This window comes from Mchenga conophoros, linkage group LG23 (assembly GCF_057382185.1).
Source record: "Mchenga conophoros isolate Kocher_MC1m ecotype Shallow Benthic linkage group LG23, M_conophoros_male_GT1.1, whole genome shotgun sequence".
Taxonomy (NCBI): domain Eukaryota; kingdom Metazoa; phylum Chordata; class Actinopteri; order Cichliformes; family Cichlidae; genus Mchenga; species Mchenga conophoros.
In genome coordinates, this window is record NC_140547.1 from 4,653,067 (window position 1) to 5,182,974 (window position 529,908).

Sequence of the window (529,908 nt, forward strand, 5' to 3'; positions counted from 1 at the left end):
ATTTTGGTTATTTTGTCATTTTGTGCTCCTTTATCAAAACAGAGCATGCAATTTAGGTTGTTTTGCTCCTGATTTTGAGCATTAGGCTTTTATATCTAATAATTAACCGTCTCTTTGCGGTCTAAACCCAACTGGAAACGTTAATAGTTGCTTAAAACTGACACAGATGGGCCCAATTAGTGATTCTTAGCAGTTTATCAAAGGATATATTAAAATTAGGGATTGTATGTTAACTTAGTGTGACCAACCGTCCTCTATTTTTGCATTTGTTGACTTGTAAAAGCCTACATGACATTTTTTATTCCACCATTCATTAACCTCACAGAGAAGGCATCGTTTAAATATGTTGAAGTTTTCTTTAAGCAAACTGTATTATTAAAGTTCTTCATGACTGGGCCAAGTGTCCTCTTGGTCACCCTAGTTAACTCTCACTGAGTAATTCTTCCAATACAACAATTACAATAGTTATAATAAATAAACTACAACTCGAGAGTTAGTCGGCTGCTCTGTGATCTGCTGTTAGGCCTGTGTCTCATTTCCGTTCATTTGACTAGTCGGGTCTAGCCTTCATGCCGGAAGTGAGTAGAGTTGTGAGAGAGCAAGATGGTGGCCACCAGGAGAGGAGTGCGTGTGAGCTCCCCAGCTAAAACAGACCCGGAGCAGCGCTCTGAGGTCCAGGTACGTGTCACAGAGGGAGATTATTGGAAGCTGCAGATGTTCAGGTGTCACCTGGAGGTCCAGGTAGTGAGTTATACGCCTGGCACGTGTGTGAGAGCTGATGTGTGGATCTGCCCCAGCTTCACGTGGACTTCACCCTGTACCAGCTTGTGTTCATGTTGTGAGGGATCCGCGCAGAAAACAGAAACATGCGGACTAAGTAACAGCATCTCTTAGTTTTAGTTTCTTCTCCTACTCGTGTTTTCTGTCTAACTCTCATAAAGTGCTGCTTGAGTAAACATCTCATGTTATTGTGTAAATATGACCTAAAAATCAACAGATTTCCACATAAAGTGCTAAAAGTAGATCACGAGAAGGCCCACATTAATATATTCGACTCCAGTTATATTTCTGTATAACAAAACTACGCGAACCTCAAGAAAAAGGTGGTAATGAGAAGCTATTAACTGTTTATTTATTAGCTGTTAGCTTAATATAGCTATTAGGATTTCTAACGCCACATAATGGTGGAGATGAGTTAATGCACAAATACATTGGGCCAAGTTTATTGTAGAGAATTTAAAAAGTAGGTGTAAAAACCTTTTTAGTTAACTGTTAGGCTAAAAACTAAAACGAATTTTAAAAAATTCAGTTTTAGCCATGGTTGTATATGTTTATTGCAAGTGTGTTTGTATTGTTTTTACTATTTTGCTGTGAAATTTTTAAAGGTTTAGTGTGCACGGTTTCACCACTAGATGTCAGTAGACCGAGGCGTTCGATCAGCCGAATTACGTTTTTATTTATCCTTCCCAGTTTAAGTGTGCAATAATCCCGTCTACGGTGGCCGCTGTAGGACAAACAGCTCTGGCGTGTAGGCTGTCAGTCTGCTGTTTACCTCGGCTGGTGTCCGTGTCTGTTTTATGTAGAGGAGGCTGTAGGACTATGAAACTTTCGTTAGAGTGGACCTAACTCCGTTGGACTTGGACACTTAGCGAATAAACTGTCACACAGTGTGAGACTGTAACAAACTGTTTGTCAGAGGGAAACGTGACACTGGAGCCCAACATTAACTTGCATAATTTAGCTGTTATTGTCTTAAAACACCAGGGTCACGTGTCTAATCTACTGACAATAAGTAATTGTAACAACATTAGGAGTAACGCAACATTTTTATACATGTTTTCGTGTGTTAGACGCCTGAAGGGTGATGTCACTGTACAGCTCAGTCAAACATGGCGGCTTTCACTAACCAGCACCTCGTTATGCATATTTTTGATTGATTAATTCTAAGTTTATGGAAACTCATCAATTTCTTTAAAAAAATTAATAACTCACTAATCAGTGTATATTTATGAGTAAAGCATCCTTTATTATTAAATAACCTAAAACACATATTTGGCCCAATAGTGTAGTGTTATAGACCTAGTGACACATGTGTTGAAGGAAGCAGACAAAAGGAGGAGGATGACAATCTGAAAATATCATTCATAAAATTAGTCTGGAAACTGAAACTCAAATTGAAAACAAAAATGTCAGACTAAAAATAAAAGTTAAAGGATGATAATTCTGATCAGGAAGGCAAGCATAAGGAGACGATTCACTGCTGCGCTGCTCGGGAGTGATTGATCAACAGAGATTGCTGTAAGAGCAGGGCTTGCAGTCCGTGAGGGCAGAAAGGAACTTGTATTGGCAACTGAGCAATTAAAAGCCTCTGTGTGGGGGGGGCAAGGCTGCAAGGTGAAAACCACGGCTCTGTAAAAAGGACAGCTCTTCCCCCACCTGCAGTCCGCTAAAGATCAGATGAACAAGCTAGAAGCCTGAATGAGGTTCGATTTCCTGTTGAAGTGCTCCCTGCTGACCAGGACTTTCTGGGTGAAAAGAGAAGCGTTATGTTTGGAAAAAGGAAATGCATGAAACACCTGAACAAGAAGTACCAAAGCTACGATTTTAATCTAGCATAAAGTGTTTGGAGTGGATTTAAAGAAGGTTATGGACTCTGCATACTTGGATTTTTTTGGGCAGCTCGTTCCAAAGCTTCAGGGCTTTGACTGTGAGGCATTTTCAGCCATGCCTCGGAAACAGATGAAAGGTTTCTGTCTGAGGATCTCAGGCTACGTACTGGCCTGTTACAGACCAAGCGATCAGATGTAGAGGGAAGCCATTAAAAGCCTCTCCAGGTGTAAATTGTACATGCCGTTCATTAGACAGGATTTTTGTGACACATTAGTATTGGAAACTAGTGCATTTGTTGCAGGATATCAAGCTCTCTGTCTGAGTTCTTGACAGTAAAATGTCACCAGACTTATCTTCTGCTTATCGTCTCAGCCATGTTGCTGTAAACTAGCCTTACCACTAACTGTGCCTTGCTTCTTTCACACAGGCCACTCCTTCCACTGCTCGGAGAACCAGGAGGACTACTAAGCAAGCAGAAAGTCCTACCCACGATGGCGTTCTGGAGTCCTGCAGTCAGCTTGAGCAAAGTGCTGCACAAAATTCAGATTCTCCCTCGACCACCACAAAAAAGAGATGCAGCAGAGCTTCAAGGCTTCACAGTCCAGAGCAGCCCTCCACCCCGGTGGGCTCCATCCATGAGGCGGATGTGTCAGAGGCGGAGTCCTGCTGCTCAGTGGTGTCCGACATTGAATTGCCAGTGACGCGTACCAGGGGGAGGAGACAGACCCGCAAAGTTAACAAGGAAGAGGAGGAGATATCTGAGGTGGAGTCGTGCTCATCTGCAGTGTCTGCATCAAAACGTGGTCTAAGGAGTGCGAGAAAGAAGGCTGAAAGCTCAGACGCTGCTTGTGTCAAGGTGGAAGATGTAAAAGCTGTCCTGGAGCTGGACACCGGGTCCTGCAGCTCCGTGGTGTCCGATTCCCAGAGAGCCACCAGAAGTCAGAGAAAAGCTCGTACCAGATCGTCTGCCAAACCCCAAACTGGGGAGTCTGAGCTCTCCGACGCTGACAGCTGCATTTCCAGTGTGTCAGGAGCTGATGTGTCCAAGTCCACTACTCGCAGAGCTACGAGATCCAGAAGAAAAACTAGTCCCATTCCTATGCATCTAGACGAACCGTCAGGAAGCTCTCAGTCTCCGGCTCCAACACGTCGACAGACCAGGGCAGTGAGAGGAAAGGCTGCAGCCCCTGCAGAGCTTAGTGAACCTCCGTCTTGTGACTCTGAAGGATTTGAGTCCGGGCCTACTTACAGTTTGACCAGTCGCAGAAGTGGGAGGACCAGGTCGACAACTCTCAGAGCCATGGATTCAGACTCAGACGCTATGGATGTGCATTCCCAAGTGGGGACCCCCAGCTCCACGCGAGCCAGAGGGACCCCCTGCAGCAGCCGCACAGGCTCGGGGAACAGCAGCCGGGGTGCTCCGGCCTCCAGGCGCTCAGCCAAGGACTGCAGCATCGTTGTAGAAAATGTATCAGAATCTGCCGAGGAGGGCAGCACATTAAACGATTCTAAATTAGAAAGCACACTGATTGCTGAGGATGCAGATGAAACGGTGGTGGAGGAAGATGAGAGCCAAACGGTAGAAGATCACGAGGGTGTGAATAGTACCGAACTGTCGTCCACGAAAGCGGGTAGAAAAAAGGAAACGGATTTCGCCTCTAAAGAAGATTCCCATGCATCTCCCTCAGAACCTGTGAGCGAGCCTGCAGTGGTCAGCAAAAACCAGCAGGAGGAGCCGTCTGCTGGAAATAAAGACGAGGACACTTTAGAGATGGAAGTGATGCAGGAAACAGTCCCATCACCAGAGCGGTTAGAGCCTTGCCAATCAGTTACAGAAACAACATGTGAGAGGGCCTTGGAAACCACAGAGGAGGCCAAGGAGACGCAGAAAGCTGTGGACCTCCTCCCACCTCTGCCAGATGAGTCTGTGGATGATGATGTCATCGTAGAAAACCGGCCTAGTGTGGGGGAGGAAATGGAAGTCAGCACATCTCAGCAGGTGGTTGAGTCCATTCAGGTAACATCATATCAGCAGCACAAGGTTACAGCAGGTTCTGACTCTGAACCCAAAGACGTCATCGTGGAGAAGAGGACAGCAGTCAGTCTGCTGGACAGCAGTGATGAGGAGGAGGAGGATGAGGAGGAGAGGGAAGTTTCTGAAGAGGAGGATTCGGGATACATGGGGAAGGAGAGGAGAGGGGGAATTTGCAGAAAGTCAGAAGCTGGAGCTGCATCAATTGAGGGACTGTTTATGATTGACAAGCGGCCGGGAGAAGACGCAGATGAGCTGTACTACAAAGAGGAGCGATGGGATGAAGAGGCAAGCACGCAGAAAGGAACTGAGGAGGAGGAGCAAGACGAGGAGTTTGTGGATGAGGCTGGCGACGAGGACGAGGATGATGACAACGATGCTAAAGTCCTGTTCTCGAGCAGAAACTCTCATGTGTAAGTACATTAGAGGAATTAGATTAAAGGAAAAACCTGAACCTTTGGAATCTGTGGTTTGGGCGCAATGGTCACTTGAATCAAGGCAAATGGTTTTGTAGTGCTCATCTTTATCCTGTAATGAAACATTTTTATCCAGATGGGAGTGGTCTATTCAAGGAAAGCAATACCTCCATCTACAGAGCAAGAGGGGTCATTTCATAGTTTGATAATAATCAAAATACCAAATACATTAGAATATTTTGGTAACCATTTAGCTCAGGGGTTTCCAACTCCAGGCCTCAGGGCCGGTGTCCTGCAGGTTTTAGATCTCACCCTGGGTCAACACACCTGAATCAAATGATTAGTTCATTACCAGGCCTCTCGAGAACTTCAAGACATGTTGAGGAGGTCATTTAGCCATTTAAATCAGCTGTGTTGGATTAAGGACGCATCTAATGCCTGCAGGATACCAGCCCTGAGGCCTGGAGTTGGACACCCCGATGTAGATGATTATCAGATTAAAAAAATTTAGATGTGTAGGTACACTTTATTTCATTAAATGGTTTGAAAGTTGTAGGGCTGTCCTGGTTGACACGCCTCTGCAATGTTGCGTGGAGATCAGGGGCAGTACCTGTGGACTGGCAGACCGGGGTGGTGGTCCCCATCTTTAAGAAAGGGGACCGGAGGGTGTGTTCCAACTACAGGGGGATCACACTCCTCAGCCTCCCTGGGAAAGTCTATGCCAGGGTGCTGGAAAGGAGAGTTCGTCCGTTAGTCGAACCTCGGATACAGGAGGAACAATGCGGTTTTCGTCCTGGTCGCGGAACACTGGACCAGCTCTTTATCCTCTCCAGGATACTTGAGGGTGCATGGGAGTTTGCCCAACCAGTCTACATGTGTTTTGTGGACTTGGAGAAGGCATTCGACCGTGTCCCTCGGGGTGTCCTGTGGGAGGTGTTGCGGGAATATGGGGTGTCTGGCCCATTGCTACGGGCCATTCGATCCCTATACAACCGTTGCAAGAGCTTGGTTCGCATTGCCGGCAATAAGTCGGACTCGTTCCCGGTGGGTGATGGGCTTCGCCAGGGCTGCCCTTTGTCTCCGGTTCTGTTCATAATTTTTATGGACAGGATTTCTAGGCGCAGCCAAGTGGCGGAGGGCTTTCGCTTTGGTGGCCTCAGAATCTCATCTCTGATTTTTGCAGATGATGTGGTTCTGTTGGCTTCATCGGGTGAGGGCCTCCAGCTCGCACTGGAACGGTTCGCAGCCGAGTGTGAAGCAGCGGGAATGAGGATCAGCACCTCCAAATCTGAGGCCATGGTTCTCAGCCGGAAAAGGGTGGAGTGCCCACTCCGGGTCGGGGATGAGTTCCTGCCACAAGTGGAGGAGTTCAAGTATCTCGGGGTCTTGTTCGCGAGTGATGGGAGAAGGGAGCCGGAGATCGACAGACGGATTGGGGCTGCAGCTGCAGTAATGCGGACGCTGCACCGGTCCGTCGTGGTGAAGAGGGAGCTGAGTGTAAAAGCGAAGCTCTCAATTTACCGGTCGATCTACGTCCCTACCCTCACCTATGGCCACGAGCTGTGGGTAGTGACCGAAAGAACGAGATCGCGGATACAAGCGGCAGAAATGAGCTTCCTCCGAAGGGTGGCTGGCCTCTCCCTTAGAGATAGGGTGAGAAGTTCGGCCATCCGGGAGGGGCTCAGAGTAGAGCAGCTGCTGCTCCACATCGAAAGGAGCCAGAGCTCAGAGCTCTGTGGTGTTTAAAAACTTTTAGGTACAATAATGTTAGGGACTATTTGCAGCTGCGCATTGAGACACATTTGGTGTTATATGCTATCTGGCAGCATGCACTGTGTATGTGGGACTGTAAATATATAACATTTATTATAAACAATCATGTATTGTACGACGGGGCGGCACTTTTAGGTGTTTTATTATTTGAGGACAGCAGTGTATCTGCAGCACAGCTGAATATGTTTGCATCAGCTCATTTTGGGTTTAATCTTTTTGTGAGGTTAGCATGCAGACGGTGGAGCCAGGTGTTCAGACACATCGTTAGATTTTATTATACCTGTGCAGAGGTGAGAAATGAGACACGACTGCTCCTCCTGAGGAATTTTTTTTCCTGTGCCTATTAATTTCAGGAAAGAGTTGTCCAGCCGTATTGACCCCGGCCTCAAAGTGAAGGAGCTCGGGGGTTTATACATCAGTTTTGATGGCAGCAAATCAAAGCCTGTCTCCAGTTCACTGCAAAAACTAAAGGAAAAGAAGATCCAAGATGAGGTAAATAAGCGATTGATTTCTTTCTTTCCCCCCTCTTCTTGAAGGTGATCTGTGGTGTAGAATGAATAATGAACTCCAAAGCTATGCAAGGGCGATGAGGTGGCGCTATTAAAGGTTTCTCTACAGTTCTCACTGACTTTGACCTTTTTATCTTGGAGCAGTGGAGTGTTCTGACAGTTCAGTTGTTTTTGAGAGTTGTGGTTTGTGTCGATGTCCACAGGTGATGAAGAAGAGTGTGATTGGACCAGACTTTGAAAAGAAGGATGCTGTGCCGCCATACAGTGAATCCAAACATGCCCTAAAGCTGAAACGCAGAGTAAGTTTGAAAAAAAATTGCTTTGATTGGTCGATTCTAGTTTTATTCTCTGCATTTGTGCAGTCACCTGTGACACATACCTAAAAGAGTAAACGGTAGTCATCACAAACGTTGTTTCTTAGCAGTCTGCATCACTTTTCTTTCCCCAGGCAGAGAGGGAGAAGTCAACAGGGGATGGTTGGTTTAACATGAAGGCCCCGGAGATCACTCAGGAGCTGAAAGGAGACCTCCAAGTGCTGAAGATGAGAGCATCCTTGGATCCTAAGAGGTTCTACAAGAAGAACGACAGAGATGGCTTTCCCAAATACTTTCAGGTCGGTGGAACTGTCCTCCTGCTTCTTAGTTCTTTACACTCGTGGTTATCAATATTGATTTTGTAAAAGTTGGTTAACTTTGTTTTTATAGTCCAGAGCACTCAGGGACTACACTATCAATATCAGTGCGTGTGCTGAGTGTGATGTTTTCCTGTGTGTGTTGCAGGTTGGTACAGTGGTGGACAACGCTGCTGACTTCTATCATTCCCGTATCCCTAAGAAGGAGAGGAAGAGAACCATTGTGGAGGAGCTGCTCGCTGACGCAGAGTTCAGACAGTAAGTGGGCACCTGCAGTGGGTGTGGTTTTATTATGAGACATCTCCCCTTCCACCCTCTACCTCCACTGGGCATGTAGACTTGGAAATACTCACTCAAAAATTAACAGAAATTATATATTTTTCAGTCACTTTAAATTATATATGGTTAAGAGCATAAAAGGAACCACAATGCCACCACTATGTCAGCCGACAAATTATTGTAGACATTTAGTTTGTGCATCCTCAGGTGTAGTTGGAAAAGTAAAATTTAAATGGGTTTGTCCGTGTGGGTCTGCATTCACATCACGGTAGTTTTAACCACTTGAGCTTAACGGCAACTAGACTTCTTTTTAAGTTTCTAGATGTTTCACGTCATCCAAAAGGCTCTTCGCTTCTGACAGGTGATGAAATATTTCACTTTTAGTGAGGTTGTCATGTTCCAGATAGTCCTGAGTCGTTAACCCACCCCGTCGTCATCGGAGTCGTTAGTCACATGATGAGACAGCATGTGAATTTTTGCATGTGAATTGTTGAGGAGCAAAGGTCATTTACATCCGCCTGGAACAGCCATCGCTGAACTAATGTGGAGGCCTAAGCTACGTGTAACGCAGTATTGAGATCCCTTCCCAGGCAATTTAACTCCCACTCACACCTTGACCTACCTGAATGACACATGATGTCAGGGTGGGGCAGTGTCCACCTTCAGGGGAACCACACTACCAGTTAAATTCGTAGCGCTTCCATTAGCTGTTAGAACCTCACAGGTGAAATGCTTTTTTTGAACGAGGTGACTTCTTATTCACGCTTACCAAGATAAGCATGAAACACAGGACTAAATATTTCTGTCCGTCACAAATAATTACAGACATTTACAACACGTGTCTGGTCCAGTTCTTCATTTCTGAGGCGTAGAATTATCTGACTCGTACATTTAGTGATCTTTACCTTTGCTATGGCAGAGAAATAAAACTAATTTACAAGCCACAGTTACTGGATACAAAAAGACAAACATTAAATACACACTTTCCTTCTCTTCCCAGGAAAAACAAAAAGAGGTACCAGCATGTTATGGCAGAGAAAGCAGCACAGGAAGCTGGCAAGAAGAACAGGAAGAAGAAGAAATTCCATAAGAAGTAAATCTGAAGACTTGATGTGATGAACAGTGACTCTGAGGGGCGTTTCTCTCATTTAGAAATGAAGCTCATCAATACAAAATGGCTTTTTGAAGAATTTTTAATGTTTTGGAAATTAAACACTCATTCATGACACTTCGGATAGACTGTTTACATGTGTGTACATCAAGAGGCTGGCTGTATAAAACACACAGTCCCAGACAAGTTGATTCAGTAAGAACAATATTTTAAAACATCCTTGTATAGTCCTCATTAAATATGGTGTACATGCTCATATTTACATCTGAACTTTTAGTTTTATCAATTCAAGTGTAAATGCTTTGCTGCACAGCAATCAGTCCCACTAAAATACACAGCATGAACAATTAAAAAAAAATTAAAAATCATGGTGCAATTCATTAATTTTCTAAGAGCTCGTGATCTGAAACAAAAACTTTGGGGTTGTCAAAATGTTCTTTGCTGAAATTTTGGTGTTAAACTTATTGCTCCTGTAATACTGAAAAATCAGGGTTAACCCTGAAGTTACCTTAGCATGGTTAAATCCCTCCACTTACAAGTCTCTGTAAAGTCGTGCAGCTGTATGTTGCATTATGTTAACAACAACCACTCACAAAAACAGCTGCCGAAGAACCAAAACTGCGTCGTTATCTGCTGTAGTTCCAATTCAAGGTGAAACGAGCCTCCACTCTGACAGCAGAATAAAATACCTCTGTGTCACACGACCTGTGTGTCAGTAGCACAGAAACATTACACACACTTCAGATGTTTCGGTGTAAGGCTGTGAAAGCGAATGCCTTAATTTTTTTCATTAAAGCTAAAGCTCTGTGTCTGCTGTGCTTTCATTCAGGATTACCTTTGTTCCTCCTCACTCTCCCTCTCAAATCTCTGCAGTCTCTTGTAGCTCTTGGATCCCAACAGTGGCTCTTGGCTACTGTCTTGTCTCTTCTTTGTGTTACAAGAGATGAGCCCTTAACAGCTGCAGCTTACATCCACTATGTCACTTCCTACGCGCGCACACGCACATAAACTGTAGCTTCTTTATACCTGAGCCAATTTCACACACAGCTTTAGCGAAATTAGGCGATGTCTCACTTTGGTTACAGCATCAGGTTTTTTCTTTAAAAAAAAAAAGAGCCCAGCTGAGAGGTGGGAGTGAAGTGGTGCCTCGCTGCTTTTGAACGTAACCTCTGCACCAACAAAAGCAAATCAGCACGTGCTGGGAAGGTTTGCAATTTAAATGAACAAGAAATAGAGCTTAATTAAGATACATGTGCATATCTGTGACAGGCTAACGTGTTAGTGTCTGAATGTACAAAACTGGTAGCCTGCAGAACCTCTGTTTTTAAATATGACTGTGATATGTGCATTATCAGTTACTGCTCTAATAATTAAAACTCTGAGTACGGCAACTTCCATAATTTGGTCTCTTCTAAGTCAGATCAGAGGGTTAAAGGTCAAAGCTTGCTCTTTGGTCCAGGTTTGTTTTGTGAGTCTGAAGAATCCTCTGGACTCGGCTATGGATTTGCTCCCAGTGTGGAGGACTGGTCTGACTGGCTCTGAGTCTGGAACACAAAGAGGCAGATGGAAAACTTTCACTAACAGGTATCTTGGTCGTTGTGTCAGGTTATCATCAGGCCTTACTGAACAAAAAACAGACAGAAAAATTGCTGCAACAGCTTCGTCTTAATTTGATCTTTGTCTTCAACCCTCAAAGTTTATTCCTCAGAGCTAAGCATAGATATAGACTTTGTTTTAAGGGTCCCCAAGATAAAAATTTTATTCTAATAAATCCTTAATTAACATTGTGTGTGTGTGATCAACACAGACTCTTCATTAATAAATACATGAACAAAAACACTGTTCTCCTTACAAGACCTTCTTTTGTCCACTAGTCTGTGCTGTAACCCAAGGTAAGACGAGTGGCTGACAGGGCCAACACCCTGGTAGTGCATAACCTTCATAAACAACATTTAAAACTCCACCTAAACCCTCATTTTGACTTTCATTCCTCCGCATTTACATTTTTGTGGGGCCTCGACCAGCTACGCGTTAAACTGGCGGCATAAACGGACTCCATCGGCCCAGTGTAAATGTGTCTGCGTGTTGACCGCGGACAGTTACGAAACTGGAGATCCCACTAACAAAAATAAATTCCGGCATCGCCTCTCATCCACGTTCATTTGTCGGTGGCGGAGGGGTGATGACTGACAGACTGACTGGTGTCTCGGCCCGGCTCGTGTCGGAAAGGAAGCTTTTCATCTGTAATCAGATAAACACACTACCTGCTTCAAAAAGTCATCAAGGACAAATCATCCAGAGACATGAATAGACTGAGACTCCGGGGCTTAGGGGACAAACGCTGCCACTGGCATCTGTCATTTTCTTTATAGATCAAAGATTCGTGGTAAGACGTGCCCCTCTCCCTGTCGCGGGGAATCTACAAAGGCCCACTCTAATCTCCCACCCAGCAAATCCTGTCGCGTTTCCAATTGAGGGAAAAGTATCATTCATTTCCTGCAATTTACTTTGCAGTTTAAGATTGTCCATTGATTCCACTGTTTACTTATGGACTGAGCGGACGGAAAAGGGAAGCACAAACAAACAAACAAACAAAACGGAGCATCGGTCCCATCGGCGTTGTCAACTCGCAGCTGCTGTGATCGATGACAAGGTCTCTCTGAATGTATTAAAGTGTGCATCGGGTCAAATGCATCAGTCTCGAGCTGAAACACAAATCAATACCATTTTCCTCTTTGTTTTCCCTTCTCTCTGCCTCCTCTCTCAGTAATGAACAAACATGACAAGACATCAGCTTCTGTAATTTAAAAGGTGGAGGGGAATTCATCCTGCCTGTCGAGTGTGATCAAAATTAAAGATTGGATGTGCGTGTACAAACACACAGACACTCACACCCCACAGACCAGCACCAGCAGCAGCAGCGTATGACTAACATCTCACGGGATTTCCATATATTTGCTGTACACTGTAATGAGACTCCTACAGGTGCATGTTTTGCTTTTAAGATCTTTTGAGCAAACAAATGATTTACACAGATGGATCAGGATAAATTCATGGCAAACATCACAAAAAAAGGAGGATTATGTTCACTCCTGTGTGTACCTCGAGTATGAACACAATCAGATTTGTTTTTTGTGGCCAGAAAAACTTAACTCTGGGGCTCAGAGGTGATCCTCACAGTGTTTTCCTGATAAACACCTTAAGATTTCATGCTTCGCCGGGTTACAAACATGCACCGCATTAACTGCGTATTTGCTTTTTTCTGTCATCAGCATGTGAATCAACAAAAAACTGCAGAGGTTGGTGATGCTGGAAGCTTTCTAACCTGTCTGTGTGCTTCAAAGTAGACTACACTTATATACAGTCAGCTTTAGCGTGAATGAACCCCTACTCATTTCTCAGATATGCCATTCAAATAGTTTCTGACAGCTTTTATTTGACTTTTTGGTAATGAATGAAGACATGACACCTGCCTTCAGTTTGTCCAGAGAATAATGACGAGAAATTAAATCAGATTTTGTTGTTCTCTGGCCATTAGATTCTTTTAAAATGAGGAATAAATGGTTTTAATTTTGACACATCCAGTCATTTTAAATATTTTTAAGAAAAGAGGATTACCTTTCTCTGAGGGAATGGCTGCTGCGACTCAAAGGATTTCTGGAGTTTTGTACAGTCAGGTTGGAGGGAGCTGAGGCAGAACTTCTAAGCAGGCCTTTAATTTGGGGTTCATGTCGGGATGGAGTCTTTGGAGGAGAGTCCTCCCTCACAAATCCCGATTCCACCTAGAAGATTTCAGAGGGCAAAAGGGTTTAGAGGGCGATCGTGGCTCAAGAGTTGGCAGTTCGTCTTGTAATCGGAAGGTTGCCCGGTTCGAGCCCCGGCTCCAGTGTCCGGCAGCCTCGCCTCTGTCAGTGCGCCCCAGGCAGCTGTGGCTACAATGTAGCTGCCATCACCAATGTGTGTGGATGACTGAATGTAGTGTAAAGCACTTTGGAGTCCTTAAGGACTAGTAAGGCGCTATACAAATACAGGCCATTTTTAGAAGCTATTGGTGACCAAACCTTAATCGCGTGTTCTGAAACATTTCCCAACCAAGGAATTCAAACCGCACATCTCAGGAATTAAATCTACATTATTTATTGATCATTTTTTATTCAAATCTAAAAATCAGACCACTTTACAGGCTGACAACTTCATCGATATAATTTCTATGATGATTGTTTAGATTTGAAATTGACCACAGTGTCAAAAGTATGAACAACAGGGCTAATTTATATGTATAAACAATGAATATTAAATATAAATAAAATATAAATAAAATGTGTTTATCTGTCGCTGATACTCATAAAATGACTAAAATCAGAGCTGCATGGACCGCCAAACCTAACCTGCAGAATGAGAAGACTACAGAACAGTGTTGTGCTGATGTCCTGTAGCACCAGAAGTATTCCTGACTCATTGTATTTTACAGTTACTGATATTATAATTGGACTTACTCTCGCTGTTCTTGGCCTGTAACTCCCAAGCAGAGAAGAATCTGAAAGGAAAAGGCAAGTTTTTAGGAAAATATACAATTCGGAGTAAGCCTACAGTATTTCCTTTAAATAAGAAGCACCGCTTATTTCTTCAACACAAACAAGTATAAATGAAACTTTTCCAGCACAGAACAGCTGTACAAACAGGCATATGCACACACGAGCCAATCAAATCAAACCACTGAAGCTGAAGAGAATAGCTTTGCTCATATGCAATGTTGGGAAACGTTGAGTCCGAGCATTCATATGGGTGCTACTGTAACACGGACAAAATAACTGGAGTCCAGGTGGCAACGGCCATCCTCGGCAGGATTTTGGATCCCACTTATTTATGAAAAAGATGGGAAAAGATGGGTGGAACCATGATGATGGCTTCATTTTTCAGGATCAGAAGCTACATCCATTACTTACACTGTTTATGGCCCCACCATTACACAAAAGCTGGCCAGGAAGAGCAAGAGGAATGTGACTCAGAGTGATGGCATCGAAACTCCAGAAATACCAATCACTCCCACGGGATGCAGTGGCACAGGCCCGGTCATAATATGCAGACCTGAATAACAACCCTAACCCCACTGGGACACTTCAAGAGGTGCTGTGTTCATAACCCGACAGGTAAAAGCTGTTTGGGCAGCAGGATTTAATGTTGGGCCTGATGAGCATTTACATCTGTGTCTACTTGTAGTAGCTTTCATTTGAAAGGACTGAAGGAAATAAGAATTCTGGGAGCATTTGATCAGTGATCGTCATACTTACTGATATCCCCTAACGAGCTCAACAAACCAAAGCAGAAATCAATCTGCAAGACTGTTACACGATGTTATCGTTCGGATGTTATTAAAGGCATCAGACCAAAAAAGAAAGTAAACACATTTTTTTATGAGACCAAATCCAGATGGCTGCATTTGGACAAAGCACTCAGCACACTCAGGGCTTTGTCCAAAAACGCTTGAAAACAAACAAACCCTGCAGCAAATACACTATGTGATAGCTATGAATGTGTTACAATACATGGACTGAGTTTATGTGTTTAGAAGGTTTACCTGTGGGGTCAGCCGAGAAGCTCACGGAGCGCCGATGAACGCTAGTATTTAGTGCACAGGAGGAAAACGTTCCCATCTCAGAGACGTCGCTGCAGCGAGAAACCTGGCACCAAACAACAATAAAAGCTAATTTCCTTTTATACAACGTAATTAACTTACTTTGCATGTGCAGTAAAACAACGCCAGTGAACAATGAGGACTTTGGGGAGTTTTTACCCCTTTTTAAAACCTTAACCGCAACACTTTGCACAACAAATCCAGACGCGTCTCTCCTGTCACAGCGGATAAATGAAATAAACATCAGTGTACATTAACCACAATCACTTGTTTCTTCCCACTGTTATCTCCTAGTCATTCTCCGACTAAAAATCCAAAAGAAAAACCTACGCAGAAAAACACATCTGATTCTTTGTAGGGCTGAGCTTCCCTTTGCACACAACCCAGGAGCTGAGGCTCTGAAATGTGCACTGATAATGCATTCACCATGGGGCTAATGGGGCTACTTCATTAGGTATCTATTTGTTAATTGCAGCTTGACTCTCAATTAACAGAGTTAATTGTCGAAAGGAGATTCCCCCAGGAAATTCAGAGGCGCAAAAGCACGCTCCTGTCCTTAATAAAACGCCCATTGTATTCTAGTTAATTCCATTCATGTGTGTGACAAAAACAAACGCAGCACCTAATAATTTCTTTAATGACAGCGTGCGAGTGGAGTCTGATATTCATATCTCGGGATTAGATTTGATGTAAATGAAGAAGCAGAAATAACAGAGGGGAGGGGCGGAGGACTAAAGGCTGTGTTGTTCTTGTCCATCGATCGCACGCACTCCCCTAAGGCTGCGCGATCACAAAAATCACTCCCTTTCAAGCGAAAACCTCCAACAGCAGCGATACGGCAATAATTAAAGTCTTAACAAATAAAAGCGTCCCGACCTAAATGCAGGACGCGCGCTATTAAAAGTGTGCTCGAGCCCCTCGGTGAGGATAATAGGCCATATTACACGCATACACAGTGAAACATGTACGTGACGTCAAAATCCATTAACGGCTCAGGTAAAAAGATTAAGATGCTCTCTTAATATGCCCTCCACTTAATCCGCTCACTAGATTAAGCAAAATTTTGGGGCGCTCCCACTGAGGTTTGAACTACATCAGCAGAGGAATCCATTAATCTTATAACCCCTCTGCACTGAACATGTGTATTTTTGGCATTAAATGAACCATTATGCTAAGTTGTTGTTTTTTATTCTTCCCTTAATGCTACAAACCAAGAAGGGCGTCGGGCTCTCGGTTTCTTTCCTAAAGTAGTGAGGCCCCAGCTGGAGGTGGCTGAGCCTCTGCCTGGCATCCTCGGACAGCTGGCACATCCTCCGGTGGGTGTAAGGAGACAGGGCTCGCGTCCTTGAGGAAACGGTGGGCTGCTGGTAGCCGCGCTCGGCAGAAACTCCGGATAGGGCGCATTTTTTTCCCTTCTTGTTTTTTGGAGGACTGCGGCCTGGCGGGGATTGCCTGGATGTTGATGACGGTGCAGAGTTTGTAATTTTAGCATCAACACTCAGCTTGTCCTTCCCACTTTTCAAAGAGACACACTTCCCACCATCTGCTTTGGAAAAATGCCCGCTGGTAGGCTTTTTTGCTGAACTCCGTCTGGAAAGGGTTAAGGATGGCCTCGCTGGAGAAACACAGCCAAACTGGGGTGAAGTGACAGAACATGAGAGAGGAAAAAAAATGTTATGCTGCTGTAACATTTTGAACTAGCTTCACATTTGAATTTTAAGGAGACACACAGGATTTGAGCGGTTTCTCTGCAAACCGCACAGTTTGTTCCTTCGCAGACGCATCGGCCATTTTAGCCATTAAGGCAGCTGCTCTCACTCTTGACACAGACTTGCTCTCCCTGGACAAAACCATTAAACCATTAGCTAAATCATTCAGCTTAAGTGTTACAACAACAGCTCTCGCAGTCAGCACTGCCATGGAGACAACCTCTGCAGAATTACTTCAATAACTCTAATGGCCACTAACATCATTCTCCCATGCAATATCCCACTTCCTGCAGGTAATGCCAGCCGGGGATAAATAAGTTAAGATAAAATGTTAATTGCATTTGATGGCCATCTCCAGTCTAATATGATAAAGAGGCACTACCTGGCTGTAAAACAAAGATAATCTAAATGCTAATTAGGGAAATCACACAACATTAAAACTATTTTTAAGAGAAACCGAATGATGAATAAATTCTCATTGTGGCTGGTGCCATTTGAGAATGATCGGATTTAACAGAATTAAGACAAGTATGCCCTCGTCCTCTAATCCCCCACCATCTCTGACTTCCTTTGGCTCCTCTTTTCTTCTTCGTCTTCACTGGTGGATGGTCACCGAGAGCGAATCATTTTTTTTCCTGTGGCCGGCTGAGTGGAGAAGTCTTATCTGGGTTTGTGTGATAAAGACACAGTTCAACAAAGCTCGGGATACAGTCCACAGAAAACATGCAAGAGGCTTTGTAAAGCTGCACAGTGGCACATCGAGCTAATTATCAATGCACTCATCAAGCTGAGATGACTACATACTGCAAATCCAACAATGGCAATAAGCAAGATTTAATACTGACAATCGTCATTTCAGCATGCTGCGCTAAATAAAAGCACAATTCATGTCAACATTAAGTGAACTAAACAAAAAGTTGGGTTTTTGGGGGAGTTTCACCAACTATAGTGTGACGGTGTGATGGTGCTAGTTGGAACGTTATAGGACATATCTGCAAAAGCTATTCATCCTCACTTTCATGTGTGTACCAAATTTAACAACATTTCACTCACACAAACTGCAGAAGTGGCTAAATTATTTTCTGGTGTGACCCAAAGTCACAAACTGACATTAGCATAACATCTGTAAGTCAGATAAAAGGGTTTAAAGAGGATTCAGGACACAGCATGAGAAAACACACAAAAAGCGTATTCATCAGAACACTTTTAGAGATTTTTTTGAAAGTCACAATTTTTCCAGATCTCTGTTAGAACAAGACATGATTTGTCAGCTGGGTGGGCAGGTAGTCAGGGAGCTGCCTAGATGCTGAAGAGCCATTAGGAGAGAGAAAATGGAGAAATTCTACTGTCTGACAGCCACAGTGGTGCTCTGATCCAGACATCCACCCCGAGGGGCCAGGAGGAACACGCTGACAATCTGCTTCACTGTCACCGACATCCCATTTAAACAAATAGCTTAGGTTACCGCACCGGGGAAATTCACCGTAGCATTTCTTTCTTCTTTTTTGGGGGGAAGGGGGGAAGAGGAGGAATGTGAGCCTCTGTGTGATGGATAACATGTTCGTAACTAGAAAGCTGGTGAAATATTTTGCTAATACCTTTTTCATCATTATTCCACCCTCTCGGCGTTCATCTCCTGAAATAACCTGCGCAAACACTCTGCACATGTACGCAGAATCATACAGGACCACGAATCAGCTGTTATACCTGTGGCTGCAGCTTAAGGCTAGTACTAGTTTTTAGAATGATTCGATATATAACTTATTGTCCTACATAACAAAATAAGAACTGAACACATCAACAACGACGCCAGGTCCTAGTGATATTAAATTCTCTTCAGATGTCAGTAACAACCCATCGAATCCCCACATGCAAAGAAATCAAACCGCTGTAAAGTTAAGATGAGAAAACCGTGGCAAACTTCATTCCTAGTTTCCTTTTTTGATGATTAACAGGGGAAAAAAGATTTTAAAATGTCATTGCACCGACCTAAGCACAGTAAACCTTAAAACTCCACAAAGAAGATTTATAGGTGACCCATCATCTGCATGATTACAGTAAAAAAACCCAAAAACAAACCTAACCGGCTGATTCTGTTCTAACTCCCTGCACTCGGACATGTGAGACAAGCCTCATTATCAGCATCACCAATCTGCCTCCCTGTAATTACATTCAGAGAACAGATACCCTTGAAACACTGCCAGTATGGATGGATAAATGCAGTAGCCATGGCAACAATAGAAGTTGGATATGTATAGTGGAAACGGTCGTATGTGGCGGCAAGCGATACCTCCTATTAGAGCCCTCCACAGATCAATGTTCGCTGTTCGAGTTGTGGTCAACGCTGGCACGGCGATGCCGAGCACGCAGCAAAAGTACAATTAATTTAAAACTGGACACACAGTGTGCGACTGCGGGTTTGCAAACACCTCAAAGATGTAATAAATAAAAAGACGCTTACAGGTGAGGCTGTCCGGTTGTCTCTCCCATCACTGTCTTCTATGACTGATGTCGTGGAAAACACTACTTTAGGGGAGATTCCCTAGAGGGAGAGGGACAATAGACGAAACACAGGGGTTTTTACAGGGAGATGAAGACAAAAAGACAAATAACAGAGCTGCCTGGAACACCAATTTACAACTGCAAATCTTCAATCTGCGCCTGGGTTGAGAAAAACAAATCTCACAGAAGAGAAAGGCTCCAGTGATGTTTAAATAATACGGCATTTGGAGAAAGACGTCTAAATTGCTATGTAGGACCTCAAACACAAACACATAAAAGCAATGGTGAGGGGGGGGAGGTGTTTAAAGACATTTAAATATTGCCAGTTAGTGCCTTGGAGGACAAGGGGAGGATAGAAAAGCAACCTGCAGACATGGAGAGATGAAGTATGGCAGGAAAGAGGTATAGAGAAGACTTGGATGATATAAAAAGGAAAGAGGGGGGAGCAAAAAAAAAAAAAAGAAGAAGAAAAAAGATGAAAAATGACTGAAAAGACAGGAAGTTCTCAGCTCCTTTTTCATGTCTGTATAGCAAAGACAGTCAACAGCTGCACGAGGAAAATGCCATATTTTCTGAAGACAATACTTCAGTTTAAGACAAGACAGTTCTTTTGAACTGGTTATCTTGGTGGTGTAGCTGCCTGTCAAGTGCACCGACGCGAGAGCCACTGAGATTAGGAGGAGACTCACTTAGAGTGAGCAACAATGAATGACACGAGCAATATTGGTGCCACTCAAACTGGATCCCGTGGTGAACGCGGCGTGCGGTCTTTGTGACACGTGGATTATGTTGACAGGAATATCCTCCTTCCTTTAACTAATTCAGTATTGTGCTATTTGAAATTACTATCAGGACCCTTCACAGGCATGAAATATACACTCGTGCATTTAACTGCCAAATGGAACATTTCGAACTTCAGTGAGAGACTAAAGTTTAAATCCTTGACTTTGACTACTACTTGAAAATTTAAGAATGGATGTTATGTAACAAACTTCACACATGTCCACAAAAAAAAAAAAAGACGTCCTCTCTTTTCAAGCTCAGAGGTCACAGCGTCCACGTTTGCAAAAGGAATTTTACATTTTTATTCATCAGACCGTGAGATGCTTTTTAAATTTAACCTCAGTCCATCTTAAACGAGCTCGAACCCAGATGCAGCAGCAGCGTTCCTGGATCTCGTTTGCATCTGTTTTTTTCTTTGCATGGTGGATTTTTTGCATTTGCATTTGTTGATATGGTGACAAACTGTGCTCTTTTAAAGTTTTCTCAGGCCCACACAGCGATTTCCACCACAGAATTGTGTCTAAATCACGTCCAAAATATTGCAGCCTGGTTTTTATTTACATTTTGCACAGCATACAAGCTCTTTTGGAGACTTTTGGGTTGTGAAACTCTGTTTGAAGAAAAACTCTGCTTCCTGCTTCTTCACCAAAGATGAAAAACAAGGTTAGATAAAGCTGTATGCCTAAAGAGAACATTTATCCCGTTTATTGGCATTTGAGTATTTAATAGTAAAGGCTCACTACCAGCCTGCTGTAAAATAACTTGAAACTTACCAGTGTCCGTGGCTTATGTTTATCTGACATGTACATTTATGCACTGACAGGATATTAAACAACCTTTATTTCTTATCTTTGATTTATTTGGGATGCCTCCAATTGGATTCTCTTGTGTTTGCATTTACTTTCCTTGCACCTTTATTGTCCATACTTGGCGTGCTGTTGACTTTTATTAAGCAGTTTTCACAAATACACTGCAGCCCTGAACTTTTCTAAACATTACCTGACAAAGGTGCATGTCAGAATGCAAATGACTGATGTAGTCAGACCGGACACTGAACCTGCCAGTTTCCAGGTCCAAACTCTGAGGAATCTCTGATTTGCTGGCATATAACTGTCCGTTAAATTTACAGTGAGCGGGAGGGCATCATTTCCTGCACCTTCCCCTACAGCAGGCACAGTATTCCTAACTGTGTTTGCTGTGGAATGCAGCCTGTTGTGTGCTAGCGTGTGCGAAAATGGCTTCATATTAGCGCTAATTCAATGTCCTGAAGACTTAATGAAAAGTTAAGATGATTTTAATCATTAAACAGAAAACAAAAAAGGGCAAAGTGTATGATAAGGGATTAAAATATGCATGCATGTAAAGAATTCAAACATCTTTTTTGTTAGTGTACAACACAGAAAAAACCTTTGACTATTTTCTTTCACTGACTATATATGAGATCGATCATAAAATTGCTGTAAAGACACTTTTAAAGTTATGTTTTGATTTTTGCATAAGTAGCAGTAAGTCACTTATAAACGGGCCTTAATGCTCACACTCAACGTATAACTTTAAAAAACAAAAAACCACCTATATGGCCTCTTTAGAGCTTTCTAACACATAATTGTGATAAATGTTAGGATGTTGGCATAAACAGAAAACGCTTACAGGAAATGAGGATGATCTTTTCATCAGTATTTCTCGCTCTGCGACTCTTGAGCTCCACCTGGGACCTGGATACAGGAAATCTCTGCTGCTTTCCTCCATTGTGGCAAGTACCTCACCTTCTATAACCCATATACACACACACACACACACACACACACACACACAAAAAAAACCCAGGATCATGCACACACACAGTCCAAGTTAAATATCCTGTTTTGCAGTGTAATGACTGGATACAGTGGGGACTTAAGAGGCCCATTTGGTATCATCAGAAAGCATACCTGGAGGCACCAACTGAATCAGCTCAAAAGATGTTGTGTCAGCTAAGAGGAAGGAAGGAAAGTATAAACAGACTGTGAGCTAATGATCGGTATCTCAGCTAATAGCCAATAAGCTTTCATAGGATAGGATTCGGGACTAAGAGATGAGGAAGCAAATCCCAGTAGGCCGTTTACCTTCGAGGAGGTCAGCTACATCAGCAGGGTCAACAACGCCGGGGAATATCTGGGAAAACACAAAGAGTACAGACAAAGCAAATCAATACTTATAACAAGATCTGGCGGACAGGCCAGTATCTAAGCGTACCAGTCTCCCCAGGGAAAACAAGGTCCCTCTCACTAAGAGTTAGGACACTAATGTTCATACTGGAGGGTTGCTGGTTATTAGGCACAGTGGGCTCATAATCCTTCACCACCTGAATACTAACTATGGATGAATGCTGGCCCACATAAGAAAGAACAAAAGGCTTAAACATATAGGTAACACTTTTATTAAGAAAAAAGTTTTTTTTTTTTAAAAAGCACCTAAAACACTTATGGACACCTCTTAAGATGAATCAAATGTAGATAAAAGTAAAGCTTATATAGACATAAAGCCACTAGAATTCCTGCATCTTGTCTAAACAAAACAGCCACAGACAGATGGAAATCCTGTGTCTCACACAGGGAGGCATCCTTTATTTCTGTAGCAAATAGCTTTACCCTGACCTTGACAAAAAAAATAAAAAATAAAACACATTGTGTGGTGGCAGAGCAAAGATAAGAGCAGGTAAACAGGTGTATGCTACATGTGAGCAAGGACAAATTTTGTATGCCGTCCTGCCTTCCATCCTTGGAGTTAATGTGTGAAAACCACTTAGCAATAAGAACTTATGTACTCCGCCCATGTCATGTGTTAATTATCACAGGTTAAGCTGTGCATTAAAAACGCAAATTTAGCTCAGCACAAACTTTATTAAGATTTAATGCAAAGTTATAATGATAAGATGATTCTGACAGTCTTAAGAGCAAAAACTGTATGATAAGGCTTTAATACTGTATGTTTTCATATTTTTGTTAATGTACACTATAACTAATGTAGGGTAAATCTATGTCTGTCTGAATTTCCTTTTACTTTAATGATCATATGTACACTTTTATTGCCAAGTCTAAAACTCCCACAGGCAGATGGAAATCTTGTGCCCAAATCAAGGAGCCGTCCTTTATTTCTATAATAAATTGCTTTATTCTCACCTTGACAAAATCCATTTTGTGCTGGAAAAGCAAAGGGAAGTCCGGAGGCACACAGGCAGTCTTCCTGTACTGGCCCATGATGCAGACACGGAGGTAGATATCATACTTCTTAGACAGTAGCACTCCCGGGCATGTGACCTGGTTATGAACAGTATAACAGGGCACAAATTCTACTGTGTTCGTTTATTATGGTTTTCAAACGTGTTTGGAAGAGTGCATTCATCAAGAGAAGCACACTTGCAAATATCCCAAAGACAACAGCAGTTAATAAACAATTACTAAAATACGCAATCCATGTGCAATCAAGACTTCCTACTGTTACTGCTGTTAGGGTAACACAATCTTGGTAATTTAAGGTCAAAGAAAATGTTTTTGTGGAACAATGTGGAAAACATTAGTGTCAAATTTTGCTATATCTAACTTAATAGATACACAGAAACTATGCAGGTTCAAGGTTCGGCCTATATCCTATCATATCTTCTTCTACAGCTTATTTCGTTTCGGGGTCGCCACAACAGATCATCTGCCTCCATCTCACCCTATCTGCAGCATCCTTCTCTGTCACCTCCTTTAATTCTCCTCCTCTTTGTGGTCTTTCCCCCCTTTTCCTGCTGGCTGGCAGCTTCATATTCAACATACTTTGTCCATTATAGCCACTATTGCTCCACTCCATACAGTGGGGCAAAAAAGTATTTAGTCAGCCACCAATTGTGCAAGTTCCCCCACCTAAAATGATGACAGAGGTCAGTAATTTGCACCAGAGGTACACTTCAACTGTGAGAGACAGAATGTGAAAAAAAAAAAATCCATGAATCCACATGGTAGGATTTGTAAAGAATTTATTCGTAAATCAGGGTGGAAAATAAGTATTTGGTCAATAACAAAAATACAACTCAATACTTTGTAACATAACCTTTGTTGGCAATAACAGAGGTCAAACGTTTACTATAGGTCTTTACCAGGTTTGCACACACAGTAGCTGGTATTTTGGCCCATTCCTCCATGCAGATCTTCTCGAGAGCAGTGATGTTTTGGGGCTGTCGCCGAGCAACACGGACTTTCAACTCCCGCCACAGATTTTCTATGGGGTTGAGGTCTGGAGACTGGCTAGGCCACTCCAGGACTTTCAAATGCTTCTTACGGAGCCACTCCTTTGTTGCCCGGGCGGTGTGTTTTGGATCATTGTCATGTTGGAAGACCCAGCCTCGTTTCATCTTCAAAGTTCTCACTGATGGAAGGAGGTTTTGGCTCAAAATCTCACGATACATGGCCCCATTCATTCTGTCCTTAACACGGATCAGTCGTCCTGTCCCCTTGGCAGAAAAACAGCCCCATAGCATGATGTTTCCACCCCCATGCTTCACAGTAGGTATGGTGTTCTTGGGATACAACTCAGTATTCTTCTTCCTCCAAACACGACGAGTTGAGTTTATACCAAAAAGTTCTACTTTGGTTTCATCTGACCACATGACATTCTCCCAATCCTCTGCTGTATCATCCATGTGCTCTCTGGCAAACTTCAGACGGGCCTGGACATGCACTGGCTTCAGCAGCGGAACACGTCTGGCACTGCGGGATTTGATTCCCTGCCGTTGTAGTGTGTTACTGATGGTGACCTTTGTTACTTTGGTCCCAGCTCTCTGCAGGTCATTCACCAGGTCCCCCCGTGTGGTTCTGGGATCTTTGCTCACCGTTCTCATGATCATTTTGACCCCACAGGATGAGATCTTGCGTGGAGCCCCAGATCGAGGGAGATTATCAGTGGTCTTGTATGTCTTCCATTTTCTGATGATTGCTCCCACAGTTGATTTTTTCACACCAAGCTGCTTGCCTATTGTAGATTCACTCTTCCCAGTCTGGTGCAGGTCTACAAAACTTTTCCTGGTGTCCTTCGAAAGCTCTTTGGTCTTGGCCATGGCGGAGTTTGGAGTCTGACTGTTTGAGGCTGTGGACAGGTGTCTTTTATACAGATGATGAGTTCAAACAGGTGCCATTCATACAGGTAACGAGTGGGGGACAGAAAAGCTTCTTACAGAAGACGTTACAGGTCTGTGAGAGCCAGAGATTTTCCTTGTTTGAGGTGACCAAATACTTATTTTCCACCCTAATTTACGAATAAATTCTTTACAAATCCTACCATGTGAATTCATGGATTTTTTTTTCCACATTCTGTCTCTCACAGTTGAAGTGTACCTCTGGTGCAAATTACTGACCTCTGTCATCATTTTAAGTGGGGGAACTTGCACAATCGGTGGCTGACTAAATACTTTTTTGCCCCACTGTATGTCCAGACCATCTCAGCCTTGACTCTCTAACTCTGTCTCTACATCGTCCAACACTAGCTGTCCCTCTGATGTACTCATTTCTAATGCTGTCCCTCGTCGTGAAGATCTTTTAGCATCTTCAACTCTGCAACCTCCATCTCGGCCTCTTGTCTTGTAAACCTTCCGTTTCATTTTCCCAATTTCGTATTCTATGGTAAGTATTTCATATTGACACCTACTTTTGTGACAGTCAGTTGTGTTGACTTTTATGAACTTGAAGCAATAAACGGGACGGAAATCATCCTCACGCATAAAGTGGGCTTTAAGGTCAACCCAAAGTTTACTGAAACAGGAAATGACGCTTATCGTACACAGATAAATTATGAAAAAACGAATTACTTTCAGTTACTTAAAAACACCTAATGGACATCAAACCACTACAATCAACTTTTACAGCAGAACCTCGGGGTCATTAGTGGACATCAATATTTCTATTAATGGTTTATGTATAAACAGATTAATACTGAAGTGACTCAGACATAAATATTAATACGTAAAAGAACCAATGCTACGTTCATGCCTTTCGTATCACCTCTAACTGTTTGCACTAATTGCAGTGACTCAATTAGAATAATTACGGCAGCATCAGTATTAACGTTACTGGTAACGACAAGGAGGAATTAGTAAGTTAATGAGACATGTCAGGATAACCCTGGTGTATCAGTTAGGGTTAGCTGGTAAGCTAGCTGTGTATTTACGGAACCGTAACGGAAGGTTTGCTGAAAGAGGACGTAAGCTCGCTAGCTAGCAAACGTTAATAAGCTACGGCATCAGGTCACATTTTGAATTTCGTACCAAAGCAGCAGCATAAAGACGCACTTACTGCCTGAATGTCCAAGTACACCGTGCATTTCAGACAATGTTGATACCCTATAGAGGAGGAAAACTTCTTCTTCACCGAGGCCATTCATCTAACTTTCAAAGTTCGTTGTCATAGCTGCCAAACAGCAACAGTCACGGAGCGGATGTGGGGTCACGTGACAGAGAAGTGGCGAATCAAAAGCGTGTTGTCTCGCACACACAATCACAGCACGTGTGCTCACATCGCCGCACTTTAGCCTGGATTTGTGTTCGTGTTTCCTAAAACCTCAAGTCACCATGTAAAAATGCTCTTTTTTAGCACTATGAACACAGATAAAAAATTTTAAAAAGCTTTGAAGTTATTCTTCATATACTGTAAAGCTCTCCTCAATATTATTGTTATAATAGAGCAACAAGTACAAATAATAATTAACTGCTTTAATGTTTAATGACTAATTATAATACAATCAGAGATAAAAATTTAAATTGGGGGGAAAAAAGGGGGGGGGGGGGACAACAGGAGCGCATGCACTTTTTTCTTCTCAACAAAAAAATGAGCTGCCAAATGAAGGCCTTGGATGGAAACATAGATGAATAACCAGTCTGTCTCCTCTTGGTATTCAACAGTCCATGCTTTATAACCCAGGAGGAAGCCTCTTCTGGGTTTAGTCCTACAAGTACCAGTCATCCCACTGTTACAAATCTGTGAAAATAAGTCTTTATAGCCAGGGAGATGTGGAGCTTATAAACACAATGAAGTGTGAAGGATTCTCCTGCCACAGTGCTCTGCATTTTATACATGCTCAGCCTGTGTCCGTCTGGCTGGCTGTCTAGTGCCCGAAACTTTCGCTCTTCTCCTTCTCTCTGTCTGCTGTGTCTCTGCCAACACCATTGCCTGTCTGGGACATCACCCCAGAACTGGAGACAAAAACAGACGAACATCAGTGACAGCGTGAAATTCAGAGAAGAGGAAAAACAAAAGTAGATTTGACAATAGTCACAGATAGATTTGCTTTCATGAATATCTAATTCTAGTGCCATACAGTTTTACCTTTGAATAGGAGTTGGTCTGTTGTCCTTAACGAAGTTATTGAGTTTGTAGTAATCCAGGAAGGTTCGAGCCACATTCCTGCCCAACTTCATGTCTGAGGACATGGCGTTAAAGCAAAGTGCCTTTGAATGAGCCTTAGAAACAATGAATCATTATAGGAAGGGTGCAAATGACCAAGAGGAAAGTGTGGAGTGAGGCATAAAGCTGGAAATATCCTCATTTTTATGAATAAAATGGGTCAAATGGGTATATGTAATATGAAACTGACAAGAATCATTAGCTAATTGTGCCATTGCCCTCAGCTCAGTGAATGATTACAGCAACTGTGTTCTGATTGTTTTTATTTTATGGTCTCTGAAGCTTTATATTTTGATTTTCTCTCACTTCATTTTAACATTATGATACTGCAACATGCATGCAAAGCATCAAACAGAAGCTTCCACACGCCACATACAACTGTATGTTTTATGAACAAGTGAAGCATAAATCATATTTCTGTCCAGACTTCACTGTTAACCTTGGCATATGAATGCCATGGTCATGCTTTATGAGGTCACAGTTACCTAAACCTTTCCAATCACCCCGAGAAGGTTTATGCCTGGGTGATTGAGACTCAGATCCATTAGAGTGGTTTTCGTCCTGGTCATCAAACACTGAAGCTGCTATTTATTTATTTATTTATTTATTAACCTTTATTTAACCAGGAAGATCCCATTGAGATTAAAAACCTCTTTTTCAAGGGAGACCTGGCCAAGATAGGCAGCAGCAGATGTCTCACAGTTACAGAAATTACTCAAACCCAGGCAGCAACAACACACATGCAACAATAAGTGAAAGAATACAAATAAAATAAAAAATAAAATTCAATAAAATTCTAACAAAAATAAAAAAGTCAGTTAAAATGACAATCAATCTAATTGAAACAGTTACATGTTATGGACTTGGCCTCAAGGATTTGTAGTTTAGATTTAAAAGCACTTAATGAAATGAATTCAGTCATTTTCCATTCCTTCTGCAGTTTGTTCCAGGCCGAGGGTGCTAAATGGACAAAAGCTCTTTTACCAAGTTCAGTTCGGGCAAATGGAACAGAAAGCAACAAGTAGCCATGCGGACGAAGAGAATACCGACCAGCATGTTTCATTACAAGCAGGGAACATAGATAAGAAGGCAGCAACCCAAGTATCGCCTTATATATAAAACTGTATAAATGAGAGTTCCTCCAACTTACCAAAGCAGGCCATCCTACCTGAGAGTATAACTCACAGTGGTGAGTCTGAAATTTACAGTTAGTGATGAACCTCAGAGAAGCATGATACACAGAATCAACCATTCGAAGACATTGAGCAGAAGCATTCATATATAGAATATCACCATAATCCAGCGCAGGCAAGAATGTTGCAGCAACAAGCCGCTTCTTTGTATTAAAAGAGAAACACAACTTATTTTGAAAATAAAATCTCAATTTTAACTTCAGGTTTTTCACAAGATTCTCTACATGTGGTTTGAAGGTAAGCGAGTCATCAATTAAGATTCCCAGATATTTATAGGTGTGAACCAACTCAATTTTATTACCTTCAAGAGTGGTTACTGATGGGATTGTTTGGGCTCGTCTCCTTGATTTAGAAAACAACATGAGTTTTGTTTTGTCTGCGTTGAGAACAAGTTTAAGCTGAAGTAATGACCTTTCAAGGACATTCGAGGACAATTGCAAGACTGCACAACCAGTCAACAACTTCCTATCTTTGCTATCCTATCTTTCGGGTAGGGACAGAAAGAATGAATAAATAAGTAATTAACTTCCCCTTAGAGATGGTGTGAGGAGCTGATTTGGGCATGGACACCTAATAGGTGAGGTGTTTCAGGTATGTCCACTTAGGGGGAGGACCCAGGGCAGACCCAGGAGCAGCTCGAGAGGTGATGTGGATTGACTTGGTTGGGCTCGCCTTGGTGGTCCACCAGAAGAGCTGAACGAGGTGGTCAGGAAGACCAAGGTCTGGGCATCCGTGCGCTTCCCAGAACTTGGACCCAGATATGCATCAAAAAACAAGATGGATGGATAAATTTTAAGACCTAGATATATTTGTGATTTAATTAATTCTTGCACGGCGCATTCAAATTTTAGATTAGAATCCCATTTGTCATCACTAACACACCCACTGAGGTACAGTACATAACTGGTGAGAAGCATCTAGTCCTCAGGTTACAACACACTGCAGAACTGTCCCAGCCAAACGCATGATGGTGGTATGACTCACACAAAAGCAATTACATATACACTGAAGCCTCATTTAAATTCAGAGGTGACTGCACACATCATTCCCTCGCTTAATTGTCTCTCACTACATTAGGAACAATATCAATAACTCGACTGCTTTTACAAGATAGCTAGGCGTCCATGTGTGCTGTTGCTAAGCCTGTGATCATTAGGCTAGGAAGACAAGTAATGATGTCAATCAGGTTCAGATAATGGAGAAATAGTGAACGACCGAATGCCAACAACGTCCCCAATCACCAAGAGTGCGGACAGAGTAAATTCAGATAAATAAGAACAATGTTACTAACAGACGTACATTTCATGTAGTCACTGAAGGGAGTGAACTGTAAAAACACCAAAATCAGTGCCAGCTGCCTATCAATCTAGCCACCCTGTCACACTATATATAAACATATTCATCCTTACGAGACATCCATCCATGCAGAACTTGGAACAAAACATATTTATGAGGGTTTTTCCTATCATGTGGCACTCACTTCTACCTAGCTCCATTCTTCAAAAGGCTCGTGCATGATGGAACAACACAGAGACGTAATCTGTCACTTTTCCTTGTCATTACCTTGTAGATACTCAGATATGACCTGTCATCTGCGAGACTATCTATTTATGTGATTGAAACCACTGGCATACAAAAAAAAGAAAAGAAAAGAAGAAAGAGCTTTAGCATGATGAGGGGAAAAATGGGATGGATGATTTGGTCATTTTTATTTTTCCCATCGAACTTTTTAAGCCACATAAATTATGATCGTTATAAAAGTGACAAATAGTTGGCCAAAGCTGTTAACTTGTAAACTATCCATCCACGGTTTGAACAGGCTGTCTTGGTGTACCCTTCTGGCTTTGTAGTTTGTCATACTTGTGTGTGACTGTGTGTGTGAATGGGTGGATGACTGGATATGTAAAGCGCTTTGGGGTCCTTAGGGACTAGTAAAGCGCTATATAAATACAGGCCATTTACCATTTACCATACTTCAAGCAACACAAAGACACAAAATCCCAGCAGTATACCTGGTAAGTTAGGCCTGTAAATACGGAAAGAGCCCGTCACCTTGGCCTTTGATGATGCATTGATGTGAGTGTTGAGGAGTTTGCACACGACTTCATTCTTCACCCGGCAGGCTCATGGCAACACTCTCCACACGACTCCACACTCTATGTTAATACCCCATCTGGCTGTTTGTCTGTGAGTCCTGCATCAGGCCAGACTTGCTGTGAATGTGTGTGTGCATGTGTGTGGGCAGGGGCCTGGCAGTCTGTCTCGGCGCTGCTACCTGATGATACTGATTAGGTTGAAATGAAACTACAGATGGACGAAAGAGGTTATGTTGTTTTGTCAGTTTGTAGTAATATCAAGAGAGTATCATTTTGACATGACGATGGCACAAATTAAGAGTTAATCTGTGATTCATTCTGGGGTGAAACACATATCTGAGAAAAAGGGCAAATTTTCCTTTTGAAAGTTTAGTCTCTTCTCGGTCTTAACATCTCAAATCACCATGGGGCTTCTTCTCGACCATCTCCGATTTCCTTAAAAAATCTATGATCCAAAGTTTGGACATACATAACAATTACTGCAAATATATGTGTAATATATCAAATAGTTTTCAAGATAAGGCAGCATGGTGCACGGTGGTTAGCACTGTTGCCTCACAGAAAGACCCCGTCCTGAGTTCAATTCCACCTTCAGGCCGGGGTCTTTCTGTGTGGAGTTTGCATGTTCTCTCTGTGTTTACGTGGGTTCTCCCTGGGTACTCTGGCTTCCTCCCACAGTCCAAAGACATGCAGTTAGTGGGGACAGGTTAACTGGAAACTCTAAATTGCCTATAATTGTGAATGTGAGTGCGAATGGTTGAGTGTATCCCTGCAACAGACTGGCAACCTCTCCAGGGTGTAACCCCCACCGCGACCCTGAAGAGGATAAGCAGACTTATCAAGATATATCTTTTTGAAAATATTATTGTATATTTTAAACTTGACCTGAATTATATGCCTGCTCCAAGGCAGTAGGTCTCAACTAAGTCTAGGTAGAGCTAGTCTTGAAAATGAATAATATAAATATATTTAACTAAATGAAATATTTAATTAAGAGTACCATCTGAAAAGTGTTGTATTGAGATTAGACTATCTATTGACATTTAGGTTTTTGTTGTACAGCTTGTCATGTTTGCTCAATCCAGCATGAAATTGGGATGAAAATAGCATTTTCCTCTGAATTTAACATTCAAAAGAATTCTGCATTTTTTATTTTCATTATTATGAAATCAACTATATGCCATTAAGAAATTGTCACTAATTGTCTTTTTCAATATGAAGTGTTTTTATTTGTGTGTGCTCAAATATGGAACTATGGAACTATTTTCATATTTTACCTAGCCAGTACCTGTACCTGTCCAAATAAGAAATCCTGATTCGTTTTGATGGTGAGAAAGGTCAAAATTTCAGGCTTTTATCTTTAATAGTTTTCTAGATATTCAAGATCAAACATGGCTTCAAATTTCACCATGCTGGGCGTGGGCTAACCAACCATTAAAAAAAGACAGACTCTAAAAAGTACTTCATATATGAAGTTAAAATTTCTCAGCAAATTATTTAACCCAGACCTTCTGTGATAAAAATCTTAAGCAAATTGGGCATGATCGAGCAGAAAATGTTTAAAACATTTTAGCATTTGAGATGTAATAACCCTTCATGATTACCTTTGTAGGATTAATACAGGGTGGGCCATTTATATGGATAAACCGTAATAACATGGGAATGGTTGGCACCTGAAACTACGGATACTGGATGCCTGTGCTGGCATTTCTCCTGCGGTGTTGCTATCAGTGTGTGAAGAGTGGGAGAAGAGGGTTGCATTGACAATCCAACACAATGGGCAGCACATTGAACACATTTTAGTGGTCAGAAACTTGTAAATAACTGATGAAAGAATAAAGTTACGTTGAGACCAAGCACACCATTGTTTTTCTTGTGACATTACCAATAAGTTTGATGTGTCACATGGCCCTCTTCCTATTGAAAAACCAAAAGTTGTATCCAAGATGGCCGACTTCTAAATGGCCACCATGGTTACCACGCATCTTGAGGAGTTTGCCCCCTCACATATACTCATGTGCCACAAACAGGACTTTAATATCACCAACCATTCCCATGTTATTACGGTTTATCCATATCAATGGCCCACCCTGTAGTTTAAATAATGCTTATTCATCTTAAACTGGGCCTCGGTAAAGCCAAGAAACCATCTGGAATAAATTCATCATGTAGATGTAAAAACTTCTAACGGCAAGGAGCTGCAAAAAAGAAGAGCAATTGTGTAGTCTGTTGAAAAACAGCCCTACCAACTGCTTGATTACAGCTTCTGTAAGCACTTTTGTGATGAGTTTATGTACTTTGTCTCTACTTTTAAGTTAATCGAAATATAGCGCTGTTTTAATTTTGTAAATGATGATATAATTTAGACCAATGACAGAGCAGTGTGTGTCTACTTATTTGTGCAGTGTAATGGGTTTCTCAGCCTAATCAACCCCTTGATCTTCCAAATTCAAAAAACCAAGATGCTGATGCCTGTAAGACCACAGAGCAAAGGTGGACATCCCACTGACTATGTCAGCTACTATATACACTCTCTTGGTTGGACCAAAGTTATGAGCTTACCAGCAAACCCGCAGACTAATATTTCAAGCTTATATTGTGACTAAGAATAGCAGATATGTAAATATGTAGTTATTAATCTGCACACAAACACGCCCTTAGTCAAAGATGTAAACAGATACTGATAAACAAGTGCAAAACCCACTCTGCGTATTCCCTCTGACCTCTGGAAAGTTTTCGGTGTTTTCCTCAGTTCTCTTTCCTCAGCAGAGCTTGGTGCCAGTCCTGAGCTCTCTGGCCAAGCACGCTTGGCGACAAAAATATCACTCGGACCCCACCGTGCACAGATGGCCTCTCAGCTTGGCTTGTCACGACTCACGGTCTATTACAGGAGGTTTTGTGATGGACGGTCAGCCTCTGAAGGAGAACTTCTTCCACAGGGTAAATGGTCGGAGACCGAGAGGATGCCCTGACTGTTGCCTGGCACTTTGCCGGGGGAAACCGTAGGGTCTGGAATGAGACTGCTGCTCCAGCAGGAAGTGATGCATGTGCGAGCCAGGAAACAGTCGGCGGGCTGTAGCAAGGATTAAAGTGGTGGATGGTGGTGGAAATATTTAGAAAAGCTGCTTTAGCTGCTTCGGTGCACTCTGAGGGAGTCTCTGTTGAATAACACAAGGACTAATACTCAAAATATTATTAATATTGTCTCATTAACTGGAGCGCAGAACATTATCATTATCATTGGATAATCATTATCCATTATTGGGAAGGACATAGAGAGGGTGTCCGAGTGTGTGTGCAGCCTGTCAGGATCTGTTGCTGAGGTGTGTGTATTCTTTAACATCTTGGTACACATAACGGTCTTGTCTAATCAATAGGCGGTCACTGTCATGGCTGAAGGGCATGCCGGCAAAGACGCTGATGAGATATGGGACGCATGAGACAAAGGGGATGGGGAGCGTCATGACTTGTTTACTGCAGCTGTTTGCTGTCAGCACCGCATTTAGCGGCTTTCACTGCTATGTCTCTCGTGCCTGGTCCTGCCAGACAGACAGACAAGGTGATGAGCAGACAGCAAAGCCCCTAGTGGTAAAATGAACAAGACACGTGGAGAATGCTGTCGAGATTGGACAGGAGTTAACGAGGAGACAAGCAAGGGGACATTCAAGTCATCAATACGGGCCACTGACAGGTCCTGTCACTGCACTGACACGTAGAGAGCTAATTATCAATGCTAATCAGGAGGGTAGTCAACAACAGCAATACAGAAAGGGACATTTTTGTCCCCAGTAGCAAATCAGTAGGCTGAAAGACCTCACGTCCTGTTACCCAAAGGGACAAACAGGAGCTGATTTAAATCCCTGACAGGAGGACCTGACACTGCCAAGGAGACAAGCGCCGAAGCCCGAGTAACGAAATGAGTGTGAAAAAAGGCTCCTGTTTTCCCAAAGTATTCACTAATATCAAAATCTTTTGAATCATCGCTGAAACGAGATAATGGATGCTATTTCTATGAGCCAGTTATTATTATTTTTTCAGTTTTTTTGTTAGTTAAGAAAGACTGCTTCTGTTTTCAAAGTTCATAAAAGAAAAGTACTATAAAAACAAAATGTGACTAAAAATATCCACACATATCTCATCTGGTACCTGTGGTTTATAGCTCAAAGTGTGTCTTTATGTTCTTTCTTATTGCTGTCATTAATCCTTTATGTATTTGTTTTTATAGTGGTACAATCTTATGACAGAACTGATAATAAATAAAAATAAAAACAATAAAAACAACTAGATATAGTGATGCTCACACAAGTGCTCACAAAAGCTACATAAAAAAGGGGCCCGACTGAACAGAAGAGATAAAATATATTGGACTTGGCAATTTATTTATTGAGGAAAATATGATTTATCTGTTGGGTGGAAATGTATGTGGATTAGTGGTTAGTTTCAATTTGAAATTAAAATCAATTGTTTTCATTTAAAGGTTTGACAATCAGCTGTGACATTTACAGCACAGGTTTATGGAAGTGAAACACTGCGTAAAAAAATGAGACTTTGCTCGACTCAGCACTGAACCATATCTCCATATCTATATAGCTTGGACACCACAAATCCACAGCTGGATAGATTTTGTACAAATGGAGCAAATTCAAGACATTCTGATCAGTGCATAAAAAACACCCGAAGAACACGGTCTGTAGCGGTCTGTGAGGTCACTATGGGTGATCTGTAAGTGTTTAAAGGGGCCTTTCATACTGGTCGATGTTCATGTGTATAGGTCCACCGTTAGGAGAGCGCTACACAACAATCGTGTGTATGAGAGGGCTGAAAGGTGAATGCCACAATTCTGTGAAAAAGGACATTTGCAGCTTGCTACAGGTCACATGAATAGTTCAAAAACTGCTTAAACAATATGTGGATGGGTGGAAACCAAAATACAACTTTGTGGCTTAAATGAGAAGCATTTTGTTACGAGGAAGGAAAACACAGCATTCCAGCGTAGGAATCGCATGAAAGATGGTGGTGGTAGTAGCTATGTTTGGGCCTGTGAATTCTAACAGTGAATTGTCAAGCAGATGGCCCCGCCCCTCCCTGAGCCTGGTTCTGCCGGAGGTTTCTTCCTGTTAAAAGGGAGTTTTTTCTTCCCACTGTTGCCAAAGTGCTCATAGGGGGTCATATGATTGTTGGGTTTTTCTCTGTATCTCCTGTACAATATAAAGTGCCTTGAGGCGACTTTTGTTGTGATTTGGCGCTATATAAATAAAATTGAATTGAATTGAAGACAGAAAAGGTCAGAATGGTTCAAGAGTAATTAAAGCTTAAGAGGCTTTGGACTGGTCATGTTAACCTTCTGACCCAAACTCAGCACTTCATGTTTTCAATAGTGGAAAAGACTAAGATTTCTTCTAGTCAGTGTGGAGGAAAGTTCAGCTGCAACTTTCAGAGCACAAGCTAAACGCTCTCATTCCCAATGCGTAACATACCGACAATTTGTCACGTCCTGAGGCATCTCATAGTAACCCAAAAGGTCCCTATGATACGCGCCGGAGTGTGGATGGAATTCAATAGAATGACGCTCCTGGTATTAGATATTGTTTTCCAATGTTTCCGACGGGTTGGGTGGCCAACGTTTTGGGATGACAGCGTGTTGGGCTACTAAATAAAGTAAAAGGTCATGTTTTTTGACACTCCTTGTTAAACACTTAATTATTTTCCAAAACAAATATATGGCCAAGTCCATTATTCTCTGTCTCCTTTCTTTAGCATTCTCCTTATTTACTTTCAGGACTTAAATCAAAGGCTTAAGAAATTTTCAAACACATGTTAACAGTGGATTCTGTGGCTTCTCAGTTCATTTCGACTGATTTCTGTTGCTCTTACATTTGAAATTTAATGTCAGTGCCTTTATCTCCAGCACTTTAGCTGCACGTCAGCTGACTTTTCCAGCTCCACTGTATTTTGAAGCTCTTGATTCCTCTCAGTATTTGAACCTGAACTGAAATTGAACTTCTTTTAGTACTTCAAAAGTTTTCAACTGCACATTTGCAGCACCACTTTTTTTAAAGCAGAAATGTTGCATTTTCTAGAGCGAATAATATCTGCAAACTTTCTTAGGCTTACCAGCCTTATCAACATATGTAAAAGAAAAAAGAAAAACACCACCGGTGATGTACATATGTGTTTGTGCATCTTTGTGAGTACTCATATGAGGACACCTGTTCATCTGAGCATGGCAACCAGATTTGTGCAATCAACTGTGTGTGTAGATGCGGGTGTCTTGCATATGTGAGCACCTATCCATTTGCGCGTATCTGTGTGATGTGATGTGGATGATGTGTGGTAGTGAAGCATATTTGCCTCCAAGCTATATCATTTGCATACTTGTCACAGCCTGTCCATTGGGTGTCAGGTTCACTGATGCATACTGTGTTCCATTGGCAGCTCTGGTATTCATGGAGTCCCACTGTTATGGTGAGGTGCCTGTCGAGTGCTGTTGCTTTGGCAGACAGACATCACATACGCATGAAGATAAAGAGGAGCACCTATTTGTCTATGTGCGTATGCACATGTGTTTGAGAGTGTGCAGATATGTAGCTTTATTTATGTCAAAGCCAACTGTCTTGGCTGTCAATCCATGCTGTATCAGTGCATCTAACCTACTGCTGTGAATAAAGACCCAAACATTGTTGCTTGATTAAATCAGGAGTGACCACCTTTGATGAGAAGAATGCCATTTTCTTTGTATATATCTCGCCACTGAAGGAAAAAAAACTTGCAGAAAGAGAACACAAAAGAAAAGTGCATTGCTCCTTTAAAAAACAACAACAATTTAAAAAAAACCCTGACTCTATTATGACAGAAGAAGCAACGACGCTCCCTTCAAAACAGGAAAAACAAGTGCAAAATCTTCCAGGGAAGCAAATTCTTAATGGCTTTAGAAATTTTGAACTAGTTCTTCAAAGTCAAAGAGATCACTGTTGCTCAGATAAAACAGGAAAAAGAACACACGCACACACAAGGTAAGTAGGCTCCCAAAGCTTACACAAAAAGAAAAACACACTGGCTATGTTACACACGCACACAAACCCACAACAGAAAGCATCACGCAGAGTTTTGAACAAGATCCCAGTTTATCTCAACCTTCATCCCCTTTCCCTTCCAGCTGAACTTCCACGGTGTGAACCGGAAGGTCCCTCAGAAAAACTGCAAAAAATGCAGTTTTACTTTTTTTTAAAAAGAAAGAAGAAAGTGCAGACAATAAACAAGGCTAAAATATTTTTACTGTGAGTTTGCTGTGTGGTATTTACTTTGATGGAAGTGGCTGCAAGAAGAGCATGCAAGCATAAAGAAAATATAGGTGCTAGAGGAGGTATGAGCATGCACACATGGAAACCGGCTCACAGGTGTTAAATGATTAGAGGACAAAGAGAAGACAGACACACAATAGAGGTTGTCCCTGCTGTTTCAGAGAAGAGGATTCTCAGCTTGACTAGATGATATAATGAGCTGTTATGTTCTGGGTGATGAGATGAGAGGAAAGGACAGAATAGAGGAGACGCACGAAAGGAGAGGAGGAATCAAAAAACAAACTCAGACAGACACACACATTGAATTACGCTGTTTTCTGAGCACCTTCAAACTGTGACAAAAGCCTCGGCTGTGTGAAAGGTTAAGATTTCAATTTTGGTGGCTACAAGTCACAGCAGTGGAGGAGAGTCAGGAAAAATGAAAGGGCGAGGGCAGCATTTTTGGAAGGTGGTAGGAGTTAGGGGCCTAGGTTATTATTTATTTGTCATGTATTAGTTTAGTGGATTGTGCATGTGTGTGTGTGTGTGTGTTTGTGTCAGGTGAGAAACAAGAAAGGGGAGGAGTGGTGGGTGGGTGGGGGGGCAGATGCTAAAGGTCTCTGTTGATGATTTGCACGCTCCATCGAGCTGACTGCTGGGGCATAAAAACTTACATGGTCGGTTTCTTCAACCTGCCTGACCTCAATCTCCACTCTACACCAGGTCCCTGTGCTGCGTACCCACCCTGTGGAGCTCCTCCTCTTCGGAACCCTCACTTTTCACAACCTACATCACACACACACACACACACATTTGGAAAACAAAGAAAAAAGTCCTCCCAACAGACGTGGGTTCTCTCATAAATTGACCTTCAGAATAAATGCACACAGACACACACAAACAGAACAGGCTCTGAACCCAGCGCCGCCGCCACCTCAAACGAAAACACAGAGTGGAATTTGTTATGTGCATTTTGTTTAGCATAACAGCCAGACACTTGTCTCTTCCGTGTATTACCATATTTTTTTCTGTGGCTGCTCTATGTGCGTACACATGCTGGTTCTTCCATGTGTGCAATGCAACGAGCTGAGATGTTTCTATCAAAAGCATTAAAGTCATAAACCTTTGTGGAAAACACACATGCAACATCACAATATGCATTTTTTTAGCCTCTATAAGCAGGAAGAGAAGACTTGTTTTTATTCAGCCTCTCGTCTGTCACTTAAAAACCAAAAAACAACATTACCATAAAGACTAGTAGTGATGCATATGTAAAACTGATCTTCCTATATCTAACTTTCCATGTGTTAATGAATCGTGACTTGCCTCTTCTTTTGGCGAGGCAGATTTTGCTAGTTATTGGCACTAGAGGGCACTAGGGCTGCATCTATATCCACCCACCCCTTCGCCTGTGGAGTATGTGTAGGGGAGCACATACTTTTCATATGTAGGGTCCTTATCTCACTCTCTAAATCTCTCTTTCTCCCTCTTCTCACTCACTCTATCGGTAAGATCAAACCCCCATCGGCCAGCTTTCAGGAGCTCTTCAGCCCTGAGAAGGTCAGCCGAAGGAAAACTTCCTCCCGTCCGCCTCCATTAAGACACCTGTGACCTTCAGTCTCCGTGATAAATGTAAGGCTGCGCTCATGATTGTAGCCGACAGAGATCCCGTTTGTTTCGCTGTTTTACAGAAACCGTCGCTCCGTCTGCGCACACACAAGCGCAGCGCTAAATATGCCAACACAAGCCCCTTTTTCTCCTCTCTCTTTTGTAAATGAAATCAATAGACACAGCTATCACATCCCTATTCTGTCACTGCACATCTGTCGCAAGAAGAGGCAACAAAAGATCAACATGCTTTTCTAGTGAGTACACATGACCTGACACACACACACACACACACACACACATGCGCTAACGCTCAAAACACAAACATTAAAATAATGACTCCAGTGATTACAAGATCAGTTGGCTTGATTTCAGTGGGAGATTGTTGCTGCGGAAACAGTGCTTGTTTGGTGTGTTTTGGAAGAGGAGAAATGAAGAGAGAACATTACTGCTGGTCTCTTCACTTTAAAGATGGAGAGATCACACACAGTGAAGGATACAGGTCTCCTCAGTGTAGGGAACAGGAGCAGTGCTGCCAGCTGTCATGTAGCTGTAGAAGGACACCTCGAGAGTGTAGCAGTAGGACGTGTCGTCGAGAAGACCGCCAAGGAAACGCCTACCGGTACCGGCCTTCACCACGTCACGGTTAAAGGAAGTGTTGGACTAGAGAAACAGATGGAAAAAAACTGAGATACATTAAAGGTTTAGATTCAAGTCTTTATGTCGGCAGAGATGCTGGAGTCTGGAGAATGTTATAGCATTTGTTGCATTAAGTCTGTAATGCAACAAATAGTATAAAAACTACAGAATTCTACTACAATATGTTTCCCAAAGTCCCAGAAAACCTAATCTGGAAAGAAGAGGTGTATGACATGAGACCAAGTAGTCACACTATTTTCAAAAGCCTGAATGGACAGACACCTTCTTCCAGTCCAATGTGCTGGTTTTTGGTTTGCTGTCACCAGTTTCTGAAAAGTGGAGTACATCTCTGTTGTTTCTGATGGATCCTTAGAAGTTCTGTTTTAACCAAACACGGCTACAGCTTAGAAATTATCAAAAGAAAATCACAACACACAGCACAATGACTGGCTAGAGAAACCATGCAGAGGATTCAAGTTCCCTGCATTGCCTGGTGTGACTGTTTCAGGAAGTGTTTGAAGCACGCAACTAGTGTTAGGCTAAAAACAATCCTAGTTATGCAACTCTCTGGGCAGCACAATTTCTTCCTCTCTTGGAGCGAGGACAAACTGGATGTTAGTGGTTTACTATCTCAACATTATCTCAAAGTGGTATGAGATGAGAAGATGAGATGAGGCTAGCTGGTTAGCGTAATTCAGTAGATAGCTCTGCAGCACAAAACATATCGGACATCTCTGGCATAACTTCATCACAGTTAATTCCTTACATTCTGTTGAAGAATCGCACACCCCAAACCTTTAATGAATCAGAAAATAAACACTAATGTTTTACCAAGTCTGCTTTATGTAGAAATAAGCTTGTGCTTGCAAGTTAACTATTTCTACATCTTAAATTTCACCTCAGTTCCTAAATGTCCACAAAACATGAATGCAAACTTCTCTTGCAGACACGAAGAGGCAGAGTGTGTTTAACTAAAATCAAGCCGTTTATTAAAGTGGTGGTGAAAATACTAAATGGGGTACAAGAGCAAACCTCAAGTGAGAAGTAAATCTAGTGTCCAGGAGCTGGAATACATGAGAAGAAAGTGAAGTGACACTCTGACAAAGACAAAGGGGAAGACGGGAACTATATTTACACAGAAGAGGGATTATGGGAGTGGAAGAGCTGGGGAGAACGAGACACAGGTGAACTAAATCACGGGAAACAAGACGCAGGAAGCAAAACTAAAAGCAAAGCACAAAGAACAAGACTAAATTCAATAACAGGAACAAATACAAGAAGTAACACAAACACTAAGCACACCTGGAATCTCGTAATACTGATATAAACTAAACTGGAAAGTCCAAAAACCCGAAAATAGACCCAGGACCATGACACCTTCATGTCGAAGATCATCTCTGGTGGTGAAAGCTGGTTTCCAGTTAAAACTGATTTCAGCAGCTCAATGCTGAAGAGTGCAAAAACGAGGCAGGGCATCAGGTCAGGAGCAGAGGAGTGTGCTTTGTTTCCCAACAGTGCGCATTAAATCTCCTACAGAGTGTTAATAATACTAACAGAAGTCTGAGGGAGGACATTCAGCGCAAACAGCCTGAACTGTGGCACATTGCAACTTTTCCGGCTACATAAAAAGTATTACTAACACCTTAGGTTAGCCTTCCATAAATGAAAATCAAATAAAAATCATGTGAAGTGGTTGAATGGCTGTAACAAACCCATGACAGACCCAACCACATATTCGCACTTTCAAACACTTTATTTCCCGGTTGATGTCTCTACAACTCACGGCTGCTGCTTTTCAGCTGTCAGCCCCATACAAACACCACCAACAACAACAGGAGCTAGTTCATTCTTCTTCAATGCAGGTGAGGTGTAATTGCTGATGCCGCTTTAGTCGGTGTCAGCCTCACCGCAGCGGCGCCACAGACCACGCCCCGCCACATACCCCCATCACCCGACTGAGGCCGGGGAGCCATCCGGCCGAACCTACTGCGAGTAGGAGAGGGAATCAGCCACGACTGTCGGCATCTTCGGCCCATGGTCTAGCGGCAGGGATGTGTTAGACCCGGGTGCCGACCGCGTTTCCAGCGGAGGCAACGGAGCTGGTCTGCAGGCTGACCGCGTGGCAAGCGGTGGTGGTGCAGCAGATGCGGACGTGAGCCAAGGCTTACAGGCGACTTGGCAGGCAGCCGGCGTTGGCCTCTGGTGGAAGCGAGGCAGGTCCAGCTGGTGCGCAGACCCTCGACTCGGCCAGGGCAGGTCCCTTCCGCACTTTCCCCTGTCTCCAGCTGTGCAGAATCCCTGGCTCGCTGTCCGCCGGCTCAGACAGAGCATGCCCCTCCGGCGCCACGACCCCCAGCTCCGGCAGAGCAGGTGGCTGAGCACGACAGGGGCGTAATTTCCGGGAGGGGTTGGGGGTGGGATTCTGGCACCAGCTGCTCCCACCTGCAGAGTGGGTATGGGTGTGGAGGTAGGCTGTGTCCTGGCTGGCCTCACCCCAGGAGTCAGCACGGAGCAAACCGGACATCAGCTACTCTCATGAAGTCGAGGAACGTCAGTGGGGGCGGCTGTGACGGTATCGACCAGGACCCGAGCCGAGCTGCCAGATTTTGTATTAGCTGCATCCGGCACTCGGGCCGAAACACTGCCGCCTGCTCCCTCTGCGTGCCACCATTTGGGCCAGCGCCTCCATTGGCTGGCCAGGTCGCAGTTCCGCAAATGTGAGATGATAGGTGGATCACTTTCAGGCTGGCATTCTGTTATTCATTCAGCTATCCAAACATCCAAAGGAACGTGTCTACTGGACAATGATATTCCTACGTTCAGCTGCTCCCTTGCTACAAGGGGTCGCCACAGTGGGTAGATGTCTGATTTGTCAGATTTTTATACTGGATACCATTCCAGCTAGTGGAGGTCTCACTGATATCACTACTTTTATTATTAGTGATTTCTTTACTTAGTGAATGCGGTATGTCCTTGTAGAACAGAAGTTGGGTTAGTCCACTTCTTACATAGATATAGATCTTGATTGAGTCATATCTACTCTAAAGTAACCAATGAAAGAAATTTTTTTTAAAAAGCTGCTGTGATTAGTATCTTCAGTGAAAACGTGTTTGTGCCTCGGAAGTTCTTTGAAGTAGTTTTGTACAATGTCATTTCAAAGATTGGCTGTAAATGGCTAAAGCAGGGGAAAAATTACATTTATTTTTAGTTCTGAGCTTGTCAGCTATACTACACGGCTATGATGCCGTCTTGGGAGGAGTGCATAGAAAAAAAAAGTTTCCATTCACTGTCACTCCACTCTGGTGCACTGAGAGTTGCCTTGCTGAAATGCAGACTTGGCTGCCACCAGTGGGAGTTTGCCATGATTGTGTTGTGCTGCTGCTGAATGGGCACAGGGACAAAAGCACAGTGAGGGAGATGACCCCTGGGCCAGCTGTCACACAAGCAATACAGAGAAACGAGAGAAGTTCTCCAGAAATAGCGTCGTACTTGTCCTTCGTAATGCGGCATAGAGTATAGACGCTGACAATAAGTGACATTTCCATACGTGTGTGGCTGAACATCTGCCTGTCTGGCTTCCCTATGTGTCAATGGGCAATAAAGGTTATTCTTTATGATGTGTGTAAGTGGATCTGCTATGAAATGTCACTGTCACCGAGAGAACGAAGGTCAGTGGAAGGGACCCGGGGCTGAGACGAACCAGCTTGGCGGATAATGTATCTGTATGAAAAGGTGTTATAAGGTTCTGCACGTGTAGCAGGGTGGAGGAGCGTCACAGTCACTGAGTGAATATTTCCACCCACGTGCCCTTCTGTTCTTTTTTGCTGTTGTCCTTTGTTTCTCCTCCTCACCCCCTTCGGTTTGCACAATCCTTCCCGTCCAAAATAAACTCAGTTTTAGCCACCTAGGAGGGCGCTTTAGCAGAACACCTGCGTCACTCACACAGAGTCTCCTGGCCTACTTACAGTCCTGTGCTTCGTCATGACCTTCTGCTTGTTTTCTGTGCTTGGATACAACATAAATGCACATTCACCATTATGAGTATATGCATTTTTACACAATTGAGAATCCTTTTTAGATTTTACTTCTTTAGGACTCCAGGAAACCCGAACGCTATGCAAAAAAGCATTCCAGCTGTTGTTCTCGTAATCCTTATGCTTCAGCGTTCCCTCTTTTTGCTCCCCTTCCCTTCACCCTTCCTCTAATCCTTGGACAAGGTGAAAATCGTTTCTGGAATGCATGCATTTGTACGATCTATGCTCAGAGTGGGTCTGCGTACGACTCTGTTCAGTAAAGGCAGCAAATTTGCATTATCCCATTTGACTGAAATCTAAATAGATTTCTGACCGTTTCTGATTAAAACGAAAGTCTGTTTTGCTTGAGGCACTGAAACCTCGTATAACACAACATTTAAAAAAAATTACTGCAATTCTTGTGGATTTCCCCTGCCAGTAAATCCTCTACGCAGGCGAAAATACAGAGGATATTTTCATATTTTTGCTCGTGACTGCTGGGCACAAAGCACACTCTTAATTAATATGTGTGTAGTCTGTATTTTCCTCTCACCTAAAACCAAGCAGGTGTTTTTATTTAAAATCAACATCTTACCTCAAAGGCATGCAGTAAAAACGGAAAGGTACCCATTGCAAGCTACGTAAGTTCTCAACTGACTGCCACTAAGGTTGCAGCAGTTGGCAATTAAGTGCCTCGGTGAACACAGCATTGCCAGAATTTGCTGAGATATGACTATTTCATGTTCTCATTTCAAGCTAACCCGAAGGCCGAAGCTGGTGTAATTTTGGTCCCAAGCCCACTTGTCTGTCTGTATCACTTACAAAGGAGAAGTCTGGCGCGTTTTGGCACAGCAGTCGGGGGAAGACAGCCTGTCTCTGGACGCGCTCCTCGTCCTCAAACACGTTGCCATACATAAAGCCGTTCAGCATAGTGGAGTGGGCATGAACATCAATGTAGAACTCCAAACTGACTCTCTGATGGAGGAAAAGAGAAAGAGAACAGAGGGACAGGGAAACAGACAGATGATAAAAAACATCAGGTTAGCCGGGATACTTTTCTGTCAGTGAGCAACACTCCACATCAGAGATTCTCCACTGGGAGTAAGGAAAGTCCTCTCTCGGCTCTGGGGATACTTCGTCGGAGAGAGGCTTTCACCCATGGGATGACAACAAAACCCTCCAGACACCGAAAATACGCTGATACCTAAAAGGAGCCAACCACCCACACATAACTTCCATCAGGCTGTCCTTCTGAAGGGCACGGTTTCAGTACGTACATGGTCGGGTGAGCCAAGAGCAATATCGTGAAAATACACACGCTCAGGTGGACGTCGCAGATTCATCACGCACACCAAATGTATTTATCAGGTTAATACCGACTTCATATTGAGAGTGTAATGTCTTTTCTCTCTAGTACACTCTGTGTAAAATGGATTTGATAAGATCTGTTTCTCCAGCTTGACTCTGCTATCACTCAGTCTACACACACACACACACACACACACACACACACACACACAGAGTTTGAGAGAGAGAGACTTTTATCTTATGATACAAATAAATGACATATTTTTCTGACCTCCAGCTACAACCTTTGCTATAATATGACAAGATGCAGGACCATCATCATACATGAGTATTACTCCAGATGCCTCCCACAAACACCGACTCTACCTACCAGCTGTGAGAATCACAACATTCCAGTTTGAAAGATTTAACATGATTTGTGCAACGTCACAAGATTTGATTTTTTTTTGAGTCAACAATCAGAGTGCAGATCAGAACAGCCAATTTAAAGAAGTGCAGTCACACTAATTCAAATGGCGTTTAATTAAAACACGTGACAACATGAAGTTCACACAGAAAAATAATTGAGTGTGACACAAAGAGTAAATTCACTCTATTTCTGAAAGCACTGCTAATGGGTGTGATTGTCTACAAACTGAGAACAATAGTTAGATGGCTCCTGGAAACATTAAAGTATATAATTATTGTAAAAGTATTCGATTTTTTCTTCTTTCCACATTCAAACCTTTGTTTTCTACAGCTGTGACTGACTTGCAGATTTTCTTTCTTGTGCCATTTCAAGTTATTAAGACACACTAGTACACACTAATTGTCAAAGCATCACTCAAAATGTGGATGGTAGTATTTATAGTATTATCTGGCAGTAGCGGTTTATCTGGTTTTTGCATTTCTCTCAATAAATGACAACATGCTGCGTAATTTAACTATATACAATTCAAAATAAACACAGACCTGCTTTTATCTCACACTGAGATTATAATTCCTGAACTGGAATCCTAAAGCGAAACAAGGTGTGGTGAGAGGACTGGCAAATATGACCTCACTTGGCTAAAACCTTCTCACTTCAGCAGTCTTACACTGGTTCTGACAAGGGCAAGCACACAAGCCCTCACACAACCCCCCCCCACCCCCACACACACACACCTCCAGACCCTTAACTCCAGAGCAACACCCGCCAGCGCCATCCCTCCTCTCTCCCTCCTCTATCTTATCACATTGTTCCCCTTTTCCTACTTTTATCCTTTCATTCTGCTTCTTTTCCTTCTTTATCTCTTCCCCTCCCTCCTTCCCACTCGGCTCATTAACGATTCCCTACCACACCTTGTTCCCCTGTGGGTCGTAAAGAGGAGGAGGGATGGAAGAATGAAAGGATGGAAAAGGAGAGAAGAGGGTATGGAGTGAATGAGGGGTCGAAGAAGGGAAGGATGGAGGTAGGAAAACCCAAAAGGAGAAGGGAACAGCAAAGATGGACAAAAGGCATATAAGGAAAACAATGCGCATGGCTGTGCGTATGTGTGAGTGTGTGGAGAGACAGTCGGGCAGCGGTGGGAAAACAGAAAAGCACAGAGATGGGGGTGGAAAGAGAGAGAAAAGGAGAGAATAAGTATATAAAGATGAACAGAGAGAGGGCGAAAATGAGAGAAAGACAGAAAGAGATAGAGCGAGACATAGAGATGTGTGTAGGGAGATTGGCAGGAGAGAGACTAGAGAGAGAGAGAGGGAAGCAGTGCTTGGGCGGCCCAAGCGACGCAGTGTGCCTGTGTTTGAAATTCCGCTCACAGCCAAAGCAATTTCCTGGCGGTGGCTGTGCTGTCAGCTGCTTGGCTGGCTGGCGGTGAAATATGGTGGCTGGGAGTCGGCCGCTAGCAGCCCCCGACAACCTGATGGATGGAGCCCCAGAGGAGAGGAACAGCAGCAGGAGAGGGTAGGGTTGGGTGGGGTAGGGGGAGCGTGGGGAGAGGAAGGGAGAAACAAGAGAAAAACAAAACAAACAAAAAAAAGAGCAAGATGGAACGAAGGTAAATGCAGCCAACTGAGCAGCGGTGGTGGTGGTGGGAGGGAGGCGGAGGGAGACGTGTATTAAGTATATGTACATGCATATGTATGTTTAAAGTAAAATAAAAGGTAAAAATAAAAGAGCGAGGGCAAAGAATTCAAAAGCAAATCAGGAGGAAGATGGAGAAAGTACAGAAAGGGAGAGAGCAGGAAAGGAAGCTCAAGGTGTGCCAGGCAAAGCCGGGGAAACCAGCAGAGGTGGGACCAAGTCATTGTTTTGCAAGTCTCAAGTAAGTCTCAAGTCTTTATCCTCAAGTCTCAAGTCAAGTCTCAAGTAATGTCAGGCAAGTCAGAGTCGAGTCTCAAGTCACTGGTGTAAAAGTCCGAGTCAAGTCACAAGTCTGAAATTTTGAATTTCAAGTCCTTTCGAGTCTTTAAAAAAAAAAAATGAAAAAATAATGTTGCAGTTATATGCTAAATGTAAATATTAGACCATGTAATTTTAAAATCTGTGTTTTTCTCAACACATGACAAAATAGTGAACTTAGAAAATATACACAAATTGTGAAATTGCACCTCTTTAAAATGCAGCTCAATTAAACCTAGCTCCAAGAATAATTTTCACCGACAGTTCTGAGATAAGCTGCATGTTATTCTTGGATGCGGTTGTAGGACCGGCTTTAAAATCGCATGACAAAAATATCATACATATTAAAAAAACTGTATCACCAACGTAGCCTGGACAACATTTGCTAGTTAGATGAAGTCAGCTATCTCATCGTAGCATATTTATATGCATATTTATAATTATACGCTTCTTGGAGTGAGTGCACACACTCATGAAGTTTAGTAACTTCAGGTCACTGCAACAAGCCCAGGTACAGTTTACCGCCGGATGGGTGCAGGACCTTGAAATGCACCGTGTAGAAAGTAAAGACCATCGTAAGTATCATAAGTTTACCAGTCTCACAAATCGTCGTCATAAATACACATTCGTTAACCGTTTATTAATAGGACCTTTGAGCTCAATGGTAATTAATTAGCAGTGGAAATAATTTCTGGTTCCCGTCACAGAAATGTAGCAGTGACAATAATACTGTATGCTGTAATCGCACTGGGCAATTAGTGATACAAAAACCTGTTTTATCCTGTGAATAAAAGTATATGTTTTTGTCAATGTACCATAATAACAGAGGCGAAACGCAATATTGTGTCAGGACAATTCACTATTTATGCACAATAAATAAAGGAGCATAGCGCGACAATTTCTGTTCAGCGCCAGACTTGCTTGTAACCTATATCACCAATTATGTTATGAAAATGACGTATTAACTACTAAAAAACACTGACCTTCGTGTAAATGCTTGGAGCAGACTAACCTGTGAGCTGGAGTGTTCTGGGACGTTATATTTGATCTTTGAATGGCTGAAATCCAGGCCATCCGTCGCCTCTTTGTTACTTCGGAAACATGGCTCGAACAATTTCTCTTCAACGACGTAATCTGATAACAACCGATCTCTTTACCCGTCGGCTTCCCGTGGCTGTCATGCGACCGGCTATTGCAGTTAATAATACAACAGCTTCTTGACATTTTTGTGTTTCTTTTTATCGCTGTGTGACTGATTTTAATTGAAAGCCTGCGTGCGCTAGTACCTCTTGCCACGAGTTCCCAGAATCCTTTGCGGTTTTACCCCTGAATGACATCACATTTTCAATCTCTATATAATATGCATGTTAAGTTTTATATTTGGGGTAAAATATCAAGTCTTTTCAAGTAAACCGGTTCAAGTCCAATTCAAGTCCCAGGTCATTGGTGTAAAAGTCCAAGTCAAGTCACAAGTCTTAGAACATTTTTTCAAGTCAAGTCTAAAGTCATAAAATTAATGACTCGAGTCTGACTCGAGTCCAAGTCATGTGACTCGAGTCCACACCTCTGGAAACCAGCCTAATAATCTCCTGGCTCTCCCCATATGTGGAGGGGGAGGAGTGAGAGGAATAAGAGGAGGAGAAGGTAGAAACGGCTAGATTGGAGGAGGGCGGGCAAGCAGGTAAATGGTAGATTGGGTGCAGATTAGAGGTTAAACGGGTGTTACATGGCTGTGTGGAATAACAGTGAGCCTTAGGTGTGTGTACACTTTAATCAAATGTATGTAGAAATGCAAAAACTATTATAAATAACACTGTGAACAGCCTGCCAGCTGACTCTAGGCAATGTCTCTTGAGGCCAGAAGACAAAATAATATCTTATCAACTAAGAATTCATCTTAAATGTTGTTGGGTTATTGTTATCCTGCCTCTTCCCAAACCCCAAACACATACACGTTAGTTTATCTGACAGCTGGCTGTATAAACATCGACATGGGTGTGGATTGATGTCCGTTTCTGTGTGTTAACCTTGCGATGAATTGGCTCACTCTAGCTGCGATGGCTCCTTTCCCCCCATGACCTCAACAACATAACGTAATGCATGTAGAGATTATTAATCTGCAGCAACTTAATTTTAGAGTAAAAAACAAACCATGCCCCAAAGTACACAAAGTATACTGACTGCCTTTTCTAGATTCCTTTTGCCAATTTATTCTGGAGACTGAAAGCGAGCCCACAGACTCCTGGAAGAAAAAGCTGAGCTTCAGGAACACTGTAAAGAGAGAAGTTGAGTTACCTGACTCACATATTCATGTTCACAAAGTGAGACAACCAGATAATCCTGATAAATCTATAAGCGCTATAAAGCTGTGTAATAACTCTTCATTCTGTGACAGGTGAACACACCTGTCAGGCATATGATCCCACACATATTTTTGTATTATACCTTCATGCCGTTGTTTTCCTTAGATTTATAGTGTACATATTATTCTCCCCAAAAGGAAGGAAGCTGTAATCGGTTCTGTTTGTCTGTCTTTCTGTTTGTTAGTTAGCAGGGGGAGTTAGTTATCTTGTCTATTGATCTATCACCTTCAGTTCTATCATTTCAATGCTCTAATCTAAACCCACATGGTTGCCACATGCTACAAAGGTCTCCTTCGCACTATATTGTGAAGGACACTAAAAAAGAGGCAGTAACAGCCATGGCACCCCCACAATGTCATGTCCATGCTTAATACAATGTTCAGCTAATGCCCTGCCAATCAAACTGAGACGGTTCTGAAGGCCCCACCAGTGTGATTGATGCTTCAATTAACAACCCGCTCTGACCTCCAAAATTGTTCATTTGAAATTGTAATTAAGCAATTAGGGGCAATTAAGAAACAGAGACTACTGAAAGAAAGTCAGAAGACAATTTGAGAGTGCGAGAGAGAGAAACAGAGAGTGAGCGAGTGTCCAAATGAAACCTCTCAGAGAGAAACAAAAGCCGCAGAAACTCCAGGGAACTCTCAACTTGCGGTGAACTTGCAGTGGCGGAAAACAGTTTAGTGTAAAACCTAGAAGGTCAAATGAATGAATTTTGTCAGACAAGTACTTATCTGCTGCATATTAATTAGAGCAGGGTGCGGGGGTGCGATGAGGGCCGTAAATGCTGGGCTTATCTTTACACGGAAAGGAAAAAGGAGCTGATTGAAGCAGGATTACAAGCTCCTGAATAAAGCTCTTGGCATCAGCAGCATACCTTTTGGGGAGAAGGGGAACTGCTGCTTGTTCAGGAGAAAAAAAGTTAAGTCTACTAGCATAATGCATTTTATCCCACATTAATTATCCAGTATAACACCTGTGGGAGGACTGTTGTGCATTTTTCTGTCTGCAATATGGCAGTATATGAAGCACTGGCAGTTACAAAGAAAGGGACGTTGCTAGCCCCTTTGACAAGTTCACAGCTGATTCATTCAAAAACAATGAAGGGACTTTAAACGTGAGCTCAGGGGCGGAAAAATAAAGCTAAAGAAGAGACCTGAGTCTGGCTCCAACAGAAGCCACTCCTCCTGTTAAACTATACAGCACAAGTAAGCGTGATGCAAGCAACTGGAGATAAAGTATCTGAATTTCAGGAGCAGGACCACGCCTCCAAACACGCTCCTCCCGGTTCTCATCTATATATGTTCCCCCAGTTCTACAAGCTGTTTGTTCTCGTTTCCTCCCTCCCATTTTCAATTCTTTAACGTCTTCACTTCTACTTAGTACATGGGGATCTGCCAGGCCCGGGAGCCGCTGCCAGTCCCCTTCGAGGCCTTCCCCAAACCACAGTTCATGTCCAAGCCATTCACCTTTACCTACTAAAACCCTGTCAAGCCTCAAATGAGGACGTGGGCCCAGCGAGTGAAATAAATACCTTAAATAAAATGGTGCAAAAAAAGATTTTGTTCTAGCCAAACCGTTAGCAAGTTGCTAGTAGTTGTCGCTGTGAGAAATTGGTCACAAATGAGTATGTAGCACAGCACTGAAAACCTCTTTGAGATTGGTCTTGTTGATAACAGATTGCCGAGTTGCCTGTAGTTTGGATGGAAGATGCTAATCGCTCTCTGAGCAGAAACAGATGATTTGCTTTCAAAGTAAAAGTTGAGTCTTAGCGCTGCAACCAGCTTTTTTCAAAAGCCACAGCTCAGTTTGAAGGCATCCCGTCTCTGGTTCTGACTTGTGCGGCATTTTCACCACCACTTGTAAGGAAGTTTGCAAGTGTTGACAAGTCGGCATCCTCCATGCAGGCTACAGACAGCCGCTGTAATCTGCTAGCAATCACGAGGAGATCTGTGATGCAGCATCTTCTTTGCCACCAATTTCACTCAATGACAGCCAGCAGCCTCCAGCAACCTCCAGCAACTGGTCTAGGAATACACATTTTTCCTGGAGGTTGCTAGGGGGTCAACAACCAACCTCTAGGCCTCTGTGACTGAAGCCTAATTTCCATCTTCAGAGATTTAAACAAACCGCGGATTTATCAGGAGCTTGGATACTTTGATTGTTAGTTGGATTCTGACCAGACTGCTAACTTTCTGCTAGGTGTCATCTAGAAACACCTATTGGCTGCGTCTGTTTTATGTAAAATGGGGTCCACAAACCAATGAGAGATGTTTCAAAAAACCACTATAGGAAACAATCACCAGCAGTCTCTGTTTGCGGTGTATTGCATACTTCTTCAAAATGTAGAGGCCTCCTGTGCTTACATATATCTGGATACGTCCACCCATCCATTCTTTTCCGCTTATCCAAGCGAGGGAAGTCTGGAAAGATGGTCAGTCTGCCACAGGGTTAACACAGACAACCATTCAGACCTATGGGCGATGTCGAATCATCAGCTAACCTAACCCCACAAACTACATGTCTTTCAACTGTGAACGAGAGAGAAACCACGCAGACACGGGGTCAGCTAGATCCTGGATTCCAACACAGGACCTTATCGAATAAACCAGTTTACTTGATAGGTCTTTCCAGAAAATGGTCACTTCCAAACCCAAGTCAGGTGGCAAAATCAATTCCTAACAGCATATTTTCTATGAAGAAGGCACTGTTCTATTATGGAACCAAGTTAGCGTTAAATATTCTTGCCGGGGAAAGTTTCCCGCATGAAAGGATTCAACATAATGACACTTAAACAGTGTAAAAGTCTAACCCTTATTTCATTAGTTAGAGGAGCTGATTCAGGTCACAGGGGCACATGGTTAGTGACCCACTAATGATGTAGAAGTGACAGAACATGGCAGATGGCATGACCTGCTTCATGGATGAGAGTAAATGACACAAAACTCTGCCACCGTCTGTCTCCATCTATCTGATTTTCTCCTCTCTCCTTCGCCCTCTCAGTCTGCATCATGCTCTCAAATTGATGGTGGTATTTGTCTGTTTATGAACACAGAGGTGACTTGTAATCAGGCTGAACGGGCACAGGCAGCTCTCTGCTTCAGCCCTTTTAGTGTCACATAAGCTGTCACATCTGTTGGGAGGGCTTGCCAGGAAAGCACAGGAAGGGGAAGCGAAGGAGCGTAATAGGTACAGAGAGGAAAATGTGATAAGAAAAGAGAGCAAGAGGGGAGCCGCAGAAAAAATATTCTGAAATATTATGTTAAAAATTAAGATAAGGTAAAATCCTTTGAACTAAGTTGCGAAAAATCGCATAAAAATCGCCAGAGTATGAGAGCTTCATCTGTATCTTCCTGTGAAAAGCAGACAACTCAGCTTCCAACGGAGGGAGAATAAAGAGTGGGATGTTGGAGGAATAGAAACGACGCAGGGATGATGGGGAAAAATTGGCCGTAAATCTCAGAAATGGATCAGAAATGGTTGGCTGACACCAGAGGACGTTTTAACACACACAGAGAGAGGGGAGGGAGAAGACAGAGAGGCGAAGAAAAAGACAAATAGATGTGCAAACCGCACACACAGGTCGCTAACTTCACACATAAGGCGATTCTGACCGTTGAACAAAAGAGTGTGGAGCAGTCAGTGTAGAAGAAGTAGGGCATTAGGGAGGATTTCAAGGTGCAAAATCAATCTGGATGCTGTGACAGGACCTAATACGTTTGTTTCGGGGAGAAAATTAATTTTCTAATATTAAAAAGGTCAAAAATAAGCCAAAGCAACAATGACCTCTTTGTCATCCTTAACAAATTATCCAAAATGGCAACGTCAGATTGGTGGGGATACATCGGCCAGTGATGAATGCTTCTGGTAATCAGCCAATCAAAAAGAATTCTTCTCCTGCTTTTGATAAATGAGCTGGAAAAGCAACGCTTTAGGAAGGAGATGGGTCCATTTGTTTCTTTGGTCTCTTCTCTTTCCCCCCCTCCCTCTCCATTTCTCTATTTTCAAAACAAACAACAGGGTAGCTTGGGAACAGATTATAGCTCCTTGCATCACTGACTCTTTCAGCCATTTTCCCTGCTGACCAATGTTCAGCTGCAGATGGTAAATGATGGAATTTTCTGAAACAGTCTGAGCAAATATGCCTTGAGATGGATGGAGGGAAAGTTTACAAGCAGCTTATAAGCAAATGCTTAGGTCTCATTCGCACATGGGCTTTACTCGATTACATTTACTACGTCAAAAAACACAAAACACACACGCACAGATGCATATGAACAATTACGACTGGAAGCAGTGATGTATCACCAGCTCATCATCTGCTCCTGTGGCTTTAATAGGAACAAACCCTTACACTATTATAAGAATACAAAATGAGCATCTTAATGTGGTCCTACACATTCTGCACCCACGAGTATGCGAGGGTTTGCTTGTGTTTGAGCGATGCAAATTTTATCACCAGAGGGTGAACCCGAGGCTCCTGGCACCCCACCACACTACAGTCCTCCACCTATGTACGCACGTTTCAAGCTGATGCCAAGTGAACTTTGAAAAAATAAAAATAAAACAGGTCTCACTCCACCCTTTGCCCAGAGTAGGTAAAGGGTGGAGTGCCCACTCCGGGTCAGGGACGAGACCCTGCCCCAAGTGGAGGAGTTTAAGTATCTCGGGGTCTTGTTCACGAGTGATGGGAGAAGGGAGCGAGAGATCAACAGACGGATTGGTGCAGCGGCTGCAGTGATGTGGACGCTGTACCGGTCTACTGGTCGATCTACACCCCTACCCTCACCTATGGTTACAAGCTGTGGGTAGTGACCGAAATAACGAGATCACAAATACAGGAGGTGGAAATGGGTTTCCTCTGAAGGGTGGCTGGCCTCTCCCTTAGAGATAGGGTGAGAAGTTCGGCCATTCGGGAGGAGCTCAGAGTAGAGCCGCTGCTCCTCCACATCGAAAGGAGCCAGTTGAGGTGGTTCGAGCATCTGACAAGGATGCCTCCTGGGCGACGTTTTCTGGGCATGTCCAACCGGGAGGAGGCCCCGGGGCAGACCCAGGAAACGCTGGAGAGATTACATCTCTCGGCTGGCCTGGGAACGCCTTGGTGTTCCCCCGGATAAGCTGGATAGGTGGCTGGGGGGAGGGAGGTCTGGGCTTCTCTGCTTGGGCTGCTGCCCCCACGACCCGGCCCCGGATAAGCGGAAGAAAATGGATGGATGGATGGAAAATAAAACAGGCAATTGAGTACACTCTCCGCGTCTAAGTAGGGACCTCTTTCCTGCTACCTTATAAATATTAACCACACAAACTCCTAAAACAAATGGGAGTCTTTGACTGATTAATTGGCAACAATATTCCCTGTGCTACAATAAAGGGCACTTCCCAAAGACACGGCGAGCACACAAAAGATCCACACTGTCTCCACTGCACTGTGTGAAACTCCATCATTATGCCCAGCGAGACAGTTTGAAATTAGCAAAGCAGCATAAACAAGAGCACAGCGGTGATGACAGTGAAGGACGACGTGCACTTTTTGGAGTGATTATGATCGACGTTTATTGTTGGCTTAAATTTACTGTTGTAAGGTTTGAGTTTTACCCCAGTAACAACCAGTCAGGTACATCCAGCTTGTGAGACCTCATCCCTTTGATTTTACTTCAGGAATCTGGTGAGACTTATTTTGATTCAATCATGTAAAGTGCGCCAAAGAAGTGCAGGTGTCTGATTCTCAGTGTGATCAGTAGTGACATTTAAAATCTCAGGCAGTAATTTAAATCAATACTGAACTAAAAAAAAAAACAACAACAACCAAACCAAAAAAAACAAAAAAAACTGAGCAAAGCCTTTGAGAACCTTTGGGCAGAAAGCTAAACTATCTTATTACAATCCTCTACAATGGAGAGAGAGATTGGTTTCTAATTAATCACCTGTCAACAAATTAACTGAAAATAATGTGTCACATTTTTATTGCCAATGTGTGAATAGAGCCTCAGTGTGCAACGCTAGCTTCTAATATCAACAAGCAACTGGCTCCTTACAGAAAGGTTACATTTTATCTACTTAAGCCAATTGAGCACGCAAATAGCGCTGGAAAAATACCTCAAATCTTGAATATAGTTCACACTCTTACACTGTTTGATATAATATACAGAGTAACATTAGTCACGTGCAGGGTCGAGATGTTGCCTACATTTCTTGGTCACAAATGGCTCAGTCACACTAGAGCGAAAATTAAACAGCAACCTCCTTGAAACAACGAAAAATCAGTGGTTGCTAATACCTGTTGCTAACAGCTGCAGTAAACAACCGGTCGCCCAGAGGTTGACCGTGCAACACCCTTAACATGGAGGCAACCACATTACTCGTTATGCGATTGCACAAGTCGCCTGGTGCAAGGCAACCTGTCTCCAAATAACTGTGGTCTGACTGGGACTGTCTGCAGTCACTCTCAGACAGATTAGTGAACGTTTTCAAATAATAACCATCTCGTTTATAACAGTTAATTTGAGTCAGTCGTGTGTAATGTGTGTTTTTGCAATAGGGAAGTCAGCTCTCCTTATATTCCTATATGAAGCCGAGGTTGGTGAGTATGCATGTCATTTTGCAGCTAAATTGCCATCCTTCAGCAACTCTGCCTGTATTTTGGGAAGATATTTCTGTTCTTGACAAAAGTTCATCACTGGGGTATTGCAAAAAAAATGCATAAAAATTGTCAACTTGATCCCATTTAATTGCAAAGTGATAGCAGACTCCATCCCCAAATGTTTGCAGCAGATGGCCCCGCCCCTTCCTGAGCCTGGTTCTGCTGGAGGTTTCTTCCTGTTAAAAGGGAGTTTTTCCTTCCCACTGTCGCCAAAGTGCTTGCTCATAAGGGGTCATATGATTGTTGGGTTTTTCTCTGTATCTATTTTTGTACGATCTACTGTACAATATAAAGCACCCTGAGGCAACTGTTGTTGTGATTTGGCGCTATATAAATAAAATTGAATGAATTGAATCTTTTACTGCATGCTACTGTAATTGTCTTTAAGTGATAAGTGACTGCGAGCAATCGCAGACCTGGTCCCCGTCTTCGAAGCAGCTTCAAATTGTGTTGGTGCTGCTGTCTCCAAGCACTGTTTTCTGTGACTGGAGCATAGTAAAAATGATGTCAGTAAACACACATCTCCTGGAGATCATACAGAAAAAATCGGCTGACAACCATTAGTTGTTTTTTAAATGCTGAGGAATTACAAACTGGGGTAAACAGTGTATTTGTTTATGTTTGATGAATAGATTATTTTAAAATGAAACATTCACTGCTTCGCTATATCTGCAAACACCTGTACACTTTGATTTAGTTTCCTCCACAGGAGGAATATTTAATCATCATTTTTATGCGGGCACTATTTCTTTGGGTGCAATTAATTTATTTCCCTCCCGCCAAACTGTTGCTGTTCAGTTTTTCTGCATTTATAGATCAACAAAAACAGTTACCAGAAACTGTGAGCTGGTTGATGGGACCTAAGTCTCTGATTTTCAAAACATCAGTTCTTGTTTAGGTCAGATTCTGCATAAACACGGGTGCGCTCCGAAAAGTGTTGAATTTCTCCATAAATATTAGTCAAATAAAAGTTTTCAGCCATCAGTGGTAATGCAGTGTAGATTGCTTCTGCTACAAGCTTTGATTTTAAATGGCACTTGTCTGGAAAGCTCCTTACAGTTATTGAAGTCATTGCCTGAACAGAACAAGGAAGTTATTTTACCAACAGAAAGCGAGTGTTGCTGCATTCACAATGACTGGGAATCACTTTGGAGTGACTAAGGTATGCGTCTCAAGAACGGTAGATGGAGTTTGAAGCTGAATGCTGGTAGGCTCCTTTGTGACTTTGAATTATGATGCCTTATGCATAGAAATGTGGGTGTTTAAAGAAGTAAAGAAGTCGTGGTGACACGGCCTTGGGGTCAGATTTATGTTCATAATGGCTCACAGCAACTTCAACCTGAGATGAGATAGAACTGTTAACTTGTTACACGACATTTCGATCTTCCATCGCAACATTTATTGGCTAATCGTTACTTTTTATGTCATGATGCTCATTTAAATGCATAAACTGTTTATGATAAACTACGCCCTGAAGTGGTGACTTATTGCCGCTGGCATATCTGGATTTGATCTTGAAATCCAGGTTTGAGACACATATTGGACTTTTGAATATAAGAAGAGGTCAACAAATTATCTACATGATGTTAGAGCTGTATTAGCAAACCACCCAAATTAGGCAAAATGCAAACAGAGATGTACACACAGAAAAAACAAAACAAAAGTCGACTTACATGTATCTGCTGCCATTTCAAAAGAAAAAAAAGAGAAAAAAGTCTGTCTAAAAAAAAATCTTAGGGAATTTTTTTCTGTAAGTTCTGTAAGTAAGTCATCGTGTCACAGTATTTCGTTTGGGCCTGGGTTTGACTGCACCGTTGCAACACCTTCATTAGTTGCTTTTTTAGCCATTCTGTTGTAGATCTGCTGCTGTGTTTGGGAACTTTTTCATATTGCATGGCAGCATACATCTGACACTGAATGCCAGATGCACATTTGACTTGAATATTTTGGTATAGAGAGGTGTTCACGGCTGACTCTATGTCTTTAAGATGCCTGGGTCCACCATTCCTCCACCACCGTGCTTGACAGCTGGTATTAGGTGTTCGTGCTGACATGCTGTGTTTGCTTTTTGCTCTTAATCGCTGTGCATTATCTCCAAATATCTACAGTTTGGTCAGGTCCATACGAAGGAGTTCTTGTGATTTGTTCAGATGCAACTTTCTAAAGCTAAGCTGCACATGGTTTTTTTTTGTTGTTGTTTTTTAAGAGCTTTTTCCTGGCAATCTTTCTAAACATTAAAACTTAACATTTAACATGCTAACTGAAGCCTGAAGCCTGTAGAGTCTGATATAGCTTTACTGTGATGTCTAGTCCTGGGTTTATGTTAACACACACTTGAATACTCCAGACCTGCAAACTGCTAAAACTCCTGGTTTTATCGCGGTGCTTACACTCTCTGCTGATCACTTAATCAAGAGCATTAGCAGCGCTTGGTTGCGCCTTACCTCAAGTCCTATGGTAATGGAATACTTCTTTTTCATAGGGCTCACTATATGTTCTCATGTCATGTCAAAAGTTGAAGCTGCAATTCCAGCAAACCTAAGTTCTTTGAATTTTGATGTTGGAGTTTGTTGTTATGAGTTGGAAAACTCGTTACCATTTAAAAGGTCATCTGTAGCCAGCAGACACTGTTAACATTACTGCAATTGCCCTGTGAAGGCATCATTATGAAAACCTGCACTCTTAACACCTTTTTAGACAGCTAACATGAAGCAGCGACATTAAAATGGCAAACCGGGGCTGCTGTTCAAACTGTTTTTAATTTACTTGCTGTGACTCTGCAGTCCCTGAAAGCTGCCACCCACCTGTTTGACTGACGTGCTGAATTTGGGGGAACTGTACTGCAGTGCCTAATGTGCCAGTTGGATATTTTAAAGCTATACGATGATGAATATTCTACAGAACGGGCGAGCGTGGGTCAGGATATTTATGTTTAATTTATACTTTACAGCAAGCAAAGATTGTGTAATGTTAAGAGGGGCAATCAGTTATATTTTAGCGATTGCTCCTTTAGCGGCGGCTCAAACAGTCACTGATTAATTCAACAGTCTCTCAACTGCTTCCTTAATATGGTTTAAGTGTTATCAATGCTTAATTGTTTGGTAGTGTTATGAATAATCCAGATTCCCAGGTCTTCAAGCTTATTCTAGCTTTTGTATTTTAAACAAATAACCACGCAGAGTTACCAGCTAGTAAATGGACCACATACAGTATGCTAGCTTAGCCCAACTGTTCTGCTGTGGCTGCTGCTGCTCTCCTGTTAATGGAGTCCTCCAGCAGAGCCCTCCAACCATGGTAGCCTCATTAGACTCTATGCCCGCTGAGTGAGACGAGCATGAATGGAGGGCAGCAGCACAGGGCCTCCTGGCTGCAGAGTTGGCATCGAAACTGGCATCTGGGAGCCCCAGACATGAGTAGTGTGTCTGATGGGATTAACTGGCTGTGGCGAAAGAGAGACAGAACAGGAGAGGTTGCCCAAGCTTCCAAATTAACTCTGCAAGACTGAAGGCAATCATCGGGGAGAAGGGGGCTACAGCACGACAAGTGCTGGTGGATGGTTATCAATAGAAAAGGAGAAGGAATTCAAGTCTTCTGACCCGCAGGAGTGGACTCGGGAAACATATGGTCTAATTCTGTGATATCGACTGGGCTCTTCATTTACCCAGCAGTACTGCTACAATTAGCATATTTTATTGTAAAACAATCTTCCATTAATTGTATCTGCTTGAGAATGAATGTGTGCAAATGTGCTGAAAAAGACTCGGTATAGTATCTTTTTAAAAACGAAATGCATCTGACAGAGAATAAGAACGCGCGTTTCAGGATGAAAACATATTACATTCACTCATCCATGTTTCTAAGCAGTGCTGCAGTTTTGTGGCTGTTTGTTTGTGTACATTCTGTGTCTGTTTGCTCAGGCGAGTATGTGTGAGTATGTGTGTGAGTGTGTGTGAATGACAGGCATGAGTGGATCACCCTGCCATGACAGAGTCTATCGATCAGCGTGTCAGCATCGAGGGAAAAGGTTAATCTGCCCGATGCCAGCCCCGCGCCTCACCCCATCTCTGGCCTGCCCTGCATCCCGCCCCAGCCTGCTCCCTCTCTTATCAGGATTAGAGGAGTGTACAAAAGGGCAGAGTATTCCCAGGACACACGCTGACCTTCAGTAATCCCACCAACCTGCCGCTCTGCTTATAATTAACATCAGGAACAAAGATGAAAAATCCCTAGCCTCCCTGTGTAGCGTTCCTCCAACTGAAAGTCTCAAAGTAGAGAAGGAAAAAGTTACAGTAGATTTAAAGACTGAAAGCACACAGTCTTGCTTCAGTAATATGTTTTGAATGGCCAGGAGAGCCTAGCTGACATTCTAGAGGTGCTGACTGGCCTCCTCATGCTCCCCAGCGCACACACCCTAAACACAGACTGGAGAAACATGCTGAACCAAGCAGGGAGAAAGAAAACTGTTCTTGGGCTCAGTAGACGCTACTGTGGAGAAGGAATGTTGAGCACATAACAGAGGACTGTGTCTGTTCGCGTGCATGTGTGTGTGTGTGAAAACACACTCACTGGGTCTTGGTTCATCTGCACTATGAGTTGTTTCACAGCGTGCAGTGTGGGGTGGGCCCACGGAGAGGGATCCTGCCAGTGTCGATTCAGGTCGAAGCCCATCAGAGAACACCTGTACACACAAGCATGCGCGTGCACGCGCACACACACACACACACACACACACACACACACACACACACACACACACACACACAGATAATGGAAAATCAAATGCGGTTTGCCTTACAAATGACTAAAGGCACCTTGTGGCCACAAACGGTGCAAAGTTGCACTTGCTCAAAGCTTAAGTTTAAAAGTGACCTCTTGTCTTTTTTATACAGTTCTTCACTAATTAAAAGATGGTTTTAGTATCACATGCTGAGACTGCCACGTTATAAAAATGATATAAAAAAAAAATGCATCCCTGTGCCTGAAATCACTTCCTTACTTAAATGACTGAGTAATTTCTTTAAAACATTCAGGATATCAGGTTTGTAAATTGTCATCTTTTTTCTTTTTTTCAGCACTTTGGTTTCTTTGTAAAAAGCTCCAAATATACAAACACGGAATAAAAGATGGAAGCAGCATCAGTGTAAATTGTAAAATGTGTAAACATGCATTCTTTTTAATGGACAGCAGGGGGCGACTTCACTGTTTGCAAATAGGTTTTGACTGTACACAAAACAGCCCTCGACTCCTTGCCTCTGTGACCTCAGTAAATACATTTCTGATGACTTTAAGGGCTTTTTCACTTTTTACTGAATAAAACTATTAAAGTTATAAAGGAGGATCGTAAAGTGCATTCTCTAACTAACTATTTATCAGTCACAATTCATTAGCCAATCAGCTTGTGGTGTCCTCGGTTTCACTGTATGGTTGCAAAACACCAACGCTCAGCTTGAGGGCTCTGTAACCAGTGGGTGGCGTCACGATGGCTATCTTTCTACTACGAGTATACTAGCATTTATTGCACACTCGAAATTCAAATCCTCTAATAAAAGGGCAGCTGCTAAATATGATGCCCTACATAGTAAACTGAGATTGATTCAGGACAGAAAAATGTAGGCCACAAATTCTTACTCGATTCAGCTCGGCAAGTGTTTGAAGAGAGGAAAAAAATCCTTGCAACAAATACACATGATGCATTATTGGTAAGAAACAGTAGACGCATTAGAAGCAGACTGGGAATGAGGGAAGTGCCTGAACTTGTAATCAAAGTCCGGCTGACCGGCAGCTGAACCACGGATGATGTGGCACGCGCCCCAAACATTAGGCTGCTGTGGCGCCCAACCTTATAGTGTTACCAGGAGTGTCAAATTGCCATAATGGGATGCTTACATCTAAATATGCGCCCTAATCTGCTGTGCTTTGTGACATGTCGATCTTTGACATTTGCTAAAGCCAGTGATAATGACACAGGAGTTACTGATACTGCAGGGCAACTGAGCAACGCAGCCAGCCATGAACAAAATACTCATCCCAGGTTAACTGCAATTGATTATTTGCTCTGCATGTATCCATTTCAGTCTGCTCTCCACTGTGTCCTGCTGAGGTAGCTGTGTGGTTTCTGTGTATGCGTTCTGTGTGTCTGTGTCCACGGATGAGGACTATAACTATTCACCTACTGTCAATATGCTGGTTATCACCACTCAGTGCAAAAACAAGCCAATGACAATAGCCTGAACCATCACCAGTCGCACTGAATGGTATTACTGAGATTGTCACTGTGGGAAGCAACTAAAGAATCCCTGCACATGTATTTTGGGGACAGGGGCAAGGCACCACCACTAGATGGCGTTCACAAACACAGTGGGAGTGTGTTGCATATCTTGGTGAGCATTAGTATTCTGAGGGCTGAGCCTATTAAGTAAAAGGCAATTATGAAGAAGGGAATGAGAGGAGAGGAAAACAGAGGAGAGGAGGATGCCCACAGAGCTGCAGCAGCAGTGTTAAAGACAGAGTGGAGGAGAGGATGGACAGAGAGACTGGCAAAGAGAACAGCCCTACAGCCAAATACTATCTTCTAACAAATGCACTACTGTGAGCTATATGAATTCATTAAGCTCTCTAAAGGTGGAGTTAAGAGGATATAACCCCACAGAGTGTGATACAAAACCATGTAATGTGTGAGTTCTACTTGGTGTAGGGACGGTTTAAAATTAAGAATTAAAACATGCACATTTGTGTACCTGTAATTGCCCAGGTAGACTCCGTCGGGATTTAGCATGGGGACTATCTTGAAGATCACATGATCTCTCAGGATCTGAGCAACAGGGTGGTGGCTCACCAGGAAGTCAATCACACCTATGAAACACAGGCACACACACGGAGGAAAATAGACTTGAAAAGAAAACCAAAGGCAGGCTGGCAGTTAATTGAGTTTTGAGAAACAAAAGGAGAAGGAAGGACAGCGAGGGGCATCATCAGAATCGAGGGAGGAATAGGAGACGTCAAGCCTAAATCGATACAAATGGAATGGAGCTGACGGCGCTGGAAAAACAGACACACGGCGGACTAAAAGCCAGCTCATCTGATCCATGATAATGCATATGCACACTGAGATAGATAGATAGATAGATAGACAGACAGATAGATAGATAGATAGATAGATAGATAGATAGATAGATAGATAGATAGATAGATAGATAGATAGATAGATAGATAGATAGATAGATAGATAGATAGATAGATAGATAGATAGATAGATAGAGCACACTTTACCTTTCCTTTTCAGTCCCATTACCTATAAACAAAGGAACCCAGCAGGAGCTAACCTGACCACTCTGAGCCGATGGAAAGGAGCAACAGAGCCATTAAATCTTGCTAAAAGACAATTTCCCAAAGGTTCCTAGTTTTTCAAGATGCTTTATTAGTTTTGAGTTACCAGAGCTCAGGAGCAAAGACACCACAACACCACTGTATTTCAGGACTATAGTTCAAGTTGTTATAGAGAAATATAGGCTCAGGTATCTCTTCTGTTAAGTTTCAAGCATATTATACTCAGGTGCAAGGTCAGAATTATAATTCCTTTGTAAGTGTGAAAGGACTGACTGCTCATCCCTTTTCATTACATATAGTTTCCAGACAATATCAGAGATGTGTTATTACTGATCACATGTTGAGCTTTTTTTTTAGTACGATGAGCTAGTCTGTTAATTAGTCTGGTTTAATGGTTTGTTTTGCCTCTATCCACAGCACAGGCAGCCTGTGTGCAGTCCAGATCTGTCTGGAAGCATTTAGTGTTTTATGAAATGAAAAATACAACAAGAGGAGCAGACAAGACCATTGAGATGACAACAACAGCATTTCTCATTTCCAACATTTGACATGTTTACGTTGCACCTTTATTTAAATGTTTACATTTTACACTGTGTCTCAACTTTTTTTTGCAAATGTGATTGTGCTACATTTAACATGTTTGGAAAGAATTTTCCAGTTTGAAAAAGGCTAATGAGGTATAATGTAATAATAATGTAATCTCAGCTGGAGATCAGACATTTTGGTACTCTTGATATTTGTTTTTCTGAGGCTTGTGATAATTTGGTAAACGGGCTCTTTAATAGAAATAAAAAGTTTAAAAAAAATTAAACAAACGAAAGATCTTTAAACAAGGATTTTGAGCCGTTACATCATCTGGAGAAACCACGGATTATAAAATAAATCTTCATTTTTTTCATTTCATTTTCAGGGCGTGCAACGATGATTTTGAATTTTTGAAAAAGTGATGTAAAACATGAGTCAACAGTATCAATAAACATCCTGGTTACTAACAGCAAAATGTATACGTACCGCATTGTGCAGTGCATGCTGACATACGCTGCTGTGCACACAGGTGAGTGGTTCTGCATTTGAATCAATGACCTCCCATTAAAACTTTACCTTGACAAATAAACGAGGCGGGAGACTCTCCGGGGTGAACGCGGGCGGTGAGAAAGACCAGCTTCTTCTCCCGTTCTGCACTCATGTGGTCTAAACAGGGGTAGTGAGAGGAGTTGGCGAGGAGGAGAAGAAAGGTAAAGACAGGGTACCAGAGGGAGAAAGAGGTGGTGCTGTTAATGCATAAAATTCTAGCAGACCTTTAGAGCAACTCCAAAAACGTATTCTCGGACACAAAATAACAATTGAGAGTTGGTATTAAACTTAGATATACATGTAACCCATAAAAGTCCGGTGTGAGAGGTTGGGTCAAAACACAGGCTGACCTCACAGTCTATTTTCAGCCAGATACACATGAATCAATCATCAAACCAACACGCCACAGAATATTCAATAGATAAGGTGAATTATACATCTATAGGGTCAGGCTCTGCTTGCAACAGGTGTGATCTGATAGAGGTCTTCTTTGAGTTAAGACTTCAGGCTTGCTAAGGAATTCTCTGTGGCTCGACGCTCCACACATACTCCTTGGAGATGTTGTTGCACAGATGTGTTTGACTTTTCTTGAGCTTTTCCGCTTTACTGGTGTATTTTTGCACACACAAGGACCACTAAACCTTTTGAGGTTAAACATCAACATCATATTTCTTCATACCAGTGTGAATGACTATATTCTAATCATCTCAAGCATGATTGCATTACTAATATTGAAAACTAAGCAACATAAAGCTAAATAACATAAAAAAGCCAAACAGGATTTATTCATTCAAACCACAAAGGTTAAAGTTTCGCTGTTTTCTTGGCTCGTGTTTCTCTTCTAATCTGCTGTTGCTAATGGATGAAAGTGATTGCGAGCTTCATTGCGATACACAAACTTAATATCTTATCGATTCTTCCACCTCTTCTGCTGAGCACAGAAAATGCTAATTAGCAACAGGGTATGCACCTTTCCTTCTCTTTAATTCCAATTTAACCTCAGAGCAATGAGTGTGTGCTTCTCTGCGTGTGGGAGCACACGCGTGTCCGTCTGAGGAGTTTGGAGTCGTAAACAAAAAAAGCATTGTTCCATTTAAGCACTCTGCCTCTGATTTTATTTCGCTTTTTCCTCCCTCTGCCCTTCACAGAGACAAATGGCTTTGCCATTCAGGAGTCTCCGCGGAGCGGGGCAGGGCGTTTGTTGTAAATGTGAGTGCTTGCGGTTTCGCTGGCCGCTGGGTGCTCGGTGTCTGTGAAATTCCATCACTTACAAATTCTACTTTGGCCTCGACCCCGGGCCACCGTGTAGGCTCCAGAACCAAGAGCACAGCCATCGCACACACTCAGATACACACACTCACTGTACAGTGCAAAGCTGCAATCAGAAAAGGGAAAAAGGCACACAGCCATTTTCCCTACAGTAAAACCAAGAACCCAGAAAGTTGTGAGCCAAACTGGAGGCAGCTGCCAAGGTCCCGACTGTCTGGGAATTCAACCATCATAGCCATGCTACATTTAGTCTCAGTGCTAGTGTGCCCTTGCTGCTTCATCAAAACAATCTCTTCCAGCAGGCTCCTGGAGCTTACAATGGATGTACTGTTTATCCCACATCGTTCTGTGAGTATCTGTGTGTATGCGTGTGTTTGCTCGTGTGTGTGTGTGAGACTATGTCTCCTCAGGGCTCTCACAAATGCTCCCCAAGTAGTTGTTGTGTTTATGTGTCTGTATCTCTGCATTCCTCTGTATCTGACTGTGCGCAGCCAAGCACTGTAGCACAAAATTAAGTCCCACTATTCCATAGGCACACTGACACCCGCAGGGAACCTGGAGGATACAAGCACCACAGCTAGGTTATACATAAAAGGAAATCGGGCCGAGGTGTGTGTCGCACAAAGGTAACACAAAGGTTAGGGTCAAGTTTCGTTTGAGTGTCGAGCATAGTTGTGCAGAAGCGTCTCCTGACCTCAAGGTGTCAGTAGAGATCAGCAGCCGGGTGGCTGTGGAGCGAGACTGGAAGAGCAGCTTGGAAGACACGAGGAAAAGAGAAAGAGAAAGAAAGGTAGCTTTCTCAAGGCGTCACAAATGATCTCATTCGCCTTTCTGGAAAAATCTTTTTGTTTGTCTTTGCTGACAGTTCTCAGGAATCAAAGTACAAACAGAGAACATTCCTCCACCAATGAATGCTTTTCCTCAAGAGTAGGAAACGTCAAACTAGCATCACTCTCACTTCAGTTGTTTGACAAGCCAAAATGGTTTTTTTGAAACTATAGTTTTATTACAAAGCTGATATAAAAGAAATATAAATCATCAAATAATATAGACATGACAAGTTGGAACCAGCAGGTGACATTATATTTTGCCATAACTCATTAACTTAAGGATTAATGAGTGCAAATATCTGTAAAAACTGACAGCTGATTGACCGATTTAGTAAACATTTCATAACTATTCTGGGTTGAATTCAAAATCATGGCCAAAAATGGTGATACTATATAAACACACGGATAGTTTTGTCCTCTGTGTCTCATGTTGGCACTCACAGATCAGCCACATGCAGGGGGGAAAAAAGAGGGGGTTTGCGAATTTGCCAAACCAAAATATACATAGCCATAGCAAATGACCACACAGTGCTGGAAATAAGAAACATAAGCATGTGTTAGGATGAGACGGCTGGTGCGTCTTCAGCATGAGAGATGTTTCCATTATGCATTGGTTAGAAATGAATATGTCGGAGGGTTTGGACAAACCATTAGAGAGGCAAAGTTGAGATGATTTGGACATATGATGAAGGAAGGCATGCAGGGGGTCGGTGTGACGTAAGGAGGATGATTCTGTCCCCTAACAGGAGCAGCCCAAAGAAGAAGAAAAAGTAAACAATTATTTTACATATTATGTCACGAGTGGTTTTATTATTGTTGTTACTATTGTTATTCACCCCAGCTGGTCGTGGCAGACGGCCGCCCCTCCCTGAGCCTGCTTCTGCTGCAGGCATCTTCCTGTTAAAAGGGAGTTTTTCCTTCCCACTGTCGCCAAGTGCTTCTTCATAGTGGTTGGGGTTTCATATCTGCTATATAGCGCCTTGAAGTGACCGTTGCTTTGATTTGGCGCAATATAAATACAACTGAATTGGATTACATCAATTACCTGCAACTAGTTTAACCATAGTTATTTATTTGGCCTTTTTAATGCGTATATTTCTTTATATATAGTATCTATTTAAGTGTATTAAATTTAGTATCATATTGACTCTACTTATTATATAATTGTATTTGTACATCACTGTTGTGATTTATGTGAAGTGCTGTAATTGTGATCTATCAAAATACAGCACCTACATATGTTAGCGATCCATCAGGCGCCGTTTTTGTGACGTAAATTCTTCATCCCGCCATGGAGACGTGGTCGAGTGCCTACACGTGAAAGGTTATGTTTCTCAATTACGAATCTCTTTAATTTTAACTTCACGGCTCCACTGGCCTGTCACAACAGCTCAGAACATGACTAAAAAAAATCTAAGAGTTAGGTGAGAACGAGAATGCAGGCGTACGCTACAGTCAGAGGGAGGCGGCTGAGCAGGGGGCAGAGGGGGAGTTGACAATGAGTGAGTGAAGGCAGCAGAGGCAAAATTTATGCCCACGCTACCAAATCAAAGAGCTCCCTCAGCATATTTCTCACCTGCCAAAGTCACGAGCCGCACTAACTGCACATTACCGCTCATTCTCTCGCAGCTCGCCAGGAGGAAATAAAAAATTAAAGGATGTCAAACTATGATCAGCTCTGATAAATATGGAAATTACCAGCGAGAAGGAAAGTGCCAGTGAAAAACAACATAAATCTAATGGATTCTGAAGGTCAGCCCTGATTGTGCTGGTCAGCTCTTTCTGTGACAGCAGGCTCGGGAACTTGGGGTTCAGTCTCATAAGTTGTGACGTGATGTAATTAACTGAGATCTTCTTCATCGTTCTTCTTCGGCGGGTACAAAGGAAGCCCCGTCAAGACCTTCTGGAAGACATGGCATATATTTAAATACATTTACCCTTTTTTAAGACTAAATTTGATTCAGGGAGATAGAGGTAGACTTAGCTTGTGCTTTAATATTATTGATGTCCAAACTTTCTGACGTAAAAGGCACTAAACTGTGACTATCCTCACTTTACTGGACCCTAAATAGCATCTTTGGTTTTATATTAAAGCAGATGAAATATGGAATATCTAAACACTTTGGCACACTGCGGGGAGGGATAATGTGCTCCTGCATATACTGCAGCCCTTTTCCATATACACAGTTTTTAAAAAAGCATATTATACACCAAGTCTCCAGACCAAGGCCTCCCTATTTCTCTGCCTCCCCCCCTAACTCTGCTCTGTGGATTTTACACTGTAATAAATTAGCCTCTCTTTGGTGAGATGGCAACAAGACACGCTTGAAGCTCTGCTTGGTGTGTCATGTTGAGGATGGGCGCGAGCTGTAAATTGTCACTGGCGTTGAATTTATACAGAGCCTTGGGATGAGCTGCGGTGCTGTATACTGCCCAGCTGAGTGAGACCCAACAAGCATCAAAGCTTTGTGCTTCTTCACCCCCAGCCCACTCCACCTGCTGACACCACCCCTCTGCCACCTCAAGGACAACCGGAGAGACAGAGAGAGGAAGAAAAAGAAAAAGCGGAGACAGAGAGAGATGGCGGTGTGTGCTGAAGAGCAGAGGGCTCTAAAGTGATAAGAGTTTTATGATGCTGTTTTCTTCCCCAGGAATTGACCAGGTCCGCGACTTAAGTTCTGTGTATGTGCATGTGGGTGTGTTTGCGCCTGTAGGTGCTCGAGAGCCTGTGGCGTGTCTCAGATTTATTCATCTCATATTATTGTGGGGAGGCAGGGGTACCGCCAAGGCCTCCCCACACATTAATAAAGCATCCCCTGTCGCTTCACACACCACACATTACACAGCTAAACTCTCAGAGAGGTGAGAAGGGGTGGGAGAGGGAGCGGAGGAGAGACGCCTAAAGGAGGAAAACAGTATGAACGTTACTAATTGTCATGAAAATAGGAATCCTGGTGTTTTCTCTGAACAGACAAAGAAATGAAATCTACAGAGTGGAGGATATTTACACAGACAGGTGTGAGGACGGAAACACAGAGGACGACTGGAAAGATAAAAGGAGAAAGGACGGTGAGGGGGAGACAGAGAAGCAAACAGACAAGAGGCGAAGAGGAAAACAAAGAGAAGCCAAAAACCAGCAAAACAAACACAAGAAACTTTACTCAGCTACTTTATAATTTGCTTAGCGAGTGAATAAGATCGTTGCATAAGGGCATCGCCTATAAACTGCTGCATAAAAACACACTCGCATTAATTCCTGATTGCCCAAGTTAGTTTACCAGTGTAGCTAGGCTGCAGCGATACGAAGCTATTTGTAATCTGTGAAAGCGCAAACTCCCAAATCCACTCTTACGCTTAATGATGCCACTAAAGAAGAAATCAAAAGCAGGAAAGTTAAAGACAGAAAATATGTCAAAGTCATGCTGCACTCTGACATCTTATGGGAGGGATCCTAAAAACTGTTACAGTGGGATGACTTAATGATCTGTAAACAAAGCCAAAATACATCGTTCTTCACCCTCAGCTCAAGATAACTGCGGTCATAACGATAACAACAACTTGGATATATTCCAAATCACTAAATGTGTCAAAAGTCGCCCGGCAGGTTCTTTGTCGGGGTTCGTCTCTACGGCTTCGTTGGCATTCAGTCAAAGTCTTGTACAGAAGAGCGGATCTGAAATTCTTTCGCACCTGATTCATGTCACAACCGATATGATGGCTCTGAGTCAGAAGCTTGTGAAGAAGTCATAGCAAGAACTGAGTGGCGCAGCATTGCAAAAGTACATAATATCAATGTAACTCTGTTACTGCTTACTAGGTAGGGAGCCCTTCTCAGGGTTCATAATGGTTTGCTTTTCTCCCTCAAGCCTGAGCTGAAAGGGAGAAGCAAAAGCTTAGCTGCCTCCATAAAAGCTCAACTGTCCCACTGTCGTACATGTTATTTTGCTGTGTTATCTGAAAATTTACAATGGTGGGTCAAAAATTTTAATTGCTGCCTTTGGCTTTATTTATTGAGCTCACTGTTCAATTATGGGCTACGTCTTGTAAATTGTATTACTCAACATGACAGCGTAATTGCTGTTTGAAAGCCCTCTGTAAATTGGAGAAAAGTAATTTTGAATTGGACGAGGGGGACAGAAAGACAAAGGCAAGTGAGCCAAAGGTAAAAGGGGACACGAAGACATATGGTATGATAGAGTATGTGCTAGATTAAACCGCCTCTACCTCTGAATTCTCCCTTTACAAACTCATCCTGTCGTCTGCTCGTCTCTGCACTCGTTTCCCTCTCTGTTTCCTTCATCCTCTTGACCACCTTGGGTGTGTGTGAAGCTGACGATCGCAATCAAAAGCAGAGATGCATTGGTCAGAGGTGTGTCTGAATGTGTGTGTGTGCCTTTTACAGAGAGACAGCACGGGCCTCGGGAACGGTCAGTCCGACTGGCATCGCATCCAGACGGGAAAGGGGGAGGGAAAAAGTGAAGGAGAGACAAGAAAATTGGGAGAGTCATAAAAGGGATGAAGGGTGGAGGGAGACAGAGTGGTGGCAGCAGAGGAAACCCTCGAGAAGACAGCATGTAAATATGCCAACGGCGGGCCTCTTAAGTGGAGATGAAGAGGCGGCAGGATAAAAAGCACTGAGCACTGTGTAATTATGGATCAATTTGCCGCAATCAAGCCCCCTTATGGCTGGTCCCTGTGAAATGGAGAGATTTCTGCTCTTCAAGGGCAGTCGTGATGACAGTGGAGGTCACAGACGATGGGAGTGACAGAGTGAGACACGCTGACGGGAGGAGACGAGCGTCGGAGGGGAAACGTGCGGTCCTAAACAAGGTGCTAGCCAGCCATCAGTATTCAAGCCTGAGCTGAAGGGCTTTCTAATTATGTTAACTGAGAGGTGGTGGTGAAATGCAGGCCTTTGGTCATCATTGACCACAGAGCAGAGAGCCACCAGTGCGAGCTCTGGTCACATTCTGCCAACAAATGAGCACTCAAGTGGAAGCTCTATGACTCTTCTATTTTATGCACTGTAAAAATTTCTGGCAGCATTTGGAGGTTTTAACGTGTGTGCCGTGTTGCACTGGAGATTTGATGGCATCTGTTGGCTTGAAATCTATTTGTTTTTTCCAAATTCATGTCCTTTAAAACACAGGACATCCTTATTTTTAAATCCTAGGATAAAACAAACTCAGTTATAGGCCAGAAAGGGTTGAGAAAGCCTTCCTCGCGACCACTGTTTGCTTTCGCTTTGATCTATTTTACTCTTTGTCTGGTCTTCAGGGCCAACAACAGCGTGGTTCTCTCATGCCGTTTAGAAACAGCCCGTATCTCTTTGCAGTCACATGCGGCTTTATGAAAGCCCCTAAGTGTTGAGCATGGGTGCGATAGGCACTTGTCACAGAGGACAAGACAAAGATCCACTAAGAGAGAGACAAAGAGGGAGCTCTTTCATGTATCAAAAGCAATAGGCCCTTTTGGTGATAGGATATGGCCGTCTGGCGCAAAGTCAGAGGCGGGACTGCTTAGGGTTTAAAGGCACTGGTTGCGGGCCTTTCTGAAACTCTGACTTCTCCTCTCTTGGCTTCAGAAAATGATGACAGGAGGAGAGGAACATAAAAAGGAGGGATGGCTGGTCTGTGCACGGCATGATACAGAATCAGAGGCAGCCAGTAATAGCCTTTTTTGAAGAATGCGCCACTGAACTTTAAGGGCCGTCTTGCTTGAAAGGACAAGTTACAAATAGGAAGAAAGGAGAGGGAGAAATGATTTCCCAGGGATATACCCCCTACTGCGCTGCCCTATCGCTGCACCGCAGTGTAAGAGTGTGTGTGTACTGTACACAACCGTGTATTCGAAGAATGCAACATACGACGTGCAAGCCAACGTGCAATACGTGCAACACATCTCCGCCTGTTTTCGAGCTCTAAAGAGACGACGAGGACAGAGTTTGTTCTTAAATGTCATTCGGGCCACTGTTGCTTTTAAGAGAAACGGTTACTAAAACCGATCCGACAAGCAGAACAGACAGGCAGTCAGATGTACAGACAGGACTGATGTGTAGTTCTTTATTACTCCGTCTCTTCGTACCTATCAATAATTTCTGAGCCACAACAATACAGTCAGGCTGAGGTAAACAACCGTAGTGCATCCCAGCTTTAATAACTACCATAACACCTTCCAGCTATGTCTTTCATTCTTTTTGTCTTTTTCCTTCGCTTTCTTTTAGATTCTGTCTTCTTGTCTCTCATCTTTTTCTCCTCACGTCTCGACAGCAACACAAAGTTACTGTAAATCACTTTCACTCCTCTCCAACTTTGCTTACACACATACGCAGCATGCAAATCACTCGCATTTCTTTTTTGTTTATGGAAGAAATATATGCAGGCTTTGTGTGTGTGTGATCATGTGTGCATTGCGGCCATCAGCTCGGCTTGGCGGCAGCGACAATGTCATTCAGCAGTTTAGTAACAGGCCATTACCTTGTTAATACCAGTCTAATGGGCGGTCTGCTATTTTAAAAGCACAGCCATGTTTGTGCCATTAACAGCCACTTAGTGCTTGTCTCAAATCAACAGGCCATTGGGACACGCAAAAAACAATAACAAAATAACAGAGACAAAGAGATAATATGCCCTTTTTCTTTATTAAAACCATATTCTATCATAATTCGCGTCAACAATTTAAAGGACACAGTTGCAAAGATGAAAGGAAAGAGCACAAAGAGACTCCACTTCATGCAGCAAACGTCTAAGATTAAACCAATTTGTGCATATGATCATAATATTTAGATGCACTTTTATTTTGCTGCTACTGCTGCTCGGTTCTTTTAGGAGGCTAATATTTTAGCATGTTAACGCTGAAATGGTTGTGTTGGAACATGAAAATACACAAACACATAGATTTAAAAGTAGTACCAGCTTGCAGTTAGTCTTTTTAGTACTACCGCTGGGACTCCAAAAGCCAGATATTTGCAAACTGCATTCCATTTGTTCTTTTGCTTGGTTTGCATTTGAAAGTTTAACAAGAGTTTATCTTTCCCCAAATACTTATGTGCCACATTTCTGCTGGTAGCCTGCCAACTTCACTCTGATGATCAGACTGTGAGTGACTGATGCTTGTAAAACAAAGTGTGTCACATGAGAGGTGCTGACAAGTGTGTTTTTGAGCTTTGGACAAGGCCTGCACAAATGTCTCCCTCCCCCCCCCCACCCTATTCCCAGCCTCTGTGCTAAGCTAATCTCTTTGTAAGGAGATCCTTAGCTATCTGTCTGTAATATTGCAGTAAATGTGCCATCTAACTCACCGAAAAAGTAAATAGGGGTAAGTCTCCCACCCCACCAAATCTATCCCAGAGGTTCACCCTGGACAGGCCGCCAGTCTGTCGCAGGGCTAACACACAGAGGCTGACAACCATCAATCCATTCTCTTTCACTTATCCTTCTCAGGATCGTGGGGGAGCCTATCCCAGCTAGCATAGAGGCGAGAGGTGGGGTACACCCATAGAGAAAAACAAACATTCACATTCAGTTTCGTATCACCAGGTAACCTAACCTTCATGCATGTTTGTGGGCTGTGGAAGGATGTGGGAGCATGCAAACTCTACACAGAAAGGCCCCAGACTGAATTTGAGGTGAGGTGACAGTGCTAAATACTCTACCACCATGCTGTAACCTAAACCTTACCCAAACATGACAGACATGGCCTATAAAAAAATATCATGCCTTTAGCCTGCACCTTTATCCATGTAGATCTGAAGGGGGGACCACAGATGCTGTCTTCAAAATGACTTTGGTGGATCAAAACCACAATAAAATGATGATAAGATAAAGTCAGTCTGCTATCCTTTTGTGACTGAATCAAATTGGCAATTAAATGCAATCTATGATAACTAATTACATTCAAAGTGCAGCGAGAATTGATCTGAAAGTCAAGTTCAGAAATTCCTCCACAAAAAGTGACGCAGTTGCTGCAGGACAGGTTTTAAATGACACAGGTGTTTGGCAGCTTTGCTGTTATATAAGCATGTAACCAGAATACAACCAGTTAGCAACCAGCTGTATTGAGTCCCCTAGTGCAAAGAGACATGTAGCATGAAAGCTACGGTTATTGGTGGAGAAATATGTTCAATGAAAAAAATGTTCTTTTGAACCAACTTTTTAAAAATCAGTCTAATTTGTTACAGCTAAATTTATTATTTTTACTAAGACTACAAGTTTGATTTGACTGAAAATGTAAATTTGTATTTAAAAAAATCTTTATTTTTCCAGAATCATGAATGTAAATTGAAACAAACTAACTGCTTTGGTAAAACCTGACTCTAATTTTGTTACATGCAATCTTTTAAGTTCATTCAACTTATACTTTTTAGTCAGTGTAATGAAATACCATTTCTACTTATACGTAATTGAAAATTGGTTTATTATGTCCTCATTCAACTTACTTAATAAAGCTTCACAAAAATCTATGTTATTCCTTAAAATATAATAAAACAAAAGCTGTGGTTTTACAAAAAAAGCTGATTTCTTGAAGTTAAAATCAACTTGTTAGAAATGAAGATAAATTCTCCTTTGAAGGACTAAATTTTTATGTTATCTTTTTTTTTTAGCAACACAACAGTTGCGTAGGGCGAAAAGACAAGCAAACAAAAATAAACCAGACAAAATTGAAAAAAAATGATTCCCCATCCCAACCCCCACCAAACCCCTCTTTTTTAACAAAAATATGCCAAATTGAGCAGCTCACCTTTAAATTGGTAATGTAACAGCCTTTAACATGAACAGCATTTCTAACACCGTGTGTTCTCATTGCTTCCTAAATAAAATGAAGATAACACACAGAACCCTTTGAACAATCAAGGGGAAAAAAATCAGATGCTGTGGTTCTAATTTCTCTCAAATCAAATTAAATCTGTTCCATCACAATAACATCTAACAGAAATTCTTTATACTTCTTTCGAGTGTTTCTGATTACAAACAAAAAAATGCAGTGTCCACATGTCTCTCTGGCTAATCCAATGCTTGACACTGAGACTACAGATTCTACGTGTCGTTGTTTTTGTTTCTATCTCCACAAACAGTTTCTGCAGTGCATCAAAGGTGTGTTTAAGAGTGTAGATCTGTCTGGAACTGTTCAGCGTATGTTCACTGCTGAAGTGAGGTAATGGGGGGACACAGGTGTGTGAGTCACATGACACAATCACCTTTGACTTAAAGATATTTACTTAAGGGCAAACTGTTTCTGTTGGTTTTTCTAGGGTAAGTGAGTTTTAAATTTAGGTAAAGTGAAAAAAAACAAAACAGTTTCAAACCAGAAAACTGAACTTTCGATTGCGACAATATAAAATTTAAATTCAACTAAATGACGTTTAGACGTTTCACTTTTTTCAGTGTTGTTAATCTGTCTGCATTTATGAATTAGACCACACTTATTCACAAACCTTTGGGTGATTCTCTTTTTGCGGCAACATTTTAGCTTCATAACTTTTGGAAAATAAAAAAAGATTTATTTTTTATAGATTTTGTTATCATTTGTTTCAATACTGACATGTTTAACTATATGAAATCCATTACGGTCAAGCTCAGGGATGGATAAAATAGTAATTACAGGTAGTTTTATGAAACATTGCCTCTGAATGTGTTCCACCCTGTTAGGGATGTTTACATATTGACCAGAGATAGTTAAACATATACATATTTGTGCATTTAATGTTCCTGACTTCCACATAAAAATTCCCCTCGTGCCCCTGCGGGTGGTCTATCCTTCATCTGGGGTCTTGCCTGGTTTGAGAGACCCCAGCCTCTATGGATCTTGTGCTCAGAGCTTGTTCCTGTGCTGCCATGATTAGTGCCTCTGTGCTGCTCTTCAGTCCGGCTTTGTCCAGCCACTGGTAGGATTTCTGGATGTCAGCCACCTCCGCTATCTGGTACATCTCCACCTCCGCTGGTGGTACATACTGTGCAGAGGCCTATCCTCCATGATGGTTCCTCCTCTTCCTCGTCATTCTTGGGTTTCTGCTGCCTGAGGTATTCACTGAGCAACATTTCTGTTGTCAGTTGGGGCCATCTTCCTGATGTATTTGTGGATGTTCGTTGTCTCATCCTGGACTGTGGTGCTGACACTCACCAGTCCCCGGCCCCCTTCCTTCCGCTTAGCGTACAGCCTCAGGGTGCTGGACTTGGGGTGAAACCCTCCATGCATGGTAAGGAGCTTTCTTGTCTTTATGTCAGTGGCTTCTATCTCCTCCTTTGGCCAGCCTATTACCCCAGCAGGGTACCTGATCAAGAGCAGGGCATAGGTGTTGATAGCCCACATCTTGTTCTTACCGTTCAGCTGACTCCTCAGGACTTGCCTGACCCTCTGCAGGTACTTGGTGGTTGCTGCTTTCCTAGCAGCCTCTTAATGGTTCCCATTTGGCCAGGGATCCCCAGGTACTGGTACTGGTATGTATATATATATATATATATATATATATATATATATATATATATATATATATATATATATATATATATATATATATATATATATATATATATATATACAGGGTCCAGTAACCATCACAGTGGCAGATATCCAAGAAAGGGTCTCCAGTATGAAGAGTTGGACAGCACCAGGGCCCGACATGGTTCACGCCTACTGGCTGAAGAAGCTAACTGCACTCCACGAGCGTCTGGCAGCACAAATGAACCAGCTGCTAGTTAACGAGAGACACCCGGAATGGCTAACTGAAGGCCGGACGGTCCTGATCCCCAAGGACCCCAAGAAGGGACCGGTCCCCTCCAACTACCGACCAATAACCTGCCTCAGTACTACATGGAAGCTCCTGTCAGGCATCATATCGGCTAAGATGAACAGGCACATGGGTCAATACATGAGCGGGACACAGAAAGGAATTGGCAAGAATACCAGAGGCGCAAAACACCAGCTACTGGTAGACAGAACAATCAGCCGAGACTGCAAGACCAGACTGACCAACCTGTGCACTGCCTGGATTGATTACAAGAAGGCCTATGACTCAATGCCCCACAGCTGGATACTGGAATGCTTAGAATTGTACAAGATCAACAGGACCCTAAGAGCCTTCATCAGGAACTCAATGGGGATGTGGCGTACAACACTAGAGGCCAACTCCAAGCCCATAGCACAAGTCACCATCAAGTGCGGGATCTACCAAGGAGATGCTCTGTCCCCACTGCTGTTCTGCATAGGCCTGAACCCATTCAGTGAGATCATTAACAAGACTGGCTACGGATACCGACTACGGAACGGAGCAGTTGTCAGCCACCTCCTGTACATGGATGACATCAAGCTGTATGCCAAGAGTGAACGAGACATCGATTCACTGATCCACACTACCAGGCTATACAGCAATGACATTGGAATGTCGTTCGGACTGGAGAAGTGTAGTCGGATGGTAACAAAGAGAGGGAAGGTAGTCAGAACTGAGGGGATTGAACTACCAGAAGGCAACATTGCAGACATAGAGGACAGTTACAAGTACTTGGGGATCCCGCAGGCGAATGGGAACCATGAAGAGGCTGCTAGAAAAGCTGCAACCACCAAGTACCTGCAGAGGGTCAGGCAAGTCCTGAGGAGTCAGCTGAATGGTAAGAACAAGATCCGGGCCATCAACACCTACACCCTGCTCTTGATCAGGTACCCTGCTGGGGTAATAGGCTGGCCAAAGGAGGAGATAGAAGCCACTGACATAAAGACAAGAAAGCTCCTTACCATGCATGGAGGGTTTCACCCCAAGTCCAGCACCCTGAGGCTGTACGCTAAGCGGAAGGAAGGGGGCCGGGGACTGGTGAGTGTCAGCACCACAGTCCAGGATGAGACAACGAACATCCAAGAATACATTGGGAAGATGGCCCCAACTGACTGAGTGCTCAGTGAATACCTCAGGCAGCAGAAACCCAAGAAAGAGGAGGGAGACGAGGAACCATCATGGAAGGACAGAGCCCTGCACGGTATGTACCACCGGCAGATAGAGGAGGTGGCTGATATCCAGAAATCCTACCAGTGGCTGGACAAAGCTGGACTGAAAGACAGCACAGAGGCACTAATCATGGCAGCACAAGAACAAGCTCTGAGCACAAGATCCATAGAGGCTGGGGTCTATCACACCAGGCAAGACCCCAGGTGCAGGCTGTGTAAAGATGCCCCAGAGACAATCCAGCACATAACAGCAGGGTGCAAGATGCTAGCAGGCAAGGCATACATGGAACGCCATAACCAAGTGGCCGGCATAGTGTACAGGAACATCTGTGCGGAGTATAACCTGGAAGTCCCGAGGTCAAAATGGGAGATGCCCCCAAGGGTGGTGGAGAATGACCGAGCTAAGATCCTGTGGGACTTCCAGATACAGACGGACAAAATGGTGGTGGCTAACCAACCGGACATAGTGGTGGTAGACAAACAGAAGAAGACGGCCGTAGTGATCGATGTAGCGGTTCCGAATGACAGCAATATCAGGAAGAAGGAACACGAGAAGCTGGAGAAATACCAAGGGCTCAGAGAAGAGCTCGAGAGGATGTGGAGGGTGAAGGTAACGGTGGTCCCCGTGGTAATCGGAGCACTAGGTGCGGTGACTCCCAAGATAGGCGAGTGGCTCCAGCAGATCCCGGGAACAACATCGGAGATCTCTGTCCAGAAGAGCGCAGTCCTGGGAACAGCTAAGATACTGCGCAGGACCCTCAAGCTCCCAGGCCTCTGGTAGAGGACCCGAGCTTGAAGGATAAACCGCCCGCAGGGGCGTGCTGGGTGGTGTGTATATATATATATATATATATATATATATATATATATATATATATATATATATATATATATATATATATATCCATAGGTCCATCATCCTATTCATGTAGCCCCTTCCGCCGGGGTATATATATATATATATATATATATATATATATATATATATATATATATATATGTATATGTGTGTGTGTGTGTGTGTGTGTGTGTGTGTGTGTGTGTGTGTGATTCTTGGGCTCGCTGTCCCTTTAAACCAAGCGTTCATTTTAAAATTTAATGATTTGCATTGTGGGAGTTGTTTTTTGTCCACATGACAGAGGCAGCTCCCCGGAGTTTGACTTAGTAAAAAGATTGATGTCCCCACAACATGAGTAACACACACACACACACACACACACACACACACACACACACACACACACACACACACACACACACAAATAAAAAAGAGAGCAAAAATAAATATGTTCCGTTTGTTCCCAACAGCAGTATTTTGTTTCCGCTTGTACACTTTCTGGCATTTTTTATCCTTGACAGTTAGTTGTGTGTTCCATTTTAACAGCTGCAGTCTGCTCTTCTTAGTTGGCTGAACTCCTCTCATATAAAAAACAAACTGTGTGCCATGCACTCTGCTGCACTGGTTTAAGCAGCGAGCTGTCCACACAGACAAACGGGCTATTGTTACATCTGCAGCTTGTAAAGACAGCTTGGATGGCAAAGGCACCAAAACACTGGAGAAAAAGCAGTTTACTCAGAGTTTGCTCAGTTTAAACTGTAATCTATGTTTTTAAAAAGGTTCAGTTTATGCCGCTGCCCCGAACAATCTGAAGGTAAAGTGTAAAACAAGATATACTTCATTGTAAGAAGAAAAAAGCATAACATATAAATCAAAATGAGTAAATATTGCTTGATATATAATAATAATAATCGCATTTTTCCAACCGAGTTATTTAAATAAAAACAGCAAACTTGCCAAACTATAGCCTGCAGGCTTTTCTAATTCCATTTTAACATCTCAAAGAGAATCATCTTTCTATCAGAATCAGTAGCTTCTCTCTGAAGTCTTAGAGGAAGTTCTGGGCAAGAAGTCTCGCAACGGAGGCACAGTCCATTTCGGCGCATCAATCGGTTACACAGACTTTGAACTCGGTTGTGGGTATGTTCAGCTCTTTAGTGATTTCCAAAGCTTTCAGCTGAATATCAGCTCCAGTTAGAGGCATTTCTTCATTCCGCTTTTCAGACAGATACTCGCACGCGCTCCTGTCAGCCTCTTGAAAGCGGCCCGTTTTTGGATGTTGGAAAGATTTTGCATGAATCTTTAACATTTTTAAAGCTGTCGTTTGGGATTTGCCATCTTGCCAGTTGTTTGATGAGTCTGGCTCATTGATCGCTGTGATCCTGATTTGGCATCAACATTCCCACTGGTTGCCCTTAGCGCAAATTACTTTAAAAGCCACTGTTGTTTAATGAAAAGGAGGGGAGAAAAATCAATGTGGTGCGATGGCATGTCTGTCAATCCAGTAGCTGCCAAATGAATTCAACATGGCTGCGGTTAACGTGCAATAACGTTAAAGTTTTTCCAAAAAATGTGACACTTGTTCAAACATAATCTGATGGAGTCTGATGCTGATGCAGGAAAATGTGGTAAAAGGCTCATATGAGAAGATTCGTGATCGTGAATCCCTGCTGACAGGATAAAGACGCGCAATGGATCATTTTTAGGCTTAGCAAAATCTTTAAAAGAAAATATGATCCAAGCTGGACTGAGTGTGTTCCAATCCAGGTCGGGAGGGGCCTGGAAAAAATCCTTTATTCATTTGCTTTCCTTTAATGGCAAATGGATAACGAATGCATTCAGCCTCCTCCATTAATGCGGGAATCCAGTCCATAGATAAACAATTTGAAACAGAATAATCAAAACAACATGATTGTACAGTAGTAGCCAATTTCTTTCCCAGGCTGAATATATTAGCATACTTGAATTACACTGATGGTAAACTCTGCATTCTAGTCCAAATATCAGCGTAGTAAAAATAAAAGAACAGATTTAATTTTATCCACAGGACAAATTGACAAGTTTTGGTTTTGTTTGTAGGATTTAGAAAAAAAATCTAACAGTTATCCGTTTCACTAATCTCTCTGTAAGTTAACTTGAAAGGATTTAAACGCAGCGTATCACCTGCTGTTAATACAACTCCCCGATAAAGCTGACATCAAATGTCTCAGATAACATCGCTGCTTATCTCTGGAAATTAAATGTCTTACAGAATGTCTTGAAAAATTGGACTGTTGTGTAACTGCCGAAAGGGTAAAAAAGCTGCTGCGGTGAAACCGAATAGTGGAAGTGAATTTTTTCAATGAAACCCGCGACACACGTGTGCAGCTCAGAGCAGCTGCGTGGCCGCCTTCACACCCACGGCGAAAAACCAAACTTGCACATGTGAAATGAAACCAGCTGAAACTGTAACTGCGCTCCTGACGCCCTTTTGCGTCTTTCTCCTCCCACTCCCGATTGGCTCGCCTGATGCAACAACTGCGTGACGGTCGGTGTAGAGTTAACGAGGTTGCCATGACAACGTGCAGGGCTGCGTTGGGATGGATGCGTGTGTTTGCGTGCGTGCGTGCGTGTGTGTGTACTTTGTTTGAAGTGGCAGGCCTTTTCAGCAGCTTTGATCAGGGAAATGTTTGTAGTGGGGGCAAACCTGGAGAACAAACAGGACTTCAGAGAGATCAGCGATCTGTGCAACGCTCACACGTGCGTACGCACAAATACACAGACACGAGCTGAGAAGAAGAAGAAGAAGAAGTCAGCTTTGTGAATAAAATCAGAAACACACAGACAGCTCCTCTGCTGAAAATCTTTCCCGCTGACTCCTGTGACGGGATACGAGAAGTATCCTGACTTTCCTTTCCTGTTCTTTCCCTCTCCTTCACACACTCGTGGCTGAAGTTTTTCAAGAAACACGCCCAGAAGAAGTGATCTAGAGCACAATCTGTGCACGTGTGCTTTTGCCACCCCTGCAGGGCCAGTATAAATCAGTATCGAGGAGAAGCCAGGTGAGTGCTTTAGCAGCCAAGGTGTCATACATGGGCCCCGCGCTCTTCTATCACGCTATACTGATCAGTAGCATGTGTGCCCGTATGTCAGCTAACTGCATGTGTGTCTACGCATGAGAGGATAAGTCAAACAGGCGAGCCAGGAGCTGTGATTCAGACAAATACGCCGCGCCGCTCCCGACCCCTGCCCAGATGGACAGCACTGTAGCTATTCTCAGAGCCACAAGCACATTACTCAGTCCCCAAGGTAGGAGGATAAGTCATCCGCTAAGGTCGCAGGAGGCGTTATGTCTCTCACCACAAGTAGTTCAGAGTTTGAAGAATGGAGCTACAAGGCCGAAACAGCAGCTCCACAATCAGAATGATAAAACGTGGCAACGCGGTGAAGAAATGCATAAAATAATCTCCCTCTGATGGGTCTGTCCGAGGCATCACACGCCAGACAAAGATGGATACAGTGCTATATTTTACTAACAGTACAGACTGTGTACTGTTTGAGAGAACATTTATTGAAAAAAACAACCTTATTGTCCCCCTGGAGATGAAAGGGTATTTCTTCTGATATGACTTTTACAAACATTTTTCAGTCCTGAGGTTGTAACTTTTTTTTTTTTATAAGATGAAACAATTAACTAGTTTTTACACATTTTTTGATTAGAATGCTTCAACCCTTACTGTATATTAACAGTAGATACAGATTTCTGCAATTTCTCTTATGTAGCATTTAAAAGTAAAAATTCACTACAAGTAACGTACATAGTAAAAAAAGGATATAGTTAAACAGGTACTGGGACAGTAAGAGTCTACAGTAAGCTACAGCTTGTGGCTCTTTGAAGATGTGCTAAACTTTCCTTCTTGGTAAACCTTACAGGTAAGGCTGGATCAGGTGACCTTGAACCACACCTTAGTTGTGCTGTTATAGACTCATGTGATGCCCTCATCACTTCTTCTCCACTCATCTCCTTTCACAATTTTATATACCACTACAGCATGTCATCAGATCTCTGTCTCCCTGTGCCCTCTTTTCTCTTTCTCTTGATCCCCCCAATCCATCGCCCCTCACCTGGATTCACCTAGATCAAAGCTTTTAATGGGAAATCATTCAAAACTTTTCGAGATATTTTTTGTGAACCTTTTGCTGGTGCTTGAGGAAAAAAATCAGGGGATCACCAAAACTGGTAAAGTTCATTGGCTGGCCACAGTGTTGTCAGAATAAAATGTCTTGGCACTCTAATGAAGAGCTGTTGAGCTATTTTGCTCTGATCTAAAGTGGTGGACTGACCGCTGTGTGACATTACCATCCCTCGAGCAATGCTGCTAGAAAGTTGAAAGAAAAATGTAAAGGGCATCGGTACAGTAAACCCTTCATCTCTGAAATAGGTGAGGATAAAATAAATCTACTTTGTGTGAAAATAAGTCAATTTTAATTTAAAACATACATAAATATTCATTAGCTCTAACATCGTCAACAACGACAAAGATGAGTAAAACATGTGGACCAATCTGCTTTTTCCCCATTATTCATGGAGGCTGAGTGAGGTCAAGAAACAAGCGAGTCAGGTGGCCCAATCGCACCCAGAGAAGCGGATCTTAAAGGGAGCGGGCTGGAAAATGGTGATGCAATATTAATTGGTGATGGTGCGTGCCAGGCTGTGCAGGGTTGTCTGGGGTTTGTCTCCCCGAGGAAAGGCTGTCAGGAGCCAAGAAAGACAGGCGGGATGAGTCCCTGACCTTGTCTGTCAGCTGGTGGAAGAGAAGAGTGCTGGGAAAGGAGACCCCCAGTCCCACTGACACTCAGATCAACACTCTGCCAGTCTACGGCAAGCCTGCTGGGACACACCCCAACGACCAGACAGACAGAATGACACAGTGAGCAAGACAGAGAGAATGAATGTAATCTCTCTGGTTGAATAAAACTTTATGACGCTGTCCAATTGTACGGCATGATACTTTGTACTTGGAAAGAGGTTACTGATTACTTTTTAACAGTTCACCCACCCCCGATGCAGACACATGGGAAACACAATGCACTAAACGAGAAGAAGAAAACAAACCGTTAAAGACAAGAAACAAGTCTGCATTTATTATTTTACACTAAAGCAACAAGCGGTTTTTGATGGCAGTGATGATGGAGGGAGCAAACAAGGCAACACAAGCATATGGGTACACACAAACACTGGACACATGTCAGCTCAAATTAACCCTCTTTGTATTTCTGTCACACTTCCTGTCACCAGCAGGATCTCGACTACAGTAGGAACAGAACAGGACGCCGGATTAAATCACTCTGTACCTGAAAAATGTAAATTTTTTTCCACTTTGCACTTTTAATTTTTGATTTTGATTTTGTAATCCCCTGTGAGAAAAAAAAAGATCTAGTGGGTTGATTTATCAGTGACACAGACTTCCTGTTTAGGTTATCCAACAGTGCGTCACGCTGACAGCGTCACTGAGCCGCCCTGTCTTCCTCCCGAGCATCTTCCAGAGAGCTTGTCTAAGTTTATCTGCTCTGTGGGCAGCGGCAAACTCACCGCCGCTGCTGAAAGGTTAACAAGTCAGTGAATGTAAAACAGAGAAACCTATCACAGAAGCCGAAGATCTTCCAAGTGCGCCACTTGAGTACCACGCAGCAGTGAGTGAGATGACATATAGACGCTTACATCCCATCGCTGCCACTTTAACCCACAATTAAATTTTGCGGCGGGTTTCGGTAACATCAGTTCTTCAATCCTGAAACAGAGGTTTGTTGATGTGTGTGCCAAAGACAGAGTGAAACATCACGCCGTAATGCTATTTCCTTGAGTCTGACAAATGAGGCCCTGACTGCACTCGGTACTTGGCAGTTTCCTATGAAAGAATGCATCAATCCAATTGGCTTTCCTGCCCCGCCTGTCACAGCCACACATTTTCCCTCCACTTGTGGCATGTGCACGCTCGTGTACAGAGAAGAGACATAAAAACAGGAATTACATGTCACAGCTACGCCACCTCTCACAGTTCCTATCCTGTGTTCTTCACTAGTCTTTTCTAATCCATCCCCAACACCTCGCGCTGGATCCCCGCCTCTCCTTTTCCCTTCGCCTGTCTTCCCCTCCTACTTTCCCGCTTCACCCCCCCATCTGAGATCAACACCTAGCTGTGTGCAGGTGCAAGGCTGCTGGCAAACTGTCAGCTTGAGTCTCCTTTACTTAAACACACACACATATATGCACACACAGACACACACACGCAGCTTGGCTTCCACACAGGCGCTTCCCACTCTGTGAATTGGTCTCCACACAGAGAGCTAGATTACACTTTCACTGTCAACACATAAAGGAAGAATAACAGCAAGTGTGCTAAAGGTTGGAAAACACAGGCTGGAGATGCAGAAGGAAAATATCACAGAGAAAGAAAAAAAGGAGAAAACTGATTATATCAGGGTGAAACTTCAAAAAGCACTGCAACTGCAAAAAAGAGCGTTTTAAAATCTTCATGCATTCATGTGCTTCAGCCACACTGATATTATCTTTAGTGCAGATACATACATATACATAAAGTCACAAAAACAGAGGGTAGTATTTACCTTCATCCCGTCACATTTTACTTCTTCATGATTGTTTTCCATTGATTTTTTAAAAATATATTAATGAAGTTGAATTAATGCTTAAAAAGACAGCAGAGACAGTACAAAAAATAGTTTTACAAACCAATTTTACAATGAATTGAATATATATTTAATTTTTATCATAGATCTTTATTTAGGAATTTCTGAGCAGATGCCACTTTTTGTGCATTTTGACTTCACGTGCGCCACTAGATTAATTAAACAGATGTAGTTACTTGTAACTTAAAGATGAAGTGAGACAAAAGACTGCAATGAGCTCATAAAATGCAACATGTTGCTATAAGTTCATTTATTGTATAACATAAATAAGTTACATAAGGAGCTTTGTGTACCGTCAACCAGCCTTAACATAAAAAACCTACTTAAGCATTCATGCCTCAATAATAATAGTAATAGTAGAAAAGCAGCCATTTGCTGTATAACGAGAGCCTTTACTTTTGATAGTTATTACCTTTGTACTCATAATTAGTCAGTTTTACTGGTGATGCTCTTTTATCATATCTGGGACTCTCCACCATTTGACCTTAGAACTGAAGAAGCTTCTCGGATGAGAGGTGAAACGTCTTCAAGTAACTTAAAGAAGTCCAGACGCTTTTCTTTGCAAGCTCCTTTGACTACGATGACCTGGATGACTGAGAACCTTCACAGACAGATTATTTCTATGACACCGCTTAAGCAAAGGATCTGAATACTTACCAATGAGAATTATTTCTTGTATTTTTCAGAAAAACATTGTTTGAGGATTCATAAAGGCACCATTACAACTTTGTTTTGTGGCTGTTATAAATATACTGGATGAAATTACTGTTAAAGTCTGAGAAAATGAACTGATTATATAAAGTGTATAATTTTATTTGATCAAATCATTTTATAAACTTACGCTGCCAAATATTATTCTTACTCTTATCATTTATTCTTTATTTTTTGAGCCTGTGTCTTGATTGTTCTTGTTAGCTTCAATCAAACAATGAGAACAGACTCCATAGATAAGATTTAAATGATTACATCAACAGTAATGACTCAATATTAAACTTAAAGAACGAAGGTATTTTAATATAACTTTATTATACTGATTCGAAAAGCAATTAGGTTTGATAAATGATTTCCTGTGTAGCACTAACACACGCGCGCTGATCCGTGCACACTCTTGCGTAAACTGTGCGGTGACCTCCAGAGCTGTGAACATGGAGTCAGTGTCAGCCTGCGTGGCCTAGGGTCATCTGACAGCTCTAAACAAGACTCTCATTAACACTAGGCCATTAAAAGCACCTGCTGGCAGGGCGTTTGCGCGTGTCTGCGTGGTGTGTGTTTGTAATTCATAGCCACGAATTTGGGGTCCGGGTTGACGGTGAGCAGAGAAGACAAGTGTCAGTTTGTTCTTCAGCCACATATCCCATCAGACAGCAGCGCTGTGCAAAGCACCGATGTGAGATGTTAGAGACTGATGGACGAGTGGAGACATTTTACAGCAGCAGCGACGGTTGTTCAATCCATCTGCAGGAGTTATGTGGTGATGCTGCTAAAGCAGAGCCTGAACTACTTCTACTTTTACCATAACAGACATAAATAAAAGCTTGTTTGCCATCGAAGGGCTTTTAGGGTGTGCAGGTGGTAAAGAGGGCACACTTAGATTCATTGTCTGGAAACAAGAGACCAACAATACTGTTGCTTCTAATGAAAATAACACATTTAATAATAATTAGACATAACAATCCACATTTAGTATGAAAGTTGAGGGATTATCTTTTTATTACATCAAGTTATTGTTTCAGAAATTGGTCGATAATATTGCTTAAATGGGGCTTTTGTACACTGAGCACTCGCAGCATGTGTATTTCATCTTTATTAAAGTGATAGAACGTGCTTTCTTTTGACAGATTAGATAAGGTGAGGCACAGCCTGAAATACACCAAAACAGAATACCCACCTCAACCACAGCCTGTTTAACCTGCTACCATCTGGCAAGCACTACCACCAGACTTCCAAACAGTTTCTTTCCTCAGGCTGTGAGACTGCTGAACTCATCCTCCACACTTTGCTATGAGTAATAGCTTCATTCTATGACTAAATTACATATTCATCCATATATAATTATTTTTTAAAGTAGCATAAAGGGAGTATGCTACACAACCGTAGGCGTGATGAGAATAGAAATTAATCATAACTGTCACATGTGTTTATTTTCACTTTCATTTTTTTCACTTCCAATGTTCATCGATACTAACGCGTTTGGTTAAGCATGTATGCGTGTTTGCACGACGGAGTGCACAGAGTGCATTTGCTGCGAGTGTGCTTCCGTGTGCATGTGTACCAGGGTTCGCTAGAGATGCTATAATTTATCCCACCTAATTAATTATAGTCCAGCACTGAGAAGAGTTATACTTGTCGCTCAATCGGCTCCTCATTCAGTCAGACGACAGGAGGAAAGACCCAGATAAACTCCTGGAGCCTGAAAAGAGCACAGCTTTCTTTTCTTTTTCTTTTTTTGAAGTCTCCTTCTCTTCTCGGGCTGATTCGTCGTGCCTGTTTAGTCGGCTTCACATTACCATTTAAATAAAGAGGCTAGCTAAATGACCACTGGTAGAACATTAAAAGAGAAAATAAATTGTTTTTCTTTCTCACTTTATTCTTTTCTCTTTCTAGCTCAAGCTCCTCATCATTTTTAATTTGTTTGGTCTGGGGGGTATGCTTGATAAAATAATATGCAGAAGAATCCAAATGCAAAACGAAGCATTCATCTTTGATTACAAGGCAAATCTAATCTCTTTTAATGGAAAACAATGACTCACAAAGCTAAGCAGACTTGAAATGACTCAGGTATGTTAATTTCTTGAGGAGAATTGATTATTATAATCTGAATCAACAACAAATAAGAAAATGGCACGAATAACCACCGGGCATTAAGTTTGCTTCAAAAAAAGACCTTATGATGAAAAGGGATAATGTCAAATGATACACAAAGTGCAACAGAGGGGGGGAAAGACCTCTGGGGTCCATACTGTATGTGGAAGTTATCTCGTAGCAGTTATCAGATCGTTTTTAGAGCCACTAGTTTAAAGGATATGTGTAATATCTGTACTGATTTAAGCACAACTTTTAAAACATTAACACAACCCTAAGCCTTTGAAGTATGAAATAATACGAACACGCTGTTATACTAACTTTACCGATCATTTTAACACACGGCTCCCTTTTTGTGCTTTTCCGCTGAATTTTGCGCATCTGTAGCTGCCGAGACAAGTGTAGTTTGATCTGTAGCTTGCATGAGAGAGCAGATTGTATTGGACACAGATTGATTGCCCTTGAAATCCAGCAAAATTGCTTAGCTTGTAACAAGTTTTATTTACTACATTAAATTATCATTAAAATGCTATTAGCGCACTTAGTTGATTTCCATTATGAACAACACATCTATGGTGAGAGAGGCACAAAGTGGTGGGTGGGTCGGTGGGTGGGTGCAGAGGGGTTATGGTTGGGACTCGTGTAAGGAGGGCAGTGGAGGAAAGCGGGAGGAGAGATGAGAGGAGGGAGGAGAAATGAAGAGAGGATACACGAGACGAGAGGTGAGACAGGAAGGATGGAGGCGACGAGAGAGCAGTGGGAGATGAATATTAAGCACCCGTAGTGATTAGGGTGGTGCTGCAGAGTGGCACTGTGACAGTGACATTGTCTGCCATTGGCAGCCTCTGCCATGGCGATTCACTGGAACCTGCTTCATTTGGGCCATAATTAGCTTAACTGTTCAGAGAGTGAAAAATTCATCATCGCTTTGAATCTTGTTAATTGGGAGAGCCATCTGCATTAATAGAGGCCATTTGGATGCTCCGTATTTAAGTATGCATGCGCCAGTGTGTGCGTGCATTCACAGGTATGTATGCATGTGCACGAATGTGTGTAGGGTAGACGAGCAGAGTTTTGCATCCACTTACTGGAGGGGCTGATGGACTCGAAACTTTTCCAGTTTTTATCATTGAAGCAGCAAAATAAGCTCCTTAAAAACGATAAGGACCTCCGAACATCGCTGGCAGCAAGGAATTTAACAGTCAAGACCTACCAGCGTATCTTATCGTACAGCTAACTGACAATGTATGAACACCCAGATGGGTGAAGGTATGGGTGGTGCTTCATCAATGTGTGCAAAGACCAAAGGCAGAATTGCTAAAGTACCAAGTTGATGTCACACCTGCAATAACTTTTGAAATGAACAAAGCAGCAGAGATGGCAATGAAGGCTCTTGCATATTTTACTTGACTATATATATATATATATAAATACTCTGCATGGTGTAAATAGGTGGTACACAGATAAAACTACCAAACTGCTCTAAATGAAAAACACAAATAACTCCTTCACCTACAGTCACAACAACAGCACGAACGAGAATCGATTAGAAAAGCATAAGCTCAACTCTTTTGTTACTTAGTTAATTGTTTCCCATAATGAGAAAAACCTTCCCTGCCTTTGGGGAGAAAATATTGCAGGATAAGCGAAATAACTCGGTTTAGTGCAAAGGGAATTAAAGTCAATATATCGCATCAGTCAGTGATGGACAAAATTAATATAGGGCCTGATCAACAATACTGAAAATGTTAACTGCTGCATGTGTGCTCAAATTTCCATCGTGCTTGTGACGAGCTGCAACAAGGATCGGGATGTATTTCTTCTGTCTGCCGGCGCGGGAAAGATTTACAGCAGCAGCGGTGATGGTCAGATACTGCTGCAAGCGATAAGAAATTAAGACTAATGTCCATTTATTTTCTCGTGCTGCGGCTGAAGCCAAACCGCCATGACAGCGAACAACAAGAAGCTGGCGTGGAGAGACTCAAAATCCTATAATCAAGTCCTGAGCGTTGGGTTTAGACTTTTAGTTGGTGGCCAGTGTGCCGTTAAATCTAGTTCAGTCTGGGTGGATGTGCTTTGTGGACTGTGTTTCATATTCAGCAATAAAACATGCCACTATTCGTCCTTCCTCTAAACCCAGTGTGTACGTGTTTATGATCGTGGAAACAAACCTTGTTACTCTGAGGTAACATATGCACACGGCGCACCCACTCTGAACTTCCCCTTCCACGAGGCAAATGCGGTTATATTTCCCCATTCAAAACACTAACAATGTCATAAAGAGAATGCATTACTGCCACCTATTATGCAGAGCTGCTGCGTGCGCCATGTCTGCATTAAATTCAAAAGGTGAACACGATGAATCAGACAATGTTCCAAGAAGCTCCATAAAAGCACCGAAATGACCATATTCATTAGACTGTGTGTGTGACATAAATACAATATGTCTCCCTCTATACTGCAGTGTGTGAGGAGTACATGGTGTTTATGCGACAGAGAGCCAGGCTGCAGAGCCCAGCCCAGTCTGGACGGACTCAGCCCAGCCCAGCTCGACCCAGCCAGCACTAATCCATCATCACCACTACTGAATCATCACGCTGCCAATAAAGAAAGGCAGCAATACATTATAGACATGTGGCAGGCTTTAGCGATAATGACATTGAGAAGTCCTCTTGGGCTGTAGGAAAAGCCTGGGCGCGTGACACACTTGCTTACAGAGGCAATAATGTATGGAAATGCTTCAGTGTGCAAGACAAGAGAGAGGGACAGGGAGAAATGAAGGAGGTGCAGTCTGTATATAAAGAAAGGAGGCACTCTTCCCATCAGTTTCTATTGTGGACTATACAAAAAGGAGGACATTCAGAGACAATGTTCGTTTTAGATTCATTTGCAAAAAAAAAAAAAAAAAAAAAAGAGCTATCTTACAATCAGTCTGATGTGTCAACACCCCATTTCTGTGTTATCTCGGTCTATACATCTCAGCTGTTAATGCAATAGGGTTTGTACAAGTGACACGTTAGAGACAGAGCTGCCAATCATCGGCATGTCATGTGGCACAGTGCAGCTTGAATCACCCTGTTATGTCGTTTATGATATTGAAAACATTGTGCGTTAACCCCACACGCACTAAACTTAGAATAAAAGTGCAAAACGTACAGGCGAGTGGATTGATCTGTGTGGTGACGGAAGTCCATTACACAGCCTGTGACGATGGAAAACTAATGTAAGGTAAGATGTGAAAAGGCACAAAGAACTTAAACGGTTACACACCTCTGTGAAGCTACACATCACACTTTCATCCTCCGCCTCGGTCTGGAAATCTCTCAGTCTTAGTTGTGTTAAACTCGTGGGTGACATGTTGCAAACGTAAATCTCTGGTATTGTATGACCAACTTAAATTTAAAAATGTCTCTTTTTCCATTTAAATTAAAAGTTGGTTAGGTTTCTGTGTGCTGAAGAATTTGCATTAGCCTAAGGGTCATTCAGGTTTTATGAGAATCACTCCGCACACACAGCCCCCAATTTGAAAATGGAGAAACTCTTTTGACATCAATTATGTGCTGCTGCAGCGTAAAAATAACACCTTTAAGACTCAAACTAAGTTTACACCTCAAGATATGGGAAATTTTTAACCTTGATTCAGTTTAGTTTACCTCCAACCTCTGAAAATGTGCCAGTGAACAACACGGTAGTCAAGAGGCAACTTCCAGAGGTGAAAAATGAATCCAATGTGGAAGTGACATCAACTGCAGGTGTCGCTAGAGGATGGCTGCAAATGAAAGTTAATTCCTACAGACTTCCATGTTAAAATTTCCAACTTCCCACCATTGAAACCCAAAAGGTTTGGGCTCAGTCAATAATTTTGACTGGGGTGACTTTACGACTGACATGTTTCTCTATTGGAGTTTCTTTTATCTGGAAACATAATACCAACACTGAAACTCCAACTGTGAAGCTCAAAATTGATGGGTGACATCAAAGTGGCTACATCAAGATTTCAGAGGTTTATGGATGTAGTTAAATTGGACATGCAGATGGTTGATGTGACAGAGGAGTATGCTAGGAAGAGATGGAGGCAGATGATCCATTGTAGCGACCCCTAAAAGGGTCAGTTGAAAGAAGAAAAAGAAGAAGGAGGGGGGTTTCACTGCAGTTTCTTTGCTGTAGGTTCTGAAAGATGCATGCAAAAAATCCCCCCAAAAACCTAAGACGAAGAACCCATCTGCTTCCAGCAGGATAAAGCACCATGTCACAAACTCAGCTCATCTCAAACTGGTTTCGAGAATATGACACTTGTACTCATATGGCCTCCTCAGTCACCAGATCTCAATCGAATAGAGCACCTTTGGCATGTAGTGGAGCGGGAGACTCGTATTAGGGATGTGCCGCCAACCAATCTGTAGACAGGCTGCGATCATGTCAATATGGACCAAAGCTTCTGAGGAATCCCTCCAGCATCTAACTGAATCCATGCCACGAAAAGTAAGGCAGTTCTGAGGTTCAACGGTGGACCAACCCTGTAGTACATCTATCTATCTCCCCATTTCTCTTCTACGAAGTGGGATCACAGGGTATTCACCACATCCTTCTTCCCAACCAAACTTTCCAGATCCTGCCGAGGGATTCTGAGGCATTTCCAGGCCAGACTGGAAATATCTCTCCAGCAGTTTCTTGGCTCACCCAAAACACAAGGGTAGTCGCCCCAGGAAGGATCTTAACCAGATGCCTGAACCACCTCAACTAGCTCCTTTTGATGAGCAGGAGCAGCAGCTCTACTCCAAGATTCCTCCGGAGGTTTGAGCCCAACCACCCTTCAGAGGAAACTCATTTCGGCCGACTCCTTCAGTCACCACCCAGATTTCATGACCATAGGTGAGGGATGCAACATAAATAAGCGCTATACAAATACAGGCCATTTACCAAATCAGTGGGTAAATTGAAAACTTTGGTTTTTTGGCTCATCACCATCTCAACAGTTCAGTATAATGCCCACATTGCTGCCGATGATTCACCAGCTCACGCTCCACCTTTCCATCGCTTGTGTATAACACCCCAAGATACTTGAACTTGTTTGGTCTAGGTGGCCTGCCTCTCAAGGAGCTTTCCAGTTTTCCAGATTTTATGTGGGTGCATGGACCAAACTGGTTTAGCGATGCTGCTAGCATGCATAAAAACAAACTCTTCACATCAAAAAATACAAAAATTAATAAATATAAAATGAAGAAAGGGCTGTAACAAGGATGGGGATGCATTTCTTCAGTCTTATCTAACAGTTTCCCCCAAAGGAAGATGAGCAAAAAAAACCAAAACAAACAAAAACCCAGCCAACCAAACAAACAAACAAACAAAAAAAAAAAAACCCCAAAAAACCACAGACACAAGGTTTGTGCTGATAGAATAAAAGTCTCAATTTTATTTCTGTTTATCTATACATTAAACAGGTGTTCCTGAATGCAGCAAGAGAAAACACAGAACAGGATGCTAAGCGTCAAAGACTTGCTCGCATAGCAGAGGTGTGGCCGGTTTAGCAAAGACATGTACACTCTCTATCGCATATACTTATAACATTTTCTGAAAATGTAGGGTTGCCTCTGGGAGGCTATAATAATGAGGGAGTGTCAACTCCAAAAGTCTTGAAATTCTTTTCACATTATCATACCAACTGGAAATACTCCATACAGTAATAACCCTGTCTTTCCCTAATGATCACTGCAATGCGTTTATACCTAATACAGACAGGTAGATATCCAAGCAGCCCTGTATAGCTCACTTAATACAAGTATGAAAATGTCATTAATAGGTCTGTATGGATTTGTCATGTCGCCGTTGTCCCCTTTAACTCAATCTCGAGGCCCAGTTTTCCATCTCCGCAGTTGGCCCTCTACCCGACAGTGATGTGGTACCAGGTAAGTAACTCAACACCTGCATAGGAATTCAATTACACACAAACTCCCTGGGTCAATACCCTGGACCAGAGCAAAGCTTACAATTGAACTATTATTAAAACAGTCCAACGAATGGCTTAAGTGCTTCCGTGAAAACGACTGCTGTGTATCTGAACACATGCTCTTCCCACAGTAGAGAGGTACCAGCACATTTCATGTTCACCAGCACGGTTGGAAATGAAAACAATAACCATCAGTAAGAACATAGAAACATACTGAAAAGGGACACAACCCTTTTCTCTCAATAAAAGAAACAAAAACAAAACAACAGAAAAACACTTTGGTGCAGAAAAGATTCCATTGGTACAGGGTAAAAGAAAATATAATGCACTTTGTATAATTACTCACAGTAAGTCAATCGTTAGTACTTTCTTACACTAAATGCATAATTTTAACATTTAAATTACATTTAAGTGACGGTGAGGGAAAAAGCGATGCAACAGGGGAATCACAGATAATTATTCAAGAGGACAGGAACGTCGACAAAAAACAGTCTTCGTGAATATAGCCTGATCGCATTTTTGGCATGGTCCAAATTTTAGAAGTTGACACATTCCTCTACGTGGGTATTTTGTCATTTCATCCCTCTTCTAGAACACAATCTGAGGTTAACATGGACTCAAACTTAACGTGTGGTTTTGTTTTTTGCTGAGGACCTCTTCTACTCCATCGTCCCAGTCTGACTGAGATTTCCTGCGTGGCATGCGACCAGTGAACAGTGGCTTCCTCTAACTTTCACATCGTCGACATCTGAGTGTGAGCTAATAATCATCTATTATCTATAGTGTAACCTGATCTAATCAGTAAAAATGCATATTTCCGAAAATACACTGCAACAATGTAAATTGATAGACAACAGGTGCTAAAAGCAGATGCATCCATTTGAAATCGGCAACTTCTGAGGTACTTCTGAAACTCACAGCTGAGGATATAATCACTATCTACAATATTTGGATGGATAGCATATAGTTGATACAGTAAAAGCAGGGTTATCGATTTTTGTGAAATATTTTGGCTTTAGAATTCGAGTAAGCTGAGGGGATAGTGGCGGTTGACACACCTGAATAAAACATAGCCGTATGACGATAAAAACATAGAAAAACAGCACCATTTGAGGTCCGATAGATCAGTTTTCGAACTGTTTGCTGGTAGCACCGTCAACCAGTAAAAATCTCAGAATGCAATACAGAGACAGAACACAACCACTGATCAACTGCACAACATAGCAAAGAGCGAAGATATATATTCGGAGACGACCCCTCACACAGACACCCCTTTACAGCAGCATCTTTAAGCAGGTAATAAAACTGATTTCCTCCTAAGAATGATATTTGTGTACTGAGGTGTTTTACAAGTTTTTAATATGCTGTACATGTTGAGAGTAACCAGGTATACCTTTTCCTATAGATTTTTTTTTTTAATATACACACATAGTTTACAGTCACTGACAAACAAACACCAGAGTAACAATGAGGTAGGACGGTGAAGTTAGATGAAGTAGAACCGGTTTGTGGATTGTATACAAATTTTCTGATAACTGTAATAAAAATATAGGCCTAACTATGTGTTCCTCTCCGTTTTCTCATTTTAAACCAAGTCTGACACTGTATCTGTGGCTCAAACGTGTGTCTCGTGTACACCTAGCTCCGAAAACAGTGGCACAGAGCCATTTATCTTGTTTCGCACAGTGAAGCTAAAACCAGATCGCTTTTTCCTTAATCAAACTGTCAAAAAGCAACCCAAAGCTCCTTCCCTTCTGCAGCTTAAACAGGTGTTTACAACATAAGCCAAAACAACAGCGAGGAGGACAGGATCGTCCACATGAAAGTCAGGAGAGAAAAGAACTAAAGGTGGCATAAAAAGACGATCGCAAAGCCGCCACGGTTACGTTTCCTGCCTATCACTACTTAAGTGTAACGGTGAAAGCACCGACTGGTCTGGTGTCGTGACGCAAAGCCAAAATTAGTGGCTCTGCTTGTGAATAAAACGGTACAGTATGTTACTGATATGCTGCTAAAAACCCAAACCGCTCTTCTGCAAGTGACTCGGTACATTTGATAAAGAACGGCCTTTGCCTTTACAGATTAAGCCAAATCTGGGTTAAAAACATACAGTCCTTCCATACAGCTTTCATCCTTTGAAGGTGGTTTTAGTTAAAGGATTAGGCTTAATGGCCATCCAGGAAACAGGCCTTAACATTTTTGATGATGTATTAATGGTCTTTCTTTAAGCATCATTTTAACCACACCCCTCCCATTTTGGCATAAACAACAAAGAAACAAACACAAATACAATACACAACAATGTCTTAGAATTTTAGCAAAGGTACTTTGCACAGCAGAAATCTTTTCTTTTAAAATGCACAGCCTAGCGCACATAAACCTTTGTACAGGGAAAAACAAAACGAGAAATCAGAGGGCACCGAAAAAGGGACGTTTCTAGGGAACCCCCTCAAACAGTATATCAATAACACATCGCCGTTATAAGGTGGCGCTTTACGCTCGGTTACTGTGGCCGGGGCCATTTTTTAAAAATTTGTTTTGTTTGTGCAAACCCTGCTGATTCTAAACCCCGTCTTTAGCTCGATCTCAGCATTCAATACTTTGGCTCACAATTACCACTCATTTGTAAAAAATACACTATTATCTCTATAGGAGTCATATTTATACATTACCAGCATCAGTTTAAAGCGCATATTCCAGTCAGCTTGCACATTTCATTGGTCAGTTTTTATACTGGCGAATCACATTTTGCAGATAGTAGTAGTTATCAATTTTCTAACTAAGTTTTTTTCTTTTAAACCGTTCCTTTTCGAGACCATGACGGAGTTGCAGATTAAACTATTGAGATAATTTAACTTACTGAAATGCAGTTTTTTTTAAAGAAACCTGTTAAATCTATTAGGGCTGCCCCTGACCAAAGATCTTCCTAGCTGAACAGTTTTTGTGACCGTGATCTAATTAATCCAAAATATATTTTAACATATTTTCTAATGTGTTTTGTCAAGCACGACAAAGTGGTTTGAAAGCTGAGACAGAACATTGTAAGTAACACCATTACCACCGTGCTACATACCAGAGAAAAAAAATTATACAAACTCATGGACGAAGCGTTCTGCCTGTTACAGACAGCAGCAAAAGAGGTAATTATTCTGATTGTGCTGCAATCACCAGTAAGCAGGCTGTCTAAAGACGGCGGCCATGCCAAGCGGCCAACATTCGCCTACTTGCATATTTGAAACAAAAACCAATGTTTGAGGTTGATGACTGACAGACAAATATTTATCTGTCACCTTCCTACGCTTTGGATTTTGTGTGTGAAAAAAAGCGAGAAAAAAAAAAGTTTCCATGAGTGACTGACACTTCCTGTAAAGTGAGTGTTTCCTTTTCAGGTCGACCAAGAATGTTCCGACTCCTGGAGGGGTGGGGGGTGGGGCAGCCCTAAAGTCTATCAAGCATGTTAGCGGCAAATCTGACAAATGAATCAAAATGTACCAAAACTCATTCTTGCCATAATAAACCATAAAAAAATGTCTTAAGGTGCTTCATGATAATACAATGATTGTTAGGCCTTAATCTATGAGGACATGTTTGTTTTTTTTTAATTAAAAAAAAATAAAAATAAAGGACAAATACCACAAAAACATTTCTTTAAGATCGAAGAATTTGCCCATTTAAAGTGCATTCAATGTAAATGATTTGTGTTGATCTAACTACTGCATCTCAACCGTTGGAGCGCAATCGTTTAACAATACAGAATTTTATACTATGGCGTGATCATCAGGTAGATCCTAAGTGAGGTTTGCCAAATAACAGATATAGTAAATATAACGTACAGGCTCGGCTGAAATCGGGTGTTAAGAAAAGCCTCGTCTCATTTTCCAGAGATCGCTTTGGCTAAGAGAGAGGGATACTTTTTGTTTTCTTTTTAAAACATATGTTTGTAGACTCAGCTGATCTAAGTTCGATTACAACGTCAAGCTTAAAGCCAACAATTCATATAAAAAAATTAAAAAAAGTGTACAAAGAAACACAAGAAATTGATAGGTAACGTGGAATTACAACATCAATTTGCTAAACCAAACTTGTCCAGAAGCTTGAAACTGTAACGAGACTACAAACTGAAATATCAATGTTTGGTGGAAAATAATAATAATAATAAAGAGTTGCTTATGTACACTGAAATAAAGTAGCTTAAGAAAAGGCTGATCTGAACTTTTGAAATAACAAAAAACCGAGACGGACGATATGATACAGAAAAATAAATCAACAGACAAACGAGAATCTAGACTGTGAGGAGGAGAAAGGCTTGATGAGCAGCTCTGCAGTAGATTCACAGTTAGCCACAGCTAGGTCACAGTTGAGATTTCAATCTGCAGCGTTTAGTTCCAGCCTGCAGATTGCCACCCAAGCCATTTTGGATCAAAAAGAAAAAAGAAAGTGTGTGTGTGTATACATAGATATACACACACACACAGAACAGAAGAGGAGAATAAAAACATGAAAGAACAAGAAAGAGACTAAATTTTAAAAGTTCTGATGGCATAGCTCAGGGAAAGTTGTCACTGGAGCAACCTTACTCTAATTCCCCAGTGGCGTGCCTTAAACAAGAGGGGGTTATTATGGGGTTCAGCAGGGCCAGACAGCTTCAGCAGCAAAATAGTATCCCAGACAGCTTTACCCGTAGCTAACACCGCTTCCACAAGACGATGACCAGAGCTGTGCCTCGATTTTCATCCGGGTAGCGGTCCGGCTCAGCCAAACTTAATGGTGTGAACTACACAGAAAATAGTACCTGGCCACCTCGTACATTCTCACAGCAAAGTGCAGATGAAGCGTCGTGACTTCAGCTTACAATACATTTACAATCACAGCATACTAGAAAACCCAGGAGCTTATCAGTGCCTGGTGATTGCCAGATCCATTTAAGGCCTTTCTAGGTCTCAACATGCCTGTACCACTGCAACTCAACAGTCAAGTTTCCTTAAAGTAACACACAGATATCCGATCAAAACGTCTCCTGTGCTCCCTCGTGGATGGCAAATATTCATAAAGATTAACATTAAAAAAACATAAAAAACAAATACAGCATTCTAGAGACTCGACAGAGTCCCATTAAATCTCAGTAAGCTGTCTTTATAATAAAGTTATACGGTTAAGTGGGAGCACACGCCCATAATTAATCTCTTTAGGAGCAACAGAATCTCTGCTGCAAAATGAAATATGGCTGTTACTAATTAAGACTTGTGCATTTGAGACCCTCATGTCCCATTCTATGCAGTAAGTACCAACCGCACCAACTCCCAGCAGTTATTGAGTAGTCACCATAACAGTCAACCTCTCACGCATCTAAGCTCTAATGCAAACTAGCATCATTCGTTCGCCCAGGGAAATAATCTCTTACTTTTTAAAAGTTCAAGGACTCAACAATTATGTTCTGACACAGAACAATAAAGTAATAATCACACCTAATTTCTCTTTTGACACACATGCACAAACCTCAAGAATCTGCATCTCTGTACCAATGCCACTGTAAAGCTTATAAAAACACTCACACCAGCCTATGTCAAGCTAGCTCACATGTTCAGTTTCTAACCACTGGGTAAAGCTGTCTGTTGGCCAATTAGAAAAGCGGGCTCACAGAAATGTGATGATGGTTCTTTACGAAGGGGCGGGCGAAGGGGCCTCTTTGTTTTAACATTTCAAATAACAACCAATCCGATGTGCCAAAGAAATACGACCGCTCCTGAAATGGTTACAGCATCCCCCGACAACCCATATCAAGTCCCCTCAATATCCTGCAGACCACGCGGGGCAGAAGGCGCTGGCGTGACAGTTGATCACTATATGCCATCGTAGGTGAAGTTCTCCATCTTGACTGTCTGTCTGATGAGCAGCTTGGACTCCCGCCGCTCCTCATTCTTGATGGACTTGTTGATGTCCATTATCTTTTCACAAATGTATTTGTTCACTTTGGACAATCTCTGCGTTATCTCTGCACTGTCGGCTGTCTCTTGAGACACTCTGTCGTAGAGACACTCTGGGGAAGGAGCGAGTGTGAGTAATCAGACCACATCAAATTAAAAGCCGCTCATTTTGGCCTCGCCTTAAGGCTAAAGAATTTACCTTTACTAAAACATTTTTGCAACTCGTCCAAAGAAGGGTTTGTCAAACGTTTGAAATATACATTTTAAAGAAAAAGGAAAAGTTTGTCTTACCTCTGACAATCTTCAGCTTGCTGGGTGACAGTGGAGGTTTAGGCAAGGCATCTTTTTTCTTTTTAGTGGCCACTCCAGTGACACTGCGGTTTTTGAGGGTTTCTGTGCCCCAGATCATTACAGCCAGGTTCTTTGTGAACTTAGAATCTCCCTGGGTCCGCTGCAGCTGGTGCCATTTCTCTTCTTCCACCCAGATCCCACCACCAAGGTGTACCTAGAGACGTAAAACAAAGGTTTGTGAAAAGCACAACTGGAAACTTCTTCTTCTCCATCTACGGCTCATTATACAACAAACAGTATGTTGTCACCGGCACGGTGTCAGGATTTATTGTTGTGACACTCAACTAGTTTTATTAATTTTTAGTCAACAGAAGACAAAGTAGATATCCGTGTTTTAGATAAAGAACATTACAGCTTCACATCTATTCAACTGTTTGTTTGTGGGGGAAAAAAGTGGGAATAACCCAGATCTTCGAGGATCAAACATCAGTTACACTGTGACTCTTTACAGGTCGAATTTGGAAGACACAGCAATTGGATTTTGAGTCAGATATGGTTGAACAGAAATGTTCATAGCTCTTGACCAAAAGAGGAAAAACAAGACAAACGGGAAAGCATGAAGACAACTTAAAAAAAGAAACATCTGTCTTTCATGATTTGGGGCAGAAAAATAATTTTTCTGTAAAAATAACAAACTTGCATGTATAATTGAACTCACCCAAATTTCCCATAGCTGTGAAATTTGTAAAACTATTATAAAAATATAAAAGTTACATATTATTGTTGTGAAATGAAAGGTGTCCCTAATGTATTTTAGGTGCATAAATGCTATAAATGGGTCCTTTTAGCCCACTGGTAGGTTCATCGCTAAGCAACATGATGTAATAATATATCATGCATAATATTAGTGGACAGTGGATATAATATGATGATAAGCTATTGTCATGAAGTCAAAAATCACACAATGCTTTTATAATGTGATATAGGTGAATAAATGCTACAAATTGGTTATTTTAGACCGTTGGTAGGTGGTTGCTAGGCAACATCATGACATCAGGCTCTTGTATTCAGCCCTGAAAACTTCTCTAAGGAGGTCAGTCATTACATCGGGCCGCTCGCCGGCAATATCAAACCCTCTGCTAAAGACCTGCTATTATTTTTACCAGCGTTTGAAACCTCACATCTCAGAGCTCATCTACTCGTGTTTCTTCCATCCAAGAAACATTAGAAAAATCAAACCTTTACTGCCATCCAATGATTTGGAACTTTTAGTACAAACATACATCCTCCTCAGCCTGTTTTCAACTGATCCCAAATGCAGTAGCTAGGCTGCTTACAAAAATTAGCAGGCCCTTACACATCACCCCTTTTTTAAATTTAATATGATATAAAGTCCGACGTGGCAAAGCTTCTGCATATATATCTGAGCTACTGACAGCAGTAGGCCTCTGCGATCATCTGATCAGGGTCTCCTAACTGTTCTGTGCTCTTATTTTAAATCCAGAGGGGACTGCTGTTTTGAGTTTGTAGTCCAAAAACTTTGGAACAGCTTTCTTCAACCTTTCACTGATTTTAAATGACTGCTTACTTTTAAAACGTAAGATTTTCCTTAATCATTTCCCCAAAATATTTTCAAAATATAATGAAGAAGATGTGTGTGTGTGTGTTTGCAGCTTGATGGGGCTTTACTTTTTCTTGTGTCTTGTGGTGTAATCTCAGCGATTTTGTACAGACTAGTAAAATTCTGGTAGTGTGAAGACAAACAGAGTACATGCTAATTATAGCAGGACACATTCAGCTTTCACCTCCCGCTTAGACTAAATCAAACTTTCCAAGAAGGGTCACTTTCACCCTCTAGGATACGTAAACAAGCTCTGGCCACTATCTTCTTGTAGCACGGATTACCTTCATTACAAACTTAGGCTGTGGCTCTTTACACAGTCACTGTACATTGCGTAAGCCTGGACCAAACACTTCAAGCTGATTGCCAGCCATGGCAGACTGCCCTGGTCTTCTAGGTGAGCTACTGTACCGGAGGGGCTGCATATGTGACTCTCGTTCCCTTCCCTATTCTCTTATCACCGTAAAGTCTTTAGGCTAGCATCCAAAAGGCTTTTCCCTGTGCAGCTAATGTGCTTTAGGCCCCCGGCCAGCAGACAAGCTTTTTACTGCCCTCGAGGTAGAAAAAGCCTCTTCTTTTTCTTCTTTTTCCACGACCCCTCCCCACCCTTTCCAGCGCACTCTCAGTAGGGTTAACCTGTCAGTCACTTTAAATTCCTCTCGTGCAAATAATTAATATGGGGTCCCTCATGTAGGACAGTTCTAATTTGCAAGTGTTCTTCACGCTTGAAGTGGCTGCAGGCCCCAGAGCTTGTACTACCAATTCCCCCCCTGTCATCAGCGACAGGACGCTGGTTGAGTTACAGCAGTGGGGGCAGTAAAGAACCCTAACAGGCTAATAAACACCGACGATGCTGGCTGCGCTTGCAGGAACAATAATAATCTTCTCAACCTTGTTTACCTGCAAGGGTAAGGCAGCTAGGGGAAAGGACTGATCAACAATGACAGCATGTTCCCAGATTCACGGGTGTTAAGAGGAAACGCAGCACTTCCTGTAAAATCAGGATACTGTTCACAGCCACCCACAAGGAAAAATGAAAGGGGACCAAATGATTCGAAGCTCTCAAAATTGGTTATTAAGACACCATCATAGTCAGAGTTTTAGTGCCCTTTCTACTCTACACTATAAATTAGAAGTTCACTTAAATATATGCAAACATAATTGAAAAAACAGGCCTGTTGACTACTGAGTGAACTTCAAGAACAATTCTTTTTCCTACATTAGAAAATATGAAATTAACTGGACTATGCTAACAGCCTTGCAATCACTTTTATGACATCAGTTTGAATTTTCGTGCACAAGATCCTCTTGTTTTCACTTTGCTTTAAAGAATTAATGTCAGCACGAAAAGACAGATTTATGCAGCCATGAAACAGCACAGACAAGAAATTACACAAATTAATAATAAAAGTTTTCTTCGTGTACTAGTTGGAGCGAAAATGGAAAACTGGAAATGCAATTAAATACGCAGCAATTCTTAGTTCGGAGAAACGTACCTTGCCGTCGTTGCAGGTGTATACTGTTCTAGGTGAGGGTGAGTAGCTGGAACTGGTGTTGGCTTCTTCTCTGCACGTCTCCTGGGCCTCAACAATAGGTTCAACCACTTCAGCCTTGATTGTCTGGGTGCCATTGTCATGCATAGGCTCTAGGAGATAAAGGAGACGTTAACAATTATGGAGATAAAAGCAACGACAAACCTCTGTTTTCACTTAACGCAACTTGGCGAAACTAAAACATGCTAAAATACAGCAGAAACGAGGGAAAAAATGCTAGGTGTAAACAGCTACTAGCACCTGAATTCTTACAGTAGTGAGGGGTTTTTTTGCCTTCACCGCTGGAGCAGTGCCCACCTGCTTGTTTGCTTGCTATGCGCCTTGGGCACAGGCTTGCCTGTGCCTTGTGACAGGCAGTTATTTTAGCCCAGTAACTAAGCTGGCTTGGTGGCTGGCCACGCTAAGCTCCAATGTAGCTGATGAGTTTTAATATCGGTCAGCGCACTCCATCCACTGCCTGACAGCACCCCAGGGTGCTTTAATCTTTAGCCTGTCCATTAGATGGTCTAGCCAGTAGCTGGGCGCCTCTGTTCAGATCTGCAGGGGGTCTGAGGTTAAGACCAGCATCTGGCAGAGCTCGAGTATGTACAGCACTGTGCACTGCAATGACACCACTTTTAATCACACAACCAAAGTGCATTTTATTCAACTTCCAGTACTGGATTTACCACTTCAGCAATAGACCTGTTAAAATCCCTTTGGATTATAATCTCTCTCCACATGTATACATCATTCCCCAAAGGTTTCTTCAGTTTTTATCTTATCCTGATTCTGGCAGAAACCAGTCCTGTTATGGTAATTATGATCAATCTGTATGGGACACTGGGTTATACAAACTGTATCTGATTTAAATGTAAGCTTAGTGCTTTTCTTTAGGCTTATCTGATATAATTGCGTGTCTAATATTCCTAAATCAAAATAACATTAGTCCAGGACCATCACTTTGTTTGGACTTTAGAACTTTTGTACTGTGAGAGAAAGACATAATAAATACTTAGTGGGTGGTGGGAGAAGCAAAAGAGGGACAAGGTACTGTTGGATGAATGGGTCACATGGGCCTCACCCAACAGACTGGGGTTCAAGCCTTGTGTGAAATCAAAACATAGTTTTCCCACCGGTGCTTTGTCCTCGTCTCTCTTTTCCTCTTTCCTCACATCCAACTGTTCGCAATAGACAGCTGCCCCTCCCTGAACCAGAGCTCTCTTCCAGTTAAAAGAGTGTTCTTCCTTCCCGCCCTCACCAATTTCTTGCTCAAAGAGGATCGTCTGGTTCTTTCTCTAATATTGTAAGGGCTTATCTAGCAGCAACAGCGACAATAATAGAATGTGCACATTTATGGCACCCATATACAGTAACAAAAATCAAACTTAAAGACACCTATAAAGTAGGTAGGACTCTCGTTTTATAAAAGAATCAGTTCTTAAGCAGATTAACTGACTGACACTCAGCCATCATCATCATCACCATCCAAGAAGCTTCTTTAGTTCTGAACTGAAGAAGCTTCCCGGATGAGAGAACCTGAGAACCTTCACAGACATTCATCTTTACACTTTTTTTGTTTTTTTGCACATAATTGCAAAAAAAAAAATTGTCTGCATTTGTCATCCAGACCTTGTCAGGAGAGAGATGGTAAAATTACTGTGCTGTGTGGACATAAAGTGAACACTAAACTTAATATCTATCCTCACGCTTGCTGCTAAACTCCTTCCACTGAAATTGTGACTTTATTGCTGTTCAGATGTTTCTGTATAAGAAACACTTCACTTGTCAGTTTCCTTACTATATATGTATTCATTTTAAATATAAACGTTTTCTTTAACAACTGACGAGGTTAAAGTTCACTAATCAACTTTGTGGTACTGGTAACTGGTTTGTTGGCTTGTGTGTGGGTGCTACTGGTCTCTCACCGCTGCCCAGTCTCATGAGAAGTACGTCTTGCAGTCTCCTGTTGAAGTCCCTCAGTTCTTTGACTTCTGTCAGCAAGCTGCCATATTCCTTGAGCTTCTTGGCTTGCTGCACCAACTGTCTGCGGGTTCTCTCCAACTCCTGCTGTAGCCTCCTCATCTCCTCCTCCTGCTGCCTATAGCTGTGAACCAGCTCCTCGTACAGAACTCTGGGAACAACAGCGGCAGCCACCTCAGGCACACAATCCGTGTCCACCGCCAAATGCTGCTGTTGCTGCTGGTGATGATGTCGCTGATGCTCTGCCTCCATATCATCATCTTCGTCATCTGCATCCTCTCCCACCTCAGCCAGCCGGTCCTCATCCAGGTCCTCCTCGCCCTCCATACAAGAGCTGGCTGCATTTCTCTCTAGGCGAGCCACTACCGCCGCTAGGCTTTTGGATGAGTTAGAAAGGGGGCGTCCATGGTCCTGTGACAGGGCCTGAGGAGAGTAAGAACTCAATTTGGAGACGACATAGGTGGGCAAAATGAAATCTGACCTATATTTAAAAAAATATGTCATGGACATTGAGAACTCTGGTGTTAGGCCTGTTAAAATATTTATTCATATGTACAAGTATTCCCACAAAGTCGATTCTGTTCATCCGGACATAGTGTTGCCATTAGGAGACACACTTCATCAATCATCCAATCAACTTCTTCAGTCTCAACTTTGAAAACGCTGCATCCAGAAGAACATAATTTATTTTCTGGGATTTTCTTACCCAGACAATTGAGCATGCATCAAGATAGTATTGTGTAAAATCCTTTGCTGTGACTCTGACTAAATATATGACTGACGCCACTCAAAACAGAAGAAAAATATTACGTAAAACCACAAATCTGTCTGAAATGACACGACAGGCAGACTTCAAACTGTTTGTTTTGACATGCGAATCTCAATAGGAAATGGGAGGACAGGAGTCACAGAGTTCTTTGATGAGCCGCTCAGAGGATTTGTCTGTGAAAGGGCAGCTGTCCAGAGTGCTGAATTTGTGTTAATCCAGCATATGGTAAAAATAGTGTGGGGGATTTGGGGTGTCAGCCAAGTTTATGAAAATGTGATGTATCATTGATAGATATATTTAGATATCAGAGCATCGCTGCAAAAAATTTACATGTGAAGTTATACATGCTCCCATACTTGGAGTGTTGATGTGGCCTTTTTTCACTACTTAACTTTTTTGGGTTTTCTCTGACACAGTAAAAGGCAAAGCTTGAGTAATTTTTCTATTTGAAAGATGACATTTAATGCAATTAGTTTTAATGTAAAGTATACTCAAATGCATGTCACGGACCCAGTGTGATAGACTATCATGATACTACTAACATAAACAAGTCTAAACACCTTTTGATTTAGATCATTTATACATGATTGACGGTATAAATGATGCAATATGTGTGCATTGCAGCAGACACATATGTTTGCTGCAATGCCCAACAACCACAGTGTACCTCTGATCTTCCTACCTTTTTATGCCTGAGTGGCATTCTTTCCTCTCCAAAATTGTTCTCGATGGAGTTTCCTGAATTCTTCGTGGACATCTTGGGAATTTTCATCTTCTTTTGTGTTATACTGTCTTCAAATTCTTCTACTGTATCTGTGAGCCCCGGAAATAGAAGCAAGAATAAACTCGTAAAAGTCCCTAAAAAGTTGCATGAATTTTCAAAGTATGCTTTTCAAAGTATCTACGGAAGTGCTCTCATCTGTATTGGTTAGCCTCTCCATTCTGCCTCATCAAGGCGACTTTAGCATTAAATGAGGTAGGAATGTAAGCATGTCAGAGGACTGCGGTACAAATGGTCCTGGGCTGGCGACATTGTACCGATCTCCCAGCTCAGACAGATCAGACTCGGGGATTAGTGATGTAGCTAAAGATCGTGCATAGAAAACGACCGTGAGCAAACATTTCTACAACTCCAAATAAACACGAGCAAAAGCATTTCACCTGCACACTTCATCACATTTGCACGATAAACCTACATGAAACGGCTGCGATGCTGACATGTTACTGACAGGTTGCTGTATGTAGTCTGCAACGACTGCAGCACCGCAACCCCTCTGTGGCACGAATCTGCCGATAAGAAAGCTAACATGCAGACTGCAGCCCACCAAAGCCGCCGGATTGGCATCTCAACTACATTTGAGAGCCTCAAAAATAATGACAGATCAGTCACCGGCTGTCAAATATGTTTATAATACGGTGACAGCCTTGCGTCTGTACGTCGGCAGTAGCATGCTAACACGGAACGAATACAAACCAAGCAAGCTAGCAAGCGTTAGCTTCGTGTTGTAAACAACCGTTGTGAGTCGCTAACGTTACATGCCACGTATTTAGCGACACAACCAATACTACCCAACCCAAACAAGAGGGGTAACTTAAGAGACACGGCGCAGTAAGTGTAAAGAACATATAAAACACCGACAACAAGGTATGACTACATACCAAACTTATCTTAGCATATCTAACTAGCATATCTAGCTAGCCACAGCCGAGGACGTTGTTGTTGCTATCGGTGTCAGATTCCAGCTGATCACGTCCTGACAGATCGGGTCAAAAAAAGGAAAAAGAAAACACTTGGTTTGACACATTCCTGAGTTTCGCGCACATCAGCGTTACTTGGTCAGACGGCGAAAAGAAGCGTTAAAAAAGACAAAATCTCCTCCGTTAGGAGGACAACTTACCTGCAAGGGCAAGGATCTGTGCTTCGCACGGCTGGCCTGCGCTGCCATTCTCTTCAGTTCTGTGAACCAGATACACCTTCTGATTATCAAAATCTGTTTTGTGCAGAGGTCTGAAATCTTCCACATTTGAAACGGGTAACGCGTAGCACATATCGTCTTCAAAGAATCTAATAAAAGCATACATTATTTACTTCTCTTTGGTCCTGCACTTTGGATATGGTTGACAGTTTTTCCTCACAAAGTATTAAAAAAATATACACATAGGGGGGTTGGGGATGTTGTCTGCGCTCGGCTACTCTTGCCTGGTCCACATCACCAGGGTAGATCATCAAGGCATAAGTAATAGACATGATTTTAACTGTGCTGTTAGAAAGTGCTCGGGTGCGAAGGTATTCAAAAGCAACAAATTTTTTTTAATTAATTTTAAAATTGCTCAAATAAATATTTATATTTAAAATATTTGTAACTTTTTATGATTTGTCATCTCATTCATTTAGGCACCTCTGGTATTTCACTCTGTCTTCTAACTGTTTCAGAAAAGCCATCAAGATGATTACCTGCTTGGTTAGACTTTATTGGTCTCTGTGTGCTTTCCTGCGTTTCCTGGTGTATACTTCTCATCTGTTCCTTGTATAACACCCAAAACACTTAAGGCCAGCTGACAGAAATGAACTCTTTGTTATTGTAAGACAGCCAGGTGGTTATACAACAGGATGGATTTCTCTCAGTTGGTACTCTAATGGAGGGCACCACAGTCGATAAATGACACTAACAATTTCGTTCTGCTTGGGCTGCTGTAATTGAAAAGTAACTGATGCAGAACTATATAGAGGCTCCCCCCCCCCCTCACACACACACACGTCTGATATTTCATTTCATAGTTTCAGGCATTTAGTTTAGTTGTGATTAGGCCTCTTTCAAATGCCAGCTTCCCCGTGATGTTTGTTCACTCTCCTGTGTGACCCGTCCCTGAGTCTGTTGATGTATACAAGAACATTTCCAAACAAACAAAGAAACGACAATAACTCTGAAAAACATATTACGTCGCCTCTCATTTTGTTGCAGTTATTGGAGCAGCACTTGAAACTCTTTTCAGTGCAGAGTTACATCTGCCAGTTATTGATTTGAGAGACCAGCTCGTTTCACTTTTCTGTGAAGAATCCATAAGCTGAACTGTCAAAGCTGAACACATTCCTTATACATTTACAAAAGCTGAATTCTTCCACATTTTAAAGCGAATGGACCGACAGTTATTTAGAAGGCTGAGGCTGAGGCAGAGGTATCTTGCGTGTCTACACTAAGTGGAGCAGTCTGGCACACCCGGCAAAATAAAACAGGAATGGGAGTGATAGACGAGAGATTTGAGCAAGTTCTCAACAAGTTGAACAAGGGATTATTGTTAATCTGAGCTTCTGTTCAGTGGCTCTCCCGTCCTTAAAGCTGGGCCCTTCAGCATAAGGCGGGTCAGTTTCTGGAGCATCACCAGTGTTTAAAACCTCACGATATCATTCCTGCTGCCTGGAGAAGCTAAATGAAAATGTAAACAATTTTTTCAACAAAGGTGCCCCAGAGATTGCAGTACGTTCAGAGAAACGATGAGCATACCTTAAATACTGTTAACACAAGAAATAGATGTGCAGCAGTAATAAAACAGGACACAAATGCAGCAATCCACTAAAGACTGTGGTTTAAAACATGAGATCAATAATTGAGAATTTGCGGTATGTGTGTCATGTTTCTGACTGGTGTAATAAGATTTATTGTAACTGTTGCCAGTCTCAATTACCAATATATTGCAGACCCAATAAATGTACAACACCGTATTGATTTAGTTCTAAATATATAAAAGCACAAACTACCACGGTCAACCTACACAGGTGTTTTTACTTTTTTCACCTTCTGATAACCAGCTGGATGTAAAAGGACAAGCAATCATCATCAGCAACAACAGCTACATCATCCAAATATTTTTTCCTTTCTAGAAGAAAGAAAAATTGCTGCCTACAGTACTCCCCCCGGCCCCCCACCCCACCCGATAATCCTTTTCACATCTGAAGCTTATTAGATTCTGAATTCTGTCTTTCATAAACTAATTTAAGACAAATGTTCTTGTCTGGTTTAGGAATAACAAAAGAAACACAACTGTAAAGCCTGGTAAACAGATACAGTGTCTTGCAAAAGTATTCGGCCCCCTTGAACTTTCCCACATTTTGTCACATTACAGCCACAAACATGAATCAATTTGATTGGAATTCCATGTGAAAGACCAACACAAAGTGTTGTACACGTGAGAAGTGGAATGAAAATCATACATGATTCCAAACATTTTTTACAAATAAATAACTGAAAAGTGGGGTGTGCGTAATTATTTAGCTTATTGATTATATATATATATTGCAACTAGGGTTCAAAGGGTCAACAAATGTGAATGTTGACCGCTGTGTACTGCAGTGACTGCCTGTGCAGGCAACAGAAAGGATCCATTCAGCTGGTCAGCAGGCAGGATGGTAAAATGCAGGAAAGGTTTATATCTTGTGCCTAAAGTAAATAAATTATATCGTAGTGATTACATATTTGCCTAACAAGCAAAACATCCTTGGAGGAGACAAAAATTCCTTTTGGGGATGTGTCAGTGTAAAAATTCACCAAATCAAACGTGGAGCTGCCCGCTGTGGTGACCCCGCGTGATGAAGGGAACAGATTCAAATGCATCAGAGATTTAGGGGAGAAACACCCACGGTATCAATTTCAAACTCCAGTTATCAAATTCACAAACAAAAACTCAATCATCCAGATAAGGAAATCCCAAAAAACTGAAGAAGTCACTTAAATGAGACGTTTCTCCCACTGAAAACGCTTCATCCACATGAACAGAATTATATTTAGGAAACTGAAGTGAGCGTACCCACACTTGAAACTAAAATTAAACTAAACTGAAAATGAAATTTAAAAGCAAATAAAAACAAAACCTAAAAAAACTATAATAACTCTGTTTTTGACAGTTACATAGCTTATTGTAAATTGGCGCCCTGTTTAAGTGCACCTTAGATTTCTTGTGTGCTAATAGCTTTATGAATCTTTTAAAACTCTTGAGGTAAAGAGCAATGCATAGAAAACACAGATACCCACTGAAAGTTTTGGAAACTGCAGCTATGCTTCACCTCCACCTTCTGCTCTGGGGTAATCTGGGACTGAACTGTGTGCTGGACCCAGCAGCAAGCGTTAAAGTGCTACAGTGGGGCAAAAAAGTATTTAGTCAGCCACCGATTGTGCAAGTTCCCTCACTTAAAATGATGACAGAGGTCAGTAATTTGCACCAGAGGTACACTTCAACTGTGAGAGACAGAATGTGAAAAAAAAATCCATGAATTCACATGGTAGGATTTGTAAAGAATTTATTCGTAAATTAGGGTGGAAAATAAGTATTTGGTCACCTCAAACAAGGAAAATCTCTGGCTCTCACAGACCTGTAACATCTTCTGTAAGAAGCTTTTCTGTCCCCCTCTCGTTACCTGTATGAATGGCACCTGTTTGAACTCATCATCTGTATAAAAGACACCTGTCCACAGCCTCAAACAGTCAGACTCCAAACGCCGCCATGGCCAAGACCAAAGAGCTTTCGAAGGACACCAGGAAAAGTATTGTAGACCTGCACCAGACTGGGAAGAGTGAATCTACAATAGGCAAGCAGCTTGGTGTGAAAAAAATCAACTGTGGGAGCAATCATCAGAAAATGGAAGACATACAAGACCACTGATAATCTCCCTCGATCTGGGGCTCCACGCAAGATCTCATCCTGTGGGGTCAAAATGATCATGAGAACGGTGAGCAAAGATCCCAGAACCACACGGGGGGACCTGGTGAATGACCTGCAGAGAGCTGGGACCAAAGTAACAAAGGTCACCATCAGTAACACACTACAACGGCAGGGAATCAAATCCCGCAGTGCCAGACGTGTTCCGCTGCTGAAGCCAGTGCATGTCCAGGCCCGTCTGAAGTTTGCCAGAGAGCACATGGATGATACAGCAGAGGATTGGGAGAATGTCATGTGGTCAGATGAAACCAAAGTAGAACTTTTTGGTATAAACTCAACTCGTCGTGTTTGGAGGAAGAAGAATACTGAGTTGCATCCCAAGAACACCATACCTACTGTGAAGCATGGGGGTGGAAACATCATGCTATGGGGCTGTTTTTCTGCCAAGGGGACAGGACGACTGATCCGTGTTAAGGACAGAATGAATGGGGCCATGTATCGTGAGATTTTGAGCCAAAACCTCCTTCCATCAGTGAGAACTTTGAAGATGAAACGAGGCTGGGTCTTCCAACATGACAATGATCCAAAACACACCGCCCGGGCAACAAAGGAGTGGCTCCGTAAGAAGCATTTGAAAGTCCTGGAGTGGCCTAGCCAGTCTCCAGACCTCAACCCCATAGAAAATCTGTGGCGGGAGTTGAAAGTCCGTGTTGCTCGGCGACAGCCCCAAAACATCACTGCTCTCGAGAAGATCTGCATGGAGGAATGGGCCAAAATACCAGCTACTGTGTGTGCAAACCTGGTAAAGACCTATAGTAAACGTTTGACCTCTGTTATTGCCAACAAAGGTTATGTTACAAAGTATTGAGTTGTATTTTTGTTATTGACCAAATACTTATTTTCCACCCTAATTTACGAATAAATTCTTTACAAATCCTACCATGTGGATTCATGGATTTTTTTTTCACATTCTGTCTCTCACAGTTGAAGTGTACCTCTGGTGCAAATTACTGACCTCTGTCATCATTTTAGGTGGGGGAACTTGCACAATCGGTGGCTGACTAAATACTTTTTTGCCCCACTGTACATCCTGTGTTAAAGCCCCATAACCCATTGTTGATTGAAGTCAGAGTGACAGCCATCGTATGTGCTGTTCCGAAACCGAAATTTTACAAATAAAAACATTGTCATCTTGGGGTTTTTTTTGTAGCCAGAAATGTTGATATTTGTAAAATAAGGTGGCAGCTAAATTAGTAACTTATTCTGGGAAGTTGCACATTAACGAGGTGCATCCATGTTCTCTGAGTGTGCTGCACAGGGACAGATACCTGCTAATTAGTGTTAAGGAACACAAATAAAATTCTAGCATTTCCCTTACTAAGTCTCTAGCACAGATTTCTTGGACGGACTGTTAGCATAATTAACAGAGTTCCACGACAAGAAGCTCTGCCACTGAGGAGTTGTTTAGCTACCTCGGTAACCTCAAGTCATCCCCTCATCACCAGACTCTGCTTCCTCTATGTAAGGCACGTCAGTGGGATTGAGGTGATCCTCAAAGTATTGCTTCCACTGCCTAGCCTGTCCTCATTTCAAGTCAACAGCACTACATTCTCTTAATTGCCCCTTGGGGATAAATAAAGTCTCTCTGATTCTGATTCTCACTGCTTTCTTCTCCTGATGTCTTGTTGCATGACCTCTCTGAATACCTTCCATACCTAAGTTTTTGATTCAGGTATTGTCAATGTGGCATTCTGTTGATTCCCTTCAGCTGCATCTACTATCCCACAGGTTAACCAAGTCTGATAGGATTCCTTCTTAATCTTGACTCCCTTCACTTCAAGAGTCCACCACCTGCACCAACCACCTGCACCAACCACCTTATGGTCAGGTGGCTCAGCAGTGGAGGTGCACGGTTCATTTGTATTCAGTCCCCCCAGCCTCTTGCAGAATGCTGTTGATGTTCTGCTGTAGGTGGGAGTTGAAGAACTCAAGGACCGGGACCTCATGTACCCTCACTTTATGTATTGGAGCACCAGGCCTGTCCAGGATCTTCCCCTACTCCCTGACCCAACTCACCACCAGGTGGTGGTCAGTTGACAGTTTCGCTACTCTGTACATCGCAGTGTCTAAGATGTGCTGCTACAGCTCCAGTTATATCAACACAAAACTGATCATTGACCTGCCACAGAGCTTAGTGCCAAGTGAATGTGTTTGTTTTGGACAAACTATGATTATCACAGAAATCCAGCAATGTAACACCACTCAGATTCAGATCTGACAGGCCATTCCTAAGATCACACCCCACAAGGTTTCACTGTCATTGCCCATGTGATCATACCTGCAAATAATAGGACTAGTTCCCCACCTTAAGGAACAGGGAAACAACCCTCTTGCCCAGCAGGCAAATGTACGTGCATCAAACAAAGGGGAAACAAGTATTCGCACCCCTGCTTGCTGGCTCCAGGGAGAGGCCCCAGTAACTCTGTTACAGGCAGGGAAACATTGTCCCTTGTTCTTTTCTTTTCAGCAAAGGCTTCCATAATGTATGTATGGTTGATGAACTGTTTGGTGTCAATACTGCTGAAAAAAATGTGAGAATGATAAATGAAAACTGAAGTTTTACATCTTTGATTTAAATTGAAAATAAATATTATTAAAATCATACCAGCAGATGTGTATTTTAAATGACACACAAGCATAATTAGATTTCTGATACAGTGGGGCAAAAAAGTATTTAGTCAGCCACCGATTGTGCAAGTTCCCCCACTTAAAATGATGACAGAGGTCAGTAATTTGCACCAGAGGTACACTTCAACTGTGAGAGACAGAATGTGAAAAAAAAATCCATGAATTCACATGGTAGGATTTGTAAAGAATTTATTCGTAAATCAGGGTGGAAAATAAGTATTTGGTCACCTCAAACAAGGAAAATCTCTGGCTCTCACAGACCTGTAACGTCTTCTGTAAGAAGCTTTTCTGTCCCCCACTCGTTACCTGTATGAATGGCACCTGTTTGAACTCATCATCTGTATAAAAGACACCTGTCCACAGCCGCAAACAGTCAGACTCCAAACTCCGCCATGGCCAAGACCAAAGAGCTTTCGAAGGACACCAGGAAAAGTATTGTAGACCTGCACCAGACTGGGAAGAGTGAATCTACAATAGGCAAGCAGCTTGGTGTGAAAAAATCAACTGTGGGAGCAATCATCAGAAAATGGAAGACACACAAGACCACTGATAATCTCCCTCGATCTGGGGCTCCACGCAAGATCTCATCCCGTGGGGTCAAAATGATCATGAGAACGGTGAGCAAAGATCCCAGAACCACACGGGGGGACCTGGTGAATGACCTGCAGAGAGCTGGGACCAAAGTAACAAAGGTCACCATCAGTAACACACTACAACGGCAGGGAATCAAATCCCGCAGTGCCAGACGTGTTCCGCTGCTGAAGCCAGTGCATGTCCAGGCCCGTCTGAAGTTTGCCAGAGAGCACATGGATGATACAGCAGAGGATTGGGAGAATGTCATGTGGTCAGATGAAACCAAAGTAGAACTTTTTGGTATAAACTCAACTCGTCGTGTTTGGAGGAAGAAGAATACTGAGTTGCATCCCAAGAACACCATACCTACTGTGAAGCATGGGGGTGGAAACATCATGCTATGGGGCTGTTTTTCTGCCAAGGGGACAGGACGACTGATCCGTGTTAAGGACAGAATGAATGGGGCCATGTATCGTGAGATTTTGAGCCAAAACCTCCTTCCATCAGTGAGAACTTTGAAGATGAAACGAGGCTGGGTCTTCCAACATGACAATGATCCAAAACACACCGCCCGGGCAACAAAGGAGTGGCTCCGTAAGAAGCATTTGAAAGTCCTGGAGTGGCCTAGCCAGTCTCCAGACCTCAACCCCATAGAAAATCTGTGGCGGGAGTTGAAAGTCCGTGTTGCTCGGCGACAGCCCCAAAACATCACTGCTCTCGAGAAGATCTGCATGGAGGAATGGGCCAAAATACCAGCTACTGTGTGTGCAAACCTGGTAAAGACCTATAGTAAACGTTTGACCTCTGTTATTGCCAACAAAGGTTATGTTACAAAGTATTGAGTTGTATTTTTGTTATTGACCAAATACTTATTTTCCACCCTGATTTACGAATAAATTCTTTACAAATCCTACCATGTGGATTCATGGATTTTTTTTTCACATTCTGTCTCTCACAGTTGAAGTGTACCTCTGGTGCAAATTACTGACCTCTGTCATCATTTTAAGTGGGGGAACTTGCACAATCGGTGGCTGACTAAATACTTTTTTGCCCCACTGTACATCAATAACAAAATGTTTTTTATATATAGGTCTTAGAAGTGTGAACAGATAAAACATACTACGAGACTTGAATTTGATCACTGTGACAAATTTCTGTTACTATGGAAGCTCATTTATAAGTCTATCCAGTATGCTTTTGGATTGTACTGTTATCTTAAAAGTTGATTATTTCAGACAAATACAGATCAGACAGATCAGTGCAATGAGGGAGGGAAAAAAGTATTTCAGGATCTTACACTGGGATAAGCCTGAGATGAGAGGAAAGCCGTTTCTCAGGAGTTGAAATTAAGAAGCTCGAGAAAGTGGTGAAAATCTAATTCTGATATTCTATTGAGCTCACTTTTGCCTAGGAGAAATATACTCAACTAAGATGAGATCTTACTTTAAATCTTCCTTTGCTCTGGGTTGAAATAACATCTTGAAAATCATCTCTTATTGTACTCTAACTTGTAATGGGGAGAGTGGCACCTCTCTGATAGGGAGCAAAATGTAACTGTTTGCGTTTATGTAGTGCTCTGTTACCACAACCTTAATTTGAAGATATCAGTGACGATAAACAACTTGAATTTGTTTTCATTATTACCAGCTGTGAGAATCTCCTCTGCTTCCTTCGTGCACTGCGTGGTGAGAAAACACTGCACGCAAGCGGCAAACTCAAAACCGCCTTTAAATTAGTATTTAGTGAAGAATATGAAAGTTTAGTTGGAGTCCATCTGGTAAGTTCCTTATCAGTATAATAATAAGCAACTACAATCATAATAAATATGATAAAGCTGTTTATCAGTAATGATGGACACATGTATACAGGATTTCCATATTTACCGGGACATACCGGAGTGGTGAATGACAGATACATAAAAGCAGCAGCTGAGATGAGGATATCTGATATCCTGAGGCAAAGTTGGAACTCTGACACGTTTAACAATAGCCTGTGTACAAACTATAGAAAATTTAAGAGTGAAAAAACAACTTTTCAGTTGGAACTGAAACTCCAGATTTTGTAAAGTTAAATATATTAATTGTTTATACATGCTTTGTAGCTTGGAGAGGAGTATCATCATTTATTTGTTAGTTTATGCTTCAAAGACAAGACTATGTGCCTGTATACTTTAGGTTAATATCAAATGCTTATGAAATGGCGAAGTCATGCTAAAGATAGTACTTTACAGTCTAAATTGGCAACATTTTGTAAAGAAATTGTATCTGTCAAGTCTGGTTGTGTGGCCGACCGAGATAGAACCCAAACATAGGGGTAAACTGAAATATGGCTTTATTAAACTAATAGTGCAAAATAACAAGGGTAACAAAACAAGGAAAACCAAACCTCCAACTCAATAAGGAGAACGTACTCCCGAAGGAGGACAAAACCACAGCGGATAAGGTGACAAAGAACAAAAAGAGACTCTGACAACATATACACACCAGGTAATTAAGGAGACTGGAAACAGCAGGAAACACAGCTGAACGGAATCAGACTAGCAAGACATAGGGAAGCAAAACTAAGCACAACACGCACAAGACCAGGGAGTTTCAAAATAAAATAGGAAGTAACAAACACTGAGATAAGGACTAAGATATGAGAACTTGATACAGTGACAGGACATTAACAAACATGAAGGCATGACCGACTGGGGAGACAGAAAAGACACACAAAAGATCACAGGCTGGAAACAAAGGGAAACTCAGAAGCACAAGAAACAATATTATACTGAGGACTAGATACAGTGACAGGACATGAACCACATCTCAAAGAAAACTCGAAACATCCTAAAACTAGATGCTGGGTCAACCACGACAGTATCTGCATGTGGACATGGGCAATGTTGATATTAGACAAAGATAACCTGAGTAAATGTAAAATGCAGTTTTTAAATGACTATTTCATTCATTAAGGAAAACAAGTTATCCAAACCTACCTGGCCATAATAAACCACCCATTCCACCCCCACCATTTATTAAATCGAGGATTAACTGGGCGATCGTGGCTCAAGAGTTGGCTGTCCGCCTTGTAATCGGAAGGTTGCCGGTTCGAGCCCCGGCTCCGACAGTCTCGGTCGTTGTGTCCTTGGGCAAGACACTTCACCCGTTGCCTACTGGTGGTGGTCAGAGGACAGTGTCTGGCAGCCTTGCCTCTGTCAGTGCGCCCCAGGGCAGCTGTGGCTACAATGTAGCTGCCATCACCTGTGTGTGAATGACTGAATGTAGTGTAAAGCGCTTTGGGGTCCTTAGGGACTATACAACTACAGGCCATTTACCAACTGTCATTAACCACACGTTTTTGAAAGCTGATTTCACCTTCGATAGTCTGATTACTGCCAGACATGTTGAATCAAGAAATCCCTTAAATATAACCTGTCTGACAAAATGAACTTGACTAAAAGATCAGAAAGAAATCGTGCCAGGAGCTAAAGAAACTGAAGAAGAGATGAGAAACAAAGTCACTGAAATCCATCAGTCTGGAAGGGGTTACGAAGACATTTCTAGGGTTTTGGGAATTCAGAGAACCACGGTGAAAGCAGTTACCGACAAATCGAGGACATTCGAAACAGTGGTGAATGAAAATTACTCGACGACTCATCCATGAGGTCACAAAAGAACCCAGAACTACATCTAAAGAACTGCAGGTCCTTGCTTGCCTCAGTTAATGTCAGTGTTCATGATTCAACAATATTAAAGAAAATAAGCATAAGTGTGACAAATATGCACAAAGATAAATATTTTTCACTTTACTGCACTGCACCTATGAAGACAGTGAAATTGAAGGAATATATTCTCTTTTATGTTCACTGGTCTTCCACTTCACTATCATTGCTCTGCATTGTTGAATTATCTGTGGTATCTCTAATCAGCTTTACAGATTTTTTAGCTCCTTGAAAACATTAAACTGCTTGCTATAATGCATTTTTATGTACAAATATTTTATTCAAAACTAAATATGATAACATAGTATTTATACCATAAGTTTAGTCTGTAAGGATGGCGTGTGCAATTTATATAAAACCTACAAACTAAATCCACTTTTTTACCCCAATGAACCGCTGACTGATTATGAAGTTTCTTCAGTATTGATTACTACTTAACATATGATCTGTTTTTCTACGATTTCTATTGGATTTTGCAACAATATGGAACAAAAGAAAAAAAAATCTAAGCCACCCAAGCAGTTAATATTGTATAATTTTAAATATTCTAATTTATTAGAGTAAGAGGACTGGAGAGGGACAAAATAATATGTTTAAATTATCACTACAAAGGACAAAGAGCGGGACTGGGATATTTATCAAAATAAACAAACTCTAGCATATATAATTATGTGATTATGCAACTTCTCTTTCTATGTATAAACAGAAATACATGGGCCGAGGATATCTGCAAGTTATTGCCACCGAGGATCAAATCTAGGTCTGAAATGACCTCTGCACACCGAAAATGCTGTTAAACAAAAACAGTTTAAAGTGAAATGCTCTGTGCTCATTGTTGTGTGTTGAGTTTTAACCGTTAGAAAATAAATTCACAGCTGCTATTTATTTAATAAATCGATAATGCTCCTTTTTTTTAACAATTAGTCAAGCCCACAAAGTCTGTTCTGATTTATCCTAAACTATTGGCACGCTAATTAGCTGGAGCTACAGCGATTCATTAAAGCGGAGGAATAACTCAAGATAATATTTTAGCAATATTTTATCTGTGGGGGAATTTGATCGGCTAAAGACTCGAGTCAGGACAGAAGCCAGACATCATGTCCTGCCTATTAGCTCCACACTGCCAGGCTCATCTATCTTTATTGGTCATCCATTAGCCTGCATTAAAGGGAGACACGGGATAATAGCAGTAATGATGCTGATGATGGAATTAGACTGTGGGCACACACGTCATGAATGAAGTGTTGCGCCTGGAATCATAAAGAGCTCCCAAAGACGAACGGACAGATGGACGGACAGTTAAAGTTTACAGCCCCGCGTGTGTGCGTTTGTATGTGCGACACACAAATGCACAGAGAAAAAGAGCAGAAGATGGAAAGAAAGTGTGCGCAGTAACTTTAGTGCACGTCGACAGCCAATCTAAAGGCAACACCTGTGCCTGTCTGCAGGTTGGACAGATGCTGGTACAGGTGTGTGCGTGATGATTGTTGGCAGGGCAGCCACAGCATGCAGACACCACAATCAGCAAAGTGACAATGCCAGGCATTAGGCAGCCAGGGATCATTAAGGCAACTTTCTGGAAATAAACTCCAAGATGGGGGTAGCCCCGAGCAAAATGAAGATATGGATGTGCGGTTCCACGATTACGGGTTCAGAGAGGCATAAACGTCTTTTATGGTCAACGCTCTGCTACAATCAATCACAACTGTTTACTGTCCGGGGTAAAACCATTTTCCTATTTTGGTTTGAATCATCTCACCAGGCTTTCTCTTATTATGCCTCTTAATTAGCTCTGCATGAATTACTAATCAACCATGAAGAAGGCATTCACCAATTTAAAAAGTGATAGCCCATGAAATGAACAGCGCAGTCTCATACAAGGACATCAGTTACTAATGCTGCGGGGCCTGAAAAACAGACCTTTGACTGAAAGCGAGACAGAAATAAGAAAGACGTGTGTGGAGCACAAACACATGCGGTGGCAAAGCTTATTGTGAATAAATACTTCATTAAGTATTTAGTATGGTATCAGTGCAGGCCTTGACTTCATGCTGTGCATACTCAGTGATTCACCCAGGAGACATTGATCTTCTTCACGAGGAACATAATGACCATCAGAGAAATACTGATCATATTTCAGCACCAGTCAATTCAGTTCATTAGGGCCACTCTGCCTCCTGCTGTGGACCTGCATTGATCCTGCCAGTGTCACCAGACTGTTATTCTCTGCTAACTAGATAGGAAACTCGCTAAACTGTAATTTATACAGTTGCAGCAACAAGTCGAACAATAGACTACAGGGAACAAACAAGCAGAAATATATGAAAGAGTGCAGATTGGCCTATCTGTGTAATAGCAGCATGGGCTGTCTGCCTCTGTGCCCTTTCTGCGTCGGCATCAAATGTCAGGCACGACACAAGAAATCCTAAAAGTATCAAGGCTGTCCTCGGGTTTCAGAGAGAATTTTTCTTATGCCTCTAATACCTTTTCCACCTTCTCCTCTCCTCTAATCTCCACTTATCTGGCAGCCAGGTGAGCTGCAGCACATGGCTGGTGGGCAGGCTTTGGTCTGTGGGAATACAGCTCATCTTAATGGTATTTTCCCCCCTTTTCCTCCTCTTCCCTGTGCTTCTCTTACCCTTTCCTCCAGGGCAGCTGTCAGACAGAGACGGAGGCAGCCAGAGAACTTTTCATTGCAGCTGTAACAGACAGCGGGGAGCCGCTGGGATTGGACGAGCGACCAAAGCCGCCCGTCATGCAGAGGGGCAGCCAGGCTCATGGGTGCATAACATCTGACAGATAATAGCAGATAAAACCTGGGCCAACCAGCAGCCCACTCCTCACTGGGGGATGGAAGGCCCGTGGTGATGGGTGGGGGATCAGATCGAGGTTGCAGGGGCATGATGAGGGCCAAAGAGCTTTGACAACTAACGGCCTTTATTTAACCACCAACTGGCCATCCACAGACCCACGCCCACACACAGTAGTCAAGGACAGGCAAGGTCACTGACCTCAAATCTCTCCACTACAGCTTACTGTACACCTGGGCAGGTTAATACTGAATCTGAGCTAAATGTTGTGCAGCTGCTGTGTTTGAAAAAGGATATAAAAAGCCAACAATCTGCTTATTTTTTCCCCACATTACTTTATTTTCTTGCACTAATTTCCGCTGAAAGAGTTGTGAGTCTCTAAAGGACAGCAGAGTTTATCTTCTATGCTTCCATTAACATCTTAATTTATATCTAAATCTGCAATGCAAATGGACCTGTTTCAGTTAAAAAAATAATGGTGACAAAACACATTTAAATCTGTGTACATATATGCAGTGGTGTCCATTTACGTTGGCCCTACTTTATGCCTACCTGTCACTACCTGTCAGATATTTCCCAAAAAATTCTTTCCTCTACATCAAAAAGACAACACAAACAGCATAACATTGCATTTTCTCTGTTCTTCAGCCAGGACACACACACACACACACACACACACACACACACACACACACTTCCTGAGATTCTTGCTTTCAGTGTAAAAAAGAAAGCCAGATGTCATGCTGTCCAGATGCAGGATGCCAGCTGATGTGACAATGGGAAACACTGTTTGTCTCCCGGTGCTGAGAGACACATTTAGTTTTATGGATGAGAAAACAGTCAACACAAATCTGGCAATCACCCGCTGAAAGGCCTGAAACACACAGGCACACTGCAGTCAGCCCACCGAGCAGGAACCAGGTCAGGTACAAATGGTAAAATGTTTCCTGTAACAAAAACCATTCAGTCTCCAAATAACATGTTTTTAAAAAAGAAACACAGAGTTAAGCAGAATTATCGAGAAACCTAAACATAACTATTCCCTTCCTGAATGTCTGCTATAAGCGGTTTGTTGACTATGGTTGGCCAGTAAAGCTCTATCTGTATAGTTCCTTGGTCTCCAACAGAGGTCAGTACAAAGTCACACACACACACACACACACACACACACACACACACACACACACACACACACACACACACACACACACACACACACACACACACACACAAACAGAACAGCAGAAAGACATAATGAGCTGAGGAACTTTCTAGATTGAAAAGACTTCAGCGTCTGGAGCGGCAATTAAAAAAAAGAATCTCCCCTACAGAAATAAATTATGTATATTTTTTTATTTATACATTCAGGACTCAACATACACACCCGTTGTGCCACATGCTCCAAACATAGATCTGACATAAGGACTCAGGCTGAAAATGACCTTCAACCAGACATTGAGTCTCTTGGCAGTTTACTGTATGTATACCAGCAGTATGTCCTGCTTTAACAGTGCGGTACTTTTAATGCCTCGTCATAGTCAAAACTATAGATTAAAAGAGAAAGTAAAGTAACTTAAATAAATGAATACTTATCATCCTGAAAGCTCTAAAGCAAGGAGAACTGCAATAAGTTGGAAAAAGTAATATAGTAGTTGTTTAGAGACACACACACACACACACACACACACACACACACACACACACACACACACACAGTGCAAAAACTCACTCCACCAGCCATAACACAGAGACAGAATGGCATCAACCTCTATTATCTAGTCCCTATGCTGCTAACACAAAAGGCTCCCTGGAACAAAAATCCAATCAGTCCTCTCTAGGAGGATTTGCTCCACAGCAGTGCTCAGCAACACTGGTGGCTCTGCTGGTGACAAAGAAATAATCTCAGAGCCCACAGCCTGCTCACAGACTGTTTACTGCCTTCGTCACATCGTCCTTTTAGAAAGAGGACAGAGTCTGTGCTTCTATGTTGTCATTTTAGTGTCCTCTGAGTTTAGCCCCTACACCCCCACCCCCACCCCCCATCTCTCTCCCCTTTTCTGTATGCAAAAACATGAAACACATGGTTGGCTGTGGGAACAGTGCATGAAATTACTGTATTTGTAACACAGCGAATATTTATTCTAAGCATTATCAGGATAAGCTTGAGAAAAAGAACCTCCCGGCATATGGGCTATATAGAAACAGGTGTTAAATAATTGTTTGATGACAAACAATTTCAAAATATTTTCAATATCGTGCTGCCCCTAACTCTCTCCCTGCCTCTGTCTCTGCCTCTGGCTCCTCTCTCTCACAGTCCTCCATTCTTTGTCTGGTAAATTATCACACTCGTTCTCCATTCATTAGCATGCTGCTGCTTATTTAGGTACGCTGCTGAGAAGCCTTCAACAAAATCAACTGGAAAATACTCAATATGATGCGGCCAGCGCAGCCCTCTTCTTTCCTCCCACCCGCCCTTCATCTCTTTCACTGTTTGTTTCTTAAACCACATCAAAATGGAAGCATAGGTCCCCCATAATAAAGAGGAGGGAGATAAAATATGCAAATTCACAGAGAAAGAATAAAATCAGGGCAGGAGGTGTTGTTTTCACAGCTGCTCATTTACACAAAAGCCAGATAGTATTTTTAATATAAATAATCTGGTTCCTTTTTTCCTACTTTTTCTTTCCTCCTTTTTTCCCTCTAGGTGTAAAATCATACTTCCAATCCACTGAAAACAAAATCTCTGCAGCTTGACATTCTGAAAGTCAGCCAAGCTTGCACTCATCGAGACACTTGATCAGCTCAGGTTTGTACACCAGGAACCAGGAGGTCACACGCAGGTTGTTCCACAGTTCTTTTTTCACCTTTTCTCAATAAACCCAGGCTGGCTGGAAATGCTTCTTCCTCCTCTGAAGTCAGCAAAAAAGACTATTCTCAGTGCCGAAGCTGCTACAGACTACAGTAGGTGGACCAGGTGATAGGGCAGCAATGTGTAAGTAGCTCAGAAGTACTTAGACCAACACATCATACAGCATAATAGCTTTGCAGTGTAACAGTGTTACCAACTGGAGAAAAAAAAAGGAGACCTAATTAACATTTCAGAAAAACAGAGTGAGCTTGGCTAAAAAGTGCTAAAGACAAAAGTGTAATTGCTTTGTTGCTTCTAAGCTCCAGGATGTGTGGCTATGAAAAGATGGAAGTATAAAAGAAAAACGTCATAAATAAATGCAGATTTCTTATGTTTGAGCCCAACTCAAAGGGGAATTTGGTCTGACAGATAAAGATCAGCTGATGAAAGTCTACAGCCGAGCGAAAAGAAACTGGTACACACCAGCGGGTTAACTTTAATTATTTTTTTTCCTGCAAGAGACGGAAAGATTACTGTTCTGGCACAAACATCTTTTCATTAAAGTAAATCAGAAATTGTACCAACATAAACTTAAAATAATAATCTCTTTGTATTTCACAAAGCAAGGATGTCACGTTTTAGAGACAGTCTTTGGACACTAATACTGTGGCTCAACTCAACAGATGCAATTTTCATGAAGGCCATGAAAAGTACATCAGATTCAAACTAAATGAACCACCTCAACAAGGGCATGACTTCACAATACATCACTGCATTGTTTTGGTCAGAGACTTTTATCTGTTCAATAAAGAAGAAAGTCAGGCTGCTGTATGGTACAAATGAGAGAAAAAATACTTTGCTGACCCCAAACTCATGCAGGAGACCGTTCAGTTCAAAGAAACCGACAACGTGTTCTGGTGTTTTCTGAAATACTGAGACACTGTAGAGACTGTACGTGTCTGTGGAAAACAATACAGGGAATTTATAGGTTACGTTTTTAACCTGTTCATGTTTTTGTAAGCATAAGAAGCAGTGAGTTACATGGCTGAGCATTTCCACCTTAGAACTGTAGAGTACAGAGGAGAATTTTTAAAATAATATTTAAAAAGACAGACATCCATGAAACACTAGAGGACCAACGTCAACCAAGTCAACGATGGCAACAATTAACAGTTTGTCAACATTCAGCATTTTTTTCCTACGTCTCTGTAATATTAAATACTTTATACATATAATTCAAAGACCTGAAGTTCTCATTCATTCATTCATTTCCTCCTGTTTAAAGGATATAATTCTTATTCTGCAGTTCACAGCAGGATAACCTACATTAACAGTAAGTAACAGAATCAACTTGTTTTTGTTATGTGCAATCTTCAGGGCTGTATAACTTGACATGTAGGAAAAAGCAGCAGCTTTGTGTCTGAAATTGGTATAAGATGAATTAGTTTGAATCCTCTAAGTTAGGGGTGTCAAACATAAGGGCCGGGGGCCTGAATCAGCCGAGCACGGACTACAATCCAGCCCACTGGACAGCTTTGGGAAATGTGAAGGAGGACATAAACTGTATTTTTAATACATTTTACAGCATTTTCCTACTGACAAAAATCTCCCACATGGATATTTATACTACATCAACATAATTAAGTAATAGTAAAATAATTAAATGAGCTGTTTTTTCACTAATGTTGGATTTTTTAAAAGTAAGTCAACAGTTAAAAAACAAAAACAAACAAACAAGCAATTTTTTTTTTTAAATGACATTTTGTGTAATTTCTTTCTCATAATATGAGTTATTACAGCAGCATTTAATTATTTATTATGTATAAAAACAGAGACATAATGTTCACTCAGCTCTTATGTTATGTTGTTAAGACATTATTGACAGAAAGATGAGTTTCACTGGTCTACTTAAGAGCAAGATAATCAAATGAGTTTGACCTCCGTGCTCTAGATCCTTTACATATTATCTAAACAACAAAGTTAATACTAGCAACCGCCAGCGCTACTCGTCAGCCTCCTAATAAACACACCCATCGTGTCAATTTCAAAATCAAGTCATTACATTCACAGCATTTTCAGAAAACTTACTCTGACCTTCAGGTCGAGGTCACCGAGATTCAAACTTGTCTGAGATTTTTAATAGACACAACTACGGTATCAATTTGAGAATCCTGGGTCACTTCCTTCTCGAGTTATCGCATTGACAAGATTTTCATAAAACTTGACCTTTGACCCTGACCTTTAGGTCGAGGTCACTGATATTCAAACTTTTCCGAGATTTTTAGCAGACACATCTGTGGTACCAATTTGAAGCTCCTACGCCGCCTTGTTTGGATGGCGTCCGCCCGGCGGGGTGGCGACGGTACCCCATCAGCCTTTTACGACCGAAGGGTAAAAAATGATGTGCCTCTTTAACCAAGATGCAATAATATTTAGAATTTTAATACTACGCACCATATGCATACCACTGCTTTAAAATGCTTCCCACGCTACAATAGTCGACCTGTAGCTATACATATCTGTAATGAAAGATTCACACACTCAGTGTTCAAAATGTGACCTTTGACCTAAGAGATATATACTGTGGTTTCGTCTGGTGAAAGCAAAGCACAGAACACAAAGAATATCTGTAAAAAGACGGACTCTAATGAAGAACATTTCTATTCTGTTCTGACAGAAACAGCACGAAAATGGAGATACAAAGGGAGAAGTGATAGACTGAAAGAAAAGAAAGTCAGAAGAGAGATCTGAGAACTGCCTATTATCTCCACGCTGCCTCATTGCGTTAGACACACACGCTGCACGCTTCTGTGCACAAACCCAAAAGTGTGCGCATGAGAACACGCACGCACTCAGACACCCTCCTCTCAAATCGGCCCAGATCTCATGAATATGATTGACCTTTTTTCCACTGTAATGCTGAGAGTGCATAAAGGGGAAAGGAGAAACTAAACAGAGGCAAGCAGAGTTAATTTAGAACAACACATTATTGGGTGCTGACTGCAGATATGGAAAAGGACAATCTAATCGATAAGCCAAAAGAATGACAATGGCCTCTCAAATCAATGCCTGCACCCCATTTTCTCACTGTTAAAAGACAAAGCCTTTAATGCAGGTGTTGCTGCTGTTGTTCGCTCTTGTGCCTGTTCGTGTGTGCGTGCATTATGCGTTAATGTGTGTGTACGTACCTGGCTGCTGCTGTGGTGGAACAGTTGCCAGGACTAATCATTATTTAGTTGTGGCGGGGCTGGAAAGGTCAGCAGTCTGAAAGGTCAGGCTGTGTTCAACAGGAGCCAGATGCAGTCGTGCGCCGCTCAAGTGTCCAATTAAAGAAGGCCGAGTGAGGTTTGAGTGGGTCTGTGTGTGGGAGTGTGTGTGAAATGAGAAAGATGGAGGGATCAGATATTGAGTGTTTTGTTTTGGCTTTCCTAAATATCTGTATATAGGACCTGAATATACCATATAAAGTATATATAAAGTGTATATATATATATATATATATACACACTCGAGCAGGCTTTTGTCAGGGTAGCCTCAGAAACGACTAACGAGCTATTCACTAATCAATACAATCTCTCAGTCAGCATTTCTTGCAGTGGTCTTTCTGAAGTCCCGGGGTTTACAGTCTAAGACGCCATGTCATCCACAAGTTAAGGAGGATTTCTTTGTGAGCACAGAAAGACATAAAGCTCCACTAAAAGAGTGGTAGAGAAGATACTTTGATTACTAAAACTTTTGGATGTTAATCTCCAGGGTCTACAAAGAAAGGCTGCAACTCCTCCGCTCTGTCGGGCTGTGACGTGTAGTATGCTAACATCAGTTTGGGGGCTTCCAGAATAGGAAGGAGTGTTTATTGAAGCCCAGTGCAGACATAAATATTGAATATACTATATTAGATCATTTAAAAAAAATCTATTATTCATGTAAATATATGAACATGCCGTCAGAGGCGCTTTGAATGAGATTTTCTTACTTTCGGGACAAAACCTGGAAGCTGCGGTGTCACTTTAGCTCTCAGTTAGATTTATTTATTATGTGTGAATATGTGTTTTAGTGTGAGTCACTCTTCAGAGTGGCTAATGAACATCATTAGAGACAGAAGCTAACAGAGCGGCAGGGGCAGAATCCTCATCAAATCTTTTCTTTTCTTTTTTCTTTTCCTTTACACACAGTACGTTATGAAGCCACTTGAGACTATTAGTTTATTTATACCCTGTGATTCCTCCTCTTCACGCTATGAAGCAAGATGAGGCAAAGTAAATAAAACCACAAGGAAAGGAGGAAAAGGATGCAGAAAGAACGGGCAAATGTTTCACAACAATGCCACTGTGATAAAATAAGATTACTAATAAATCGCTGCAGATAACGAGTGCCGTTAAGTCAAACGAGCAGAGGACGAAGCGTCAACGGCAAACAGGGAGGCAGGTGGTTGGTGGACGAGGAGAAAAGGAGCAAAGGAGCGGAAACTCCTTTAATCTGCAGGGGGAAGGAGAGAGTGTCCTGCCTGTGTTTCCCCTATCAGAATCACTCATCTGAAAGCTTCACTTGCTCTTCATACAGCCATCATAATAACCTTCACACATCCACGGTGTGTGTGTCTGTGTGTGTAAATGTGCACATCTGCTCACCTACTGTGAATAGTAATAAGCAGCAGGGCATGATAAAATATGTCTGCCAAGTTAAGGATATAATAGACTTCCCTTCAAGGCCACTCATAACAACAACCTGAATAATGACCTGCATTAATTTGCACAGCACACTGAGCTCTACACTGGTCAGAGAAGGAATCCTTTCAGTAAGAAATAATTGAAAGCTATTTCAGTCTGTAGAGGGTCCCTCTGTGGGTGTAGACTAAACCCTGAAGGAAGGCACTCCTGCTGTGCACATTACTGTAAGCTAGAGCTAAGAAGGAGGTGGCGAGTTTCAAGCAGCTTTAATGTAAATTAAATAAGCAAGTGTCATTTTAACAGGACACCTCGTTATCGCCTTAGATTAACTATGTAGCAACAGAAAACATTTTATAGCTGTAAAAAAAAAAACACGTTGCCCAGCAGTTATTAGGCAGTGCTATCTGGTGCAAACCTTTAGGTCGTCATGTAGAACTAAAACTTTAAGCTGCATAGTGGTAAACAAATCAAAAAAAATGAAATTGTGTTAAAGCATTCAAATATGTGGAGCCACATGTTTGACATGCCAGACTTTTACTCTGGATGCGCTTCCTAATCCAACCCCAAAGGGATTTGTGTCACATACCGGCTCCAAAGTATAGTAGTTCACAACTCTGCCTGTTAACTGATAGCGCCTTGATGCAGTAACTGAATTAGATTGCAACAGATCAGAAGAAGAAAAAAATTGTCACAGTCCTGGACTTTTGGTTCATGACTTTGCCTTCTTGATTTCATTATTACTCTAGTCTCCCCAGTGTTTCCATGTTTGCATTTCTTCTTTGTGCTCCTGTTTCCTACTGTCCCTGTATCATGTTTAGTTAGTGTGGATCTTCTTGTTTTGGTATTTACTTGATGTTCTTACTTCCTGTCTTGCTGAGCATCTTGATTACTTAGCGTCTTCCTCTTTTCCTTCGTCCGTTGTGCTCCTCTGTTCATCTGAATTTATTCTTGTGCTTTGTATTAATTTTGGGATTTCTCTTTTTTTATGCTTTGTTAATGTTTGCACTTCCAAGACAGTAGAAAGCTGTTCTGCTCTCCATTTAGGTCAACCTCTGAAGGAACCAAAGAATATAAAGACCAAAATTTGTCCCCGATTTCAGACATGAGTAATCAGCAATATCCAAGCCCTAAAAAAATCACTAATGGACATTTCCATTACGCTTCTATGGAATAAAAATCAATGTTACCTAAGTTTCCATTTTGACTATCAGAAGCTAAGAGCTATGATAGCACAATTACCCAAACAGGTAGGAAATGTTTGGTCATGAGAGTGCTGTGACTCACTCATATCTATTTATGATACAAAGGTCTGCTGAGTCATACCCAAGCACAAATAGGGTTACTGACGGTGATCATTGCAAGAACGATGATACAAATCTCTGAACAGATCTCAGAATGTGAAACAGAAAAAGGCCATAAATCTACTTGGCATAATGTAAGACAATTACAGAGTCATTAGAGTATTAATCAGGTGTAAAAGTGGGACTTAACACGTGGGAGAACTCTAAGAACGGGCGTGGCAGTGCAGCACGGTGAAAAGAAACACTTCAAAATAAATCATGTAGTAAAGTTATTTTCTTTGTGTTTCTTAGGTTTACTACTCTTTGTTGATTTAGACCATTTAATGTAACGAGATGTAAACAGATGTTACTGCATGTGTGCTATCATAACTGTGTTCCTGGCCTTAGCCAGTGTGAATGCAGGAAACTAAACAGCATCATCAGCCTAAATTTAAACTGACAGCTGCTACCGTTGATCTCACTCAGTGGTTTTCACACTTTTTCTGACATGTCCAACTCCAGAAGAAGAAAAAACGTTGACAGTTTTTATCAAACATTAACAATAAAAAAAGGATCTGTGTTGAATTTAACTATTAACAAAAAAAAAAGGTGCACATCATCAATTCAATTTCACTAATTAACTCTTGTTTTTTTCACATTTTTCACATGGTTATTCCCCCCCCCCTCATCACCACGGCCTGCACTACAGTTTGATAATCCAAAGGCCCCATTATGCTCAACGTTCTCCCCATGGTGAATAGCACAACACGACAAAGTGACATCGCTCTGGTGGCAGTTCATCAGGTTGCGCACCTCTCGAGAAGCACACATGCTGTAGCCACATCCAAGTTTAAGACACAAGTGTACAACTGACTCGGTTTTTTTCACCATTTCAATGACATATCAGTACAGGAAGTCAGAGATTCAAAGATTATACAGTGGAAGGCGTTCCAACACTTTGGAAAGATGAGACTTTCTGGAAAACGAAAAACCCTCCTGTTGTGACTTCTTCTTGTGCCGTAGGCGCTAATACAAGATCTGTGGTGAGGGCGAAGCAATCAAAGCAGCGGTTATACTGGGGCCCTGAGAGTGGCCATGAAGACCACTGCCTGCTCTGCACCAGTCCAACATGGACTCAAACTGGACAACAATAGTGCTAAATAACAAGTATAGCTTACACTAAACAGCCTATCATTGTCATACTATTAGAATGATTACAATGATTGTACTACAATTTTGTTTTTTGACACCAGATACCCGGTTAACCAGATAAGATCCACCGCAGTTAACATAAGGACATCACACCTGAGGATTAAAGATTTAGCTATCAAACGTCTTGCTGAGCAGTGCTTCCCTTTAAAAACGCTGTTGTTTTTGCTCACTTGCACCCACGGTAGTAACACAAACACTGTTATCATTAGGACAAAAAGACAGAGAGAAAGCCACTGTGCAAACATCTTCCCATTCTTAGAGGTGATATTTGAAGGTAGCAACATGCTTCAAGGAGCTGTTCTATGTTTCATAACAACACAAGCTGAAGATCCTTTTCACCTCTGACCAAAAGCGTACACAAACAAAACAGTTAACCAGAATTCTTTCAGGGGCCTGACAATAGCTGTGCTCAAAAGGCAGAAGAGACAAGAACAAGACCTGCAATGACCAGCGTTTACTGAAGACGAAAGAGGACGACAATGTTGAAGAATCAGTGCTTCTCTCTTTTTTGCACAAACTGAGGTAAATCATAAACCATCCATAAAAAATATATTCCAAGACAGATTGTTTTCCTTACCTACCTTGCTCTGATATTCTTCAAAGCGGGCTACATTCATTCACTACAAACTAATGTACATGGAAATGTATACATCCTTTTGAGACACAATAGTGGGATGAAGAAATGCATTTGTAAATACGCTGACAACGTCTAGCACTGCATTTAATCAAATGTGTTTTTGATGTGCTATATCACATCTCAGCTCTAAACATTCGATGTCCGGACGGCGCGTGATGCCTTTCTCTCTCACTCGACCACGCAAAGTGACGCTCGAAAATCTTTCTTACACTCTTCCTCAACTTCCCCACCTTTTCTTTCTGTGCGGCTGCTCTCTGTCAAACTGTGGAAGCCATGGGTGGGTTGCGCCTAAACTCAAGGCCTGAGCAACAGCTGCAAAGCAAACCTGCTAAATTAACCGGGTCTCCATGAGCTTCACATATGCATTATTCTAATCAAAGCATATTAGATCATCCAGATACCTTAGACATATGGGTCTCTGTATTCTCATGCCGTCACCATCTGTTTCTCCTCCCCTGTTTTTTGAATTTTTTTCCCCCGTTGCTCTCCATCTGAGTAAATCCCTTGTTCACACAGCTGCTTTTCTGAGAGACTGGCATAGATTTCTAACATCGCAACTACTTCGTGATACGTTTCCACATCGAGTCAAACTTGGAGCACCATATGTGTGCATAACCACATGTTATGAGTTTTAGCTACATGGTGGATGTAATTCCAACTAGTTTGCAGAAAACGTACGCACATTATGTGCCTCGTGTCAGCTCAAAAGGAGACGAAATCCACCAACAAACTGTTCACAAACAAATTATCCTCTCAAAGAGAAACTGACAGAAAATGTTAAATTCTTATAAGATGCTGAAATTTTCCGATGAACAACAAAAATCCTGTTTTTCACCTACTCAGTTTTAAAAGCTACTATTGAATGAAAATCAGCATTTACATAATGAATATATTAAAATCATTTGTATTTTAAAGTTGCTTGCTCCTGGTTGTCTGTTTATTATCAGCGCCAATACAATCTACGATGTTGTAGCAGGATTTGTGCATATTTGGTTCAGTGATGTGGACTGAGGAGGAGGAGGAGGAGTGCATGAGAATGAGCACAAATCATTGTAGTTGTGCTTCTGCAAGGATTTTAGACGTTAACCAGAGTTACAGGGATATACAAGACAACCTAAACATGCAACATACACAGAGTATTTCCCACTGCCTCTCAGTCTGCCACTTTTATTTACTCAGAGCTGTTTCTACTAACTCTATGTTTAAAATGTCTCAGGTATGAGCAAAGCAGAAGTGTGAACACAAGACAGAAAGTTGTAAAGAAGCAAGGTGAAAAGTGAGCAGGCAAGATGTCTGCAAACTGTCTATTTCTGCAGCATTTTGATGGACACTGTTTTCACTCATCAGAATTAGGATTTTAGTTTATTACATATACATTTGTTATACAGTGATTCTCAGCTGGAGAAGGGTGGAGTGGGTCTTGTATGCAAGTCAGGAGATAGGATTGACAGACTCCACTAATTAATGGAGTTAAGATAACTCTAAATTACCCATAGGTGTGATTGTGAGTGCGAATGGTTGTCTGTCTCTCTGTTTTAGCCCTGCCTCTGACTGGTGACCTGTCCAGCGTGTACCCCACGTCTCACCCCATCGTAACTGGGATAAGTTCCAGGCCCCCTGCTACCCTGATAAAGATAATTGGAAGAGAATGGAAGGATGGATTTGTATGACTCATATCCTGCTTAGATTTGTTTCCTGTTACATTATTATTACTAATAAATGTCATAATACTGGGTGGCATACAGAAACTGTATAAACTTGGAGAAGAGACCAGTAAAGAAGGAATGGGTGTGGGTCACATTTTATGCTTCAGTGCAACATAACTTACCTGAGTTTTTAATTTTTTGACATTACACATCCAAATATAAGTTGTAACTATGTAGAAACTTCTGCAGAAGTCTGTGGCTCTGGATCTGATTGTGCTTCAAATGTTAGTAACTGGCATCTTTTCTAAGGCTGTCATTATATTCAGGACCTTGGGTTGTGGTGCATAACCAGTGTTTTTTTGGTCTTGTTTTCTCTGTGCAAGCTGAAAAATCAAAGCAGACGGTGCTTTTCATGATGGGGGCTTTAAAGAGATAGGGCATGAAATGCAGCATTTTAGATAGAGAGAGAGAGAGAATATAATTTTTGAACAATAAAACATGTTAAACGATTCTGCTAGACATTCAAAATGACAAAACACACACACACACACAAACATGCTTCTATATACTCTGAAAATCTGTTTAGGGAACATGCTTGCACTTGTGACTGCTCTCACTACAGCTGAAATCATGACTTCCATTTAATCCCAAGGTGGAAAGCTTTAGTTACTGGACATTTAAATCATCACACCATGAGACAGGATCCCTTAACACACGCTCAAATAACTGACGAGCAGCCATCAAATCAGCAGTGGTTCTGCAACACAGTTTTTGACAACACAAACAGTTTTATCGCTGCGTTTCAACTGCCCAGCTGTTCAAGCAGTAACCATTTAAGCAGTTATAGTGGGGTATGAGCGAAATATTTTTGCTTTATTATGTTTTTTGGAAAAGTCAATATCAAACCAGATTATGAAACAGATAAAATACTGAGTGTGCATCAGAGAATGCTTTTAGTGTTGTGTTTTTTGTCCTGCGGTGGTTGGATTGTGGGTGACAATGAAATCCAAGCACAGAAATTCAGGCACCTACCAGAGTTGGTGATGGTTAACAGGTCTAGACGTCTTTGTTGCTGGAAGAAAAGGAGAGAATAAAAGAAGTCAAATGTCATGAAATAATCAATCACAGTTCTCATTTATAAACCCTGCAGAGATGCTCAAATTTGCCAAATTAGTTTGCTGAGTTTAACAGCTTTCACAGTTGATGGTAAAATAAGATTATTTACTAAAGTTATTATTTGTCATTTTTTGACGCTCTGTGGGTAATTCTGTATCGACGTTTGTTAACATGTGTGGCGCGGCTGTGTTTGTAGTTGTATTTTAAGAGTACTGTGATGTCTCAAAAATGGTTTGAGACACTACTCAAACCATTGTTGAGTTTGCAGTCTATTTGCAATCTACAAGTTTGCAAAACCAAACTTGTCTTTTTTTCAAACTTGTTTCCCAAAGCAGCGTGTGCATGTGTGTGAGTGGGTGCACGTGGAAGTGTGATCTCCTCGGTTTCAATGGAGTGCGTTTGAAAGAGTGCGCAATTTTACACTTGACGACTTCGGCAGCTGAGAAGGAGTATTAGGGGGGTGCTAGCTGGCTACCCCTCTCTTTAACCTGCTGGCCTCCCACACACACACACACACACACACACACACACACACACACACACACACACACACACAAAATCACAGACATGTACACTTGACTGTCAAGCACTGCAGTAATCAACACCTCAGCCCTCCTCATCCACTAGTCCCCACGGGAAAGATCTTCACATTTTAGGAAAGTATGCACACACACACACACACACACACACACACACACAACGCATTCGTGTGTATGCATAAACGTGCATGAGAGAGTGAGAGAGACGGTATGGCTAGGTCACAGTCAACGCAAGCTTTTGGGTTTAGACATCATTAATATTCAAGCACCACACTAACCAGTTGCTGAGAGGGATAAGCAAAGAGACTCTCACCATACTTGGAGTCCTTCTCTCTTCAAATACAGCACTGCCTGGAGTGGAACTCTCTGATAGGCCTACTAAACACTTATTTTAGTATTTAGCAGATGTTCTTACTCAGAGTGACTTATAATATACAATACAAGTGGAAAGAGGTCCACTGAGTGCATTTCATCTGCCACTGTATTGACAATCAAGAATGCAGTGAGTCACACTACTCAGTTTTTTAATTCTATAAAATTTACCCAAAATGTTCGATACAAGTGGTGGGATGAAGATAACGATGAGAATGTGCTTTGAGAAATTTTATGTAGACAAAATGTGGGTATCAGTGGTTTGTAATAAGGTTGTGCTAAAAAAAAATATTAAAGGAAAAAAAAAAACAGGGAAGACGGAGGATGGAGATGGTGACATGACTAAAATTCCTGCAACTGTGTAGAGTGAAGTTGCAATCTCATTTCCTCATGATTGCGTTGAAGACGGGGACCAGATCTGTGACCACTCGCAGCCAGTTTCATTTTCAAAGCAACTTTGATGCATTGAGATGACAATAAAACAGCAATAAGACCGAGTCAGTCTGCAACTGAATGGGGTCAAACAGCAATTTCATACAATCGGTTTGTGATAACGCTGCAATTAACTGATAAATAAGTGAAAATCGCAAATCTAGTGCCATCTGCATAGGCAGAAATTGACATTCATATTAACCAATTACATTCAGAACCTCCATAAGTATTGATGTAGTTACTGCAGGACGGTTATTTAACTGCAACATAAAACAGGTGCTTAACAATCTTGCTTTTAAATCGGAGTATAACCACAGTACAGACAGTTGGCAACCAGTTGCGTCGAGTCCCTCATTACAGAAAGACACGCTGCAGATGAGTTATGCTCACTGGCACAGACCTACTCAGAGCCAACATGTCGACACTCTGCATTTATAAATCAGACAGTAATTAATTGCAAACTTTCACAAATCAGCCTGAGCGTAACTGCAGTCCAGATCAGACTGTGATTGTTTGGAGACAGTTTGCCCGTGCAACTGCCTTGTAATCAAAAGATGACAAAAGCAGTAGATGGAAATCAGCTGGTCTCTGCAACTTGCAGATACACAGATATTTCCTAGTTGCAAGGAGGTTACAGTCCTCTATTTACTTTAGTGAGACTGAACCATCGCGAGAAAGCTGAGAAGTATTTTCTTAGTGGTCTGACAAAAAAAGATGCTGAAATGTGATAATATGAGAGGGTGGAGGCATGCAGGTTGTTTTACAGGTAGATTTATTTACTTATGAAGCCTTGAGTAAAATGTCACTCATGCCACACTCACATTCCCATACAGAACATGGAGCAGTGTAAATATTCATGTTACATGTGAATGCACATGTGGCTGTAGTGCTGTGTGAAAGAGGTACAGTTGTTGTGATGGGAGACCACGTATGCGGTAGAGGTCACTGTGACATCATGAGTCATAGACAAGCTGAGATCACAAACACACACACACACACACACACGCACACACACACACACACACACACACACACACACACACACACACAGAGCCCCTACCGTCTACAGACATCCACATGCACAGGGCTGTTGCTACCACCTTAAGAGATCACAGAGAAACACTGACACCTCTTATTCTTAAAATTGCTGCTGGACAGCAACAGACCACATTATTTTTATTTCTTTTTTTCTCTTTTTAAAAAATTATATATTTTTCTTTCTTATTTTGTCTGCTTGGACGTATATTGTTAGATTTACACGGTCCAGCTCAAGCTCTGCATTATGACGTCCATGGACACGTGTGAAATAGACACGCAAATGTGAAACAGACACGCATGTAGAAGTTGAATTACCAGGAAGTAAAAAAACAAATGCAGAAATGTCTCGTCTTAAGTTTCTTAAAACGGAAGTTTATGCATTAGCAGAGAGGTTGATTCAATTATCACTGGGATTGTGTAGCACCCTCTACTGGCCCTAGAAATCCCTGCAAGTGAAACTGTGGTGGAGTGACTGCTGAAGTGGCATTTAAAAAATGTTTCAGATTTTATTAAGATTATGGTACAGCTGTAGAAAATCAGACATATGTGCGCACAACATGCAGAGTGCCGAGGCACTTTAAACCCTGATAACATTTTAAAATCTATTCTCATACTCAGCCCATCCATTCTTATACTCTCCTACGAACACACACACACACACACACACACACACACACACACACACACACACACTCTTACTCAATCTGTAACCACCAAATTCAAAGTGTAAGCGCCGTTCAGCCTGCCAGTACGTATATACAGATACTGAATCTGTGGTAGAGAATTACAACACACTACCACTGCTTTATCTTCCTGCTGCTTTTGTTAGTCCTCAACATGAATAACGTGCTTAGGAGACACACACACACACACACAAACATACGCACAGTGAAAAGGGAGCAAGACAGACAGAATCACATTAGCAAAAGCATTTCAAGGCAGAAAATAGGATTGAATTAATCTTCATCAAACATAGCCAAGAGCTGGGGGATCACACCCTGGCTGAAGCCATCCCAGCCTCACTGCCCCCTCACTGCCATAATGTCTGATGAATCAAATACATTAAATATTTGTTTCTGACTAAGTGATTGATTTCATCCTTAAAAAAAAATCTTTTGATATTTGACTGCAATGAAATTATACCTTTTATGGCTGACAGCTTAACAGATACTAATTACACCGACCTGATGACTGATGGAGTGCACGTTTGAATAAAAATCCAAGAAGGAGAAATTATTATTTGGAAAGAAACCCGTCAGCCTCAAATCCACACATTGTTTACCGCAGGTGAATCCAGACTGAATGCCAGTTTAAGTGTTATTAGGTCAGAAAACAAGAAAACAGTTGGGAGCCAGAGGTGACGGCCACTCCAGCTGTCATCATGTCCAGCCAGCCATTGTGGACTCTGGGGCTCTGTGGCCAGCAGCACAGTAAACAACACAGAGACAGACCAAGAGACCAGAGTCACACATTGACTTAAAACTGTGTTATAGGAGACCATAATTAACTTTTTATTTTTATAGGCAACTTTAGCAGTAAGCCTGGGTCAGTGCTTCTGTTCTTCAATATTCGATCTTTACGCCCATAAGTGGAAAGAAGCAATTTTGCAAAGACTTCAAACAAAATGTAAAATTGATATTCTGACTAAAAGATGAACCGCTGCGTTTCTATATAAATGCCTTTATTAGATTCTCTTTTTATTAGTTTCGATTAGTCTCTCTTGAATATTACACATATATATATATATATATATATATATATATATATATATATATATATATGTATATATACACACACACATATGTGTGTGTGTAATAAACAGGCTTATAATATTACTCCAACAATGTACCCCCTCCTCCCAATAAAAAAAACGAATCTACAATATTCTGATCAGTATAAATAAGTTCATTAAGAGAACCAATCAGCAGGCCAGATAGCAGACGGTGTCACCATCCTAATCTGGGTGGGAAAAGGAGGAGGAGGAAGGAGTCAAATCGAGTGACAGCAGTGGAAAAGCCATTAATGTACTAAACCCCTGCTTTATGAGTAAATTAAATATTCATTCACAATCTACCCAAAACCCATTTGCCAACATTTCCTCCAGAATTTACTTTTCATATTTGCTGATTGTTATCACACAGAAAAGAAAGGCTGAGAGAGTCAACGGACAGAGGAGGCAGAGGCCCCGCCTGGCAGGGGTGGGAGGGATGAGTAGCTAAAATCCCAGCCATCAATTTGTAGCTCATTTCAAATTAATTTAAAGTCAATATGGCTAAATTACACTGCTAAAGCCACCACCCAACTACTTTCACAGTTTTCAATTTTTAAAAATGAATTTGATGCCGTTGAAGGACACTAAAGTGTACCTCTGTGAACTGGGAAATATTACAGCATGTTGTATAGGGATGTTTTTTGGTAATTTATAATAGCATTATTAGCAATTATATAATAGCAATTATAATAGCATTATTATTATAATTATAATTATTATAATTATTTTTTTTTTTTTATTAACAGTAGTAGCAAAAGTTCATAGGACTGGAGTGGACTGGTTCTTATATAGCGTTTTTCTACTCGAGCACTCAAAGCATTTTATACCTCATTTTATACCTTGCCTCATTCATCCATTAACAATTAGTCATTCAAGCACTTTTTTCTACATCTGCTTTCTATCTAACATTCACACTCTGATGAACACATTGGAGAACAACTTGAGATTCAGTATCTTGCTCAAGGCATGGGCACTTTGTCAGGGAGACTAGAGCAGCCGAGGATCAAACCACCAGTCTTTCGATTAGTAGATAGCCTGCGCTACGGCCACCAAGTGTATATCCCATTCACTAGCTGGGCCCACGTCCTCATTTTAGGTTTGGCTGCGTTTTTCAGTAGATAAAGGTGAATGGCTTAAACGTGAATTGAACTGCAGATTGGGGAAGGTCTCAGAGGCAGATCCCCCTGTACTAATGAGAAGTGCAGGAATTTTAAAAAAGGAGGGAGGGTGGGGCACGAAAATGAGAACGACCAGCTTGTAGAACTGGGAGATCACATTTGGATAAGAACCGGACAGGGCGTGTTTGGAAGCGTGATCTCGCTCCTGAAATTCAGATAACTTATCTCCAGTTGTGTGTATAGTGGCATATACAGGTAGGTTTGTATATATGTGGACAATCAAACAATATCTGGAGAATTTCCCTTTCCTGAGAAACTCTTGGGTTGTTTTTGCAGCATGCTTTGGGTCACTTTCCATTTAAAATGTGAAACTGTCTTATCTCCAATATTTGTCTGTACATGAGCAGAGAGTATAGCTGTTCACAATTTATCCTGCTACTTCTATCAGAAGTCCCGGCATCAGTAAACACTCGCGTCATGGTCTTACTGGCGGCCATACAAATCCATGCAATGACATTACCTCCACTGTGTTCGACAGATGATGTAGCATGCTGCAGATCATGAACTCTCTATGCTTTACTCTTCTCATCATTCCAGTACAAGTTCATCTCAGTTTTCATCATGTTTTCACAGTGGTGCTGGCTCTTTTTGATGTTTTCTAACAAAGTGACCTTCCTGTTCTTGAATGTAATCATCACAAAGTAGTCTCTTGACTGTAGACCTTGACAATGATATACACTACCTCCTTGAGTGTTTTTGACTGGGTTATGTGTTGTGAAATTATTTTTCTCAACCATGGAAACCAGTCTGGGGTGGTGTGGTGGTGCAGTGGTTAGCATTGTTCCCTAACATCAAGAAGGTTCTGGGTTTGAATCTCTGGAATTTGCATGTTCTCCCTAGGTATGTGTGGGTTCTCTCCGGGCACTCTGACTTCCTCCCACAGAACAAAGACATGCACGTTAGATTAATTGGGAATTCTAAATTCCCTGTTGGTGTGAATGCGGGTCCCTTTGATGGACTAATGACCTGTCCAGGGTTTACCCCAATTCGCGCCCTGTGAAAGGGAACTGCACTTCAACAACTGGATAAGTGGATAAAAATAAAAAAGGGGACAGACACCTTCTGCAGTTCAGGTAAATAAAAGGAGTAGTTACTTTTTGAGGAAAGTACACACAAAGTAACCACTGCATTTATGTCATGTCATTCATGGAGAGAAGCAAACAGTCATGATTGCTCTGATATTCATCATGTCATCATCAAATGTGAATGATATTTGTTTGCTTGCAATTTCTTTTGTAATGTCTATTAATGATCTCAGCTTTTGCACAGTGCAAATAGTCATAACTTCCAAGAAGTGATCTAAACATAGCCTCACTTGGAGGTATAAGAAAAGATCATCTTGATGGAGCGATCAGACAAATTTAAATCAGGATGGTTTTTGATTCCTGGAACTTTCTGATCGCATACATTGCATATAATTTGATATGAGTATGCTAAGTTACAGGCATTTTGTCTAAGTGTTGGCAGCTTGTTATGCATCAGTTGTTACTGTGCATAAAATTGTGCATATTTGTACCAATCCTGGTTTTACCCCCAGCTCTGTCGCTCTGTCGATGGTGTCAGATTGCAGGAAACAGACATCTGCATCCAGTCTCACTGCTGTCCCCCGAGTCCCAGAAATGCACACACACTCGCACGTACACAAACACGCTCACAAACAGCTTCCTATCATATATCCAGGGTCACTGTGAAGGTCGATGGTTGATGGGATTTTGAGTAAGAGCATCTTTGTTTCAGCAGCCTGACTAATCTTCCATTGTTTTCTGGTCCTCTCATCCTGTCTTCGCTCTGTCTACCTCATCTGGTAAAACTGTCCAATCACCTTGTGTGAGTCACTATTTTGACTTCTGTGGACGCTTATAGAGTTAAGCCCCACCACCGCCACACAAACACGAGGACTGAAATGATCTGTAGCACTCTAGAGGCAAAAAAGGAACCTGCTGCATTTGCCTGTCTCTGTGTGTCGAGCTGCATCTTACTCATAGTCCCTTGGTAACAAAGAGGGGAGATGAGGTAAGAATGAGCTAATGGGATGAGCTTTTTAGGTTATGTTTGGGTGTGGCTGTCTGCCCCACTAAATTCAAGTACATCATAACGTCAGAGGAATACAGGTTTTCAGGACATGAGGTTTCGTAAGCTGCAAACTTAGTGGGTAAAATTTACAAATGAACACGAGACTTTAAAAAATAAAACATAAAGATTATAATCTCAGGCATCAGATAAATATATCAAAGGATCCCCCCCCCCCCCCCCCCCCCCCAAGATGTTGTTTCTCTACTGGTTTCTTATCATTCAAAATGGGATCATGCCTCCATGTCTATGGCAGTTTCAATTAATACATGTCGTGGTCCTTCGAAAAGGTAAAAAAAAAAAAAGCATGGGAGCGTAGGGGATGGAAAGCAGGCCTTTGTTGCGTGACCAGGAGCCCTCAGTTAAAAATACAACAAACCAAATAAAAGATTTATTCCTTCTGAGAGCAGCTTCCTCCTGAGCGGAAGAAAGGACAGCCGTTGCCACCTGCATATGGCACACAGCTCTCTGCTGCCATTACAGCGGTGCCTCTAACACTATGGACTGTAGTATGCTATCTGATAACATGCACAACAGCTGGCGTGTACAAATAATACATGCAGATGCATACAAGCATTCAGTCAAACACATGCACGATGTAAAGAATGTTCATATGTTGTACAGGTTATAGAGGCATGCACACCACTGCCTTTTCTCATAGCAGTTAAAAAACATGATTCAATTCCATCTTGATCATTAAATATTCATGAAGACCAATTAAAAGAGCAGCTAGGCTGGCTGTAAGGACCCTTTCCTCCATATTTCTGTCCGAGGCAGTCTGTCAGATTTCCTGTTTTTTGATCAAGGACCCCATGGGTGCAGACTATATGACCATGGTGGCCCACTTATCTTTTTTCAAATCCTCAAACTGTCAGTTTAAAGGCAATAACTTGATTCAGTTGGCCGATACTGGCTCCGCCAGCCAGATGGTAACAAAATGTTCCCTCAACACCATACTTTGAGTGGCCTTGGATGTGACATCACTTATGTGGGTGTGTTATCCAAGTTTGACTGGCAGTGTGCAAGTTTGACAAGGGCACTGCTGGCTGTGACAGCCAACGGCAAAACTAATCTGCTCCCTTTTATTTAAAGAAGCTTTGGACAAGATGTACAAGTGTGTTAAAAAAAAAAAAGTTGGGACGCTATTTAAAATATCAAGAAAAAAACATGCAGTGCTACATGTTGATGCGTCTTTTGAAAACACAGGCTAACCATTTTAGAACTGAAGCTATGAATGTAAGACATTCAGTAGCAATAGTAAGATGTCTGAGGTGGATGTCGGCCAATGAGCTACATTTGTTCTTCAACAGACTGACTGAGCTTGCTTGCACAGATTCCAAACATCACCTGCTTAGATCTCTGCTCTCTGCACTGCAAACATTCAGGCAAGAAGACAAGTGTGTGCTGTTTGTGGTAGTCCCAAACAAAGGAAATACAAAAAAAGAAGAGCTGGAACACCAGGAATGGCTATCTCAAAAAATGACTCCAATAAGAGAGTACAGGAATGATATCTGTAGCTCAAGAGCTCCTCAGGGAACTGTCTTTGTCTTCTTTTATCTGCTGCATATCACAGCACTGTGAAACTTTCACAGTGCCTCTCAGAGGACTCCAGATTTCCCAGTTCAAAACTGCCCTGTATTCAGCATTATGCTGATCAAGTGAGAGCTCCTACTTTAATCCTAGTCTTTGCAACTAAAAATACAGTTACATGGGGGATTGGTTTGAACTATGGCGTCAAGTGGTCCAAAGTTTAGAGGCACTGCCACCTGATGAAGACCAGATAAGCTGCCTTGGAGACTCCTTACTAGGGAAACGGTAGTAACCAGACTGAAAAGCAGCGCACATTTCGGTGCTTTTTTTTCTTGATACCAGGTACGTACGTTCTTTTAGAGCAGAGCTACAGATTAAAAATGCCCAAGGCAAAGCGGTCAAAAGTCTTGCTGTACTTCACAGCAAAAGATGCAAACTCAGCAGCCTGCAACAAGTGCTTTAAGGTGATAATGCGCAAAGGAGGTAACACCTCGAATCTCAAAACACCTGCCGATGCATAGCGTTTTTTTAAAAGCTGAGAAATGCACCGTATTTGATAGCTTGCTGCAAGACCCCACACCAAGCACATCTACTGCGGGAGTGGTGCCTGTTATCGGACCCGGAGTTAGCAACATACCCCAAGAACCCGAAGAGGAGAGTCCTGGCCCCTAGCCCTGCCAGTGTGACGGATGATGATGGCAGCAGCAGCCGTTCTTCTCTGGGTGAGTATCTTAATGTTGTTCGTGTGTAATTTACGTTGAGTAGGCTAACCACGTTATTAAATTAATGCATGTAAGGTGCACTAGCAAACATCGTCGTAGTTACATGTGGCTGTCTTCTTGTTTGATAGAGTGATACCATATATGCCCTATAGCTGCAGAAAAGGCTAACATTGTTATCTTTTTACAAAAAAAAACAACTGCTAAACATGAGCGGTTTTAGGACAAAGTTTGTGTTTTCCATTGTTTAAGCACCGGTTCCAACCAAAGGAGGTATGTTGTATCAACAGAAAAGGCTAACTTGGTTATCATTTTGCAGAAAAAAAGAGACTGCTAAAAATAAAAACATAAGAGGTTTTTGGACAAAGTTTGTGTTCTCCATTGTTTAAGCACCGGTTCGAGCACCGTTTAAGCACCGGCACCGTTTCAAAAGTACCGGTTTGGCACCGGTATCGGATAAAACCTAAATGATACCCATCCCTACTCCTTACGCAGTCAAACTGTGAGTCCTTTACAGTGTCTCCACAAAACTTGCTCCCAGTCCCTCTCACCTGTTCAACTCCAGAAAAGGAGTCTGGTCATACCTGCCACGGTGTTTGGTTGCCCAGGTGAGAGGGATCTGTGAAAAATCAGATCAACTTTTCTGTTCAAGACTTAGTTTCTGTCATGTTGTGATCCAAAACTGAGTTTATCTTTTCTCCATGGATCATGCATTCACAGGGCAGCCGTATACAGTGTGTCTGTGTGTCTGTGTTACGCATGTCCTTGATATGAGTGCACATGCCTGCACAAATGGGTAACTTAAGAGCCCCTGCTGAGCCAAGAGTTTCCACTTTGACCCGGCATAGAATCGATGACAGACTCTTGACACTGGGGACGAATCAATGACTTGAGGACACTGATAGCATACACACAACTACCCTCATAAAGACACACCCACTCAGATGGACTCTGTCCTATCATCATTTCCCCATTGGGCTGTGATTGACCCCTGCCTGATGGAGTGCAGGTGTAGTGACCTGGTATTTACTAGAGAACGCTGAATCAATGCCCCGTCGGTCGCAGGCACTCGCTCAGGACAACGCTACATCACTACTGAGCACAGATAAATGCCTTGCTGTCCTACCATTAGTAAGGAAGAACATTAATCATTTAAATCATAAATCATTGTTGACATATCTAGTTTAGAACTAAATTAGTTTTATTAACGGTATGTATAAATACATAAAAATAATCTTGGACCAGCTTCTCCAAGACTTAATCTACTATACACTAAATGTATGAAGACTATTTCCCATTAAATGATGCCTCTTTGGTCATGTCAGTGGAACAAATGGCTGAAATGAATACTGGTCTATCTAGCTCACTAGCTCAACACACAGTAAAAAAATGCCACTGTATCCCTCATTAACAAGTCCTAGAGAGCAGGTTTTCATTTATATGACAGCATGCTATGTCTTCTACTGTGTGGTAAAAAGTTTTATCTTTGGGAAGCACTCCAATGCCAGTGGTATATTGGAAAATCCACCTTGGTTTTATAGTCATTTTATGTGAGCAGTCATCAATCAACTGTGAGAGATTGAAAAACGGGACTGAGATTATTAAACACGGGGTCTCAATCCTTCAAAGGTGTTAAGTTTTTGCGACTGAAACTTATAGTTGTGCTTCTTCTTCTTCTTCTTCTTCTTCTCAGAACACTGAACTTGAATATCGATTGCCGTTCTCCCTGTCTTCAGGCCTGCCCTACTGGAGTATCAATAGACAAGTTGTAAGGTTGAAAAGTTCACCCATCTGTTCTCAGGGGCCTAATTGGAGCTGAAGGTCAGGGGAAGTGTACTTTTCTATTGGTTTATTGCCTTTATGGATCCAACAACAGTGGTGAACGTGCCCGTGCACGTGTGTTGTGCTACTCTCTTGTTTCTTGCTGCCATTTTCCATTTCAAAACCTGTTATTTTTATTTTTCATGATATCCTACACAACAAATTCAAATGTCTGTTATCTTCAAGTAACCAGACAGTGGGAGACATATTAGAAAAGAAATGAAACAAAATGTTGTGTGACTAAAGCGTTTTCTCCGGCACAACTTTCCCATTTAGTTGAGTTCAATCAGGTATCGGAGTGGAGTGCTGAATAGTTCTTTAAAGCTGGAGCAGGCTGGGCCGCTGTGTTACTGGTAATTAAGCGGGACAATAATTAGCTGCTAGCAGTGTAGAGAGAAGCAGGTGGGGGGAGAGTTTGGGGGAGAGGCATTGAAACACGATTTCAAGCAAACAAAAACAACACACACACATGAAATCAAACTACGAGACTTAAGAGATGTGTGTATCTTTTCCCCATGTCAAAACAGCCAACGCACTCTCCAGATGTTGATGTGTGGAGCAGATGGATGCACTGTTTGGTGTCTGGTAACTTCTAATCACAGTCTGGAATGAGAGGGGGGCTAGAAAAGATGACGGGGTGGTGTTCAAAGGACACTTGTTTGATGAGCAGCAGTGGGTGTATCAGGAAAGGGACGAGAGAAAGTTATGCTGTACAGTAGTCTCCTTCCTGCTCTCTGTCTCACTCTGTCAAGAAAGCTTCAACTTCCTGCTAGTGTCATGTGACTTGGAACCTAAAAATCAATTTAACGCAAACAAAGCTGTGTTGGCCGTCGCAGGTACCTGGCTTACAGCCAGTTCTAATAGCTGTGTGAGTTTATGTGCATGTGTGTGTGTGTGTGCGAACTGGGCCGGTCTGGGGTACTCCTGTGTAACCTGCCTGTGCAGGAATGCAGCACGGCAGGGGTAATAACAGAATGAGAGCTAATATGTGTTGTTGCCTTTCTGTTGACTGCTGGGAATTTTGTTTTGGTACGAAGGTAGGAATGAAGACACGTGAACCAGAACATATTTTTTTCATATGTAAAACGTGCTGCAAAACAAACTCAGGTAGACTGTGTTATTTAAAGTTTGCATGACAATACTCTGCAGGTTAGTGCAGGATAAACAGGTTAGTTTGCTGTACTGTGATGGATTTAAAGTAAAGAACAGTGCGTGACTGGTGCACAGTGGCTGTGGTGCTTATGGTGCGAGTTAAGTTAGATCAAGTGAAGCAGAGATGCATTTGAAGTTAAGCTGATTATGTTTGACTGAACTGCAACTTCATACAGTCTAATAAAAAGACAGCATAAATGGTATACCGTCATTGTAGGATGGAAATCAGGCAGGACATGCAGGAAACATCTGCTTACATCTTGTTGAATTCAGTTGTGTACATCCACAAAGAGGAGCAGGTCAGCTGATCACAGCCTGTGTATTAAGAAAATCTACTGGAGCTTACATTAGAAATTATTGTCAGTTGTGATTCATTTCTCCACACTGAGCCATTACAGCTGATTTTAGGGTCCCCAAACCTGCTGAGTTCCACTTTAACATATTCCCTGCTCATTTTCCTGTTTAGAGACAAAGTCATTCTCTACAATGTAGAGAAATGGAGATTTTTTTTAAATGTTCCTTCTTTTTCTCTGCTCATGTTCAACATGACTGATTCAAACTGAGCACATTTGTTAGAATTAAAATTTAGACTGAACTCCTGAGGTTCAGTTAGCTTTGCAAAAAAAATGCTTGTAGAAACGTCCTCCAAAGAGCTACTTTTTATTTTCTAACTTTGAGTAGATTTTAGAGCCTGTTCTTTTTCACTTTCACTTGAGGATTTTGTAGCAGTAGTATCTGTACTTCTACTTAAAAGTAAAGTCTTGATACTTTGGCTATTTATTGAGTGTGTATGGAAATTACATAACCAATTACATGACACATCACTGACTGAGCCTGACATCCAGAGATAATTTTTCAGCAAAACTAATCTTTCTCTAGCCTCATCCATAATTGCATTATATTAACATGTTTATAACATCATCTGCAAAAACACTACTCTTAGTTTTGGTTATTTTAAAGCCTCACATGTGTGTATTTGTCTACACCTACAGAATCTGTGTTGCTAATGAGCAGCACTGCTTCACTGTAAAGCTGCACCTGCCTCCACCAGCTCTGGCCCCAGCCCCTGCAAAGCTTCTTTTTTAACCTGGCCTATCTTTTCTCTCTTGCATTTCTAGACCTTTTACTGCCCCAGGAACCCCAGTCAAGGTCTCCCCTCCTCTCAGGAGCCTCTTTCCCGCCCCCTGAGATAAAACAAACAAGAAAACAGTCGTTTGACGCATCTGTAATCACCTTAGTTATATCCGCTGGAACTGAGGGCTTTTAATTTGCCGTGCTTTTAATTTGTTTTCACAGCAGTTTCGAGCAAATTGAATTTGTTAATTAAAGCAGCAAAATGAAATGCTGAGCATTATTGACGAGATGCTAATTGGGTTAGTGTGGAAATTGGAAGTGGGGGTGAAGTGGGGTGGGTGGAGGCTAACGAGAGGGCTGAGGGAGGAGAGCGGGGCATTTTGGGGTATCAATAGTCAGGACAAATCACATTACAGAACAGCGCAGAAAGGCTACATGCCAAGTGGCCCTGTGGCGGCTCCATTATGATCTGTGTGTAGGTGTGTGTGCACGCACAATAAAGCTCAGTTTTTGGGAGGGCAGACGGTTGTAGTTCCTCCTGATTTCTTTCAAACACGAGTAAATACAACCCTTTGTTTAGGCAGGTGTGTTCACACAACCTGTCAAACAGCAGTGTATGATATTTTTTACTCCACAGCCTACCAGGAGCACTCACTGCTTTTCTTACTGTTGGCCAAATCTACATAACAGTTCCATAGTAACAATCAAAATTATGTGAGAATAACCAATACCATTATCAGCTTTGCGCTTCTCCATCTGCAACTTTATACAACAAAAGTGGCAAAATTCAGTCACAATCCTCTAACGTGTGTCTCAACCTCAGAAATAAGCTGGAGTATGTGTGCAGCGGCTAGCTTCGATATTTGTAAATCAAATTTGCTGCTTTTCCTCTTAAAAGCAGCACAATGCCAAACCTGATGCATGCGTTGTGCTGAAAGGAAGGCCCATTCTGGCTTATCCTCATAGCAGTGTGATGGATTTGTGTAGGGGATGCAGGATTCGGAAGAGCAAATACATTACAGCACTGCACATTTTAAACAAATATATAGGAATCTGAATAAGCTTTACATTTCAGAAGATATCACAAATCCTGCTTCAGACCTTTACCAACACAACTATATGAGAGACCTGTTATTATCTGCACTTTGGGATTTAACAATTCTGAAAGCAAAAACGAAATGACATTGCAAACATCCACAACACTGAACGGCAATGATTGCACTGCAGTTGGAATAGAATGGGTATTTTTATTTTTAATTCATGATCCATGACTTGTGGTAAAAGGATTTTTTCAACATAGTTGTTGTTGTTCATCACCTCTCAAGAAAATAAAACTAAGGTATGATTTAAATTTTTTTAAAATCTTAAAAATCTTTTTTAATGGGTACACCTAAGTGCAAACTGCATTTAATTAGACACATTAAGACGTTGTGAGAGAAGTTATGGCTGTGAAAGCTGTTCATATCATTGCACAAAACCCAGTCTTTTGTTGCAGCTCTGCATATTTATTTCTATTTGTCATGACTGCTGAGGGTCTGAGTAGATCAAGGGGATTTATATGCTCATTAGTCAAACACACCCTCCACCCATTTTTTCCCCATTTACACTCAGTGAACTCAGTCTGCAGGCTGGTGAGTCTTGGCACGAGCATTAATGGCGAACAATGCCAATCTCCACTCTGAAATGTGCCCGGTTCATTTTTAAATGCCAGCATTTGTCTGTCCATGTTTACTGTAAGTACAGACTGTTCTGAGGTGGTGAGCATTTTTGGTGGTTATACTGATCCACGTCTGACTCCGCGAACCCATAATGTTTCCACACCACTGAAGTTTTTTTTTTTTACCTCTCTTTTCAACCAACGGCAGTCACTCTCCTCTCCAAATAACTTCTGCTTAGCTTTCCGAGCTTCCCTCGGGTCCTCTTAATCAGCGGTCCCCAACCCCCGGGTCTATTTTTGTTTTAATAAACATTATTATTCCTGTTAAGAAACTGTTTGTTTACAAAAGTTCTGCCAAAGTTAAGCCATTAACATTACTAGATGCGCTCACTACACTCCTTTAAGGTACATACATACTTATACAGCCCAAACTCACATGTGCAAGTTTTGGGTGGTTATTAAAAAGCCAGAAGTGGATGCATAATCCGATTAGTCAACTAATCGCAAAAATAATCGGTGACTAATCAACAATCAAAATAATCGTTTGTGGCAGCCCTACTCTTCACGTGAAGTCCAGGTAATGGGAGTTTAAGTAGTCCAGCTAAGGCTTGCCATAGGCTTTCATGGCAGCGGAGGTTTGTCTGATGGAGTGAAGATGGTGGTAGTAAAGACTGCCAAACCACATGTTCTCCTTTCATCCCTGGGAGTGCCTAACCAAAGCATGCACATACACATGCACATATACATGGAGGAGGGTGTCTCCTCAGCAGATAGAGTAGTGTCTTTCTTCTGCAGTTTCCATCATGTCTCAGCAGGGCCATACTGCTCACCGTTGGTGGGAAAGGACCAAAGACCTCCTGAAGTGTTGGAATGTAAACACCGACCGTCTTGAAGCTCTGGCACTCAGCAGATTGTCCAGGCTGAGGCTACTGAAGAAACATGTTACACTATCAAACAGGAGGAGGAAAAAAAGGCATGCCAAACAATACCAGAGGGCAGCCGGCATTATTCCAACAACTGGGAGCGCTGTGGCTGAGCGTGTGGTTTTTTAGCTACCACTGACACATTAAGTGCCACTGGTGTTAACAATGCTGAACCATCCCCAAAACAGATACTGCAGCTATAGAGAAAATCACCTTTGCAGAAATGAGACGAATTGCAAATCCTCCAACCCAACTGCCTAACTGCCTAGTATTAAACATTACTTCTTAACCAGCTCATTGACCCTTCAGAGCTCTGCTGAGCTGTTCAGTTCTAATACCGCTCATCTCCCTCTGGCTACACTGGCCCAGTGCACTACTAATGAGAAGAATTCACTCATTTGACTTGAAGGACAGAGTTGGGTTGGGAAGAGGACAGAATGAGAGGAGGAATGGGATGAAATAAGGACAGGAATGACAAAAAAAGTAAGATTAGAAAAGAAATAGTCTAAAAGATTGGAGAGAGTTATTTGGAATTAAGGGGGAAAGGAAAGGAAGGAAGAGGGAACAGGAGTGGGAGATGAGCAGCAAGTTGGGTGAGATACAGAGCAGTGGTTGAATTACAGAGGTGATTATAGCACTAATTACAATCTGAGCCGCTTCATTGATAAGGTCCCAGCCAACACCTGACAATTCTTACCGCTCTAGTCTGTTATGATGAAAATATTCAAAGCAGGGTGTGTGTGTGTGTGTTTGTTATGAATATAACCCACTAATGGCAATGCGACCTTTCTCTAAGTGCACTCTCCTTCATATCTAACATAGAAATAGTAGTCTACGCTACATCTTAAAAAAGGAGAGAATTTTAGTATGAATTATTGATATGCATTGATCATTTTTAAATTACATTAAAAGGGAATTTCTTTCTGATCTACACTATTTAAATATGCACATGCATTATTTATGCTACGGCCAGGGAATTATAAAACCACACAAGTTAGCTGAGTGGCTGATTTTAAACTTGAACTTTCCAGCTAGCTAACAGTTGGCTGGAAGGTTTAAGCTAACAGTTAGCTAGCTTAGCTAAAGCAGGTCTTAGTTGTTAAAAAGAGTTTAGTAGTGAAATATGAGATGACGCATTTCGTCAGAAAACATAACGAGGTCTCAGTATCAGCTTCTAACCTTTTCATCTCTTCACACTGGTGCCATCTGCACCGTCTCAGGAAGAGGAAAGGATTTGAGTCACTACGCATGCAATAAGTAACAGATTTTAGTGTCTGTCATTGGTGAATTATCAATATGAAGAATTGCATGAATGCGGCATATTTATTGTTGAAGAAGAGTTAATGTGGAGATGAGTGCATTGTTTGGAAAATTATAGCCCAGTCCAGTAATTTGTTGCTGAATTGTTCACACATTTGCAAAGCCACAAGTGTAAGTTAAGCCTGAATTAAGTCTAGACAGAACATGCAGGCTAATCTTGTTGCATAACTAACAGGACCTCTTTTCCTCTCCTCTCTGATTGTTTTGGACTGCTTATTAGCACAGTTAAGTGCTTTTGTTGTTGAGTGTGGACGGATATTTGCCATTTCCGACTTAACCAACTAGTTTTATCCACCAAAAGCACAGCCTGTCCTAAGGTTACGGAGCTCTCCTTGACCACTCTGCCAAACAAATTAAATACCCTGTACAGCATTCCTATTTCTACCAATTCTAACACATAATAACCCATTTGGAGAGGGTGAATCTGAATGCTTTTCACAGTCCCTATTACTAAACGTCCTCGTTTTAGAGAGTGCACTCAGCAATACGAATCAACCTGAAAGGGATTGAATTGTGGGACACCACTGTATTTTATGCTGCCAGTAAATATATCTATCTTGTTCATAACAATTTGCAGGTCTGTGTTTTGTAATCATAAAACGGATACGTTTGGAAGAGATACGAGAGCCGTTCTTTTGAGAGGGCTGATTACAGCAGGCACCATCTGCGTGGAGCCCACAGCTGCCTGCCTCATCAGAATACCTAATATTCCAATGGAGGGGGCTCTAAGTACCTGGCAAAGCCAAGTAGATAGATAACAAAGAGCCTATTAAATAACGGACAAAGTGGCCTGTGAAGGTAGGGGTGGGGGATATGGGAGTGTGTGGTGGGAATTAGTCTTTTAGTTCCACACACACTCTGAGATGAGATAGCCCCGAGTTCTAATTAAAATTCTCTTTCCAATCTAAGGTGGTAATTTTGATCTGAGAAAGAGAGGAAAGTTTGATGTCTTACAGACAGACTGCTTCTGTTCCTTCTCTTGCTGTTCCTCTCTTCCCCGTATTTCTCTTTTCCGTAGTCTTGATCAAAATCAATGTTATCTGCCCAACCTGGTAATTCTATCGTGCCCTTGGTAACCCTCAAAGTCATGTTGGAGCGATCTAATTTACAAAAAAAAAAAAAAAATCAATTCTTCAGAGTAATATTCACATTTAAAAATGTGGAGATGAGGAAGATCTGCAGACAGCTGCAAAAGTGCCAGTTTAAGCACAGTTATGGTAAGTTACAAAACAATTAGGAAAATTCAGTCACAAACTCATTTTGTTATTCTTGAGTTTGGAGATAAATTAATCAAAAGAAACTCGCGACTCGGCCGACAGTGAATTTATGGTCTGACAGGAATTTGTCAGTGCTAATGCTTCTTCAGTGTTTTAGCTGTTATATCAGTAGACAGCTGGTGTAAAGACAAATCAGTGTTCATTAATCAGTGATTATTTTCAAAAGAAATATGGCAAAATCTGACAATTAATGATTTAAATAAAAAAGCAATTATTAGCTGCAGGTAACAAAAGCAGATCACACCTGAACACAACCTACTGTAATCCTGGGTGGAGCCAACTGACATACAATTATTGCCCCACCGATCAGACACAGATCAGTGCAACAGTGAATTACCTGCACACTAGAGCTACTTGCTATTCAGTTATTTTTATAAGAATAACACTAGAATCTTGAAATAACTGTCCCAAAAATCATATTTTTTAAACTAGAGTGGCTATTTAATATTCTTACAATTAAAAAAATAAATAAATATCATTCTGCATACATGAATTTCCATTTGTATTATTATGCTACATCTTTGATAGAAGTGGGCTTCCTCTAAAGGAGTCTGGGCCCAGCCTAAGGCATGGACTAACTGCTGTTTCACACTCAAACGAGCCAATTGACCTGGTTCAGACATCTAAATGTGATGCCTCCAGGATGCCTCATACCTGACCTGTTTTGAGCTTTTCTAAGTGCAGAGAGAGCCTGGGACAGGACCAGGAGGTGATAGAGAAATTATGTTTCTTTGTTAGCCTGGGAAGGTTTCCCCCAGAAGAGCAGGTGGCAGTCATAGGGGGAAGTAAAGTCTGGGCAGCTTTGAGCCAGATGAGCAGGAAAAAGCTAATAAATGGATGAATGGGCCTGATTTGAATTTGGCCAGTTTTCCCTTAAAAACTGTGACCTCGTGGACCTCTGGACAGCTTCCCATTCTCACTGCTTGCATACATTTCATTATGGACCGTTTAGATGTCTTTGAACCTTTAGTGTGAAAGTGAACTTTGCGGTAGTGTGAAAGTGAACCAGCATTTATGTGAGGGGGTTCAAATGCAGCATATCAGTGCAGGAGCATAACCAGGAGCGGGCTTGTCTTTTTTGGCCAAAACATAACCTTTGCTCATCCTACAACTTTATCCATTCCCCTAACGTGGAACACAAGTTGGAAGATTTCTGCTTCGACTTAGTAAAGAAGTCCAAGTATTTATGATGGTACTTTCACTGGGAGATCTAAAAATAACAGGAGCACTAAGGACACTACCTATAAAAGGTGATTTAACAAATTCAAATAACATATGAGTTTTGATTTTCATGCGCTGAAACATTAGTTCATGCACTTCTTACTTCTAGGCTGGACTACTGTAATTAATTATTATCAGGAAGTCCTAAAAACTCGCTGAAAAGCCTTCAGTTAATTCAAAATGCTGCAGCAAGAGTACTGACAGGGACTAGAAAGAGAGAGCAGATTTCTCCTGTTTTGGCTTCCTGTTAAATCCAGAATTGAATTCAAAATCCTGCTCCTCACATACAAGGTCTTAAATAATCAGGCCCCATCTTATCTTAATGACCTTGTAGTACCATATCACCCTATTAGAGCACTTCGCTCTCGCACTGCAGGCCTACTTGTTGTTCCTAGAGTATTTAAAAGTAGAATGGGAGGCAGAGCCTTCAGTTTTCAGGCCCCTCTTCTGTGGAACCAGCTTCCAGTTTGGATTCAGGAGACAGACACTATCTCTACTTTTAAGATTAGGCTTAAAACTTTCCTTTTTGCTAAAGCATATAGTTAGGGCTGGACCAGGTGACCCTAGATACTCCCTTAGTTATGCTGCAATAGGTGCAGGCTGCTGGGGGATTCCCATGATGCAATAAGATTCTCTCATACCAACCGGTTGCAGCAGATGGCCCCGCCCCTCCCTGAGCCTGGTTCTGCCGGAGTTTTGTTGCTGTTAAAAGGGAGTTTTTCCTTCCCACTGTCGCCAAAGTGCTTGCTCATAGGAGGTCATGTGATTGTTGGGTTTTTCTCTGTATGTATTATTGTAGGGTCTACCTTACAATAAAAGGCGCCTTGACGTGACTGTTGTTGTGATTTGGCGCTGTATAAATAAAATTGAATTGCTCAAAGTTGTAGAAATTTTCCAGTCCACCGATTTAAAGTTAGATCACGGACAGACAGGCGCATGCTGATGCGTGATTTCAGATAGTAACTTCTTTTGTTACTTGTGTTTACTGAAGTACAATCATTTTTTTCCTCCACAATCTAATAGTCACTCTGAGCCTTTCCTCTTGCTTTTCCCCTTTCCTCTGTCCTTTTTTTCCAGCTCATTACTGAAGGAGGCAAGACAATGGATCACTGTGACAACGCCAAAGTTATCATCACCTTGCTTGATTATACTTCTTTGGCGCTTTTTTTCTCTCTCCCCTGCGCACATTACGAACACACACCTACGAAAATACAGAGAGACGTACACACACAGACACACAGAGCATTTTCTCAGATGAGCAGGCTGCCGGGGGTAGTGTTAGGGGGCTAACTGAATAGCCATCACTCTGATAGAGCGCCTTCATTGAGGCTGTAAAATTAAACAGCCAATTTCACCTGGTAATTGGATAGTGAAATATTTGTGGTCAAACTCCCCGCCATGAGACAGTAGCAGGGAAGAGAGTGAAAACAGGGCAGATCATCACATTTAACCGTCACAATGGTGAAAAATCTGCCAACCTTATATGACACCATACATAGCTAGCGTCCACTTGTGAATGAACTTGCTTTCAGAATGAGAACACGGAGAATTTGCTCACATTAAACAGCAACAGCTTAAGACACGGTTGGACGGGCGATGGTGTTGGTATTCACAGTAGCGGGAGTGATGATAAATTTCTCAGGGTCAGACATTAAGAATTCTTTCTGTTAGTCTCTTCCAAGCACCTTAAATTGCCATAAATATACTCTAATTAACAAGCTGAAGCTCCTGTGAAGTCTTTCAACCCGCTCACACTTATTGCAAAAATAGCATTTACAGTACAGTGTAGTTTTTCTTAATTACCAGCATATGAAAGCGGGAATAAGGGGGCTATACCAGCAGATGGTAATACCTCAGGGGTTGAACTTCTTCTTTCTCGACATACTGTGTTTGCCAATATAAACTGCGGAGGCGCCACCCTTGGGTGATATGAACTCTGCATCAAGGAGTGAGTGCCTTTGCTAGGATCAAACACTCAAATGAGCCGTGATGATGAGCCTGGTGATACATGTTGCTGTCTCCGAGCTTCGGCCACAGAGGGCTTTCTGCATCAGCCCATCCCTTCTTCTCCTCACATTCGTTGCCCTTAACCTCAGGCTTGAACGTTTTGAACTTACTTCAGAAGACTTTTACATTTTTTTATTAAAGATTTTCAGTGGACCACATGCTACTAGGTTAATTGGTACTTTTATATTTTTGACTGATGTGCTGTGGGTCTGTTGTAATGTCTGGTTGTGGCAAAGCGTTTTCATGTGGGGAAAAAAACAGCAGCAGTTATATAAATAAAGTTCTTCACTCTTGTGGCTGTGTGAATTATGACTGTTGTCTCTGAAAAACAATGTGAGTACTGCTATTAGCTGCAAAAGCTTTTAGGGATGAGGACTGAGTGGATAGTTAGCTGAAACTGTGTGACTTTGATATGCTTGTTTGTTTCCCCGCTTCCTACCAACATCAAAACATCAAAAATGCTTCTTATCACACTGACCTTTTGTCGAGTCGTTTCTTTAACTCAGACCCCAACCCTTTCACAGTTAAACATGGTTTTTTTTAATGTCTAAATGCAATCCAAACCCTAATATACACTCGCTGGGCACTTTATTAGGTATACCTCGGCAGTACTTATTCCCTTAGAACTGCCTTAATTTGTCAGGGCACATATTCAACAAGGTGCTGGAAACTGCTCAGAGATTTTGGTCCGTATTGATGTGACAGCATTACACAGTTGCTGCAGATTTGTCATTTCAGAAAACCAGTTTGAAATGACTTGAGCTTTGTGACACTGAGTGTTATCCTGCTGGCAGCACACTGTGGTCAAAAAAGGATGGACTGTGGCATTTAAACGATGCTCATTTGGCAGTAAGAAGCCCGAAGTGTGCAAAGAAACCAGCCTGAACTCTTCACAGAAGGCAGGATGAATTCATGCTTTCAAGTTACGTTCACTAAATTCTGACTTTACCATCTGAATGTTGAAGCAAACATTGAGACTCATCAAAACAAGCAACATTTTCTGGTTTTTTATTGTCTAATTTTGGTGAATACGTGGAAAGTATAGCCTCAATGCCTGCTGTTAGCTGCCAGGAGTGGCACCTGTCACCGGTCTTCTGCTGCGTAATTCATCTGCTTGAAGGGATTCAGAGATGCTCTTCTGCTTACCTCTATAGTAACATATGGCTATTTGTTTTACTCTTGCTTTCCTGTCACCTTGAAGCAGTCTCGCTATTCTCCTCTGATCTCTGGCATCAACACTGGCATATCCACTGCTCAGAAAACTCCCACTTAGTGGATATTTCCTGTTTGGTAGACCATTCTCTTTAACCTCCTAGGACCTGGCGTCCACATACAGTGGGGCAAAAAAGTATTTAGTCAGCCACCGATTGTGCAAGTTCCCCCACCTAAAATGATGACAGAGGTCAGTAATTTGCACCAGAGGTACACTTCAACTGTGAGAGACAGAATGTGAAAAAAAAAAATCCATGAATCCACATGGTAGGATTTGTAAAGAATTTATTCGTAAATCAGGGTGGAAAATAAGTATTTGGTCAATAACAAAAATACAACTCAATACTTTGTAACATAACCTTTGTTGGCAATAACAGAGGTCAAACGTTTACTATAGGTCTTTACCAGGTTTGCACACACAGTAGCTGGTATTTTGGCCCATTCCTCCATGCAGATCTTCTCGAGAGCAGTGATGTTTTGGGGCTGTCGCCGAGCAACACGGACTTTCAACTCCCGCCACAGATTTTCTATGGGGTTGAGGTCTGGAGACTGGCTAGGCCACTCCAGGACTTTCAAATGCTTCTTACGGAGCCACTCCTTTGTTGCCCGGGCGGTGTGTTGTGGATCATTGTCATGTTGGAAGACCCAGCCTCGTTTCATCTTCAAAGTTCTCACTGATGGAAGGAGGTTTTGGCTCAAAATCTCACGATACATGGCCCCATTCATTCTGTCCTTAACACGGATCAGTCGTCCTGTCCCCTTGGCAGAAAAACAGCCCCATAGCATGATGTTTCCACCCCCATGCTTCACAGTAGGTATGGTGTTCTTGGGATGCAACTCAGTATTCTTCTTCCTCCAAACACGACGAGTTGAGTTTATACCAAAAAGTTCTACTTTGGTTTCATCTGACCACATGACATTCTCCCAATCCTCTGCTGTATCATCCATGTGCTCTCTGGCAAACTTCAGACGGGCCTGGACATGCACTGGCTTCAGCAGCGGAACACGTCTGGCACTGCGGGATTTGATTCCCTGCCGTTGTAGTGTGTTACTGATGGTGACCTTTGTTACTTTGGTCCCAGCTCTCTGCAGGTCATTCACCAGGTCCCCCCGTGTGGTTCTGGGATCTTTGCTCACCGTTCTCATGATCATTTTGACCCCACAGGATGAGATCTTGCGTGGAGCCCCAGATCGAGGGAGATTATCAGTGGTCTTGTATGTCTTCCATTTTCTGATGATTGCTCCCACAGTTGATTTCTTCACACCAAGCTGCTTGCCTATTGTAGATTCACTCTTCCCAGTCTGGTGCAGGTCTACAATACTTTTCCTGGTGTCCTTCGAAAGCTCTTTGGTCTTGGCCATGGCGGAGTTTGGAGTCTGACTGTTTGAGGCTGTGGACAGGTGTCTTTTATACAGATGATGAGTTCAAGCAGGTGCCATTCATACAGGTAACGAGTGGGGGACAGAAAAGCTTCTTACAGAAGACGTTACAGGTCTGTGAGAGCCAGAGATTTTCCTTGTTTGAGGTGACCAAATACTTATTTTCCACCCTAATTTACGAATAAATTCTTTACAAATCCTACCATGTGAATTCATGGATTTTTTTTTCACATTCTGTCTCTCACAGTTGAAGTGTACCTCTGGTGCAAATTACTGACCTCTGTCATCATTTTAAGTGGGGGAACTTGCACAATCGGTGGCTGACTAAATACTTTTTTGCCCCACTGTATGTGGACATCACATTTTGGGTTATTATAGACCAAAATACTGAATTTTGCTCTACAAGAGCCTGATATCCACTTATGAGGACATTATACTGCTACTGTTCTATCGAAATTTTAAACGAATATCCTCATATGTGGCTCTCATTTTTCTTAAAAACAAAAATAAGGTAAAAAAAAATCTGGTAATTCTTTGTTTTTACATTCATCGGGCCCCAATGTGACCAAATATTAAAGAGAATTTAAAAATGCATGCCGTGGAAGAGTTCGGGTCTTAGGAGGTTAAACCCCAAATATCGTTGTGTGGGAAAATCCAAGTATATCAGCAGATTCTGAAAGCAGACCAGCTCGTCTGGCACCAACAACTACGCCCAATGTTCAAAGTCACTTAAATCAGCTTTCTTTCTCACTCTGATCCTCAGTTTGGACTTCAGCGGCTCGTCTTGACCACGCCTACATTTTTTTTAGTTGCTGCCACATGATTCGCTGATTTGTGTTATTATTAAGAGGTACTTAATAATCTATTCTATTTATTCTATCGCTGTGCCATTGAGAGCATCCTCACTGGATGCATCACCACCTGGTACGGCAACAGCACCGCTTACAACCGCAAAGCTCTCCAGAGAGTAGTGCGGTGCTCTGAACGGATAATTGGAGGTGAGCTTCCCTCCCTCCAAGACATCTACAGGAAGCGCTGCCTGAGGAAAGCGGGGAGGATCATCAAGGACTCCAGTCACCCCAGCCATAAACTGTTCAGACTACTTCCCTCAGGAAGGAGGTTCTGCAGCATCCGGTCCCGTACCAGCAGACTGAGAGACAGCTTTTTCCATCAGGCCATCAGACTGCTGAACACTTCATAGACACCTCACCTTCACTACTGGAACTTTAACATTATGCACTCCATACTGTACAGTAATGCCACTGTTTTGCACATGTCTCAACTCTGTATATTTTTATATATTTTATTTTATTGTTTAATCTATTTAATTTGTAAAATATGTATACACACACACACACACACACACACACACACACGCAGAAAAACATATTTAGTATACACATCCAGAAATGCATATACTGTATGCATATATATATATATATTGTACATATATTCATTAGTTTCAGATTTAGCCATTCTTATATTTTGCTTGTTTTACATTATTGTATTTTGCACAACTCTGTTGCTTGTGAAGCTCGCACACAAGAATTTCACTCACATGTACTGTAGCAATGTACCTGCACATGTGATGTGACAATAAAAGTGATTTGATTTGATTTTGATTTGATTTGATCTATGCTAGTGCTAAGATATCAGGCAACACTGAGTTATTGCTAATATTTAGACAGTCTGCACAACTTCAGCTATCCAGTGGCATAGCATTAATTCAGCCGAGGAGCAAGGCACAGGTATTGGTCGATCAGATTTATTCATAAATTTCCACTCATGCCAATCACCTCCTTATGTAAGTGAAAAGTTATGTTTCTCCGATGATGCTGGAGAACTAGCTTTAAAAGCAAAGTTAAATACATGTATGTAAATGCAAGAGAGATATAGATACTTCTTTCGGTGTTGTAGTTCTCGTTCAGTCCACTGAAACATGCACGCAGTAAACACTAAGCACTATGGGAAAACCACCAGACAATAACAATTCAGGCTGCTTAACTTGCACATCAGCAGTCTAGTCAGCCAGCCAGCCAAGCAGTCAGTGTCAGAGATGAGACAAGGCCATAATCCAATTCTGGTTTTTACACGGCGTCATGCCTTTACCTTTGACAGCGTGATTGATGTGTATGTAAATGTGTTTTGAGGAGGGCTGTGAGCAGCTAGTTAAAGCAGACATTTAGGGCTGCTCTGTCAAAGATGAATGGAGGGAGGAAGAGAGAGAAGAAGAAGAAGGAATCCAAAATAAAGACAACTATTGATCCATGAATGAAAGAAGATGGACATTGAAGGAGCCCCAGACAAGGCGTTATGTACCTCTTGAACGTCACTCTGCATTCATGGGGAGGCTGCTTGACAGCTCCACAATAGCATACTATTGGGAATCTCTATCAAACACACACCAAGCAGAAAAAAAAGGTACTCCTTTTAAGGTGTCCTCTCTATTGTCCTCTCCCAGTCTGGTCCTTCTTTTTCCGTAACCATTCTGAAAGTCAATAGAGAGAAACAACTCAACCCTGAGGTCAATACACTAAATAGATAGCAGATTTCTCTCAAGACCAGTGAGTGTGTCTGCCCGGTGTACAAGTGTAGGTCTTGAATTGAAAGCGTGAGTTCCTGTGAGCGTGGCTGTGCGTGCGCGCAACCTTTCTTTTGCGTGCTCTCACACGTCCCTGCGAGATTGTCATGTGGGTACTAAAGTTTAGCAACTTTACCGGAACAATAGGTGACAGGAGCCTCAAATCTGCCCGCTCGTTTCCACAGCAACCAAGCAAAGACGGGGAAAAGGGTGGGGATGCGAGGAAGGGGGAAACAAGTCTTCTCTCCATCACTCATGCACACATCCGCTGCTATTTGAAGCCATCAGTCACCGTAGTCAAGTCTTTCCCTTGAAACTTAGCATGCAGGGAGAAATCTGTGTAACTGGCACCGGTAATCTGTCTGGCTATATTGTCAATCTATTATCCAAAGCAGTGTGTTGAATGCATTCATTTTCTGTCCTTCGTAATGGACAACTGGGCTGGGGAAAACTTCAAACGATGAGACAGAAACGATAGATTATGTTGATGCAAAAACGTGATTCTGGCTACAGCTAACTTTTAAAGCCGAAAGGAACGAGCAACTGTGACGCTAATTTAATCAGATCAATTTAGACGAAACTGATTTGATTAGGTGAAAGTGACACTGAGTAGTGATGTGCGGATTGATATTGAAATATCGATTCCTTCGATACCAGTCATTTATGTTCTAGAATTGATTCTCACATTAAAATATCGATATTTTAGTAATTTAGGGTAAATTTGTAGTTTATCATTAACAAGAACACAGTGGAAAGAAACTATATCATTCGGATTGTCTACATTGGAAGGAACTACTTCCTCTTCCGCCTTTCATAGTCATGTGCGAAATATGGCTGTATAAATGTGTCGCAGCCCCTTGGCGTGCGCACTCGAAACAATGGCTGAGCGTAGGGACGTATTTTAAATCCACAAACAGCCGAGACGTGGTTTGCGATACATGTGGCAAGAAAGTGAGGTGTTGTGGCAACACCACAAATTTGTCAAACACCTCAGAGTAAATCATATCAGAGAATATGACGAGCGTATGTTGAGGCGAACTGAAGAAGAAGAGTGGATATGGACAGGTGCTGCTAGGGCGAGACAGACGTCTCTCACGGAGTCCTTTAGTGCTGCAGGCAGGCAAGGTGTTCAAATAGCGCACAACTTCAGGTTTTTTATTTCTATATGATGAATTCTGCATCATTAAGTGATAAGAACAAGTAATCTGATGTCCTGTAATCATTATGACGCTATAATTTGAGATACAATAAAAGATACAATAAATAAAATACGTTTTTGTACAAAGTATCGGTATCGAATTTTACTTGGTATCGGATCGGAAAGGAAATCAGTGGTATCGCACATCACTAACACTGAGCCATATTAGCAGCAGGTTGTAACAGGACAAAGCTACATAAGAAAGGGAAATAATAACCAAAATTATGGAGCGTAATTAAACTGACAAAACACTTTTATATTAATGAAAAGTTTGCAAAACTGAGCATATGCATAATGCACCGAGCTGAAGAAAACATCACTGGGAACTTTACTTGACTTATTGATTCTTTTGGGACTAATGAACAGCGCCTCAATGGTATCAGTGGGATACAGTTCATTCCTTTTGACACAATTAGCATTTAATCAATATCATTACTAATGTAGTGGAATTAGTTTCTCAAGTATTCTTTCACTGACTTGTTTTGGCTTGTCTGCCTGCCGCTCCACAGACATAACAAGCTGAAAGTATGTATAAGTGTTGCTTACTCATTAAAGCACAGTAAGATTTTTTTTTTCATTAGAGAGATGGGTCCTTTCAAGCTCTGTCTTCCACAAAAGATTTGAAAAGGCAAACTTGAAAAGAGAAGACACACGTATATGACATGTCTCTAAAGTATGAGGCAAACAAATGGAAAATGAAGACATTTTTCTCTGAGACTATTGTTGATTTTCTTCCCCCCTCCTCGCTATCAATACGAACTCCTTGTATAGAAATGGAGAAATGGATTGATGGGAAACAGAATACTCATTTCCCATAAAATGTTTCCACAGACATCAGATGGCATCACACAACGAGACAGAAAAACAGAGAGAAGGAAGGAGGGAGAATGTTTTGTGACAGTGGGTGCAAGAGAAAAAAGAGACCCTGGATAACTCCTCCATGCCCCCTTGTGCCCCGTAGACCCAGCACCCTGCTCTCCTGTGACTCTGATGAAAAGGAGGCTGCAATCCCTTTCAATTTGGCCAGTGAGCCCCAGTCCTGTTAAAGGCAATCGACTGGCTGAACAGAGGCACTATATCATAATATGCAGGTGCAGACGAGCCCGGCAGAAGAGAGAGGGGACACATGGCACCTTAGGAGAGAGAAAGGGACTCTGGCATCCATCTCTCTCGCACTTAGGCTGACACTCAACCATGGGGGAGAAATACACACACACACACACACACACACAGGCTGTGGCCATGCTGCAGTGGGGGAGCAAAAACACGAGAGGCGAGAGAGAATAGAAAAGTGGAGGAAAAATGGGACCTATCACTTCCTTCATTTTTTTCTCCTTCTCACTTCAGGTTAAAAAAAAAAAAGGACAGTCTGAAAGAGAAAATGTATTTTGTGGCGAGTGGTATGGCAAAGAAGAGGGGAAGGAAAAGGACCTGTCTGGAATGAGAGCAAGGTGTTTGTTTGTGGTGACTAAATGCCTCTGTAGATGAGGGGGAGGCCAGTGGCTTGGCTAGACCTGTTTGTTATCGGGGGTCTCCAGGCCCAAGAGGGGCTGAGCCTGGGGGAGGGTGAAGAGCCAGAGCCCTTGCCCGGGGAGAGATGAGAGGCCAATGGGCTGGAGAGGGTTTCACATTCCACATGAAAAATCTGATTTCTCCTAAAAATATTCAGCATATTGCCATTTCCTGCCTGGAGTGTAATTAAACGTCTAGTACCCAAGTGCTGTAACCAAGCCGTGTAGCCAATATACTTAACAGCATCTAAATGTTGACTCTTCCAGGCTCCATAGAGTACATCACTGAGTGCTGCACACGGAGATTGAGGACTTGTGGTACACACTTGACTTGTAAGAACATAAAGCATTCATACCCTTTCATCCACTTGAGGGCCTGTGCTGTACGAACGCTGGGGAAATGGAAGCTCAGAGCTTATAGTACAGGCTTAGGTCAACAGTTTGATAATATGTGACATCTGATCTGCTTCATACACAATTCTTAACAGCCACACAGTGTTGAATTGTGAGGTCTATAACTGGAGGCAAGGATAAAACCCCAGAAAGTCTGCAATTGTGTAGTTTAACCATGACCTGTCAGTTATGCTCAGCTTTGGCTCCAGCTTATCACTAAACACTGAATCATCCGAGTCTAAGACTTAAAAATAGCCTAATACAGCAAAAATACTAACTAGCATGGATGCAACAAACAGATTGTGGGCTACAGTATTTTGCAGAAACTCATTCTTTGAAGTTTTAATAATGGTGAAAATCAAGTAGGTGTTTTCAACAACGATCAGGCTCCAAAGCACGACAATCACCGTGCCAGCACAAAAATGCTGCATATTCATTCAGCATATACTGGCAACATCATAAACAATAAAAATGAACAGGAACACACTTTAAATCACTTTCATTTGTTGAATCCAATTTGGATTCCACTGACTCTGCCAACATTAAAAAGCAAAAAGATGAAATAAAAGTTTGCCACAGCCTCTTCACCACCTGCTGCTGTTTAATTACCAACAAACAGAGATTCAACATCATACCTTCCACCTCACATGCTGCCTACACTACACTTAAATTGTTTGAACAGTTCTGTTTGCCCTTGCTGCTATTAAACAAACAAACAGCACACGAGGAAGTCCAAATGGATCACAGTGCTGAAAGATAACAGAAGTTACGTGTCTGCGTCGAAAGGGAGTTCAATAAAATCAAATCTGGTACATATGAACTATATGGAGTCACATTAAGTGATACTAATGCCACCACTCTCATACATAGGAAACAACATAAGAAATTAATTCCCCAGGAACACACAGTACTGTGAAAGCCACCCTTAGTTGTTTATAATTTGCTGGGGATATTGGAAAAAGCTGCAAATATAAATGGAAATACAGTATATCAGGCAAAAACAGAGTTTGCACAATCCTAAGGAGGTTGAAAGTCAAAATTCATTCTTCAAGTCTCTAAGGTAGGGGTCTCGAACTCCAGTCCTCGAGGGCCGGTGTCCTGAAACTTTTCCATGTGTCCCTGCTGCTGTCACAGCAGCTCATGAGTGAATGAACATGGTGCAATAAATGTACTTTTAGAAGTATATTTTTCCAAACACTTGTATTACATACATTTACTTGAGTAGGGTTAGGGGTTGCCACTTCAGCATGCAGTCAGGTTCTATATTCTTGCTAATGACCTACTAGTTTTGTTCAGGTGTGTTGCACCAGGGACACATGGTTTCAGGACTTCGGCCCTCGAGGACTGGAGTTCAAGACCCCTGCTCTACGGTAAGTTTAGGTAGTGGACAGGAATCACACACTTTCCAGGTGCTATTACACAGTGGATCAAAATCTGACAGATCTGACACTTGATAATTAACCAATTTTGCAAGATCCCGAACACCACAACACTCACTGTTGTACTTCTCTCCTCACCACCTCTGTAAATATTGAAGATAATCCGAGTCAAAATTTTCAGATCCATCCTGAAAACCTGTTGCCACTGATTTGTGTAATTTGGCACACCTCAGGCTTTTGTCTGCCTTCCTTAAGAATGGCTTCTTGACAGCCACCCTTCAACTGAGATAATTTCTGATGACACTTAGCCAATAGTAGATTATCCACTGAAGGGTCTGATGCAGCTCTCGTGTCCTGCATCAGGTCTTTGCTGGATTTTTTATTTTTTTATTCATTTTTTAAGAAAATCACATTGACAGAGACTCCAATTTCTTCTTTTCTCCTCCACTTGTCCAGTATTGTCAAATTTTTAAGTACACACTGCACATCGTGCTTTTTTTGGTCAACAACTCTTTGGGAATCCCCTGTTGATGCAAAATCATATTTCATGCCTGTCAAACTGCGTTATATTTGACATTTTAGTAGAGTCAACAAAAAATGGGAACAAATTATGCATTTTTGTGACAGACTGCTAGTAACAAAGTGCCTAAAAATACAATTTAAAACTAGTTTGTTGCTAAAAGTTGCACAGTATTCATGTTCATCCATCACATTGTAGTGAGAATATCCTGACATGTGGCAAATATCGAGCCTGCACAGTAGTATTTCCATCGCTGTTTTGAATGACTGAAAACCTTCACTTTAACAGGCAGAAGAAGCCAAAAATCTCACATATACAAAAAGGTCTTAGATGTGAAGGTAAACCAGCCCTACTTATAATCCACAACCCAATTTCCTCACCACGGATGCTCCTTTTTTCTTGGAGGCTATTGTCTGCTATCCATTTATTTTCTGCTGCTTATCCAGTTTAGGGTCACGGGGGACCCAGCTAACATAGGGCTAACATAGGGCTATGTACACCCTGGATAGGTCGTCAGGCTGTCCCAAGGCTAGCGCAGACCATGCAAACTTTACACAGAAAGGCCCCAGCCAAATGGCGGATATTAACCCAGGACGAAGGTGCCACTATATGCATATAAATATCTGTTTCCAATCCAATATCCAGGATATTCATCGCTGTTAATCTTGACCTAGCTGGACTGCATTCCCTTACATAATACCACATCCATTTTTTATGCTTGATGTAAGTGTAATTCAATACTAAAAATTGCTCTTCATAGAATAAGCTCCCCATTTTCCATTCACATATTTACATTAATCTGATTTTTTTCGTTGCTGTAATTGTTCACAATGTCCGTTCTGGCTGCAACAAAATCCCTTCCTGAAGCGATTTCAATGTAAATGACAGGAGACATAATCCACAGCGCTCATGCAAAGATAATTTCCCATAGTTCAGCAAAAAGGTAATATGAAGCTTCAGCAGTCTGAGTAAGCCAAACCAAGTGGATATCTTCCAGTTTTAAAGCCTTTGTAGAGTGAATTTTCAAGTTCATGCCACATCTCAGCAAGTAAACTCTGCTTACACTGAAAAGAACGACGATTTCAGTACGCCGTCGCTTTAAGACGCCGTCTCTACATAATTAATTTGGCCATTGAATCAGCTGATTCAATTAGTGACTCATACCTGCCAGGCAAAGCAAACACAAAACCATGCATGCATCTGCGTACATGCTTACATGCACGCACGCACACAGAAGGACATATATGAGCGGGCCAAACTTTATTCCTCGCAAGCAACTTTTGACAAGTTCGCTTCCACATCCTGGAGTTGTATTTAGACGTGCAAGAAGCGAGTGCTGGAGAGCAGTCATGTAGAAAGAGAATGCTGTTACTGGAGTTATTAACAGGCTCCTGTGTTTCCCCCCTCTCAGCTGAGCTATTCAGAGCATAGCGTTCCTCATCTGCCACAAACACATGCCGACAGACAGACGCAGCAGACGGACACACCGTGCAGCCCCTCGCACTGTGCAGTAATATGTTTTTTGCCCATTTACAACAAATTAAGTTTCCCTCAAAGTGAATTTCAAGCTTGGCTGCCTTTGGAGGGCGAGCAACTCTCTTTTCATTAATTTTCATTCTTTCCCTCCAACAAATGATCTACTGTACAGCCCGCTCGGCGTTACTCTCCTCTCCCTGTCTTTTTTTGTTCTCTTGTTTTCTCCCCTCTTTACCTTCCTTTTCCTGCTTGCTGGTGAATTTGGGCAATGGAAAGCAATTACACTGTCAGAAAGGTGTATTCTGATTTATTAAAAGCCTTGAATGCTATCTGTTTTGTTCCTCTTTGTGTCCCCTCTGGGGAACTGAGTCCTGACACCCAAATGAGACAGAGTGAGCGCTCGCTGCTCAACGCTCCATCCTGAGAGTCATCTAGAAAGCGACGGAGTAAATATCCATTGGCAGAGGAGGACAGATAGATGGCTGTAACGCAGCTGAGAGGATGGGAATAGATTTGCCTGTGAAGACCAAGAAATGGGAGACGTGAAAAGACAAAGAGAAGGAGAAGGAGAGAGACTACTACAATGAATCACTTTAAAAATTTGTCATCTTTCATTTCACAAACCGCATTCTCCTTTTCAGTGCACCGCACACCAGTAGACATCACCTCTCATTAGCTTAATTCCTATTTATGCAAAAGCAAAGGAGGCTAGAGAAAGAGGGTGAGAGAACAGAGAAAGAGAGACGGAGGCCTAAGCCATTAAGGTGTGAATAAGTTCCAATTTCCAAAATAAATATTATCTCTGTCTGGTAACCCGAAATCTGTGTGCTTTTGTGCCAGCTTTATAATAAGGATCAACAAGGGGTCAGCATTGCGTGAACATCACACATCCAACTCGCAAAGGTTCACCTGTGACACTTTAATCTATTTATCCCTCCTGTTTTTCCGACACACAGTGCTGCTGGACTGTGTTAAACTGTAAAGTTAAACACACCGCAGACACAGACGCCCTCGCTTTCACAGCAGGCTACACATTAACAGCCGTGCATCGTGCGCTCCCCCCATCCTCCCCATGGTCCTCGGCACCTCTCCCTCATTACTGCGTTCTTGATCACCAGAGAGATGGAAGAGATGCAAGGGTGGAGATGCGTAATAAAGCATCTAGTATCCTGGGGGAACCATTGGTTGAAGATATGAGGCCATACAGCACTATAACATAAGGACATAGATCATAAACCTGCTTATCTTCTGCTCCCTCTGGATCGGCCTCCTTAGACAAGCATCCGAGGCTAAAGGACAGCCAGGGCTTAAGCTTTTTTCTCAGATTCTTGCGCCAGCCTACATGATATTCAGAAGCGTCTCATATATTAAGGGTCACTCGCTAATGAAGCAAAATAGAAAAGCAGAATAAAAACAAGAGCCGTTGCCAAGAAACCCACAACGATACGACGACGACCTTTCCATCTTTGAGGAATTTCCCTACAGTTGTGATGCCGGGCCACTGTAGGCAGTGATTAACATATTATTAGACGATAAAGAGTCTAGCTCTTTCATCCAGATATCTAATAGCTGCTGCCAGAAGAAAACGGAAAACTTCCCGAGGCCAACGGAGAACAATTTATGACAAATGCAAAAACAAGGAAAGGAAATGGCAAAGAGGTAACGCGAGGACCTGTAAAGTTAACGGCAGGGAAAGAAAAAAGAAAAACAAAAGAAAGACTTCATCAGAACTTAGTGGAGGGAGAAAAAAGTATAGGGAAAATTAAATTTCCACCCGCTGATAGAAGTGTACGCCTCGTCCTTTGCGTTTGCATTTTCCTCTTTAAAATACATTTTTCTCCTGTTTGATGTTAAGGCCACAGCTAATGCATTCATGAACAGTCTGCCACTAAAGGGAAAAAAGTCTGTTATCTTGTGCTGTTTACCTCTCAGCTCGGGGAAAAGCAGTTTACTTACTCAAGTGGCGCCAGCTTGCTTGGCTGGTGAAGTGCTCGTGTCTGTTTTGAATATATGCTAACCACAAATGTATTTTTGGGGGGAAATATAGCTAATATTTCCGATTGCCTCTCGACCCATCTGTCTGACTTGTAGGTACTGTAACGAGAAGGGAAAAATAACGACAGCGTGATGAATGCGGCAGAATGTGTCGCTCGCATACTAATATATGGTCAAATCTATTTGTGTCGTGATGGCTTTCAAAACAAAGACAGCCTGGACTTTAACCACTGAAACTGCATCACCTCACCTCACCACATCATGCTGATGAAGTCCTGATTGGCTATTCAGGGGCTGGCCTTTGAACGAGACAGTCACTTGTTTGAGGGCTCTCTTCATTACAACCCAATCACAGAGCCATTCACAGAATAGCTCCAGTGTCAAGAACTCAGATATCAGAGCCTGCTTTCACAGAAAGTTGGCATGAATTAGTTACTGTAATTAAAACTGGCACTCTGTCACAATGGTGCTGTTCTATTAGTTGATGACAATGTATGATGTGTGGAAAAAGCCTCGCTGGAAAAATATGAACGCCAATCACTATGTTCAGTAGTGAAGACACAAGTGCAGCTCCTGCTGTGTCTGATGGCTCAGTTATTACTCATAATATATCTTTATTATTGTTTTCTAATACAGATTCTGCAGGTTTAAAACAGGAAGTCGAGATCACTTGTGAAATACACAACGTAATTATGAAATGTCCATGTAATAGGAGCTCTTATCAGCACAGTGGCAGTCTATGATGCCAAGCCCGTGGTTTGCTTCCTGTGTTTCCATCAGTTTGCCTAACCCGGCTCCTCCGGTGTGGCTGCTGACCTTCTCTTCTCTCCACGGCTGGAGTGGCTATTGATTGGATCTTGGCACACGGTGTACAAACACAGAGATAAGGAGAGAGAGAGGGAGGCAGCCAGGCAGATATAGCTGCACTGCCCACTCCACTCCACTCCTCATGCTCCAGATGCAGGGGGATGAGAAAAAAAAAGAAGAAAAAAGCTCTGTGAGACTCCACTCCCACCGAGCAGACACCCAGACATGGTACCTGAACACTGATAGCAGACAGGATTAGGTCTAAAATTCAATCACAACAGTCTAAGTAATGTTAAGTCACTGCAGCTGACAGTGACCACAGCTTTTCATCAACACAGCACAGGTGATCAATCATAATCTCGCTTTGATTTGTGAGATTTAAAAAAGAAAAATGGAACTGAGTGGATGTGACATCTCTGGACTGTGATTCTCAGATCAATAGTTTCACTTGATGTGTGTATGTGAGCTGAATCACAGTGTAACAGTGAGCAAGGACAGGCCTGGTAAGTCGCACAGAGGCTTTATGTTGGTCAGCGGCCTCTTCTCCCCCTCCCACCCCGAGGTTGCTCTTTTACACTTTCTTCCCATCTGGTCTACAGGCGGAGGCTGTGCTGTGTCAGAGGTGACTAACAGTGTCATAGCTCTGCCCTCCCAATACAAGAAAAACCTGAAAACGCTGCCTCTGCAACTCCTGGGCAGACACCGCTTACTGATGAGATAAGAAGAAAAACACCCAAGGTGGGCAAATAAGGTGCCATCAATTCAGCATGGCTGGGGGACACCTGAAGACTGTAAAAAAATGAGGAGATGGTAGGCATCTTTTCAAAGAGGCTTTTTAGTAGAAGGTCAATAGCATGTTGTCTCTTCCTCTGTGTCTCCGTGGACATAGATGCCTCAGGGGGAGAAAGAGAGAGAGTTTTACTCACATGCTGTCAGGACAGTCGACAAAAGGAAAAGCTCAGACAGACAAGAACCAGAGGAGCAGATGCAGGGCCGTGAGCCCGACAGAGAAGAAATGGGAAGAATCCAAAACCCTCTCCTCTAGGGAGTAAAATAAATTCTTCTGGTATTTGTCTTTGTGTGTGTGTTTTTATGGATGTCTGTGTAGAGGCTTTAAAGGGCATGAGTGTTGAATGAATGCTGGGAAATTCACTTTGAGCAAATAATCAATGAATCAGTTCATACACACAGACCTACATGCTTGATATATACCGCTCTCAAACAATTAGAATCTCATCAAAAAGTTAATTATACATGAAGTGGAATATTGCACTTGTGGCTTTAGTTTTGATGCTTTGGGGACTCAAAATGACTTACAATACAGAAACGTTGTTAGTTTGCGTACTGAATTTGTCTGGGACGTTTGCGATAAATTACTGAGTGAATGCAGTGCACTGTAGCAGGCTTGTCATACAGGTAAGACGTTTTGATAGCATTCGTTAGCTTGCCTCTATTATTGGGTCGGTTGTCTCTCGGCTCCCTCTCGACCGGTGGTTCAGGTCAGGCGAATTGGCGGAAGGAACATTGTCAGCAAACTATTTGGTCCAAGTTTTGGCATTGTGGGCAGGCACTAAGTCCTGCTGGAAAAAGAAATGAGCATCTCCATAAAGCTTTGGATTTGGAATTGATAAAATAGAGAGGATCAGCCGCTGCCAACAGCAGCAAATGACATGGCACTCTGAATCATCACAGGCTGTGGAAACGTCACACTGGACTTCAAACACGCTGGCTTCTGTGCCTCTCCACTCTTCCTCCAGACTCTAGGACTTTCGAATGAAATGCAAATTTTACTTTTAACTAGAAGGCTGAGCATCAGCCCGGTGCTTTTTCTCCTTAGTCCAGGTAAGATACCTCTGACATTGTCTCCTGTTCGGGAATGTCTTGAAATTCAAAATTATTCCCTTTCCTGAAGACGTCTGTGCGCAGTGGACCTACACCACGCTCAGACCAATCCTTATGAGGCTTCTTAGCCTGACTTTTCTTGACAATCCTGTCTTCAAGCTTGCTTGTGGACAAATTTCCCTTCCAGATAACTTTACACCAATGTATATATACAACTGATATTAAATAACCTAAAAGAAATGTTTTAACAAAAATACAAAATATGCTTGGAAATAGCAGTTTGATATTTTGGGAACATAGTGATAGACTTTCCTGCTGAGAGATGAAAAGATTAAGACCAATGTGATATCTGTACATTAAATATTCAATTCAGTTCGATTTACGTAGCGCCAAATCACATCAAGGTGTGCGTGTTGTTAATACAGTATGCTGCATAAAGCCTTTGCTTAGCCTAGCTGCTTTACATGGATTTAAGTATAACACTATTTCTTGTCTAGCAGTAATTTTCTGGAGTCTCAATTGTTTGCTTGGTCTCAATAAACAATTATGAACCATAAGATTGTTGCTTTTACACTTTGGTGTTAAACAAATTTAGCAAAGATCCAATTGTGAGCTTTCATTTGCTTGTAAAGGATTTTATGTCCTCCCATTGTCAGCTTTTAAGCAAAGCTAAGCTAACCAAGTTCTGGCCTTTAGAGAGACATTTTTACAAGCACTGCAGCCCCAAAACTCGGGCTTTGTGGGGATCATCTGAGAACATAAATGTCCAATGTGGCTGGACATTAAATGGTCTGTAACCAGCCAGCTTCCTACTACTGTGTGACTGGAGATAACAGAGACATCCTTTGTTATTCACACACAGGGTCTCTAATCAGAGATTTGCAAAAGTTTTTTCTTTGCAGTGCTTGCAGCTGTTTCAAGAGGTGAGGACAAAAATATCCATGATGCAATGCATCGGTGGACATCAAACAGATTTCTACTGCTGTGAGCAACATGTGAGAAAGGACATCTCTTGTAAGAGATTATATGAGAAGAGAAGAGTCAGAGGACAGAAATCATGCTAAATCTATAATAAAGTAGCCAAAATAAAAGCTTGAACGTGTTGTGTATTTGTTGCTCAGGGTTTTTTTTTTTTAGTACAGTTTGAAGTCAGTGTTATTTTCTGATAGCTTCCAGCTGGTGAGGTGATACAATACTTTAATCTATGCGTGAGGAAATGAAAGCATATATGATGATTTGGTGTCTCAGAAGCTGAAAAATGAACACATTTATCAGTATTTCTTAGATGGAAAAAAACAAGATTGAACGGCTTTGCTAATATGTAAGATACGGTAGGAAGGAAGAACAAACAAGAGATTCTGACAAACATGCTTGCAAAAAAACCAAAACAAAGCTGTATTATATTTTATTACAATGTAGCTAAATACATGTAGTAAATATCTACCGTTTAAAGTCGATTAGGGAGACTTTAAGGGATTTTCCAGACTCCAATGTTAAGATAATAACTGTTCGCGTTCTCTTTTGCTTTTAATGATGATAAAAAGAAACAAGATGATAGGATTGTTTTTTTATCATGTCAGGTGATGTGCAGTAAAGAAATTTCTCGCGGGAGGTGTAGGGAGTTTCTATTCACTATTATATGCAGTAAGGAAAGTTAGGTGAATCCCAGTATTACTGTAAGGTCTTAATTAGCAGGCGAAAAACTAGGTGAAAGTGAAAATAATTCAGAACTGAGTATCTCAAAGTTATATTCACATCCTCCAAGCTTGCCCTTTTCATTCATCCCACATCTCTCTGTCAGTCTCTGTCCCTCTATTTCAATCTCTCGCTTTCTCTCTTAATTAAATAGTCTTTTCCAGTGCACCTCAACTGGAATACATTCTGTCTGGTTCAATGTAATTTACACATTAAATTCAAATCACTCTGCTTTAGTGAAACCTGATTTGGGTTAAAAAAAGAAAAGAAAAGAAGAACAACCTGTCTTATAAATCAGTAAACACTTAATAATGAAAAGAGCTGGAGGTAAAAAAAAAAAAAAAAAAAAAAAAAAAGAAGGAAAAGAAAGAAGACAACTACAATTTTTCTGCTTTTTTGGTACAGTATCTGACGCTCCCAGTGCCGGCTGGATGGCAGAGATTTTATTCAGAGGAATACATTACATAAAACAAATTAGTCGGCAAGATAGAAGAATGCCAGTGCAAATGGCCCTGGCTCTTATTTCCATCCTTATGAGATAACTGTACCCATTAGAAGGTTAAAGCTATTGTGGTGTCCCTGTCGTTTCCATAGACTCTGCCTTGGAAATTACAGCAATCCGTCTTTAAACTTTGATGCAGCCAGAAAGCTCTCCTCATCCCTTCTCATCCCTTTCTCCCTGACCTGTATGTGTGGAGTAGCATATGTGTCTGTGAGAGACAAGGGCAGGTAATGGCAGGAGAAAAAAGGGTATGAGAGGGCGGGGCTAGGCTGTCTGCCACCCAGGACCGGAGAACATAAATTATAAATATGGTCATAAAACGTCTCAATGACTATGAATACTAATACTGATCCTGTGAGCCAAATCTACCAAGCCTGCCCTCTTTCTGTTCCCTGCAGTTTTGCTCGCAGAACAACTCGCTTAAAAATGAAGCGAAAACAGTGAAGCGCACAGGCTGAATTGTAACTTCATTTTAAAAATCCTGCTGCTATTCAAATTAGCCACACCGGATGTAAGGAGCTCTCTGATTGGTTGGACAGACACAGGTTGTCTGCCTGGATTTTGCTAGCTCATAGCTTCGGCCTGCTAAGAAGCGTGTGTGCTTGTACAAAGGCCGTTCAGCCTCGGGATTTACACTCGGCTCGACACGGATATGTGAAGAATGAAGGGACCCTGCAGCGCAACCTCTGACTGAGTGCCTGTTTACGCAGTCTGACCACCTGTTGAAGATAACGTGCTAACATGGCTAACGCTAGCATCACCGCACGTAGCCCCGTTATTTTAAGGTCATCTTAGCTTATGAACAATTTACGTCGCCGCTGTACGAGCTAGCTACGTGTGTTGTAAGCTGCTGTGCTCTTCACAAATAAAGCTGGAAGCAGCTCAGACTATTAGAACCAGCACTGAGGCCTGTTACATTTATACAGTGTTAGAGCAATGGCTGCAGCCTACAGCCTTTAAACTAGCGATTAAAATGCTGACAGTAAACTCGTCAGTCCAGATGTTACCACATTACTTTGTGATACTTAGAGTTAAATCAACTGAGACAGGCTGATTAAAATAACAGCTGTCAGTTCTCTCATTCATTATATCAAGACTGGAGATCACACTACTGATTTCAGTTCATTTAATATGTGAGTGCACAGATTCATTCTCAACTGGACATAAATGATGATCAAAGGTTGTATATATGATGAATTCATCAAATCCCAGCCTCTAACACAGTTTGCTGAATCTTAGCTTTGAATGTCCAGTATATTCTAATCAATGCAATTTAAGCATTCACTGAACCTACAGTATCTACACCTACGCCCTAACCACCACAGTCTAATCCTTCGGCTATGATTCACTAGACTGCCACTGACTGCCTGTCTCTTCTCATTATAGTGACTGTGTACCTCCACCCAAGCCGCTGCCCCTTTTTCCATTCCCAGGATCCGTCTATGAAATCTTGCACCTAGTCATAGCATTCAGTCAGAGTTTCATGTTCATAGTTTGGCCTCATAGTTCTCAGTTCATAGCTTCCACAGTTCATAGCATTCATAGTTTCCTGCTCTGTAATTTAACAATAATAATAATAATAATAATGGATTTATATAGCGCTTTTCAAGGCACCCAAAGCGCTTTACAATACCACTATTCATTCACTCTCGCATTCACACGCTGGTGGAGGCAAGCTACGGTTGTAGCCACAGCTGCCCTGGGGCAGACTGACAGAGGCGAGGCTACCATATCGCGCCGTTGGCCCCTCTGGCCAACACCAGTAGGCAGTAGGGTAAATTGTCTTGCCCAAGGACACAACAACCAGGACAGAGAGCCCGGGGATCGAACCGGCGACCTTCCGGTTACAGATGCGCTTCCCAACCCCCTAACTAGGCACTGTAAATAAAGCACTGTGTTCACGCCCGTTTTGCCTCCCTCTGTGTCTGCATTTGAGTCCACACCCACAGCCTGGCCCTCTCAGCCGTAACAGTGGCCTCACATTAGAAGAAGATTTCATGGTTGAATCAGTGACTCCAAGGTCTCCAGGTTCTGTGGCAGCACAACAACCCATCCACCACCGTGTGACACTTGGTGTGAGGTGTTTTGTGTTTGGTTTTCATCCAACACAGCCAGGTATTTCCACTTTTGTTTACTTGCCTGTCCAAAATTTGTGGTGTTTCTTTTAGAGAGAAAAGGTTTTCTCCGGGCTGCTACTTACCCTCTAAATTCATACGGAAACAGTAAGTTTTTCAAAGGACTGCATAGAAAAATGTTCTTATTTACATGACTACATGTTTACCTTCCATGTCACTTGATGTTTGCATCACTTTAGGCACCTAAAGTACTTCTTAATAGTGGAAAGACTCCAGTTTGGGGGAAAAATTTTTTTTTCCAAACAATGAAAAACGTCCTTATATTTAGACATGGCAGCAATGGGCTATAAACATGGGTCTCCATTTAGAGCTGCAATCACAAGGTGTTGTGTGATGATTCGAGCGTACCGCCTTGTGATAACCTGACCCAGAGCCGCTGCAAACCGACCAAAGAGATACTGACTACGCAGAGTGAAGCATCTACGTAACAATGCAAGAAAACACAGACATACGAGGAGGGTTATGTGACATGGGAAAGAAATGCAAAGATCACAGCAGCAAACTGCAGGGACTCCGTGTTAACACAATGTTAACTGTGCGTCTATTTAATTGTGTTTTATTTAGAAAAAGTTTTGTGTTGTGTAAACAGCACTAGTATAAATATAGGATAAGTAGAACAGCTGCTTTGCTAACTTGTATTATGTAATGACAGGCTAATTAGCTAAATGTTGACGTTGATGCTAGTCAGCCATATGCAGTTATAAATGCTTGATTAAACCGTGCCAGTCTGTTAAAAGAAACCCACTAGATTTATGTCATCTATTTTAGAATCATCACGACTCAATCATTAATCATATCCTGAAACGACGGCCCAAAAGTGTCTCACTATTTCCCACTATTGCTGACAGTCGTACATCAAAGCAGCAAGTTTCTCTTTGACATCAGTGTAAGCTTTTACACCGAATAACCTCACCAAGTCAACGCTGGAATTACACAGAAGGATCTTACCACAAATGTTACCATAATCAGAATATGAAACACCCAGTTTCACACTGTTATTATCATTGTAGGTCAAGAGATCTTTAGTTTATAGAGATATGACTGCTGCTTTTTTTTTTTTTTTTTTTACCATACTATCAGCTGTTTCATGCCATGGTTTCTAATTTTCAAAGTCCTTTCTGCATTTCATGGTCAGGTGCTCCTTATAAATACCTGTACTTTCATAGTAACCCCTTGCAGCAAGCTTTCCCTGACAAATGTTGGAGGACAGAAGAAAAAGTCGTAATCTCTCAAGCATTTCTAATGAGTTTTTCTCCTACAATTATTTGATAAGAGCAGACAAGACTTGAGGCAGCATCTATGATACACTAGCTGCTACTGCTGAGGTGAGAGCTCTGCTGATTACACACACAGCCATTTACACACACACACCCAGAGGCTTACAGTCTGTCATCTCAGAGTGCAACAATCCTAATAATAACACAAGAGGCTGAAGTTATGACCGGCAGGCACACCCGAGTTACCAATCTGGACCTCTTTAATCTGAACACACATAAAAAAGATGCCTTATAACCCTTCCATCTCTAATTTTCACCACTACTCGACTTCTCTGCTCAAGCCATAACCACAAGCACCCCTCACACACTTTGTCCTCCAGCTGCTCACGGCACTTTCCAGCTCCTAACTCTTACCACACTGAGTCCCAGTTGTTCCCTCTGCAGGTAAGGCAGGTTCCTGCGCTCCAAGCTGGCCAGGTAATGCTGCAGTCTCGAGTAGGTGTAGGGGTAGCAGTAGGCAAACTGATACACGTCGTCCTCTCGGTCAAAGCAAAAAGCAAAAGACATGACATAGTTGCGTCGGTGGTCAGGGCAGCGGTAGTAGTACACATTTTTGGCAGGAAGCCTTTGCCTGCAACGACAAAAGATAAACCCAATACAGAGAAATCAGAAAGGTCATTTACAGTGCTGATTTCCTATTTTTTGAATGTTTGTCACACTTAAATGTTTCAGATCAGATAGATAACACATGTAAACAAAAACTGCCGTTTCTAAAAGAAGGTGTGTTTTATTAATAAGTGGAAAAAAAACCAAACCTACATGAGAAAGGGTATTGCCTCCCTAAACCGAATCACTGAGGGTCTACCCTTAACAGCAACAGCTGCGATCAAGCATTTGCGATAACTGGCAATCAGTCTTTTATGGCATTGTGGAGGAATTTTGTCCCACTCATCTTTGCAGAATTGTTGTAATTCAGCCACATCAGAGGGTTTTCGAGCATTTACAGCATTTTTAAGGTCATGCCACAGCATGTCAATCAGATTTAGGTCAGGACTTTGACTAGGCCACACTTTCTTAAGCCATTCAGAGGTGGACTTGCAGGTGTGTTTTAGATCATTGACCTGCTACAGAACCCAAGTGCGCCTCAGCTTGAGATCACGAAGCGATGGGCGAACATCTCCTTCGGAATGTTTTGGTAGACGGGAGAATTCATGGTTCCATTTACCACAGCAAGTCTTCCATGTCCCAAGGCAGCACAACAGTCCCAGACCATCAAACTACCACCACCATATTTTACAGTGCAGTTCTTTAATGTTGTTCTGGGCTCTTTTGTGAACTCTTGGGGGAGTCGTCGACGTGTTCCTGGAGTAATTTTGGTCGGCCCGCCACTCCTGGGAAGGTTCACCACTGCTCCAAGTTTTCTCCGCAGGTGGAAAATGGCTTTTATTTCTTGATTTAACAGGTCTGCCAGTAATCCAGTGCCAGTGTGTTCAGAGAAACTTTTTTTTAAAGGTGGTTAATCATAGTTAATTCATGACTTAACACAGGACGAAGTAGATCTGGATAACTTTTCTTTATTAATTAATGAAATCATAATTTAAAAAAATGAATTTTGTATTTAGTCAGGTTATCTTTGACTAATATTAAAACTTGTTGGACAATTTCAACCGCAAGCAAAAATATGAGGAGCACTGAGACCAAAGCACTTTTCCAAGAAAACAGAGACATGTATAGTAATGGATACAGAGCACTTAGAAATCATAATGCAGAAATTGCATCAATGTGCCATCGTGTCTTCTTCCAGAGAAATAGAGTTCAGCTGGTAAGGAGGAACACAACTGAAGGAATGAGGAGGATATCAGCTGGTAATTATCTGCTTGGAAATGCATTACTTTTCTGTTTTGTTTATGGCAAACTCTAGAATTTTATAATATACAGTAATGTGCAAAAGTCATATCTTTATATTTTTCTAGGAAAATAAGAAATAGGTGCAGCAATTTATTGAAACATACATGCGTGCATATAGGACAGAAACAGAGTCTAACGAGAACTGTAAACAACAGGAGGCCAATCCATGTATGAGACCGTTCAGTGTGTTTTTCTATCCAGGTATGCTTTAACTGCACTGCCAGTGTCTTTGGAGTAGTTGTGCTGAAAAATGAAGCCGTTGCCAATCAGACTCTTTCCAGATGTCATTGCACGGTGGATCAAAATCTGACGGTACTTTTCTTGATTTCTTTTTCTATTTGCTGGGTTTCTTTCCTATTTCTGTGACTTTCAGACCCTTTTTATCTCCTGTGGATGTTTTTTTAGGCCTGCCACGTTGTCTTTTGTTCCCCACGTGTCAATTTTCCTCAAATATTTAAGAACACACAGCAGATATGAAGACACGGGAGTGGCAAGACTTTTGCATGATACTGTATAATTGAAGCTACAAAATTAAGAGCCAACAGTGAAAAAATACAAAGAGAACTGGTTGTGGTAATTAGTTAACACAGCGATTTAATGCAAAATTACATACATAACAAAATGTAACAAAACTCATAGACTTGGTATTCAATAAAAAGCCACCAGCAATATAATGCAAATAAATACAAAGACTGATGAATTATAAACTAACTGGATACATTCGACTATGTCTCTCTTTCAGACTTGCTTTAAATCTGCATTCCTGACATAGCATTTTAAAAGAGGCAAATATAAGCAGATTCTGCATCAACCAGTGCAGGCAAACAAAAAAATGATTTGTGGTAAAATCAGCAGATAAAGATATTTCACTCAAAACAATAATCAGCCTGAGTGACACTTTTATAGCATGAGTATAAAATGAAGGGTAATCATCACCGACGCTCCTGCTAAATTAAGAAAAAATGACATATGCCAAAAACAAGACAGCTTAATTTTGATGTCGGGTCAGTTGAGAATTTCTACAGATGATGTCTGTGACTTTCAAATGTGGCCAACTCATGTTCCAACTCTGTAATTAAAATGACATTCTGTGACCACAAAGGACTAAGACCTTATTGTAATATATCTTTTTTTTTTCAATGGTTTTTGGGTTTTTATATTTTATGTCTGTAGTTATGATTTGAGCTTGTGAGAAGCTAGAAGAGTAAAATGGCATTAGAAACATGTAAGCATCTCGTTTGGGCGTCGCGTGTGATACTAAGTGCTGTTGTTTGTGTGTTGTGCTTGTGCACTGTGTATGTTGGGCTTAGAGCTAAATAAAGCTGACTGATCCTGGCACCTTAAGGATGATCGATGGGGTCCGGGACAGCACTGCTGCAGTCCACAAAACTTCTCTGCCTACTCAACATGTTTTCCTTTACTGCTCTTCATCTGTCTGTCTTTGTCTTCCTCTCTTTCTTTTGTTTAGTATTCACTATTAAGACTTGGTGAGGAGAATTTAGCATGCAAGTTTCCCTCTTCTTCTCTTCTCTTTCATTTTTTCCATCTTTGTACCAGTCTCACATGTCTTGTCCTGTCACTCACTGACTCTGCCTTGACAGTTTCTGTAAAGACGACCAAGCATGGGGAACAACGGTGCTGCCGTAGGAGCTTTGGCAGAGGCTCTGAGAGTGGAGGATAAAAAGAAGAAAAATATGAGGGCGATGAGTGATTGGTGGGTTTGGGGTAGTGGGAGCAGGGAGAAAGGTGGAATAAGGAGATAAGGAGAAGATGAGAGAGCAGGGTGATGGCAGATCTGAGACTGATACGGCGATATACAGGAAGGGGTGGCGGCTAACAGCGGAGCGGCTGTGAGATGGCAGGGCTGGCTAGTGAGCTAGCGAGTCTGGCAACAGATCAGATGGAGATGCTATCAGGGCTGCGATAGGAACAGGACCTGATAATCAACAAACAGGACAGACTGCTCTGTGCTGACTCTAACAGAAAAGACTTTTCTTTCTGACTCAGGCCTGAAAAGTGAGGGCAGGAAGGACAAACAAGAAATGCATATGTTTGTGCAAACCCCTAATATACCCGGTTCGGCAAAGTTCCTACACAGAAAGCTACAGTGAACACACATACATGCAACCACTTGAAGATGTCCCTGCAGGTACCTACTGAAACAAAACCAGCTAAATCACTCAGCCTCTTTCAGGCAGAAGGGAGTGAAAGGCAAGGCTGATTATTCCTTTAGAGGAGGCGAAAGGAAAATGTCTCTGCATGCAGCGTCCTCAGCAGAATACAAATGCAGCTAGTGGCTAGCTACACCACACCCACTCTGCCTACTGGAGCAGGCTCACAGGGTCATGTTACAGCCTTTAAAGCTGGACAAAGGAAAATGGTAAATCTTGAAAAAACATGGAGAAAAATATACTATTTTACTCCACCACCACCCCCCAAAGGAACCTGATTCATGCGTGGTAACATGGGCTCGAAGTAATGGCTGGCAAGGACAAACTAGACACACTGACAGACACATGCACACTCGTACAACCCCCTAGTGCCCACACTAGTGCATTAAAGTAGTGCCAGCCCTCCAAGGTGCAGGTTAATTAAAATAAGATGACACCTCACCTCTCCACATATTTCCCCATTTGGCTCTGCCCATTCATGCAATCCCACTTCTTTCTGTTTCTCCTTCGCTCTCTCTCTACTGGGCAGCGCGTGACCTTGCCGGAGACTGGAAAAGTCCTGGCTATTGATTTTAATTACTGCTGCTTGTCCCATCACAGCATTATAGTTATAGGCCAGAGAAAATGGCTATGTGACTTGTTATGGAAAAAGACTGCCTGGAAAGCCTGGATTACTGGCTAAGGACGGAGCTACACCTCCTTTAGATACCACAGTCACACACAAATGTGAAAATGCACAAAATCTTGGGCACATGCACACCGCTGCTCACAGCAGTCCCTTTGGTTTTTTTATCTGAAAGGTGACTGCTCCTGCTCGGCAGCTGGCAATTTGTTTTATCTAAATGGTACCTCCATGTGCCTCTCCCCTGCCCATCTCTTGACGTGGTACAGTTCCCAAACAGAATTATCACTGCACGGAATGAGGGGGGGAAAAATTGAGAAGCTCCCTGCGCACAATAAGGCTCTCACACATAGTTTTACAATTCAGTGATTACAGAGACACAGAAACTCAAACACAAACAAGAATATGCAAAGAGTCACACGGCGAGAAAAACACCACAAACTCGAACTGCGCGCGAGCTACATCAAGGTCATTCCTTTCGGAGCGAGCTGTGGGACAAGTTAACTTCCAGGGTGTCTCATCACAGCCTCACGGAATAAAGAGGGACGCGCAGCAAAGGGGAATAGAGAGACTGAAACATTAGACAAAGGCAGAAAGTGGATGACAAACAGAGAAAGAGACAAAGTCAGAGAGAAAGGGACAAAAAAGAAAGAGGCAGGAGGAGAATACAAAGGGAGAGGATTTATAGAGCTAGCAGGCAGCCTTTAGCGAGGTGTCACTTTGCTTGCCAGGGCTTTTCTACTTCTGAACCATTGGTAGCTACAAACTCCTGCTCTGATTTTGATGGCGCCGGCGTCTCTCTGAAGTTTTGAGATGAAGGCTTATAAATTGGTAGCTTTCATACGGGCGACATCTTGTCTATATTTTCAAATCAATCAAGCGTAGAGGACACGCCAATCACTGCTGCTCTGAGCACTCTCACAAAGGCAAAAAAACATACAGGACAAAACACACAAGGCCCGGGCACACAAGCACACACTCTCATCCACTCCCTTTTATTTTCTCCATCACTGTTGTCACTTTCAGCTTGTCAAACGTTTATCCTGTCAACTGTTAGGAAGGTTAAATGTCTTCCAATATGCCCGTGCAGCTGTCAAGCTCCACGGATCCCCACCAGCTTATTTAAAGCAAATAGTTAGTCCGTTTGGCAAATATCTCACACCGAATGATATATTTCTTTATTCCCTCTGTGTTACTGCGCCAATAATTGAAGAGGCAATATTTCTTGGCACTCTAAAATGATGCCAGATGTTAGATAGGCTCATTGTTTTTAAAGCAAGGCTCCGTGTTTTCGTTTTGCATACCGAGTCAAGCAGAAAACAGCCTCCGAATCGTCTCAGGAGTGTCGCCCATGTAGGTGTGCGTTTTCATGTGTGAGGAAGTGAGTGTGCACGTGTTTGCAAACATGATGGCATATATATATTCCTTGAGCATCCATCTATCTTTTTTGGATGCAAATCAAGTTGCAACAAAGCTTTCTGGAGACACTGTTACTAGGCAACCTGGGCTTGCTTTGTAATTTGGTCGGCCTGCTGGATATTGTATGTGGCGGTACTGTATATTTATTTGACTGCAGCTTCGCGAGAATGTGTTTTTAGATTGGGACTAACTTCGACAGCCAGTGAGGAGTGAAAATCAGATGTAGAGAAGGGAGTCATCAATTGTGATTTGGTGTCTTAAGTGCGGCAGCGCTGAGGAGAGACCTGGTGTAACATTTGCTTCCACTGATTTCAGAGGTTAATTTTCTGCTGCAGTGTCCTTGTGTGTGTGTGGGCATAAAATAGAGAAGATGCACATTACAGTCTGCGCTGATGAGGTGAAATAACTCGGGATTAGTGCTACTGGTAGAGTACTCTGGCTAGCAGCAATAAGGTTTTGCAGGAAGCAATAACACTCGTGAATTATAGACTTTCCAGTAACGAGAGAGCTGAGCCGTGCTCACCTGTGGAGACAACGGGCTGTTAGCAGCTATCTCAGGTCAGAAACAGTCCCCTGATGAGAATGCAATATAAAAAAATACGACACTTTCACCCGATGGCTGCATCCAAACACCTCAGAGGTGAACATCAGATGGCTTTTTTACACGCTTCTTGTTAGGGGCACTGTAAAAATCTCTCTAGTCACCAATATTAGCACCGATATTTACGTATTACCACTGTATTTAATTGGATGACCCGTCACAGGATTGGCAGCTTTTTAAACCTAGCTGAATTTTAAGGTGAGTTAGCCGAATCCCGAGTTCAGATTATGCAGCAGACATTAAATGTGAAGTTATTTCCATGAAACACTGAAAGCAGTCATAAATCTCGAAGCCTCATCTAAATAAAACACCTTTGCCGTTTATAGGAATCCTGTTTATTCTGCTGATATGCTAAATGCACAGGGAGGGGTCGTGTCTAAGTATGTTTTTATCTGTGCATGTCTGTTTGAGTGTCTCTCACTTTGAGTGTGTTAAAATTCATTTCATCCAGCAATTCATCTTTTTTTCACATCACGATCTTCCCCATGCTGTCTTCCAAACCTCAGTCGACTTTACTTTCCAGATGAAACAAAAAAAGAAGACTTCAACTGTGAGACTGTGATTTTATTCTTAAATACTTGATCTTTTTTCTTTTAAATGATCAATTCTTTACCTTGAGCCTTTACCTAAAACTTATAGTCTGTTCCACTCTAAATTTAAAAAAATGTGAGAGATGCACAGCACTCATGCATGGGATACTTATCACCTGTGAGTCGGCACAAAGAGATGAAAGTGTTGGAGGATTTGCAGTAGCTGCTGTAACTGATGTACCCTGAAATAGTGGCGATGAGGAAAATATGTGGTGTATAAATACATATTATTTTCATTTCATTTCATCCTTTTTTTTTCCTTTATTTGAAATTTCATCATTCAGTCTCGAGTACTTTTTTTTATTCATTAGTGTGAGAAAGCTACGTTAGTACAGTCAAATCAAATCAAATCAATTTTTTTCAAGGTTTGATTAAACTAATATATAGTATGACTTAATATACTGTGCAACTTAACTAATGAGCACTGTAACAGTGCCTGGATGGACCAGCAGAGGGCCACACTGTTGAGTGAGAGATGAAATCTTCAGAAATAGGAAGAGCTGTCCATTTCTCAAGGTTAATACAAAGCAAAATTGCACCGCACACTACCCACTTTGCTGTGCTAAAACAGATCTAAGAAGAAAAGACAGCTGCTTTGAAGGTTGTGCAGGTTAGTTGAGGAAAAACTGAGGAAGAAATACTTAAAAGTAATTCAAGGAATACAGGAAATATAATATGTGCAGAGGTCTGTGCAAGTGTCTTGAGGCACCCCTCGTATTTTAAATTTTATTGCAATTTTCTCAGTTTTGTCTAAGGTTCATCTAAAAATGTCTAAGCTTTTCTTAGACATTGGCTGCTTTTTCACTCATTTTAAGTCTGTGTATCTGACTATTTACATTTTCTTTGGCTGATTATATTACTGGTCCACCAAGCTGAGTTCCAACGAGATGTAAGTGGACAAATCGACATATCTGATCACGGTGTGCAGTTTATTTTTTTAAAAACTAAAAAAGAAGACCTGGCAGGCCTAAAAAGCTGTCAACTTTGGATTAACAGCATCTGAAAGACATGTCGTGAGACCGGTTTTGGTTGATCCATCTACTGATCACTGAAGCCTCATCAAAATGGTCTGAAGGGCTGTTTCACTTAAGGAAGGGAAACAGGGAGCCAAATTACTTTACTTTAGTGACAACAGGTATTTGGTGTGGTGCTGGAAATTTGTGTCTAGATCCATCTGAAAATATGATGGAGTCTCTGTCATGGTTTGGGGCAGCAAATTATTCCATCACAATAGATCGACTTAGATTTTGATCCACCATCCAGTAATCTTGGAAAACATTTCATTTTCAGCATGTCAGTGATCACAAACACATTGCCAGTGCAGTAAAAGCATACCCGGATAGAAAAACACAATTAAAAAAAAACAATCAGTTATGGGCTGGCCTCCCCGGAGCCAAAACCTCAGCATTGTTGAAGCAGTGTGGGATCATCCTAACAAAGAATGGAACAAAAACCTGCCACCACCCAAAGCAGAACTTTGAACGCCATTTAAGAAGCCAGGGGAAATATATGTGAAGTCTACTTTTAAGACGACTAAATTAGAAGAAAAAATGTCTGAAAGAGTTTCCAGCTCCTTAAAATTGTAGAAACTTGTGTTTTTGTGTACTTTTGCACGTTTCCCTAAAAACTGCTGCACCTATTTCCCATTTTTCCAGCGAAAAACAAACAAACAAGGAGTATCTTGAGACTTTTGGACAGTACTTAATATTAATAAATGACACATACTTTACGTTTGCAGTGCCCCTGCATGTAAGTCTGATTAAAAAATAAAGTAAAACATTCCCAAAATATATCCCACGGGGGTCTCAGCCAGATTAAGCGTGCTATGTCTGCTGGTGGCTAGCTCCCCTGCGCCTTTTGGGGCAGCAGGGCAATTAGCAGAAAGCAGATGATCACTGTGCCCTCACCACTGTGGCGCCACTGGTCTCCCATGGTGCAACAGGGCAGGTGCACATTTGTCTGGAATAATGGTGGGTACAGGAAAAATACTAGCAAGGAACCATAAAGAAGTCATACGCACACACACAAACACACACACACACTAATCTAACAATGTGATGATGTCAGCGTTCAGCCCCTGGTGAGTGGTGGTGTGTAAGCTAGTGGGAGTGGGAGGAGACAGGCTGGCAGTGGGCTTATGCATGTGTGTGTGTTTTAGAGAGGAGAGAGACGAGACCATCCGCCAATAACTGTGTGATGCAGCATTTCCCAGAGTGCAACATTATACTCCCATTACATTATCAGTATGTATGTGTGTGTGTGTGTGTGTGTGTGTGTGTGTGTGTGTGTGTGTGTGTGTGTGTGTGTGTGTGTGTAATGGAACAGACAGACGGGCGCCAGACAAAGTCGTAATAATAACAAGACCAGACATGTGAACAACAGACATCAGATACACACACAGACATTTTTAGGGTATATAAGGTGCATATATTCTAACTGTCAAGTGGTTCAGGTTCACTGCAGACCACCTGCAGGATGCACATATAGTTTGGTGAACGGAACAAGCTCTATCCACATATTAAACCTGACTCTTCGATTTCTAGTTGTGTGTATAAAGTAGGTACTTACTGTTCACTGTTTAAGAACAATGGCCAGAATCTTGTGGTCATTCTATCCTGTGAAATAAGTTCCTGTTCTGCCCACTAAACATTAGGCTGTCCACAGAAATCACAGCACAAAAAACCCAACTCATGTCCCTGTAGTGGATGAAGGGACGTGCAGTTTCTTTCAAAGTTGCTCCATAATCCAAACATCTACTGCAAACTGAAATGCCAGTAAAAATTCAAAGCACGAGATCAGATTAGCAAAACTCAAAAGGGCGACTTTAAAATCCCAGTTTTGAGAAAGCTTCAAGCTTTTTTTTAGGAGTTTCATAAAAAACAAAAAACACCTGTAGCTTTATACAGCAGTAGGTTTAATGAGCACCTCTAAATTGAAAGATTTGAGTATATACGTGTTTGTAGAAACACCTGTTACTTCATTTAAATGATAATTTCAGTATCTGTTGTCTCATAATTTGTTACACAATCAGTAAATGTCATTTGTGCTCAAAGCATTTTTCATTAGTAAAAGTTTGTTCACTAAACTCAAAAACATTTTTCTGTCGTGCTAAGTTTTGCATGAGGGAGATCTTTCCATCCAAAAACACTTGCAGCAGTGACATGTGTATTTTTAATTTTGATACAGTTCAATGATTCAACTGTCAAAAATTATCAGTCAAAAATGCACCAACTAGTGTTTTGTTTTGGATTTTTTAATGACATTTGCACCTTTATTTTGACAGGACACTACAGAGAATAAGGTGGAACCCAACCCACATCCAGCTGTTGCACCTTTGGGTCACCGGCTCAAACAGGTGAGCTCTACAGTGCCCACAAGGCATTAAATGTTAGTGTTGACCTGGAACAATTAATTAAAACTGTGCCACTTTCTCCAAATTGGTGGTGGTCTGCTGTCTTCTAGTATCCTACACAAGCAGCAGTTTGAATCATACACTTTCATGGATTTTCTTTAAAGCAATGCATTATCAGGGACTACAACATCTAGTCCTTTTACTGAATTTAAGCAGTTTTTGCTGTTTGTAAAACTGAAACTACCCTCTGATGTCAGAATGAGTCAGGCAATATGAGCTCGAGCTGCAACATCTCCGCTCCTGCGAGCAACGTGTACTTGCTTTATGTGTGTGTGTGTGTGTGTGTGTATTTGAAATAAGGTGTGAGAGTGATGAGATCATTCTTTCTGGAGAATTACTCAGTGAAAGGCAACGCAGCAAATACTCTGTGACACCGTCTGAAATCACTTTTTATTCCGGACAGAGATGAGCTCACATAAGAAAAAAAATATGGTGATTTTGCAATAAGACTGTCGACCTCGGGCTTGTAAATAGCAAACTTTACATTTTTAGTCAAAGGTGCTACGACTTCCTGATAGAGTATTTTTGACAGAGACATTTGCCAAGGTTATGGGCACGTTAAATATCTGAGTGACAGCAGTAAAAACACTTTTCGTAAGAGAAAAATAACTGAAGAAAAAAAAAAAGATATACAAATAATCAAAGAAGATGGAAAATTAGGACACCTTTAGAAAAATGAGTTATAAATCAACAAGCTACATGATGCTAAAGGCTACCTCTTGAAACAGATGTACTTGAGCACTGGGGGAGATAATTATTTGATCTCCTGCTGAATTTGTACATTTGCTCACTTCCAAAGAAATTAAGTATTTTTCTTGGTAGTTTAATTTTAATGGAGAGTGAAAACCCAGAAACAAATCACATTACTTAAAAGTTATGCATTAAATTGCATTCCACTGAGTGAAATAAGTATGGTGGAGAAACCCTTTTAGCTAGCACATATTTGCACATATCTCAGGGGAGATCTTGTCCCACTTTCAAAATTCTTTGGGTTTCTTGGCTCCCTCTATAGACCTTCTACCTCCAAATGGAGGTCTGGATACTGGCAAGGCTACTCTATGACGATAATGTGCTTATGGTTTAGCCAATCCTTTGTTGCCTTCGTGGTAGCTTTTGGGTCACTGTCATGCTGGAAGACCCATCCACAACCCAAGGAAAGGAGGTTCTCTCAACCACGATTTTACTGTATATGACCCCATTCATTGGCCCCTCAATGCAGTCAAGTCACCAAAGAGCTCGATTTTGGTTTCATCTGACCACAGCACTTGCTCCCAAGTTTCTCTAAAGCATTTAGATGTCCTTCTTTAGCATGGGGACCCTGCAGGTGCTGGAAAATTTAAATCCATTTCGCCGTAGTGTGTTACCAATGGTGTTCTTAGTGACTGTGGTCTCAACTGCCTTCAGATCATTAACAAGCTCCTCCTGTGTAGTTTTGTTCTGATCCACTTCCTTTCTCATGATCATCCTCACCCCATGAACAAGATCTCGAATGGAGCTCCAGACCGAGAGTGACTCATTAATATCATCTTATATTTGTTCCATTTACAAATAAGCTCTCTAAGCTTCGTGCTGATGGACTTGTAGCCCATTCCACCCTTGTGCAGGTCTGCAATCTTGTCCCTGATGTCCTGTCACAGCTCTTTGGTCTTGGCCAAGATGGTGAAAAGATGTGCACATAATGAGTTGAGATCAGCCGATCTGGCTAGGGTGTAGGGGATCAAATACTTATTTCAATAATTGAGATGCAAATCAATTTATAATTTTTATGTCAAACGTTTTTTGTTTTGTGTTTTTTTTTCTCCTCCCTCCATCAAAATAAAACTACCATAAAAATTAGAGCAAACTTACAAATTCAGCAGGGGGTCAAATAACTATTTACCCCACTGTAAGTCTTATTGTACTGCTGTTCCAGCTCTGAGTAATATCACTTTTGATGTTCACAGAAAACAATCTAAGTAAGCAATTACACCACAGTAGGTCATTTTTTTAAAGAAGAAAGCCTGACACATGAGGTACTGGCGGCACGGAGCACCGCCTTTGCCTCCGCGAACACATCGGACTACAAACACGCACATTACCAACTCCGGAAGACGATCAAAGCAGCCAAACGTGAGTACAGGGACAGGGTGGAACAACAGTTTGACAACCCTCGGAGTATGTGGCAGGGACTAAACACGATCACAGACTTTAGAGGGAAAACCAGCACACCGCAGACCACGGCCTCTCTGTGTGAGGATCTAAACGTATTCTACGCTAGATTCGACACAGCGAACACCATGAGACCGGACAGTGTGCGCACCGCGGATGACGTCAGTGCGCACACTGTGTCTGAGGAGGATGTGCGGAAGTGCTTCAGGAAGGTGAACGCACGCAAAGCTACTGGTCCGGACGGGATTCCCGGCCGCGTCCTCAGGTCATGCGCGGCTCAGCTGGCTGGAGTGTTCACGCACATCTTCAACCTTTCCCTCTCTCTGTCTGTAGTCCCAGCCTGCTTCAAAATGGCCACCATCGTCCCTGTACCCAAATCCTCCACCATCTCCTCATTGAACGACTGGCGACCTGTAGCCCTGACCCCCATCGTAAGCAAATGCTTCGAGAAGCTGGTCAGGGACTTCATCTGCTCTGCACTACCCGACTCACTGGACCCTCTACAGTTTGCATACCGCCACAACAGGTCCACTGATGATGCCATAGCCCTGACACTACACACTGCCCTGTCACACCTGGAGAAGAGAGACACGTATGTGAGGATGCTGTTTGTAGATTACAGCTCAGCATTCAATACCATCGTTCCCTCGAAGCTGGACAGGAAACTGCAGGATCTAGGACTGAGCAGCTCCCTCTGCAGCTGGATCCTTAGCTTCCTGTCTGACAGACGCCAGGTGGTCAGACTGGGCAGCATCACCTCATCCCCCATCACACTGAACACTGGTGCTCCACAGGGGTGTGTACTGAGCCCTCTCCTGTACTCACTCTACACCTACGACTGCACAGCCACTAACAGCTCCAACATCATTGTGAAGTTTGCGGACGACACTACAGTGGTGGGTCTTATCACCAACGGTGATGAGACGGCTTACAGGGAGGAGGTCAGCGCCCTGACCCACTGGTGTCAAGACAACCATCTCACCCTCAACGTCGCAAAGACAAAGGAGTTGATAGTGGACTTCCGGAGGTGCAGAGAAGTACACACCCCCATCACCATCAACGGCGCTGCTGTGGAGAGAGTGAGCAGCTTCCGGTTCCTTGGCGTACACCTGGCTGAGGATCTTACGTGGTCAGTACACACAAACAAAACAGTGAAGAAGGCGCAGCAGCGCCTCTTCTTTCTCAGGAGACTGAAAAGATTCGGCATGAGCCCCCGCATCCTCAGGACCTTCTATCACTGTGCCATTGAGAGCATCCTCACTGGATGCATCACCACCTGGTATGGCAACAGCACCGCCTACAACTGCAAAGCTCTCCAGCGAGTAGTGCGGTGCTCTGAACGGATAATTGGAGGTGAGCTTCCCTCCCTCCAAGACATCTACAGGAAGCGGTGCCTGAGGAAAGCGGGGAGGATCATCAAGGACTCCAGTCACCCCAGCCATAAACTGTTCAGACTGCTTCCATCAGGAAGGAGGTTCTGCAGCATCCGGTCCCGTACCAGCAGACTGAGAGACAACTTTTTCCATCAGGCCATCAGACTGCTGAACACGTCATAGACACCTCAGCTTCACTACTGGAACTTCAACATTATGCACTCCACACTGTATATAAATGCCACTTGTTTTGCACATATTCAACTCTGTATATTTTATATATTTTATTATTATTATTATTATTATTATTTTATTTTATTTTTTTACTATTTAATTTGTAAAAATGTGTATACACACAAACAAAGAGGAAAATATTTAGTATACACATCCAGAAATGCATACACTATTATATATTGTACATATATTTATTAGTTTCAGGTTGGCCATTCTTGTATTTTGCTCGTTTGTGTTGTTGTGTTTGCACATCTCTGTTGCTTGTGGGGCTCGCACACAAGAATTTCACTCGCATGTGCTGTGCCAGTGTGCCTGCACATGTGATGTGACAATAAAAAGTGATTTGATTTGATTTGAACTCTGAGGTCATGCTAGTAACACCTTCCACAGTTGCTCATAGCGTGATCAGTGCACAAACCCCATGTTGTGTCTGTCACAAGATCAGTAAAACTGTACTCATCCAAAAGCTCTTTCTGTCTTCTGCCCCCTCCTTACTCCCTCTGCGTCCTTCTCTCCCTCCTCATCCTCCCTCGGGGCCCTGCTGGTCTTGGCACAAAGATGCCAACCTGTCTGGCTGCATTTCCCTTGGCACGACGGTGACAGCTGGGGGCCTGGCTGCCCTGTCTGACTCCATACTCCCCGCTATATCGCACACACACACACGCACACACACACAGTTTACGTTCACAGCTTGCAGGCAGACTGGTGTCATCATGTGAGTGCCGGGGGTAGCAGAACCCACAGGAGGGGAGAGCTGGCGGAAAAAATGGAGGAGAAGGAACGGGGTGTGGTGGAAGGGAGGGGGTGCATGGATGGGCGATTGGGCTTACAGACAGCCAGATGCTGCCAATTAACTTCTCCGGCCACCGCAGGGCTGCAGGGAGAGAGTCTGGCACCCATACCATTCAGCCCCCATCCGCCCAAACACACATTTTCTGTTGGCTTATGGTAGCAGCAACACTCTGTGTGCCTTGTGTGGGAGACGAGATGAGGGCCACATATGTCCTCAGAGCTTTGGAGCCAATAAACACATACACCTGGTCTACAGTAACTGCTGAACTCTTCTCTTCTTTTCTCTTCTCTTCGCTTCTCTTCTCAACAGGTGGGCAGATGAAAAGGCGAACTGGCGATTCAGGCAACCATGTCTGCATACACATGAGTGTGCATTTGTGTGCGCGTGGATATGTGATATATCTAGTTTTCTGATATATTAAGCAGGTAGGTTGCACATGGATGTATTCTCTCTACGTTATCACAGACTAACTGCTTGACACTGAAATCAACGATCTGTCTGAGTCCTACAATTTAGCTATAGGCTATATACCAAGTTTAAAAAATATGTATTGGTATATTTTCAAAAGAGATAAAGTCCCCACGCTCATGAAGCCCCAGCCCACGCTCGCGCTCAAAGTTCAACACTATGGAGTCGGGATGAGAATTAATAACAATGTAGCAATTCCGATACCATTATCGATTATCAATTCAACTCCTTATCCATCCTCTTATCGATTCTCATTGGGTTCAAATCCCATCTATAAACAGCACCGCTGAGGCTTAAATGTACACATCAGCTTAACGTTAAGATTGCTTGTACGGCAACAGTCGACGAAGTTCACTGATTTGTGGAAACTGCACAAAGAAAGAAATCGATCTTTTCAAACCACTGGATAAAAACATCACTTCACAGAAAACAGGAGTTGTGAGTCTGCTGTGTGACTTGAGTTTAAATGTTAGTTTGGATCTAAACAAACCGGCTGAGACTGAAAAGTCACACACTAACAGTAACACTATCAAACTAATGGACTGAGGCTCTAAAAGACCAGCAACTCCTGTGTTTTGTGAGGTAAGATTCCTGTTTTTGTCAGTGGAGTCTAGTGGCTTTGACAAGAGTCTGACAACAAAGGAGAGAAATATTTTAAATAATTAGGGGGTTAAAATATATTTGCTGCTGATTGCATTTCTGTAGAAGGTGCTTCTGACTGCCTGGAGGTGTGCTTACTGCCATCTATTGTAAGTAGATAGTATACAGCCTGTAACATTGAATGTGGATCAGAACCTCACAGGAAACTGATATATTACTGAATGAGTGAAAATAGTGCATGGGCTTTATCTTAAACAACAGAATGCTGTTAATGTTTTCTTCCCAAATAATAATAATAATAATAATAATGATAATAATAATAAAAGCCATGGTTCCTGACTCAAAAAACAGCTGCTACTCTATTTTCTATTTTGATAAACATATGTGTCATATTCCACTTTTTGCATTCATACAGAATACAGAGATAGTTGTTGGTGTCAAAAAGGTTGATCTAAATAATTTAGAAACTGCTGATGTGCTGGGATTTTCACCTCAAGGGTTTGAATGGTCTGCAAAAGAGAAACTATCCCCCAGGCCTGCAACAATTCATCCACATAATCGATGACGTAGACTAGAAACACTTCGTTGACTTGGAATTTTATTGCTGATGCGCCATGCTATACCAGTATCGCCAAGACGAGCTGCCAAAACAGCACATAAGCCAAAGCCCAGCTAGCCCAGTCGGTAGCGCATGAGACTCTTAACCCTCAGGGTCATGGGTTTGAGCCCCATGTTGGGCGCAACAAAAATATATGATGATAACAAGGGGATTTTCTATTCTGATAATAATGAAGAAGAACAAATATGAGCTCCCTTCCACAACAGCATACTACAGTGCACAAGAATTTAAAACACCTGCAAACTGGAGTGAAATGCGATACTTGTTTTCTCGCATTAATATTAACGTTAGTTATCAGCAGCTGGGAACAGCTCATCTCAAAGATAAGAACAAACCTCACTCCAGTCCAAGTCCACTGCTGCAATCGTGAATTCATGAACCGCCTGTAAATTTTGGACTTGAAAAAAAAAATCTTTTGGATTTAATTGGATTATTTGAACTTATGGACAGAAGACATTTTTACTTTCCTATTTGCAAAAGATTTTTTGTTTAAACACTAGCACTTTAATTTGTATTACTTTAAATTTTATTTATTTCATTTTAATTCTGATGGTCCTGTTGAATAATGTTTAAATACATTTGAATACTTTCAAATTCATATGTAATATGAAATATCAGAATACGACAGATGGGTTGGAATCTAAACATCTAAAGTGGTCAAACTTTTGCACACTTCTATTTGTGTGCATATTTGTCCAAGTGAGTGCATGCTGTCAGGCTATGTAGGTGATTATAACAGACAGAAGGAATTACAGGCTATTACAGACGAGAGCCTGTGGCTGGAGCAGCCAGAGCTGTATTACCCTTAAAGGCTTATGGCTCTCAAAAAGCCAGCCTATTATTCCCACCACAGCACACAGCTGCCTGCTGAATGTCAAAGACATAAATATATAACACAAGCATGAATCTACACAATGATATAGTACTCGTATTTTACAGTTTCATTTGAAAACAAAGTATGCCACATTTGGCTTGAAAAAACACAAACTGAGCTTGGCATTTGCCTGCAGGCTCGGAGTCCGCCATTTACACGGGACAAATTACTACGTTCTACAATCTCATAGACCACATAAGCCACATTAAGAGGACAAACCCTGAATGCCTTAAAGGATAAGTCTAAAGTAGCCCATATTTTCTTACTGTCAACAAAACATCTGAAAAGAGTAAAACTAACAATGAACAGATCATTCTCCCTCCGCCTACTGTGAATTCTTTTGTCATCATGAGAAAACTACCTAATTATAATTATCAGAAATGAAAGTGTGCATCAGAATCTCATGATTACATCTGTTTGACCATGATCAATTCACAAAAACACACACACACACAGTCTGTCAGATGAGCCCATTCCCTCACTGTTCTGAGTGACAGATGACGTGTCATGGAGCTAAACGGGAGAATATTTTAGCACGGATCGGAAAAGGAGAGACGGGAAAAGGAGAAAAAAAGAGAAATTGCTCCATTACACCACAGAGGTAAATCATTCGATGTGCTAGAGATCACAGAATGCCATTTACACTTACACACATTTCTGTTGGTGTTGCTGTACTTGCACTCTCTCCCTGTTTCACACACACACACACACACACACACACACACACACACACACACACACACACACACACACACACACACACACACACACGCTGATCATCAGAATCCAAGCATGAGAAAAGCTGAGAGGCTGGATCAATGTTGGGCTCTGGTGATTAGCCTTAATTGAGGAAAAAGCGCTATGGGAACAAAGAAACATTATGACCTTTTCCCTGTCTGCACACACTGCGCGCTAATAAGACACATTCACATAATATCATACTGACCAGAATCGGCTAACTACATCAAAAGCACCTTCTCATAGGAACCGTATGCATATGGATGGCAGAGACAGAAAAACAAACCCAGCAGATAATTGACGATCCTTGCCATGTTTTTGTGCGTGAATGGCAATTTTCACTCTCCTGTCGAGTGCATGCTGATTATTCTATCAGACAAAAAGAGTTCCATACGCGATGAAAAGATTGGCAGAGGTTCACATGGTGCTGTGGAATGGCCTGTCTTTCCTTCTCTCTCATTTCTCCTCTTTCTACATCCTCCCTGTTTGTCTGTCTGTCTCTTTCTCTCTCTCGCTCTCTTTCTGTGCGTGTCAGTTACTGACTGAGTCAAATACCACTTGTCAGGAGAGTGCTGTTTAACGGGACAGGCCAAAAAAAAAAAAAAAAAAAAAAAAAAAAAAGGAGAGTGCTGTTTGGACTGACATGAGATAAGAACAGACCAACTAGACAGTTATATGTTATTCCTGTTGCTGCTCTCTGGAATGAGACTGTGATGTACAAGTATTGCCTGGACCAGGGGCAATAATAACACGGAGGCCTATAGTGCAGACTAACAGAACTACTCCAGACACCAAACGAGTGGATAACTTAGTATATACGTATGTAGCTCCTCACATTATATGTCAGAATCTAGTTGTTGTTAATATCATAAGCGCTAATTCAGATAAGGTGTTTCTGTATCCTTCCTCATCTACAGTTTAGCTGTTTTCCACTTTGAAGCTGGGCGGAGTTCACTGCAGCTGAGCTGTGTGCTGAGGTGAACACCAAACTGTACTTAAAGAATAACGACTCCCACACTAATAATGGTGTTTGTTCTGCAAGCCTTACCCGCATCCTCAACAATTCGACTGTAGTGAAAAACTACATCACACAGACTGCATGTCTTAGCATAATGTGGAGCAGATTCAATCAGGAACATGTAAAAATGCCACTGTTATAGAGCAACCTGCAAAATATCCAACTCCTTGAGTCTTTTTTTGAATTGAATTTGTTATAAGATAATATAAATGAATGCACAACAGTGAAGCTACTGGACCTCTGGGAAACCCACTGGTTGCTGCTGGTCAACGGAACCAAAAAACTTAAATACAATCACCTGAAAACTACAGACTTTTCCTAGTCCTAAGGTGGTTGCCTCCTATTTTGACTAGACCAGGGGTCGGCAACCTTTCTGATGATGAGTGCCATCTAAAATTTCCTCAGAAGTCAATGTGCCATATGATTGCATTAGCAATAAATTTAATAACGCTCTACATGAACAGTTACACACTATATATAACAACTTTATAGAATTATATTTGTTTGTAGATGTTGGCAGCTATCAGCGAATAGTTATCAGCTATTTTGACACAAAAAAAGACTTTTTATCCATAACAAGAACGCCATAACAGCAAATGAACTGTACAACAGAAAATGCAAATGCTATTAATGGTCTCCTCACAACAATGATACGAAAAATAAGGTCTCTGAGTGTCCAGCATTCAGACGTCTACCTGAGGACACTCATGTGAGAGAAAATCTGCTCACACAGATGTGTAGAGCCAAATACTGTCAATAAGGCCTCTGCAATGTTCTGAAGACAGTTAAACTTGTCAGGTAGTGATGTCCAGCAGGTGAAAATGCAGCTCCATGAACACGCATAGCTGTGGATTCCAGCTGTGTTCACAGTTCTGCAAACTTTGACCCCCACAAAGTCGAGCTTTTCAGTTCAATCAGCTGCATTTCAATGTCCTCTGTGTCCAACCAGTTAATGCGAGACAAATCCAGCAGCTCATTAAAGCTTTCTGGTTTGATCAGAAAAGAAACCATTGGTCCATAGACCTGAAAGTCCCGAAAACACATAGGCTAAGTTATTTTTAGCCAATTACAAGTTGAATCTGGTAGTTGGGGGTGTTAGCTAAGATACCGTCATTAAGAAGCGGCACAACTAATGTGTGTATGCGAGCTAATTTGTGATATGCACCGCTGGTCCGGCCATTTATTTTTTAATGCACCTTCTCAGATTAACTCACTGTGTGTCGTGCCCAGGGCTGGACTGGGACAAAAAATCAGCCCGTGCATTTTGACTAGAGACCGGCCCACCAGGTATTATAGGAAAAGCCATAAAGCCTTTGAATGAAAACAAACGCTGTTGTGACAGTGATGTCTGTCTTGTTGGTATATGTATGATTTCTATACATTTTACATTGGATGAAAACTTTGGTTCAGATTCAGATAATTATTTATTAAAAGCGAGACATTTTAAATGAGAATAAGAAAGAAAAGTATTTCTTTGTGCCCCCCTTTCCCTGTTAATGCCCTACCTGCCCCCCTGGCAAAACTTTGCTAGACTCGCTCCTGCACAGTTACCAGCTGTCAGCTACAGAAAAAAAAGGATCCTGGTGTTATCTGTCTCTCAGAAACAGTTCATAACTTCCCTTCAACTCATTCAAGCAGCGTAAAGATGCAGAATAACTCCAGCTTTGTGTCTTTTTCCATTCTAGCTGAAGTACGGGACAAACTGTGTTCCTTTATCTGACCCAGATAGACTGCAGGTCATAACTTCTTACCTGAAGTTCAGTTCACCTGACACTTGGACCGGCGGCCACCTCGGGTCTCTCCTCCTCCAGCCTCCCCTTTTCCTCATCCACCTGCTGGCCTCTGTGGAAACTCCGCCATAGTCACCACCAAACAACTGAGTTATTTTTACACATTGGCCAGCATTTGTCCAATCCACCACCTTTCATTGTTTATACCGTTACAAAAACAACAGCAACAAAAAACATCAGCCCATAAAAACGAAAAATCACCATCGGTCCACTGGGCAAATGCCCGGTATGCCCGATTGCCAGTCCAGCTATGGACGTGCCATCACTTAACCCTGTGGCATGCGAGCCCAGGGTTGCCGACCCCTGGACTAGACCATCAGTGTTGTCTAAAGCAATGTGACTCAAATGGTTTGTCCACCAGTTCCGACTTAAACAGCAAAAACAACTATATTGCTATGAAAATCTAAATTTTTATTCTGTCAGTGAAATGATGTTCTGATTTTATCTATGCCTTGAGTTGAGGTTCAATAGGCTTTCAGGTGTGGATAAACATTTACGTCCTCAACAAAAAAGTCACACTTCTGCAACTGTCATTAATAGGGGATTACAGGAAACTTGACATTCAAAATGATGCAGAATGGGTAGAGTGCTGTATTTCTGCTATTGCATCACTGTTTCATCTAATGTGTGTCAGATCACACTAACCTTGCACGTGAAAAATCTTTGAGACATGACTGTGGTTTGGTACAAATAGCTAACCACAGGCACTCAAACCACCTCCAACGTTTCACTTGAAAATCAGAATCAAAAAAGCTTAAATTTGCTTGTTTAAGTTATTTTGTAAGTGGGATTAATGCCTGTCCTTAGAGCGGCCCAGAAAACTTACTGGGTAAAAGACTTACACGCAAAAAGACATTCAGTTGTGTAAAAGAAAACGGTTTAAGTAAAAAGGACTAGGAGATACACTGAAATACACTAATGCAGACAGGTAGCTAAAATATTCAATAACTGTAGGAAATGAATTTCATGTGCAATGAAGGTAAAAAAAAAAGTTGGGATGATTTGTAAAATGTGAATAAAAATTCATATTTTATTCACTCTAGAAAATGCAGCAAATTTTGAAATTAAGAAAATGCAGCATTTTTAAAATGATTTGATGGGAGTGAAACATCTCCAAAAAGTTGGCCATATTTACCACTGTGTAGCATCCCCTCTTTTTTTAACAGCAGTTCATAAACCTCTGGAAACTGAGGGGACTAACTGCTGGACGTGGTCTCATACTTGCCTTTCTGACAGCTCAACAGTCCTGGGTCTCCTTTGTCGTATTTTTCATTTTATTTCTTTAGTTGGTGAAACTGTTCAGCACTCAGACTCTTGTACTACGAAGCCATGCTGTTATAATACATGCAGTATGCCGTTTAGAACTGACTTGCTGAAATATGCAAGTCCTTCACTTAAAAAGACGGCGTCCAGACAACTAATTCTCCTGACCACAGCACAGTTTTCCACTTTTTTCAGTCTGTTGTATAGGAACTTTGGTCCGGAGCTGGCATTTCTGGATCATGTTCACATATGGCTTCTTCTTTGCCAGATAGAGGTTTAACCTGCAGTCATGGACGGTGAACTGTTCCCATGGCAGAGACATGCATGTTTTTAATGAAGTGCTGATAGTATGATATTATCTACTGTATAGATATTTACAGTCTTTTGCACTGATGACCATTATTCTTAAATTGTTTAACAATTTGTAGATTCAGCTGTATTAGACTTAACCTAATTAGCCATTTCTTTTTATTACCACTTCCTTTCTCAGCTTTTTGTTGTTCCCGTCCCAAAGTTTTTGACATTTGTTCCACCCATCAAAATCAAAATGAGCTAATATTTTTTACGAAACACTAAAATGTCTCAGTTTAAGCATCGGATGTGTTTTCTGTGTTGTATTATAAACAAAATGTGAGCTCGGGAGATTTCCAAATCACTTATTTATTAATTTTTATTCACATTTTACACAGTGTTTTCCGACTTTTTAAGAATGAACCGGGAACTGAAAACATTCCTGACTTGCATTGCAATTGCACACACCTGCAGCTATATATATTTTTTTGGTATTTCTTTTGGCACTGTTTATATTATTTATATTATTATATTACTATTTATTACTTTATTGTTAGGGCTGTTTTTTTTTTTTTTGTTGTGCATCTGCACCTTATTGTTGTCAATGTCTACGCATGGGACAGTGTGAAACGTAATTTCAATTCCTTTGTATGGCAAGTACATTTGAAGAAATTGACAAATAAAAGTATTCTATTCTATTCTATTCTAATTAGGAGCGTAGCTCATGAACGCAGAGTGATGACAAAAAAGAAATAAACAAAAACTCTACTTTCAACTCTCTCAAGTCTTTCTCAGAAACAGGGAGTGCAGCCTTTATAGGCAGGTTACCCATATAAACAGCAGGGCAATGAGCCACATGAGTGCATCTTTAATTTAGGCAAGGGATCAGATCAAAATGCTGAACACGGTATCTGATATGTAATCAACACCCAGCGTGGACAGACCTGAAGGCATGTGGCAAGAACCCACTTCCTCTACTTGTACACCACATATACCGCATCCACTTTAAATTTTAATCAAGCAGTTGTCTATTCTGGCTGTGTAACAGCGAGACCCAAAGAATCATTTTAAGCCTATTAACTACATGGTTGTATACGGGCTTTAAGCATTGTTGAACTGCTTCTGAACCCACAGCAGTGAAGGGCCAGGACCGCTCCACTGTAGACACTGACAAAGGACTACAATTGCTGCTACCGTGTCACTGATGTGCTGCTTTCAGTACATGGTTGTTGTCTAGACAAGGAGTTGTGTAGCACTCTGAACTCATGTGTGAGGAAACGGAGGTAAAAAGAGAAGATAGAGAGAGAGAGTAATTGTTGACTGCCCACCTTTCATTTCCTCTCAGAGGCAAAAGAGCAACCGCCTTTCAAAACAACAACAACAAAATATTGAATCTCTTTTAAGAAAGTTTCAAAAAAATATTATGGTTTGATTAAAAAAGAAGATAAAGCAAAAAGCCATTTTGGATTTTTTTGAAATGTTTTAGCGAGTTTTAGCAAGTGTTCTTGTCTATCCTTAAATACTAAAGAAGAAGTAGACTGAGGACATTTACAAGCACAGGAAAAGCTACACATAGAAGATGGCAATTAGTGCAGCTGCTGCGATAGCTCCACCCCAACTCATTGATAAGGAAGGCGGGATCTCATGGTCTGTGTGTTTTGTTGGGTTACTTTGACTTTTGTGGTTGTTATTCAAAAGTTTTAGTTTGCTTTTCATCGTTACTTTAGAGCCTTATCTATCATTACTTATAGCAGACTGAGTTTTATTATTTTAGCATTCTGAATTTTGGTTAGAGAGATTATGCTGTTTACAGTTCATTCATGATTCGGTATTTATTAGTCAAGCCTCCCCAGCGTGTCCTGTCTTCTTGTCTAGTGTTTATCAGTTGCTGCTTTTACTTTGTCTGATTTATTTTGTCTCGCTGTCACAGAGTTCTGTCTCTTCTGTGTTATTTGTCTGTTTATCCTGCTTGTCCTCCTTATGTGCTTCAGCTCTGGACTTACCTTTCTGTATCTTGTGCTTTTGCCCTGGAGGAGAGTATTTTGTTTTTTGGACTTTTTGCCTTCGACTGCAATAAAACTTTTTTTTGTTCCTTTTGTTTTTGTTTATTTTGTTTGTTATTTTATTTATTTTTGAGACAGCTGGCATAGGCTTAAATGTTTACAATGGCTAACATCATATAAATGCTTCAGCTAACGAACCTTACACCTGAAGTAACATTAGTAAAGTACTCAGCAACTATGCAAACATTTCATTCAGTCTTAATTAGCCTGTTCCCTAATACTACATATTACATCTAGAGTTAAAAGCACTTTCTTTTGAATAAAAAAAGCACAACTATAAAAACATCCTTATCCAAAACAGTCATCAGAAATATGAAAAAAATATTTCAATTCTGAACCACATATGAAACCAAATGATGTTCAACATCAGCATCACTTTAACATTCATTTCGGCACCTCTCTTACAGGTGGCTTATTAAACAAACTACACAGGGATGGTGAACTAATGCCCTCAGAAGATGAAATTCCCAGGAAATCAGTTCCTGCTTTAATCAAATGCCCACCTCAGAGAACTAAAAAGGGTTAATGTGAACACACACACACACACACACACACACACACACACACACACACACACACGGTCAGAACCAAGTTTGTTACATTCATTCCTCAGTTTTCATTTAGCTCACACACAAGCACACACACACAGACACACACACACAAAGCGATTATCGCCAAAGGTACGTACTCCTGTTTGTAGCTGTTCCCACAGGGAAACTCACAGTACAGCTTCTCCACTCTCATTTTTCATTGTCTGCTTATGATGCCCCATGTGTGCGCACTGACTTTCATTTAACCCCTCACAACACATGCACAAGCACACACTCACATGTATGCATGATGCCAACCCCTCCTTCCTGCCTTTGTCTCGTTCCTTCTCACTGGTTAAAACACACACCCATACACAAACAGCTTCTTCCTGCACTCCGTGTTTCATTGCAGTGGCTAAAAGACAGTGAGGCGTGTCCCCCATCGCTGGAGCCACACACTACAGCTACTGTGAATTTTTCTTTTTTTGGCTCTGAGATATAATAGTGTCACACATACGGTAGAAGTCAAATCAACTGAGATGGTAAAGAATTACCAGAAGACACAGAGTCTAAGCATCCCACCTGAAGATCTCCCTACATGCTGGAAATTACTGCTGCTATAAATGCTACACATACTGGATATCCATTTAGGCGTGCTGCAAAAGACAGACACACTTAAAACCCCACCCGTCTTCCTGCCTTAACACTTTACGCTCTAACTCGGTTATCTTGTTCTCTGTATATTTGGACATCCGTTGTTTAACTTAATTTTCTTGGCTTTTTGTTTCTCGGTTGCTCCACTACTTTTCCCAGGCTGAATTCTGCTGGATGAAATTCTGTAAAGTCATTCACGACACTCAGACAATGAATCTGGGTTTGGTTATATCCTCCCATTGTCACTTTTTTTAGTAAAATATTTCTTATTAATACATCTACTAAATGGATTGGACGAAGGCTAGAGTAATTTATAGTTCAATCTCCAAAAGAGGTTGCAGTTTGCCAGTATATCCATCTGTGCTGCCAATCCAAAATCATGTACTTCCAATGTTGAATACTCAAGGGTGGCGGTCAGCCAAAACTTAAGGAAAAAACTTTTTAATCTAAATTTTGATACATTTTGTGTTCTCACAGCATCAATGACACCAACCAGAATTAATTGATACTTTTTTTTTCACCTAGTGACAGCAATATGTTTAACAATCCAGGTTTTTTAAAACACTTGGATGGATTTTAAATTTAAAACCTGCATGTCTCCCCATCAGGAAGATCTTTAACAACTTTCCTTCACTCTACACGGCTGTTTGAGCCCAAATACCAGATAAACTAATGACGTATACATCAGACTCAATTTTGCATATTAACTTCCTAAACTAACATGAGGTTGACAGAATTAGGCCTATCTAGTGACACTGTGCTACTGTTGTAGCTCTAAGGACTGAAGCATGATGACAGAAGCCCTTATCCCGTGGATCTGCAGTGTACGCCTGAGCAGCTGTGCAACAGAATACATTTTTCTACTTGCAGCTCATGTTCTAAGGAGAGCTGTGTGAGTGACAGGTGAAATGAGTCAGTGAGGTTTCCTTCTGGGATTGTGTTACGTCTTTGGCTTTTGGACCCAGCACAGCATTGTGAAACTTCAGGTTTTTCACTGAGTTTGTGTAACATGGACACATAAATATCTACATACTACAACAGACTGTGTAAAGTTACTAAGCAACCACCAGCTGGTATTGGTAAAATAAGTGCAGATGCCAGTATAATTTCCTATTTATTGGTACTTTACTGAAAAACAAACCCATGGACATTTTATGAAGCATTTCTATGTTAAAGATCCCTCCACTCCTCGCACATAAAATCTAAAACGATTAAAAGTTTATTTTTATATTTGTGGAGTGGCTCTCTACCACACATATTACCTGACGCTCTCAAGACAGAGATCGACATTTTGCAGATATCTATAGATATTAGGGGTGCAACGATACACAAAATTCACGGTTCGGTTCGATACTTTGGTGTCACGGTTCGATATTTTTTCGATACAAAAAAATGTTCGTGTCTTTTTGTCATTTATTAAAATTATAAATATACATTTTAACTCAAAAGTACAGTTTTTAAATGTAATGTTGCTGAAACAACAAGATAATAAAAAAATAAATCTGATTGAGAAATCACTCATCTTTGGAAAAGACAGTTCTTCTGTCTTGCTAGCTTGTGCTTCGCTCAGTGGATCTGCACTCGACAGTGCAGCCTAGGCGGAGTAGTCGAAAGCAGATCCACTGAGCGCTCAACACAGACAGCATCGTCAGAAGAAAAGTTGATAAAATAAATTTAAAAAAATTGTATTCTTCGATACATATGCGTACCGAACCGAAAGCACTGTATCAAACGGTTCAATATCGATTCAGTGACGATACCCAGCCCTAGTTGTAATCTTCCACACAAAGTCGCTGAAGCAATCTGTTTGCAACCAGGGTTTTTGGTTCAACAACTTCTTCCAGACGTATTTTCCCCTGGCGACAGCCTCCGCCATCCACCTGCTAAGCTGTCATGGCACAGACACTCTTCCCCCACTAACTGTGGTTGTGTCACATCCAATATGGCGGACAATCTTTGAGCAATGTGCACATAATGCAACGTGAGTAACATTTATAGCCACTTGTTACAACTGTAGCTTGCCTCCACCAGTGTATGAATGTGAGAGTGAATGAATAGTGGTATTGTAAAGCGCTTTGGGTGCCTAGAAAAGCGCTATATAAATCCAATCAATTATTATGTGATTACCTGGGTCAAATAAAGCACTGACAGATTTTTAAGCCATCGTCGAAAAGCACCTCACTAAACAAATATTGGGTTTTTCTAAAATAACTTGAAAGTTTGTTTCCGCAGCATTTACCTCTCGTGTGCCAACATTTATAGAAGGGCTTGTTTGCAATTATTTGATTGATTTAATAGTTTAAGAGATACAAACAACCCCGACAATGTTGCAGATTACGTATAATGCAGAAGACATGTGGAGATCCGCTATCAGAATAATTATTTTTCCTTATAGATTCATTGCATACTATGCCGCTAACTACTAAAACATGTACAGCGAAAAGGTTTGCAGGGACAAAGGAATGAATTAGACTGCTAATTGCAGGGTTACCGACAGAATAATGATATACTAGTTATTTAATCATTTGCACCTTGATGTTGTAACTTGATGAAGTTTAATTTTGCATTGTGCACCTTTTCTGTTGAGAAAATTATAAAGGTTGGGGAAGGTTAAAAAGGCGATGTTTAAAATCAGTTAATTTAGTTTTCCTGATGGTAAATTTCCACGTTGTTTCAAGAATACTTGAAGATTCAATATGCAATCCAATAAATGAGCAAGTAAACAGTAAAACACTATATCTAAATTAATGTTTACTTCATTTCATGCCTGTGCAAATGAGCGTACTTCAACAACTCGGCTGCCCTTTTCGCCGGTATCATGAGGTGAATGTGTGTTGGTGTGACTGTGGCATGTGCGTTTGTGTGTGTGTGTGTGTGTGTGTCTGTATTGATTGATGCCTTCGAGGGCAGCAGCGTGATTGAAACACCTCCTCACCATAAAACTGTCGTGCGCGTGATGGAGTCGCAGGGTCATTTTATGCATCACACCTGTCCCCCTTCCTCCCCACGCTGACACCCAATCAAATAGGAAAATGGGCATATTTGTTTTTCTGGCCTTGAGAGGGCTTGTGCGGTGGGCTGTATTTTTATGTTCCAGTGTGTGTGTTGGGTGCATTTTTGTGTGAGTAGGCGAGGGACAGAAAGAAAGAACAAGAGAAAAGGCTAATAGACCTGATAAATTCAAAGCAACCATGGCTGACTTTTTAGCTGTTAAGAAAGAAAATCTTGAAAAGCAACAAAATATTTGACACCGTGGAACCATCGGACACCAACACACACAACCAAACAACATGATGTAGAATTCTTAAAGCGATATCACGTATAAGAAAGGGCATTTTTCTGACTGCACATCTACACATGTCTACAGGGAGTGCAGAATTATTAGGCAAATGAGTATTTTGTCCACATCAACCTCTTCATGCATGTTGTCTTACTCCAAGCTGTATAGGCTCGAAAGCCTACTACCAATTAAGCATATTAGGTGATGTGCATCTCTGTAATGAGAAGGGGTGTGGTCTAATGACATCAACACCCTATATCAGGTGTGCATAATTATTAGGCAACGTCCTTTCCTTTGGCAAAATGGGTCAAAAGAAGGACTTGACAGGCTCAGAAAAGTCAAAAATAGTGAGATATCTTGCAGAGGGATGCAGCAGTCTCAAAATTGCAAAGCTTCTGAAGCGTGATCATCGAACAATCAAGCGTTTCATTCAAAATAGTCAACAGGGTCGCAAGAAGCGTGTGGAAAAACCAAGGCGCAAAATAACTGCCCATGAACTGAGAAAAGTCAAGCGTGCAGCTGCCAAGATGCCACTTGCCACCAGTTTGGCCATATTTCAGAGCTGCAACATCACTGGAGTGCCCAAAAGCACAAGGTGTGCAATACTCAGAGACATGGCCAAGGTAAGAAAGGCTGAAAGATGACCACCACTGAACAAGACACACAAGCTGAAACGTCAAGACTGGGCCAAGAAATATCTCAAGACTGGTTTTTCTAAGGTTTTATGGACTGATGAAATGAGAGTGAGTCTTGATGGGCCAGATGGATGGGCCCGTGGCTGGATTGGTAAAGGGCAGAGAGCTCCAGTCCGACTCAGACGCCAGCAAGGTGGAGGTGGAGTACTGGTTTGGGCTGGTATCATCAAAGGTGAGCTTGTGGGGCCTTTTCGGGTTGAGGATGGAGTCAAGCTCAACTCCCAGTCCTACTGCCAGTTTCTGGAAGACACCTTCTGAGAACCTGTGGTCCATCATCAAGTGTGAGATTTACAAGGAGGGAAAACAGTACACCTCTCTGAACAGTGTCTGGGAGGCTGTGGTTGCTGTTGCACGCAATGTTGATGGTGAACAGATCAAAACACTGACAGAATCCATGGATGGCAGGCTTTTGAGTGTCCTTGCAAAGAAAGGTGGCTATATTGGTCGCTGATTTGTTTTTGTTTTGTTTTTGAATGTCAGAAATGTACATTTGTGAATGTGGAGATGTTATATTGGTTTCGCTGGTAAAAATAAATTATTGAAATGGGTATATATTTGTTTTTTGTTAAGTTGCCTAATAATTATGCACCGTAATAGTCACCTGCACACACAGATATCCCCCTAAAATAGCTAAAACTAAAAACAAACTAAAAACTACTTCCAGAAACATTCAGCTTTGATATTAATGAGTTTTTTGGGTTCACTGAGAACATGGTTGTTGTTCAATAATAAAATTATTCCTCAGAAATACAACTTGCCTAATAATTCTGCACTCCCTGTATTGTTGGCAACTTTTACCTCACTTTCATAATTACAAACCCCTCTGCATGTATTTGTAGATAAACTGAAGGATTTGGCAACTGCAAAAAGAAGATCAACATCAACGGGAACCCGAGCAAAAGCAGGTTGAGCCAGATGTTGGAAACATGCTGTCACACGATTTTTGCTTTTAAAATTGTGCAGCCTTAAAAGAATTTTTAAGTTATTTTAAGGTAAAATAACAATAATGATGTTCATAATGTTTTTTAAGTTCAATTCAAGTTGCATGTACGACCCACAATTCAAAACTTTAGCAGAAAAAACTTGGGGTAATTGTTTTCTGACTTTAGTCTCTAACACATCTGTGGAGAAATTGTGGACAACTCTTCTTTACAATGTTGATTTGGTTCATTGAGGTTTGTTTGTATTTCCACATGCGCAGTTCTCTTAAGGTCCTGCCACAGCTTTTACTCAGTTTGAGGACTCGTGTAGATCTGCTGCTGTATTTGGGATCATATTCCTGCTACTTTACCTAATTTTGGCCAAGGTTTAGCTGTTGGACAGATGGCTCACATTCAGCTCTAAAATACCTTTGTGAACAGAGGAGTTCAATGACTGTAAGGTGCCCAGGTCCTGTGGCTGCAAAACAAGCCCAAATCATTGCCCCTCCACCACCGTGCAGACAGTTGGTACGAGGATTATCTCCAAATGTGGCACGATTGCCAAACATCTCTGCTTTGGTCTTGTCTGTCCACAGGACATCGTTCCAGAGGTTTTTTGATTTGTTCAGATTGAATTTTGTAATCCTAAGCTGTTGGCATTTTCTTTTCAGGTGTAAGAGGCTTTCTCCGCTCAACGCTAAACAAGCCAAATTTGTTCTGTCTTTTTCTAACATACTGCATTAAACTTTAAAATTTAACACCGCTCCATGAGGCTAGTAGACTCTGAGCATTGCACATGCAATCCCATGAAGCATGTTGCATTATGTTAACACACCTGGATGCTATAGACCAGCAACCTGCTAAACCCTCATTGTCACGTTTGCGGATGATCAATGAATCAGGCATATTTGATTAGTAGCCTCGTACTCATTTTATTCTACTTCTTAACTATAAATTTCGGAACATTTCGGGAAAAATGTTGACTGGCATTTATCTTTACACCTACATAAATTGCCAGTTTATAAGTCAGCGCATTAGTTTACAAAACCTGAGAGCGATAATGGACGTGTATGGGAATAGGAATTTATGGCTGCCCATTATGAAGCGTATTGGTAAACCTTTTCACATTATAACTGAGACTGGATACTTTAATCTATTTTGTCTCAATAACATGCTAAACTCAATCTGCTTAAACATGAAAGGTAGATACAAAGAAACCCCTTAAGTTTATTAACTGATATGAATCTCCTTCATATCATTACTTTAGATTTTGAAATATTAAGTAACGCAGGAGTACCAAAAACTGTTTCTCACATGGCCACTTAAGGTGAGACACTCTTCTTGTATCTCCACTATGCAAAAGGAAGGTATGGAAAATACTGATATGTCTCAATCTCAATGTATTTTAATTGTGTTGAGGCTAAAATTATGTATGACACACTGGCAGTGACTCTCTGCCTGCAAGTACTTCAGCTAATACGAGCCAGTTAAGTGGTTTTCTCATTTTTTATCAATTTTGATGCAATTATTTTATTAATATTATGGATTGTCGTCTGTTTAACTGAACAAAAGATCATCCAAGGAATCTTTGCAAGGAATTTCGTATTTAATCTGCACAAATTTGGCATTACACCATCTCATCCAAACACAATCACTGCTAACCCCCCCCAAAACCCAGGTGCTACTGTAACACCCAAAACGCCAAACTCGCAGCCTCAAAAACCTGCAAATCTATCATCTGAGATGGTATGTTAGGTTCTGGTTATTCTTTTGAATGGTCAGACATCAAAACTCTCTAAAGAAGTGAATCAGTAGGTTCAGGTAGATCTTCATTGGCGATCTACCTCCTTATATATCAAAGAAATTACTGCTGCACACATGTAACCGATGAAATAACCTGATAGGAACAGGCTTTTTTTTATCACTCTGCAGTAAAACACAATGGTGTTTTGAGACCTACAACGCTTTGTGACATTTGGACTCCGAGACCTAATCGTTTAAGAAATACCAGGGAGCTCAGAGCTTGAGTGAATTGGAGAGAAAGCCCTGGTTCGCCACAGATCTAGCTGGGCTTGCAGAGCGACATTTCCACCTGCATTCGTTGATTAGAAATTGTAAATTTTTTTACTGCAAAGCATGGAGTGCAAGCTTATATCTGAACTATCCTCTGCTACAGTAGCATCTATTTTCATCACTGTAACACACCTTTTGACTAATTATCCCGCTATTCCATTACACTACTGACTCACTCAACATTAGAGAAACCATCCCCCGACTTTAAAATTGCCCCAAAAGGTCCCTAAAATAATGACCTGGCTAGCTGCCGTAGAGTCTACGGCTGGCAAGACAAACGACATCCATTCCTGCTCGGTGCCTTTAATCAGCCTGTGATAATTAACGCCACACTCCATTGGCCAAACAAATATCTTTGTCAAGGTGCTCGTTGCTGTACAAGTTCTTTTCCTGTTCTCATAGACAAGATAACAAGCAGTCTTTAATTACCTTAATTTTGTGTAGTAGTATTATAGACTTTAGTCCGTGCTACCTCTTCCTCCCTCTTTCCCTCCTTCCCAACAAGTATATAAAATATTTCATCATGTTGGGATGCTGGGCAGCGGTAGTGGCATCAGACTTTAATAAAGTGAACGACCTTGTGGGATTGCAGAGGGGATAGATTAGGTTTGCCTTCCCTACTGGCAGAAGCAGCTACCTCTGTGGGGTTTCTTATCTGGAGCTTTACTTAATTACCTGCTTTAATTCTAACATTCTCTAAACTGACCCCTCACTACGATGAGACAAGCTGTTTTAATTAAACAAATGAATATGTCGCTTATCAGGCAGAATCAGAGCTCTCGTTTGTCACGGTAACAGTTAAGGATGATCACGTTATCCGAGACTTAGCCCGGGCTTCACCACACACAGCCCATGGAGCAGCAGATGCTATCTAGTTACTGTACTGTATGTGGTACTGTACAGACGCGGTTTTTAAGATAAAAAAGCCCATTAGATATAGCAGACATGTCCACTTAGTCACACTGTAATCTGATGAGTTTCCTAATGCAGCTGCGTGTACCTTATTATGATAAAAGGTTTTTATAACCCAAGGCAGGCGAGGCTGGAAGGAGAGTCAGAGGAAATAAAGACAAGGAGAAAAAAAGGTAAGGTCCAATAAACCAAAAATAGCCCCCCACATATTCCCAAAGTCACTGACACCGGCCAGCTTGTTTATGGTAGTTACATAACAATATTTTAGCGTGCGCAGAGGGTTCCTGTGTAGCACTGCCTGACCACATTTAATGGGAGAAGTGTCAGAGAAGCCATTATACCAGCAGGGGCACACACAGTCCTATTACATATGGCTGCTGGCTGCTAATGTGTATTAGCAGGAGACAGAGGAAGCAAGGTGAAGATAAGTGATTTTGCAGTTGCTGGCTAAGTAGGACAAAGGAGGGAGGGAGTGTGTTAGGGAGGGTGAGACAGACAAAGGAGATCAGGAGTGAAAACTACTAGGACCAACAGTCAGAGCAATCTTAAAGTTTCTTATTTGCAGTGTGGAGGCGCAGAAGTAAAGGCTTAAAGCTCAGCTTCAAGTTCTCGATACCTCGTCGTGAAAGCGTAAGGTCTCGAGCAGCAGCGGTACAGTCTCTGTGCTATGCCTGTCAACCAACCACTACAACAAGGTGACAGCCAGTATTTTTTGTTGGTTAATAATTTAGCGAGGATTGAAGGCTGCTCTCGGCAAGAAAGCGTGCGAGTTAGCTGTGTTTGTGTCTGTCAGCAGCAAAATTCCCAAACATTATATTGTTTCAACTGGAAGCGAGCACCTTCCCAAGAAGGCAAGAAATCCCAAATGTAAGTAAGCGTGCCTTACTGCCAAAGACATTAGCTGTTGTTCTTTATTTAAGCCTTTGTCAAACTATCTGCGATACTTTGCTCATAGCCGCTCTTTTCGAGAGCTCATTGGCCAAGTTTTGCAAATTAACACCGGTGGTATAAAAGTGTGCTGGTATAAAAGGAGTGAGGAGCCTCCTCCGCTTGGTCTTTGACAGGCCCCTTGAACTCCACGGGCCTAGTGATAAAGTGGCTTGATGAGTGGGCAATCTCTGCCTGCCAGCTGCTGGTCTGGCCATGGGGAGCTGGGAAGGTGCCAGAGTGAGTGAAGACCCACTCCATACAAACAAAAACACACACATATACAGATGTAGGGGCACATGAATGTATGCTGGCACGATCCCCTCTGTTATTTAGACAGCGACAACATATGTTAGGTCTGTTCCTACAATTGGTCATTGACCAGACTTATATACGTATAGATTTGAGCCCCTTCAGACATGGGACACTTAGTATTGCCAGGTTCATCAATCTGAGATAAGTGAAGGCATTCTGTCATTTGGAAACAAGTTACTTTTTATGTTACTGTTACTCCTGGGTGTATTTAAGTATTTCCACAACATAAATGAGAACATGTCTAGAATGATTCAGAGGTCAGTATGAATAAAGAAAACAGCAGTCCTCTGGAAAAGATACTAGGACTGGACTAAAAATGAGTGAAAAGCAGTCAGTGTTCAAAGAAAACCTCTGAAAGACCTTCAGAGAGCCCAGAGAACTACTGTTTAAGACCACTTTAAAAAATATTACAAGAAAGTCTGGCTTCTTGGCAGCAAAAGATGGAGAAATGGGGGGTGACTCAAGAGTTTTACTAGTATTGTATACAGACAGTAATCTCATGAAACCTATAGAACGCTCTTTAAAAAAATTAAAATTAGCATGCATAGATAATATTAATATTATATTAATATATCATTTTAATGCTATGCAAATCATTGCATTCAGTTTTTATTTACATTTTAAATAGTGTCTAAACTTTGCACAATATGTATTTCAATATTTTAGTCTCGGCCCCACATCAAAAACTTCATTTGAACCTTGACCTTCCCGCTGAATGCATCAAAAATATTTTCATTTATATATTCAGTCATTTTTACAGGCGGCTGAACAGAATGCATGACTGGTTCCCTATGCCTTTACTCTATAGACTCTCAATCTCTGTTTCTATCTCTGTCTATTCTACGATCCAACTCTGCGGACACACGTGCGCAGCATCCACAGTCTAGAGACTCCCGGTCCTCGTAAATACTCCTTCAAGCTCTTAGTGGAAAATATGTGCACTCAGGAAAATGCACATATTTAACAAAACGCCATTTAAAATTGAAAAAAAAAATGTGTTTGTGATGCACCAGTTATTTACTCAGAACTTTTAACTGCACAGGTTTGAGTTTTGAGCTATGCTACTGGTGTTTCTCTAGTAAAAATAATGTTCCTGGGCCTGCTGGTCAAGACAGAAATTATATGGGAGTTCATGTAAACAGGCACAATTCCCTCCAGAGTAAATTTGTTAAGACTAAACTTCTGCCATGAGTGCTTTTTGGTACCTTCAACGATTAAAACTACTGACAACAAACATTCTGTCAGTCATTATTCTTAGCTATAATTTTGTTTTGGAGCTAATTATTAGCTGCATATCCAAAAAATTAGCATCACTTACAGAATTCCTACATTTGCCTTCAAGAGAATGTCCTTGGGTAGTGTGGCAACGCTTTCAGCATGTTTCTTATACATAAATGCTCCCTGCAAGTCCCATTTTGACCATAGAAAGAAGAAGAAGAAAGTGTACTTTATTGGTCCCCGTGGGGAAAATCCCTCTCTGCATTTAACCCATTCACTCAGTGAAGCAGTGGGCAGCCATTGGGCGCCCGGGGAGCAGTGTGTGGGGACGGTACCTTGCTCAGGGGTACCTCAGCTGTTCAGGGGAATCGAACCCCCGACCTTCCGATCATGGGGCCGCCACTCTACCTACTGAGCTATTCCTGCCCCTTAGACTGTATATAAAAGATAGAGATGGCTTCTGGGTTTAAAACATGAACCCTACTGAACGTAGCTGGTGACGTACCACCCAGAAGTAAATGAATCAATTACTTCTCCAGCTAACCAGATTTTATTTGCAGCAATGTCTACCTATTTGCAAGCAATAGATGTGGGTTATTAAGCAATCACTGAAGTTAAAGTTAATTTAGGTAACGCCTCAAAATATGTGCTAGAAATGTGTCTGGAGGCGTTTTAAAATGGTTAAAAACAAACATTTTACTGGCATAGCTCTTTTTACCCGGTGGAGCTGGACATTTGTTTTCTATTCTAACTTATACCTATCATATCATTATCTCAAACACACAGAAGGCGCTTCAATCAAACAGCTCCTTGTGTAACTGATGACCAGTAGGTGAGAAATATCAACAAAAAAAAAGGGGGGGGGGGGGGCGTTCTTCCTGATTGTGCCATCATGTCAGCTGATAATTCAGGAAGTAGAATACATATGAGTAGATTGGACGGCATTGTTCCCTAAATGACAAGATCTGTCTTCCTTTCCGCCTCTTTAATTATCTTCCTCGATTGTAATTACACGTGTGAAGGTCCAGGGAACAGTCACTCTTCTGTTGTATTGTCTAGTGCTGCATGTGAAGTTAGATGAAGTTAAATAAACCCACGATGCTGCTGAGACACCAGCTGGCAGTGAAGGGTACTGTCTGCTTTATCAAAGAGCAATGCAGTATTTACGCAAATTATCGAGTGTCATTCATTTTGATCGTCTGCTGCGGTACTAATGAAGTCTGTAAAATGACATGACAAGAAATTACTATTAACTGTTTAGCTAACAGTAACTGTTCCACAAACGCCGCATAAACAGCTGAGAATGAATACACACTGGGGCTTTCATTAGGAATAGCGATGACAGAAAGTGACCTGGAGATCGATCTTTAAGCAGTCTTGGAATTTATTTCTTAATGAAGCCAATGAATAAATGATTTGAGGTGCTGAGATGAGGAGCCCCCATCGGGATGCCTCTTTAGGGTTAGCCACAACCTCAAGGGAATCCTTTGTCTTTCTTTTTGTCCACAAAATATCTTTTAACACTTTTTCCTCACTCTCCGCCTTTTGTCTTTCTCGACTTACTGCCCCCTCCACCTCTGCATTCTGCATGTCTGTCCTTCATCGTCTATGATCCTAATCTCTCCTAAACATCTTTTCCTGAACTGTGGGAGCTGGCAGATAACTGACTCATCCCGTCATAAACAACTGGTGGGTGTCAGCATGTTGGCGGCCCTCCAGTTTCAGACACGCTCATTTTGACAGGTAATTTTTTTTTTGATGCTTATTGTTGTTTTCCCTGTTATTGTTTTTCTTTACGGTGACTTCGTACAGGGGTGGGTGGGGGGGTAAAAGTGCAACTCTCTGAGATCAAGCAATTTTACTCTCTGGACCAGAAAACACAGATGACAGTAATAAAAAGGAGAACCAATTGCTTTTTCATTTCATTTCCACTGGGAAATCAGACTGACACAGGAATAAAGGACCAATAATAATAAAGTTTAAGAAAAGGGCCTATGGCTTTCCATTCCCTAAGCAAACCACAAGTAGCAGCCACTGTGGACAGCACAGCTGCTCAGGGTCATTCACATTAATGGAGGGAAGGCAAGGATGTGAAGCAAGCAGAGGGAAAAATATATATACTTCAGGCTACACAGGAATTTCGAGAAGTATTTCATGGAAAAGTGTTTTAGTTTTAGGAAAAGAAATGAAAGCTGAAGTGATACAAAGTAACAGATAATAAAAAGAGAATATCCTGTTGGGATTTACTTGTAAGACAGACACACAATTCAGGTAAGCTACTGGAGTCCAAAGCCACACACAAAAGCTGATGTTAGTAGTTAACATGATTCTACTTAACTAGTGTTTTTTTTAACACTGCATCATTCTATGCTGGGGCATCGTTATATTGCTCATTACGGTGGCACACAGTGCAGCTATCTCCACATGAACATGCGAGTTAATGGGCCACAATAAAGACACCACTGTCTTCATTTTATGGCTCAGTTTTCTAATGGCCTACTTGGCTTTCTTGCTTGTTGTCTCAAAGGAGCCATCTAGGTCTCTTTAAGACCTCCAATATTCTCAACACACTCTTTCCTCCTGGCTCGTGTCTCCCTCCATCCATATTCCCACTCGTCCTCATTCCTATCGTCCTCCCTCCATTCCTTTTTTTTTTTTTTTTCGCCTGTCCCATTTGGTTCTTTAGCCATCAGAATTGTTGTCTGAAGACCAACAAGGATACCCAATGGATTTACTTTGCCAAATGGATCATCGTGGCATTGCCGTATTGGTCCATTTGGTCGATCTTTGTTTTTATTATTTATTATATTTTATTTTCAGATGTTACAGACGGGACAGACATGAGTGAGGGATAGGAAAGGGAGAAAGAAAGAGGAAGGAAAGGAAAAACAGAAGGGGAGAGGGACAGTGAGAAAGGGGGGGAGAAAAAAAATAAAAATCTCCTGGATCACCTGTTGAGAGAAGAATAGAAAACAAGCAAAAAAAGACAAAAAAAAAAACAAAGCAACATACTAAACACAACACCATCGCATTAATCTAGCTAAGTGTAAACAGCAGTAAATACTAAATATTCAATGTTGTTTTGCAGCACGCAGGACAGATGTGCTTCGAAGTAGCAGCCAAGAAAGGTGTAATTTGGGTCTACGAGCAGTGAACACCCGTGTGCATACCTGTGTGGATCAGCGCGCTTGTATTCCAAAGGTTTCTCCATGTAACGATCTGCTAGGGAGTGTGGGGGGGCCACAGCCCCGTCCTCCAGGGTGTGAAGCAGGTATGGAGGAGATCAAAACTCCAGACATCCAGAGGCCCCCAGAACACAAGAGACCATGGAAGACCAACAGAGGGGCAGCCGCGCCACTGTCCCAGAAAGAGCTGAGGAGAGTCCCAGATGAGGGCTCACTCAGCAGCCGCGGAGCAGAAGCCAGGGGGAGTTGCAGTGACGCGCCCATGAGCTCCGCCGGCCGCCAGCTGTGCCTGAGTGACCCCACCCCCGAAGGGGCCCGAGCGAGCCCCAGGCTCCAGGCCCCGATAAGCGGCCGCCAAGGAGTGAGCCGGTGTGTACCTGGACGCCCACCCCAGACACAAAGAACCACCAACGCACCGACACCTGAGGGAGTCCGCCACCGGCAGGGGAAGTGGTGGTAGGTGGAGATAGGCCTCCAAACCTTGGAGGGCCTGAGGTGTCCCCAGAGAGGTGGCGTCTGATACCCAGCCTGACATATAGACACAGACATACAGGCACACACAGATACAAACATCCATTCCCCCCCTCATGCTCTCATATGCACTCACTCCACACTCAACCAACGTGGAGACAGACATAAAGAGACGCTGTACACACGATCACACTCCCCAAGCGTACTCTACAAACCGGGTCTAGGTACCCTTGCCCCCGGAGGGGGGAACTGCACCCAGACCCAGGTGGTGTTACCCTTTTCCCTGCGGTGGGGAGAGGCAGACCACCCCGACTCCGTAGCAGCAGGGAGGCCCCACACTCCGCAGTCAGACGGCCAACTCCACCTAGCCCCCCCGCTCCAGCAGGCCGCAGAGAATGGGGGTGGGAGAAGACTCCAAACCTCCCTCCACCCACTCATTGTAGTGTTGATGCATGTGTGTTCTAAGGTGCAATTAAAACCCAGGAGGGCTTGGAGCTACCTGCCAAGGAGCAGCAGGTAAGCGCATAGTCCCTCCTGCTAGCCCTCAATGTCTAAGTGTATTTAAAATTGAGAGGTGGGCAACGACGCCAGGGGTGAGGTGTACACCCTGATGGTAATTTGGACTCCGTGATTGTGCCCACCCCCAAGATCCTATATGTATGTGTAATGAGAGTGTGAATGATGTAAATGTCTAAGTTGTGGGATAAAATTGAGGCAGAGGCAGCCAGAAGGGGACAGAGGGGGGGGGGGGGGGTAGCCTCCTCTGCACCCTGGTGACATACCCCTACTCCAAGGCCCTGCATGTGTGGGTGGTTGTGGTGGAGCGGGAAGAGGGAGGCAGCTGGAGATGGGGAGGGAAGGAAGGGAGGGGCAGGTAACCCCTCCCTGGGGCCAGCTCCCCCGCTGACCCCAGTAGGCACTCCCACACTCCGCGACCCACCAGGGAAAGGGGGCCCAGGCCCATCCAGACCGGGGCCCAGTGCAGCAGCGCCTCCCGGCCCCACAGAGCCCGGGACAGTCCACCCAACCCCACCACAGAGAAAACTGCACCCACCCCACCATCCACTCATCTTCCAGACTACATAAGACAGTAAACGCCCAGGCTGAGATCTTCCTCCACCTCTCCTGTATCTCCCCCTCCTGCAGAGAGAGTTCCTGAAGAGAGGAAAGCTCCTGCAAGATGTGACCATCTCCCCCACCAGTTGAAGAGCCCCCCAGGCGGTTCGACGCACCGGCGGCACCCTGCTCCAGGGCCGGGCCCCCATGCACCCACCCGCCCACAACCCCGGCAACACACCAACCAGGATCCAAGCCCCCGAGGCCCGGCCCGGGCCCCAGCCCAGAGATGGAGCGCCCCCAGAACCTCACGCCCATCCCGGACCCACCCAGGGCCAGCCAGGCTACCAGGTCAGTAACCCACGTCCGTCAGCACAGACCCTCCCCTAGCCCCGCTGCACGCAGCCGCGAGGAAACAGTCACCTGAGAGCCAACAGAGCCCCCAACCGGACATGACCGCTACCCCGGATTGAGCCCCCCAAGGAAGATGCCTCCGGGGAACCCCCCGACGCCCTAAGCCTGTCCCTACCCCCACACCAATCACAACAGTGAAGGCGGGACCAAACTATGACCCCCCACCCCCACTAGGTGATGGAGCTGATAAAAGGAGTCCAGAGCAATTGATCTGATGTGGTGGCAGAGGCTGTATCAAGACTAATGTAATCTAATAGATAATTTCTATATTGGTTAGAATTAAGATTATTTTTATTTTTCCAGTTCATGAGGACTGTTTTCTTGGCTATGCATAGGGCAGTGAAAACCATATGGGCTATATTCTTTTCTGAAGTGACATTATCTAAGCTGCCCAACAAACACACTAAGGGGGAAGTTGGAATGTTACATTTCAGACACTTTGATAAGTCTTCACATATCTCGCGCCAAAACTTTTGCACTGGTGGACAGAACCAAAGAGCATGGATGTAATTGTCTGGTGTATTGCCTTGACAGTGTGAGCAGTTGTTGGAAGATGTAAAGCCCATCTTGAACATCCGATGACCTGTATAGTGCACTCTATGTAGTATTTTGTATTGTATTAATTGCAGACTGGGATTTTTAATTAATTTAAAGGTTTTTAAGCAAATCTGAGACCAGAAGTTTTGGTCTAAGCTGACTGATAAATCTGCTTCCCACTTTGCAATAGGAAGGGATATTGATTCATCTAATTTAGAAAGTGTTCTGTATATTTTAGATAATAATTTGGGGGATTTAAGAGTAAGAAAATGTGCCGCACTTAGTGGTGTTTGTAATTCAACTTGACTGAGGTTAAATTTCTTTTTTACTATGGATTTAATTTGTTGATATTCTAAAAATCTTGTCTTGTTGATCCCATATTGTGCAACTAGTCTGTCAAATGGAATAAATTCTGTTCCCTCTAATATATGTTCTAAGTATTTAATTCCTTTACAACTCCATTCTGGGAAATTAATCATATTATTGTTTTGTAATATGTCAGGGTTATTCCAGATAGGTGTACGTTTGCATGGGATTAATGAAGACTCCGTTATTTTTAGAAACTCCCACCATGCTGTCAGAGAAAAGCTGATGTTGATACTTTTAAAGCATTCATGTCTTTTGATGTTTGAGCTAATAAATGGTAGGTCTGAAATCTCTAGATCCTTGCATAGTGCCTGTTCAACATCTAGCCAGGGCTCAACTAAGAAGGTATGTTTTAACCATTCTGAGATGAACTGAAGCCTGTTGGCTAAGAAGTATTGGTGAAAATTAGGCAGATCTAATCCTCCTCTATCCTTGGTTCTTTGTAGCGTTTTTAAGCTGATACGCGGGGGTTTATCTTTCCAAAGGAATTTGGAAATATATGAATCCAGAGATCTGAACCAATCTTGTGATGGTTTGTTAGGGATCATCAAAAATAAGTAATTTATTTTTGGTAAGATCATCATTTTTATAGTGGCGACCCTTCCCATGAGTGATATGGGTAAAGATTTCCATCTAGTCAGATCGCCTTCTATTTTCTTTAGAAGTGGGATGTGGTTTAATTTAGTTAAGTCTGAAAGCTTAGGAGAGACATTAATACCTAAATATTTAATATTTCCGGATTGCAGTGGGGCAGAGGAAGAATTATGGAAGGAGCAGTTAATGGGGTCCTCCCTCCATTCCTGACAGCTACAGGCAGCCGGTGGTAGCCCAGGGCCTTTTGCTATGCCTTTAGTTTCATTAGCGGGCCCCAGATGCTTAGCTGCTTACAAAATTATGAAGGGCCGAAGCCAACCGCCTCCAGATGGGACCCATCTATATTCAGATGAGCTGTTTCCTCACATTCAGAGCAATCCCACCCTGATGTCCTACAGTGTTGTCAACAAACTTGCTGACAAACACAAACACAAGCAAGTACAAACAGATGCACACATTCAGAGGAAGCCATGTGCACATGTTGTGCACACACTCAGGGCCACCCAGGCAGGAGCACACATACCACACAAGCCACTTGGCTGGTCTGCACTGCTCTAGTGCTCTCTCTATAGGAAAACAATGGCTTTGCTGGTGTACTCCAGTTTGAGCCATTTATTTGACATTACAAAACAGCCAGCCACTTCACTCAAAAGATACAGCTAGATTGATGCTTGAATATTATGTTTATATTTGAGCACATATACGTCAATTACAGGCCACTTTTATTACAGTGTTTGTGAAAAACAACTCACGGATGATTTCTGATCATCAATGTATACCCAATAGGATTGAATGTAATACTCACACACACACACACACACACACACACACACACACACACACACACACACACACACACACACAGATTAACAAGGTCCGCATCAGGTGTTGGTTCCTTTTAGGTGTTAAGGAACCAGGACAACCTGATGAGAAGTGGGCTACTGGAACAAGACGGCATCGGTGAGCAAGAGATGAAAATAGGGCGCCGTTGCTACAATGCGTGTAACCCCAGATGAAGAGTTTACATGAATACAATGAGGGACCTATGGAATCTTCGAAACCCAGCATCGAGAATTACGGCGAAACAATTAGTAGCTCAGTGTTCGAACATTTGGAATAAGGAGGAGATAAAGCCACTGACATCAAGACCAGGAAGCTCCTGACCATGCATGGAGGGTTTCACCCCAAGTACAGCATCCTGAGGCTGTATGCTGAAGGAAGAAAGGAGGCTGGCGACTGGTGAGTGTCAGTACCACAATCCAGAATGAGACAACAAACGTCCACGAATACATCAGGAAGATGGTCCCAACTGACAGCGTGCTCGGTAAATACCTCAGGCAGCAGAAACCCAAGAATGACAAGGAAGGGGAGGAACCATCATGGAAGGACAGGCCCCTGAACTGTATGTACCACCGGCAGATAGAGGAAGTGGCTGACATCCAGAAATCCTACCAGTGGCTTGACAAAGCTGGACTGAAAGACAGCACGGAGGCACTAGTTATGGCAGCACAGGAACAAGCTCTGAGTACAAGATCCATAGAGGCTGGGGTCTATCACACCAGGCAAGACCCCAGCTGCAGGCTGTGTAAAGACTCCCCTGAGACAATCCAGCACATAACAGCAGGGTGCAAGAGTGCAGTCTTAGGAACAGCAAAGATACTGTGCAGGACCCTCAAGCTCCCAGGCCTGTGGTAGAGGATAGACCGCCGGCAGGGGCGAGTGGGGATTATATATATATATATATATATATATATATATACACATATATATATATATATCAAGATCCGGGCTATCAACACCTACGCCCTGCCCGTGATCAGGTACCCTGCTGGGGTAATAGGCTGGCCAAAGGAGGAGATAGAGGCCACTGACATCAAGACAAGAAAGCTCCTGACCATGCATGGAGGGCTTCACCCCAGGTCCAGCACCCTGAGGCTGTATGCTAAGCGGAAGGAAGGGGGCCGGGAACTGGTGAGTGTCAGCACCACAGTCCAGGATGAGACAACGAACATCCACGAATACATCACAAAGATGGCCCCAACTGACAGCGTGCTCAGTGAATACCTCAGGCAGCAGAAACCCAAGAAAGGAAGAAGGCGAGGAACCATCATGGAAGGACAGGCCCCTGCATGGTATGTACCACCGGCAGATAGAGGAGGTGGCTGATATCCAGAAATCCTACCAGTGGCTTGACAAAGCTGGACTGAAAGACAGCACGGAAGAAAGAACTAAGCACAAGATCCATTTAGGCTGGGGTCTATCACACAAGGCAAGACCCCAGGTGCAGGCTGTGTAAAGATGCTCCAGAGACAATCCAGCAGGGTGCAAGATGCTAGCAGGCAAGGCATACATGGAACGCCATAACCAAGTGGCCGGCATAGTGTACAGGAACATCTGTGCCGAGTATAACCTGGAAGTCCCGAGGTCAAAATGGGAGATGCCCCCAAGGGTGGTGGAGAATGACCGAGCTAAGATCCTGTGGGACTTCCAGATACAGACGGACAAAATGGTGGTGGCTAACCAACCGGACATAGTGGTGGTAGACAAACAGAAGAAGACGGCCGTAGTGATCGATGTAGCAGTTCCGAATGACAGCAATATCAGGAAGAAGGAACACGAGAAGCTGGAGAAATACCAAGGGCTCAGAGAAGAGCTCGAGAGGATGTGGAGGGTGAAGGTAACGGTGGTCCCAGTGGTAATCGGAGCACTAAGTGCGGTGACTCCCAAACTAGGCGAGTGGCTCCAGCAGATCCCAGGAACAACATCGGAGATGTCTGTGCAGAAAAGCGCAGTCCTAGGAACAGCTAAGATACTGCACAGGACCCTCAAGCTCCCAGGCCTTGAGGAACCAAAGATCTCAAAATTGGACTAATCAGACCAAAGCACAGATTCCCACTGATCTAATGTCGACTCTAGGGCTGTTCGATATAACGATATATATCGGATGACGATATAAAAACATCTATCGTTTCATTTTACGGCCGGTCCATGTGTGAGCCAGTTTCCTGGTAGCGCTTGATGGTTTTTGCAACTGCACTTGGGGCCACATTCAAAGTTATAGTAATTTTCCAGAGTGACTGACCTTCAGTTCTTAAAGTAATGATGTGTTGTTGTTTCTCTTTACTTAGCTGATTGGTTCTTGCCATAATATGAATTCTAACAGCTGTCAAATAGGGCTGTCAGCTGTGAACTAACCTGACTCCTGCACAACACAACTGATGTTCCCAACCCCAATAAGAAGGCAAGAAATTTCACTAATGAACCCTGACAGGCACACCTGAGAGAGAGAGACGGGGTAATTTCCTTTTCATGGTGCAGCTTGTCTTACCATAACTATATTGGCTTTTGGTGCTTTCCACCCCTTTTTTTTTTACACTAGACCAGTTTCAGTCTTCAGTCTGATTTCAGATTTCAAAAAGTTAAGTTGCAAATGTGGAAAGCGCTCAGCTTGAGGCTTCATAAGCAGGTCTTCACTAACCAATAAGTGATGTCATGGTGACTCCATCTGTCTGTGGATCTAACACAAGTACTGAATGTTCTCCCTCAGAAGCCTAAAGACATTAAAGCAGAACTCCATGTCGACAGTCTGACCTTGGGGAACAAATTCACTGTGTACAACCCTGTGAACACTGAGCATGCTCCTACATGTAGCTGTGTCTCTGATTTGAAACACTACCTTCAGGCTTGCATGCACATACTCTTCACCGGCAAACTGCTGTTTGAGTGGTCGATAGAAACTGTGATATATGTGATCATCATTGCAAGCATAAGAAAACCACAGGAGCAACAGGGGACAGTGACGAGATAGTGACAGCAAGAAGACGGAAAAAATCAAAGACTGTTGAAAAATAAACATAACTTGTGTCTGACTGTTGTATATTACATAATTAGGGGAGGGAGACTAAATAAATACATCTTTCACATGTTAAATTGTCCAGTTTCCACCTCGCTCCCTACATAATTTTCCTTTTGTAACTTTAACTCGGACGGAGTAATTAAATCCCAGTCATGAGTTTTGAGACAGGCGAATCCCCCGACTTCACACTTAATTTCGCCGCTCACTTCTTTGACATCCAGACACAGTGAGCAGCACAGAGAGGATACTCATTTCAATAACTTATATAAATAATACAAAGGTGACTAGCCACAAAAAAAAGTTTAAGCACAGATTTAAATGTGGACAAAGCAAAGAAATTCTCAAATGAGCTAAGAGAGAGAAGTCTTGTCATCAAGAAATGAAAGAATGCAATTAGGGGAACCAGGAGGATTTCCATCAAAATCCTTTTCCAAAGGAGCGAGAAGACTGGTTTTATCTGGCCGTGCTGAAACATCAGTGAAACTGGAACCTCTGCCACACCGCTGTTGACTTAGCTGATCCATTTGAATTCATCACAGTGCCTGCTACACACACACAAACATACACTCACTCCCACTCACACATTCCTGTCTATGGCAGAATGCAGATACCAACCAGGAGTGTCCTAATATGTCCCGTAAACACCTGACAGCATGGCTTTGTGAAACTGCTGAGATATCCATAATGCTTGTGTTGAAGTCAGGGGGTCAATGCGCTGACGTGCTGAGCACACTCAATAAGCTTCAAACAACTTATAGCCAAGCATCAACACCTCAAAACATCTCAAAGTATTCTGCACACCATGCACGACGGACTGCTACATATGCAATGTAAAGCCAGCTGCATGTATATAATATTTCTCTTAGACAAGCTGTTGAACAATTCGTCTTTTGTCACACTGGGCTTACTACGACAAAACATTTTGCAATGTTCATGAGATCAAGTTTCCTGAACAAAGAGAGGTGAAGGTGAGCTATTCTGCCTACAATACTAAAAGCAGCAGTGACTCACAATACAGTAATCAGGGGACTGTTGGCTGCAGAAAAACTGCAACGCCTCACCTAGTTCATTATAAGATGACACAACCAATTTGTACCTCTGCCTAGTGCAATCTACCAAATCTCCCCTGACAAAAGCATTTAGATTAGAGCGCTTTCAGGGAGGGCTGCACTGACATGCGTACCCAGCCTGTAAAAGGGGAAATGAAGTGCCTTTTTAATTCTCCTCCAGGCAAACATAAAACTGTCCAGGTAAGTCATTTTGTGGGTTGAATGGAGAGTCAGAAGCAAGTTGCCTCTCTGCCACTATACACACTTTCTCCCAAAACTGCATTTGCGCTATTGTGCACACACCCACAGATACACAAACTCTTGTGCACATCCTTATCCTCATGCAAAAGATTATTAATCTATTTGCTACATTTTGTCCCATTATTTCTCCCACATAATCCTCTTTCACCACCTCTGGCAGCATACTAATGAGTTTCTGTGAACAAGGAAGCTGCACGTGCTGTTGATTGTTTTGATTGGAGCTGCTCCCCCTCTGTCTCGCAGTTGGTCCTACCGAAAAAGAATAAAGGCTCCCAGATGGAAACTAAAAGAGGAAAATGAGAGCGATGCCATTTCCTCTAATAAAACAGAGCTTTGTGATCACTTTCCTCTCTCAATTCTTTGAAGACAACTGGAAAGGCACAAGTGGCCAGAACGTCACTCTATACTTCGGTAAGAGTCAAGAGTAAGTTTGCCGGTATATCAGGTATTCTCTTCTTCTCTTTCCAAATATTCACTCTGACTCAAAGATCAGTCAATTTCCTCTTTTCAGATGATCCAGTCACAGATAATTACAAGTGTGTGCGTTTCACTTTTTCAGGTTTTTATTAAAAGATTGTGTCCATCTCCCTTATCGCGGACAATGTTGACAGAGAGAAACATCATAAAAAGCATTTTTTTAATTTAAAATTCTTATATGAAAACCCACAGACGGTCAAATGATTGCTACGGTTCACCTTTCCAAAACGGACCTGAGAGTAGAGAAACAGCACCGAACGCAGTCTGTATTTTAAATTAAACACACAGGCCAGCAACATCGAGATAGTAGCTGCAGGCACAGTATACTGTAGGTGTAATAAAAATGATGGTACAGTAGAACAATGCAGTAAAGATCTGAAATTGAGAAATATGGATGTGAAAAGACAGTAAAGCTCCTCGGGTCTCTTGAGGAAGATAGTGGATGTGATCGCCATGGCTCATGTCTAAGTATGACCATAGGGACATGTGCAAACTGAGAACTGGGCAAGTACTAAATATCATAACTAGACGTGGAATTACTCGATTTAACATAGTGAGTTTTAGTATGAAACAAGCAAATCGGACATTGTATAATACCGCCGAGACACTTGTTATGGCTAATAATCTTTATATTGCATTCTGAAGACACTATTTGTCTTGTTATATCACATCTACTGGGAGTCATATGTAGGAAGCCAGGACATGTCTGTTTATATTTCCTCAGTGTATACTTATATGCGTGTGACTGTGGTTGGAGGATACGGTGGGGCGAGTGTTTTCAAACAGCAAAGCCGGGGTCGCTTGATGTTTTTATGAAGCGAGTCTGTTTGGAAATCAATCGTTAGTCTCGGTTTTATTGCTCAAATTACCCGAGCCGGTCCTTGTCCTGTTTGCCCTTAATTAACAAGCGTTCAATTCCCCCATTAATTAGCACAAGCTATTAGCTATTTTACATCACTCTTCATTCGCCGACAATTAAAAGGTCTATTATTAAAAAGGCATGCCACATGGTTAATTGTGCAAGTGGCTCAGTGGCTGGGGAGGAGCGGCAAGAGGAGAGGGAAGTGCGGACACACTGAATGTAAAGAGGAGTCAGGCCTTTCTGCTGTGGTTCTGGCACAAGCTTTACAGTCTGTCTGTCTTCAATTCATTGCCTGACACTCTGTCCTCGATAGAGGGACCATCTCCCTCGCTACTATTACACATTTTCAGACCCAAATGGCTCAGTTCAGCGCTACGGCAGTTAGAGGTCTGGGATGTGTGTCAGGTGCTGGATGAGAGGTTTCTTTATGAGCTTGACAGGTGCAATTTCCTTCGTACTGCAGGCCTTACAAGTACAAACTCTAAGAAGGGCTAGTTCTCCCAGTTTGGTGCTGATTTTTTTCTGTGATTTTATTTTTCTACATTTCTAATAAACTTAATTGTAATTTTAAAACACAATAAACAATAAAACTGTTGGTTCGAGTGAAATGGGAGCGCCTGACTTGGATATTTGTTGCTACAAATCCTCTCAAATCCAGTCAATATTATTGCATTTATAACCAGGTATTAAAGATTAACTGTGCATTACGTAGCTATTTGTATGTGAAAGGGGACATTTTTACTGGAAAAACCCCAGAAAACTGTCACCCTACAGTAAGACTTTCAACTCACTTCCAGTCCTCAGCACTATAATTTTACTTCACTCTCACAGTGTCTTCAAGCTGCAGCAGAGAGACAAGGTCTTGGATGAGCTGCTGTCAAGTTTTCAGCTGTTAAAAAAATTAAAAATTAATATACTTGGTAGGTGGTAAACCAAAATTACTGTTACTCCATATCTTCTGGATGGGTAAACAGGTGCTTTTAAGAACAATACCAGTACCAATATTTGGGGATTTAAATAGCAGTTATAGTGGCTGATACTTTTTTCCCTTTCAAGCATATGAAACATAAACAGTGAGGCTATTTATGAGTTCTTACTAAGACATTATGACAACGCAGTTTACAGAGCCATTGAAAATCCCAATACCTGAAATGCAGCTGAGGGAAGGAAGACGTGCACCGTATTTTTCGGGCTATAAGGCGCACTTAAAACTAAAATTTTGTGCCTTATAATCCGGTGTGCCTTATGTATGAATTCAGGTTGTGCTTACTGACCTCGAACCAATTTTATGTGGTACACAGCGCTCAAAAATCTGTCAAAAAATGTTTTAGTACGACTTTGGTAAGCTATGAAGCCGCACCACTTGATGGATTGTCGGAGCATTACACCTGCCGTAGTCAGGAGCCTCGCAGAGTAATCTGAGTCCAAAAGTCCGCTTCATGTCCCAAAGTCAAACGAACACTGCGGCATCACTAAGAGTTAAAAACGGTCTAAATTCTTTCATCTTTTTAAAAAAAAAAAAAGATCAGCGTTGCTGCTTTACCAGGTGTAACAATTAAGTTTAACATCCAGGCATCCATGAAAACAGAATTTATGAAATTTAACACAGTTAGAAGTTAGCAGGAAGTTAGCTTGCTAGTTTCCACCTAAACATGATATAGCATGTCTCTGTGAAGGTTCTCAGTCATCCAGGTCATCGTAGTCAAAGGAGCTTTCTTTGCAAGCTCCTTTGACCATGATATAGCATGTTCTGACTGAGAGATTTTTGAATAAATTAAAACCTATAGCTCTGCTATCACTTCCAACATAAATCAAGACAGAAAACTAAACAGCAGTGAGGTTTGTAGGTTTACTAAAGTTGGGCTAGCTGGTATATAATGATGTGCTTCATGATCGCTAGTGACACAGCTGCTATGTTAGCATAACACACACGCAGTGAAGCTGGAGGATGAACGCTAACCTTTTTTCCACTCTATAAAAGTTAAAGAGAGGGTTCCCGATGGTTAGGGACAAATGCAATTGCATGTCACGATGCTGGAAACGGACCAAACTTCAGTCAGGAGAACAACTGAGATAATCCATCCACAATACGAGGTTAGTCATTAATAGACTGCAACAACATAGGAATAGAGCAGCTGTGAGAGAATTCAACATTAATGAATCAATGGTACAGAAGTGGAGGAAGCAAGAAGAATGAGTTGAGAAAAGTTTGACTTATCTGACTGTTTTGTTTCGCTTAATGCGCCTTATGGTCCGAAAAATATGGTACATTAAAGTTATGCAAAAAGTTGAGATGACAAGACAACGGGGAAAAATGAACATAAAAGAAAAACTGAATTAAAGTAAGCAGAAGTAAGACAAACCAAGGAAAACATGGGACATAAGAGGGAGGTGAGAACGGACGCACAAGAGGACAAATATAACACTGTAAAGACATCCAAAGGTGAGCAGGGAGCGGCACATAGAGCGAGGGAGGTATCCTTTCTCCTTTATTCCCCGTGTCTCACCTCTCCTTGCCCCTCACCCTCTGCCAGGACATACCAGGTGGTGAGGAAAACAAGCGAGAAGCAGCATTGCTGATTGACAGAACAATTACTGCTAACACTCACCCGGATGGAGAGACAGACATCTCCAAATAGAATTTCACTAAGCTATTGCATCACACGCTTACAGGAAGGATTGTGGCTGAGAAGCAAAACGACGCTGACTGACTCATCGACTGACTAACTCTGTCTGTCTCTTGGAGCTGAGCACAATTGCTTGAAAAGCAGGCTTCTGTTTTATTGTTGACTCCTATAAAGAAAAGGGGAAAAAAGCATTTACCCTTGCCCAAGGTTGACTGGTTCTAACTTTAGAAGCAATATTTGGCAACCTATTTCCTCCAACTCTGACTGTTCATCTGCTGGCTCAGTTAGAGGTGTAGCTATTTTTATCCATATACCTACTGAGTGTCGAAAAACTGGAAAGTTAATTAAAAGGCACACTGCAGATCTTTTTGGGGGGAATTCAAATTCCCAATAATATCCAAAACAAATGTAAAATCTAAATTATCTGCTGTACAGTGTAAAGCTTAAAGAATTTGTAAAACCAAACTTTATTTATGATGCTGGCTGGTTATAAAGCCACTCAGTTGCTAGACTAATTGCTGTATCGTAGCCCAGATCAGAGTTATTGATCATAAAGTTAATCGATCAATTATCAACCAAACAGTCTCCACTCTGGGGTTCATAAATGTGAGAATTTACACTACAAACTGATGTTTGGGGGCTGGACTGTTGGATAAATAAAACAAGACATCTGAAGTGGTTGCGCTGGACTCCGTGACTTATTATTAACATTTAAACTTTTTTTAAAATCTGCATGTTAAATGAAACAAAAATAACTGCTAGCAGTAGCCCTCTCATGCAAGGCTGAAAATATCTTCCACTTTCTGTGCCGTCGTCCTGTGCTCTCTAGTCTTACCCCACTCCCACACGAGACTCTGCATGAGGCATCTGCCGGTTGATGCAGTCAGTCTCATGCAACCGTCTTGGCCATTACCCCACCCCACGGCATTCTGGCCTCCAGCAGCTGCATTACACCACGCTCTTTGACTTTCTAATTAGCTTATCCCAGAAAATAAGGATGCTGAGCAATTCTTTGCTCTAGCAGTCTAACAACTAGCAGACCGCAGGGAGTGCGGTTGGCACCTAGTGTCACCAAGGGGGCTGTTGTGCTCGACAGACTAGTATGAGAAAATATGGCTCACTCTATTTCCTTTGACTTGCAAACACTGAACTTGAAATCGATTTGTAATTCCACGAGCCAAATCGCAGTACCAAATAAAGCACAAATGATAAGACAAAAGGAACCTCTTTGCTAAAGCTGACGGTCAACTCAATCTTGAAAAACTTCCTTGGCAATCATATAAGGATTAATGTAAACTGTAGTCATTTTAAATTAGTTTATTCAACAACATATTTGCAACCTATAGCTCTGTTTCAATGTGATAAAATACAGTGACCCCTGTCAGCTCACAGCTGGAGGAGTCATGGACGAAAAAGGGATGGAGTAAGGGATGGAGGACAGATCCTTCCACCTGTAGCAACAAACGTCCTGCTGGACTGTAATCTGCCAGTTGTCTCTCTCTGAAATGCCCAGCTTAGCCGAAGCCAGCTGAGCCCTGCAGCCTCTAGCACCAAGCGATGCTGGGGCCCCAGGACATAAGGCACCTGCACAGGGAGATAAAGGCTTCAACTCCTGAGCTAATACTGACGATTCTTTTGATAAATACAGACATTGGGTGGTGGGCGGTGGGAGTCGGAGGGCAACCTTTCCCCGCTCCCCTCCCCCGTCTACCTGTCTCAGTAATCTCTTTCTTGTACTTTGTGTTTTTCTTCCTCTATCCTTTCTGTCTTTTTCTGCAAGTCTGCCTCTCTCTTTCCATCTCTCTCTCTTTCTCTCTCTCGTACCTTCTTCATCCTGTCTTGTGTGAGTTTGGATCAGACAGGCGAAGCTCTCCATGCTCTGCCTTTTTATTTATTCCATATCTGTAGCTGTCAAAAAGAAGATTGCTACTTTAGGAGCTGTCTGCGCTTTGTTGTGCTCATGGAAAGTCAAATAGAGGAGGTTGTGTTAAAAGCATCTTGACCACTTTGTGGGGACACAAACAATGTCAGCTGTGGTCCTGGACGCCCCTGACAGTGGAAAATATCTCTACGAGTGCAGGAGACATTATGCCCCCTTAGACGCCACAGTGCTGAGAGGAGTGGTTATTAGCCTGAGGAGGTAAATGGAGTCAGGCCTCAGTAACATCACCTCCTGCTGCGTCTGTCACTTAAACACTTTTTTATGAGCGCTGATTGGAACATAAACATGGGCAAGGTTGCATGATTAGTGTATTTAGAAAAGCTTTGGGAACTAAATGACCCAATGAGGACTCTGCGCAGATTAACTCCTCAGCAATTCAAGATTATGTCAAATGAGAAGTTAAGGCTATGCAGAACCAGGTTTTCGTCACCTGGGACATTAATTACCTGAAATTATCATATAAATTACTGCGGATTTAAACTGTCGTCACAGTAGCCTATTTGGCAGTATAAATAAACTTACCTGAAAAAAACCCCCACAGATTTTAAAGCAAACGGCTGCTAGCTTCACTTGTAAATCAGTCAGTGGCAGGAGGAGACAATGGGAGAGGCTGGTGCGCTGTGATAAAGCCATACCCCTACACGCACAACAGACAAACTTGCAACTACTACATAAAATCAAAACAGAAGGAGCCAGGAGGCCGAGCTAAGCTGCATCGTGTTGTTCTGTACTGTACTGCAGACAGCAGTTCATCTTTCCACTTCTCTGGTGTCGTGCCCATTGTCTCTTCCCATTAGCCTGCGACCGGCATGCTACGGCATGGTCGGTGCGAGCGCTAGGCTAGCAGACGCACACAGCTCAGGGTGGCAGATGCCTGGCGTTTCTGCGGATGCCCTCCATCAACTGATGACAGATGTCAGGGCTTCTCTTGGATGGCAACACTTCATCACGCTATCCTGTTCTTCGCCCCACTGGATACACCAGTCTGCTTGGCAGACGCTACGCCCAACCCCACCGCACCCTCCCTGTTCCCTCCTGCCATACCTATCCATTCACACGCACGCACACACACACACACACACATATATATATATATATGCATGCAACCATACACACACATTTCTGCATCCATCAGTCAAGCGTTATTACATCAGACAGCCATCATACTGGCAACCAATGGATCACATGCTAATGCACCCAGACGCATCCACTCTGGAAATCTAAAGTATCAGTCTTTAGGGTGTGTGTGTGTCTGTCTATGTGCTTAGGAATGTGTGGGTCAGCTGCCAGGTGGAGAAGAAAAGTATTTCAAAGTTGCAGAAAGTCTATAAATACTCTGTTCTAGTAGGACAATATTAAACAACAATCGGAGCACTAATTATTTAACATATTGCTTCTAGAAATGCTGCTTATGTCGTTGCAAACTTACCATTTTGGCCTGCTGGTAGACTTCACTACAGGGGACATGCCGTCTCTGTACAGGCTCTTTGTCTTGGAGAAGTTGACCACATTGAAAATCACCCTCTGAAAGAAAAAACATAAAAAATTCTCAAAGCTAGTAGCAGCATAAAGACAAGTGGGTTCCTGACAGAGTAATCATAAGCGTTTTAAAGGGGTGTTTTTTAGTTTTTAAATTCTGGTTTTCAAATCAGTTTAGCTTCAGTTTCAAAGAGTGTATAATTTTAACTATTTTTTTTCTGTTACTCTCAGTGTTCTAGTCTGTCTTATAACAGTAGAATAATGCGGTATATAAATCAAACAACGTCAGACACACTTCCCTAACTTAACGAACACGGAGCCTCTGTGTGCTTGTGTAGAGATTAACTTTAATTCGTTTTGTACGTTAAAAAAATATAATTGCAGTAATTCTGATGAGTTTTATGGCTTAGTCACAACTGAATAAAATGTCTAGTTTCCAGTGATGCAAGGATTTATTTTTTGTGTTTGGTGACTGATTGGAAGTAATTACAGGGACCACCTGGTTGCCCAGAGGATAAGCATTCAGCAACTTCAACCTGTCTCCAAGCAATTGGAACCAACTTGGACAAACTTCAGTCACTCTTAGATTGACTGGAGAAAGTTTGCAAATAACTGCCATCTAATTTTTAAATGCAGAAAGATCGCCAACATGTTGGAATCAATACAAATTAGTTTGCACGGATGAATGCAATTCATCTGCGATGCATGTCACTGTTTGTGGAGGAAATTCTGAATTTCAGTTTCAGATCTGTGAAATTCGGCTGGGATTTGAGTGGAAGCAGTCGATGTTCAGTTCTGCTTAACGTGAATTTCTCTGTATGAAAATGGAAACAGATTTGTAACAGATGGTATCAGATGTGTTTTTTTTTTTTATCACACTTATTATTATATAATTATAATATTAGAAAAAACTGATTGTATGTAACTGACAACTTGCCCCATTCAATCGCAAACTATATCAGTGATTGAACTATATTTTTTATACTACTTTTACAGCAGCTGTTGACTCTGTTATGTGTTACATGTATCAGTACATGGTTTGGCAACCTTTCTGTCAAGCTGAGATCCCAAATTCAAAATTTGATTAAAAGATGGTTGGGATGCTCCCTTCATCTTCCCTCCAGGAGTAAGGTAAGCCACCGCCGACTTACGACACCAACTGTCTGCCATCTATAATCCAGTTTAGAGATCCCTTCCCAGACGCCTTAACTCCCACTCACATCCTGGGCCATTTGACCTCACTAAGTCACATGATAGGGTGGGGCTAGGTTTCACAATAAGTTCACCTGAAACCTTAGCTGATTGTGCCCTACGCCCGTTTTCACACCTCAGCTCGTGTGATTAGGTAGAGGATCAATAGGGGGTCCATGTCCCTCTTGGGGAGACACTCCCATAGGGCTTAAATCTGGGACTCTCCACCATTTGACCCTTGAACTGAAGAAGCTTTTCAGATGAGAGGTGAAACGTCTTAAAGCGAATGGTAAATGGCCTGTATTTGTATAGCACTTTACTTAGTCCCTATTGACCCCAAAGCGCTTTACACTACATTCAGTCATTCACCCATTCACACACTGGTGATGGCAGCTACATTGTAGCCACAGTGCGCCTCTGTCAGTGCCCCCTGGGGCGCACTGGCAGAGGCGAGGCTGCCGGACACTGGCACCACTGGGCCCTCTGAGCACCACCAGTAGGCAACGGGTGAAGTGTCTTGCCCAAGGACACAACGACCGAGACTCTTGGAGCCGGGGCTCGAACCGGCAACCTTCCAATTACAAGACGAACTGCCAACGCTTGCACCAAGGAAGCGGTGGTTGCAGCCCTGTCCCTGTCTTGGAAGCAACCATTTCAAAGGCAATGAGAGTGTAAGATTATTGCTTGATTGCAATAATTTTGGTCTTGCCACAGTCTTTAACCACTGTTTTCCCTAACGTACCTGTAGCATAAAGGTTCGTTTTTATTTTAGTTTATCTAAAATACCCTTTCGGGTTTTTTGTTTGTAGTAGTGCAACATATCACCGAAGTGAAAAAATATAATGCAAAAACGATGGTTGGAAGAAGACAATGAGAAAATCAGCAGCTGTAAAGATATGAGACGTTCAAATACACAGAAAAAAATTTTTTTGCATTTTGATTAAGAAAAAGGAACTTAACACCCTGTCCGGCCTTCAAGAATGGCAGAATACAATTTTACAAAAAACCTTTTTTCAACACAAAACCATCACAAGCCTGGGTTTGTATGTGATTATAATTATTAGAATCCAGCTAGACGTGACGTTTAAAGCAATAAAAACAACCCCTTTCCAATCATTTCTGCCACATGTTGCATGAAAAAGACTGAAAAATATAAACCTGTAACTGAAGAAAAATCTCAGATGGAGGTTGTCAGAGCAACACAGATAACAAACAAAATCACAAAAGATTAACATTACAGTTAGGAAATAAGGCAGCTTTAATATCCTGCAGATGATCCCATGTTGTGGTAACAAAGTTCCCGATAAAAGGCAGCAGCTCCGAGGAGTGCCAGCCTCTAATCTGGGAGGACATTATGGTTCTCCCCATAGGGATGCTGCCAGGCCCAAAACATTAAGCTCTGCCTGGAGCGCAGAGGAAAGTCATGGTGTCTGGCGTTTCACCTCCTCTGGTCTGGTCTACTTTTTACAGCTAGAATATTTTGGAACACCCCTTCCCTCATTCCTCCACTGTGATTAGGATCAGGACGAGTGGGAAAATGTGGAGGGAGAAATAAATCAATATATTTTTGAAAAAGTCAAATTAAATGAATGGCAATGGTAATGCTGCGGTGAGCTAAATGAATCCTATTGATGGGGCATATCAAATTACCAACTAAGTCCAGGTGGTGGAAGTTAACTGGATGCTACTGAAATCCTATTACAGACTCCCCACCCTTCTCTCCCTTCTCTTCTTTCTCCTCTCCCTCCCCCTCATTTCTCCCCTTTTTTTCCTGTCTAGCATCAGAGGAATGGGGATTGCGGATTGTGGCAGGCTGATTCAGACTTAGGTAAAATGACATCTAACTGATGTTGAGACTGGCAGCAGGCTCCTGTAGCAGGGAGATAAGACCATTGCTGCTGGCATTTCAATTACACTTTACTGCCCCGCACATCTGTTGCGAGAGCTACTTTTCAGCCTTTTCCCCTCAGGCAAATACAGCCTTACTCTGACTCCACTGGCTTTCTTTGACTGCACAGCCTCTTTCCTCATTCTTTATCCACAACAAATTCAGATTGTCTTCCTCCTTAGATTCACTCTACCCACTGTTTGTAATCTATTTGTTCGGCCTGTTTAACTCAGAGGGAGCTAAGACTGGACAGATGACAGAGACACGGGCATAAGGAAGAAATAGACGACTTAATCACAGGCACAGTGATACACAAAACGAGAGTGAGAGACAGGCGAGGAGAAAAAAAGTAGCCAGGTAGATACACCAGAACACACAGAAAGACAAAGTGACAGGAAGATAATTGCACAACTGAGATAAACAGGGGTGAAAGAAAGCTATCGTGGATAGGAATGGAAACTACCTTTGCTGCATGGACTCATGGTTACAGGTGGACTGGTATGTAGGTAGACAGGGAGGAATACAAGTCTCCAGCTCTTTTTGATTTGTGAAATTGGATTAGAAAGTCAGTGTGTAATCTATTAAACACGAGGAATGGTTAAAAGCAGGGTATCACTGGACCACTTACGTACCAGACAAATGAAAGAAGATGTGTATTACCACGTTCAACATTCGGGGTTACATTATTCCATTGGATCTCTATCTGCTATTGTAGCGTAACAACAGATGTTTGGTAGAGGCTTGACGATATTTTAGTATTAAAATCATTTGAAGGTATGCCTTCTACTACTATAAACTACTATACAGAGTAAAGACAAGAACATAACAAAAGAAAGATCACTACAGCAGAGAAGTCATTACAGATGTTGTGGACTTATCCAAGACTGCATCAATTCTGGCAGTCAATTTACAATATGTTCTCTTAAATACTAAAAGAAGCAATGAAACCCTCCACTCCTACATCTGGTCTTGCACTACAAGGCGCACATCATTTCACAATCGTAACATGCTATCCTTCTGCACTTTCACTGGCCATGCAACTCAACTGGAAGGACTGTCTCCCTTTAACATTTTCTCACTGGATTACAAAAAAACTCAAACACGATGCAATCTTTTAAAATCCAGCACGCATTCTCCTTGACGATTTTTTGACATGTGCAAAACAGAAGCAGTTGTAACATGTAACTCCTGAACTGTTCAGTCGTGATGTGCTTTTCACATTTGACTTCTTCAAGGTCAATAAATTGTACTGACTACATAGCGGGGGATATGTGGTGATTCTAAGTATCACATTACTTTCAACTACTGACCTTTTCGACAAAATCAAACTTTCATAAAATGTCTTTTATCTTTAAAACTAACTTCTTAAAAATTTTGACTGTTGGATGTTTAATACTTAATACTATTCCCTTAAAAGTAAGTACTGCTCAGAGATTGAGCTACCATGGTGAAGGTTTGCACTCTTGGAGCGCTTATCGTTTCTGTTTTGTTTTTTTTACTTAAAAAAGTCTTAAAGTCTGGTTTGGTGGGTAAGTGGTTGTGTGATGCATCTATAAATGGGCTAAGCGGACAGTTGAGATTACAACAGATGCAGGACACTGTTTATATATTCTATACTGTGAAAATATCCAGTAAAAAAAAAAAAAACTTTGAACAGAAAAGATTGCACTTATTTAGACCTGAGAGTAATTTTCTCCTCAAGTGTAAATTTAAGAGTCTAAACAAACTTGAATGCAGTTTTATGAGGTTTTGTTTAAGCACACTCAAAGGGCCAGTTCCATTTTGGTGTTCCTTTCCTAAGAAGGAAAGGTGTTTGTGTTTCCATCTTCTTATCACATGTGCAAGCACAAAGATAATTCTTGTGGTTTTGGATGACAGATTCTGTTTCCTATTTCACTTTTTTTTTTTACCCATGGGATTACAATATCCTGCTTAATGAAGAGAGTGATTTCTTGTTTTAATGTTGCACTGCTCTCCTTTAAAACTCTGCTCATGTTCAAAACTGCACGTCTGCCCTCAAACGCATGCTCCTTGCACAGATTTCCTGAGCTTCAACTTAACCGATGTTCCTTCTTGGATTCAAGATGCTTCTGTTTGTTCAAAAAATGTGTGATCTGAGAGCTCAGCTTTCAGATGCTGTGAGTAACATGAACTGGTTTGTTTCTCAGGTGACCAAACGTTCACTGCATGTCATGTCATCTCTTTGTGCTATCCAAAAAATGTAAAAAAAAATAAAATAAAAAATCCAATGAAAAACAAAATCAACTTAAACAAATTGTGTGAAAACCCTATCAAATTACTGACAGATGTGATGGTAAAGAAATGACTCTTTTCCTGGTGCTTTAAAAGTATGTTTGCAGTACTTTTCAATGCATCTTTTCAGTACCGCCTTTAACAGGGCTCATCCGCTAACACCTTTCATGACTTTAATATTGTAACAACTCCACAGGAGAGAGAACAAAAATGCAGGACACACCAGAGGCAGAGAGAGTAAAATCCAAATCCTTTAATCCAGGCCTAGTTCATACATGGAAGTGCAGTCGGTAGGAGCAAAGAATTGCAGCAAGAGACGAGCAAAATGGTCCAGAAAGAGGCAAAAGCCAAAAGATCATACATGAGACAGAAAAACTGAGGAACAAGTGTAACTATGAGATATATGAAATCAAGCTGGAACGCTTCATTACAAATTAGAAGTGTTGGACAGAAAACAACAATATACCCTAAATTCTAAGAATCTTGTGGACGCTGTATAATGTGAATAAAAACAGAACGCAGTCATCTGCAAATCTTATAAACCCATAGTTTATTCATGGTAGAGCACTGAAAACACATCTAATGTTTAAACTGAGCTTATTTTTGATTTGATGTCAACAAAACATGTCAAAAATGTTGGGATGGGGGTAACAAAAGACGTGGTACTAGTGGGCAGAGTGACAAATCTGCAAAAAAAACCACATAATTGCGCTGCAGCAAAGACTTTGAATATGCCATCATCTACAGCACAATAATATCATCTAAAGATTCCAGGCGTCTAGAGAAATCTCTGTTTGCAAGGATCAAGGCTGAAAATCAACACAAATGTATATCGTGATAAATATTGCCCTATTGGACAGTGATTACTGGAAGTGTTTCTGAGCTCATGCAGTGACTTTACCTGCCAGAATCATACGTTTTTTTAATGTAGTGTTGCCTGAGTACCTGAAGATCAAAAGCATCCTGTTGAAAATTTGCGATAACGATATAACTGACGATATAATTGGTGTGAGACAAAATACTTTACCCACAATTTTATTAGTGCAAAAAAAACCATCCATCCATCCATCCATTCGCTTCCGCTTATCCTTTTCAGGGTCGCGGGGGGCGCTGGAGCCTATCCCAGCTGTCATAGGGCGAGAGGCGGGGTACACCCTGGACAGGTCGCCAGTCTGTCGCAGGGCCAACACACAGGGACAGACAACCATTCGCACTCACATTCACTCGCACATTCACACCTAGTGACAATTTGGATTATCCAATTAACCTATCCCCACAAGCTGCATGTCTTTGGACGGTGGGAGGAAGCCGGAGTACCCGGAGAAAACCCACGCAAACACGGGGAGAACATGCAAACTCCACACAGAAAGACCCCGGCCTGATGTTGGAATTGAACTCAGGACCTTCTTGCTGTGCGGCAACAGTGCTAACCACCGTGCCACCGTGCTGCAAAAAAAACCCATCAATTTATTTTCACTTAAACAAGCAGCTGTTTTTTTATGTGCATTAAAGCTATATAAAAATTTAACAGTGCAAATACAAATTCCTTGCTGACAGTTTAGCCAAAAGGCATTTCCAGTGGGAATGGGCTGACATATACTGAGCATAACCATGTATAATATCCACAAAAGTTAGATGTATTTTTCGGACCATAAGGTGCACTGGATTATAAGGCGCATTAAGTGAAACAAAACAGTCAGATAAGTCAAACTTTACTCAACTCATTTGTCTTGCTTCCTCCACTTCTGTACCATTGATTCAATAATGCTGAATTCGCTCGCAGCTGCTCTATGTTCTACTGTGCGACTGATAGCCTTGAGTTTAAAATCTGCTTCATACGCATGTCTCTTAACAGGTGCAATTTTGGGGTCCTTATACACACACAATACGGTAATATTATGTTGAAACACAGTACGTATTTCTCCGCGAGGCTCCTGACTACGGTAGCCGTAATGCTCCGACAATCCATCAAGCGGAGCGGCTGCATAGCTTACCAAAGTCATGCCAAATCATTTTTGACAGATTTTTGAGCGCCATATACAACATAAAATTGTTTCGAGGTCAGTAAGCACAACCGGAATTCATACATAAGTCGCACCGCATAATAAGGCACAAAATTTTAGTCCCGGGCATTTTGACTAGAGACTGGCCCACCAAGTATTATAAGAAAAGCCATAAAGCCTTTGAATGAAAACAAACGCTGTTGTGACAGTGATGTCTGTCTTGTTGGTATATGTATGATTTCTATACATTTTACATCAGATAAAAACTTTGGTTGTAAGCTTCAGATAATTATTTATTAAAAGCGAGACATTTTAAATGAGAATAAGAAAGAAAAGTATTTCTTTGTGCCCCCCTTTCCCTGTTAATGCCCTACCTGCCCCCCTGGCAAAAGCTTTGCTAGACCCGCCCCTGCACAGTTACCAGCTGTCAGCTACTTAGAAAAGGATCCTGGTGTTATTTGTCTCTCAGAAACAGTTCATAACTTCCCTTCAACTCATTAATGTTAACTAAAAGGTAAACCTGTTTCTCCATCACCTGTTCAGCTCTGATGATTCAGTAAGGACATCTCCTGGTTTCATCTTCATGTTTCCCTCTCACCACATATCCAGATCGACATCATGACCAGCAGCTTTTACAGCTGTGGCTCCAGCAAACATCAGCTGATGCTAGAAATTAATATTAATTAGAAATTAACAAAAAACCCCGATCGGCCCATAAAAACGAAAAATCACCATAGCTGGATAACCAGCTCAGCTATGGTCGTGCCATCAGTTAACCCTTCGTGTGCCAGCTGTGGAACGTGTGCCCAGAGTTGCCGACCCCTGTACCAGAGAAACACCCATTTCACCAGCAAACACAAACAACACAGCACAGTAAGTATGTGCAAGTAGCATGATATCTGAGTGTGGATGTGAACTTTTGAGCGAAGCCTGAGCACATCTGAGCATTGCTGTGTTTCCTTTTTTGCACGTTTGTCAGACTTACATGTTTCAAATTGTTAAACAAATTTTAATATTAGGCAAAGATAACCAGAGTAAATGCAAAGTGCAGTTTTTAAATGATGATTAAATTATTTTGTTGATATAGTATCATCAAGGTGCTTAATATTGTAAGGTAAAGACTACAAAAATGCAGAGCACTGTATGTGTGGCAGAGGTGTGGTCCCTGGCTCAGCTGCATGAGGGGTGGTGCAGTGAGCTCAACGGGCGGTGCCATGGAGGTTGGAGGAACAGGTGAAGGTGATTCATCTAACAAGGTCTTTCCCTTTTTATAGCGAGGTCGGAGACCAGAAGAGGAGGTGTGTGTGAGGACAGCTGGAGAGCTGACAACGCTGGGACATTGGTCACAAATAAAGCCATAAACAACTGTGTGGGGTCCGAGTTACTCACAGTATGCTCTAGGTAAGACTGATGGGTACCCTTTAAATAAGGTATATAAATTAATAACAAGGAAAACCTGGAGTCATTGCAGAGAAACGTGAGTGATATGATATGACCATATAGGAATTTCTCTGTTTACTAAGTCATGTCAGTGGACAGATATCCACCAATCCTACACTTAGATCTGATCTCCATCCAAATCTGGCTCAACAGGTTAGACTGGTCAACTGATTGTTGAACAATGCTCATCTATGGTGCCAATCAATTCAATTCAATTCCATGTTGATCAGTGTTGAACATGCCACATGTCAGCAACAGTGCATCAGGAGAGCTAACATAGTTAAAAGCAAGAGGTCAGCAGTTGTGAGGTATTTCACGCTGGCTACACAAACGACTTCTCTCTTGTATGTTTGCGATAATGTTTACATGGCTGAAGAAGCTGAAATGACGATGCTTTTGTTCTCTCCTACTCACTCATGCTTACTTTCATTAAGTTTAGTGTAACACTTGTGGTGTACACATAACACACTATCATTTTCAATATATTGTCCACTTCACCTTTCCACTGCACACACAATGAGCATACTGAAATATTTTTTATTTTATTTCTCCTTGTCCATTTGTTATCTATGATTTTAGTAATAAACACCAGTTAATTTTGTATTTTTTTGTTGTTAGATCGCATTTTACAAAGTTAGGAAAAGCAATATTTAAGTCGAGCCCGGTGCTGCGTTGCCATAAAAAAATGAAAGAGATTAATTCCTGTTCTTTTTTCCTTTGAGTAAAAAAACACGGGTTAATAAATTAACACTGCTAATCGATCAGTACTGAGTTTTGATGGATAGACAAAGCCAAGATTATTGTGATCAATGTAGATAGAGATCCTTTATTAATCCTTTGCAGGAAATTACATTTCAATGGCAGCTTCCACACAGACACACGTAACTAACACGTGCAAATATGCAAAATAAAAATTAAAAAACTGAAGGAGTCAGATTGGTGCATCTGTAACCATCCCAGTTTGGTTTATATAAGTCACAGCAAAAAGAAGAGTGCTACTGCTACCCTGCATGTGTCTCAATTAGCGCTGCATATTTAAACGTTGCAAACTACCGAAAAAAGCAGTAAAATTCTGTGTGTTTATGAGTATAGTGTAACAGTAACTATAATTCAGATTCTGTCTCTCCCTTTCACACTCTCTGTCTGACACACACACACACACACACACACACACACACACACACACACAGAATTTCATAGAATTAGAATCAAACAAAGTGCTGCGGGGCCAATTCTCCCGATCGTTAAAACTTACTCACAACCAAGACTAATTTAGAAGTCACCACGTGTGTTGAGTATTGGTGATCGCGCAACCGTCTCCACATGTGTGCTACCCTGGAAGATTTAATTAGGCTGGGAGCAGTTAGAAGAGATTAACATCCATCCTGTCTGAGCTGTCATGTCCACAGAGCGTGTCAAAACCCTGCACCGTCCTCATCACTGATGAACGGCAAGCTGGAACAGGTGTCTCTGCGGTGTCTCTCTCACACACACACACACAAACATCGCAGCGACACCCTATAGATATGACAGCAGACATCCTTAAGCGTGGGATGCGAGAATCAGACTAATAAGATTTCTGCAAACGACCGTTCTACATGAAATGTTGTCATGAGAAGAAATATTTACAAACCTGGCATGAAGGCATTTTTGTCTGGATTATACCAGTTGAACCTCATTTGGCTAACAGAATCATGCGACATGCAAAACTTAAATGAACCTTAATGGTGCAATAAGTAAGATTTTCACTCTCTCACAGCAGCAAATAACTATAATGTATCTGCAGGGACTTAATGAGGTAGTTAATCAAAACCAATGACTCAAGAAATGCTTCCCTGCTAAGCCAAAAAGAAAAAAAAATTGAATCTTGAATTCAGCACTTCTTCTGAAACTGATTCATCTGAGCACAGTGTCGCAGGTGTTTGAGTGTGAGCTGTGCATCAGTGTTAAAGAAAGAACAGACATCTCATTCAACTGGCTTTAAATACATGTCTAAAAAGCTGATTTCTAGCAACCTCGTTGTTAACCTTTAAATGGAGACCACTAGCAGTCGGTCGGCCACAGGACTTGGCACTAAAATAGCCCCGTTGGAGCCGCTTTGGGATAGGATTGCATTTAGGACCAAATGCTGTTTTTGATCTCCAATGATCCAGCGTGTGGCCGGATAGCATTCCTTCCTGGAAGGAGTTTGGATGAATTATTAAAGAAATCGTTCTAAATGTGTAGATCAAGACCTCTGCAGAGAGCGTGAGCACTTTGTCCTCTGGGCGGTGTTGGTTGAGGAGAAACATAATAATGGAGCAAAAATGTGAAAATCGCTACTGAACAGACTTTTAAAAGCACTCTAATTAAACACCTGTAGGTTTATTAACTTCAATTACTGATGCATTGCATTGATCAAAATGTATTAATACGACGAGTTGGATTTTATTTCATTTTAAAGAAAACAGAATGAGTGCTTCCAAGAAAAGAAGGGCTTTTTACTGATGTATACTAACATAATGGTTTAAATAAACCTGTGATAACTTAACAGGTGCATGACTAAGCATCCCCACTGAAATGTTTTTGCAGCTCTATAGAAACCAGGTGAGAATACCTGTTAGACTGATTTTTCTTTGTTTTGTTTTATGCACAAAGAAATAAAGATATAAGTGAAGATTTTAATGTGCAGAGTGTCTATGTTGTTACTGCAGGAGGCTTTCAGCTTAGGGAGACAGTGCTATTATAATTTTGGCAGGAATCCATTGTGCTGATGGGTCTATGTGCAAGAAACTGAAAACTGAAACTGCTCCAAGGAATCTCACACTGGAGCAAATTGAGATGTTTTACTTTGAATCGCAGAAACATTGTTACTCCCACAGTACTGCACACGAAATTCTGTCTGCTGGTCTAAACAAACCAAACAGCATCGGCTAAGACAACATCAGACATTAGGCGAAGTTTACCTGCAACCCTCGCCAAACTGTGGTTCACTGAATCACCTTGGCTGCATTGTGATTTCGTCACAGCGTAACACGAGCGAGCAGATCTGTGAGGCCTGTCCGTAGCCATCAGAGATAGGCAGGCTGATAGCTGCTGGCAGCTCTGCCTGTTCCCCTCTTGTTGTCTTTGATCAGTCTGATCAGTGACGCACAGCACGCCAGCTACTCACAGTGGTGGGACTAACTGACATCACTAGGAGGACAATACACACACACACACACCTGGAGTTCCACCCAACCAATCATAAATGCAAAAACCGTATAGTGCAGATTATTATGGTTAAAACAGATTCTATTTGATACAAAAAAGAACAATTTTTAAATAATATCAGACGAACTGAATGAGTCTAAATTAATCAGTTACAATTAAAAAGATCACCAATGGCAAGAATGTGAAAATGTCTACTGAACGGAGGTATAAAACAACTCTAATATAAACTATAGATGCATTGCACTGATCCTAATGCATTAATGTGAGGAGTTGGATTTTATTTCATTATAAAAAAAAACATTTTTATAGCATATTTCATATTTGTGTAAAGAAATTTGCTGCACATGTCGTTGGAAGTAGAAACCAAGCAGTGAAATGATGACTGATAACGGCTGACTGTAGCTCATCATAACAACAATGTTAAAGAAAATGTTTGCAGACACCTGATGTAATGATTTGTGTTGAACAAGAAAAACCACTGGAACTGACAGTGTGCAACCGGCAACTGATTAGTATGATAATCTGGAACTGTGTTATTTATTTACTTATTAACTAAATTAGCTAGAAGAACTGAAAACATGTAAACATTTCCCAAAGAGTAAGAGCATCTTTAATATAAATGAAAAGATGTAAGTGCAAATGAGGAATGTAGTCTGGGCCATTCTGAATACTGCAGAACTTTTTACTCTTGTATCAGTGACAATTAAGGCAGTACTAGTGCATGTCACAGTTGCTCTGCTTTACTGTGAGAACATTATGCAAGTTACCCGAATATTCAGTGTGTTTCAGTAACCGATGTCACTTCCTGGCAGGTGCCATTTAAAACTGATACGATATGGACAGATAACGAAATTTAGCACCTGTCACTTGGGTTAACACCTCTGGAAAGAAGCTGTGCTTAGCCGTAGCTCTATGAAAGTTTTCAGTTTTACACGCTCTGCCATCACTTCTATAATAGTACATGACAATACAATTTAACAGATTATAGTGGCTCCACTGTGTAGGTTGTGTGGAAAAACAACAATTACACATTCGTCTAACACGTGAAATGTCAGATTTTCAAGACTGGGAGGAGACACAAATCCCTGGGAGGTTACGTCAGGAAGGGCATCTGTGGTAAAGATATAGATAAAAATTCAAATCTAGCAAATCAGATATGCCGAGCCATCCACTGCGGTGAGCCTTTGTGAATGAAGATGCACCTAAAATAAGCTTTCTACAATTTAATACAACATGATAACACACTTTCCTAAGTAGTTGCTAACACTGTAAAGACTATATGGCTATAAATAGGCACAATGAGGCAACGAACAGGCTGTAAACAAACCCAAATTGTTTAGAGGAAAAGCACAGGGTACAGACAGCCTAAAAGATTATATACTTGCAGTTTCCTGTCTAATTAAAATAGGTTTCTAGTCCAAATAAAGTAGCTTAGATAATGTAAGAACACTTTCATTCTCAGTGACTGACTGTCCATATTGTTGGACCCAGTTATACATTTTTAATTAGCTACTTTCTCATCTGCCTCTACTTCAGTGAGCACATTGTTACAATAACCAAAAGAGTGTGTGGTTAAAGCTCTGAAAATAAATCCCAAAGTTTTAATAAACTGTAGTTTTCAATTCAGCCTAACATGGTCCACAAACTAGCAAGGCCACTCAGCTGAATGTATATGAGACACAGGTAACAACTGTAAAAGAAAAAGGCAGTTGAATCTATCTAAAATGTTTCTACTTTCTTATTCCAGCACTTACAGAAGAACAGGAAGACCTTTTCATTGCTTTTGGGGTGATTCCCCGGGGTGACATTGTGTCAGAGGCCTGCTCAAGCAGGGCAGCTCAGCTGTGGCTAAGCTGCTGCAAAGCCTGGTTACAGTGAGGAAGGTTGGAAGGCAGGTGGGGATAGGTGGGGATAACAGTATGACAGGGGAACACTAAGGGACAGTTTGAGCGCCTGTGGGAGAGGACGGAGGTCACAGGCGGGACTTGTTTGTGCGTGTGTGTGTGTTTGTTTGAGTGCGCGCACATTTACATGTTAGGAACGAGACAGACAGGCATGACTCCTTCGGGAGCACATGCATGACCTTCAGTAAGTCTGCTATACATAACTTGACACATTGTTCAGAAAGTCGTGTGACGACAATGTCACCCAGTGCAACTAAATGTCAGCAATGTCACTTACACAGGCAGTAGTCAGACACACACACACATACACACACTTTGCTATTCCTGATCCTTCTTACCTTCCCGCCTTTTCTTCTTTACCACAGTGTAATGTTGTTGCTGACAGTTTCAGTCCCCAATGACCAATGTCAACCCAAGGTGCTGACACAAGGATGAGGAGGAAGATGGGACCCCATAAACGCAATACAGGTACACAAACACAGAGACGCAGAGCAAGAGGCTGTGCCCTGCCACCTTCTGCTTCTCAGCCAACCTTCACATGCAAACCGGCAAAACAACACAGTAATATTCCTAAAGTAGTTTTGGTGTGTTTGTACTCAGTCTGAGATGCCCTGTGGAAAAGTGAGCTAATATGCGGGGGAAGTTGTGAGATACCTAGCTATTGATCCTGGGGGCCACGAGTCCCAGCAGCAGCCTTTTAAATGTCAGCTTTTAATTTCCTTCTCCCTCCTTCACTGAAAAAGATTTATTCAAAGCAGTGCTGTTCCAGGAGATATCAGATAGCATGGTGACAGTCTTTTAAAGAGCTTTTGTTTGGTTTAGGCATTCATGGCTTTTTGTATCAGACTCTTTTATTCAGCCAGAGGAGGAGGAAGTTTCTGCATTGGGCAAAGAGTTGAAAGGCAATCTCCCCCTTCCATTGTAAAGCGATGTACAACTGGAACTTCTTTAATTAGGGCTTCTATCGTACTGAGTGACAGCAACAGCCAATACCCTCCAGACACTGATGGAGGTCACACACACACGCACAGACACAAGCACGCAGCCACATATGGCACATACATACACGCAGATTAACAAACAGCAGAACTGAAAAACGGTAGCTCTTTGTGTTATGAATAAGATAAGATAAGATAAGATAAGATAAGATAACCTTTATTAGTCCCACACGTGGGAAATTTGTTTTGTCACAGCAGGAAGTGGACAGTGCAAAAGTTATGACGCAAAAATTAGAATACAATAAGAATAAATACAGTACACAACTGTACAGAATAGAATAAAATAATATACTATATACAGTAGAATAAAATAGAATAAAAATATACAATAAGATAAAAATAGAATACGAATGCTATATACAACTGAGTAAAAATACAACGATGCCAGAAAAGATTATTGCACTTAGTATTATTGCATATGTATGGATGTGTGTGCTTGATCAGTTAAAGTCTTTATTATGGAGTCTGACAGCAGTGGGGAGGAAAGACCTGCGAAATCTCTCCGTCCCACACCGTGGGTGCCGCAGTCTCCCACTGAAGGAGCTGCTCAGTGCTGTCACAGTCTGCTGCATGGGGTGGGAGATGTTGTCCATCAGGGATGACAGCTTAGCCGCCGTTCTCCTGTCACTCACCACCTCCACTGGGTCCAGAGGGCATCCTAGAACAGAGCTGGCCCTTTGGATCACCCTGTTCAGTCTCTTCCTGTCCCCAGCAGAGATGCTGCCGCCCCAGCAGACCACACCATAAAAGATAGCAGAAGCCACCACAGAGTCATAGAAGGTCTTCAGGAGTGGGCCCTCCACCCCAAACGACCTGAGTCTCCGCAGCAGGTACAACCTGCTCTGCCCTTTCCTGTAGAGGGCGTCTGAGTTATGAGTCCAGTCCAGTCTGTTGTTCAGATGAACACCAAGGGAATGCATATTTTGCAGCCCGCACAAACAATGAGAAACAGATAAACACCTTTTATTGCTCTTATTTAGCTACCAAACCGCACAGTGCACAAGCTTAAGAGGACTATAGGTAGTCAACTAAAGGATGGCACATCCATGTTGTGCTTTTATAATAATAGTGTGTGCGTGCGTGCACACACGAGTGCTCATTTTGAAGTCGATATGTCTAGAACGCGTCATGGTCAGATAGCCAGAGATTGTCAGATATGTGGAGACTTTATGTCTGTTTAATTGACAGGCTGTTTGGCCTCTCTCTTATAATAAGGCTCCATCCAGTTCCCCTATTATCACCATCCTGCCGATGCCTAGCATCAAAGTCATGAACACACCAAGTATGAAAGTATCCTTTATTTCCATTTGACACGACTCTGTACGTGTCTTCTAAAGACGAAATTGTTAGCCTGATATCAGAGAAAACTGTCAGCTCGTAAAAACAGTTCATCCTTCCACCCCATTCACAACCGGATGTTTAAAAGATACATGTTGCGGCATGCAGCTTCAACAACATGATATTGTGTGTTAATCCTGCCCATTGTGCTGATAGGCTAATAGTTGGCAAATCTGTGAACTTTCTTTTAAGTCAAGCAAGTTCTCTGACTCTCCAGAGCCCGATATTATCTGAAAATCTGAAAATTTAAAAAGTAAAGAAGAAAAGTGAAGGGAGAAATGTAATTATATCATCTAATGAGTGTTGACTTTGCCATAGGATAACTTCCCTGTTGGCAACACGTGTTTGGAACAACCCTTCTGATCCAAGGAGATTAGGGCAGAGCAAAAATGGGTAAATAGATGTGATGTGACCCTGAGTGGTACAAAAGACGGGTGGATGATGTACTGTGTGTTGTGTAATGATGCTAGATGACTCAGTCAACTCTGGAAAATTGTGGTTTCATTTCAACGTTTAATGAACTGTGTAAATTCAAACAGTGCAAAAGTTGTATATGAGCATGACGTGGAACATTTCTGTTATTTTCTTTGTTCCATCATATCTTCCTTGAGTCAGGAAGGGCGTCCGAAATAAAACCCTGTCAAACACGCAGAGCTAATCACTGTGGCCACTCCTCGTGACAACAGAGCAGTACTTTCTTTTTGTACTTAGTTCCAGCAGATATATCTTACTTTAAGAGCAAATTTAAGTAAGAAATAGAATAAAATCAAATGTCATCACCCTTTTTCATATTCATTGTAAAACCATTTATCATCTGCAAAATGAGGATTTTGTCTGTTTCACACCTTATATGAAAGAAGTTACTCATGAATATTGGTGTATTTTTTTCAGTACGCACGCAAACATGAAACAGATCTAAACTAACATTAATAAAGGCTCCATTGCCATGGTTAAACCCTGCCTTAGAAAGATAACAGTAGCTTCCAAGGCAACAATAGAAAGTAAATAATCTAATTTATTACTAATTCCATACCATGATATTAAAAAGGCGACTTGCAGAAAACAAGTTACCACGTTTTTTCCCAGATAGAGCCTCATGTTCTTGCTCTATTGCTGCGACGAGGACAGAGCTAGTTCCAGACTGTCGACCTCCACTCCCTCAGTAGCATCACTGCCGCTGCCATAGGCACTCAGTGAGGGATGAACGCAGGAGCTGTAAAAGCCAACTGCTGCACTTCTCCCCTTTTCTCCTTCCGTTCCCTCAAGACATTTATCTTCTCACCTTCTTTTTCCACTTCGCCTTCTGCTTTAAACATGGAAGAGTTAATTTGCTCATTCTGCAAGCAGCATCTCATTCTATTTATCTTTCTTCTTGTGTTTCCCTCCTCTCTCTCTCAGGCAGGGCTGTGCTGTCAGGCCCTTCCAGAGCAGCGGGGTTGTCAGGAGTGATGGATGACTATCAACCTTCTGCTGTCTTCCACTACGCTCCTGGGAGATTTACAGGCTCGCTGACTACCAGGCATGAAAACCAATCTCTCTTTCTCATTCTTCCCTCCCTTCCTCCATCCATGCCTGCCTCGCTCCTTCCGTCTCACACCCTCCGTTTCAACATCTCGTCCGTTACAAAAAAACAAAAAAAAAATCTTTCGTAATGGAGAGATGTGCGCTAAACAACATCGAAATTTGTGTGCGGACACAGGCAAGCGATTGCTTCTCTTGAGGGTTATTGTGGATGTGTCAGAGGGGAATAGCATGTTCAGAATGATACGCTCGGTCTTTGACAGCCTATCTTGCCCATCTTCATCTTCATCTTCCCCATTGCTTCCAGCTCCTTCACAAACTTACAGCACATACATCCATCCACATTCTTCTTGCTGTTAGTAATTATAGCATCGGAGAAAGGTGCCAGGCTAATTGCTGTCTCAAAATAGTAATTGCTTTATTATCGCAACCATTTTTGGTAATGATCGTTCAAAGGCATTATGTTAATGCAATTAAATGGTTTCATTATTATTCTTGCTAGCACTAATTGACAGTACTTCCGAGGCTGGATCCCTAAATAAAGTTGTATTGAAAAACTCCTGCAATGAGCACAGAGCGGAAGAATAAAGTCATAGATGGAGTAAACTTTTGTAAACCATTTCGCCACCTGCTCAGAAAGCTACAGGTTGGGTTGTGATGAATGTACTCAAACAACAAAACTGACCTGCTGCAAGTAACGTGTACTGCAATCGCTACAATAATATATCAGAAAAGTACCTCAAATCTCACGAGAGCAAGCCGAGGTCAGATATTTATTCGACCAAAAACTGAAATCAACTAAGACATCATTCCTCCAAAATTATGTCTGTCTGCGAAACTGAAAACCATTTCCTGTAACCACTACCTTTCAAAAGCTGTCTAGGGAGGAAACCCATATTTGCATTCATTTGCAAATTCTGCAAAGGAACCATGCTGGCTAGCGGAATAAATATGAGCTTTAATATGCACACGGTGCTGACACCACTCTTTAAAAAAAAAAGAAAAAAGTAATGAACGTAAATGACATGTAAATGTTATTTAGATTGCTATCTAATAGCATGCAAAGCTGCACCGAGTCTTACCTTATCAAATATTTGAATTAAAATAAATTGGCCCCACCTCAAGCTTGGCCTGTTTATAGCAGTCGTACCTCTGAGCGTGTCTGTTTGTATGCATGTGAGTGTGCATGCCTCAGTGGGCTCTGTACTCCATGATGATCTCTGGTCCTATCTGTCAACGCACTACATAGCTGATAGTGTAAGAAGTAAACACACATACGATGCTTTTATTGACATTTGGCGGGCTCATTAAAATTGGATCACATCTCGAGGGGACAGCCTGAGAAGAGTTCCTGTTCCCTGTGCATAGAGTATGACGCTTAGCTTTTGTTTTATATTGCATAGTGGCGTTCTTAGCTTTTTACCTATCAGGTCTTTATTTGTGCTGATTGAAAGGCTGGACTGGCATCTGATACAGAAATCCATGAACCTTATGTACTGCATTTGGATTTACTTTTATTATAAACATGAAAAAGACCGCGACACGAATAGATGGGCTACCCTAGAATAAAGCAGGGAGAGCGCAGCTGATCTATCCTCTGAAAACAAGCTATAGCCCTGAGTGTGCAAGGTTATAATAGGTCAAAAACTCGATTTCGCCACCAGCACTGTTTCACGCCTGCACTGCTGTAATATCAGGCATCAGAGTAAATATGGTTTTTTTTGTTTTCTTCCACAATCTGCATTAATTAGAAAAGCACCCCCCTTGGTCAGGCACCACACTACTGCCAGGAGCCACGGGGCGAAAAATGAGTCATTTTGAAATGAATAATGGATTTGTGTCTGCAGGGAGAGCAGAGGATTCACAGAAGTGTGAGTGTTTGACTGCGTGTGTGTGTGTGTGTGTGTGTGTGTGTGTGTGTGTGTGTGTGTGTGTGTGTGTGTGTGTCAACTAGTGTGAGTGTGTGTGAGCCCCTCGTTGGGTCTATAAATATATCCTCGCTGGCTATTTCGCTCAGCCACCCCAAATTCCTCCTTACTTTTCCTTAGTCATTTCACGACGACGTGAATATGCAGATGAGAGAACGGGACGGCGCGCAGGCAGGAGTGTAGCAATAAAATCATAAATAAACAGGAGCTTTGGGGGTTTTCCTGCCACACTAACTGCTGCCTTTTGACCTCAGGCGGTCTGCGGAGGGCAGGGATGATAGATCTGCCCTTCGCTGTCCTACAGCTGTTCACACATCAACAGCAGAAGTTCCAATTAAAACACTGAAGGGGCAGCATCTTTATCGCTACTGACACTCCAGAGGCCCATGTGTCACTTCAGGCCTGGATGAGCTGATGAAGGAGACTTGGTGAAGAGACAGGAGGTAGGGAGGTTAATGAGAGTCCAGTCCTACTGGCAGCCCGTATTCTCAGTCTCATCTTTCTGCACTGCTGCCAAAGGCCTTCACTCTGACTCGCTCTGATATAACACATTTAGACTAATTTGAAGGCTTGTTGAAAACAGCGAACAAAACAGAGGTCAAAGGCTGCAAACGAGTGTGTTGAGTGTGTCTGTGTTTGCATCTGTTTTCACAGCAGTTACATGACTGGGAGAGGATGGAGGCTGAAGGACACCGCGGCTCAACTCTGACAGTTGCGCTGCATCAGCAGGAAGTGATGTCACAGGTCACTGTTGAGAATGTGGAGGTGGGTCTGTGAGGCTACTAACCCTACAGCCCGGCTGATACGCACAGACTGCTGAGAAACTAAATTCAGTATAAATATTGTGAATGGCTGTTGCCCCCGTAGAATATCAGGCACTCCTCTTCTGTTTCCTCCAATTTCTGAAAAACAACCATCACTGCAATACACAAGGTCTAGTTGTTTAGATACAGCATTGTCATGATACTAGAATTTCACACTTTGATGCCAAGAAAAATACCCAATAATCTATAATATTTTGATATGGTGGGGGAATTAAAAGCTAACCAAAAGAATAAAGCTGAAATAAATATGAGAATAATACTGCAAATTCATTCAGCACATTGTTCAGCAGTTCATGCAGCAGTCGTTCACTTTGAACAGGTCTTCTCATTGCAACCCTTGATGATCTGATCAGCAAAAGGGTGGGCTGTAATTTGAGGCCAACGAGAATCCATTGAGAGAGGAAAGTAAAGCTATGAGACCCTACATTCATTGTGTTTTTTAGTGTATAACGGGAAAAAATGTAAATGGGTGGCACCGTTTACAAGTCTGCACCTGTAAGCCAGCAGTAGACCTAAACCAGGTCTATTGCTGAATGTCTGAAAATACTGGCACTGATGCTGATGCTGGTCTGATTGGATGACACGTCCTCTGTTGGGTTTTAAGTATTTCACAACTCGTGTCATTGTTTCTTTTATCACTGTAAAATCATTTTGATATTTTATGCCAATCAGTCCACCTTCAGCCACTGGTGGCATGGCAGTCTCAACTGTAAGTCTACGTATACAGATGTCTTCTCATGTGGGATAGAGAGGCTGTAAAAAAGCCATCATCTCTACCTCAAGATTATCAACATGGGCAAACATATATACACAAAGACACAAATCCACATACTTATATATCTCCCTCCAAGGAAAGTTGTTTAAATGTAACAAAGCACGTTATTTTAGGGGTTCCTTTGTCGGCAAATGATGAAAAAGCATCATAATGGACAACAGTGCAGCATCTGCTGCTTCACTGCACCTCGGATAAGCAAAAAGAAAAGACAACAAAGAAGAAGTTGCTGAATGACGGCACAGAGTCGGAGGATGAACAATGACTTAAGCCTCCTAATGGTTCAGTGGAACAGTGCTGCAGCTATTTCTACAAGGAAATGCATCATCACTCAAGGATATGGAGGGGTGAAAAAAAGAAAGCAAAAGACAAAAAACTGTGTCCAATATTTATTGAATGGATGATGGAATTAATGCACGGAGTAACCTTTGAAACATCACGCGTAACAAAAAGTGATAGTTTTCCTTCAGTTGACTGATTACAGTCTGATAGGCATGGAAAATACCCCACCCATCATCGATCGGCAGCAAAACAGATCAATGAAGAACCACCAGCACACATGGCAGATAGACTAACACAGCTTAAAATAATAAAGAACACAGTACTCTTAAAAAGTATGCCGTCAGTATAAAAATTAACAGGCAAATCTTCATTCTGCTAATCAACTATCCTCAGGATTACAGCACTGAGTATGCATTTTTTAAATAAGACTGTGAGACAGGCAAGTCAGAATGGGGAAGAGGGCTTGATGTTTAAACAGTGGCTGCCCCAATCAATTGTTAAAATAAAGACTTAAGGGATGAAGAACCTTTCGACAATGTTTGTCTGAGATTTCAAATAATTTTGCTGCTGAGTCGGTCCCATCAATTTAGTTAAAAGATAATTTTGGAAATGTCTTTATAAAATCAACCAAGCATACATAAAATAGTAAAAAAAAAAAGTCAGATTCGTGTACTTAAAGCAGACTGGTGGAGTTCCCCACCCCTGGACTAGCTAATAAGAAGCTCCGTGACTGTATAAGACGATAATCACTGAAAATCTGTAACGTAAATAAAACAAATATCACAGAAAGGGTTATGGCGGTCCTTCAAATTTCAGAATAACAAGTCCAGAAATATAATATGAATCATATGGACAAAAGTACTGGGCTACAACAGGAGCTGCTCGGCCAAAGAAACCCATGCCATGAAGCTCCCGGTGTACAGTTCTGTGCTGATGTTAATGACAGAGGAGGTTCAAAACTGCCCTCATCGAGTCAGCAGAATATTGGCAACTTTTATGCAGCAGTGTGCTACTTTGTGGTTAAGCTGCTGGTCATAGGATAACTATCTGCTTTTGTCTATATCATGAATAAACAGCAACAAGAAGATGAAAAAACTGAAATCTTATCACTAACCGTATTTTTCGGACCACAAGGCACATTAAGTGAAACAAAACAGTCAGATAAGTCAAACTTTACTCAACTCATTCTTCTTGCTTCCTCCACTTCCGTACTATTGATTCATTAATGTTGACTTCTCTCACAGCTGCTCTATTCCTGTGTTATTGCAGTATATTAATGACTAACCTTGTATTGTGGATGGATTATCTCAGTTGTTCTCCTGACTGAAGTTTAGTCTGTTTACAGCATCCTGCCATGCGATTGCATTTGTCAAAAACCATTGGGGACTCTCACGTTAAGTTTTATAGAGTGGAAAAAAGTTAGCGTTCATCTTCCAGCTTCACTGTGTTATGCTTTATGTTATGCTAACATAGCAGCTGTGTCGCTACGATCACATAGCACAGCATTATATACCAGCTAGTCCAACTTCAGTAACTCTACAAATGTCAGTGCTGTTTAGTTTCTTATCTTCATTTATGTTGGAAGTGATAGCAGAGCTGCACCTTTTATATTTTTCAGAACATGTAATATTAAGTTTAGGTAACTAGCGAAGCTAGTGAGCTAACTTCCTGCTAACTTCTGTAACTCTGTTAAATTTCATAAATTCTGTTTTCATGGATGCCTGGATGTTAAACATAATTGTTACAGCTGTTAAAAAAGCAACACTGATCATTTTATTGAAGATGAAAGAATTTAGACAGTTTTTAACTCTCAGTGATGCCGCAGTGTTTGTTTGACTTGGGACCGGAAGCAGACAGAGTTTTGGACTCAGATTACTCCGAGTCCGCAAGGCTCCTGACTACGGTAGCCGTAATGCTCCGACAATCCAGCGGTGCGGCTTCGTAGCTTACCAAAGTCGTACTAAAACATTTTTTGACAGACTTTTGAGCGCCGTGTACCACATAAAATCGGTTCGAGGTCAGTAAGCACAACCAGAATTCATACATAAGGCACACCGCATTATTAGGCGCACTGTCGATTTTTGAGAAAATTAAAGGATTGTAAGTGTGCCTTATAGTGCGGAAAATACGGTACTGGTACAGTTTTTGAAATTAAACATTAGTGGTATCTGTTATTTAAGACTATGTAGAAACGATAACTTAGTGTACATTTACACTCCACCGTGGACCTGCTGGTGTTTTACTGGGGAGACCTTCCTACATTTAAAGCTATGGAAAAATTATAATCACCCACATCTTGCCTGCAGACAACCCAATCAAAGCCAATCTAGTCCTGCACTGATGTGAAGGAATATCAATGTAGCAAAAGAACTGCTCTTTAAAACATTCACTGAGAATAGCACATACATATATCTCACCAGGGATTATGAAACTAGGAAAGCAAACAAACTTAACTGAATTGAATGTACACTTACGAATGCTCTTGCTCCATGGCATAATAAGAACGATGATACTATGAAAATAGGAATGATCTCCTATTTGAAAATTTCTTAGACAAATATTTTATTTCTGAATACAATTTCACAAACTAAAGCTGGGAAGCAGAACACTGATATGTTATTCACAATCAATTACACAAATTACATTTAACGCCTTTTCATTAAATATCACCATTACAATACAAAAAAATGCACTACATTTGAAAAACAACCCATTCTGAGCATTTTATAACCTACATTTTTAACAAAACATGTTTTCCCTCAGCTTTTTATCGGTTTTCTTTCTGATTTCTAATTCATAGAAATTATGTCAGCTGTTCAGGCAATGTGAGATTTCTTCTACAATACCCATCAAGATTTTGTTCAGTACAACCCAGCACAAAAAATAGGCCACTTAGTCACAAATCCAGAACTGTCAAGTCATCATCTAAATGTTGGATGGTGCGACTTCCACAGAGCCAACTCTGCCGACTGTCTAGTGCCATTTCCCAGGACTAAAATCCTGATGTGACACCACTGTGTGGAGCCAATTAATAATGTGTAACCTCAGAATAAAGTGGCTTCCTGTATAAAAATAATATTTCTACAAAACACCCATAGAATAACTAAAACACACTCTGTCTAGCTTGTTGTATTCCATGTTCAATATATTTAAGATGAGCTTCAGCATCCTGTAAAAAAGTGATTAAGTGGTATTCAACTGACACGGCATTACATTATATGATATAATTTAAATTATTTAATACTGTATATTAAAACTATGATGGCTAAAATTCTTAAAAAAAATCCTCACCTAAATTTTACAGCTCAAACCTTTTTGAACAGAACTGTAAATCAATGAACTTCTAACTTAAATACTTCAGAAACATTGAAGTCACTCTGAACAATTTTTTTTGTGTAGGACCGCATCTGCTCGGGTCAGAGGTAAGCAGAAACATTTCAGGTGAGTCTATGTAGCTATATGGGACACTCAGTCAAGCTGTAAATCCTGGAGAATTGGTGTAAGTCACCCAGTCCCCTCTAAAGCTTTGGTAGGAATGGGATTCGGACGACTGGGGCCACAGACTTCACCCCTGAGCCCCAGGAAGAAAAGGTGGTCTGAAAAGAGTGGCTTCGAAATGGACCTCGGCTTGATTAAATGGTCACTGAGTTGGAAAGCAGCTCTGATGTGATCTGTGACCTCATACTGCCCTAGAAAAAAAAGCTTTTTTAAAGAAATGATTAAATGAAAGCACCTTTAAAAGGAGTCTGGAGGGACCGCAGCGAAGCGGATGAACTGGTCGGAGGGTGCAAGGTCTCCACTTAGCACAAACACTGAAGGAGGGGGAAATAGGTTTGAGAGAGGGGTACAAGTGGGCTCAGATCTAATAACCATCTGCTCTGAACTAAGAAAAAGACAGATGAGAAAGAGTGCAACAAAGAGACACGTTAAAGAGAATGATTCAGGACCAGCTGAGCTGTGCCAATGATTTTTGGGGACAGATATTCAGAATGATTGCCCATAGTTTACTAAACAAGATTATTTTGGCAGGGTTCCCCATTATTGTAGCAGATTCTCATTCAATTATTATTAACTATAGTTGGCCCTGCTATAGCTTCACACTGACATTCCCGGCACGTAAACCAACACTTGTGCATCGCCACAGACGCACACTGGGCGTCTGAAATGAATTGTCTGGAGCAGCTACACTGATCTGTGCCTTTAATTTAGCTTCTCTCCTCTGCTTTCTGTTTCACCACATTTGTGTTGCGTTTGTTTGTACCCACCCCGCACAGAGTGGAGAAACATTAAAACAAGGTAATGTTTATGAAGTTGATGAAATACTGTGCATGTTAATCCATTTAATACTACAGATGGGTGTTGACCCCAGACGTCTGAACGTCAAAGCAAAATGTCTGGATTTTTAACTGCACCCAACCTAAATGTGATGACATTCAAGGATGATAAAAGCGCTCCTGCTAGTATCTTTATACCTGCCACACCTCTCCCAAAGCACACAACCTTAGGGAAACACCATGTTGCCTCAGGCGACTTTGATTCCTGACATCCTTTAGTCTCCCTTCTTTTAAAATAATTTGAAGGAAGGTTTCAGAGGGCTTCTCAGGGGAAGGAGCATTTCTGAAATTGAATTAAAGAGAAAGGACCATTGAGAGCTGCTGGGAAATCCTCAGAGAGAATCAGGGAGGTCTTCCAAGAGGCACTCAGTGAGCTTTCTGCCGCGTTAGATTGAGGCAGCAGCCAAATAACTATGGTGACATCTTCACAGGCAAGTCATTAGATATTAGATAGGCTATAAAACGACTAACGTGTGACCTCTGAACACCTGTGTGCTACAAAATGGTTACAGAACCAGGTGAATGTTAGTTATCCTTCAACCTTTCGGAGTCTGTGTGTTTTTGGGGGGTGTTGTTGTTTCTGTTGCCAAGTATACTCTACGTGCTAATATGGAAACAAACCAGTATCTAAATATTGCAGCTATCAGACACCATATCTGAATGTGTGAAATATTTTGTATACATGCAGTTAAATGTAAAAAGTGTTAAAAAAATACATGAACAAACACAAATATTTTTGATTTTATAAGTGCTTTCACTGTGGATTATTTATATACAAACAGGATTTATGACGTGTTAGCTTTTTGATTTATTCAGTTCATGTAGTATTTTTGGTTTTGTTTGTTATTTTACATTTTCTTGTTTTTCTTTAAAGGGTTTATTTTATTTTAATTAGCCAACTTGTTTGTTTGTAACTATCAATTACTAAAATGTGTTCAAATCTTAAAAACATTGAAATCCATTTTAAAATGTTAAACAATTTTTTGGAGTTCCTTTTAAAAAGAGTACAATGTGTTTAATAAGTTTAAAAGAGCATTTGCATTGTATATGGTTCATTTCATCTTTGCCATCTTGGAGAAGTCACATAACTGTCTCTGTACAGTAATCATGCCCTCTGGAAACATGATACTACAGACCTGATACATGTAGAAGGATTATAAAAACGACATCTGAGTTTGACATTGAAAAGACGTTCACAACGACGACATCTGGACTATAAATAGCCCGTACGCAGAGGTCCTATGGACACCAACACTAGAAGTTTAATAGACATCAAAAAAAGATGTCGTTGGGTGTTAAAAAACAACCGCTTCAGTGGACCAAAATTGTACGTCCAAAAATGACTTATAAAAGACGTCACACCGATGTCACTTTGCTCAGTGGGTCTGAGCCACTGACCTGAGGGTTGTTATGTAGGACATATTATTAACATAAAGTATTAACACCTACACCATCATAACATCTGTTTTCAGCAGTACAAAAACTTGCCTCCTATTAATGTTAGAAAGTCTTCCAAGAAGACAGAGTAAAGATTTATGGCTCAATTTAGATTGCATGTCTTATTTTATTTGACTTTCACCTTTGACTGTATTTGAGATTATTTATATATTTTGTATTTAAGAAAATGTTTCCTTTAAAAAAACCATTTTAACATTACACGTACATGCATTCAAAGGGTTTAGTTGCTTTTTTTGTTTTTTGATAGATGTTATATGCAGTTAAACTTTAAAACATTGCAATTTCTAAAATGGAAACAATGTAAAGTTCACTTTGAAAGACTTGTGTTTTCTCACTTTTGAATATTTATTATTGTGCATGAATGAGATAAAAGTATTTCTTATCCGATACTCGATTGATTGATTGATTGATTGATTGATTGATTGATTGATTGATTGATTGATTGATTGATTGATTGATTGATCGATGGAATAATCAATAGATTAATCGATTACTAAAATAATCTGCAGCACTAGTTGGTACTCTGATAAAGCTTGGTTGCAAACTTACTTACTAAAAAAACCCAAATTTAAAAAAAATACATCTTAGTATATAATTACATATACACTATTTGGGTCACCCAAAAATCTACTGAAGAAACTTCCTGAACAGTTTAGAGTGCAAGAGTGAGTTACACTCAGCATCTCTTAATTCACAAATGACCTGCTTGTCCTTTATGGGGCATGGATCTTTAGTGCTTTGATATAATTTCAGCATCCTGAGAAGAAAACTTTCACTTTACTTTCCAATGTGGTTTGGATCTGTGGCAAAGTTAACGTTTGTTCACACAGTTTTGAGGCTCTATCATGTGAGTTTTTGTCTTCTCTCTTCTGTCTTTGTGTCACTCTTATTACTAGTGTCCTATGTTTGTGCTTACCGTGCTTGTTGGAGACCTGAAAGGTGAAACTACTCTAAGACCAGAGAGAATGTTTTAATCCGTGTTTACTGCCAGTGGGAATGACTGTGACGCAGTTGACTTGATTGACAACATGGAGACTTAGGTTATTGCAATCATTCATTTTATGCAAATTACTTTTCTTTTGTTTTTGTGTTATTTTCTAGAAAATAGAAAATAACACAATATTTTAATCTAGTAACATTATTATAAACTAGGGTTAGTGTTAGAGTAATATGCTCTGAGTAAGAACAAACATCTTCCACCTGAAGTTCATTTACCTGTAATCAGAAATTTAAGGATTAGCGATTAGAGATTTATACACTCACAAAGGGCTGTTATACATTTTGCCCCTATTTGGATTAAATATTATTAACAATGGAATAAACTTAATCTGCTTTGAATATATATTAACCCACTGTTTTGTATGTATACACATTGGGTTTTTTTATTTACATTTGTCAGTCAAATTTAAATGAGCATTTGTATGCATATGACAAATTGTTTTCAGTCAGTCACATGGGAAAATTATCATTATGAGTGGAGACATAGTCAAGATGACCTGCTGGAGTTTAAAGATGATTGATTGATTGGTAATTTATTTCAACATGTGAACAATATACAAGTACATTTAGAAAAGAAATAAGAGAGAAAAAAATACTATACAAATTACATACAAAAAAACATTCTGATTAATTTACATGTTGAAAGGGAGTGGGAAGAAGTATACACTTATTTAATCCCACCCCTGTCCCATAAATTATCAGTGAATATTTAGTCAGCTTCCTTACTGATATAATTTGTAATAAAAATAGTGAACAGATTTCTGATATACTATATACTATAATATCACATCATGAATTTTTTGTTTGTTTGTTTTTAAATAGAGACATTCACTTAATTTAAATATTTTCCTTTTCTTTATAGATCGAGAAGATCATATTTTTATAACTCTTTTTGAACAGTTTTATGTTTGGACATTGCTTTAATTCCATATTCAGTTTGTTCCATAGTTTCACTCCTTGAACAGAAACACAAAAGCCTTTTCTTGTAGTACGTACCTTCATTGTTTTGAAGTTACAAAAACCCCTTAAATTATAACTTCCTTCTTTCAAAAAAAAAACATACTCTGAATATTACCTGGCAGTTCTTTATTTTTTGCTTTGAATAGAATTTGTGCTGTTTGGAATTTCACTATATCGTCAATTTTCAATATTTCAGACTGCAAAAATAGTGAGTTTGTATGTTCCCTATAACCTGCATTGTGGATGATTCGAATTGCTTTCTTTTGAAGAGTAAAAAGTGAATGTAATGTGGTTTTATAGTTATTGCCCCAGACCTCTGCACAATAGCTTAAGTATGGTGAAACCAGTGAACAGTAGAGAATATGAAGTGATGTTCTGTCGAATACCTGTTTTGCCTTGTTTAGTACTGCAATGCTTCGTGATACTTTGGAATGAATATATCTTACGTGAGCTCTCCAGTTAAGTTTTTCATCTATTATTACCCCCAGAAATTTATTTTCACTGACTCTTTCAATATCAACACCATTTATTTGAATCTTTGCATTTGTATTTAAACTACTATTTCCAAATAACATCAGTTTAGATTTATTCAAATTTAATGATAATTTGTTTTTATCAAGCCAGAACTTCACTTTACTTATTTCATTAGTCATATCCTCCAATAAATTCTGCAGATCATCACCAGAGCAAAAAATGTTTGTATCGTCAGCAAAGAGAACCATTTTTAATACTTTGGACACAAGATGTCATCAGAATGGGGTTAAAAGGTGATTTAAGTGACTTTAAACTTGGCGTGATTGTTGGTACCAGTCGGGCTGATCTGAGCATTTTAGAAACCGCTGATTTCCTGGGACTTTCCCTCATAACCATCTCTAGGGTTTACAGAGAATGGTTTGAAAAGAGAAAATATAGAGTGAGCAGCAGAGGTCACAGGAGGCAAGACTGCTTCAGGTTAATAGTCCTGTCAAGTCAAGTATTCAAGCTTCCTTCTCTCACCTCAACTGGTCACAGCAGATTGTCGCCCCTCCCTGAGCCTGGTTCTGCCAGAGGTTTCTTCCTGTTAAAAGTCAGTTTTTCCTTCCCACTGTCGCCGAAGTGCTTTCTCATAGGAGTTGTGTTTTTCTCTGTATTATTTTAAGGTCTGCCTTAGAATATAAAGCGTCTTGAGGCGACTGTTGGTGCTGTATAAATAAAACTAAATTGAAAATGAATTAATAGGAAGGCAATAGTAATTAGTTACTGGTAACCATAACCAAGGTATGCAGAAGAACAACATGTTGGACCATAAGGGAGATGGCCTAAAGCAGCAGAAGACCACACCAAATGCCATTCCTGTTAGATAAGAACAGGGAGCAGAGGCCAAACCTACTAAAATTGGAAAAATGTAGCCAAGTCTGAGTGTTGCGTTTCTGCTGAGACTTTTAGATGGAAGGGTCAGAATACGGTGCAAAGAACATGAAAGCACCATCCTGCCCAGCGTCAATAGCTCACAGTGGACCTTTGGGATGTGGCCAAATGAGAAATGCAGCCAACAAACCTACAGTAACTGTGTGATGCTGTCATGTACATATGGACCAAAATCTGAAAAGGGTCAGAGTAGGTTTTGGCCACAGTTCATTTACTACTTTGGCCAAGTTAAAGAAAACTGCCCTCTGAAGTCTATCGTAAAAACTGCTCTTTGTATGTGTGAGAAGAAAAAGTTCAACTATTTCAGTTAGACCAAAGTTTCACAAGAATAAACTCAAAGACACAAATCAACAAATTTTCCTATCTTACTTCAATTATATGCAACACATGACAGCCAAGCATAAAAATTACATTAGATTATTCCATTTCGCTGTGCTCCTGCTCCCTGCTCCCTTTTCTTACCTTGGTTTATCACCGACTGCGAGAGGCATGTAGGGGAGGCTTTCTCATTACTACAGTAACATTCATTTACTAATCTCACAGCAGTAGCAATCTCACTCTGCAAATGTTGTTATGGAGCTTAACACAGTTCATATTTATATTCCAGTAGAAAAGAATGAAGCAATCAGTGCAAAACAATGCAGAGACAGCCCATAAAATACAATTACGCAACACAAAAGTATTAGTTGTTTGATTATACCACACAAGTGTCCTATTTTTCTGCCCAGACATCTAAATCCACCGCAGAAGTTTCCAAATAAAAAAACTGTTCAAATTCAACAGTAGATATTAATGCTTTACACACTACGAATTGATCTGTTTTAGCATTTATACAGAAACAAATCACATAATTTACCATTTGGACTAAGAAATTATGTGTGAATTAAATTGCTTTTGAAATCATTTAGTAATTACGTTTTTAGTCTCACTACTACTGTTCACAGTTTGTTTTAATGCAAATTTCATGCAAACTCTTTTGTTCTCATTAATAACTTGGCTGTTTCATCTTGGGGATAGTACTAGTAGCAGGAACAGTCAGCGATAACTCTTATTAAAAGCAAAGTAAATTGTCCTGTTGCGTTGTTCTCCAAAGACATTTCGAGAGCCTCGACATCTCAATCAGCGCTCGTGTCATCTCACAGACATTTTTGTAGCAATCACGCAGAGTAAAAGTGGATTCAGAGAGAGCAGAGAAACTGGTGTCTCTGAACCCAAGATACTCAAATCATGTCTCTATAAAGCCTTGATTAAAACAAATTTAGAAAGTCAAACAGTCATGCTACAACAGATCACAGCACTTTGAGTACTGTGGTCTGCTATAACCAAGAAAAAAAGACAGAAAGAAAGAAAGAGAGCAGAGATGTCCCAGTGTTTTGTCTGTGAAGGATTATCCTAAGGAATTCTCGGCTCTCGCGATAATCCATCCTTATCACTCGTCACGTTCAAAGAGGTAGAAATTGGAAAGGACTCTGGGACAGAGTTGGCTAAATGTAGAGCTTTATGAGCAAGGAGAGGCGCACAGGACACAAAGTGAAACAAAGTGAGCTTCAAGTGTCTTCTCTCCCTGGCAGAGCGAGCTGTCTTCGCAGAGCTTGTACCTCGGAGGCTATTTGTGCTGCTTTGTTGCAAATTAGGCTTCCTCTGTTGAGCTTTTATTCAGAGTAAAATACTGAAGTAATCACAAGAGAAATGCTGATTACTCAGCACTGACAAAAATATTAAGCAAAGAAGACTTTGTTTACAGTTTAATCTATTTATCTATCTAAGGTCTGCTGTATACTGGAGGAATAAGCAACTGTTTTGCCAACACCAGAAGAGTTTTCATTATCACTATGTTAGCAAGATTATAAAAGCGCCACAATGCCCACGCCACCAGGGTTTGTGGCGCCCATGTTTAATTACGGTCCAGAACTTCTGACCTCAATTCAGACAACTCTATTATTATGAAAAATATTTTTATGTTCTTATTCGAAAACATAATAATAAAGGTATTCTGGGGTGCCCTCTGATATGTCACCCTCTTACATAGAGGCTATTGATCTAATTTAATGGTGTTCACCATCCTCAAGTGTTTGTGTCATAGCTACTGTGAGACTACAATAGCGTAGCACAAAACCGCTGGGAAACAGCACATCTGCACATCTGTTTCTGTCGAAAACTTCAAAATAAAAGTACCAGGTACTCACTGCCTCTGGTTTTTATCACTACACACAACAAAAGTAACAAATCCAATTATCAAACTTTTGGAATGAAACAAATAGATAAATCAAAAACAAAATAGTAAAACTATAAAAACTATTGCACTTAAAAAATGCTACAGGAGTGCTTACAAAGAAGGCGTTTCAGCTATGTTTTCCAGCTGTCCCTGTGCGTCTGACAGAACAGATGCTGCTATTCTAATCAGCACACTCTGCAGAGGATGCTTTGGCTACGCAGCCTGTGTAGAAATTATGTGTTGCGTAGATATGGAGTAGCAGATGTACAGTGTCAACACACATGCAGCTTGAATCCTTGAACGTGGAAGAAGCAACATACAGGTGCGAGGTAAGAGGAGAGGTGACACGGACCAGCAGAGGGCTGACACAAGCAGTCCTCGGCTTATGAAGGCCACAGAAGTCTCATGCTAACAGCATCTATGTACAACTCCTTTAGCAGCACTTTCTGCCTGCATCCCTGTCTGTTGGTCTGTCTGGAGCCTGTTTTGGGCCAGCTAGCAGCCAGATATCATTATCTCCTTGACTCAGGGCAGAGTAATCTGCCTGCCTGCTCCTGCTTTATTGAGTCGGATAAATATAATATGTGACTCAGCCATTATCTACTACAGAACAGCCCTATTTATCCAGCAGGCAGAGGCCTTGGCGCATTCGAACTGCCCCCCCCTCTCTCTCTCTCTCTCACTGATGGAACTAAACTCAAGTGATGGAAGCTTCTGAACAACCGTCTGTAGGATTTGTACCAGCACTGAAATCAGCAGCAGGAATCAAATGTTTCATGCAGACAAACTGTAAAAACTGGATTTTAAAATAAAACGCTAATGCTAATTATCAATTAATGATAGGTCAAAAAGCTTAGCGGGGCAACAGCAGTGCTGTATATATTTTATACACAAGTAGGCTACTGTGTAAATACAAGTATGACAGACCAAAGCAGTGTTGTGAAAGAACAATTACGCCTTTCGCAAAATTTAAAAGATACTGAAAATAAATCAATATATAAATAAATAATAATAACAGAGAGAAGAAGAAGAACTGAATAATATTAATACAAAAAACGTAGCAACTTCATAACTTTCTGTGCATGCACGAACAGTAACTGACAGTGCTGATCAACATTATCTCCTCAAAGTGCTTGCTAATTTTGTTTCATTATGGTTTTTCAGCTGCTTTTCTAACCAGATGAAAATATTGTACAAGGATAAAAAGAGCAAAAACATTTTCAGAAATTTTTTTGAGTGTGCCACAGCACCAGCTGCTGTTTGTGTTGTCAGCAGCCAAAAGGAACTAACAGGATGTGTGAGAAGCCACCAAAGCTTTAAAATTCTCAAGGATTTTATGTTGACGGTCAATTATAATTTGGTTAAAGTTATTTAAAAGGTGAAGTAACATGTATGCACTGGTTGTTAGTCACTAAGTGTAAACACAGCCTATTAACACAATAGTACTCATAGTAGGAACCAATAAGGCACACGCAGAATAGTTCCTAATCTTTTATAAGCCTTGTGACTTCAGTATTTGTGAGCTTTTATTCTGAAGGTCAAACAAAATGTAGATAAATGTGTTCGCCACCAAGTTGCTTCTTAAAAGAGACAATTGTTGAAACATCTGTTGAAGGGTCATTTTATTTTTACATTCAGCATCAGTTACAGCCCCAAATATACGTCTTAGAAACTTTTATTTTGGAAGTCTAGCACACTTGCTGTAATACTTGAGCTGCAGTAATATAATGAAGTGTATGCATTGGTCGCTTTACGTGCCGCTGCAAAACAAACCAACAGGCCAAAGATAAGTATAAAATATACCGCTGAGGGAACTGTGTAAACTTTAAGGTCAATTTTACACCAATACATGACAAGCAGCTGTGGGCTACTGTGTTCTCGTGTTTATTTTTGTGCTTCAGTACAAACTAATGTAAGCTAGCTTTCTGTTAGCTCCTTTACAGCAGTCTGAAATAAAGCTGAATTCCAGTTAAGGCTGTTCTCGTGCGAATCTTTTGTTGTTGTTGTTGTCACCTGTATATTTAGCTATACCTGAACGTGAGACGATTGCTCCGAGAGAAGACTAAAAGTAACATTGCTACTCGATCTGTATCTGGTGCCTTGCTGTTAACTGAATGACCCACATACTGCTTCCATTGGCTGCTTTTCTCTGTCACTCACAGACCTCTTCCTGAAAGGGGTAGGTGCACCAGCAGCTCCATTTCAAGCTACAAACACTGAAACTGAGCATTAGAGCTCAAAACAAGGAGAAGTTTAAATATCTCCTATTTGGACACGTTAGACTGACATTCATTTGCCTGAGCCTGAGCCACTTCTCAGTTGTAGGCTTTAACACCTGTGTACTGATACGATTTCAGCAGTTCCTCTGATTGGACTGAGAGTTTTGTACATCTCATTGGAATTCTCTTCTCTGTGAGAGACATCTGCATACACTTGCTCAGGAGTGCTTCTAAATATATGCGCACTCTAATGCACAAGATAATACTGATAAATCACATTCTATGTGTAAAAATGCTCATGCACGCAAATTAAATACACCACTTTGCTTACAAAAGGCTGATAAATGAGGCTCTCGGAATCATCCTGAGCACAGCTGCAATACTCCAAATGGATTTGCTTTTCAACCTGGTATCTGTGAGAAACATTATTTCTTTGGGATATTTGATTATTGATTAGGATGTGCTGTCCAATTCATTTGGAAGAACATGCATCATGCAATATTTTCATGTGAAAAACAACAGGTAAGTAACACTACAAACACATCCAAGCAGAGGTAAAAATATAGTGTAGTGATCTGTCTGAGGAGAAAAAGACCAGACACCTGTTTACCTAATTTACTCATTGCTTCTTTCACTTTAATGCCTCATTTGATTTATTAGCATTTATTTGTGCTTCCACTGTTTTAAAAGAAATCAAAAATAAACATCCAACTTCCTTTTATGCTTTAAGCTGCACCATGTTTCATCGATTATATTATTTTCTGAAAATTAGGCAAAATTTTGCATTTCTACAATATATCACAATAAAAAAAAAAGCCTGAGTAAATGAAATGTTTAAAATCAAAGGTTTTTTATTTGAACAGTTCATTGTTGAGGTTCCAGATGTCATTCAATTTAACATGTTGCATTGTGAAATTACACAGAAAATATATATGTAATCAAATTACTATCCGCTGATGAAGGCTGTGCAAAGAGTGAAAAGGTCAAGGAAAAACCTTGTAGGGGGACCTTGGATTGTGATCGTTATGTCAACCTAAGATGGGTAGATTTGGAAAAACAGAGATATCAGACTCTCTGCAGAAATGTTAAAAACTCAAGTGTTCGGAGGCTCTAAACAAATACTTTAGATAAACCTAACAAAGAACTTACTCTAACCCAAAACATTAGCTTTCTATTTATTTTTGTTTTGTTATTTTTCCATTTATGCAGAGAACTCATTAACAGCTTTAGAAGACACTGACAAATGATGCTGTTCAGCTGAAGGTCAGGACAAATAATACTTGTCATTCTTGATGACAGCTACAAACGACATATTTTGTCATTTAATTTGGGAGACCTGCTGGCAGATTTGGGATTTTGTTTTTGCCAACTATCACATACAATTTTATTTATACTATACAATACAATACACCTTAAAAATAATAACATGTCTCACTGAATTTGAGTTGGTTGTTTGTGCAACCACATCTTTGCTAAAGGCAGCAGTTTGCCTCTTGTCACAACATTCACTGTGGAGCTCGCAGATGCAGGAAAAGAGAGAGACAGAAAGAGAGGGGGAGAGGTGAGGGAAAGGCTACTCTCTCTTGTCTCATTCCCTCTGAGGGGTTGACAGGTAGAGAAATAGATCATTGGTCCATGACAGCTCACTATGACCCTACGCTATCATGCAGTATGCTGCCTGTGGAATGAGCTCCCTTATGCAATTGGCAGCCAGTCCATTTACAGCCCAGCTACTTAACTGCAAATCCTCCGTTCTCTCCTGTTTGAGTCACATACATTTTACCCCCAATGTCGATGCACTCTCCTTGACCGCTGCCAATGTTAATGAGAACATATTACATGAAGAGTTATTTAGGCAGTTTAATCACATTACAAGAACAGCTTTGGTGCGAAAGCTTGTTTGGTGGCCATGTGAAGGACTGGTCCGCCTTATGCTGGGATAGGCTCCAGTCCAGTTACCCCAGAGCCCATGAACTGGAGTAAGCAGGTCAAGACAATGATTGAGTGAAGACTGGGGGTAAGGGGAGGAGACTGGAGGCATGGTTCTGGCAGTATGCGGGTCTCAGCTGCCATATAACTGCCAGATCAGTAAAACAGGAATTAACCACACACCACAAACTCTCTCTTCGGTTTAACCTCCTCTATCCTCATCTCATACACAGTATTTTTCCCACTTTATGTCCTTGTCTTTCCACATTTCTCCTTTGGTGTTGCCTCTCATCTTTTCTCCTCTGTAATGCAGTTCACTCTGCCCTCCACAGCCTCTCCCCTTATTCTCCTCTTTCACAAAGTGACCCACAGTAGACACCACCTAAGACTGCTAGTGGGTGTTTAGATAAAAGCACTGAATTTTATCTACTTAAACAAAAAAAGTGTTGAGTAAGTCTTATTTTCTTAGGCATATATCTGTTGTGCAGCTATAGGTGGTCTCGGCATACTGAATATCATCACAGTGTGGTTCACCAACATCTAAATGAAGACAAAGCTCATCATGCACTGTTCTGAAACTGCAATTCTTAAGTTTCAGCCAGGTGCCAGAGGTAGAAGTCAAATGAAAGAGAGAAAGAGGAGAAGTGTGTGTGTGGGGGGGTCTCTTCTTTTTAAGTGTCCCTGCTGTCAATGCAATGGATTACAGGATACAAAGCAAGCCATTACTGCTTAGCATTTGTTGAATCTTTGACAGTGACAGGTCTATTTCTCCACCGTTAGTGAGAGAGACAGGCAGAGCAGAGGACACCTAATTACCCAGTATTGTGAGGCATAATAAAAGTCTTGATAAGCCTGGCAACAGGACAAGCTATGTGTGTGTGTGTTAGTATTAGGGCTGCAACTAAAGATTATTTTGGTAGTCGATTAGTCAACGATTATTTCAATAACAGCTATCTCCGCTTCCTGTGGGCAAACCTCCTGTTTTAGGCTCCACTACCTCACCTGTTCCAGTCTGCCCACCTGTGAATATCACCCTGTTGTCTCGTCCTACAGCAAATTAAAATAATTAACCGGGAAACGTATGAATTTGTAAATAATCAAATGTCCTAATAAAAATCAGAATAAAAATGAAATAAAGACAATACAAAGTAATACAAATTTAAGTGCTACTAGTATTTAAACGAAAAATAAAAAATAATAAGTTCAATAATAAATTCAAATACAATCCAAAATAACTGGATTTTAACTGGATTTTTGAATCCAAAATAACAAGTTTCCAAAGTTTACAAATAATTGAGTTCATGAATTCATGATTTCATGATTTCAGTAGACGTGCTCTGAGATGATGTTCCCAGCTGCTGATAACCCTGCTAAAGATGCTCTCTGTCACGACTTTAGCCATTTGAAGCCATTTGAAGTCTGCTTTACAAGATTTCAAACTACTAGTACTAGTTTTACTAGCAAAACAAAAAAGAAATAGAAAAGATGGTTACTAATCACAAATTTGGTTATATATAATTAATAGTTTCTCAGATGGTGTAGTGTTCAATGCCAATTAAACTGTTTAGCTGATTATATAAATAATCAATTATTGATATGGGCCGACCCACAGATTAACTGTAACATTAGGTAGAAGAGGTTTACTATAATATTTATGTGTGAGGGGAAAAACTAAGAGACAGTGTCGCTCCTCCAGTTTAATGTTTTGCATTTCAGCTAACAAAACTGAAATGGTGCTCGCTTAGCTAGCATCATGCTGCGCAGTTTCTGACATGTAAGCTAACATAAACATTACTGTACAAACATTAATGTAAACACGCAAGGAACTTAACTGTGTGATTTCTAATGTTTAGTGTTTTTTATGTGTAATGTCTTTACCTTCATACCAACGAAGAACACATTTTTGATGTCAACGAGTTTTTAAATGGAAAAAGAAAGGATATTTAAAAGTCACTTTGACAGTTATATTTTAATTGTTTTTACAACCCTCGCTATGAGAATATCCCTTTAATGTACAAATACACTGAAATTGTGAGAGAATAGTGCCCAACGTGGGGCTTGAACTCACAACTTCGAGATTAAGCATCTCATGCTCTACCGACTGAGCTAGCCAGGCTGTGATGCCCCTGCTGTTGTGGCAGATGATGTAGGCGATACTGCCCCCATATCTTCCTGTGGTGTATTGCAATTACCAAAACACCTTTACATTATATAGTGTATCACACATCGACACTATCGACTAATTTGTATAGTCAATATCATCGATTATGTCGACGAATCGTTGCAGCCCTGTCATTGTGTGTACAGATGTATATGCATTTGTGCCCATGCCTCTATGTGCAGTTTTCTCCCTGTGTGCATATCTGTGTGGGCTCACGTGTCTGATGTTTCGTTTTGACTGCGTCTGCTGCAGCATCGCCGTTCCGGTTAAGTGATTTAGAGCCCTGTCTCTGTCTCAGAGCCTGTATCCAAGAAGCTGCGGGACCAACAGACAGCGGCAAAGCGACTTGATGACTAATGTGTTCACTCAGGAAAAATTAATGATTTTTCCAGCCGGGGTTAATGGACATGCTAACACACACAAATGATTTGTTTAAAAGGAAATGACCGCAATATATATTTGGTCATCTCGGTCTCACCGTCCCAGAAACCAATTCCAAATGAAACGACACACGCAGACATTCACACGGCTCATCTGCATATAGTCATCTATTTACCTCCTATACATTGAAGATGCGCCACAGGAAATGTATGCAGTTTCATTGGCTGTAATTTCATTCATTTTTGCATTTAATGTTTCACCTAGTACTGATATAACCTTCGTTTGGGCTTAAACAGCTACTAACACATTATGGTTGCATATACCTTCGCATTATAAAAGCACTCAGAAGTAATCAGAGGGTCCAGTGAGAGAAGAGGGGCAGATAAAGGTCATCACAAAGAATGAAGCAATAGCTAGGCCAATAAATTCGGCCTGATGGGAAGGTAGCCGTAAAACACACTGCAGTTTTTATCCATTTCACAAAATAGCTGTCTGTCTTAAAATAATACTGAATTAATAAGTGGAGATGTGGGGAAAGAACCTCATAATAGTCAGCCAAAAAAACAAAGCTAGATTTGAAAGTACGGTTATCTTCTTCTGCGAAAGACAAAGCCAAGCTGTAATCATCAGCACTGAATGAATCCATGGCCCCCGAGTCACCACAACAATATGTAAGTTGAAATTTAAAGCTAAAAATCAAAAATTGGATCAATCTTAATAATGTAAATCTATTTTTATTTTAGGCCTGATATATATATATATATACATATATGTGTGTGTGTGTGTGTGTGTGTGTGTGTGTGTGTGTGTGTGTGTGTGTGTGTGTGTGTGTGTGTAGTTAAGCAGTAGTGACACTACAGTTTTAGCTGCACTGCATTTTAGCTCAAAGTCAAACAGCAGCAGCTTCAGTTGCCACAGGGGGAGCTATTGATGTTTTAGAAGGCTACTCATTGTACAGTATTATAATAGCTCTGTGTGTGTGTGTGTGAGTGAGTGAGAGAGAGGAACAGGAGGACTGTGAGTTAGTGAGTGTGGATGTGTATTTGTGTGTTCTGGTCCTCAGCCAGAGATGTTAGCCAGAGGTTATTTGGCAAAAACAGCAATATGCACTTTGTTTTTTACTGTTTAACGGGAGCATGCTACTCAGTCTACCCATTTTAAACAGAAGATCTCGAAACAGTCAAACTGCAAATGATCCAGCGTACTTCAACTTTCATCAGCATAATGGCTACAAATGCAACTAAACTGAAAACTCAATAAGAGGGTGAAATGAGGACACGTATGGGTGGTTAGAGTTAAATGCAACACACATCAGTAAGTCAGTTAATCCCTTTTTGAATTTGGCAAAGACAGCTTCCTATGCACATTTCTCAATGTATCTTAAATGTAGTTTCAACAACTTTCTTTACTATTTGTTTGTACATAAAAAATATTAAATGTACATTACCAGAAGCCAAAAGCATTCGTTATAATCACTTATAACTGACACAGTGACAGTTATAATTAAAATAGACTATTTTAGGCTTAACGATATAGATAGCACAGACAAATCAAAAATATGTAGGGACTAAATTAATCCGTGTTTGATTAGATTTGAGATATTGATTTAGAAGTAACCAGTAACAGTAACCACTAGCAATTGAAAGAATGAGCCTACAACAGTACAATTATGGCTTTTCTTTTTTTGCCCTCTTTGGATTCATTTGTGGGGCTGACCAATATGGCCATAAATGCTCTGCCAAATGTTTACGATTGTAAACTTGAAAAACTAAAACAGAGACATAGGGGGGTGGAACCGGTGAATGGAAGAACATAGCCAGTATCATGCACAGCATTTTGGTTGGTATCATCTATTTTCACGTGCTGCCACCTCCTTCAGATGACATCATGCACTTTGTAATAGATGGCAAGAATGACAGAGATTATGACTCTATAGTCACCTAATCTGACACAGAGACCATCGTAACTGAGAAAGACACTGTGCTGTCTGAAGGCCCAGACTTTAGAAAAAAATATATCTGTCATCCCCTGTTACTATACCACGGATGTGTCCTGAATGCAACTCTACAGACAAACTTAAAAGTTAACAAAACCAAGACTCACACAGTTTTTTTCTGGCTGTCTACCACACAGACTGATGTAAAAATCAAGGATAGGGCAGAGAATATTGAGGAAATACAATGGGCTGTGCTTAATGGAGACCCTGGAGATGACTAAACAAAGGCTCGCATTGCTGGCAAACGAACTAATAAGACGCAGAAGCCAAAAGAATAAATGTCCCGTTCTCCAAAGAACCATCCAAGATCTACAACCAACTGCAGTGCAGTAACATATTGTGAGCTGACTCGCCGAAAATAAGCGTAGTAGACAAGCAAAGGAGAAACAGAAGCATCACATAACACTCATTCTCAATGCTAATGGAGTTGAGGGCAGAATGCCACAACAGAACTCAGACAAAATCAGACATTTGGACTGCATCACATTCAGAGCTACAGGTTAAAGAGAAAGTGGTAACACATAAAACCACCCATGTAGGTGAACAAGCTGCCAGAAGAAAAAAACTTAAGAGGAATATAATGTTTGTGTCAATACTAAAGGACAGCTCTATGCTAGCTACTAATCAAAGAAACTATAGTGGCACCAGTATTAACTGACTTACCCTTTTAATTCCTATATAGGTGCAGGTAATGGTGTATTTATGCATGTATATATGATGCAGTTATTACCTGAGTTTCTATTTTAATCATTTTAAGACCTGCTAAGGAGCAGATTATTTTTATTGTGTCTTGATATGTAAAACAGATGAGCGTGCACTTTACTTTTACAGTAACTGTATACTTAAATGATTCAGTTCCTGTCATTTATACAGTAGTCTGAAACAAATAAGGCTGAACATCAGCTCTTTGCACCTCTGTTTTCTTGTGAGGATTGTTTTGTCCTCGTCTTAGACTCCATCAAAATCTTCCTCAGTTCACACCCCTACACTGACTTATTGCCTGCAGTAATAAAGGTGCTAGCTACTGATGTTGACTGACGTTCTGTGCGTGTGTGTGTGCGTGCGTGCGTGTGTGTGTGTGTGTGTGTGTGTGTGTGTGTGTGTGTGTGTGTGTGTGTGTGTGTGTGTGTGTGTGTAAAACCTAAGGGCACAAACAACAACCTAAGGTGCAGGATGTGCTGGCTAGACATCTGTTGTTAGTGGTGGAAGGTAAGTGAGTTTGACAGAGCTGAGATTGAACAGGAGGCATTCTGCCATCCAGGTGAAGACAAAGTCCACACACACACACACACACACACACACACACACACACACACACACACACACACACACACACACACAAGTTCTCTCACTTAACCTTAATGAGTAGTGAGGGCCAAATGCAGAGCAAAATGGATAGAAACATGTACGAGTAGACGCTTCAAAACGGTAACATAATCATAAACATCACTAACACATCAGAAAAAAGAAATAAAGGAAATAAATATGCTGAAGTAAAAAATAAAAGCTGTCAAAACCACTGAAAACTAAAACTTTTATAAGCCTTTTTCAAAAAACATATCTGAAAAACATTTAAAAGAACTACAGCTTTTCAAGGTTTCATAGAAACTGTGCATTGATATGTACACAGCTATGCCTCCTGGCCTGTACTTCAGGCAGGTCCAGCGGGAGTACTATCACAGCATTATGGCATAAATGAGCTCCTTACATATGCAGCGGCAGGCAGAAAGAGGCACTTTTATTACTGAGTTCCAAGAATATGAACTTTTCACCGCCGTTACTGTCCTGACTAGTCAGATCATTATTTGTTACTATAAGAGAAGCCTCGTGTGCTGCTGCTGCTGCTAGAAAATGTTGTACTTCTCTCTTATCTTGTGGGATGCAAAGATTTTATATGCTAAAAACCTGCAGCTTATCATCTCAACTAACAAAACTACCTAGTAGTAAATCACTTTTTTCTCAGGATTTCATACAATACTGGACAATGACATACACGGGTTGCCCAGAAAGTGTGTTGTGTTGAGCAGCCAGTGATGTGTTCCCTGTGCGGTGGCCACTGCTATCTGCCGTGTGCCCGCAGCTACAGTGTGTTCCCTATTTTATCACTTTCATCTAAAAGAACCACACTCACAGCTGGAGAAAGGTGACCCGACTGCTAATCAACCACTAGAGCCTCGGTGTGCCACCACGTGTGTGTGCATGTGCCCCTTCATGTGTATTTGTAGATGCTCATAGGTTCTGCAGCGTGCAGCTCTTTACAATCCGTCTCTGAAATGATCTCAAAAATCCTTTCTAAAAGGAGGGAAAAATTCCACTGCTCACTTTTCTGCCAGTCCTCTATTCCCTTATTCCTGCCTCTCTCCAGCTGAGTATTAAATTCAGCAACTGAGAAGGTGACCTGCGTGCTCTGCCATAAAGAGCAGGGGAGCGGAGGAGAGAGAAGTGGGGGAGGAGGAGGAAGAGAGAGGCGAGGAAGGGGAGCTGAGTGGAGGCTGCTGGATCAGCAGAATCTGAGTGTTTAGAGACACACATATGTGTATGTGTGTGCACCCACTTTCTCGGTCTCTCTTGCACACATCCTCCCACCCACATGTACACACACACACACGCAGTATTGAACCCTCCTCCTCAGTGGTGAGGCGTCTGGGGAGCCCAAGGGCGAGCGTTCGGCTGTCACCCTCCCCCACTTCCTCCTCTCATCACTCCCTCCACCCCTCGTGTGAGCCGCACCCCTGAGCCACCGCACAGCAAGACACAGACCTGCTGCCAACTATCACTGCCGCAGCTATAACACACATACGCATGTACAGAGGCACATGAACACACAGCCTCTAACACACAAACTCACCAACTCCCCATTTCACACAAAGCACTTTGATTCTAACACATAAATGTGCAAAAGCCCTCAGTCTCCCTCTCTGCCTCCACTCTGTCAAATCTCTGCCTTCACACTAAACAGCTCCGTGGGGATTGGCGGGCAGGCGGGCAGAAAGGAAATAAATATGTTTCTTGACGACAGCACAGTTTTCTGACAGCACTTTGGCACTGGGCTGGGCTGCTGTGCTTCGATGCAGGCTGAGGGAAGCGTGAGCTGTAAGTGGATGTTTGTTCTAACTAACTGGGACCAAGCTGGGACGTTTTAATGTTTGTGCATCATTAGGGCCTTCTCTTTGCCTTCAGAGAAGTATCCTCTGGCTTTGGAACCACTGATAAACAGATTCATTACCATTTACAATATCTCCAGGGCGTACACACAAATATGGAACCAGTGCATGCATTCAAAGGTAGATTTTTATTCACTACAGATACATTTTGATAATGATAATAATAAAAAAGGAGCCGAGTAGAACATTTTTTCTACTACTACTACTAATCTACTACTGCCCTGTCGATTGTGATGAAGTAACTAATCTATTAGCAAGCCAGCTAGCCCCGCGCTTCTCCAAAAAGGATGCTATCCCAAAGTTGGTAAGTGGACTGGTTCTTACAGAGCACTTCTACCCTACTCGGTTTATGCAAGATGTCTCATTTAACCATTCATACAAGCACATTTTTCTGTGTCCAAGAGCTTTCTATCTGACTCTCACACTCTGATGAACACATCGGAAGCAACTCAGGGTTCATTAGTAGACTGCATTAGTCAGCTCTGGACTAGCAGGAGAGCTAATGTCATCAGTTGCAGTTCAGGATGGCGAAGCTGGATGCAGGATCAAAGATTCACTTAGGAGATCTTCATCAGACATATCTGTATTCAAGACAGTGTGCAGGAGTTTGATTTAATGGCATGCAGAGATGTTAGTTAGTTGTCTATGGCAGCGGTCCCCAACCCCCGGGACAAGGGCCGGTAGCACTCCATGAGTCATTTGGTACGGGGCCATGAGAATTGAGGCTTGGGTGTGAAATTTATGGTTTTCTGTTTTTTTTCGTTAACTCGGTTTCCCTGGGTCTTTTCCCATGTTGTAGTTGTGTGTCTTATTTTAAAATAAATATTTACACGTTACCATAGCGACCAGAGAGCATTAAGGAGCAGAGGGGAGGACGTTACTCTCAATGTTGTTGGCGCATTTCAGGAGGACGCTGCTAATAAAGTTACACAATTCCACAGTGAATTTGCATTTGTTATTATATTTACAAAATACCACAGTTTTTGTCTTGGTCGTATCATTTTATTTTGTTGTATTTATCCGCGACACCTTAAAGGCTGGTCTGTGGAAATATTGTCTGACATTGAACCGGTCCGTGGCGCAAAAAAGGTTGGGGACCGCTGGTCTATGGGACACTTTACAGAGACTCCCCAGCACATTGAAAAATTACACTAAAGGGATCCCACAGATGCCTGCAGAGCCTGACCACCAATCAGCAAGTGACATTTGACTAACAAACTGCACTTTTAATTATTTTCCAAATCTTTGCTGAATATCTGAGCCTCCAAAGAAGAAAATTTCTCTTATTCTCTAAGCTAAACTTCATTATGATATTTATGAGTTTGACAAAAGCCTCTTTCCACATGTTACAATGCCGAACATTAATTTAGCACATGGCCATTTATGGTAGCTGAACAACGTGACTGACAACATTTGCCAGAGAAGAAGAAGATAATCTCAGTGCTTTAATGTTTACTTTTGTCTTGGCATAGCAGTCTGTTCTCGTTGCTGGAGAGTGGTGGAGATGAGCAGTTTGACTGAGTCTGCTAATTTCTCCAACCAGGGTGACTCACTGGGAGCGAGATAGGCTGAAAGATAGCGAGACACAGAGATGGAAAGAGGGGCGGAGATGGCAGATGGGTCATGGGACATTTGGGACAAGGCGGCCGTATCAAGGTTGGTGCGTGCGTCTGTGCGTGTATGTGTGTGAGAGACGGAGAGTGTGAGTGGGTGGGTGTTATACAGGAAGGAAGCCCAAACAGCCGGTGCAGTTTGCCCATCTAATCACATCAGTCAGAGAGGGACGGAGGGAGAAAGAGAAAGTGAGGGAGACAAAGAGAGAGAGAGAGCCCTCAGAGGAACAGATGTAATTTCAGAGCACCAAAAAAACAGCTTAAAATGGTCCTGATCACATTAGCTAGCCATCACAAAATAGAATTTCTGCACTGCCACAGTGAATGCCCATTACAAATTACTTAGGCACTGCAGACCCGTAACTCAATAGCAGGGAAGGGCAGGTAGGGCGAGGAGGGCAAACAGAGGGGCAGAGATGGCCGATCGATACTTATCAGTAATAATTATATCCTTCCTCCCACTTCTCCATCCCTCCCTCCCTCCGCTCCGCTCCACACCCTCAACCCTTAGTGAAGCACATATCTTACATTAATCATAGGGAGATTTTTTCTGCTCGATAAGATAATTAACATTATGGGGGGTCGAAGGAAATCCCGATGATGTGAGGCAGTGGTCCAGCGCTAAGCCTGCCAGGAGTATCCCAGGCTCCAAAAGTGCTGAAGGCAGCACACACAGGCACGAGGCCGTAACACCATGAAGCCATTTTCACACATGCACTGCGACATAAGTTTTCCAGATATTACCCAGTGGTGCTGTATGTGAGAGGAAAAAATGTCTAAATCCATCCGAGTTGGATGTTAAATGGCTTTTACCCTGACAGTTCCCTAGTACAAAGTCATGTAATGTTTGATTGAGCCCATGTGTGAATAGAGCGAGTAACTGTCTGGGGAATTAAGTGAATGGCAATCATATGTCCTGCCTCCTGCATGCTGCATGTGTCACCATATCCAAAAATGAAGGTGAGTAATTCCAGGAACACACAAAAAGTCCTGTTGTGAAAAAAGGCAACCCCAGGCAACACTTGGACCTGACTGTTCACCAAAGTTCACGTCTGAAAGCAGCTTGAGTAACTGCACAACAGGCTATTAGATTTAAGGGTCAGTGTTAGAATAAACGGACAAAAAAATGAGGAAAAGGTAAATAAAAAAGAAAAAGAAAAGAAATTTTTCCCTTCTCTGTTGTATGTTATTCATCAAAGGCAAATAAAAGCCCGGAGAAATCCATCATAGCAGACTATTTGAACCATAGAAATAAAGATTATGTAAAGTGGCTGGAAGCACAGCAGGTAGAGAGATGAAATGGAAAACAAATAAATCAACATCTAGGAAAATAACACTGTTTGTCCTTTATCTGTACCCGTTTGCACTCTACCTTGTTCTTGATATTTTTATTGTGACTATCGTTGAGCTGTAGGTCCACTCACTCAGTTCATTGTACCCATAGGACTGAGGCATGAGCTGAAAGGGTACTTGTCGAGCCTTTGCTTTAAGACTAATGCTATTAGCATCAATGTGCTAATTTGGGAACTAGTAAGAAATAGAAGTATCTATGCGCTTGTCTTCTCTTCATCTGATCAGACAGATGTATTGCTGGTGAGGTCAATGTTTGAGGTTGTTTATCTTTCTGTTGCTAGCGATCATTAAAATCACTGGAAGATCTGTGAACTTATAATGATACCACAAGCAACTATTATTGTGATCCACATCCACGAGCCACTAGGTGCACCTGTTCCAAGTAGTCATTAACGCGAAAATCAAATCAGCCAATCAATGTAACTCAATACAGACAAAAAAAAAAAGGTGATTTAGTGGCTTTAAATGTGTTTTTGTTGCCAGGAAAGCTGATCTGAGTATTTTTAAGAAGATGTTCGCCACACAACCACTTCATGTGATGACAGAATCGAGTGAAATAGAGAAAATATGAAGTGAGTAGCAGTTCTGTGGTTGATGTCAGAGGACACAGGAGAATGGCTAGACTTCTTCAAGCTGAGAGGTAGGCAGCAATAACTTAAATAACCAAAAATAAATTAGTCAAAAGGTGGAAAAATCTATTTAGACAACAAGAAAGGTTACATTTCACTCTGTGTTATACTTGTATGACTATGCATGTGACGAATAAAGAACCTTGAACCTTGAAGAAAGATCATTTTTGTTGTTGTTGTTATTGTTGTGGTTTTTTGCTGACCTTCAGTGAATAACCATCTCACCCTGCTGCAGTGATTCATAAGAGTTCTTCTGTACACCGTGACATTGCATTTAGTGTGGTTACAGTTGCGACAGAAACAGGATCAGCTACTAAGAAAACATCTATTCAGATATGCTTCACTGGATCATATTTTCTTAGGGTTTTATACTTGTTCGACAAAAAAACATAAGACAAACCAGAAAAACTTCAATAGTTAGATTACTATAATTTCAAACATATATGTACTAATTATAGTTGCTAGTCCATCAGCTAAAAAAGACCGTTTTCCAACTGAGCTGCCAAAAGATAGGACAAATATTCTCTAGAAGCCTGACGTAAGACTTGTCAGTTAGAAGAAAATGGCAGAACGGGGATTAACATGATGGAAAGCACAACTGCGGAAAGATAGGAAAAGAGAAAAGGACATATACAGAAGAGGAGAAAGAGCAGGACAAGGACAGAGAACGTACTCAAATCTACACTGCGTTTACGCCTGACAGGACGCTCTTATTTTCTCCACTGACAGAATTACCACGCACACAAACCAACTCCTCTGCCCACACAACCACAAAAAGCGAGCATCTCTGCAACATTAACACTGGACTTATTTAAGGTTAATTAGGAGAAGTGGTTTGGAACTAACTTCCTGGTGTTAAGCACTCTGAAGCAGTGAGTGCCTGCTGAATGGCCCTGAGGTTGGAATTTAAATCTTACTGAAGCCAAAACTGCCCCTTAGAGTTTTTTACAGTCTCTTTTAATGACGTGTGCAGACGCGGCTAAGGTTGCGATATGAGCAGGTCACCGGTTCAGAAATGGCAAGCGGCTTGGAAAAAGAGAAAATGAGGGACGCTGTTGTCTCCTTCAACAACTGCTGTCAAGGTGCCCTTGAGCAAGGTCAGTGCGTGACGCGATAATCTCAACAGAGGGAATGACTATTAAGAGAAAAAAGCAAGCAGCTCATAGAGAGACTTGAGGAAAGTGGATAATTTGAGACACTGAAAGCAAGGTTCAGTATCGAGCAAAGTCACAAAAAGGAATAAGACAGCAAGAAGTCAGGCCTTTCAAAAGTCCCCGGGTGGTTTAACTCCTCAGGTAACAGCTTCCTAATGACAAACTGGTCTGATAAGCAGCTTGTCATTCCATAGCATAACCCTCACTCAGGAAGGCCACCGTTAGACTGACAGCACACAGAGTCCACCACTGATCTTCCAGTTAGACGTGGGATTTAGGTTCTCAAGGCTAAATGGTGGTGACAGTGAAGCCATCCATTACATATGATCACTCCCTGTGGAGGATTACTCTTCATATACTGTAGTCCTGAAGATAAAAGGGAACATTGGCTACAAGCACTTAAAATTATAGTTTCAGATGCAGACAATGGAAAGAAGACCACTGCCAATAAAGGAACAATAATGACATTTAGAGGTCATGAACTGTGTTAGTATGAACGATAAATAAAGGTAAATGAACTCTTCAGACATAGTGGCTACTGCACAGAATCGTTTACTGTACTTGCACATTTACGCACACACGCACGTTGGGCTCACGAGGGAAGCTGTATCCAGTAGGTTCATTAGTCAGTGTGTTGTGTGGTAATAGTGTGGGACAGGTGATGGAGCAGGGTGTGATGATGCATCAACAACATCAGCCCTGGGTGGTGCCACCTGCAGAGGTAGCAGATGGCACACATGACTGGAGAGGAGCGACATACTCGCGCGCGCACGCACACACACACACACACACACACACACACACACACACACACACACACACACACACACAAAAATGCATGCATGCAAATTACACATGCAAAATTCCTTTTTGCAGTGAACGCCCCCCAACATGTGCTTTATAAAAACATGGACTGTGCATGCTCAGGTTTACGTGCATAAAAAGACAAAGAAAACTGTTTAACATACTCACAAACTACTAATGTGTTTATATGGATCAACAAATGCACTGTCCCTGTAAAAAGGCATTAGACGTTCGCCCTCAACCTCAACTCACACTCTCCCTCTGTGCCTCTGGGGGTCTTTATTACTACCACCCTGTGCTCTCATTTAGTCTTTCTTGCACTCAGTTCTGCCTTCACAAAGAATTTCATAAGGTCCCAAAGTTAAAGTTTAAATAGGTTCCCATATCATTTTATACAAAGCATTAATGTTACCCTAAATTTGCTGTTAGGCAAGTTATCAATAGTCTTATTCTAATGCACCACCATACTTGGGGAGAGACACGATAGAAAAATCCAATATGGTCTATGTTTTGCACAGAGAATGAAGTGTAATTGCTGAAAATCTCAATCAATTCTCCCAGCCTGTTTCTCATTCACTCCTGGCGGCTAACTGCTATCTTCAGCCATTCTTCCTCAGAACTAGTAATTTCATGTAATCACTGAAGTGATCAGTAGAAGGTATGCCAGTGCTCAGTCAAATATCAGCTATCTCAATGATGGCAGCCGCTTTGCCTCTGGGAGAGCACGAAAGGTGTGCCTGGAGGCTGGACGTGACATTTGGTTGGCTGAAATTAGCATAATCGCTCTGATGGGGAGCCAATCACGGCAATTGCGGCAACAATACAACTGATTAATGCTGTGGGAAAAACCTCATCATTATAATCAAGTTTCTGAGAGCTACTGTACTATCTGTTTTTAGTCCAGACACACACACACACATACCCTTCTCCCCATGAACACCCACTGTGAAGTCTGAGCTAATCATGTGTTGCACTGCCATATTACTGTAGGCCTGCCAAGCTCGGTCTACTTTATTAAAATCGTTAATTTAAAAGCTATCCCAGACACATTAATGTATTGATAACAAGCAGAGAAAATGGATTATTTAACTAAAAGCCATTTGTACATTTAGTCTTTGTTACAGCTGGGAATTTACTTATTATCTGTTTCTGAGATTAATTTAAATGAGTTACATCACAGCCCACAAACCTGACTAAAAAAACATAATGAAATAATAGGAATCATATTTGTCCAAAGAAGAAATTTCAGACTGTTTTTGTTTGTTTTAAGGCAGGTGATGAGATGGCAAAATGGCTTTCCAGCCGTCACATTCCTGAGTACCAGATCAAATTCACGCAAAGCTCATCACAAATGTATACTGCAGCAACTGGAGTTCAACCAACCACGGCGGCAGAGAGAGCAAGTGAGGCGGAGGCAGAAATCGTGCCGAGCAAGCCGCTTCATTTCTCCGGCACCTTCCCTTTGTTGTAAATAAAACATTATTTCAGATGTTCAATTAAGATAAGTACCCTTAATTTAAGACCTCAGTCAATGTGCTGCCATCATTATTCAGCCCACAGAGCGCCTGGGCCACAGCTCCAGCTCTGGACTAGCACACAATCACTCAGGGCCTCTGCAAGCAGGGGGAAATCGCAGTCAATTTCTGGAGCACTCATTTGCTTAACAAGGGGGAAATCAGAGAGAGCTGAGGCGGAGAAAAGAGGAGAGGAGAGGAGAGCAGAGCAGAGCAGAAGAAAGAAGGGCAAAGGAGAAGAGAGGCTCTATATTTAAAGGAGAGTATGTGTTTTAAGATCTGTAGGTAGATATATCCAAAATACTGGAAACTATGACCACTCTCTGCAAGTGCCAAATCGCAACTTCCAGGGCAGATACATCAAGTCCTTGACAGTCTAAAAAGCTTCTGAGCTCTCATCTGATTGTGTAAGGACTTTGTTTGTACTTCGTTACAGTGCTGATACAAGATTAGATAAACAATGCACTATCTGCACCCTGCATCTGTTTGACTCTGCAAAGTGCACTTTCCAATTCTACTGATGACCTTCACAGAGGACTGGTTGGCAGACACTCGAACTCAGGAGGAAGTAAAATGAAGGACAAACCTATAGGAGAGTGCACACATAAAGGCATTTGTGAACACAAAGCTGCATATATTCATCAAGCAGACATTATCAGGTAATGTCAGAAAGGCTTCAGAGCGCGTACAGAAAATTCTATACAAAAAAGAAAACAGCCAAGTAAGAGGAAATTCACTTTCGAGTGGAAGGGACAGAAATGAATTTTTTTAAAAAAGGTTAAATGAGCAGAATAATTCAATGGGGCTCGGGCGCAAACAGAATTAAAGGGAGGCAGCAAAGCCAGGCCACCAAAATAGAAAGGTGTACATGGTTACCGTGTTCTGTCGAATAAATTTAGGAGTAGGAGTTTCCGTTTCTCATTGAAATGCAGTATTCATCAGTTTAATACCTCCCTGAAGGGTAACAGTAAGCTCGTGTACCTCTGGAGGCTGAACAAAAGTGAAAGCTCTCAAGGTCTGTAGTGGATCCAAGAGCCATGGTCACTGGAACCAACGTGTCCTATATATAGCTTTGCTCTGCTTTACTCTGTATTGCTCTGCTCCATCATATTAGTCCACCGTTTGAGTTATAAGGACAGACGGCCTCTTTTTTATTCTCTCTTCCAACCACACTGACAAGGCATTGGCATTAAAAAGTGCAAAACAAGCAAGTTGGGTTTGCTTCTGCTTGTGTGCAACTGTATCGGTACTTGGTTGTTAAAATAATTATTTTAAGTTAAGTAACCACTTTAATTTGCAGCATGGCAAAAAAAACAAACAGAGAAACTCGCAAGACCTTGCACATCTATTCCGAGCCAGAGCTTCTCACCTTCTTTACTCCAGCTAGTGTTAATTTGCAAATTCATTAGCAAGAAGTCATATGAAGATGCGTTGTGCATTTGTCTTCCACCAGTTTCCATATTCTTGAGGGGAAAGATTAACCGAGTCATAGCTGGGAGGAAAATAAATGAAAACTATCCCCCCTAAATGTTTTAAACTAACAGAGAAAGAAAAGTAATCAACTGTGACCCTGCTCGCAGAATCCTTTCAGCTTCAGGATGCTCCACAGACGTGAGATGAAGTCTAGATGGAATTTGTGCCAGGTATATCATAGATATCAAATACTAACACTTCTTTAAAGTTCCGCAATAAAGCAAGAAGGAGTTTTAATGTGAGCGAGAGATGTGAGAGAAGAACAGACAAACACAGAGAGTGAGTGAGGGCACTGACAGTGATAGAAACTGCCCTGGCCTCTCCCCCAGTCTCCTGAGTGGCAGGGTCTGTGCCAGCCTGTCAGCCTGTCTGTCATCACCATTGCTTAGTATTCTCCTTAAGACCATCTGCCTGCTCATTATACACAGACTCTTGTTCTGGACTGACATGTTTTCTTTACATCGACATTTTCATTGCAGCTAAAACGTCCCCTTTCCCCCGAAGAAGGGGAGGGCAGTAATCCTGCCCATGAGGCATGCTCTGCGATGGAATAATATTTCATAAGAAACTTTCTTTATCCTGAATGATGCCGCGATATGATACGGACAAAGAAAACAAATGACCACAGCGTGTTTTATCACTGTGCCTAAAAAAAGGGCCGATGCAGTAACAGCTCTACCTGGAAGCCGGGCCCATTCTTCTCATATCTCAATTGCTTTCCCAACCAACTTTAATTTCCTCTAAAAGACGACATTATCAGAAGCCAAGGTTAAAGGAACGAGCCCATTTAATAACGATCTTAGCTGTGCTATCTTACCGACTGGAGGATGAAGCAGCCAGCCAAAACAAGATCAAGAAAAAGTGCTATTAGAAGCGCAGTGTCACTGTGTCTTTGGTGAGTTATGGGGAGTGAGAGAGATGCACAGGCAAAAGAAAATACCACAAATAAGAAGAGGTCATTGCTGGTGAAAATATGATATTACAATTGAAGAAAGAGTATGCTGGGAGTGGAGAAAGGAAGCGTGAAAGTTCAGTTCAGTTCATTTTTATTTCAAACATTTCAAACATGTGCCTTCACAATCATTACAAAATATCATTCCATTATTTGTTTGAAAAGGAGTAGGCTGAAGTATTTACTTATTTGTCCCTACCCCCTCAAGTTTTACCTCTCATTCATTTAATTTTTTTTTTTTGTCTTAAATTAAACAAACAACATATGAAACATATAAACATATGAAGTAAAACAAAACCGTGAAGCGTGAAAGTGAAAGCAAAATGGTAAAAGAAGCCGTAAAAGACCTTCTTGAAGTAAGAATTTCAGAACTTACAGTGTCAGCAGTAAAAATAAACACTGCTGCCTATACATAACTGGATTATTAAGACCTACCATAGAACCAAGGTCGCCAGAGCTTACTTTACATGCTGTAGTGCCATTTTTGGGAGCATTTCAAGTTGCTATACATCAATACAACTGTTATAGCCCAAATTTTAATAATATGTATGCATTAAGTCCATAGTAACTACATAAATTGCAAAAAAGTGCAATAAACTACAAAAAAATTGAAAATCATTTTTGTTTCTGTATTTATATTTCTACTTAGAGAAATTAAAGAGGTTTATCCCTCAAAACTTTAAATACTAAAAAGTTGCAAAAAATAGTTTTCAACAACAGGAAATTTATTTTGAGTGTCTTCATAGTTTTATTTTTGAGATACACCAATTTTTATATACTGCAGAAAAAACGAAAATAATTCATATAATGCAAATTTGCAAAGAAAACAACATGTGCATCAAAATAAACTATTTAAAGCAGTGCAATTTGAGTTCTAAGCATCCCAGAAACTATTTAGAAGAGCATGAAGTCAAACATGACTTTTAAAAACACCAGTATAGGCTTATAAGGCCTATAAGTAAAAAACTACATTTTCCGTGAAAATTAGGTCACTTCCGGTTTCGGGCAGGTAATGGCGGACATACGATAGTCCGCGCTGACGTCTATTCCAACCTAGGAAGTGTTACGAACAGCTGATTGGATCGGCAAACCATGTTTCTGGAATATTATGTTTTTGTTGCTGCAAGTGGTTTTTATGCAATTTTTGCAAAGCTATATGTGGAAGGAAACCGTGACCTAGGGCAAGCTGATGGCATAAGATGTAAGTACAACTCCTCCGGTTTCATATGCAAAAAAAATTATTGAGCTAGCTTACGTGGTTCCGGTTCTACAGGGATTTAAAAATAGTTACACAAAATGGAGCGTGCCCGCTCCGACTGGCTTTAAAGGGTTAACTAACACAGACACATGATAAACCCGTCTGTAATTGGGTGTAAACATTGTTTTGGGTAATAATACACAGTTGGATGGAAATATTCCCACAGTGGGTGTACTTTCATGTATCTTATTCCATGTTATCTGTCAACTTTTCAAAGAGAGCATGGCTGTCAGTGGTGCGAAAGACCCCCGTGCTCTGTGTGTCACTCTCATTATAAGCCTAAAAAACAAGACAGATATTCAATTTAGATAAGTCCCCAGACCATAGTTGTCTCGTCTACATGAGACAATGCTCTATTTCTTTCGACCATGCTCCACAGAACATGGATGCCACATTGTCCCTCACTCCGACAGGGCTAGGCAGAGGAAATTTCCAATTATGGATCGAAAGGACATTGAGGAGAAAAGCGATGGAGGGAGCGAGAGTGAGAATAAAGACCACAGAGGTACCATTAAAAGGAGTCTCTCCTTTTGTTGGCTCTCCGTGTAGTTTTATATTTATCTAAACTCTGACAGAAAAGTTGATTTCCTTAGAGTGTCAGGCTCCTCGCAGCAGCAAAAGGAGGAGTGTGAGAGAGATGGAGAGACTAGAGAGAGTCACACAGACACAGAGAACGACAGCGTGCAAAACAAAAGGTATCGGCTGCCAGAAATAGAAAGAAATGTATCATGGAGAGAGTCCTGAATTCTTCCTCCAGGCCTCCTGTGGAGAAGAAGAATAATTGGGCATGGGGAGAAACCAGATTGTGTACCAAAAAAGAAAAAAAAAGAATCATCAGTAGGCCAGTTGCTGCCATTAAAGCTAATAAGAAACACTCACCATTCATGTCTGAATGCTTATCATCTTATGAGAACATTTTGGTGAAAACAGAAATTGATGCTGAATTCATAAGAAGATAGCCATTCAATAACGATGTCACCTTTCAGTGTTATTACAAACAAGAGTTACGTCGGCGCTTTCTTTGTTTTAGTTTTCATGGTGTGCACAGCAACTCATTTAACGTATAATATGTAGCTTTTGCCTTTGCTATACAACAAATTTATAGCATGATTACACCTCTGCAGAGTTTCAAAATATAAGCTCCTATAACAAAAAGCAATTGTTCTGCTTTGTAAGATATTTTGCAAAACCGTAGATCATCTATCTGAATTTGTCTCCTTTGATAACAGCCTGTTATCCAATCATGCGAACACAGGCTCGCACAAAACATATCCTTCCCAAAACAAGCTGTTCGGCTTGCAGTAATGAAAAGGGAGTCAACTGCCTTCAGGTGCTGCTGTGCTGATGTGTGTTGGCAGGCGCTGCTTTCACCAGTGTAGAAAAACACAGAGAAATCTGCTCTGCTGTCCTGCCTCTCTCAACCATGGAGGACAGCAGAGGCTGACTGACAGGATTTGGAGCAGTGTCTGAGATCTGCAGCCAAGACCCAGACCACAGCAGTCAGTGCGTCTCTGAAAAAGAGAGCAAGGGAGAGGTGGCTCTTCACACTCCACCGGGCCCAGATGAGCCACCGAATCTGTCATCACCAGATGCACAGTTTACGTAAATGTGTGCTGGTGTATGTGGGTGTGCTTGCCCTTTAAAAGTGCATTTGGTTTTCTGGTCTATACCACTTTTATCATTGTAAATCTAATGACATATTTCCCATGCATAACTGATGCAGATTTGGCTACACACAACTTGATTATACTCTCACCACATAAACTGAGGAACCATGTGGAAAGGTGTTTGGAGTGGATCATATTACTCACTGACTCTTTGGGGTGCCTCAGAGCACTGGAACAGCCATGAATATTTCCTCAAGCTAATCGCGGTGCCAGCATTAATATTCACCGAGTGTGCTGTGATTTACAATGGGAAAGACCATCGCGGTATTCATCAGGGGGTGCTCACTGTTCCCTTGGCAGCCAAGCTAGGGCCTGCATTTCAGCACCCTGGACAGTTTAAAGGGCACACAGTGGCCAGGATCAAACTAAAGTATTAAACTACCCACTACACTGCCTACTATAAAGACATAGCCCTATATGCCTTCTCCCACTTGCTGCTATAAACACTGTGAACACATCTCTGTTATGCAATGTTTGTGCAGACCCCTGACACAGCAGGTAGTTTTGAATATAGGGCACCAAACCAGTGAGGAGATTTCAGACGATCCTGCGGGACCCTTCAATAATATTCATGAAGGAATCCTGGGCTTTCCTCCAGTACGGCAAAGTCTGTGTTAATATTCATAAGGTTAGGATCATTATCTGAGTGTGGAGAGCAACTTAGAGTAACCCTAAGCTTTGACAAAAATGTTTCAGGACCATGGACAGCTCTGTTTGGGCGTAAAGGGAAAAAATGACTGCAAATCACAGAATGTTAGGGGGGGAAATCTAATAAATCTAATAATAAAGCTGATTTAGAAAGGTGAAAGCAAAAACATTTTTACCAGATTCTAGCAGCTGGTCAAGGTGCAAGGTACAAATCCCAACCCATTAAAAATTTCCAACCTTTCAATCCATTAGTGGAACCTCAGTCCTCATTTTCTGCAGAAATGCCACAACCACTAAGTTAACGTCTAACAACTGTCTTTGAACTGAAGCTATGGTTTGCACAAAAATGAACCACTCTGTCAAATAAGAAAATTTATTTGCAGCTGTTGTAATAACTCACTATTTATGATAGCATTCACAGAGTTATGCGCTGCTTTGGAGAGACACAAATGTGAACTTGGATTATGGGGCATCTGGGAGTGTGTGTGTGGTAATTAGTGTTCGCAAAACTAGACAGCTGTTTGTACGACTATTCTGTTGTAAAATGTCACCAAAGTGCAGTGATTAGAATTAAAACACTGGTGGGAAATTACTGACGCATAAGAGGAGCACCAGATATGGCTCGGGTGGAGAAAACTCAAACCCTTTTTCTTTAAAGACTGTGCTAAAAACTAGAAATGCAACCCCCCAAAAAACCCAATATAATAACTATAAAGTTTATTTGTTATTTGCAGTTTCCAAAATGAGCGTTATAATGTGCTTCCCAGAAACAATAAATGAAAGAACACACTAAGAGGAAATTATAAATCAATTAAACTAGGCCATCGCGTGCAAAATAAAATCAGATGGAGTTAAACTATGCTGTACTAATACACTGTGTAACACAAGTAGTCAAAAAAAAACTTGACTGACACTAGAAGACTTGAAGTGCACGTGAATCATAAAATTAAGCAGAAAGTTAAACTTTGAAACAGTACAACTAAAACAAGGTTGGTACTCGTGCACTTACAATGACCACAGCACGTCCCTCACCAACACAAATGCAAACATCCAGAGACGCGCCTTTCTTCTGAGTGTATGAAGCAGTTTTACAAACTAGAAAATAAAAGAACTCAAAGTGCAGCAGCAGCAACACAGGCTCAGCAGAGGGCAGATGTCCCAGCACATTGCACAACACAGATAGCTTTATCAGGACATTAACAGAGCAGCGTAAAGCACACAAGCCAACAATATCAAGTCAGCTAACAAGTGGGCCAACTGGCCAACAAGCCAGCCAGAAAAGCACAGACAGCGGAGAGAGCCAATCAAGCCTGAACTCGGGAGCGGCTTCCTTTGGCGTGACCCTACAACTTCACCATGGCCAACCGTCAGTCAAGTATCACAAAGATAAAAAAGCGAAGTGTAGCAGTTACAAACTATTGATCCCTCTAGAAGAAAACTGGATTTGACTTAAGAGTTTATTTAAGGACCGCTGACTGCCCTGTGTTCTTGTATGAACTCAGTTGATTCAGGAACCTATTAGGGTCTGGTGTTCTGGCTCCCTCTTCTCTGCTAACACGCACTCAGACACCCATACACCCACACACACAACCACCCCAACGTCCCGCACTCCTCTCACATACACACATTCATATGTAAACAGCAAGAGACAGGCTGTTCCCCTCTGAGTGAGTGCAGCAGAGCGCAAGCTGCTTAATAACTGGCAATGATGGGCTGCTCGGCCCCAGTCAGAGACCAACCTGAAGCGCTCTGCCCAGGATGTCAACTCCACTCACATCAATTACCACTGACTGTGTGCCTGCCTGCACCACAGCACTGACTGACAGCTAGATAGCACTCTCGCTACTGTGAGCTATGGTGACTTTGGATTTAGGCTTGCGGACGTCACAATGTCAAACACCTGCTCCCACATGTGTCAAGTAGCCACTCAGGTTACGAGGTGATTCTCCAGAGCTTCTTAACTGTAGGTAAGATGTAAGGGGGGAACAAAAAATGATGAGGTTACAGAGTCAGGGAGCTGGACTTGTGATTTTACCATGAAACAAATATGAGGTGGGAGGAAAAAATTGGAGAGAGACAGTGTTGAATACCTGTATACGGGAGACTCTTATTGTGGATTTGCTGCCAAAAAAATTAGCAGCAACTGTGTGACGCTATCATGTCAATATGGACCCAGACCTCTGAGTAATGTATCCAGCAACAACTTACAACGTCACAAAAATTATACCATTGTGAAAGCAAAAGGGGGTCCAACCCGGAGCTAGTAAGGCACACCTAATGAGTGCATATATTAACCAAAACAATGAGGGTTGTGATTTTTGCCATAACTGATCAGCACTACTTAATCACAAGGGGTCACTACAGCAGGTAGCGCCGCAGATTTGATTTGTCAGAGTTTCAATTCAATTTTTATTTTCAATTTTATTTATACAGCAGCAAATCACAACAACAGTTGCCTCAAGGCGCTTTATATTGTAGGGTAGATGCTACAATAATACAGAGAAAAACTCAACAATCATATGACCCCCTATGAGGAATCACTTTGGCGACAGTGGGAAGGAAAAACTCCCTTTTAACAGAAAGAAACCTCCAGCAGAACCAGGCTCAATGCCATCGGAATCTCCAGCTGGCATTCAACCGGCAACTTTTTGCTTACCAAACAAAAACATAAACCCCTACAATACAGAGCCACCTACCCATCGCACCACAATGATGCTCGAGAATAGATAGAAGAAAACAAGCTCTTTCCAACAGTTACCGCAGTACTGAGCAAAGTTTCAATATGACTCGAGCTGAGCTGTGCTTCATATTCATTTATTAAAACATTTAACTGGTTGGTGAGGTCACTATTCTAATTCAGAGAGCAAAGGGAAAACACCATCAGAGAAAACCAACAGCGAAGTCTGCTGAAAGGCAGAACACACACTCATAGACACACTGGCAGTAAACTCATAATTTCACTAAATGAAAAAATTAGTTTACTGATCAACTCAGTGTAACTTAACAGAATACAATAGCATCGTAGCGAATTAATTAAAACAAACCCAAGTTTGCCCATTAGCTTGGTATTTCCAGTTGCACTAATTACTGAATTACCCATATGGCAGCATTTGTAGATACAGAGAAGAAACTAGCGAGCATCTGTTTCATATGTAAAACACAAAACAAAACCAACACAGCACAGTTGTTAAAAAATCAAGTGCTCAACATAGTCTTATGACTCAACTTCTAACTTCTTGTAGCGGTTTTGACAAAAGAAGTGTAGGAGTGGTGTTTGAATATGCCACACTCGTCTGTCTTGAACCTACAACTTTTGTTCAGTCAAACTGTTTTCGTACTGCGCCTGCACATTGTTGAAATTATAACTCAAAGAAAAGTATCAGATTTTTCCAAGTGCCATTCATTATGCACTGTCTATTCTCTGATGTATGCCTCTGAAGTAGCTTGTCAGTGAAACTGACATCAGTCCAACCGGCTAGAGTGGACAGATTTCAGCCTCCTAATTTAGGGACTGTCAGATGTCATTAACACAGTCAGATCCAACCCACTGGTTAGTTGTCGATATTACCACAAGTCAAGGATTAGGTGTTAAATTAACATTGCTGTTAACAGAGTAAGTATTTAATAATGTTAATGTTAAAATATGTGCCAAGTGTTATTTTATCTTTGTGTCTCCATGTGAGAACAAACCAAACAGTGAAAGCTTCTGACTATGCTGAGTATTATCTGAATAGTGAAAAACTAACATAGCTTAAGCTCCTTTAACCCCAAAAAGAAAACCTACTGACTAATAAGGAAAAACACGAATTCATTACACTGAACATGGACGGTGTAACTTTAATTACATTGATGGGTAAGGTTTAGGCAGACATCACTGACCATGCTCGCAGACAGTTTTGTGTGCTTATACCGCTTTAGCAACGCGGTATGTTTTATGTGTACGTTTTCACAGAGCAGCGTTTCTATTCTAAGCTTTCGAGAGCGATTCCTGTGGGTTTGTGGATAATGATTAGAAACGCAAGGCTTAGACTACATGTTCTGCTGCTATTGTTCTTGCAGACCCTCAATAAGATAGTTCAGTTCAGTAGGGATTTCCACAAGGTCCATGTTGATCACATCTGGCCCTGCTCTGGCGCAGGCCCTTTATGATAGAGAGCAGGAGGGTCTCCCATCTCTCCAGACTCTAATATACAATACCTGCTCCTTTTGAAATTGACTATGACCTCTGCCACACTTGCAATGGACTAGTGCTCTCAACTGTATGGGATTTCTGATCTCTCTCTGCCGTTCTCTTTGCTCTCTTATCAGCCAACTTCTATTTTTCTGCTGGGATATTAAAGTGTGCACAGTGACACTGGCACACTCACGAACACTTACTGCTTACCACAGATGAGCTTACAAACACATAGAAACTGACTCTGATGCAATGGCGCTATACTGCACACACACGTGCTAGCACTTTCTCTAGACTCGGAAGTTTAAAATATAACAGAAGCTTTCTGGCATTCTGCTGTACACTTGCACATGAAGGCACACATTGGGAGTATGATTAATTATAGTGCAAACGTAAATGCCGACACGTGACACTTTGCATTTGAGCATACTGTATGGATTCATGTGCTGCACGTGTATCGTTGTTGTTGTTCTATTCTTGTTTTTGTGAGCACTGTTAAATGCCAGACATTGTACACGTGTGTGTTTGTGCTTTTGTCGATATCTTTATAGCTAAAGGTAGGCTTATGCACAAGTGTGTGTGTGTGCGTGTGTGGTAAGAGGGTAATAAATCATGATCTGAATGTGGACATGGCTGGGTATGAAACCTCACGCTCTTGCTGCCACCTCAGGCAACTGCTGCCCTATACCAGCCAACCACCGTCACATTTCACATGTACTCTAATCAACAGGGGAAAGTGCAAATGGATTAATATAGTTAGACGGCTAATGCCACAGATTACGGTGCACAGCAGCCTAATATGAAATGTATGTGTTGCTCCAGGAAAATGATTGGAAAAGCTGTTGATAGATAGAATGTTCTATTAAAAATCAGGCAATGCTATCAGGATTTAGAATCTGACACTGGTCTAAAATATGACTCCACCAGACATGGTGAGGGTAGCAGGTCATTCTTTGAATTAGCTTATTCACTGTGCACAACTGTCAAAAACAGAGTTACCTTTTTTCCACAGTAAGACACCTTTTTCTTTTAGTTAACCAAGCAAGTGGGCCTAATGTAATCAAGGTTTTCTTTGGAGGGCTTGGTGGTGTCTGAGGTTTGGATCTTAGCGCTTGGTTGGGGGTTTCAAAAATCAAGACTACTGTATAACATGTGAATTAAAACATGAAAACAAAAAGCCATGTATTCAAATAATTTAAAAGTTGTTTGACTGAGAAAAAAACCTAATTGACCACTGTCGTAGTGGTGAGGGGGTTAGTTAGCCCAGTAGCTTCATTGTCAAGGGCAGCCTGCCCCTGGTAGGGTCAGGGTCACAGCTAGTTGTTGGATTTCTGTGTTGACCACAGTTTGTCCACAACAAACACCACGTTCAGGCAAAAGGATAATACAGTCAATTTTGTGACTGTATTATCAGACCTCCAGGTGTTTGTCTTGAACACTCCAGGAAAAAAGGGCGAAGAGCTCAAAGAGTTGGCTGATCACCACCTGGTAGTAAACTGGAACAGGTAATGGTGGAGTATGCTGGACCCAAACATGTAGTGAGATTACATTGGATGCTGTTGTCCCCCAGACAGAAGGCCCCAGACTGCAAGACCTACATTTCTCACCTCCAGTAGAGTCTTGAAAGTACCCTGAGGAAGGCTGGGGATAGTAACTGAAGCAAAAACCTGGGTGTTGGAGGAGTTTGGTTAGGCCACAATTTCAAGTGTCCTTGGGGCAACTGTGGCATCTCAGTTGGGGGAAGCGGCTTCCTGTTCACACAGCACACAGTGGGGACAGTGTGCTGCTCACCTCAAATGAGGACACAGCCAGGCAATGGAAGGAATCTCCTCAATCCCACTGACACACCTTCTGTAAATGGTAAATGGCCTGTTTTTTATATTGAGCTTTTATACTCTACCTGAGTAGAAAACCCATGTTGTATAAACTAAAAGCACTTTATACAACGTGTGTCAGTTACCCATTCTCACCAGCACTTTCCATCTAACATTGACACTCCAATGGATGCATGTTAGCATCTTGCCCAAGGATATTTGGCATGCAGAGCAGAACCACCAACCTTGTCGATTAACAACTGCTCTACCTCCTTAACTACAGCCATCCTGTAATGGAACGAGTCTGGGGACGAGGGTTGTGACTACCCCATCACCCATCTCACCTACAGACATCTGACATGTATACGTGCTGGAACCCTCCTAGGTGAGGTATTTTGGGGATGTCCTACTGGTTGGAGGCTCCATGACACGTGCAGGACATATAGGAGAAATTATGTTTGTGGTTAGACTGTTGTTTTGGAGCGCTGAACCCAATTCAGCAGGAGAAATGTTTATGAATGGATGTTTAACTAAAAATAACACAATGTTGAAACTAAAAAATTGCACTATTTGCAAATAAATTCATTTGGAATTTGATACCAGCAGCCCAGTGTTGACAGGAGCATGTTTACCACTGCGTGTCATCGCCTCGTCTTTTAAGAACACTTTGTGAGCAGTAGGGAGCCGAGGAGACAAATGGCTGAAAGCAATTATTTTACTCCATTTTCCTTGAGGATTTTAGCTACTTAACAGTTTGGGGCTTCATTTGTTATATTTTTCCGTTTTTTTCTTGCTTAAAATGGGGCTTTGGGGGTGAGTACACATGCAAGTATGATTGGTCTGCTTCCAGATAAGACATTGAGTTTGTGTCACCTCACCGACTCTAACCATACCCGCAGTCTAGTTTGCTATTATTTTTGTCCATTTGATAAACAAAAACAACAAACTAGTTCATTCCCAAGTAAATTAAACCTCACCTTGTAATAAACTTGTCCTGTATTTTTGATTTGGTGGAGCGAAAAACCACTTTTGTGGGTGCCATTAATAAGTGGTCAAACTTTTGCAAAATCACACAGCTCAACATCTTCATCCAGCCAGATCTGGTTTTTAATGCCATCATCAGGACCACAAGAGGCCCAAGTCTTGCTGCAGGGTCACGCTGTGACTCTATGTACAGAAAGTTGTTGACCCACACTATGTGCAATAATACACCCACAGACTGTCACAAATGCTTATTTTGATAACACGTTGTATGGTGCTTATCTGTTATTGTCCAGATGTACCCTGCTAAATTTTGATTTATCAGACCACAGGAAAGTTTTCTGCTTTTCCTTAGTCCATTTTAAAGAGGGCCTGGGCCCTGAGGAAATGGCAACATTTCAGGAACTTGTTTAAATATTTTTTCTTTGCATAGTAGAGTTTCAGCTCGCTGAAGGTATTCACTAGCACTGGCACTTTCTTTCTTAAGGCCAAGCAGCAATTTTTAAAATACGTTTTCCTGATTTATTTTTTCCTTTGTGGAGTTCCACCTAGTGCCTGAAGCAGTTGGCAGTTTAGCATTGGATCTCTTGTGTCTTGTCCCCTGTGTACCAAAAGGTATTTGGATGAATCGTTTGATAACAATGTGTGAAATATATTTCAAAATGACATGTAGACAAATGTTATTCTTAAGTTGTTTAAATACTTGCCTGCTCAGTCTTTCAAAGAGTGGTGAACCAAGTTAACTCTTCAATCATTCATCTTATTAAATATGTTTGAGATTTACTGAAAGTATACATGGATTAACTGAACGTTTGAAATCTTCCCCTTTGGAGAGGCCAGCTTTTGTGATGATGTAGCGGGTCCAGATCCTGTCTAGGATGTGTAATTTGGAGAATTTCAGGACTAATCACGCAAACACTGTTTACAGCAGTGACTGTTGATTTTTAGGCCATTCCCATCGAGAATTTACCTTCTTAAAATCACCTTTTGTGTTTACTTGGCTTAAGGTACTCTGCAAAAACACTTGAGTGCAGCCATTAAGCCTTTCTATAGCAGGAAAAACCCTGCAATTACAATAAACCCAGTCTGCCCTTTAAAACTCTCTGGCTGACACTCTTTAAAAAAACATATTCATCAGTTCTACAGCTCAACTGGATCTCTGAGGAATCCCAGCAAGTAATCAACAGGAAGTCAGTAATAAATATATTTTTCTATATTAGTCATGTGAGGGTGTGTATCAAGGGGGCACATCCCTGTCATTTTGGACGATGGCATCGTCCGTTGTTCCAACCCTAGTGATTACAGCTACTTTTATGCCTGCTCTGTGCATTAGAGTGCATTTTCACTTGAAATGCAACAGGCAAACAAAGAAAAGGCAACTCTGCTGTGTACCTGTTCTGCCTCTAGGAGACACGCAGATGCTTTGTGTAAAGAGCTGAGCAGATTAGCACTTCATTACCATGGTAGATTGTTTAACGAAGACACTAAGGGAACTGAGAGGCAGCTGGATTATGACCAAGCCATGTTTTCCATTTAGACAGGATTATTACCTCAGACTGCACACCTCGTAATGGGAATATGACTTAAAACTGAGGAAAACACCAATCAGCCAATCGTCTTACGTTACTTCTAGCTCCCTTGTCTTACGATGTCTGAACTGACAGAAAACTTTGGCATCTACCAACAGCATCAAAATTAAACAACTTCAACTGCATACATTTTTAAACTGCATGTATTAATGGTTTCTATATACTCCAAAATACTGTACAGTACATTCATCTGCCAAAAGGTGGTCTATAAGTACTGCCATAATATTAATGGAATAACAAACCTGTGGTGCTCATACAGACTAAATCCATGGCAGACCTACTGTTTACAGTACAAATTATGTACAGCTCCAAACAGTCTGCTGCCAGAAACGTGTCTGTCTTGTTAAAGGCTAGATGAGTGTCACAGTCTGAAAAGAACTGTGAGCAAAATGCATTAAGCAACAACATGCTTCTCTGGATGCACCATAAAGTGGCTTTATTGTATTCTGAGCAAAGGGAGGATATGAGAATAGAGATGAGGTCCAAAGGCAGTCACAGGAAATGAGTTCTGTTTGTCCTCTGTGGCACCAGGTACTTCATCAAACCTGTGTATGTGAGATATATTGTATATGTTACAGGGGCTCTGAGCACTCTGGAAACGCGTGCATAACTATGAGTAGACAACCAGACACAGCAGCAAAAGGAGTGTAATTATCCCCTTTCTGACGGGGCAGAGACAAAATAGATGAAACACATCCAGTCAGATCTCTCACTCTCTCTATATATATGTGTGATCAGATATACAGATAAAAATGCCTCAACTGAAAAATACAGACATTTCATAAGGACAAAAACAGATTATCACTTTAGCTACCATTTATTGATTAAAAGGGGACAGTGCACATCAATTAACATGCGTACTTTGACAATACAGTGAATTTTCTTCTGCACTTCTTCCTGCATTTATTGTAACTTTAAAGAGACATTCTTTATTTATGATTTACTCAAAAGACTAACAAATTGCTCTTTTGTTTAGCAGCCAACAATCGCTTGTGTTATTTTTTCAGTAAAACCACAGGGCCCACATTTATTTATTTTTTTAAATGTGTGTATGTGTGTCTATGTATGTGACAGAGTCTGTCTTTACTCTTCTTCCCATTGTCCTTTCATCCTCTGCGTCTCACGGGAGTGAAAAGGGAGACTGCAGTGTTTAAAGTGGGCCGTCAGTCTCCCCGGAGTTTCCCATCCTGTAGGAATCTCATTATCAACAACCACTGGCACATCACAGGCGAGGGATGCAAATGCATTTGTGCATATGTGCGCACACAAAAGAGTGTGTTCATGTGTAGAACGTAGAAAGTGATACAAAGAAGGCAAAAGACGAAGAGGGAAAGAGCCTGTTCACACAAGAGGCCATCATTTTGTATAATCTCAAATACTAACATGTCCGCAAGGAGCCATTTGACTCATGATGAATGCTGCTCAGTCTCAAAGATCCTACTAGCAAATAGTTAAGCTTTATATGCAGTCAACCCACCGTACTGTGCAAACGCAGGTCACACATAGCAGGGGGGAAATGCAGTGTTTCGTTGTCTCTCTGTCAACCTAAACTCTTCTCAAGTAGGAAAAACACCGGTGGCTGCCAGTGCTACCCCTCAGCCTCCTAGTAGTAGTAGATGCAGCTATGGCATCACTTTCAAAATCCTACGTTGCCTCGTTATTTTATTATTATGGTTATTTGCAAGATTTTCAGAAAATGTGACGTCTGACCTCTGACTTTGAGATCGAGGACACTGAGATTTTTTGTAGAGGTATCACTTTGGTATCACTTTGAAAATCCTACATTGCCTCATTCTTGAGTTATCAACAATATCCCATCATCGTTCCTCTACTGTGCTCTTCTTTTCTTGTTTGCTACCTTAGTAGTTAAAGTAATAACTGGTAAAAAGTGCGACAGTTATCCAAACCATAGCAGACCATCACACTAATAACAGCCTAGAAAAATAATTAAGGTTTTTAAATGATTTGCACTTTGGTCACATGAAATCTCCCACTGATAATGACTGTCTGACGCAAAATTTTTGTAACTCTAAAAATCTAATCTCAAACCAAGATGGGACTGAGAAAAATAGAAACTGTACTGGTAGAGATGTTTCCTCCTGATGTCAGCAGACAAACAACTTATTGTTCTGTGAAAAAGCACCTTTACTGAGTCCTAGTATTCATAGGTTTTACGTTGCATCACACAGAGGGCAAAACAATCTGCCTTCCAGCTATTTTCACCAGCGTGGCTTAGTCAGAAATACCAAACAGTTATTGAATCAAACCCATCGCCAGTTTGTTCACAACTAGAATCAAGGGACAAGTGAGAGGAGTATTGTCTGTGCCATCTCTCAGTTAAAGACAATGGTCATATGGATAATGCTCATTTGAAAGAATCTGAGTGGAAACACAGACTTTCAACTGATGATTTGAAGCACTGACTTTAAAGGGCAGCTCTACCACACAGCAGCTACATTTCATGAATCCCTAATTTAAATCTAATTATTATAAACTAACTTATTTTCTGTGTTAAGGTAATTAGAGCTGGCCCAGCATCTTGCACAGTGTTACTCACTGGAAGACTAGGTAACTGGTTAGTTCAACTCCTGAGGCAGCAGGATTTCATGTAATGCTTCATCTCCACCGTCAACGGATTACTAGACTTTTAGTCAATAGTAAGCAGATCAGACTGAGCTATGCGTTAGCAGACATCACACAAACAGGCCAGCAGCTTTAATCCAACTAAATATGCATACTCCCTCAAATAGAACAGAAGTAAGACTTTTCATTCACAACTCTGTACTCCAAACTGAGTAAAATACCCTCACTATATATGCTCACCAGGCACTTTGTAAGGTACACCTGGGAGTATCTTATCCGCCAATGACATGGCAGCAACTCAGTGCATTTATCCATGCAGACATGGTCAAAATGACCTGCTGAAGTTCAAATTGAACATCAAAATGGGAAAGAAAGGTGAGACTGATCAGAGAATAGAAAATACAGAGAATTGTTAAAAAGAGAAAATATTCAGCTCGCAGAAGATCTCAATAAAAAAAAAGGCCTTATTGATGCAAATCAGAGGTCAGAGGTGAATGGCCAAACCGCTTCAAGCTGATAGGAAGGAAACAGTAAATTGAATAACCACTTGTTACAACCAAGGTACGTATGCACCTCTGAACAACAACGCCTAACCTTGAAGCAGACGGTCTTCAGCAGCAGAAGGGGACACCAGCAGCCACTCCTGTTAGCTAAGAACACTGATGTTTGGTGTGGGTGATATTTTTCAGGTACACTTTGAGCACCTTAGCACCAATCCAGCCACAGCCTACCTGAGTGTTGTAGCTGACCATGTCCATCCCTTTATGACCACAGTGTACCCATCCTCTGGTGGCTTTTTCCAGTCGGACGATGCTCCAAATCTAGACTGTATGAAGCTAACATGTCAATACTGGCCAAAATCTGTGAGGAATATTTCCAGTCCTGAAGGCAAAGAGGGGCCAAACCAGTAGCAGCAAGATATACCTAATAAACTGGCTTATTATTGGCTACTAATACGAACACATACAGATTATCTGTTGAGGCTGAAACGAAAAGGAATGCAGATCTCAAATAACATAATACTTTGAATGCAGAGTTATATATTTCCCATGTTAATTTATTGGGTCTAAAATGCATTTTGCAACAATCACGTTGGAACTAACACGTAACAGTGAGGAATAAATGGATCAACGTTCAGAGAAAATAATTATGTGCCAGCTTATTATTGCCTTTTTTAAGCTTTGAAAATCAGTACAGTCAGTGGATCTAATTCTGGGAACATTTTGTCAGAGGTGCCATTGTGTTTTTACCACACTACAAGCCACACAGGTAATATCTCTGCAAATGACACAGGATGGTTTCCACACTGGGTGAAGCCAAAGCCAATAATGTGCTTAAAATATCACAACAGCAATGATTTTGGCTGGAGGCTAGATAAAAATAAATCCTGCTATAATTGGCAAATTTATTAAAATGACCCACGTGCGGATACCATTAAGTCTACAACCTTAGTGCTACCTTTAATGTCCGTGCATACACATACACATGGTCCACAGTCACGCCAAACAGCAAAGGTGCTTCTGAGTAATCTTAATTGAAAGGTTAAAAGTAGTTGCAGGTTTAAAGCATAAGCAAAAATCTTTGATAAACCCTACTGTTGAGAATAAAATGACATTATTGAGCCAGAATAAATGTGTATCACTGCTGTAAGAGGTGGTAAAAGCATCTCAGTGGCTCCTTATACAACCATACCACTCTTTACATGTCCTAGCCATTGCTGAAATTTGCAATACAACCGTAAAAAAGGTAAAGAGAGCAGGTGTTTTCTGTTACTGTATCAAAAACTCATTAGGTCACTGCCATACAGGGAGCAGGCATGTGAGGAAATGGTATATAAATACATTTTCTCCTCTGAGGTACGGGTCTGCACCTTAGAGGGGGGAAAATTTTTGATGGAAGTCAGCTTATCAAGCCAGCTTTATCTTCCCCAGACAGTTTGTAAAGAGAAAAGAAGTGAGAGAGAGAGAGTGAGAGAGAGGAAGTAGTACAGGAAAAAAAAGAAAATGGAGCAAAGGAGAGAGATGGGGAGCGAAAAACAGCCACAGGTCAAAATAAGTTACAGGACAAGAGGACTGTTGGTCGTGCCACATATACAGCTCAGTGAGGGTCATCCTGTCACAAAGCACACAGCTGGGGGACTCACCTTGATTGGTGACCTTAAATTCTTTCACCTGACCTTAAACTATACCCTCAAAGCTGCACCTCTGAGAAGTGTTGACTTTTTTTGCTTCACATTTTGTTCACATTTCACACAGAAATATCTACTGGCACATTTTAAAATCGCACACAATCCACTTCTGAATTAGTAATAAAATTCAACTGGAGATGACTATAATGGGCTATTATGCAATAATGAAAATGAAGTGTGACTTTATGATGAAAAGTCAAGATTATAAAAACAAATGACCCTGACAGTAACAGCGACTTCTAAAATCGCTGACTCTGGCTTTTATACTGCAGACATATTTGCTTCATTAAGCTGAGAAGGTGAGATCTTGAGTTCAGGACTGGCACACTGATCTCAATGAGCAAGCTGCCAAAGGTCACTCTCATAAAGTTGCTATTGTGCTAGTAAAGCAAAATGTCTTGCCACTACCATTAGATATACACAAAGAGCACCGGGGGGAAAAAAGAGCCTGTTTTAAAAATAACAGTTCCCACAGTTGACACATTTTAGAATATCTTTGCGATATTTATTTAAAAATAACAGATAACATGTCAAATACTGATACTGATGAATTTACTTTTTTGTATAGATTTGAAATGTGCTGAAAACCTTTTTTTTTTAAAGGGACTGTCCCTGTGCTCTTTTAAGCACAGAGAATTAAAAGAAAAAAACTAATCTAAACCAAACAAAAACTGATTTTCATAGATGGCAGAGTTTAAAAGAGTTTCAATGTCACAACATTTTTTTTCTGTGGCCACACTGACAAACTGACAGCAACTAGATTGAACAACTAAATATAACGATCCATTGAAATCCATGACTTTTAGTAGCCAGGATAAATTACAATAATTTTTTACATCCATATGAAACAACGGGATCATTAAACCATCAAGCAATCTCTACGCTCTTATTCTGAGAATCCAGTCACCCCTTACCACTTTGCACTGACTCTTCCTGTCTCCTGTTTCCCCTACTTTAAGGCCCATCAGGATGCTGCTGTAAGAATTATGCCTTACTTTAACATATTAAATCCACCATCTGTGACTGCAGCTGCTGATGGTACGCTCTCTTTGGTACTTTGTGAGCTGGAGGGTCACTTCATCTGGAACCTTTTTTTTTTTTTTTTTTTTTTATGTAACCTTTTTTTTTTTTGGCCTGTCCCGTTTGGCTCTTTTGCCCTCAGAATTGTTGTCTAAAGGCAAAGAAAGATGCCCAACGGATTTACTTTACCAAACTGACCATCCCAGCCTTGCCGTAATGGTCCATTTGATTCACCTTTTATTGTTTATTTTATTTTCACTTACTGAATACGGGACAGACTTGACTGGGGGAAAGAAGGGGAGAAAGAAAGAGGGAAAGAGAAACAGCTGAGAAGAGGGACGGGGAGAAGGGCAAAAGACAAAAACCAACAGAACGGGCAGAGAAAAAAAAAATGCATATATCAATCACCTGGATCACCTGCTGAGAAAGAAAAAAGAAAGCAAGCAGAAGAGAACAAGAGTAATAGAATAAACAACATCACAATGATATATGGGAATATGACAGTAAATACTAAATATTAAACATTATTGTGCAGCACATAAGATCAACAGAACACAGTGTGCTTTGAGGTAGGAGCCAAAAAGGGTGTAGTTTGTGGGTGTGATCACCCGTGTGTACACCTGTGAGCATGGACGCGCTTGTTTTTTGTTTTTTTAAAAGGTTCCTTCATGTAATAATCTGCTAGAGGGTGTGGGGGGGCCACAGCCCCGTCCTCCAGGGCGTGAAGCAGGTGTGGAGGAGATCAAAACTCCAGACATCCAGAGGCCCCCAGAACACAAGAGACCAAGGAAGACCAACAGAGGGGCAGCCGCGCCACTGTCCCAGAAAGAGCTGAGGAGAGTCCCAGATGAGGGCTCACTCAGCAGCCGCGGAGCAGAAGCCAGGGGGAGTTGCAGTGACGCGCCCGTGAGCTCCGCCGGCAGCCAGCTGCACCTGAGTGACCGAGCCCCAGGCCGAGAGGCCGGGGGCACCCCACCTCCGAAGTGGCCCGAGCGAGCCCCAGGCTCCAGGCCCCGATAAGCGGCCGCCAAGGAGTGAGCCGGTGTGTACCTGGACGCCCACCCCAGACACAAAGAACCACCAACGCACCGATGTCTGAGGGAGTCCGCCACTGGCAGGGGAAGTGGTGGTGGGGGGAGATAGGCCTCCAAACCTTGGAGGGCCTGAGATGTCCCCAGAGAGGTGGCGCCTGACACCCAACCTGACATATAGACACAGACATACAGGCACACACAGATACAAACATCCATTCCCACCCTCATGCTCTCATATGCACTTACTCCACACTCAACCAACGTGGAGACAGACATAAAGAGACGTTGTACACACGATCACACTCCCCAAGCGTACTCTACAAACCGGGTCTAGGTGCCCCCGCCCCTGGAGGGGGGAACTGCACCCAGACCCAGGTGGTGTTTCCCTTTTCCCTGCGGTGGGGGGAGGCAGACCGCCCCGACTCCGCAGCAGCAGGAAGGCTCCACACTCCAGACCGCAGTCGGACGGCCAACTCCTCCTCCTAGCCCCCCACTCCAGCAGGTTCATCTGGAACCTGAAGCTGGTGCTGCTACAGTCTTATCCCACTGAAACCCACAAACTCCAGTCAAAGACAATAGAGTCTGGGACCGTCCAAGTAATGAAACACTCAGTGGAGAGACAGCATCTTTTATTTGTGTATTTAGGAAAACATGGGTGGCGCACACACACACACACACACACACACCTTTGTGTAGCTTCAGCTTCATTAATTTTCTGTTTAAGTTTCCCTTTCAGGATGTCGGCTGCCACACTGAGATGGTGTGTGGACTGTTTCTGCCCAGGTGCCTTTTGCATGGGGTCCCAAATTTTGCAGAACGAGGGAAAAATAGATTCAATTATGATAAGAAATATTATTCTGGGCATTATTCTGGTTATGTATCCAAAACTACCTTGGATTTCTGGTGATATTTATTTAAAGTGAAGTGATGGGAAGTAATATGACCTTGGATATATATTGGTTGCAGCAACTAAATAAGGGCACAGAGTCCTGTGTGAATCCTAACTAGCATAAACTAATCATCGTCACCTGTGACACGAGGCAAGGGTAGAGACTCAGTTCAGCAGGTAACTAGTCACCTAAGGGCTGATTTATTTTGGGCTTATATCTAAAGAACCTTCCATCTGGCAGAGCAGAAAACCATCAACACTGTAATTAAAATGCAATTACCACCTCTCTCCTCCAGTTACACAATAATCCCTGAGAAGTCTTTCCATCTGTGCCATACATACACACTCAAACATATAAACACATACCCTGAATATGCTCAAACAGCCATACATATAAATACGCACAAACTCTCAGCTCGCTGCCCCTGTCAGCACTCTATGACAACACAAAAGTCTTACCGCTTCCAAATCTGCTCTTCAACCCAGCTTACAGTGCAAAGCCTATCTGTTCCTCCACAAATCATCGTCTCATCCTTTTGCAAGGTCTCCTCCTTCTCACCATGGTTCCTTCAATCCTACATATCTTATTCACAACCCCCAGCGGGCAGAGAAAATAGGGAAAAACTTTCAGTAGTAGACTGTGAATTCTGCTATCCAAGCAGCAGCACTTAACTTAATGATTTTGAGCCAAACAAATCTGGACTGCCTGGACATATTTTCAGTCTTGTGTATTTGTGTTTTCTTTTCTGATATTGCAAAGAAAATTCTACTCGTATTAATTAAAAACAGAGGGAAAAATGTTTACATTGAGCTATCAAAGACATATCTGTAATAAATGCAGATATAGTGTTTTGCAAAAGTGATATCCAGCGACTTGGAAATAAACTTGTTCTTACTAAAACCTCAAAGAAAAGGAGGAAAAAAGACAAAAGCAGGTTCAGCATCTGTGTTGGTGTCTCTGTGTTGGGGGATGGGTATTGAGCTGTCCCACTAGAAATAAAACTTTAATTACTTCTGACTGAAACTGTAATTAAAGGATGCACCCTTACCTGTGTGTGCATGTGTGTGTTTCGCATGTCTGTGCACATGTTGTTGCATGTGTCTTTGAGTATGTGTGTGTGTGTCTGTGTGTGTGTGAATGCAAGGGGACCTTAGTGAGAGATAAATCACCTCTACAGACAACTTGCCGGCAAAGTTACAGAGAGCGCGGGGGTGGAAGAGAGATTGCAAAAAGAAGCAATGTGGTTAAAAAAATAGAGGTACACATAAGAGGATGAACATTTTCATTAGCATAGTATTACTATTAGTAAGGAAATAGTACAAATTACAGAAACGAAGGTAATTCAAGTTTGTAAAGAATCAAAAGTAACCGTGATTCTCCATATTGCTTTACAGTATGCTTTACATACTGTAAAACCAGCTCCTAGTGCGTTGTTTTGACCAGTTTCCTGCTGTTTTCTCAAAAAAAGAAAAATAGAACAGCAGTATGAGTCAGACAATGTATGAGCCATGCAGTCATAAACTATATTTTCATTGCTTTTGCCTCTGTATGTAAAGCCACAGAAGGAGGTGAGGGAAGAAGAGGTGGGATGACAAATAGTGGGCAGCTGAAGCCATTGGGGTTAAACACAATTGTTGTTGCAGAAAGGGGACATTATTGGAAATGGCTTTGCCACCGTGGGCGCCCCTGTTGAATAGCTTTTTCACTTCTCCCAGGCTAGCAATGATTTCCCTTTGCTTTCCTTCTGCACACACATACACACACTTAAGCGTAGAAGAGAAGGATCTGCAGTAATTAAGTGGGTGTCAAAACAGACAGAGCTCAGTGAATCAGGGCGCAGTATAGGTAATGTAGCAAAAGGCTGAGGTGCTTTTCACAAAGCTGATGCAGTACAATGAGTATGCATAAGTATAATGGCTGATCGTCATGAGGAAGTCTGTTAAAAGACAGCCTAGTAATCTTGCTTCACCATTCCCCTAGCCCATCTTATCAGCGCATCCCCAATAACAAGACAGGAGGAGTTATTTGATTCCCGAGTCCATTCTATACCTGGCTCCAGCGACATGCTCCTCTGCTGCTCGCAAATGAGATAGCATTTCACCGGACTGTATAACCTTTACGAGCCTCTCTCACAAACAACACAATGTGCGCAATCAAATCAGACTCACTCAAATAAAAGACACTTCCCAATTGAAAGAACGGTCTGCTTGTGCGTAACAGTGCAGCCCAGTCTAGACAGAACGGACAGATTTCATAAATAAAACAAAATAATTAAGCATTTTGTACGCGTTTGATGCCGGCTTTTGTTTGCTTTGATTTTTACGCAACAGACAAAGCTTTTATCAGAGTGCAGGGAGGAGAAAAAGGCTTTGATTTTGGGAGGGGGTGGATATATTGATTTTCTTGACATTGGGCTCTCCTTGGCATTAGAGGTGTTTTTTCCTCTTGGCTCTGATTACATAGTTACAGCACAACCTAGGTTCTTTACTCTTATCTTTAAAGATAAAATAATGGCAAGAAACCATCTGCTCCTGTTATTGGAGAGCATCTCTAGCTACGTATCAAGTTCTTATCAGGGTCTATAGTGAGTGCTGCAGGTTGTATTGGAATGTCAAGCTCCACACGGCACAGCCCTTTTCCCTTAAACGAAACAACTGAATTGTGACCTTTTTACTCGTGATATATGTATCCCTTAAGTTAATATGGGCATTTAAAAATACTGAGAGAAAGACAAATAAACCTATAGTACACCACTGCCTGCAGAGTAAGAAGTAAATATGAAGAAACGTGGAAATAAAATGTGCATGATTCTGTAGTTACCTGGATTTTTTTTTTTTTAAGGCAGATTCACATACACAACTTGTGCACTTTAGGTTTTCTTGCCTCATCCATCAGAGCAAACCGCTGTGGTCGTGGCAGCAGCAGTTGCCGCATTCACCATCTCCCGTCAGGCAACTACCTCCATCAGGGTGGAGCTATTACTGTGGGCTTCACCCAGGAGAATGAGAATCTCTATACTGTAGAATCATTCGTCAAAGCAGCTGAGGATGTATGGAAGGGCTATTTGTCAAATGCAGAGATGTAGCGCTGTGCAGTTAGTCTGAGGCGTGGCACGCAGGCTTACATGTCTACATATACTGCATTTTATATAATCAGCTGGAGAACATCAAGCAGCAGCTACTTTCCTCGCAGCTCTGCTTCCCCCAGCAGGGTTCCTACCCAGCAGTCTAAATCAAGACAGAGCTGTTGTCAGCCATGTGGAGGGGACAGGGAGCGTGTTAGCTCCACCAGATTGAATTAAGCTGAATCCCCCAAAGATACACATTCAGGCAGCATTCAGGTCAACTTTGAGATGACGAGCAGTGCTGTATTGATTTCTCCCAGTTCCCAATCATATTACTCCTCTTCTGCCAGCTAATTCAATTCCCTTACAGACAGTTCACAATTCAGTTCATAATTATAACGATACCAAATTACAATGTATCTTGCCAAAGAAATTGGATTAGGGGCTTCAAACTGTGTTCTTTGATTACATCAAATACCTATTGTTGGGTGGGTCATGACAAATTCGTGAGAGACTGCTCACAGAGACATAATGTGCTGAACCAACCCAGCTGAAGTGGTAATCTAACTACAACTCTTCTCACAAATTACTGTAGATTATTGCCGTGAATAAATTAAATGTGCAGTTTGTGCATGTAAGATTCATGCATAAGTTTACCAAACTTGACGGCTTAATGAATAAACTTTCATTTTTCCCGTTGCATGCTCCTGTTTTTGCTCAAAAGGCAGTTTTTGATGTAGGTCCTTTTCTGGCCTTCACTTGAAAGTCATGGTAAAGGGCAGATAGCTCTGTACTGACAAGGAGCTCAGCCTGCAGCATTGATTTGTTTACTAATAGCTGATGGAAACCCTAGAGTGCCTCTCGTCTTTACCACCAGCCGCCGGGAGATGAATAATTAATAGCTTTTTAGCTCTTTTTTTAGTTTCAAAAAGATTACTGGAAGTCCAATCAGTAATGTAATACAAACTCTTTAAAAAGCCTTTTCAAACGGTTAAAGCTGGAAACCTGTGAAAACCTTTAGTTTTGATTATGATAAGACGGTGACTGGGGGAGCTGTTAATGGTACATCGGCATGTTAATCTATAATATGGCTGTTCTCCACGTTCACTGAAGGATGCGTACATTCTGTGTGGATATTTTTACTACTAAAACAAGCAGAATGCTTTGTACAACAAACGTTAAGCCAGTTTCACGAAACTTAATGCAAACAAATAACTCTGAAATTACATCTCTCAGCTTTATTTCCGATTTAATAATAGTACCAGCACTTAATAGAGTCTGCCGAACATCACTTTGCTTGCATACACTAAAAGACAGACAACGGATGTGAGATAATATAATCTTCAGATAAACCCAAAAAGCAGAGACAAAGATCTTGCACAGAAAACAGAACACTTTAATCTTTCTTCCCCCAAGGCTATAGAAGAGAGACAGACAGGGTGAGAGAGAGATGGAGAGACTGCAAACAGACAGACTGATAGAGACGTTGATATAATTGAATGTGACTTATTCCCAGCACCCACCCAACCCTATGTCCATCTGTAGGCAGCTTTGGACCTACCACAAGCACCCACAACATCAGCCAAACTCTCTTTCCTCCTGTCACTTTGGATACACACACGCACGCACAGCTACACACAAAGAGAACATCTGGAGTGTGCACCAGTGGACCTAGCCTAGTGCCAACCTGCCTAATAGCCTATGGAGTCAATTATAAGAGGGGAGAAATGTTCTGGCTTAATCGCTAATGGTGCCATCTGGATAATAGCAGATTTCAGAGAGGAACTTTTGCTTCTTCCTCTTACCTGGTCATCTGGGGATGTCTCATTTGATCATTGGCCTGTTTTTGGAGAAATGGGGTAGAACCAAAGAGAACAAAACCATTTTTTCACATTTAAAAGTTGATGCGGCATCTTTTCATATATGTTTAGATGTCATTTTTCTTCGTCTTTCTTGCTCTCTCTGTCATGCAGGAAACTGCATGACCCCCGCATTCTGTTACTTTAACTGTTCAACAACTGTAGCCTTTGAAAAACACATTTGATAGAAAGACCTACTGAGATGTTTTTCTTTTCTGCTGAAACTCTGAACTTTCTTACATCTGTCTGTGTTGTGGCATTTTAACTCAACACAACACTCTATCGCTCTGAGCACATTGCAGCGGTATCAATTTCCCCTCTACAGCAGGTGATATTTTAACAAATGTGCTCCTGCAAAAGCCAGTAGAGCTGAGGGCCAGAGAGGTGCAGGGTTATTTATTGAGACCTGCGAGGAGTGATGGCAGGGGCAATGGGCAGCTAGGTAGGAAGGCACGAAGGCAAGCAAAAGATGCGACAACGTGGAGATTGCCCTAAAAACACAGGGGACTGGAGGGAGTCCAGAGACCGAGGGAAAAGTACAAGAGAGGGGTGGTTGGAGAGCTGATAGATTGAAAAACACATTTACTTAGCAACTGGCATAGCACTGCTCACAAATCCAGTTTGGCATGAAGGACAATTTGGAAGAAAAACAGGACATCCAAGGGAGTGAAATAGAGAAAGAATTACCCAGCTGTTAGGGTGTAAGGTGAAAGAGTATTTACATAAGACTTGAAATATAGCATGCTGTACATTTACCAAATTACGTGTGATTTTACATCGTGATGAAACAGCCCTATTAAAAATCGTCTGAAGCCATCTGATCCACAGACAGAAGGTGTTTCTGATCCTCGTCTCCTTTGCTTATACATTTCAATATCGGTGACAAACACATCTTCATTAAAAATGTAAATGTCTAATCGTGTATCTGTACAGACTGCTGCTTGAACAACCAAATGAAAAGCTCAATTGGCAGGTCTATTGCTACCATGTTATCGCGTACATTTAAAGGGGCCATCAAAAGCTTAATGGCAAACAGTCAAGACTCCTTAACACAAGAGTGTGTGCATGTGCGTGTTTCTTGGCCATGTAGAAAAGGTTCCCACTGAAACTGGAAACCTACCGTGGCCACATGGAGGCAGCACACAGGCTTGCACAAGTCGTGATGACTGTTGTGATTCAGAATGGAAAATGACTGAACAAGCCTGCTCGCAAGAAGGAGGACTTAAATACGCACTGCCTTGTATTGTCTGCCTTTTTTAATTACTCACAAACCGCAAACAAGCGGGCACTGAGTTCAACATAATTAGGCCTCTGAAATCAACACAGCAGCACAGAATGAGAGAGCAGAAGCTCACACACGAAGACTCCGAGCTAAATGTTCTGCACCCAACTCAAATAACACCTGACACATGCCACGCCTTAATTGAAAGCCCAACAGCAGCAGGAGAGATGTTACTGTGAGGTAAAACAAATGTGCCTTTGATTTGTTATTATTTGTATGGGAAGGGGTTAAAGAAATAAGCGTGGGGGCTAATGGCACTCTGACAAATGGAGAACAGAGTATATGAACCATGAAATGAACACTCTGACAATTGGAAGGCAGGAGGCTTTCAGCACCATGGTCAGCAACAAAGTGCCTGCAACATCTCACTGCTTGAGTGATGTATTCAGAAAGCTAAGGAGAGCTGGGAAGAACAACAGAGGACGACATAAAAGGCAGAAGACGGCGGAAAGAAGGGGAGGTGCATAAAATCAAAACACACACACACATGGGCATACGATTGTGTCTTGGAGATTAAAAAGAGGAGGCATATTTAACCAAGTCAGAAAACAAAGTGGTACACACACAGAGGAGTAGCTCATTTCAAATTAGAATAGAATCAAATAGAATTTTAGTTGAAAGTAAGGTCAAGATAAGATGTGTATTTTTTATGCCAGAGTCTGTAAAAGTAGCTGTCAGTCTGTCTGTCTCCAGGTAAGGTGTGAGGGAGTTTATCAGGGTAGAGCAGAAGGCAGAGCTCAGATAAAACTAGAAGGAGAAAATAACCTCCACCACCTGGTGGTGTGGCTTTTTCACATTAATTGTTGTTGTGGTGCAGTATACAGCCATTAAACAGTAAATAAGTCATTACCTATGCTGGCTGCCAGGGTGCCCTGTGCCAGGACCTGTATTTGTTGCAGAGAAATAGAAGTGGTGGGCCCTGCAGGCAGAGAGGCTGAGGTTAATGCAGCTGGGTTGACGACAGGCAGCAGAGGTTCCTCTGTGCAGTCAACTAACCCACAAACACTTGCACACACCTATGTAGTATCACAGTATCACTATTTGTCTATATCATTTAGGAAAAATAGGACATAAGTGACTATATAATTAAATGCTGGTAATCTAAATTAGAAGGTTATCCTCAATGATTAATAATTAACACTGACCTATGAATCACTCAAGGATAAAAACTGATAACTCAAGGGACAAACCAGCGTTGTGTCTACACATAACAGACAGCTTAGCAAAAAACCAATTTTAAACTGAATCTTTAGGTACTTTGTTACTGTTTCAAAAACAAATAATTTATTAAAGATAACACAGTTTGACAGGCAGAAGTATTCTTACACCATCAAGGTGATTCCGAAAGAGTTTTAGACAAAAACTTTGCACATCTCAGGATGGTGTGCAATGTGTCCTTAAAAAAATGGAAAATGAAGAACAGAGGAACAAGTGGCAGGCCTAAAAAACTATCTAAAGATGTCCTTAAGCAGTAGGAAAAAAATACAGCAGAGACCTGACACAGGACCTGAGAGATGCAGCTGACCCTTCCAGTCATCCATCTACTGTTCACCGAAGCCTCATCAAATATGATATTAATGGAAGGGTGGCTGTCAAGAAGCTATTCTCCCGGAAGGGAAGCACAAAGAAAAGGCTGTATTTAAAATCAGTAGCAGCAGGTCTGGATGGATCCAAATTTGAAATCTTTGGTTCAAATTGTCAACCTGTATGGACGATGTCAGGAGAGTGGTACACCCATGGTGGAGGCTCCGTCATGGTTTGGGGCTGAATTTCAGCCAGTGGTTGCAACAACTTCATTTTTCAATATAACAGTGATCCCAAACACACCGCCAATGCAGTAAAAGCAAACCTGGATAGAAAAACACACAGTGGAACACCATCAGTCATGGATTGGCCCCCCAGAGTCCAAACCTCAACATTCTTGACAGATCTTCTTGGCTGTTTTTGCCTTATGCACTGTAATCCCACGTATGTTTGCATTTTGCAGTAAACTGCTGCATCTATGGATTTCCCACTTTTCAAGCAAAATATAAACAAGAAGCACTGCAAGAGTGCAAACACCAAGACAGCTCACTCTCTGGACAGCATTTACTTTAAACAGAATACTGCTGTATTTTCTTTGTTCTTTTTAAATGTATTTTAAAAAGTTTGTAGTGCAGTAAAAATCAGATAAGGCATGGCAGATAAGAGTAGGTAATGGATAGACGGTATTGATTTGGCATTAATGACTTATTAGATTATTATATAATAATATATTACAGTATATTTCAATGTAACTAAGCAGATCATTCTCTTTCTCAAAGTTTGTTTGAAGATATAACACTTTATCAAGTCAACGTTAAAGAAATGTAGATGTGAAATGTAAAAGTGACATCAGATATATTAAGATGCACACTATAATGTAATATTTAGACACCCTCTATATACCAGTATCATTTCCTAAATGTTGCCAATACAAACAAACGTAACAAAATTTTAATTAAGTTTAAAGATAAAATACATTTTATGATAGTTTACCGTATCTGAGCTTGAATAAGAGATCTGAGGTCCGAAGTAACGTGATATTTAGAATTCCTATATTGTCAACTCAAACAGTAGTAAACATAGTTTTAAAAAGATCTATGTAGCATTATCATCACTTTGATCTTCAGATCAATCTATTGGTCTTGAAGGAGAGGTCAGAGGTCAAATATGACATGATATTTTTAATCCTTAAATGCTAAATTAATGATGATATGTTGACCATGCACTCCACACTTGTAATAATCTGAGTTTCTAACTTGTAACGCTTTTTATCAATATTTAATCAATAAATCATTAAGCTGATCTCGAAGACCTCGGTGGAAGTGGGTCAAATTTTGTTAACATGACCCAGCTCTACATCCCTACAAAGTTTAATCCCAATATATTCAAACTTTACTCCAACTTTTCAAGCTGTCGTGTTTACAAACAGAATGATGACACGCACGCAAACAATACCAAAAACATAACCTTGTTGGTGGAGGTAATGAGGGGTGGCTTGAGACTTGCACAGTACTGTATGTCAAAAATATGACATCATATATGCAGAAAGAGACTCGATACTGTGATTTCTTTTCTTTTTTTTTAAAGAGGCTTTCTTCAAATCCTCCAATGTGGATTAGTATGTTCACTGTTTTTCATCATCCTGAACAAGGAATAAAAATGTAAAATATACACTGTTATACGTAACAATGAAGATGAAGCCGATCCCACTAGTTTATGCTGGATTATAATTACATTAATTTTTAATCCCACAGCGATCTTCCAGTTTAGTCACAGGAAATCAGATGCAAGAGAATATAAATGAGTTTTAATATTGGCAAATGTCAACCTGAATGAAACGATGATGCAATGAATTGTAAGTACAAAATGGCCAAATGCATTCAGAAAATAACAAGTAACTATGCTGTGAACGCAACAGGAATGACTTTTAACACAACACGTATCAGCAGCTGAACACACCCGTTTCCATCTGTGGTGAAATCTAACCATTCTTGGTTTGCAGCTCCAAGTGAATAAATGGGGATTAAGCCTAATTCTTTCTAAAATATTATGAAGTTTTTTTTAACAAAAACTTGCCCTGGGCGTTTTTATATTTAGATTCTAAATATTCTAAAACTCTTAAAGGCATCTTTATCATTTTATTTATGGAAATTCATTTTTAAACCTTAAAAAACAAACCCTTTATTATTGGATAAAATTAAAGGGCTTTAGCACTTTTCTTGTGGGAAAACTGAGTTGCTAAAATGGCTAAGAAAATAGCTTAATGGGGACCAATCATACTCAGATGGGTGGGGCTGCTGTGCTCAGGGAACGAGGTGTTAAACGCTTTAACGTATTTAAATTTGAGCCATCTCATGGTCGTGGATTTTACTGAGGATACCTAAACGTGAAAGCATGCAGACATGGACTGCTAGCTAAAGCTAAAATCAAACGCAAACCGCAAAACGAGTGGAGCTGATGTCATCACTAATACTCAGATTCCTCAGTGAAGCAACAGTTCAAAGAAGCGAAACCCTTGCATGCCAAGCTGTTGAACTCCAAACTCAAGGCAAGGCAACAAGTAAAGCACATGGACTATATATATCATGTAGATGAGTGTGCGTGTTTTTTTTATGTTACTTTTATTCTCTACCATAACTTCTAAATTTGTGACAAAGTATGCAAAAAAAGCTTGACAAGCAACAAGCACAGGATACAGATGGTAAAGTCCCCAGCAAAAGTGAAAGCCGGGGTTTTCCCCTCAAAGACGAGAGCTTTGCCAGATAAAGATGGGCTGTTTGTTTGCAGGTTATGCATCAGTTCAACAAATGACATTTTCAGACATAGTTCTGAGAGATTCATTGTAGACAGTGAAGTTAAGACAACAAGCACTGAAATTATCGGAAGGTCTGGTTGTTCTGGGCTGTTTGTGTGCGCAGCTGGAACTCTCAGTCTACAGCTTTTCACGTGCTGTGCCACATTTCTGTCTAGTAGCTTTTGTGTTGGTAAAATGTGTTGTGATGTTCTCTCTACAGTGGTTACACAAAAAAAGCATATCAATACATGTTTTGCTGGGGGGTAAAAAAAACAAACAATCTTTGTTTGTTAAATCCATCACCAATTTTCCCTCTTTTAAAAATGTTCTGACTACATGTATCAGTTATTTTGAGTAATAAGGCAACTTAAATATATAAAATCAAAGGTTTATACTTTGTATTAACTGAATACATACCAATCAAGTACATTTCATTCAAACAGATTCCATTCAATTTAATATGGTTTATGTTGTACTTATGTAACAAAATTACATGGAAAATTTACATGTAATCAAATTACATTAAGTCAGCATATTGGGCATAAATATTTTTTTGAGTGTAGCTGCAGGGCATGTCAGAGTCTCATTCATTATTGTTCCCTCATACCTGTTACCTTGGATGTGATATCATGTTGATGAATTGAATGAGAAGCCTAACATGTTAAAATATCCATATCTAAAGAGCACTTATCAAAGATATGCTTATATTTGCATTATATTGCCAAATTTACTTACTCACCCATCCAAATTAATAAGGGTGTTCCAATCGCTAAAACCAAGAAGCTAGTCATGCAGACTGCTTCTACAAAATTGGTGGAAAAAATGGGTCACTGTCAGGAGCCCAGTGATAGGATGCCACCTGTGCAACAAGTCCACTCGTGACATTTTCTTGCTACCAAATATTCAACTGTTGGTGGTATTACTGTATAACAAAGTGGAAGTGATTGGGATGACAGCAACTCAGTCAAGTGGTAGGCCACCTAAAAACACAGAGTGAGGTCAGCGCATGCTGAGGCACATAATGCGGAGAGGTCACCAACTTTCTGAAGAGTCAGTCGCTACAAACCTCCAAACTTTATGTGGTCTTCAGATTAGCTTCATTGAATGGGTTGCCATGACTAATCAGCTGTATGCAAGCCTTGCATCACCAAGCAAAATGCAAAGTGTCGGATGAAGTGGTGTAAAGCAGTGGTCCTCAACCTTTTTTTTGCGCCACGGACCGGTTTATGTCTGACAATATTTTCACGGACCGGCCTTTGAGGTGTCGCGGATAAATACAACAAAATAAAACCAGTACCGGTACCAAATAAAAGAAGATTTATTCAGAACACTCAGGAAAAGAGCCAGGGAAACCAAGTTAACGATAAAAACGATTAAAACAAATAACGATAAAAACCAATAAAAGCCCTGAAAACCCTAAATTTCACATCCGAGCCTGAACTCTTGTGGCCTGGTACCAAACGGCCCGTGGCCCGGGGTTGGGGGCCGCTGGTGTAAAGCACCTGCCACTGGACTCTAGAGCAGTGGACCCGTGATCTTTGGAGTAATGATTCCTACTTTTTCATCTGGCAATCCAATGGACATGTCTGGGGTTGGCAGTTGCCAGGAGAACTGTACTTGTCTGACTGCACTGTGCCAAGTGTAAAGTTTGGGGGAGGTTGTTTTTCAGGAGTTGGGCTCAACTCCTTAGTTCCAGCAAAAGGAACTCTTCATGCTTCAGTATACCAAGACATTATGGACAATTTGTTGCTCCCAGCTTTGTGAGAAAAGTTTGGGAATGTCCCTTCCTGTTCCAACATGGCTGTGCACCAGTGCACAAAGCAAGGTCCATAAAGACACGGATAAGTGAGTCTGGAAGTCCTAACCTTAACCCAACAGAACACCTTTAATTAGAGCAAGGCCTCACAAATGCACTTCTGACACACTCCTAAACATTGTGGAAAGCCTCTCCAGAAGAATTTAAGCTGTTATAGATACAAAGGGTGGACAGACATCATTTAAACCCTAGTGTTTAAGAATGGTATGTCACTTAGATTCATATGCTTGTGAAGCTAGTTAAGAAAATACTTTTGGCATTAAAGTGTATTTGTAAACTGGAGGGTGAAACATTTAGTGAATACATATTAATATTAATGTTAAAATCCTTGACTTAAATGCAACTATTGTACTGATTATAGTAGTATTGCACTAAATATAAGTACACACAAATATATGAATATATTTAGTTTTTTAGACTGTTTTCCATTTATTGATAAAAACCCTTTATTTCTATATCAACTTTAAGGCTTCTTATCTTCAACCTCAAAGTTTTAAACATATGTCGTTCTAACAGGACAGTCACAGTGATCCCCCCCCCCCCCGAGTTGATTTGGTCCACGCCCTGTTACAGTAGGTGAAAACTAAATCCATGCCAGCTAACAGTGCCAGAACACAGTGGATAACACAAAATCTGTAGACAGGCTTTCCATAGCCAGCGATCAAACATCTTTGCTGTCACTGACAAAATGAGAAGTCAAAATAAATATCTTGTGTGTGGGCTCAAAAAAAACTTTAAATTCCACGTTCTGGCTGACAAAATATGGTGTCAAATCTAAAAGACAAAAAAGGGCTAGGCGCCAAAATGAAAACATCCCATCCTATCGCTCACTATCAGTGAGCAATGGGGGCTGGTGTTATTCTAATAGGACTGTAATTAAAGCTTCCATCTCATCTCACTTGTGCGCACTCTGTCTGAAAACACATGCACACAAGCACACACTCGCGCACACATGCAGGGAATCACAAAAATGCTTTGTTCCTCCCGCCCACTTCAAGTCCATCAAGGGGTGTGCATGTGTGTATACGTGTGTGTGTTTGGGAGAGGGGGTTAAAATCATTCTTAATTACACATTTGTCACATGAAAAGCATTCTGCCTACTTTGTATGAGCTCTAGCAGTCTGATTAATTCAGCTATCCTCACATTCCAACTGCTCATTATACACCAAACTTCCACTCTTCACTGTCTTTTTTTAATCTATGTCTTCCCCCATTTCATTTTCTTCCTTCATTCCTTTGGTTCTTGACATTTTTCAGGCTCTTCATTTTAGTGTACTGATGTATGCTTGCCAGATCCAGTAGCCACAGAGGCAAGCTTCTCCTTGGGGACTCAGGGTTTGACAGCACACATAGCCTGTCAGTGTTCACTGCTGGCTAATGATGATAGGACAATTAGAGTGGAGAGGAACAATCGGTTTCTTGCCATTTATGTAGCTCTCCAGCTATCATCTTCTGATTCTGATTCTGATTCTGATTCTGATCTTCTATACAAACGTCCCTGATGTATTAGAAAGAATCAAATTTCTCATATAAAATCTTTACATACTGAGTTTTGGCTGGATCTACTCTGAAGCGACACACTGGCTGGCCACTTTATTAGGTTCGGCTTTCTCATACCAATTTTGTCTTAATTCTTTGTGGCGCAGATCTAAGAAGGAACTGGAAACGATCCTCAGAGAGTTTGGTTCATAACAGTATCACGCAGTTGCTGCAGATTAGTCAGCTCCACATCCAATCTACCCTTACACAACATGCCAAAGGTGCTCTGCTGGATTGAGATCTGGTGACCTTTGAGGATACTTGAGAACAGTGAACTCATTGTCATATTCAAGATACCAAACTAAGATCATGCTGGAAGTAGCAATCAGAAGATGGGTTGGGCTGTGGCATTTAAATGATGCTCATTTGGTACTAAAATAAACCCCACACACCATTACACTACCACGAATGGATCCATGCTTTTGTGTTGTTTACACCAATTCTGACCCTACCATCTGAATGTCCCAGGAGAAATCAAGACTCATCACACCAGGCAATGTTTTTTCCAATCTTGTTTACTGATTTTCATGAGCCTGTGCAAATGGTAACATCGGTTTCATGTTCTTATCTGACAATAGAGGAATCTGTTGTGGTCATCCAGCAGCTTCAAGGTCCGATGTTGTTGTGAGATGTTTGTCTGCATAGCTAGCTTGTAATGAGTGGTTAAAGTAAAGTCAAATTTTATTTAGAAACAGTAAATAGACATGTCTTATTCACACAAGCACTTTTATTATGTCTAAATGCTTTCTATCCAACACTCACACTCTGATGAAACTCAGTCTTTAGCATGTAGGGACTGAAACACCAACCGATCTGATTTCGATTGGTTGATGACTTACTCTGCCTCCTCAGCCACAGCCACGCCTTTATTATGAAAGGCCGCATACAAATTTTACAAAGTGCTTTACAACAAGTTTTTAGCTGCTTTTTAAAAAACAGATCACCAAGTCCACAGATCTCGGTCTCAAAGGGAGAGAGTCCCAGACGCTTGGAAGAACTCTGTCGCCCTTAGTTCTCAACCTTGTATGATGTATTGCCAGCAGTCCCTGATCACATGACCTCAGGGACCTGCTGCTCATTTGAGTTACTGCTGCCTTCCTATCAGCTCAAAGCAGTCTGGCCATTCTCCTCTGACCTCTGATTCAACAAGGCATTTTCACCCCGCTGGACATTTTCTGTTTTTCAGGTCATTCTCTGTAAACCCTAAACATGGTTGTGTGGAAAAATCTCAGCAGTTCAAAACACACATACACCAGCTCACCTCGCACAAACAACCATACTACATTCAAAAGTCACTTAAATCAACTCTCTTCCTTCATTTGAATTTTAGCAGGTCATACTGACCACAACTGCATTCCAACATGTTCTGACTTGCTAAAATGTGATTGGTTGATCAGATATATGCGCCAAAGAGCAGTTGAACTAATAAAGTGAGTGCAATTTTAAAAATGAATAATAAAATGTTAATGGTAACAGTGCCCCCATAAGATACACTATACCCATTCTTACAGAAGCGCATTTGTGAGGTTAGACACTGATGCTGATATCTATATACTAGGGGTGCAACGATACTCGTATCGATATTGAACCGTTCGATACAGTGCTTTCGGTTCGGTACGCATATGTATCGAACAATACAACATTTTTAATTTATTTGAACAACTTTCCTTCTGACGATGCTGTCTGTGTTGAGCGCTCAGTGGATCTGCGTTCGACAGTGCAGCCTAGGCGGAGTATGCGAACACAGATTCGCTGAGCGCAGGGCAAACTAGCAAGACAGAAGTTAAGCTCTCCTTGCAACATGGCAAAGTGAACCTCCCCCACCCTAATTCAGATGTGGCGTTTGGAACTATTTTGGTTTTCATGTGAAGTATGACCCTGAAGGTAAGCGCGTCATGGACAAAAGTAAAACAGTATGTTGGATGTGCCAGGCAATGCTCAATTACATTGGTGGGAACTAGTGCGTTAGCGCAGTTAGCTCGTTAACGTGTTGGCCGTCCACCCCCAGGCACGGGGCGATCCGCAGTAGCTCGTTAACTTGCCGTGTTGTGGCGTTAATGTCATTTCAACGAGATTAACGCTAACAGCACGAGTGGGAACACAACGAATATGACTGCACATTTACTCCGACATCATCCTAGTGCAAAGACAAGTGGAAGCAGACAAAAACAACAAGCACGCATGCTACAAACTTTACCCGAGTCATTTAGACAGCCGTTAGCACATGATTCTCCTTATGGGGACCTGATATGTTTAATATGCTGCTGAGAATATAGCCCAGAAGAAGCGTATAGTATAGCTTTTATTTTGGAAAGAGCCATTTCTCTGTAATAAACTCTCTTTTCCAAAGATGAGTGATTCCTCAATCAGATATATTTATCTTTTTTATTACTTTGTTGTTTCAGCAACATTAAATTTAAAAACTGTACTTTTGAGTTAAAATATATATTTATAATTTTAATAAATGACAAATTAAAAAGGCATGAACATTTTTTTTGTATCGAAAAAATATCGAACCGTGACACCAAAGTATCGAACCGAACCGAACCGTGAATTTTGTGTATCGTTGCACCCTTACTATATACATATAATTTGTCTTCCTCTTGGGGTTGTGTCCCATTTTGCATTGCATGGTGAGCAAAAACAGCCCGCTGATTAGCAGTGCCGCCTCACAGCAAGAAGATTCTGGGCTCAAATCTGCTGGCTGTCTGAGGAGTTTGGAGTTTGGAGAGAAACCGAGAAGAAAGATGTCCTCCACTTTTCAACCAAAAGATTTGACATAAAAGGAATTCACTTTCGAGACATCTTTTGATGAAACTTTCATCAGACAACTTTTCACCTTTCCCTGTTTAAGCAAATATCAACTTTGCTAGATGCAAAGCTGTCTTTTCAACATCTTTTCACAGAGCTTTTGCTGGGTGGGAAGACACCAATTAGTTGGTTATTTCTTACTAATCTGTGCAAATTAGTGTTCAATGTACTGACACTTTGACAAAGAATTTATACTTGCATGTGAAAATGCAGTTAAATCCCTCTCACGAGGAAAGGTCATGGTTTTAACTATATTTATTTTAGCAGTACCACCACAATCCATGTTGACCATGAGCATTGTGGTGTAAAAGAAAGTCTAGCCCTACTTTTGTTGTGAAACATTGTTCATCTGTTTGAGCTATTTTCATCCTTTGTGAGCTTACAGGAAAGCAGAGGTCCACTACATCCCAGGAGATGCTAAAACGCAGCATCACAAAGACAAACAACATCTGTTTACTCTCAAAACACTCTGTAGCAGAGCTGCTGCCATGGTGGAGATATCACACATGCAGGCTGAACAAAGCAGTGAGGTGTCTGTATCACACAGTGATCGCCAATCTAAATCGTGTTTTACAGAGAGGCCCTATAAGGTTTGCTTTGCTTAGAATCTATGAAAGTGACGGTCCTTTGTGAGAGTAGAGCCAAGCTTTGCAACTTGAGGATGCTTGCTGTTGGACAAAAGTTCTGACCATAAAATTTCTTTTGCTGAAAAGGTGGAAGAAGAAGAGAGTCCGGGTGTGTGAGAGAAACACTGATGTTTATTTAGAACCTGGCAGATTTCAAATGAATGTAGTTATTGTAGCTCCCCAGGTTATGATAATTTTACACTCATCACCTCCTGATTTCTTAGTGTTCTGCACAGTTGTCAGGCGTGCATATTTCAGAGCAACAAATGTTATTATTAGACAAAGATAAAAAAAATCAAATCATCATTTAAAATAGATTTTTTTGTGATCTGAAACGTAAGTTTCGCAAATATGCAAAAAACTAAGAAATCAGAAAGCGAGCTTGTTTCAGAAAACAAAAAACGTCACATAAACCAACATATGAATGCTGCCTCAAGCTCTCCGGAAGGTCCCTGAGGCCTGAACGAAGCAAGAAACAAAGGACAAAAGACAAAACTGATTTTTACCGGCTTCATATCAAACATCAGTTTTGCTGAACGCGTTAAGAACTTGACAGCACACATTTTGGAGGTGGTAGAGAAGGAAAAGACCAAATCCATAAGACCTTACACTCTTTTATACTTTCTTGATCCTAAAATATCCATGATATGAAAAGTAAACAACTAATCTTGAAAAAAATATTTTTACTTTTCACTCCTGCAGAAAGCTCCTGATAGTTGCTCTGATAAATTGTTTGTTTCTTTGAGAGATTCCTGAATGAAAGTACCTATAGCTAGTTTGACACTAACAACTACAACAGCCACATTTTTTTGGAAATGCACCAGTGTGAAATAAACGCATTGCATCACAGAGAATACCCTGACAGTCTCTTGCAGTTAAATACATGAAATACAACTGTGTGTGTTTTTGTTGATGTGCCCACCCATAGCAGGTTACCACCACTGACACATGAAAGATTCATAGCAGATGTGACCAAAGCATCTCAGAACAGGAAGTTGTAATCCCTGGAGGCTCTGACACACACACACACACACACACACACACACACACACACACACACACACACACACACAGCCAGTGCCTACCAGACTGAATAATCACTGTTTTGTTTTATTGACATTTGGCTTGTGAATACATACCTGCAGACTCCTAAGATGGACAGAACAAAAACACACATTTGAGACCTCAGTCTTGATTTACAGAGTTGCACAATGTTGACAACATCTACCCCAAGGTGCTGGCAAGAGACAGAATTCTTCATGAGCCACTGGCTATCACACATACACATGGAAACACAGGCACTATACCCCTGTTCTCAGGAAACACATTATATCTTTCTATATCAGTGTATTAGTGACTAAGTATGCATGCTCTTGCCACTAGAGAGACCATAAATGTCTTTCCTCAAAGCTTGCTCTTTGGGTGAGCAAGCAACATGCAGCTAGCTAGCTAACCCAGTGTCACTGACAGTGGGTTGGAGTAAATTAGTGCAACTAGTCTGACCTAACCACATGGGGTGTGAGAGCAGTCTGAGTATCTGTCTTCCAAATTCTGCAGCATTACCTGTCTCTCTCACTCACATTTTTGTCTTCTAGCTACACAAAAACAAGAAGGTGAGATAAACTAATATAACCCCCCCCCCCCCCCCCCCCCAGAAAGAAATAGAGAAAGATAAAAACCCTCTCTTTTAACCTCTATTTTACAATTTTGCAAAGACTCACAGTGCAACTGCATAATAACCAAGGCACCCCATCCACCCATGGGTAACTACTTGACACCCAACGACAAGACTGAACAAGACACTGACTGTGATGCACTTTACTCTGTAGTCACAAATCAACATTTAGGGGGTGGTCCTGAAGAAGCTCCGTTACACATGGTAATAATGCATCGGTTTAATTAAGAAGCTTGCTGATTTGCTTTCCTTACTTAAGATCGCTATACCTTCGTTGTCTGATAAGGACCATCACAGGAGGTAAAGAAGTCAAATTAGTAGGGTGTCTGTTTGCATTAATAAAAACACTGATGTTTAACACGAGTGCACTGCTAACATATTTAACTTTTTATTTGTATCATTTTATCTTATGTAGTGAAAAATATCATACTAAATTCCAAAGAAATCCAAAGGCTGAGTATCTTCTCCAGCATTCTCAGCTCTTCGGATCCCTTTCACTGTAACATTCACACAAACGTCGCTTTTGCCAAGGATGTATTTGTCCACTGTAGTGGGTCTAACATTATGCAGTTGTTTTGTATGTACTAATCTAGTCTTACTGTTGATTTAATAACATGAGCACTAATTCGAGCCAGCAGCATTAAAATCAAATCAGTTAAATGATTCGGCCTAGCTAAGGATGAGGAATGAAATTTTCATGCGATGGCAGAACAGTCAGTTGTTGTTAATGCTGACTAAAGACAGCAACCGTGTTGTGCTGTATTCTATATTAAATAAGGGAAATAAGTTTATAAACTGCTGTACATCGAAAATAAACATCTTAAACTATTATTCCAGATTAACAACAGAGACACAAATAAGCTAGCAAGCAGGGAGAGAAAGATAAAGATATAGCTTGATACAGCACGTGTTTAATGGGTTTAAGCCCATCAATCCCAGGTCAATATTTATTCTTATTAAAATTTTAGCAGAAATTGAAGTGGATGATGTAGAAATGTAACGAAAGCTGAAGCTCTGATCGTTCCAGTTATGTGGTGTGTCACTCACTGTGCAGTACACTGAAATGGGCCTTCATCTTGCTTGCTTAAACGATAGCTACTATGATGCTGTAAGCACACCAATAGTGTGTGACAACTGATGCTAACCTGACAGCAATATAGATTATATTCTCTGCTCAAAGCCTATTATTCTTATATCATTCAGGTACATCAATCACGTTTATGAAACTTATAAACAAAATATTTTGTGGAGAAGTGGTTGCTCCCTGTGAACTTGTAATCTTATTAGAGGTTGGTGTTTTGGGCAAAAGATCAAAAGAGGTTAAATCAAAATCCACAATCTCGAATCACAATCCTCCCCAAAGATTTCTGTAAGCTCAAAATCGTATGACTAGCTGTGGATGTGGCTGCCTAGATACAAAATCAATCACTTCAGCCTAAAGGTCCATTTCACTTAGGCTGGTCCTTGACAGGATCGGCTGGATTCCATTCTTCTGTGATGAAAGGCTCTGGTTATTAAAAAAAACGTAGCACAACAGCTAAACAAGTCACTTTTACTTGTAAAAATGTATTGTTTGTTCAATCTCTTTGCCTCAGTCACACAATCACACCTGGTTGCTCAGGAAAAACGGTTGGCAAATGGTTGCTGGTGGTTTCTACCTGTCACAAAGAGCGCACTGCATAAAAACAACTGTAGCACCGTCCTGGTGGCAGCCTGTTGCAGCAGCTCTCTATGTTTGTCACGTTTTTTTTCCCTTCTATTTATATCTCTATTTCCACACTTCATTTTTATACAGCTGCTTTGTTGTCTGTTGTAGGTATGCTGCTATGACAACTCAATTTGGATTTTCATTAATTTTGATTAATAAAATTTCTGTCATCTGATTCTGAGTGTTTGCAGACAAGTTGGCATCTTCCATGCAAACTATCGATCTGTTTGAGACCAGTGCAATTACAAAGTGTTTTTTTCGCGCAGTAACATATACCTCTTTGTATCCAATTTCACCTAGCAACTGCAAGCAACCTCCAGCCAGGTACCACTCACCAGACAGTTGCGGACACACAGTGTGCATACAGAGAGGAAGATCCTGGTGATGGATGGATGGATGGATGGATGGATGGATGGATGGATGGATGGATGGAGACAAAGAATACTAATGCAATGCACAACATTGCAGGCACTCTCATCAGATGGTGCATATTAGAATAGTAACTCGTCAGCAGCATCCCGAAACAATAAAACAGCAGTCGACAGACAGCTTAGCCCATCAGTACACTGTTAAATTACAGCCATCAGCACCCCCCTCCCCCTCTGGATCTAAACTCTCATCTCTAGCACCAGGAGAACAATCTGCAGAGTAATTAGCCTCCACCAACAGACAGTTACAGAGAGAAGGAGGACGTTTGGCTTGATTAAATTATTAAACCACAAACAAAAAACAAAAGCAGCATCAAAGAGGCACTGCGGCTCTCCTTCAAAGCTCCTCGCTGTTCCCTAAATACAGAATACAGAGAACGTCTTCTCCCAAGCCACTAGTTGGCATAATTAGCTAAATGTGTGCGTTTGTGCACAGGTGTGTGTTAGTGTGTATGTGTTTGCTGTGATTGGACCCATTCCTCCAACTGCTATCTAAAATAACCAAGCGGTTAACGACAACACGATGCCAGGGACCCTCCTACCGCCACCCCTCCCCCACAGCAACAGACGCACACATCACACACGTCTACACACGTACACATTAAACAATACTCTAATTACAACATTTATAACTCCCTCTTGCCTCGCAAGTCTCCCCAACCCCCAACCCGCAAATCTGTGAATCTGGAATTGAATTTAGCCCAAGTTGAGGGCTGCGCTGGCATGAAAAGACTATTTGATTAGAACGGCAGTTGTTTCATTTGTGGTGCAGCAGATTGCAGAGCCTCTCTATCCGGTGTGCAATCTGTATTCATTACTCGGTGTAAAAGGATGATCCATGTCCTGACACCAGGCTCATCATTTCATGCAGATGCACAGCAGCTCCACAAGGCCCTTACTGAGTCCCCATAAAATGCCTCCTGCTGAAACCTCGACAACGATCCTCTCGCTTACTTTCCATCTCTTCCCTCTTTTCCTCTTTTCTCAATTCAGGCTTATTATCTTTCTCTGATTACTTCTTGGACTGAGATGAGCAAAGCTGGGATGAATAGAGGATTGGTTGGCAAGTTTTATATTTACAAAAACTTTGCTAATATTTACAGTAAATAGCACTGTGTTGGAAACTGCCACCGATTTGCATAAATGAGCAGTATAAAATCAATAAACACTGCAAATTTATACAAAAGTGGAATGCAATTACTTTTCAGAACATTGCATTTAACTGTGCCAATATAGCAGGTAAAGAAAAAAAAGTTCATATATTAACAACATTATTACAAGCCCCTCCAGAAGCAGTTTACAGCATCTCACTGCTCTCATTTCTCGTTCTGTTCCTTCCATGCCTTCCCCTTTTGCTTTTAATTCCATGCTGTGCTTTGCAACATTTTCTCTCCATTCAAGGACTGCAAAGGCCTGCTGGCTCCCTGCTGCAACAAGCCTCTAAGTCGAACCTTTCGAAACACAGGCAGCATTTTAAACTGCACCATATCTGTGCTCTTTATTTAGCGGGTGTACATACATGGGTACACACAAATGGGTGTATATGTACTGTTGGTGGTTAATTTATTCAGTCCTTTAGTATATACATCTTAATGCGTTCACCTCATTTAAACAGGCTGTGTGAACCAGAGGCAGTAGGAGACATGTATATTGCAATCATGGCAAGGGAAACTACTCCAGGGAGCATAGAGATATTTTTTTTACCGTTTTTATTTATTCTGTATTGTGGTGAGTTAAATGTAGTTTCACTGTCCATATAGTGAAGAACTGCAGTTTTAGATTATGACCCATGCTAGATATCTGCTAGGCTTCATCTCAACTAATTCAGTAAAGCCTAGCAGTCACTCAGGCCCATCAACACGTAGTAATGCAAACACTAAACCCTAATACAATTTAAACACCTTACTTATGACATTTTCTCCCCTTTATACATGTAACATAGAGTGAGATATTAGTTATTAACAAACCTTTTTTTTTAACCAGGCTATAAAGCTTCAAGGCTTCACATGGCAATTCAAAGAAGCTGCGGATCCACCTGCTGCAAATAAAATACCAAAAACACATTTTTGGCAGCATCTCACACTGTTGTAATCCTGGGTTGGCCAACTGATGATTATCCTGATGAATCACCCCATCTACAAATTCCCCTATGCCACTAAAATAGCTGACAAACATGAAAACTGAGGTTTTCCAAAAAATATTACGTTTACTGCCATTAATTAATATATTTTTGAAAGGAAGCCCTAAATGAGTAGGCTCACAGTTGAAACGGAAGTATTGGGCACATAAATCCAGTAATCCAGTTTTTAAAGGTTTTTTTTAAGTCTTTGGAAACTATGAGCTAAGAGCAATGCATAAGTCTCTGCTGTTTGAATAAAGAGAATCTAAACGCCTAATAAAAAAATGTGTCTGCTTTATTTCAAAACATGCCCTTAAGCTTTGTACCTCCTTTTTAAAGTGAATCAAGCTAAAAAATAAGGCAATGAATTTTGATAAGGAACCTTGCGTCAGCAGAGATAACCCAGGGAAAACTCATTTTGCTATCAGGAAGACAATTTGAAAATTCATTTTCTGCTGTTGTCATATCCTTTTGTCCATGTCATTATGAAGTGATCTGGGGAGCATCAGCTTTGACAATAAGGAAGCATGCCTTAACAGAAAAAGGTCGCTCACAAAACCCTACACTCTCTGACACAAACGTCTGATGCCTTGCATGTCTTTCAAAACCACACAAGTCTTTCCATAACTTCCTTATTGGGTGTGAAAGTAGGATCCTAAACTTTCTAGGCCCATGTGATGTGTTTGAAGTGAAATAATCCCTTTGGCAGAGTCAAATAGAAGCCAATGTCTCTCCTTTGGAGAATGTAAAGAGGAGAAGCTTAAAAATGAACTTTCAAAGAAGAGGACCACAACCACAGGACGCATGCCTATCTACCTAGTGCCATATGCTGCAAAAAGAAAAGGCAATGCAAAGGCATACAAATGAAGGGGGGAAAAAGACAAGCAGACCTGTTGACAAGCAGCGTTTGGAAGTTTAATCCTACGGCTGTGTATCCACCAAACCCTCCCATAAACAGACCCAAAGTGGTCCTGCCACAAGAAGCTGCCACCAACCAGCTGTCTGCAGTGCATGCTCATGGACACGCTACGCCAGCAGCGATTAGCCCATGTTCGTCCGATGTGCTCACCAGAGACCTGTCTATGCCCTTGTTCCACTGTCACTGCTGAAGGACATCACAACTTAGACATGACAGTGGGGAGATGCAAGAACTGCAGAGAATGAGACAGAAGCAGAATAGACATGGGAGCTGGAGGGTCCCTGAACACCTCTGCAAACCTGAGAAGACAGGGGGAAGCACAGGTGAAGTTCAATGTGTTCATCAACACAGAAATTGCAGCGACAGGCCTAAAGCAGGACACTGTCAGCAGCTGATGGAGGAGCGAGCGTCGTTAAAAAATCTATTATCCAGACTGGCACTGATGTTATAAACAACAACCAGCAGCTGACTTTACAGAACTATTACTTCTCAGAAATACACCACTCCTAATGCTGCTTCTGTTTTTTCTGTATGGGAAATAATAATAATGATTTAAAAAAACAATTAAAGTTCATCATATCCATTAGCCTGCCGGTGTCTACTCTCTCCTTACATTCTAGTGTTTCTCTTTCATTCCTTCTACTTGAGTCTTAAAGAGGCCATATTATGCTCCTCAGGGTTTTCCTTCGTGTAGGTTTTGTTGGGAGTCTGGGCTTTTCTACTCTTAACACATTTTCATATTGTTAGTCTGCCATTTTTACTTACTTGCCTGAGCTGCTGCTAAATCTAAAATATCTCAGCCAAGAGCACAGCACATCAAATGTTTTTCAAGCTCACTAAAGCCTGCAGCTCTACTCCAGCAAGAAAGGACACAGCACCGGTCCAACAGTGAGGTGAATGTTAATTTAATGTTCATATTTTATGTTTGACAATAGTAAAAAAAAATCCCTGACTTGTGGAAAGGAAATGCTCTTTTCAGAACCACTGGAGTTCATTCACAAAAAGAAACTTTCACCTCACAGAGATTGAGAGATGCTGGTCAGTTTGTGTGGCTTTTAGTTTGGATCTGAACTAGCTTATACGAGGGCAATCCCAAAAGTAAGGTCTCCTGTTGTTTTAGAAATACAAACAACTGTTTATTTTCCATAATATTTACACCATTTTAAAGCTTGAAGACTTATCTATTTTCCTACATAATCACCATTTAGGTTGGTGCATTTTTGTAGACGCTGTGGCAGTTTTACAATGCCCATGTCATAGCCGCTTGCTGCTGTCGCAGAATCGCCTTCCGGACGAGTGCTCTTTCAACGTTGGGAACAGGTGGTAGTTACTGGGTGCGAAGTCCGGACTGTAGGGTGGGTGATGAAGTTCCACCAAAGTTTTACAGAAGAGCGACAGTGTGACGGGTGACGTGTGGACGTGCGGTGCTGTGGAGAATGCTTACGCACAGTGTGCGCAGTGTGGAACTGTGTTTTGGGCCCGAAAGGCGGTATTGTTGGTTGACTTTCTGCCTGTTGGGACCACAATAAATGCTGACAGGTCCTGTGAAATACTGGAAAAACTCAGAAGGGCATTTCAGAACTGGAGAAGAGGAATGCTGAGAAAGGGCGTAAGCATTCTCCACGACACTGCACGCCCACATGTCGCCCGTCACAGTGTCGCTCTCCTTCAAAACTTGTTGAAAGAACATTTGTCCAGAAGGCGATTCTGCGAGGGCGGCGAGCGGCTATGACATGGGCATTGTAAAACCACCACAGTGTCTACAAAAATGCATCGACCGAAATGGCGATTATGTAGGGATATAAATAAGTCTTCAAGCTAGAGCTGGGCGATAGAACGATAACGATATGTATTGCGAAATAACTTTTTCTCGATAGAAAAATGAAACTATTGCGATAGACCTCATCGCTCTCTCTCTTCCTCTCTTATAAAAAAATGAATAGCCAATACAAATTAAGCAGCACAGAGCCGAACCAATCACAGCCACAGCGTCACGTCACGTAACTTGTTACGTACAGCTCAAGTGCCAAGCCGCACATGTGTATTTGTTTGGGAAGCAGCCAGCCGAAGTGCGGCCGGGTAATGGAGGAAATGAGTGTGCCAACTAGAGAAAAATCAACCGAGAGCTTGGGTGACCAGGTTACCGAAGAGAACACAGATGACGGTTCCAATGCCGGAGAGATTGTCGAAAGGAAAGGCCAGAGAAGTTCCGTAGTGTGGAGGTATTTCGGCTATTTGAAGTCTGACAAAAAGCTCCAGCGTCTTACCATATGACAAAAAAGCTAAGAGACATAGCAACATAACGAATGCCATAGCTTACTCTCTTGCTAAAGACATGCTACTAATAAACACGGTCGACAATGAAGGATTCAAGCAGCTAATTAAAGTAATGGATCCTCATTACCAACTCCTTGGACATAAACATTTCTCTCAGACAGCGCTTCCAAAGCAATATTAAATAAGTTAAGTCAATTTTGTCTCTTCTACTGTAAAATAAACTAAGATTTATTTTTAGAATTAATATTTTGTTTCTAAGTGGAACTAACACTTTAGTAGTCTGTTTTGTTTGTTCTATTTTGAAACTTAAATGCTTTAGCGGCTACCTTTTGTGTAGTTAGTAATATTTGCCTTTATTTTGCTTAAACTGAAGCCTCATTTTAAGTACATCTACCCTGTTGAACTTATTATGGGAAATAAATATTTAAATCAAAACAAGCAGCTGATTATTTCACATTTTACTTGTGAGCAACGGCACATTTAAATCTTACAAATATAGTTATTTGGCTTATATCGTGATATATATCGTTATCGCCTGAAATGAAAAAAGCATATCGTGATATGAAAAAATCTTATATCGACCAGCTCTACTTCAAGCTTTAAAATGATGTAAATATCATGGAAAATAAGCGGTTGTTTGTATTTCTAAAACAATAGGAGGCCTTACTTTTGGGATTGCCCTCGTACGACAACATAGCTACATAACAAATCAAGTTATCACTGGAACAACAACTTCTATGATCAGTAAAATAGCTTATACACCAGTCAAAGTGAAAACACAAGCAATGTATCCAGGAGGAGGTCCTTAAAGTGAGACTTTGAACAAGGACTTCTGAACCACTGAAGAAATGTTTCAATAATGTAAGCTTATTAATAAAATACAGTACAGCAGGGACAGAAACGTAGCACTGGTAAATAAGCATTAGCGAAACAAAGTCATTAATGGCGTGGTGAGAGTTTTAACATCCTATTTAACTTTTTACTTCTCCCGTGACAAATTGCATAACATCACTAATTTGAACAGGTGAGCATTGTCTGAAAAAGTAAAGTAATGATGGCTCTTTGGGGAGTCTATATAACACATGGCCTATTCTTCTTCTGTTCATCCTCTTTCCTGATTATGGAGAGTAACTGCTCTACACTGTGCTTTCCTGGAACAAGTGAGGCTTACAAATCACCCCTGCAGCAGTTGGAGGAGTTGAAGGCGCTCGGTGCAAGGTTTTACTGCCTGTCTTCTATGAATGGCTCCCTTAAGGCTCCTATGATAATAGCTCACAGCCGTGCCCTTCACGGAACCTGACATCAAGTACACCCCTACAGCTGAATGGGAAAGCATATCAACTTAGTCAATGGAGTTTCATATCAACTCACCCACTGGTTTCTGATGGTAACATAGGCAGAAACTGGAATGAAATCGTGATAGCTAGAAGTTACATATCAGGTAGAAATTCACTCAATATGAAACTTTTTTCAAAGGTCCTATCTCACTGGCTTCTTGCAATTTTTACTTGAAGAAGACTCCATACATCAGACAACTTTGATTTTAACTCAGTTTACTTAATTCCATATGTATTGTATAATTTCTTTTCTCCTTTTCCCCCTTACTTGCTTATTATTAGTGAAAACAAAGACAGCAGTTACTAGTCTCTGATCTTGTATGTTAAAGTAAATTAAATTTCATTTTAGAATAAGGGTAAGGTTAAAGCCTCTTTTGTGGGTGCTCATTTTAATATAAGCAGGAAATTAAAACTTAATTTAAATCACGCGAAGCTTTCATACAGGTCATAGTAAGTAAGGGCTCGTGTCGTTTCATGTGTTTCAGTAATACACAAACTTTGTACTTTTTGCTTTGAGAAGAAAACAATTTTTGTGCACCTCTCCTGAAAAATTAACACCGCTTCAAACAGTCACATGGCCCACTCATTGCCACCAACATAACCAGAATTGGTCTTAACTTTCAGAGGTAAGTGAGTGGTTCGATAACCACACAAAAAGGAAGGACATACAAAAAAAGAGACATTCATCCATCCGGCCATCCATCATAACCGGTGCTACGGTGAAGCCAATTTCCACAAAGCTGCTAAGCTGATTGAGGCAGACCAAATCTGTTTCACCAGCTTACATTCCTTCAAAATGGCCATCTCACTTCCAATATCACGGGCTTTTACTGTTCCCCATTCCCTTGGCTCAGGCTGAGAGTTAGCAAGGCTTAGCTGGATGAAACACTCCAACAGCCCAGTTCTTCCCTGGAACCCACTGATATCTCTATAGCACAGCCTCTCCCCCATACTATAGCTGCACTTAGCTGGTTTATTTACTCATGCTATTATTCTTTCTCTATTAAATTTCTCAGCTTTATTTTTTTTTTTGCTTCATGTCACAACAATATTGCAATCATTAGTATATAAAGTAAAGATTTATGTGAATTCTGATGATTCCAGGCACACAGACACAATCTAATCACACTGCCTGTGTATACATACGCACACTCTGACAAAATGCACAGGCAGCACTTAACCACAACACCTTCCACTGGAGTAGATTAAATTCACACAAGACCTTTTTTGAAGAAGGAAATTGGACAGATAAGAAACCATTTTTTAATGAAAAAACGCTTTTGAGGGGGTCTATAAAGAAAGATCGAGCAGGGAGGTGCAATAGGGATAGATGTTCACCTGTTTTTGTCACCTCTGTGCCTGCTGCATGCATGCACCACAATATACAGCATATTATTATCTATGATATTTATAAATCTCCAGTCATTACAGTGTCACATTTCCCTTCCCTGTCCCTTTCTCTCTGTCACTGTCTCACACATTTTCTGTCATTTGGCCACAACAGCAAATATCCTATTGGCCCAGGCTGCAGGTGCTGGTCTATCTGGTCCTGGGATCGATCCGGCTCCAAGCCGAGGCCTCCCATTCATCTCAGTGCCATAAAATGTGATTAGTGCTGACTACAGCACTGCGGGGAGATGGGCTGATAGGCCTGATAGCCTCAGATAGACTGGGCTGGACAAGCTACAGGAAGACAGCAGCACGCTGTGGATCCCTCCTTGCCATTCTCTATGTTTTACTTTCCTTTTTTCCTTCCATTGTCACTTTACATTTGCTTTTTCCTCACTATCGTTTTGCCAGTCTCTTTGCTTCTTTCTATCTAATCAACTCTGTCTTTATATCTAGCTGTCTCCAGACTGTCTGTTTCTTTACTTTATCTCATTTTTTTCTACACCTGACAAGTACTGCTGTGCTGTGCACAAATTACACTGCAGCAGTCAAACTTGAATGCCAATATTGTCAGTTTTTCCTTCTTTTTATTCTGCAATGTTATATTCAAATGATACAACAAGCCTTCATCCCCTTAAGCCACACACGGTGCACACACACGTGGTGTATCTCTTTGCCATGTGACCACGTCTGTCAGCCAATCACCAGCTCCAAGCTTGCCAGCGGCAGGAAGTTTGGAGGCTGTGACAAGAAGTGAGGTAGTAAATTGAACATTACCTCTACCACTAGCTCTGAGGGGGGAAAAGTTTCAACTTTCAAATGAAAAATGAAGTATGTAAGATTCAGGGAAGTATTGCGACAGATTACGCTGCACATGTTTAGGTGTGGACAAATGATAGAATATGACATATAATTGTGGATGGAAACTGATAAGAATTTAGCATTTCAGACTGCATTATCAATATCACCTATCAATTCAGTTCCTTATCGATTCTCATTGGTCTCTCATTCGCTCGGCTTTGAGAGTCACCGCCATCACTAAGCAGCATATCAAAGACATTACATCTGTGTAAACTAACTGCATGCTGTATGGTCAAATGTTTCTGAATGCTGGAGGTATTTTCCCTCTTTGTTGTGATCAGTGTAATGTGTAATGTATTACACATATTACACAGAATACTTTTTTTAAAAGTAATGCAGTACTTTACTCAATTACTCCCAGGGGAAAGTAATTTGTTATACTATTACACTGTAAACCTGCAGTCTACAGCCCCACACACCACCACAAATCCCTATCCTAATAAGAGTACATATATGATCTTAATCTTAGTATTTAGGTAGGAACAAAAAGCCGCCAGCGCCAAGCAAAGGTGAAATCCGTCCCACAAAGACTTTAAAGGGATCGCCACAGCAATTCTACTTTAGAAACATGAACAAGTAGAATCGAGGCTGCAGCTTCATCACTGCCTTTGTTACCTGTTAAAGTTTAGGGTCTGGCTGCTGGGCCGGTCAGCATTCACTCAACTATTAGGAACCCTCCCTCGTGCTTTACTCTCGCGCTGCTCCGTGTGGCAAATCGAGCGCACCTCTCTGCATTTCGAACACGTGTCACAACAATTAAGAGGACCCGAGGGAAGCTCGGAAAGCTAAGCAGAAGTTATTTGGAGAGGAGAGTGACTGTCGTTGGTTGAAAAGAGAGGTAAAAAAAACTTCAGTGGTGTGGAAACATTATGGGTTCGCGGAGTCAGACATAGATCAAGTAGACATAGTGTGTAAACTTTGCTACAGTGTCGTAGCTGCACCACAGAGCAACACTGCAAAGTTCACTAAACATAGATGTTTACATTTTTCATTTATTTTTTATATTGCAAACATTTGCACTGTTATCAGTATTTGCACACTATTTTATATTATTTTTTGACAATCTTTAAAGTCATTATCCAATACATTGTTATTGTTAAATAAATATTGCCAAATAATCGAGATCTCAATTTCAGTGAAAATAATCTTGATTATCACTTTTGCCATAATCGAGCAGCCCTAGATATATGTAATATTAAAGTAAGAAGAGAAGTTGATAGTGATGCAAACATTGCTGTAAGTTTATAGTTGTTTGAGTATACACCTAAAAAAAAAATCTACATTAACCCTTTCATGCATGATTTATGACAACCTCAATCAGGATTTTTTTCCTCATATATTTATTCATCTTTAGGCATAAAAAAAGATTTTTGAACTTTTTTTTAAAAACGTGTACTATTTAAAGAGTTTTTTACAGGTGGACAACACACGTTTTGACAGTATGGAGTGGCACATCAGTGTCCAATATGTGCAAGTATACCATCAACTCTGACACAAATACAAGAAAACAGCCTTTGAATAGCTGTCCACTATAATGACCACTATGTGTGAAAGGGATGAGTTAGATAGCACTGTCTATTCTAAATTAATTAATAAGTGAAGACGTGGGTACATACAGAGACAGCCAGCAAACACACTAAAAGGCCAAAGCACGCTAACCTGTGTCTCTCGGACATTCTCCACAGTGAAGTTAAACCACACTCTGAATCGGGGGTTGCAGGTGTCAGGCCGGATGAAGAGATCAAATTCAAACTCACTGATGTAGTCAACACGACCCAGGTTCCCTGAGGGGAAGAAAAAAACAACTTAGATTGGCATGTTGTAGAACTGATCAGTGATTCGCTTCTTCAGTATTGCTAAATCCTCTCAGTCGATATACACAAAACTTTACAGAAAGACAGGCAGGCAATCCCAAGACAAGATAATGCTGTAGAACAGCTCCTTTTAAATCTAAGACGTGCTTTTAAAGACACGTGTTCACATTAAATGTCATGCAGACACACAGGCCAACCTGTTTTATTAACAGCCACCCAAATATGCATATTATGTGACCAAGTCAAGGTTTCCTATTCCTCAGTGAATTTATGGCAGCACAATAGCAACACTGACCATCATATATTGACGTTCTATTTTTTCTGCTACTGTACAATAGCAGAGTGAGTGAAATCTTTTCTCAGTGTAGAGCTGCTTGAAACATGCATAGCATCTGGATCAAAGAAGTGATCAATTGTGGAAGGAAGGAGTGTCGTAGGCTCTTCTTGTGCTGAGAAAACAGCTGGCTCTGTATCATAAACACCTTGGCAACAATTTTTACAAAACTGATGCACTGAAATTGACAATCACAAGTAGGGCTGGGCCATATCATACCATTCACGGTAATACCGGTATAATGTTGGGCAACGATAAGAAAATGAAATATCGCGATAGAATATGGGTAAAATGTGCATGTGCAGTGCCTTTGTTTTCATATATATGGCCTAAAAAGCATGGCGGCGACGGAGAATGAGAAGGGGGAATTGTTGAATGAAACAGATGAACCAGAACTGGTTTGTAAAAATGCTGCAACTTCAATGGTGTGGAACTGGTTTAGCTTTTGTCTGTCAGATACACAACAAAGCACTATTTTTGGTAGGGCATGCTAGCGGGCCGTCGTTATTACCGTGTTTTTTGGAAAATACGGCACACTTAAAATCAATCCTTTTTTCTGAAAATCGACAGTGCCCCTTATAATCCCGTGTGCCTTATGTATGAATTCTGGTTGTGTTTACTGACCTCGAAACGATTTTATGTGGTACACGGCGCTCAGCAATCTGTCAAATGTGTTAGTACGACTTTGCTAAGCTATGAACCCGCACCGCTTGATGGATTGTCGGAGCATTACGGCTATCGTTGGCAGGAGCCTCGCGGAGTGAAACGTACTGTGCTTCAACATAATATTACCGTATTGTGTGTGTATAACCTCTTTTTAAGTTTTGTGGATATTAAACATGGTTATGCTGAGGATATGTTGGCCAGTTTCCACTGGAAATGCCTTTCGGTTAAACTGTCAGCAAGGAATTTGCATTTGCACTGTTAAGTTTTTATATAACTAATGCACATAAAAAACAGCTGCTTGTTTACGTGAAAATACGTTGATGGGTTTTTTTGCACTAACAAAGTTGTAGAGTTGTAAAGTATTTTGTCTAGTGTCAATTATATTGTCCGTTATCGCAAATTTTCAAATGTATATCGTGATAAATATCTTTGGTCATATCACCCTGCTCTAATCACAAGGTAGTCTATGGTCTTAACAAAACCCTCTCAGCATCAGAGACTCAACAGCAGCTATACTATGACGTAACTATGAGTTAATGTTAGAGTACAGATGAATTATGAAATCAACTGCTTGTTCATCTGGTTAAGTTTAATTCTGAATGTTTCTTATGAAAGTTCTCTCTCTCTCCTGCTGAATAAAAGTAAATATCACTGGAATCCACTCTGCCTGACAAAGCAGCAGGTCGGACTACGCTCCGTATTTTTCTGCAACCAAACCAACTTAATGCTCAAGTAGAATTACTCTCAGACATTTACTGCCATAGGTATGAGAAACAGAAAGACCACAGGGTGTTCAAGCAATCCATATTTGACACACAATATACTATTCACAGCAAAATTAATAAGAATAAAATACATCCATATGATCAGTGAAATATAATTAATCCACTGGGAAATATGTTCCATATTCCAATTCTCACAGCTGTCTTTAAGCTGGGTGGGTAGTAGCTGATTATAAGACAGGCTTTCTAAATATAGGGCTCATGTTTCTATTCTAATTCATATCTGCACACATTAATTGGAAACCCTTATGCACAAATTATTGGCTGCCAGTGTAAAAGCTAAAAAAAGAGCTAAAAGTCTGTTAGTCTTCTCAATAATAATAATGACTATATAACAGTTTATTCTTAACTCAATAAATGTGACCAATCATCTCTGTGATTTTAAGTATTAGAATGTAGTGCAGCATACGAGCAACAGCTGATCAAGTTTGTTGGGAACGTGTCCCGACCACTAGGCTCCACCTCCCTCGCAGCTTTATTTCAGGGCGTTGGGGTACTGCTGACCACCTGGTGGCAGGTAGTACCAAAGCAGCAGCACGCACACACTGACACAGCAGATTATAGACAGATGGGCTAACTACCACACTGTCAAAGCAGATCCCTCTCCTTCTGCCATCGGACAGCTAATCCACCAGTCAGCTTGTGACACACACACACATGCATACAGAGACCACACACCCACTTTGCTCTGCTCCACTGAAACTATACACAGACGTGCCATCATTAAGTTATATAGGACTGCAGAAAATCACCAGGTGCACTGACAAATAAACATTAATGCTTCCTCTGAAACTTTGTTTCGTGATGGGGGAAAAAAAGTGACTTTTTGGGATACAATTCATTTGATTCTGTTCTCCATTTATGGTGCGTCTCATTACACTAGGTCTTTGTTTTAGGCCTTTATGTTCAGCCTCATTGGCTCTCATGACCTATAGTCAACGAGGCAAGTATTTTTAAGTTATGTCTGATGACACAAGATGTGCGGCAAAAAGAATCAGTGAAGAAAGGGAAGTGAAAGTGAATGCAGCATTCCTGTAATAGCAAAATTGAGCACAAGCAAAACATTCGCTCATGTCACAGCTATAAATGTAAAGTTTTATTTCAATTCATACAGCACATAATGGAAATGCACAAGCAGTAAGAAGCAAACTGCCTGGTGTTATTGTGAAACAATAAGCTGATGACTGATTCGTATTTACATTTAAAGCCTGGCATCCAATAACAGCTTCCACTAATGGTGAGTGGCATCTCATTCCAACACACCAGTGCAGGAACGAAAATCTGTCTTTGTAGACCACTAGTCTGATTAGGGAGTGTCTGGGAAAAGCTATGACACAGTATATAAGTCTTGTACTTCATCTGCTTATTCAACTGAAATGTGCTGAGTCGAATTCATAGAGTATAAATCCCAAGAAAGTAAGGCAAGAGAGACAATAATAAATGTAGACGTGCAGTCTGCGGAAAGGAGAGAGAGGCAAAGAGTGTCGATTCATGACCTTTATCGTGTCCAACTTACAGGTGCTAAAAGAAGGATTGCAAAGAAAGTCAGAAGGTGTGTATTTAGCTGTGCATGTATAAAGAGAACTACATGCACCAGCTCTGTTCAGCCAGTTTAGGAGGAAAGATTATAGAAATACTGTCACAACAAAAAGGTGGAACAATTAAAAGAAAGACAAACAAGTGTTTCTGAGATGACCTTTTCTTGTGATCCCCAAATTATTGTCAACATATTCTTTGAGGGAAAATATTTTCCATTAGTCTTTTGTACATTTTTTTTTCAAAAAAACCCAATTTCCAGAGTAGACTTTTTTAAAGTATTTAACCAAAGGGGGAAAAAGTTTACTGTACATCCTGGCACATTTATCACGTGTTCATGACAACAGTGACCTGTAGCAATATGGAATGAAATATTCCAGAAAAAACCCCTAAATTCATCACATGAAAAGCACAGCTGTTTGGGGGGTAGGCAAGCATGCACTAGGTTTCTCACACTAAGCTATTACAAGCTGAGGGTTAAACCAGAGCTGGCTGCAGGTAGAAATCAGTAACATAGACACATTAGATAGACAGCAACGCAGCGCCATCTCCAAACAAATGTGACATTAAATCGATCGTCTGTCATACCAACATCACAGCTATTCATAGAGGCAATGCTGCCAAATACAGCCTATTAGAACAAGTTAATAATGGCCTCCAAAGGTCATCCCTTCTATCAGACTCTTAATAATGTTATTCAATATTGAAAACCCAACCATTCTCTGAGGGCATTTTAATTATTTATTTGGGGTCATTACTCTTTTAAGATTTTAGACTTAGTAAGTGCTTTTAAACCATTATATGAGGGATCAATAGGTTGATTTTTTTCCCTCTCTGTTGTGATTAGATCATTACTTACTACCAACATTACTTAACCGAACAGTTAATTGGAAATAAACTAAAAATGATGCCGAGATTTTTCCTTTAAAGCGTTTAAAATTTAAATAGGTGGCTTAATGGCCGTGACCACAATTTCATTTGCTTTCTCAGGATTCAGAGGCTCCACTATAATTCCTTATTATGGACAAATTTTTACAAAACACTGCACTGAAAATGAAGTGGATTATAGTAGGTGGATTGTAGTCTGGCTCAAAATAAACATTGTCTTAGATAAAGAAAGAACATGACTATATATATATAAATATATATGTTCTTTCTTTATCTAAGACATTGTTTATTACAAACCAGGCTATAATATATCTATATATCTATATATAGATTTGTAGCACACCATTTGCACAGGTTTCCCAGGATTTTTCCCCGTGTATTCGTTTGCTAACAATAAGTATTAACATTTCTAGTTGATGAAAGCCATCAAAACCCAAACACACTATGCAATAGCTAAACTTCTGCACAGGAAACAGATACTAAACTAAACGTGGTCCACTGCTGTTTATGAATACAGTATCATAGTTAGCAACAGTAGCCCTGGGCGGCTGGGTTATTGAGCCTAATGCTCGAAGGCCTGACGTGAGAGATGGCTGCAGCATGAAGTTTAGAATTACATGTTCAGCTCGCAGAGCAGTAGGGATATGACACGCCATTGATCCCCGTTTTAATTTTATGGTGGCTACCTCCAGATTCAAACGCTTTGGTAGGCTGGTAGTCTGACCCTTTTAATCAATCCTATATCATTTTGTGTTTAACCAGCATTAACGGCTAGCTGATTTTTCTGAAATGCCCACGGAAAGCATTAAAGATAAACCAGATAAATCTAAAATAGGTTATGCGGATCACGTATGATGTTCTAAAGAGATTCCAAGTACACCAGATTTGTCAAAAATTATTTTAGCTTCTTTATGAAGCAGACAGATTGTTTAAGTGTAAGAGAAGCTAATGAACTCCAGACTGCGAGAAGATGAGAAGGGTGAAAAAAATGAAACAATTTCTAGTCCTTGAGATCTCTTGCATAATTCCTCTTGAGTATCATCTCTTTCTATATTCTTTTTCATTGGTGTCTTGGCAGGTTATGTTGAATATCAATCTTCGTCCTTGAGGGAAAACTAGCGCAGCGTTTAGACATTAACAAATTGGTTTTCAATGAACAGCTTAGCCCTGCTGGTGCAGCCCAACAAAACACAATTGCTGGTTCTCAACAAGATTTTACACATGACAGTTTCTCCTTGAGGAAAACCCTGAACAAAACCCTCAGTCTTTCTCTATACTTGTATGTTTTCCCCCCGATTCTCTTCGCCTTCTGTGTCTCTCAATGTCTCACACAAACAGGAAAAATAAATAAGAAAAACAGAAAAATCTGACATATTTTTCAGCAAGGGTGTAAATGACCAGACACTATATGTTGCAAACAAAAGTATCAGTGAAATGGGTATGAAACCTGCATCATTACACAGGGCCATAGGCAAGTAAACAGGGTGCAAGCATGACTTGGCCAAGTGGACAGTCAGTCATTCACACATGGGCTCACAGAGTGTGTGTGTGTGTGTGTGTGTGTGTGTGTGTGTGTGTGTGTGTGTGTGTGTGTGTGTGTGTGTGTGTGTGTGTGAGACAGAGAGAGAGACAGAAAAAGAGGGAGCTGGGGAGGGAGCAGAAGAACCTGGCTAATGTAATCCCATTACAGAGGTACAAGAGGGAGCAGTCACAGTGCTCAGCCCACACAATGGGCCGGCCTGCAGCCTGTAGCTATCCACTGGATGGATGGTTTCTGCCATGCAGATGGATCATCATACAGCAGCAGCAGGCCTGCCCGCCTCAGGCCTGAGGTGGAACTCACTCACACAGCCAGCCATTAGAATAGTAATAAGCAGTTGTTTCAAAATGAAATAGACTGTGTAGTTACAGTGTATCCTCCTTAGCAGATGTAAGGACTGCCATGTCCTATATGTTAGTTTAGCTACGTGAATTACACACACACACATACACACACACATATATATATATATATATATACATATACACACATATATATATACATATATATATATACATATACACACATATATCTATATAAACATATACATATATATATATATAAAAACATACATATATATATATATATATATATATATATATATATATATATATATATATATATATATATATATATATATATATATATATATATATATATATATGACAGCAATATCAGGAAGAAGGACCACGAGAAGCTGGAGAAATACCAAGGGCTCAGAGAAGAGCTCGAGAGGATGTGGAGGGTGAAGGTAACGGTGGTCCCCGTGGTAATCGGAGCACTAGGTGCGGTGACTCCCAAGCTAGGCGAGTGGCTCCAGCAGATCCCGGGAACAACATCGGAGATCTCTGTCCAGAAGAGCGCAGTCCTGGGAACAGCTAAGATACTGCGCAGGACCCTCAAGCTCCCAGGCCTCTGGTAGAGGACCCGAGCTTGAAGGATAAACCGCCCGCAGGGGCGTGCTGGGTGTTTATATACACACATATATATACATACACATATATATATATATATATATACATATATTAGAGCTGGGCGATAGAACGATAACGATATGTATCGCGATATAACTTTTACTCGATAGAGAAATTAAGCTATCGCGATAGACCTCGCCGCTCTTGTCCTCTTAAAAAAAAAAAAAAAAAAAAAAAAGGTCAGCCAATCCAAATTAAGTAGCGCAGAGCCGAACCAATCACAGCCGCAGCGTCACGTCGCGTGACTTGTTATGTACAGCACAAGTGCCAAGCCGCACGTGTGTTTGTTTGGGAAGCAGCCAGCGGGTAATGGAGCCAGCGCCTAATGGAGGAAATGAGTGTGCCGACTAGAAAAATCAACCGAGCGTGACCGAAGAGAAAACAGATGATGGTTCCAACGCCGGAGAGATTGTCGAACGGAAGAGCCATAGAAGTTCTGTAGTGTGAAGGTATTTCGGCTATTTCAAGTCTGACAAAAAACAGAGTAGCGTGCACTGTAAATTGTGCCGAAAGCAAGTCTGGAAATACAATAAACTGGTGCATGCGTCACACTGTGCGCCACGTTATTGTTTCGGTGAAATGAATTTCTACAATACTGTTAATTCTACTCTCTGCAGTGTTTAAATGCTTACATATACACACAGTTACTGTCCGTCCACACATACGATTCGGTTCTGCTTCTATGCCCCAGCTTTGTTTACTTTTTCCCACCGAGGCTTCTAGACTTCTGATTGGCCAACATTTCTGCACGGTTAGGAATCTAGCGCCACCTGCTGCTTTGGCATGTTCATAGCAGCGTTTTCTTTCATTTCTCCCTTTATGTGTGGACGGGATTATTTTTTTAAACGGAAACGGAAAATCTCAGTTTTCAAAAATACCCGTGTACGTGTGGACGTAGCCTCAGTCTCTGACTGGAAGCGCTAATTCGTCATTCGGCTTTTGTCAGACTAAAGTAACTGTTAAAACTGTTTGAAAAGCTCAGCTATACAACAAGGAGAGATTGAGAATTTCCTTTTAGTTCTCAGTTTATTGGATATTGACAAAAGTTAGTCAGTTTTGTCTGTTCTTCTGTAAAACAAACTAAGATTTATTTTTAGAATTAATATTTTGTTTCTAAGTGGAATTGACAATTTAGTCTGTTTCGTTTGTTCTATTTTGAAACTTAGACGCTTTAGCGGCTGCCTTTTGTGTAGTTTGCAATATTTGCCTTTATCTATCTGAAAAAGTCTCATGTTCCTTAAGTACATCTACCCTGTTGAACTTATCTCAAGATGGCGCCAGTGTGTACGGCAAGCCGTCTCTGGGTCCGTCTTCCTGAGTGTTGTTTTCTCTTTGTTTTATTACTTTCTATATGCTTTCCGGATGTTACTGCCCTGATTGCCTATGATCGACAAACTCTTTTAAATCTTCGACCCTTGAGTTACCAAAAGCCGGACCTATATTGGAACTTAGGGAATTTTTCCCAGTCTCGACCACATTCTTCCGCCTGCACGGATTACCTGCCTCTTTTTACACCGCACAAGAAACGATATAGGAAACGGGGTAAGCGGAGTGGTTTTCGCGTTCGTATTAAAGCTTACCTAAAAGCACATGGAGTGATTGGTTACCGCTCCATTATTGACAACCTGCGGCCCTCCCAGCATACCTTCAGATTGTGTCGTCATCGACGGATTCGCTATGCTGGCGAGCAAGCCCACTCGGTTCTACCAGCTGAGTGTCCACCTGTATGGAGCTGGAAGCGGGTCTCTGGAAGAGGTGTGGATTACAGTAATCTTCGTCGGCTGGGACGTGCTCCTAGTAGCGTCAACGGGGCTACGCTCCGTATGGCCCTGCTAAACACTAGGTCTCTGGTGAACAAGTCCTTCGTTGTAAACGACTTTTTTCTTGCATCACGGCTGGATGTCCTGTTTCTAACAGAGACCTGGATTCGCCCTGGTGAGTCCTCTTCCTTTTCGGAACTTCTTCCACTGGACTGTGCTTTCTTTAACTCTCCTAGGACTGCGGGCAGGGGTGGAGGGCTAGCCTCGGTTTTTAGAAGTAAATTCCGAGTGCGGCAACTGCCTCCCGCCTCGCATTCCAGCTTCGAAGTACAACTACTGGAGTTGTCCGGTTCCCCCCGGACCCTCCGTGCAGTGGTGTATCGACCTCCGAAGCGCAACAAGGATTTTATCCGTGAATTTGCTGATCTTCTAGGAATTATTTTCTTAAGTTATGATCGTGTACTTATTTGTGGTGATTTTAATATTCATATATGCTGTGAGGAGGACCTATTGGCTAAGGACTTTCTTGCCCTTATTGACTCTTTTAATATCACTCAGTGGGTGAGGAAATCAACCCACATTAAAGGGCATATGCTGGACTTGGTATTGTCGTATGGACTGGACATTTGCATCACAGACATCAATGATGCTGGGATTTCGGATCATTTCCCAGTTATGTTTGATGTTCAGTCATGCAATATGGAACTGAACTCTGAGGGTCCACTGAGCCTATCACGTTCGATTAATTCTGAGGCTGTTGCTCTTTTTTCTGCGGCCTTTGCCAATTCTTTTTGTTATGAAGACATCAGTAATGCACCTCTCTCGGTTGATGGCGTAGTCAACTCTTTCATCTCTATATGTACTTCTATTTTGGATACTGTGGCTCCAGTAAAGATTCGACGCCGTAGAACCTCACGCCAACCTTGGCTAAATGAATCCATCCTCGCTCTTAGACGTGAATGTCGTCGAGCTGAGAGAAGATGGAAAAAAGATCAACTTCAGGTGTCCCTTGACATCCTGCATATGAGCCGGTCTAAATTTCAGAAGGCTGCCAAAATGGCAAAAACCTCTTTTTTATCAAACATTATAGCGAATAACAGCCATAATCCTCGAGTCCTGTTTAAAATCTTTAATTCAGTGGTTAATCCCTGTTCGGATGTTTCAATGGGTGCCTCCCCGGCCCTCTGCGAAAAATTTCTAAATTATTTTATAGATAAAATCTCATTGCTAAGGGCCACACATTCTCTGGTAGTAAATCAAGCCCCAGCTTCTGAATGTTCAACGGTTTTCCAACAATTCGAACCTGTGTCATTTTTGACTTTAAAGGAAATAATCAATAATCTGAGAAGCTCAAATTCTTTGCAAGACATTATTCCCTCTCGTATCATTAAGGATGCACTGTATACAATCGGGTCTTGTATTTTATTTCTAATGAACTTCTCACTATCATCTGGCCATGTTCCGACTGTCTTTAAACCTGCAGTCGTGCAACCTGTTATCAAGAAAAGTACCCTTGATCGTAACATCCTAGCTAATTACAGGCCGATTTCTAAACTTCCTTTTATGTCAAAAGTCTTAGAGAAAATAGTGCTTCGGCAACTACAGACTTATTTAGAGAGAAACGGTATAAGTGATAAATTCCAGTCTGGATTTAGACCGCGTCACAGCACTGAAACTGCCCTACTAAAAGTCTTTAATGACCTTCTCTTAATTGCTGACTCTGGGCGCTCTGCGGTCTTAGTACTATTGGATTTGACCTCAGCCTTTGATACGGTTGATCATGATATCCTTTTGGCACGATTGGAACAAGTAGTAGGCCTCAAAGGAAATGTTTTATCTTGGTTTAAATCATGTTTTTCTGAGAGGTCGTTCTCCGTCACGATGGGAAAATATTCCTCTTCTTCTGCCCGTTTTCGCTGTGGTGTGCCCCAGGGCTCGGTACTGGGTCCTGTGTTGTTTTCTCTGTATATGTTGCCCTTGAGCTCCATTTTTGAAAAACACAATGTCTCTTTTCACTGTTATGCTGATGATATTCAAATCTACCTTCACCTGACTGGGGATGCTCTATCCTCACCACATCCTCTGTTTGACTGTCTGAGTGATGTCAAAGACTGGTTATCACGTAACTTTCTTACTTTAAATGGAAAGAAGACAGAAATTATTGTTTTTGACCGAAATATGCCTCTGGGACAATTGACTGGCACATTTGGGCCTGTTGCTAACTACCTTACTGATACTGCCAGGAATCTTGGAGTTTTCATGGACAGTTCCTTCAAACTTGACAAACAGGTCTCTACTGTGGTGAAAACTAGCTTTCATCAACTACACCTAATTTCTAAGGCTAAACCCTACATACCACACAAAGATATGGAGAAACTCATCCATGCTTTCATTACGTCAAGACTGGACTATTGTAACTCACTCTACTTGGGTCTACAATCTTCTCTTCTGCAGCGTTTGCAGCTGGTCCAGAATGCCGCAGCACGTCTCTTGACCGGCACTAGAAAGTTTGACTCTATCACCCCTGTTCTGAAAAATTTACACTGGCTTCCTATCAAATATCGAATTGATTTTAAAATTTTATTGTTTACTTATAAAATTTTAAACAATATGGCACCTGACTATTTAGCTGATCTCCTCTGTCTGTACAGCCCTCAGAGAGCACTAAGATCATCGGACCAACTGCTCTTAGTGCAACCTAGGTCTCGGCTGAAGACCAGAGGAGACCGTGCCTTTTCCGTTGCTGCACCCAGGCTATGGAATACTCTCCCTCTTCATATTCGCGCGTCAGATTCCATTCAGTCTTTTAAATCACGTTTAAAAACGTATTTGTTTGATCTGGCATTTAAGGCGAATTAGGGTAATTTACATCTGGCTCTGTATTTAGATTATGTAATCATCTTATATTTGATATATTTGTAATTTATATTTTATTGTGATTTTATCTGTATTGTGATTTTACTGGAAAGCACTTTGGTGTACTTCGGTCTTAAAAATGTGCTATATAAAAAATTTTTGATTTGATTTGATTTATTATGGGAAATAAATATTTAAATAAAAACAAGCTGCTGATTATTTCACATTTTACTTGTGAGCAACGGCACATTTAAATCTTACAAATATAGTTATTTGGCTTATATCGTGATAGATATCGTTATCGCCTGAAATGAAAAAAACATATCGTGATATGAAAAAATCTCATATCGCCCAGCTCTAACATATATATATATATACATATACATATATATAGATATAGATATATACATATATCAGAAACAAAGACTGTCTTATAATAGAACAACTTCAGATAATTCATTCAGTTTCTTTTGCCAGGCACAGACAAGGCAGCAACTGTGTTTAAAAATCAGACTATAGATTACAACAGGTCTGAACTGCTGAGGGAGACCAGCCAGGCACCTATTTAAACTTATTTTTTACTGAGTTCCATTTCATTATTGGAAAACACATCAGCTTTTCCCCCCAGCTGCTCTGTGGTGTGAGGAAGATTCCTGGACACAGAAGAGGGGGACCGATAAAGATAGAATTGATTCCAGCCAGCAGCGGCGACAGCCACAGTGTAAGGGGCTCAGTTAAGACCTGCAGCAAAACGTCTGGTTTTGCTCTGTCTCTCTCTCTTCTTCCAGTCTAAAGGCAAATCGTCACTGAGGCAATATCAATCTCCTGCTTCATGACTTCTCAAAGCATGCCTTCTCCCCTGCTGCCTTATCACTTCATCTTCAGGCAAGATTAAAGAGGTCACCTCCAAGTTTCCACAATCTAACTAACTAACACGTATAATAAACTGCAGCCTATCGTATAACCTTAAAAGGATGCTTTCTGTTTTGTTTTGTTGGGATTTTTTTAAGTTAAAGGACAAGTTCAAGCTTTTGCGGTATAAACATTGACATAACTAACGCATCTTTAAACATATTTGTCCATATAGTAAATATGAGGCTACAGCAAGCAGCCAGTTATCTTATCATTGTCTAAATGCAGAGAGAAAAGACACAGTCCGGACTTGTCAAAAGCCAACATTAAAACTTCAAACTTCACAATAACAAAGTATAAAAACTACACATTATAAAGCATATGTAAGCTAGTAGTGTGTAGCGAATTCATCATTTTTAAAGTATTACTTCTAAATTAATACATACATATACAAATGCTTTTCTCTTCATTAATAAGCTCACATATAACTTGTTTAATGACAGCATTTTTACACTTCATAAATTAAGGAATTACCATTTCTAAATTAGGAATCATAACAACTACAATTGCCAGTCTTAGTAGCCGGGGATCAGTCCGCCAGGGCCTCCGCTCCTGGCCGCCGCCCGGCACACAATGCACCCGACCCCTACAGCACCTCCTGCGGGTGGTGGGCCTGCGGGATGATGGGCCCATGTTCCCTTTTTGGGCTGTGCCCAGCCGGGCCCCGTGGACTAAGGCCCGTCCACCAGATGCTCGCCCTCGGGCACCCTCCCCGGGCCTAGCTCCAGGGCGGGACCCTATCCCGGGCAGGGTAAACTGTTCCCTTGATGTTTTCCTCATAAGGGTCTAGGAACAATGCGGTTTTCGTCCTGGTCGCGGAACACTGGACCAGCTCTTTATCCTCTCAAGGATACTTGGGAGTTTGCCCAACCAGTCTACATGTGTTTTGTGGACTTGGAGAAGGCATTCGACCGTGTCCCTCGGGGTGCCCTGTGGGAGGTGCTATGGGAGTATGGGGTGTCTGGGCCATTGCTACGGGTCATTCGATCCCTATACAACCGTTGCAATAGCTTGGTTCGCATTGCCGGCAATAAGTCGGACTCATTCCTGCCGGATGATGGGCTCCGCCAGGGCTGCCCTTTGTCACCGATTCTGGTCATAATTTTTATGGACAGTGCAATTTGAGTCCTAAGCATCCCAGAAACAATACAGAAATTCATAAAGTCAAACATAACTTTTCAAAACACCAGTATAGGCTCATAAGGCCCTGATGGTAAAAAACTACTTTTCCGCAAAATGACATCACTTCCGGTTTCGGACAGGTCATGGCGGACATGCGATAGTTCGCGCTGATGGACGGAGAAAGTGTTACGAACAGCCGATCAGCAAAAGCTGATTCTAGAATATTATGTTTTTGTTGCTGCAAGTGCTTTTTATGCAATTTTTGCAAAGCCATATGTGGAAGGAAACTGTGACCTAGGGCAAGCTGATGGCATAAGATGTAAGTACAAATCCTCCGGTTTCATATGCAAAAAGAATTATTGCGCTAGCTTACTTGGTTGCAGTGCTACCGGGATTTAAAAATAGTTACGCAAAACGGAGCGTGCCCGCTCCGACCGGCTTTAAAGGGTTAATATGCTGTTGTTAGTATTACCTTATCTAAAGTGTGGTCCAGGAAGTCATACTTCCTGTCCCCCTTTGTAGCCAGCTGTTTGACCTTCCCTAGTAAGAGAATACACACAAGTGACAAATTGGTGTTTGCTTTAAATAACTATAGCTCGAGAAAATACTTGTACAGTTTGAAATAGGAGACCCAGAAATCACTGCTACAGAACTGTGACTTATTTATCTTAGTGCAGCCTACTAGCCTTGCAGCTATACTGTCTGCTGGTGCCCATAGCATTACAGTCCTGTCCTGTACTTAATGCAGCTTATTTCTTTTGCAATAAACAGAAAATTTTAAATATGAATCATAGCTGTTTTTTTTCTCTTTTGATGCTGCATTCAGTTACATTTGTCCCATCTTGGTATTAAACCACATACACATGATAATACTACAACTAATGAAAATGTGAATTTAAAATTATAACCCTAGCTGCAAGAATCAAAGTGCGTGGGATGTATGATGATATAATTGCATTCAGCTCATGATTAAAAGCTAAATACACATGTCAAGTTCATGGCAACTCATGAAAGTCATTTTCAAACTCATTTTGTTGCTTTTTTATTTTCTTCTTAAAGGTAAAAAGAGCAAATTCTTTTATTTACAAATCTGTCATAGTAGCATTTTGAGAGATATTCATTATGGCAATAGAGGATTGGTATTTCTTGATTAAATGCCAGAACAGCTCAGTGTTATACAGACTGGGTTTTTGAAGTTCCATGGAAATGCCCATTGATTTCAGATTCTCCTTGACTAAGGTAGAGTAGAACCAGATCACGTCCTCCTTACCCCAAGGAGTTGCTTTGAGTTTGCATTGTGCCCAAGGAGGAGACCATCCTTCTTCATTTGCGTCATCTGAGTTCACCTGTGTGCTAAGACAATGAATAACTTCACTTCCTCTTTTAATGTGACTTATCTACATAAAGTTAGCTCTGTGAAATAGTCACTATGGTTTGTAAACTCATTCATATTGTCTTTTTTCAGACACTCAGTAATAATTGGACATGGGCGATCGTGGCTCAAGAGTTGGCAGTTTGGCAACCTTGCAATCGGAAGGTTGCCGGTTCAAGTCCCGGCTCGGACAGTCTCGGTCGTTGTGTCCTTGGGCAAGACACTTCACCCGTTGCCTACTGGTGGTGGTCAGAGGGCCCGGTGGTGCCAGTGTCCGGCAGCCTCGCCTCTGTCAGTGCGCCCCAGGGCAGCTGTGGCTACAATGTAGCTTGCCATCACCAGTGTGTGAATGTGTGTGTGAATGGGTGGATGACTGAATGTGTAAAGCACTTTGGGGTCCTTAGGGACTAGTAAAGCGCTATACAAATACAGGCCAATTGACTGACCTTTCATTGTCAAGTAAGGCCCTAGTATTCCATGACAAATTAGGCCAATATAATGTTTTTGTTTGTATCTGGAGTTGACTTCAAGTGTGGAACTTGCATTTGGTTGCTTTTCACTGGAAGTCTCAATAATGTGGCCCAAACAGATGTTGGTACAAATGAAGGAGGCCAGCATTGAAAAACTAAAAGCCATCTGAAATTCACTCACCAGCTCAGCAAAAGGCCTGAAAGACCACTAAAGACAACTGAACCAGATGATTGCAGAATTCTTTGTTTCTTTCTTTGTTTATTCATTTGTTAAGAAAAACCCTTTAGAACATCTAGACAGATCAAGAGCAATCTTTAAGAGGTCGACATACAATGACCAAAGCCAACAAACAAGAATCAATCAATCAATCACATTTTCAGCAAGGTGCAAACTACTGTACAGGATACACTGAAGAACAGGAAGGCCAAACTTTAGCAGAAAATATCTAAAACAGCCTGTAGAGGTTTGGAGAAAATAATTGAACAGACGAAAACGAGTTTAACTTGTACCAGAACAGCAAGGAGGAGAAAAGCACGGAGAAGGAAAAGAACAGCTCACCAAAGCATGCCACCTTATCTGACCAACCTGAAGGAGGTAACGTTATGGCATGTATGGCTGCCAGTGGAACAGGGTTACTAGTATTTATTGATGATGTGCAAATAGATAATGAGCAAAAGGACACTGAGAATATTCTTCAATGGCTGAGTCAGTAAACTGATCTCAATCCAACAGAGCAGCTTTTCAGTTACTGAAGACACAACTGAATGCAGAGAGAACCACAGACAAGCAGCAATTAAATGTGGCGGCAGCACAAGCCTCGCAGAGCATCTTAAGAGAGGAAAGGCAGCGTTTGATGATGTCCATGAGTTTTCCAAGTCTTAATATTATGTTAGTTGGTTAGTTTGTCCAATTAACTTTAAACTTCTGAAAATAAGGAACTATGTAAAAAATGACTATTCTAAACAACTAAATAGTTACAAAGCAATAGTTTTTAAAACTGAAAGTTTGCACTTCAATCGCATCTTCACAAATATTTATGACGCTAATTTTATTAATGCTGAAAGTATCCCGTGGTTCAGCTGTTCAGCAAGTGTCTTTCTCTCTTCAAACCCTACTACTAACTTAAAAACTGGACTTACATATCTTCCATTCTATAACCCCCCAGTGGATGCTATTTGCATCTTGCAATAAATAGTTATATTTCACTATCTGTTGTGTCCACTTTGAGTCTTCAGGTACTGCTTGCCTACAATTACAGGCTTAAGTGTGTTTTATTTAATACAATAATGAACTGAATACATGGATTATTGTCATTTAACTTTAAATTATAAAAGATTTGATGAGCTTGATGTCTTCTACAGCAACACACACAAACGCACAACCACACAGGCAGGGTTTTTGTAAACATTATTGGAAATTATTTTGAATATAATCAGAAGATACAACAACACCAGGATAAGAGCAGACAATAAGAAAGGACAATAAGCGAAAAAAAAAATTCATATTGTTATGGGTCCATCTATGCTCCAGTGAGCTCCTCGTTTCAATATAGATGAAGAAAGCTGGGCCTGAGGACAGCAGTGAGATATGCAGGCAGCCCACACATATCTGATGATGTACAGGCCTGCCTGCACATTCTAAAGAGAACACATTTTCGAGCTAGCCTTTTATAATTGTATTTTTTCCCTTCCAAAAGGGCCTAGAGCTAGACTCATATGCTCCATCTGAAGCGGTTGGTGTAGTAATGGGTCATAGTGATGCATTCATACTGAGACTGGCTTAATTGTATTATCAATCTCATCCAGACAGTGCTTCAGCCCCACAGCTCTGGACATGCTACTGTCAAACTCTCTGCATTAGTATTGGGAAGTGAACCATGAAGAAGCAAAATCTTAACTTTCATCTGTTTCTCAGGCTAAAAGAGTAAGTTAGCTAGTTGAATGATGTTTTTATCAGAATATGGCCACTGCCCTTCTTGGGTTCCCTTACTGTCACGTTCCCTCTGTCTAACCGTCACTATGTCACTTTTGCCTTCTCTGTATTTATCTTTCCCATATGGTGTGTAGTGAGTAAACGCAAGTCCGTTCCAATTTCATGCTATCTTTTAACAAGTTAATTATGTTGAGCCCTACAAAGACTGAAGGCAGACAGAGGGGGTGGCAGCAATGGCAAAGGGATAACTGCCCAGGTCATCTCTTTGTTGTTCTATCATGTTTTGTGTCTCAAAGCACTCTCCCTCTCCTCTTTTCTCTCTTCTTTCTTTTCTTATTGTAGCCTCCTCCTTCTTTTCCTCTTCGTTAGTAATAGCTCTAGTGGTGGAGGAGGGTTTTGAGATAAAAAGCACTGGGAACTGAGGAGTCCTTTGCAAGCCTAAGGCAAGGAGAAGGTCAATAGGCCTGCTAAGAAGGGCTGTTATCATCTTGGTAACATGTTATCGGAGAGCCTGCAGTAGTGTTTATTTACAGTTATTGCTCCCTCTGGGTACACACTTCAACGCCTGGGGCTGATTGCTCTGTAATGAGTTAAGGAACACAGGGAGCCGATGCAAGAAAAGAAGGGAAACAAGAGAGGCAAGAAATCACTTGCCAAAAACCAATAGGTCAGCAAAAAATCAAGTATGAACAGAGAACCATGGTCATTGAAAATGCAGGCCAAAAAAAGTGTGCCTGCCTCCAAAAACAGAGTTTTCTTCCAGTAAATGGCAGTAAATGGATCTTGACCTTAAGTTGATTGCATCGCTCTAAGAAAGGACCGCTCACTGACTTGAAATAGTCAGTTTCTATCTGTAATGTCCTTCGCCAGGGCTGGGGTTTTTCTGTTTTACTTGCCAGATCATGCCACTGTTATGTGTGCTAATCATATAGGTCCATATTTAACAGGTTGAAAGGCAAAGTGGGGAGAGTCAACCCAGAGGTTGGCCATTTCAGGAAAGAGGATGTCTCCGGTGGTGTGTGAGTGGGTTTTTCTACACTTCTACACTACACTGAAAGTCAAATGAAATCTCTCATTATGGGCCAGCATTTCAGTCTAAGAATTAGACTAAGTGCAGCTACTGTCAAAAAGGACAGAAAATGAAAGACTGAAGAAGCAGGAAAGGCAGTGGTGAATACCATTCAAAAGGCTTGGATGAAGACCAAGGAATTTTTCAGGCACTGTATTTAACTATCAAGCAATTACAAGAAATTAATGAATATATCTAAATTAGTCAGATATTGAAAAATAAATATATAAGAAAATCATCTAAATACATTTTTTCTAGACTATACCATAAAAGCAAATCCATCCAGTGACAACCTAATCCCTTTTCATAGCATCGGATATGGGAGATTACAAGACATAATTAGGTAATTTCATTTAGACATAATTCATGAGAAGAGAAGAGCGCAGGGAGCTTTTTTGGGATGAAGTTTCTCCATCACAGCAGGAGGCTCTGGATGATGCCAACTTCATGATTCAGATATGATAACTGGAGTGAGCTGATGTAGAAAGGGAGGACTCAGAAACATATTTGCTTCTCAGCACTCAAGGGTGGTTACAGTCAAAACGAGCAGAATTGGACAGAAGCCTCAAGAACTGAAGCACTTGGAAATCGTCTAGTAACATGCTGATTGGGTCGCAGTTATTAAAATCAGATTCAAGTAATGATTAAAGCTATTTCAGTTCGTTTTTTTTGTATACTTACCATCACATTGTATAAAAAAAGAGAACAATTCTAATAATTACAACAGACCCAATAACTTCAGAAGTGTCTCCAAGTACTGCTTAATTTCAAACATGTAAATGTGTTCTTCTCTTATAATCCTCTCCTATACCCTTAAGCTGATTTTGATATAGCTAATGACATCCAACACAATTTAAAGAGATTTAAAAATACACTAGTACAGACAGATGCCTCTTAAAAGTACACTCAATTATTTTTATGTGAACAATGGGTCAAATTTCTATACTTAAAGTTACAGGAGCCACTTATCACGAGGCTGCAGTTCCCTGTACCTTTATAAGTGTGTGTGTTAGTGTCTTACAGATCACTGTTTTGGTTTTACAGCCTGCAGCTTTATTACAACTTTATTATTAGTGAGTGACTGGTGAATTGGAAGGATTTAGCACGCCAAAAATATTTTCCTTCACAGTATGGTAAAGATCACAGTACTTGATTTGCATTCACTACATGAGAAGACCCCCTGTTTGGACAATGACACTGATGTTTTGGACTATGCATATTGAAGCTTCAACATTAGCCTTTTGAAGGCATCATGTTGGTGTTTGGAGCAAAAGTAAGCCTAATCTGAACAAGATTGCCTAACTTACCAGCTAATGCTGGTTAGCTTAGAATGCTCCATCCATAAACTACACTGCAAATTAATGCAAGAGTAACATCCCATAAATATATACTAGAAGTTCATCTTCTGTGTGTTTATACACCAAGCATTTGCATTAGTCATTAAGTATTATTAATCCCTTGCTCTCTTCCACATTGTGTCTTTTGCCACGTTTCCCTCTCCTCACGCCCAACTGGTCGTGTGAGTTGTGTGAGCCTCTTCTGCCAGATGTGTCTTCCTCTTAAAAGGGAGTTACACGCCACTGCAACCCCCTCTGGCCTCTGCTCCGTGGCTGCTGGGTGACCTCTCATTTGGGGCTCTACTCAGCTCTTCCCAGGAGGGTGGCACGGTTCCCCCCCTTTGGTGGTCCTCCTTGGGTCCTCATACTCTGAGGCCTCTGGATGTCTGGGGCCTGGATCTCCTCCATACCTGCTTCATGCCCTGGGGGACGGGGCTATGGCTCCCCACACTCCCTAGCAGATCGTTACATGGAGAAACCTTTGGAATACAAGCCTGCTGATCCACACAGGTGTACACACGGGTGTTCACAGACGCGGACTACACCTTTCTTGGCTGCTGCCTCAAAGCACATTGTGCGCTGTCTATCTTGGGTGCTGCACAATAGCGTTTAATACTTAGCATCTACTGTTATCTACTGCTAGCTAGTTTATTGTGATGGTGCTGTTTTTATTATGTTGCTCTTTTTTGTTTGTTTTCTCTTCTGTTTTTTTTTCTCCATACAGGTGATCCAGGTGTTTTGTTTGTTTTTCTTTCTTTCTTCCCCCCTTTCTCACCGTCTCTTCTCCCCTGTTTTTCTTTCTCTCCCTCTCTTTCTTTCATTCTTTCTTCCTGTCCTATCCCCCAGTCAAGTCTGTCCCGTCTGTAGCAACCGAAAAAAAAAAAAATACATAATTATAATAAAGGTCAATCAAATGGACCAATATGGCAAGGCCATGATGATCCACTTGGTAAAGTAAATCCACTTGGCATCTTTCTTGGCCTTGAGACAACAATTCTGATGGCTAAAGATCCAAACGGGACAAACTGTCACCTATTCATTGCTCATAAAGTGTCAGCTGATTGTTAGGGTTTTCTCTATATTATTATTATTATTATTATTATTATTATTATTATTATTATTATCATTATTATTATTATTGCTAAGCACCTTGAGGTAACTACTGTTGTAATTTGGTGCTATATACAAAAAATGTAATTGAATTAAAACCAAAACACAATTTTTGGAGGGTCTGTGCCACACAGCAAGCCATAATAGTACAATAATTCTACTCAAAAATTTGACTGTCTTAAAAAGGCACCTACAGAGAGATTGCCAGATTACTGACTCCAATTAGCAGAGGAGCTTCTTGAAGACAGCAACTGGCTACAGATGGCTGTGTCGCGATACCTATAAATCAAAGTGGCAACAGCCCTACATCCCTCGACCAAGTGAAAAAGATAAATATAGAGCAGTCAAATTCAAAGTTCAGATCCAAACAAATGTATAAATGCTTGCTAATGATACTTTCATCATAATCTTTATTCAGAACCACTACAAGTGAGGGATCGACACTAGCTGTTTTATAATGACCAAAAACATCATATTTTTTAGAGATTCCAGTGCGTTCACTAATAAGAGGTATTTGAAACGTCCATGGGGGAAACAATCCTGATAAGAGCATTTGGCCAAACAACACTGGCCACAAGGAGTGCATTTTCTATACTGTTACTTTGAGCAGCAGACCTATGAGATAGCAGCCTGGATTTAAACCAAAATGTATTCTTTCAGAATGCTGCTCATGTGAGTATTTCATCCTTCCACTGTATAACTATATTCTGAACATGAATTTGTGTTATCAAACAAACCCTGGCACATCAATGAAGCTCATCTCAGAGAGAGGTTTTCTAAATAAATCAGCAGAATAAATACAGGCAGCTTGAAAAACATGAAGTGGTAAAGCATTACAAATCCTTGCCATTTTCCCAAACTGTACCGTCTTGCCTTGGATGAAAAATGAGACGCCTGCTCTGAAACTGTGTTTATGGCGTTAGGAATTGCTTGGAAATGAATTACTGGATGAATCACCGGGGCCTTGTGCGCGAGAACCACTTGTGCAATGCAGAAATCTGGTTGCAGTAATGTTTACTTACGACACACTTGTATCACGACGCTAGAGGCAGGCCCTGAGCCAATGAATAGTGATGTTCCAAATATGTTTATAACACAAAATAGCCTAGAGCTGGATTTTAAAAACAACCACAAAGTGAAACCTGTTTGGGTCACACCACTTCCTTCAATGCAGATGAAGTAACAACGATGCAATTTTTAATGTTAAAAAGAAAAAACTTTATATAATATCAAATGTCTGAATATTCTTCCCTTCAGACTTTTCAAATCTCACAGCCACACCGTGAATACAGTTGATAATCAAATCCTTTTGTGACTCAAACTTTTACAAGTATCCTACTGCTGCTAGCATTTGGTGACATTTTGAATAGATGTGCAAGGGGTGGGCTCTCCTATGTGCTGCACAAATCAGAGCCATCAACAATTAACTCACAAAACGCTGAGGTTGTTTGTAGTACTTCCTGAGCAGCAAAACTGAGCCAATGTGTTCACTTAGTGATTAGACGTGGCCATATGCAACAGGCCCAAATGTCAGACGGGCTTATCACTCTGCAATTCATTCAGTGCTACTGATACCACTTTGCATTGCAAAAACTCAAGCCTCAATGAAGCCATGTGTTCAAGGCAGATTTTTAGATTATTAGCATTTGTTCTGCTTAGAAAAAATAAAATACAGCAGAACACTGGCATGTTATCACCTTTAAATTAATATGCAAGGAGTTGTTGTTTCCATATATAAAAGACAGCCAGTCACAGCTGCATTATAGTGGAGTTATCTGTGTGTGTGTGTCCATCTGTTTAAATCTACTGTTGCCTCTACTCAAACTAGAACCTTACTTTGTCTGCTGTTAGGTGCTTAGAGTAGGATTTTGGCACTGTTTCTGATTAAAATAGCTGCCTGCTAACTCTAAAAACAACAGAGAGCCATGAGAATAACCTGAAGGAGCCAAATACAGATGACAAAACGAAAACAACAAGATAAAGCTGGGAGGTACTACAGAGAATGATCATACAGGTTATATATGGGGTTATCTTTACAAGTGAATCATTCAGACTGAACTATAAAGACCGGCTACTTTATTAGATACGCTGGGCCAGTACCGAGTTCGACCTTTGCTTTTATAACTGTCTAAGTTCTTTGTGGCATAGACTCAACATGGTTCTGGTCTGATAGCATCACACAAGTTGCTGCAGATTTTTCACCTGCATACCCATGATGCAAATATCTTATTGCGCTCCAGTACATCCCAAAGGTGCTCTACTGGATGAAGATCCAGTGGGTGTGAAGGCCATTTAAATATTGTGAACTCATTGCCATGTATATGAAATCGGTTTGAGATGATCTGAGCTTTGTGACACAGCACATTATCCTGCAAGGGGCAGCCATCAAAAGAATGGATGGATATACTGTGGTCATTCAAACAATGCTCAGTTATAACTAAGGGGCCTAAAATATGCAAAGAGAGTGCACACTATTACACACCAGCAGCTGGTATCATATAAGGGAGGACAGATCCATGTTCATGTAGTGTACGCCAAATTCTGGACTCTACTATCCAAATTTGGCAGCAGAAATCGATACTCATCAGATTGAGCAATGTTTTTCGAACCTTCAACCGTCCATTTGTGGTGCACCTCTATGAACTGCAGCCCCACTTTCCTGTTCTTAGCTGGCAGGAGTGGCACCTCTTGTAGTCTTCTGCTGTTGTAGCCTATCTGCTTCAAACTTTGGCATGTTGCGCATACAGAGATGCTCTTCTTCATCTCTTGGTTGTAACGAGTGGTTATTTGAGTTACCTTTGCCTTCCCATCAGCCTGAAGCAGTCTGGCCATTCTCATCTGACCTCTGGCAACAACAAGGCATTTCCACAAAGAGAACTGCTTTTCAGTGGATATTTTCTCTTTTTCTGAAAATTCTCTATAAACCCTAGAAATGGTTGTGTGGGAAAATCACAGTCGTTTCTGAAATACAAAGAAATACATTCAAAGTCATTTTACATTCTTCCTCATTCTGATGAGGAAGAAATTGGTTTGAACTTCAGCAGGTCATCTTGACCATGTCTACATGTCTTGCTGCAACATGACTGTCCGATTAGTCATTTGAATTAACAAGCAGCTGAACAGGTGTACCAAATGAAGAAAGTGTATTATTTGATACATCGTGGACACTTAACACAGGGTCAAGCCAATGTAACCCAACCCCAATTCATATTCCATGAAGTTTTTCAAAAAGAGAAATAAAAGGTATTATATATACCTGAAGAAAATCTCAGAATATGACAATAAAACAAGAAGTAACAATAAAGAGTAATTTCTTAGGGATACAAATGGCCAATAAATAGCATAAATCAAAAGCAATGGTCTTGCCAACAGTCCCAAGACAACTCAAATTTATCTCCATACTCTGCGCCTGACTTAAAAGAAAGAGAGAGGAGAGAGAACTGCTAAAAGGGAAAACTGGAGAGGCCATTTAGTGATTTGAGCAGTGAAGCTTCTCCGCTGCCAAGGACATGTAAGAGAGACAGAGAGACTGGGAGTGCCTCTCAATGCATCAGATGTCAGGAGTGCTCCCTCCTACTCAGACAAATAGATCTTCTTTTGGAAAGCCCATAAGAGAGAGCATTCTAAGGTCGGCGAGATATAGAAAAGTAAAAAAAATCTAGCCATTAAAAGGCCATATGACAGCACAAAGCTCATGTGTGGGGAGTTAAGTGTCAAACAAATTCTGAATTATGTTCATGCTGATTACAAGTAAAAAGGCATTAACAAAAATTATATATCTTTGTTCCCCCCTGGGCTGCTTCTCCCTCCGGATTGTTTCATCAGAGAGGCAGAAGAGGTGAAGGAGAGAGCTGCATACTGCAGCAAACTCAGGCCTCTCCAAACCACTCGTTCTGAGCATCTGGCTTGATTGTAAAAACGTTTCCCTCTTCTTTAATCAATGGAAACTCAACTATCCTGATTCATGGGGCACTCTGGAGTATATAAATATCTTCTGACAAGCTTGACTGCATTCCCCCCTTGACTGGCTACAGACCCCCAGCCACCCCACCCCCAAGTGTTCATATTTTTCTTTCCTTCTGTAGTACCTTATTTCTCAAGCTTTTTCCGACCATCTCTTTTTGATCTCTGTCTTCTGAATTTTGCTTTAGTCGGGACTCTAATCAATCACTTTTCAGAGGGTCGCTGCAACTGCGACATGACAGTTTCTGGGAGAAGATAAGGCCAGACAAATTAAACACACTGCTGAGTGCTGGAAGAAAAGAAAAATACACTTGAAGCAAAATGAGATAAGCCAACCTACATAAGCAGTGACTAAAGGGACTGTTTTTTCCATGTTATCTTACTACCGATCTCCTTACAGACATTTATTTATTTACTATTGTTTTCTAATTTAAAACAAATAAGAGAAAGTCTTTGTTTATCAATTATTAATAATGGGTTATTTATAATCTAGAGTAAATCCATGAAGAGGTTGTAGATATTTCATCAAAGCAGTAATGTCAGGGTTGGAAACCTTAATTTATACAGTAATGATCATCTGGGCAGTAAATATTTATTGCTGATGACTAACAGCTAATGAATGTGTAAAAATATAACAAAATATAATTTCAGCTCAGACTAGACTTTTTTATGTCAGTGTATCAATCCAACCCGCTCTGCATTGGAAAATAACGGAAAATTACTTATTATCCATCACTGCACATGAGCCAAATTAACCTAATGTGTGCCCAGAAGAATAGCAACACCCTAAATATTAATTTGGCGTGAGCTCTCCTGGAAAATATAAATACCACATTTTGTATTGCTCAGACTTAAAACTGTTGAAGATTATTGCTATTACTATTACTTACTCATCACCTCTGCTCAATGTTTCATGGTAAACATTAATGCTTACCATGTTTACCTTGAAACTGATATGGTGTCAAAACTAATTCTAACGACTACTAACATTGTTTTATACCTAAGTATAATTTATAATCCTTATCTTTATAATCTCTTCTGCTATTTGCACATTCTTTACTGTAAATTCCTAAGTTAATTTGTAAATTTTTGTAGTAAATTGTAAATATTGTAAAACTTTTCTTCTGTCATTTAATGGTCGGGCATTGTACAGCTACAAGCATTTCACCCCCATGTCATACTGTGTATGGTTGTGTGTGTGTGACAAATAAAATTTGAATTTGATTTGAATTTGATTTGATTTGAAGTAGAATTAACAAGATAATTATTATTAAGAATCTGTGTCGGTAATTAACGATCCGCACACTGCACCACTCTAAATTATATTGCTAATCGGTTATTATGAAACAGTGTGTTTCAGATCATTTTGCAGAGTAACGTGAAAGTAACGCATAGTACAACATAAGTATACGAGTCGTATAACAAATGTCTTGTAATGTACTATATTACTTTTAAGAAAAGTGTTCTGTGTAATATATGTAATAACTTTTTTACTTTACTTTTTTGAGTAATGACCCAACACTGATCACACCAAAGAGGGGGAATACCTCCAATGTGCACAAACATTTGACGACGCAGCATGTAGTTAATTTGCAAGAATGGAGCTGATAAGAATCGATAATGAATCAGAATCACAAATTCTTATCAATTCCCATCCCTACCTGCTCTTTATCAGACGTTGAAACACAAGGCAGGACCATCTTAAATCCCCTGTGGACAGTCACATGACCACAACATGTCATAACATCCAATCAGGAACCAGATCTTTTATAGGACAAAAAATTTGCAACAGAAACATAAAAATATGTCTCCACAAAAAAATAAATAAATAAATAAACAAAAAACAAAACATAATCCATAACATGCTGAAGTTCAAAGCAAGTAATATCTAACATTTGAAATTAATGCAGTTAATCAGACAAATTAAAAAATTGCTATATCATCTTATATAGTGTCTGTCAAGTAAAACATTATTATTAAGAAATATATACACAAAATACAATATCAAAGCTCTTAATAAGACACTACACTGCCGTCCGGTATTCCCGTCATCAAGTCTAAAGGGGCGCTTGCATTATTAGATGCAGTAAATACAATATGACCCTCAACTGAAAACACATGAATCCATAAGAAATACACTGAAAAACTGAACATATAATATAACACTGAAATACAAGGAGTCATAAAAAAGGACAAAGTCCATTTCTTCGTTAAGACTTTTTGTAGCTAAATCTCTAGAGTGAAAATCCAATAAAGTTCACGCTGTAAAAGTTAAGTATTAATGCCCGCTTCTCTTTTTGCAAGCTGTACATGCTCAATGCCAATATAACTAAGACAAGACACATTGTGATTCATACGCTTAAAGTGGTGGGAAACCGGACTTTTCTGATCACGATTTCCAATAACACATCTATGTTCGGAAATAATATTTTTCAGAGGTCTGGATGTTTTACCGATATATGCCAACCCACAAGGACATTTAAGCATTTTTATCACATTACTGGTTTTACATTAAATTATTCCCTTAATTGGAAAAGTCTTGCTTGTGTCCGGATGATATAAAATCTTTGTTTTACAAGTAAAATGACATTGCTGACCATCATTGCATTTATAGTTCCCGAGGTAAAAACGCGCCAGTATCTGTTAATAATGGTGGCCATATCTTTAGTCAAAAGTGAATTTTGAATAGCACATTGAATTGCTTTCTTTTAATTCAAGTATTAGGGATATAATACGTATAACCGAACCACTACGAGTAGAAATCAGCATTGTAATTGGGTTTTAATGATCAGAAGCTTGTTTTAAACACTCATATTTCTAACATCTTTTAAAAATCTTTGTTCTAAATCTCCTATTTAGTCTTCAAAAGTCACTATTAGAGCTACATAAGCAACATATGCAGTAGACCTGAGGCACAGGAACACTTCTTTTTTTTAAAATGCTGGATGATATGAACGTAATGAATATCTATCTGTAGCTTTTCTGTACAAAGTGGTGCACGAGAGTTCGATAAGATATTCATTATTTATCTAACTGGAAGTTAATACACAGTCATGTGAAAAAGACTTGTTGTTTGTAAAAAACTAAGGACACGCTTACTGCTTTCACATGAATTAAGAGGGTAAGTAGCACCCAGGCGCAACTAATCAAATGCACTTTAACGGATCATCAGAAAGTGTGATCAGCTCTGTAAAAGTAGAAGTTTTGGACATTTTTGTTTTGTCTGGTGCATTCAGGTGTGTCTTAACACAGCAACACAATCTCCCTAAGAGAACACATCCCATCAAAGTCAGCCCAAGGTCAGACCATGTAATCCTTAGGGAAACTGCAATAAAAAAACACACGAGCTACATCTCAGACCCTACAGGCATCAGTTAGCATGTTAAGGTTCATGACAGCACAATAAGAAGAAGACTGAACAAGTATGTCTTGTATGGAAGGACTGCCAAAAGAAAAGTCTTCTCTCTAACAAAGAAAAACAATAAAAACAAAAACACAAGAGTTGCATCTGAACAAACCACAAGGATTCTGGAACAATTTCCTCTGGACAGATGAGACAAAAATGGAGACGTTTGGTCATAATGCACAACCACACATATAGGCACAAACACCTCATACCAGCTATTAGCACTGTCGTGCCACCAGAGAAATTTGTTCAACAGCTCGGCCACCAGCAGGTCATCCAACAAGACCTGCGTAGACCGGGTAGGCCAGGTCCTTCGAAGGATACAGCACCTGAATTTGGACACAGCCAAAGATTCCAAGCACTTCAGCAAATCTACAACCATGGCTGAAAAAGAAAATAATCCAGGTGGTGATTCAGTGGTGATGTCACAGTTCAGACCTCAGTCCAGTTTAAATGCTTTGGTGGGACATTAAGAGAGCTGTGCCTGCAAACTTAAAAAAACTGAACATTGTAGCAAAGGGTGGGCCGAAATCCCTTCGCAACGAGGTGACACACCGATAAAGTCATAGAGAAAATTATTACCATGAGTCAGTGTGTAATTTTTTACTTTCATAGTCTAACAAGCTGTTACATTATTTACGAATCAGGTTAATTACTCAGGCTCAGGAAACACTATGACTTCAAACAGTATCTGACAGCCTTGACTATTTTGGTTGTAGTACGATATGGACATAGCAGTTCGACAATATCTGTTCTCCAGGCTGCAATATAAGTTGGATTGTATTGAGTGAATTGACTGTAAAGTCTATCAGTTGTCTTTATCAATAGACCCCATTAAACACTTGTCACCGCTGGGGAATTTCTTTGATCATGCAAGCCATTGTCAGCAGAGAGCGGTCGGTCTAATCAATGAGTGCTTAATTATATCTGGTGCATGGTCCAGAGGTGCAGTAAAACAATAGGCCTGCGCTGTCAGTGTCGTTCTTTGTACAGACAGATGGCTCTTTAGTCAGCGACATTGTGAGGATGCATTCACAAAAGAATTTTTGGGCTAAAAATGTCAACAGTTGGAGCGTGTGACAAGACAAGATAAGAATGTCATTTGGATTTCACTCTAAAAACAATTAGACTTCTTTTATCACTTTCACGAATCTCTGCCATTTGACACAATACACAACAATAGGCCAGAGCTTAAATGTTTACAGATTAGCAAAATCTTCTATTTCCTACTGTACTACATAAAAAAAAGATCTCAGTAAGTAAAACTCTAAGTTTACATGGGTGTTAATAACACTGGGCAAATTATACAATCCAAAATGTTCAACAAAACCAGTGAGAATGAAAATAGCCACAGTGTTCAAGTTGTACTGTACCAAACACTGAGAGAACTGTCATGCTCATTTTTTAGGCATAGTACAGTAAAAGGCATTTAATGGTTTATAATGACTCTGTGTCAAAGGGCCTGTTGACTGAGACACACTGTATGTAAATCTGTAGGCCATCACTGACTTGATCAGCACAGCACAGACAACAAAGTGAATTAAGCCTCATCTAAATGTAAATTAGGTTTTATACCTTTGGCAAACAGCTTACATAACCAGTGTCTGTTTTAATAAACCAATTAGATTTTATTCTATGCTATATGAAGACGAGAAAATAAAAGCTGTGCTTTATGGAAATGTACACGGGATGCAGATAGCATCAGGAGTCGGGCAAAGATCCTTCCTATAGGTATGCATCATTTTCACATGAAAACATGTGCTTGAAATACTGACTATTCAATCTAGTCTGAGAGAAGTAAAACAGACACAGACTGTCATAAAAGGCCCATTCAATTGCCTTGAGAAATGAACATGTGTGGCAGGAGCTTACATATTTGTCTCCAATTTCCTCTCCCTCACTCGTATCACAAATATCAGACTGAATATATGAAACCAGAAGCTCATTTTACATTCTTGACTTATGCAACCTGTCTTATAAAGTTTGAGCAGAGGTACAACATTTACTGTAAACACAATATGGCAGGTATTCTCAGGTTAGATGAACCTACACTTGTGCTGCTGTTCAACATCTTTAATACAATTAAAGAATGAGGGAACAAATTTTGCTCTTTCACAATTTAACTGCATGTACTTTCTTTACCACAACATTTACATTTTTATCCAAGGATTGTTTTTTTAAAGTTAATCTGTGCAGTCTTATGTTCAGAAATATTATAAATAAGAACTTCTCCTAATGCAAGTTTCCACTTAATAAAAATACATTAAAAAACAAAGTAACTTAGGGTAATTCTGGGTAATTAGTGTTAGTATTATTTATCTGATTAAGAGAGGGGCAAAGAGAACTCTTCCTCTGATAAATTTATAGAAATTTCCATTTGTATTTCTTACCTCATGTTTAATTTTGTCCTCAGGAAACTCAGAACAAGTTAAACAAACAAAAATAAATTAAGAAAATGCCAAAATTTCTGCTTTTTATTTTGTTAAATTTTAATTAAGAATTTAGAATTAAGAAGTAATATTATCTTTAGTAAAGAGAGTGGTACTTTGTTTGCAGCACATTTATTTTTACTATGGTAAATGATGACAACAAACATATGAACAGCAAGAAGTGCTATTGTAGACAAATACATAGATTTCAGATGGAGTATAACTTGTAGAAAAATAAGCACATGTAAAGAATTCTGTAAAAAGCAAAATTACAAACTGTGAAGTGGAACTTTAAAGCAATGCTGTTAAAACCAGTAGTGTTTAAATGAAACAGCAACAGGGCATTAATTTGAGAATATCTGGCAAATATCAATTTATTCCATATTCTAACTTTAGTAATGCATTTACTGGAAAGAGATTAATATCAATTCCATAAATCATTCAGGAGATAAATCCAGAGCCACAGACATGTATATGTTAGCTGATCCCTGTGAGGGAGCTCAGCACCCATTAATCAATGTCTGAGCTCCTCTGGCCATGTCATCTGGGGGAAAAAAAGGCAAATTTATAAAAAGGGCAATTACCACACTGATATTGCAGAAAAATCCTCCTAATATAACCCTCTACTACTACACATTTGTACTTTCCTTCACATATGAGTCTGATAAGGTTTATCTATCCCACTATATGTCTATAAAAGATTGTCTTTCCTCTTGTGAATAAGCCTAACCCAACTTAATTGTTAGTAGTAATCCACTGACCTCCAGGTTGTTGAAAAAGTGCATCAGAGAATCAGCACTGGAGAACAACACTGACACTGACACCAAAGTCAGACAACAGAAAGTAAACAGGGAGAAGTTAAAGCTCATCTGAGTCTGCAGAAACCAAAATGGGCTTATCTGTGGAAATATGAAATCTGAGCACCATCTGAACCTAATCTCCACACAGCGATTCAGTCCCAAAGAGAGCCTGCTGGTTCCCTGATTTATTCTGCCTACTTGGTGCTTGAGTGTTAGCCTGCTTGTGGGTCTAACCAGCCGACCTTGTCGGTGCTGAAAACATGCAGTTCTTCATTTTCGTTTTAATGCCACTCCACTAGCAGAAAGCAAGGCCATTAACAAAGGAATCTGGAGCATATTTAACTTCATCTTACTTTATGCGTACAGCAGCCTCAATTCAATTATATAATTGATTTTTTTTTTCAATCAAACAATGAAAATTAATTGTGGAAAATAATCAACACTACAAGTGGCTATCTTTCTTCTGACCTACACAAAATACCTAGCTGGATTTCCTCCACAACAAATGCGACACTGCTGAGGGGAAGCAAACAGACTGCTATCACAGTACCACCACAATACCACATAGCTGTACCATGTGTGAGTCAATGTCAGAAAAAACTACATGGCGTGCTCCTAAGTCCAGCTTCAGACTTCAGATACATCGCTGTTGACACAAGAAGAAAATGAAAATGATTTGAACCAATGAACCAATATCAGTTAAGCAACTAAAGGTAAACAGAGTTAAATTTAACATTTGTCTATTATGTTTTTATGATTTGTTGGGTTTTTGTTATACCAACTTTTTTACCTTCTTTTTATATTTGCAATTCACAGTAAATGATAACAGCAGGTACATTAGCATACGTTAGCTAACTAAGCAGTTGTATCTTGTGTCTAAAAAACAAGAATCTTAAAAAACGCTAAATTTAATGGCGTTTTGGCCCAACATGAGTCAATTAAGACCCAAAATAATAAACAATATTCCTGCGGTAATCATAGCAGAGAGTTCGTTAACTACCTCAGATTCAGAGAAAATAATATACTGATAAAAGCTTCCTGCAGCTCCCTGGTGGTTTGTTACTTTCCATTTCATGCTAGGGAAAAGATCATTATTGTTCCACGCTTTTCACAGCAGAGCTCGAATAGGTTGTCAAATCCCTATTAAATACAACCTAATTAATTTGTTTAGTTTAGTTTTGTGATGTGTTGGAATGTAAATCTTTTAAGAGAGATCTTTAAGTTGATATGCCTTTATAAGTATGTCTGTCCAGGTATCGGTTTGCCCTCTTGTGGATGTAACGCAATATATAAATGGTTCGGTCCTGTGTGGGCAGAGGTTTGAACGAATAATCAAATTTGAACAAGAGCCAATGAAGTATTCCGCAAAATGTGCATTGTAAAACATTTGTATTTTATCGTGTATATAGAGAATGAGTAAATGTTTGAACAACAGCACTATATTTTTTACAAGCCTACATACTACGTGCATATATATCCACATTTAAGCATGAGCTATACACGTTATCTAGAATGTAACAGCACAACGGCCTCTATTTTAAAATTCCTGGGCTAACTACTATTTTTGCCTAGTAAATATTTTAAAATCCCAGAAACTTTTATATAAAAGTGTAAGAATGAGGACTTGTCCCTATTAATGGTGCGGATGGTGTCCAGAGATCTGTTTTTACATTCTGTGCTCTCTGGTCATGCCTCTGTCAGCAATGACCAGATTGTTCAAATATGTGGGTTCAGTTTAGAAAATGAAATAAAAATGCAGCTAAATGCAATATAATGTGCATACATAGTAGTTGTGTATAAAAAGGGAAATGCCAGCAACTTCTGAAAAAAAAAATTAAAAGTGGAGCATCTTTTGTGTCTAAAGCTCTGTGGTGTGTTTGACTGCTTAAACAAAGAGACTGCTGTGCTGAATATGCTGCTTTAATGCAGCCTCGGTAAAAACTAAAAATGTGACTGTCTCCCATAAAATTAAGGTAACACTTACTACTGTTAACAACACGAGTCTGTAGTTATTATTGCATCTTGGAACTTCTTTAAGTCTTCCAAATTAGTGCTAGGGCAAGCAGAAATCACAGCTTCATCAGGAGATTGCAGTCAAACACGCAAATCAAATTGATTCTCAACTGCTAGATAAGGAAAAACAAGGCAGGGGGAAAAAAACAGAGTGCAACAGGGTTGTTGCCCAGTTTACTGTGAAAAGATTTCAGGGATCAATAGTACCAGCATCTCATCCACTTTCACAACAACAACAACAAAAAATTTCTGAACTGTGAGGACCCTGTGTATGGATAAAAAGTTTTAGAAAACAATTTCAGACAAACGAAATGGAAGATAACAGACAGGATGATGTAGAGATCGCAGGTTTAGTTTATGCTCTCGCTGACACACACATGGAGACACTAAGGGAGCAAAGCCACATTGCAGACAATCTAGGTGATGTAACAAACACAAACTTTTTTGTTAAAACTTGCAAGCTCAATTAAAAAGGTAGCAAATACTGTATTCTGACCACAACCACGCTCCAGCCCAGGAACATAAATAACAGATGTCATAGGTTGCCACTTTGTCTATCGAGTTTTTTTAAATTATTGTTTAAAAAATTTAGATTCAGCCATGGAAATACAAAGCGAGGGCAAATATACAAGATGCTAGCTAACAATGGACAGAGGCATGTCAGATTTAAAATTGTTTTAAACTACAAATATTAAGATCACATAACAAAAGAATTGTACAAATGTTCAAACAGCATCTAGCTAAAGCTGACCTACTGATTGCTTTTGGGTAACTACAGTCAGTGTGCTAGGGCAGCAGTGACAACCAATAATATTCGGCTTCAACACAGGTCTTATGACAGTACATAAGACCTGTGTTAGATAGCCTGTGTTATCTAACAATAGATTTTTTTCAAATGTCAGCATATATACCCACCCTTCACTGGGAACCTGGGTTGCATGGAGAAGAAGGGATTGTTGTGATTTGGTCACTGTGCTTGCAGGATGTGGGTAGCTGTCAGTACAGCATCTGATCTAACAATTATCAATTATCTGACTTTTCTGCTAAACAAATCTGCTTAAAAAAAGTGTCAGCCAGCATGAGAAAGTCTTGCTTTTCCATCCAAGTGTGCACCCTGTAATTATGTCTAAAGGTTAAATATTGTGTTTTGCAGTTACTCACCACTTTCAAAGCATGCATCAAAAACCAGATGTCCTTTTCGTGGAGTTCCTGAGTATCCTGGTGGGCTCACCATCAGCTTGTTTACGTTGCCCACCAAGGCATCCTCTCCCCCAGCTTCACGGCCTAAAGAACAAGTGCAAAATGTAGAGTTTAACTTTACTCAAAGGAGTCTCCGACCACTGTGTGTAAACCCTTAGTTCCCAGGTGTATATGAAAATTTCATATAATATAATACAGTTGTTGTTATTAAAGTAAGGACAGGTATTTACTCCAATAGAAAAAAGAAATGGTTCCTTTTCTTATGTTGTTGTCATGTTGACTTTTATTAGAATGAAAAAGGAGACACACACACCAAGTCTATAAAAAATACAAGATATAAGGATAGGGATAACTAATTCACATAATGTTGTTGTTAAATGTGAAGCGCCACAACATCAACAGTATAAGAAGTGTTGATTTTATATATTTTATTGGTATTAGTAATTAGCACTAAGTGGTAATTAGGCTGTTCATTTCAACAGACAATTTCAACACATGGTTACTTTTCCTTGAACAAGTGAAGTACAACTGGACTTTTAATAAGTTAATACCGTAACTCATTTCCATTTCTTACGCCGTTGCTCGTTAATAAAATAGTAGTATATTTAGTTTAGATCTTTAAAATTAAAACAATAAATAAAGCTGCGTTTTGTACAAATATGCAAACAACAATAATCAGGAAGGTGGCAAAGAGGTTTTTTTCACAACTGTGGAGTCCAAAGATGGTAATTAATAAGATAAAATTAAAAAAAAAAAAGCATAAGTGAACTATGATAAACATGATAAAACCCCTGCCACAACAAATATTATTATTGGTTTAAATGTGCGTTTTGTTTGTTTAATCCTCCCCCCATTACAGTGGCGTGTACCATTTGTTAAGAACTGCTCATTTACGGTAGCTTTCATTTAGAAGGATAAGAGACAAACACCGGTTTTAATCACCAAGAGAAAACTTCAGATACAACGGAAAGCTAATTAGCTCCACACCAGCTCACTGCAGTCTGAGTAACAAAGCTAGCTAACACAATTTAACAAACAGTCTGCTCGGCTATGCAGCGGTTAACTTGTCATGGCAGCAATTACCTAAACGCACATGTAGCTCATAATATGGTTGAATAAAGTCAACAGCAGCACAGCTAGCTCACGCTTGCTGGTGACAGGACTGTGTTTACATTTTTGCACCTGCTAGCTAGGAGGTTAACACGCTTAACGTTAGCGTCCATAAAAAGAGACCTAGCGAGCCAGTCACGCGCGCATATTATTGTGAGATAACGGGCTATCACGCGCGTCCCTCTGTTTGTATAGCAATGAACAGGTTGCCGTGTTGAAGCTCATATTTACACACCAGCGTCGACATCGCTAACAGTGTTCTCCTCCATCTTCCTCTCCATCTGCTACAAAGCAGCCGACGCTCTCTGGGAGTTACCACGGCAACGGAGCAAAAGGAAGCAGGAGAGGCGCTGCAACCTTCATCAGGGAGCCGCTGCACAGAAGACACCCAAGAAATCGGTTCTCCCGGGCAATGAGTAAGTAATAAACCCGGTGTTTGATTATGTTTGTTTAGTGGTTACAAAAATCATTAAATATTAAATATTAAATATTGAAAGTAAGCTGTGATTTATCAAAGCATGGTTGGTTCAGGACAAACAAAAAACTGCAACTCTGAAAAGGTCACTCACAGAATTTCAAGTTAGTAAGAAAGGAAGTGAAGTTTGTGACTTTTGTTCTTGAGAAGGACTGTATACGCAAAGTGTTTTACAATATAAACTAAAATACATGGATAAAACCAAACATGCACAGGTGGGTCCAAAGCTTCTTTTTAAAGTTATCAGCAGGGTCGACCGATCTTAAATCCATTGGAACTTGGAAGCACACCATGAAAAGCACAATCTCCAGCACCTGGATCTAGGTATAGCCAACAAGTATTAATCAGCTGATCTACTATATGAAGTTTGGATGAAGTAGTTTACTAATCTAGGGAGGCATCTGACCATGAGGAGCTCTGAAAGTGGTCACTAATATCTTAAACTGAACTCTAAAGTTTAAGAGGAGCCAGAGGAGTGTAAATAAGACACAACTGGTGTCACCCAGAAGGTCGAAGTCCCTGGAAAACTTCGGGAGTAAGCCTTCCTTCTTATTACACATGCATTTCAAACGTATACTGAATTAACATCAAGGCTAAGAGTAATTAAATAAAATGGTGGAAAACCTTTATGGTTCAAGATTTGATATCTTGTAATTCTTCTTCTAACACACACACACACACACACACACACACACACACACACAAATATACATTCAAAAGAATAAATAAATAAATATTTTTTAAAAACCTAGTTTTATGTTGGATTCATGGCACTGGATAAGTTTGTCCTGCTTTTCAGGATGATGTACAGGCTATGGCTGTAGTGAGTATTCTTTCTAAAGTGTCCGTTAAGCTGTTCACTGATGCTTCCTAGCTGGATGCCAATAGATGGTTAGAATTTGGCAGTTTTTATCACCCACTGCAAAGCCCTGTGGTGTTGCCCCATGCACAAGCCATACAAGTACACCAACAATGTACACTGGCGACATTTACATTCTACAGGAATCAGTAAACTAGACAAGACTCCCATTGCAAATTAAATAGTAATCTGTATACTGCACCCTCCTCAGTTTTATTGCAGTCATACCTGAAATAAACCTCATTTTGAAGGTATTTTCAGAGAAAAAGCCAATCAATGCAAGCAGCAGCCAGAGATTCTGAATTATCCTGCAGATTGATTAAAGCTGGAGATTTTCTAGACAATTGGAGCAGAGATGTCATCAAGGCCAATCAAGCCTGGCCCTATTCCTTTCCCATTACAAAGGCTGCACCTGATTAAGTACATCAAATGAGCAGCGGCACAACTCCTGGAGCAAGAGCATACAGGCTGCTGCAAATTTTCAGGTTATAAGCTGTGTGTAACAGGACTAAATGAATAAGACAAGAGAGAGGGCAATGGGTTTTTTTTCCCCATGTGCATGTGTGATCTGTATTTGATGTCGAGCATCAACAGGCCACTGAGTAGATAGGTCGGACTGATTATTTCTCAGATGACAGGAAGAGAATACTGGGCTCCTGTGTAATATTTTGTTAAAATTGAAAATTGAATAGCTGTCCGCCATGCCATGTCATTCCTTTAACACTATGCCAATTAAAGAGCTGTACGGTGGTACAATCATTCATTTTCAAGAGAGAGATTGAAATTAAATTATGGAGCATGAGAAGAATGAATTAGACACGCTACATGTTCCCTTGTTTCTCAGCTCTTATCAAATAGAGAGGCTGCATGGGAGTGTTCGGATGTTCCATAAGATCCTGGCTATGGATACTCGGTGTAACTACATCTCATGGCTGAAACTCACATCAGTTTGTGAAAGACAAAATTTTATTCCAAAAACTTACCTGACATTATAACAGTACCTGTGAAATAATGGTATCCTGCAGTGAAAGTTAGGACAGGACATAAAACTTGTTTTATCATTTAAATGCCTATGCACATTAGCGATATTACAGGAGAACGAAAAGGTGCATGAAATCTTTTTATGGCTTTCCTCTTCTTTTAAAGCTTTACATTCAACAATAGTGTGTCCTCTTAAAAAATGCCTGAAGAAGTTGAAATCTTTCTTTCTCCCCAAGTTGCATGTGTGCTTTACTTCTACTTACTGGTGTCTGCTCAGTGGATCACCGAAACCAGAATAACACAAAAGAGAGGTTCCACACATGTTGACTCTCAAATTTTAATTATCTCTCATGACAGTGTATTTTCACACGCCTATAAAAATATATTTGACCCCTCTGAACATACGATCGTGCTTCACATGTAGACAGTCCTGTCATGGTTAGTGTGGCTTGGTAGTGACTGGATTACACACCTCATCATTTAAATCAGTGGAAAAAATATACAAAAAATATATTTTTTCATTCTTTCAGAAAGATAGTCTTTCTTCTGAATCGCAAACTGATCAAATGAGTCAGCATTTGTAGCTTTGTGCCACAAAAAAAACACTGACACAAAGAATTTCTGTGAGGTTTTTTTTTTTATCCCGGCATATGTGTATTCAAGAGGACGAAATCTGTGTTTTTCTACATTTGTATTCCAGCAACTACAGGGAAATCCTTTTTACTCCAGCCAGCTGAGGACATCCACGCATATAGTCCATCATCGATGAAGAAACAAGTCATGCAAAAATAAAAAACACAGGGCACAAGAGGCTCAGAGTTGGAGATGGGCAGTTGTGTGAGGCCGGGTGCGGAGGGCTTAGTAGGGAAGTAGAGACCATCCGGCAGTACATAGAGAATCACTATGGTGACAGCAATCAGGGGGCTCAGGGGAGTGAGGCTGGGTCAGAGAGGAAGGCTTGAGAGGCAGCTGACTGAGGAATCAGCTCTCACTCTGAATGATTCAACTGACAGCTCCCCCCAGGGCTGTGCCGGACCAGCCATCCCCAGAGACCGCGGCTTTACGGAACAGGGATGCGGCTAGCAGTCCTTTTCTAAGGAAAAAATAAATAAAATAAGTGGAATTGGAGCCAAGACGGCGCAACAGTGCCATAACATAGTAATGCTGTTAATGACACCATCACTTAACTTGCTACAGCGAGCAATTTTCTTTTAAAGAAAAGGAAAATGTGCTAATTTAAAACATGTAAACAATATTACGTGCCGCATCCTTGATGTGAGTGTGAGTCTCTCTACATATATTTCCCTCCCCTGTTGACATAAACATTGGTTAAAAGTAGCAATTTGCTAACACACTGCTTTACACCTTACCATTACCCCTTCTATCATCCATTCATCATCACCCACTCCTCTCCCTTTATCTGACACTTTCTCTGTCTGTTCCTCCCTCTCTCCACTGTGCTGGACAGCATCCACCTAAACAGATGGTTCAGTGTCAATAGGCTGCTATTAACTGGCCGCTCTCCCTGCTCTGATCCAAGACAGCAAAAAGCACATTTAAAGCACTGGGAATAAATGCTGTGCCACACTCATGAAGCTAAGATTTGATTAGCGCAGACGACGACGAGCCCATTTACTTTAAAACCGTCACCCTCATAAGCTACTTTTTTTTCTGTTAGTTTCTCAGAAATAAGCACAAATTGCATGTTTACCACATCAGATGCAGGTGTGGTATTTTTTTTATGTATTGTTGACTGAGTTCAAGGATCTAGTGACTCATATTCTTGGCTCACATCCCCTTAATATTTATTTATTTTGCTTTTCTCTTCCATAGTTCGGATCTCCTGCCATGTCTGTGACTAGCTGCTTCGTCATCTCTGTGCCACACCCTGCTGAGGAAAAGGACAACTGCCTGACCTTGAGGCTTGCATCTGCTCAACCCTCACTTTTTCCATCGCTGGTAGATATTAATAAGAGGTACCCTTAATTTCCACTCCCTTGTGGTTCCTCCTCAGAAGGTGCAGATTTGACTACATTCCATTACTTTATTTTTTAGCCACATGAAAGAAAGCACTAAATGCTTCCTTCTTTCCGGAAAGCCTTGATAGCCCTTTTTCAAATGTAATCTACATCATAATTAGACCCAAACAATATGAGTTTTCGCACTTCCTAGAATATTAGTTAATGCCGGTTGAATGTTCGATCTGACGATGAAGCGAGAGCCAGTCTAAGTATAAATGTTCCTTTACAATCTGCATCTGTGTGTTATAGACACACCCAAAAAGAGGAGAGAAGAGGATAATATGAAAGGAAAGATAGGAGTGGCACGGAGAGGAAGGGATGTGGCGGCGATGGTGTCGCTGCTGCTAGAACAGTCTTCCCACCTTGTGGTAGCACGGAGAACTGTAGCTGCCTCAGTGCATGAGCAATGGGGGATGAGAGAGAGATGGAGTGAGAGAGATAGAGCGAGAGCATAGGAGAGAGCCAGAGGGAGCGATACACAGAGAGAGCGAGAAAGAGAGAGAGAGAGAAAAAAGGGAGGGGAGTTTAAACTAAGTGCAATGTTTTGGGACAGGCTAATCTGTTAGTGAGCAGTGTGAGGATCGGAGCGTATTGTGTGAGCCAGTGTGCGGGGGACAGATAAGGGAGCCAGCCAGCCCGCCAGCCCGACCCACCGACCCACCGACTGCCTGACTGCTTGTTTTAATGTGCTGACTCTGGGGAGATTTTAAAAGACAGCATATTGACTGCTTAGACGTGTGCGGAGACCCTGGACACAAACGCCACCACTACAGCCACAACGAGCAGAAGTGCATCAGCAGACAGGGGAGAAAGAGACAAAAACTAGAGGACTGAAATATCACAACTCCAGAATCAGAAAATTAAAGAGGATTTTTTTATCCCCCTCTTTTTAAATTGATTTGATTTTTTTCTTTCTTTCTTTTTTTGTGTTCCTGGGACTGACTCCCAACTGTAGAAAAAAAAAGAGGAGGTAGGAGCAAAAACAACAACAACAACAACAACAACAAAAAAACTGAAGAAAATCTGAAAATAAAAGGACAGAACGAAAAAAAAAAAGCACCGAATCTGAACATGTTCGAAATAAGCCGAACACTCAACGCTGCTTTGTTGAGCAATGAGGTAAAGACATTTGGATTTGCTTATTCCCTCCGCACCTCACCTGTGTGTGTCTGCTGCCAACCATTCTGTCATGTGTGTTATCGTATGTCAGTGTGTGTGCGCGAGTCTTTACACTTCTATATGCTCGTAGCTAGAAGACAGAGGGGATGATTGATAACAGCAGCTGTTTATTATATTTCCCAGCACGATGCTTGGTGCAGAAAAGGGGACCGCAACGCTTCTCACCCTCACTCATCCCGCCTTGTAATAATAAATGGCGAGCCAGTGTCTAGACTTTATATCCTCCTATTGTAACAAAACTAAGGTAGCCTTTAAACCCATCAAACATAGGCTTGCTTGTGAAATTGTCCACCTGGGGCTAAAATTGCTTGTGTGCCTTCATGTGCGCCTACGGTATGTCTGTTAGCGCGAGTGCGTATGGCTGTGCGTATGCTCACACGTGCATTTGTGTGAAAGCAAAGGGTTCTGTAATGCCCCTCTGCCTCCCTCTTTCTTCATGTCCCCCACCCCCCACACTCCCTCTTCTGTCCTTTACCATCGTCCTTCCTACCTGCTGTTATCTGCTCTCCTTCCCTTTCTCTCACACCTATTCTCTCTCTCTCTTTTTTATCCCCCCCCCCCCCCCCCTGTTTCTGTCTCTGTCCTCCCTTCTCCTCCCGTGTCTCTGTATGAGTGTGTGTGTTCTGTGAGCAGCATCTCAAGATGATGGCGAGGTACGGGCAGCTCTCGGGACTAGCAGCCAGTGGCGTGGGCTCCGTCCCTGAGACGCACTCGCCGCTATTTCCCAGGGATCTCCTGTCATCGCCAGCCCAGATGGGCTACAGGTCACCCCTGGTAAGAGGATAGACAGACCAATATTTATCTCCATCCTTTTAATGAATGATGGCATAGGAACAAGAAGTGAATCAGGGAGAAGCGATGGTAGTGGTAGTAGTAAGTGTGTGTGATAATTGTGTGTGTGTGTGTGTGTTGAGGAAAAGAACAAAAGGGCAGAAAGAGAGCAAATCAATTGTGGAATTCTGCCTGTATCCCCAATGGATAGTATTAGTAAATATTTACATTGTTATGTTTGTTCAATTATGGACGCCTACTCTGTCTTTAGCCTCTGCCAGTCAGACTGTTATCAAGGGAATTTGAGGTGTTTGTGTGTGCGTGCATGTGTGTATGTGTGCATTTGTGAGTGTAATATATTTCCTGTTTGTTGAATTTTGTCAATGTTGTTAGGAATCTAAAATATTCATTTATCTGCTTACTGCCTGACGATGAATTAATTGATGTGTAGTAAATTAAAAAGAGGGCCACAAGCGCAGCTGTTAAAATTCCAGACTTTTTACGACAACCTCGACATTCAACGAATGCATTTGAACACCCTGAGGAGCCCGTGTGTGATTTTAGAAGACCGGTCAAATCAGTTAGATTTCAGTTAACGTCTGAGAAAGCCACGTTAGCAAGCGGAGGCAGAGAGACTGTAAATAGTCGGGATATTTTGCGCCGGAGTCAACATTACTCTGCAATTTACATAGAAACGATTACTTCAGGGGAACGGGAACGAGAGAGAAAAAGGGGCATGAGAAAACCCTGAGCGTTTAGGCAAAAGAGCTGTAAGAAAATCCCTGACTCGCCGCATTAAAGCGACATGAAGCTGTGGGTGTCTAATCTGCTGTGGGCTCTTCATTGGTTCGGCTCCCCTTCAAACTGGCTCAGATCCACACCCCAGAGCCTCCCGGAAGCCATCATAACCCACTGTCATGCTGCTGACTGTATCCAGGGGTTTCCGTCAAGTGTATGCAAATACACGGCGAGGATAAGCATTGAAATGCGTCCGCAAGGAGCTGAGCTTCAAAACTGTTTTTCCACTTTGCCTTTTTGCTTTGAATTCTTACGCCAGTTCAAAGACATCTGTCCAGTGCTTAGTTATTATACACAGCACAAAGCATGTGTTTCCCACTGCCCGTTCAGACTCACAACAGTGTTATCAGCTCTTTGCATAAAGCTGCCAGACCATGAATTTTTTCCTGAAACCAACGGAACTAATTACTTCAGTTTATTATGTGAATGGGATTGACATGTAAACATTTTTTGACTGTTATCAGCATCTTATTAGATGGAATTTTAAAGAAATAACCAGTCGGTCGCAGGGTGGAGCATGATGAGCAGATGACTAATTGCACATTGCATTAAAATTTACAAACAGCATAAAAATTTTTTTTAATTCAACACATTTTTATTATTAACTGAGTGACAGTCGGGTCCTCATCACAAATAGCTTCATTTCTAGTAAAATGGTTCTTTTTGGGCATTTTGCACATTCACCATCAGTGTGTTTCTAGCAATGAGCCACATCCCTGTGTGTGTGTCTGTGTGTGAGCGATCAAGCGCCTAGGTAGGCGCATACACTTGTGTATTTGTTTGACAACGTGCGCGTGTATGCCTGCGCATGATTACCCTGGTTAAAAAAGACCATCGTTAAAGTGATTAATGGTGCCTTCATTAAGCACAGCAAGATCATTTGCATACATTAGATGAATGTGCTGGAAGATTCTGGTGGCTTTGGTGTGTAGAGCCTCAAAAGCAGCAACCTCTACCTTGGTGCTTTTTTATTTGTTTTGTCTTTTTAATTGTGCAGCGGCAGCCAAACATTGCTTTACCCTTTAAAAAGAGGCAAATTCATTATTTAGCAAAATTCTTTGTCATTTAATCAATCCAACAGTTTAATATTGTTACAATTTAAAATTAAGACACTGGATTGATCTTCTATTGGTGTAAATTACTACTTTGATAAATGGATAAATATCTTGTTTAGCTTCAGTTTGTTTAGAGCATTCACGTGCGTGTTTGTGCTAAACGTTTCTGCCTGTGTGTGCGCATGTTCACAGTCTTACGTCTCGCGTTTTAAGCTCTAGGACAACGTGTTTAAGAGAGCATCCAAAAAATTAAATTCTGAATCTATTAGAACACACGCAGCAGACAGAGGAGCATAAAATTAATGAAGCTCAAATGCAAATCTTACGCCGGAGTAAGCACACCCACCACATCGGTTTACAGCACTAGAATGACCTGGTTGACCACCTTGGGCAAAGGGGGTAAAATGTAGATAACGTGTAGAAAAACTTAATTGTAAATGATTCAATTTTTCAGTCACTGGAATCTAATTTTCAAAAGCCCACATCTAAAAACCTGCAGTGCACCGTGCTTCAGAGCTGAATGCTGTTAATTTGTAGAAAGCTCCACTGATTACCCACTGCAGGCAGCTGCTGTTCTCTATGTGACACAAGGCTTTGTTTGACAACTCCAATCTTTAATGTTTCAACATTTGAAAAAAAAAAAAAAAAGAAGCTGCCTAAAGCCGTTCATCAACAACGCAGCAACGAAAAGCAAAGAGGGACAAAGAAGAGAAAGGGGGCTACCATAGCTGTTGGCAAACGTGTGTAGCCACGGTATATTAACAGCCAGCAGATAGTTAGAGGTCATCTCTATTTCATAACAATGATTAGCTTCTTCCATCTGCCGCTCACTGCATTTCCCCTCTACTTGATTGCAGTGTTCTCTGTATCCAGGAAATTAGTTCATTTGTGCTCCACAACCCTGCTGTCACTGAGGCACAAACAGGTGCAGCAGACTGAGCGACGCCACAGAGGGAAAACAACGTTCACAGGAAGGGAAACGGAGATGGAGATATGTGCAAAAGCAAGAATCGACCGAAATAATCGCGAAACAAGTACGATGGCAGTTAATTAACATTGAGATCTGACAAAAGCAAATGCTGCTGGTTTATAATATTTTGAACCATTAATTTATCTGCCAAGCAGCTGAGAATGAAAAGTGTAAGGAAAAAGGTGCTAAAGCGAGAAGGCCAGTAATATTCTCTTTATAACTGTAGCACAATAATATGGTTTGAAGCCGTGCTTGTTTTAGCCAAGCTTGTTTAGCTATAGGGGGCTATAAGAGGAGGGGGGGGGGGCTAAAGCACATTATGACGGAAATATGCTAGAGAATTTACACGCAACATCGCAGGAACAGAAACTGTAGAGCTTACACGTATATGTGTGTGCGCGCATGTGTGTGTGTGTGCATCATGTCATGTTTGCACTTGATATGAGCACATGTGGTGTGTCAGTTACGGGGAGCACAGAGAGGGGCAATGGAAGGGGGGCCTGCAGGGTTCAGATTTGTTGTGTGTGTATGCACGTATAGTGACCACCAGTGCTGCAGGGAGGGCCTAGTGATCAGCAGCTGAGCCTGTGTCCCGCTGGGAGCCATCACTGCAGAATGGAGCAGGTGTCTGCAGGCTCATGCACACACACACACACACACACACACACACACACACACACACACACACACACACACACACACACACGTGTATTTTCTCTTGTTTGCTTTTTTCCTTACTGTATTTTTTTCTCTCTTGGAGTCTTTTTTATTTTGTACAGCATAGCACATTCGAAAGCCTGTTAATGTGTGCAGCATACCGTCATTGACTGTCACCTTTTTTTCATGCTTATCCACTCTGTATACTAAACACAAACAATAGAGTACCCCACCAATAGGCCGCTGCAGTGTCATGTGTCCACGCCCAGCCAAAGGTCACCTGTGACTCCACTTATGTAACGGCAGTAGTAGGGCTCAGATCAGACATCTTCGAAGCGTGTAGTCCTCTAATCCAAATGTAAACAAAAAAGGTCACACCCACCACCAGAAAGTAAAGCAGAACCTGCTGTTATTCCCACACTGACTCACAAGCCTTTTAATACATGGATTAACTTAGTCATAGTCATCACAATTATCACAGTTTACGTTGTAGGGGATTATAATTCCGTAGTGGGCTTGTAAATTGTAGTGCGGATTTTACGTCACGTCTGTGGCCACATTTATGCAGTGCAGCACACTGAATGAAATAATCTCACTTCTTGCTGTTCAGTTTTCTTCCTTAATTCCAAAAAAATATTTAAAAAAATCCCAGGGCTGCCCTTTTGCCTGGCAATATATAACATTTAATTTCAGAAACAAATTTGTTCCCTCTCTTGGACAATGTTTTCACATCCAGCTGCTGTTATTTCATTTGGCTTAAGAGGATAAATACAGAAAGAATAATGCGACAGGCAAAACTGGAGAGAAAGAGCTATTGTGTTCCCGAATGTTGCGAGTTCTTCGTGTTTTGCTGTTTGCAAACAATAAATATGTAAAAATAGAAACTTTCTTCAGATGCTATTCAGAAGTGAAGTCCAAGGCAGAGGCTAAAATGTAATTTTAGGTCAACATATTTCTCCATTTAAAAAGCAGTTTATGCTGTGTGTGTTGAATTATTCAGGGTTAGTGAATTTATTATAAAACTGACAGTCAATGTACTACGGATATGTCAACCTTATAAACCTTGACAAAAGACGCATTAGCCAGTGTAAGACCTTTACTGCGCTGCCTCCATCTCTGATGATAATCTCATCAGATGGTTTAAGCTCAGTCTTCTCCTTTACAATAGACACAAATTTATAATGCAAACAAAATCCCCTTTACAAAAAGAACATTAGATAGTCTCTTTTTTTGCCCATTTTGTAGGTGAGAACTCATTTTAAGATCGGCGATGTGAGGAAATGGGCCTCATTGTTGACAGCCAGACGCCTGTTGATGCTGAGCTGACAAATGGTGCCGATACTTGAGCGATTGTCTGCGTTTGAGATGCTGGCATTTTGATGAACAACACTGTTTTTTACTCTCTCAAAATTGATGGTTTCAAAGCCAACACGTTTTTATCGATTCGTTAATTGCCGGGGATGAGGCAAAGTATCTGTTGTCACAAATGATGGGGGGGGGGGGGGTTTCCCCCGTTGATTAGCTTGCATAAAATGCAACCAAAATCCAGCTATACTGAAAAAACTCCTACAAATATATTTTGTCTGCGGTAAGGCTAACAACTAACAGCAGCAGCATCTTTATCTGCTAAACCCTCCATTAATTATAAATGTACCCTAATAGCATAGCATATGCAGTGTTTCTTGTATAATCTTAATATGTATGATTATTTGTGAAGTAACTGGGTAGATGTTAGAGAGTTACAAAATAAATGTAATTGCTATCTGGGAAAATTATGCAATTAAATCACAGTTACTAATAAACATACTGGCGGATATAAAGGGTTATATGGGGAATATAAAATCTGGGTTTTTTTGCATGTTATTGCAAAATTTACTTCATTTGGGATATTCGCTGATAACTTGGGTCAGCAGAGCCACCGTGATAAATTTGCATGCCAAATTTCAACAGCAGGATGGCTTACAACAAGTTATCTCTACTACTCAGGAGGCTCCGATCATTTGGCAGTATGAATTTAAATTTTGAGTGTTGCTTTTGATCGATTCTCTTGTTTGAATTTGCACCACCTCTTGGCTGCCAGTCAGTGCACATTGCTCTATCCTGAAACTCGAATACCAGGGCGGGTTGCCAAGTCGTTGGACAGGAACGGCTTTCGGGACCAGAAATTGAACAATATTTTCCTTCTAAAATTAGAAAGCGACGGTAATATTACTGGACAGACTATTTACCAGTGGCAGAAATGCTGTCAACATCATGGGGATTTATCTAGAACCTGTAGAAATCTTTTGTAATATAATATTTATATCTTTTTGGAAACATACATTTTATATGTTGCTTTCCTTTCAGGACTTTAAAATATTTACATTAGGTGTTGCTTTTTTAATAATCTGTACCTTATTACATTTGAAAACCAGCTCTCTCAAAACGTTCTTTTAACATCTTTTCTCGCAGAATTACATTTATTTATCCTGACTTAATGTTACAAAGCGAAGATTTACTACAGAATGTGCCTGGTGCCTTTTGTAATAAACGTCTTGGTATTTTCACAGGGGAAAATAATTTCTTGACTGTTTGCTTCTAATGACTTTTTTCTCTTTAATCGGCTAAATGCTCCAACAACGACGCAAAATAACCGAAACATGTCTCTAAGCATGTAGGCATTTAAACTGAAATCCAGTGGGGTTTTTCTTGTGCATTACCCACTCGCTTTTCTTCAAGCATGAGAAAGGGCGGTTAAGCATGAAGTGACATTTGGAGAGCTGGATTTGTGCGGCGTGGGCATGTTTTGGTGCACAGTGCTGATGGCCAGCTCAACGAAGGACCGTGGATGTGTCTAATTTCTGAAAGGTTATTTCTTATCAAAAGCCACAGTGGTGTAAATTATGCGGATCTGATAGCGTAGGGTTTTTGATGAGGTTTTAAACACCGCAGAGTTTCTAACAAAAAAGGGGACTCGTTTCTGCAGAAAGATGACTGCAGAAACGACAAAAAGTAAATATTGTACATAAAATGCTCGTAGAGTGAGCAGCGGCAATTAAAGAACCTCAAGTGGGAAACACTGCGCGTTCTGTGTTGCTGTAGGGTGTGTGTGTGTAAGTGGGGGGAGTTGTGATTAAAGCCTCCACCAGATGGACCACAGCGGTCGCCCTGTGAGCATGGCTGTACCCCGACCAGGATCAAACGCAAAACGGGCTGCCATCCTCACAGCCCCAGAGCCCACCAATAAATCCCCATGATCCACTGACCCACCACACTACGGCTTCATTTTACACATACAGTTTATACTAGAGAGCACAACATCAACAGAAAGAGTGCAGCTCGGCGTCCTAATGATTGCCCCTCATCTTTTACTTCAACTATATGCAAATACGGATCTTTACATTATCTATACATCTACAGCTAGCGGAAACTTTATGATTACTGAGAGAGCCTGCTGAAGTTGAATGTCACCCCAAGCTGTGGACCACTCTGTTGTCCAAATGGACACTAATCCACCAGAGTCCTGTTGAGAATACACTCTCGGTGCCAGAACACATGCCAGACTCAACAGCAAATGCATAGCTAAGCCTTTCTGGGCACCTACACAAGCCATCTCTCATTTGTGTTCCGTTACAACCTCAAAGACCATTATGACCATCATCTCTTTCATATAAAAGGGAGGGGCGATCACAGTGCTGGCTTAATAGGTTCGGTTTATATGCATTCATGTGTAGATTTGGTGTATTTATATATATTTCCTGATATTTTCACGCATTAGAAAAAAGAAGAAGTAGAAAAACAGCAGGGATTTTGAATTAAAACAACAAACGAGGACTGTAAGAGTGCAGAGTTTACATAGTGGCTGAACAAGCACACACCCTCAGATAGAGACAGCGCTTTCAAACAGCCCCCTGTCACATCTCTGCAGCTTGCAAAGCTCCAGCCATACCAAACAGCTTTGAGTTAAAGTTGAAGAAAGTGGCTGTGACAAATGCAGCACAGCCTTGTTCCGGGATCAGCGTGAAGAATTCATTTCTGATCTAAGGAGTTTCTACGAGGGAGAGTGACACAGGCAGGGGTTAAGCTGACTGCGTATCATGCCCAGTGACACGGAGAGAAGAGGATGTAGGAGGAAAGCACCAACTAGATTAGCTCAATTTCACCAAAGAGGGGAAAAAAAGCCTTTAATGTGATGTACATTTAGTTAACATCCGCCATTCGAGGGATCCTCTTTCTGTCTCAGGTTACCGTGAGTTAACAGATTTGTAAATGGCAGGCCAGTGTGGGATTTACTCATTAGTTTTTCTAAGGAAAAAGATCATTCAAAATGAAAATTTACACGAGCAACATCAGAAACAAGGCATTCAGAGCACAGGGCTGTAACTCGTTTCGATTTGGTTACATTGGAACGCAGGATAAGTGCTTGATTTTTACAGCAGGTTTGAGATTTGTAATATTTGTTCACTTTGTACTCTTGTACATTTATCCCTTTTCTTCCAAAATAATTTAACATCATGTGCCCTTGGTCACTTAAATAAGATGCCATTGTGTTGATTCTGTTTGTCCTGCTTATAGACACGGGTTTTGTGGTAGGACTATGTCCAGCTGCTGTAATCCATTACTAAACTGCCAGAGCACTGTAGCCCAGTGGGGCCTGCTTTTGAGGAGAAAGAAAAGAGGTGATTTGACTGATGATGTAGGCACACCGCGCATCTGTGACTTACCAAGCATCAGCCAAATAGTGTGTACGATTTCTTCATGAAAGTAAACCTTCTCGTCTTAAAAATGAAACCAAGCAACAAAAGTCAGCAGAGTCCAAACTGCCCATTGTTGTCCAGAAACAGACATGTTATCGTGTTAATAGCTGTCTGGCAGCTAGACCCGGCGATGCTGATTTTGTCACTGGAGATAGGCAAGCTGAAGGCTGTGATTCTCATTTGTTGATTGTTACCGGCAGAGGGTGGACACCTGCCAGGAAAGAGGCAGTCATCAGTCTGAGTAGCACAGCAAGATGCTTCTACTGCCAGAACTTCAATAGAGCAACTAAATCTATCCTTCAAGGGCAAATCAAAAAGATCCTAAGTGAACCACGGCACACCGAGGAGGGTGCGCTGAGCTATTAAATGTATTAGGCTGTTTTACTGCGTCGACTGCTGTGAATTATGGGATGTTTTTAAACCGAAATTAACAAGGCCTGATAAGTATTTTATTATTCTCCACGGGTCTGTTAAAATACCGTTTTGTCCTCAATTACTGTGTTTTGCCATACTGCGATAATTCAGGTTCGTACTGTTTTCTGTCGGAAGACGAGTTTTTCCTTCCAAACACAAGTTTTCCTTCTCTTGTTAATTATCAAGGTATTTTCTTCCAGCACTTTGAGGTAACACCTCAACTGGCATCTTCACTTCTCTCCCTTTAAATAGAAGCCTTATTATGCAGAGTGAAACATAGGACAGGTGTTGAAACACTGCGTGTGACAGTTAACAAGACTCAAACCGAGAGCACCCACAATTATCACTGTCTGTACACTGCATATTCAAACCAAACCTGCTATACGGCGTACGCTATTCTTCACCTGCTCTTTCGCACTTGTTACCAGAACGCTAGGTGTTGGCTGCTTCCAGAGTATAATGTGTAAGCACAGCTTTAGTATGTGTAATTGTGCAAACCTCTCCCATTGCGCGTACACAAACAGATCCTTCTGGGTGTGGCAGAGATGTAGCATCCTGAGTTTGTGCAGGAAAATCAGAATGAGTAAAAGAGTAAGTGGAACTACGCAGTCTGCAGTTAATCCATTAAGGTCTGTGACTAGGAGGGGTTTAGGGAGGAGAAGCTGGGCTAAAGAGAGGGCAGGAAGAGTTCATGACAATTAGCCAGCTCTCTGCTTTCAGAATTAGCAGGTTGGAAGCACAGGATGAAAATACTTCTGAGGTGCAGGCCTTACATCTCCAGCTGTACAACAGAGACTGTGTGAGAGTGTGACACGCTCCATGAATAAAATTTTTGTGTATGCCTAGAATCAGCTGTCCTTTTTGTGTGTGTTTATGGATAAGAGCCAGAGCCAATAAGCGAGATGGGGCTTCACATTGCTGACAGTGTGGCTGGCCCTGCTGGGTTATAGCCACAAAAGCTTTTTAACTTTCAAAATGTTGCAAAAGGAAAGAAATATCATTTATCTGCTTAAAAACGATTTAGCGATCAGTCATCATCTAAAAGGCCAAATAATGCATCCAATCAAAACTAGGCACTTTTTGTGCAAAGTATGACAAAATGAAAATGCAATTAAGAAGAGTAGCCCGTTTAGTTATTAGCATTAATTGCTTTTTAAAATTTATCCAGTGCTGCATTGCAGTTTATGTGCGCTAGACATAAACTGTACATAAAGACAGGCCAGATCCACGAGATAATGAGCTGTACTGTAATATACAATCTGGAGAGTATCTCAACATGAATGCCCTTGATAGAGTATCTTAACCACTCCCCCCATCTGTCCACGCACAATATTATAATGCTCAGTGTATGTCCTTAAGTATGGCAGCAACATGGCTCCGTCTTTGATATGCGTCTGTGTACAGAACCTGCACGCACTCCATAACACCGCGCACGGGAAAGAACAGATTGTGTTTATAGCTGGTAGTCACTTTCATTGCCTTTTAAAATCATTGTCCTGTAGCGCAATCTAGCAAAATGACACACAAAGCAAGACAACTGCGAGGGACTATTTTCACTTTCAAATCATATTCTCATTTAGAGAAAAGGTTATTTGGTTTATATTACAGTGGAGAGAAAAACAACCTCCAAACACTGTCTATTATGAAATAAGAAAATTATCACCCACTTTATTTTACTGCTTCTACACACTGGCAGTTAAAAGTTGACAAAACACATAGACAAAATTAAAAAAAAAAAAATAGGCGTGATTTGTATGCAAGTCACTGCCATAGATTTGACTTTCTACTCCTTACAGTAGGGAATTAAAATGCAACAATAAAAACACAGTTTGGTCAAGAATATTAAAGGCTGTTGGGTGGAGAATGTCTTTTCCTGGGTCCTACCCAAAGCCTTTATTAAACTCAAAGGTCAGCGCAGGAGGATAAAAGATGGATAGAAGACGGAGGGTTTGTTGCCTGTACTATTCAGCTGCAAATTTTGCTTCTCTCTGCTCTGTGGCAGAAAAGATAAAAAGCACATCACAAAGGAAGAGAGACAGAGATGCACTTCTATTTTAATCCATTTTCATTGTGCTTCATTCTACATTACTCTGCCTCTCTTATGTTATGTACCGTGTGATCAGTACAAATCTCCAGACTGCAAGTGCCAGCATATTTTTTTATTCTATCTGAAACAATAGCGAGCTTGTTCAGCCCATCTTTCCCCCTTGTGCACGTGCATGTCTACTGCTCCGACCTAATGGAAGGCGTAGTAAGGTTTCTCATTAGTATGTCAGCCACATGGCTTGGTTAGCTAGCTAGTTGTAGCTAAACAGACAGGTGGACGTTAGGGAAGAAGCAGAGAAACTGGGAAGCTTTAGTTCAGTCCTAACACATTTTTTCCCCCTGTTTTTTTAACAGTGTTTTTTTTTTCCCACTGTGTTCATTTGGGAGCTAATTTGTCAACCTACTTGAGTGTATGGTTGAAAATCCCAATTTAAAATTGTATAAATACACATAGTGTTATTTCAGGTGTCAAGGTAGTTATTGTGTGTATAGTGCGTCCCCTGTGTTTTTACAGTAGATTATATATGTAGAATATGGCCCTTTCATGTGTTGCAGAGGTTGTAATTTAGTTTCAGACACAAAAAACTCACACTCAAGTGATTTTCAGTAGATGGTTAGCTTTAAGCCTTGAAAATAATAACCCGTGCTGTTATTCTCAAATGCTTTGACATGTCAAAAAGTAGTGCCAGGTGGTCCAGTGGGACTGTAGGTCCCTTGTTGATTAAACAACTGCTTACCACTATTTTTCGAATAAACGTTGTATTTAATCAGTGGCTACAGACTTGTAACTAACCATTACCATTTTTTAATACTAAACACAATCAATAAAAGCAATTTGCTTTCAAACTTTTCAGATTACATATGTATATTATACTGGAGTCTTGTATCAGGATATATTTTGAGCTGCAAGATGAGGAGATACCTCTCTTAGCTTAATGGATGTCCACTAGTTCCATTAGGTTTGCTGGGCCTCGCATAGCTGAAGGCTAGTTGAAACAAAACAGCAGGAGATTAAGAGTTGACAGCCTCTTATTGCTGCATAGAACACGAGGAAAAACAATATGATAATGTGCTGCGAAACTGATGATGTTTTGATCTCTTGGCAACCCGAGGATATAGCCACTGCGATATCAATTGAGGCTTTATGTTCATCTACAGCATAAGGTGTTTGAATGTGTTATAGAGCGGGAGCCAGAATATGTGTGCATGCGAATATATTATGTGTGCTAATAGGTATAGTAGGGTGTCAAGCAACATGTGTTTCCGTATTTGCATTCTGATTGTACGCATTCGTGTGTATGTGTGTGTTTGTATGTAGCCTGGTTTGAAGCTTCAGCCAAGAATTTCTGCCTGCAAGGTAACTGTGTTAAAGGGAAGCAAGAGCTCCCTCTTCTTGTCTGCCCGAGTTAAGAGGCCAGGTGGACAAAATCAACCTGAGGCAGGTTTGGGGCTTGACAAAGACAGTTTAAGCTAGCTGCCCCCACCCATTAATATTCATTATTACTAAACTGTAATGAATATTACCATAATTGTCAGAGTAATTGGCAGTATCAGTAATTATGAATTTGATATGATAGCAGCATTTTGATTAAATATGCTCGCTCTTCAACACAGTAAACCAGGGATGTGTGCCCTGCTGCTTAATGGTTAGATTGTAGTTTGATTGTAGTTTGTAGGGGGGTTTTTTCTAAGAAGAGTAATTTGGAAGTTTTTTTGTTTTTTGGGGGTGGGGGGGTTGATGAGGCTGCAGTAAAATAACTGTAGAAGAACGGCTTCTGAGGAGGAGGGGGAGAGGTGTACACATGGCTTGACGACTGCGGCAATCATGCAAATAACCTTGCAGGCGCGCTCGTACTAACACACTCCTCCGTGCACGTGTTAGAGAGCGTGCAACTCGCGCATAATTATCAACAGTGAAGTAGTGCATATATGCGAACACGAAACCTCCTTAAAAAAGCTTCCCTGGCACCTGTCTTCCCGCGCGATGCTTCAATGCCATCCCGCGTCGTGGACCACAAGAGCCTGCCTCCCAGGCTCTCATCCGCGAGCGCACCGCCCCGTCCTCACCTCCGCAGCCAATGGGAGAAGACGCGCGAGATGACTGGACAATCCGTAAATGGCTTTTGGGGGAAAGGTAGACGGTGTTTGCTCGCCGCGAATCTTTTGCTTTCCTTCCTCTTGACGCGGTGTTTGTTTTAAGGGGAGTGCCTTTTTGTGTTTTTGCGCTGGCCGAGGGCTTCCGGGGGCTTCCACACACACAGGCGCGCGCGCGGTTTTGCTTCTGTTTTGTTTTGGGGATTCCTTTTTTTCCTGTAGACTCACTACACCACGACCCCGGTTCATTTATCCCCTTTAAAAAACAAGCCGCTGCTCCTCTGTCCGACTCTCCTCCCTGACTTCGCCGGCTTTTATAGTACCGAGAACACCGACACCGACAGCCCGTCACAAGAATGGTCATGGTGAGTAGATGTCGTAGTACTCGCTTGTGTCTTTATTGTGCCACATGAGCTTTATTTCACTGTGACCATGTAGCCTATCGCAGCGGTAAGATAAATAAATAAATAATAACAATAACAATAATAAAATGTTAGGACAACATTTCTTTGAGCTTCTTACTTTAAAAAAATTAACAAAATTACAACAGTTACCCCGTTTAAAGACGTTTTTTCTCTTGCATTTCTTTGGGATGCACCTGTGTGCAGACTTCCCACGAGTTCGTGTTCGTGGTTTCGTTCTGTTATATTTGAAGCCGTCGTAGGTTTAAAGGGTCTAAATCGGCATTAAAGTAATCGAACATTATTTAAAACGTAAACTTTACTTTTGCGTGTGCGTAAGTGTCTGCGTGTTAAGTAGGGAGGCAGGGAGTGAGGGAGACAGCGATGGCCTGTATGCACACACAGTCGTATAAATGTACGGGGGATTTTAACATGCAACCCAGTAATAGCTAATTTATATACACAGTGCTGCGCAGGCATCCTATTACCATAGCGCCCGAGGCTGTAAGCGCTCTGCTCCGCGCTGCTCACTCAAGCACAGACAGACCTCAGCAGCGATTGATTGCTTTGCTGGGATTCAAATCAAATCACTTTTTATTGTCACATCACATGTGCAGGCACACTGGCACAGCACATGCGAGTGAAATTCTTGTGTGCGAGCCCCACAAGCAACAGAGATGTGCAAACACAACAACACAAACGAGCAAAATACAAGAATGGCCAACCTGAAACTAATAAATATATGTACAATATATAATAGTGTATGCATTTCTGGATGTGTATACTAAATATTTTCCTACGTGTGTGTGTGTGTGTGTGTGTGTGTGTGTGTGTGTGTGTGTGTATACACATTTTTACAAATTAAATAGTAAAAAAATAAAATAAAATAATAATAATAATAATAATAATAAAATATATAAAATATACAGAGTTGAATATGTGCAAAACAAGTGGCATTTATATACAGTGTGGAGTGCATAATGTTGAAGTTCCAGTAGTGAAGCTGAGGTGTCTATGACGTGTTCAGCAGTCTGATGGCCTGATGGAAAAAGCTGTCTCTCAGTCTGCTGGTACGGGACCGGATGCTGCAGAACCTCCTTCCTGATGGAAGCAGTCTGAACAGTTTATGGCTGGGGTGACTGGAGTCCTTGATGATCCTCCCCGCTTTCCTCAGGCACCGCTTCCTGTAGATGTCTTGGAGGGAGGGAAGCTCACCTCCAATTATCCGTTCAGAGCACCGCACTACTCGCTGGAGAGCTTTGCAGTTGTAGGCGGTGCTGTTGCCATACCAGGTGGTGATGCATCCAGTGAGGATGCTCTCAATGGCACAGTGATAGAAGGTCCTGAGGATGCGGGGGCTCATGCCGAATCTTTTCAGTCTCCTGAGAAAGAAGAGGCGCTGCTGGGCCTTCTTCACTGTTTTGTTTGTGTGTACTGACCATGTAAGATCCTCAGCCAGGTGTACGCCAAGGAACCGGAAGCTGCTCACTCTCTCCACAGCAGCGCCGTTGATGGTGATGGGGGTGTGTACTTCTCTGCACCTCCGGAAGTCCACTATCAACTCCTTTGTCTTTGCGACGTTGAGGGTGAGATGGTTGTCTTGACACCAGTGGGTCAGGGCGCTGACCTCCTCCCTGTAAGCCGTCTCATCACCGTTGGTGATAAGACCCACCACTGTAGTGTCGTCCGCAAACTTCACAATGATGTTGGAGCTGTTAGTGGCTGTGCAGTCGTAGGTGTAGAGTGAGTACAGGAGAGGGCTCAGTACACACCCCTGTGGAGCACCAGTGTTCAGTGTGATGGGGGATGAGGTGATGCTGCCCAGTCTGACCACCTGGCGTCTGTCAGACAGGAAGCTAAGGATCCAGCTGCAGAGGGAGCTGCTCAGTCCTAGATCCTGCAGTTTCCTGTCCAGCTTCGAGGGAACGATGGTATTGAATGCTGAGCTGTAATCTACAAACAGCATCCTCACATACGTGTCTCTCTTCTCCAGGTGTGACAGGGCAGTGTGTAGTGTCAGGGCTATGGCATCATCAGTGGACCTGTTGTGGCGGTATGCAAACTGTAGAGGGTCCAGTGAGTCGGGTAGTGCAGAGCAGATGAAGTCCCTGACCAGCTTCTCGAAGCATTTGCTTACGATGGGGGTCAGGGCTACAGGTCGCCAGTCGTTCAATGAGGAGATGGTGGAGGATTTGGGTACAGGGACGATGGTGGCCATTTTGAAGCAGGCTGGGACTACAGACAGAGAGAGGGAAAGGTTGAAGATGTGCGTGAACACTCCAGCCAGCTGAGCCGCGCATGACCTGAGGACGCGGCCGGGAATCCCGTCCGGACCAGTAGCTTTGCGTGCGTTCACCTTCCTGAAGCACTTCCGCACATCCTCCTCAGACACAGTGTGCGCACTGACGTCATCCGCGGTGCGCACACTGTCCGGTCTCATGGTGTTCGCTGTGTCGAATCTAGCGTAGAATACGTTTAGATCCTCACACAGAGAGGCCGTGGTCTGCGGTGTGCTGGTTTTCCCTCTAAAGTCTGTGATCGTGTTTAGTCCCTGCCACATACTCCGAGGGTTGTCAAACTGTTGTTCCACCCTGTCCCTGTACTCACGTTTGGCTGCTTTGATCGTCTTCCGGAGTTGGTAATGTGCGTGTTTGTAGTCCGATGTGTTCGCGGAGGCAAAGGCGGTGTTCCGTGCCGCCAGTGCCGCGCGAACATCTCCGTTAATCCAGGGTTTTTGATTTGGGAAGGATTTGACTATTCTGGATGGGACGACATCTTCCACGCATTTCCTGATAAATCCACAGACTGAGTCTGTGTATTCATCAATGTCTCTGGCGGCCACGTGAAACATTTCCCAGTCCGCGTGATCAAAACAGAGAGCCTTTTCTCTGCCAAACCGGGCTGCGGCTGGCGTGTGCCGAGGAGGGCTCGGAGCCAGCCAGAGAGCGAAGGTGTTAACACTGATGGAGGGGAGGGGAGGCCGAGGGCTGACGGGCAAGCCGAGAAGCCAATCAGAGACTCTAAAAGAAAGTGAGTGGGCGTGGGCGGGCTCTGACCTTCCAGCTGAGCAGGCGAATGGGCAGGTGGTTGTGGGAAGGAGGGGAGGGTTGGTGGGGAGAGGGGGTGGGGGCAAGGAGGGAGGGTGGTAGGAGGGAGAGCCTTACTGCAGCCCAGCACTCACATCCATTCTGCTCTCAGCATCTGTGGAAGAAGGCGATGTTTGCTCCGTACACCTCCAGCACGCTGCTCTCTGCTCGCTGCTAAGACTCAGAATCAGGCAGAGAGGAAGAGTGCAGAGGAGAGGAAAAATAAGGAGACTGTGTCAGAGGAGAATAAGAGTTTTAAAAAGAGTAGGGGATTTTTCTTTTCTGAGGCGTTGCTGTAGCTGTTGTGTGAGGAGAGAGAGAACGTGAGACAACGGCCAGCATCTCCCAAATGGAGTGGAATGGGTTTAAGATGGTAAGGAAGGCTACGGGCAGCCTGCCACTATACTTGAATGTGCGATGATAACTGCTGGTTAATTTTGAGCATCCTATAGTGAGCTGAGTAGCTTGTAGTTGTAGATATACTGTCCACCCACAGTCAGTCAGAATTATTCTTCTTGCTCAGCGAGCACTGCGATACTGTTGAACTATTGTTGTGCAGAATGTTAAGTTCCTTCTTACGGGGACGAGGGCTACAGCGGGGGGTTACACTGTAGGTTCGTGGGCAGAATGAAAAAATGAGGGAGGCAGATGGAGGGACGGAGACGGATATCGGGCTAATGAGAAACGTGCGGAGGAAGGAAAAGAAGTAAGGAAATAGGGAAGGAAGGGTTAAAAGAGGGGAACAGCACCCATTTTATGTTGAAGTCAGGGCTGTGTAGGTGTCCCCTGTTTTTCCAGCCTTTGCACCACTCTGAAATATTTACCTGTGTATAGTGCTGCAGAGGTGGATCGCACATGGTTGAGGGTTAAATGTCTTTTTACATGGTAAGGAAACTGGACTTTTTTGTGGATTTGCCATTCATTTATGCAAAGTACTGCATGTAAGTTAAATGAGTAGCCATGTTATCTGTCACGCCGCTTGTATAGACAGTCCGAGGGTGTGCTGTCCATGTATTGTGCCAGAGCTGAAGAAAAGATGGGAGTAGGTGTGTGAGTTACGCGCATGACTGGATTACAATAGATTATAATGTCGTGCATTCTTTCCCTCATTCTCAAGTTTTATGCCCCTTACGGCTATGTGTAAGTGCGTGCGCGAGCTCACTTGTCAGCACAGGAGTGATGATTACAAGCTGTTAAAGTATTCTGCTTTGCCTGCTCTCGCTGAATTTCACTTTAACATTGCATCCATTTACCCATTCATCCATCACATTCAAGCGACAGAGTGAGAGGTAGACTAATAAAACTAGCAGCCATTTTATTCCCAGTTGTTTTTTTACCTGTCAGAAACAGAAAGACAAAGTTGAGCCTCGTTGCCGATTCATCAATGCTATGACTGCAGAGTCATTATTATTAGTTAGCATCTATCTTTTTTCAAAATGGTTCACTTGCCATCATCAAAGTGGACTGACTCACTTGGGCATTTCCACTAGGAACAACAGAAGCATTTGTCAGCAAGTACATTTTTTATTTGCGTTCACCGGCTAGTTTTCCTTCGGAATGTAATCAAAATGCTAATTGAAAGGAAGGCGACTCTTCCTTGGGTGCCGCAGCTACGGGCACTAGCTGGCATGCTGGCAGCCGTAGTGTAGCATGGGTGTAGAGGCCTGTATCACAGATAGAGTGGTGACGTAAGAAGACAAACGTAGGGGTGTGAGAGAAAGCGTGTGCAGCATTAAATTTGTAGATACAGACACAACTTAGTTTGGAAGAGGTGGACGCACAATGTGAATGACAAGGACCAGTGAGAGAGCGGGTGACAAAGTGGAATATTCATTAGTATTGGAGGTATTAGATGAGTGTGCATCCATGAAGCCTCCTGATGCGAACCAGTGGGGGACCTGCTCTAGAGACAGGCCATCATTTTACAAAAATACACACAGATACACACAAATGCGCAGTGGCTCTATTACCCCGAGGCAGAACACCACAAGCTCGAAGGTTACACATCAATGCTAATAGGGCGGGGTGTATGAGGAATTTATTAGCTACAGTGCACTGACCATGTGCTCGGGATTTAAATGTAACTGAAGATCAAAGACCTGAGACACGAACAGATGGGTGTACGAGTATGTAGCATGTAAGGTTTTTGAAGGAACAATAAAAGTGATTTGCAGACACAGAGGAAAAATATGTGGATGATAAGTTCACAAATACAGAACTAGAGCTACACAGACAATAAAGAAACACTGCTTCATCAGTTCAGTGACAGGTTAGCATGCGCTTCTGCACGACTGGTTCTGTGTGTTTGTGTTTGATTGCGTGTGTGCATCAGAGGGCCGACTGACACGTGTACAGATGGAGAGTGACATTGTTAAGTAGAGCCTCATTAGAGACCAAGCAAATACATAAAGCAAGAGGGGTGAAGTGGTTCGGACAGAGGAACAGCTGCCTCTTAATCTTCTTTCCAGTTGTCTTTACACAAACATCCGCTCTGACGGATTTAATGTGAATGTTTGCGTTGCATTATTTACTGTTGACCAGACCTTTAACTGTTCCTGGTGTTATCATGATCATAGCGGGGTTTAAACTTAGTCTTACACTATTACCAGATCCACAGATATTTTGCCTTTGTAACTATATTTAATTACAGATATTAATAATATTGATAGCAAAAAAAAATAAACTTCTTCTTCTTTTTATTTTCAAACTTATATGTTTTCATATTTCAACTCGGTGAAATAATTTGCTTCTATACTGAAAGTTGCCTCTTATTACAAAGCTGACAAACTGAGGCAGAACACTCGGACCTCTGATGTTTGTCACAGAATAACAAAATCCCCCAAAAACAGCCTCCTTTGACTTCCTTTAAACTCCTCTCCTGGGTCAGTGCTGATTTGCTGTTTGCTTTTAAGAGGATTTATCAAAACTAGCAGCTTGTAATTTATACTGAAGATAAAAAATAGACTTTTAGGTTTAAGTGAAACATTTGTATTGTCCCTGGTTATGCATTGCTTGTCAGCACTAATTTCTCACCAAGTTTTATAAAGTTTACTTTAGACAAGGACAAATGCAAAATAAGCAGAAGGCCTATGGCGGTCTTCTGTTTGTCGTGTTAAGAGAGCACAGTTATGGCTGTGCTGCTGTTACTGTTGTTGATTCAGTTTTTACAGGCAGAGGTTTTTCACATCCACAGTAATTAGATGAAATGTCAAATGGTCACATTGTGTGCGTTGCGTGGTGTTGTTTATATACAGTATGTAGGTGTTACTGTGTCTCATACTGTGTGTGCCGCCTCTCTAGCTGTAGGTGTAAATGACCAGACCCATTCAGGCACATTAAAAAGGATTTATCAAAGCTGAGACATGTAGAGAGAAGTCAGCAAGGATAATGGCAACTTTAGTGCAGCGAGTCCAATAAAAACATCCTATAGAGAGTTTTCTCAGGAGACTTTTAGATAGATGTGATAGTGATGTGTGAACCAGAGAAAAGGAGTTTAACTATGTATGCATCTGTGCAGATTCTGCAGGAATTAATATTCCTGATTAAAATCTGATAGTTAAATATTTTAAGAAGGTGATGACCAAACAGGTCGTACACCTGAAAAGATACAATTACCCTCCCCTACACAAACACAAAAAAATGAAATCAGAATTACCCCAGACAAAATATTTATTATCCCTTGAGACTAACACATCCCATTTATGTATAAATATGTAGCTGGCTGACATTTCAAAAGTAAAGATTTGATTTGCATGTGACATAACAGTACTAAGATGCCAGGATATTTGGGTTTGCGCTTACTTTGAGCCAAGAGCTTGTGCCACTGCTGCAGCGTATTTTGCGTGACGACATTATGCAATCTATCAGCTTTTTGGTGGTACATCGGAAAATATTTTGTTGTCTTTAAATGTCTTTTCCACTTTTCTTTAAACAAAAGCTGGATGGAAGCAGTTAATGAGCCAAAAGCCTGTTTGAATAAGAAGCTGCTGTAACAATCTCTGTCCCAATTAGCACGCTTTGGTTTTTAAATATTCCTTTTGTGCGAAGCCTAAACACACATGAAGACTCACAAAACGGTCACGTTGAAAATTTAATAGGCTTCCACAGTGATTTCCTTCATTTATTTAAAATGTTTTTTTTCCCTCTCCTTTTTAAAAAAGCTAGAAATTTGAGAGGCATGGTGAGGCATTCTGCTGTGAGGGGAACAGCATTCACAAATACTAGACCTAATTCCTTTGGCAGCAGCTCAAACTGCTACAGACAGACACATAATCAGCTGGGGAGTGTTAGCGCCTCAGCCCACTAGCAAACACAGGACCGAGCCCTTGTTGTGCATCGCTGCTTTTCAGAATAAATATCCCGATGGAAAATACAGTGGGAGGAAAGAGGTATTCATGTGTATATGGCTCTTTGTTCAGTCAAAAATACAGAAAGAGAGAGGAACACTGGCTTTCCTAGCTACTTTACTGCTCGTTCTACTCGATCCACTCTCTCCCTCATCTTCTCTATGTCCCTCGCCCCTCCTTCTCTTTCTCTCATCCTCCACTGTACCCTGTGTGTTTTGGTATTCATACAGATGTTTGGATTTGACTGGCAGTTTCTCCTGAGACTGTGCACAAGCGGCTGACTCGTCTCATCTGCATTTTGCATCCCAGGAAAAAAGGGAACAGAAAGCAGTGGAAAGCGTCAGCAGGCAGACGGGCTGTGTGAATGTGTAAGAGTGAGAGCGTGTGTGTGTACACGTTGCATGTTTTTTTTCCTATTTTTTGGCTTTGGCAGCTTAACTGGCCCCAGTGCTGTAGCCGTGTGATGTTTAAAGGACGTTTCAAGGTCATGCTTTCGACAGGCCTCACCGCCTCTGACATATTAAACATTTATATATTTCTGTAGCCAGATGAATTATAGATTGAACATGCAACTGAACATGCTACAAAATGGCACCATTGTTGCTGGTAATAGACACATTAAGGCCTACAAAAACAGAATCCCACACAGCGTCATTTAGAGTTATCTTCAGTAGCAATGCGAACACAAGGAGGAAAAAGACCAGTGTTGCCATATGGAATAAACCAAGACACCAGGAAATCTCATAAACTCATAAAGCTAGGGGCCACTGTGTATGCTAAAACTAACACACGAAACTACAGCATCTTCTCATATATATATATATATATGTATATGTATACATACAATAAACACAGGAAGAAGAGGTTGATAAAAAGGCTATTTTCCCCGAGATCAACCATACTTACCCAGCATAGGTTCAGCAGTGCGAGCTAACTACGCAGATCTGGGATGGCATCTCTGATAATAGATTTGTTTGTCCCGAAAGGAATACGGATGATTACAGTAAACGCATTTTCCCTTAACAATTGAGAGGAATGTCATCCCTCCTAAACAGTACACCTTGATGGAAATGAAGAATATGGTACATCAGATCCTTATCGTAACCAACAAACGTCAGGATTAGTCATGATCAGCACCTGTCAAGTCGATACTGGAGGTACAGAGAGAGAAAAGAAAAGGGGAGAGAAAATTGGAACGGTAGGAAGGTAGATTTGTGCTATCTTGTAGATGCACGGCTTTCCGGCACATTCTGTCAGACTAAAAAGCGCTGCTGCTGAATTTTCCGTGGCAATCAGCCACCTCCCTCTATACATTGTCTCCTAAGCATACGCCACAGTATATGAACAGAGATAGTCTCCTGTAGACATTTTCAATTACTCTGCACTACGTAGCAGTAGGGGGGATTAATCTGTTCGTTTGAATGCACGCCACACTTAATGGTTTAGCTGGTGTGCCGCGGGCCTCGTCTGTTAGCTGTGCTGGTATACATGTAGGCTTGTGTGTCTCGCTCTCCTATCTTCGTGCTGCAGTAGAAGCCATTTATGATTGCACCACTCTCACATCGAGTTAAACTGAGATTAGACTTTCACAGATGACAAGTCAAACTCCAGACTGATTGTGTAGCTACTAGTATGGGGAAACTTTATAGTTTTAGAAAAGTGACTGAAATATTAAGGTATCAGACTCGAGGCATATTCAAAAGACGGCTATTTTTTTAGGTTTATATGGTAGTTAATGTAACAAAAGCTTTAAATGATGCCAAGATTCTATCTGTACCAAAGACTCAAAAGAGCAAAGTACATATGCGTGAAATAGGCATGAAATAGTTTGCTATTTCAATATCGCTTAGCATAGGACGACGATTACCGAGCAGCCGCCACTGGATTGCTGTAAAGTTTCAGCTTGTCACTCTATCAGTGAAGCTGTAACCTCCTCTGCCTCTACACGTAGCTTTGAGTTATTCTTTGCCTTCATCAAAATGTTTACTCATTAAGACAGATGACGGACGGCTGTCCTTTTCCCTTGCAGCTATTTGATTATATGAGCTCCGGTTCAGAGTCGAATCAATAACCAGATTAGTTCAGAGCACGCATATACACACCAGCATACACTCACATAGTACCCAGGGCTGTGGAATGAATTCTCCAGTACAACGGTCATTCGGTGTCTATGTGATTTAGCTCTATGCCTTTGCTGCAAGGCAGACGCACGCGCACGTACGTGCACACATACGCACACAGGCAGGCTGTGTCTGAGATGCCGCTGATGGGGGAAACAGTGATTAGATTAGGACGAGCACTGCCTCTGCTTAGCAGCCAGGCAAGTGTTCCTGTCTCTCCCTTGTTCTCTCTGTAAGAGCTGTGCTGTAGGTTTTGTTCTTATCGTATACCCCCAGGCTGTTTATAGCTTTTTAAATACCTGTTAAACAAAGCCAATATTACCACTTCCAGCCTCAAACCAGTTTTAATTAGACCCACTACTGTGAATTATGCTGAAAATTGAGTTCAGTCAGAGGAGTGTACAAGTTTCTTATTCTGTTGGTCTCCCCTTATGGGGAGGTTACTTTTAGCATGGCTATAAGGTAGTGCAAGCAAGTAATACGCGTTAGGTTGCGATACCGTAGCATTGCTGAATTGCTTATTTTTGACCCAACATGTGCAGGTGGGCACAGAAACAGGGAGAATGTTTGAGAGGTTGAGTGAATCTTGTGTATTTGTGCATGATGCCATATGTTTGTTTATGTATGCACTAGTTTTCCTTAGTGTGTTTTGCTAAAGATAGGAGGCAATCTCACTAAAATGGCTGGTTGCCTGCACAGGTGCGTGGCCGCGTTCACCTGCCAGCTACTTGTGGAGGTGGTGTCCTCGCTCATGACACATGGTGCTGATTCAGTCAGATGAGCCCGCCTGCTCTGCCTGCCTTGTTGTCGGTTTTTGCGTCCTCTGTCCCCGTTCCCACCCGGCGAAAAGCAGCTTCAGCTCAACACGGAAATGAGTGTTGTACAGAAACATAAGCTTTTCCCTGAAATGCAACTCAGAGTAGTGCAAGTCTTTGTCATGGCGCTACTGTAGGTTCTGTTGCAGTGTCACAAGAGCCGCAGTCTGTAAAAGTAACCAAATGTTAACCGAGCCATTGCAAACAGGATTTTCGTATTCTAAAAATGGATGGACACATTTTGTGTCATGTTAAATCACAGCTATATCAGGGATCACAAACACAAACCTATTCTCCACCATCCATGGAAACGAGGTAATTACTTTGTGAATAAACCCCACATGTTAGATAGATACCATCTCCACTAAAACCTTTAACCACATTTACATTTAATTAAGGATGGAAATGGAAATGTAGCAGCTGAGACCATGATTTAGCCTCTTTAATCCACCAAAATGTTCTAGCTTAGGGCCTCGACAATGATCACTCCCATCAGTCACAGGGATTACAGCAGGACAGACAGTGATGCACAGCAGAGACATCTTGCTGATTTGACTGAGCTGGAAGCTGAGGTGCTGGCCACACTAGCTAGAAGTGGAACAAAGGCTGGGAAGCTGTTCATGGGATTTGATGCCCTTCAGGGGAAGACCGCTGTTGGGAAGATGGCACTGCAGTGACTTGCAGCTCAGGGCTGAGAAATAGGGGTCAAAGGCATCGGGCAAGGGACTAGCCCTGGCACGGGTGTGAAACTAGAGGAACTGTGATGAGGACCTGAGAGGCGAGGCCAGGGCTGGGGCTAAGGGACAGGGACTTGGACTGACAGGCAAGGCCAGGCCTTCAATTCCAAGGCCCGGTCCCCTGTGCTCCAGGCTTCAGCCAAACAGCTAGGCAGGTGTCCAGCTGATCTCATGCGCCCACAAGGGATGAACTGCAGAGCACCAGTCACTGGAGCTCAACAAATTGAAGTGTCATCTCCAGAGTCAAGATGCTCACCAATTTTCTGCATGCGTTGGTGCAGAGTTGGGATTCAGCCAGTGGACAAATGGCTTCAGTTCCGCCTACAGTTTGGTTGAGCAAAGGAGACTTTGGCGTGTGTGTCTGTGTGTGTGAATGAGAACGACTGTACGTATGTATAGAGCAATGCAGGTCCTCAGAGTCTCTGTGCTTAAAGGATGCTCTCTGTATGGAAAATATGCATTTAAAAATTACATATAAGTGATTGGACCAGATAAATCTGAATAGAGTGGAGAAAGTTATATGACTCCTTCATATACATTCAAATGCAAAGTGTGTCAGTATTTACGTTCAGCCAGACTCTCAGAAACAAGTGATACTGAGGAATACATCAGAGCTTCATCATCTGAAAATAAGAACACTGGGTCGTCCTATAATTGTCTGTGAAATCTTGAGCTCTTGAGATAACCCACAGCAATTGGCCCTATCCTATCATCTCCTGACCTCTGACCTTACACAAGTATGTGCTGATTACCCAGGGGCTGCGAGGAAGTGTGTGGGAAAGCTGCATCGATCTCACTGGAAGACTGAAACATCACAAAAAAGAAGCGAGAGGGAAAAAAAAGTCAAGCCAAAGTTAAATGAAAAATTGCTTACGTACACGTCTCGCGCGGTCTGGAACATTTATTATTCTGAGTCACACAGAGAGAAAAGAGGTGGAGGAGGATAGAAAAAGAGAAGAATCCATTTGGTAAAGTAGATGCAGATCAATGAGACTGGAGGCAGGCAGGCCAGAGTGCAACAGAGGAAGGGTGTGTGTGTGTGGGTTGGTGAGTATCTGTGATGTGTCTGTGTGTGTGCTTGCGTGCATGAGGCGTCCCAGATTACTTTCCCTGATTGATCCGGCCCAGCATCCGTCTGACCTGCAGGACATTTCAGAGCTCGGAAGAGGATGGTGGAGGTGGAGAGATGGAGAGAGAGATCTCCAGGAAGAAAAGGAGAGGAGAGAAAAATAAAAATCAATAGCGCAGAGAGCATTACACGGAACTCGACTGGCCGAGAAACTGAGATAGTAAAGTCGTATTAATCTCTTTGTGTCTAAGTCAGTTTGGTAAGAACTCCAATTCCGTTTCAGTTTGTCAGACTGAGAGAGAATTGAAGTTTGCTTTGTGGTGGCAAGAGGCGGGCACGTAATTAGCAGTGCGTCTGTAGCTGACAGCAAATCCAGAATTTGACCTGATCCATTCGTTTCTCATTTTAAAAACTGGTCAGAATTTTAAAGAATAAAACAAGTTGGAAAAGGCATAAGGAAATGGCAAATTATATAAAGCAAGATGATGAGGCAAAGTCAGATGGTTGCATGCTGGCTCCATTTTGTAGCTGCCAGGCAGTGTGTCTATCAGTGGAGAGATCCTGCAGCATACTGTCTGCTCCACAGTCTCTACAGCCTCCATCTATCCTGGCCAAGTCAGGGTAAATTGATTGTCTAAGCTCTGTAAGAGAAGGGGGGGGGGGGCTGCACCAGGCCAGAAAAATAAAGTGGTAGCTTTATTGGCTAAAAGCGGAACAGGAGGGATAAACGTGAAACGGAAGTTAAAACGACTTTGTCATCTAAATTCTGGTAAAACTGTACCACTGGTGTCTTAGGCACGTGGAGAAAAGAAATGTGAGCTTGTCTTGTGCATAATATGGAGGAAAAGGTAGACTAAAACGGATGGCAGCTGCGTGTGGGCCTAGTGTATTTCCCAGTGTTAGAGGAAAGCAAATGTATACACGTCTTCCCTGCTAGAGGTGGAAAAGGCTCGTCCTATTCAAATGCAGTGCCCAGATACCACTGGTTGGGAGCCCAAGGAGACAGGAAGCACTTTTGTGGCATAAAATATTAATGGCATTATAGAGTGTATTGATTATATAATAACCTTTCCCAGCATCTGAGCACAGACTGAAATGTATTCCCTGAATAATTGAAAACGTATCCATGAGCAGTTTTTCATCTCAATGGTTGGTGAATGTAATTGCATTGCGCTGTTATTCCAGTGTTATTTGAGATTTTATCAGAAGACGCACACGTGTGTTCATGTGATAAACGCAAGGACAGTGAGACTACGAAGAAAGATGAAAGTGTGTGTGTGTGAGTGAGAGAGACTTTCTTTGTTTTATCGAATGGTTGAGCACTGAGCAGTGTCTCCGAAATGAGATGCACTTCTAAGAAAATGTAATATTCCTTTTGCCAGCATTATGCACCCTTCCACTATGCGTTAGCTGTTTAAATTGACTCATGTACATCTGCTTGCTGCTTCTTACATTTTTATCACCACATTTGTACATGCTATGATAATGCTGCATTGTCTGCTTGCTGCGGCACACGGCAATGTAAATAAAAAGCTTTGCAGAATGGGTGAAAAAGATTTGGATGTTTCACCTCTGCCTAACGTTTCCTTTTTTCAGGGTAGCCACTTAACTTTACATTTATTGGGACATTTGTTTTAAATTGACTGTAGAGTATGTTGCCCTCTCCCCTCCTAATGAGATGAATGCTGGTCCACGACACTGTATGTGGTGGTTTTAAGTTGTGACTAATGTGGGGAGTTGCTCCAACTGCCCACTCTTGACTCTCTTAAATGATTTTAAATACACGCTTACTGGCTTTGGTACACCTGCATGACACTGACATTAGCATAACTAAAAGCCTGAAACACAAAAAAAAATGTTTGTCATTAATTTGTACCAGTCAGATTTGCAGACTATTCAATAGCAACCCTTTGGTCCTCGCCATATTAAAACAAAAGGTGGCTCAACTGATTTTCCCCCCATACGATCCCAAAAAATCTGCATTTTTTGCTTCTGTCAGTCGGCAAGGAGAAGCTATATTTCTTGTCCTCCTTTCCACCCTGACCTCTCTGCCCCTCTGTATCTTCTTTTTCTCTTTTGAAGCTGACAGTTCACTCTCATTTAGACCTCCATTATGCATTCCTGCCTAAGTTTACAAGACACATTGACAACAGAACATGTACAGACTCTCTTCCTCCTCCCCCACCACTGTCTCTCCTTTTCTTTGAAGTATTGGAAATGTCTTCCCCATTACTCAGCCCTTGCCTTTTCTACCTCCTCCCATCTGATCCCTCACTCCCGCTCTTCATCCCTCTGAAGGAGTAAATGAAGGCAGAGGTCATACCTCCTCTCTTCCTCTTCTCCTGCTAAATTGGCTGTTGTAGCATCTGTAGATAGCTGCAGGCATTTAAGCCCCCTGCTCTGGAGAGCCAGCGAACAGACTTCCTGCTCATTTGTGGCATTTTCTGTCTCTTCAACCACAGGCTTGTTTACCCACAGAGAGCAAGAGGGAAACCCTCATTATAAACCCTGCCAAGGTCATTGCAGTCCCCACACCAATCTGCCAACATCAACACACATTCGGTTTTATTCTGCCGGCTCCGAAGGTGCTCGCGTCAGTTTTAATAAATGAAAGAAATAATAGATTCGGCCACATTTCTGTCTCACCAAATCCAGTGTTAGCATTTGAATTCGTTTACTTTACGACAAACGAGAAAATAAACGGAGAGACAAATACGAAAACCCCTGAGCCACCTGTCTTTGTTTTATTACGGCTGATGGGGACTGCAAAGGTGCAACTGTGTTTTTCTAGTGAGCTGCCATTTTCTCAACATCCTCAACCCCTCCACTCCCCAAGTCCCACTACAACCCTAACCTTGTAAAGTGAGTGTATGATGTTGACGGTGGGCTGTGCATCCCTCCCTCCCTGTGCTCCGCTCCATAGGGGTCGACAGAGACACAGTGGCGTCAGGCAGAGCTCCCACAGCTCCAGGGCTGGGCAGAGAAGGGATTGCTGACACAGCCAAAGATGGTAAGGAGACTACTGCTGCCAAATGGATGGCCCAGCCATTATACACACCCATGAAGTAATATGATCTGATGTTGCACTGTGTTCACATTAATGCACACTGGTCGGTGATGCTGCTGACTGAGACAGTTGGAACTTGAGCAGAGATTGATGGACGGGGTTGCGAGGGTAGAGGGGGCTATGCACAGAAGAGTGAAAAGCTGACACGTTCATCGTGTGCATATAATTTAGGAAGCCGTTAACAAGTGTTGCACTTTGATGTCTCATATTTTCTCTGTTTATATGGAACCATTTACGTTTTAGTACTTAAAAACAGTTATTTACCATTCCATTAACATGCAAAGCTGCAAATGTGGGCAATTCTAAAAGACATCTGCTTTCCGAAAGTCTTACTCAATTTGCTCCTTCTTATATCCGGCTTTTAATTTGATTTTCTCTCTTGCGTCGAGGATTCGAGCAGCCGTTAAAAGTAAAAGCGATACGTCCCTCAGCCTGCGCTTTGCTTTAACTAAACGATGACTATAAGTCACTGGTGTAGTCCAGCCAATCTATTCGATACAGCGAATGGGTATTGATATTTTTCATCCTAATGGCAACAGCTTATATCAGATCTTTTCTAACGCGCTCTCACATCCGTTTCATATGCTTTCAACAGCTGCACGCAGTTTAGATGCATTACTTTTAGCCAGAAGCGCTGGTGCTGGCTCGGCCTCCTACACAAGGAGCAGGATAACTTGTGAGTAAAAGAAGCCGCATCTCGAGCCTGAGAGCCTATGAGTGCTGGCTATGTGTTGTACCCAGTCAGCAGGACATGCAGCGAGTCTGTTCTCAGCACTAGGCTCCACAGTGGGAGAGCAGGGACAGCCAGAGTGTTCACAACCAACATGAAGTGGACTGCTGAGCAGCACAAATGCTGGTAGGCAGGGACAAGGAGAGGAATATAATTGGCTACTGGTACTCGGCAGGTCCCTGTTAATTAGAGGCAGCCATTTTGGTGTAAAAACCTCCTCAGAAAACGTCCCATGGAGTTGAAAGTCTCTCTGACAGAATGGAGCCCAGCAGGGAATGTAAACAGATTTAATAAGGCTCTCTCCAATCAACTCTGTTATGGCTAGATGCTATTCTCTCCTTCCTCTTCAGTCTCCCTCTCTCCCCCCGTCTTTCTCAGTCTGTCTCTGTATCTGTGTTGTGGTAGAGTGGTGAGTGAGTAGGGAAGGATACTGTCAAAAGAACAATTTGCATGCAGCTCTCATCTTGAGAGCTTTTAGACATCTCCCTGTCTGTTTGTTTTCTGCTGTGGGCTTGAGCCATTGTTCTCTCTTTGTATGTGTGATTGTGTGTGCCTTTGAGTGCGTGCCTCTTCCACTCACTGCAGATGCCACAGACTGCGAATACATGAAAGCGTGTGCTGGCGCGTGTGTGTGTTAAAAATAAGAAGATGGAAGCAGATTTAAGGCTGATGTGTTTTTGGAGCTGCTACTAAACACTAGACAGAGGAAAAGAAGGATACTGAATGATAAAAGGAATATTAAAGGTCAGGGAAGAAATGGATGCTTTAACCCATCCAAGCAGCCGTGTCCTATCCCTTAAGATTTTATTGGTCTAGTTGGTAGGAGGTAGAAATACTCACAGTTTTACAGATTCAAATAAAAACCACAGGCTCATTGTACTCTAGTTGTTCTCTACTTCTCATTAAAATGTACTGTTGACTTTTCTAGGTCATCTGTTTTGAATTCACTTACCAATTCAGCCTCCAAACGAGCCCAATTTTATGCATGCTTAATTATAATATGGTGTTTGTACGGTAACTCAACAGTTAACGGTTTCATCTGCCATTTCATTTATTACCACACGTCGACAGATAAAAGCAGAGCGATTAAAGTACACGCATCGTAAACTATTTCTGGACAAACTGGGAAATTTTTAAATTCTGCTTTGAGATATATTATTAGAACACAGGTCCGGCCTTTTGATAATCCAGAAATAGAGCGAAATACGGCTTGAGTGTCGTCTCTCCTTTGCTAATACTAGCCCTGCTTCCAAGTGCAGGCTGTCTGCGTGTACTTAAGAATAGTTAAAAATAGCCTGGAAGCTGAATAGCTTAGCAGGGGAAAGAAGAGATCTGAGTGATGACTTTAAAAATTTGATTGAATGAGATTAAAGAATATTTGCATCTTAATTTGGGTTTCAGCGTGTTAGGTCATTTGCGGTGCTTTTGCCCAATTTTATGATTTCAAGAGTCTTGCAGTAGATTTCGTGACTCTTTTTGCAGCATCAACATCATTATTGTTTCTAAAAGTAAAACGCTGAAGTGCTTACGTGTGAGACAGAGCCAAGGGAAACTCATCAGGATTGTCTCCATCTCAAATTAGTTTTTTTATGCTATTAATTTGATAAATAACTATCTTTATGCAAATTTTTACATAAGCTCCCTGTGCATTTTGTTGGAATATTCACTAGGATAAGCATTTGATAAATATAAATGTGTTCTTAGTGTTAGAGAAGCAAAGTGCAATACCTCCCCCTCTGGCTCTTACTCCTTCTCACCCTTTTCCCCCTGTTTTCTCACACTTACACCAGGCTCACAGTTCCTCTTTGAACACTTTGATCCTGAGATGCTTTGCAAAAGCCAGATTTGAAAATGCAAACTTCTCTCTGTCACAGCAGCAGCATCAGCAGTCAGATCGTTAGCTGAAGGGCTGCCCCTGTTGCTGCCCCCTCCCACAAACCTCAGTAGCTATCAGAGAACGTTTCAGAGAGGCTTTACTGCCTTCGTGAATATTAAGTTGTTTATCCTCTTTGTGTCTGCCGTTTGTTTTATTTCTCAGTGTTTAGATACGGTGAATGTAGTGTGTGCACTGTTTTCACTGCATATTTAGTTTGTGACTCTGTGCAAGGGTTTACTTATGTTGATCATGCATTTTAATTACTTGTTGACAGCATTACTGCTCACACACAGGCCTTTTTTCGCTGATCAAGGCTAATGTCACATTTTTTAGGTCTGAAAAGAATTATATAGGACAAATTTTTCACCCTTATCTGTAATGTATATATTCATCACCTAACCATCAGTTATAAAGGCAGGAATAAAAGGGAAAAAGTAGTACCTGGACATATGACATGTAAAACCTAAATTTTAATCGTGTTCATATTTTAAGAAGACACACATTAGTCACAAAGAAAAATCTAACAAAATTTGTCTTTAAACAGTGCTCACAGGTATTGATCCAACTATGAATCACATCACTTTAAGATAATTTGAGACCATCCGTCCGAAATTTGAAATTGAACTGGAAGTAGACCTTCCAACATGGTAAAAATATGAAATAGAGAATCAAATGCAGCAAATCGAAAAGAAGAAATTAAGTTACAAAAGAATGAAAGTTATAAAAAAAGAGGATTTAAGAATAAAACTCAGATTTGAATCTTTCTGAAATTCTTTGGAGAGATTTCAAACATCTGGAACATGTAGGGAGAAAAACTGATGAAAGTGCCATCACGAATTTTAATGTATACTTTATTGATCTCCGTGGGGAAATTCCTCTCTGCATTTAACCCATTCACTCAGTGAAGCAGTGGGCAGCCATTGGGCACCCGGGGAGCAGTGTGTAGGGACAGTACCTTGCTCAGGGGTACCTCAGGGTAGCCGTTCAGCGGATTTAAACCCCCGACCCTCCAGTCACGGGGCCACCATCTACCTACTGAGCTAGTCTAGTGAATGTCTTATAGGCAATGATATTTTAAAAAAAGTCACTACTATTAATACGATTTTTTAAAGCCAAGGGTGTAATTACTTTTTCCACAGAAGAATATTAACTAACTAATATTTACTGTAAAATATAGTTTTCATTGCAGTTGTTTAATGTTGAAATGTCTCATTGTTTCAAAGAGAATCAAGCTGTGCATCCTGCAGACAGCAAAGGCTGTAGGGTGCACAGCTTGATTCTCTTCTTTTCATTGAGACTTTTAATATAATTTTTCAAAATAACATTTTGGAAAATCATCAGAGTCTTGTAAGGCTTACTACACATACAGTGTTGCAGCTACTTAATAAGAAAATGTTGTTAATGATGGCCACATCTCTTTGTCTCTTCCTACCCTTTCTCTGTGTGGTTCCTTTCCTGGTGTGTCCCTTTTTCCGCCCTTCTCCAGATCATCAGTAACATGGAGGCTCCAGTGACAAATGGCCCCAGTGGAGGAGGAACCACAGCCAATGGGCCAACCAACAACAGCCGTGGCTGCCCCTCACCAATGCAGACCGGCCCAACAAACGACGACAGCAAGACAAACCTCATTGTCAACTACCTGCCCCAGAACATGACCCAGGAAGAGTTCCGCAGCCTCTTCGGTAGCATCGGCGAGATCGAGTCCTGCAAGCTGGTTCGCGATAAGATCACAGGTACAAAACTGAGACTTCTTTGTGGTGCACTGGGATACTGATGCTGTACTTCGCAAATATTAACTTTTTAGAAACTAGGAAAAGATCCTGCTAATTTGGACTATAATTTGAGGTGTGCCTAGTGAGTCTTAAAAGTGGGTTTCACCAAAATAAAAATACATATGTGATATAGTCGAAGTAAAAATCAGGACATTTTGCAGTTCAATGAGTGTGTTTATATGGACGTAAGTATCCTGGTTATTTAAATAGTCCTTTTTTTTGTCAGTGCATGTGAATATGATTATCTTTGCATCTTCATACTGCTGACTACCCATGCCTGTGATGCTTCAGCCGAGTGATCCCAAGTAAATAGAAACACAATCAATGGCAACACCGAAAGTATCTGAAATTCTGCACTTTTCAAGTTTGACGTAGTCAGGCTACAGGATGCAGGTTTTCCAATTTCTATAGTGGAGCAAGTCAGGTTAATAATCACAGTGAAGTTATTGTAAAGTGTGATCACAGGTATCAAAACTAAAGTTCGTTGCATGTAAATGTCACTAACATGTAAACGACAGCCTGTATTAACAACTGGGATAGTATGTTTATTTTGCACATATGCAGGTATATACCTGCATAACCAAGTAAATGTCAGTTTCTGAATATGCATTTTAAAAACTAGGATAAGCTTCATAATGGGCATATTCATGTCCATGTAAACACACTCGATGTTTGTCCAAAGAAAAGGGGAAATACAAGGTGAATCACTACAATCTGACTGAGCTGAAGAGGCTTTGCTTTCTCTTCTGAAAATTTAAACTGGACGCGTCAGTGAGAAAGAAGTCCGGCCTCTGCACACATCTGTCAATTCTCACTTTCTATCAAGTTTTCATATATGCTCCTTTAATCTTTCCTCATATTTGCTGTTGTCAAGAAAGTGTGACAACAATAGTAGCTGTTAAGAAAGACAAACATTACAAAGCTTACATCACTGCTCGCACGCTGCGAGATCAAAGGTAGGTGAAGACGCAACAGTCAGTTGTGTGTTGAATGTATACACCTGTAAGAAATCAAATATGACACGAACACTTCAGAGTTGCACACAAGCCTTCGGTCCGGCGTCACTCGAAATAACTCGAGCACTTGAGAGAATGCGTTGTGTATAAGGAGAAATCCATCTTTGCCCTCCGTGCGCACACGTGTGTGTGTGTGTGTTCAAGCGCAGCGAATCAGCAATGCAGCAAAGTGCCACATGTTCTCCAGAGGTGTTTAAATTAAGCAGCACTTTGCGGTGCTAATCACGGCTGTAATCTGGGTGTAGTGGCTGTGTGGGTGGCCGTACAGCAGATGGATCGGGGGGGGGCCGGGGTGGTGGAGCTCTGTGATAATGCTCCATAATGGCTTTCATTTTAGATCCTACTTACTGACACTCTTCTCCTGATAATCTCATTAAAGAGCACTAGGCAGGCAGTCGAGATCACCAAGCCATTCTCGGATAGCAAGCCGGCAGCTAAAGGGAAGAGAGTAAACACACACATACACGGATACATATGCAAATATAATCATAGAATTAGACTCCCCATAACAGATTAAGTACAACTGAAAGGCCAGTCGAAATGACAGCTTTGACAGTGAACCGACGACGGCCGCTGACCCGACCGCTGCCGCTTCCTTGCCCGTCCTTTGAAGTACGATTCCTCTTTAGGACCATCTTCCTCTTCTGCCGTAATGGCCACAAAATGGAGCCTGAGAGTCAGATACTCCAGGATAATGGAGGATGGTGTGTACAAAAATAACGCCGGAATACCACAAGCTGTCATCATCACTATCGCCATATTCTCTCTCCACCTGATTTTTCCCTTAAGTGTGATTTTCCGAGCAGCAGCGAGGAACCGAGCTAACAACAGATATTTGCAGGGAGTTTAAAAACGAACCAAATTGCCGTAAACCTACTCGGGCCCTAAATGCAGGACTGTGAGAGAGGTAGAAATGTTTGTTTGCTCACTTCTAAACCATTTGCTCTGCTTCTCTTCTCTGCAGTACAATATCTGTCTGATGACTTAGCATCAACGCAAAAAAAAGCTATAAATAAATCCTGCCCTCCCCTCCATATCCCCCCCACGGTGGATGCCTGTTTTGCTCTCCCATGGGTGCAATTTTCTTGTGCAAACTTTTAGGCTAACAAAGTACAGATCCCTTCCAGCAGGGAATGCCAAGAGGCTTCATGCTCTCTCACAGTCATCCAAATCATTAACAGACTACGCCAGGTTTTCAAGAGGGAGGGTGGGAGAGTTAAGAGACCACTTTTTTAGGTTTACATACACCTGTACCCTGCACCCCTCCTTTCTCAGCTGTCATAAATATCTCCATATACTTTTAAGGAAAAAAAAAAGATAAACTTCTGACTGAAACGTGAGAGCGGTCTATCTTGATGAGAGTTTGGCTCTTACGAGGCATCGCTGCCTTCATATTCTAATATTCAGTATGTGGAACACGAGTCTAGAACAAAGTGTAAGAATTTAAATAAATTCACAGAACTATTCAGAAATGCACTTGGATAACAGTTTAAAAATTTAATCCTTACAAGATTGAAATATTCCTCCAGTGTATTTGGTGTTCATAACACAAGAAGGAGTGGTTAGATTCCCTGGTACATTTGTATCAGCTATTTCAAATTCACTTTAAGCAAACATTTCTCAGAAAAAGGCAGATTGCTATAGTCCTGGTACACAGCAAAATCTCCAGTGTTAAATTAACACTAGAGAGTGTCTATATGGGTCCACACCTCTGAGTGTTAAATACAACACTGTTGAGTGTTAAATTAACACTTTTGACAGTGTTATATGTTTAAAAGTAACCTAGTCAGTTTTGAAGATTAACAATGGCTAACACTGAGCAGTGCTGATTTTCTAACACTGGAAAATAACTCAAAGTGTTAGAAATATTCCAGTGTTAGAAAATCAGCACTGCTCAGTGTTAGCCATTGTTAATCTTCAAAACTGACTAGGTTACTTTTAAACATATAACACTGTCAAAAGTGTTAATTTAACACTCAACAGTGTTGTATTTAACACTCAGAGGTGTGGACCCATATAGACACTCTCTAGTGTTAATTTAACACTGGAGATTTTGCTGTGTAGAAAAGGAAGAAAATGTTAAACAGTCAGAAGCTCTTAAAGGGTAGGCTCAGTGGTCAAGTAGAGAGTAAACAAAATAAAAAGACTTCCTGATTATTATTATTATTAATGAAAACCGCCAGTATTGTTGTTGCCAGTCCAAAGAAATTAAATGTAAAAAAAATCCTTGTATTAATTAATAGATAAACCAGTCTCCATCTGGCTATAAGGTATTAAGACCTTATACCATAATTCATGGATAAGTGTGTCTTGATCAGGCTATAATGCTTATAGGCTGATGAGGACTGACTTATCCATGAATTAATAAAGAATTTTTAAAATCACAGCGCTTTAGATTTTTTCTCGAGTCTCATCCGATACTAAGGATTTCCACAAGTCTTTCTTTGGTTTCCTTTTTACTTGATTAATCAGCATTTGTGTCATCTGCTTCCCACCACCAGTGTTTGCATTTCAGCTAACCTGTGAGTGCTCGCTGACAAGGTGTGAGCACTCGGACCTCTCAGAGGTATGAGACAGACAGGTCCTCGGCGTCACCTCAGCTTCCTGTGGACTCGCTCCTGTCAGCTCCAATGACGGCAGGACGGTGTGAGGCTCAGGCAGGCGTAGACACTTCAGCTCCGTCTGTCACCCCGGCTGACTTCAGCTGGTAGAAAAGCCACCTTTGGGTGTCTTTGTTGCTCCCCGCACGCCTACCTGCTTGCCTGCTTGCACAACTACCTGGTGCTCTCGTAACACACAGGGGATATGCAGGTTAATCTTTTATTTAAGTCTAGCTTACACGCACATAGCTCCAGTGCTCTTAAAGATATAACGTGTTGTTCTTGTTACAGTTAATTCTGTGCAGTAGAAACGTATAGAAATGCTTACATCAAATCCACAATGGCTTTCAGACTCTGCACTATAAATGTTTCCACTGTGTGTTTCTTCTTTTTATTGAAAATCTATTCACCGTCTGAAAGCTCTGCCTCTTAGACATAAGAAAAAATGATACACGGTCCTTTATGGATAGCTTGAAAAGACCCATGCGGACCTTGCACTGCACTGAATCAGCACTCTCGAATATCTACACACGGCCATATGCACACAGAAAGAAATGGAATTGACTGATCCTTGTCAGTAAGGCATTGTTCTGGATCATTTTTCTGCATCAGCTGCATTTCTGGCGGAGAACTGAATGCATTTGTTTTCATAATGACATGGAGAAGAAGAAAATAGCTTTTCATGCTGGAACAAGAATTGATTGCATTAGGGAGGGGAGTAGGGTTTGCAGTGGGGTTATACTTTTATAGGCAGCCATTTTTTTGCATCCTCATTTCGTGCCAATTATTACACTAGCCAAGAGCTCGGAAGTCTTATTTTGTGGGGACAGATTAAATATTTTACTTTTACTTTAAATAGTCGTTGGCCCCGTTCTGGCTGCCTGTGGTGCCGTTTTTATTTTCCCATGCGGCCACAGAATTTTTCAGGTTTTCGCAGTAAACCTCTCACCTTTAATATGCTTCTTTGTGTTTGTGCAGATGAAATACATCGCATCCTGTAAAGACATCCCTAAAGCACACTGACTGAAGCCTTTTGTGCACACTACTCTAGTCACCTTCCATGTGTTGGTTTTATACATGGAATCGGGGGAGCTGATGCAAATCGTAGTGACAATGTAGCAAGCCAAGCAGATGTTGGCCATGAAAAATAGATGGACTGTGATGTCAGATGTGGAGTAGTTCAAGCTGGAGCACCTCTGACGGACAGCAGCTCGAGAACTATGCACTGAAATCTATTCTTACATAAGGATGCATACATTTTATGAACTGTAGTTGCTAAAAAGCCCAACAAAACCCACTTAAGGTTAGTTGGATTTGGCTTGCTTTGTATGCAGAAGCCGGGGAGCACATTTCCATTAGTTACATACATTTTAACCACGATCTGCAAGGACGTAATGGTTGCACTTGCATAAGGGGGCAAATTAGATATTCAGTTTATAAACATCAGGTTATATATTTAAATAGATAAATTTATGACATACTGGGAGGCAAAGCTAATCGTTTTCATATTTAAGCTATTTTTCTACATTATTACAAGAGTGATAGAATAAAACACCTGCTATTTCTTTGTTTGACGTTTATACCTTCCAGAAAACTTAAATCACACAAGCGCAGGTTTTTCCGTGTGGTGAAAAACCATTACGCACTTTTTCAAATGCTTACTGAAACCATGTTGTGGGAGATCTGGTGTGGTGTTTATATCCCACATGCAGGTTTCATTTATCTGAACCTGAACCGGGCTGAAGGCTGAAGATAGCGTGAACAAAGCTGACAAGGAAAGAGATGAAAAAAGGATTTGACATCTCCAAAGCCAGGTATTAAGAGACCTGCCAGGCTCAGAGGTGCATACGCAGGCAGACACACATTAAAGTTTCAGAGTCCCAGGTCCCAGAATGTCCTGTCTCCCCCGTCGTAGCACCCTCCCTCATTCAATCTCCTCCCGCCCCCTGCTCGGGACCCAGAATTGGACATCCTGAGTTTGCCTGGCTGCACCACTCCTCTTGTGACCCTCACATCAGACAGCCTCTGTCCCTCCCAATTTCGCTTTGAGTGCCCTTTACATGGAACAAAGAGGTTGTGACTGTCCCTTATGCCGACTTCGGATCCGGAGGCTGAATGCGCCTCAAGGCTGGTTAACCTGCCCTCCAATCCTCCGCTCTTGAGTGCACTATGCCTAGGCAGGAGATATACCCAGACAATCGTTTCGTCCCCACAAATGTGAGCCACAAAACTGTTGGTAGGGTGTGACTCTGCTCAGTATCAGAGCAGGTACAGCAGGGTGGGCTCTACATTCCTGACATAACAGGGTTATCCGAGTCTTAAAGGGGGCTTCTCGTCTCCTGTTTCTCAGCTGTGCAGCTAGCCAACCAGCCCACACACTTCAGGCTTCAGTCCATTGGCCCCAAGGCTCTGGGAGCCACCATGAGGGGGTGGTTTACGTGTGTCTGTATATGTGTGTGTTTGTGTGTGTGTTGGTGTAAGCAGGGCCTTGGGAACTAAGAGTGGGAGCTTCCTGACTGCAACAGTGGCTGCTACCTTGGCAACCCAGGAGGAAAAGATGTGTTGAATGAGTGAGTGGGAGAGGGATCTACAGTAGATACGTGCGTGGGGGGGATGTGGCTCTGTTTATGAATTTAGTTATTTAAATGGGCTGTTGCCACATGATATACACTTACTGTACAGCTCTAAGGCAGCCGTTTGTTCCCTTTGTGATCATTCTCTGCAAACCCCTGCCCATGCCCTATGCGGTTGAGAGTCTCTAAGGTGTATTTTGACATGAAGCTGGTGACAGGGCACATTTTAAAATGTTGGGGAATGCTGGCCTATCAAAAATAGCACTACCTCAAGTTGCTGCAGCAGCGAGGGTCAAAACGTCAGGGATGAGAGACGACACAAGCAGCGAATGTGACACATTTAGTTTGACAAATTGAAATGTTTTTTTTTTCGTCCTTTGGCCTCATCTTAAAACGTCTTGAAATTTAAGACTGACCGAGCAGATTTGCCAGTTTCTGTGGAGAGGTCCTCTCAAGGTGTGTTAACGTCATAGTTCTGATGATTCCTGCACACTGCAAACCCCCCTCACCCTCTTTCATTCTTCTGTCCTGCAATGACTCAGCTGCAGTCCACAAGTGGAACTGTGGGAACAGTGTTTTTATAGAAAGGCTGTAAAGTTTCCTTCACATAGATGCAGTAAAAATATTTAGATTAGATAGATGTTTTCATAAAATATTTTCACTGAAAGTCACAAACTGCAAAAGAACTAAAGCCAAAAATAAAGAATTAAATAGGATTTGAACACGTCGGCTCTACAAATTGGTTCGGCTCCAGCTTACGTCTGTTTTGACAACACAGCAGTTCAAATGAACTTTTTGATTAATAACTGCACTATTCCAGTGAATTTTGTGGGGAACAATAGACCACAGATACACTGTAAAACAGAAAGATCATACAGCTGTGCGTTTCCTTCGGTAGCGTCCACTTCACATCAAAGAGTATAGTGCGTTTGCCTGATGATAGCAGGAGATGGTGATGAAGATGCTTTCATGTCTGCAGTTCAGGGCTTTTAGTCACATAATAGAACAAAAGGCAGAAAATAATAACAGGAGTTTGTTTCTGTGTGTATCTCACAGCAAATAATTGTGCACCATGCAGTGTATCTCACAGTGTCATTGGTGAATACCTTTTTGTCCAACTTGATTATATAGCTCTACATTCACTGAAACATCTACTTGTCTTTGGTGTGTGTCCATTATGTACTATATCTAGGTACTTGTATGTCATTTTGCATAGGTAGTGTGCTTTCACACTTGCATCTTCTGGTGTGTACATATGTATGTGCACGAACAGGGGAAAGGAGAGGTGAAATTACATAGCAGTGCCAGCAGGCAGGACACCGGCTCGAAGCACACTCATTTTCTCATCTCACACATTGGGCAACCTGCTGCTCCTCAGGAAACAAATAATGGCTTAGTCATAACTCCTCGCCAACACACCAAAGAGCTCCTCACTAGAAATAGCAGTGATTTTTTACCACTGAAAAACATGCCCACCTTCCTATACAATTTATGTCAGATTGCACAAAAAGGTCTACCAAAAGAGTGGAGGTGGGTTCAAATTAGCCCCCTCTCCTTCACTCTGCCATCCTATGTGGTTAGGCTGTTAGCGAAAGTGGACGCGTGGCACAAAATGATAAAGCACTGCACGGGCACCTGAGCTTATACAGTATGTAATGACAGCTTTTGGCAAATGCACAATAAATACCGTTAACAGCTTAGATTCCTTGATTTTATATATTACATATGTGTTATTCTGGGACTTGCCATTATTAAATTTACATAATTTTTATTAAGAAGCCTCTTTTTATTGCTGCTAAGCATTTTCTTAAGCCGTTAGAAGTGCTGGAGAATTTGCACAAATGGCAGTGTGAGCAGCTGACAAATCAAAGGCGAGTATATATCTTACCTCATTAAAAGGCCATTATGAAGACCAATGCATCATTTGGGTTCTTGGTTTTAATTGACATTTAAAATATATAAGTCAGTGCATCTATTAAGCAAATTGATCAACAGAAGGCAGATTTTCCTGTTAGCTACAACCATGATAGAGGCTATTCATCATGCCATTTTAATAGCTTCTCTATTTTCCCTTTAGATGCACTGATTATGTCATTTTCCAGCAGTATAAAAAGTTTGTGTCTATCAAATATCTCTTTAAGTTTTCAGACTTTTCTCTGGAAGTTGTTACACGAAAATAATTTAAATGTCTCATATGTTTATTCTAAACTGTTCAAACACATTTTATAACATTAAGCTGAATTTTTTATTGGTGTTTAGCAGCTGTGAAGAAGAACTTTGATGACATAACTAGAAGAAAAGTGGCAATAGACACAATCTTTGGAAATATGTGGCTAGAGTATTAGAAGAATCATCTTTGTATTTGGCTTACTTTGGTTTACTCTCGGCTGACCTTGCATTCCAGTAAGTTAACTGGTCCTCAGCCATTTTTAATGCCAGAACGTTGAGGGAGAACTTTGATGCTGTGATCCAAATGTGGTCCTGATCTGCTGAGCAGTGTTGAGGTGTACACGGTAGGTGCTGTGACAGGCTGAAAACCAGCTGTACGGTGCGTTGCTTCTGTTTCTGTGTATCGTACTGCAGGTTACAGATAGAACTGCTCACACTTTTTTATTTATTGCATGCTTCTGCGTGCATATTCACTGCAGAGGATTGAGATTTTTTCATTGCTAACATTACTTGAAAAACTAAGAAAATGCAACAACAATGGCGTGCTTACTCGCTAGCCACCCACCACTCCACGTATTACTGTCCTGGCATGAAGTCGTACTTTACTACCTGCGTTTGTTTGTGGTGATTGAGCGATTATACGTTTAGATGTGTGCACATGTATGTACATCTGCCAGTGTGGTGCATCTTCTGCCAATCCGTGCAAATTCCAGGCAGCCAGGCAGTTTGCCGGCAGCTCCCTGCTGTTAGCTGCTCCTTAGCAAGCTGGAAACGGTGGGTGGAATCCCCTCCTGGAGATTTTCTGATGCTGCAGGCAGATGTCTCCCTCTGTTTACCCTCCTTTCCTTGTTCACCTGGGGAAAGATGCCAGCCAGTAAGCCTCGTTCCCACCCTCTTCCTTCCGGCCCCAGAGGCCCTTAACCTTGCCAAAGAAGGAGTGAAGACGCAAGTGGGGGCGGGAGGATATGCCAACACCAGCCTGAGCTCGTATACAACATACACACCCAATTAAAATGCAAACACACGCAAATATCATTTACATATAGTAGCAGCTGCTGAAAACCACAGTCTTCAGAGGTGTAATCAAAGTAAATATAGTGGTGGGTTTGTTGTAAAAGTGTCATCTATTACTCACTCACATGTGTGCTTACCCATATTTCCATACCAACTTGTGCACACACGCATGCATGCGCACCTCCCACACTGTGACTACCCCCCCCTCGCAGCAGTAGCATACATGCTTGCCAGTTTGGCCCCATTTGTCTGACTGGATGACTCAAACAGCCGGCCCATCTCAATGGCGCTGCACAAGTGCTCTTTGCCAGAACCTTCTGGTGGCTGTGCTTGTCGAACCTCAACATTTCTTGTTGAATATGAAGAAGAGGGGTGAGGAAGGTGCTGGGAAAGTGAGCGAGAGAGGTAGCAAACACCAAAGAAGAGTGATCTCCGTAGCAGGCGCTTAACTGTACCCATCTGGAATTTCACTGTAAATTCAATTGATGCACATATGAGCAGTCGTTATTAGAGACACTACTGGGTTATTTAGAATACAGTTTATGGGCAATTTTGCTATGCTTTATTTTCATTCAGTTAATTACTTTTGCCAAATGTTCTCTTTCACGTCATTATTCATAGTCTCTTGTGTACACTATTTAATAAAACATTAGAAGCCCCAGAAATAATTTCCCAGCTATGCTTAATTTTCTTAACTTGCCACCTGATGTCAGCTGAGAGTCAGAGAGGAAGAAGAGAGCGAGAAGAGGATGGTTAGTTATAAATAGCAGTAGTCTCCCCAGGATGGCAGGTTTTTAATTAACAATAGAGTGTCTGATAATCCACAGTTAATCCAGAGGAGAAGAGGGAGGAGAGGGGAGAAGAAGAGAAAATCATCAGCTGTTTGATGTTAGGACTACAAGTCCCTCCTGGCCCTTACACTGCTTGCTTCTGAGCTGTTCTGCGCCGTGATATCCATAGCCCAAATGTATTTATTTTGTGAAACAGCCATGCTCCATATTTTGTGATTCACTTTGTCTCTGACTAACCGCTGTCTGTTCCCATTAGCATGAATATGTGCATGCCGCTCTTCTTAAACTGCCTGGGATTCTTTGTGCTTGTGTGTGGCGTTAGTGGATGGGGGCTGTTTGTGGAAAACTAGCCGACTGAACGCCCCGACGGCTAGAGGCGTCCGCTTAAAGTCTAAGCGCGTTGAAAGGCTTGATCTGTTGGGGAAACACTGGGAGATGTCAGGCCCACTTCACTCTCAAAGGGAGTCTGCTGTCTAAGACACTTTGAGCTTTGAGGGAAGTGGGGGTGGTATTTTTCCTCTCGTTTTGCACAGCTGAAAAGACAGTAACAAATATGTTGTTTGTACCTTCTATGATACTTTATTTGCTTAGGCTGAGTTTCGCTGTCATAATTCAGACAGAATTTGAGTAACATTTATCGCATTATATTTTAGGCATTCACTAGTTGACACATATATTTTGAGTAACTTCAACTGGATGCTCCGGCGCCTTAAATTCCCTCGAGCTCAAGAACACAAGTACAATAAAAAATAATAATGAGAAGTGCAACAATAAGAGCGTAACACACCAAGTAAGGCTGTTCAGGCATGAAGTAACACATAGGTTCTTTCTTGTTTGTTTATGTGCATTATTACACCATAATTAACTAGCAGTTTTTGGGGGGTATTCAGTGTGTTTATTATGCCTTTATTTTCATATAGAGAGACCTGGAAAGACAATGTCTCACTCATTAAATGTTTTAGAGCACAAATCTGAACAGCCGTGGCAACAAAGCAGCCTTCACATGACAAAAAAAGTCACATCAAAACTCGCGGTGCTCCAGGCAGGAGTCGCTTTGATCTTGTCGGCAGTAACGACGGCACATGTATGTTGTGAAGGATTTTCCAGGCACACATGCATGTTGTCTCAGGTTAGCAGGCGGCTTGTTCCAAAGAAAAGCACCACAATAATTGGGTGTTGTGGTAAGGCTGTTTTTTTTAATGCACAATCAAAATAAAGCTAATTTTTAAAACAACTTAATTCTAAAAACAAACAAACAAAAAAAAAACCCTAAATTTTAAAAATTAAACAGTTACAGGTCATTTAACCCCTTTTAATTAATTTGTCAGTTTGGGCAACTGTGTTGACATCACTTCCACCTTTCTCAGATTCTGAGGCCTGTTTATTTGTTATTTAATTTTTGTATTTAACCTTTATTTAACCAGCAAGATCCCGTTGAGATTAAAAACCTCTTTTTCAAGGGAGACCTGGCCAAGATAGGCAGCAGCAAGTGCCTCGCAGTTACAAAAATTACTCAATTAAATACAGGCAGCAGCAACACACATGCAAAAATAAATGAAAAATACAAAATAAAATTCAGTTAAAATGACAAACAATCTAATTGAAACAGTTGCATGTTATGGACTTGGCCTCAAGGATTCTTAGTTTAATTTTAAAAGCACTTAATGAAATGAATTCTGTCATTTTCCAGTCGTTCTGCAGTTCGTTCCAAGCCGAAGGTGCTAAATGGACAAAAGCTCTTTTGCCAAATTCAGTTCAGGCAAATGGAACAGAAAATAACAAGTAACCTTGCGGTCGAAGAGGATAATGACCAGCATGTTTCACTGCAAGCAAGGAACCTATATAGGAAGGCAGCAATCCAAGTATTGCCTTATATATAAAACTGTATAGCACCTGAACTCATATCATTAGTATGACCATCCTGCAGTTTGGCATTGTCTTGCTGAAAAGGCAAGGCCTTACCTGAAACATAAACACCTGGATTGTGAACACATTTTAAAATGCTTCCTTTCTTTTTGGCATTTCAGGACAGAGTCTGGGCTACGGTTTTGTCAACTACATTGATCCAAAGGATGCAGAGAAAGCCATCAACACGTTAAATGGACTCAGACTTCAGACCAAAACAATCAAGGTAAATCACACCGTGCATGCCTATGTCTGTTACATAACGACCAGACAAGCAATTAAAGTAAGAAAAGTGTTCTTTGGACAAAAAGATTTCAGTAATTTAAAGTTGTGGAGGTCGTGTTAAACTTAAATTATAAGACTTCCTTCTAATTTCTGAGAGCCCTTTTAGATAGTGATGCTGTTAGCGGATGTGCTGGAGGGTGAGATGGGATTAACATCAATGAGCGTCAGAAATGAAAAAGACCATCTAAATCAAAGAGACACATTAAAAAAAAGCTTGTGACTATGGTTGATATGCTAATTGCTTTTTAAATGTCAGAATGTAAAGGTGAAATTATAGTTATCTCTGAATAAAAGGGAAGAAACACATCAATCATCATATTGTCCAAAATAATTGAGGGCTCTGTTATTGCATTCTAAATGGCAAGACTAATCTGCAGGCTCGATGGTGGTTGTCACAGCAGTAATATCAGCCTCAGTACTGCGCTGTCCTTCCTCCAAACACATTTTAAAGAACCCTCACAAGTAATAGTTTGAGCAGATGTTTTACAGTGTATCAATCCTCCTGTTAATCTAATTTTCTCCCCTCGTATTCTCTGCTGTCATCCTCTGTGCTCTGTGCCTGCTGATATGTTGTTTTAAGCTGGGCCGTAATCTGTTGCTCTGTGGTAATCCCTGGATTCTTTCTTTCTGTCATCCGATCTAATCTAGTCTAATCTAATCTAATAGGATGGGATTAGCCTGTTTGCAAATAGGGAATCCCACGGGGAATCCCTCCATTCCCTGGACAGCATAAACTGTCTGGCTTGGTATCGAATTTAAAAAATAAGAGCCTCATATATATTTTGTGCGTGATGTCTAAAATGTGGATTTTATAGAGTAAATGTGTTGTATTAGTGAATATATATGTAAAGATGAGATGTTTACTAGGGGTGCAACGATACACAAAATTCACGGTTCGATACTTTGGTGTCACGGTTCGATATTTTTTCGATACAAAAAAATGTTCATGCCTTTTTAATTTGTCATTTATTAAAATTATAAATATATATTTTAACTCAAAAGTACAGTTTTTAAATTTAACCCTAACCCTTGTGCGTGTTTTTTATTTTGACAGCGAATGCGCACCTGCGGACCACTTATGTGCAGCCCTGGTTATTTAGCTCGTCATATTGCAGCCACAGAAATTATTTTGTCCATGAAACCATAAAGCTACACTTTCTTTTTGCCTTATAGTCTGATTTGTCATAACTTTTCCGTTTTGTGGTAAGCTTTTCTTTGGCTGTCACTTCTTCACCCTGACCTGTCTTATTTGGCTCAGCAGAAGTAAAATATATATATCCTGCTGCTTTTACACACGCACTCACATAAGCTCAGCGATTCTCTGCGCGATCAACCTCTCACATGTTTAAGCTTGCTGCGGGAGATTTCACTTGTCATGTTTGCATAGTAAGCTAACGATTAATAAGACGATGTCAGAGGAATTGGTGCACAAATTATCATCACTCACAGATCAGTGCTGTCGCTCTCTATACACAGTTCGCACGATTGCAAAGTGAAAGCAAAAAACAAGCGCAAATTCAAACGCGATTTCAATATGTCACATATTGACAGTGGCTCACCGATGCCAATGACATAATTACCCAGCTACATTTCTGAAAGAATGCAAAAGCATTGACATATATTTTTCCTTCCTACAATAGCCCGACGGGCAGGGAAGAGATAGATTTTGGTACCCCGACTGAAAAAAATCGCTAGCCCCAGGACGTCGGGCTAGCGATTTTGCGAGCGCTGTATCTGATTGAGGAATCACTCATCTTTGGAAAAGAGAGTTTATTACAGAGAAATGTCTCTTTCCAAAATAAAAGCTATACTATCCGCTTCTTCTGGGCTATATTCTCAGCAGCATAAGGAGAATCATGTGCTAACAGCTGTCTAAATGACTCGGCTAAAGTTAGTAGCATGCTTGTTGTTTTTGTCTTTGCACTAGGATGATGTCGGCGTAAATGTGCAGTCATATTCGTTGTGTTCCCACTAGTGCTTTCAGGTTAATCTCGTTGAAATGACCTTAACGCCACAACACGGCAAATCTCCGTTAACGAGCTACCGCCGATCGCCCCGTGCATGGGGCTAGACGGCCAACACGTTAACGAGCTAACTGCGCTAACACACTAGTTCCCACCCATGTAATTGAGCATTGCATGGCACATCCAACATACTGTTTTACTTTAGTCCATGACTCGCTTACCTACAGGGTCATACGTCACATGAAAACCAAAATAATTCCAAACGCCAGATCTGAATAAGAGTGGGGGAGGTCCATATTGCAAGGAGAGCTTAACTTCTGTCTTGCTAGCTTGCCCCGCGCTCTTCCTTCTGACTATGCTGTCTGTGTTGAGCGCTCAGTGAATCTGCGCTCGACAGTGCAGCCTAGGCGGAGTAGTCGAACGCAGATTCACTGAGCGCTCAACACAGACAGCATCGTCAGAAGGAAAGTTGATAAAATAAATTACAAATGTTGTATTGTTCGATACATATGCGTACCGAACCGAAAGCACTGTATCGAACGGTTCAATATCGATACGAATATCGTTGCACCCCTAATGTTTACGGGTTGATGTGTCCACGTCTGTATTTTTGCGTGTGTTCCACATGAGCTGCGCTCGTAGCAGGGCTCTCTGAGAGACATGACTACCTAAAAACCAGAGTGCAAGCTTGTGTGTGCGACTGCACAAATCCCCATCAGAGGAGCACCGCCCTTCAAAGTGGCTTTCACTATCAGCTAGTCCAAACAGTTGTTACTTTATTGTAAATCCCTTATTTCTTTCACTTTTTTCCTCCCTAGCTTTGTTGCGTATTAGCTCTTTTTAAGGTTCCTCCAGCGCTGTTTTGTAAAAGTAGTAATAAATATTCAAATCATTTGTTAAGTAAGAGGATCTTTAAAGACTTTTAAAGATTTTTAAAAGGAATTTGCATGCCTTTTAAAAAATGCATGCATATACCATCTTGTGTCTACGATTTACAAGACGAACTGATGAATCAAGTTACAGTTTGCTAGTATTAAAAATACTGCAAGCTGAATATTGTGTTTTCACAACATTCATAATATTCTCATAGATAGAGGCTTTTTTTTCCAAATTGAGAAATGCAGTTATACAATAGAACATCGAGGAAAGCTGAAAATATATAATATGATTTTGATTATTAATACTGCAACAGACAGTTTGCCAGGTAGACTCATGAACCACAGTCGTGTATTTGAATCTGACTAACGTGCCTGTTTGTTCATCAGAGATGCTTTTTGAATCTCACACAGTGCGTCGTGCTTTTAAGTAAAAACAAGCTTTTTCCCAATTTTAAAAAATGGGTAGAAGTTGAATTTTGTTTACACAGTGTGCATTTTGTGAAGTCTTTTATTATAGCAGTTTGAGTTCACAGATTTTCACTCTCACACTCTCACGACACAAGAGGTTGCCTCAAGTGGTTCGTGAGATAAAGGCGGCCTTCATAATGACAGAAGACAACCCTGCATCTCTGTCTAGCGCTATCTCTTTTTCACACTTCATTTCCTCCCTCCCACTACTCTCTTTCCCTGCTTTCTCTCTCCACAACAGACTGAAAAACCCTAAAGGTAACAAGGTAAATTAAAAGGCAGCGCGGTAATTCTAAAATTAAGTTTGTCGCTCTTTCATGTCACACCCTTCCCACTCTCTGCCACTACACTACTAAGGAAACGCTTGGCCCAGAGATTCACATGGTCTCGGGTGACATGTCTCTGCGAAGCGTCTTCGAGTTGGTTTCGCTGCCGCTGTTTCCTTCACCATGACACCTCAGATTTGTCAGCAATGGCTGCGACACAGCTTTCCTAGCGAGGTGTGAGGGGAAGCAGAAAGCCAAAGGTGAAAGGAGCTGACAGTGACATGCATGCACATAATCTGAGACACATTTATACTCCCTTTAATCTTCACACTTACAGTTTTTCTAACTTTCTTGCACACGCCACTTCTGCGTCAGACACGCAGCGCATCACACTTGTACACAATACCGCTTACAGCTTGAGGAGGTGTTGATGGATAAGACATCTGGAGTTGGCTGACAAGGAGAGAAAATGAGGGAGAGCTGTACAGAGGAGAAAAAGAGGAGCAGAAAAAAAGAGGCAGAATCTGGAAGAGAGAGAAAGAGGAAGGAAGCAGACTGAAAATATTCAGGCAGCGGAAAGGAGAGAGATGCAGACGGAGAGAGGAAGACAGAGGAGAGGCTAAAGACGAAGATGTGCGGCAGGTTTTTAAGAAGTGAGACACGGGGAAAGCCAGCTGTTCCCAATCTTATTCTCTCACTGTAAGAGTTCAGAAGGATTTCCGTGCTGTTGCTCAAGGATATGACTGCATATATCCACAATATTTGCCTGACTTTAACCTTATTTGATGACTTATGTCTCCACATGTCAGAGGTAATGAAAGTACTGCAAGGGAAAGCTGCTCCAGTCAGCAGCGGTAGTAATGGGATTTACACAACTTTCACCGCTGCGGGTCGACAAATGAAGATGGTGTTGAAGTTCACTGGTGGAGAACTTGTGGCGGGAGCTGCGCAGCACAGTTATTCAATTCCAGGAATTAGATATAACATTTACAAATAGCATCTTTAGGGAATGCTATTGCATTCACTAAAAAGTCTAATGAAAACTGATGCCTGCCACCAAAACATGTTGGCTCTAGCCTTTTTTATTCATTCATATTTTCACCCAGAACAGCATCAGCAGCGTGGTTTTGTCTTGTAGTTATGTATTGGACAAAGTCAGAATCCTCTTCTCCTGGTTGCCTGAGCTGCCTTTTCAAAGTAAAACACCTGTGGTTTCTACTCTGGGGAGCAAAGTTTCCATCTCCTTCTGCAAAGACTGGGGGAGGCATGATGTGTTATCTCTCCAGTGTTCTAAGCAGCTAAATCTTTTCCTAACAATGATAATCCCTAAGGCAAGGTGTACTCAGAAAACGCAGTCACATTTTCCTCCCTGTGGATCCAGTGATCCGCATCCTTGCCCATCCACAACACACGCACATAAAAGCCTCGCACCTCTAACGCTATAATCTTGTTTATGATTTTTATGCGTAATAAAGCAGCAAAGCTCTAATTTATTTATAAAAGCCCTTACACTGTGTTCTTTTCCCCAAAGGTGTCATATGCGCGACCCAGCTCAGCCTCCATCCGTGACGCTAACCTCTATGTGAGCGGCCTGCCCAAGACCATGACCCAGAAGGAGCTGGAGCAGCTCTTCTCCCAGTACGGACGCATCATCACCTCCCGTATCCTTGTCGACCAGGTCACAGGTATCCATGGGGCAGCACCTCCTCTCCCTTTCACTTTAACACCGAGGCACATGAACCCATTATAAATTGATACTCTCTTGTTTATGTGGAAGTTTACAGAATTTCCCCATTGCCTCGTCATTGCCTTCTCTATTTTTAGGGAAAATAGCAACCGTTCATGCTTTATTCTAAAAACATTTTTGTGTCACATTTCACTCGACAGTGTGACCAGATTCAGGAATACTGAAACAGCATAGCTCGATGTTTTTCATTATTTATTTCAGTCACCAGTGGACAAATCAAATAAAAGTCCTGTGGTTGCAGTTATGAGGTGCTGTGCAGTCAGTCTGCACCGTTCAGATAATAATGTAATTTCCAGAGGAAGCTTCATGCCATTTAAGCTGGTGTTGTCATGTTTTCCTGTGATTGGCACACCAGTGCAATGACAGCATCGATGTGACCGAAGAGAGCATTTATTAATTTGCATTTTGCGCTTCTTTACGTTCATAAAAAATGTTGTGCAGATACCCAAAACCCTTTTGAACTTGTGAAAGAGTCACAGAAATCTGAATCAATTAATCAAAATAAAGTCTTGAAAGAAGAATCTTTTTCTACAGCTGTTCCCAAACACGATGACATGTGTCATAACTTTTTTTAAATTCAGCAAATTCAACAAAAATTCCAACTACAGGACTTTATAAGATAATTTTTTAGTACAAGTGAAAAATGTTCTCATGCAGCTCAAATTAGTAAGAAACTGTTAATTAAAGTAATGTGAGTCATGTTATGCTGTGCAAATGTGCGAAAAATATTTTGATTTCGGTCGTACTTCCAGCTCTAGTGAGTAAGTGACCATAAGAGGTAATTTTTCTGCGTGTGACCCCTGCTTGGGATGCCACTGCGAAAATAGTAATTACATGAGGGCATGAATTGCATAGTCTCATGCTCAGTTACACATTCCACTACATCCAGAACGCAGGAATGAATCACATCACCCCATTGTATTGCAGAAGAACCCCTCCAGCATTTCTCTTAGATCCATTTCAGGATGTGTGTGTGTGCCTACGGGCTCCAACCTGCTCCAGTGTTATTTGCAATGTGTACTGATGAAGCAGAAAAGGAGCAGCATGCTGTAAGCCACACTCATTTGCCTAAGCAGAATAAATCACTGCTGGCAGTGAAGTCCACGCCTGTCTGTATGCACTGAGCACAGGAGGAGAGGGGAAAGCAGAGGAAGTGAACACAAAGGATCGGAGAAAAGGAGAATGAGAAAGTGCAGATGAGGATGGAGGAGGTAGAAAAAAAGAGGATGAGCAGAGACGGGGAAGGAAAAGGAATGTGAAGTGAGAGGGAGCAGAGAGAACACTATGAGGATGGAAACGGAAGTTAAAGGTGGAAGAGATACACCGCCTCATCCATAAACACTCAGATGATGGGGCAAATTTCTTGGCCATCTCTTAACTAACAGACCTGTCACACCACCGTCCACTTTAAAGCTAGGGGAGTCCCTGTAAAACACCACACGGCTGCACAGCAAGGCGACATCTGCTTAGTAACAGCCAAATGTGTGTTTGCTCAGGACACATGCCATCGTTAAAACAACTCTCAGTGCATTCGCTGAAGGCTAGGTTCACAAGAGGCTAAATTAATTATTGTAATCACTCTTGTCTAGCACAGGATCAGTTTAAAAGTTGACCGCTTAGCATGTTCAAATGTAATGCTGCAACAGTCAAAAAGGAAAGTACAGCCTCTTTAAAATCTAAGGTTTTACATATCAGGGCATAATAAAACCTTGCAGTCATTAGCTGTACCTAAAATAAAATAAATACAACATCAGATTAACAACAAAATATGGGATATTACATTTAGTCATCCATTTAGTTAACAAAGACTAGATGTAATAGCAGAGTGAAAAACTAAGTCCACACTTAGAGGGTAAGTAACAGACAGGTGCTGCTAATCAAATGCACTTGATTAATCTATCATCAGCAAGTGTGAGCACCTCTATAAAAGCAGCAGTTTGGGCAGTTTGCTGGTCTGGAGAAGGATGCCAAGAAGGAAACACATTAGCAATGATCTTAGAGAAGCGATTGTTGCTGACCATCTGCAAAGGGTTCTTAGAGCTTTTCCAAAACCAAAGTCAAACCAGCCAAAGTCCATCATTATAAAGTGAGAATGATTATTCATAAGTGGAAAACATTCAAGACAGTTGCCGATCTGTTCGGGTGTGGATGTTCCAGCAAATTCACACCATGGTCAGGGCATGCAATGCTCTGCACAAACCCAAGAGCCACATCTCAGACTTTACAGACCTCATTTAGCATGTTAAATGTTCAATGTCCATGGCAGTGAAATTTGAAAAGACTGAACAAGTATGGGTTGTTTGAAGTTGTTGGCGGGAGAAAGCATCTCCTCTCTAAAGACTGGAACAATGTGCTTCAGACAGACAAGAGCAACATGGAGATGTTTGGCCATAATAATTAGCTCAAAGGGGGAATGATTAGGGTTTGTTTTCCAGTCGCTGACTGTGTATTCCTCTGTATACAAAGTATTCTAGAGTCAAATGTGAGGCCATCATTCTAACAGCTAAAGCTCAGCCAAAATTGAGTAATGCAACAGGGCAGTGATCCCCAAAACAAAAGCAAATCTGCACCAGAAAAAAGAATCAAGGTGTGCCAGTGGCGCAGGTCTCACCTAGTGAGACCTGCACTAGGTCCCAGCCTGATTGAAATGCTGTGGCGGGACTTTAAGAGAGCTGTGCATGAACAAATGCCTGCAAATAAGTTCTCCACAACAATGTGAGAGACTGAGAACGTCATACAGAGAAGGATTTTAAAACTTGAACCATGCTGCATACTTCTTCTGCATTTTTGTTCAGCAATTAATGACACGGTGTAATATGTCATGTGTTTTTGTTCAGCTGAGGTTGTATTTGCCTAAGTCTCTAAGTCCTGATGAGATCTCGATGTTTTATTATGTCCTGTAAAGTTCGTTCTTTTTTTGCATGTTTGTTCAGTACAGTAGTTTGAGGAATATCCCATTCCTCTCTCCTGCACAGTCCCTTTTTTCACACATTGGATGAAAAAATCTAATTAGACCCCAGACTGAATCTTTTTTTAATGATGCCTGGAAAACTGGCTGTTGTGTTTGACAGAAGGCGACGCTGACATCACTCGTCTGGAAAAGAATATCAGAGCTAATCGGACAATTTAAGGCAAACAAGCTATGCTTATCCGCATCGTGTACAAGATGAATATAGTACAGTAAATGAAGACTGGGAAAACAATCCTCACATGCACTCGTGTAAAAGTTATATTGGTCAGCACACACAGAGAGCAGGAGGTGGGTTTTTTTAGTCTGTGAACACCCTCACTTACAATAATTGCTATCCTAACTACTGCCCTGGCCACCTGCCTCACAATTGAAATAGACACGTACTATATATGCACACACAGACACAAAGATTATGTGTGAGAGAGATGTTCTTCAAGGTGGCCCCAGAGGGTTAAGGATCAGCAGGAGAAATGTTAATGATTAATTAGATGTTAGAGTTGCTGGTGATTAAAAACATGGAGGACTTTAGAAGGGCCCTGAGACTAGTATGCTGGCATCATTGACTCATCTTTTTCTTCTCTCTGTTACTGTACAGGCATACGCATACACCCACCCACACACTCACTGCCATTAAAGAGAGAAATGGGCTGCAAATTAAAACTCTCCTGTGACTGCCAAAATGTAAGTACAGAACAAGAAAGAGGAGAGACTCAGAAAGGCAGCGAAGGAGCGAGAGGGATAGAGATTTGTGCTTGGTGTCAGACTGCTTTTTGGTTCAATGAGTGGATCGCTGTCCTGTTAGCCAGCCGCAGGATGTCCTGATGTCGGTTTTGTCACGGTGACACCTCAAAAAAAAGTCCTCAAAACTTTAGTCTTCCTGGCTTTAGGGGCATATTGATAGAGCGTCGTTACAGTGCAGCACCTTGAAGTCTCGGTGCAGGTCGACAGTGAATTATCAGCGTTTTTCTAAAATTCAATTCACTCAGTGATTCACTCTTTCTGCTAAACCGGGGATGGATTTCAAACACACCCTTACCCTGCTGATGTAAACTACATCAGAGAGATGCTGCATAGAGCTGCTGAAGTAACGAATGTTCTGCAGTGACCATCGGCAGATGGGCTGATGATCTCCAGCTCCTGCTCAGCTAAATTGGGAACATGAAGTCTGTTCTGTAAATGACCCTCCTCATCAACAGGATGCACCCTGCAGTCACTCTTCTGTTCTTGAAGACATGAAGGAACTTTAACACTGTTAGCATCATTCGTGGACAGAGATGGCTGAAGCAAAATTCACCAAAACTGGCAAATTGCCCCAAAGACTCAGGGCACGAACGCAACATTGACTCGACAAGGGTATCTCTCCATCTCTCCCCCTTCCTCTGTCTATCGATTTCTTCTGAATGGATAAGCATATTGTCTCTTTATCAGCCCGCATAGCGCCAGATTCCCCCTCCCGCCTTTCTGTCTAACCTTCGGGGAAGGCGGTCAGGCCGTGATTTTATGTTCTGACAGCTGATTTGAGCTAGCCTCAAACACACCAATCTGAAACACATGCAATATCGGAGACCTCTTTGGTTCAATAGCTGGCTATTCTTAGGTCTTCATCTCATATGCACACAGAGGTCAATGCTTACCTGATCAATGACTGCAAATACAATTGATCCGGAGACACAGCTTTTTCAAATGACAGCCCTAATGTGAAACTAAATTGCTGCTCTTTGTGTGTAAGGACCGACTGTAAAAAGGCTGATGCCACATTTACCTTTGTGTGGGATAGAAGGAGGTAATGGAGAAAAGATTCCCATGGTAACAAGTAGCAAGCATTAATTCTGTCATATAACTCGTGATGGGGATTGCCTGTGATACTAATAGGTGCATCTTGCACGCACAATGAAATTATATGTAATATTTAGTGAAAGTTGCATGATAGGCAGCAAAAAGAAGCATTAAACTGAGAATGTATAAAAGCTTTTTTCGACAGGCAGCATCACAAATATGCAATGCTAGAGTTGAAATTAGGTTTATGGAGGTATTAAAAGTCTGACCACGTTCAGTGTGCATAATGCTGCACAGAACAGGACCTGTTTAGCCAAAATTATATTTTAATCAGAGCTATTTTCGTTTTACCTGAAACACCCTTTTTGCCGGTGACTTTGGAAAGGAAGCCAGAAAGAGTGCAGTTGTTGCCCCCTGTAAGGTGACATTTTTAGATCAGAAAAAGAGAGAAAAAACAACAACAAGAGAAACAAGAAAGATTTAATTTTATTGTCTCACAATTTGTGATCAGACGGGCTCAACCGTTTTGAAAATGCGCTCCCAGAAGGTCATAACCGAACGTTTTTATGTTTTCAGATGCATAGATGTGATGCGTGGAATTACTCTGCAGCAGTCTGGAGTTGGTTGCTCATGATATAAACACAGTACTCGCGGTGCATATGCTTAAAACGCTTTAGCGCAGCCCATTTCTATTTAGAAGCTGCAGACCGAACACATAATATATTTCCCCTGCTGCCATTAGATCGCTGTAAGCATTTAGTCAACTGGAGAAAAGCTTTTAGAGCTGTTGTTGATGTGGGGAGTGATAAAAGCCATCAAGTAACCTAGAGTACAAACGTGCTTTACACTGGCGTCATCTCTGCAGTTAGATTGAACTTGTAATTTTGGTCTTGATTTAAATGTAAATATTAATTTGTGGTCTTCAGCTTTATTCTGTAGTTTGCAGTTACAGCCTAAACTTCAGCTTTGCTTGTCTTTCCAGTCAGTGCCTCATTTGCGAGGAGGACGACTGCTTAGTTCCCATTTTTGATCCGTTCTTCTCATACCTGTTGTAATGCACAAGTAAATATAGTACTTGTGCATTACAACAATACCTTTTTTCCTCAAAGGAACTGCCCTTTCTCTGCACAGTTAGTATGTTCTCTCCTCTACTGACTTGAATAATGAATGTTCCTCTACAGACTGACACCACACTGATTCCCTGTTCTCTGTCTGTCCAATAGCAGAGAACAGAACGGTCAAGGTGATATGAGCAGAGAGCTTCTTCCTGTAGATGGGATGACTGCAGCCTTGACTCACGCTATCATCTCACATCTCTCTGCCTCGAGTTTGTTTTTCCTGTAATCTTTCGAGTGCGTTCCATCTCTGTGATAGTCGACACACACGCACACAAAACCACATATAGATATGCACATCAATACATGCGTACGCACACACCAGACAGATGGTTGGAGCTCTGCTCTGACAGAGGCCAAATCACAGGGCACCTCCACTCTTCAAAGTCTCTGAGCCTCTCTTCTCACTGCTTTTTTAAATGCCATCTGTACCCAGGCAAACTAATGCTACTTAAAACAAGGACATTGCATTTTTTTTCCCTGTCTCTAATTAGAAGCCAGTAGGAAGTTTCTTTCTGTCTCTGCCATATTAAAAATCTCTTGGAAAGGCAAGTCTAATAATTTGATACTCTTGGCACACAATTGTACGTCAAATAAAAATAAAAGGAGGGGAGATGGGAAAACAGAACACTGGAAAACAACAAGATTTTGCGTATGCATGCGAGCACTGGTGCATGCATCTGCCAGAGTGGGCCTGCTTACAAGAATACATTGTGCTAGATGGATGTGTGTGAGAGACAGAGAGCTAGAGAAAGAGAGAGAAATTCTGTATGTGTGTGTGTGTGTTTCATTATCCAGCAGCCAGGTTTCTCACCTCACTTTTTTCTGGTCCCTCAGAGGAGCAGTCATTTCTCTCTGTCAGTCAGTCAGTGTTTGGGGAAATGATAGTGGGTTTTAGAGAAAGAGTGGCTTTGTTTGGGAAGGAGCAAGCAAGAATAGCACTGTTTCCTTTCATCATCATCCTTTTTCTGTCACCTCCTAACATTCTCCTCTATTACCTTTTCTCCTTTTGTCCTTTCCTTCCTTACTTCTCATCCCCCCCTCTTTCCCTTTCTCCTTTTCATTCCGGTCTTGCCCATCCCCACGCCAAGCGCTCGCTTCTCATCCCCCATCCTCACTCCTTCTGTTTCCCCCTCCCCGGACTGAGGCAGCGTGTTATTAGTAAGGCAGCCAATGTGCCTGTCGGTGTGTGTTAGAGAGAGATAAGCACAGGTAGAGAGAGTTACATAAGCCTCTGTTGATTACTGTGGAGGAGAGGGAGAGCAAAAAAAGAGAGTAAGAGGTGAGAGAGAGTGAGAAAGACCGATTGGTATACCTTAGTAAGTACATTGTGCTCTAATGTTGCCTGTATGGCTGGCTGGTGGGTGATAAGTAGGCCTAGGCTTCTGGGGCTGGTTGAAAGGACAGTCATTAGGTTGGACTTCGTAGACTGGCAGCTTGCTTCATAGATTGCGAGTTTGTTTTTGTTACTCTGTTTAACCGGAGACAAATAAACCTTTCTCAAGGTTTATTACATTAATATGGCATGACAGAGTGGTAAAAACAGAACAGGTGCATGGATTTAAGAAGCTGTTTTTATCTTTCTTAAAAATACCTGCATTGTTTTTCAAGGCTCGTTATATTCTACCAATTTTCACCAAGGAGCAAAACCGGTAAAGAAGCAATGCTGCTACGTATTATCTGCAGCTTGTTCGCCAGTATTCTCTACAAAAGTTAACATTTTAACGATCCGTGCTATTTGATTGGATCGTCTTTCTTTCCTATCATAAACACGGGCATTGTATTTTATTTTGACCAAATCCTAAATGTGCCATACTGCTGCAGTAAGTACTAACTAGCTTTCCAGCATGTATTAATCAATTGCTGAATATAATCCCCAACAATTACAATCTTTTAGTCCTCTCTTAGTAACACTTTCTAAAAACTGCAGAGCTCTGCTGTTTTAGGAAAATGCTCAGTGCTTTATTATATATTTGTGACGCAAACCCTGGAAGAAATGGGCTTGGGGCTCTGTGTCACAGTCGGGGTGGGAAGGTTGAAAGCTACAAGAGACTTTGGGTATTTTTTAATTAAATTTTCTGAAATAAGGAAATCAGAGAAATGTAATCTTTATCATTTCACGAGGCGGTGGAGATCTAACAGATGTTGAAGTGAAGGCGGTCTCACTGCAACAGTAATTGGATTCAGAACGCATTTCACATATTGACACCCCAATGGGATGTTGGGTGAACTTCGTGACGCGGCAGTACTATCACTATTAGACGCACTGAGGAATTATGAGAACTCTAAATTTTAAGGCTTGTCAATATTTTTGCTGTGAATGTCGCAAAACCCATTCATTCTGTTTCATTACATGATCTGTGAGCATTCTTGACTGAACAGAGCCAACAGGCACAAGTACAGCATGTGCACACATTTTGCTCAGTAGAATTATGGGTGATGAGGTTTCCTGCCAACCAACCTTTCTCACCTACTTACAATGCTACTGTGCAACCTCAAGGACAAGAGAAGCTGGTGCATACATAAAACAAACAGAATACACACACACACACACACACAAATCTTTTCTCTGTCTCGCTATCATATAAACACTGCGGTTTGGTCACGCTCCATCGAAAATGGTCATGGACACCTCCAGTCCTCTTTCCGCACTTCATTCTTAATAGCACCTCTTCAAGTCATCACATAAGTATGTGCGTGCACACGTGAATGGGTGTTTGTGTGTTTGTGTCGGGCCTTCATCTGTATGCCAAGCGTTTGTCTGGAGGCCCTCCAGCAAGAACCGGCTTAGAAGGAGCTCAAGGCCAAACAAGTGTGAGGATTAAAGGACGAATAGAGTCCTCTCTTCTGCACTCATCTCAGTGGAGGAAGTGAATGAGCAGTGCTCTCGTCTTTCTTAACTACCGCTGAGGTGCCCTTGAGCAAGGCTCTCGGAGTTGCCAAGCGCCTTATAGAAAAGTAGGGTTATTGCAGTTATCAAAGTAAACTAAGGCATTGGGGATATTTAAATGCCCAGCGTCCATTAGCGAAAAACTGTTATTTACTATACCTCAGAAACAAACGCACTGTTCCCCACTTTTCACACAACATATGCATGAAAACAACTGTAATATGTAAAGAAAGCTGTAGGAACAACAGAGGCTGTTGTTTACACTATGTACATCCCATTAGAATTGCTCGTTTTCCTGCTTCTATCAAGCTAATTAAAATGTGCAGGTACAGAGTTGGCACAAATGGAAATAAGGGAAGAGAATTTGTGAAAGGCTGTCTGGGGAGAGGGAGGTAGAAAGGTTAAAAAATGAGAATTTAAAAAAACATTTTTATGAAGTAAGAGTTAATGAGTTCAACCACCAGACATAAAGAAAATGCTGTGGTTCAAATCTGAGCCTCGCAGTGCTTTTTATTCGGTAAAGACTCTGAGGTAAGAGGTTTCTTTGTGTATAAGTTCTAAAGTCAGAAAGTTGTTGCTTATAGAGTTAAAAAAAAAAAACTTTTCAGAAAAAGTAAACAAATTATGTTAGACTACAGAGAGCAAATTAGTTTTGAAAATTATTTTTATATTGCCATTCTTTCACAAGTCATGTTTCTGCTGCTGCAAAAGGACACTGATCACCACAGTTTGCAGTAATTGAGCTCCTTTTGTTGTGGTGACAGTTAAGAAAATACTTCCAGCACGGTATTTGAAAGAGGCAAGAAAATTGCAGAGAATATGCAAATCAGTTACCTGAAGAAAAATAAAAATAGAGAAAGAGACAGAGAGAGAGGGAAAAGCACAATGCTGTAAATCCAGAGTACAGTCACATTTATGTATTGGTTTAAATGTTTAAACTGGATTTCACCTTATTAAAAGATAAGTAATTTTTAATGAATGGTTTGCTTTCGTAGAGCGTTTTTATCTTTCTGCTTGGCTGGAAAGTAAATAACCTTCTGGTGCTCGTCTTTGGAGAAAAGAAAAGAACAAAAGGAGTGAGATGGTCAAGGTGCTTAACAGAATGAGAATTCAGGGTAGCGAGTACCATGAGACGAGCCAACAGGAAGTAGCGGGCTGGCATGAACAAAATGTGGAATAACAATAAGGAGTGCCTTTTAAGTGTGTGAGAGAGACTGCACACAATGATGCTCATACACAACATTCCCCTCTTCCTTACTTCCTCTCTTTTATTCAGCCTCAGTCACATAGACATGCCTGTGTGCACACAGTATTATGTAAATAGTCTCTTCGGCAGAGTGCTGCTGTCACTGCGCGAGCATCCTCTGGGCCATGCAGGCAGCCTCATTAAGGCACAGCATCCGTTAATAGATACACATATGTACACATATACGCATGTACATGTACACGTATAGAGATGCACACTTCTTAATACGCACAATGCACCAGTAAAGGACCCACCAGGGGAGCTTCCCTAAATGTTCCTCTCAGGTGGCAGTCAAAAATATCGCCACGGAAACAGCTCAAATGTCACGGAGAGCGGTGCATGAGGAGGGCGTGCAGGGGTGACTGCGACTGGAATGAGCGTAAGAAAAGACGTGACTTTGTGGCTTTAAACACCCTCTGGGTCAGTGCCACAGTGTGTGTAGCTGGTGTGTATGTGTGGGTATGGCTGTATTTGTGTTACTGTTAGAGTACAAAGCCATTTGCATTAAAAATACTTTACAATTTATTACTTTTTTTGCTTCTTTTACACTGTGGAGCATGATGTCATTGTTTATTTGTGTGGGATCTTTAAATAGGAGTAATCATGTGCAAAAGTAAGAGTGCTACTCAGCAGCACAGACATCTTTTAAATATATAGACAGTAAACCTTTGTCTGATACCTGTAAAGTAAAAGGGGCCCCTGTTTGTTTCTGATCTGCTGGCCCCGCAGGTGGCTCCAGAGGTGTTGGCTTTATCCGCTTTGATAAGAGGATAGAGGCTGAGGAGGCCATCAAGGGCCTGAATGGCCAGAAGCCATCGGGCGCTGCCGAGCCTATAACGGTCAAATTCGCCAACAACCCCAGCCAGAAGACCAGCCAAGCTCTTCTGTCACAACTCTACCAGTCACCTAATCGCCGATACCCTGGCCCCCTTCACCACCAGGCTCAGAGGTTCAGGTGAGTACAGGGGCAGGAGGACGACAGAGGAGAAGGTGGGGAGGGGAGGCTTTTAGGCAGTTTCGACACAATCGTTACTTATATCTCTATATGTGATGTGTCTAATGCAGAGTTTCCAAACCTTTGGCGCTGACCCAGTATTAAATCTTTACTATTAATTTGACGAGCCCAGGAAATTTCCAGTTGAAGTGGAGTGGCTGGTCCACTGTTCAGTAATTTTGAAAGCAGCCTTGCAGACAGTAGGTTGTCCTTGAACAGCCAGTATGAGCAGCCTGATTTTTTTGTCAGAGACATCGCGTGATGAGCCATTTGGGGTGCGCCTGGTTCCAAAAGTAAAAGTCTTTCTCAGACCATTTCCCAGTCTCATTTAATTAACGTGATTATGTTACATGAGTCACTGTTGGAGCACTATTAAGGACGGACGCAAGATGCTCCAAAGTACAAAAGAGCAACAGCAGCATTATAAAAGACCTTTTTAATGAAAATCCGAAAGGATCCAAATGTGTCCACATAAGAACGCAAGTTTGATGTTATCTACAACCTTGTATGAACTCAAATTAATTCACTTTCAGTTAAACTTCAGGTAAATTTTTGAAACAATTGGAAGCCTGAGACAGCGGGCATCTGCTATAAAGTGATGAAAAGCACAATTTCTTAGAAAGAAAGCTAATTTAAAGTGATAGCTATAACATAACAGCATCATGATCTTGTTGCAGAGTCTTTTGTATCTAATTTGACCAAAAAAATGCATTAAAAGAAAAAGTAATAATAAAATAACAGGATTTCAGAGACTGAAACATACTTCCTAGAACCAGTGGCACCTCCTCCTTCCAGGCTCTTTTTCAGAGATGTTTTAAAGTAGCAAATTGAAAACAAAGTGTAGACATAAGATAATCAACAACATGATTGGGCCATCTGCTCACAAGGTTGGGAATCTCAAGTTGAATGTCATCTGCTTATGTAGAAATTAAGGAAAACAAGTAAAGTATTTACTAGAAAGCTTCACAAACAGCCATGCTTTGTGTATCGCACAATCTGAAACTAAAATAATTTGATTTAATGTTTACTGATCAGCTATCAGTCTTAAACTTCATACAGATTTTTCTTGGTCAACGTGAAACTCAGTGCATTCAATTTAGGAAACATGTCTACTCCAAACAACAGGCCTGATTTGGAAAACACGCACCAAGTGTCCATCATTATACAAAGTTAGATACCTCATTGGCCATTGCTTTATGTAGCCGTTATATGTCCGTGTGTCCGAGGACTGCAGCCTTTTGCCAAAATGATTGTTTGCAATGCAATCAGGTGTTATAATTATTCGTGCTCTCTGGATCAGGTGTTACCCTACATTTAGAAATTTAGGTGTCATATTTGTGGTTTGACATGTCTGAAAGGGCATGAATTTCATTTCGTGAAATTCAGTTTGCCATGCAGCGAGCAAAGATTAACTTTCCAGATACTCTTATTCATATCAGTCTGCTCAGCTTTTGCAAGTGCTATAAGGCCGACTGCTCTGCTCTGTTTTTAAAATTTTATTTCTTTAATTGTTTTATTAATGAAGTAGGAAGGTATTTTTTTGTTCTACACACTTAAGTCATGATAAGTACATCAAGTCACTTCCTCCATGTCCACAGGCTGGACAGTTACCATTAAACAAACCATACTGCAGATATTGTTAATCTTAAATTAGAATAGAATATGAGTATGTTGTTGCAGTAACATATATGCTAAAGAATTGTGAACACTTGGGCTCTATAGCATTGTGATGCCGTGGTTAGCACTGTTGCCAGAGGGTCAAATCCCTACTGGGGATGCACCAAAAATTAGCCGACCCCCTTTGAGCAAGCACCTGGCAACAGTGGGAATGAAAAACTCCCTTTTAACAGGATGTAACCTCCGACACAACCAAGCTCAGGGAGGGGCGGTCATCTTCCATGACCAGTTGGGTGTGGCGGGTGGAAAACAGGACAAAAAACACACTGTAGAAGAGAGGCAGAGATTAATAATAAAGTTTGAATGCTGTCTCCAGGTCCTTTAGCTTCCTCCCACATTCCAACGACATGCATGGGTTAGACAAGGTGTTTCGAATATTGCTGGGTTTTTACCATGTAAAGCACTTTGAGGCAACTGTTGTTGTGAATTTCTCACTATATAAATAAAACTGAACTAAACTGATGGACTGGCTCTAGCTCCCTTCGACCTTGAGTTGAATAAGTGGAAGAAGATGAGAAAGAGTCAGAGGTTTCCTGTCTTTGATAAGCTTCATTCTTTTCAACTTTACACACGCTTGAGTAACAGTTGGACATGTTGAATGCGATTCAGTATCGAGTATCATGTTTAATTTCTCACACCTTTAACGAAGCAGATTTTATGAAAACGGGTTCAGAATTAAGTCATTTCTATAGTTTGTTTACTAGCAGATCCTGACTGGTCCAGCATGAGAACTACCCAGACACACATCAAATCACAAACACAATATCTGTGTTTCTATATCTATGGTAACACTTATATTCAGAGAGCATGAGTCACCCCAGTGTCTGTGTTACAACAATGCTGCACTTTCTCTCCTGTGAACAGTCATTTGGCAAAAGCATCCTCTGAACAACAGGTGTGAGCATTGCACCTGGTGCAGGTGTCCGTAAGTCAGCGAGAGCTCTGCGTGGGTCCACCCAGATCAGAGAGGAACTGTTCATAAGAGACTGTGGGGTTCTGTCATTCACAACTACATGTTTCCCCTCATTTCATCATGCTGCCATCGTGTCGATGCTTCCAGGCATATTCAGGCCTGGGCAAAAACACATATTAGGAATATCTTTTTTTTTTCCCATAATTTTTGCAAAACAAAAAGATACATTTTTACTGTTAGGTATTGTCCTTTAATTTTACACTCATTCTGCACGATGTTGTCCACTGTTTTGGACCGAAAGCTATCACCCCTACCAGACATGAAAGACATGAAATACTATAAATACTGCATGAGTCTGTGACTGCATTACAAGCTGACATTATTCAAGAGACTGAGGCCTTAAATCCAGTCAGCAGAGGGCCAGTTAAAACAAATCATTACAAAATGAATATCAGGATTTAAATTTTAACCCCATTTCAGCTTCCCAAAATTAATGTTATCTTCATGTCTTTAAAAAATGTTTTTGCCCAGGTCAGTAATCTTAACACCAAGTTAATATACAGTAGTTCGTACACTGTGTGGCATCCTACCCAGTCATATGCTGTCATTAAAGACCCAAACATCATCATATTATGGCACCTAGAGGTAGTTTGAGCGTACTCCTTAAGCTCAAGTTACCTTTCACCTGAGTAACCAATAAGAAAACAGAAACATCACACTATCATATTATCCAACAAGAATGTTTTAGAACTGAAGACAGAATATGTGCTTACACAATTTCCTCTCTTTCAATAACACTAAGCCGGTCGTGCTGTTTACTCTCCATCAAAGTCAGAGCTTGGAAGGTATTTTTCTTCTGGAGCAGCTTCCCTGGTGTGACACCTGAGCGATGTAGCGTGGCTGTGTGTCTGTGATACGCCAAGCCAATTTACAGGCTCTGCAGGAGAGCTGTCGCTTCTCATCACAACTCACAACCACAGTACACTTCCTTACCGTGTCCCTGTGTTCCTGCTCTCTGCTCCCGAGCCCTTTGCTAAAATCCTTAACACTTAAAAGTTATAAATGGGGTTGATATGTGTGGTTTCCAATTTTTTAACAAAATTTAAGAAGGACTAAGGATGAAAAACTGCATTTATTCAGAGCCGATCTCTTGTTTTGCTTACTTCCAACTATTTTTGAAGTTAGACACATTTTATGTGCACCTAGCAACGAGTACTGGAAATAAAATCCACCATAGATGCTAAAGTTGTTTTAGATAGTAAGAATGTTGTTTAGGAGACCCAAGTTTTTAATAAATCGTCTTGGCACAGTACAATCCTGCTGCAGCGATAATTACATCTGTCCTGTGTGAGTAAATCATGTGGGCCTGCCGTAACGCAAGCTAATGTATAATGTGCTCGTACGGTCCCTCTCCAAGACGGCAAACATAATCGACTCAAGCACAATACGCGAAGCCCTAGATCCCCGCTTGCTTCCAATCCTCTGTCGTTAACTAATGGTACTAATTAGCAAATTAGCCTTATTATATCCAGGGCAGGAGCCAATTTTAATTGAACAGATTTTTGTTTCAAAAAGGAAAAGACAAAAACGCCCATTCCACCATTAACATGCATTGACAGACAGCACAAAAGCCCTATTGTTTGCATCCAGCTTGGAGAGGCAGCGTGAAAAGCTGGCAGAGTGTTTGCGTGGCGAGCTTGCATCAGTGTGGATTCGTACATGTTTGAGAGAAAGGAGAGCGAGAGAGTGTGTTAGCAGCAGGTTGTTTTGTTGTGGCCCAACGGCCCATCGGCCAGCAGATGTCTTCATGCTCCCGAGCCTGGAGCGCCTCTCCTCTGAGCATCCTCTCCAATTGACTCATTTACCCACAAAGCAGGCTGCTCGTTCCCTCCCCACGTAATGAGCTAATTACTGTTTTAATGATTCCGTATATCCTTTTCTCCACTTTTGTTCTTTGTTTTAGGGCTGCTTTTGTACTGCTTGGTAATTTTAAGTGAGAACAGTGCTACAGTGCAGACACACCATGAAGCCAAGCAATAAGCAGGTCTATCATTTACCCAGAAGGTTTATGTAAACTGTGAAAAGGTTATGTAATTTACCTCCAATGAGGGGTTTCAATGTAGGTCACCACATTATCAATTTATTTACAAAATTGAGCAGTTCCCTCAGAAGATTATGTCTTGAAATTAATTTGTGAAATTAATATTTTTGAACACAGGTTAGTACAATGTTGCAGTGTTTTTCATTTATAAGAGAATTAGCTACAATTACCTGGCATCCTGGTGTTAAATTGTCCCTGATTAGAAGATTACTAATCTGTTATCTCTAACAGGCAGAGTAAATTTCATTTAACCTGATTAATACAAATAGTACTGTGATTATTATTATTAATATGCAATATATTTACTACAAGGCTGCACAACTGCTTAAATAATCAGGATGTGTGTGTGTGATATAGGCTATATTTCAAGGCAGTGATAACGTTGCCTTGAAATATAGATTATTGAAATTTAACATTCTTTAAAATGTGCACCGCATAGAAGATTGTGTGCCTGTGTGAGTTCCTGTTTTTGCAAGGAAGCAAGAGAAAAGGAGAAACAACCCTGACAGTCGAGTCAAAGTCAGAGAGTTTGTAGTGTTTTCAAGAGGAACGAGGCGTCGCTGGCCAGCTGTTGCTCAATAAGCCGTTGCCCCTGTCCATTAGGCCAGAGGAGTTAATAAGACATGAGACAGGCCAGACCCAAGTGAGGAATGAAGGTCATTGAGTCACTAAGCAGGCTGCATCCATCCAAGAGGGCCAACGTTTCATACAGCCCACAGGTTTCCGAAGCCCAGCTCACAGACAGACACACAAAGCCTGCCTGGTTCTTAAACAACACACAAATAGTAGTTCACCCCAGATGACTGCAATGGCTGTAGCTCGCAGGCAGAAATTATTACGAAAGCAGAACATCTCCCCAAATCTAACCCTTTTAGACAGAGCACACCCTCTGACTAACACGCTGCCATTCCACCCGACCTGTTAGCACTTAACAGGTTGACCCCAGCCACAAAGACAGCATTCACAATTTCACGCCTAGTTTAACATTCAGTTGTGCTTTTGTGTTTTCCCATCGCATAGAAACACGACTAATCATCGTCACCTCTCTCGCTCACCATCGTTCAAATGCCAAACCATTACACTGACAGAACTCTTGATCATTTCCTGCCATCTCAAGTGTTCTCTTAATCGAGTTAACACAAATTCAGGAGCGTAGAACCTGAAAATAAATTCTCATTTACCTCCATCGTAATAAACCATCGATGTGGTGTCATAAATTGTATGGATACCCACATGCAAGATTACGATTTGCAATTGTGTAGCATTGCGGCTAGGCTATCATACTAGTATGGCCTAGAGCAATGCTGTGCTAACACACTGCCTGCCCTTAGTGTTATGTGTGCAACTGTAATCCTGAACTGTGACCAGTCAACTGCTGTGTAAGAATTAAATGGTCGCACCTACAGTAATATTAACGTGCCCGATTGCAGGGCTACGATGAGGCCTACGAAGAAGCTCAGTGGGCGACTGAGCGAGTGCAGAGCATACTGATTGTACTGTAGATTCACTGATTAACTGATGATAGCATTTTCTGGTGGGGCTCCTCAGTGTAATGGACCAACTATAGATGGGTTTGTTTGTTCTTGAGTGAGGAGGGCCATGCAGTTCCTGCAGGGACTTAACATTAGTTCCATTGAGTGAGTCGACCATCTGCCCACCATTAACCCCAGAACCCTCCTTCTCTTTACAGGCTGGACAATTTGCTTAATATGGCCTATGGCGTAAAGAGGTAATTAAAAACTTCACCCAATGCCAGATGTCCATGTTGACTCAGTGATTTTTCAATATCCTTTTTTCCTGTTTGTTTTTATTATTTATTTTTTATTATTTTTTTCCTTGCATTTTTGCAATCACTTTGCATTTGCAAATTTGTTCAAGGTCAACTGCATTCTTGGTTCTTTGATTTGTTTGTATGTTTTTCCCCCGTCAGCTTCAGTTGGCTTTAAAACCTTCCCAACCACTCAAAGTGTAAAAAAAAAAAAAAACCCCAATCAGCCTTGTTTTCAGTGGTGATGAATTTGCTTTGTTTTGATTATGAAAGTGCTGGTGTTGTTTGGATTGTTTTGGGTTGTTTCAACAGATTTTGTTCTCTGGTGTAAAACTTCTCATTTCTAGGTGTGTTGGTTTTATTTCTACTGGATTCAGGTTCTCCTGCCTTGTCGCCATAAATCTAGAGCTTGGTCTCCCTTTAGGGTCAAATTTTAAATTTGTCACTGTGAATGTATGTTAGAATCAAACATTTTGTCAGTCAGATACAACCTATGACAAAATAAAAATTTTGCACACATTCTTGGTAGTGCTAATAGAATTCAAGAAAAGTTTAGCTAGGACTTCTGATAAGGCTAGATGAACCTGGATCCCTGCTGGAAACAGGAAATGCTGTTTCACTGCAGACAGTTCCAGCTTTGCTCAGCACTGCTCTGCTCAAACTCCTTTCCTTCGCCTCCATGTTTCATTTTGCTTTCTCACCAGCATAGGTGTTACATAACCCAGAGCAGCAGCCACTGTGGTGATAGATGTTCCATGTGCTGACGGTGGCACCTTGCATGTTGCAAGCACAGGGGGCATCATCAGTCAGTCAGCTTAGAAACTCAAACAGAACCCAAGGTTTAGCTCGAGAGATATTTTCTCTTTGCAAGTTCCTCTAAAAACCTGTAATTTTGCCAAACAAGATCATGTTTTTGCAGAATAACACTCTCATAGTGATGCAATATGACATTCAAAGGTTTAACGCTCTCCAGTAAGCACTTTACCCTCAACCCGAGTCTTTACATCATTTTATTAAAAGGTGAAAATAGGTGTCTGATTTAGCGGTCCTGATTGCAAAGCATGTCATCAAGTTGCAAGTGTTTTTCAGTGATCTGGGGCTAATTTTTGAAAGGAAAGAGAAGGAAAGTGTTAAGAGCTGGAAATGGTTTAGCTTTAGAAAGGACAGAATAGATATCTGGTCAGCTACACAGTTGCTATGCAACCCGTGGTCTGGTCTGTAACATTGGTTAGTGCTCGGTCCCACTCTGGTGGGTATGCTTGCATACGCACACATACATACAGGCACACTCATTTCCACCTTCACAAATCCAGTGTAAGCTAGCCTTCATTTAGCCAGAAACCTGACGTTGTCCAGCTTAAATTTACAATTGGCATGAAGTTTTTTTAAACATAAGAGAGGCCTGAGTGTGGCTGAGCATGTCAGACAGTGAGGCCTTTTACGATTCATCCTAAAGGATCCTCTCAACAAGAAAGGGAGGCCACATGATTTGGTGTCTATTATAACCTAGTTTCTTGTTGCAAGAGTCTTGTGGTGGTAGGTAATTTTAAAAAAAAAATAGATCAAAATATTGCAGATTTATAACTATGAGTCCATGTCATCTTAATTATACACACTAATTTGATCTAAATCACAAAAGTGTAATTGCTGCAAAGAGCTCCTTACGGTTGATGATCTTGCTAACCTGAGGCAAGTATTAGCATCCAAAACAACTGCAAGCAAACTCTGTATGACCAAAGTCATGCAGGAAGGTCGTAGTGATTGACCACATATAGTCACTGGAAACAGGAGGCTCTGGGCCCCGAGCAGCAAGCAACGCTATCGATCAGTGCCACGAGCTCTGGAGTAGAACAGATCAGAACGCTCTGCAGGAGGGGAGAAGGGGGGAGGAATACACTTTGTACCTTAATGCCACTGGGCTGTAAAGTGCTTCCATTTTCCATTTAGTTTGCTCCCTCTTCCCTCCCTCCTTTTCCTTAAGAAAGCAGCCATCTCTGAGACAGCTGCAGCAAAGCGGAAATCTCAATTAAAGCACTCCCAATAATGCCTATAGTCGTTTCTTGAAGAGAGGTGGCATAAGAAATGAACCTTTTTATCTCATTTACCTTTTATTTAAAGGTGGGGGTATTTTTTTCTCCTCTCTCTTTCCTTTGAGCGGAAAGGCAATTAAGTGAAGTCAACTGAGGATTCAAATCTCTTGCATCACAAGAAAAAGGAGAAGATTATGAGGCGAATGAGAACAGATTTAGCAGGCTGGTGCATGATCTTTCATGAATTTCTAGCAACAGTTTAATTCAGCGACTTCCTGCAATTTAACACCTAAAGGAGCCACTCAGGGGCACAAAGAGAAAACCTTCATCTGCATCTCCTTCAGCAGAAATACAGCATAGCGCACACAGCGCCGTCATCATTCCAGACAGGAGACTTTTCAGAGCCAAAGAGTTCTTGCAGGATTTAGTGGCAGCTTAGCAAACGAATGCAGACTGCCCTGACATATTTGCACATACGTTCGTACAGAGTACTTGCATGTTTATCTGATATGGTGTGGTTTGGCTTTGAGATCAGTGGCTTGACCAGACTATTTGGCTGTAGAGAGCAGCGTGCGATTCAGGCGAGGATCATGGCAGGACCTTTTTGTTTTTCACTGGTTAGGGCGATTTCATGTACAGCAGATGCAGACACTGTTTCTTTGTGTGCCTCAACTTGCCCAGTTAACGCTTGCCGTTTTCTCTTCTTCCTCCCAACTGTGCCTCTCCTCTCAGGTTTTCACCTATCACTATTGACAGCATGACCAGCCTGGTTGGCATGAACATCCCCGGGCACACGGGCACCGGTTGGTGCATCTTTGTGTACAACCTGTCCCCAGATTCAGACGAAAGCGTGCTCTGGCAGCTGTTTGGGCCGTTCGGCGCAGTCAACAACGTCAAGGTGATCCGTGACTTCAACACCAACAAGTGCAAAGGCTTCGGCTTCGTCACCATGACAAATTACGACGAGGCGGCAATGGCCATCGCCAGTCTCAACGGCTACAGGTTGGGCGACCGCGTCTTGCAAGTCTCCTTCAAGACTAACAAGACACACAAGTCCTGAACTTTACCAGGTAGAAGCAGTTGCCCCGCGACTTTGTCTGCTCCAAAATTGCCCCCAACCCCCCCTACCCCCACCTCCACCCATCCCTTAGCCCCTTCAGTCACTACCACTACCACCCTACTACAGCCATCCAACACAGCAAACTCCAACCGGAACATAAAGCAACCAACAAACCATCAAGCAAATTGAACTAGAAATGGCTTATATTATAACTTTGGACCTATAAGCCAACGTTGCCTAAGTATTACAAAAATGAAATGATGAAAACGTTCACAAGTTTTGGGAAGCTCCTGCGATAATGCAGGCTTCTCTTTGTTGTATATTCTTTCTGTTTCTTGTGGTTGTTATAATGTTTTTTCTCTTCTGTGTAAAACAGTAGCAAATCCCTGTATCCCCTTATTTCAGAGAAGAGAACGTCCTCTTTCGATTGGAGCCTTTTCTCTGTCTTGATTCAGGATTTGTTTTTCTTTTGTAAATCCGGATCCACTGTCGGTAGTATTATATACCTCCCCGTCTAGTAAACGGGAGGCGGCTCTTTTTTAAATTGGTGAACCATTCATTCATTTTTAGCGTGTATTTCAAAGCGTCCCCTTACCGATTACAAACGGGATTCCACGGGATCCCGGTAACTCTGATGTAGAAAAAAAAAGAATTTCTAACATTGTTTTTGTTTTGTATCGCAAACAAAACATAATGTCTTTCCTCACTTGGGGTTCAGGGAGATGGGGCAAGGGAGGGGATGGGTTAGCTTTGCTGATGACACGTTCAGTAATTTAAGAAAAAAAAATATCACTGTTGCCAAAGAGAAGATCTCTTTGCTTGGAAAAAAAAACACGTTTAGAAAAAGATAAAAATAAATAGAAAGATCTATTTTTATAAATGATAATTAAAATAATAATTATTGAAGAATTTTTACAAGAATCTGGATTTGAAAAAAAGAGAAAAATATTTTGACTGGCTAACTAGGGGGGGCCGGGGCGGGTGGGAGGGGGCACCACCTTGTCTTGTCGTTCTGCCGTGGTACTTTATAGGATCGGAGGTTGTTTTTTGGGGAATCCAAGTTGGTAGCGATTTTGTAGATGGAAGGTTTTGTGAACAAAGGATGCAATCTGAGGCAGGTGATTTTGGTAATTTTTCACACATGTACTAGTGCATAATTATTCAGCGATACCCAAAAGGGAAGGGAGAGGGGTCTTTCCGAGGCCTAACCATCCTCACAGTCCAGAGCCCAAAGCAAGAAGACCCTTTGTCCGCTTGTTTTCCTGTTTTTGTCATCAGTCGATATGGGATCTCAGTAAATAGATATATACACATCTATCCATTTAGAAGCATACTATACATTATCTATATCATTTTCTTCGCTCTTACATTTGAGAAGAACTTCCTTTTAGCGATCAAGAGTAGGTGCTATACTACATTATTCACATATCTTAAATATCCAAGTTTGTTGTTCTATGTGTTGTTTAAAGAAAAAAAACTACTTTGATGTTGGCATTGAATTGAGCTGCTGTTCTTTGTTTAATATTTGTTTAATGTTGGCCCAGAAATCTGGTGAGACTATTTCTTTACTGAATAATCAGATTTGACTAAATCGGGCCTTGTAAGAATCACTGAACAAATTTTTTATTTGTTTTTGGGGGTTTTTTTTGTTGGTTTGCTGACTTTTAGGTTACTTGCTGAGCGTGAAACGTTTGTCAAAACTTAATGATGATTAGCTAGTTCCGTTAGTCTAGATATTTGTTTCCTTAAAAAGGATCTATGACAACTGTGTCTTTATTTGCTGTGTACAAATAGATGATATATATAAATATATATATAGTCTACATTTGTTTTACAATATCTACTGTACTATCTGAGTTGTCACTGTTCTTTTGTTCGTTTGAGCTTGTCTTTTTCATATGACAATTTATTATGAAGTGGTGGTTCAGTTACTTAGAAAAACTTGTGAGGAAACTGTTCAATTGTTGTCATGTTGCTTGTGGAGAAAAAAAATTGGATTAACTTTTAGTTAACTACCGCGGCAAAAGAAACCGAACAAAAGCTTAGAGTATAAACGTGTTGGTTTAACGGTTTGTTTCCTTATCTATTTTTGAAACTATTTATTTTTCTATTTATTTGTATTTATTCTATATTTATGATTCATTAATTTATCTGTGTATTTATGTATTTATTTGTTTGTTTCATTGTCTGTGTATTTGCGTGATTCTGGTACAGGGAGGGGGGCGTTTCTGAGCAAAAGGGAACAAAGCGACTAGTGGAGAGGCTCTTCCAGTAGTCCACTGCACTGAGAGAACTTTTAGTACGTTTGTGCTTTGTACCAATATATCAAAATTACAATATAAAAAAAATCTAAAAGTCAAGAAAACTGAAAAAAATGTCTGGAGGGTCGGGGGACGCTCTTCCCTTATTACTAGAAACAGTTACTCGCTATGCATAACCTAGTTAATAGTTCAATTTGCTATTGCTTTTTTCTTGTCTTGTTAAAATGAAATCTTTAGATCTTTTTCAATAAAGTTTAGTCTTAATAGAATGTTATAAACAGTCGTTCTGGTTCAATATAACCTGTGATAAGTTTGTGTAGTTCTAATAAGCCACTCCGTCCACACCCTCCCTCCACTTACTACCGCTTTGTGATGAAACCTTATGCAAAAATGTGGGTCTGAAAGCATAGTTTTCCGTTTCGGTTAGCATTTTGTATGACATTCAGCTCTCGGAGGCTCGGGCAGACAGACATTAAAAATTGTTGTTCGAGGGTCATTCATTGCACTGGACTAAATCGGTCAAAGAGTCAGAACTTATTTTTAAGAATGTTCATCATGTTTTCAAATGACGTACCAACAAAGCTTTGAGAAATTGTTACCATTGCACACCAACTGTTCTTTCCAGCAGTTGTTGCTATACATAAGAAGTACTCTGGAGGTATAAAAAGGGATTGTACCGATTCTATATTTTATATACTCTAATATGATATATATTATATATTTTGAAAGGTGAAAGGTAGGGGGAATGGTTCCAGAAGTATAAATATAAGAAATTGGATTTTTTTTGTTTGTTGTTAAGACTTGAAAACATGAAGGAGGTGTGCGGAGAGCATTTGAAACACTCAGACGCATGCTCGCATAGTACATCCTCCTCTCTCACACCTCACTCATCTGACAAGCTGGGTCATTTAATATCATTACCATTATCCAACCGTCATCTTTGCCATCCTGTTGCTTAATGTTCGAAAATGTCATGACAGCAACAAACCAACCAACCAACCAGACCCCTTCATGCTCCCCGCTGCAGTCGGGAGCTTGAATTATGCAACGACCCCAGTAGAATGTTCTGATGTGTGAACTTATTTCCTACACTGTATGACTTTTGAACTCTTACGATGCGTGCCTGTGTTCCGCCTAAACCCTGTATGCACGTGTGTGTGTGTGTGTGTGTGTGTGTGCGTGCGCGCGCATTTGTGCATGTTTGTATGCATGTTCCTTTAAGTAACTGTGTGCGTGTTGTGTGTTTGTCCACATGCGTTTGTTAGTGTGGAGTACATCCATGTGTGTATGTACAGTATATACATATGTTCAGTGTCTGTGCTTTCCTCTTTGTTTTTTTTGTTTTTTAATTAATTTCTTGGCACATATATACAGATGTGTGTGTCCCTGAGTGCACCTGCGCGCGCAAGTGACTGAGACAGCTCAGAATGTGTGTGCGAATGTGTGTGCATGTCAGGGTGTTTGAAACATGGGGCTGCGTCACCTCGCTCTATGCCCAACCCCTATGGCTCACACCATCCCCTGTAGCGCCTTATAGTGGCAGCCTGCCAGTAGGAACAACGCAGCCAGTAGTGGAGGAGGGAAGGTGAACAGAGGAACTAGGCTCTTCTTGTCAGTTTTCATTTTCCTCCTGAGACGTGTTTGTTTACTATCTGAAAAATCTATAAATGAAATCTTTAAAGACAAAAAAGACGAAAAAATGTTCACGGGGCCCCATGACCGCGGCTCTCTCTACTCTCTCCTGCTTATGTTATTACTTAACAATTATCAATGATGATTATTATGATTATTATTGCTATTATTCTTAGTATTCTTATTCTTATTATTAATCCAATTACTGCGATGAATGACTTCATGTTATCCTTGCTAGTTTAGGTCATTTCTGAAACTGGAAACAAAATAAAAATCTTGCTGTAAATGTTTGTTTTTTCTTTTTCATAAAACTGTTGTGTTTGAATTATTTGTACTTTTGAATGTTGGGACAATAAAATGAGGTGTTAAGAGCTCTGATGTTTCATTTTTCCTCACATCCCTTCAAGGTAGGAAATCTTTTTGTGATTAACACTGTGAAAGGGTCTAACTTGAGGATGAGATGTCCAAGTGTCATCTGTGACTAAAAACTAGAAATAATCGTTAAAAACGAATAAGTGAGCTAGGTCAAATCAACTCTAGCTTTCATGCAGGACTCAAACCCCAGTCTTCTGCGTGAAAGTCCTTTGTTGCTCTTTTTACTAGGCCTCCTCCATCTGTCACAGTGTATAAAGTTCATCATCCTATATCATCTTAAATGTAAAAATAATTTACTCGTTTCAATTGTTTGTATCTGTTGATCAACCTTTGTTTTTGTGGTTAGAGCTACATTTATTATGCATTTTAATAGTCAGTGTTCTTATTCAAACATTTAAATTAGTGTGTAATGTAGATCTTTTGGCAAAATCTACTTTGCATTGCTTAGCCTGACAGTGAAGTTTTTAAATGTACCAATTTGCTGCTTTGAACAGCTCTTTATCCTTGAAAACTAATTTTTATCTTGGGTTCAGGGAAACTTGAGGCCATTTGCATTTTCTTTAACTGAATAAGTAACTCCCAAAAAGATTGTTTCTGTCCATGTGGACGTAGCATGTTCAGTGGGAGAAATGTTTCATCACTCATTAGTCTCTGCTGACTGCAGGTTTCTCCAGCCTTATAAACAGCACCTTTACACAATGACTGAAACTAGCACCACTGGCAAACAACGTGAGGTCAGTTTCTTGATCATTAATATGTAAATTGTCATATCATTGATCAACAACCACTGATCTATGACAACTGAGACAAATCCTAGTAGTGTAACTGATCACAGAAACAGCAATTCCAAACCCAATACTTATGAGCCCCTGAAACAGAAGTGGTAACAGGAAGAGGGAAGAGGGTGATAGATCGTCTGAAGCAGTTAGAACAGGACAATACTGACCAGACTTCATACCACAGGCTATACACCCAGGGGAATCTACACCAAGTCTATATGGTTTACCAAAGATATAAACACGGCCAACGTTTAAGACCAAATGTCTGTATGATCAACTCAGTCACCTATAACATCTCTCTTTTCTATCCTACCCTGGAACACCACTAAGTCATTGGTTCAGGTTTGCAGATGACACCTGGGTGAAAGTGAAATCTCAGGATGTACCACAATTCACTGATCACATTAACTCGATGGGCCAACACATCAAATTCACCAGGGAGGATATGAAAAGTGTCAAGTTAGCCTTCTTAGACTGTGAGATTTCCATCAGTAATGGGGGACATCTAAAAGCTGATGTGTACTGGAAACCTACACATACGGATCAGAATTTAAGGTTTGACTCTCATCATCCACTGAAGCATAAACTGAATGTCATCAGGACTCTATAACATAGAGCGAACACTATCCCCACAGACACAACGGCCAGGGAAGCGGAAGAACGTCACATCAAGAAGGCTCTTGAGTAAATGTGGTTATCCCAGCTGGACATTTGTCAAAGCTGGGAAGGCGTCTAAAGAAAGCTCCAGGCGATCCGGGAGAGACGCATTTTTTCTAAACGCCACGTCTCTGTGGTTTTAAACCCCAAAACACCCTGCACCAAAAAATGGTCCATCCCAAGGATCGTGTCCCGCGACACAGAGTAACATAGTGTACGCTGTTAAGTGCCAGGAGGATTGCCAGGATTTATACATCGGGGAAACCAAACAACCTCTGGTGAAGCGGCTGGCACAACACAGAAGAGCTACCTCGTCAGGCCAGGACTCTGCAGTCTATTTACACCTACAGGCCAGTGGACACTCTTTCAATGATGAGGATGTACATATCCTGGACAGGGAGGAACGCTGGTTTGAGCGTGGAGTCAAGGAGGTCATTTACGTGAAAAGCGAAAGACCATCTCTGAATTGAGGAGGGGGCCTAAGGGTACATCTTTCACCATCTTACAATGCCGTGATTGCAGCCATTCCTCAACTCTGTGAATGGTACTCATGGCCATTGATCAGTGGTCTTTGATTTGACAATTTGCATGTTAATGATCAGGAAACTGATATCCCAGCCCATTGTTCATCAGTGGTGCTAGTTTCACTTATTGTGCAAATGTACTGTTTATAAGGTTGGAGAAACCTGCAGTCAGCTGATGTCAGTCGGATGTGTGACGAAACGTTTCTCCCACTGAAAACGCTACATCGAGATGAACAGAATAAATTTTCTGGGATTTCCTTACCTGGATGATTGATCATGCATCATGAACAAGTAATTACTTATAAGACCGCTCTTAAAATTATCAGAAACATTAGTTGAAGCCCTGGTGTTTTATTCTTCTTTTATCCCCTCTAACATGATTCAAAGAGCTAAAAGTAGTTTTACCACACAACAGACCGGCAACAGTAAATCACAGATTTAATCTGCGTTCACTGTGACCTTTCAGCTACTCAGGGACAGTCACAACTATGAGGTAGTAACACTGCACACATAAAACGCAGTGCTGATCTCAGTCAGGCCTGTAAGGTGCAGCTATAGGACAAGAGGGAGGAATGAGGTGTAGCCACATCAGTGAGATTATACTGCCCCCTGTATCTCCACTAGAGTGCCTTTGTGGCACTGTGCTCCTCCTCACATAGTCAGCATACTGTGTAATTTACAAAGAAAATGTAGTAATAAAACACAGAGACCTCGAGCAATCTCTTACTGGATGGAGATGCTTTAAAGTTTTAAGTGCTTTACATGGTTCGAACTGGGATTAAAAACATTTGAGAGGTGAAATGAACAAAATAAAATCAATTTTAAATAATGCAAAATCCATGACCAGCACTCAAGCTAGAAAGTACGAGATAAGCCTTGTGAGTCATTTAGAAGATTTTACAGTTTTTCTTGATTAAGTTGACTGCTGCATCACAGCATGACTGTGACTGAAAACTGAAATACTGGAAATATTACAGAAAATACATGTAAACCAAAATAAAATCTATTACAGAAGGAGAAATTGCCACTTTTGAGACTCACTTTAATATGCCATGCTTTACATGCTGGTAAAGAACAATACAGATGTGGCACCTTTGAAGGCCTGCAGACTGATTGCTCAGTGAAGATTTGTGTGAAGGAGTGTCAAACAGCTGCGCATTGATTTCATACCGATCTAGGTAGTTTCTAATAGTTAGGAATAGGTGATTTCTGTTTGGTTACCATAGCTAAAACAATGGGGTTTGGACTGCTTGAATGACATTTTTGTTAACTGTTTTGCTAAAGGGTGTGGAAAATGTGTCAATCCAATGAGAAAGGGTTAACACATTTCCAAGCGGTATCTTCTGCTCTGCTGAGATAGTCATGATGAAAACTGAGTGGGTTTCAGTTTCTTTAGGCAGGTGAAAGCAATCAAGAAAAACTGTAACTGTTAGGTGACGGCTGTGTGCAAACAGGAATAGGACCCAAGATGCAGACTCCGGAGACAAACTTAAACCAAAACAGCTTTAATGCTGAACGCAAACATAACATAACTGGGAAAAACTGAAAATAAACTAACACCGGTGGACTGGCAAAACACACAGCAAAATAAACGGTAGATCGCAACACAGACACAGAGAAACACAGGGCTTAAATACACAGAGGGAGCAATCAGGGAATGAGTAACAGGAGGGAAACACAGCTGGGACAAATCAGAACTGACGAGACCAAAGAAGCGTAACCTGAACACACTGAGATAAGACAGAGACCTTCAAAGTAAAACAGGAAACACATAACACAGACTCACATGCAGGCACTACAGAGGGAACAGAGACGTGGGACCAGGGCAGACACAAACACTGACTGGATGTGGGGATACAGCAGACAGGGAAGACAGCAACTATGGAACACAGACAGAAAACCAGAACACTAAAACTCTAACCAACCCCACCCAGAGAACCTAAACTAAGAATGATCCTAAAACCCATAAAGCAAAGCTAGAATATAATGAAATAACAAAATCAAAGAACCAAAAACACAAAACACTGGGTCAACGACCCAGGGACCCTAACAGTAACTTGGATTTTTTTTTCTTGTAATGGTCAATTTTTTGGGTGAGAAATATCAGATTGAAATTTTTGGAAAGATACAATAATTAATTATTAAACGCAACATGCAGGTTCATCAACATCAGGGTTCACTATAAGAACTTTCTGTTACTGTCTAACGTAACTTATCCCAACGACCCCAACATGCACTGATGTTACGAGCTAATCAAAGTTATTCACCTGATCTGTCAGTAGTCATAATTTGGTTCATTAATGCCAGAAGATAATTTGGGAACAGGAGTACGGGGAGGTGGGTCTTAAAAATAATGGCTTTAAGGGCCATAGGGCATAGGGTATCTTCAAGAGTCAAACTAAAGGAAAGGACGATTTGTCCCTGTAATTAACTGGGAACCTCAACTGAAGTATTTCACAATTTTAGTCCAATACATAAAATCAACAGAACCGGAGAAGCAACGGAAGTGGATATTGAAATAACCTTGAAACAAAACTTTGTGTCTGTGTTTAGCTTTAATGCCCAGTAGATCAACCCAACATTACAGGTTTATAATCAAAATCACACCAAAGAGCTTTACAGCACTGGCAGAGGAGATGATGGCTGTTAGACGGCGATGTGTTCAGCCACGCTTGTCTTCCCTCTCCTGCTGTTAGCAACTTAATGATCCTCCACTGTCATCAAGGCCAAAGTAGATGGGGACAGCATGAGTCAGCGTTTGCTCTTAAGTTCCCCCTGACCTGACTTGTTCGGAGTTTAAAAGCATAGCCAGCTCGATAAACAACTGTTGATGATTTCAGCTTCGGTGCCGTTTCGGCGGAGGAGTCAGCTGCGTTACTCAGATGTGGATAAAACAGAAATCAGCATGACTGAGAATATCTGATGCAAACAAGATGTTTAAATTGCAAAGGAAGTGAAAGTGCTCTCGTTAAAGAGAGCTGCTGGGTTTAAAATGGCTCAGTTCTCACCATCTTCTGTCACCAGGTGCAACCATATGATACTGCCTCTCAGTTTCTATATAAACCACTTTTCATCTTCCTGGGTGAGAGCTGATCACACTCACTCCATGGTGTGAATGTCAGCATCCTGCAGTGCTGTGATGTAGAAGGCAGTTCTGCCAAATGACGAGCATGAGCCTCGCAGTCGGAAGCATATTATTTCATAAAGAGCTACTTGTCTTTGACAAATCTTCCGTAGTCTAATTTTTTGTCCTGGGGGAGCCGTTGTTGCCCTCCAGCCCTCCTTGGAAGTCACTCTGACATTAATGGGATACCTCTCGTCACCTCTTCGTCCACTTTGGAGATTTCACGCAGCTTAATCAAAAGAGAGCGCCGCTTCGGTATATGGTATTTATTAACTGAGCCGCACTCGGATGATTGTGGCCCACTTCGCTTTGTGCCTTGGCATTAACGCACTGATCAGACTGATTGGACTGTCCGTTTAATCATAAAGTTAGCCTGTTACTTTGAAGCACGCAATCCTCATCGTGTGTTAAGTTAGTTTTGAAAACATCTCCTTCTGCAACGAAGAGCATCGTGTTAAGTCTTCTGACGACTGATTGCTGCACTTTAAGAGGCATTTTTCCTGCCAGCAGTTTAGACATCTAGATTGCAGGCATCTTTTACCTCCTTTTTCACTTTTACCCCACCCCCCACCATTCTTAACACCTTCCTTAAAGTGCCACTTCCTCTGTGCCTGAAAATGGAGCCGCGACAGTGTTATGACAATCCCCGTAATGATGCCTAGCTTTGAAAATGCATTCTTGCCATCAGTCACTATAGGATGCTATTTTTTAAAAACTTCAGCTGTAGTTTTCATAGTTGTTGTGTGATATGTCACACCTTTTTATGTTCCTGATAATGATTTTTAGTTTTTTTGCAAGGCTCCCTCCTGGATATCAGCATCTCAAGAAATCTGTATGCCATTAAGTGAAATTAGAAATAGCTCTAGCCGTAATTTCTCTGAATGGCTTTTCTTGTCTGTTGGTGTAAATGAGCCGATTTCACAGCTCGCCTCGACACCTCTTCCTTACTTCCTAATCGTCTCTGCTGTCGTTTGAGTGGCACTTTTTATTATCATCATCAACTAACAAACTATCTTGGAAAAATTCTGCCCCGATGAGTAACGAGAAAATTAATTAACAGAGGTGACAACGAGCAAGAGCCTGCTGTTTCAGTGAAGGTGAGTGAACTTTCTGGGCAGCACTTGCTGAAAACAAACCCACAGACTGTCCTTCTTCTAACGTCAAATATTTTGTCGCCCACTTAAGCGGTTTCTACTTGAGGCTGTGTTTGAATGGTAAAAAGATTCACTGGTAGATTTGTATCGCTCCATATATAATACTTTTTAAAATGAAATGTGTGAAAAGTGGAACTGTCAGTGCCGTACTTCCTTGGAAAGCAAGTGACAATCACAGGGTCTAATAAAGCACTTGATCTTATTCAGGAAGTTTCAGCCCCTGAGGGCTTTACTTGCAATATGCTCTCCTGTGAAGTCTCTTAATTTCAGTGTAATATTTCCAGAGCACCATGGGATCATACCGTACTTGCTCAGAGGCAGCATTTTTCTTCTGCACACAATCTGCTACAAGGTTATGATGAACAGTGTGTCGTGGCATCACAGCAATGTAAAGCTCACCAATGCAATGCTATAGTGGAGCAATATGCAACGCAGGGAATGCGCTGCGACACAAATCTTATAAACAGAGCCCAATTTCTGATGGCAAATGTGCCGAGAGATGTTTATTTAATGTTTTCTTAATGCAGCTGTCTTCTGCTCATCTTGTAGCTGCTCTGAAGCAGAGCAACTCCTTCCTCTCCATGTTCTCAGCGTGAGTGCTGTTGAAGCCTTCAGCAGAGGGATTGCTAAACTTTAAGCTAAGTTAGAGCGACTGTGTCATCGTATAGAAGGCCCCCGTGCTGTTTTCTATCCTGCTATAAAGACAAATGAAAGCTAAACTGAATTTCAGCATCTTGGAAACAAAAACATGTTGTTGGTAATATTCTTTCACTGTAAATCATTTTAAAATGTTCTGAAGTGTTATAGGAGATCTACGGTGGCCCTGATAGGCCAAACGGACTGCAACTTAAGAAAACACCAGCAATAAGAAAAACACTGCAAAAGCACACAAAAAACAACGGAAATAGGAAAAACGAAAACAGACTTCCAAAAGCACAAGGGAAGTGTTTCTGGGGAAACAATAACCCGACGGACCAGTTGCAGGAACCCAAAACATGCTAGGTGTGTTTTATCATGATTCATATAATACTGATGACTGATTTTAAGGCTAATAGTTAGGTTAACTTGCCTCTCATCTTTTCTTTCCTCACAAAACCGATAGATCCCAGCACAATTCTTAGCATATTTTAGTTATTGTTTCCCCAGAAACACTTCCCTTGTGCTTTTGGAAATCTGTTTTTTTCTATTTCTGTTTTTCCTATTTCCGTTGTGTTTTGTGTGCTTTTGCAGCGTTTTTCTTATTGCTGGTGTTTTCTTAAGTTGCAGTCCGTTTGGCCTCTCAGGGCCACCACAGAGATCTGTGAAAAGCCGATGAATTATCTAAGTAGATCAGGTCAAAAAATAAAAATAAAAATCTGTCTTAGCTATTTGCATGTACACATTTCTCCGAAGGTGTCCCGTGGCTGTGTTGGTCTTCTCTGGGTGCTCAGCCCAAAGACATGCAGATTAAGTTAACTGGTGATTCAAAATTGGGCGTAGGTTTGAAACAGAATAATATATGTAATGCACATTTGAAGACATGTGAAGCCAAGTGCTGGTAAACAAATGCACATTGATCTCTGATAGACATTTGATCATCAGTGAGTGGGAGCACCTCTATAAAGCAGAAGTTTTGGCAGTTTTGGTCTGAACCTTCAGGTGTGGGTATCTCAGCAAATTCACCCCAAGGGCAGACCGTACAAGTATAACTGAGCAAGTGCTGTTTGCTTGAAAACGGTGCTGCCATGTTTCAAAGTTGCATTTGAACAAACCCAAGACTTTAATGTCCATGATGCACAGTATCAAAAGCAACACATACCATATCAAGCATGGTGGTGGAAAGGTGATGATTTGAGAGAACCTCGGCATCATGCAGTCATCAAACTCCTCAGTTTACCAAAGTATTTTATAGTCAAGGTGATCTTTCTGACAGCTTGGATGAAATTTGGTCACGTAACAGGACAATGACAATAACAGTTCCATACAGTATCTCAATGAAATGCTGTAGCCAGACCCTAAGAAAGCCGTGTATAAATGAATGGCTACAAACCTTGGTGAACTGAAACGTCATAAACAAGAGTGGGCCAAAATCCCTACACAACAATGTGAGAAAACAATTACTGTAACTCATTATATGCAACGTGTCTTCACCACCTTAGCTATAGAAAACTACAGAAACTGTAAATGTGTTTTCATGACACAGAACTAAAGATAGCATTTATCCTACAGCATTAAAGATGAACTGACTGTGCTGACTAATGCAGCATTATTGTATACATTAAGCATATACTGACCTCTGCTCCGTTTACAGTGCCCTCTGAAGATAAATGAGTTACAAAGAGCTAAGCAGCCATCTAGGAAGGGCTTATTTTAAAAGCAACAGCTAGCTGACAGCTGCAACAAGTACCAGCAATTAATTCAAACACATTTTATCTTATGATGGATCCGAATTTTTGAGGGGTATATAACAGTATCAGTTTTTCATCCAGTTACATGGTGAACCAGACAGGTTACCTGAAGAGTTCATCAAAGCAGATGAAGATTTAAATATCTTAGTCTGCTCATTTGCATGCAAAAAAAATGTAATTTAAAATTAACTAAGCTGTTTTGTATATTATACAACAGAGACAAACAGGACAGGACTTCATCTGCTGATGACTGGACCAGCAGATGGTGTGTAAATAATGTACGCAGTCCCATGGGAACATCTGAGTCTGTCTCAGTTTTGGTTTGATGTACCAAGCCTGTCACAAAGTGACCCTAATAATGATGACTATTCCATAATGTTCATTTAATACAAGGACACAGATATAACTATTTAAATGATAAACAAACAGGGTGCACAGAATCTGATCTGCACAAGTACAAGATTACAAATGACTTAGTAGTCAGTGCACAGAACCATCTCTGCCCCGTGTTTGTTTTAACCTGCATGCATGCTGCAGTAAAAGGGAACACACTTCACACACATTATTTCTTTTTGCATATAAAGCTATAGGCTTTTTTAAAGTATTTGATATTTGAGCTTTTCAAAAATACTTGTTTTATTTACATGAAAACACCTGGCAAGAAGAAAGAAAAATCTCCGTTTCACTTGCTCAGCTCTCAAAGGGAACTCAGGAAACAGGCTCACAGTTGCAGAATGGCACTCCTGCTGCCTGGAGCCGGTGGGGATTCAATGTCTTTCTCAAGGGCACTTCATCTGGGAAGATTCTTGTCATCATGAGGGCATTCTCCAGTCACAGTGTGGTTTCCCAATAAAGAAAACTGCCAGGACAGATAGTGGAAGCACCAATGACACCCTCGACTGTTTCTCGCTCGTGTTCTCTCTCTCTGTCAGCAACTAGACATCGGGAGCTCACTGCAGACCGCTGCTGCAGTAGATGCTTGACCTTGGCCAAAGCTTGTGTGGAGTTGAAAATCCCACCACCCTTTTAAAAAGCTTTCGCAATGACAACGAAAAGCAGCTTTTATGGCTTCGATTGTTATGGAGGAAACCCCCCCCCCCAAAAAAACCCCGTCAGTTCCAGATCAGTAATGATGATTGTGACTGCTGGCAAGAGTGCAAAAATGAAGGTACTATTTGCATGGTGGTTTTTTTTTTTTTATTGTTCTGGCAAATGAAGTGTTGTTTTTGCTGTAACGGTGATGGCTGTGATAATGTCAGCAATGGCAGTGGATGCAAAGATTAGACGATGACACACTGGCCACTTTTCCGTGGCAACGGGAGCCGTATTGTCTTCGCAGAGATGGTGATTAGCAAACGGGCTAAAATGACACTTGATAATAGGCTTACTGACTGTAAAGTAGACAGAAGAGGCATCAAGAGCTAAAGTGCAATAAGAACAACAACAAGGTGCAATTGATACTATGATTCATGTGGATTTTATAAGCCCAAGCTGCTGTCCCTATGCAGTCTTTGGCTGAAGTTCTTCTTTGGCCCAATTAGCGTCATAATTAATGCTAAATGTGTTATTTTTGCGGCTGACGTTCCCATAATGTACAGGCCCACTGAACTAGCGCCAGTGTAATCATCTACATTGTGAGCTTTTAGTTGTGTAACTGAGTGATGTGACAAGGAACTCTGATGCTTAAAAGTACTCTGTCAGCTTTTAGGTACATTTATTAAAAGCAAGCTCTACCTTCATTGTTCAAACCTGTCCAATCATCCCTCTGTTTCTCTTCTCCCTAACTCCTGTCGTCCTGTGTGAGGAAGAAACTCTAGGACAGAGGAGTTGAGGAAGCAGGCATTTAACAAAATGAGGCATCCTTACTTTGCAGACTCATTTTAAATTTAGTTCAATTAAATATGATGTTTGACAAAAATGCCTCGTAATTCTTTGGATTATAGCCCAGCTCCGGTCGTATTTCACGATCTCAGGTGCATCAGCGCCCATGACACTTTTTTAAATTTATGGATGCTTTTAATTAAATTTACAGCATAGTCCAGCGTGACCTTCTTTAAATCACGTACACAACGACAGTGAAAGGCAGAAGGTTTGAAAGTTTCACCATCTTTAAAAAATTAAAACAAATAGTTGTTTAAAGAGTCCTCCTGTTTTCCAGCTGCCTGCCATGCCTCTGTTATATGCCGGAGGTAAAAAAGTGTATTCTTTGTGTATCCATGCACAGAGGATACACCTGTGCATCCTTGATTTTAACTCATCCCGTAGTCCTCCCCTCTCTCGTTTGTCTGAGGACGGAAGACGGAGGAGTTGAGGAGACACAAATTTTAGAAATAAGAAAAAAGCCTTTTTTTCCCTCGCTCACTTTATCTGTTTTCCCTCGTGTGTGTTGAAGGTGTTTCTTGCCTTTGTTGCCCAGTTCTTTTCTGTTATCCTGGTTTTTGTACTTTTCTTGTCATCGGCATATGGTTTATCAGCTTGGATTTAACGTTTTTCTTATTAGCTGTCACAGGAAAAGGAAATAAGGTTTATAATCAACACACTGTTGGGCTCTCTTGGGTTGCATTTAGGTCAAGATATGAGAGTTTTTAGTTTCTATTAAAAAACAAACAAACAAATACTTTTCTATTAGATGTAGTACATTTGTACAAAATTTTCCACCAAGATAAGGTTTATGGCATGATGCTTGGAAACTAAACTGATGCCATCAATGCTCATTTTCATTTCCAAGAAATCTGGGAGACTCATAGGAATCTGTGCATCCATTGTACATGTGGTTTGTGCATGTCTCCTAATGTATTTATATTCTACTACTTTGCAACAGCAAATTTCCTCTTCCACCGTTTTTTTTTTGAGATACCAGCCATCTGACTAATCAGCTGTATAACAGCAAGCGCTTTCAAAGATCAGCAGACATCCTTCCAACAGGGCTTTGACCTCAGAGTGCAGATAGTAAAACCATCTCTGAGACCAACTCTCTGGCTTTCTGTAATGAGCATCATCAGAGACTTTATTCCTTGTTTAATTTTTTACTTTCTGGCTGAAATCTATTTCAAAGCCATTTAATGTCTCTATAGTTATATACACATAACCGTAAAACACTGAAAGTTTTCCAGGATACTTGTTGACCTTAGGTCAATTTGTTTTAAACTCAGAGGCAGCAGCACTTGATGATGTAGCTTCTACACTGTTAAACAGCCCTCTGCAGTGGATCAGCTCTCTGAATTTGTTTTAAACATCTTCCTTCAGTTTGGGATATTTTTCATGCCAAGATGGCACAGTCTGGCTGACTGTGTGGGGAGAGGAGGTGGACCTAAGCGCAGACACTCTAAAACAAAACTCAAACTTAATAGAAGATGAGACGTTTATTAAGGCTGGTAAAACATTACAGAAAAAAGTCAAAGGCAAAGTTAAACAATAACCCAAACTCAGAAAACTAGAAAGAAAACATGACACACCCTAAACATGAAAAACCCTTAAATGTGGCTACTTGGCATGAATACACGAAGACCTGGGAACATGGCAGACTAAATACACACAGGAGGTGATCAGGGGAAGTGGAAACACATGTGGAAACAACTGACAAATCAATATAATGACACCACAGGGGAAGAGTAAAACTACGCACACCGAAGATGGAAACAGCAGACTTTCAAAATAAAACAGGAAACAACGAGAGACTTCGATACGGCACACAAACTTTACAACATGACGCATGCAGACAAGGAACACATGATGACATATTGACACAGAAGACAAGAAACTACTAATGAATGAGGAATGAATCAAGAATTATAGAGGAAACAAAACCAGAATGAAACTCAACCAAACCCTAACTAATAACGGCATCACAAGAACTAAGCATACATTCAATATAATATAAGAAATCACAAAATGAACTCAAAATGCTGGGACACAGACCCAACCCCTTTTTATCTCCAATACAAAGCATTTTGTAAATGTGTGCTTTTTTAAAATGTCTAGACTGACTTACCTTAAATTATTATCTTTGGTCACATCGTAAACTGCAAAGATGCTGGTCTTATATATTATCAGAAATGGAAACTACCTTATTTTAGGGGCCCCCTATTGGATTTACTCCATTCCACTCTATTTCACTTATCCTTCAAAGAAGAACATCTTATTGAAGTGGCTTAGCGAAAAAAAGATGACACCTCTATTAACTTGCAGCCAATTTTTCTTTAAAGGTCCTGATGATGGAGGGCTGATTGTACGTTATTGTTGTAATTGTTGTATTTAAGGAGCTAAGCAGATCCGTTTTGTTTGTTTTTTAAAAGGTGCTGGTTTGTTTATTTCAGAATAAATCCAACTTTTACTTGTGAAAATGAAAAACATTAAACAGGAAAAAGTGCTACACTACCATGACTGCAACACATTCATTTAATAGAATCACAATTGTAATTAGATGTACCTGCGACAATGTGGGTGAGGACCACTTTCATACTCACCACTTTACACACTACATTAAACTGTTTTTCTGCAGGTGCTTATTTGCTATGATTTGCCATCGCTAAGGTAACGTCGCTTCACCTGCTATCCTGGGTTTGTTTGTTTATGCTAGCATTATGATGCAGTCAACATCAAAGCAGTTGAGTGGGTTAAAGCAAATACAGAGTCATACGTTGTTAGAGTCGCTTTTATTATTTTACAGGCTTGAATATTATTTTCAAATTGAAAGCCCCCTCAAGTCTGATTTCCAACTATGAAAGTTGGACCATCGTAATCAAACAAGACAGCGGGAAAACTGTAAACCTTTTAATCTGTGCTAAATAAATCATACGCAGAGGACTGAGCAGGCTCTATCTATGAACGGGTTCTGAGCCTCCACACAGGTCAAATATATGGACTGGGTCTGTCCAGTGTGTCCTGATTGTTATAGTGCTGGTTTGACTTTACTGGGCTAAAACAAGCAGAGGGTTTTTCCATTTTGTAGGAATAATTTGTCAAGAGTATTTGTCTTGAGCAGTTTAGCCATGTAAATGAGCCAGTGATAGGTCAGTGAGTGTTACATAATCCTCAGATGTTCAAGTTGGTTTGTAGGTTTATTGGCATGTGTGAATTAAGAGCCAATCAAGTTTTGGTATAGCTCCAATAACAAGCAAATACCGGCCCAGTATTCCCAATGCAGATAGCGATACTTTTCACTTATAAAGGCAGCTTATAGAGGAGAGCAGTATGTCAAGATTTATGTCATGAATCAGATGACATTTTTCCAAGTGCATGTTTAAGGTATATCTTTTCATTTTCAAAGAAATAGTTAATTTAACACAACTCAGAGGGTTACATACTGAACTTCCACCCACCTCAACAACCTATATATAGGCTGATGATGAGAGGTGAGGTGTACCATCTGGATCATGTGCCTTTTGTTTTTAGTTATTATTATTAGTGCATCTGAATGAATTCCTCTTTTTTGTCTATGGTTATAGTTTGGTCTTCTAGTAAGAAATATTTCACTCAAGGATCTGAGCCAAACTGCTCACATCTTGATATAAAAAATTCATAGAGCTTGCATACACTATTTGTGTTTTTGTTCCTAATTGAGCTGCTCCTCCTCAGTATCCCTGCCCCAGGTTCTATGTACAGTACATTATGCACTGGCCATGACCAAACATACCTGTAGTTCCCTTTTTTCTCTTTCTGACTGTTTCACAAGCGCTGCCTGGATGCTTGATTTTGGCATTAGTAATGGTGTGCACTCCTATGGCAAGCAGAGTGGTGTTATTTGTTGCTACGACGCTGATGGCTGTGATGACGGTGGCGGTGACAGTGAGAGCAGTATTGGCTAGCAGAAGCAGCAGGCACCAGATCCCCTCCTGTTTGTTCAGAGAGACACACAGCAAAGCTTTATTGTGTTCAACCCAAGGCTGCAAACCCCCAGCAAAACCAAAACACTGGCACTGGTTGGAGCACATATTGTTTTCATGCCATTTCCCAAATTCATGCCCGTCTGCCTGAATGTTTGTCTGTGCATCTGTCTTACTGTCAGGCTGTGTGTGTCTACTCATTTCCCTCTCTGTTGAGTAACATCGCTCTATGAATATGCATTTTTTTAGACCTTTTATGCATATGAAATGTTCCAGGTTGGTTTCAGTGTTCTTATTACGGCAGATGTACATACATAAAGACCACACACCTTTTTCGCAGAGCTTCACATGCAAACATGTATGTGTGGGCATTTTAAACGCTGTCCTGAATATGTGTGTGTGTGTGTGTAGGCTTGTGCTAGTCCACATATGTGTGAGTGGGTGATTTCGGCTCTGCGAGCCCAGCACCCAACCATCTGTCACAAAGGGCCCACCACGTTCTGAAGCCAATCATCTCCTTCCAACAGCTTCTAGGATTCTCGCTCTGCTTTCCAACGATGGCCCAGCACGCCAAATACACATTCACACACAAACAATGACAACGTCTGCCACATGCTCCTATCAGCAGGGACACACACACACACGCACACAAACTTAACAATTACAGAGATGCTTGCCTTGAAAACTGTTAAGATCCTTTCCCTTCGTGGAGAAAATATGACTTTCATCTCAGATCCAAGTAGCTGCTTGTTCAGTAGTTCAGACTGACAATTTCTGACAATTTTTTCAGAGGAGCTAACGGATTACTTAACATGCTAAACTTTATGCTATAATTATCATTCTGAAGTCAGCACTTTGGATTCTAATACACACACACACACCTACTGTATATAGTTTTGGCTGATTTGTTCTCCTAGAGGGAACGGTGACTGCAAATCAACAGTGTTTTTAGATTGTCTTTCTATTCAAATAAGAGAGGTCAGTGCCACCACCATATGTTATGCCTTTCATATTTACTAGATGTAAACCTAACTGAAGATCTTTGGACTTGCGTCTGGGGTAACACGTTTATCGTCTTCTTCTCCTTTTGGCTGCTCTCTTTAGGGGTCACCACAACACTCTGCATGTCCTCCCCCACTACATCCATGAATCTTCTCCGTGGTCTTTTTTCGCCTAGCTGGCAGCTCTGTATTCAATGTGTTTTGTCCAGTATATCCACTATCTCTCCTCTGCACATGTCCAAACATCACAACCTTGGCTCTCTAACTTTGTCTCCAAACTGCACAGCCTGTTGCAAATCACCTCTGGCACTCGTTTCCAGCCTGCCTGCACTTTCTTCTTCACCTGACTTGCGCTCTGTCTGTTGCTTTGCAGGTATTTGAAGTTACCCACCTTCACCTACTGTATCTACTGTGCTTTCAATCGTCTTCTCTCCAGAGCATGCCTCCACGTCTCCAGGCTCTGTTCAGAGACTCTGAGGCTACGTCCACACTAGCCCGGACAGATTTGAAAATGGCGTCTGAAAACGCTCCGCATCCACACTGGCATTTTCAGTCGTTTTCACAGAATTGTGCGTCCACATTGAAATGGCCAAAACGCTTACGTTCCAGTACAGTGCATGCGTGAAGCGCAAGAAGATTCGGCCTGCCTCATTTCTGTCTGCCGTTTATTTATTTTGCGGTTCTTTGAAACGTGGCGGCAAAAGGTTGAAGAAAAGCACAGAGTTTTTTAAATGGACTAACAATGAGGTGGAGTTGTTGCTACGAGTAACACAAAAGTACAAAGTTGCAAAAGTGAGTGAGAATTAAAGAATCTGAAGAAAAGCTAGCTGGAGCTTGTACAAACTGATATTAATCTTTAATAGGCCTGTCAAAATTGACAGCAAAGAACACAACTGCTGTATAATGCCCTCGGCTATCTTTGTTTAATTGGTCACATGACTGCATCACATGACTAACACGCGTCATCGTTTTCGAAAGTCTCCGTTTTTGCTGTCCACACTGCGACACAAACGCACCGCCTTCAAATGTATTCCTTTTTGATAACGTTTCTAAAATGCTGCGTTTTCCTTCGGGGGAAAACGCCGTCTCAGTGTGGACGGGAGGTCAAAACGGAGAGAAAACGATGCGTTTTCAAACAAAAACGCATTAGTGTGAATGTAGCTTGAGACGATCGCAAACAAGGCTCAGAGCCTTAAACCCATCTGTCACTCCCACTGCACACCTCACCACTGTCCTCATACATGTCCTGCACCACACTTGCATACTTCTCTGCCACTCCTGCGTTCCTCAGGCAGTACCAGATCAGGGTTCCTTCTGGCCTTCTCTATACTTCTCCACCAAAACTGTCAAAGCAAACATCACATCTGTAGTACTCTTCCTCAGCATGAGGCCATATCATCACCTCAAGCTTCCCCGACTCTTTCCCATATCTCCATGGTATGACTCATCAGCTTTATCCCTCTGTAGCTGCTACAGCTCTACACATCATCCTTGTTCTTGAAAATCAGTAGCTACCGTTTGCATTCCTCAGGAATTGTGTCATCCTCCAATCTAGTTGCAAAATCAATTGTCCTCTCTCATAGACAACTCCCTGCCTCCACAGGTATGTCATCTGAGCCAGTCGCCTTTCCACTTCACAGCTTTCCCTTACTTCCTGATCCTTTCCTCCATCCATCCTCTCTCTTTCATTTGTTTAATTTATCAGCTCCTCAGAGTACTCCTGCCATCTTCATGTTAGATAACACTCTACATCACCACAATAAAAAAATGAAAAACAAAACAAAACAATGAATTATGATTGTTAATTAGTATAGTTAAAGAAACTTTTGAAATCAGTGTCAAGATGCATTAAAGCTGTTCTGGCACCATGCGGTGGCTCAAAATGTAAATTTTAATATGACACATTCAGATTTTTCTTTAACTTGTCACCCTCTTGTATTTCTCTAACGATTTTATATGATTTCGTCATGACCTGAAGTGACGGTCATGCTTAAAGAAGTAAAGATATAACAAAAATCAAGTAGCTTCAAATTCAATTTGATCATATTTAATCTAAAATTATCTAATGGCAACAGGATGTGAACCTGTTGCTTATTCAAAGTATACTCTTATATTTGTGTCGCTGTTGGAAAGTCTCCTTGAGGTTGTAAGTAATCTTTGTGTTGTTATTATTATTATTATTATTATTATTATTATTATTATTATTATCATTATTATTATTATTATTATTATACTGTTGAAAAACAGTACTAAAGCACAGCAAAACTTTGTATTTAAATCTGAGTGTACAACAGACAAAATCTTTCAATGAGTTTTATGCCAAAAAGCCAACAACTATTCTTTATTTTACCAAAGTATAATCTGAGCCCAAACAACTTGGCCATGTACCCCTTCTGTGATCATCCTTTAGTCTATACTAAACAAGCAGAAAATTGGGATAAGGTGCATTTTCCTTGCAGTCATTTGGGCCCACACCTCTGCTTAAAAGACAAAAACTGTGACTAAACACAAAACCAACTGCAGCTGTTACAGCGCTCCATTCTGTAGCACTTGAGTGCTCACTCAGTAGTTTTAAGAGTATTATCTTCCCTAAGAGATTTGAAAAGTTCAGACTCTTTACAATCTACGTAGGCATGATAAAGCATTTATTCTTCACAAGGAAGTTACAGTATATCATTTATATTATGAAGCCTAAGCAGTGATTCAGGTTTTTTTTTTTAACTGTTTAAACACTCACAAAGCTTGTTGAAGCACCATCTATGAAGTTGTTAAAACTTGTAGCCAGTGCATTTCCTGTGAATCGCAAGTGCAAGTGCTCTGCTGTACAGACTTTTTGCAAAGCTGTGAATACAACGCCCTGCTTTGCACATTTCCAGGCTGCCGGGTTCAAGCTCAAGACAACGTTGAGTATGATGCGAATGTCTTACGAACGTTGACACACCGAAGGCAAGACTGAGTCTAATTTGTTTTGTACTATCTTACTGCACATTTGTTGTTTAAATAACAGTTTAAGGAAAAATACTTTTCCCTGCATTGATCTTATACCATGCATGTTTACATGTACTGCTAAACCTTATTGCAATGGATTTGCGATGTGCATAGAACAAACAATATGTATGTATCTGGTGTCTTTTGCAAGAACTGACATCCATAACATTTGTCAGTTTGGTGTTAGGATTTATAGCTTATGTGAGTTTCCCATCTACAAAAGACATGCTCTCAAATATGCTCTTTTGATGGAATCAGATTATGAGGATATGATCATCCTGCAAAATTTTGCCCATAAAAAGGCATCTAACAGTAAATACAGCTCAGTGAATTCCACATTAATGCGGTGACTTTCTGGGTAATTAAACTAAAATTGCTAGGAGAGGATTCTTGCAACAATTTTGCCAAAATAGCCAAGACACACTTCTTGAACCCTTTCGCTATTTTTTTTTAGAACTGTAAACACAAAATGTAATTTTCAAACCGCATCCACAAAATGATGAACTTTTCTGGCTCCTATCCTCAAAACAGTTTTATTTGCATCAAAACCAAATATGTTTTCCGATCACACACGACTCGTCAAAACAAAAAACACTACAGAGGATTCATTACACATTAAAATTAAATAAATAAAAGAGAAAGTGGTCAGGGCATGTACCTCTAAATGAAAATGATGGAAAATACATTTTGCATTTAAAAACAGTACTGAATAACAGTGGATATAAGACTTGCATACACTAAATACACACTACCACAAGTGTCCAAAAGAAAGAGATAAAACATAAATGAAAAGCGCACTGGGGGAAATCTTTAAACAAAAGTCCATAACGGCACAATCTACTCAGAAAACATCCAGGCCAACTCTCCACTCGAAACAATGCAATACTCCTGAAAACAATACACCATACATTAGAACTTCATATACACCTGCCAACTGTCTCACAGCATTTTAGTGGATATGCACATTGAAATGAGCAAATTTGATTGATATTTTCATATATATTTTATCAAAGCAGCAACAGGACACAATATAAACAAACCAGGAAAACACCAACAAATTCCTGTGGAGCAGAATTAGGCAGATGTCCAGTGATAATCAGCATCCAAAAGACAGCGCCCCATTTTTAAATAACCTTAAATCCAGCCGCCAAAACAGCCTCAATTCCAAAACCCTCCAAAACCGAGATGAGCCAAGAAAAGAGTCCCCAGCGTCATTTGGTGCTGGGATGGTGATTTCTGTGCCTCCACACAGGCACCTCACAACGACACTGGTTTCCAAACGCCAATCAGGATAAACCAAATTATAACACAAATCAACGAAACCAAAGCAGACACGATTGTTATCTTGTTTCCTATCTTGGTCTCAGATTATGTGTTAACCAATTAATCAAGAAGATCCTTTTTTCTCCAGCTTAATTTGAGAAATTAAGACAAGAAAGCATTTCCCTACCAAATCCTTTCATTGCCAGCTGTGATCATGTAGCTGACATCATTTGCACAATTTCAGTCTTGTGTGTGTGTTTGTCATCATGGCAAAATGCTTTGCTGGAGTCGCCTGTACAGTACTTTTATATACTTTGGCATGGCCCAAGTATGAATTGCCAGAATATCTCTTAAATTGCATCACACAGGAAGCGCAGTGATGAGGTGACATAGAAAGTCGGGTGATGACAAAACACCGTCAACGTGAAGCGGAATAAAGTTTTCTCAGTTTTGATGATAGTAGTATGTTGGCAGTCCATTGGCAGCTTTGGCCCTTCTACCTGCAGAGTGTCTCTTGTCAAATGGGGCAAAAGTATGTGGTACAGCCAGTCTGCAGGCCACTCTTGCTTGTAGTGGAATATAAGGACCAATCGTCAGCTTCAAAGTAACGAGTGATGAGCAAACAGATCCCAGTGTGGACCCAGTGTTCACATCCTGAGTAACTACAAACAGCCAATCGAACAAGAGAAACAAAAAGTCACGGTAACCTGTTTGTCAGGTGAGATATAATTCCTCTTACCCCAAACTGAGCCTGGTTCAGTCAGAGGCTTCGTCCTGTTAAAAGGGAGTTTTTCCTTTCTACTATCACCAAATGCTTACTCAAAGGGAGTCCTTTGATTGTTGTACACATGCGTGACGTACAGTTGCTTATTGAGCTCATTCTGTCGCAAATTGTATTTTGATGCTTGCAAACTGTCATGCCAACGAAGCACCTCTGGATTGAACTGAATCGATTGAGGACACAGCGCTTGATTCACAGATTGGGATTTTGTTTGCTAGCAAAAAAACAAATATATTGATTAACGGTTCAATGGCCAACACTAAAACGGAGCTTTTAAACTTTAAACATTTACATAGTTGTGATTTCCTGAAATGTTTTTTTCTTCACGACAGTCAATAATCTCAGGAACAATATCCTTGAGTCTTGCCTCTGAAATGTCACACATATTAGATTTCACTATGATTGCACAGTTTGTGCGTTGTCCTTTGTTATCACGAAACAGATTTCAAACACTGCAAATAACTGGACATACTGTTTGTGAGATAAACAATACTTTAATTTTCATCAGCGTGTGTGCATGGATGCATTGGAATATTTGCCATCTGTATATTTGTGTAAATACAACCCTTCTATATTGTCAATGTGATCAGTTGGTCATTTGAAGGCATTTTCACCTCGCTCTTTTTCTTGAACTCGTACACCTCCAAATGCTAACTGGCACATTTTGCAGCAGTGCATTGTAAAATGCCGTTGGATGTTGTGGTTGGATGCCCCCACCCCCAGAACAATCTTATTTTGTTTACACAGTCTCTCTAATAGAAATGTAAAGTCCCCATTTTGTCTTTCAATTATTTAAGCTATGCAGTCCTAATCAGATATTTTTATCTACGCTTATTTTATTTTATGCGAATAAAATGTGAGCGATTCTGTGAATTTATCTGTGAATGATCTGGACTTCTGTAATCATAGATGTAATGTGGTTTCCCCTACTGGCAGATTTGACAATTAGCGATTATTACTTTTCCACTGGGAGAGGTCTAGCTCGTCCACTCCTTTTACAGCAGGTCAATTAGAATCCAACCGAGTAGTGCACTTCACTGATGGAGCACACTAAAATCTTTGACCCTCCTGATTGCAGTGTGTGTCCACTAACAGTATAATGGGCTAAGAGTGCTGAACTACCCATCTACTGTAAGTGCTGGCCATTAAAAGTTAGAGGGACCATATCTAAGTCAATATGATCTATGAGAGACTTAATAGCCACTCAAAACCTAGATTCATTCACAGCACGACTCGTAGCTAGATGTAGCTGTAATTGATTTTTACAAATTGTAGTGCAGCCAAAATTGTGCAGGATGTAGTGTGGGCATCACTTCACTTTGATAATGTAATCTATCAAATTTGAGTCGTTCATCGGTTTTCTACAAAGGCCACAAGCATCATTCAAGATCAGCAAAACACTACAGCATGTATAGATGTTCGCAAACAGGTGGAAGCACAAAGTTAACGGTATTCAGGTGTAATTTGTTTTATGTAAAACAACAAAAACACCGAAACAGCTCCTCCGTATTCTTAATTCATACATCTATTTGGCAACAAAGTTCCTGTACGCCCTCAGAAATAGACATGGACTTGCTGCCATTTTCAGAAGTCAGCTCTTCCGTCCGCTCTCAACATGGTCAAATTTCTTAAACGCATTTGCAACGACAAGGCTTCCTCAGCAATCCGCTTGGATAGCGGACCAGCTCAGCTCCTGCCCTCAGAGCTGCATGCTGCTATATTGAACCGGTATCTGATTCGCTGACCTTCTCGCTGCCTCATGCCTTGCTAATGTAATCTAGTGCTGATGCTGGCTCATGTCGCTCTGCCTACAGCTCCCTCTCTCTCTCTTTTCCCCCTGTTTTCTTCTCACATAAGCGCAGCCAAACACACGCAGTCATACACACCTGCAAATGCTATCCTGGTCTCAGATTGTGTGTTAAGTGATTAATCAAAAAGATCCTTTTTGCTCTAGAAACGTTTTTGAAATGAAGGCTCCACAAAATCCTTTTATTGACAGCTGTGATTATGGAGCTGACATCATTTGCACAGTATCAGTTGTGTGTGTCATCGTGGCAAAATGTTATCCTGGAGAGCACTATATTACCAAAAAGGCAAGTTTGGCTCATAAAAAATGATATTTCCATACTGGATGAGTCAGGGCCCAGGTCAACAACATCGGCCTCCAGTGCTGTTGGCCAAGAAGGTGCCAGTGGAAACTGTGCTATTAATGGCTGAGAAAAAGGTAGAGGAGAGGTGAAAGGCATGTGAGGAGAAAGAGCTGTAGCCCTACAAGAGAAGTTAACAGTTTTGCAACTGAAATGAAACCAAAGGCCGAGTTCGTCAGTGCTTGTGGGCCAACCTAGTCCAATCCATCCAATCAGATGAAGGTTACTATTTTAAGATGAATGCAAAATTCTCATATCTTGTCCAAACACAACCCACCGTGTGTGTTTTGCCTACATAAAAATTTCAGCTATTAAGCTTTTTATTTCGCTTCGATGTTCTGGTCAACAAATAAGCCAGATTTTGTGTTCAAAGCACAACAAATAACCAATTCAGCTGCCATCCAAGCTTGACTGAAGTGTATCATCCCACACACAACACTTACACATGTCCTTGTTTCTGTGCTTTGTTTGTTTTGTCTGAACGCTGCAGAGTTTTGTCCGTGTTTCAGGAAGACACGGAAACGAGCTGCTTTTATTATTTAACACATGTACAATTTTCTTTTCTTTCTCTGTATTTCTTAATGATAAAAGAGTTGCAGCAAGCTGCCCAGTGTTTGAGCGAATCCTGCCCAAAATAAGGCATACCATCTGCTTTATTTTTAAGTGGGTGATCAGCTGGTTTTGAATCCTGTAGTCTTTCATTCCTGGTTGATTGTGCTATCTGGAGAATATTTACAACCATTTATACCTGAAGCTACTCAGGGTAGGTCCCAGAAAACGGAGATTCTAACCAGAGAGGCCAGAGAGCATCTACTGCTGCCCAACCACAAAGCACCGAGCCCAGGCTCTTAGCAGCTCTGGCTGGTTTCCCTGGAGAGCCGCCCTCCACGATGGGAAAGAGTTTGGGATGGAGGGATGAACTGTAGAAATGAATATTGAGGTTTACGTGGAAAAAACCAACGTTAAAAGACAACTGTGAAGGGGTGGGGTGGCTGCTTTTGGTCATGTGTAACTGTTCTTCTTGCTAGTCATCTGAAAATAGTCTTAAGTGTTCACTTCACACAACATAGGATGGAAGCACACAGGCGTACACTCATACAGAATATATAGGCGCGCACAGACACCTAAGCAGGTGGAATTTTGCATGCATGGCTGCGCTTCCCTTAGCTGTGGCCACGGTTGCTAGGCTACAAGTGATTCAAGTCTTTGGAGGGGACCTGACATTAGGGAGAGCAAATTGACCACAGGAGGCTTTAATCTGCCGTGAAACAGCAGCTGGAGCGCATACATACACACATGCCAGTAGTGTATTTTAACATTTACTCTCCCCAATGATAAACACATTTAAATGCAAACTGTCACCTAAGTGTGAAAACAGCTATCTTCTGCCAAGCAAAATACAGAGTTTTCCTAGGTGAGATAGAGAAACGTCTCCCAGGACCACAAGAGTTACCTTTAGAGTGTGTGTGTGTGTGTGTGTGTGTCCCTGTTAAAAAGCCCTGACACGTTAAATATTTCAGTTTAAAGTCTAGTTTGTACTCTAACATCTATTTTGCCCCAAAGAGAATGTGGTTAGTGATATAAGAGACATCATAAGGAAGAGAGATGATGCCCAAAAAGACCTGAATTCAAATCTATGCAAAACTTCAGCAGCAGCGGCGATCGATGTAGAAAGATGCCTCTCAGGGGAAAAATGATTTTAAAAACATTATTTTTGCTGCAAAGTCAGTGTAAAGGTTTATGTTCAAAATAACTGCACGAATAACTGCCAATATGTGTCAAGATGCCAGGTGATTTGGTTGTAGAAGGTGATTTTGAATATTTTCCTTAACTCAAACCTGAATGTAAGTGGTTCATAGATTTCCTCAAGTTCAGCACTGTGAAAGACATTATGGAGTTTTTTAGGGACAGATGTGGATTTGAATGAGAAGTGGATTGCTGACACTACCTTGGTTAGCAAGCTGCCTCTGTACACAATATAGTGGCTGTCCACCACAGATAGTATAAACAATGGGCGTAGCTGCTGTGATGTAACCTACTGGTCTCTGAAGTCCTACGATGAGCAAAACCGTCCCCGTTTTACGTACACTGTTCACTATAGTCTGTTCAGAGAGCTATGCTTCCACTACTGTGAATATATTCATAGCACTCTGTAGATCTGTTTACCACACACCGGTACATCTGCATATATGTAGCACACCTGTTTATATTTAGCACATCTGTATATTTGTTCATAGTACATCTGTATATCTGCCCGTCTGTATAGCAATATAAAACATCTGTATGCTGTACAAATGTATACAACAGTACATCTGTACATTTACTGTAGTTCATCTGTATATTTGGTCTCTCTGTACATAATTCTGTTCATAACTATTCCACCATTTATACTACCCTTATCTGTATATATCAGCATATACGTGCATTTGCCAGTAGTACACCTGTATATTTGCTACTTGATCTGTATATAATTGCTCTTATTGCACTTACTACTCTTGCAATTCTGATTAGATGCAAACTGTATTTTGTTACTCTGTATTCATACAGGTGTAATGACAATGGGATGTAATGAGTGAATTGAAGGTTACTATTTTAAGATAGTAATGATACTAATAATACGAGACATTCACAGATGGTAAGCCTGTGAACATACCTGGGAATAATCTTTCTTTCTGAAACAAGTATGACCACCATTTACAAAACAGACTTTTTTTTTTTATTGAACATGTCCCAAAGTGAATGAAAGAGCTCATAAGCTCAGCGGGAACATGTTTTCAGAAGTCAAGTGACTCCTAAGTCACTTGACTCTTAATCATGTGACAGTTTTGGACTTGTGACAATCATGGAGATAATACGATGCGACACGATACAATTCACTTTACGATGCCTAAGTACAGTGACAATAAAGAAATCTTTATCTTTTAATATAGGGTCAAGTAAAAAAAAACAACAAAAACCCAGTCACACTGGCCTAAAGACCCGTCTTTGACCATTTGGCAATCACCTGTCGTGGAGACAAAAATGTGCATTTACTGACTGGTTAGTGAGTGGTTACTTATGGTCGGTGGTAGTTGCTGCAAGTCGATTGCTAAAACCTCAGTGACACAGACCTACTGTGTGACTCATTACAACCACCGTCCACTAGGGGAAAATGTGAATTCATTTTCTGGTTGGAAAAAACCTCTTTATGATTGCTTTGGTCGCTAGCAGATTTCGGTGTTCGCCCACAGCTTATCTGGAACATGCCGACTTTTTTACACCTCCAGGCAGCAGCGGAACTGTGAAAAGCATGGCACAAACTGGAAACAGAAAACTTCTCCAAAATAATGTTTGCTACAACACTGAGGGACAGCTTTTAATTTGAAGGTGAACATTTTCTACTTCCAGTTTGTGTCGCTTTTTTTGGCAAATAGTTAGCAACTGTTTGCAGACAAGTGGCAAACTGCTAGTAACCAAAGATGGTTTTTACATCTACAACTCTTAACTCTTAAGCAATGTCAGAATCATAAAACATGAGAAAATCTATAGTCGTTTTGCAGCCACAGGTATCGCCATCTGGTGGTAATTGAAAAAAATATAAAGGCCCGAATGCAATGAGGTGATTGCCCCCCAGTGTCCAAATATGTATTACACCAAAACAAATACCAAAACAGAAAAGGAAAGAGTGGCTCATAAATACAATATAAGTGCATTAAACAACCACATTTTAAGATGCACTAGTTGTCACAAGCACAATCTAAAAGCTCTGATGACTACCTGCTACAGCCATCTTTGTCAGGGTGAATAAACTGAGGCCTCAACACTATTTAAACTTACAAACAAATAGAAAAGTCATTAAAAAACAACTTTTAGACTGTGAACATGATTGTTTTGCTCTAAAGTTGTGTAATGTAACCTATAGGATTGATTTGCTGCTGGAGCCAGGCTCAAGGGGCAATTCAAAGAACTGCAGTTTTTAGCACTTGCACACTGACTTGATTTTTTATCTCCAGGGGTTGCTGCTTGCTCCCCCAACAATGCACATTGTTCTGCAGCCTGTAATACTCTGATGTGTATTAATTTGCCACAGAAAATAGTTAGTTTACTTCTATTTGACTGCTGTTTGCCACAAACCAAGGTGCCAAGTGTCTTAGGAAATTGTTTTTTAAAAATGGAAATATATTTAACCTTTTTTTCTTTAAATAAAAAATAAAACAGCCAAACCCGTCATGGACTAAAGACAATTCAGAGTAAAATATGGACCTTTTTATTAGAGAAAAAACACAATAAAACACCTACACAGTGGATCTGTGTACTTTGCTTTGTTTTAACTCAAATTCCTCACGCTCACGGGTTCTGTGAAAAAAATGAAAGTAATTAAAACAGGTGAAATGGCACCGAAGTAACGGGGCTCCGGTTCTCCCCGTTCCAGACACCTAACACTACTATCATAATCTCTTTAAAGTATTCTTGCTCAAACTTTTACATTTTTTGCAATTACGACGTACTGGACCATTTTCCGTATGTCTCCATTATCTAGAAGTCTCTTAAATGAATCTGTAATGCTATCTGATTTAATTGCCAGCGCTCGTAATTTTGCTTTATGAGCAATAACCTATTCACCCCAGGGATATATCAATCCTAATGCATCTATTAAAGTCTCCAGATGACATTATTATGATTAGTCACTTTGTTTTTCCAGGGCTGGGACAGTACAAAATCTGAATATGAATACAGAAATATTGACATTATTATCTACTGTCAACACACATTAATCACTACTAATCTTCACGACTGATATTAAATATATTCATGTGGCCTTTTTGGACGTCCTCACCTTGTTTTTTTAGAAACAGATGGTATCAGACGCTGTTAAATAATTATTCCTAGGAGGATGTCGCAGTTGCTTCTTTGATCCAAAACCCCTAATATACATGAACTGGTGTCATTTGGCGCGCATGTCTGGGGATTTGCAATAACGAAATAATTAAACGAGGAAATTCTGCCTTTTTCGGCTCAGGGTGAGAGACTCCACCTGGAGGAAAGGGACTGTACGATTGCATAAGCTTTCACTGTTGCACTTTAACAACAGCTGTGACTCTGTAAACATGACACATTTATACATATTCACAAGTGCTCTACAACTGTCTGTAGGCATATCCACAGTCTCCACATTGCCCTTTCACCTGACGCAAGATAGCTGGACTAACAACCCCACCAAGTGGTCAGGTGTGCCACATCTATTTTCTAACATCTGCTCATGCCTCATTTATTCTCCCAATAAATCAAAAAGTCATACGTATTAGTGATTAATAATGTAGATAAACCTCGGGAAACTTGAAGTAGACAAAAGCACTCTGTTCTCATTTAGCAGGCACTGATGGATGGCTTTGTAAAAACCAGCAAGTCTTAATATATTAAAACTATTAAAAATGGCATAATATGAGTTGTATTAGCCCGATTTATATGAGCGGTATGGACCTACTACTGTTTTGTGTGTCATGCTAATGAATAACATAAGAAAAACTTACATTACACCTGCAAATCCATCATAAAGTTTGCAAATGAGCTTACAAGTCTTAGAACTATGATATGAATGACAGAAGCTCCATATTTCCAGTCCTTAGGGAAAGGAAGACTATATTCCCCATTATCCCATTTCCATTTTAATCTCTCATATCTTCTCATACAAAGAGTAATAGATCTTCTTTTTGCTGGTTTGTGGAATATTTAAGAAAATTATGCCCACATATGGAGAAGAATATGTCTACATGTCTGCATGAAAACACTTGAAATTGGTGCCATGCATCATCAGAATCTGGACTGCGGAGTGCTTTAAACATGTAAAAGTTAACTATTCAGCAGAGATTGTAGCTTCATATAGCAAAGGTTAATCTCAGGTAATACGAAATGGTTGGTGCGACCTGTCCAGTCTATGCCCCACCTCTCAAATCTCCGAGCTTCCAGTGACCATGAATTGGATGAGCTGTAAATAATATGCACAGATGCATAACAACATCTGCAATGCCTTAAAAAGCAGAAATAAAAAAAAGAATAGCATTTACTGTTCACTGCACCTCTCAAAAAATGACATATTTAAGCAGAAAACTGTAAATCAAAGAAGCAGAAAACAACTTTTACAATATGAAAGTCTCCACTGTTAACTTAATACCATTGTCATTGATTGAGATTGAGCACTGCTATAAGTTTAATACTTAACTTTTGTTTTCTGCACTGTGAGGACAACTGACGATATAGTCAAAAGTTGCAGTGTTATGGTTCGGGGTCTTTTACTCAGTGTTTTGCATCTCGAGTTCTGTTATTGCTAAATATCTTCAGTCTGTTTCTTAGTTTTCTTTGTATCTTTCTGCTTTGTTTGCTTTGCTATTGTGAGTTTGGAGCTCTCGCTCATTTTCTCTTTGTGATTTTATTCTGATTCTGCAATTTGAAATTCCCCAAGATGTTTTTCCTGCCCTTTCAAAACCACGTTTTTGTTCCCAAGTTCAGGTACTTCCTGTTTTATTTTAGTCTTTAGTCTCTGGTGCTTTATTTCGAGTTTTACATCTGTGAGGTTCAACTGTCTTCCTGTTTGCCCTCATCACTTTGTGTATTTATTCCCTCAGCTTACCTCAGGTCTTTATTGCGTCATCGCTGATTCCTTGAGGTTGTGCGTGTCTCAGCTCTGTATTTCCCTAGTTGTTGAATTCCTTGTTCCTGGACAGCCTTTGTTTTGTGTTTTGTTAGAGTTTAGCATAGAGCTGCCTTTTGAGTTTATTTCCTGTTCCCTGTGTCTTGCATTGGGGCCCAAATCCTGTCTGCCATGTCATGATGGTAACAGTCCACAGTGGGTTTACTACTTACAAGGGGTTTAGCTCAGTGTAGAGTTGTGTCCTCAGTAATTTGAAAGTAAACGAAAGTTGGGGGAAAAAGAGACTGGACTGTTAACGTGTTGAAAAGCTTGCTAGCAATGCCTAACATCTACTTAACACAACCAATGGTTTAAAAAAAAAAAAAATCAGACTAAAAATCTACATTTACAACTTGACATGAATTGAATAACAGAGATAGCCTTGATGACCAAATGACGAGTTACAGTATTTGTCTTGACAATGATATAAAATTTAGACTCAATGTAATTCGTACAAAAAAAAGTTTTAAATTTGAAACGTCAACTACGTTTACTCCAGAATAAATGTATGAATGTATATTCATACATGCTGTGATTGCAGCCATTCCCCAACTCTCTGAATGGTACTCATGGGCTGGTTTCAGTCATTATGCAAATGTACTGTTCATAAGATTGGGGAAACCTGCAGTCAGCTGAGACTGAAGAAGTCACCTGGACGAGTGACGAAACGTTTCTCCCACAAAACGCTACGCCCAGATGAACAGAATCAACTTTTGGAGATTTACTTTCCTGGATGATTGAGAATGCATCAAGACATGAATGTATAATTGTCTTTAGGACTGTGCCGTACCTTGAACTGTACCAGAACTGTGTGAAGTACATGTAGCTCACTGTTGAATCAATCAATCAAGAAGCAAAACATTTACCATTGAAACATAGAAATGTGCATTTGTTTTAATGGTCAAACATTTGCAGTCTAACAAATGTTCGTTGTGGCATTAGCTTCTACTAGTAAAGGAAGTTTTTGCATTTTTTCTGAAAGCTGGTCACATTTTATCAAAAAGACACTTTTTCCACATATTTCCCACTGCCATTGTACACACAGGCACTGGTTGGGAGTTGAAACCACAGTCCTCCCCTAGCTTCAACAACTTGAACAGAATAAGTTCACTCAACATCTCAAATATAACACACTGCCAATCTCAACAGCCACCAGGTACAACAATTAAAGGTGATGCTGATGGTAAAATTTATGAAAATACTATCGCATAAAATAGGTACATGTACAGCAGAAAAAGCCATCACAAAGGGCACAAAAGGTCAAACAACAGACACTTCGAACAAGCAACATTACACCACACAGTTGCAATAATGAAACATCTTTAAAGCTTCTTTTCTGACCTTTTGTGAGCAGACAGATCAATCAAGTCAATCAACTCCAAGTCTATCAGCTGTATTTGGTGGGACGTGGTAAACAACCGTGACAAAGCAGAGATTCTTGTTCACAAGGCTCCTTTTCCAGGTCTATTAAGCTGCATTGTGATGGGCGCTACATGCTGGCAAAGCTAATGATGGTAAGTAAACAGAATATTCTCTTGTTAAGGAGGCAAGACTGCTGCAGATGACTGGATAAGTCAGCTTGTTGGTCTCACAAATTTCAGTGCGTTGTTGTGAGAGGCGACAGGGTTGTGATGAAAAGTCACTTTCCCTCCAAAGTTCTTCAGTACGCCAAGTCCCTCTGTGGTTCCCTGTGCTGCAGCTGTAATGAGCTAATATTTAGTTTACTGTCTTTCTGGTGTACAGGCTATCTTTTAATCCACTTCAAACTTTTTCCAGGTGTGAGCAGTGATGATTGCAGTATGGGACGCTTGTGCATGTCAGCAGAACCCTTAAAGGGCTTTTTAAAATACCATTTATTGCACCATTTAAAGTATATGATGACCATCGTGGGAAAGCCCTAACACAATCCTGTTGGACCATTAGCACAAAATAACAAAATTAACTTAGAAAATACCAAAAATATTATTAGCCCCCTGAAATATGTCAAGGTTAGCTGTGTGGCAGGCAGTGGATTGACCCAAACTCAGGACTCTGTGTATTTAACTTAGAGGCGGCAGCTTTTATTTGCTAGCAAAAGCAAACTAAGAAACAAAATACATGAGCACTAGAAATAAAACAAAAACTTAAACTGGGAGTACATGACATAATCTAACCTGGCAAAACATGACAGGTGAGGACCACACAGGTAATGCGGAGTATGTGACAACTAATAGAGAAAAACAGGAGGGAAGCACAGCTGGAGCTAATCTGACATAAAGAGACACAGGAAGCAGAGCAGGATACACTGACATAGGACATGGACTATCAAAGTAAAACAGGAAATACAACACATATGCAAAGACACGGGCTTCACACTGAAACATGACTGATTTGGGAATGAGATGTTGGACCAGGACAGGCACAGAGAAAACATGAGAAAACAGGCTAAGAAACATATAAAGGGAAGAAGAACTAAGATAACTAACGAAAGATAACCAAAACCAGGAATAGCAATCATCAAAGAATATTAAACCAAGAACTGAAACACAAGCACCGTGACAAAAACAACCTTTTTATTGAACCTTAGCAACAGCTGTGCAATGATGGGCTTTAATTTTGTAACACTTGTAAAATCAAGTCAAAGCTGAGTGGTATTTTTCCAATTTCCACAAAAGCTTCAACAGGATTTATGCTGTCACTTGCATCATGCCAAAAACAAAATCAGTTCAAACTTGAGAAAAAGATTTCCTAATGATCATAAAGCAGGAGATGGATATGTAAAGTTAGCATAGCCCTGCGCTGCTTATTTTTGCAGAAAGAAGGGAGAAGCATATGATCCAAAGAGCACCGTGCCCACAGTGAAACATGGTGGTGGGAGTATTATGCTTTGGAGATGCTTCAGTGAGCCTGGAACTGGGAATCTCATCAGGGTAGAAGGAATCATAAAGAGTTTTAAAGAAAACCTCAAGCAGTGAGCAGCAAAACTGTGTCTGAACTGTCGTTTTGTTTTCCAACATGACAACAGCCCATTAATATTTGGAACTATCTCCAGAAGACCAAAGTGAATGTTTTTGACTGGTCTGCCCAAAGCCCACTGAATCCCACTGTGGGGTAAAATTGAGACCAAGGTCCATGCCACATAATCATCAAATCTGTGGAAAATTAAGATTAGCCAAAGAAAGATGGGCTGGGATTGCTCAGGAGACGTGTGTGAGACTGTGAAACTGCTGCATATCAGGCTAATAATTTTGTCCCTAGTAGTTTGTGGTTTGTGTGAAATCCTTTTATTTCTGCATGCAAAGTAAAGTAATGTAAGCATTCATAATAAAACTAGGATGCTTGGAAAATTAACAGCACTATTTAACAGGAAATAGTAATAATTATGTCCTCATCTGTATCAAAGAACTCGAAGTCTCACAGAAACTCCATATTGAGACATACGTGGAAAAGAGATGCTGTGGGTTATTGACCTTCCTCATGGTGACTTCAGTCCACATCCTCTGGCACATTTTCTTCAGCTGGTTTCTCCATCAGATTGAGACCAGCATTTTCATGACCTTATTACAGGCGGAGAGGAGGAACAGTTTGTGTTTGTTTTGTGACCATATGGCCCCATTAGTAGGGTAACGACCCCGCAGTCCCTCCAGGACACACGCTCATTTCTGAGTGTGTGTGTGAGTGTGTGTGAGAGTGTGTGTGTATGTGTGTGTAAAATAACCTTGGAGACCCTCCAGGACACTTAACACCGCCCCCAGTGGCCACTTACACAAATGAAGCTTCTCCATGCGCCATTTGGCCAGCGACCACTGCTTGGATTGTGCGAGGCTCACAACACACAAAAACGCACACTCAGTGTGTATCACTCACACTGCAAGATCACACAAGATTCATGCTGAGCATGTTGTTGATGCAAAAATAAACATTTTCTACCTTTTCCATGTCTGAGAAAAGTAAAAAAAAGCTGAGTTATAAAATAAAATCCTGAAATCTGAAAAAAGACTTGAGGTCGGGTCAACAGGAAACAAAAAGAGAGCTGTGGAGATATTGGTCCTTGTCAGATGAGTCACTGGAGGTGTTAGCACATAAGCTGGTTGGCCTGTTGCTAACACCTCAAGCTATGATTACTGGTGAGTCAAGCACATTAGGAAACCTTATTTGCCCTTCTCAGATGAGCTTAATTAAAAGCAGACTAATACTGTTTCCTGCATGACTGTGTACTCCAAGAACAACCTATCCAAAACAGGATAAAATTAATATGCTCACTGCTGAAATAATGACAGATTTCGGCAACCTCTGGACACTTTTTGCGGTTAATAAGGCTAAGCACCTATCTAAATGAATGGGAGGATATTCATAGCCATAATTTATGTCTCAGTCCAGAGTGTCAGCATGATCACCCTCTAAGGTTCATTGCAGCAGAGCACTTCAGCAATGTTCAAGCCAAATTCACAATATGGATGCAGTAAGACAAACAATAAGTATGCTTAATGACATTTTTCCAACTGTTTGCTTGCCATCGCACAGCTGAAATAGTCCTGAACTTCAATTATGCGCAAGAATCAGTGCAACACGACAACTAGCTCATATGTCTCCAGGAAGCTGGATATTGCCGGCTTTATGGTAGGACAGGCAGGTCATCAACCATAGAGACATGGTACTCAAAAAATCCTCTATCTTTTAATATCTCTGGTACAATTGCAACATAAAGAAGCTGCTTTCATAGCCCCTTTATTAATATGGGAAAAAAGCATTGGGTGGTTCTGCATGTGTTTTTTTTTTTTTTTGTTTTTTACACGGGGTCCCCTTCCTGATTTAATTCCCAATTGGATTTGTGTCTCCTCCTGGGATTAAACTAGGGTTCTTTCACTCCACTACACCATGAAGTCATGTGCAATTGTTACATCTACATACCATTGTATTTTGAAGTCAGTTATATAATGCAAATTCAGAGTCTAAAATATCCACTTTGGTAATCCTGCTTCTCTATTCAGTCATCTGTCCAGTAGTACCTACACTATACTGCTAAAATTATTCACTCACCCATCCAAATCATAGAATTCACATATAATGGGTCATTCTCAGGAGCTCAAGGAATTCCAGCAGCTCCAGCATTTCCTCACTAAAATTACAGAGCGGGGTCAGTGGATGCTGCTGTGCATAGTGCGCACAGGTTGCCAAGTTTATACAAGATCAGTTCCCACAGACCTGCAAACTTGATGTCGCCTTGAGATTAGCTCAAGACCAGATGGGTAGAGAGCTTAATGGCCAAGCAGCTCCATCCAAGACTTTCGTCCAAGCCCAATGCAAAGAGTCAGATGTAGTGGTATAAAACATGCCATCCCTGGACTCCAGAGCAGTAGACATGCATTCTCTGAAGTGAACAAATCACTGTTCTCTGTCTGGCAATCTGATGGATGAGTCTGGGTTTGGCAGTTGCCAGGAGAACTGTAGTTGTCTGACTCAGTTCAATTCAATTCAATTTTATAATGCCAAATCACAACAAAAGTTGCCTCAAAGCACTTTATATTGTAAGATGAAGAGTCTACAGTAATACAGAGAAAACCCCAACAATCAGAAATTAGTTGACCCGCTACAACAGGAAGAATCTCCAGCAGAACCAGGCAATGCGATGGGTGGCCATCTTCCGTGACAGGTTCTGGGTGAGGGAGAAAGACAGGACAAAGACAAGCTGTGGAAGAGAGCCAGAGATTAATAATAACTAATGATTAAATGCAGGGTCATGTAACATAATCATGGTCCAGTCATTGATGACTTTGTTCAGTGGTGTGAGGAGTCTTATCTCCAGCTGAACATATCTAAAACAAAAGATATGGTGATTGATTTTAGGAAACAACAAAATGGGCATGCAGTCACTTTAATTAAAGGTCAGAAAATAGAGCAAGTACAATCATATAAATATCTTGGGACCATAATCAATGAAAAACTGAACTTTAATCAAAATTGCAAATCAGTTTGTAAAAAGGGTCACCAGCACCTTTATTGTCTTAGGAAACTTGCTCATTTCCACATTGACCAAAAATTTTTTAACTTTGTTTTATCATTCTTTTATTGAGTCTGTTTTATCCTTTTGTTTGGTGGCATGGTTTGGTCAGACCTCTGTCACAGAGAAAAACTCTAAATCAGATAGTGAGATGGTCCAGTCGTTTGATAGGTGAGCCACAGTCTTGTTTAGCCTCCCTGTACTCTAAGCAGGTACAGAGGATGGCTTTATCAATCCTTAAAAATGGTTCCCATCCTCTAAGGGGTGAATTTCAGCTTCTTCCCTCAGGACGGAGGTTTCTATTTCCGAGATGCAGGACAAAGCGTTATAAAAATAGCTTTGTCCCCATTGCTGTCACTGAATTAAATAAGAACTGTTTTTGATTCAAAATATTAAAATTACTATATATGTGCCACAGTGAGGTTTATATCTTTACTAGGTATGTGTGTTTTTAAAGGGATGCCAAATGCTGTCATTTTTTCTGTAAAGCAAATTTACCTTGCCTATGGGTATAAATAAAGTTACCTTGACCATTTGGTGGAGGGGGAATTATGGTGCAGGGTTGTTTTCTAGACGTTAAATCCTTAATGCTTCAGTAAACCAAGATATTTTGCAAAATGTCATGCTCACAACTTTGTGGAACCAGTTTGGGGACTACCCCTTCCTTTTCCAACATGACTGCCCACCAGTGCACAAACTAAGGCCCATAAAAACATGGATGAGTGAGTGCGGTGTGGACGAACTTGACTGGCCTCCACTGAGTCTGACCTCAACCTTTCGGATTAATTAGAAGTGAGACTGAGTCAGGCCTTCTCATCCAACATCAATGTCTGACCTCATGAATCCGCTTTCGGAAGAATGATTCCCAAAAATTCCCATGAACACATTCCTAAATCTTGTGGAAAGCCTTCCCAGAAGAGCTGAAGCTGCTATAGATGCAAAGGGTGGGCCAACATCATATTAAAACACTATGGATTAAGAGTGGTTCGTGTGTGTGAAGGTAAACGAGCAAATACTTTTGGCAGTATAGTGTACGTCGATCTGATCCAAGGTCCACTCTTATCCCACTTTTCTTGCTTCTTTATTTCTGATTCTAATTCAGGCTTGTGCATGAACTTTGAATGAGGTTAAACGCTCAATTATTATCAAAAACATGAACTTAGACCATTCTTATGCTGAGGACAACAGTCTACGCTGTTATAGCAGACTACTACATATGCAACACAGCCTCTGGCACTACCGAACATGATTTTTCCTGAGCAGTCAACTATCCAGCTGCTGCGTGAAGGAGTAATTATGAGTCATCTTTGAGTGTAGGAGAGAAGGAGATAGTTAGCTCCAGCAGCAAAAGCCAACATAAAGAGGCACAGAAAAGAGCAATTCCTACTGAAATACGAGGGGAAAAATACCACCCCTACTGTCTGATTGAGAAACACTCCCACAGGCAGGCACTACAGCAACAACATAATGATATTCAGTTATTACCACAAATGTCACAAAATGAAATTAACGATGAATTTGTGAGTTATCGCTTTGAAGAAAGCCTTTTAGAAAAGCTGTTTGACAGACCAACACGCAGATAGATATCTGTGATTCCATGACAGCTGTCATCGACAGCAAGGCCTTTGTTGTTGTTGTTGTCTTAATATCTCAGGGGTGCAAACTAATACTTCACACAGCAATTCACATGTTTGCTTATTTCATTTTTTTCCCCTTCCAGTAAAATTCAGCATTAAATGTAAATTCTTCCCTTCACTGCTTTGGAGGTAAATAGTTGACCAGCTGGTCTTCGTTTTTGATGTTCATTTCCTCTTTCATATCTGCCTCTTTCTCTCTCCATCTCTCTCCATCAAACCCTTCTGGGTACCAATTAAAGCTCAGAGCTGCTGCAGTGTGTGCGCATAGGTGTTTTTGTGTGTGTGTGTGTGTGTCTCGCTGCGTGTGTGATAACACCAACTCAGACAACAAGCTATAGGCTACCTGTCAACAGGCACTTCAATGCTCACCATCTGCTCACGCTGCAAAACGGTCTTCATTTACCCACAAGCCAACACTACACTCACAAGGAGGGGGAGGAAGGGAGACGTGGGGGTGGGGGGTTTAGTGTTGATTAAAATACGATATAACTGCCTGATGCTACTCGGAGCAGTAGCCTTTTTTTTTTTTTTAAAGCCTACAAGCACTATATCACTGTATTTGCATTTTTGTGAGCGTGTGAGTAAGAGATGGTGGTGAGAACTGTATTGTGTACAATTGTGTTGTGTTTGTGGGTGTTGTGTAAATGTGTTCAGCCACACTACTGAATAGCTTGTTCTACTTAGCAATGTTCGGTAATGACAAACTAGTTATAGTAGATTATAAAAGATTACTGCTATTAAAGAGTTAACCTTCAAGCAATGAACATAATTTTTAGACTACTTTTTCACTATCCATTTTCTTAACCACTGATTCAGTTTAAGGCCAAGACGCAGGGCGCACTCTGGACAGGTCGCCAGTCTAGTGCAGGGCTAACAGTCTTGTTATACTCTCTGCTCATGTTCACCTAAATGCTGTAAAACTGATCAGAGTTTCACAGTGCAGTTGGATAACGCTAAGCATTCTGCAAAAGCAACCCAACACTTCAGCAAGCTGCAAAGCGTGCTCTATTGTGTTGAAACCAGTCACCAAGTTTATATCCCAGGAACTTGGTGACCGGTTTCAGCTTTGCAGCTTCTGAAAACTGAATGCAGAGAGACCCACAGACAAGCAGCAACATTTACTGATGATTATTGATCATTTCAGTTTTTAAATCAGCACCATGGACAACAACCACAGTCAGAGATCAGGTCGGTGGACACATCTATTTAAGCTCAAGCTACAAACTCACACCATCTTCTTCAACCAGGCTACCACAAGCCCAAAACAGATTTAGCCTTGCTGAAGTAACATAAAGGCAACTGTCATGTTTGTAAGCATGGAACAGTAGAGAGGAACCACCTAACCACAGGTACCCAACAATTGTTTCTGGTGGATTAACTACTAGATATTAGTGTATGAGTCTATAGTTTCAATATAGTGGTAACAATGTTCCAGTCGTTTAAAAAACACAAACTACTCACCCATCAGAAAAATCTTTCAGTGTGCTCAAAGTCGTCAACATCACTACTGAAATCCAAACTCCCGGTGGTACACTCATCCTACTCTCATCTGTCCATCCTCTTTTTTTAGTCTAGAAAGTTATGTTTCTTTGACTCGATAAACGTCGATAGAACAATGACTTAAAACGCTTTTACTTTATCATACTGCTGTACATATAGCAGTATAGCAATATATCTAAAATATAGAAGAGACCTTTGTAATAGTTATTTTACATGGGCTTTGGCTGCTCCATCGGTCTTTACACCTTTAAAGATGGTTTCTAGACTTCAGAATACAGACTTAACCTCATATTCTGGTGGTCTATCTGTCATGAAGTAGGAGAGACTGAAAATGATGCATCGGAGATTTTAAACTTTGTTTTTTGGGGGTTTTCTTTGCACCAACACAAAGTGAGAGTATGGAGCATTTGAACTACAAAGTCAACCTTTAATGTTACTTGTAACTAGAAAGCACTCAGACTACTTACAGTTACTCTGTAATTTGTTACATCCAGTACTAATGTTTTTGAGTATTGCATTGGCCCATTGTTTGCTTTTAAATCAACCAGTTTTAAATGTAAATCTGTTCTTTTGTGTGTCAGTTCAGTCTACAAAAGGTTTGAAGAAGTGCAAAGCACAAGTTAAAAATTGTAGTTTTCCACTTGATTAAAATGCTGACAATGCATGCCCTCTCTCCCCCATTCTGTCTTTCCCTCTCCCGCACTCAGGCTGACCACCCCTCTCGCTCGCTTTCTGTATAATGTCATGCAGACATACATTGCCCCCAGCCTTCAGGCCGTGGGGATTGCATACAGGCTATATTAATAGAGGGGGCGATCTGTTCAAACATATGTTCCCCTTAACAAAGTCATCAATGTCAAACCTTGCTCTCCCGGGCTCCACTAATGCTACATTTAGCTTTGCATGCATAACATTAAAGGCAGCTGGACAGAAAGTCTTGGAGTTGGAGTGAAAGCTAATAAGCTACGCTGTTGACCTTCCTGGGGCCCAATAATTACTTCAATAACAGGAGAAGTATACGTTGGAGACTATGTGCTTTGTGTTAATGTGGTGAATGCCGACAGAATGTGGCCCACAGAATGAAACAGCTATTAACCAGGACAAAATATTTATACCCTGCATAAATAACTCAAGAGTTCAGTACAGTGAAGTTTAACAAGGTAAATAATTGGTAAATTAGCTATATAATTTCAAATGGAGAGCAAGCAAAGAGAACAGCAGAGTGTTAGATTTTGGCCTTGAATGGAAGGAAGGTGTGTTTATTTTAGATGAGAATAACAAACAATGAAACAATGAATCCCGATGATTCATAGCTATTGATCAGTAAAGTAGTATATGTAGTGTATTGATGGACATACTGCTTTTAAAAAAAAGAAAGCTGTTAGTCAAGGTAGGGGGAAAGCCTTGACTGCTCTGACAGAGGAAAACTCGTGAAATGAAGACTTTCCTCAAGACATTTGGAAAAACTTGAAAACTCCTGTAAGTCTTTAAAAATTCAGCAGAAGGGGCAGATGTATGAAAAGAGATGGACATTCTCTACTTAGGGTGATAACTGACAGAAAAAAATCCTGCTTCTGTCCAGAAAACACCTGCAGTAGTTCAAATAAGACAATTAGGAGGCAAGAGAGGTGGGAGGCTCCACTATATACATATATATGTTTAACCGTGTAGATCTCACTATATAAAGTGAATGATTCAGTGGGAGAGACCAACATAAGAGAGCAAAACATTAGGTACAGGAGGTGTGGAGACAAAGACTGGGTGTTTCCTAATGAAACACCTGAAAGTGCCTTCTGTTTTTTAGGTGTTTTATTGGACAACACCAGGAAGCCTTGCATGCAGAGCGGAATCATGACCCTGTCGGAACAATTAGGACAATCATCAGCTGAGAATAATAACGAGATGCTGCAAAGTTCAGTTTAAAGAGAACTTCTACATGTTAGTATGCGTCCCATCTCTAATCCATCTCATGCGTTTACTAGACCCACACAAAATTACCTCCATAACAACATAATGCATCCAGGCAGGACATTAATTAAATTCAAAGTAACTTCATGATTTTGAAAATTTCTTCTTGAAAGTTTTGTTCACTTTTTGATAACATATTTTTTGGTATTAACTTCATCTGTCAGAGATGAAGTTTATGCAGAGAATCTACAGTCAGATGCAGTTCCCACCTATTCCCCCGTTAACAGCACTTTAACTGTCTTTTAGATTTTTTTTCTCTTTTAGTTCAAGCACTCAAGTGAAATTATTTACATTTTCCCACAGGACGACTCTGTTAAAGAGCTGATGCTTTCATTCTGTCTATCCATCCTTTCTATTTGCCCATCGCTCCATTTTCCCTCCATTGATACAGCTCTCCTGGATGTCTTATGAAAAAGAATGAGGTAAATAATTGCTGCACACTTTGCAGTGAATGCCTGCTGCTTCTGCTGCAGAGTGCAGCTGTGGAGACAACACAGGCTGATACTTTCTGCTCTTTAAGTACCCAACCACTAAAGAGAAAAAAAGAACAAAAAAACGTTTATTTTGCATGATTTAAAAAAAAAAAAAAAGATCTTTCTCCAAGGCCTTGCAGACCTAATATAAAACCCCCAGGTTTCAGAGCTTTGTATATCAACATGACATCCACTACCTCTAGGTCTTGCTCAAAGTTATGTATTAGCATCGAAGCCCTTTTTCGTTCCAAGGATTCAATCTCACACTATTTCTTTGGTGCCTTGGCTCAGCTATGGAGGCGAGATCACACTGTGCAGGGACCACTTTGTGCCTCGCATGCCCCGTGGCAGCACCATGCATTATGTACGCATTTCTCTGTGGACAGTGTGCTCAAAAATGCCCCCTGCCTGCCCTTGTTATTGGAAACCCTCTCACGATGAATAATGACAGACATCAGGGTGCCAAATGTCCCGTGCAGGACACCGTAGGCATTTCTCGGCTAACAGGAGGGAAACAACATCTGTTTGGCTGCTGAATGCAACGCTGATTCATCAGTCTCGCAAACACACCTTGTCTTAAAGTCGCAGTCAGCTGTTTCAGAAATGCACTCGGGAGTGAGTTTAAAACGATGTCAATCATACGGCAAAAGCACTCACACTAATGGATAAACCAATCAGAAAGCCAAACGATGAAAAAGGTATGTTAGGAAACGGAAAGGAGAAAAGATTTTGTAGTTCTCACACAGCTGAACTGATGACATTACCTTTATCGTGATTTGCCTTTACTACTATTGAAGGACTGCTTTGAAGGATATTCAGTTCAGGCTCTAAGTTCTCCCACGAGGGGGAACAAATTGCAGACATTTCATTTTAGTGTCTCAACACTCATCAAACTTAAACGTGCTCCAAGTTAACACTGATGCAGTGTGTGGAACTAGAGAGGGTGAATGTGACCCATACTAGTGGATTGCAAGAGACACGGGGGGGCTATTAATGGCTCATCTTGAGTATTAGAATAGGCCTCTTTAGTCTGTAACCTCCTGACGCCCCTTCGTTTTGTTTACTCCACCATCTGACAGGTCAGTTCATATCACACGTGTTAGGGAGCGCGTCTAAGTTGAGCGTATACAGTCTGCATGTTTAACAGACTGTGTGCTCTGACTTCTCCTCAGTGGAAGTCGTTTTCACAAGCCTCAGTCTGAATGAAGGCATTTAATACAAGTCAAAAGTGCAAGAGGATTTCATTTCGTATTCCTGAATAAATCTGCAGGGGAAGGATTGTGGAGGGAGGAACTGACATGTGAATGGAGAGGAGAAAATGTATGCCTTGAGGAAGTAGACAGGAGAGAGAGAGAGAGCGAGATGGATGAATTGAGGGAGTATGAGGGTGCAAATAAGCATAAGTCATTTGAAGTAGTCTTCCCTGTTTCAAAGGAACAATCTCTTCCATCTGACAGGTAATGATAGCACTGCTTTCAGCATACTTCCCTCTCACCTGGGACACTTTTGCTCTCCATTTGTTTCTTGTGTCTAACCAGACCTGACTACAAATGGATCCAACGAAGCTTTTGTGCGAGGTCAAACGACAATGTGCTGAATAGGTGAGGGGAACTTTTCAAGTTACCTCACTGGCAAGTCCTGAAACCAGAAAGGAAACTGTTCTCAAATTTTAAATGAGATTTAATGAAAATTAAGTCTTCCACAGTTCTCTTACGTGCAGCTGGTATATTTGTTTATAAGATTTCAGCCTGCTCAGCTCAGTCATGGTAAATAGAAAGTAAACCTTCTTTCACTTTGAAGGTTTTACATATTGTGGACAGTACAAAAGAAGAATGAAAAAGGAAAACAGTGATAAAATAATACTGGTACAGAAACAGCTGAGACAGAACTTCAGGGAGGAGCTGACTATGAAAGGCCAGGGAGGTAGTCTGGTGTAGAAATTATTTACTTCCTCTTTCACTGCTATGATGCCAAGCCTGATATCATCATTTTATCATCTTTGAATTCGTGAGCTGTGAACTGGATCCATTTCATGTCACGTGCGTCTCTGGGACTCACTTTAAAAGTGAAATGAAACAACCCTTGGGATCTGTCTGGCAACAACTCATCAGGTGCCAAGTCTGAACATTATACTTACTTTATCAGTGGGCAATAGTGCACAGAGTGCAGTATCCGGCCTAAAAACTCTGCAGCTATTTAGCTACAGCAATAGCAGGTTGAGCTATCTCAACCAGCAAATGTAGCGTTCCATGTTTGCAGCTTTATTTCTTAGGAGTGTTTCTGTGAAAGGCTACTGCCACCTCTCTCTTGTTCATCAAACCGACACTGACAAAGAGAAAACGGTCTTCATCAAATTGGAAATCTTGTCTCTTGTCTGCCTTTCTCCTTGTCTCTCTTTTTGTTTCACTCTCTTTCAGTCAGAAAGCCATGATGCTCTGTCTCTTCTGTCTCCCTCCATCTCTGTAAACGTCCGTCTCTCCCCCCACCTCAGGCCAAGATGCCTTTATCCAGGGAGCAGGCTGTTTATGAGCTGGAAACCCACTGATAAATGTCACTGTCTGCATTGAAATTAAACATTTAGTGGGAGTCCTTGGAAAGGGCTCAGGGAGAAGAGTAAAGTAGCATATCCTCAGGTTTTCTGCTTTTTCTTTTTCTCGTTTTTAATTAAGACGGGGCTAAACAGAAGATCAGCGTCCACCAGCGCTGGCTTGCATTTCCTCGTCCTCCTCCTGAGTTTTATCACGTTCAAGGAGAGGGAAGGAAGAGACTGGCTGGAGATTTACTGCGAGCCAACTGCTTTCTACTTCTGAACAAAAACCCATTAACGATGCCATGTTAGTTATTTCAGTTTTTGTCCTTTTCTTGCATTCATCTCAGAAATAACTTTGCTTGAGTGTCTCTCACCAACGCCCTTTTTTCATTTACCGCATTTGCATCACAAAGCGTAAAACACATTTTCATAGGCAGCTCATTTTCTGTTGTCTACTGATCTGAGTGTTAGACTAATGGTCTAGGAATGCTTCCCTTGCTTTGAGCTGCATATGCATCCCAGCATCCACACCAGGCGTTTAATGGCTCCGACTGTGTCTGACTTTTATGGTCGCAAATTTTAAAGAGGCCCTTTTCTAGAATTACTGCACATTGAGGTGTGGCAGAGAAGCAGGATGAGAGCTCTCAGGCGTTTTAGGGGGCAGGTGTTTTATGCTCTGTGTGTGCATGTGGGAGCTCACAAGTTTGTTGAAGGCTGCGTATGTGTGTCTGCCTGTTTATGTGCATTTGTGTGTGTCTCGCGTGGTCCGCTGAAGGTCTGACAGAGGTAATCACTCAGCGAGATGGAGGGACGAAGCAGCTTTAAACGCTAACTCTGTTTTAGGCTTCGCTGCATAACCAAATAACGCTCTGTGTGTCGCAGAGGCTAATAAGGCGTATTCCTTTTCCGAGCAGCTCAAGGGGAAAATAGCCTTCCTGCTTTGAAAAAAAAAAAAGACTTTTACGAGATACAGACTTTTTTTTCTTCTAAGCTGACAAATAAATTGCATGCAATTTTAATGGGTTTTCTTCCTTTCCATGCTGTTGGGAGTGGAAATGACACATTTCGCTGCCCCTGCAATGTCTTCATATGGGTATTTATCAGCCCCAGTGACTCCTGGCTGTGTTAATAATCCCACAGCACTGGTGTAATGGATTCAGCCAAACCCCTGCTTTATCCCAGGTATCCTCCTTTTCTCCCACTAAATCCACAGATTATTACAGAAAATACTTTTTCTCTCTTATACTTGTTCTGTCAAATTAGCTCTTTTAGCATCCCGGCCCTTTGGAGGAATTACAGGACTTATTTGGTTTCTGCTGAACGCAGGATAATCACTGGTTCAACTGTGGGGTTTTAGACTGGCGGTTTTAAAAAATGAAGCTCAATTTATCTCCTTTCTTTTCTTTTGCTGTCTATGTCACAGAAAGCAAAGTCGACCATTTTGACCAAAGGCTACAAGAGATTCTGCTAAATTATGCATCCAGTTAAATTTAATACAGTTTTATTTTTAAGCATGTGCATTTTAATAAATAATTTATTGAAGAAAAGCCGTGTTATATGTATTGGAGTATGATGTTGTGTATGATGATGATGATGATGATTATTAATTTTTTTACATTATTTACACATTTTCATATAAACATCTGTATTCTGTTTTTACACATTTAATGTACTTTTATACAAGAATTAAATCATATTTACACCGATTCATTGTTTTGACTTTATTAATATCTAAATGACTTAAATATGATGCTTTATCTGCCTTTTATCCGTCTATATATCTTTCTGTTCACTTTCACATAAACTTACTTGTGTTTTTGCTGCTTTTTTGTCTTTTCCTCCTCTATCCATCCATCAAGACATTAATTTATCTCCGTATTGCAGTTTCTGATGACGAGGATCGAGCACAATGCCTTGCTCAGGCGGACAAGGTCTATGGATGTGTGATGGAGTGCTCCAGTCTACAACATGGCAGCGACGTTAACAAATTGATTTTCTGACAGATTAAAAAAGATTAAACCAGCCATAAAAACACGCAGGAAAGTGCTTAATGGACCATATGTGCACAATAAGCTTTCATATGTATTCTTTTCCCGTTTCTCCTCGGGCCATCCATCTTATTTAGACTGACAGGTCACAGGCCATGCTAACGTGACTGTCATGACAGCTGGACTGTGTCCTTCATGTTATTTTGTAAAAGAAAAATTTTCTAATATGTGCCCAAACCACCAAGAAAAATATTTTCCACGCTTTTTACTGCATCTTGTTCACTCGTGTTCAACTTTAAACAAATCAATTTGACAAAACATCACAACACTGCTGGGACTACCAGGTTAGCCATTCAGGTGGGCAGGCTAGCGGTAAATAAAATTTTAGGATTAAATCGTCAAACTAAGCTGACTCCACTGAGTCTCTGAGAAAATCAGAAGCTTTTAGAGGCGATTACAGATCACTGATTATATTCCTAGTTCTATCCACTGGTTAAATCTGATGTCATTAGCCAATTCTGGGTCCAAAGACTCCTTAGTTCCCAAGATCAAACAACACAGATGATCCACTGACGGTTAAAACATATCCAAATACTCTAAGAGCAAATAAAATGATCAGAGTGGTTTTTCTCCAAAGTTAAACATCTAGGCACCCATGAAAAGAGGCATTACAAGGTTTAGCAGAGTTAGAGGTTAGCATTGCGTGGAATGATTTTAGATCAATTGTGTTAATACAGTATGTCAAAATGAAAACATAACTGTAAATTCAGACACATGAGGTTGTGCTGAAAAGGATGATACCAAACAAGGAAAGTAAATAGTTTGCCTTGTAAAAAGGTGAAATGTAGAGGGAGAATCAAAAGTAATGAAAAACGGCAAAATATACCCTGGACCCCAAAAGGGTTCAACTTTTTTTTTTTAAAGTAACGCAATAGTTACTTTTCAAGTAATTAATTACTTTAAGAATCTTGAAACTCAGTTACTTTTTTGAAGAAGTAACTAGTAACTATGATTAATTACTTAATTAACAAAGGCCAAAACCAATGGGTTTTGGCCTTTGTTAGGGTAATTACAAAATATTAGCTTGTTTAGATAGAAAACTAAACTGGCTAGTCACCATTAACAACCAGATACTAAAGTAAAATTACCAACTTGAACATAAAAACTCCGATTGCAGAAGCTACATTTGATGTCACACAAACTGTCTCAACCAATAGGTGGTTAACAAAGAGAAACATTGACCGGTGCATCCTGCATTCATCCTTGTGTGTAGATTCCTACTGTAGGTTTGTGCAGAAGTGGGATGTTGTTATACAGAAAAGAAAAGATATTTTACAACCTTTATATTTCTGACAAGAAACAGCAATGTATATCATCATAGGACTAATTATGGCTAATTCCAAGAATGATCATGTAAATATGAAGGGCCCATTTTGATCTAAGAAAAGTGACAGAAGTTGAAGACGAGTATAAGGATACAACCCTGAATTGCAAATTGGAGAAATTTATCATTATTTTTATAGACTGGATCGCTAAAATCTTTAATTGCAACTTATAAAATGACACTTTTAGCAACTAAGATGTCACTTCCTGTTCAACAAAAATATTTCCAGTGTGTATGGAGTTCTTTTCTTTAAAGAGGGATGGCCTTTGGTTTAACAGAAGCTTCAGTTGACATTTTAAAGCTCTGATTGTGTAGAAAAGGAGAGGAGATCAGAAGACTGTAAAGCTGTAATGTTAAATTGTGGGAACAGAGAGAACAGATGTCGTTTTTAAGTCGAGACTGGATGGTAAGTGAAAGAAAGGATAATCTGAGGATACTTTAGGTCAGGAAAAGCACCAAGGCTGACATTATGGCTAATAACATAAAAACACAGCATGCAACTCAAAAAAATTGAACTCAAATCAACTCATACTTTTTGATGAGGTGCAATAAAGAAGCTAAAGGCATGGCTGGGTTCAACTTCTGTCAGCGGTGGCTAACGTTTGGCTCACGCTCTGACTATGACCTGTGTCTGAGGATGTAATTAACCAGTAGTTAACCAGGCCAAGAGTCAGAATCCCTCATGATTGAGTTCACATCAAGTTTACATAAGTCAGGGGGAATCTGGAGTTCAGGCTGATTGTGTTCATATTCAGGGTCAGAAGAAATACGACAGAAGAACATATCAGTTTTAAACGAACGTCTTTAAATTTCAATGCTTTCACTGGAAAGACAGGCGGTGGATTATATGACGGCTTTTCTGTTGAATAGAAAGTTTTAATATTCTCTCTTCACGGTCTAATATGATTTGTGCTTAAGACAAACACTGCAAAAACATAGAAGAAACATAAGCAGAGTTTGTAGCACAATGTCCTGACATCGAAGACAGATTGGCTTCTATGCTCATTTTGGGAACAGTTGCAGAAATATTTTTGGTAACTGACCTTTACCCAAAAAACCATGTATGAGTATAGAATAATTTAGCACGAAATTGGCATCTTAATATAAATGTGTCACAGTTACGAAACAGTAAGCCTGCAATTGCTTTCTGTGTATGAAAGACCACTTTTGGAGACCTACAAGATGAGATGGAATTACCTCCATGTAGTCAAAGAGAAAATGAAAAGAAGTTTTAAACTTATTAACTTGTTAAAGTCTTGTGTTAGTGACAAATAATGGATGAATATGTGTAATCCAAAATATGGAAATGGTTATCTTTACTTGAAATTACCACTGATAATTACATTAACTTTCATCCCAACCGGTCGCAGCAGATGGCCCCGCCCATCCCTGAGCCTGGTTCTGCTGGAGGTTTCTTCCTGTTAAAAGGGAGTTTTTCCTTCCCACTGTCACCAAAGTGCTTGCTCATAGGGGGTCATATGATTATTGTGTTTTTCTCTGTGTGTATTATTGTAGGGTCTGCCTTACAATATAAAGTGCCTTTAGGTGACTGTTGTTGTGATTTATAAAATCCAGGATAAATCCAAGAACAGGAGGAAAATTAGGATCCTAGAAATTTAAAAAAAAAAAAAAAGCTTCAGAAACAGCATGACAAAGCAATCTGAGGAAGGGAAAAAGATTTTGGAGCGACTGCAAACAGGAGTTCAAGCACAAAGAGCGGCTCAAGAACATGTTCATACATACTTTCTTGAAACAGTATTAATGAGGTACTTTTGAGGTACTTTTCTTTGTTTGATGAGTGCGTGTTGCCCAATTTCCAGCAACATACACCTAAACATACACCAAGATAATGAGTGGAGAAGGGAGGGGAGGGTATGACCAGGCTTGACATTTTCCAAAAAACATACTGTGACAAGGATCCAAGTAAAGTCTACAAAAATAATAATTTAGTAGCCTCCGGGATAGAGACATTTCTCTGCTAAATTTTAAAATACTGCTGCGTGATGTGCAAAACCTTATCTTAGTGAACAGCGGTTTCACATTAACTAACCTACAGCCAAAAGATGTTCTGTTCTGGTTAGTGGGAGTGAATGCGCCACTGATTATATCATATCTGCAACAGGTTGCACAAAGAAAGAAATGGGCATACATTCAGCCATTAAGATTGGTTTAGAGCAGCACTGCTGACTAGATAGGAGGCAAGACAGTGGAAAACCCCAATCTAGCATGCATTAAGGCTACAGTCTGAGCCTGCAGCGAGGACATGAGTCCCATATGTGTCCTCCCCTTGGAAATTTTGGCTTTTGCCTTTTCTTTTCACCATCATCTCTCACTTCCTGATACTTTTTTTCTACATATCTTCCACACACCAGGAGCTTCTTCCTGCTGCAGCTGTCCAAGTTACCCAGCTCGTGCCTTGACTCGGTCACTTTTCCACAAACGCCTTTCTGGAATGCTGCAAATGACTATTACATAAAAGCTGAGTGAATTACAGGCAAATCCTTTCTACCCCAACAGTGCCAGAGTATTCTGCCAAACTGAAGAAAAAGTGGGGGAGAGAGAGAGCGTGATGGTGTATTTTTGGGCACGAAGAACTGCAGAATGTCAGCATTTAATCCAAACTCAGCTCCCCATTATTTCCACTCACTTCTCTTCTTTTTCACTCTTCAGACATCACCGCCACCTCCTCACCCTTGCCACACCCACAGAAACTCTCGCCACACAACCACACACACACTAAAAAGGACGTGAGGAGGCATTATGAACACAATGTTTCGTTCCGTCTTTGCACAAAAATGGAAAACAAACAACTGTGCATGTTTCATCCCTTCCCATGAAGTAAGGATGCTATTAAACATGGCATAAAAGGTGTGTGTGCTCCTGTGTGCATGTAGTGAAAATCTGGATTCTCAACAGGCACCAAATGTGTTTGTGTCTTCAGCTTCTGTGTTGTTCTTGGCAAAGAGAGGTTCTGCATTTAAGCATGAAGTTTGAGCTAGAATTTTATGAGGATGAAAATATTAATATTGTGTGCACTTGCTTACAATTGCTTTCATTAATATAGTGAAAACAAAACCAAGGTTCTGTGTGTGTGTTTGCTTCACTGTAACAAACAAATGCAAATACACAAAAATGCACATTCACCATACTGTGTTACATAAACACTCCTTTTACGCTCCTATACAGACAAAAGTGCTTTACAAGAACATGCAAACACACACACACACACACACACACTATGTCAGTGATCCCACAGCATCTCTGGCAGGAATACAGTATTATCGCAGTGTGTGAGCGCCACACTCTGTCACTCTGCCTCGCTGGCAAGCAGCCTATCATAACGCAGCAGCCCACACGTCCTGGTGTGATGGAATTGAGCCTGTTCCTAATTTTTTTCCTTTTTTTTTTTTTGCTAAAAGATCCAGCAGTTGTTGTCAGGAATAGTTGTGTCAGGAATTTTTCTGACAGAGGATGCTAATATTCATAAACACCTTGATGTCTATTGACTCAGATGGATTAAAAGTTATTAGAACATGTGGGCTTTTGTACGTCAAGCTCGATTTTGGCAGGCACACATCAAAACAATGTAATAGGATTTCCTGACAGTGGAATGCAAATTTAAAATCTCCCTTTGAAGTGTTAATTAGTATAGGTAAATGGAATCCACATCACCTACAGTAAATAATGCTATAGCAGTTATAAACAGGCACGGTCTATCAGTCAGTTAGTATTTCGTAGGACATTCCTGACTGTTGTTGGATTCAACGTAGATTTTGGATCAGGTCTCTCAAGAAAAAGGTCTTTATATTTAATGGATGGTAATGGATAGTGGGGTACGCCAGCAGTTACAGATTTGATTCCCACAGGTATCGGTTGTTTGTCAAGTCCTAAGTCTCCTCCACCGGGTCACTTTGTTCCCACATACTGTAAAGCACTCTAGATAATAACATCAGCTGCAGCAGCTTAAATGGAAAACACAGTTGTGCCTCTGATGATTTCATTAATTTCTCAGTGCAAGAGATTAAAATGAATGAAGTTCCTGAACTCCAAAACAGGTGCTTTTTTTGTTATGGTAAGTGGTCCCTGAAGGAGACAATGCCATTAGTGACTGATTCTTCTGGGACAAAATACTGTTTACCTTCATTCTAGTTCTGCCTCTAAAACCAAAAAAATAAGGAACATTATTTTTTTCCTCTTAAAAGTTATCCCTCCCTGGTGCCTCCGGCTCGGCTGGGCACTCAGTCAAAACAGTTAGCACTGAAGGGCCCAATTCAAATCTCCACCCTTAAAATGAGTGTAGGGTTGCTATTTTTGCCCTCTCAGCAAAGTGATGCCATTATAGCTCGTGTACCAGGACTTTGGCGTTGTTTCAGCTGGTTGTACATCTGTGTGCAGGCATGTCTCTACAGGCATCTTTGCAATCCATTTCCACGTGGCTACAATACAAGGGCGTAGATTTGGTTTTGGCATTGGTGGGGACGGATGATTCAACCATCGAACCCTGCCCTGTTTCTTTTTTTTCCTTTTTGTCTTTGCTTCTTGATAAAAAAAAAAAAAATTTAAAAAAAGGAGAAATATACTACCCTACATATGCTATTCTACATGCTTTTAAACCATTTAAAATTACAATTCATATTTTTATATGTGAATTATATAATGTTAAATTACTTAAGTATTTTAGGCTTTAGTTTCCTTCAGCCATGTTCCATATAAATCAGGTATCATACAAAAATAAAAATAGAGTCATGACAATAAAAGAATATGACTTTAAGGACTTAACAACATTACTTCAGTTATAATACACCAACATCTCTGATACATTAGCACTAAGGGAACACAGAATGACCTGGTGGTTTTTTGTCCATAAAACAACTCGTCTAAGATTACCACAAAGTAAAAGATCTCCCAGCAAAATTATGCAACATTTTGGGCACTATTGCCCCGATCAAATCAGTGAGCTGGGACTTTTTTATTCTAAACATGAACTACTGTTACAGCAACAGACATGGACGACTGGTGCCCTACACAACAACTCAATGTCCGCTATGTGAAGGAGCCAAACACATGCCTTCTCCTCTCGTTAACTGAGATAAACTGCTGGCATACTGGTTTGCCATCTATACTGTCCAGTCTCTCCTGGTGGACATACAGCAGCATTGTTTAATCTCACTTGAGTCATTGTTGACCTTAGCCATGTTTTTAGTCTTCTGAGAGCACTGAAGCTTCTTTCATCCTCAGTACATGCGTTTTATCCTCAGATTAAAATGATTATTATGTGCTTGATGTGCCTCACCTTTGGCCCTGGCTCTTCCCCTCTGACTGCACTAGGACATATTGCCACATGATAAAATAACACATTGATTCGTGCCATATAAAAAGTGAGACATGTCAATTTAGATTCTTTGTCAAATATACACTAATGAAACAATTTACATCAGCAGCCTAACAATTGTCATGATAATAAATACTAGTTAATCTAGCACCAAAACATCAGTCAGTCACCTGTGACCAATGTTCCTTCTAATTTTTCATGTGTCTGCGCGAACACACAAACTCCCTGAGCGATCCCTTGGACCACTGTGAGCAACAGCAGACGTGTGCACTGTGGTCACGCCAGCATAGAATCCATCCAAGTCACATGGTTTATTAAAATAATAAAATAACAGCATTTACATTTATGTTAGACTACTTTTAATTAAGTGCTTTAGCCCACTTACAATGAAAATGTAAAGAAATCTTGTTAATGACCTGTGTAGTATCTTAACACTATTGGAAGTAAAAATAACTTTTAACCAATTTTGAAAACACAACTTTCTTTCTTTTTTTTGTCCTGTAACTCTCTGTCTGCAAAATACAGTATATAGAGACCAATGTTGGGTAATTAATTATATAGTTACTTCTTCAAAAAAGTAACTGAGCTTTGCAAACAACAAAGTTTTTTGCAGCTGTTTACCTAAAAATGCAGGCAAGGGTTTTTTTTTTAAATAAACATTTCAAACTATTTACAGAACAATCAGCACACAAATTATTTGTGCCACTCCAAAAAATAATTTCTGTCCACTATGAGATAAAGGAGAACAACAGCCTGATACCTGCAGGCCTGACAACAGGAGATGTATCACTCCTGTAACATTCAGCAGTCGCCTCATTGTTCTGACACACACAACAAAACTATTGACTACACTACACACCAACTACACAAGATTTGCGCTAAACGTGGCAAATCTCTCACATCTCAAAACACCACCGTCACTCCTAAAACTTCCCCCCTTCCTAAACACTTAAATGCCATGCTGCCATATAATTTTTGATTGGTCGACATGGTACATTTTTCGACCAATGGGAAAGGGTGGGGGTTTTGTTTTTGCTCACAGGCGGAGAGTGCTTTCGAGGTTTTCCTTATCAAAGGCCGTTTTTAACGTTTCTTCCCGCAGTAAAAATAAACAAGGACAGTATTCAGGAAAAAAACAAACAAACATTGCAGATATTTTTAGCACAACTCTGGTTTTACGTGACCTATCAACATAATTTAAAAACTGGTATAAAGTCCACACTTTTCCCGTCAGTTGTTCCGTCTGTCCTGCTAGTGTCTCCAATGGTTGTACACGTTGTCATTAACGTGGCTTCACTCCACATCAGCCACGCGGCTTTGCTCGCTAAAACACCGGTGTCATAACCTGTCAACCACGTTGATTAGCTGCGCATATACGTGAATGTGAATCGCGTGATTGGCTGGACTATGGGATAAAGTGGCATCGTTCTAATCCAGCAGTGCGCAATTGCGCACGCGCACATCTTAGAGGGAACATTGCCTGTAACGTTATTATGACGGACACATTTTATGAGTTTACTTGGCTTTAAGTGACTTACAGGTTTCTTTGAAAAATACTTTCTTATATCCAGGTTCTTCCTTTGTGCTGCCACCCTCTCCTCCTTGCAGGTCCTCATAGCACTGCTAAATTGCCGCTGCTAAAACTAAACAGAGCTCCCTGAAAGGCACAGCCAATCACATTGGCCATATTTTTCACATGACGTAGGACTCCAGTAGAGAAGGTAATTTAACTCTTTCTGCACCGCTGGGTGAACGAGACGTTGACAGATCGTTTTTTTTTTCTTTCTATCAGGTTTGTTTTTCTTTACTCGACGAAATCAAATTATTGGTGGGGACAATTCAATAATCGCTGGATATTGGTGGGGACATGTCCCTTCCATCCATGCCAAATCTACGCCCTCGCTACAATAGTTAGAAAAGACGAGATTTCCTGCAGAGGACTCTAAAAAAGATTTGATTGTGTTGTTGTTTGAATGCCATACAAATTTTTCCATTAAGTTTTTTTTATTCCAGCAGTCTTCTTAATAGCAACACCTGTTATTTCGGAGAAGACCACAGCAAGTCAGCTGTGTATCTAGAGCCAAAATATTAATGTTATGGCGCTATGTTGATGTCACAGTTTTGCATATGCATCTATGTCTTAAAGGACTGCTGCCATAGGGTGAGAGGTAGGTTACACTCTGGACAAATCTGCAGTTCGTAGCAGGGCAATTAATGAATTTACTAATTTTGTTAAGATGGCATCATTAAGCAAAACATTGTAACACTGAGGCTTGTTGCTTCTTCCCTCCTTGTTTGTTCTTGTCCTTGCCTTTGGATTTCCCCTTGTAAACCTGTGTTTAACGTCACAGTCCTGTGATCTGCATAAGTATGCATGAAGAGCTCAAAATGTCTGTGTAAGAGCCCTCGTGCTCTTGACTGTTTAACAATGGGACACAGAGGCTCTCAATGAAATGTGCCTCAAAGTCTGTGAGCCTGTGAGTGTGAAGATTGGGATCAGGCGTAGGTGTGAAGCCACGGAGGAATAATTTTCTTCTCTCTGCAGTCACTAGAGACTCTGCTATTTGCATGGGGCACCTGTGCAGCAGGCGCTAAGATCTCCACACTGTACTATGCTGTAACACCATCTGTGAGTGAGAAAAAAGCAGCTGGAGACATATCTATCAGATGAGGCCTTTGGCTGTTTATAAGCCATAAGTTGGTATAGAATGGTAACTAGATTGTATCATGGATATGTAGTTCTTGACCTGGACACCCTAGAGACATTAGTAACAGCAAAGGTTTACATAAGTAAGAGCTAACTCCTTTTATTCAAAATGTAAATTATTTAGTTACAGTAAAAAACTAAATAGGGAGAATGTAAATTGCACTCCTATTAAGGTTGTTGATAAAATTAATTGTTTTTATTAGTTGCATCCTGTATTACTCCATCTGTAAATAGGTGCTGTGTTTTCATCAGCACAAAAACTGATAATAGTGACACCAAAAACAGTAAGACAGCATTTTGAATCTGATGAACATCAAAGACAGCACAGGCTATTTATTTCACAGAACATCAGTACAAAGGCTGATCTGGCTCTGTGTGAATCACGTGTAAATTTTGATTTGTATTCAATTTTTTAATAACAGCTGCTTTTGTCAAAGTGTGCTACAAAAGCAGGTGTTCATGTGGAATCCATATATGAAAGACATCTGTGTAAACCACATATTTGAGTATCAGAGTGCAAGTTTGATCTCTGACTGAAATTAATGTCTTGACCCAACTGCAACCAAATGTTTCAGCTGAATCTTGCAGATTGTTTCCTTGTCGCTTGCATTCTAAAAAACACAGATATTCATATGACAAAAAAGATTTATTGACACAAATTGCATGCACACACAAGTATATCTTCCCAAACACTTGAGCACACAAATACCAACGCACTCTTTGTCACATGTGCACACACACACACACACACACACACACACACACACACACTCTCTCTCTCTCTCTCTCTCTCTCTCTCTCTCTCTCTCACACCAGGCGTTCGGCAGTCATGCCTTTCTGTAGGATTCTCCTCTGGGTGCTGTGTCCAAGGTGAGTGCGCTGGCTGGCAGCTCCTGAGGAGTTGGTAGGAAGAGATAGCTGAGCGAAGCTATTAAAATACGGGCGGGAATTTCCCTTATCTCTCCCACCGAGGCAGCTCGCTCCGCTTTGTGCTATTATGGAGATAAAATGCACAGAGGCTTGGAATGAGGGAGGAAGGAGGGAAGACGAGGAGGAGAGGGCGAGGTTGGGGAGGAAAGGCGTAAGAACGTCAGATTTATGGAGCTAGGGAAGCTTAAGGTTATTAAATCGAAAGATTACTCGACTGCGAAATTGTTGAAGTTTTTACGAGAAGTTGAGGGATTTAGGCCTGTATTAAACGGCAAAGCATTAGGAGGCCAGCAATATACATTATTCACTATTTATTTTTACCCCCTTTCTTCTATTCCATTCACCCTCTTCGTTATTCCCTGTCTTTCTTCTCTGTCCTTTCATCAACCTCGCAGACAATATGGAGGTCCTAAACTCTCATTCAGAGGAGCATCTGCACCTCCCATTTCACCCCTCTCCCCCTTCATAGTATCAGCATGTAGACAGGCAAAAAAAAAAGAGAGAGGGAAACGAGCAGGAGTCAAAGAAACAGTGATAAAAAGAAAAAGGGAGACAACAGATGCCCTGACTGAGAGGATAGACTTGTCATCTCCTGTTTCGCTATTGACACAGTGTGAGACAATTCATATTTCTATCAAGGACATTCGTCACTGTCACATTTTAAGAGTTGAGGGGGGAAATGTGGCAATAAGAGCAGCAGTGCCATATTTAACACTAACATTTGCATAATATAACCTGAAAACACACATGCTTGTCAACATTAACTAGTCTGTTATGCATTGTGTAGCGTCATAGCCTACACATCTAAGCTTCACATATCTACATAATAGATATGTGAAGCTTCTGGGTCTGAAAATGTAACCATTTTGAGGCAAAAGTGACTTTTCTAATTCTTTCTAAGAGACAGCATGGGCCAACTCTTCTAGTTGCAAAAAGAAGTCAGATTGCATAGATGTCTATAAAAAAAATAGCACTTGGCTCTCTTAATGACTAATATTAGTGACTACTTTTCAAGTCCTATTGAATGCAATGTTCAATTTGCAAATAATAGACCTCATTGAAGTTTAGAAGATGAATAAAGCACATTTATGGCAGACCATTTAAAAGTCTCTAACAGTGTCAAGCAAGGCAAGCACTGCTTGTCCAGTGAAATCAAAAGACAGACATCAATTAAAATCAGTAAAAGCTACCTCTCTCTTAAGCTTCTGTCTTTTCCAGTTTGTAGTCAGGAAACAGGTTTAACTCTACTCGATTCAATTTCTGCTTAAATATACAGAACCAGCATGTTGAGGACATATCCATGTCCCATTAACACTGGCGTAAGTTTAACCAACTTTTTCTGCTTGTTTGTACATTGTTCACAAGCCTCTGGTCTTTGATGGGAGACTGATCGGAGACCAGCATGCTATGAAGCATTTGTTGGCTCTGTTTTCACTTCTTTGAGATCAGTTACCATGTGTGAGCACCATGGGAAGAAATTTTTCATTTCGTTAGCAAAGAAGGCCAGAATCATTGACGGCCAGCTCCCACCATGTCTGGTATAATAAAATAAGCAAACTGCACAGATGTAGTTTCCAACAGCACTTTCACATTAGCACAGAAATATTTTTGTTGAATGCATGTATAAACGCTAAGCAGCCAACGCATTTTTCAGTAACATTTTTAATCCCTCTGTTGACAGTTAGCCATGTCACATGGTGCTTTCAATTCAATTTTTGTTATTTTACCCCTCAGCCATAAAAGGCTGATGGGGTGTTGTCGCCAAGCGGTGTCAGATCTGCCCCTCACTTGTCTCATGCAATTTCAAAACAGCAAGCTAGCAAATGTGAAAACAGCCAGGCAAACCCAAATAATAGAACCAGTAGGACGTTGTTACTATATTCATCTTTTAGATACAGTGTGCAGCATTTATGTAAATTGCTCTCATGCCAATATAATCATTTTATCTTTGGTGCAGATGAGTAGCAACACTTTAGCAATAACAAGAAAGGTTATGTACTACTCAAATATTCATTAAAGACTGCAAAAAGGGACCCTTGGTCTTAGAAATATGTTTTTACACCTATTTTTACAATGTAATAGATCTTCATATACTGGGCGACCGTGGCTCAGGGGGTTGGGAATCGCATCTGTAACCGGAAGGTCGCCGGTTCGATCCCTGGGCTCTCTGTCCTGGTCGTTGTGTCCCTGGGCAAGACACTTTACCCTACTTGTCTACTGGTGTTGGCCAGAGGGGCCGATGGCGCGATATGGCAGCCTTGCTTCTGTCAGTCTGCCCCAGGGCAGCTGTGGCTACAACCGTAGCTTGCCTCCACCAGTGTATGAATGTGAGAGTGAATGAATAGTGGCATTGTAAAGCGCTTTGGGTGCCTTGAAAAGCACTATATAAATCCAATCCATTATTATATATCCAGCTGCGTTTGTTGTTTACTGTTGACGCTAACAAATGATGGTACGGTCAGAAATGTTAACCCGAGTCCATGGTTCAAGAAAACAAAAACACTTTAACTGAAGGCATATTTTTTTTGAGATGATGAAGTATGGGGTGAGCTTTTTCTTTCTTTCTTTTTTTAAATGGAAGCTCTCAGTTTTGCATCAAAGCTCAGCACTTGTTGAGAATTTATTTGTGAATCACTATTCCTCACAGCGCGCCCTGGTATGCCTGTTTGTGAGAAACTGTCCCCGGCCTCCACCCCTTAGATTTTTTTCAAAAAGAGAAAAAGCATTTTTCAGAAAGGCAGTTACAGGAACATGTTATTGATATATAACACATCACACAACAATAGACATCAAAACCAAGGTGAGAAATTTGTCTCTCCTCTAGCTTGATGCGCACACACACACACGCAAAACACAACCTTACAAACTCCACTATCAAACCAGTGTGAGGACTTTATAGGGATGTGTCACTTTGGATGCACAACAGCAGTCTTACACACTTACACACACACATACACGCATCACCAAAGCAGAGCCTCACACATACAAATCTGCACCTGTAGTGCTTCTGCATTGTCTCTCATGATTGGCTTGGTTTCAGATGTTTACTGTGCCTCTCTCGCTCTCTCTCTCTCCGCTTGTCTCATTCAGGTCAGGCTCGTTGTCTCTCGGTAAACAGAAAAAGTAGATTCTCAGGAAAGGACATCAGGAAAGGAAACGTGAATAAAACATTTCTTTCACAGCAAAACCCTTTGAGAGCATGCACATAGACATACTTACATATTCATATCCACACATACATATACATGAACATTGGTGGAAGAGTATCCGTCCTCACGGTGTCTGTCCACATATTCCCGAATTTCCTTCCATGAACATTATGAAATTTATATATTTATTCAACACAATTTCAGTTCATTTTCAATGAAAGATGGTGGAGAGATTTCTTTAGTGATTAACTGATGGTTTTGCATATGTGTGTGTGTTTTTGTTGATGCTCATATGCTGCTAAACACACAGCTGGCCATGCTCTTTGATACACAAGCAGGCCTTGAGGGTATTTTACACTCCTTTTATGCTTCTTTTCTTCAGTGCACTTTCTCCTCTCCACCTAATTTGCACAATTTCCATAGATCCTTCACTGACTTGGGGAGAATTTATGCGCCCCCAGCTGTGATCTAAGGGATGGCTGGTCAGCTTATATGTATTTGTCTGCATTCATGAGTGTGTTAGTACATCAGATGTAGATCCAGTATACTAGTGAAGCTACTTTTACTGGTATTCACATAGGGGAGTGCGTTTGCACATCCCCGCTCATTTTCTGCTCTCATTTGCTTGTGTGGCGAGACTGATTACATTTTCACCAAATACTTGTGAGACGGCAGCATAATGCGGCTTAATGTGACCAGCTCCGTCTTGTCGTTTATGGAGGACTCCCCCACTGTTTGTTGACACTTGGAAAGAGAGCCAGCCATCTCCCGCTTCACTAGATAATTCTCCTCTGTGGTGTAGCAGAGAGAAACTTCATTAACCCCACTGCCACACAGTCAGTCCTGGAGATGTGCATGTGTAATGTGGCTGAAAGCAGCCTTTTAACGCTGTAAACACTAACTTGCTAAACGTCAGGATGTATTACACACTTCAGCTAAATTATCAAAAGCTGGTCTACCAGCTTGTGTTTTGTGGACTGTGGATAAGTCTAAATATTGTGTAATAAATATTATATGAATGTAGATTTGTAGTTTCAGCAACAATGCACTCACATTACATGGTCCCAGGAAGCACTTGTATATTTAATTTATGTTGATGTTGACACTTTACAACCATGCCAGCGCTGAGACCCTGCATCAAGAACGAGAGTGAAAGTTAAGACTATATGCATTACTGTTATCATCTTGTAAACCCGGGACTTGCTTTGTCTTGTCAGTATAATTTAGCTTTAAAATCTGTTTTTAACCAGCTTAAAGTGATTCTTTAGCCACCTGGGGGCAGCACAGCAGAGATAAGCCCTGAATACAAATAACAACAAGCAGCTTTTGTAAGTTGAAAGAGTGAGCTTGTAAGCGGGGGATCAGACAAACACTGAACGACATTATAATTTATTATTGCACTATACTATTATCGTTATTTTAGAGACACGTTTATGGCTATTATGTGAAGTCAAGTAATCACTCTTGCTTTAGGCCCTTCAGATTTAATTGTTTTACTTTGAAAAAGTCTTGCCCCATCCCTCATTTCTATACATCTTCCTCCCAGTAGCAACACTTTCCTGTAATATATTTTCAAAGTATTCTTGAGCAATATTTAGGGTTAGGGGCAGGCTGCCTGAATGTCTTTCAGAATTTTTCTTTGGATCTTGGCTTCTTTCTTTAATTCACTATCAGTCCAGTCCTTGTGCCTGACCATTTTCAGAGGGATGTTTTTTTTGTTTTTGTCTGTTTTGTTTTATGTTGATTGTTGAACCACTGACCTATGAATCATCCAAACATAAAAAGCATAAAGATGGCACCCAACTCAAGGGATGAGTCAGTGTTGTGTCTACTCGTAACAGACAACCATTTTTAAGTTGTATCTTTAGGCACTTTGCTAGTAGCAGCCTGTCACAGAAGCACATAATTTGTTCCCATTACTTTAGTTGAATCTATGAAAAAGGCACAAGATACTATTTTTGGACCAACAAGGTGATTCCAGAGGAGCTATTAGCCAAAAACTTGGCATATTTCAACAGCTGAAAGCAGACAGGCAAACAGGCAGGCTTAAATTTAAAGTATATCCTTTAATGGTGAATAGCAAGCAGTCTGAAACACAAAAATCCAGAGAAACACTAACTGAACTGGAAGGACTAATACAGGGTATGACAGATATCATCACAAGGTCAAAGGAGGGACCGAAGCTTTATATGCGAAAAGGACTAATTACAAGAAGTATAGGCACACCTGGGGAAAACAGACAGCTGTAAATAATCAAGGTAATGCAACAAGGGGAAGTAAATCTAAATACAAGACACAGGTAACTACCAAAGTAAAACAGAATGTTAGAACTATAATTAAACAGGGAAATAAAGGCACATGAAATATCTTAACATCGGGGAATAGACAGAGAAAGATAAGATGGGAAACACAGAGGAAATCAAATAAACTAACATAAATAGCAACTAGAGCTAAACACTCAAGACAGAAAATGCTAGGAATAACATGAAGATGAGAAGATACACAATATGCAAACTAGTAATCCAACCGAAATTTTTTCATTTAATTTAAAGTCCAGATTTAAAGTCCAAAAAGGTCCAGGACCATGACGTGTGGTGTGCAGTGTGTCCCTAAAATTTTGAGAACACTGAACAAGTGGAGCACAAAAAAAGATGTGGAAGGTCTTAAAAAAAAAAAAAAGATCTACACTAGATGAAGCAAATTATGTCTTTAAGTAAGGAGAAGAACTTCAACAAAGACCAGACACAAGACCTAAGAAATGCATCTGTCCCTTTAGTGCAGGGGTGGGGAACGCCAGACTTCAAGGGCCGGTGTCCTGCAAGTTTTAGATATCACCCTGGGTCAACACACCTGAATCAAATGATTAGTTCATTACCAGGCCTCTGGAAAACTTCAGAACATGTAGATGAAGCAATTTATCCATTTAAATATGCAGTGTTGGATCAAGTACACTTGACAGGTTTTATGGAATGATAAATCCAAATCATCAGAGTTTACAGGAGAGTTTAGGAGAGAGGTACAACAGAAAGTGTCTACAGCCATCTGTAAAACACTGTGGAAGCTCTGTCATGGTTTGAGACTGCATTTCAGCCAGTGGTGTTTGATAGAGATAGAGAATTGATGGAACTATGAACAATCATTTTTCAGCATGACAATGAGCCCAAACACACTGCAAATGCCGCAAAGGCACACCTGGCTAGAAAAACATGCAATGAAACACTATCAGTCATGGATCGGCCTCCCCAGAACCCAGACCTCAACATTATTGAAGCAGCGTGGGATCATCTTGACAGAGAACAGAACAAAAGGCAGCCAACATCCAAAGAAGAGCTTTAAATGTCCTTCAAGAAGCCTGGAGAACTATTCGTGAAGACTACTAAAGGAAATGACAAGTTTCCCTTAGAGAATTCAGGTTTGTTGAAGAAATGCAAATCATGCAATGTAGGTATTTGTCTCTTGTGTTGTGTATTATTTATATAACATAAAAAGCAAAATTCTTCATGCTTTTTCCATAATTACATTTCAACCTTTCCAAGCTACATTTAGTTGTTTGGTCCACCCTGAATAGCAAAAAATCAAATAAAACACCACTGAGGACTCTCTATATTTTTGTATTGCACAAACTTTGGATTGTAGCACCTACAAAATGCTTCCAGCGTACAGTGTGTAGGTGATTGGTTATCAAAACCCCTTATACAAAAATAGACATGCACATACAAACACAGCTGTTAATTTAGCAATATTGCTTCAGGCTGTAAGAGGCTAAATAAAGCCTTCAGGGACAAACTCAGCCATCCTGCATCCATCCTGTCCATCCTCCCACTCCCTGAAGCCTGCAAGGATGCTTCCTCACGGGATATTACTCCCACTCTGCCTAGGGGCTGGAGCACATATGGAAGTGATGTGGAATGTCAAGCGCGAAGGAGTTAAAAGGGAGAAGAAAGGAAGACAGTAAAATATATTGTCTATATTTAGAAAACTGGCTACGTGAGCACTTCTGTGATTACAGAAGTGATTTTTTTCCCCTCGTTTTAAGTTAAGTAATGACTTTGTGAGGACACACAGTCAGGAATGGCCATCAGTGATGGCACCCAGTGTAAACTCTGAGCTGGGCAGCTGCCTGCATATCGTTTATTTCCTCCAGTATCTGCCTCCAGCACACTCACGCGTACCAGCCAACAGGCTCCTTCTGTTCCTTTATCACACACACTGATATTCACACATAGGAGTGCAAAGGGAATAAATGAGCACGCACGCACACACATAAATGCACACAGAGAAGATGAAAGGTACAGCAACTGAGAGAAAAAATAAGAAAGAGAGACAGTGGAGATTGCAGCTTAACCTCTTGGCTCTGCTGTAAAGCAGCACTCACTCTCAGGAGCCTTGCTGATAGCCATCTGTCTGGCAAGGAGAGACAGCTTCACCTTCCCAGCACATCAGCACGCTCATCCCATAAACAAACAAACATAAACACAAAGGCAAGTATCCACACAAACACTGATGATAAGTACACAATGTAAAAATTATATTTCCAGAGTTACTTTGGTGCTGTCATATTTTTATCTAAGTGGAATGAAAACTTCGATAATTCCTTATCGTCAGAATGAATCCAGTGACCCTTAAAAATGAAAACAGCATGCCGACAAGTTTCCACATAAAGCTATTTTTCTTCGTTCATACAAAGTTTGCTTTTCAGATATGCAGCGTGCGCACACATAGCAATGATTAGCATCTATTTAAAGTGAGAGTGGGACATTCATTGACAAAAAAAGAGCTATAAACTTAGAAATCCTGTAAAGAACCAAAACCCTTTAGAGTCGGGCTACAAATCTGGAGCTTAGTCAATAGCTCCCTCTCAAGGTTGATAGCTGAGCCAAAGAAAATCTTTTCTGCACCCACATCTTTACCCTGCTCCCCCCTCCTCTCCACTTCTTCTTCCTCTCTCCCTCTCCAGCGGTGCTTCAGCTATATTCTTAAAACATAAATTCTTTGAAATACTCTCACTTTTCCACCTCTGCTTAAACTCCACTGCTCCCACCCCGCACCTCCGTGTCCTCTCCACCCCTCGATCCATCTCTGTCCCCCTGATCAATAATCAATCTGCAGCAGGCAAGGCCAGGGGCCCTGCGCCATCTGTCTCCATCGGCAAACCTGGGGGAGAGTGTGAGAGGAAAGTGTGAGAGAGATCAAGAAAGAGGGAGGAGATAGAGTTCAATCCATCTTCATCTATCTCCATCCACGGTCAGGTCCACTCTACCGGTATAGATCATAATTTGGAGAGGTGTAATTGCTGGTCAGAGACTGGGGGTGAACGCTAAAGGGGGCAGGAGGGGAGAAGGAAAGGAGGTGTCAATAATGTTTCTACAGTCAAGTCCTCCCCCCTGCCCCACCTCTCCACTCTCCTGCCTGACCCAGTTTCCTTCTTTTTCTCTTCTTCATCTCTTCCTGTCTGTCTTTTCTTACTTCTCCTGCTATCTTCACTTTTCTCACTTCTACTTACAGAGAACCACAGACCCCAGCAACATAATTCATCACTCTTCTGGTCCATGTTTGTGTGTCTCCGTGAGTGTGGATTTCTTTGTGGTTTGCACGCCTGAAGTTTGTTTTTCCACTCTAATCCTGTAGAAGAGGCACCGACGACCCCTACTCTCAGTGTTTCTGCTGCACTTGACATGCACATGAGTGTTAATGTGTCACAGGAGCATCACTGTGCTCTGATAATGATATACCATGGAGCACCTGCTGTGGAAAAATGATTCTCATGTCACAGTAAGCTTGCCCAAATAATAACAATTTGAAACCACCATACCTGAGAAACTCAAAACATGTCCGAGGAGCGCAGAAGAAGTGTATCTGCTGCAATGTGCTAGAAGCAAACGGTTTGATCCTGTGCTAATTAAGACAACAGATCCATATGTTTGACTTATTTCTTTCCAAACAACTTACCTCATTTGTGAATAACGTGAAGCAGATTCTCACACACTGACAAGACTCGAAATCAAGGATGTTGAACTAATTTTATGTCCTAGGCCATTTTGATTTTAAATGGGTAAAAAAAAAAAAAAAGTAACTGACATTTCTGTCAGTAAAAAGAAGTTTAACTACACATTTAATCCCTGAGATGATTAAATATAAAAAACTTGTGCAACTTTAACAATATTCATCAGTTTTTAAACATGACAAAGAAAATGCTGCTGTTGCAAATGAAATAAATGTAAACAATTACAGAAAAAGGTTTTGTTAGCTCATTCCACAAACTGTGCTGTAATTACAAAACAGAAAGTTTCTGTTCATTTACTGTTACATAATTACTTTGGTATAGCATGAATTGTCTCGGGGGAGGTATTTATCAGCAGGGAAAATGCTGTAAAATGATTAAAATACATTTAAAAGTCCCAAATTTATGTCCTCGGGCCTAATGTTTGACAACATCTCTGTGCTGCTGCACAACATCCTAAGATGTTGCCAATAAGCATTTTCATTTGCTGTGTTCACTGTGTTATTTTAGCACGTTAATGTGCTAAGAGCCGCTAATTAACACCAAACACAAAGTTGCACACAGCTAAAGCTAACTGGATTTCATTGTGCTGAATGAAAAGTGAAGAGATCACCAAGTCACTGCATTGCAGCAGTGCTGGAACAAAGAGGTGGCCAGACATCACCGCAGACAAAAGTTCTTCCACGCCACAGATCCACGGGTGAAAGCTGGCTGATCTTAGTGGAACTGATTAATGCAAACCCTAGTGCAGTCTTCGATGTTGGTGTGATCCATTTGTGCAGATGTAAACATGGATCACACACTTCAGTATGAACCAAAACACATTAGAGGAGGTGGTCTCAGTCCACTTCCAAATAAACTTGTGAGAATGTGATCTGACCTCAGTCTATCCCAGTTTAAAGGTATTCCCATAGCTAGCTATGGTTTGCATTCTGGGATGCAGCAGAGCACCACAGATGTGTAAAGTACGATAACTGTTGCAAGACAAAGAGCACGGTGCATCGTTTTATTGATATTTAGTCAGATGACTACATTTATCAGCTCCTTCCTGTATTTACTTTTGTTGCTCCCACCCAAGACACATCTGACCGATACGCTGACTGAACGTTTTCTTGTGATTTTCAAATTCTGGCATTTTCAAAGCTTTTTATAAATCCTGCTCAAAACAGCCATGGCTGTTAATTGAGGTTTTGGTGCATTTCATCCCAATCTCAAAAGGTGACTTTCCTTTTGCTTCTAGGTCTGACTGATAGTATCAGAAAAGCACTTCAGTCCAAAACAAAAGAAAACAAAATATTTTTGAATAAAAATCTTTAGATTTGACAAATTTGGACATTGTTACTTGATTTCCCCATCCATCTATCTATTCTATTTTCACTTCTTTCAACTTTAGATGAAACATTTTCCACAGAGATGTGAAAGATGTGGAAGCCTACCAGCAAATCCACATAAAATTATGTGGTTATAGCAATAAACACGGTGGCCTTTACTGGATATATTCTATTTTATAAAGTGGTTTGTTGTGCGTTGCTGTGAATTACTGAGCAACTGAAACCGCCTCACGCATATTAACACAACAGGGAGACTTTTCATTAAAATCTCACAGCTCATTGTCATCAACAATTTCAAATTTTTCTTGCTTGTTGCGTCTGAATTTATCCACAACATGTCGATCATAATTATTGGCAGCCTGGTATAATGCGTAACCTTTTTTTCAGCCCCATAAAGCCTGAACTGTAAACAATTTGCCAGAAAACTCTCATTTTTTCATTTAAGGAATTTGAGGATGTCTCAAAAATGCACGTATCATATATGGTACACTTGGTATTTTGTGCAGTGCTCGTCTGTGCCTGTTTCACAGAACCATGTTATTTCAGAAAGCCTCGCTTTGCCCGTCTCTACATTTTTGTTAAATTGGAAAAATAAACCACAAGAAAAAGCTGCAAGTTTACAAACTCATCAGCTGATTCGGACCACAGGAAATGAAAACGCACCAAAAGAGATGAACACAAAGGTGAACCACATAAAGAAAAAGATCAGTGCTGGAGAAAAAGAGGAACTATGGTAACTTTTTTTTTTTTTTTTTTTTTTAAATACTACATGAGTACGTACTTAAGTAGATAAAATTGCATCCCAGCGCCACCTTAAAGTTGCAGTAATATGGTGTATGTCATTCTGAAAAGAGCTGCTCTACATAGTGAGTATATTTTCATGCTTTTAGGCTAAACAGAATTATTTGTCTTTTGCCACTTTTCAATATTCAGTACAAAAGACAGTGTTTAAACTTTTGTGCAGAGGGCCGAACATGACCTTCTTTTTGCACTGTATTCATTCCTGATCAAATGTGATTTCCTCTGCCTTCATCCTTATTATTGGTCCCTGCCTCCATGCCATCTGGATGAGAAATAAAATCCTGGAAATGCCCTTGCACTAACAGTGCTGATAACCTATCAAATGTCCCATCTACAGTCATTACTCCAGTAGGAAAGGATGTGCTAATATTAGGCTCTGTGAGTCATCAGCGGAGAGTGAGTAAGGGCGTTTGTGTCACATTTTAGTCCTTCATACTATTAGTTAAACAAACACAGGGACTATTTAAGAGTGTGCGCACACAAATGTTGTACATAGATGTTAAAGTGCACATGCTAAATTTAGAGACTGAGTGACAGAAGTAGGTCTGCGTGAAAACAGCTCTTCCCTGTCTGGCTCTCTTTCTGGTGAGTTCTCCTCCTCAGCATCTTCTTCCTCACAATCAAGAACATTTTCACTCCTCTCCCTCTCTCTGTGTTCATTCTTACAGTGTTTTCCGCTTCCTGCACTAAGTGAGAATCATCAAATGAAGATTAAAGATGCTTCTGTTTTCACTAACAAGCTCTCATGACTCCCACAAACACACACAAGTACATGCACAAAGGCATCAGGAACACAAGCACGTGAGCACACATACACACACGCTGAAGTGCACATGCAAAAAACATCTAGTATGAGCACACACACACACACACACACACACACACACTTGCCCCCTCGGGAAACCTTACACAATTACGGCTAGAATGGGATTCATTCTCAGCCTTCAACAACTCATTAACTGCATTTTGCAAATCGTACGTTTCAGCAGAAAGCATTGATGAGGAACAGCGAGAATGGGAGCTTTGGGAGAGGCATGCATCTTTTTAGCGTGTGTTCAGAATTTATTAACATATCACATACAGTACACTGCATGTATATTCCATATGGGGGCATGGGGTGGAATGACAAGAGTGTATTTTGTTAGTTACGGCGGCCACGTTGGGAGACCTATAGGTCAAAGTTTTTTTGCACACATTCGTTTTCAATCTGCATATACAGCGATGTAGATACGCTGCTGAATGTCATACAGCACACATACATTTTTAAAAATATTTTTTAAAGTATACACCATCCTTCAACTGAGTACATATCTTCAGTGCAAGTGTCTTCATCTTTTAGTGTTTCCTTCTGGATTTGTGTTAGCTACTCTTTAGCAACTTATGCATTTTACTTGAATCCTTGAATCTCTCCCTTCCAATTATGTTCCTCCTCCTATTTTCTTACCACATGAATTTCCTCTTCCTCACTTCAGCTCGTGCTGTCAGCAGCCTGTGGTGACTGTGAGGCCTGGTTACCAGTTGTTGCTGGTCCTACTGTTCACACATTTTGCTGCATCTATTATTGGTGTCTTTATTGTTTTCTCTTAGCTTTCCAGCTTCACCTTTTCGCTACTTTGAGAGCTCGCAGCAAAGGTAGAGGAGGGGCCGGTCACATTGAGAGATTTGATTGGACAATCCAGCGTGAGTAATAAAAATGAACCAATGGGCTGCTGTCAGTGCTTGTATGGCTGGTGGGAAGAGGCCCTTCAGGCCGGTCTATCGGCCCAAAAGTGTGTTGACCCACCGGGAAAATCCCCGGTATGTCAGATTACCAGTCTGGCCCTGGTGGTGACCCCCTTCCTAAACTTCCTAGACCTGATTTTAGGATTAGGGTAAGTGGCACATGGGCATGTCAGGGGGTGGGATCATTGGATTAGAGTAGGAGTAAGAACAACAGGAATGTAACCGAGTAAATTTACTAAATTACTTGACTCAAGTATAAGTTTAATGTACTTCTACTTCATTTAAGTATTTCTATGTTAAGCTGCTTTCTTCTTTTACACCATTATATTTTGAATGCAAGTATTCTCTTTGTACACTTTATTTTAAAGCTTTAATTCCTAATTATTTTGCAGATTAACTGCATTATTATTGCTCAAACTACCCAGCAATATATAAGCACTTAAAATCACCAACAGCTGGATGTACACACATCAACAGATTAAAATTATGATCTAGTAGTATATATATAGTACTGTATACAATCTGAAAAGTGCCGTTCTACATAATGGACACGTTTACTTTAGGTGCTTTTGCACTAATAAACTACTTAGTAGGATTGTAACTTTTCCTTAAGTAAAAAGTGTAAATTTACACATATACCCACACACACAGGCAAGCTTTGTTCTTGTTCCCCCCATAACACCCAATTTAAAATATCCTGGAACTGTCCCTGAGGTGGGGAGGTTGGGTTAAATTACCAGTAACACGAATGTAAGAAATAGTTTTTCTTGATAAAGTTTGTGAAGGTTCTTGTCTGAAAGCTTTGCAGAAACCAACCCAAATGCGGGACACGCAAACTGAGAATAGAGTTTGCAGAAATTTTAATAGAAAGTTGAAGAAGAGGCTGGATGGAAATACGGGTGGAATTTAAAAAGGACCAGATAGTTGTGTGGTAGGTTGGCAGTGGACAGAAAAGTTGTAGTGAAGAGAAGTTGAGTGTGGCATCTGACTGGCAGGCAAGAAAGGAAAAGGTAGTCAAAGAAATTTACTTTTTAAGGAGTAATGTTCTTAAATCGATTAAAGTAATATTCATACGACTATAGTGATCGAAACAACCCAGCAATAACTGAATGGAAGGCCGGGAATGATAATCAGCAGTGTTGACAGCTCAAGAGCAGAAAGGTGGTGATCTGTGCAGCCACACCCACAGGTGACACAAACAGAGAAATAAGGGGAGGAAAACACAGGAATCCTACCATAAGCCGTAATAGCTTGAAAAGAAACAAACTGCATTTCCTGCAGACTTTTATACACGTACAACATGCAAGCAGAAATCACGAAGCACACAAACACACAGACACACTGTTACATTCCAGCACTCCTTATCTGCCCCAGCAGTGTTGACTGACACTCTCCACTTGAGGAGATTAAGTGTGCTCAAGCTGTGTCGGCACAGCTTGACGTCCATTTAGTCTTAAAACTCATATGAAGCGTCTCAGTGAGCTCCCTGCCAGCGACATGCACACATCATCCAGCACGCTCCTCAATTTCCTCATACACACCGACTACTTTATTATCACTGCTGTCATTGGAGGAAACAGTTTAAAGGGTCATCTGTGAGCTAAGTTGAATTTGAGACCAGTGGGACTGTGAAACTGGGGGGAAAAAACCCTGATGTAGATTCTTAGAAAATGAGAATTCTTTTATGTGCTCTTAAGAACACTTTTAGATATGTGCGTTTCAACCAGCGTCAGTTTTCTGAGGCTTAATTGCCACATAGAGCGACGAAGCCGGCAGCGTTTGTAGTTAAAACAGCAGCAGATTTAACCAACACACTAATAATACACACAAGCCAGCTGGGTATTTGCAGTGTACAGATAACTTTCAAACAGCAGCTGATGGTCTCTCTAAAAGC

The 529,908-nt window shown here is 41.2% G+C and overlaps 5 protein-coding genes across 11 annotated transcripts; 2 read left to right on the forward strand and 3 right to left on the reverse strand.

The window, feature by feature from the left end:
* Positions 1-541: 541 nt before the first annotated feature.
* dnttip2 (deoxynucleotidyltransferase, terminal, interacting protein 2) lies at positions 542-10,170 on the forward strand. The gene is made up of 7 exons (XM_085264069.1): positions 542-678; positions 3,038-5,055; positions 7,185-7,323; positions 7,544-7,639; positions 7,789-7,953; positions 8,120-8,229; positions 9,251-10,170. Exons 1-7 carry the CDS (start codon positions 604-606, stop codon positions 9,345-9,347), a joined length of 2,700 nt encoding a protein of 899 aa, XP_085120195.1. The 5' UTR covers positions 542-603; the 3' UTR covers positions 9,348-10,170.
* Positions 9,426-26,516, reverse strand: spata6 (spermatogenesis associated 6). Of its 3 annotated transcripts, XR_014890653.1 has the most exons (12): positions 26,299-26,516; positions 23,152-23,289; positions 22,096-22,144; positions 21,922-21,963; positions 21,641-21,759; positions 19,167-19,247; positions 16,208-16,630; positions 14,940-15,042; positions 13,858-13,898; positions 12,980-13,143; positions 10,197-10,905; positions 9,426-10,066 (listed from the first exon to the last, which is right to left on the reverse strand). XR_014890653.1 is itself a non-coding variant. In XM_085264075.1 (11 exons), exons 1-11 carry the CDS (start codon positions 26,380-26,382, stop codon positions 10,791-10,793), a joined length of 1,359 nt encoding a protein of 452 aa, XP_085120201.1. In that variant the 5' UTR covers positions 26,383-26,516; the 3' UTR covers positions 9,426-10,790. The 3 variants fall into 3 exon arrangements, 2 of the variants coding, with proteins under 2 accessions (XP_085120201.1, XP_085120202.1); XM_085264075.1 differs by having other exon boundaries at positions 9,426-10,905; XM_085264076.1 differs by lacking the exon at positions 19,167-19,247 and having other exon boundaries at positions 9,426-10,905.
* A 240-nt stretch (positions 26,517-26,756) lies between these two features.
* On the reverse strand, positions 26,757-378,043 carry agbl4 (AGBL carboxypeptidase 4). Its single transcript, XM_085264070.1, has 13 exons — positions 377,960-378,043; positions 376,576-376,698; positions 341,988-342,112; positions 236,156-236,250; positions 180,925-181,141; positions 136,483-136,522; positions 65,335-65,424; positions 63,645-63,759; positions 61,474-61,585; positions 45,057-45,209; positions 40,083-40,245; positions 27,328-27,421; positions 26,757-27,194 (listed from the first exon to the last, which is right to left on the reverse strand). The coding sequence occupies exons 1-13, from the start codon at positions 378,003-378,005 to the stop codon at positions 27,107-27,109; spliced, it is 1,461 nt and encodes a 486-aa protein (XP_085120196.1). The 5' UTR covers positions 378,006-378,043; the 3' UTR covers positions 26,757-27,106.
* Positions 95,051-109,925, reverse strand: bend5 (BEN domain containing 5). Of its 3 annotated transcripts, XM_085264078.1 has the most exons (7): positions 109,815-109,901; positions 109,633-109,691; positions 108,417-108,547; positions 106,911-107,388; positions 104,947-105,095; positions 101,830-102,043; positions 95,051-101,651 (listed from the first exon to the last, which is right to left on the reverse strand). In XM_085264078.1, the coding sequence occupies exons 3-7, from the start codon at positions 108,504-108,506 to the stop codon at positions 101,455-101,457; spliced, it is 1,128 nt and encodes a 375-aa protein (XP_085120204.1). In that variant the 5' UTR covers positions 108,507-108,547; positions 109,633-109,691; positions 109,815-109,901; the 3' UTR covers positions 95,051-101,454. The 3 variants fall into 3 exon arrangements, with proteins under 3 accessions (XP_085120204.1, XP_085120203.1, XP_085120205.1); XM_085264077.1 differs by having other exon boundaries at positions 109,633-109,925; XM_085264079.1 differs by lacking the exons at positions 109,633-109,691; positions 109,815-109,901 and adding an exon at positions 109,394-109,507.
* elavl4 (ELAV like neuron-specific RNA binding protein 4) lies at positions 378,033-455,962 on the forward strand. 3 transcript variants are annotated; one of them, XM_085264071.1, is made up of 11 exons: positions 378,033-378,140; positions 381,873-382,015; positions 382,310-383,179; positions 383,873-384,013; positions 412,278-412,364; positions 416,514-416,760; positions 428,990-429,093; positions 434,260-434,413; positions 445,203-445,428; positions 451,849-451,887; positions 454,689-455,962. In XM_085264071.1, exons 3-11 carry the CDS (start codon positions 383,132-383,134, stop codon positions 455,014-455,016), a joined length of 1,374 nt encoding a protein of 457 aa, XP_085120197.1. In that variant the 5' UTR covers positions 378,033-378,140; positions 381,873-382,015; positions 382,310-383,131; the 3' UTR covers positions 455,017-455,962. The 3 variants fall into 3 exon arrangements, with proteins under 3 accessions (XP_085120197.1, XP_085120200.1, XP_085120198.1); XM_085264074.1 differs by lacking the exons at positions 378,033-378,140; positions 381,873-382,015; positions 382,310-383,179; positions 383,873-384,013 and adding an exon at positions 396,496-397,145 and having other exon boundaries at positions 434,260-434,412; positions 445,193-445,428; XM_085264072.1 differs by lacking the exons at positions 378,033-378,140; positions 381,873-382,015; positions 382,310-383,179; positions 383,873-384,013 and adding an exon at positions 400,366-400,640 and having other exon boundaries at positions 434,260-434,412; positions 445,193-445,428.
* The last annotated feature ends 73,946 nt before the right edge of the window (positions 455,963-529,908 follow it).

Bases quoted from the DNA above. Each gene is read 5' to 3' on its own strand.
- dnttip2 (XM_085264069.1), top strand. From the start codon at position 604: ATGGTGGCCACCAGGAGAGGAGTGCGTGTGAGCTCCCCAGCTAAAACA. The intron at 7,954-8,119 runs GTCGGTGGAACT...TGTGTGTTGCAG, and splicing joins GCTTTCCCAAATACTTTCAG to GTTGGTACAGTGGTGGACAA. The intron at 8,230-9,250 runs GTAAGTGGGCAC...TTCTCTTCCCAG, and splicing joins GCTGACGCAGAGTTCAGACA to GAAAAACAAAAAGAGGTACC.
- spata6 (XM_085264075.1), bottom strand. From the start codon at position 26,382: ATGGCCTCGGTGAAGAAGAAGTTTTCCTCCTCTATAGGGTATCAACAT. The intron at 22,145-23,151 runs GTGAGAATAAAG...GTGTTTTCCCAG, and splicing joins ACAAAATGGATTTTGTCAAG to ATATTCCCCGGCGTTGTTGA. The intron at 13,144-13,857 runs GTAAGTCCAATT...GAAATCTTCTAG, and splicing joins ACAGGCCAAGAACAGCGAGA to GTGGAATCGGGATTTGTGAG.
- bend5 (XM_085264077.1), bottom strand. From the start codon at position 109,816: ATGTATGCTTTTATTAGATTCTTTGAAGACGATATGTGCTACGCGTTA. The intron at 105,096-106,910 runs GTGAGAGACCAG...TTTATCTCCTAG, and splicing joins TCTCATGAGACTGGGCAGCG to AGCCTATGCATGACAATGGC. The intron at 102,044-104,946 runs GTACGTTTCTCC...TTACGTCTCTAG, and splicing joins ACACCTGCAACGACGGCAAG to GTACACCTTGGTGGTGGGAT.
- agbl4 (XM_085264070.1), bottom strand. From the start codon at position 378,005: ATGGAGAGGAAGATGGAGGAGAACACTGTTAGCGATGTCGACGCTG. The intron at 181,142-236,155 runs GTAAGTTTGCAA...TTGTCGTTGCAG, and splicing joins TCTACCAGCAGGCCAAAATG to GCAAAGGCTTCCTGCCAAAA. The intron at 136,523-180,924 runs GTAAGAGTTAGG...CTTTTCTTCCAG, and splicing joins AACAACTGGGACTCAGTGTG to CAACAAAGACGTCTAGACCT.
- elavl4 (XM_085264071.1), top strand. From the start codon at position 383,132: ATGTTCGAAATAAGCCGAACACTCAACGCTGCTTTGTTGAGCAATGAG. The intron at 412,365-416,513 runs GTAAGGAGACTA...GCCCTTCTCCAG, and splicing joins TGCTGACACAGCCAAAGATG to ATCATCAGTAACATGGAGGC. The intron at 451,888-454,688 runs GTAATTAAAAAC...CTCTCCTCTCAG, and splicing joins ATGGCCTATGGCGTAAAGAG to GTTTTCACCTATCACTATTG.